At 42.6% G+C, this 576,716-nt stretch overlaps 9 protein-coding genes, 4 long non-coding RNA genes and 3 pseudogenes across 53 annotated transcripts; 7 read left to right on the forward strand and 9 right to left on the reverse strand.

Moving 5' to 3' along the window:
• Positions 1 to 9,647: 9,647 nt before the first annotated feature.
• On the reverse strand, positions 9,648 to 15,462 carry LOC134481879 (uncharacterized). The gene is made up of 2 exons (XR_015637645.1): positions 15,226 to 15,462; positions 9,648 to 10,933 (listed from the first exon to the last, which is right to left on the reverse strand). It is a non-coding gene; the product is annotated as an uncharacterized LOC134481879 (long non-coding RNA).
• Positions 15,463 to 15,902: 440 nt separating this feature from the next.
• Xpo1 (exportin 1) lies at positions 15,903 to 58,193 on the forward strand. Its single transcript, NM_053490.2, is given in 24 exon segments — positions 15,903 to 16,677; positions 21,775 to 21,906; positions 25,646 to 25,747; positions 29,057 to 29,129; positions 36,311 to 36,372; positions 36,967 to 37,011; positions 38,332 to 38,513; positions 38,732 to 38,780; positions 38,861 to 38,980; positions 41,825 to 41,953; positions 42,407 to 42,565; positions 44,643 to 44,840; positions 45,517 to 45,655; positions 45,841 to 46,179; positions 46,275 to 46,438; positions 47,024 to 47,158; positions 48,032 to 48,215; positions 48,684 to 48,790; positions 50,877 to 51,071; positions 51,996 to 52,164; positions 54,876 to 55,010; positions 55,094 to 55,253; positions 55,661 to 55,757; positions 57,149 to 58,193. Coding segments are annotated over 23 exon segments (3,216 nt in total). The 5' UTR covers positions 15,903 to 16,677; positions 21,775 to 21,780; the 3' UTR covers positions 57,296 to 58,193.
• A 2,352-nt stretch (positions 58,194 to 60,545) lies between these two features.
• LOC134481878 (small ribosomal subunit protein eS24-like) lies at positions 60,546 to 61,154 on the forward strand (annotated as a pseudogene).
• A 7,041-nt stretch (positions 61,155 to 68,195) lies between these two features.
• Positions 68,196 to 258,805, forward strand: Usp34 (ubiquitin specific peptidase 34). 10 transcript variants are annotated; one of them, XM_087583898.1, is made up of 80 exons: positions 68,196 to 68,763; positions 86,706 to 86,793; positions 102,531 to 102,951; positions 112,705 to 112,755; positions 112,898 to 113,047; positions 117,676 to 117,743; positions 121,290 to 121,482; positions 123,278 to 123,339; positions 126,302 to 126,383; positions 126,464 to 126,556; positions 134,853 to 134,978; positions 135,133 to 135,262; positions 136,957 to 136,992; positions 137,388 to 137,518; positions 137,898 to 138,631; positions 141,560 to 141,774; positions 143,409 to 143,524; positions 143,610 to 143,737; positions 146,869 to 146,958; positions 148,286 to 148,381; positions 152,391 to 152,473; positions 155,382 to 155,536; positions 156,949 to 157,062; positions 158,858 to 158,957; positions 159,450 to 159,609; positions 162,538 to 162,664; positions 162,778 to 162,925; positions 168,077 to 168,177; positions 168,368 to 168,577; positions 171,696 to 171,821; positions 173,640 to 173,762; positions 173,889 to 173,972; positions 175,873 to 175,959; positions 183,858 to 184,058; positions 186,176 to 186,258; positions 190,204 to 190,244; positions 190,385 to 190,509; positions 191,893 to 192,045; positions 192,816 to 192,920; positions 194,958 to 195,013; positions 195,105 to 195,225; positions 196,869 to 197,052; positions 197,441 to 197,604; positions 200,980 to 201,045; positions 204,062 to 204,208; positions 204,294 to 204,350; positions 204,440 to 204,517; positions 204,854 to 204,948; positions 209,188 to 209,360; positions 212,159 to 212,312; positions 214,488 to 214,566; positions 215,013 to 215,066; positions 215,173 to 215,268; positions 217,611 to 217,675; positions 217,763 to 217,838; positions 217,931 to 217,978; positions 218,129 to 218,194; positions 220,346 to 220,426; positions 222,480 to 222,565; positions 223,003 to 223,171; positions 223,274 to 223,348; positions 224,876 to 225,027; positions 228,125 to 228,173; positions 228,259 to 228,363; positions 228,442 to 228,486; positions 229,455 to 229,559; positions 230,857 to 231,004; positions 235,262 to 235,896; positions 238,006 to 238,163; positions 239,900 to 239,978; positions 241,369 to 241,495; positions 242,777 to 242,884; positions 244,059 to 244,163; positions 244,279 to 244,403; positions 245,367 to 245,490; positions 253,708 to 253,787; positions 255,876 to 256,016; positions 256,129 to 256,272; positions 257,192 to 257,351; positions 257,587 to 258,737. In XM_087583898.1, exons 1-80 carry the CDS (start codon positions 68,721 to 68,723, stop codon positions 258,180 to 258,182), a joined length of 10,755 nt encoding a protein of 3,584 aa, XP_087440024.1. In that variant the 5' UTR covers positions 68,196 to 68,720; the 3' UTR covers positions 258,183 to 258,737.
• On the reverse strand, positions 77,606 to 78,239 carry Trirl1 (telomerase RNA component interacting Rnase like 1; annotated as a pseudogene). The gene has a single exon (XR_015637641.1). The product of XR_015637641.1 is annotated as a telomerase RNA component interacting Rnase like 1 (transcript).
• Ahsa2 (activator of HSP90 ATPase homolog 2) lies at positions 258,733 to 268,075 on the reverse strand. 6 transcript variants are annotated; one of them, XR_015636675.1, is made up of 10 exons: positions 267,894 to 268,075; positions 266,774 to 266,964; positions 264,087 to 264,172; positions 262,477 to 262,591; positions 262,017 to 262,099; positions 261,390 to 261,478; positions 260,574 to 260,681; positions 260,117 to 260,218; positions 259,772 to 259,823; positions 259,246 to 259,676 (listed from the first exon to the last, which is right to left on the reverse strand). XR_015636675.1 is itself a non-coding variant. In XM_087583565.1 (9 exons), exons 2-9 carry the CDS (start codon positions 266,898 to 266,900, stop codon positions 259,504 to 259,506), a joined length of 852 nt encoding a protein of 283 aa, XP_087439691.1. In that variant the 5' UTR covers positions 266,901 to 266,959; positions 267,894 to 268,075; the 3' UTR covers positions 258,733 to 259,503.
• Positions 268,076 to 268,633: 558 nt separating this feature from the next.
• Positions 268,634 to 274,481, reverse strand: LOC148001487 (uncharacterized). The gene is made up of 4 exons (XR_015637646.1): positions 273,562 to 274,481; positions 272,611 to 272,778; positions 271,767 to 272,058; positions 268,634 to 269,201 (listed from the first exon to the last, which is right to left on the reverse strand). It is a non-coding gene; the product is annotated as an uncharacterized LOC148001487 (long non-coding RNA).
• A 1,506-nt stretch (positions 274,482 to 275,987) lies between these two features.
• Dema1 (DPM1 ER membrane anchor 1) lies at positions 275,988 to 283,979 on the reverse strand. Of its 2 annotated transcripts, XM_087584385.1 has the most exons (8): positions 283,918 to 283,979; positions 282,259 to 282,392; positions 281,893 to 282,040; positions 278,975 to 279,079; positions 278,270 to 278,448; positions 277,804 to 277,917; positions 277,014 to 277,179; positions 276,021 to 276,428 (listed from the first exon to the last, which is right to left on the reverse strand). In XM_087584385.1, the coding sequence occupies exons 5-8, from the start codon at positions 278,416 to 278,418 to the stop codon at positions 276,258 to 276,260; spliced, it is 600 nt and encodes a 199-aa protein (XP_087440511.1). In that variant the 5' UTR covers positions 278,419 to 278,448; positions 278,975 to 279,079; positions 281,893 to 282,040; positions 282,259 to 282,392; positions 283,918 to 283,979; the 3' UTR covers positions 276,021 to 276,257. The 2 variants fall into 2 exon arrangements, with proteins under 2 accessions (NP_001406284.1, XP_087440511.1); NM_001419355.1 differs by lacking the exons at positions 278,975 to 279,079; positions 281,893 to 282,040; positions 282,259 to 282,392; positions 283,918 to 283,979 and adding an exon at positions 278,547 to 278,671 and having other exon boundaries at positions 275,988 to 276,428.
• Positions 278,750 to 286,086, forward strand: LOC108352815 (uncharacterized). 3 transcript variants are annotated; one of them, XR_015637644.1, is made up of 4 exons: positions 278,757 to 278,825; positions 278,939 to 279,159; positions 284,075 to 284,156; positions 285,450 to 286,086. It is a non-coding gene; the product is annotated as an uncharacterized LOC108352815 (long non-coding RNA). The 3 variants fall into 3 exon arrangements; XR_015637643.1 differs by having other exon boundaries at positions 278,766 to 278,825; positions 278,939 to 280,264; XR_015637642.1 differs by lacking the exon at positions 284,075 to 284,156 and having other exon boundaries at positions 278,750 to 278,825; positions 278,939 to 280,264.
• Positions 286,087 to 299,043: 12,957 nt separating this feature from the next.
• Sanbr (SANT and BTB domain regulator of CSR) lies at positions 299,044 to 368,151 on the reverse strand. 18 transcript variants are annotated; one of them, XM_087583580.1, is made up of 22 exons: positions 368,013 to 368,151; positions 365,778 to 365,907; positions 363,393 to 363,551; positions 358,402 to 358,588; positions 356,877 to 356,966; positions 354,523 to 354,761; positions 351,221 to 351,279; positions 349,124 to 349,284; positions 346,025 to 346,111; positions 345,815 to 345,925; positions 341,386 to 341,509; positions 339,150 to 339,302; positions 334,567 to 334,712; positions 332,809 to 332,908; positions 330,470 to 330,502; positions 329,115 to 329,214; positions 324,799 to 324,890; positions 323,634 to 323,662; positions 323,391 to 323,464; positions 322,317 to 322,405; positions 317,929 to 318,020; positions 299,044 to 299,212 (listed from the first exon to the last, which is right to left on the reverse strand). In XM_087583580.1, exons 6-22 carry the CDS (start codon positions 354,752 to 354,754, stop codon positions 299,119 to 299,121), a joined length of 1,776 nt encoding a protein of 591 aa, XP_087439706.1. In that variant the 5' UTR covers positions 354,755 to 354,761; positions 356,877 to 356,966; positions 358,402 to 358,588; positions 363,393 to 363,551; positions 365,778 to 365,907; positions 368,013 to 368,151; the 3' UTR covers positions 299,044 to 299,118.
• Dck-ps1 (deoxycytidine kinase, pseudogene 1) lies at positions 299,518 to 300,603 on the forward strand (annotated as a pseudogene).
• A 139-nt stretch (positions 368,152 to 368,290) lies between the features above and the next one.
• On the forward strand, positions 368,291 to 373,679 carry LOC148001488 (uncharacterized). The gene is made up of 4 exons (XR_015637647.1): positions 368,291 to 368,702; positions 368,898 to 369,246; positions 369,913 to 370,106; positions 372,757 to 373,679. It is a non-coding gene; the product is annotated as an uncharacterized LOC148001488 (long non-coding RNA).
• A 12,871-nt stretch (positions 373,680 to 386,550) lies between these two features.
• On the reverse strand, positions 386,551 to 404,398 carry Pex13 (peroxisomal biogenesis factor 13). Its single transcript, NM_001107242.2, is given in 4 exon segments — positions 386,551 to 387,319; positions 388,246 to 388,371; positions 394,301 to 394,995; positions 404,258 to 404,398. Coding segments are annotated over 4 exon segments (1,212 nt in total). The 5' UTR covers positions 404,350 to 404,398; the 3' UTR covers positions 386,551 to 387,020.
• Positions 404,399 to 404,474: 76 nt separating this feature from the next.
• Pus10 (pseudouridine synthase 10) lies at positions 404,475 to 466,484 on the forward strand. 4 transcript variants are annotated; one of them, NM_001401164.1, is given in 18 exon segments: positions 404,556 to 404,953; positions 406,765 to 406,905; positions 411,197 to 411,448; positions 411,920 to 412,006; positions 432,162 to 432,196; positions 434,372 to 434,483; positions 437,154 to 437,215; positions 437,741 to 437,786; positions 439,208 to 439,272; positions 441,335 to 441,420; positions 442,241 to 442,366; positions 447,453 to 447,509; positions 448,572 to 448,648; positions 448,738 to 448,793; positions 454,622 to 454,739; positions 459,922 to 460,064; positions 463,215 to 463,314; positions 465,255 to 466,484. In NM_001401164.1, coding segments are annotated over 17 exon segments (1,587 nt in total). In that variant the 5' UTR covers positions 404,556 to 404,953; positions 406,765 to 406,779; the 3' UTR covers positions 465,294 to 466,484.
• On the reverse strand, positions 413,276 to 420,387 carry LOC148001489 (uncharacterized). Its single transcript, XM_087584703.1, has one exon. It carries the CDS (start codon positions 420,375 to 420,377, stop codon positions 419,547 to 419,549), a length of 831 nt encoding a protein of 276 aa, XP_087440829.1. The 5' UTR covers positions 420,378 to 420,387; the 3' UTR covers positions 413,276 to 419,546.
• A 6,050-nt stretch (positions 466,485 to 472,534) lies between the features above and the next one.
• Positions 472,535 to 503,160, reverse strand: Rel (REL proto-oncogene, NF-kB subunit). Of its 3 annotated transcripts, none has more exon segments than NM_001421314.1 (10): positions 472,535 to 478,654; positions 479,500 to 479,586; positions 479,698 to 479,766; positions 481,080 to 481,292; positions 481,397 to 481,501; positions 483,722 to 483,862; positions 487,709 to 487,800; positions 491,432 to 491,580; positions 495,644 to 495,786; positions 502,828 to 503,105. In NM_001421314.1, coding segments are annotated over 10 exon segments (1,788 nt in total). In that variant the 5' UTR covers positions 502,838 to 503,105; the 3' UTR covers positions 472,535 to 477,875.
• Between the last annotated feature and the right edge of the window lie 73,556 nt (positions 503,161 to 576,716).

Consider the following 576,716-nt stretch of genomic DNA (forward strand, 5'->3'; position numbering starts at 1 on the left):
TGTGTGTGTGTGTGCCCATAGAAGCCAGAGGCATCTGATCCCCTGCACCTGGAGTTCCAGGCCGTCATAAGATGATTACGGATGCTGAGAAGTAAAGCTGGGTCCTCTGCACGAAAGCTAAGCACTAAACTACCTAGCCATCTCCCAAAAGCTGGGATTATAGTGTGGATCACCACGCCCAGCTAATGAACGTCTAATATTTGCATGGTCTAACTTTGTAACTTAAACTTTTGTTGTTGGTGTTCTTAGGATTGTTTTTGTCTCAGGTAGGGTCCACTTTTGTTGTTGGTGTTCTTAGGATTGTTTTGTCTCAGGTCTCAGGTAGCCTGAACTGGCCCGGAACTTCTGTTGCTCTGTCCTCTGCCACAGCATGCTGGGATGTCAGCTGTGTGCCACCGTACCTGGCTTATAACACTCGCCGTACTGCGGTAACAAGTTCCCTGTAGGAGCAGAAATGGGATAGAGGTGTGTATTCCTAAGGAAGGTTTGCTTGTCCCCTGAGCAAACCTTGGGGGTTTGCTGTATGCCAGGAGGCCACATTGTCTCAGTTCTTAGACGGCCAACAAAGTTATGTCCTGCACAAGGCCTTGGTAGTCTTCTGTGGGCCATCTTCGTAGATTGGTTTGTGATTTTCCTCTCAACATTGTAAGCAATGTAGGCTCCGACTTCAGAGCCCCACTACACCGCGCTGTTTCTGCCGGGTCTTCCCTGCCCCTTTATTTACTTGTAGTACTGGGCACCAAACCCAGGGCTTCCTGAATGCTCTGCCACTAAACTACACTCCCCCTCCACGCCCCCACCTCGAGAACACACACACACACACACACACACACACACACATACCCCACAGCACACCACACACACACACACACCCCACAGCACACCACACACACACACACACACCACACACACACACCACACACACACACACACACACCCCACAGCACACCACACACACACATACACCACACACACACACACCCCACAGCACACCACACACACACACCCCACAGCACACCACACACACACACATACACACACACCCCACAGCACACCCCACACACACACACATACACCACACACACACACACACCCCACAGCACACCACACACACACACACCCCACAGCACACCACACACACACACACCCCACAGCACACCACACACACACACACACACACACCTCACAGCACACCACACACACACACACACCCCACAGCACACCACACACACACACCTCACAGCACACCACACACACACACACACACACCCCACAGCACACCACACACACCACACACACACACACACACATACCACAGCACACCACACACACACATACCACAGCACACCACACACACACACACACACACACCCCACAGCACACCACACACACACCCCACAGCACACCACACACACACACACACACCCCACAGCACACCACACACACACCACACACACACACACCCCACAGCACACCACACACACACACACCCCACAGCACACCACACACACACACACACACCCCACAGCACACCACACACACACACACACACCCCACAGCACACCACACACACACACACACATACACACACACACACCCCACAGCACACCACACACACAGGTCACTTTTAAATCTGTTTTGCTTGAGATGGGCTCTTGTTTTGTATCTGGAACTCACTATATAGCCCAGGCTATCCTTGACCAGCTGTTCTTCTAGCCTTCCTTCCTGGAGTGTTAGGGTTATAGCTGTGCCTGGATTCCTTTTACATCTAAATGGTTAATGATATGCTCTCTCTCCCTTTCTCCCTCTCTCTCCCTCTCCTTTTACCCTTCCCTCTAACCTTATTTTGCTTCTGAAGAAATATATTTGCAGACTGGAGAGATGGCTCAGCGGTTAAGAGCACTGACTGCTCTTCCACAGGTCCTGAGTTCAATTCCCAGCAACCATATATATGGTGGCTTACAACCATCTGTAATGGGATCTGATGCCCTCTTCTGGTGTGTCTGAAGAGAGCGACACAGTGTACTCACATGACATGAAATAAATAAATAAACCTTAATTAAAAAATGTATGTGCTGGGGTTGGGAATTTAGCTCAGTGGTAGAGCGCTTGCCTAGCAAGTGCAAGGCCCTGGGTTCAGTCCCCAGCTCCGAAAAAAAGAAAAAAAAATGTATGTGCTAATCTTTTGCCCCTAGTTAAGTCTCATTGCTTGAAAATACAGAGCCAACCCTACTCCATCCATAAGAAAATGGGGAGAAGCAACCCTGGTCCCAACCTCAGTTCTGATTCCCTAAAGGCAGAGATAACAGATGAGTCCCAGGCGTGCCCTGGTGCCTACAGTCATTTGGCTTCATAGGAAAGGACTCCAGTGTGAAAAGGCTGTGGTGGGCTGAGCAGGGGCATTGCCCTATAAAGTACTCCCTCTGCTGAGATTCAGCCGGAGAGTGGGTCCTCAACAGAGAAGACAGGAACCTGGAGGCCCAGAGGCTGCAGGCCCCCTGGAGCTGGGAGCCTGTACACTTGAGCGGTAGAAAGAGGCGGAGCCATTTAAATGCCGAGAACTCTACTGGAGGCTTACTTCCGTTAAGGGTTTCCTTTGGCTTCTCTATCTCCCTATAACACTAGAGCCCCGCCCACTGTGAGGTAAACCTGGTGAACTCTGACACAGCTAAACTGAGGCTTCCACTGACTTGCTTCCGAGCTTCCTAATTGTGGCAACAGACCCAAGAATTCTTCAGGCAACACCGGCCATTGGGAACTTAGGTGTTGCAAAAGCCGTACTGGATGAGGGGCTGGAGAGATGGCGAAGGTTAACAGCACTTGCCGCTTTTCCAGAGGACATGAGTCAGCTCCTAACACCCACAGCAGGCAGCTCACAATAGCCTACAGCTCCAGATGCAGGGGATCTAACACCCTTCTGACCTATGAGAGCATCTGCACACACATGTGCACAACGTACACACAGACAGACATGTTAAATAAACCTTAAAAAAACGGGTGCAGGACCTGAAGCTTTCGGAGCCTTGGACTAATCTGCATAGTATGGATTTCCTGGCCTTTAGAATCACTTTCTTCACAGCCATGGAAGTGAGACCTGTGTACATGATAAGGAGCTTTGTCATCTGTATCCTGGTACAGCGGGGAAAGGTTGGAACTGTTTACATGGGTGAAATTCATAAGCGTCATTTTAAAAGTTTCTGCTGTTTTTATCTAACTATAATGGTTTTTATTGAGAACTCCATACGTACAATGTGTTTTTATCATAGTTACACTCTGCTGCCTCACTAAGAAGCCCTTTTCAATGCTAGGCATGCTGGTGGTCTGCAACACCAGCTTTTGTGAGGCTAAGGTAAAAGGATCTGGAATTCCCTGCCTGGGCCTCTGCGGGAGGCCAGCACTGCTCTCTCACTCTTCAGTGCAGAGGTCTGCAGGCTTGTCCTGTCGCAGGGTCGGGTGTAGCATATGGCTCTTGCTCAGCTGTCACGTTACTTATTTAGTTATTAAGACAAGGGCTCATGTATCTCAAGCAGGCCTGCAGCTTCCTATGCAGCTGAGGGGAATCCTGAATTCCTGATCCTCTTACCTCTAATTTCCTATTACTAGGATCACAGGCAAGTGCTACCTACTATATCATTCGTGTGTGTGTGTGTGTGTGTGTGTGTGTGTGTGTGTGTGTGCGCGCGCGCGCGCGTGTGTGTGTATTATATATATGTGTATGTATATATGTATAAAATATGTACACATAAAATGGCCTTTAAAAATCTTTTTTGTGAACTGGAGAGATGGCTCAGTGGTTAAGAGCACTGACTGCTCTTCCAGAGGTTCTGAGTTCAAATCTCAGCAACCACATGACAGCTCACTACCATCTGTGGGATCTGATGCCCTCTTCTGGTGTGTCTGAAGACAGCTACAGTGTACTTATATATAAAATATACATATTTATATAAATAAAATAAATCTTTAAAAAAATGTTTGTTTGTTTGGTTTTTTGGTTTTTCAAGACAGGGTTTCTCTGTGTAGCCCTGGTTGTCCTGGAACTCACTCTGTAGACCAGGCTGGCCTTGAACTCTGAGCTCTACCTGCTTCTGCCTCCCAAGCACTGGGATTAAAGGCATGTGCCACCTCTACCTAGCACTGTTGATTTTTTTTTTTTTGGTTTTTTTTTTTTCGGAGGTAAGGACCGAACCCAGGGCCTTGTGCTTCCTAGGCAAGCGCTCTACCACTGAGCTAAATCCCCAACCCCGCACTGTTGATTTTTAACCTTTATTTTTACTTTATGTGTTTGGGTGTTTTGCCTGCACGTATGTCTGTTTACTGCATGTATGCATTGCCTTTGGGGGTCAGAATTTCAATAAGCATTTACATAATTTTCATCCCTCCTCCAATTATGTATAAGTACCTTACTGAGGTATTGTACAATGTAAACACATTGTACATGTGTTTCAGACTGACCCACTTGGGATTGCATAACTTATCAAGGGGCTCATCCTTGGAGTAAACTTTGTCTCTCTCTTTCTCAGTAGCCATTGATTTCCTGTATCGCTTCATCTAGGGGTGGGGGCGTTGTTTGGTTTCTCCTTTATACACTGGCCCGCCAACTTGTGTTCTTATCGGCAATATTGGCAATGGCGACTGGTATTACCATTATGCAGGTGTCACTGAGGCAATCACGTTGAGATTTCATGGGTGCAGCTTCTCTGTCACGTCTGGAAGTCACTGTCTAGCAGCAGGTGGCCTTGTTTTCTGGCTCCAACAGCCTTCGTTCCCCCTCTTCTGCAATGTTCCAAGAGCTCAGGGATTGTGCTGTGGATGTGCTCAGTGGGGCTGAGCAGATGCTTCTCATTGCTATAGAGAGAAGCTTCTCTGAATAGAGGTGAGAGCTGTACCTACCTGGACTGTAAGGACAGCCGATTACAATAGTCCTGACAGGAAAATCACAGCAGTAGCTTTTCTTGCAGGGTCCACAACTTCTCAAGCAGACTGGCTGGACCAAGCACAAATTCTGCCTAACCGAGCAGACCTTAAATCCAATTAGAGAGCTGTTGGTTAGCCCCAAGAGAAAAGTGCCACTTTTGAACCTCTGGAGAGGTCTTGCCAGGTTGGTCACGTTCTGAGGCTTAACAATCAGGCAGGGTTGTTAACTCCTTGCACAGCATCTCACAGTCCTATGAGTGCTGGTCCTCAGGTCTCCAGATCAGCACTAGCTTGATTCCTCCAAGCCATGTGGCAGAAGTGTGTAGTGTCTTCAAAATGGGCTCTTACCGTCTAAGTTCTGGGAGACACCAAAGGCCATTTCAATAGCCTATACTGTTTTCAGAGTCTGGATTTCCCACCCCTATGAGCAATATTCTTTTTTTTTTAAGATTTATTTATTTTATGTGAGTACACTGTAGCTGTCTTCAGACACATCAGAAGAGGGCATCGGATCTCTTTACAGATGGTTGTGAGCCACCAGGTGGTTGCTGGGAATTGAACTCAGGACCTCTGGAAGAACAGTCAGTGCTCTTAACCGCTGAGCCATCTCTCCAGCCCAAGCAATAGTCTTAAAATCATTCAGGACTAATATGTGACTTCCAGTCAGTCATCATCATCACTGTTAGTATTTTGTCTAAGTTTCACCCCACATTTACCTGGCAACAGTTAGGTGTGCCTGACTCACTATAAAAGGGGCTGCTTGGCCCCTCCTCTCTCTCATCTACTTGCTTTCCCTCTGTCCTCTCCGCCTCCCCCCTCTCTCATGGGTGGCCTCTACTCCTCTCTCTTTTTCTCTCTGTCTCTCTCTGTCTCTGCTGTGTCTCTATGTCTCTGTCTCTGGGCCTTTCTCTGTCTCTACTACCCTCTACCCTCTCAACTCCCCATCTCATGCCCAAATAAACTCTATTCTATACTATACTGCAGCGTGGCTGGTCCCTGGGGGTGGGCAGGGAGGGATGCCTCAGCATGGGCCGGAAGAGGCACCCCTTCCCCCCACACCTGACTGCATGTCCACCATATTCCTTCTTTCCTTACCTTTTTATAAGACATAACAATCACCACTACCATTATCCCCACCACCACCACCACCACCACCATCATCTGACACAGTCTTTTTTTTTTTTTCTGGTTCTTTTTTTTTTCGGAGCTGGGGACCGAACCGAGGGCCTTGTGCTTCCTAGGCAAGCGCTCTACCACTGAGCTAAATCCCCAACCCCCATCTGACACAGTCTTGCTCTGTGCCTTCAGACCTGAAATTCTCTGTGTAGCCAGGGATGACCTTGAGACTCTTGGCTCTTCTGCATGAATGATGTTTGGAGTGCGGGGTGTCACCCATGCTGCTCAACTCAAGTTTTCTGTTTTTTGTTTGTTGGTTGGTTTTGTTTTTGAGACAAGTCTCACGATACAGACTTGGCTGGCCTCAAACTCAGAGAAATCTACCTGCTCTGCCTTTCCAGTGCTGGGTTTAAAGGTTTGCTCCACCATACCCAGATCAGTTCAAATTTGAATAGTCTCTGTCTTCATCCTACCACAAGGTACTTCGATGGCATAATCTGGGTCTCTTTATTGAGACGATAGTTGGTAGATTGTCATCAACATTGATTGAAAGTTTTCTTGAGAACAATTTCAGGTCTGTGCCAGACCCAGATCAAAGTATGCACTTCCATAGGCCTGCAGGGTGGTTCTTGTTTATGGTAAAATGTGAAGAGTTAATCCAGCTGGGCTGCAGCTTTCTCCCCTCTTCTTCCTCCCCCTAGTGGGCTGGAATAACTCCAAACATCCTGTATTTTAATCCCCTGCTGCTGTTAACATTTTGGGGGAGGCTGTGAGTTGCTGGGGAAAAGGCTGCCTCAGATGTGATGTTTGCAGTGTCCTTGGCCTCTATTAACAGATGTCGGTGGCATCTTCTTCTTGACCATCTGCAACCCTCAAAAATGGCGACACGTTCGTTATTGTATGGGAACGGCTTTCTGTATGCAGGGGAGGGCAGCACAAGCTAAGGTGAGGGCCATGATTGGGTAGTGGAAAAGGAAAGTGGGTTTTGTAGAGCTGAGTACAGAGAGACAGAGAGGGAGGTGGAAATGAGGAGACAGGCTGGAACCTATAGGGGAGGAAGAGGAACCAGAACCACGCAGTCCTGGGAGCCATACGTATTGGGGATTCTCAGATGATGAAATAAGTAGAGTGTGTGTGCCCCATCGAGGTGGCAGCTTGTGCTCTGTCAACTGAGTTTTCAGTGCTTTGCATGGGCATTTTGTGGGTTGAGAATTTACTGATATAAATCTGACGGAGAAATTATAAGCCTCTAGACTTTTGATTTTGCCAGGTTATGGGACAGCTAACCACAGGGTGCCGATGGCTAGGAATTCGAGCAGAATCCTCGGCAAGAGAACAGTTGGGCAGCTGCCCCAGGGACCAAGACCAGGCTGGTCTTGAATTCAGAGATCCTCCTGCCTCTGCCTCCCCAGTGCTAAGATTAAAGGCACGTGCCACCACTACTCGGTTTCTATAGTCTTTAGTTTAAATTTTTGATATTTATTCAATTGATTTTATGTGTGTTCTTTCAGTATGTATATCCATGGACCACATGTATGCTTGGTATCTGTGGAGGTCAGAAGAGGCATTGGATTCCCCTGGGACTGGATCTATTTATAGAAGATTGTGAACCATTCTATGGGCTCTGGAAACAAACCCAGGTCTTCTGCAAGAGGAACAAATGTTCCTAACCACTGAGCATCATCTCACCCTTACTATTGTGCTTCTTTCTTCCTTCCTTCCTTCCCTCTGTTTTTGAGATAGGGTCTCTCTATGCAGCACTGGCTGTCCTGGAACTATTACACTTTATTGCTATTTCCATTCTAACCTGTAATGTATTGATTCTGACATTGGTAGGCAATATTGTTTACTATTTTCTGTTTGGTGTTTGGTACTAAGGGATCGAGCATAGGGCGTCGTGCATGCTAGGCAGGTGCTCTCCTTGTCAGCACAGCCTCAGTCCTTTTTACAATTAATCAATAACTAATATATTTATTGATTTATTTGGATTTGAAATTCTGTTGGCCTTTTCTTTTTATCAGCTCAAAGACAATTTAATTAGAAGGAAACGCTCCTATGGCCGGGAACCTGTTATAGTGGCTGTTCCTGGTTATGAACTGGGCTATATCTGGAATGAGCTACAATCCAGAACTGGAAGGCTCACCTGTGATCCTGATCTTGAGGCTGGGAGACACAAGTTTCTAACCTGGATCTTGGCATGGAGATCTTGAGGCACAGTGACTATGAATCCCAGGAGAGTAAGGGAAGGAGGTCTCTGAGTTCAAGGTCATCTGGGACAAAGCAAGTCCCACATCCAGGCGTGGTGGTACACACCTTTAATCTGGGACACACCTTCTGCTGGAGACCTACATAAGGACACTGGAAGAAGGAGGACTCTTCACCTGTCTGCCTGCCTGTGGGACTGAGCCACTGCTAGATCCTTGGACTTCCATTCACGGCTGCTGCTGACCATTGTTGGGGAGCTGGGCTACAGACTGACTTGTCAACAAATTCCCTGACTGTACAGAGACCACCCATGAGTTCTGTGACCCAGAGAGCCCTGACCAGGACACCTGTAGATCTCCCCAGCTGCCTCCTCCCATCTCAGGAGGAGAAGAAGAAGGTGAGAAGCCATGCTAATTAAGCTAGCATGGAGAGCAAACACTCAGAGGGCAAGCAACCAAGTACTGGGGAGGGGCTTTAGGAAAAAAAAAAAAGCAAAAAGCGCAGGGTAGCAGGAAAGGCCATCGTCTAAAGAGAGACAAAAGGGAAGGAAAAAGAGTTAAAACAGTTGTGCTTTGGCTCAGACCAAAAACCTGTCAGGCCCAGGCAAGCGTCATGGCAACTGGTGACTCGGAGGGACTGCCTCCTCTTCCTCTTCTCTTTCTCTTTCTCTAGACAGGCTCTTACTTTTTGCCTTGGCTGGTCTGAAACCCTTTTGTGTAGATTAGGCTAGCCTTGAACCCTTGAACTCATAGATGTCCACCTGCCTCTGACTCCCTATTTCAGAGTTTCACCACGGGGCCTGGCTGGCCTCAACAGCTGGTTTTGAACTCCTGACCTTTCTGCCTCAGTCTCCCAAGTGCTAGGATTACAGTGTGGACACCATACTGGCTTCTTTTTTAAATTAAAATTTTGTATTTTGCATTACCTCTAACGCCCATTCACCTTTCTGTCCATCTATTAGGGGAGGGGCCACGCCAGGCTAGAGTTGATCCTCTTCTTCATCATGTGGGTCCCGCGACTCGTCTCAGGTCATCAAGGGTTGTAACAAACACCTTTACCCACAGAGCCATGTGTGTGAAAGTCAGGACAACTTGTGGGACTGGGTTCCTTCCTTCTACCATTCGTTTCAGGGATCAAGCTCAGGCCCTCAGGCTTGGTGGAAGATTGCTTTACTGGTCAAGTCTCTTTGCCAGGCCTTAATCTTTCATTCTTGAAGCATGGTCTCCAAAGTTTTCCCAGTTGATCTTAAACCTGTGATAACTTTCACCTCCTGTATTACTGAGTTGTGTCAACGTAAAAACCTATAGGTTTCATCTTAAAGGAAACAAGAGATAGTTTATTCTGGAGCCATTTTGAAGGGCCATGCCCAGGATACAGATTTAGGTTACCCCAAACTTCATGTCGAATGTGGAAGCAGTTTCATGATGTTTTATTGTTGTTAAGAACAAAGAAAGTCATAAGTCAAGGCAAGATTGAAATATATCACTAAGCACATCAGGAGATAGTTACAGCAAGCTGGGGGGAGCTTTTCTAAAGCCCCAAGATGCTGCATGAGAACATTTCTAGCATTTTGATTGATCTAAACTAGTAGTCCACTACATTTAATAAATTCCAAAGAGTCTTTATCTGTTAGCTACAGGATGTTGGTTTCTGTGCAGAGGTAGACAAGGCATAGCTGTTCTGGAGGCTAAAGGTTGCCAAGACTAAGGTGATCACCCTCTGGAGCTGTAGCATTTCAAGTATTCCACAGTACTGAAGGTCTCATCAGTCTCTGCACATACGGCTTCTTTTCAGGAGCTTTCCTTCACAGTTGGGATCACAGATGTACGCCAATGCTGTCTGGCTGGAAATGTTCTTTTGATTTGTTTTGAGGCAGAGTCTCAGGGTTGTACAACTACTGATTGTGCACCATTGGGGTAAGCACCAATGGGGGCTGGAGAGATGGCTCAGTGGATAAGAGCACTGACTGCTCTTCCAGAGGACCTGACTTCAATTCCCAGCAACCACATGGCGGCTCACAACTATCTGTAATGGGATCTGATGTCCTCTTCTGGTGTGTCTGAAGATAGCTACAGTGTACTCACATACATAAAAATAAATAAATAATACTTAAAAAAAGAAGATGGTCTTGTATCTCGAAAGACTGAAGAAATGAAGAGTAGTTGCTTAAACCTGCAATCAGCACTCAAGGCAGAGGGAGGTAGTAGCCAGTGAGGTCTAGGCAGCCAGTTCTAGGCAGCAAGAGTTATGGTGGCATATGCCTTAAATCCCAGCATTCAGGAGGCAGAGGCAGGCACAGATCTGCAGGTACAGGTCACACAGCCAGTTCTATGACATCCAGATCTATGTAGAGAGACCTTGTCTCAACAACAACAACCACCACTGAAAGGTCTGGTGTCTTAGTTTGGATTTTATTGGTGTGAAGAGACACCGTGACCAAGGCATCTCTTATAAAGGCAAACACTGAATTGGGGCTGGCTTACAGTTTCAGAGGTTCAGTCCATTACTGTCATGGTAGGAAGCATGGCAGAGTGCAGGCAGACGGTGCTGGAGGAGGAGAGGTCTATATCTGGATCCCCAGGCAGCAGGAGGAGACTGGGAGCCACACTGGAGTTAGGAGACCTCAAAAGCTGCTTCTACAGTGTTGCAATTCCTCCATGGCCACACCTACTCCACAAGGCCGCACCTTTATCTGTTCCTGTGGGTCAGATGTCCAAACACATGATTATATAGGGGCCATACCTATTCAAAACACTGCAGCAAGCCAGGATCCCTTGTTCAAGCTCCTGACTTTTCATTCCCTGAGCGAAAAGCCTACTTGCCAATCATGGTGACACATATCTGGGATCTCAGTACTGGGGAGGCCGGGGAAGAGGCTTATAAATCTGAGGTCAGTTTAATCTATATAATGGGTTCTAGGCTAAGGTTTTATACAGCAAGACCTATTTCAAAGCAAGAACAGCAAAACCAAAGTGTGCAGTTTGAGACATAACTCGGTGGTGGGGCACTTACATAGCATGTTCCAGATCCTGGTTCAAAGTCTGGGGAGATGGCTCAGTGGTGGAGAGGGCATGTTACTTCTTTTTTTTTATTTTTGGTTCTTTTTTTCGGAGCTGGGGACTGAACCAGGGCCTTGCGCTTCCTAGGCAAGCGCTCTACCACTGAGCTAAATCCCCAACCCAGGCATGTTACTTCTTTAGAGGATGACAATTTGATTCCCAGCACACAAGTTAGGAGGCTCACAACTGCCTATAATTAGGATCTGAGGGTAGCTTCAGGAGACACCAGAGACACCTTTAGTGTTACACACATGTGGCATACACACCGAAACACACATACATAAACAATGGCGAAAATAAATATTAAGAAAGTTACTGGATGTGGTGGTGTGTGCCCGTAAGACCCACACCAGAGTAGTAGAGGCAGGTAGATCTCTGTGATTTTGAGACTAGCCTGGTCTACGTAGTTCTAGAGTCACATAGTGAAATTCTGTCTTGAAAAAGAAAAACGAGAAAACAACCCAAACCTTTTTCTTATCCAGTCTGCAGGTGATAAGCCAGTAGCAGGTTGGAGCCGTGTCTTAGTCAACAGAGTGCTTGCTTAGTCTACAGGAAGTCCCGAGTCCCTCCCCCAAGGACACACAGCCTTGGTAGGATAGCAGACACATATAACGCCCCGCACTTGGGAGGCAGAATCAGGAAGAGCGGAAGTTCAAGGTCATCCCTGGATACATATAGAATTGGAGGTCTATCTGGGATAGTGAGACTTTGTGTCAACAAACCAGAGCTAAATGAAATGGGAGCTGAAGAGGTGGCTCAGCAGTTAAGGCCTGTAGCTTGGCAGACAGACGACTCCCATTCCTTTACAACCACTGACACGGTACCTCAGAACCACCTAGGAAAATTCCAAATCCAGGGGATCCAATGTTCTCTTTTGACCTCTGTAGGTACTGAACATGAACAAAGCACACACATGTGTGCAAATACAGGAGCTGTATACTTAAAATAATATTTAAAAAAAAATCTAAAAATGAAACACAGATGCCCATGTTCCCAGTCCCACACATGCGCATGCCCACATGAACGCATCCAAGAAATGAGCGTACCAGGAACACCTCTGTAACATTAGCAGTCTGGAAGTTGAGATTAGAGAATTCAAGTCCATCCTGGTCTACACTAAGAATACATAGTGTATTCAAAACCAGCTTGGGCTATGGAGCTAGACTCTGTTTTCAAAAAGTGTGTGTGTGTGTGTGTGTGTGTGTGTGTGTGTGTGTGTGTGTACGTGAAAAGATTAATCCTTCAATTAAAATTGAAGCATACTGGGGTTGGGGATTTAGCTCAGCGGTAGAGTACTTGCCTAGCAAGCGCAAGGCCCTGGGTTCGGTCCCCAGCTCCGAAAAAAAGAAAAAAAAATTGAAGCATACTATAGCTCTAATCTTGTAAGTTGTGTATTCTTCAAACAGCTCAGAAGCTCAAGTTAGAATGCTTAGGTAGCAATAACGGTAGAATGCTTGCCCTTGGTCTGATTTCCAGTAACCACACACAGAGAGCTCTGAGTAGCTGGTGTGGTGGCTGCCTGTGATTCCAGCACTGGAGTGACAGAGTAGGAGGATCATGCATTTAAGGCCATTCAGGGCTATACAGAGCCATTGTCTCAAAAGAATTGACCAAACAAAAAATGCTCACTGTACCCCAGTGTGATGGCCGACAAATCCCAGCACTCCAGAGGCAGAGGCAGGAGGATCTCTGTGATTTCGAGGCCAACCTGGTCTACAGAGTGAGTTCCAGTATAGCCAGGGCTACACTGAGAGACCCTGTTTCCAAAAAAAACAAAACAAAGAACAAGGTCGTTTCCAGGCAATGGGAGACTGTGTCAAATTGATATAATCTTTTAGGAGACACTTGGGCAGGACCTATCAAAACAAATATGCATGGCCTTTGACACCATAATCTCAAATGTAGGACTTTAACCTAGAAATATGTCCATGTTTGTACCAGAGGTTAAGTGTGTGAAATTACTAACTTCAGCCTTGTCGCAGGCAAAACAGGAAATAGCTTAATTATCTACTGGAAGGAAACTGTTCAATCTTTAAGGCACTGAAAAGGCGGGAGAGATCCGGCACACTGGTCCATACCCCAAATCCCAGCCTAGGAGGTAAAAAGAGGAAGATAAAAGATCAACACTAGCTTCAGTGCCTTAGTCTAAGACTATCTTAAAGATTACACACACACACACACACACACACACACACACACACACACACACACACACGAGCTCTATTGCCAAGGATGAAGTGGATTAGACATAATTGCTTCTGGGTAAGGAAAAGGGCAGAGGGAGGGAGCTTTACTTTGTTTCTTTTGTCACTGCTAGAACTGTTAACAAAGATAGAATATATGTTTATTTTTTTAAGATTTTACTTTTCATATATGTGAGTACACTGTCACTCTCTTCAGACACACCCGAAGAGGACATCGGATCCCATTACAGATGGTTGAGAGCCACCATGGGGTTGCTGGGAATTGAACTCAGGACCTGTGGAAGAGCAGTCAGTGCTCTTAACCACTGAGCCATCTCTTCTGCCCCTGAATGTAGTTTTATTTAATTTGGGGGTTTTGGTTTGTTCTTTTGTTTGTTTTTGAGCTATGGATTCACTATGCAGTCCAGGCTTCTTGCCTCAGCCTCCTGAGCCTTGGGGTTACAGGCATGTAACCACACTTGGAAAACACTGTTTGTTTGTTTGCTTGCTTTTAATACAGGGGGCTGGCCTGGAACTCTCTATGTAGACCATGCTGGCCTTCAACTCACAGAGCTCTGCCTGCCTCTGCCTCCCCAGGGTGTGTCCAGCAACAAAGACTATTTTTCAGAAGGGCATACATATACCTGTAATTCCAGCAAGCACTAGAGACAAACACAGGAAAATTTTGAGCTCAAGGTCAGCCTGTAATCTATGTAGTTACAGGGTACAGGGCCACTCGGGAGGTAAAGGCAGGATGATCACTGCCAGTTCTAGGCCAGTGAGGGCTATCCATCAAGTCCCTGTCTCAAAAGAGAAAAAGGAACTGACGAATTAACTCAATAAGGTGCTCTGATTTCCACACTTGAGCTGTGCCAAGCGGCCCCTGACCCAAACAAACGAAAACAATATAGGGTAGTATGAGGTTGTATGTGTATTCCGGGGCAGAAATGTTGTGTAAAAATAACTTCCTCGTGGGGCTATATGTTGTATTCAATGGAGCATTGCACATAACGTCTCCCATACCTATTGAATTCAGGTATCAGACTCCGTTTTTTTACATCTCCATATCCCTATTCATGGGGGTAGAACAGATTTTAACGAGTCAGATTTGTGTTCCGAACATTTGTTTCTGTGTATAGGGATAGCATCTTCTGACTCCAGCTGACACTTAATTTATTCTGTAGCTGAGGATGGCTTTACATCCCTAATCTTCCTGTCACCTCCTCCCAAGTGCTGGGAGTACAGGCCTGTGCCATTATGCCAGGTCAACTGGTCTGTCCTGGAGCTCTCCCTATAGTCCAGGCTGTGTTTCAACTCAAGAGATGTGCCTGCCTCTGCCTCCCAGTGTGTGTCACCACCACCCAACTGCTGGTTGTCTTAAGCAAGCCTAATCAGTAAAACTGACCTGGCACTTGGGAGCCATTTGTTAACCTCTGGGCGACGGACATTAAGGGCACCAAGTTGAAATAAGTTGACACAAGGTCAGTCTATATGCACTGTTAAGTTGGTAAAAGGGCTTTCAGTGTTTTTAGGACTGAAATTAACTTCTTGTTGAAGCAAGTCTGGGGAGAGAGTTAAATTTCTAAGGAGGTTTGCCCAGTAACTAACCGTTTCTAGGACTCCGAGACCATGAGGCGCCAAAACTGCACTCCCCACAGTTTATGCCAGCCTCTGCCCGTGTTATTCCCGTCCCCAACTGCAGTGTCCAAACCCAGGTCTTTACAATGGATCCAAGGCCCAGGGCCTACCATCTGCCACCTATGTGTTCGTTGCGGTCCTTCGCCTCCGCCTATCTCGATGTAGAAACAGGGCGTGCCCTCCCTTTTGCGAGCACAGACCCCATCCGAGGGGCGGGTGCTGGGGCCCTAGGCCGAGGCCCCTGAGGTTGGCGGGAGCCCGAGGGGGCGGGCCGCCAGGGAACGGGGAAAAGCAGAGAGGAGAGCGGCGCGCGCGCGGCGCTCAAACTCGCGCCTCCTTCAGCTCACGGGCGAACCCCACCCTCTTCGTCACCAAAGGCGCCCAGCCAATGGGCGAGCCGAAAAGGCCGGGCTTACAAGCGAGGGACGGAGAGGGGGAGCCACGCGAGGGGGAAGGGATGTCGAAGGCGGGCTGCACTTGACTGACAGCTGACTCCAGCCAATCCCCCGTGAGGCTTCTCCGCTCTCCTCTTTGCTGGGTTCTGTTCTACGTCCCACCTTCTCTTCCTCCACCCCCCCCTCACTCCTTTGCGTCCCGCCCCGCCTCCCCTCCCCCACTCTGCGGGCAAATCACTGCTGGAAAGAGGCGGGGGCCTAAGCGGCAGGCTCGTGTGGAGCCTTGAGGTAGAACTGACGGGCGCTCGGACCAATAGGAGGTAGGCTGATGACACGGCTGTGGCCGGGGCCGACCAATGGGCGCGCGGCCTGGGGGCGGAGGCCCAGGTTCCAAACGCTCCGCGGCGCCATGGGCTGAAAACTCAACCGAGATGGAATCTCCCAGTCTGAACCGGTTTCAACCGGTTCCGAGTTTGAGGCACTAGGAGGAGGGGGAGAAGCGGCTGCAGCGGCCGCGGCAGGAGCAGCGGGAGCTTCAGCATCAGCAAGAGCAACAGTAGCTACAGCCCCGGCAGCCGTACCTGTTCCAGCCTTTGCTGCAGCAGTCGTGCAACCATCCCGAGGGGGAGGGGGGAGCCACCAGTCGCTGAGGAGCACGCGAAGGGGGGAAAGTTTAGGCTAGCCCGGGTTGGGGGGGCCGGCGCCGGAGCGGCGTGAGCGAGGGAACCCTGTGTGGTCGGGGGAGCCGGACTGCAACTGGCGGCAGAGCGGCCCTGGCCGTACGGACTCGCGCTGCTGCTCCCGCCGCCGCCTGTGGCTGGAGGGTCCTGAGCTCCGTCTCACGGACCGGCCCGCTCCCCTCCCCCGTTCTTCCCTCTCCCCAGCCGGGCGGGAGCATTTATTCCTCGGATTAATTCCCCTTTTTGGTGGGGCGCGTGTGTGTGCGTGCGCGCGTGTGTGTGTGCGTGTGTGTTGGGTGGAGTTGTCCCTGGAATAGTAAATATTGAGCTTTTTTTTTTTTGCCCTTCTCTGCTTTTTAATTTCTTTTTTTTTTTAAGGTGGGAAAACTGTGAAACCCACCTTGATTTCCTCCCCTCTCCCTCCTCCCCACCTTCCCTCGCCCCAAGCCCGGACAAGGAAGGAAGAAGCAGTTGGTTGAATTTCTGGGTAAGTCGGTCGTGTGCTCGGGGCCGAGGGTCGGGCGGCGGCGCGGCGGGCATGAGGCGCGGCGGGCGCGGGGCCCTCGGCAGAGCCTGCGATTGAATGGAAGCGCTTCTGTCGCTCGGTGATGGAGGCGGGGAGGCGGCCGCGGGAGGGGAGTGCTTGCTGGGTCATCGGCGTGTGCGGGTGGCGGTGGAGGAAGGCGAGGAGCGTGGTAGTGAGTCTGAGCCCCTGCGCGTGGGTGGAAGGGCTTCCCCAGTCCAAAGGGCTGGGGAGAGTTGGGGTGATTTCAGGAACGTCTCTGTAAATTATTAGGAGTGGAAGTTTCCAGAAATATTTAGTGCAGCAGCATTGAAACGTCCGCCTGCATCACGTGGCCCCCTCGGTGGAGAGCTTGGGATGGGGGAGGGAGGGGCTACCGAGTCCCTTCTTCTGTGAAGAAACTCGAAAGCCTTGTGGGTGAATTTTTGTTGTTGTTGTTGGTTTTGTGAGTGTGTCTGTGTGTGTGTAACAAGAAGTAGAAAAAAACCGAGTTAATTTCTCTTTTCGGGGATCTGCAAGTGAGGTTCCGTGTTATAGGATTTTTTTTCGCCCGGGGCTTACATGTCTTGTTGGTGGAACCGCGAACATAGTGAATGATGCCCTCCCTGATTCTCCTTCTGGTTTCTTGAGTTTGGGGTGGAGGAGAGGAAGTGGTGGTTGTAGAGGATGCACTGAATACTCGCCGAGGCGGGACCTCGGATCACTCAGAGGACATGCTGCAGAGAGAATAGGGCGGTGAACTTAAGGCGCCGGGTCTAAATGCCTCCTCCGAGTATGGGCGGGGTGAATGCGTGCTCCTGTGAGCTATAGTTAGAAGTGCTGAGAGTCGTTCGGGTGGGAAGCCAGGGGAGGGCGGGCCCTTCCTAGTGAGGCGTGTGTTTCTTACTGAATGAAGCAGGCGATTGCCCACACACCGAGTAACAGTCTTTTGTAGCGTCTTGTTTTTTGACTTCATGTGAACTTACCTTTTAGATGGCAACTGGTAGTTAGTGTGTTGCTGCTTGCTGTGCCATTGAAGGTATATGGATACTCACTTGTAGAGTCTCAGTGGTTCCCTACTGTGAGTGCATTTTTGGGAGTGGAGGACACCAATGAGAAAGGTGAACCATTGAGAAAGTGAACACTCCCTCCATAGCTGCATTATTACTTAGTGCATGATTATGTATATTAAGCGGGGCGGAGGGGGGGGTCATTGCTGATAAAGGAAAGAATATTTGGAAGCTCTTTGATTGGGGCTGCTAAATGTGCTCGGCATTGACCAGAGCCGCCATTTCTGGATTACCTATAGTTGAAGAATAGGTAGATCATTTTGGAAGATAACCAGTAGTTCTGAGAAAGGCCAGCAACTGTATTTAGATTGCACCCCTTCCCCCACATGAGTCTAGTATCTGAATTCTTAGAGAAGGCCAACCTGAAAAATGAAACTTAGGTGTAGGGGCACTTGACTAAACATTTAATCATTTATTACTTTTAAAAATCCCTATAAATTGTGATAGTGTCTGAGACAAGCTGGGTGCAGTTTCTAACTGTAAAGTGGAAATTTCTGTTTTAATCTGTAGAAGTTCTGACACTTGAAGGCATTGGAAAGTATAGCCATGTGTCTGTGGGGTTTACTTTGTCCTGTACATTAGTGTTTGATCGTTTCCCCTTTCTAAGACAGGGTCTCACTGTCCCAGTCTGTGATTCCTTCTCTTCTGGGGTTGCAGATGTCTTAGACCATTCATCTCTTAAGGAGAGTTAGGCTTGTTGGGGTTTTGAACTTTATATAAATGAGGCTGCTGGCCTTGGAGTTAATCGTCCCCCAAGTGCTTTCTTTAATTTTTAATGTATAATTTATTTTTACTTTATGTTCGCTGCTGTTTAGCCTATGTGTATGTCTGGAGGTGTCAGAAAACCTGGAACCCGAGTTACAGATTAGTGTGAGTTGCAATGTGGGTGCTGAGAATTGAACCCAGGGTTCTCTGGAAGCACAGTCTACTAACCACTGTGCCATCTCTCCAGCCCAGTTCATCTTTACATGAATGTAAGCACATCTCTACCCGTGACAGAACGGACTCTTGAGAAGGGGGGGGGGGTTGAGTAGAGAGCACAGGTGGGTCTTGTTGCCTTTGTCTACTAACAGTAGTGTGCTGGGTTCATGTTCTGGGCTTTGGTTTAGCCTTGGCCTGATTATTACTTGAGATAGGGCTTCATAGCTCAGGCTAGCCCTAGCTCTGTGTGTAGATGAGGCTTGATCTGGCTTGGTCTTCTTATTTGAATGTCAAGTGCTGGGATTCCAGATGCACATAACCTCCTCCAGTTTGTAACCCAGGGTTTCATGCATAGTAGAAGACTTTACTGGCTGAGACAAACCTAATCTTTGATTTATTGTAGCTAAGTTATATCTTAGACATGATTAACAAAATCTTGGTGTTGAACTTGTATCAGCAGCACCACAAAAGTACCATGGAGAAACTGCTGGCCTTCAACTGGGTTTGAACAGGTTTCATTCACTATGCAGCCTTGGCTGGGGTGAAGGGTTAGGTGACCTCTGCAGTCCAAGATGTGCTGGAATTCACACTTCTGCCTTCACCGCCTTGGTGGTGGAATATAGGACTAAACCACCAAGCCCTTTTTGTACAGGTTTCAAAAAGGATGGGATTGAGTATCTCAGCAGTTAAGAGTTCTTTCTGCCTGCTCTTGGTGAGGACCTAGCACCCATTCTGGGTGGCTTATAATCACTAACTTTGGCTCAGGTGGGATCCCATCTTCCTGCTTTTGGCCTGTACAGGCACCTGCACTCAGCCACACAGACCCACACACAAACACAGAGTAAAAAATAACTCTTAAAAACAACTTTTCTTACCAACCTAATTATTCAGAAACTGCAATCACTCATGCTATTCATTTTCCGCATCCTTACAAGCTGTAAAAGGTATCATGGATATGTGGAACGCATCCTCTTTAAATGGTGTGCAAAGTTGTTTGATTGAGCTGCAAGCCAGATGTAGTGGTTCACACTACACCTGTAGTCCCTGTGCCCGGATGGTTGAAGCAGAATATTCATATGCAGCTCTGTAGTCAGGAAAGGATTCTATTGTTAGAACAAGCCCAGCCTGTAAACTCCAAGCTGTATTGAGTCTGAGACAGAAGGATGGCAAGTTCAAGGGTTGCCTGGCTAGAGTGACTTCATTGCCAGCTAGCAACTCCGACCTATCTGAACATAAATCCGAGGGGTGGAGAAATAGTCCAGTGATAGTGTGCTGTAGTTAGCACCTCAGTACTACAGGAGTAAGGGAAGTTGGCAGAATATTTATTTTTGTGTGCACTTTGGAGGTAAGGGGTCAACTTGTAAGGGCCAGGTCACTCCATTGTGTGCGCACGTGAATGCCTGTAGGTCCTTGGATTAAACTGGCTATTTAACTGCAGTAACCATTGAGCCATTTTGCCAGCCTCTGTTGCCCAGAATATAATAGACACTTTCTCCTTTTGCCTTACTTACTGACTTAGTTTTGGGTGCAGTAGCTTTATTATGTAGCCCTAGCTGTCCTAGAGTTGCAGTGTAGCTCAGGCTGGTCTCTCTCAGAGCTTCACCTGCCTTTGACCCCACCCCTAGTGTCGCCAAGCCCAGCCTCATGTTTTGGAGTTTGTTTGTTTGTTTGTTTGTTTGATTGATTCAGACAAGTTCTTACTGCGACTCAGGCTGGTCTCCAATGCAGGAAGTGTGATCCTCTTACCTCCACAGTGCTGGGATTGGAGGCATGCGCCCCACATGTTCTTCTGTTTGGTTTCTCAAAGCTAGTGCTCAGGATTGACGGTTGAGTCAATAGGGCTACACATTCTGTGGGTGGGGTGAGACTGCCTTAGGATCAGGATAGTTCAGGGTAGCCTTATAGTTCTCCCTCCTCCAGTCTTTTTAGACAGGGTCTTAACCGTTCAGTCCAGGCAAACTTTGGATTCATGACTTGGTTCTTTCCTTTGATTCAGGAAGTGTACGCTTGCAGATTCTGGTGTCTCTGGAATAAGAGCTGTGCGTCTCAGTCTGGCATGGCACTTGTCAGTACTTAGAGCCCAGGGTGACTTCAGATTAGACTCCTTGCCTCAACTTTTCAAGTTCTGGGTTACATGCATGTAATATGTCCTTGGTATGGATGGTATTTTAATGTTTAAACACAGTTAAGAATGGAAAGTAATGTAGCTGAGCAGCTTGGATATACAAAAAAAAAATTCTGTTCTTACAACTACTGTGTATGATGCAAAAATTAGTGTTTTAAGATTGTCTGGTCTGGGGGCTGGGGATTTAGCTCAGTGGTAGAGCGCTTACCTAGGAAGCGCAAGGCCCTGGGTTCGGTCCCCAGCTCCGAAAAAAAAAAAAAAGATTGTCTGGTCTGAAACGTTTAGACTAAGCTATTCAAAAGATTCACTTAGGAATATTTTAGAAAACAAATCTTTGAGATCACATTTAAAGTTTTAAAACAAGAACTTACAAAGGGCTGGGCATGCAAGTGGTAGAGCTTGCCTAGCGCCATCCCTAACACCTCATAAACAAGGTGTGGAACAAGAGAACTGGAGAAGTAAAGACAAGAGGGAGGGCCAGAAGTTCAGGGTCACTCTTGACTACACAGAGATTCAGGGAAGCCAGGGCTGAAGACAGTGACAAGCTGAGAGGGGGAAAATCACTCCAGCAATAGTCTGTAGGTAGCCTTGTCATGGTCACACACTTGTGTGGTCCCTACATTTGGAAACTGGTGGCTTATATAGTGAAACCTGTCTTTCTGCCTCCACCATCACACCCTTACCCCCAAAATAAAACAACTTTGAGGGCTATGGAATCATAATTGACCCAACTTGATTGATAGATTGGTGTAGTAAGTGGAGCAGTAGATCACTGGTAAAGTTGAATGAACCTAATAAGTAAGTTACTGAACAGTTTGGTAATGCAATTTTGCTACTCGTTTCATAATAATTAGGTAAAATTTCTGTAATCCAAGTATTTGTGTGAATAATTAAATTACCTCTAGAGAGTTTGAGTGTTAACTGCTGTCCAAACTTGTTAAGTGATTCTGTCTTTTTCCCTTTCAGTAATCTATGCCAGCAATTATGACAATGTTAGCAGACCATGCAGCCCGTCAGCTGCTTGACTTCAGCCAGAAGCTGGATATCAACCTTTTAGACAATGTGGTGAACTGCTTGTACCACGGGGAAGGAGCCCAGGTAAAGGAGAGGACCGAACACTTACCAATCATTAAAGTGTGACACAGTAGAATATATTTTATAATTCATATAAATTTGGAATTATTTGCTAATGAGAATTAGTCTGGGTAAAGTATTAATACTGGATGTGGTTAAGAGGGAAAATTAGGATTATGCTTGTCTGGCTTTTCTATTTTTTATTTTTCCTTTTGAGACAGTCAACTATTGACCAGGCTGATGGCATGCATCACCAATTCTGGCTCCTTTTTTTTTGGTACCTTAGAGGCCAGGTATCCTAGAGTTGTAAGTTGCTGATTGTGGATGCTGGGAACTGAACACAGACTGCAGAGACAGTCTCTCCAGCCTTCATGTGTCCATTCTTTGCAGCTTACTAAAGTGTACTTGTTCCCCTTTATAGTGATGGATACGTGTAACTCCAGTACAAAAGAGGTCATTTGTTCTTTTATATATATTTGGAGTGAATAGTCTTTTGTTCCATTTATTTTAATTTTTAATGAATATGGGTGTTTGCCTGTATGTCTGTATCATTTTGTGCCCAGCTCATAGAGGCCAGTGTCAGATCCCATAGACTAGTGTTGCAGGCAGGGATCTAGCATGGGGATCAAACCCAGAACCTCTGGAAGAGTAGCCAATACTCTTTAACAGCTGAGTTATCTCTCCTGTCCTTCTGGTTATGTTTTCTGAGATGGATTTCTCTGCGTAACAGCCCTGGCTGTCCTAGAACTCACTCTGTAGACCAGGCTGGCCTTGAACTCAGATCCTCCTGCCTCTGCATCCTGGATGCTGGGACTAAAGGTGTGCCACCACCATTTATAAACCATTGTCTGACTTACAAAATATTATTACATTCATTATTTTTATTTTATATACATTTGTGTGTTTCCTGCACGTTTGCTTGTGTGAGATGGATGGTATCGCCTGGAAATGCAGTTATAGACAGTTGTGAGGGACCATGTGGTTGCTGAAAATTGAACCTGGGTTCTCTGAAAAGAGCAGCCAATGTTTATAACCACTGAGCCATCTTTTCAGCCCCCACTGCCTGGATTTTAATATCCTTTTTTTTTTTTTAAGATTTACTTAACTACATATAAGTACACTGTAGCTGTCTTCAGATGCACACCAGAAGAGGGCATCAGATCCCATTAAAGATGGTCGTGAGCCACCATGTGGTTGCTGGGATTTGAACTCAGGACCTCTGGGAGAGCAGTCAGTTCTTGACCACTGAGCCGTCTCTCCAGCCTTATGTCCTATTTTTAATGTAGGATATCATTGTGCCACCTGGTTGCTTATGTGGCAGTCAGAGGATTACTTGGTTGTCTGTGAATTCTAGTGATGAGACTCAAATTGGATAGTTATGGCTACTAAGCCATCTTACTGACCTGTACCCAAATTTTTAAATATTGAAGTTGCAGAAGTCTTTTGGGTGTTTATCTAAACTCAGTATGAGCCAGGTGTGGCTCCTTTATTTTTGGCGCTCTAAGAGGCGGAGGCAGGGAGAAGACATGAGCTCCGTCTACACAGTGAGCTCCAGGCTAGGTAAGAACTTTAAAAAAAAATGAGTTTTTGTTATTTGGATTTTGTGTTATTGAAAAGATCTTAATGTGGATAATTACCTTAAAAATAAGCTATATTTTGATTTGACACTTACTAAAATAGGCTGTTTGCCTATGGTTCTAGCTAACACTTGTGACACAGGCAAGTTTCATGTCAGCCTTAGCTCTCAAAGGAAACTGGAAAGGAAAGGTTATGAGACAGGAGTATATGTAGATTGTTAAAGCCATGTAATAAATGCAAAATTCTGAAACTTTGTAGTGGCTTTGAGTAAAATTGTGTGCAGTTGTCCTGGTGATATGTAAACAACCTGGATTTAGTGGACCCACCAGGTGGGAGGAGAGCCCACTACAGAAAGTTAGTTGTCTTCTGACTAAAATGTACACATTCTCATACTCAAATTACGTATGGAGAAGGAAGAGTGCAGTGTTCTGAACAAAGCTGGCCGTGGTGAAGCGTGCTTTTCATTATCCCAGCACTAGGGACACTAAGGATTAACTTCTACAGGCCAGGTTCAAAGCCAGTCTCAAGTACTCTCTCTTTGACCCTAAAGTCTTATACCATGACAGCATCTAACAGTGCAACAAATATTGTTGCCAGAAGCTTAGATTCCTTGAACAGTTGTCTGCTGGAACTTAATTTTGCTTTTTGTGGGATTTTGAGGAGGAGGGTGAGGTGGGGATATGTTAAGGCGGAGTTTCTCTGTGTAACCTGTCTGTCCAGGAACTCACTATGTAGACCCAGGGTGGCCTTGAACTCAGATCTGTGCACCCTGCCTCCCAAGGCATTCAGCATTCTTGTTTGACCTTGTGTTATGCATTTTAGAAACCAGAAAGGTGGGTATTGTTTATAAAGTGTTAAAAAATGAACGGGAGATAAACTATGCACAGGTACTCTCATTCACGTGGAGAATCGTGTCGTGCTGGTTTGACTGTAAAGAAAGCGGGGAGGCTGGAGAGATGGCCTCAGTTAAGAGCACTTGTTGGTTTGTGGAGGACCTAGAGTTGGTGCCTGGTCCCCACATGAAGGCTCCTAGCAACCCTTGAACTCTAGTTTCAGGGGATCTGAAGCCTCCTACCCACTGAGTTTGGCGCCTGTATATGTGCAGGCAAAACACTAACATGTAAAACTCGCAACTTAAAAACCTTCAAGGATTAAATAAAAACAAGTGAGCAGAGAAGGGCTTTTTTCCCCCTTAACTATTTATTTTACGTTATGTAAAGCTTTTGCCTGTAAGCATATATGTGCACCATATTCGTGCCTGTTGGATCCCCTAAAACTGAGGTTCTAAATGGTAGTTAGCCACCACATGGGTGCCAGGAATGGTGAGCGGGTTTTCTACAGTAGCAACTGATACTTTTAACTGCTGAGCTAAGGAACAGAAATGCTTTTATATTTATTAAATAGCATGGGTGATGTTAGACTTTTTTTTCTCCTTTACTCTTTGTTCCTATTTTGTGTTTAAGCCCCCTTTGAGGTTATAAGGTGAGGAGAGTGGGAAATAGACCAGAGCAAGGAAGGCGCTAGGGTGCAATGCTAGACCAGCAGCAAAGGACACCATGTAGAGGTTGAGATAAAGGCTGCGGTGTGGAAAGTGTTTGCACATATGATGCTTAGCACATCAAATGCTCAGACCTGTGTGAGCGGTGTGACTCAGGCCCGCAGGCGAGTTAGTCCTGGTTCAGAACAGTCGTGACACACGAAAGAATGAATGAGAGTAGCAGTTGGGCCAAGTAAGATTGACTGGGTGAAGAGACATGATTTCTACTGTGTATTACAAGTTCATACTGTAGGTATTCTCAGGGAGAACATTAAGATAAGACACAACTTTGGATGTGGTGGTGGTCATCTGTAATTTTAAAGTGTAGAAGCCAGAGGCTTGTAGTTCTTTCAAATTCCACAGATGCTTTTACAACCATAATATATGTTGAGTGTATTTCTAATAGGGTGGTGCGTTTGTAGGTGCTCTTAGGCCAGAAGAGGATGTTAATTGATCCCCTGGAGCTGCAGGTACAGGCAGGTGTGAGCTACCTAATGTGAATGCTGGTAACTGAACCTGGGTCCTGGAAGAGTTCATTTCTGTGTTCCCAGAAAGTGGAGTTCTCACAGTGCTGCTCTCTGTATGTACTTTACATCTTAATGATTTCTAAGGAACACTAACTTAAACTCCTTTGGTATAACATTACAGCAGAGAATGGCTCAAGAAGTACTGACACATCTAAAGGAGCATCCTGATGCCTGGACGCGCGTCGACACCATTTTGGAGTTTTCGCAGAACATGAACACAAAAGTAAGCAATGGTGGTTTTAGAAGTCCATTGTTCTTTCCTTCCAGTTGTAAACTTTGAGGAAGGTATCTCATTTTTAGTATTAGCAATTATTATCAAATCATTTTATATTGCTAAGTTATTTCAAATTACTCTAAAGTTTAGAATTCTTGCAAATAGTCCTAAGAATTATGAAGCTTTTATAATTGGGACTAGTGTGCAAGGTGTTCTTTTTGGGGGTGGCTGGGTGTTTTTTCCTTTTAGAACATGTGTATAGTAGGTCTTAGCATAAGTTGTAAACATTATTCAGAGATGAGACATAACATTATTTCGGACAATTAATACAATACAGGTTAGGCACCACCAACATCCAGTAGTATGGACAGCTTAAAACCCTATTCCACAGTATCAGTGTTTTCAATGAGACAGCAGTTCTTATTTGCAATTGAAAATGTTATAACTCAGGGCTTTTTTCCCTTAAGTTTGAACAGAAGGGTTGATCAAATGTGTTTTGACTGTTTTAATGTTTGGTGATTCACGCTTCTCTTTAAACGCCTTAAAGTAATAAGATGCCATGGCGCTCTGTTTAATGCACAAAGGGTTTCTACTTGATACACATTGTGTTAAAACAGAAAAATTGCCATGTGCACGTTTATGAAATCAGAGTGTGTTAGTTAACAGTTTTAAAATATTAATTAGTTTTGACATCTTGTAAATTTTAAGGCAAAAATGCAGCCCAGAACTTCCTCAAAGTGCTGACCTTAAGTAGCATAGCAGTGTTTGCCTGTTTGCTTGCCTGGTAAATTTTGCTTTTTATACTGACAGACATTACTAATGTTTAAGTTGATTTATCAACAGTATTTTTAAAAACTCAAATTTGTCTTGTGAAAAATGAGATGATTAGAGGAACAGAAAGAAAGCAACAGGTAAAGAATTCTTCAATTTACATAAATTACAAATGATTTGGTGCTAAATTTATGCACTATGACATTTGGCTTTTATGCAATCATTTTTTTTTCTTTAAAGATGTTAACACTACCTGATATTAATCACAATGTTCCGTTATGTTGATTGCTTGTAATAGGAAGAAAAGGGTGTCTTCCTGTGCAACTGACACAGCTAGGCTTTGCCGGCAGGCCTCCACAAGGTCTACCCTTTTCATTCCCTTTAACTGGATTCTGTTCATCGATTGTTTTTGTTTCATGGGTGGTGGGTGGGGAAGGGAAACTCAATGCATAAATAAGTGTTTCCGAGGGCTCAGGTTTCTGCCATAGGGATCATTTCATGCGTTTGTTTTTTTCATGTAGTCTTTGCTGTTATCTGTCCCTCATCTTCATAGCTCAGCAGTGGCTTACTCAAGTTTTGAGATTTAAAGGGAGAAGTAGGGTTGGTTTTTGTCTTTTGTTTTTTTGGTGATTTGGTTATGTCCTATCATTTATGAAGAAAATTATTTTCCCATAGGCACAAGAGTTCTCTTCCCAAGTTTCGTATCCAGAGTCCTTTTTGCCGAGGCGTTAGTTAGGCCTTAGACTGTGCTGATAGCTGCACCTATCCTGACCGCGTGTATAGATTCCTTTTACTGGGCTCCAGTCCTCCAGTTAGAAACCTGTGTTCAATAAGCTGTTCTATGTTTGTAATTGTTGGAAGGGTTGTAGGTAATAAACTAATATTACATAACAGGTACCAATCATTACTAATAAGTAAATGAACAAATATGACAGTAATGGAAGTGGGTGTTTCAGTGAGAAACAATAATTAGGTCAAGTAAAATAATTTCCTTAAGAGTTTTTTTTTTTTTTTTTTTTTGGTTTTGTTTTTTAGTCTGTTGTATTTATGGTGTTGTTTTGGTGCTTCATGGGTCTTTATAGTTGGTTATTATTGCAAGTGGACATAATCTAATATAGTTGGCTCTGCTTTATTTATTTTTTCTTTTGAATCTTTAGATAGTGTGATTTGTGCTTGAAAAAATGTATAGAGTAGTGAGTTTTATGCTTAGAGGAACGTCTGTCTTGATGTGCTTCTGAGCACCAGATCTGCAGAGCGCCTGACCAGGATAGTAAGCTTCATTCACTACTGCTGATTATGAAATAGTGCAGTGACATTTATTTCCTAATTTCAGAATTTGTTTTGGCCTCATTCTTATTTTAGATGACTTTAAGGAATGTTCTGCAAATGTAGAGTTTGAGTAGAGATTGCAAAAAAAAATATTTTTGTAAAGTATGGAATATTAAAATGAGAGAAAACAGCAAAAACATTTAAGCACAATGTAGTTTGGGACAGTCTATATTGTGCTGTGGCTAAAATGAGCATTTATATGATCCCTTTGGTTGAAATACTAATGCTCCTATTTTATTGTGTAAATGACTAACAACTTTAAAGATGAACTCTTATTCTCAGCCAACACTTGCAATCTGAGGCTGTGTCTGTGTGAATGAGTTTACCTTTCAGGTATTACAGCTGGTGGTTAGAGTCCCCAAACTACATTCTGGTTCCTTTTCTTTCTCCTGCCTATCCACACTAATTGGTCATAGTGATGATTTTAGGTAGTGAACCCTGGAGCATTACAAATTCTTAAATGCTGCTGACGGTTAGAGTGCATAAGCAGTGGGAGGGATAGAATGGATTGAAAGTGCTGTCTGTTATTGAACTTTCTCGCAAATGTAATTACAGCTTCCATGCTAATAAGGAATACCTGAAAGGTAGATACAGATTGCAACATGCATTTGTATTTTGACTGTGCACAAAAGTTTATCTTTAAATTAGTAGAAATAGAAACTGCATAAGGGCGGGGTTAAAATCAAATAAACCCATGGGTTTGTCTTGCTGCTCCTTTAAGTAACACACCAGTGATCTTAAACACTATACAGAAAGTGTCTGTGACCATACTTGCTGTTTGGCTAAAGCTTGTAACTCCTAGAGGGTGGTAGGAAGCTTGATAGCATCCAAGCTACTAAATTTTAGGAGCCTGGTTGTGTTAACATGAGAGCCCATGAGCAGTCACTTTCACTGTGAATCCCTGTTTGGCTGTTATCTTTCCTTCTACAGATAAGCCCATTTGGCTGCTAAAGGGCTTTTTATTTGGTTCTTCCTCCTGGTGTGAGCATGTATAAACAGCAGGACGATTCGTAAAGTAGTAAACAGTAAATGAGGAAAATGCATGAAATCTCAGCTTATGGGTGAATAGATTCTTGTTTAATATATGTAATTAAATTTGATAGCATAATGTTTTTGAAATGTTAGCTATAATTGTGTGAGTGTCTGTCCATTTGTGAATCCTGAAAGGTCCTAGTCCTGTGCCAAGAAATTCACATAGTTCTATTCTCCAATTTTCAGTACTATGGACTACAGATTTTGGAAAATGTGATCAAAACAAGGTGGAAGATCCTTCCAAGGAACCAGTGTGAAGGTAGGAAACACCTTAAGGGCAAATGATGTAGACTTTGGCTCCCGACACTTTTATTACAGTTGAGTTGATTAATGTTATATGGCAGGATCTATTTGTATTGGGAAGGAGTAGGCTATCTTTTCGAGGAAAGGGATGGCTGTCACTTTAAACTCTGTAAAAAAGAAAATAGTACCTGGTTGAGTATGATGGAGACAGGATGATTGGGAATGCAAGTCCTGGGCTGCACAGTATCCATCTCAACTTTTTAAAAAAGGGTCAATCGGGGCTGGAGAGATGACTCAGAGGTTAAGAGCACCCGACTGCTCTTCCAGAGGTCATGAGTTCAAATCCTAGCAACCACATGGTGACTCACAACCATCTGTAAAGAGATCTGATGCCCTCTTCTGGTGTGTCTGAAGACAGCTACAGTGTATTATATATAAAAAAATGAATAAATCTTTTTTAAAAAAAAGGGGGGGTCAATCAGGATGATGGTTTAGCTGGTAAGACACCTGCCTCCAGGCCTGATGACCACACGCACTGCTCCATAAGCACACCACACACAGAGTAAGAGAAACAGTTAAAGTGGTTCAGTACACGGAGGTATATTCCTGCCAAGGATGACCATGCAACTTCAATTCCCAGGACCTACATAGCGGAGCCAAATCTGTAAGCTGACCAGCACATGAAGCTGTGCTGTTGGCAAGATATCTTTGTGCACACAGGACAAATACGTTAGTAGTTTAACAACAAGCCCCTGACTTAGACTTCTGAGTGATGTGATTGTTGAATTGCATTATGGGTATGTATCGCCATACCCAGCTGAAATGATACTTTACAAAAAACAGTAACAGGTTAGAGAGATGGTTCAGTTGTCAAAGCACAAGCTTCTAGATGACTTGAATTTGGTTTCCAGATTTGGAGGCCAAACGACAAGTTTGTTTTGAGTTTCTGCATCCGCCATTATTTGTTACATGGACTTTCTGGAATTGATCTCAGGTCACAGGGCTTGTACAGCAGGTATTTTTACCCGTGGCCCATCTTGCCAACCTCTAAAGTGTACCATGTGTGTGGAGGCCAGATGTTACTTGGATCCCCTAGACCTAGAGTTATAGCCCCAGATAGCTTCAAACTGACTGTGGGTGCTAGAATCCAAACCTGGATCCTCTGAAGGAGCAGTAAATGCTCTTTTCTCCCCGATCCCCCAGATTTATTTGAGGGAAAGCGGGCAGTCAGCCTGTCCATACTTCTCCATCTGTGGGGACAGAAGGAGGTTGCAGATCTTTTGGTGCAGGAATTACAAGTAATGAAAAAAGGCACAGGCCTTTAATCCCAGCCCTTCAGAGGCAGAAGCAGGCGGATCTCTGAGTTTGAAGCCAGCCTGTTCTACAGAGTTTCAGGACAGTCAGGGTTACTGTGTCTCAAAATCAAACAACAAAAACCCTAAACCAAGTCACTGGACCTCGTTCAGAGGTCATAAGTTCAATTCCCAACAAGCACCTGGTGACTCATAGCCATCCACAGTGAGATCTGGTGCCCTCTTCTGGTATGCAGGCATATCACTCTATGCATAATAAATAATAAATAAATAAATCTTAAAAACAAACCTGAAGCAAACAACTAAGACCTGGAGCTTCTGAAGTCGGTGATGGGAACCGCACACAGGCTCTCTGGAAGAGCAGTAAGTGCTCTTACCCTTGAATCATCTTTCCAGCCCTGTTTCTTTTTAATACAATTGCCTGTTTATTTCTTTGTTTTTGGTTGGGATGGTGCCTACTGTAGTCAGGTTGTTTGTAGGTGAGGATGACTTTGGTGCCTCCTACACCTGAGGACTGGGAAGAAGAATCTGAGGCCCCACAGCACAGGGAGGAGTTCTGACCAGACCCAGACCCAGAAACAAGCCTTCTTCCAGCCGGATGAACATGGCCTTAGCCATAGCCTTAGAGTGTTGTGTTCATACTTCATTGATGTCAGTGCTAGCCAGATACCTTTCAACCCAATCGTTACAGGTCTGACATTCATGATAATCAGGTTAGTAACTTCAGAGAAGCCAACCTGTTTGGTTGTGATTATGCAAACCTGGAATCCCAGCCAGTATGTAGGCAAAGGAAGAAGATTGCCATCTTTGCTATATAGCAAATACCAGGTCTCATAGGCCGGACAGACACTCTCTGGAAGCTCAGATCTCTGCTGGAGCACTAGTACTAGTACTAGTGTCTCCACTCTTCCAGTACAAGCACATCCATTCTTTGCTTGTTTCCTCTTCTGTAGACAGTGTTTTCTAGTGCCATCCTAGCTGTCTGACTGAGAACTTTGCTCTGTAGACCAGGTGGCTTCAAACTCAAACCACCTGTCTCTGCCTCTCGAGTGCTGGGGCTGAACAAAGGTGTGCCATGAGGCCAGACTGACACCTGCAAGGAGAGACTCTTGGACTAGTTATTTCTGTATGCTGTGCCTTTTACTGACCTTCGTCATCCTTGTACTTCATGTGAACCTTGCTTACCTTCCTTCTGCCAGAAAGACTCAAAGACCATTTTATAACTGCATCCATTGGCTCAGTGTACACATGGGTAGTTGCAGCCTTGGAGGGTTGAGTAAGTGAGACTGGTTCTGAAATGGCATTAAATGACAGCAAAAATGTAAAGGGGTGTGTGTGTGTGTGTGTGTGTGTGTGTGCGTGCGTGTGCGCGCGTGCGTGCGCGCGTGCGCAAGCATACACACACACACACACAATATATGCATGGGTGTGTCCTTGAATGTGTATGTGTACACCAAGTACCGCACAGTCCTAAAAGGGGACAGGATTGCCTGGCTCTTGAGTTGGGCCTTGTGAGTGGGTGCTGTGAACCAAGCTTGAGTCCTCTGCAAGATCACCAGGCACTTAGACCTGCTGCTCCCACCTCTCCCAACTTCCTAAAAGTGAGAAAAGAGGTAATGTAATGTGTAATAAAAAAATTGTTAAAATTTTGTTCTGCATTGCTATAATGGCCATTTAACCTTAGGCCAGAAAATAACATCTATGTTTTGTAGTTTTGTGTATTTATGATATTGAATTAGTAATTTACTAGTATTGACTAAACAAGTATTTTTCAAGTTAGTAGGGTTTTCTTACTTCACATCTTCAAGTGCCTTAGGGGTTTACATTTTAGTTGTAGTTTAGGGTCTTAGTGGTGGTGGCCATGCTGGTGCTGTTGTTAGACACTGTAGCCAAGGAGACCAAGAGTTTGCTCTGGGTAGCCCCGGTAGCAGGTTTGCATCGGTTTAAGGTTATCTTACCTCCCATACACCTGCAATTTTTTTTTCCTGCATAGAATTTCTTTTCCCTGGAATTTGCTCTGTAGACCAGTCTGGCCTCTACCTCCCAGTGCTAAGATTAAAAGCATGTGTTGCTACTGTCTCTTGAAGTTTTAAGTTTTAAAAGAAATATTTCTTAGTATTTTTAAAAGTTAAATTTACTGCATGACACTCTTAGGTTTTTTGAGATCGGGTTTTCCCTGGCTGTTCTGGAAATCACTATGTGAATCAAGATGGCCAAGAACTCTGTCTACCTACCTCTGCCTCTCAGGGTGAAGGCCTGTGCTACCCAGCTGCTTTGACACCTTAAAAAAATTGATGTGTACAAATTTTGTTGTAGTGCGAGGATCTCATGAAATTACCAGAAACTTAAAGAGAAACCAGTGAGTGTAATGTGAGCAAAGCAAGTATAGCAGTAAGTCACACTTCTGATTACCGTCGGAGGGTCTGCTTGTAAGTGTGTGCGCGCGCACGTGTGTGTGTGTGTGCACGTGTGTGTGTGCACGTGTGTGTGTGTGTGTGTGTGTGTGTGTGTGTGTGTGTGTGTGCAAGCAAATGGATGTCACAGGACAACTTGGAGCATTCTGTTCTCTCCTTCCCTGTGTGTGGGGCCCTGAGTTCAACTCAAGTTTCATGTTTTGTGACTCGCTGAGCCAACCAGCTCATTGGCCCTTGGGGATGGCTTTGAATTTCTGGTCTCCTTACTACCCCTGAGTGTTGTGATTACAGACTTCAACCACCACTGCTGTGATGAATGCACACTAAGCATTTATTGATTATCATTACCAGGAGCCAAGATTAGTTCCAAGCATGTTCCTCTACCCCTAGCCCATGTTGTCTTGGGGTAGAACCTCCAAACTAAGCGTTACCCATAAAAACCATTAAAGGGAAACATTTGTTTCAGAACCAAATTATCCAGCTTTTGGGTTTTTTTTCGACAGGGTTCAACATGTAGCCCTAGCTGACGTCATGCACCACCATACCAAGCCTGTGTCGAGATGCTTTGCTGTGCTTTTGTTGTTGCTGCTGTTCTCAAGACAGGGTTTTATACAGTGTAGCCCTGTAGACCTCGCTCTGTAGACTAGGCTGGCCTCAAACTCACAGATCTGCTTGTCTCTGCTGGGATTAAAAGGCATATGCCACCTTCTTCCTTTTTTTTTTTTTTTTTTTTTCTTTTTTTCGGAGCTGGGGACCGAACCCAGGGCCTTGCCCTTGCTAGGCAAGCGCTCTACCACTGAACTAAATCCCCAACCCCCATATGCCACCTTCTAATCTTTCCTGCAATATTTTTATTAAGGTTTTTAAAAAGGATTTTAGAGTGGTGATAGTACGATTTTTTTTTTCCCCCACATCAATACTGGTGTTGTTTTTACAAGGGTTTTAGATATTTATAGTGCCAATATTTGAAACCAGTACGTTGTACATGCTAGTCAAGTACTTTTTCGGAGATCTACATCTATATGGATATGCCCCTCCTTTAGATTTTATTTACTTTTTTAAAAATTAAAATTATGTCCCTTTTGGGAGGCAGGTATGTGTGTGGTCTATACTGCAGAATTTAGAACTCATAGAACCCGTGAGGAAATCAGAGGACAAGCTGGTTCTTGGGGGATTGAACTCTCCATCCTGCTTGGTGGCAAGAGCCTTTACCTGATGAGTGAGCCCAGCCCCACTTAGCTTTGAGAGGCTCATCTACCTGGGCCACTGAGGATGTCTGTGTCGCCGGGTCTGGTGCTGTTACCCTTGTTACTAGGACTTCATCTGTGTAGAACCCATAAGGGACTAACCGTCAGAATTTTAAAGATGAATTTAGTTGACAACAAGGACACATAGGAAACAATCTGTAGTAGGGATTAACCTAAGTATTAAGTATAATGTGATGGTCTTTTATAAATCCACTTTAGTCCCTAGTTTTTTCACTTTAAAACCTACTAACTGTAGATCCTGGAGGAGAGTGAGATGGCTCATGGGATATTGTAAGGCACTTGCCACCAAGCCGGATGCTATAGGGTCATTCTTGAAACCTGTGTGAGAGAAGTAGCTCCCGGAGGCCATCTGATCTAGAGCAGGCAAAGCTTGGTTAAGATCCTCTTTCCAAAACTGCTGAACCCAGTTCTAACGCAGGTGCTGGGCTGTGCACATACACCACTCACATGTGTGCTCACAGCGAAGGTCAGGCAACAGAACAAACAGAAAACCAGGCTTCTGTGTCTGCGATGCTTTTTTATTTGTATTTGTCTGGATTTTTTTTTTTTTTTTTTTTCCTCAAGAGAGGGTTTCACTGTGTAGTTCTGACTGGCCTCAAACTCACAGAGATGAGCTTGCCTCTGCCTCCTAAGCTCTGATCCTAGCTGTTTAGGCCAGCCAGGACTCTACAGTGAGATCCAGCTTGAAATTTAAGAAATAAAAATAAAAAATCAAGTCAATATAACAGAGGGCCATCCTCAGCTACAGAGTCGGTGGAGACCAGCCTACTAAGTTAAGACCTTATTTCAAAGGTAAGAGGCAGTGAGTGAAAAGAAGCAGGCTTGAGTGTTATTCCAGCACTTGAAACAGATACGGGAAGATCAAATCAAATTCAAAACCTGCCTAATATACACAGTGTTTCAGGCTAGGTACTTTCTCAAACATAGCTTGGAGGGTGAGGAGTTCAGGATCATCCTTAATTACATAAGAGTTTTACATAGACCAGTCCAGCTATAAGAAATAAATACTGTCATTCTGTTATTAGGCAGAGGGCAGGATGGTTACTACTTAAAAAAAGAAACTATCAGTAAATGCTAAAACAGTAAGTGATCTTCTGAAGAAAACACACCAAGAGTCTTAGTTTGGTGTGGACTTTCTTTGCAAAAAAAAAAAAAAAAAAAAAAAAAAGGCCAGTTGCAAAGGAAATTTTCTGGATTGGAGATCACTTAGCAATTACGAGCCTTTGCTGTTCTTCCAGGCCTACAGAAGTTCTAGTTCTGTTGGAAGCTCCACGTTACATAGCTCCTGACACCTTTAGCCATTCATCTGTTGCTCTGGGCTTTCACACACAGGTGACACACAGTCACAGACAAGTAAATGACAACGTTTAAAAGTATATAGCTGTGTGGTGGTGGGCACATCTTCAATCTCAGCTCTCAGGAGGATCTTAAGAGTTCAAGGACAGCCTAGTCTAAAGAGCAAGTTGTAGGATATCCAAGGCTACACAGAAACCCTGTCTTGAAAAAGAAAGAGAAGATGAAAATTAATGTGTGTTATCACGCTCCTATAAGGGGAGGCAGGAGCAAGAGTTAGTGTGCTGGGTTCAGGGGGTTTTGTTTGTTTGTTTGTTTTTGTTGTTTTTGTTTTGTTTTTTTAATTAATGAAATTAGCGTCAATATTTAGCCAGACTGGCCAGAGCTTCAGGCAATTGTCCTGCTTTAGTCTCAGCTATTTAAACCAGGGCAGGTATATCCATTTAATCAAAGCGTACATAGTACTTGGTATAGTTGTCCTACAGAATGGATGTATTAGATGCCTGTAATCTTATCAGACAGGAGTGAAAGGGATCCAGGAGGAAGGTGGATGGCTAGCTAGTTCATGGCTAGCCTAGAGCTACATAGGTCCTGTTTTCTCACAGCTTAAAATACTCGATCAGAAGATGGAAACTCATCCCTTAATAGTTTTTGAAGTGTTTTCTCTCAAACCTAGGGAGTTCTGTGTGTTATGTCAGCTCTTTACTATTGAGTATTGAACTACTGCCATAGTACTATTGGCATTCTTTGCAGTTGCCAACACTGTTGAAGGAATTGGAGTTGGAAACTGACTCTGCTCTCTACCAGGTCCTGAATGTTTGCTCAAAGTGAAAAAGTTGAAGTTACAGGCATAAACTTCCTTGCCTATCTTGTAAAGTTAAATTCTTATGTATTATGTATATTTTATAGGAATAAAAAAATACGTTGTTGGTCTCATCATCAAGACATCCTCTGACCCAACTTGTGTAGAGGTAAGAAAATGTTAATGTTAAGTTGTGTGTGCATGTGTGTGCATGTGCATGAGAGTGCGTATATCATGCGTGTCGAGGTCAGAAGACTCTCACTTCTCCTGTCATGGATCTGGAGATTGAATTTCTATGTCTACACTGTAAGCCATTACAGATGCTCCAGAGATTTTATGGTTTTTTAAATTAAATTTATTTATTGTTTTAGTAAAATTTATCCTGTGTGCATGTTTGTAAATACTTGGGTGCTATTTGAGGTTACAGGGCAGATTTGGGGAGTTGGTTTTTTTCTTTTACCAGGTAGATGCAGAGCCTTGAACTCAGGTTGCTTTATTTACATGCTGAACTACCTCCTTGGTTCCCAGAGAATGTATTTAAGAAAGTCTGTTTTTGGGGTTGGGGATTTAGCTCGGTGGTAGAGCGCTTGCTAGGCCCTGGGTTTGGTCCCCAGCTCTGGGAAAAAAAAAAAAGTTAGTCTGTTTTTAATAGCACGAGGAGCGTACATACTTCAGATAAGCCTGTAATCATTTCTTATGCTTATGTCTATACTGAATTCTTTAGGCACTTACTTGATCTAACCCCTTTCCCACCTCTCCCTAGAAAGAAAAGGTGTATATTGGGAAGTTGAATATGATTCTTGTTCAGGTAAGCTTTCTATTAGCCATCTTCCTCAGAAAAATATTGAAGGATTGTTACACTTAACAGCTGGATCTTTCCTTACATAGATGAATATATTTTTACAATTCTTACTTTTATTTTTAATTATGTAGTTGTGTGTGAGTGCCAGTGGGTATATGCATGCAGTAGAGGGTCCAACAAAGGCCAGAAGGCCTGTGAGATTTACGGACCCAGAATTAAACATGGTTATTATTGACATGGGAATTAAAGTTGGGTCTTTGGTTAACATTTGTGGTGATAAGGATCAACAATTATTTTAAAAGACTCAGAAGGCTTCAATGCAAAGTGGATTATGTATTGGCGTTTCAAATTTTTGAGGTAACTGGATTCTTAGACTTTGCCTCCTACTGTGCATTTATTTCTCTTTCACATGGGGCTCTTCTTTTTGTTGTTCTAAGATTTATTTTATATATGTGAGTACACTGTAGCTGTTTTCAGACACACCAGAAGAGGGCATCATATCCCATTACAGATGGTTGTGAGCCACCATGTGGTTGCTAAGAATTGAACTCAGGACCTCTGGAAGAGCAGAGCAGTCAGTGCTCTTGACTGCTGATCCATGTCTCCAGCCCTCACATGGGCTCACATATAAAATTCCAGTTTATATATCCTTGCATGGAATGTGTCCTCTTAATCTCCATCCATTCTTTCCTAACTGCCCGTATAGACTTTTAAGTTTGGAAAATTCACATTGGCCTGTCTCCTCTGCCAATCTCGACACACCGTTCTTTTGTAGATTGTTTGGAAGACAGCTTGGCTATGTCACTGTCCAAATGCGGGACATCTAACACATTTCATTGGCAATTTAATAGATGAATCAGCTAAGGCTTGTGCTATCTACTTCAAAGCTTATAATGTTGTCAAACCAGGGCCTGGAGGCATTGAATCATGTAAGAAAGAGCCTGACTTCAGCTTTAGCACTGCACTCAATACTGTTAGGACTAGATTACATCAGCAGGAGATGTCTGTTTTGGAATAGCAGGATTGCTCCCAGTGGCTGATGTACTAGATGGACATTTTGTCTAGCCCCAAAACTTACCTTGTTAACCTGTCACACTTCAAAATTTAGTTAGGTCTCATAGTTTGGGGCAGGTTATACATATCTATCAAGCAAATGTTAATATTTATACACATTAGGACCATATATAAATGTCAGGATAACTGGGGTCTTTGAGTATTGAAAGCACTGTTGTATACTTGTGTTTGGTATATTAAAAGGGGGAGTGAGTAACACTCACTTTGACGGCGTTTTGTCCTTGTCAAATAACATTTCATTTTTAATTTTAGATACTTAAGCAAGAGTGGCCCAAACATTGGCCAACTTTTATCAGTGACATTGTTGGAGCAAGTAGGACCAGTGAAAGCCTATGTCAAAATAATATGGTGATTCTTAAACTCTTGAGTGAAGAAGTGTTTGATTTCTCTAGTGGACAGATAACCCAAGTTAAAGCCAAGCATTTAAAAGACAGGCAAGTGTTTGTTTTACATCATCAAATGTTCTATGGAGCTCTAAGTGTAAAAGTTAGTGGAATCCCATCAGCAGTGTCTGCATTACTGGAGGGAGGGGGAGGGGGAGTGTGCATAAGATGTCCTCCCTGCCCTCCATCAGGGAGGTCTCCCCTAAAGTTGGGATTTATTATGTTGTCGGTCCCTCCTTTCTAAATCACATTGTTTGTTTGTTTCTTAGCATGTGCAATGAGTTTTCACAAATATTCCAGCTTTGCCAGTTTGTGATGGTAAGTGGTTTTAATTTTCTTCTTTTTTAAAATAAGAGTTAGAGGAAAGTATATTTATGGTATGATGTTTGTGTTTCCAGGAAAACTCCCAGAATGCTCCCCTTGTACATGCTACATTAGAAACGCTGCTGAGATTTCTGAACTGGATTCCCCTGGGATACATCTTCGAGACTAAGTTAATCAGCACCTTGATTTACAAGGTAAAGCCAGTGCACCTCAGTTTTGTCTCTGGAAATCACAAATAGTTCCCTTCATTGCCACTCTACCCACCGTGTCTCTTTCTGAAATGAAGGGACTGCTTCCAAGGTTGCTGCTAGTCATTGTTTACAAGGAATCCTTCAGCCTATGTAGGATTTGTTTGTTTTCTTCAGTTAAGGATTAGTGGTAAGCGTTGATTCAGACACACCAGAAGAGGGCATGTGGTGTTCCCTTTGCCAGCCTCTCTCTTCTTCCACAGACTCAGCTTTTATTACTACAGCTTGGACTTAGTACAGATCAATGGCCAACAATTGGCACACTTGATTTCCAAATTCTTGCAGATTATAACAACTTCTCCCACAAGCAAATGATCCCAGAACTTCTTATCTCTGAGGTTCAATTTCCAACTCTTTTTTTTTTTTTTAAAGATTTATTTATTTTATGTGAGTACACTGTTGCTGTCTTTGTGCACACCAGAAGAGGGTGTCCGATCTCATTACAGATGGTTATGAGCCGCCATGTGGTTGCTGGGGTTTGAACTCAGGACCTCTGGAAGAGCAGTCAGTGCTCTTAACCCCTGAGCCATCTCTCCAGCCCGTAAGCGTTGATTCTAATAGTATAGAGTCAGAAGCAGACCATCTTTTAGTGCATTTTTTTTTAAATATTGTGTGTATTGTGGGTGGTTGCCTGCAATGCTCCACATGGGGGTGTGGGAATGAACATCAGGTGCTTTTTTTTTTTAAACCTTCTAAGCACTCTCAGAGGCTCCATGTCTAAGGATTTCAAGTTTGAGTGAGGCTTCTTGTTGTAAAATTGTAAAAATAAAAAGCTGTCTTTTACTCTCATTAGATCCAGCACTATAGACGGCAAAGCGGCTCACCCGCTCTGCTCCATCCCATATCACACAACCAGGGGTCTCTCTCTGACCCTGGCAACAATCTCTCTGTCCATCTAGTTCCCAAGGCAGGCTTCATTCACCATGCCAGAAACACACATCCCATCCGTGGTGCCCCAGTCTCTCTGCTGACACATACTCTCCCAAACTCAAATCTCCACAAGGAAGAACACACAACACCACCTATGATCCAGTTGATAAAATATAATTGAACACCTAAACATGCAAAGCCCTGTACACACCCATCCCTTAAGAACATTCATAACAACCTGTAAATACACAGTGGAATCTTTACATCAGCCTCCATGTTCTCTCCACGGCTTCCTCTCCTTTGTCCTTCCATTCCAGTCTCCTTTTTCCCTCAAACTTCCGCCCATCCTTCTCTTCCAATGACAGGTTTTGTTCTATCTTGTACCTGCCTTCACCTGTGTGACATGTTACAGAGGCCGGCCTATACATAGCAGGGTGTGGGGGTTCGTGCTTGTTCAAGGGTCAAGCAAGACAAAGCAAAGACTTCTGTGGGCCACACCAGAGTTGAAATCCCAGCATTTAATCAGTGTGTGGCTGGGTTAGCCCAGGATTTAAGGACTACAGGGTTACATGTCTCAGAAAAGGATAATAATAGTGGTGGGGAGGGTGGGGGCTGGTGAGTGTGGGTGTAGGGGTGGTGAGGGTGAAAACTGGAGGATGCTATTTCTGGTACAATTAGTAAATTGTTTTCTTTTGTTTCAGTCACAGTGAAGAAAATCAGATGTTTACTTCTGTAAATGGGGGGGTTGTTTACATTGTTGTGTAAATGCTTGTCCCCAGGATTAGACTCAGGTCGTCAATCTTAGCTGCAAATGCTCCAACACTGTGGTCATAAAAGTATTTTATCTGATGAGTAGAATAAGATGAACCCCCAATTGTTGTTCTCAAAACAAAAAAGATTAACAGGTGAGCATTGTGAGCTGGCTGTTCACAAACTAACCACCAAGGATACGCAGGGTCTATAACTGAATTTCTTTTTCCTTTTTTTTTTTTTTTTTTTTTTCTCCCCTGGAGCTGGGGACGGAACCCAGGGCCTTGAGCTTGCCAGGCAAGGGCTCTACCAGTGAGCTAAATCCCCAACCCCCTGAATTTCTTTATACCATTCCTAATCTTAGTTATGTTAATTATCTCCTTAAGACACTGGGGGGTGTAGAAATGGTATGGGCATCATGGTTCAAGTCAGCCTCATTCAGTATAGCGGATATCATAGCTGATATGTAAGTGAACATTTTCTCTTTGACCGTTGTCTAGTCTTGCTCCTGCAAAGGATGTACTGCACAGTGGTCTCTAGCTAATGTCAGTTTTCAAGTTCTTTAGTCGTACCTTTGAACATTTTATACTTTTGGTTATTTTATTTTATAATGAGCCCTAGTCAGGGTCTCAAGTCCATTGGACATAGTGATAATCTTGAGAAAGTTACCACAGGTGCCTCCCATACCCCGTTTACTGAGCTGTGGCTTACTTTTTGCTTAGTGTGCACAGGCTTGTCCCTGTAGTGAACATCTGTGATGCAACACAGGAAGGTCAGAAGTTGAAGGTCTTCTTCAGGTGCAGAGCACCTGGATCTCTGATACAAAAAAAAACATGTGCCCCTTAAAGATTTCAGTATTTTGAGTATATTGTATTTCATACATAATAGGCTGGCTGTATTATTACATTTATATTTATTTGCATAAAGTTGCTTTGTTTTGTTTACATTTGTTTTTTTGTGGGAATGGTATTTGACTGCATGCATGGACATGTGTCACCTGAGTGTCGCTGGGAATTGCTACTTGTGAGTGTTGGGAGAAGAGTCTGGGTCCTCAGCAAAAGTCCCAAATGCTTTTATCCACCATCAACTCTCCAACCCGTTCCCCTTTGTCATTTTTAAATAAAACATTTCTTGTGTTTAACTTCGATATTTTTTCTTTTAATAAAATAGTTCCTGAATGTTCCGATGTTCCGAAACGTGTCTCTAAAGTGCCTCACGGAGATTGCTGGTGTGAGTGTGAGCCAGTATGAGGAGCAGTTTGAAACTCTGTTTACACTTACAATGATGCAGCTAAAACAGGTACATACCACTGCCCTGAAATTGTTAGATTCATAACCAACAGCAGTGCAATGCCAGATAAGCAGATTAAAAGGCGAGCTTTAAGTTAAACCATCAGTCACTACAGATCAGCCATGATGTGGTGTGTGTGTTACATGCAATTCTAGGTGGAAATTTTTATGTTTTCTTTTAAAAATATTGTTTTACTGATACCGTGATATAGTTCAGATTTGTTGTTCCGAGTGTAAAAGGACTTTTTAAACCCCAGTATGATTCATCCGGATGCACGGTTACTGGTTTGTTGTCTTGAGAGAAAGTCTGATAGAAAAACTATAAAATCAATCTGGACTGACCAGCAACAAATCTAAGATAGTATGTTGTATGTTAGTTGGCAGACGGCTCTTGCCGTGTTAGGGCTTACACTTTATTTGATGCTTTTATGATATGTAGATTGATGATGGTTTCAACTTGCAGATGCTTCCTTTAAACACTAATATCCGACTTGCATATTCGAATGGGAAAGATGATGAACAGAACTTTATTCAAAATCTCAGTCTGTTTCTCTGCACCTTCCTAAAGGAGCATGGTCAACTTCTAGAGAAAAGGCTGAATCTCAGGGAAGCACTCATGGAGGTAGGTCTGCTTCTTGATATTTATTTCTACAAGAGATGATTTTGACTATGAGCCCGTTACATCATGAATTTTGGAGACAGGGTCCCTGTATGTCCTCCTGCCTGGCTGTCCTTGAACTCAACTGTGTAGAGCATGTTGACCTTAAACTCAGAGGTGTACTTGCCTCTGCCTCCCACATGCTGGCACTGTATGCATGTACTGGGCTCTTTTTTTGGAGACAGGTTCTCATACTCTTTTCTGGGTGTTTGGAGCTCAGTAGAGCATTTTAGTGTTGAACTACTGGGAACTCATTTCTTAGCTTCCAAGTACTCATATCACTGGTATAAAGCATGTCTTGTTTCAAAACTAGATTTCTAAATACTGGCCTGATATTTATTGTTGGGTGTGTTTCTATGCTAAGCATCACCACCATGTCTGGATTTCTGTCTTGTGATCTAAAGTTTTCTAATTTAAAAGTATAAAAATTGCCAAGTGTAGTAGTGTAAACCTAATCCCAGCCCTCTGAATTCTAGATAGAGCATGTGGGGCACACGGGAAACCCTGTCTCAAAGAACAAAGTAGCATATATTTTAGCATGTTCCAAATCCAGTTCAGCTAACAGTAACATAGTTTTCAAACATTTTCACTATCTCCACAGCATATCGTGTGCCCATGAGATCATTACTGTTATATCAGGTCTCATAGGTCCAAATCCATTGCTTTATGTCTCTGGATTTGTCTGTTACTTTTATATATATGATATGATTCATGACCTTTTCAACGTATATTTTAGTATGTTGTATCTCTAGTCTTTTTTTTTTTTTTTTTTCCTTTTCTTTTTTTTTCGGAGCTGGGGACCGAACCCAGGGCCTTGCGCTTCCTAGGTAAGCGCTCTACAACTGAGCTAAATCCCCAACCTTAGTATGTTGTGACATTACTATGTTCTTTTATTTTTTCTTTTTCTCTTTCTTTTTTTCGGAGCTGGGGACCGAACCCAGGGCCTTCCACTTGCTAGTCCACTGAGCGAAATCCCCAACCCTGACATTACTATGCTCTTCATTGTTATATGATATTTCATTTTTTTTAAGATTTTATTTATTCATTTTATATATGATGAGTACACTGTCACTGTCTTCAGACACACCAGAAGATGTTACAGATGGTTGTGAGCCACCATGTGGTTGCTGGGATTTGAACTCATGACCTCTGGAAGAGCAGTCAATGCTCTTAACCGCTGAGCCATCTCTCCAGCCCGATATTTCATTTTGAACGTGTTCATGTTTTGTGTTTACTGAGCCCTTATAGTATTTTATTTTGTTGAGACAAAGTCCTCAAAGTAGTGGTGTGAGTGAAATTGGGTTATATATAACCATCCACTCTCAAAGTTCTGTGACTCTAGTCTCTGCTTTACCATCATCTGCCACCATATGGCCTTGTAGCTGACTTCAAACTTGTGGTTTCCTGAGCATGGCGTGCAGTTTGTGCCTTCCTATGAGCTGGCACCAGAGCTATAGGGCGTAGCTGTGTGAAGAGTCTGTATTGTTACGTACTCTGGAAACATTGGAGGGCATGTTAGAAAAAAATTTGCTGCCAGTTTTCAGTCTGTTCGAGGAATGAAATTCCTTATGTATTTCAAAGATTTATTTATTTTTTTTTTTATTTTATTTTATTTTATTTTGTATATGAGTACACTGTAGCTGTCTTCTAACACACCAGAAGAGGACATCAGATCTCATTACAGATGGTTGTGAGCCACCATGGGGTTGCTGGGATTTGAACTCAGGACCTCTGGAAGAGCAGTCGGTGCTCTTAACCACTGAGCCATCTCTCCAGCACCCTCCTTATGTATTTCAAATAATAGTTTTTTGGTTTTGCTTTTTGAGACAAGGCTTCCTCTGTAGCTCTGGCTGGTTGTCCTAGAGCTCACACTGTAGACAAGACTGACCTCCACCTGGCTCTCTACCTCCCAAGTGCTGGGATGGGATTAAAGGCATGTATGTGCCTAGATTCAGAATATTAGTTTCTAATTCTTACTAAGTTTGGGGAAGCAATTTGAAAATTTTGTGATAATAATAATTCCTTTGGTCTTAATGTGTAGGCTCTTCATTACATGTTGTTGGTGTCTGAAGTGGAAGAAACTGAAATTTTTAAAATCTGTCTTGAGTACTGGAATCACTTGGCAGCTGAGCTCTACAGAGAGAGTCCATTTTCTACATCTGCTTCTCCATTGTTATCTGGAAGTCAGCACTTTGATATTCCTCCTCGGAGACAGCTGTACTTGACCGTGTTATCCAAGGTAATGATGAACTAACCGGTGGTGAGCGCTCTCCAGCCTTACTATAGCTTTGATGCCTAAAGTGTTGGGAAGAGAACTTGAGAGGTTTTCCAGTTGTCAAGAATGTTTTAGAAGGATGTTTTTTAAGCTAACATCCTTGCATCATTTGGATTTACTAAAGTGTATGTTGTTCATTGGCTATCCCCGATCTAGTCATTCAATAAAACATGAAGTCTATAGATTAGAAGTTGACTGTTTATTGATAGGATCAAAAACACAGATCAAACGGGGTGATGACCTTTAATACTAGCACTCAGGAGGCAGAGGATGTGGATCTCGAGTTTGAGAACAACCAAGGCTATCCAGAAAAACCAAAAGAGTAAATTTTGAGATTAGAAAGCCTTCCCACTGCTGAGATTACAGACTTGCATCACAGAACCAAGCATTTTACAATTGAAAGTGTAGGTAGGTCTTAATTAGTTGAGACTGACCTTGACCTCTTGGTCTTCGTGGATCTGCCTCCCAGGTTTTCACCAGCGTGTATGGCTGGCTATGCCTTAATTGAAAGTTTTATTTCCAACTTGGTAGCCAGTCTTAGCCTCTAAATAGGGGAGGGATCCACAGTCCTGTTGACCTATATTTGATGTGGCTTCTAAATGTCTTAACACAGTTCCTTTACTGGTTTATTGATCAATAGGTTCGTTTATTGATGGTTAGTCGCATGGCTAAACCAGAGGAGGTACTGGTTGTAGAAAATGATCAGGGAGAAGTTGTAAGAGAGTTCATGAAGGATACTGATTCCATAAATTTGTATAAGAATATGAGAGAAACATTAGGTAAGTAAATAAATGACAATTTTTATACTTTTTTGCCATATTTGTGAAAAGTAAATGTTTGGTCCAAGTTCTACATTTACCTGACTCCTTTAGAAACCATATGCTTACCAGTATGCTCTTAAACCTTAGCAGAAAAAATTTTGTTTTCATGTGAAACATCTGCATTTTTCTCTTGGTTTTTGTAGTTTATCTTACCCATCTGGATTATGTAGATACGGAAATAATAATGACTAAGAAACTTCAAAATCAAGTGAATGGTACAGAATGGTCATGGAAAAATTTGAATACACTGTGCTGGGCAATAGGCTCCATCAGTGGGGCGATGCACGAGGAGGATGAGAAGCGGTTCCTTGTCACTGTTATCAAGGACCTCTTAGGATTATGTGAGCAGAAGAGAGGCAAGGATAATAAAGCCATCATTGCATCGAATATCATGTACATAGTAGGCCAGTACCCACGGTTTCTGAGAGCACACTGGAAATTTTTGAAGACAGTAGTAAACAAGCTTTTCGAATTCATGCATGGTAAGTCTCACCTAATAAACTCATGGTATCTAATTTTACTTTTTATTTGTTATGTTGAACCAAAAGTGAATGAATGAATGTTTTTACTTTGCCAGAAACCCATGATGGAGTCCAGGACATGGCTTGTGACACATTTATTAAAATAGCTCAAAAATGCCGTAGACATTTTGTTCAGGTTCAAGTTGGAGAAGTAATGCCGTTTATTGATGAGATTTTAAACAACATAAATACTATAATTTGTGATCTTCAGCCTCAGCAGGTATACATGTCATATCATAGTGCTTATTATTAAACGTGTGTGAGCTTTTGCTTGTGTGTGTGCATGCGTGTACACCTCCTATTTCACTGGTGCATGAAGAAGCTGGGAAGAGGGCATCAGAGACCATGGAGCTGGAGTTACAACCTTGACCACGGTGTGGGTGATTGGGCTTAAACCTGTGTTCCTGGCTCTGCAGCCAGTCCTCCTAAGTGCCAAGTCCCTGCCCAGTCCTTTGTGGTTTATAGAAGTGATGTGCTCATGGGTCATGGGTGGAGGGCAGCCTAGCACTTCACAGTGGGCACTGCTCTTGTAGAGAGGACTTGGGTTCCCAGCATCCAGATTTAATTACTCCTGTAATTCAGGGTTTGAAGTTCTCCATTGTCATCTTCCGGTCTCTTCAGGCATGTACACTTATGCACACATAGCTCCCCATTCCCACATGCATCCACACGGTCAAAGCTACAGAAACAGGCTCAAAATCGGGAAAATAAGTATTAATACAGTAAGTCTGTCATTCGGTTACATGTATTCCGTTATTTGGGTGCGTGAGAGCATGGAAATAAAAGTGTTTGCCTTTAAAAACAGGTTCATACCTTTTATGAAGCAGTGGGGTACATGATTGGTGCACAGACAGACCAGACAGTTCAAGAGCATTTGATAGAAAAATACATGCTACTCCCTAATCAAGTATGGGACAGTATAATTCAACAGGCAACCAAAGTAAGTTTTCTGTTTTTATTTTTTATGTTTTGGTTGGTTTTGTTTCTTTCTCTGTATGTGTTCATTTTCTTTAGTTTTTTGGGGGTTTTCTTTTGAGGTCTAATGTTTAAACTTTAGCCTCAACATTGAAATGTACACTTCAAATATTTTATTAATAAAATTATAATGTGTTCATTTATATGAGAGTGTCCACTGCACACATGGAAACTAGAGGATAACTTTGGGTGTTGGGCCTTACATCGAACAGTTTTGGGGACGGTCTCAAGCCTGTGACTTCTGGAAGGTCCTGGGAGAGCATTATTCTGAGCCCATCTTTACCATTGCTCTTGGGTATCTGAGGCTTATGTGACAGGCCCTTAATCCAAGCCAATTCCCTAATGTTTGCGTGCTGTCATGCGAGTCTAACCATTGAAACAGTACAAACGTCAGGTGTGGCAGTGCATGCGTATGATCTTAGCACTTAGAAATAGAGCAGGAGTAGAAGTTCAAAGTCATCCTGGACAACATAACAGGTTGGAGGCCACCTGAGACCTAGAAAGACTCTGTCAAAATAAGAGAAAGACAGAAGAAAAATTTTGTTTTGTGTAGTTTATGGTATTTGAGAGAGTTTACTGCGGGGATCTAGGTGCCCTGGAGAGATCTAGGTGCCAACATGGCTGATTTGAGAATATTCTCTGTTTTAATCTTAGGTGAGACTATTTCCATTTTTAGTGTAGGTTTTAGATAGTTGAGCTTAAGGTGATAGGGATTAAGCTTAGGGCCTGGTGTTTATAAAAACTTCTAGCACTGAACTGAAACCCTTGGCCTTTGTCTTTTGAGATTACAAATATAATGTTTCCAGTAAATGAGACTGTTTCATTGTGGTGGTTTCAGAATGTGGATATCCTGAAAGACCCCGAGACAGTCAAGCAGCTGGGGAGCATACTAAAAACTAATGTGAGAGCCTGCAAGGCTGTTGGCCACCCCTTTGTGATTCAGCTGGGGAGGATTTACTTAGACATGCTCAATGTGTACAAGTGCCTCAGTGAAAACATTTCTGCAGCCATTCAAGCTAACGGTGAGTGATTCCGTCCTCTTGAGGAAGATAGAATGCTGAGTAACGATTATCTGGTGTTGTTTTGGGGTTTGGTTTTGTTTTTTGTTTTTTGTTTTTTTTTTTTTTTTTGTTTTGTTTTGTTTTGTTTTCTTTCTCACTGACTTCTGCACTTTTCATACTCATGTAAACCTGCTGTCTGGGGTGTCAGAAGGCCTTAATTAAGACCCTTTCTCCACAGTTGTTTGCTTACCCCAATTAAGATTAGTCTTGCCTACAAGTATTGTAGAATTGACAGAGTGACTGCTTTGCAAAATGCCAAAGCTGTGTGTGTTTGATCTTGACTGTTTGGTGGCCCACACTTGAGAATTCTACGTTCCATTAATATTCCAGCCTTTCTTTTGGAGGTTTAGCTCTTTGAATCGTCAGTGGAATGATAACATTTGAAGTAGACCTGACTTTGCATACTATTAACTTATTTGATTTCTTTAGGTGAGATGGTTACAAAGCAACCACTGATTAGAAGTATGCGAACAGTAAAAAGGGAAACTTTAAAGTTAATATCTGGTTGGGTGAGCCGTTCCAATGATCCTCAGATGGTAAGATTTTTGTTTTGTTTTTCTTTTCACCAATATGCCATATCTACATGTATTTTACTTAAGTAAAAGATAGATATCTGTGTTTAAGGTTATTTGGTACTGGTATTTTTGGGGTCCTTTTATGGTTAACAGAGAAGCAATTTAGCTTTTTGAAGAAATTTCTTTTTGCTACAGAAGATGATAATAGATAAGAATGGGTTATTTGGGGTTATAGAGATATGCTCAAAGGTAGATTGCAGGGTTGGTAAAATAAAAACTTAGATGGTAAAAGGTCAATAGAAATCGTGTTTTGTACTAGGTCACAAGGAAATCCAGGCCATATGGTTCATAAGTTAATATGGCGGCCTTGAGGTAAGAAGAGAAAAGGTTGCAGATTAAGGCTTTGAATCATCTTAACCCCCTCATTGATCTTGAGCTTTATTGACTTAAAAATACATAAAAAGAAAAAACCACTATAACAGATTCTTACATCTAAGCCTCAAAGCAGCACCAAAATTGGGAGGATCCTGCCCTCTTCACTCTTGGTGTGTGGTATAGCTCTGAGCCCAGGCAGTGGGTGAAGGAGTTTGTCTGCCACATCACACGGGGCCCACACGGAGGAAGGAAAATCAACTCCCACAGATTAATCTCTCCAGCTCATGTGCACACTGTCTGTCATCCATGGATTTGTGCATCTGTGTGCACATAAGAAAAGCCTGATGTGTATTTGCGCCTTTGTATCTTGGATGACTAACATTTGTTGTCTGAGTTCTCTGTTATAGATAAGTAAAGCAGCATCTGCTCAGGCGTGAGTCCTTCCCTGTGTCCTTGTCACAATGAGCGCCATCCCATCCCCCTCGCCTTTAAGTTTAAGAGTGTTATTTTGCCTCTTGGCATAGCACGGGGAGGATTTGCCAAAGGAGGCAGATCTGGAGAGTCGGCAGTCAGAGGCCAGCCTGAGTTACACGTTTCAGATGGTGGAGGAACAGCACACTTATTTGGGATGCAGGGTCAGGTTGATCTATAGAGCGAGTTCTGTGACAGCTCAGGCTACACAAGAGTGGGGGAGGTGTGGGGTTTTTGCTTTGTCTTTTGGGTTTTTTGTTTTGTTTTGTTTTTTAATCCATTGAAGATTTTATGCTGAGAATGGCAAAGTCTGCCTGAAACAGCTTTTCAAGTAAAGGCGGTGTGAAGTAGGTGAGCGGGTGGTCACTCACTGCACTAGCATAGGTGAGGAGAGCTATGCTGTGCTCCCGGGTTGGACGGCTGTTCCTCTGCAAGAAGTTCTTGGCCTTGTGCTTGGGGAAGTTATCAAAAAGCACTCTTGTCTATCTATCGCTGCTGTGTGTGATGTGAACAAATAGCCTGTGTGTGCTTCTCCTTTTGATGTTGGACGGTTCTGAGGATTCGTGGGTCAGCCCTAACTCTGATAACAATCGTAAGGAATGACTTTAATGTACAAATAGTGATTAGTCAAGAAATCACTTGAAACCTTGCCCTTGTGACAGTGTCTCATATGGTCTGGGATTTGCTATGGCAGTCCAGCTACCTGTTGTCTGTTTGTTTTAATTTGTTTTTTAAGGATTATCTGTGTATGTGCAGAAGAGGTCACATACCCTAGATGTAGAGTTATAGGTTGTATGGGTACAGAGAACCATTCACTGTACCTGGCTTTGGCCTGTTACACGAGCCAGTCCTCCTGCATCGGCTTCTTCATAGCGCTGGCCGCAGAATATTCTTGGATTTTATTTGCCCCACTCTATAGAGCATACTAAGAAATGTGGTCTTGTAGTGTTTTGGATGTAGCCAATTTAGAGCTCCTGACTACTGAATGTGTATGAAGGTGGTGTTTGGCACACATCTCTCATCACAGCCCCATGGAACTAGCAGGATGAATGCCGTGGGTTTGGGTATAACCTAGCTACATAATGAGAAGCATTGAAATACTTAAATTATCCTGTATCTGTGCCCATTGTTAATGTTTACTGATTCCTGTTGTTAAATATTTTTAGCATGCTGTCTATCTCATCAGATAATCTGAATGACCTTAGAGATCGGGCTGGCCTGCATTGCTTACATTACAAAGGACTTTTTCTCCCCCCAACAGGTAGCTGAAAACTTTGTTCCTCCTCTGTTGGATGCGGTTCTTATTGATTACCAGAGAAATGTTCCAGCTGCTAGAGAGCCAGAAGTGCTCAGTACTATGGCCATTATTGTCAACAAGCTCGGTGGACATATAACAGCTGAAATACCTCAGATTTTTGATGCAGTTTTTGAGTGCACATTGAATATGATAAATAAGGTAGGTGATTTGTGATCTTAGTATATAATGGAAGATTTTATAGCATGTTCTCCACGCATATAAATGGCATTTTTTTTAAGAGTTTAAAAGTCCTAGAATTAAGTATTATATTTGAAGTACAAGTAGTAGTTGTCATCCTAATAGCAAACTCATGACAAAAAGAAATACTAAAAACTGGTCATGGGCACACCTAAGAGTACTTGAAGCGTGGGTGGATGGATCTTTGAATAGCCATGGCTGTCCTGGAACTCACTCTGTAGACACAGCTGGATTAGAACTCAGATCTGCCTACCTCTAGGATTAAGGGTGAGCCCTACGAACTCCAGACTAGTAAAGAGTTAAGTAATCAAATAATCAAAAACTAAAAAACACAGCTGGGATTTTGACATAAAACACATACATATAACAGCTTGCTATATACCTTGGCCACCTTGGTCTACAAAAGAAAGGGAGGGGTGGGGATTATTAAGTCTGGGCTGAAGCTATGGTACAGTTTTTAAAACTTGGGGGACACCAGATGCTCTGTTGGTTTTACTGGTTTCAAGATGTAGCAGGATAAAATCGGGTAGTAATAATGTTTTTAAAAGGTCTTCCAGGGCTGGAGAGATGGCTCAACAGGTTAAGAGCACTGACTGCTCTTCCAGAGATCCTGAGTTCAATTCCCAGCAACCACATGGTGGCTCACAACCATCTGTAATGGGATCTGATGCCCTCTTCTGGTGTGTCTGAAGATAGCTACACTGTACTCATATATATCAAATGAATAAATAAGGTTTTTGTTTTGTTTTGTTTTAAGGAAATATAAATAAATCCTATAATTTGGAGTTTCCTTTGGGGGCAGCTTGAAGGTGGACGCGAGTAGAACTGGCTCTTTCTGTCTTTTAATAAACACGGCATTCAGGTGCTCTTTCTTTCTTACTTTAGGATTTTGAAGAGTATCCAGAACACAGAACCAACTTTTTCTTGTTACTTCAAGCTGTCAATTCTCACTGTTTCCCAGCATTCCTTGCTATTCCACCTGCCCAGTTCAAGCTTGTTTTGGATTCTATTATTTGGGCTTTTAAACATACTATGAGGAATGTCGCAGATACAGGTAAATACCTTTAGGTCATTTGGCTGATAAACAGAAATATACACTGAGTTTTACTGTTTGATTTCTGGGGGATATTCAGTTGACAGAGGTAAACCAGGTTTCTAAAATACTGAATCAATTCAATAATGAAAGTGCATTACTTTTAAATTGTGTTAGTCAAGCAGCATTATGAACATGTGGTGGGGACATGTTAATCATCCTCCATGGAGCTCATTCTGTGCATGTTCTTCGTCCACTAGCCCTTAGTAGCCATTTCATAAAAACTAGCTTGGTCTTAGAACTGTTGATTTTCTTCTCTTTTTTTGTTTCTCTGCGTAGCCCAGGCCTTCCAAGTACTGGGATTAGAAGTGTGTCACTATACCCGGTGTTTGTGTGTGGTAGTTTGTTTATTAATTCTCAACACCCCAGCCCACCCCCACTTCATCTCTGCCTGTGAGTGCAGTTGTGTGCTGTGGTACATGTACAAGTCTTAAGTGTGCCTACTGCTGTTTCTGGGAACCTAGGTCTGATTTCTAACATCCATCTGCATAATGACCCAACTCCTGGTAACTGGTTCCAGAGTATCTGTGGTCTCTTCTGGCCTCCACAGACATAAGACACAGTGGTGGATGTGGGTATGGGTAGTAGTAGACAGACAGACAGACAGTATAAACAATCATACACATAAGCTGAAAGGCAGGATCTCTTAACTCTTTACTAACTGCAACTGTTTCCTGGGCATTTTGGGTGGCTTCTCTGGGAGCCTGTGTACCTCTCTTAGGGAATCCGACTGTGTGAACACACGCGAAGGATTGCATAGTGGTAAGGTTGGTTTTTATTATAAGCTGTTTGAATCTTCAAGAGGAAGTTATGTGAAACAGTTCTATGTTAAAAATGACCTAAATTTTAGGGTAGGAGAATGTCACTGAACAAAGCAGTTTTATGGCTAATTCATCTTAATCCTGCTTACTGTGTAAGCAATGGTTAGTTTCTTTCCTAGCACTGTGACTCTTTAATGCAGTTCCTCATATTGTAAACACAGCCATAGATATTTTCAGTGCTGCTTCATAACTGTGATCTTGCTTACTTTTATGAACTGTACTGTAAACATCCAGTGTCGTAGGCTGACTGTATGGAAGGGCTATCCCGCACCTTTGCTATCACGGACAGAGAGCCATTGTCCATGAGTGCTGTCTTTACTCCGCGCTCCTACCTGGGGCCCGTGCATAGTGTGAGGCCTGATGTCTGTTGGTGCCAGGAATCAGTTCTTTACAGGAGCAACAAGCGCTGTAAACTGCTGAGCCATCCCTCCAGCTCCCATTTCTCTGGACACAGGGTCTCAGGTATTCCAGGCCAGTCTACCAGCTTAGCAACCACATCTCTAATTCCTAAGTTCTGGGCTTGCTGGCCGTGCTGGCCGTGCTGGCTGCGCTGCATCTTAGACCTTAGTTACTATCTAAGTATTGTCTGCACATAGGTCTGTGCACCTCCACCATTTACCTGGTACCCACAGAGGCCAGAAAAGGGTTTTGCAGTAATAGATGTCTATGGACCACCTTCTTTGGAAGAACAGCAAGAGCTCCTAACCACTGATACAACTCTAGTGATAATCTGGCTTCTTGTTGGGGCATACAACTCTCTCACTTAAGAAGTAGTTTAAAGGGGCTGGGGATTTAGCTCAGTGGTAGAGTGCTTACCTAGGAAGCGCAAGGCCCTGGGTTCGGTCCCCAGCTCCGAAAAAAAGAACCAAAAAAAAAAGTAGTTTAAAATGTTTGGTTAAAATAACCCAAATATCAGGTTTGGTCATTCATGCCTTTAATCCTAATCCTGGAGAAGTTGAAGTGGCATAATGATAGGCTTCTAGCATAAGGCCAGCCTCATTTACAGGGCACCACTCTGAGTAAATAAACGGCCTGTCTTTGCTTAGTATCTGACTATGTGCTATGATGCCTGTGGCATACTTTGGAGTCTGTGAGCTCTGTTGCTAATTTAAAATGAATAGAGAGAAGCAAAAAAAAAAAAAAATGGGAATGGGGTGAGCTCAGCTGGACAAGGTGGCACCACATACCTTTAATATCAGCACTGGGGGGCACAGCTTGAATTTGAGGCCATCCTGGTCTTACATAATACCCAAGTTTTGGGACTGTCAGGGTTATACTCCAAAAAAAGAAAAAGGAAGGGAAAAAAGAAAATCCAGATTAAATTTGGAACCTGTCGTGGATTAAGAAGTTGCCACAGGGGGCTGGAGAGATGGCTCAGAGGTTAAGAACACTGTCTGCTCTTCCAGAGGTCCTGAGTTCAATTCCCAGCACCCCCATGTTGGCTCGTAACCATCTATAATCAGGTCTGATGCCCGCTTCTGGCCTGCAGGCATACATGCAGGTAGAAAGCTGTATGACGTATACATAATAAATGTTTTTTTTTTTTAAAAAGGAAGTTTCCACAAGTGTACATTAGCATTAACTATCATGAGGCGCTCCATATTTAAGTATTTATAGAAGTTTTATATTATCCTCTACAAAGAACAGGCTTTAACCAGCTTTCTGTTGCTGTAAATTACAATATAACTGTGTGTAGCTTGAGATGCTCAGAAGTTAGAAGTAAGTCATTGCGATAGAGTTCCTATCTCAGCAGCTCACAAAGGAAACCCCAGTGCCAAGACCACCTCATGAGCCTGTCTTTTTTTACACAAATCATAGTTTGTAATGATTTTGTTGTTGTTGTTGTTTTAGGCTTACAGATACTTTTTACACTTTTACAAAATGTTGCACAAGAAGAAGCTGCAGCGCAGAGTTTTTACCAAACGTACTTTTGTGACATTCTTCAGCATATCTTTTCTGTTGTGACAGACACCTCACATACTGCGGGTAAGAGCCGAACGTGACTAACCTCTCATTGCTCTGGTTGTTAGGGTCCGTCTTCGGATTAATCGGTTTGCTCTGTTCAACAGGTCTAACAATGCATGCATCAATTCTCGCATATATGTTTAATTTGGTTGAAGAAGGAAAGATAAGCACACCGCTAAATCCCGGAAGTCCAGTTAGCAACCAGATGTTTATTCAAGACTACGTGGCTAATCTCCTTAAGTCTGCGTTCCCTCACCTACAAGAGTAAATGATTACATTACTATTACCGTATGGGTGGGTTTAGGTGGAGGACCAAGGCAGCCATTCTGATGGAGATTGAGGCAGTTCTAGCTAACTGATAGGGGTGCAGGGGCTGGGATTTGGATTCTTGGGAAGAAAGTAAGAGCTTCTGCCTAATAAGACATCACTGCAGCACATTTTTTTTTTTTTTCTTTTTTTCGAAGCTGGGGACCGAACCCTGCTCTGCCACTGAGCTAAATCCCCAACCCCACCAGGCTTTATTATTGCAAGCACCTTTGCAGGCTGAATATCTAGTTCTCTGTTATTGAAGTTTTTTTAATTTGGTAAATGTACTGGGGATAAGGAAATGGTTCTTAAATGGCACTTTAAATGTTTAGGTTTTAAAGATTAATTTTTGTTTTGATTTGCAGTGCTCAAGTAAAGCTCTTTGTGACAGGACTTTTCAGCTTAAATCAAGATATTCCTGCTTTCAAAGAACATCTAAGGGATTTCTTAGTTCAAATAAAGGTATTTAAGTTTTCTATTTCTTTGTTTTGACTTTTTTGAGACAAGGTTCCTGGCTGACTTAAATGTTGTTTGTGTCCATACATCTGCACTTGGATATGGTGGAGGTCTTCAGGAATGCTGCCTGTGTCCTTTTGAGAGCAGGACTCTAAAGCTCACTCATTTAGGACAGACTCATATTTAGGACAGACTACTCAGCAAGGTCCAGGAGTGCTTTCGTCTCTTTTAAGTCTGGCTTTTTCTTTTTTTTTTTTTTATTTTATATGTATGAGTCCTTCAGACACACAAGAAGGCATCAGATCTCATTACAGATGGTTGTGAGCCACCATGTGGGTGCTGGGGATTGAACTGAGAATTTCTGGAAGAGCGGTCAGTGCTCTTACCTACTCTATAGTCCATCTCTTACGTTTTTATAAGTGTGCACATAATTTAGATCATATTCTCGTGCATATAGCAGGCAAACATTCTACTGAGCTACATCCAACCCTTTTCTCCCCCTCACCACCTTATCTTCCCCACCCCCTTTTTTATATAGAATAGAGTTTATTTTGGATCAAAGGAAGGGTAGTTGAGAAGGGAAGGGGGTAGAGGCAAAGGAGGGGGAAAGAGAAGGGAAGAGGAAACACTTGGAGTGAGAGAGAAAGGGGTCTCAGATAGAAAAAAGGGGGTGGAGAGCACTTCTATTTTCTTGTCTCTTGTTTGTCTGTTGCCCTGACTGTCCTGAAGCTCATCATGTTGACTAGACTGGTCCTGAACTCAGCAGTGTCCTCTCAAGTGCTAGGACTATAGACATGCCACTACACTTAACCTTGTTATTTAATAAGCACATTGATGGCCTTTTACTTCTGTTCCTCTTAAGGCAATGTCCATTCACATTTTGGGGAAAGGCTTCACTATTCCTGCTTTTGGTTGTTAGCCATTTTTCCAGTCCTTTGTTGTTTCTGAGACAAGTTCTTAGTGTTGTCTGTGCTTCATGCAAACCTGTGAGTTTAAACAATTCCCACAGCAGTTTCCTGAGTGCTGCGATGTGCTCTGTGCCACCACCACTTGAGTCCTTATCTAACTCAGATAACAAACCCAGAGCTTTGTGCTTTGTACACAAACACTATCCCTCACTTAACTTCTCACGTCCGCTTGCTGAGAATTGATGCCCGATCACGTGTGAAACGCTTTGAAGACCGTGGCTGGCACCGTGTGTTGTTTGAGCTACAATTTCCATGATCGTGCTCCATGTTTTTAAGATTTATTTGCTATTTGTGTATGTGTGTGTATACATACATATGTACATTATATATATATATATATATATATATATATATATAAACATAAACACTGTAGCCTCAAGCACCTTGACGTCTTACTGTATTTGACGTTTCAATTATCTATATTCACAGGAGTTTGCAGGTGAAGACACATCGGATCTATTTTTGGAAGAGAGAGAAACAGCTCTTCGACAGGCTCAGGAGGAGAAACATAAACTTCAAATGTCTGTACCTGGAATCCTTAACCCACATGAAATCCCAGAAGAAATGTGTGACTAAATCTGAAGTCCCGAAGCCCCGCTAGGCTCTTTTCCCTGTGCAGCGTTTGTCCTGGGAGAGCAGCAGATGGGTTCTCTGTCGACCAAAATGATGCCAATTTGTAAATTAAAATGTCACCTAGTGGCCCTTTTTCTTATGTGTTTTTTGTATAAGAACTTTTCTGTGAAATATCCTTTCATTGTTTAAGCTTTTGTTTTGGTCATCTTTATTTAGTTTGCATGAAGTTGAAAATTAAGGCATTTTTAAACAACTTTTACTTCATGCCCATTTTGAGGCAATGCTGGGGGAAGGCAGCAAGTATGATTTGAGAATATACTTGTAAATTCTAATACAAATTAATTATAAAATTTTTCTTGTAAACAATACAAATTTTAATTAGGGAGCATTTTTTCTAGTCTGTATCTCAGTCTAGAAGGAAATACTGAGTAAAAGCAGTTGCGCTAACGGATTATAGCGCTGCGCTGTCTGGAGTTGGCGCCTCCTGAGCTGAATCGTTGTCTCTGGACTACATGTATTACGGTCTGTGTGTCGAGTTGCAGCAAGATCATGTGCATATCATCCCATTGTAAAGTAACTCCGAAAGTATGGGAACAGTTAGTTATTTTTACACAGTTCTTTTGTTTGTGTGTGTGCGCTGTCGCTTGTCGACAACAGCTTTTTGTTTTCCTCAATGAGGAGTGTTGCTCATTTGTGAGCCTTCATTAACTCAAAGTGAAATGGTTAAAAATATTTATCCTGTTAGAATAGGCTGCATCTTTTTAACAACTCATTAAAAAACAACAACAACGAAAACAAAACTCTGGCTTTTGAGATGACTTATACTAATTCACATTGTTTACCAAGCTGTAGTGCTTTAAGAACACTACTTAAAAGGCAAAATAAACTTGGTTTACATTTATTTTCCCTTCACTGGCTTTAAATTATTTTTAAATTAATGAAGGTGATTTTAAGAATTGCAATATTTTTATCTGGTTTGGTCCTTGTCTTAGAAATAGGATTGCTAGCTGGGAGTGTCGGCTCATGCTTTTATAGCCCAAGCACCAGGGAGGCGGAGACTGGATCTCTGGGTTTGAGGTTACCCTAATCTACATAGAGACTTCCAGTACAGCTAGGGCTACATAATAGAGACTTTCCCCAAAACTCGGCTTCTAAGGTCGTAGGCAAGTTTTAGCGCTTTGTGCCAAAGTCTTAGTCCTGTCAGAGGCAGGGACTGGGCTACACATGGTAAACTCTAGGACAGCCTGTGCTGTGTGTGGAGACCTTGTCTCAAAAGACTAAGCAAAAAAGATAGCACATAAACCTGATGGATACTATTTTAAATCCCTTTGGGGCTTAGGGACCATCGCCGTGGCCCTGGTTAGTGGCTGCATATAGTAGGTTAGCTTTTGATGGAGGTATGAGCATGGTGGCTCGCAAGTTTAATCTTGGCACCCTGGCATCTGAGGCTGTACCTTGGTCATTTGAGTCCCCATAGAAGTTTTTCAGGTAGGTCTTTTTGAGTTGCAGTGTTGGTGCTGAGAATCGAACCTGGATTGGTCCTCTTCAAAATCCAGCACACACTCTCCATCCCTCAGCTCTCTCTCTCCAGTCCTGGGTCTTGTCTTTGCACAGGAGTCTGATGACCATTCAATATCAATCTGACCAGAATATCAAAGTATACTTTTGAAAGTGATGGACTACATACATAGCAAGTTACTGGGCTGCTTAGCGAAATTCTGTCTTAAATAGCAAACCCCTAGAGCACCCAGGAGGATGCTAGTCCCAGCTACTTGGCAAGTCGAGGAGTTTGACCTCAGGAATTCAGTATCACCTGAAATACAGGCAAATCCCTAAAACAGTTTTCACTGGTGCTGATGTTCAAACCCAGGACTTGGCAGAGTGAAGGAGGCAAGTGGTCCCTATTCTTTACACCCATTCCAAGCTTTATTTTTGAGGCAGTGTCTCTAGCTCAGTCTTACCTCAACACCTACAGTATGGGGAGAGTGATTTTGCATGACTTGGTGGGGCTGTAATTATGGCCTTACTTAGTGCTGGTGACAGACCCCAGTGCGCTCTCTACACGCTGAGCAGGCATTCTGACTGAAGCCACACCCCCAGCTACCAGGTCAAAATTCCCATGTTTTATGTTTATTACTGTGCATCTCATTGCCATAAGGCTCTGGCAGTCAATTCCCCCATGACCTTTCAGTATTAAGTTTAGTCCTTTGTGGGAAGTTGGAGAGATGGCTCATGGGTTAACACTGGTTTGCTCTTCTAGAGAACGTGTTCAGTTTTCAGTACCTCACAACCTTCTATGACTCCAATTCTAGGAGATCTGATGCCTTCTAGCTTCCCCGGGCACCTGGCACAAAATGTGGTACACTTACATGGGTGCTGTCAAGATATATACATAAATATTAGAAGGAAATACTTGGTAGACCTCATTTTTAAGTTTGATTTTCATACCAAGTAAGGTTGGGGTGGGCATGGTCAGCTGAATTCAAGAAATGGCTCAGTGGGTTTTGGTGTTTGCTACCAAGACTGATGAACTGAGTTTTGACTTGGAATACACAAGTTGGAAGCTCCAGGTTTAATGAGGGTGTGTCTCAAAAAGGAAGGTGGAAGTTGGGCAGTGGTCGCTCATCTATAGTCAGCACTCAGAAGGCAGAGGCAGGAGGACTGCTTAGTTCCAGGACAGTCTGGACTACGCAGAGACTCTGCCTTGAAAACAAAACCAATTCAAAAAAAGGAAGATGGAAAGTTACCAAGGGAAATTGTATCCACTGTTCTGGCGTGCACAGGGTGTGTGCACCAATGGAAGTGTTTCACACAAAACAGCTGGGTTTTTATTCAATGATAGTGTGCCTGCCTCTTCTCCCCTTCCCTTCTTCCTTCTCCCCTTCCTTCTCTTTCTCATCCTCTTCCTCCATCTCCTCCTCCTTTTGTTTTTATTTATTTTTTGTTGTTGTTGTTTTTATTTTTGGTTGAGACAGGGTTTCTTTTTTGCCCTGGCTGTCCTGGAACTTGCTCTGTAGACCAAGCTGGCCTCCAACTTAACAGGGACTCCCAAGTGCTGGCATCAAAGGCACGCACCACCACCACCCTGCTACATGCTTGGATGATAGACCTGTGATTACCCATTTTGGCAGATTCCACAGAGATTCAGCAGTCACTGTTCTCTTCCCTTTTATTGCATTGTCTTAAGGTGGGAAGAGAAGTACTATACATTGAGTTACACAAAGACGAAACTACCTTTGCTTTGGGGGAAGGGGTCCAAAGCCCTCTTAACTCCCATTCACTTTCCTTTCTTTTTCCTTCCTGGTAGCTTGAGGCTGCCTAGATCATGAAGGACACAACACCAAAAGAGACTAAGAAGTTCATGACGAACCGTGTGCTTCAGAGGAAGCAAGTGGTCATTGATGTCCTTCATCCTGGCATGGCATCAAAGAGAAATCTGGGAGATGCTGGCAATGATGTTTGTATTTACATTCAGATCCAACTTGAGATCATGCAAAGAATGCACCTAAACACAGACTTGAAAGATACGGTCTTTATCATAAGAAAGATTGCTAGAAAAATGGGGAAAGGTCGAATGGACAAGGTCAGGGTGCTGAAGGCCAAGGTTGGTGCTGGCAAGAAGCAAAAGGATGTCTTTGCTGGTGACTCCTTCTGCTGTGATGGGTTCCTAAGGGGAGGACCAAGCTTGCCTGTGTCTGGGGGGAAAAAAAAGCAAATTTTTGTTAGTGTTACAATGGCTGTCCTGGGAGTAGGAGGAAGAAACTTGTTTTAGGTAGGGTAAAAGTGAAAGAGCTTAGGCCTTTTTTCTCTTTTAGCTAGTGTGATGGCCAGTGTTGGAGTCCATGGCTTTTACTTGAGAAAAATAAACTCCATCTGTTTTAGCCTCTGTGGTGCTAGGGAGGAACCAAAGTCTTTCTAATTGTACCAATGACCTATATTCTCAGCTTATAAATTTAAGTTTTTAACCAGTGCTAGGCAAGCTTATAAGCCATTCCTGAGTGTGTGCTGCGACAGGTCTTTCCTGTGTAGCCCAGGCTTGCCTGTCTCCTGTGCATTGGGAATGGCTTACAATGCAATCAAATTTGTTTCTTAGAGACAGGCTCTAGCTACCAGATAGGCCTGGAATTCTTCAAAAAGTCTTTTCCACCTCCTGAGTCCTGGGTTTACAAGTGTACATCATGATACCTGGCATAAAGTAAAGTGTTTCTTCCCTCCGTCTCTTTCTCTCTCCCTCCCTCTTTAAATTATTTTTATGTGTGTTGGTGGTTTGCCAGCACACATGTCCGTATGTCTGTCCACTTCTTGTGCTTACTCCCTGCAGAGGCCAGAAGAGGATTCTGGATTTTTGTGAGCTGCCACAAGTGTGTATGAGAGTGTGTGTCTGTGTGTGCACGCACATGTGTGTAAACTAAACCTAAGTCCTCTACCAGAGCAATAAGTACCTTTAACTTCTATGTCATCTTTCTAGCACCCCACCTCCTTAAAATTACTGTTGAGGATGGAACCAAGGAGGTCCCCGTTTGAATTTATGTGTGTGGATGTTTTGCCTGTTTATGCACACCATGCATACCTGATTCTCAGTAGATTCAGAGGGGTAGACCAAATCCCCTAGGCCTTGAGCTACAGATGCTTGCTAACACTGCCTGGGCGCTGTGGACCCAGCCCAGGTCCTGTCTAAGAGCAAGCCTTCTGGGCATGGTAGCAAATGAAGCAGAAGCAAGAGGATCTCTGTGATTTTGAGGCTAGCCTGGTCTATACAGTGCGTTGCAGACAACCAGTGCTATTTAGAGAGACCCTGTCTCAAAACAAACAAAAAGCAGGGTTTATTATATAGTCCTGTCTCTGCTTTCTACCTGATGGAATTGCCTAGCAGGAAGCCTTTTCTTTTGAGACAGGGTGTCACGTAGCCAGGCTGGCTTTGAACTCACTACTAAGGATGCTTGGTACTTAGGATTGAACCTAAGGCTTCAATGCATGCTAAGTCAGCATTCTACCAATCAGCAAGCTACACCCCTAGGAGGCTATTCTTTTATATGTTAAATTGACTTAATTTTTAAAGATTTATTTATTTCATGTATGTGGGTACACGGTTGCTGTCTTCAGACACACCAGAAGAGGGCATTGGATCCCATTACAGATGTTGTGAGCCACCATGTGGTTGCTGGGAATTGAACTCAGGATCTCTGGAAGAGCAGTCAATGCTCTTTTTTTTTTTTTTTTCTTTTTTTCTTTTTTCTTTTTTTTGGAGCTGGGGACCGAACCCAGGGCCTTGTGCTTGTTAGGCAAGTGCTCTACCGCTAAGCTAAATCCCCAATCCCCAACCCCGCAATCAATGCTCTTAATCTCTGAGCTTAATCGTGATCTCTCCAGCTTACATTTCTGTCTAATATGAGTGTGTACTACTTGTTTGAGTACATGTACTGTGACTCTTGTGTAAAAGTCAGAGGACAATTCTTGTAAAGTTGGTTTTCTCACTCAACATTTATGCTGGTTTCAGGTCTCACATTTCAGTGGCCAGGATTGTGGGGCAAGTGCCTTGTCACATGGAGCCATCTCAAAGCCATTCTTTATTTTTGCATGTAATTGTTTTCTGGGGAGGAGGAGTATAAGCAATTGAGCACATGAATGCCATGTGGCTGGTGTGGAGGGCCCTGGACAAGCCTTGAGAGTTGTTTCCCTCCTTGGCATGTGAGTTCTGCAGCCACACTCAGGTTTTTAGGCTTGACAAGCACCCTTACCCAGAGCCATCTTTTTTGGCACTGGTCTCCAATATCAATGTTATACTTTGGGTGGAGAGATGGCTCAGTGGTTAAGAGCACCAACTGCTCTTCCAGAGGTCCTGAGTTCAATTTCCAGCAACCACGTGGTGGCTCACAACCATCTGTAAAGAGATCTGATGCCCTCTACTGGTGTATCTGAAGACAGCCACAGTGTGCTTATATATAATAAATGAATAAATCTTAAAAGAAAGAAAGAAAGAAAGAAAAAGTAAGTATGGTGCTTGCCAGCCAATGGTCTGAAGTTCCTGACTCAGGCTGAGCGTAGTGGCTTACAGCTGTCATCCTAACACTTGGAGGCTCAGGAAGGATGACTGCTTTGAGTTGGTATTCTCCACTGAACAACGTGGGATGAGGTTGGTCACTAGTATTTGCCTAGTGTGTGCACAGCTCCACCCCACCTTTGAGCTTCTGGAGCTTGTGAAGGAGCTGGTATTGTGGAACCACAGCCAAAGGATCTCCATGACTCTGGGCAACAAACAGCAGGATATTAGAGAGGAGTCTCGGCAGAGTCCAATACTGATAGTGTAGAGGAAGTCAGAGGCCCCAAACCAGACCGATGATTCATTGCGATGAACATTTGCAAGGACACCTGGTGTGACAAAAGGCTATACTGTGTGACCCGTGTGAAGCTTCCAGTGTCAGCACAACGAATGGCTATATGATGTGGAGGCAGGAAAGACAGAGGAGTGGAAGTGGAGCCAGGTCAGCCACGATGGGGTGAGAAAGGGCTGCAAGTTGATAGAGGAGTAGGTTGTTAGCCAGTAGGGTCTGCAGGATGCCGTGCTACAGCTTGGAGCTTGCTGGGACTCAACCCTCGAACAAGCTGCACATCCGCATGATCGACTTGGCTCTGAACAGCAACAGGAAGTTTGAGATGAAGAATGGGCCTCCTTGAAAGACCTCTATGGTTCATGCTTCTCCCGGAGGCCATGCCCTGGTCAGTGGCCAGAGTTTTGACAGAGGATCAAGTTAGTCCGAGAGGTCCCTGGCACATGCTGATGCTGGAGACCAAGTGGATGTTCGGGGTCCATGCTGTTGCCAGAAACTACAGGAAAGCCTAGGATCTGTGCTTGTGCTCCGGATGACTGTGAAGGGCTCGGAAGCCACTCTTGCAGTGTTATTGGTGACTGCAGACCCACAGCGGAGAAAGAGGAACATAAAAGATGGAAACCATCAAGGAGAGCTTAAGTAGAAAGTTGTGATGCGGTGCTGGGGCGTAGCTTTCCACAGTTGATGGTTTGTGTGGGGAGGGGTGCAGGTGGGGATCGGGGTTTGGTGGGTTGCAGGTGGGGAGCCGGGTCTGGCCGCTAAAAGTCTGACGGTGCTGGAGCAAGCAAATGTATGGATAACACAAAATGGTCTTTTCCCCCCCTTTCCTTCTGTTTTTGGGTTTGCGGGGAGGTCATGGGGAGTGGTGGCAGACATGGGAGCACCAAGAGATGAGTGCAATTGGGGTTCATGATGTGAGATTCTCAAATAATCAATAAAAATAGTAGGGGTTGGGGATTTGGCTCAGTGGTAGAGCGCTTGCCTAGCAAGCGCAAGGCCCTGGGTTCAGTCCCCAGCTCCGAAAAAAAGAAAAGAAAAAAAAAAGTTTTAAAATGCAGTAGACCAGACTTGGACTGGGGGCTGTAGATTAGCAGTTTCTTATCTGTATCTGGGAGTGGGGCCTGCCCTGGCATGTGGTCTCCTACCAGAGGTCACCTCCTTAATAAAAAATTATTCTACCTTTGCGAATGGCTCTCAAATGCCTATAGGTCCCCAGATATTGGTGGGATAGTGTGTTCACCCTCTCTTCTGTGCTGACCTCGTCTGGCTGGAACTGTCACAATCCTTGTGAGTTCAAGTGTACAGCTACCCGGTACCTCTGGAGAACAGTCTGTACTTGGTGTTATTTTTCTGCCTCTTACAGTTTTCCTGTCTCCTCTTCCTTAAAGACCCTGCGAGCACTGGGGCAAGGAGTGCGATGTGTACACCCCACTTAGGGCTGAGCAGTCCACAGCCTGTCTTGTTCTCACATTGAGTAGTTGAGCCTCTGTGTTAATTGCCATCTACTGCCAAGAAAAGCTCTGGTCTATGGGAATAGCTGTAAGTCATTAAGGGATTGGCTTAATATTACTGCTACTTAGTAGAGTAATATACTGGGTTTTTACCACACGGTCTTGGCCCTTTAACAGTGGTAGGTATGGGTTCCTACCATGAAACAGGCTTTACATCAGAGGCGGTTTACATCACATGACATACTTTGTCAGGCCAGTTGCAGCCTGCAGGGTTCACAGCTGGGTGAAATCTGAAGGTGACTTCTTTCAATGTTCGTGACACTTTCCAGGACCACGAGAAGCCAGTAGAGGTGAAGCTTCCAAGTAAGTACAGCTTCTTTTCCATCTTCTTCTCTTTTCTTTTTTTCTTGAGACAGGGTTTCTCTGTGTTGGGTTGACCAGGCTGGCCTTGAACTCACAGAAATCTACCTGCTCTTCCCTTAGGTGCTGGGATGTGCTGGGATGCTCATTTTTCGATGATCCCAGTTTGCGGTAGCTTCACAAATAAGAGTTCTTTTCTTTTCTTTTTTTTTTTTTTTCCGGAGCTGGGGACCGAACCCAGGGCCTTGCGCTTGCTAGGCAAGTGCTCTACCACTGAGCTAAATCCCCAACCCCAAGAGTAGTATTTTCTAACATGTTGAAACTGTGACTTTCAAGTATCTTGTCTATTGATGGTGCTGCAAGAGCACTAAGTGCTTTTAAGCGCGGAGCTGAATCTCCAGCTCACCCATTCTTTTCTTTCCTTTTGGAGACAGGGCCTCTAACTCTACAGCTTGCCGTACTGGATAGTTGTCTCCTCAACCATTGCACTTGAGGGATTTTCCTGCCTAGTTCCCTTTCCTCGCCTCCCTGGGTTACTTACAGGCACCCACTGTCACACTTAACATTATGTGGGTACTGGGGTTCCACTCAAAGCTTACCATGCTGTGCAACAAACACTTTGCTCAGCGAGCCCTCTCCCCAGTCCTACTCTCAGGCAGTGTCATTATACTCAGCCTCCCCACTGCTCCTTTACAGGCTTGTAATGACTGGGGCTCCTGTGCTCTGTAGTCTAAACAGTCACCATTGGCACTTACTAGACACACTTGTTGAACCCTGACGGAGATAATGGAAGAACCATTATCCCTACCGAGAATTCTCCAGATTCTCAGATCACTTGTGTGTTTATATGCGTCCTTGGGAACTGAACTGAGGTGTACACACGCTAAGCAGGCTATCTAACACTCAACTACATCCCGACTCATTTCTTTTTGAGACAGGGTTGTATCATAAGGGTTGAGTGACCTGGAACTCAGCATGTAAACCAGGAGGGTCCGATGTGACAGCCCTGCTTCTGCTTCCCAAGAACCGTAAGGATAGACTGACTACTATAGTGTGTATGCTTTTATTTTTGTCACTAAGCATGTGCTACGGGACTTGTCAGAAACTTTCATTTTCTTCACATAAGCAGCCTAAGGATAGACACTTGGTCAAGCAGATTGATTGATTATTTATTTCATTTGTTTCCATGACAGGGTTTCTCCATGCAGCCCTGGTTGTTCTGAAACTCACTCTATAGACCAGGCTGTCCTAGAACTGGGAAATCTGTCTACCTCTGGCTCTTGAGTGCTAGGATTAAAAGCCTGCATCACCTCTACCTGGTGGTGACCCAGATTTTATTACCCTGTCTATCAATTGTAAGGTTAGGTTTTATCCTATGTGTAACTCCAATGTTCATGGGTGTGTGGGTAAAGTATAGACGTACATAGTGACACCCACCTGTAATTCTGGTTTTCAGAAGGCAGAAGCATGAGGAATTTGAATTCAATGTCAGCATGGGCTAACACAGCAAAAATCCACCTTGAAAATGTACTATTTCGATACTACAAGATGTTTTTATTTTTTTAAATGTATTTCAATCTCTACATCTTCAAAGAGGGCCTTCGTTCAGGATTCAGTATGGGGTCATGCACATAACCTTTCAGACTTTGTTGTCATATCCCTTTGTAAATATCTTAGAAACCAGTGAAGGTATAAGGGGAAAACGACCCAAAATTAACTTGTTCTTTAAAAAAAATTAAACATTCATTTTATGTTTTGTCTGCAATGAATGTATGTGTGCCACTAGTGTGCGTGGTGACTGTGATGACCACAGAAGTCTGAAGAGGGTCTCGAATGCCCTGGAACAGGATATAGATGGTCGTGAGCCATCATGTGGGTGTTGGGAATTGAATCCGGGTCCTCTGCTGCTCTTAACTGCTGAGCCATCTCTCTGAGCTTCTAGTTCTTAATGCAATACCAAACTTAATCTGAGTGTCCCTTTCTCTTGTTCCCTTTTGGCTCCCATTTCTTTTGACACTGGCGAAGGGGTTTGGGGGGTTTCTTAAAGTCGCTCAGGCTGCCCTCGAACTCAGAGCAACCCTCCTGCCTGCGTTTAGGAAGTACTGCCGTAAACCATCATGCCGGGCTTCGTTCCTCACGGGTAGTGGCTCTCGCTGTCTTTCTCCGATGAAAATGTTTAATAGACAATTTCCGATGAGGAATGAATGGGTAGACGCACGTTATGAGACCTCATGCGTAAAAACGAGATGTCATGGTTTCTCAATCGCGCCATTTCTAGTCCTGTCAAGGTGTCTCTCAGAACCGCACGACAGCGATAAACAGGGATTCAGGTTAAGACGCGCCCTGGGCTGTTCCATTCTCACGAAGCCAGGTGGGGAGCGAGCCGCGTGCCGGGATCCGCTGACCCGCGGCTGTCTCCACCTTCAAAGTACCCGAATGACGGCAAAGTCCACCGCTTCCCCTCGGGGCAGCGGGAGACAAGGGGGGCGACGCGCTGCGGCAGGGGACTGGGCGGGCCACCCACCTCAGCGCTGGCCGAGCCTCCTCGGAGCTCGAAGCCCAACAGGGCGGGAGAGGCCGCGTAACCGCGACCCGCCCGCAGCCTCCGCCATCTTCCACTCACCCGACTCCCCCCGCGGCAGCGGGCCGCGCGCTTCCCTTCCGGCCGCTGACAGAGATCCGGGCTGGGCGGGGTGGGCGAGCGCGCACAGGGGGTGGACCGAGGGCGGGGAGGCTGGACGGAAGAGGAAAGGGAGGGCGGCCAGAGGCTCCGGCAGGGTGTGCGGCGTGTGTGCGGAGAGAGGCGGAGGGCGGGGAGAGCAAGGGAGGGCGGAGGAATGAGAGCGCGAGGCGCCTCTCTTCGGCTCCTTCGCCTGGGCGGAAAGAGCCGAGCGCAGCCCGAGCGCTCCATTAAAATGGCGGCGGCGGCGGCGGCGGTGGCCGCGGCGTCTGGTCGGTGGTGAAGTGACTCTGCTGCTTCTCTCTCCACCCACCCCTCCCTCTTCCCTCCCCCGTCCTTCCCCCTTCCCCCGCCGCCTGGGCCTCGGCGCCCCTGAGGCCTGCACCTCCCTCACCCTCCTCCTCGCCCCCGCCCGCTCCCGCTCCCGGGCCCGCCGGCCCCCTCCCCCACCCGCGGCTCCCCGCCCCGTCCTCGCCGCCGCCCGCCCTCGCCGCTTCCCCGCCCCGCCGGCAGGCCGGCCCCCTCCCCTGCCTCTGTCCCCTCCCCCCCGCCGGTCGGGATCAGTCAGTGCGATCCTAAGCGGGGGAGGGGGGGGCGGCGGCCGAACGATGTGCGAGAACTGCGCAGACCTGGTGGAGGTGTTAAATGAAAGTAAGTAGCCGGGTAGGGGACCTGTCTGGGTGCACGGCTTGGGGTCCCCGGGCTGCTCTCCTGCCCGGCCTGCCCTCCGCGGCCTGCGGGCTGCGGCGACCCGGCCGGCCCGGCGTCCGGGCCTGTGTGCCTGGGAAGGTGCGTGGTGTCGGGGCCGTCGCGGCGCCTCGGGCCCAGGCCTCCGGGTTACCTGGGCGCCGGAGAGGCCGCGGCGCAGCCCGGGCCCGGTCAGGCCTGGGCGGTCTCGGAAAGTTTCCTCATTACAGGTGTCAATTAATGAAGGCACTAATGAGCCCTTCCGCCCCTTTCCCCCTGCGAGAAGGTGTAGGGAGGTGGGGTCGCAGGGCTAGGCTTTGCTCCGCAGTCCGAGCCTCAGGGCCGCCCTCTTTGATTTCCAGCGTGCCGGGGAGGCCTGGCTTACCTGCTAATTTTCATTAAAGTCCCTGGGAGAAGGGTGGTGATTTTTTCCTTCCCTTGAGGGTGTGTGGGTGTATTCAATCCATCTGCCAGCCCTTAAATAGCAGAAAATGAACTGCAATAGTGATGATTGGAGCTGTCTTACCTTAATTAAAAATAAAGGCGATAGTATTTCTTTAGTACCATTCGTCGCTTAAGTAGTAAAATCTATTGTAAGGAGATCTCTGTACCAACGACAACCACCCCGAGTAGTCATGGCCTGTCTCCGAAAATGAAAGGCCTTACTCTTTATTCTTTATTATTATATTACATATTTTATTTTTGGCCTTGCAAGGTTGCATTTCTGCTTAAAGAACAAGGGATATATTGCACGTCGGCTACTTATGGGCCCAGAGGCCCAGGCTGGAAGAGATGGTTTAGATGAAAAGATAATTTACACATACTTGATTTGTGAGAAATGTTCATTTGAGGTATTGGAATTCATAGTCAGTGTGATATTTTGACAGATTTCAGAACTAGCTAAACCTTTTAATTCATTCCTTTAAACAGTCGGTTTTTACTGGAATTCCCTTTTGGTTTTTTAATTTTTACTCTGTTATGGTCTTGAATTTCACTTTAATGGCTAAAATGTTTGTAATTTATTTTCAGGTATGTATTTACTTCCTGACAGATTAAAGTAGGTGTTTGTATATATTCAAACTACATTTTCCTATATTTGTGTCATCCTAAATTTTGCTAGTATTTTAAGGTTATTCCTATTTTGACATAAATTTCATTCTTGGTACAAGTGATACGGTAAACACAGTTCTTTTACTTATTTCAGCAAAACCTTTTGTGTTTTAGAAATACATTGATGATTCTGACTTTGTTCTCCAACTTGAAGGTAGCTTTATTGTTTAGTATGCATTAGGAGAAATAATCTGGGAGAAATGATTTTAAGATTATGTAGGTATATGTGTGTTTGTTTGTGGAGATAGTCTTGTGAGTGCAGCTGTCCAAGTAGGCATCAGATCCCCTGGATCTGGAGTTACAATTGTGAGCTGCCCTATGTAGGTGCTGAGAACTGAACCCAGGTCCTCTGGAAGAGGGGCAAGTGCTCTTAACCACACTGAGCCATCTCTCCAGCCCCTTTAGTGTGTGATTTAAAACATTATTTTAAGCCTAACTAGGAATGTTGTAACTGTAGTATCTAAAGAAAATTTGAGAAGAGATGACATTTGCATGATAAAGAAAGATACTACTTTTACCGGTTGGTGAGATTGCTCAGGGAAAGGTGCTTTACTCTGTAAGCCTGTAGACTTGAGTGAATCTATTCCAGGGGCCACAGTTTCTTACACACATGCATGTAAGTTGGTAATAAAAAAAGGTACTGTTTAAGATTATCTGAAATTTACGATTATCTTGAAACTGTGTAAATCAGAGGTTTCCAAAATCCCTTTTTGTGTTTTAAGGCTCATTGTAAAAAATAAGCCTTCAGTCATCTCAGGAGAAACTTTCTTTTTTTTAAAAAAACCACTGTAGTTGTCTTAAATGTTTTCATATGTAGGGAGACCTTGTTTCAAAACAATATTGTCACTGAGCTGTTCTTGTACCCCAAGTATAACACTGCTCTGAGAACAAGGCAGCTTATTCTTCAGTGGTATACAAGATGGGTGGAGCTTCATGAGGAACATGGTGGCCCAACTTTGACTAAAACTTGTTGAATTAGACTGGCCTGATGGTACAGGTTTGTTTGTAATCCCAGCTACTCAGGAAGCTGAGGCAGGGGGATCACAAGGTCAAGGATCTTTCTGGGCTACAAGATGAGTTCAAGGCTAGCCTGAGCTAGTGAGACACCTTCTTTTTTTTTTTTTTTTTTTTCGTTCTTTTTTTCGAGCTGGGGACCGAACCCAGGGCCTTGCGCTTCCTAGGCAAGTGCTCTACCACTGAGCTAAATCCCCAACCCCCTGAGACACCTTCTTAAAGTAAAAAGTAAGAGTTGTAGGCGTACAGCTCGGTGGTAGTGTGGCTTAGTGTGGGTGAATTGCTGGTTTCAGACCCCAGGAATGGCACCTCCCACCCGGAACAAAAGCAACACAGAAAATCAGTTGCTTTTTTTTTTCATTTTTAGATTTTTAAATTTTATTTTATATGCATGAGTGTACCAGATACATGTCTTGTGCCCTCAGAGGTCAGAAGGAGCATCAGATTCCTTGGAGTTAGGGTTCTAGAAAATGAGCTTTTTAAATTGAAGTGGGTTATATGTCTTCTTGTAATTTCACTTGGTAATTATGTATTGGTTATCTTTTTCTTCCCCATTGGTTGTGCAAAGATGAGTATTCAACCTTGATTCAAATTTCAGAATTAAATTCTTCAAACCATGTGCTTTTAAAAAAATTTAAGTATGCTGTAGCTGTCTTCAGACACACCGGAAGAGGGCATCAGATCTCACTACAGGTGGTTGTGAGCCACCATGTGGTTGCTGGGATTTGAACTCAGGACCCCTGAAAGAGCAGTCAGTGCTCTTTTTTTTTTAAATTTTTTAAAAAAATTTTTATTTATCTAATGTATATTACAGGTGGTTGTCAGCCGCCATGTGGTTGCTGGGATTTGAACTCAGAACCTCTGGAAGAGCAATCAGTACTCTTAACCACTGAGCCATCTCTCCAGCCCCAGTCAGTGCTCTTAACCACTGAGCCATCTCTCCAGCCCAACTCTGTCTGTTTTTTTGAGACAGGGTCTTTCTCTCTGGCTCTGACTCCTGGGACTCACTATGTAGACCAGGCTGGCTCAATTCATAGATTATATACCTGCCTTTGCCTTTTTAATGCTGCTGTTAAAGATGTGTAGTGGCAATTTATTATTAAGGGACTCAAATGCAAATTTTATTAAGGAAAAAGAACTCGACATTGGAAGAGGTAGGGTAGCTCACAGCTTGAGGGAATCAGAGGGTCAGACAACTCTCTCCTGTCCTTATGGGTATGTGAACATACTACACCAGACATATAAAATTCATAGTAGTAAAAACAACAAAATTGGCAGAGAGCAGAACATTGTGGGGCATACAGGACTGTGTTTGGAAGGCTGAGGCAAGATCCTGAGTTTGAGGTCAAACAGCTCACAGCAAAACCTTGTCTTGAAACTAGACAAACAAATCTGTCAGAATGCAAAATATCAAGAAAAAAGCGATCATTAATAGTTTCTAAACGGTTTACTTTGTCGTCAGTATTTAGGTACAGTGTTAATATATCAGTAGTCCTGTAGTTCTGTTGAGGTTCTCAAACTGTAAATTCTCACCATGGAAACATACATTATGTAACTATGCACTGAATTTACCTACAGTTGAAAGTCCGATTAAAGTCTGGACTCAGGCTGAGGATCCTAAAATAAGGGCTAAACTATTGGTATCTACCCCAATCTGGTGACAGTTTAAGGGCACGCCTTCCTGGTCCTCTTTACTCAGCCTCTCAAGAGTTGGCCTTACATTCATGAACTACTGTGGCTTTTATATAGGGAGGAGGCTAGGGTGAGGAATGACAGTATCTTGATTTTTAGTCTAGGTTGACCTGGAACTTGTAATATTCTTTCTTTTTTTTTTTTGGTTCTTTTTTTCGGAGCTGGGGACCGAACCCAGGGCCTTGCGCTTCCTAGGTAAGCGCTCTACCACTGAGCTAAATCCCCAGCCCTATTTTTTCTTTTCTTATACTACCAAGTGCTTGTATTATACATGGCTCTCAGTTTTGATTATGATATTTTTTAAAAAAAGATTTTTATTTGTTTTATATATATGAGTACCCTGTGACTATCTTCCGACATACCAGAAGAGGGCATCAGATCTCATTACAGATGGTTGTGAGCCACCATGTGATTGCTGGGATTTGAACTCAGAACCTCTGAAAGAGCAGTCAGTGCTCTTAACCACTGAGCCATCTCTCCAGACCCTGATGATGGATTTTTTTTAACTTGGCAAATTTTAAGTTAATATTTCCTTAACCAACTAATATTGCAACACTGCCTAACAAAGAAAATTATTCACAATTTTCAGCCAGATATTGCTTATTTGTATTTTGATCTTAGGTCTCTTTAGCTATCCCAGGCTATCTTCAAACAGTTCTGCTTCAGCCTCCCAAGGAATAGGTACATTTGTGAGCTACCATGATCTGCTATAATCAGAATAGCAAATGATGAAGCACTATAAAATATATTGTATGTTGATATAGGAAGGTATCGACATTGTCTCTGTTGATGAACACTGATTACTGCCTTTTCTGTCGGTTTTTGGAAACAGATTCTTATTATATAGTTCTGTCTCTCGTGGAACTCGCTTTGTAGACCAGACAGGCTACACTCACAGAGATCTGCCTGCCTCCACTTCCCAGGTGCTGAGATTAAAGGTGTGTGCACCACACCTCACATAGTGACATTTGTGTGTGTGTTTTAAAAAGGATGGTATCGGGGGCTGCGGATTTAGCTCAGTGGTAGAGCGCTTACCTAGGAAGCGCAAGGCCCTGGGTTCGGTCCCCAGCTCCGAAAAAAAAGAACAAAAAAAAAAAAAAAAAAAAAGGATGGTATCGAATGGATTAGAGGGATGGCTCAGTGGTTAGGAGTGTACGATGCCATTGCACAGGACCTGGGTTCGATTTCTAGTACCTACATAGAGGCTCACAAACATCTTTAGCTCTAGTTACAGGGAATCTTTGGACTTCTGGAGGCACCAGGCACACACGTAGCATATATACCTACATGTAGACCAAATGTTCATACATTAAAAAAAAACACTTTAAAAGAATCCATGCCCCGTCGGTCGGTCGGTCGGTCGGTCTGTCTGTCTGTCTGTCTGTCTGTCTGTCTGAAGAGGGCATTGTTTCAGACAGGGCTACAGTTATAGACAGTTGTGAGCCATCTGTATTATGTGGGTGCTGGGAATTGAACTCTGGATCTCCAGGAGAACAGACAGTGCTCATAATAGCTGAGCCATCTCATGTTTGCAAAGATGACCTACCTGCTGCCTGCCTGCCTGCCTGCCTACCTGCCTGCCTGCCTGCCTGCCTGCCTGCTGCCTGCCTGCCTGCCTGCCTGCCTGCCTATTTATTTATTTATTTATTTATTTATTTATTTATTTTTCTTTTTTTTTGGAGCTGGGGACTGAACGCAGGGCCTTGCGCTTGCTAGGCAAGCGCTCTACCACTGAGCTAAATCCCCAAACCCCCTACCTATTTATTTTGAGACCTGGTTCTTAGTGTAGCCTTGGCTATTCTGGAATTGGCTCTGTAGATCAAGCTAACCTCAGAGATCTGGCTGTCTCTGTCTCCCAAATGCTGGGGTTAAAGGTTTTTGCCTTCACCTCAGCTTAAAAAAAAACCTTTTTTTTTTTAAAGCAATATTATTGGGGCCCAGCAAGATGGCTCAGCCAGAAGAGCATTTGCTGCCATGCCTGCTTATGTGAGTCTGCTGTGTGAAACCTGCTTGGTGGACAGAGAACGCAGCTCCTGCACGTTGCCTTCTGACTTTGACACAGTTGCCACGCACAGCAAATAAATGTACTCAACAGCAAAATGGAAGAGGTTCAGTGGTTAAGAATGGCGCTTACTTCCTAGTGTCTACATTGTGCAGCTCACAAACATTTATGATTGTAGTTCTAGGGAATTTAATGTGTGGCAGCGTGAACGCGCGCGCGCACACACACACACACACAAGTAGAGATGTATATAGTTTTAAGAAAAGGTAGTGTTGAGACTGCAAATGTAGCACAGTTGGTAGAATGCAAGCCTGATACATGTGGAGCCCTGAGTTTGGTCCCTAGTACCACATAAATTGGACTTTAAAATGAACTTCTGTAATCCCAACACTTGGTAGGTGGAAGCAGGAAATTCAAGGCTACGTAGTGAGTTGAGAGCAGCCTTGGCTCCATGAGATCCTGTAATAATGACAATATCAGCTGACTCAGCTTTGCAGAGGTAAGATCGGATATCCCCAGTTTAGAAAAGCACTTGTAGAATTGATTGGAAGCCACCTTGCACATCAGCAGATCTCAAACAAGTGTTTGGTAAAGCTTTTCTCACTTATCCAGGTAACTTGTCTCTGAACTTTGTATTGAACCAGCCTCAGCCCCTGGCAGCTGGAAAGTATCAGCCATAGAGGTGCTGTAGGCGGGGGCTTGCTACTCAGGAACCATGAGCACTCTGAGCTCTTTCAGAATCCCTATTTCTTTACTTAAAAAGAAACAATTAGAACTTTTTTAAAATAATAAATCTTCTTTAAAGATATATTTATTTATTATATATAAGTACACTGTAGCTGTCCTCAGACACACCAGAAGAGGGCATCAGATCCCATTACAGATGGTTGTGAGCCACCATGTGGTTGCTGGGATTTGAACTCATGACCTCTGGAGGAGTGCTCTCAACCACTGAGCCATCTCTCCAGCCCCTAACAGAACTTTTATGTTGCATTTCATTTAGCAAAGGAACAGAAAGAGCATCCTCTCCTGGGAAGCAAGGAGAGGGGAAATGGGAGCACTGTGAGGGATGTGGTGTCCTCTTTTACATAGTGAAATCACAGTTAGCAAGGAAGAAGTGGGTGAACTATTCTCTGTCATTGAGGACGCTGTGGTAGAGATGTAGGAACAATGTTCATTCATTCACAGGAATTTTAAGAAGAGCACCTGCATTTGGTGACCTGGCAGGGGATGCTAGACTGGGACTACAAGTCTGATCCCTTAGTCGGGGACTGTTACTTCTAATAAGAATCGTCAGAGTCTTCTTCCAGCTCTTAGCTTAGGTTAGATTGTGAGCCTCGCCATTCAGGAAAACATCCAGCTATCCTGTTCTGGTTGAAACAGTGGCTGTTAGTCATTCACTGGGAAGCTACATCTTGTTTGGAGTCTTAGAGTATCCTCCGTCAGAACTCCTTTGTCTCTTTACCCTTTCACTGTGCAGCAGTGATGTCTCTCTGGACCATGGCCTGTCACTAGGTCACAGACTGTTTCTTGATTTCTGTATTTGCTTCAAGAGGCCCAGCCTTTTTTTTATTTTATGTATATAAGTTTATTTATTTTATGTATATGAGTTTATTTATTTTATGTATATGAGTTCTGTAGCTGTCTTCAGACACACCAGAATAGGGCAGATGGTCGTGAGCCACCATGTGGTTGCTGGGATTTGAACTCAGGACCTCTGGAGGAGCAGTCAGTGCTCTAACCACTGAGCCATCTCTCCAGCCCACTTTCTTCAGTTATAAAAGCTCATGGCCTTCAAGGAAGTTCTGTGAAAGTAGTATATTCAGCTTTCTCTGGGTGTATTCTGTGGGTGCCACGTACATGGGCCTAGAGTGTTAGATTCTCAAACAAACCTGCTGCAGCAGCAGCTTGCTTATCTGTCGAGCTTGCTGCAGCAGCATGCTTGCTTATCTGTTGAGCAGTGGGACTTGTGGCAGTGTCCCCTCATGATGTGAGTGAGGTCCTAGTGCAGGTAGGCTGGAAACTGTGGGTAGAGTTGCCATTGCCGGCATGACTGCTAGGTTGTCTTTTGGGCCGTGGGAGGCCGTGAGTGAGGCAGTGTCTGCGAAAACTGCTCTCTTGGTGAGCAGTGGTGGCATACAACCTTAACCCTAGCTACACTTAGGAGGCAGAAGAAGGAAGATCTCTTGAGTTTGAGGCCAACCTGGCCTATAGAGCAAGTTCTGGGACAGCCAGCCAAGGTTACACAGGGAAACCCTGTCTTGAACAACAACAACAGAATAAGAAAGAAGATGCTGTGGTAGCATGCTCAACTCTGTTTGATCCCAGTATCCCATAAAACCAGTCTTAGTGGTTCACACCTGTATTCCTATCACCTGGAAGGTGGATGCAGTAGGATCAATAGAGTGCAGGGTCATCCTCAGCTACACAGGGAATTTGAGGTGAGCCAGGGCTACATGGGACCTTGTCTCTACCAAATAAGAAAAAGGAAGACAACCATGGGCTATGGTGCTACAGACAGGACTGCCGCTTTACTGTGTGGAGGAAATGCTTTCAAGGTGGCAGATAAAGGATGGCGTCATAGTGTTATGATTTATAGGCTTGGTTCTGGGAGAAGAGGTGGAGGGCAGAACTAGGAAGAGGAGGGTCTTGCTTGTTTCATGTTTTTTTAAAATTGATTTATTTTATGTATATGAGTACACTGTAGAAGAAGGCATCAGGTCTCATTACAGATGGTCGTGAGCTACCATGTGGTTGCTGGGAATTGAACCCAGGTCCTCTGGAGGAGCAGTCAGTGCTCTCTTTTTTTTTTTTTTTTTTTTTTCCAGCACTAAGTCGGGTTCTTTACTTCTCAGAAGTGACTGCTAAAAGGAGAGACAGCAAGAAGAGACAGACAGAGCCAGAGAGAGCAAGGTGATGGGAAGAAAGGGCACAGTAAACCGCTGGTCTAGTAAGCCTCAGGAGGCAAGTGCTCAAGGTAAAAAAGAGTCCTGGAGAATGGTCTGCGGCCACGGGAAGCGCCTGGGTTTCCTTCTGTGTATCAGTCCTCCAGGAAGGCTGCTGCCGTTACCGCATTAAATATTATGTACATCTCGGAGTCCCAGGTAGTGAGCACCCGGGGGGTCATTTCACCAGGGGCCGAGTTTTATCATCATCACCGCACTGGTGGGCTTTGTACTTTTTCACTTCTGCCATGTACTTGGCCCACGCGTCACCTTTACTTGTTAATACCTCATCCTCCGTCTTCTGCTTCTTGGCTACTATTCCCGTCTTGAGGGCTAGTTTGTTCCCGCCTCTGCGCTTGCCCACGAAGCTGAACGTGGGGCCTGGGCCGCCCTTCCTCTTCTGATTCCCTGGGCCCGCTGCGGCGGAGGCCGGTTGATCAGGTCGCTGCGGGCCCGGGGGTGGCTCCTCCTGCCGCTGCCGCTGCTCCTCCTCCATCTTCCGCTTGAACAGCTCCAGGAAGCTGCCATCGTTGGCAAACAAGTTCACACCGCTGGACACCGGACTTGAGCCCGACACCTCGTCATCCCCACTCTCGGGTGATGTTCCCGGCCCCGACTCAGCCCATCGGCTCCTGCCGCTGCCCGCCGGGCCGGGCGCCTCCCGACCCGGAGGCTCCAGCAGTCAGTACTCTTAACCACTGAGCCATCCCTCCATCCCTGGGAAAAACTTTTTTTTAAACTTATTTATGTATATGAGTACACTGTAGCTGTCTTCAGATGCACACCAGAAGAGGGCATCAGATCCCATTACAGATGGTCGTGAGCCACCATGTGGTTGCTGGGAATTGAACTCAGGACCTCTGGAGGAGTGGTCAGTGCTCTTAACCGCTGAGCCATCTCTCCAGCCCCCAGAGATTAACTTTTATCTATATTTGACCACAATTCATTAGCCCTGACTGATCTTACTCACAGCTATCCTCCTGCTTCGGTTTTCTAGTGCTAGGATGATAGCATGCTTTGTTAATACAATTTTATATGGTTTAAAATAGCTACAGATGTTTTCTTTTAAAAATATTTTGTGTGTGTGTGTGTGTGTGTGTGTAGGGTTTCAGATCCACTGCAGATGGAGTTGCTGGCTCTTGTGAGCTGACATGTGGATGTTGAAAATGTCTTGGATCCTCCTCAAGAGTGGCAAGTGATCTTACCTGCAGAGTCATCTCTTCAGCTCCCAGACAGTATTTTTACAGTTGTACAGACAATAGTTTGCAGTTTTCTATGAAAACTTGATATATAAAGTATACTGATTATTTCTATGTGCAAGTAAATATAGTTAGGGCTCCTAGAAGATTGGCGTTTCTGTGTGTACATGGCACAGTCTGCATGTGGAGGTCAGGGTACATCCAGTTTTGAGTCTGTTTTCCTCTAGGTACCAGGCATTGAATTCCAGTTGTCAGACTTGGTGGTAATCAGTTTACTTGTTGCGCCATCTTGCTGGCTGCAGATGGGTCCATGTGTTGCCTTGGCCAGTTGCAGACCAGGCTGGCCCCAAACTCAGCTTTGCTTCCCTCCACCTCCCGAGTGCTGTGCTAGAGGTGTGTGTTAGTGTGCTTGGCGAGGCTGCTGGTCTACACTACAGTTCTAGTGCTGTGGACACTCGTCACAAAGTTTTATGTATTTCTTTTTTAATTTATTTATTTTATGTATATGAGTACACTGTAGAAGAGGGCATCAGATCCCATCACAGATGGTTGTGAGCCGCCATGTGGTTGCTGGGAATTGAACTCAGGACCTCTGGAGGAGCAGTCAGTGCTCTTAACCACTGAGCCATCTCTCCAGCCCTGTTTTATGTATTTCTGTATGTTACTTGGAGAGGTTTAAATTTTTATTTTAGTGTTTGAAGCCTGTATTTATTTGAAACAAGGTCTTCTATACCCAGGCTGGTCTCAGACTTGCTTTGTACCTGAGGAGGACCTTGAACTTACCTCGAAGCTAGTTAAAGGTTTATAGGAAATTAATTGCCTACACTGTGGGAATAATAGTTTTAGCAGTTTTAGGTAAATACTGAGTTTTTCCTCTTTGGAAGTAAACAAAAGTTTATTCATCTTTCAAAGATGTTATATGTGTATGTTTTTAGGTTTTTAAAGTACAGAGTAACTACTCCTGCATGTCTGTATTACTTTTGTTTAGAGACTGGCATTAGACACCTCAGGCAGCTCCACATTCCCATGGCAGCCTCCTCAGCTCTCTGTGCTGGGACTTACAGGCATTAATTGCTGGGTCTGTCTTATTAGCATTTGGTCAGAAAGAGAAACCTAGGAGTGGTGGTGTAGGTGGCGTAGGTGGCGGAAGGTTTTCTCTGTGTAGCCTGGCTGTCTTGGAACTTAACTCTGTACCCTCCAAGTCAGAGATCTGCCTGCTTCTGCCTCCGCCTCCCAGGTGCTGGAATAAACAGTGTGTGGTACAACCTCTCGATTGTATCTTAAGTTCATTAAGCATTTCAAGATGTGTTGTTACCTAGATTTATGATTACTGTGTTGAAAAATTATATTTGAGGATTGGAAAGATGGTTCAGATGTTATGAGCATTGGTTTCCTTTCTCAGGGGTCCTGAGTTCAAATCCCAATACCTACATGGTAGTTTAAAACCATGTATAATGGCATCTAATTGTCTCTTGGGGTATGTAGATACGTGTGAGAACACACACACACACACACACACACACACACACACGTCTTTAAACATTATATTTTCTAGTCTTTTTTTTTTCTTTTGCAGTACAGAATAAAGCTTGGCCATGTGTCTGTCAGCCAAGAACTCTGCTGGTGATGTGTATGCTTTCTGAGAGGATACTGACTGTTGTTTTCCTTTACTGTGGTACTTAGACATCTTCTCCTGTACTCAGTATTATCAAAACGTTATTTTGGGGGAAAAAAGCTAATTTATACTTTTTTTTTTTTTGGTTCTTTTTTTTTTCGGAGCTGGGGACCGAACCCAGGGCCTTGCGCTTCCTAGGTAAGCGCTCTACCACTGAGCCAAATCCCCAGCCCGACTAATTTATACTTTTAACCACTTTTTTTTTAAAGATTTATTTATTTATATATGAATATACTGTAGCTGTCTTCAGACACACCAGAAGAGGGCATCAGATCTCATTACAGATGGTTGTGAGCCACCATGTGGTTGCTGGGAATTGAACTCAGGACCTCTGGAAGAGCAGTCAGTGCTCTTAACCGCTGAGCCATCTCTCCAGCCCTTAACCACTTTTAAATAGTGGATACTTACATGTCCTGGCCTGCGGGAACATCAACGGAGACCCTGGAGAGGGGAGTGGGATGGATGCATACCTTTAATCCTAGCACTCAGGAGGCAGAGGCAGGTGGATCTATAGATTTGAGGCCAGCCTGGTCTATATATCAAGTTCCAGGACAGCCAGGGCTACACAGAGAAACCCTGCCTTGAAAAAAAAAAAAAACCTAACAAGTAAATACATTAAGAAATAATTTTTTTGGGGTTGGGAATTTAGCTCAGTGAGGCCCTGGGTTCGGTCCCCAGCTCCGAAAAAAAGAAAAGGAAAAAAAAAGAGTAATTTTTTGTATTTATTTGCTTACTCTGGTGTGTGTGTGTGAGTGTGTGTGAGTGCCTGTATCGGTGTGTGTGCATGTGTCCATGTGAGGAAGTAAAAGGACAACGTCCAGTGCTTGGTTCTCTCCTATGACCATTCTGGTTCTAGAGGTTGTTGCACTCTGGTAATTAGAGTTGACAGCAAGCACTTACTTAGTTCTTAATTCTTACTTTTTTTTGGGGAGGGGAGGATTTCAAAGTTGTGTTTCTTCATGTGGCTGTCCTTGAACTCACTTTGTAGACCAGACTGGCATAAATTAAAGAGCTCTGCCTGCCTCTGCCTTCTGAGTGCTATATATGACTAAAGGCTTGTGCACAGCCTGTAGCCTGGCTGGTCGGTCGGTCAGTCCATCTGTCCGTCCGTCCGTCCTTCCTTCCTTCCTTCCTTCCTTTCTTCCTTCCTTCCTTCTTTCTTTCAAGATTTATTTATTTTAAGTATGTGAGTACACTGTTACTCTTCACACACACCAGAGGAGGGCATCGGATCTCATTACAGATGGTTGTGAGCCACCATGAGGTTGTTGGGAATTGAACTCAGGACCTCTGGAAGAGCAGTCAGTGCTCTTAACCACTGAGCCATCTTTCCTTCCACACACCTCCCCCCACCCCTACCCCCCATTCTTAATTCTTAATCCATTCTCTGTTTTACCTCAGGCTTCTTAATTAAACTTGTCTTACATGCTGCTCTAGACTATTTATTTATTTATTTATTTATTTATTTATTTATTTTGATAGAGGTGAACTCAAGGTTTCCACTCCGCCACTGAGCTATATCTATCCCTCTAATATTTATTTCGTGGTGCTGGTAATTAATTACAGGGCCTTGTGCATACTAAGGAATCAATCTGGCGATAAACACACTTGTAGCCCTCTGACATGGCTACTTTTCCCTCCTTTTTTTCCAGGTTGTAGATTGAGTTCAGGCTGTTTACACATTAGGTAAATGTTCTGTTTCAGAGCTACAGCTCTGCTTTAAAAACATTTATCTATAGTGTGCGCATGCTGTCCCACTCGTGTGTGTGGAGGGATTAAGTGTGTTAGTGTGTATGTAAAGGCAAAGGAAGAAGTTAGATGGCTTCTTTTTATTCTATTCTCTCGAGACAGAGTCTGTCACTGAACCCGAAGCTTGAGGTTTTGGCTGACCAGTGAGCTCCCAATATTTGCTCTCAGCTCTACTATGCTGAGGTTAGAAGCTTGTGTGGCCATGCCTGGGTATTTCATTTTAGATCCTCATGCTTATGCATTAGTTGTTTTTATCCACTGAATTATCTCCACAGCTATCTTACCTGTATTTATCCATCCATCCTTCCACCCATCATCCATCCATCCATGATCCATCCATCCATCCACCCATCCACCCATGTATACACCCATCATCCATCCATGATCCATCCATCCATCCATCTGGACAGGATCTTTTTCTTTTTTTTGGAGCTGGGGACCAAACCCAGGGCCTTGCAAGTGCTCTACCACTGAGCTAAATCCCTAACCCCCTGGACAGGATCTTTTGTAACCCAAATGAGCCTAAAATGACTGTATTGTATGACTGGTAATTATGTTTATAAGATACAGATTATGGCTGGATGTTGTGGCATATGCCTGTCATTCCAGCAATAGAAAACTAGGGATTCTGAGAGATTGTGAGTTCAAGGCTATCCTGACCTACATAATGAGACTGCTGACAAAATAAAGAGGAAAAATATCAGCACCTTTTTCTGATCAGTAGTCAATTAAATCATACCTTTTATAGTCTCACTATAATTTTCCATTATTTGGTCATACTATAACATAGTCATGTGGTCTTTCTTTTCTTTTAATAAAATTTATGTATATGAATGTTTTTCCTGAGTCATGTGTATGCACTGCATGCATGCCTGGTGCCTGTGAGGTCAGAAGATGAGTCTGATGCCCTGGAACTTGAGCTACCAATAATCATGGGCCACCTAAGAGTGCGGGAATCAAACCACGTGCTCTCAAGAGTGACACTTTCTCTTTAACTACTGAGCCGACTCTCCAGCCTGCCTTTCCTTTACATTCATTTTATTATTATTTTCTTTTATATGTATGGGCATTTTACCTGTAGGCTCATGTGCACCATGTGCAAGCTTAGTTTATTGTCCACTGAGACCAGAAGAGGATATTGGATCGCCTGTGAATGGAGTTAGAAGTGGTTGTGGGCCACTATATGTGTGCTTCGAATTAAACCCAATTAGAATTGAACCTGGATCTTCTGGAAGAGCAACCCTTAATCACTGGGCCATCTCCATGCTCACAGCTAACCTCCAATCCCCCAACCCCTTTAAAAGGTCTTGAACTCAAGATCCTCTTGCCTCAGCCATGCAAGTGTTGGGATTAGTGGTCTACTAATACACTACCATGCTGTGATGACAGTAGGGCCTTTGGACTTGTATTCAAACTAAGAAGGTAATGGGACACTGCATCACTGCTTCGTAGAGTAATACATTATTGTGGCCAACAGAAGGTTATTTTGTTCTAACGGTATTTTGTTACTATTTTCTCTTCCATGGTGAGTTCCTGCAGTAGCAAGATAAATCATATATTAAGTGAAATACCAACTTCTAGTTTGGTGAAGAAATAGAAATTGATATCACTAAACCCAAAACTTAAATTGAGTTTTAAAAACGTTTAAAAATATTAAACCATTTTAAAAATTAAATTTATTGTGTGTGTGTGTATGATGAGATGTGTGGAGCACAGACAATTTGTGTGTGTGTGTGTGTGAACGTGTGGAGCACAGACAATTTGTGTGTGTGTGTGTGTATGTGTGTGTGTGTAGACGTGTGGAGGACAATTTGTGTGTATGTCTGTGTGTGTGTAGACGTGTGGAGGACAATTTGTGTGTGTGTGTATGTGTGTGTGTGTGTGAGGCGTGTGGAGCACAGACAATGTGTGTGTGTGTGTGTGTGTAGACGTGTGGAGCACAGACAATTTGTGTGTGTGTGTGTGTGTGTGTGTGTGTGTGTAGACGTGTAGACGTGTGGAGGACAGACAATTTGTGTGTGTGTGTGTGAGGTGTGTGGAGGACAGACAATTTGTGTGTGTGTGTGTGTGTGTGTGTGTGTGTGTGTGTGGCGCGTGGAGCACAGACAATTTGCTCACAGGTTAGTTCTCTCCTACCATGCGGGTTCTGAAGATTAAAGTTGGGTTTCCAGGGTTGGTGGCAAAAATTACTTGATGAGCATATCACCTGCTCCATTAAAAAATTCTGCTTGCATATTTTTGTGTGTGTGTGTGTACAAATTTGTGCTCTGATGCCCTGGAAGCTAGAGAGAGTAGGAATCTGATCTCCTGCTGAAGTTGGGGGTAAAGGTGGTTATGAACTGCCTGATCTGTATGTTGGTAGCCAAATTAATTCTATTCCTCTGGAAGAGCAGCAAGTGTTCTTTTTTTTTTTTTTTTTTTTTTTTTTGGTTCTTTTTTTTTCCGGAGCTGGGGACCGAACCCAGGGCCTTGAGCTTCCTAGGTAAGCGCTCTACCACTGAGCTAAATCCCCAGCCCCGCAGCAAGTGTTCTTAACCACGGAGCTCTTCCTCCAGCACTCACCTCCCACTCCCAGCTTTTAACTTTTTTTTTTTTTTTAATATGGCTTGTTTAGAGGGTAAAAATCTACCCTTATTTTAAATCTGAAGTTCTCATGTTGGATTCAGTTTGTTATTGGTCTGAAAGAGTGGTAATGTTATTCAAACTTAATTCTTTGAGTCTTGGCAATAACAAAGACTACTGAGTTGGTAATTAAGAGGTTGTGAAATTTTTGAAAATTTTTATTTTACTATTTTATGCAAATGGGTATTTTTGCCTGCGTGTATGAGCACAGCTTACATGCACTGTCTGCTGGGGTTGAAATAGTGCATTGGATCGCCTGAAACTGGAATTAGAGACACTTGTGAACTGTCATGTGGCTACTGGGGATTGAACCCTGGTTTTTGGGAGAAGCAGCCAAGGCTCTCAACGGCTGAGCCATCTCTCTAGCTCAGTAGTTCTCAACCTGTGTGATTCAACCTCTTGGGGAGTCACATTCTTTTTAAAATAAATGAAACATCAATTTATTTATTTTTAAGAATTATTTATTTTATGTATACGAGTACACTGTAGCTGTCTTCAGACACCCCAGTAGAGGGCACCCATCAGATCCCATTACAGATGGTTGTGAGCCACCATGTGGTTGCTGGGATTTGAACTCAGGACCTCGGGGTCGCATTTCATATATCCTACATAGCAGATATTTATATTATGATTCACCGCAGTAGCACATGTACAGTTAAAAACACTAAGAAGATTGAGGACTTTAGCTCCTTTGATTTTGAAGCTTTATTTGGTGATGTTTCAGGAATAGTATAAATTGGCAGATAGAGTTTTAGATTGCTGTTCGCTCTCCCATTTGGGGAACTTAAAGAGAAATTTGTATTGAAATTGTATTACCCTCATGAGTATATGGCTTTTTAGGAGCTGTGATTTCCTGCCTAGCATTACCAGAGTTTTTAGACCTGATCTATAGTCTGGGAAAAGATTCAGATCAGAAGTATGGAATGGTAAAGTGAAAAAAATGATCTCAGGCTATCTATAATATATAACATTTTAAACACTGTAAGGACACATACGTCACAGGAGTGGTGAGGAATGATTTGGCCTAGATAGGCATTTCATAGGCATTAGGAGTGGACTAGAATTTAGCTGTTAAAGTAGCTCATTTGGGTGGAGAGATGGACCAGTGGAGTGGAGAACCTAGTACTCTTTTTTTTTTTTTCTTTTCTTTTTTTCGGAGCTGGGGACCGAACCCAGGGCCTTGCGCATGCTAGGCAAGCGCTCTACCACTGAGCTAAATCTTACCCAACCCCTGAGAACCTAGTACTCTTGCAGAGGAACTGGACTCAACTTCTGACACCCACAGATGGTCAGGGATCCTGCTCGCACATGATAAGCACATACCCATACAGGGCCACACACATATACATCAATATAAGATCCCGTAAATTATAAAAATGCTTTTGTTACCCATACACCTCTTTCTCTTTTTGATAGATCTCACTATGTAGCCTTGGCTGGCCTAGAACAGAGAAGAGACTATCTTCGATGTCCCTGCACCCACTCCCTCCACCCCACCCCCCAAAAAAGAAAAAAACCAAAACCTAAAAAATGAAAACAGACCAAAACAAATAATCTAAACCAAACAAAAACTGAGAAATGAGGCTGAGCAAGCAGTGAGGAGCAGCCAGCAAGCTGTGTCTATCTATGGCCTCTTTCATTCTGGCCATTTTCTCTGATGATAGACTGAAAGCTTTAAGCAGAATAAATCCTTTCCTCACCAAGTTACTTTTGGTCATGATCTTTATCATTGAAATAGAAAATAACTAATACAGCCAGTAATCAAAGATTTTATTTCAGTGAAAGCGAAAGAATTATTTGATGTTTGTTTGCATTTGTGTATCTAAGTTTTATTTTTAAGTAGTATTGACTTTAATATTCATTTGACATTTATTCATACTTTTATCCTTCTATTTCAGTATCAGACCTAGAAGGTGGTGATGGACTGCAGCTCAGAAAGGAACATACTCTCAAAATATTTGCTTATATCAATTCCTGGACTCAGAGGTATGTAGTCGTAGGTATTTCAAAGACTAACTGGATGGATTGTATAAACTGCTATTAATTGTCATTAGATTTTTCTTTAGGATGTTTTATTACATTCTTTGTATTAATGATAAGTTTATCAAGATTTAATTTTTATACTTAATCATGGCTTTAATTTTGACATTGTTTTTAAAACAGCATAAAAATTGATTTCTTTTACCTTTCCTTCATTCTTAAGGAATGAGTCACTAAAATTTTGAGAAGGAATCATTTTGAGAGATAAGAAACTGCTTGAGGCAGAGTCTCTGTGTAGCTCTGGATGCTGTGGGACTCTCTGTAGAGCAGGCTGGGGTCAAAGGTGAACCAGCACTGCTCAACAAGATAAGAAAATTTTTGTGGAATAGCTACAAGCTTATAGCAAACTTAGTTTATTTAAAAAATTTGTTGTGTAAATATTTTTCCATCTCTTATGCATATTAGATCAGCTTCTATATAATATTTAAGTTGAGAATATACAGACTAAAACTCAAAGATCATAGTTGTTAATACAATCACTATGAAAAAGACGGTAAACTTATGTCTCTGTGTGATTTTATTTAGTAGTGGCAAACAATGTTTGTTTACAGTACTGATGTTCAAACCCAGCAGCTTCTGGTCTGTACCACTGAGTAAGTTTGGAAAAGGTTTAAAGTGGGATAGAGAGATGGTTCAGTGGGCAAAGACTCCTACTACCAAGCCTGACAACCTGAGTTCAACCCAGGGACATGTGTGGCAGAAGGAGAGAACTGCCTTCCACATGTGTCATGGCTTCAGTATATGCATGCAGACATGTATGTGAGACATACATGTGTGTGAGGGCACACAGAGTATATCTATATAAATTTTTTTTCCTGAGACAGCCTCTTATGTAACTTTGGCTATCTTGGAAATCACTCTATAGACCCAGTTGACCTCAAACTTGAAGAAATTTGCCTACCTCTGTCTCCTTATGGCTAGCATTAAAGATGTGCACCACCAAATTTGGTAGTGAATGCAAAATATAATAAAATACTTGAAGTATTTTAGTTAGTGATCAATGAGCATCCTGCCTCCCTGTCTGTCTGCCTGCCTGCCTGTTTTGGGGTTTTTGAGACAGGGTTTTTCTGTTTAACTCTGGCTGTCTTGGAAATCACACTGTACACCAGGCTGTCCTTTTTTTTTTTTTTTTTAAAGATTTTATTTATTTATTTTATGTGTATGAGTACACTATATCCATCTTCAGATGCACACCAGAAGAGGACATCAGATCCCATTACAGATGGTTGTGAGCCACCATGTGGTTGCTGGGAATTGAACTCAGGATCCCTGGAAGAGCAGTTGGTGCTCTGAGCCATCTCTCCAGCCCCACCAGGCTGTCCTTGAATTCTGAGATCCTCCTGCCTCTGCCTCCCAAGTGCTGGGATTAAAGGCATGTGCAATCACTGCCCTGCTATAGTGATTTCTTTTTTTTTAAGATTTATTTATTATTTAATGGTAGTGCACTATTGCTGTCTTCAGACACACTGGAAGAGGACAAGGGGTCCCAGTACGGATGGCTGTGAGCCCCCGGGTGCTTGCTTCCCACATGCTCTTAACTGCTGAGCCATCTCTTCAGCCCTAGTGATTTTTTTTTTAAACACTATATTTTTCTTAGTAAAATAAGCAAGTTTTAGTAAAAGTTAGTAGCTTTTGGGGTTGGGGATTTAGCTCAGTGGTAGAGCGCTTGCCTAGGAAGCGCAAGGCCCTGGGTTCGGTCCCCAGCTCCGAAAAAAAGAAACAACAACAACAAAAGTTAGTAGCTTTTAAGTATTTAAAACTTACATGCAAGGTTGATATGGGCGTGACTTTTGAGTATTAACCAGATGCATTGCTTTGGACTGAGTTATTGGTTTTGTTGTAAGTAGACTAGATGAATATATATTTTACAATATTAAAATATTAATTTTAAATTAACTTTAATAACTTAAGTGATTTGTTGAGAAAAGTTATATCTGAGTCATAAATTCGAATTTATTGTAGCCCCAGCTAGATGGCAATATAATATACTAGGAGAAACTTTTAATTTCAGAATGTATTAAGTGCACCTGGATAAAGTGAAATTCATAAAAATAATATAATTTTCCTAATATATTACCTATAATTAGAGTCTATGAATGAAATTACAAAGAAATAATAACAAAGGCAGTGAAATTATAAAGGAAATCTTTTTTTCCTAAATTTATTTCATGTATGTGAGTGAGTACACTGCATCTGTCCTCACACACACGAGAAGAGGGCATCGGATCCATTACAGATGGTTGTGAGCCACCATGTGGTTGCTGGGAATTGAACTCAGGACCTCAGGAAGAGCAGTCAGTGCTCTTAACCACTGAGCCATCTCTCCAGCCCCCAAAGGAAATCTTGATATGTACAGTTGTAGACAGTAATTAGTAGACTTTAGCAGAATACCAGAATTTGCTCTCAGTGAGAACCTCTGCTTGATCAGTTACTTCCTAACAGAGTTGGAAGGTGACGTTGGAGCCACATAGACGTGGGTTAAAGTTGTGCTTCATCTCCTGTGCACTCTGTGATGCTGGTGAAGCATCTCACCTCTGTGAGAGAACACACTCATTTATGAAGTTATCATGCTGTTGCTTGGTGAGAAAAACAAACCACCAAACCCCAGTTTAGTGCTGTCTTTAAAAATGTGTTTGTTTAGCTGGGCCTTTAGTCCTAGCACTTGGAGACAGAAGAAGGCAGATCTCTGATTTTGAGGCCAGTTGGGTCTAATTAATGAGTTCTAGGACAGCAGAAGCTACATAGTGAGACTGTCTCATAAAACCAAAAAAATCCAAAACAAAAAAATTACCATTTTATGTGTATGTGTGACCACCATGTTGATGCTTTGTCCGTGGAGAACAGAAGAGGTAGTGGATTCCCTGGCACTGAAGTTGTTAGCTACCAGCCGTGTCGGCGCTAGGAGTTCCCTTGTGACTGTGGAGAGACACCTGCCCAGCTACCTGTATTTGAAAAGAAATGGTTTTGTGTGTGTGCGTGCTTGTGTGTGTATGTTCTTGTGCGTGTGTGTGGTTGTGTGTGTGTGTGGTTGTGTTTGTGTGTGTGTGTGTGTGCGTGCGTGTGTGTGCTTGTGTGTGCTTGTGTGTGTGCGTGTCAGGCCTCTCTTGCTTGGTATGAGCTACATTTCCACTTCTCATACACATAGCTTAAGGAACATTCGTTTTAATCAAAACTGCTAAACTTTCTTGTGGAAATAAAATATAAACGGAAGTGTGGTTCTGTAAGCTGAATTTAACCTAAATGGCCAAACTAGAAAACTTAAAGCTTTATTTGTAATTTATATTATTTATATTTGCTTCTTTGTGAATTAAATGAGAACATTCTTTAGTAATGAAGATAAGTGTTTTTATACGCTTCTTGTTTATTCATTTTTTTTTTTTTGAGACAGGCTTTCTTTGTATAACTGAGCCCTGGCTGTACTGGACTCATTTTGTAGAACAGGCTGGCCTTGAACTGGAAGAGATTCCCCCTGCATTTCACTCCCAAGTGCTGGGATTAAAGGTGTGTGCCACCACACCCGGTAACTAATACATTCATGGCCTTTTATGAAGAAGAGCGTTCCAGCTTTCCTGTATTATCAGTAGACTGCATGGACATAATGTGGTTGAGTGTGCTCAGCATTGTGAGGACTCTGGGTTTCATTCCTAGTACCACAAACAAATACAGAGATTGTCAAGTCAGTGTAGGATCAGTTGTCAGGATTTGCCACTGTAATGTACTGATAGGTGAAAGATAATATTAAGAAATAATGTGTGGGAGGCTTGGTGTGTTGGCATACCCCTTTAATCCCAGCACTCAGAGGGTCAGAGGCAATGGGATCTTATTGAGTTTGAGGCCAGACTGGTCTACATAGTAAATTCCAAGACAGCAAGAATTATGTAGAAAGACTCTAAAAAGAAAGGAAGAGTGGACAGATAGGGACAGTGGGGGCTGGAGAGATGGCTCAGTGGTTAAGAGCACTGACTGCTCTTCCAGAGGTCCTGAGTTCAATTCCCAGCAACCACAAGATGGCTCACAACCATCTGTAATGAGATCTGATGGCCCTCTTCTGGTGCGTCTGAAGACAGCCACAGCGTACTCATGTACATTAAATAAATAATACTTAAAAAGAGAAAGGAATAAATCTTAGCCAGGAGTGGTAGCACAAGCCTTTAATCCCAGCACTTGAGAGGTTCAGGCAGGAGGACCTCTGAGTTCTAAGTCAGCTTGTTCTACCGAGTGAGGACAGCCAGGACAGCCAGGGATACACAGTGAAACCAAAACCAAAATAAATAAATAATTAACAAAAACCCTTAATAAAACAATAGAAATGAATACATTTATTGGGAGAGATGGTTCAGTGGTTAAAAATACTTAATGCTTTTGCAGAGGACTCCAGTCTGCTTCTCTGCATTTACAAGGTAGTTCATAGTTCTCTGTAACTCCACTTCCTGGGGATCCAATGCCTCTTAATCTGTGAAAGCTCCTGCTCGAGTGTACACACAGACACACAGACACACAGACACACAGACACACACACACACACACACACACACACACACACACACACACAACAATTAAATTATTGACTTGTGCATGGTGGAACATTCATTTAAGCCTAGTTGTAGGAGACATAGATAGGCAGGTCTTTGTGAGTACCAAACCGAGCTGGTGTGTATGAGTTCCAGGCCGGCCAGAGCTACATGGTAAGGAGACCCTCCTTTAAGAAGAGAGAAGGAAGAACAGAGAAAGGTTGCTGTTGGTGATCCCTTTAATCCCACCTGTAATTGGAGACGGAGGAAGGCAGAAGTCTGATTTCCAGACCAGCCTGGTCTACAGAGTGAGTTCTAGGCCAGCAAAGGTGGCACAAAGAAACCGTGTCTCAGAAAAACAAAAGAAGAAAGATTTTATACTATTATTTTTCTCCAGAATTTAGCTCCTATAGAACAGTTTTTGAGGTTCTAGATGAAAGCTTCAGTTTGCCTCACCTTGGCTCAGCTTGAGCTCCCGCACTTAGAGGGCAGGGACAGGAGGTTCCCACGTCCCTGGCCATTCTTGACGACATAGTTAGATCTTGTCTAACAAACACAAAATGTCTGCAAGGAAAACTTGTAACACAGAGTTGATAAGGCTAATTTACAGATTTGGCAAGGTCTTATTGTTTTCTTTTTCTTTTTTCCCTTTCTGTCCATCTCTCTTTTCTTGTATAGATAGATAGCCCACGCTGTCCTGGGACTCACTAGAATCCAGAGCAGGCTGGCCTTTAGCTCACAGAGATCTGCCTGCCACTGCTTCCTGAATGCTGGGATTAAAGACTTCCCACCACACCCAGCCAGTATTATTGTCTCTGATAACCTTCATATGATTAGAACTCCAAAACACTTTTAATTATTTCTCAGTAGAATATCTGTGAAAGTTATTAATTACATTTCAAATGGACAAATTGAAATAATTGATTAAAAAAAGGTGCTGAGAACTGGAAGCCCTCAGCCAAGGTTTAACCAAGTAACCTAGTTGTTTTAGTACTTGGGGGAGTCTGAAATCTGAGCATCTGCTGTGGGCTGACCCAGCTGGACCTTGGTGTCTGCTGGTGCTGTTGCAGATACTCTGGAGACATTTTTCCCTGATGTTGAATAGTTCCTGTGTTGTAAAGTTTTTTTTAAATTTTATGTTAATGTTTTGTCTGTATGCATGTATGTGTAACACAAGTATGCTTGGTGCCCTAGGAAGTGAGAAGAGAGCTTTGGATCACCTGGAACTGAAGTTACTGATGGTTGTGAGCTCCTGTGTGGGTTCTGGGAGCTGGACCGTTAACCACTGAGCCATCTATTCCCAGCCTCGTTTAGTAGTTCTTTAATGCTTTCAACAGTAGCAGGATAGGGAAAATATGTGTTGTCATATGAAATCTAGACTCTGTCCTAAGAAATGTATTCGTCTTAACAGTTCTTCATGAGCATTTACTGCTGACATTTATTAAAGCTACATGTTTTGAGCTGTCATTGCATTTGAAAAGCTTATCAGCATGGGTATGTGTAAGATGTGCATATGTGCATGCACAGGGTTTGTTTATTTTCCATTCTACTTTAGGGATTTAATTCAGGCTGTTAGTCTTGTATAGGAAGTACTTTCTTAAACCCACCAAGTCATCTCACTAGCCCTGGTCACATGGGTTTCAATATAAATTGAATTCAGACATGAAGCATATTATTTACTTGGGTGATAAATTCATAATTAGGCTAGAAATAGAAGGTGTAGAATGGAGAAAAAGGTAGGATTGGCATTGTGATACAGAACAGTGAATACAAGAAGCCAAGCAAGTGTTAAGTAGTTGATGCAGGCATGGGGCACTTTTACATGAGACAAAGGAGGTAGGTCTTTTGAGTGTGAAACCAACCTTGTCAAAGAAGTGTGTTCTAGGCCAACCAGATCAGTGAGACTGTCTCTCCCTACCTCAAAATGGGATTGAAAGAAAAAGCATATAGTATTTTTTAAGTCCTCCTTCTCAATCCTATTTCTATTTTCAACTTAATGGTTTAATATTCTGTCTTCTGAAATTGTATCATTGTACATCTATCTGTTGCTTCATCTGTCAATTTTAATCTTGACCTTCCTTTTACGACATATGGATTTTGCTTTGTCACATCTTTTCCATATAGTTGCCATCAATTCTTAGTATATTTGTAAAAGTGAAATGCTAGTCAAAGATTTGCTAGAATGTTAAATGGCCGCATTATTTGTCTTCTGGCGTCTCTCCTGACCTGTTCTTATTTAAATAATTTTCTGTATGTGAATCACACAGTTTTTCTAAACTCTTTAACACCGTTTTAGCACTGATGGGTTATTTCTTACTGCTGCTCCGTGTCCTCTGAGCTTTAGTTTGTATTGTTGCTCATGACCTAGCCTCCCTTCAGACTACATCCTTGGACTTTTACTGTTTTCTCACTCACGCTGCCCAGAAGTGTGTTTTTGGTGCCTGTTGCTTTATTATTATTTTATGACCTTTTCTTAGAAAAGCTGTATGGAAAACATGGTCTTTACAGTTGGCATATCTAAAGCTTGTATCCTTTATGTGTGCTTTTGTCATATATGCTGTTTTTGAATACAGGATTCTGGGTGGAAAGTCATTTCTCTCAGAATTGTCCAAGTTGTGCTTCATTGAATTTCAGGGATCCAGTGTTGCTTTTCTGAAGTATTAGCTTTTTTTCCTTTTAGAAATATTGCCTGCGTAGTTCTATTTGGCCCAGAATTGTTCTAAAACTTGGGATTCTTCTACCTCAGGTTTCTGAGTGTAGAACTATAGATGTGTGTCAGGATACCCAGCAATTTTAGCAGTTTTTTTCCCCTTAGCTTTCTCTTCATACCTTCCTTGGAAGCTTTAGGATACTTTCCTTGTATTTCAAGAATTGCAAGTGTCGTATGTTTGGATAAGCCTTTTCATTCTGAAAATCAATATCATAAAACAACTGAGGACAAAAGCTGGAGGTGGTCTAAGTGGGAATGTACACTGAACAGCCATTATGAAAACAAGTGTGGTGATTTCCTTTTCTCTGTGAAGTCCTGGCTGTCATGGAGCTAGCTCTGTAGACCAGGCTGGCCTCACACTCAGAGATCCACCTGCCTCTGCTTCCCGAGTGCTGTGATTAAAGGTGTGCACTAGCAGACCTCACAAGCTAGAACTTTTTTTTTAAGACTTGTTTATTTGGGTTGGGGATTTAGCTTAGTGGTAGAGCGCTTGCCTAGCAAGTACAAGGCCCTGGGTTTGGTCCCCAGCTCCGAAAAAAAAGAAAAAAAAAAAAGACTTGTTTATTTTATGCATGTGAGTACACTGTAGCTGTCTTCAGACACAGCAGAAGACGGCACTGGATCCCATTACAGATGGTTGTGAGCCACCATGTGGTTGCTGGGAATTGAACTCAGGACCTGTGGAAGAGCAGTCAGTGCTCTTAACCACTGAGCCATCTCTCCAGCCTTAGATCCACCTATATTACTCCTGGACTTGTACCTGAGAGACAAATCCTCTCACCGCTCCTTCTCTGTGTTTACTGCCATTGTTTTATGACAGCATGGGGACACAATAAATGCAGAAGCCCATCCGAGAAGAATGGAGACTGGAGATGTGGGACATAGACAAGGGGGTTTTATTCATCTGTAAGGAAAAATAGAATTTTGCTACTTTTAGAAAGTATATTGAACTTGGAAATATTTTATTAATTGGGTGACCCAGATTCATAAAGGCATACAACATACCTTCTCTTATGTAAATCTTACAACTTTGCATATATTCATACCTAGGTGGCAGGGAGGGAGGGCAAATGCCAGAAAACTAGAAAGGGGCTTATGAGAAGGAAAAATATTTCTTCCAGCAGAAAATTATAAGTCTCAGTAAGTGATAGCTAAGCTATATTTAGGAACCCCTTAAAACTGTGCTTGATTGGATTAGCATATGACCACTCATGAAAAATCTTAAATTTCTGATTATGCTGTTAGAACTAGTGTTTTAAGTATGCTTCAGATGTAGTCGCTCTTTTGATTAGTAATTTTATTTTTTCACATTTTATGTATTGAAGTATTTTCCTTGAGTTGTTCTTAAAACTCAACCCTTAATTTTTATGTTGCCACCTTTCATCATTCATTAGTTTTTTTAATGTAAATTTAAATCTTCCAATAAGTTGAAATAAAAACATAAGACTTCTTGAGAGTTTTTATTTTATCTTCCCTTCATGTCCATTTGTCTTTCAGGCCTGTCAGTATTGATTGGTCAAGCTCTGTTCTCTTCTTCTTGCACTGGCAGTCTTGTCTTCCTTTTTGAGAGATTGCTTTAGTCGCTTGTTTAGAACTTCTGTTATGTATTATAAGTTGCTAAAATTTTATTTGGGTTTAAAATGATAAATTATTTATTTAGAAGGCATACTAGCAGTCTATGTACAATTAAAGAGGTTTTTTTATTCCAGTGGTGCTTAGGGTGGAAACCAGGGCTACACAAACACAAAGGCAACTGAACTAACACTGAGCCTCATGTCCACCTTCAAAGGCTCAGTTTTATAATCTCACATGGTTTTTATAACATTTATTCTTTCAATAACATCATATCTGTTAAGTTCTTTAAGTATTATAAAGTATAGATAATTCTTGTAATTGTATAGAATTTTTTATAGTATAGAATAGAGTTTATTCGGGGCATGGGGAGGAGAAGTTAAGAGGGTAGAGGGAGACAGACAGAAACAGAGAGACAGAGAGACAGAGTGAGAAGAGAAGAGGAGTAGAGGCTGGTCATAAGCACGTGGAGGGAAGGGGAGGGGAATGGGGAGAGAAGGGACAAAGGGGGAGAGGGGAAGAGCAAAGAGCAAGAGAGGAGCAAGAGCTCTATTTTTCCCCCACCTGAAACAGTCTGTGGTCATCTGGGAAAAGGTAACTTTAACTGATTCAGAAATTGCTTTCATCAGATCAGCAGATCATGAAGCATTTCTTGATTAATGACTGTGTGGGAGGCCCAGCCCTTGGTAGGTGGTGCTTGCCCTTGTGTAGGGACTGTGAAGTGGGAGGAGCAAGCCCTAAGGGGTAAGTTAGTAAGCTGCACTCCTCCATGGTACTGTTTATCTCCTGCCTCCAGATTCCTGTCATAGTTGAGTTTAATGCCTTGATTTCTATCAGTGATGTGCTGTAGATCAAGGAGTGTAAGCTAAATAAAATCCTTTTTCTCCTTCACTAGTCACTCTTGGCCAATTTTTTTTTAAAATCATAGCAACAACATACAATAAAATAAGACAAAAAGTGGGTACCAGAAAACTAGTAGTGACAGACATGACCGTGTTGTTTGGGAGTATTGTGAAAGTGATAGAAACTTTGGGCTGGAAAAGTCGTTAGTGCACAGAACTGTTCGTGGGAACTTGGAAGATGGTGTTGAGAATAGGGCAGATAGGGCAGGTAATGAAGGCCTGCCTTGTGAGAGTTCATGGGGAGCAGAAACTGTTAGGGCTTCATGGTGATTCATTTGCATTAATGATTTGTGGTTCTGGTCAGCTGCAGTCAAGCCTTTGCTCTGAATGGATGGGTAGTGTAACCATTGAAATGAAACCTTTATCTGAGACTATTGCTGTTGTTTGCTGGTGCTGAAAAAGCAGCTGTGGGTAAGAAGACACTAGTATCATCGAGGTGAAATTTTGGGGGAGGATTTATTTCCTCAGGGTCAGCACACAGAAACTGTGGTTTAGGGGAGCCAAGGCTGTATCTCAAATGGGGAGTTGAACTTGATAATGTCTAAGTTGTAAATGAATTATTTTTAATACAAATGTATATAAAGAACCCAGTGGCTCTGTTTCTTTGCTTTATGCTAGTCCCCAATGACTGTACAGAGAAACCCAAGTTTTATCTAGAACTGCACTCAGTAACTGAGCAGAAATGATGTCCTTTAACTCACTGCTGATCTGCCTACTTCTCAGCCCCACCCCATGACACCTGCTTCTTATTATTCATCTCAGTCTCCTTCATAATGGCTGCAGTTCCTCCATCCTGCCTACCCCTCTAAGTCTCCCTCTCTCCCTCTCTGCTTCCTCTGGTTGGAGAATGTGCCACCCTATTCTCTATTCTGCCCAACCATTGGGTAATCAGCATTTATTGACAAGGCAGAGAATAAATGGTAAGAATTGTTTATACAAACTTGTGACTGGAGATTCTTGGTGTAAGGATTGCAGTGCTGTGTCACTGGTCCCAGACCACTGTGCCACGTAGCCTTGAGAATTATGGTAAAGCCAGCAGGGTGAGCCATGGAGTATGCTAATAAGCAGCACCTTCTCACGGCCTCTGCTTAGGTCCTGCTTCAGGTTTCTGTTGTGATGTTCTTGTCTTTGCTCAAGTAAGGGATTTCAGCCCCTGAAGTAACAAGATGAGACAAAACCTGTCCTTCCTTGAGTTGGTTTTGGACACTGTTTATCAATAATATCCACTAGAAAGGAAACTAGAACATTTCTTTCTGAGGGAAATAAATACATTTATTGTGACCCCCCTCCGTTTTTTTTAGAGAGTCTTGGCTCTGTAGATCAGGCCTGCCTTGAATTTAGGGATTAAAGGTGTGCACCACCGAGCTAGGCAGAGTCTGTCTGCCTGCCTGCCTGCCTGCCTGCCTGCCTGCCTGCCTGCCTGCCTGCCTGCCTGCCTGCCTGCCTGCCTTCCTTCCTTCCTTCCTTCCTTCCTTCCTTCCTTCCTTCCTTCCTTCCTTCCTTCCTTCCTTCCTTCCTTCCTTTCTGTTTTTGTCATCTTTTTTTTTAAAGCTTTTTTTTTTAATATTTATTCATTTATTATATACAAGTACACTGTAGCTGTCTTCAGACACACCAGAAGAGGGCATCGGATCTCTTTACAGATGGTTGTAAGCCACCATGTGGTTGCTGGGAATTGAACTCAGGACCTCTGGAAGAGCAGTCAGTGCTCTTAACCGCTGAGCCATCTCTCCAGCCCTGTTTTTGTCATCTTTGGTGACATAAGTTTGTTTATAGTTTATTTTGAGCCTTCTGTCCTCTTACAAAGACTTATTCTTGGCTGTCCCTCATGGTTAAGACAAGGGCAGAACAAAGTGAGTTGGATATTCTCTGTGGGTGGTACAGCTTTTTAAAGTCATGATCCGTACTAAATGATAGGTATAAATAAATGAACAGACTTTTTCTCTCTCTTTGTTTTTTTGACAAGGGTTTGATCATGTAACTTGGCTGGTCTTCGCTTGGTATACCAGGCTGGCCTTAAAATAGTCTTACTTAACAGTGACATGTCCTTTGGACTCATATATATGTATGGCTGTGAGCCACCATGTTGCTGGGATTTGAACTCAGGACCTCTAGAAGAGCAGTCAGTGCTCTTAACCACTGAGCCATCTCTCCAGCCCTTTAAATGGTTTTCTTTGTTGTTTTTGTTTGTTTTTGAGACAGGGTCTCTGGTGGGTCTGGAAAGCCACTGATGCAGCTGCTTCTGCCTTCCTGGTTCTAGGATTAAAGGCATACACTACCACACATCTTAATTCCTGTTTTTCTTTTCTTTTCTGTTTTCTGTGTGTGGGCGTTTACCCACATGTGTGTCTGTGCCCCACTTGTGTGTCTGTGCCCCACATGTGTCTCTGTGCCCCACATGTGCGTCTGTGCCCCACATGTGCCTCTGTGCCCCACATGTGTCTCTGTGCTCCACATGTGTGTCTGTGCTCCACATGTGTCTCTGTGCTCCACATGTGCCTCTGTGCTCCACATGTGCCTCTGTGCTCCACATGTGTCTCTGTGCTCCACGTGTGTCTCTGTGCTCCACGTGTCACTGTGCTCCACGTGTCTCTGTGCTCCACGTGTGTCTGTGCTCCACATGTGTCTCTGTGCTCCACATGTGTCTCTGTGCTCCACATGTGTCTCTGTGCTCCACATGTGTCTCTGTGCTCCACATGTGTGTCTGTGCTCCACATGTCTCTGTGCTCCACATGTGCCTCTGTGCTCCACATGTGTCTCTGTGCTCCACATGTGTCTCTGTGCTCCACGTGTCTCTGTGCTCCACGTGTGTCTGTGCTCCACGTGTATGTCTGTGCCCCACATGTGCGTCTGTGCCCCACATGTGCCTCTGTGCCCCACATGTGCCTCTGTGCCCCACATGTGCCTCTGTGCTCCACATGTGTGTCTGTGCTCCACGTGTGTCTCTGTGCTCCACATGTGTGTCTGTGCTCCACATGTGCCTCTGTGCTCCACATGTGCCTCTGTGCTCCACATGTGTCTCTGTGCTCCACATGTGTCTCTGTGCTCCACGTGTCTCTGTGCTCCACATGTGTCTCTGTGCTCCACATGTGTCTCTGTGCTCCACATGTGTCTCTGTGCTCCACATGTGTCTCTGTGCTCCACATGTGTGTCTGTGCTCCACATGTGCCTCTGTGCTCCACATGTGTCTGTGCTCCACACGCTTGCAGTGTCTGCAGATGCCAGAGGAGGAGAGTGTTGGATCCCTCTGGAACTGGAGTTAGAGATAATTGTGACCCACCATATGGATGATGGGAGCTGAACCCAGGTCCTCTGGAAGAGCATCCAGTATTTTTAACCACTAAGCCATCTTTCCAGCCCCAATTCCCATTTTCTGACAACTAATTTTAGTTGTAAATTTTTAGAAGTAAATTTGTCTTTCCTATTCTAAGCCTTAGCCAAGATCTTTTAAGAACTCAGAATGTAGCTTTACTAAGAAAACTGCCTAAGTCTGCAACTTCTTACTTTAAAGATGATCTTGCATTAGCATTATAGGAAGAAGCTGAGTTGGAGTGGTGCTACATGCCTATAATCCTCAAATTTTGGAGTCAAAGGCAGGAGGATCCTGGCCAGCCTCAACTTGAGGGAAACCCTGTCAATGTAAAAATGGGCAGGGATGTGGCTCAGCAGTTAAGGGGGTTTTCCCAGTATATGTGAAGTCCTGGATTTGTCCCAAGTATTGGAAAAGAGAAAAAAAGAGGTAGGAGATAAGAGGTAGGCAGGCTGCTCATAAGAAAACACTATGAGTAATTTTTGTTTGTTTAAGATTGGGGCGTGGTGTCTCACTTTAGTCCAGGCTCACTTGGAATCACTCTAGCCTCAACTTGGAGAGATCTGCCTGCCTTTTGATGTTACAGTCATTCTGTTTGTTCTCCTCACATACAGTATTGGTTGTGGGTGGGGGTTAGAGGGGAGGCTCATTGCTCTTTTGAGGACTCCTCTTCACCTTCTAATAGCTGTGTCTGGTGGCCCACAACTGCTTGGAGCCGCAGGTCCAGGGAATTTGATGCAATCTTGTGGCCTTCATAGGAACGCACACACACTCAAACACACACACACACACACACACACACACACACACACTCACACACATGCACGCACACACTCACACACTCTCACACACATTCTCACACACACAAGCATACACACACTCTCACACTCACACACATGCACAAACACTCACACGCGTACACACACATGCACACTCACACGCACACACTCACACACACGCACACTCACACACATGCACACTCACACATGCACACGCACACACGCACACTCACACACGCACACTCACACACGCACACACACTCACACGCATGCACACTCACACATGCACACGCACACACGCACACTCACACATGCACACTCACACACGCACACACACTCACACACGCACACACTCACACACTCTCACACACATTCTCACACACACAAGCATACACACACTCTCACACTCACACACATGCACACACACTCATACGCGCACACTCACATGCATACTCACACATGCACACTCACACACGCACACATGCACACTCACACATGCACACTCACACATGCACTCTCACACACGCACACACTCACACACGCACACTCACACACGCAAACGCACTCATGAAGAGAGGCCTGGTCTTTGCGACACATGCCTTTATGTTTTGTCAGAGGCAGGTGGACGTAGGAGTTTGAGGTTATCCTGGTCTGCATAGTGAGTTGTAGGCTGTCCAGAGCCACTTAGTAAGACCTAACTCGGGGAAAAGGTGATATGGTATTTTCTAGCTGGAAGGGACTTTTGAAATAAAAGTCCCTATGTTTAATCAATCAGTGTAACAAATTTTTCCAAAAATCATATTTAATTAATTAAGTAGAAACAGTATTACAGTGGAATCGGACTTTTGGGATTCTGGGATGGGCTTATAAGGCTATAACTAAGGCATTCATGATACACTTATGTGGAGGCTTTAGGGGCCAGAGGTTCTGTTGTCAGTGTTTGTGGAAGCCTTAGTTGAAGGCAGCGTGAGTGTTGCTAACTCAGGCAGTGGGTGCAGTGTGTTACGACCTAATCCTAGATCTCTCCTCCTTTACTTACTACCACGGTTTGCTCAATGGAAATCTCTTCTGCTCTCTAGGGAAAGAAAGTTAGGATTTGCCTTTTAAATGAATGTGTGCCAAGGATTTTGTGCTCATATGTCTAAGTTTATCCTGCCTATAAAAATGAGATTATTTTCATTTGTGGTCATCCAGCATGTTGGTGATCTATTTCGACAATGTAGAAACATTTTGCTCATACTTCAAGGACTAAGTTATAAGTAATGACTGATTATCTGTCATCAATGTTTGGATACTAATGTAATTAGAACTAGGTACTTGTGTGTGTACCATTTAGTTACTGATTTACACAAGTTTAATTACCTGCAGTATGCCTAAGAGAACTAGATTTGTGTGTAATACCCACCATACTGACATTTCCTATTGTTTTTTACTGACATTGAAGAGGGTTTTGTGTTTCTGAATGTGTTTGCTTTTCCAGATAGGGTCAGAATACCCATCCTAAATAGGCTTCAAAAATTCATTTAAAAATGTAGGTAGATAATACATTTTGTTAGGTGATAAAATACCTTGTATTAAGTAACCAGCAGTTTTACTAATGAAGTCATTGTTGTTATTATTACGATTATATTTTTTGGTTTTCTGAGACAGAGTCTCTGTATAACCCTGTGGCTGTCCTTGAACCTTACATCTTCTAAATGCTGGGACGAAAGGCATGCACCATCATACCCAGCCTGTGATTCTGTTCTTAAAAATGAATACCGTGCTGCCCTAGCAGAAAGGGGAAAATTGATGTTTACGAAAAGTATTTTAGTATTTGCTTCTTTTGTTACTTACTAAAATATATTTTGTTCCCTCTTTAGGAAGCATTTATTTATTGCATTTTATTTTCTCTTATAGGCAATGTCTATGCTGCTTCAAGGAATATAAGCATTTGGAGATTTTTAACCAAGTAGTATGTGCACTTATTAACTTAGTGATTGCCCAAGTTCAAGTGCTCCGGGACCAGCTTTGTAAACATTGTACTACCACTAACACAGATTCCACGTGGCAAGATGAGAGTAATGAAGCGGAAGAACCACTGAGTATAGATAGAGAATGTAATGAAGGACATACAGAAAGACAGAAATCAATAGAAAAAAAATCAAACTCTACAGGAATTTGTAATCTGACTGAGGAGGAATCTTCAAAGAGTTCTGATCCTTTTAGTTTATGGAATACAGATGAGAAGGAAAAACTATTACTATGTGTAGCAAAAATTTTTCAAATTCAGTTTCCCTTATATACTGCTTACAAGCATAATACTCATCCTACTATTGAGGTATGTAAAGTAGGTCTGATGTTTCTTGTATTATCAAGTCCTGCTAAGCTTGCTACTGCCTCCTTATCTGTGAATGACTGAAACTGGCTATTTTTTTGATGGGAAATTTTCTTTCTGCCTACTCTGTCTGCCTTCCATTCTCTCCTTTCTTCCTTCCTTTTTCTCTTTGAGACAGGGTCTCACTGTATGCTTCTGCAGTGTGTGTGTTTCAGGGCTGGCCTTGAAGTTTAATTCACTTGCCTTGGCCTGAGTGTTTGAGTTACAGCTGTGTAATCATGTTCCAGCTTGATGGAAAAAAATTACTGGTTTTGCCAACATCTATTTATAATTGAACTCAGAAGAACTTAAATTTTAAGTGATTAAATGTTTTTTTTTCTGTTCATTATGACTTTAACAACAACAATGGCTGGGCTCATACAGTTCAGTGATGGAGTGCTTGCTTAGCATTTGCGTGAGGTCTTACACTCTGGGCCAACATTGTCAAAAGCAAAAGTATTAGTTGCAGAGGATCCATGAGGTAATGTACAACTCTAGCTTGAATTCCAGGGGATCTGACCCTGCTTCTCATATCTTTGGGCACCTATATGCTTGTGGTGGAAAAACATACCTAAGCACACATGTATTCATAAAATTAAAAAAAATAGCTGTGTAAAGAACCACAGAGTTTTAAATTTCATCCTTAGAAACATGTTAGACTAGAATTTTTCATTAATAAGCAGAGCTTAACAAATTATATATACATTTTAAATAGTATTCTTTTTTTAAAGATTTATATAAGTACACTGTAGCTGTCTTCAGACACACCAGAAGAGGGTAATGGTTTCCATTACAGATGGTTGTGAGCTACCATGTGGATGCTGGGAATTGAACTCAGGACCTCTGGAAGAGCAGTCAGTGCTCTCAACCACTGAGCCATCTCTCCAGCCCTTAAGTGGTATTTTTTTTTTTTTTTGTAAGTCAACTGCTTAATTCCACTTGTGTTATTTTTATGAGCATTTCAGAAATTTAATAACTTAAGATCTGTGAAGATAGTTATATTTATAGAAAGCAGGAACTGAGACTATATGGTGATGTATTTGTGTCAGTTTGATAGTTTACTTGCCGTTTTCTGAGACTGGAAGCGCCTACCAGGTTTGTATGGCTCATTTATGTGCTGTGTTTATCTCGTGTTTGGATGGGTTAAGGTCAGAGTCTCAGCAGCCTGGCTGCTCTGTGAGTTGTTCTTTGTAGTTTCTTCCGTAGCTGCTGCTCCTACTCAGGTGGGCATCTTCCTCCCTCTGTGGTTGTAGGAGATATGAGATATGATATATGAGATATGAGATATGCTTGAGATATGAAAGTAGGTGCTCTAAGGCGTCTTGGGTGCCACTGAAGTGGCATTGAATGAGTTTTGTTACATTTTGGGGACTGATAGAATTCATAAGGGCATTTAGGTTCAAAGGAATGGTGAAGAAAATTATAAATTCTACCTTTAGTTGGGGAGGAAAGGCAAAGTGTTGTAGTTTCTACTATCATTATAAACTTGGCCTCAGACTTGCGTAGTACGTGCAGACCTTGAGCTCCTCTGTCCTGGGTGCTGGAATTATAAGCATAAACTACCATATCTGCTTATGGGATGCTGGAGATCAAATATGGTTTTGTGCTTGCTAGGCAAATACCCTGTCAACTAAGCTATATCCTTAGTCCTCGTTTATATCTTGGATCGTCATCTTATAAGACTGAGATGTGAATCTGCCACATGCTCACATCACCCACCCACCCACCCACCCATTGACAGACTTCCACTATGTAGTGTGGGCTGGTCTGCAGTGTGCTACGTAGACCAAGCTGGCATCAGAGTCAGAACTGCCTGCTTTGGCCTCCTGGGTACTGCTTACTGCTGCCTGCCTCCCTCCCTCCCTCCCTCCCTCCCTCCTTCTTTCCTTCCCTCCCTCCCTCCCTCCCTCCCTCCCTCCCGTTTTCTCCAACTTTCCTCCACCGTTCTCCTTGGTATTTTGGGACAGGGTTCCTCGGTATAACCCAGCAGGCTGTCCTGGCACTTTGTCTGCGCTCCTTGAACAGAGATATGCCTGTCTCTGTCTCCCTAGCCTTGAGGGCTGGGGTTAAAGTTGTTCACCAGCACCATCCAGCTTCGGTTTTTTATTTTTGCTTTTGTTTTCATGCTTACATGTTCTGTTACCTTCATACTTTCCTTCACCTGAAAAATAAGTCCTTTATTGGAGTATTTTTAAACTGTATTAAGAAAACATAGCCCATTAAATGGTTACTAGCCCTACTAGAAATATTGATAAGAACATTTTGAAGTAGATTATGTTTTCTTCTAGAATTTAGTGTGTTGTTTGTGTGTAGAAACTTTGTAAAGAATATATAATAAGATACATTAACATATCAAAAAATGTCGGAGTTTTTTTATCAAGTAAATTGCTGTACCTTTGGTCTTCAGGGACTGGAGAGATCAGTCGTTCAGTAGTTAGGAGCGCTGGCTGCTCTTCTAGAGGACTCAGGTTGGATTCCCAGCACCCAGCTTTTCCAGGGACCCCATGCCCTCTTCTGGCGTATAAAGGCTCTGTTTGCACATGGTGCACAGAATCACATGTAGGCAAAACACCCACAGACATGAAATGAAAATCAATCTAAAATTTTTAAAAATTTAATCTTTACAATACAATGTAAGTTTTGTGTTTAGCCTCATATTGAAAGATATTAGAAATACTTTCATTAGAAATGTAGTTATGGGGGCTGGAGAGATGGCTCAGCGGTTAAGAGCACCCGACTGCTCTTCCAGAGGTCCTGAGTTCAATTCCCAGCAGCCACATGGTGGCTCACAACCATCTGTAAAGAGATCTGATGCCCTCTTCTGGTGTATCTGAAGACAGCTACAGTGTACTTATATATAATAAATAAATAAAAAAAAAAAAAAAAAAGAAATGTAGTTATGGGGTTGGGGATTTAGCTCAGTGGTAGAACGCTTGCTAGGCTCAGGGCCCTGGGTTCGGTCCTCAAAGAAAAATAAGAAAGAAAGAAATGTAGTTATATGAAGTTCATTCAGAAATGAATTTTATTCTTTTATTCAGTTAATTAGTTTTTTGGGCAGAACCTTATTTTGTAGCTACTGGGCTAACACGGAGCTTGCATTGCTGACCTGTTGTCCTGGAAGTCACCGTCCGCCTACCTTTGCCTCCAACCCTGCTGGTTGACACTGTTGGTTAGTGAAACTAGAAGTGGCAGCTCATGCTTTTATCCCAGGTCTCAGGAGACTGAGGCAGGAGAATCACAGTTTGAGGCCAGGGTGGGCTGATCATGTCAGTTTAGAGCAGCTTGAGCTTCAGGGTAGGACCTTGGCTCAAGACATGAACCAAAGAGAAATTCTTTATGAGCACTATAAGGAATACTGAATCTGATGTTTTGTTCTTTAAGTCAGTTTAAGCAATGTTTTTCTATTTATTTTTAGAAATAATACTCTGTAAATGTTCTATTTTTGTTTGTAGTAAAGCATCTTGTTATTGCTACTTTTCAAGGTAATTCTTTGTGGTTACTTGTTTGAAAGTAATGGTTTCATAAAATGTTTGAGGTAAAATTACCTTATTGAAATTTTATAAAAATTTTTATTTGAAATTTTATAAAAACTTTAATAAAATTATTTTTCTGAAAAAGATCTGTAAAGGAGTTTTTGTATTAAATTTTATATAGGCATATGCTTTTAAATGTTCTATTCTTATTCATTGTTAAAAATATCCTGAAATGTGTGATTTCTAGCCTGGTGATCGTGTAATGCCTGTCGATCATGGCTGTTTCGGAAGTGCAGAATCTTCGTTCACTTGCTGTGCTCTGTGTATTTATATCTGCCATGTTTCTGTGCTGACGAGTGTGTAAGGCCAGTGCTTAGTGAGCAGTGCAGTGGCACTCGGTCCCGATTCATTTCTAGTTCTTTTGCTATTTATTGAGGCAGGGTCCCGTCTCGCTATGTGGCCTACGTTGGCCTTCAGCACCACACAGATTTTATTTCCTCCACTTTTTAAGCTCTGGGGTTGCAGGGGTGCTGCCCGGACCAACCTTCTTTTCTCTGAATTCATAAACCATCCAGCTTTAACTTTATTCTTGTGCAGTTTTTTTTCCTGATTAAGCCTTTTACTTGAATTTTTATTTTTAAGAGACCCAACTTGTTGAAATCTTTTATTTATTTATTTTTAAGACTTATTTATTTATCATATACCAGTACACTATAGCTATCTTCAGACACACCAGAAGAGGGCATCGGATCCCATTACAGATGGTTGTGAGCCACTATGTGGTTGCTGGGATTTGAACTCAGGACCTCTGGAAGAGCAGTCAGTGCTCTTAACCCCTGAGCTCTATCTCTCCAGCTCCATTGAAATCTTTTATAAGGCAAAGGTTCAAAACTCATGTTGTTCATATTTTGACACTGACTAGAAGCCTGGTCAGTGCTCTTATTAAATAGAGAAAATATTTACAGATTTCTGCTGTATACTGCTGTGAAGTCTTAAAGTCAGGCTTATAATACACTTCACAATTTCTTGATAATTTGAACTAATTATCACAGCAAATATTTAATAGGTTGGAAACTTTAGAGACGCTCCACCTCCCCTCCTTCCTTTCTAGCACCCCTCTTAAAGTTGAGTAGTATATGCATGTTTATCTATGTATATACACAGTAGCCTGTGTGCGTATGGATGGCGGGAGGGGCGGTAGTAGGTTTTTTTTTTTTTTTAAATCTTTCTTATTTACATTTTGATTATTATTCCCCTTCCCGGTTTCCGGGCCAACATCCCCCTAATCCCTCCTCCTCCCCTTCTATATGGGCTTCCCCTCCCCATCCTCCCCCCATTACCACCCTCCCCCAACAATCATGTTCACTGGGGGTTCAGTCTTGGCAGGAACAAGGGCTTCCCCTTCCACCGGTGCTCTTACTAGGATATTTATTGCTACCTATGCGGTTGGAGCCCAGGGTAAGGTAGTAGGGTTTGACTCTTAAGGCTTCCTGTGTGGTAGGCCAGTGCTCCTACCGAGACACAGCGCCCAGGCCTGAGTTGTTACCTATTGTTTTTGTGTCTTGATGTGTTATTCTAAGCTGGTCTTGAACTAGTGGGGCTCAGACGGCCTGCCTTGTATGTCATCATACAAGTTAAAAATCTTTAAAAATATTTAATGATTAGAAATAGGTTATATTGTTGGGGGCAGGGTATTTTTATAGTAATTTTGGGAAATGGTTTATTGCCCTAGTGTTCTAATAAAAATTGTAGCGCAAAGTGCAGTGACATGTGACTGTTGTTACAGTTGACTTAGTCTACTCAGATGGGAGGGACAACATAATGACTTGATTTCTCCCCTATAAAGTATTTGTATGTATGATATTTCATTTGCATGTACATCTAATATCTAGTATATATTATATTTGGGTAGTTTACACATATATTACAGCATACTATGTTTGTACTGTGTGCATGCTTGGTGTTTGGAGGGATTCCCTGGAGCTGGAGTGATTGCTGGTGTTAGGCAGCACCCAGGTGCTGGGAGCCAAACCTAGGCCGTTGCAGCAGGCCCTCCTTTTCACGGTTTCAGGACAGTTTTCTCTGTAGCCCTGATTGACCTGGGGCTTGGTGTGTAGTTCAGACTGGCCTTGAACTTAAAGATGCTCCTGCAGAGATCATCCTGCCTTTGTCTCAGTGCTGGTGTACACCTCACCACCTGACAACAGCAAGTACTTTTTTTTTTTCTCTACTTTTTAAGTTATTTTAAGTGCATTGGTGTTTTGCCTGCATGTATGTGTGTGTGAGGATATCAGATCTTGGAGTTACAGATGGTAGTGAGCTGCCATGTGGGAATTAAACCCTGGTCCTCTTGAAGAACAGTTAGTGGTCCTAACTGTTGAGCCATCTCTCTAGTTCCAACAGCAAGTACTCCCCCTGCCCCCCCCCCCCCCCCCAAGCTGGGGACCGAACCCAGGGCCTTGCGCTTGCTAGGCAAGCGCTTTACCACTGAGCTAAATCCCCAAACCCATTTTTTTTAAAAGGTTTTTTTTTTTAAAAACAAGTACTCTTAAGAACTCAGCTGTCTCTTCAGCCCCTCTAATCCTTGGGGACTGGTTGTAGTGCTCCATACCTTTAATCTCAGCCCTTGGGAAGCAGGTTGCCTTTTGTTTAGTGTTGTGCATACACGGTATGCTGAGGCAGACGGTGTGCATCCATTTGAAGTTTTGCCACATCCTCTACCACTTTTAAGGAGAGTTTTCTGTAGTTCAGGCTGTCTTTGAGTTCACCGTGTGGCAAAGATAGCCTTGAACTCAAGTCTTTGGCATCTTTACTAACTGCTATTTTTTTGGGGTGTGTGTGCCCTTTTTAAAAAATTGTTTTGTTTTGGAGAGAGGTTATTATTGTATAACCTTTGGTATTTAGGACTTAGAGTAGTTCAGCAAGCTTCAGTTTATGGCAACTCTTCTACCCCTGAAGATTACTGACATACTTGGCCATGAGCCCCTCAGCTGGTATAGTGCTTGTCTAGCATGCACAAAGTCCTGATTTTGATTCCTTCTACTTGGTAATCTGGGTATTGTGTTTCATGTTCCTCGTTTTGGGAAGGTTCATGCATATAATCCTAGTTTTGGGAAGATGGAGGATCAGGAATTTTAAGGTTACCCTTGCTTATATAGTGTGAGCTTGAGGCCTTCATGGGCTGTATATGAGACTGTTTCTGACAAAACAAATGCCCTCCTTAGAACTGGATATGACGGCACAGTCTGAGGCTGTGTAAGGCTGCAAGGGCAAGATCTTGTCATAAAATAAATTTTTAAAAGTATTTTTATTGCATGTTATTATTTTGTCTAGTGTATGTATGTGCCTGTGTATGTGTTTTCAAAAATTCCCTTGAGGTTAGAGTAGACTTTTAGGACTCAGTTCCTATTCTGTACCATGAGGAGTCTGAAGATTGAACTCAAGTTGTCAATCTTGGCAGCAAGCACCTTCTGAGAGATCTTACAAGGTTTTCCCCCTTGTTTTTAGTGTTGTCCTAGAATTGCGTAACTGCTATGACTTTTTAAGCACAGGTTTAATTCTGGGTAGTCTCTCGTTCCCTATGTCTCAGTTACTGAGTAGCGTTTCTTAGATAGAGAATTAATTCAGTCTCTAATTTAGTTACACACTTAAAAAAAAAGTTTTGTTTGCTTCTAAAATGTGGTATAATTTTTCTGATTGCTTACGGAGTACTTGTAACCTGGCTGTATGTGTGTATGTGTGCACTGGGAAGGACCAGGCAGAATGGTAACTAGCACTAGGAAGACAGTTGCTCTGGTCTCTGTGTGGAACCTGTTGAACTGAGGATAGGAACCCTATCAGAGCTCCTGTGTTTTGTTCCACACTAGTATTCCAGCATGGTTCTGAGTCAGTGCCGTGATACTTTAATGGTGGCACAGGAATTGTTAAACTTGGGAAGTTTTCCTGCTTGTGCTGAGACTGGAACCCACACAAAGCTTTAAACATGCTGGGCCAGTGCTCTGCCACTGACAAGGTCCTTGACTGTGAAAATCGTGTCGAGAGATTTGAAACTCTGCATTAAGAAAGTTAAAAACAATTAGGTTTAGTATACCTATTTTGCGAAGTGCTTTTACTCCTTAGATAATTCTAACTCTGTTGCAGTGTTCTGAGAGTGCTGATTTGCTAGTCATTTTCAGATTCATTTTAACAATTCATCTTTATGTGAAACAGGTAATGAAAAAGAATGGGTGAATGAGTTTTTTCAGATGAGTTTATATATAGTATGACAAGTTAAAAAAATATACAAAATAAAAACTTTAAAGACTTGAACCTTAGATATGTTTTTTCAATGCTTCCACAGTGACAAACACAGCTTTTTACCTAATTCCTTTATATTGTTACAGACTTTCCAAAAAGAAATACATATTGGTCCCACACCTATTATCTCGGATCTCAGCTCTTGACAGATGAGAGTAGGATTAGAAGTTCAAGGTCATCCTTGAATGCTTTGGGAAGTCCAAGCCAGCCTGGGCTGTGTGGGACCCTGTCTCGAATCCCACTGTGATCCTCCTAAACCAATCAGCAGGCTTTGTACTGCGCACCCCTAAATCCTGGCTTCAGTAAACCAAAGCCAGGAGGACCGAAACTCTAGCTTGCCTGTGCTGTCCAATAGCATGGTCCTGTTTTTGTTTTTGTTTTTGTTTTTGAATTATTTACCTCTTTATTTTATGTGCACTGGTGTTTTGCTTGCACATATGTCCCTGTTAGAGTGTCAGATCTTGGAGTTAAATGAGCTGTCTTGTGGGAGCTAGGATTTGAAGTGCAGCCAGTGCCCTTAATCACTGAGCCATCTCTCAAGCACTGTATGATCCTGTTTTTAAACAATTTTGATAATCGGGTCCTGAATAAGTTGTGTTCTTAAATGAACATTATAGAGAGTATTATTACTTACTTTTTTCCCTAGGCAGGGTTTCTTGATATAGCCTTGGGTGTCCTAGAAGTCACTCTGTAGACCAGGCTGATCTCCAACTCAAAGATCTGTTTGCCTGTGGCATCAGAGTTCTGGGATTAAAGGTGTGTGCCATCATGGCCGGACTGCTTTCTTTTCTTGAAAATACAGATCTATTTAATTTTTTTCTAAAAATTTTTAACAGGTCTTTTTGCTATTCTGAGGTAGGGTTTTTCAGTGTAGCCTTGGGTGTCCTGGAACTCGCTTTGTAGAACAGGCTGGCCTCACACTCAGAGATCCACTTGCCTCTGCCTCTGGAGTTCTGGGGTTGAAGGTGTGCTTTGAGCAGTTTCTTAAAGGTCTAACCTATATGTCATATGCTTACAGTTTTGTCAATCTTTTACCACATCTCAGTTTTTAAGTGCTTTCTTTCTGATAGCTTCTCTAAAATTGGGTGTTTATGCTATTGTTTACTTACCTGATCGATGAGTATTAGTTGAATTTAGTTTTGCTACTAGTTTCAGTGAATGTAATTATATATACAATTTCCACCATTTACCTTGGTACTTCTTAAGGTTAAAATATTCAAAAGATGATCTGCAGTTCATATTTTAAATATTGATAAATACTGTTTACCCTTCCGTAAACATATTTGCTTATATGGTCATCAACGAGTGTGCGTTAGGCAGTCAAATCTGATATATGGAACACACACTCTCTGGAGGAATTCTCTAGAGAATTCCTGAGTGTAGGTTGAAAATCACCTAATTTGTGTTAATAAGAATTGCCCTGACTCTTTTGACTTGTGCCTCCCCACCCCCAAGTGGTAATGTTGCAGTCCAGGACCTTATGCATGCTAAACAAGTGCTCCACCGCTAAACAGTATCTTACCCAGCACAGTTCATCTTGATTCTAAAGGAAAGCTTGCATTTTTAAATTGTTTGCATTTGAGAAGGAATAATAAGTCCAGTGTGGTTATGCACAACCGCAATGAAAAGGGAGACAGGAAATTACAAATTCAAGGCCATTCTGCACTTCCACAGCGGGACCCTCTTCCTCGGAGAGAGAAAAGAAAAGAAAAAAGGAAAGAAAGTTAGGGTGTGGCCCAGCTGTAGAGCTCTGGCTGACCCTGGCAGGTCCTGTGAGGGAAGCCTGGCAGGGAGGGACCGTGCAGTGCGTGCTGCAGGAAGGCTCCTCACGAGGGCGCGCATGGCTGGGAACACACTCCTGACCTCTAGGTCCCCTTTAGGAAATTGTATGTGTTTTAGGTCATCATTTAATAATGATCTAATATTTACTTTTTTTGTTTTAAATTAGGATATATCGACACAAGAAAGTAACATATTAGGGGCATTCTGTGATATGAATGTAAGTATCTTATAGTCTAAGGTTTATGGGATATGTTTGGTTTTCTCTTTTGAGTTTTTACATCTGATAGTGATTCAGTGTTGCTCATAAACTGAACAGGATTAATAATAACTTTAAACATGATACACTTTTGTTTTTATAGGATGTAGAAGTACCCTTGCATTTGCTTCGTTATGTCTGTCTGTTTTGTGGGAAAAATGGCCTTTCTCTCATGAAGGATTGCTTTGAATATGGGACTCCTGAAACTTTACCATTTCTTATAGCACATGCATTTATTACAGTTGTTTCTAATGTAAGTATTGTTTGGAATTATTCTTGAACTTTTTTTAGTATAACATTTTGCATTTCAATGTCATGAAATTTTTTGTCCAGAAATCACAGGTTTTTATTAATTTGCATGTGTAATTAATTTGTACCTAATTTAAAAACTAGATATGTAAGTCTATTACATGTAAGGTAATAAAATTAGTCAGTTTTTAAATTTAAAATAGGTAAGGTTGCCCTATTTTAAAGGCTTATGTTAAAATTAACCCTTAGCTAGGATTTTGTCCTGGGAAGGCTTTCTGTTTCCTTTTTTGTGTTATTTAATGATGTTTGCTGCTTCACTGTTGAAGTGTGTCTGACTTCCCTCTGCATTATGTATGATGATGTAATGTTGCTTTTTCTCTTATACTGTAGAGCTGTGGGGCACAGTGAAATTTTATCAGAGAAATAATTTTATTATCTGTATATATATTCAGCCTTTAATAACTTACTGTGGTTATTGTAGAAAGAGTATAGATGAAGTTAAATGTAACTTAACCAAAACCTAAACTTTTGTATTATTTAAATAAAATTTATATAAGATAAAAACAGTATGTGGAAAGTCCTTGGCCACTGTTGTATTTCATTGTCTCCAGTGGTAACCTCTACGGTGCTCTGGTGCTCTGGAAAGGGAGGAGGCCGGCTTCACTCAGATACATCGTACATGTGTGCCTGCGTGTGTCTAATTGCAATAAGTGATTTTTACCAACATCTTTTTTATACCCATAATTCCATGGCTTTTTATATATTCAGAAAGTTTTAATATAGAAAAAGTGAGTGTAGCACATTTCTTTTTTTGTAGCACATTTCTTGTATGTACCATTTTGACTTTTTGTGTGTGTTTGCCTGGTACTTGCTAGAACTTAGGGTGTGTACCATCAAGCTTAGCCCCCTTGGGGTTTATAGTTGGATTTTACTTGTGAATTTAAATGTTCCCTTTCTAAAGTTTAGTTTAAAATGTTAACTTTTTTTTTTTAAGATTTATTTATTATATATAAGTACACTGTAGCTGTCTTCAGACACACCAGTAGAGGGCATTAGATCCCATTACAGATGGTTGTGAGCCACCATGTGGATGCTGGGAATTGAACTCAGGACCTCTGGAAGAGCAGTTTGTGCTCTTAACCACTGAGCCATCTCTCCAGTCCAAAATGTTACCTTTTATTCTTAAAATGAAAATGATGGTGTCTTCCTTAGTTGATTCTATACATTAAATTAAATGGGATTTAACAGTAAAAGCAATCTTGGTCTGGCAAGATGTGAGGTACTTGTGGCAGGCATGATGGCTTTAGTTACTGTCCTCAGATTTCATAAGGTTGCAGGAGGAAACATGGTCCTGAGAGTTACACATCCTTTGACTTCCTCGCACATGCGGTGGGTGGCAGGCATGCTGGTGTCCACTCTCACAAAGTGAAGGTTTAAAAGGAGACTCAGCGTGAAGTTGGGATAGCAGCACTTGGTGTGCACTTAGTAACTACTGTGTTACTCCCCTGCTGTGAAGTATTTAACTGACCGTCAGTCTAACTTTGCCAATAGACGTTCTGTTCACTTTGGCTTCCTCTTGCCCCCTTTTCCCTCTAAAAGTTAATGAAGAGGATGGAGTTGAAGCCCAGCCTTGGCTACAAAGCAGGTTTGAGTTTAGCTTGGGCCACACGAACCTTTCTGAGAAACTAAGATAATTGAGAAACAGTTTGTCCAAATTAAAAACAGATAAACATTAGGAATTTTGGCTTTTTAAAAACTCCGCTTTTGGTACTTTGATCCTACTCTTTCTGAAGTTTATAAACAAACAGGCAGTGAAGCTGGACATAGGACACACACCTTTAATCCTGGCACTGCAGAGGGACAGAGTGTGAGTTCAAGGACAGTGTAGTCTGCATAGTGACACCATGTTTCACAGTGCACTCCTTCCTAAACAGTGTCTTCAGTACATTTGAATGGACATTGTAAGTTTCAGGATTTGTGTGGGTATTGTCATGTCCAGCTGGAACACAGTGGTTTCTTCTGTTTGGTTATTATATAAACTGTAATTTGTTGCTCACTTTGGTTTTTTTGTTTGAAATTGTTATTTAGTCTAGTCCGACCTTAAACTTGCTATGCCCCGGCTTATGTTAACCATTCCTGTCTATCCTTATCACTGTTAACGTGCATTTCTTTTCTCGAGTCTTGTCCCTATTTTGGAATTTAAAAATTCACATGAGCTTTCAACCCAGAATACAATAAAGGGTAAAGAAAATCAGTAACTTCGAAATCCTAACACATGTGCTAGTGTAGATATACTGGCCTTAATGAGTCCTTATTTCTTTTACAGTGTAAATCATATGCCCCATAGAGGAAGAGTTATATTCCTGGGAACTGTGCCTGTTTTAGAGTAGTTCACTTTTTAGAGGGTCTGGGGGTGTTTGATACATTGTTTTGCTGTGCGGCTATGGCCTGGAATTCAGGGATCTGCATGCTCGCATTAAAGGCGTGCCCCAGTAGGCCCGATGGAGTACTTGACTTTTTGAGGAAAAGTAGTTTTATGAGTGGTGACTGTAATCTTTTAGAATTTAAACTTGTAATGCTAAGTTTGTATCACAGTAAAGCTAGCGTCTGGAGTTTTACTTATTAACACAGAAAGAAAACTAATAATTATTACTACCGTCATCATTATTATTATCATTATTATTCAGAGACGAGTGTTTCTCTATGTAGTCCTGGCTGTCCTCGAATTCACTACTAGGCTGCCTTCCATCTCAGAGATCCACCTGTCTTTCTTTCCCAAGTTCTGGAATTAAAGATTACACCACCATTCCTGGCTGCCTTAGTCTGATGGTTAGTGCATTTTTTTTTTCTGGTTTTTTTTTTTTTTTTTTCGTTTTTTTTTTTCGGAGCTGGGGACTGAACCCAGGGCCTTGTGCTTGCTAGGCAAGCGCTCTACCTCTGAGCTAAATCCCCAACCCCAGGTTAGTGCATTTCTATTTTCTGTACAATTAGCCCACTTGTACAGATCCTTTCTTAGAAGTAATAGATCTAGCCACAGAAAGAAGACATTGTTAAAAAAATTGTTATTTTCTGCTGTTATTATTTTAAGTCTTTAGGAAAGGACGCTTCCTATCACTTATCTCAGATTGGAGTAGTAGAACATAAATTAAAAGAGGTTTGCAGTGGTGGTGGTTTTTCTTCTCTCTGTTATGTTAAATTTGCTTCTAGGTAGAGTAGTTTTTCTTAGTTCTTTTTTTTTTTTTTTTTTTTTTTTTTCCGGAGCTGGAGACCGAACCCAGGGCCTTGCGCTTGCTAGGCAAGCGCTCTACCACTGAGCTAAATCCCCAACCCCCAGTTTTTCTTAGTTCTTAACTCTTTTCTGAAAATTTCCTGTCTCCAACTAGGAATAATAAATAAATAAATAAACTTTACAAATAACTGTACAAGTGTACTTTCAGAAGCAGTGTAGCTTATGTTCCTGAGTAGAAATATGATCAAGTGTAAGCTTGTCCTGGTAGGCAGAGTAAGCTGGACTCTGTCATGCCGCTCTGGCCAGGTCGGTGGGTCATGCTTTCATTCCAGCACTGAGAGGTAGAGTAGGTGAGTTTCTGAGGTGGAGGGCAGCTGGATCTACATAGTGAGTTCTAAGCCAGCTAGAGACAAGAATAAGATCCTGCCTCTCCCACCCCCCCTTAAAAATGGACTGCTTCTACAAGTGGAGGAACAGAGGCTTTTGAATATAAAAATTAGCTTAGGATTATGTAATTTCACATATCTGCATGCCAGATCAGACAGTAGGTTGACAGTTTTTTGGTAAGAATTTTATTTTGCTACTTTATCAAAAATAGCTCTGTCATAAGCTTTGGGGGAACAGAGAACATTTCCCTCTATCTACTAGGGAGATATTTAACGTGGTTAGAGCTTTGCTAGAATATTATTAGCACAGAGAGTTAGCAGAGGTAAACCTGAGAAGCATATTCATATCTAATATCGTCCTTTAGGTTTTTCTATCCTCTAATTTCTGGAGCTTTGTAGGAAGTATTGTTTTCTGGAAAGGTAAACATGGGAGAACTCTGGACTCGTATTGAAGGACGTCCACTTGGGAGTGGAGTGCTGCAGCTTTGGCAGTGTATGGTGAATTGGGAATGTATGTGTGTATTCAGCTCTGTGTGGATGGTGAAAGAAGGGCACACCCCTAGATCTGGCAGATAAGCCCGGCGGTCAGTGAAGTGGTGCGGCTGCAGCCAGATCCCTGTCTTCTAGGTTACTGGTACTGTACTGTTCATGCAGCTGTGAAGGACGTTTGTCTCGCGTGGATTTTGAAATGACTACAGATCATATAATTTAATATGAAATAAAGGCTGAGATGGTTTTAAATAGAGATAGTTCAGTACTCGGAGTTACAGTTGTCATACAGAGAGATATGGGAAAACATGGCTTTAGCATTATTCAAGTTGATTTTATACTATTGTATGTAAATTAGATTAATTGATGGAATTATTTTTTATAGCTTTTCCTATTCACAATTTATAAATAAAATATGTGGGGTTTTAGAGGCAGCCAAATATTAATTACTTTTGTTTTAAGTTAATTGGAAGACTCTGGAATGCCTTACATTTGACTATACACTGTTTTCTCTACACTTCCTTACAGATTAGGATATGGCTACATATCCCTGCTGTCATGCAGCACATTATTCCTTTTAGAACGTATGTTATCAGGTGAGTGGTCTCAATTTCTTTAATTAAATTAATTTATAGTAGTGCAATTGAGTAATTTGTAGTAGTTTTGTTGCTTTTGAAAGACCCTTGCAGATGTATCCTCTGGGGAGGACCTCAGTTTATAAATGATGAGGTAGTAAATTTTATGCATGTGTATGAGTTTATATTTGATACTTAAATTTTGGAAAATTTATTTAGTCTTGGTTTTTACATGTGAGCTTAGGAAGAACTAAACTGATTTATTATGGTTTTACTGAGTTCATTCAGTAAGTAGTTTTAAATATTATGTTATGGAACAGCATATTTAGAAAGTAAATTGTTGGGGCTGGGGATTTGGCTCAGTGGCAGAGCGCTTGCCTAGGAAGCGCAAGGCCCTGGGTTCAGTCCCCAGCTCCGAAAAAAAGAACCAAAAAAAAAAAAAAAAGTAAGTAAATTGTTATGGTCTATAAAAATCACAAGCACATAGGATAAATACCAGGACAGAAGTAGGAACAGTAAGAATAGGGAACTGTGACTTTAAGTACCGGGTGGAGGAAGGCCTGCAGAGATGACTCAGGCTGAAAAGCACTTGTACAGGTGTGAGGACTGAGTGCACAGGGGACCCATCACTCATGAGAGCGATGTAGGTGTTTGTAGGTGAGATGGAAATTGGAAACTGGTATGCGAGAGATCACACCACCCCTAACTCCCTCACCCCAACCCCCAGCTTGCTTGATGAAGTTCCAGGCAACGAGAGACCTTGTTTCAAACAAAAACTGAGAAAGTGTTGGTCTCTTTAAGAATGATATTGTCAACCTCTGTAACCACACTTTTGTATGTATGAACACACATAAGTTAAATTTTGGGAATGAGAAAGGTCTTTTTGAGGTGGAAGTGAATTTGAGTTTTATTGTTAACCTAGGAAAGAAACCTAAGAAGATGTGTTGATATGAACTGTGAGAGCTCTAAGAATTAATTTTTTTAAATTAAAAATCAGTTCTTTGCAATTTTCCCTCATTCATTCACTTTTAAAGTGTTGAATGTTTACTACTTTTCCTGGTACTGTTCGAGGTGTTTCAGAGTATCAGAGTGTCAGGATGTCTTGGATGTGCTAAGTTCCATGTAAATAAGGCAATATATATGATAGGAAATAGGAAAACTTCACAAAGGATGGGAAACAGCTAATCATGTGGTGTCAGGATCATGTTCTAGGAAAACAAACTGCAGGGACAAAGACTCAGAAATGTCTGACATAGGGGATCTGGAAGTGTACGGTGTGAGCCTGCTGTGTAAGGAAGGGAGGGTGTGTTTAGGATATAAGGTATAGTGTTTAGCAAGGGCAGGTTATTCAGATCCCTGTAGGTTACTGGCAGCATTCGGGATTACCAGTGGGGCAGATGAGTCATAATGGTTTTCAAAAGACCAATTTGGCTTTTAATGAAGTTCACATTTTAAACTAGAAACTAAGGGACTAGTTTAAAAGTCCAGTGTCTTGTTGTAGATAGAAATTACATTAATTATACCCAGATTATTGATGGCTATATTGAAAATAGATACATTAAGTGAAAATAAAGTCGCTAAGGTTAGCGATGGTGGGGCTGTACAGAACAAGGAAAGTGCAGGGCTGGAGAGATATCTCAGGGATTAGAGCACTGGCTGCTTGGGAAGGACTTGGGGTCAATTTCCAGCACTCCATGGTTCAGAGCCATCAGTAATTTCAGTTTCAATTTCACGCATTCTTCTGACCCCCATGGGCACCAAGCATGCGCATGTCACCTGTACACGCAGGCAAAACACACATAAAACGAATAAGTCTAATCTTAAAAAAACTTAAAGAAAAAAGAAAAAGTAACACTACAGATGACACAAATACCCACCCCTTCTCAGATTTTCTTTCGCTCTGGATATCATTATCAGTGACCTAAAGACTGAGAAAGCTTAGGTAAGACTCTACACTCCTTTTGAGTCATTAATATGATGTTGGCAAATTGAAGACATGAGCTCCAAGTTCAGAAGAAAGTCACTTAGTTGTTGTTAGAAACAAATTTCTAGGTTTCATTGACCAGCCAGCCATTCAGGGAGCTGGATTTAATTCCCATAACTGTGACACAGTTCTAGGATAACTGACGACACCCTCTTCTGGCCTTTTGAGACACCAGGTATACACATGGTTCTCAGACATACAAACAGGCAAAACAGATCCATAAGATAAGTAAGTCAGTGGGTAGATAACTAAGTAGAGGATATGCATAGAGCACCTGAGGAGGCTATCCCATATTGACCTCTGCCCTCCATACGTACGAATGGTTGTGTATACACAGGCACATAATACATACACCACACTCATACACACATGAAAACCTCACCCCACCCCACTGTCAGCATGACAGCAGTATTCAGAAACCAGTAGAGCAAATGAGGTCACTTAAAGAGAAAAGAAAGAAAATATAGGCGAGTCTAGGGTTAAGCCCTGTGTGAGTTGCTTTTGCTATGTAAGCAAACAGCTGCACCCCCTCCCTCCATCCTTAGTGTTTTAAAGTAAGGGGTGTTTATTATTTCTCATACTTGGCAGGAGAGATAAGTCAACTCTTTGGACTGGTTGGCTGAAGCTGCATGATTGAGGATAGCCTTGTTCTGTGGCTAGCAGCCTAATGGGTGTTAGCAAACAGGCTGCTCAGTCATGTTTGGTAGTTACTTGATGGGAGTTGGTCAGTCAGAGACCGTTCTTCACGATGCCGTCTGATTTGTGCTCTTCTTTTGATGGCAGGACAGACTGTAGCAGTAGAGGACAAGCTCCATAGCTCCGAGCTTTCCTATATCCGATTGCTTGTTGATGCCTCCTTGGCCTCACATTGTAAACACTTGTACATATGACATTGAGAGGCATGTGTGACATGTTTACAGATCCCAAGATGTTGAAAGGTTGGATAACAGACAGTTAACACCCACCGATGTGAGCGAGGTCCTGACAGACTTCTTTTTACAGAATCATATGTTTATTGGTTTTTAGAAGAAAAACAAAAAACTCCAGTGCTTTGAATGCATATCTTAACAGTGTTTGCCAGTGCTTAGGAAGGAAATGTGCTGTTTCTTATGAAGTCAGCTGGTAATTACTAAAACCGGAACTGTAATATGACAGGTTTTAGAGAGTGACAAGGCACTATGGAGCACCAAATGATTAATGACTTGGTTCTTTGCAATTGTGAATCTAAGCAATGTCATGTTTTCACAATTAAGAGGTTTTTAAAGTTTTAAGTAAAATAGTTTAAATTGCAGCTAGGTAGATGACTTAGTGGACAGAAGTAGTTGAGTCTGATGCCCTGAGTTCCGTCCACTGTGACCCATGTAAGTGGTAGTAAGAGCCAACTCCATAAGTTGTCTTTGCCCTCCACACCCATGTTGGGGTACACCCCCACAGACCACGCACACAGTAAATAATGTAAACCTTTAAGTTAAAAGTAAATGCAAAGATTCCAGGGATCTGATATTTAAGTGGAGATTTGCAGCAGAGGCTTGTTGATGGATTCCTGTTGGTGAGCCCGTGTACTTTCTGTTTTGAACCCTTAGGTATTTATGCAAGCTCTCTGATCAGGAGTTACGACAGAGTGCGGCTCGCAATATGGCTGACCTTATGTGGAGTACAGTGAAAGAGCCATTGGATACAACACTGTGCTTTGATAAGGAAAGTCTAGACCTTGCATTTAAGTACTTTATGTCACCAACTCTGACCATGAGGTTGGCTGGATTGAGTCAGATAACAGTAAGCAATGTTTCCTTTGTTTTCTGGTAACTCTTTTGTTTGCTTGCTAGATAAACATAATGATGATACCAGAGAAGGACTTTTATTTTGCTAGGCGTAATGCATGGATTATTTTGTATTGCCTTCACAGATAATTTCTGTTTTTTCCTTATTTTAAAATTGAGATCAGTGAGGACTAAAGAAACGGCCCAGTGGCTAAGAGCATTTGCTGCCCTTGAGTGGACCTGGTTTGAGTCTCATTATCCATGACATCTTAGGCCTTTTTTATGATTTATAAAATAAAAATAAAATTTCAAAATTAAGAGTGAAACTTTGATTTATGCTTTAGATTTGTTTGATCTAAAAAAATAAGACCAGGGTCTCACCATTGTCTGCATTGTTCACTCAGCCAGTGTCTTACTGTATTGTCAAAGCTGGCCTTGAATTCCTCCTGCACTCAGGCGCCAGCCTTGTGCTTTGCCTTGGATTATAAGTGTACCAGCACACCTATTTCCAGTTTGTGTGTGTGCCTGTGTGCGTGCGTGTGTATTCATGTGAGTGAAGGGCAGAGGTTGATATCTGTGACTTCCTCAGTTGCTTCCTCATTTTGACATAGATTCTCTTAATGAATCTGAAGTGCATGTGTTTAACTAGGGTGGGTGGCCACTAAATCCTGGGCATTCCTCTTGGCCACACCTGCAGCATGGTGACGACAGTTATGTGCTGTTGTATCCAGCTTTGTTAATGTTGGATCCACATTAAGAGTCTTAGGCCTGCACAGCAAGCACTACTGAGCGGTTGCCTGGGGTCATTTTTCTTTAAAGGTTTTATACGACCGTGCTGTGTGGTGGTCCCAGGCCAATCTGAACTCACCATGTGCTGAGGCTGGTCTGGAATGCCTGATCCTTCCGCTTGGACATCTTGGCTGCTGAGAGTGCAGCCACAGCTGGCTGTTCTTAAATTATTATATTATATTGTTTGTTAAGAAAAAAATCTTGAATTTGATCCAAGTTTTGGCTATATAGCCCAGGATGGCTTTAAACATAGAATTTCCTGCTTCTGCCTCTTGAGTATTTGAATCACAGGTGTGCACACAGTGACCTGTTTAATGGTTCTCATGTCATCTCACCTGCATAAGACAGTGACTTAAGAGAGCAGTAGTTGGCAGTGAGCTCATTTTCAGGCAGAGGCCACAGTTCACTGAGTAGCAGGCACATTTAACTCTGCTGTCAAGTACTACTTAAAGTGGGTGACTCTTCAACCTGTGTGTTTGAATCTGTAGAGGTGGGGATAGGTGAGGACTGAGTGTCGCATAAGCAGTTTGCTGGGGACAGGTAGTTGACTCCTTTAGAATGGGTGTACCCTCAGTTTCCTCCGCTCCTTGCTGGCTTTACTCTTTTTGGAGCATGGAAATGTAAAGTGATCTGGCTTACTTAGGTGTTGGGTTTGTAAATACAGAAAGTGTTTCTGCCGTTTTTCTCAGGTAAATCTCGAGCCAGCATGGCCTCCGAAGCCTGTGCTGAGACTTGTCTGTCCTGACAGATGGTGTTCTGACTCGATCGGACTGACCTCTTTTTTTCCATACTCAGCTTTATTTTCTTGAATGTGTTTAATGAGATGAAGCATAAATATTTCTATTGCAAATAATTTTAGTATTTAACATGATAAATTAGTATACTCATAGTTTTATGTCTTCTATTTTATGAATGCAGTCATGTCACTTGTGTTTTATATATGTAAGGGGTTTGTTTCTTGGCACTCGCTAACAGTTTTGTTGTTAAAAGGGCAAACCTTAATTTCTTTTCTTCAATCTTAGAATCAGCTTCACACTTTCAATGATGTGTGCAATAACGAATCATTGGTATCAGACACAGAAACGTAAGTAGGAGCATTAGTTAATACAGAGTTACACATTTGAAAAAAAAAGTCTAAACCCTTGGTTGCCTGGAACTCACTGTGTAGACCAGGTTGGCCTCAGATCTGTCTACTTCTGTCTTCTGAATACTGGGATCAAAGGTGTGTGCCACCATGCCTTGGCTGAGTATACAGGTTTGTTATTGTTTATATACAGATAGAATTCTCAACTTTATTTGACTTTTAAGTGTTTATTGGAAATTTAATTTTTATGGAACAATATGTTCAAACATGTGTTTCAGGATGCATGTACTTAACTGCTAGATGGGTTAATGGTGAGGAGCAGTTGCTTGTCTCCCAGAGGTCCATGTCAGTTGACTGGCGTTGCAACAAACTGCAGCTCAAGGGACCCCATGTGCTCCTCTGGCCTCCATGAGCCAGTGTTCACACATGCACATCCCACCAGAGGAGTATATGTTAGTTAAAAAATCTTTAAGAAAAACAAACAAACACTGGAGCTAGAGAGATGGACTAGGAGTTGAGAGCACTTGCTTCCCGTGTTCTTGTTCACTTCTTGGTACCCTTTTTGGGTAACTTCATCTCCAGGGAGTCAGCACTCTGGACTTCCACAGACATGCTCACACACATAGACTGAGCTGGCGAGCAGCTCAGACACATGAAGCAGGGATGGGTGTGGCAGTACACGCTGTGATTCTGACATTGGTAGGTAGACAAGGGAGGATCCTGAGTTTCCCAACAAATGTGAGAGTCAAGGAGCATGTGCGGACACACTAAAGCCACAGTGAATGTTACCTGGGCACTACTCAGTGCTAATAAACAATGCAGTACCAAGGAGACGCCCCTCAAGCTAAACACAAACCGACTGTCATGACGCTCAATCTTAATCACCACCCGTCATGAAAAGTGCCGTCATATATTCCAAAGACTGGCACATGAATGAAACTAGCAGTTTAAAAGTAGAAAATATCCAGATACCAATCACAGTTGAGTAGAGAAAGAAAACCATAAACAATGTAATGATATTTAGCTATAAAAGAATGCATGCTGCATACTACAATATAAACTTAATAAATGGATAAACAGTGTAGTATATTGGCATGATGTAATACTATTAGGGAATAAGAAATACATACTACCATTTAATGAGCCTGGTAAATGTATAGAAAATTTGAATTATTCATTCTGGAGAGATGGTTCAACAGTTAAGAGCACGTAGGTTTTTCTAGAAGACCTAAGTTTGGTTCACAAACCCACATGGGGTGGCTCGAACCCACTGTAACTCCAGCTGGAAAGAGTCAGTTGCCCTCTTTGGTCTCCACAGGCACTAGGCAGGCACACTCATTTGTCTACACAGACACACCCACACATCCATACTTAAAAAACGTTTGCTTAATTTACATCATGAAACAACACCATTCAGATTAAAAGAGAATGAAACTCAGTGATAGAGGTCTTGTCCTACATGGCAAGGTCCTGTGTTTAAATCGCACCACCAAAAAGCAAATAGGAAAGGATTATGAATATAAGTTAAAATAGAAGCCTGGCAAATAGGCAAAGTATGGTATGTATTATGTCATAAATAAAACTAAACACAAGCCAACAGGATTGTAGGGCTGGAGAGGGCTCTGTGTGTCAGTGCTGGGCGCATAAACCTAAGGACTGGAGTTGGATCTCCAGTCCAGTTAGAACACAAATGGGCCCTGTTGGAGCCCTGTGCTAGGAAGGCAAACTGGATGACTGGAGTAATTGAATGGTGAGCGCTTGCTTCAGTACACTAGATAGAGGGCAGTTAGCTAAGATAACCTGGCATAAACCTGTAGGCTCCACACATGGGTTTGCCCATATATGTGCATACATAGATCCACACAACACAGACAATACAAGTGTAGCAGTCACCAGAAGAGGGCATTGGATCCCGTTACAGAAGGTCGTGAGCCACCATGTGGTTGCTGGGAATTAAACTCAGGACCTCTGGAAGAGCAGTCACTGCTCTTAACCGCTGAGCCATCTCTCCAGCCCAGAAATGTTTTTTAAATCCATTGAAAACATTTCATTTAAAATAGGTGAATCAGTATGTGTGATATGTCTATCTTAAATAAAGTTTTAAAAAAATAGTTTGGTCTTCAACATTGTATTTTTATTTGTTCTAATTTTCTCACTGTTTATACTGTTTCTTACCAGGGTGTACTATCTTTATCTACTAGTCCTTAAAAGGAAGGATAAATTTTATTCTAAAAATGATTCACCTTGGCCCAAAAGTAACCCAACAATTTCTTTTGTTTGCTTTTATTGAGCTGATAGTCAGTGTGTTGCTCTGGGTAACCCAGAACTGCTTGCTGTAGAACATGAGGGCCTCCAATGTAAGGTGATCTCCTTGTTCTCCTGAGGGCTAGGGTTGAAAGTTTATTTTGATGAATTTCATATATTAATTATCAAAACTTAATTTTATGGATCATATCTATAGTAGATCTACACAGAAATAGTTAAAATATATTGGCAGTATTGGTTTTTTTCTTTCTACTTTACCATTATCTGTGAATGGCTTACCTCTTCATGGATCAGTTCTTCATTAGTATTAGGAAGGAGCATGCAGTTTGTTCTTGGGTACAATCCGTCATGCTCATCTCTTAGGTAACTCCTTCCTACTTTGCTTAACTCCTTACAGAAGGGTATGGGGAAATCTTTTCTAAATGCTACTCTTTTCCCAGTGCCTACTGTGGAAATTAATTCATAGACACAAAGTTCTCATCTCAGGAGTTGGTGGCGTTACCTTAACTTTTCAAGTGATAATTGTTTATAAGTTCACGGAATGTGATGATTGTTACGTTTCCGTTCAGTTATGATTTGTAGTACTATGAAACGTTTTTATAATTCTTTGTACTGTGTGGAAGTTTTCTGTGGTGTCTTCCTTTTTTACCCATGGGAAAAGGCTTTAAATATCATTTTCTCAATCATTTGGTTCTAGGTCCATTGCAAAAGAACTTGCAGACTGGCTTATTAGCAACAGTGTAATAGAGCACATATTTGGACCAAATCTTCACATTGAGGTTTGTAGACAACTGGATTTTTTCTTAATTGTATACAGAGAGGCTTACAAAGCTAACTATACCATGTTTTCCTCTCGTAGATTATCAAGCAGTGCCAAGTGATTTTGAATTTCTTGGCGGCAGAGGGACGACTCAGTACTCAGCATATCGACTGCATTTGGGCCGCAGCACAGGTAACGCTTACGTTCCTTACTTACTCAATGTTTTCTTATAATGCTTCAAATGCTACTGTTTTATAAGAGGAGACCAAGAAATGGGAAAGATGTGACAGGAACTCACATCAGTTTTATAAAAGGTCAGTCAACCCTTATATCACGATACCATGATTGTTTTATATTTTTCTCCTGTGATGGCTTACCTGCCTTCCCCCCCTGCTCTTCCCTTTCCTCCACACCAGGTTCTTACTGTGTAGCCCTGGGTGGCTATCCTCTGCCTACTGTTGGGATTACTTTCACCAGCATGCCTGGATGTGTGCTGTTGTCTTCTTTTCTTTAACTTTTTGAGTTACTCTGTATCCATCTCTATGCTTCAGGAATTTGTAATGTAAAAGTGTGGTTAGTGTGGCTGGAGAGGTGGCTCAGAGGCTACGAACTCTTGCTACTAGAGGACTGCTGTACTGGTTCCCAGACCTATGCCAAGTGGCTCACAAACGTTTATAGCCGTCTCAGAGGATCTGACACCCTATTATAGCGTCTGAAAGTACTCACACAGAAACACACACACACACACACACACACACACACACACACACACACCATAAAAAACAAAAGCAGAACAAAAAACAAAAACCCAGTAGGCATTCCCTTAGTTCTATATGATGTTTGCCCTACATCCCCGTGAATACCAGAGTATTTGGTACTTTCCATGCACCTTCGTCTCTGAAGCAGCTTTCTTATCCTTAGTGCTGACAGATATACATACACAGCTCACTATGTATATTTTTTCTTTCTCTTGATTTTACAGGTAATGCATGCCAACAGACAAGTGTTCATTTCTTGTGTCATTTTGCTTTATTTTTTTCTGGCAACGTTGCTGTGTATTTTAAGCTACCCTGGAACTAAACTTTCCTTAACTTCCCGAATGTGGGGATTATAGGTATAAGAACAGCTTAAAATCAGTTAAATTAGTTTAGTCAGCTTGTCTGTCTGTCTTTGTCTATCTCATTTATCATTGTATATTTTTCAAGAGATTTATTTTGAGTTTCTATGTGTGTGAGCCTGGATGAATATGAATATATTTATATATATATGTATATATATATATATATATATGTATATATATATATATACACACATACATACATACACACACATACATATATATTCAGCCTGGATAAAAAATATATATATATACACACACACACACACATACCATGTGTGTTCAGAAGCCTGTGGAGGCAAAAACCAAAAAAGGAATAATGGTGTCAGATCTCCGGGAATCAGAGTTACAGGCAGTTGTGAGCTTCTCCGTTGGTGCTGGGAGCTGAATCTAGGGACTCTGCAAGGGGAGTATGTGCTGTTAATTAGGGAGCCATCTCTGTAGCCAGTTAATAGTCTTTTTAAGTCTCTGATATGCCATAATTTAGGTGGAAAATAATCAGTCCCATTCTCGGACAGATGGCTCAGAGGTTAAGAGCACTGACTGCTCTTCCAGAGGTCCCGAGTTCAAATCCTAGCAACCACACGGTGGCTCACGACCATCTGTAATGGGATTTGATGCCCTCTTCTGGTGTGTCTGAAGACAGCTACAGTGTGCTCATATAGAATAAATAAACCTTAAAAACATTTCCATCACTTCAGAAAGGTGTACTTATATATGATGAATAAATAAGTCCTTTTTTTTTTCTTTTCTTTTTTTTTTTCCGGAGCTGGGGACCGAACCCAGGGCCTTGCGCTTCCTAGGCAAGTGCTCTACCACTGAGCTAAATCCCCAACCCCCATAAGTCCTCTTTTTAAAGGAGAGTGAGGTAGTGTGTGGTAGTTGCTCCTTCCGTGTCGTCCAAAGCTGTTGTGTAGTAGCAGCTCCTACTGCAGCAGGACTGACAGGAAAGCAGGTTGTGCTTTCTTCTTCCCAACAGGGCAAGGCAGTGCCGCTCCGTCCTTAGCGCACTGTGCATTGCCATTAAGCTTGGTTTTTATTTCTTTTGCAAATTTCATGGATGAGAAGATATTAGTATCTTATTTTGCACTTATTGTATTATGAAAGGAGTTGATAGCTTTTATTTTCTGGAAATATCTTTATATTCTTTGATGTTTATTAGTTGCCTTGTTTGAATATTCTTTTTAAACATTTATTTGAGGGAGGGGGCACATATGCCATGGCATACACACGAGGTCAAAGAAAAGCTTATGGGAGTTCATCTTAGTGGCCCAGCCTTTGATTTTGTGTGTGTGTGTGTGTGTGTGTGTGTGTGTGTGTGTGTGTGTGTGTTCCATATTCCAACCCAATGTCTCCTGTATCTAGTGTTCTCTAAAGTTTATCATGTTAGTGTGTGTGTGTGCCCTGTCTGGGGTGAGCGCCACATGACTGATGAGGTTCCAGGTGCCCAGAGGCTTTGGATCGCTTCAAACTGAGTGATAGGGAGGTAAGAGCTGTCTGAAGTGGGTGCCGGGAACAGATCTTCAGTTCTCTGAAAGAATAAGCCCTCTTAACCCTTGAGCCATCTCTCCAGCGCTTATGTCTACACTAAAGTTTGTGATTTCAGAATTGTGATTGAATGTTTTTTTGGCCTGTGACATTTGTGTCATAAAATCCTTTTACTAGCTGGGCAGTGTCTGCACACACCTTTAATCCCAGCAACAAGAGGCAGAGGCTGGCAGGTCTCTGAGTTCAAGGCCACTGTATGTACAGAGTGTATGTACAGAGAAACCCAGTCTTAAAAAAAAAACAAGAAAATAAAACAAAATAAGAAAGGATAAACTGCTTTTATTCCTCTAAGATTATAAAACAATTAAATTACCCTTTAGAATTAAATGTCGATTTTTCCTATATATTTTTTGTTAGCATTTTATACTTTTTATCTTGGATATAACTGAAATTTATCTTGGTTTAAGGAAACGTACATAATCCTTTTTTTGTCATTTAATATATTTTTCCCAGACTCATTTGTTCAGAAACTCATCCTTTTCTCAGTGACCTGAGGCACCTATTTAACTGAGGCTATTTGCATAGTCGTGGTGTATACCAGGGATTGCTGACTTTATGGGCTCTTCTTTCTCTCAGCTTTACTTTTTACCTAACCCACATCTCTCCTTAGTGCAGTGGTTCTTAACCTTCCTAATGATACAGTTCCTCGTGTCATGGTGACCCACAACCATAAAGTTATGTTTGTTTCTACTACATGACCGTACTTTTGCTTCTGTTATGAATTATAATGTAAATGTGTTTTCTGATGGTCTTATGCTACCCTGGTAAAAGGGCATTTGACCTCCAGAGGGGTCTCCCCCACAGACTGAGAAACACCGCTCTAGGATCTTGTATATTTAACACCATCCTCTTTCTGTGTAAACCTGGTTGCTCAGGAACTGACCATGTAGACCAGGCGTCCCTCAGACCTTAGAGATTTGCCTACTTGAACCTCCCCAGTTCTGGGATTAAGGCCATCTGACATAACCTTCTCTATTTTACTTCATCTGTTTGGTATGAAGTCTACTGTGTCAACTCTTAGAATACTGATCCACCTCTTTCCCCAGTTGCATTTGCTTGGAATGTCTCTGTTCATCCTAAAACAATGTCTGGCTTTGATGGTGAGGCATCAAATACTTGGTGGGGACACAAATACTTGGAGCCTGGCTTGTCATCTAATCTGCTAGTTTTTTTCTTTTTTAAATTAAGATAGGTTATATGTATTAATTTTTTACCAGTTTGTATAGCTGTGCACCAAATGCATCCAGTACCCATGGGAATCTAGAATTACTTATTGATCCTTAAGATTGGAGTTCTAGGCAGTTGTGAGCCACCATGAGAGTTCTAAGAATCAACCCCAGGTCCTTTGGAAGACCATCTAGTGCTCTTAACCACTAAGCCATCTCTCAAGCTCTAACTTCGTTCTTTTTTTATTTGGAGAATTAAAACCATTAATATGTATTGTTACTTGTGGAAGATCTTTAGTAACACTTCATTTTCTGTTGATTTTTTTTTTTTTTTTTTTTTTTTTGGGTTCTTTTTTTTTTCGGAGCTGGGGACCAAACCCAGGGCCTTGCGCTTCCTAGGCAAGCGCTCTACCACTGAGCTAAATCCCCAACCCTTTTTGTTGATTTTTATAGTTTTCAGTGTTTTACTAATCTTCATTTAACTATAGTTGCAACTTTTTAATTTTTAAATTTCCCTTATAACTTTGAGAATGTTTATTATTCTCTTTAATCTAATTAGTTCTCTGGGATGTCCTCTTTAGAACTGTCTTATGGTCATAGCTATCTTTTGAAATGACTGCTTTTATCCTGTAATAGTTTTCTTTTCCCATCATTATGACAGTTTTCCTGGGTATGGTAGCCTGAGTTGATAATTGTGGTCATCAGAACCTGAAATGAGCATTTCTCTGCCGTTCTGAGTTTTCAGATTCCTGTTCCTGTGACAGGGCTGCATTTATATGAGCCTTACACTCTCCGCGTTTTAAAAAGAATTCTTGTATTTAATATTGTTTTTTCTTTTTTTTTTTTTTTTCCGAGCTGGGGACCGAACCCAGGGCCTTGTGCTTCCTAGGCAAGCGCTCTACCACTGAGCTACATCCCCAGCCCCTGTATTTAATTTAGTTACATGCTGTGGGTTACTGTGTCGTTCGCTCGTTTCTGGCCTGTGTATCGTTGCTCTTCTGTATGTCTCTGTACGCCAGTGGGCCTTTGCTCATGCGGACTGTTCGCAGATTTTTCTTTTGCTTTTATTGAAAATATTTTCTATCCTTTATGTTAGTTTTTTAGTTTAAATTCCTGTTTGCCAGATATTACAGTACTGATCCTTCCCCTTTCCTTCTGCGTTGTATATTCATAGACTTGGTTTTCTCATGGTATTTGACAGTGTTTACTGTTCACAGTTTAAATGCTTTCTTCTTACCTGAACACAGCTCTTACTCCAGCTTCTTCTTAAGCTCTGATGTTCTGTCATCTGCTTGGTCCATTCTGCCTGTGAGACTTTCTAATGACTTCTGCTTATGTTACTGAATTTTGTTTTTAGCATCATTTAGTCTCTTTCTCAATATCTCTTTATTGAATTTCATTTTTATATCCTGTATTGGCTTCTTTATTGTATTTCAGTGTGTGTTATTTTGAAAGCCATACAGGAATTTATGTTCTTTTTCGTTTCTTTGGAAAAAAAAGAAACAAAAGCTGTTCTTTTAATTCTTTAGGATTTTGTCCAAGCAGCCCTAATTTTAGGCCATTGGGGGTTTTGGAGAAGTGTTGTGATGCTTGTCTTCTTTGACACAATATGTTTTTGTTTGTTTCTTTGTTTAAAATAGATTTAGAGTTTATTATTCCAGTTAATACAGATTTTAAGCCTAGGGCTAAGAGAAAGAGAAGTGTTTGGTAGAAAGTAAGATGGACTTGAGGATATGGGTGTAGCATTCGCAATGGCGGTTTGCCTCCTTTTAACCATTACGTTTCTTTTCTCTTTTTTGGTTTGTTTTATGTGTGTGGATGTTTTCCTGTCTATGTACTGTTTGCATGCCCGGTCCTCCCAGAGGCCAGGAGGGACTGTAGGAGTCCCCGGAACTAGAATGACAGGAGGTCGTGAGTTCGGTGAGAGTCACTCTCTGGAAGAGCAGCTAGTGGTCTGAACCACTGAGTAATTTCTCCAGCTCACATTTTTAATTCTTTTGACTTATTTTGTATAGACTTTCAACCAGCCCATCCCCATTTGGTGGTCATTAATGTGTCCTTACTAGTTTTGGGAAGGGGGGCTCACTTTGCCTTGGTTGTACATGTAATTGCTTTGTAGAGAAGTTATTTTGGATTTTTGGTTTTTCTTTTAATTCTGAACATGTGGTGTATTCAAGTGTATTTTTGTTTGTTTACCTGTAGCTATGCACAAGTATATGCACATGAAGGCCTGAGGGCTGTATGAGGTGTATTTTTCACTTACTCTCTACCTGTGATTGGTCTGTCTGTCCGTCCATCCATCTGTCCGTCCCTCCCTCCTTTCTGATTCATGGTCTTGCATTTACTCTGGCGCTCACTCAGTCAGGCAGACTAGCTTGGCCCGCAATCCCTGGGGACTTTCTTGTCTCTTGGCTGGTTTTAGGATTACAGGTGTCTGCTGTGCCTGGTTTTTATGTGGAGGCTTGGGATCTGAACTCCTGTTGTCATGCCTGGGATGCATATGTATTCTTTATTGACTGGATCCTTTGCAAGGGTAGTGAGTGTTGTTAACCCACGAGCCGTCTCTCCAGCTCTGATTTCTTTCTTGTAGCTCATACCTATCTCTGAACCCCCATAGTATGTTTTGAGAAATACCCAAATAGTGTATTTTTTTTCATTCCAGCTATTGTAATTTTTATCTCTAGGTGTTCTCTTTAACTTTTTGTTTTGTAATTCCCTAGTGATGATCTTTGTTCAAACACTGTATTGTTGAAGATTCTTTTTTTTTAATCCCTTTTATTTGACTGTTGGGAAGGGCATACGTATGGAGATCAGAGAACAAATTGCAGAAATGAGTTCTCTCTGTACACCATTAGGTATTGAGGAGGTTCTCAGGCTTGGCTCAAGCACATGTAGCTGTCATCGATCATCTTGCTGGTCTTTTTTTTTTTTTTTAAAGATTTATTTATTTATATGTAAGTACACTGTCGCTGTCTTCAGACACACCAGAAGAGGGCATCGGATCTCATTACAGGTGGTTATGAGCCACCATGTGGTTGCTGGGATTTGAACTCAGGACCTCTGGAAGAGCAGCCAGTGCTCTTAACCACTGAGCCATCTTTCCAGCCCCATCTTGCTGGTCTTACATATTTTGCATGCTTCATTTACCCTTAAAAGTGTGTGTGTGTGAGTGTGTGTTTGTGTACACTAAGAGAGATAGGCGTAGCTCTTATCCCCCAAACCCCCCTCGTGTGTGTGTGTGTGTGTGTGTGTGTGTGTGTGTGTGTGTGTGTGTGTGGTATGTGTAGGATGAACTTGATCTGTAAACCAGGCTGGTTTGGAAATCACAGAGATCCACCTCCTTTTGCTTTTCAAATATTGGGATTAAGGATATGTTCCATCCACTCTTGTGCTTTAGAAAGGTTTTATAATGTAGGTGTTGAAAAAAGTCTTTGTCCAGTTGCTGTCATGATGGTAAGCCTTCTGAAATAGAATTGTCCTGTCCTCTTCTCTCCTCTTCTGTCCCCTCCCCTTCCCTCCCTTCCCCTTCCCTCTTTTCTCTTTCCGTCTTCTTTTCCTCTTCCCCTTTTCTTGGTGAGGCAGTATTTCATGAGCCCAAGCTTGTCTCAGACTATGCAGTAGCCACACCGATTTTACTCTTTCTTAAGATAGGCCTGTGCCCTAGCCTAACTGTATATATTAACCTGGTGACCTTACTGTTTCTTTGTGTAACCTGTGACTTTGTTGTCATTCATTGATAGAATGTCTGACTTTCTGTACTTTTACAATTGGATTTCATAAAATACAGACCTAAACTGGGGCCTATAATGCTTTTTTGCCTCTTATGAAATTTTATAATTTTTTCCTTTTGGATATTTTCATCTGAAGATAAGATATTTTATTACCAAAGTTAAATTTGATATGTAAATTATATAAAATACTAACTATGACATTCATAATTAATATTACATTTTTCTTGTGTATATTAGATTTGTACTTTTTATTAAACAGATTTTTCTTATCATTTTGTTTAGTCTTGAATCATTTTTATAAGCATTTCTAGTAGTTCTTTAGAAATTGTTAAATATTTGTAAAACTTTAGTAATCAGAATATAATCTACCTGGAAACATTTTGCTTGTTACTTGTTTTGTTGGTTTTGTTTTTTCAAATCATTTTTTAAACATTTGATTATTTTTATGTATGTGGATATTTTGCCTGCATGTATGTCTGCACACTACATGTCACTCCATGTGTGCAGTGCCCAACAGAGGCCAGAGGAGGCTTCGGATTCCCTGGGACTGGAGATACATTGATGGCCGTGTGGGCACTGAGAACTGAGCCCTGGGCCTCTGCACGAGCAGCCAGGTGCTGAGCAAGGGCTGAGCCGTCTCTCCAGCCCCCGTCTTTGCTTTAATTGCCAATATTATAGCCATCATTCTTAGTATTGGGGATGAAACCCAGGGTTTCACACTCTATGCGTATGTTTCCCCAGTCCCTTCTGTTTTTTATTTTATTTATTTATTTATTTTATTTATTTATTTTTATGTTATTGGCATTGATACTAGGGTTTCTTTTTCCAGTGTATGAAATGTTTGTTGATTTTTCAACCTGGTTTTTTTATGTCAGTTGGTTAGTTTACTTGGGGCACTTTGTTAAATGTTTGTCTCTTTGTTTCAGCTGAAACACTGTAGTCGGTATATTCATGACTTATTCCCTTCACTCATCAAGAACCTGGATCCTGTGCCACTTAGACATTTACTCAATCTGGTCTCAGCTCTTGAGCCGAGTGTTCATACTGAGCAGGTAATAGACACATGAGGACACTGTGTGCTTTGTCTTCTGTAGTCGCTTCACTTGAATTCATGTACTGTTTTAATGCCATTTCGGTTTTTTAAAAAAATGTTAAATTTCTTAGATTTCTGACCCAGTGCCGCTAACCCTAATCTCTCTCTTTTAGACACTGTACTTGGCATCCATGTTAATTAAAGCTTTGTGGAATAATGCACTTGCAGCTAAGGCTCAGCTATCGAAGCAGAGTTCTTTTGCATCTTTGTTAAACACTAATATGCCCATTGGAAATAAGAAAGGTGAGTCAAGCGTGTTGTAGTTTGAAGTAAGTTGTTCCCATTTTGAGTTATTACTAAGGTGTCAGGTATTTTCTGCTAGTACATTTGTTCACTCCTCATCTGAGTGCTCAGTGTTCACTCCTCATCTGAGTGCTCAGTGTTCAGTCCTCATCTGAGTGCTCAGTGTACAGTCCTCATCTGAGTGCTCAGTGTACAGTCCTCATCTGAGTGCTCAGTGTTCACTCCTCATCTGGTGCTCAGTGTTCACTCCTCATCTGAGTGCTCAGTGTTCACTCCTCATCTGAGTGCTCAGTGTACAGTCCTCATCTGAGTGCTCAGTGTTCACTCCTCATCTGAATGCTCAGTGTACAGTCCTCATCTGAGTGCTCAGTGTACAGTCCTCATCTGAGTGCTCAGTGTACAGTCCTCATCTGAGTGCTCAGTGTACAGTCCTCATCTGAGTGCTCAGTGTTTACTCCTCATCTGAGTGCTCAGTGTTCACTCCTCATCTGAGTGCTCAGTGTTCACTCCTCATCTGAGTGCTCAGTGTACAGTCCTCATCTGAGTGCTCAGTGTACAGTCCTCATCTGAGTGCTCAGTGTACAGTCCTCATCTGAGTGCTCAGTGTACAGTCCTCATCTGAGTGCTCAGTGTACAGTCCTCATCTGAGTGCTCAGTGTACAGTCCTCATCTGAGTGCTCAGTGTACAGTCCTCATCTGAGTGCTCAGTGTTCACTCCTCATCTGAGTGCTCAGTGTTCACTCCTCATCTGAGTGCTCAGTGTACAGTCCTCATCTGAGTGCTCAGTGTACAGTCCTCATCTGAGTGCTCAGTGTTCACTCCTCATCTGAGTGCTCAGTGTACAGTCCTCATCTGAGTGCTCAGTGTACAGTCCTCATCTGAGTGCTCAGTGTTTACTCCTCATCTGAGTGCTCAGTGTTCACTCCTCATCTGAGTGCTCAGGAGGCTCCAAACCTCACAACTCTGTGGTAAAGACTGTTCTCACACATTGGAAGTCTACATCCTTACTGATGTGGCTGCTGACTGTCTAGTCAGAAGTGCACTACAGGTAGTATGTAAAGAACCTGTAGGCTGTGTTCGTAAGCCATGAAACGGACGTTTGTGTAAGAAGTATGTGAATCAAAAACGAATTTTTTCAGACTTCTAAAATTCTAGAATAAACACAATCTGAGACACATTAAAATCACATGTATTTCAGATAAAAGATTGTCAACATGTACACATTAGTTCATCTTCACTCAGTGCTGTGTTTGGGATAGGAACCTATCCCTGTGTATCAGGCTGTGTATCAGACAACTAAGAAAGCATGTCTGGGTACTGTTCTTTGCTGAACCTGTAAACAACGTATATTTTCAGACGTTAGTAAATTTTTTCATGGTTAATTTTTCTTTCCTTTGGAAAAGGAACAAAATGTTTTGTTAAGTAATTTTAAGACTAGAACACAGCAGTCCCACCTTTGGAGTTTTTCTAACTTCTTGGTTGCGTGTATGGGTAATTTTGAAGGAGTTTCTAAAAGTTTATATACTTTATCCTAAGTTTTCTTTTGACATATACTTCTGTTCTAGAATTTTCTGTGCAGGCACCCACAATAATGGGCTTCCTTAACTGTGTCTTACTTACATAAACGTCTGTGCTATCTCAGAGAAGCTCAGTCACTTAGAATGTTTCCCTCCTGTTTTTTCCTTTTCCTTCAGAGGAAGAAGAGCTTAGAAGAGCAGCTCCTTCACCTTGTAAGTCGAGCCTTAGAAATGCATGGCAGTGTGACTTTGGAGTTCTGGTGATCTTTGAGCTTGTTGATTTTATGTAGTATGAAGTTTTCAGTTTATGCTACAGTCACAATATTTTGAGAAAAAGACATATTTTTAAACTATAAACTATTCATCTTTTTAAAAAAAAATCTCTCTTGCAGTAGTCCTAAGCCTTCTAGACCGCAAACAGCTATACCAGTGAGCTATAGCCCCACACTTCCTCTTACCAGTTTTATTTAAAATCATTAGTATTTAGAGATTTTATTTTTGGCCGCTTAGCATAAGCTTCGATAAATAATTCAAGGAATCAAAGCCTGGTATCCTATCAGATGTATGCTAATTCAAATCAGAAACTAAAATGTAGAATTTATTTTTAGGGTCCCCTGCAGCGAGTCCTCAAAGTAGTGATAACAGTGACACCCATCAGAGTGGAGCCAGTGACATTGAAATGGACGAGCAGCTCATCAATAGAAACAAGCATGTGCAGCAGCGCCTGTCGGACACAGAGGTGAGGACGTCTCTCCAGAGACGTAAAGATCGGTGCCGTTTGTTCTTTGAACTGACAGTGTAAATACCATCCTGGCATAGGACTTTTGATGGTTTTGGAGGTTTATATATATTTTGTAGTGTTTAAAGAAGCATGGCGGGGCTGTTGTCAGCATTTTTAAAAAGTATGTTGTGGGGCCCAAAAGGTAGTGCAGAAGTAAAGGCACTTGCCACCAAGACGGACGGAGCCACAGTGCAAGAGAACCAACTCCTGCAAGCTGTCTGTCTTCTACACGCATGCCCCAACACGTGCATACAGACACTCAGAATCAATAAGATCAAATTAGCCAGTCTCTTTCTTGTTAGCTGATGTGAAGTTTTAATTGTATTTGTAAATACAGGAATCCATGCAAGGGAGCTCTGATGAAACCGCCAACAGTGGCGAGGACGGAAGCAGTGGGCCTGGTAGCAGTAGTGGGCAGAGTGACGGGTCGAGCCATGAAGTCAACTCGAGCCATGCAAGCCAGTCTGCGGGGAGCCCTGGGAGTGAGCTGCAATCCGAAGACATCGCAGACATTGAGGCCCTTAAAGAAGAGGAAGAGGAGGAGGAGGAGGAGGAAGAGGAGGAAGAAGAAGAGGAAGAAGATGAAGAAGAAGAAGAAGATGATGAAGAAGAAGATGATGATGATGACGATGACGATCATGCTCACAATCCTCCCAAAAATACTTGTGGAACAGAAATGCGGAACAGAAAGTTAGAAAACCAAGCAGCCATCTGCTTGGGGGAATCCCAAGCCACATCTGAAAGGAATGGGACACATGGCGGAGCAGGAAAGGACCTGGTGTTTAACACTGAGCCCTTGCCGTCCGTGGATAACCGAATACGAATGCTAGATGCCTGTGCTCACTCTGAAGACCCAGAACATGATATTTCAGGGGAAATGAGTTCTGCTCACATAGCACAAGGTTCTCAGGAGTCTTGCATCACCCGAAGTGGGGACTTCCTTGGGGAGACTATTGGGAATGAGTTGTTTAATTGTCGGCAGTTCATTGGTCCACAGCACCACCACCACCACCACCACCACCACCACCATCACCACCACCACCACCACCACCACCACCACCACCACGATGGGTAAGCAGGCTTAAAAATAAATACCTAGTTTGTATTTCTTTTAGTGATCTATTGTTAGAATTTTTCAATTGCTATTTAATTTAGTTAAATACTATTTAGGAGTGATACAATGCAAAATATAAATGCAACTTTCAAATAGGTAATATTAAATTTTATTGTCAGCTTAAAAAAATGCAAAACAAAGGCTAAGAATATGATTGTTGCTAGTGTACCCCAAGGCCCTTGGTTCACTCCACAACATTGAAGAAAGGAAGGCTCATTTTAGTTGCATATTTTATTTAAGCAATACTTAAAAGATGGTAAATACAGAACCAGTACAAAACTGGAGCACTTAGTGCTTTCTTTTTAAGCAGTGCATTGTGCATGTCTGTCTGCTTTCACAAAGCTGGGACTTAAGTCCAGTACTTTGCTTGTGCCGTGTAAGCATCTCCTTCGCTGTGTTCTTGGCTCCCCTCAGTGTATATGCTAGCATCACAGTACATCTGTGTAATGGCCACAGGTACACAGCAGATACTGTACCAGACAGCATAAATTTGGATCTCCCCAACTCTTTGTAGCAATTTTCTGAAAGCACATGTAAGACCACGTGTGGAAATTCAGATTAAATGTTGATGAAAAACATCAATTTTAGGTTATTAGTAAGGATGGTCGCAGTAACAGGTTTTGTATTTGTGAAGTCTATCTATGGTATTTAATAGTAAGTTGTTCTCTTATTTGCGGAATTAAGTAGGACGAAGTTCTTAAATTTTTTAGTTTCCTCCCTCCTTGTCTTCTTCCTTCTTTCTCCTTCTCTTCCTCTCCTCCTCCTTCTCTTCCTCTCCTCCTCCTTTTCTTCCTCTTCCTCTCCTCCTCCTTTTCTTCCTCTTCCTCTCCTCCTCCTTTTCTTCCTCTTCTTCCTCCTCCTCCTTTTATTCTTCTTTGAGATAGTATCTAATCCGTCTGCCTCTGCTTGGGGTTTTACAGGCTTGTGCCACCATGACTGGAAACCTTTGTTAGAAAAACAAAGCAAACAGCAACAACAGGAGCTCTTATGGGTTTGCTTGTGAGAATTCCATGAGCTATTCTTTTTCTTTTCTTTCTTTCTTTCTTTCTTTTTTTTTTTTCCGGAGCTGGGGACCGAACCCAGGGCATTGCGTTTGCTAGGCAAGCGCTCTACCACTGAGCTAAATCCCCAACCCCGAGAATTCCATGAACTATTATGCTTGCCACAAATATGTAATTAACTTTTCACCTGTGGTCTATTGTCAGTGTAAGTAGATATATTTAGGTTGATGGTGAGAGGTAAATGTTTGGTTTGTCGGACTCAGAATATATTTCTAAGAGAGAATTACTATTTTTCCAAATTTTCCAAAATTCAGTTAAGTGAACTGTATATATGTAACTTTCCTTTTTTCGTTGTAAAGGTATTCAAGTTTTTCAGACACGGTTTCTTTAGTTTTTTTTTTTTTTTTTTTGTTTTTTTTGTTTTTTTTGGAGCTGGGGACCGAACCCAGGGCCTTGCGCTTCCTAGGTAAGCGCTCTACCACTGAGCTAAATCCCCAGCCCCGTTTCTTTAGTTTTTTAATAATGTATTTATTTTTAGTTTATGTGCAGTGGTGCTTCCCCTGCAAGTATGTCCCCTGGAACTGGAGTTTGTGAGCTACCATATAGGTGTTGAGAATTGAACCTGAGTCCTTTGGAAGAATAGACAGTGCTCTTAACTGCTGAGCTATCAGATCAAGACAGTGTCTCTTATTTTTGGCACCATGCACATTTCGAACCAGAGGACTCTTCTGTTTTGAGCTTATGTCGGCCTGAGTGCCTCTCGGATGTTGTTTATGCTGTTGCAGCATCCTCAGTTCCTGTCTGAAGACGCCAGTACCTCTCATTTGTAACAAGAACAGGATAAAAATGTAGATAGGCATTGTGTAATTATCCCTGTGGGAGCTAAATCAGCACTGATGAAAACATTTTCTTACTGCCTCACACAGATGTGTACGTTACCAACTGTCTCTAGCAGTGCTGATGATGACCCAACAGGTAGTGCATGGTAAAGCTAAGGCGCAGGGAGGACATTGCCTTTCAAAGATTAGATGTTGTCCATAGTAATAATATTTTAAATGTCTACCTCTCAAGTTTTAATAATTGCATTTCTCCTGAGGCCTTTTCCATAATCTATAGCTTGTCAGTCTCTGAATCAACCCTGAACCTTGCTTTGTTTTCATTTTGTCTTTGATATCTTGAAAAGAACCACGTGTGATATTGCTTAGAAATATGTGCCACTCCAATGGAGCTTTGTCAAAGTTAGCTGGAGACTGGAAGTTTTTTGGTGGTGCTGAGGGTTAAGTGCAGGGCATTGTCCGTGTTAAGTTTGTGGTGTGCTGTTGATCCATGCTTTTGAGTCTTCCCTCAGGTAATGTCGAGTCTACCTAGATTTCTGCCTCCCTCACACTGCTTGCTCTATTTGTCTCTGCTCTCTCATTTGAGAATGAACAAATACAAACAAACTCTTTGGTTTCACTATGAATTTAAATTTATATGATAGTATATATAAGTATTAATAATATTATTTAAAATACCTTCTGATTATAATAATAATTTGTGCTAAATGTTACAGAAAAGAGTTAGAGAAGTTCATAGCAAGGCATGGTGCTGCACAACCTCCGTTTCGGTAGTTGGGAGGCTGAGGCAGGCGGGTCTCTGAGTCTGAGGCTGGGCTGCTCTACAGGGCGAGTCCCAGGACACCCAGAGCCACACAGGGAGACTGCCTTGAAAACCAAAACCATGCTTGTGATGTGTGATGAAATTACAGTTCCAAGGGCTCCCACACAGCTCAGGGGTAAGAGTGCTTGCATAGCCTGCAGTAGGACCTGAATTTAATCCCTCGCATCCCCCCATCCTAAAACAAGGTTTGTAGTTACTAAGTTTATGTTTTTCCGTGTCTTGTAGACATATGGTTGACGATATGCTAAGTGCAGATGATGTCAGCTGCAGTAGCTCGCAGGTCAGTGCAAAATCAGAAAAAAACATGGCTGATTTTGATGGTGAAGAATCTGGATGTGAAGAGGAACTAGTTCAGATAAATTCACATGCAGAACTAACATCTCATCTTCAACAACATCTTCCCAATTTAGCATCGATTTACCATGAGCATCTTAGTCAAGGTAAGTAAATGTGACTGCGTTCAAAGCAGGGCTCATTTAACTGCATGGCTAAAAGTAATGAACTGTTACTGTTATGTTTAAGTGGTTTTGCTAAAATAATTTGAACAATAGCTTTTTCTCAAGAGACTAAAATCATTCTGATTGCTTCATCCTGGATATAGATGAGACCTTTTATTTTGAGGTACTGGAGTCGTATAGAAAGGGTTCTTTATATTGTTAGTAATTATTCTGCCATTGGATCTATATTTTTATCAAGTATGTTCAACTGAGAAAGGCAGTGCGTATTAATGATAAGTAAAATATATTTTGGAAATGTGATTATAATAGAGCTTCTTTTTAGTAATTTAGAACCCATAGATAAATACAACATGAGAGATCTTCACAAAAGTGTATGGTTCCATTTATATGATATGTCTATAGTGATCAGATCTATAGAAAAACGTACAGATTGCTTGGATTTAGTGAGGGCTGGGAAGATAAGAAAACATCACTGCTAAGAACAAGGGTTTTTTTAACCTGGTAATGAAATGATTAGTCAGATCACCTTAAATTGAACTTGAAAGTAATAAGACCACACCTGATTTGGAGAAACATTTTATTAGAAAGTCTTATTTGTAAATTGGAATCTTTAGATTAAATTGGCTACTTGAAGTAAATCATCCAATTTGTATTTTTAAAAAGATTTATTTTAATTTTTTTTCCTTTGGAGTGTGGGTGTTTTGCCTGTGTGTATGTCTGTATGCAATGTGCATTCATTGCTGGTGGAGGTTATAAGAGGGTGTCAGATCCCTAGGGATTGGAGTTAACGAAATAGTTGTGAACCACTACCACATACGTGTGTGCTGGCAATCAGACCTGGCTCCCCTAGAACAGCAGTTAGTGCTTTTCCCTCTTTCTCCTTTTTTTGCCTGAGGTGTACTGGGGGTTGGTAGTAGCAGGGTCTCCCCATAACCTTGCTGGCCTGGAACTTGCATAAATCTACATGTCTCTTCATCTGAGTGGGGGAGGGAAAGGTGTGTGCTGTTCTCTGCCCCGCCCCGCCCCGCTCCTTTCCCTTTCCCTTTCCCTACACCTTCCCCTTTCCCTTTCCCTACACCTTCCTCCTTTTCCCCTCCCCTACCCCATCCCACAACACAGGTTTTATTTTTGTTGGTTGGTTGTTTTGTTTGTCAAGATCGGGTGTCTCTGTGTAGCCCTGTCTGTCCTGTAACCCTGCCTCTGCCTCCTGCGTGCTGGAACTGAAGGCAGTGCAAACTCTTCTGGCAAACTAAGGATAAGGCTTTGAAGTGTTATACCAAAGGACATCTGCTGGAGTGTTCAGTTAATAAAGTCTCATTTTATATGTCATGTATATGCTTCATGAGTTCTAGGTATTCATAGAGTTCTTTTGATATGATCCATATTTATATATAGTATATATCTTATTTATTAAAAATAGAGAAAATAGAAATGAAAACTACTGTTTTACCTTAGCCTTCACTGTAAACACACCTATTGATGTTCATTCATTAGTGAGAGATCTGTGTTGGATATATTTTATAATGTCAGAATTTATCGTTAAAGTTTTGTTAGGATTTGCTAATTTGTAAATTCTGTAATTTCTGGTTACATTCAGCTGTCTTGCTTCCTTTTAGGCCCTGCAGTTCATAAACATCAATTTAGTAGCAATGCTGTGACAGATATTAATTTGGATAATGTTTGCAAGAAAGGAAATACTTTATTGTGGGATATAGTGCAAGATGATGATGCGGTAAGTTGTACACAAATCCAAAGGACATAAAATTTACAGCAAAATCCAATCAGGATAAGTAATAACTACATGTGTTTTTTTGTAGATTAATCTTTCTGAAGGATTAATAAATGAGGCAGAGAAACTTCTCTGTTCTTTGGTTTGTTGGTTTACGGATAGACAGATTCGAATGAGATTCATTGAAGGCTGCCTTGAAAATTTAGGGAACAACAGGTAAAGATGGATTCCAATTTTTTTCTTGTTGAACAGCAGTGTTTTTTGTGCCTTTGTAGAGAATAAGTGTACTGTCCATGTTCTGTTTAGGGATGTTTTTTCGCACAAGGTCAATACTTAACACTCAGTGGTAGTTCTCTTTTTAAATTCAGCATCCAGGTTAGCTTATCTCTAAAGGAAAGGGATGTAACTTTTTTTTTATTTTTTAAAAAATGGTCTGCATGTACTTATTTTCAAGATAATGAGAGTCGTTGTGGTACTTTCACACACGGCCTAAAGTCTCTGTGCTCCTGGCAGCAGCTGTGCTTCCTTTGTCTTCAACTGTATTGTCCTTGAGCTTCCTTACCTGTATGTAAAGAAGTTACGTCAGTGAGATTAGCATCTGCCGTGTACACATTCAGAAACCTTTGTTCTAAGGAGATGAAGTTGGGGCTTATTGTTTGCTTTTGTTTATTTTCCCCTTTGGTCTCACTTCTGTAGAGTATGAAAGAATTAGGTTAGGGACTCAAGTACATAATGTAAAGTTTTTATGCGTCATTCATACTCCAATAAAGTAGATTTCTACAAAGTACAGCATACTATATATTGTAACCCACGCCTGTTAGCCCACATCTTTAGAGGCTGGGACAGAAGGATTGTGAATTTGAGTCTGGTCTGGAGTACACACTGAAACCATGACTGAGGTGTGACAAGCGAGGTCGGTAAGAGATGTCCTCTCTGACGTGCACTACCCACTTCTCCAACATCTGCCATTAACCCGCATAGACGAGCTGCATCTGGACAGTGGTTTCCAGTGCACAGCAGCTTTCTTGGTGCAGTGCTGTGACGTGTGTTTGGAAGTAGGGGCAAGGGCAGAGTGTGAAGAGGCTGCCACCGAGGCTGACAGCCATCTCCCCTGTGACCAGCAGTGGCGGGGGAGGTCAGGCTTTAGAGAGGTCACCTCTGACCTCGCAGTGTGCGGGTTCGTTGTGGCAAGCGGATCCTACGCACAAACACACAAGCTAAGTGTAGCTCGTGTTTTTTAGAAAGTGTCTACTACTATTAGGTGTGTTAGTGGTTTGCCTGTCTGTATGTCTGCACCATGGCAGTGTCTGGGGTCTGTACAGGTCAGAAGTGGGTATAGGATCCCCTGGAACCGCAGTCCTGTGGCTCTGAGCTACCCTATGAGTGTTAGGGATGAAACCTGTGTCTTCTGGAAGAGCATCCAGGGCTTTAACCACTGAGCTGTCTCTCAAGACAGTCTTTCTCTTCTTAAAAAACTGTCATTGAAATTGTATTCAATATACAATTCTGAAATTTGCTTTTGTGATTTATGATGATATTTTTCTCAAAATATTTTTTGGTTTTTCATTGATTTTATTTTTGTAAAGACAAGTGAAATTGGTGTGTTTTTTAGTCTTATGCCAGCTTTTTTTTTTTAAATGAAAAATAAAATCAGCATGTGCACAGTCTCTTTTATTCCCATTGACACATACATTATATACAGTATATAAAACCTGTTATTCTGCGCCAGTGAGATGAACCAGTAGGTAAAAGCACATGATGCCAGGCCTGAAGCCTGAGTTTTATCTCTAGGACCCAAAGCATGCTTCCTCTGCCTACAGCTTATCGATTGATCTTCACATATATGCTTTGACTCAGGTGTGAGTGCGCACATGCAAGCAGCTGTCTATATAGTTTTTAATTACACACACGTATACATAGGCACACACACCCAAGCATGCACACACGCATACACACATACACACGCACATACACACATGTACACACGCACACACACGCACCCACAAACACCCACACCCACGCCATACAGACACACACACACATGCATACACGCGCGCACACACACGCGCACACACACATGCACGCACACCCACACATACACACACACACGCACACACACACACACACACACACAGCTATCCTTCAGGAAGCTTGAGAGAGGACTGTTTAATGATGATTCTGGATTTTAGACTGTAGATACAACTTAGGTGATAGAGTGCTTGCTTAGTTTGTACAAACAAACCTAGGGTTGATATCCGGCACCTCGGCCAGGGCCAGGGGCTCCCAGGCAGCATTCAGGCCGTCAGGCTTGCTTGATAAGAGCTTTTCCTTACTGAGCCATCTTATTAGCAAACATGTTTGACTATTTCAAAACACAGAAATTTTAAATATTTATTTAAAATATTGACTTAGTTCTTAGATGTCATTATCTCCATTACTGTTTTACTGTTTTATTTCTTATTAGTTTATACCACTGAAGTGTGTTTCTATCTTTTAAGTTCTTTGGCTCATTTTAAGAACAACTATGTATTTAGTATAAACTTTTGTGTATGGATTTTAATGTATAAAACAAAGGATGCTGCCCCGCAACCTCCTACTCGCTCTTCCCACACATCGTACCCAGGATTTCACAGATATTAGTGCACTGTTGTTTCCTATCCCAAGCTGAAGGTGAGTACTTTACCAACTGAGCTGTCTTTTCAGCAACTTTCCTTAGAATTTAGAGTGAGTCCTTTTTTTTTTTTTTGGTTCTTTTTTTTCGGAGCTGGGGACGGAACCCAGGGCCTTGCGCTTCCTAGGCAAGCGCTCTACCACTGAGCTAAATCCCCAACCCGAGTGAGTCCTTTTTTAAAATGTTTTTCTTTGGAATAAGAAGTGCAGTTTTATTAGAAACACAGTCTATACAAGGCAGTAATGGTCAGTTTTAATATAAATAATAATATCAGAAAGGTGATAATAACTATGATAAATATTTTCAGGAAGAAAAATATTCTTTAAAAGGCCTTTTCATTTTGGATTTAAACCCAGATATTTTATTTTTTATTTTATTTATTTTTTTTTAGTTGGGGTTTTTGTTTGTTTTGAGACAGGTTCTCACTGTGTAGCCTTGTCTAGCCTTGAATTCACAGCCTCTAAGATGTGGGAATTAAGGATGTTCACCAACATACATGCCCTCTGAATCCTAAATTTTGGTTTGAAAGTTTTAAACCTGGAATTATCTCTATATACATAAATTAGACATTAGAAACAAAATCGTTTTTACACTTGAGATTCTTAAGGACCAGATTTCTGTGAAAATCTAGAGTCACTTCTGTGTTTTACTTATGAATCTGTGCTTTCCTTTTCAGATCAGTAGTGATTTCACTTCGTCTCCTCCCGAAGCTGTTTGGTACTTTCCAGCAGTTTGGTAGCAGTTATGACACGCATTGGATCACAATGTAAGTGACTGAGTGATAGAAAGTGCGTGTGCACAGTCCTCTGAAAGCTGCATTGCCAGGCTTCACAGTGGCTTCTTCTGTGCCTGAGGAGTAAAGGGGGCTTCATAATGTAAACATTGTGCACCCCCTTTCTGACCTTTAACCATGCATCATGATCATCTATTAGTAGGTCTTTGTTTTCTTTGTAGTTTGAGAATAATAGTGATAGCTTCAATACTGCCGTGTTACTCTTTACACTTAGGCAGTTAGGATCAGTTAGTGCTGAATAATTCTTGGAAGGACAGTGCTTTGGTGGGAAAAAGCTCTGCGCTCTTGTGCTGTTTCTCGTTACTCAGCATTTGGCATGTCATGTAGGACTGCACAGCATTGTGGCATATCTATCTCTTAAGCTTTTTACTTGTTTGTATATTATTTGTTACATGTTGAGACAATCTCACTTTGTCCTGTTTCACCTTGTGCTTTCTGTTTAGAATGTAGTGAGTTCATGAGTTAGTCTGCAAAAGAAAGAAAAATCAGTATTTTTGTCCCTTCTTAGGTGTTGAAGTTTTATAATTACGTGCTGGAGAGATGACAACTGTTAAGAGACTCCATTACTAGGATTTGATTCTCACCGTCCACATGGCAACTTAAACACCAGTCTCCGGGGGAGCTGACAGCCTCTTCTGGCTTCCTTTTGGCACTGAATACAAATGTTGTACAGATGAACACTTAAGCAAAATACCCATACACTTGGAAATAAAACGATAGTGTTTGCTTTACCTTAAAATTATTTCATTTGTTTAATTAAATTTTACGTGTTTGGATATGCTTTGGCTGTGTGTTTGAGCATCTACTGGGTCCAGTGCCTGTGGAGACCAATGAAAGTGTCTTAATCCTCGGGGACTGAAGTAGTGGTGAGCTGCCATGTGGTGCTAAAAATTGAGCCCAGGGTGTCTGGGAGAGCAGCCAGTGCTGTTAACCACTAAGTCATCACTCCAGCCCAATAAATTAACATTTTTTTGAGATATAGTCTTATAATATAGCTTGGGCAAGTTTGGGACTTGCAGAGTAGGCCAGGCTGGCCTTGAGTTCATAGAGCCCCAGCTGCCTCCTGTGTGCGTACTGTCATCCAGGCATGGTGATACATGGCTGCGATCCCAACAGTTTGAAGGCAGTCTGATCTACAGAGAAAGTTCCAGGACTGCAGAGAGACCTTATCTCAAAAAACAGCCAGAACAAACCAAAATAAAAAATTCTACGTTTCAAGATTTCTTAAACTTTTTCTTTTAAGCATATTTTTATTCTCTGTCTCTTTCCCTTTTAAGATTATTTCCTTTTAATTGGGCAGGTGGGCAGAGAAAGAACTGAACATGATGAAGCTTTTCTTTGACAATCTGGTGTATTACATTCAGGGCATAAGGGAAGGCAGACAAAAGCACACACTGTAAGTAACCTTTTGAGTAAGTTATGTGGTTTCTCGTCCTCTGACAGATAATCTTTTGCCTTTATTTCATCACTATGTAAAATATAACCCTTTTATTAAAAAATTATAAGAGAAATCAAAGATAGTATGTTGCAATATTTTTATGAAGTTACTTCCTAATTCTTAAAAAGTTAAGTTGTTTAACTTGGGGCTTGGTTAACTGAAATTATTTGGAAGTCATTGTTGTTAAGAGTTAGAAGTAAACATTTTCACCAATTGATGGTGGTGGCCCATGGCTTTAATTTCAGCACTCAGGAGGCAGAGGGAGGTGGATCCCTGAGTTGAGAACCACCTGTCTAGAGTGACTTGACTGCCAGGGCTACATAGCCATATCCGGTCTAACTCCTCCTCTCCCCACCAAAAAATCTAGAAATCTTTAATATTTTTTTTAATGTAGAAGGACTTGCATTTTAAGATTATGAGTACATTTTTAAATTATTTATTTTATATGTATGAGTGTTTTGTTCTCATGTCCACCAGTGTGATTTGCTCTATCACTCTCATGCCTTTTGGCTGCAGAAGGCCAGAAGAGTGTGTACAGGATCCTCTGAACCTGGAGTTACAGACAGATGTGAGCCACTCTGTGCTTAGTGTGAATGGAATCCATTGAGCCATCTTTCTATCCCAAGAGACCCTGTCTGAAAAGCTATGGTGGCGCTTGATTGGCTGCCCTTTATTGTCATTGTCTTCTTACACTTGCCAGTATGGTGCACCACAGCCGCCTCTCCTCACACAGCGACACAGCCATCAGTAAAGCATTAAGTGGTAGCTTTTAAAGATGCACAGCAGCCCTTTTGAGGAAGACAGTCCCTAAAGATAGGAAACAATAGATAACTTACCCAAGGCCCCACACTGAGTAAGAATGGACCTAGGGTTTATGTCCTAGCAGTGTGTTTCTAGCATTCACAATTTCTACTTACGTTTTGAGCAGGATTTTGTTGGTCTAGAACTGAAAAACCTAACTTGACCTTAACTTAGAGTCGTCCAGTAGTGGTGTGATTTCCGGCGTACATTCCCACACCAAGCTAGAACTCTCTGTGCTAGTAAGTGCTGCTTATTGCCATCAGTGTACTCACGGATATTCAGAGTACAGAAGAAGTATCTGGACTGCCTTAGAGTACTTCCTCTGCTCTTCCAGGATTTGTAATAATGTTCATTTCTTACACTGATCATAGGAATTTGTGGCAGTTTTCACCTCCAGTGGAGACTATAATGGAGAAGTGCTGAGAGTTTGGGGAAAAATACTGTTGGGTAGGAAACACAATTCATTTCTACAAGAGCATCTTAAATGTAGGGCTTCTTAGAGAAAAGACTTAGCTATTTGGTATTAAAACTCCAAAGAGTGATTTAAGTTACTTAACTTTTTTTTTTTTTTTTTTTTTTTTGGGTTCTTTTTTTTCGGAACTGGGGACTGAACCCAGGGCCTTGAGCTTGCTAGGCAAGCGCTCTACCACTGAGCTAAATCCCCAACCCCAAGTTACTTAACTTTTTATTTTTCTGTGTGCATGTTCCCGTGGGAGACGGATCAGCTTCAAGTATTGTTCTTTAGGAGCTGTGTACTGTAGCTTTTGACACAGGCTTCCTAAGACCTGGTACTTTCCAAATGGGTTAGGATTGCCCAGTAGTGAGCCCCAGTGACTCTCTAGTTGCCACCTCTTCTGCTTTGGGATTATAAGTGCACAGACATGGATCACCTGGCGTTTTACATGCTCTTGGGTAGGGATGGGCTGTCAAAGTCTGGTCTTTACCCTTGCATGATATCAATTTGACTCAAACAAAACTCACTGGGGAAGATGCAACCTCACCTGAGAAATGATTTTCATCTGATTGGCCTTTGGCCATGCGTGAGAACGTTTTCTTGTGTAGTGATTGATGGTGGAGGGCCTAGCCCATTGCGTCCCCTGGGTGAATGGTCTTAGGGGATAGGAAAGACATTTAAGCAGACGATGAAAAGCAAAGCCAGTAAACTACATTCCTCCATCCATGTTTTCTTCAGTTTTTGATCTCAAGTTCCTGCTTCTGCTCCTGCCCTTCTCTTCCTCCTCTGATGGACTGTGATCGGGACATGGAAGCCAAGTAAACCCTTCCCTCTCCAACCTGCTCTTGCTCATTGTGTTTATCACAGCAATAGAGCGCAGTCTAGGGCATGTGGCAATCCTTTCACCATTGAACTATTTCCCCAGCTTTCTTTTTTCTTTTTCTTTTTTTTTTTTTTTTTCTTTTTTTAGGAGCTGGGGACCGAACCCAGGGCCTTGCGCTTGCTAGGCAAGCGCTCTACCACTGAGCTAAATCCCCAACCCCTTAACCCTTGAATTTTAATAGTAAATATAGTATAGCTTTTATGACACTTGTAATTTTACACTTAGTAGGAAATTACAAGCATTTCTCTTATGGGGTTGTCACAGTTACCTGTTAACTTGGATGTAGATTAGCGAGTATCGGCTGCTACTGTAGTTGGCCCAGCAATTCGAGCAGTTTGCAGGGCAGTGTGTCTTTTCTCACAAATAAATACTCATGGCTTAATTTTATTCCACAGATACTGATCCTTCAGAACACAGACCACTGAGTTGCTGAAGGATATTTAAATACAAATCCAACTGTTGTTCTCACTTCCTCCCCTGCCCCTGACCTTTCAGGGACTCCTTTTCTGTCTGTAACATACAAAACTCTTTTTTTCTGGTATTCAGATTGGTTACTTTCTGGTAATCGCCTACCTTTTGAAACTTTTCCCTTAGAATGTGGTGCTTGGCAGATGCATACCACCTCAATTCTAGAAAGCTCTGTGAACTCACTTAATGAATCAGGCTCACAGCAACTCTTATGTTACTATTAAGCTTTGTTCATTTAATTATTCAGGTTTGAGATAACATTTATAGCACTAGTTTTTATAGGATATGCTTAATATCCATGTGGATAATGAGGATAACTTGTGAGTTACAGAATACCCAGGAGGATAGTGGGGATAACATGTGAGTTACAGAGTATCCACGTGGATAGTGGGGATAACATGTGAGTTACAGAGTATCCATGTGGATAGTGGGGATAACATGTGAGTTACAGAGTATCCACGAGGATAGTGGGGATAACATGTGAGTTACAGAGTATCCACGAGGATAGTGGGGATAACATGTGAGTTACAGAGTATCCACGTGGATAGTGGGGATAACATGTGAGTTACAGAGTATCCACGTGGATAGTGGGGATAACATGTGAGTTACAGAGTATCCACGTGGATAGTGGGGATAACATGTGAGTTACAGAGTATCCACGAGGATAGTGGGGATAACATGTGAGTTACAGAGTATCCACGTGGATAGTGAGGATAACATTCGAGTTACAGAAGAACATGTAGTCTTTGTTAACTTTTAGTTTATGTGATAACTATAATTTTAAAATGGAATTTTTTTGTTTAATTCTTTTTTCTTTTAGTTTTTTTATTACATACTTAAAAAACTTAAGTTGAGGGCTGGAGAGATAGCTCAGTGGTTAAGACCTGGGTTTGTGATGGTTTATAAAAATCTATATGTCCAGGTTTGGGGGATCTGGTGGCCTTTTCTAATTTTGTTGTCACAGGCAAAACATTCATGTACATAAAATAAATCTAAAAAAATGTTTTTAAGGTTTAAAAATACTAACTTGAAAGTATGTTTTTTTTCTAGTCTGGAGATTTCCATGAACTTCTCAATGTGTCCAGTTGTATAATTAAAGACAGTGAGGCCCTATGAGCTGTAGGGGGTTTCTCCATTTTTAGTGCACGTCATGGTTAGAAAAATTAAATATATTCTAAGATACTGCATCTCGTTTCGGGTGGTAACCTAGCCCTGTAACTGCAGTGCTTGGCAGGGTGAACCAGGACGGTTGCTGTGAGTTCAAGGTCATTCTTCATTTAAGGCACCGGAGATCCTGGTTTTAAGACAACACAAGAGGAGAAAGCCTGAGGCCCTGTGTTAACTCTTTGATGGTTTTATAGGTACAGCCATAGTGCGGAAGTTCAGGTCCGACTTCAGTTCCTGACCTGTGTGTTCTCAACCCTGGGATCGCCTGACCACTTCAGTAAGCCTGCAGTTTCTCTCATGTTTGTTTCTATGTTTGTATGTGCACTTTAAAATACATGAGATCAGTCCAGTTGTCAGGCATAGTGGCCTATCTACATGCTGGCATTAGACATTTAATTAAAACATTTTGATAGACATTTCAAATAAAATCCCCATGGGTTTTTATAACAATTTTAAGTATTTTTACATCGATCATTGAATGAACATGAACTATTAATGTTTTTTGAGGACATTATTAAAATATAAGAATGACCATGATATATTTTCTTTGTGGCCTCATTGCTTTCAAATGTTAGTTTTTTTAGGTTAAAGTATGCATCTTAAAAATAAAACATTGGGAGTGGAGAGATGGCTCAGCAGTTAAGAACACTGACTGCTCTCTTTGGTGCTCTCACTGTGATTGCACTGACTGTCATGTGCTTTCTGTGTCTCCATGTTGGAGCAGCCTCATTTCCTAACTCCCACCATTCATACACTGTAGTTGATAGTTAGCAGCTGGCCTGGGGTGTGCCACCATCACTCTTAACTCCTTCGCTGAGCTTGAGGTGTGCCACGTGTTGCTCTTGCTGGTTTATCTCTGGGATTCCTTCAGATTCAGACTGTAAGAAACATACCTAATACTGGGATACCAGCACATTTCGAAAGTTAAACATCTTTTTTTTTTTATAGCATATTTATGTTTTGTTTTTATTAGATATTTGTACCCTAGTATGACTATAACAAAAAAAGAAGAAAATATAACTATGTTATATGGAGATAGGAAATAAAATAAATATGATTAGTATAAATAATTTTTGATAGCTGCTTTTATGTGCTTTTATGCTTTATACAACCACCAAAAGCGAAAGTCAGAACAAAATCACTCCACCCAAAAGATAAATATAGTCTAGTTATGATTAAGTTATATTGGGTACATTAATGCAGACTTTTATATCCCAGTAAGAACAATTTTGAAAAATTTATAAAAATTACAATTATTTATTGACTGTTTTAGTGGTTCAGTGACTCTTTCCAAGTCTTATTATGTACCTTATTATAATTAACCACCATCCTTTTTATTTTGAGGCATCTTTTATTTATCCTGCTCTTTTAAATAATCGGTGTTGTTTAATTCCATATGAAACATTACTGATTGTTTATGTTGCCTCTTGTCTTTTAAGATTTGTTTGTGTGTCTTACACATGCGTATATGCGCGCGCGCACACACACACACAAACACACACACACACACACACACACACACACACACACACACACACCTGTACATATATATGTGCTGGTAACCACCAAGGATAGAAGAGGACATTAGATATTTTGAAGCCAGAATTAGAGGCAGTTTTGAACCGCTAGATGTTGATGCTTGAAATCGAACTCTTCTACCAGAGTAACAAGTCCTCTTAACTGCTGGACACCTTTTCAACTCTTCATGTTGACTCTTAGCAGCACACATCCTTCCTAGAAAACGATTTATAGCTCTGTATGTTTCTTTGGATACAGGGTCTCCCTGTATGGCCCTGGGTCTTAGTAGTTGACTTTGAACTGAAGATTCTTCTGCCTGTGGCCTGGCTGCTGAGGTTACTCTTACTGCACACACACTTTGCAGACAGTATTGATACTTAGGTGAATGATTGGATAATGTGGAATGCTGTTTGATTCTTAGTAATTAGAGGGATTTTGGTCATTCCCATACTTGGTCTTTCCACACTGTAGAAAACTAGAGTAGGCTTTGAATGGACTCCTGAAGTTAAACATCCTTTGCGTTGTCTTTTCTTAACCCTTTATTTGGACTTGTGGTTGCCTGTAATGCCTGTAATGTTTCCTCTTCTGAGTCTGTATCTGGTTTTCCTTGTTATACATAGGGGTCCTTTGATCCTTAGGTCAGAGCACTATAGAGTGAGAACAAGTGAATCCTTGCATCACATCATTTCTTGCACCTTTGCCTTGTTCTTCAGAAGGATCTTTACTGTAGTTTGTAAAAATATTGATCGTGAAAAAAAATATTGATTGTGCTCCTTAATTTCCTTAGACAGCTTTTGGATATGACTTCTACTCTTACAATTCTCAACTTTAAATTGAATTGACAAAAATATTTGTGATTACCTTTCTCCAATTATTATCATAATTCCGTGATGTATTCACCTTTCATGAACCTTACATAATTTTTAGACCTATTAACTGTACGACTCTTCTGGAATACTTAGCTTCTGTTTGCTTTTGCTGAGGATTGAGCCCAGGGGCCTCATCCTGCTAGGCTAATGTGCTCTGCCCCAGCCATATAATGGCTTTTAACTTGTTTGGTTTTAATTAGGATTATGCATAGGTGATAGTTCCTTTTTAATTACCTATGTATTGTATGTGTCTGTATGTAGGTATGTTGGTACTCACAGAGGCCAGAGATGTTCTTCTGGAACTGGAGTTAGAGGTGCTTATAGGCTACCCAATATAGGTACTGGGTCCCCTTCTACTGCTGAGTCTTGTCTCTACTCTGATGTTTCTACTTGAACAGTGTTCATTTATGGAATTTCTTTTAAAATGCTTTATATAAAGCTTGCTCAGTTAGCTCCCTTACATACCTCACGCTGGCTGCTTTGGCCCAGTGAATTAGGCACCCAAGTGTTTTGTATATCCTGATTAAAAATTTCCAGACAAAAAACCATAGGAATTCCTACTGAGCTAGTAATTATCATCTGCATATTTATGAAAACAAACACGTATACATATGTATCCAAAGGAGTATTGAACTGTTTAACATTGTGTATAAAACATAGGTGTGGCAACTCTCCAGCATTGCATTACTCGGAAGGGGCAGGCAGCTGAGGTACAAGACTAGAGTGAGCGGTGTAGTACAGCCCTGTTTCACACTCCCACCTCCCGAATTAAGTACAAAATATGTTATCTCTTTTTAGGGTTAAGTTTAGAGCAAGTCGACATTTTATGGCATTGTTTAGTGGAAGATTCTGAGTGCTATGATGATGCACTTCATTGGTTTTTAAATCAAGTTCGAAGTAAAGATCAACACGCAATGGGAATGGAGACCTACAAACATCTTTTCCTGGAGAAGGTAATTTCCTCTTAGAAGTTTGATTTGCATATTCTCTTATATGCATTTTAATCTCACCCAATATGACTTCTTTAACGTTCTTTGTCTTGTCCTTCTCTCACCTACATAGTTTTTAAGTTGGACAAAAACATCAGTTTTTGATAATCCTCATACAAGTTTGTCAATTCAGATTTTTCTGTCTTGTTATATTTTATTTTTAACTAAATGTAAATTTAGTTTTATTTATGAGTCTATTACTTAGTCAAGAATTTGGAGTAGTTAGAATAATATTTAAGTATGGTAGTAATCATAGATATTAATTTAAAGAATGGTTGTCTTATTGTGAAATGTGTGCCCATGGTCCCAAATATAAGACCCATGTATGTGAGTTTTCTTGAGTTAAATGGCCATAGTTTAAGTCTGTTTGCTGGCGTCTTCTGGCCAGATTATTAGCTAGCATGCACTGTTAGCTGTTTGGGAAGCCCTTTCAGTAAGTGTAGTGGTGACAGGAAGGACCTTTGTTTCTCTCGCTGGGTGTAGGTAGTCACTTGTTTGATAAACCATAACAAACATGAGTGATAGTACGGGGTGCGTTGGGTGTGCAGTACATGTCTATGATCTCAGCATTTGAGAGGCGTTGGAAAGAGCGTGAGGCATTCAAGTGTCCAGGGTAGCAAGGTGGATAGCAAGTCAGCCTGGGCTACCAGGGCCTGTGTCTCAAAAATAAGGGATTTTTGCCCCCTCCCATTTTTAAGTGGTTTGTTTGTTTGTTTCAAGACAGGGTTTCTGTGTAACAGCTTTGGCTGGCCTGGAACTCACTCTGTAGACCAGGCCAATCTGGAACTCTCAGAGATTTGCCTGTCTTTGCTTCCCAAGTGCTGCTGGGATTAAAGGCATTTGACACCCCCACCTGGCTCTTTCCATGTTTTTAATGTTGTTGTTGTTGTGGCTGATTGGGAAGATTCTCTGCAAACTCAGTGTCTCTCAGTGTATATACAAATAAGTTTTAGGGTAAGGCGCAAATAAATACCATTTATCATGCATTATTCCTTTTAATGCAAACTATATTTAGCTTGGTTATCTCATAAATATTTACAGTCAAGGTATTTAATAGATAACAAATTGTATTTACTTTTCCCTAGTTCGGTTATATATGTAAATATATTCAACTTTCAGAATTCATATGTATGTGTATATTGAAATTTTCATATATAAAATTAGTCATTTATGTATATGAAAATTTCACATATAACATATATTGAAAATAGAAGCACACGTTGGGCAGGGTACATTTATTTGAAGCATCTGTTTAGGCTTTGCATGTTTAATTATTCAAGTGTTTACAGGCTATCCAAATTATAATTCCATGTTGATTTTAGTAAAATTAATAATCTTTAGTAAAATAAAATTTGTTAACATTTTTTTTCCTTAAGATGCCCCAGCTGAAACCTGAAACAATTAGCATGACTGGCTTAAACCTGTTTCAGCATCTCTGTAACTTGGCTCGGTTGGCTACCAGTGCCTATGATGGTGGCTCAAACTCTGAGGTAAGGCTTATGAGACCAGCTTCCTGTCTGGAATCGGGTTGCACGTGTTCTTGCTATAAACTTTGACTTGCTACGAAGGTCCACCTCATTTCAAGTTCTAAAACTTTGTATTTTTACTTTTAAAGCAATTTTGGTGTGATTTTGTCTTCTTTCTTTTTCTTTTTTTAAATTTCAAACGAGAACTGTGGTTTTGCTTCAAGAAAGCCTTGTTATACGCTCTATGGTTTGTTTACAAGGAGAGATGCCTATTCTGTTATTCTCCTTGCAGATCTTGGACTTCATTTTATGAAAGTCTTAATTTGTGTGACATTTTCACTTACTTTGCATGTGTACACATATTTGTACATGCGGAAGTCAGAGAACAGCTTACCGGAGTCGACCTGCTTTTTCCATCACATCATGGGGAATCTAAATTGTCCACCAGATTTAGCTCTTTTTGGCACTGAGCCATTGAGTGGCTCTGAAATCCAATACGAATGCTATTTGCTGTAGCTAAGCTTTTCACTTCTCCTTATAGCAGTATATACTAATAAATGATATATATTGATTTTTATCCTCATATAATCCATAGAGATGATTCATTATAATTAACTGACTGCACACTCCTATAAATTTGTAGTCTTAGCTTTGGCCTTAAAATGTGCTTCCTCTCCAAATTGAATGACTGCAGTGTATTTGAATGATTGTCATTATATTCTTCTGATATAAACTGTTATTCAAGGGTATTTTTTGTTGCACATTCTTCTTGTTAGTTAGTTAATAACTTTATTTTTGTAGTTTGTTATTTCAGGAGAAAGTAGTTAATAATCTCTATGGTGTAACGAGTAGTTTTAGAGCTGGCGATGCAGTTGGTAGAGTGGTCCCCCAGCGCGCACAGAACCCTGGCTTTCAGAACCACATTAACCATGCAGGCAGAGTGCCGCACACCTCTAGTTCATTATTGGAAGGTAGAAACTGGGACGGTCAGGAATTTTGGTTAATCCTTGGCTACATAGTGAGTTTTAGGCCATTCTAGAACAACATGAGATGTTGTTTCACAGGGTGATAATTTTGCTTGGATGTAAAATGTGCTTTCCTATCTTTCTACTGTTGCTTTTGTCTGCATTGTGATGGTGAGGCTTGTTTTGTTAGGGTCTTTTCTTTACATCAGTGTTAGTAAGTTTACATTTATTAATTTCAGTTAATCACAGTTTTTATTTGCCTAATTAAGACTGTTGCGGTAGCTGACGCTCACAGGTTATTAGGCCATCGCTGGAAGACTGCATCTCTCACTGTGTTTCGAGAACTTTCACTTCAGCTATTACTACACAGCCTTTAGCAGAAACATGACTTTCGTTATCTCATAGTTAACTTGCTAATATGAACAGTAATTTGTTTACTGTATCCAGTGAATCATTTGTGATTCTTTAAAAGTGGCAGCCTAATCAGTTTACCTTCAAAGCAAAGCATTGAAGCCGTACACTAGATTATTATTCTTTCGTGACATGTCTTATATAATTGTTTTTGTACTATATAATTTATTAAGCATCATATTGTTTTCCTCCTTCATAAATAAATACAATTGGTTGTAAAAGTTCTTCATTAACTGAGAAAATTTACAAGCTTTTGTTGATTATTTATTAATATCCATATATTATAAATTGCCCTCTTAATACTTTATAAAATATTAAACTTAGTAATTTTTTGTTTTGTTTTGTTTTTTTAGTGTGTAATTATATGTGTGATATTTTAATCTACTGATAGTGTCATCATTTAACAAATAAAATTTAAAACATGTTTGATTTTTATTTCTTAGCTGTGTGGTATGGACCAATTTTGGGGCATCGCCTTAAGAGCACAATCCGGTGATGTTAGTCGAGCAGCTATTCAGTATATTAACTCCTACTATATTAATGGTGAGTAATTTAAAATAAGTTTAAAAATTAAAATTAAAATTTCGTAATATTTTAAGATTTCTCTTTGTATTTGTTTCTTTAAAACTTTTTGATACTTTTTATTTTATGTTTATAAGTGTGTAAATGTATATATGTGTGCCATATGTGTACAGTGCTGTAGAGGCCATAAGAGGGCATAAGATTTCCTGGAGCTGCTTTTACAGATGGTTCATGTGGGTGCTGGGAATTGAACTTGGGTCCTCCGGACCATTGCCAGCCTGTGTTTCTTTTTCTGAGACTCATTCTTGCTTTGTATCCCAAATTTGGCCTAGAATTCTCCATCCTGCTTAAGTTTCCTGAGTGCTGGACTAACAGGCATGTCCTACTGATGGCAGTTCTAATAAGTACTTTTTTATGTGACAAGATTTGATTAAGCTTCAGTTTGGTTCATTTTCTTTAAAACAGATAAATAAAGATGTAAAAGTGTAATGAATATATATATCTGGGTTTCAGGTAAAACGGGTTTGGAAAAGGAACAAGAATTTATTAGTAAGTGCATGGAAAGTCTTATGATAGCGTCTAGCAGTCTTGAACAAGAATCACACTCAAGCCTCACAGTTATAGAAAGAGGATTGCTTATGCTGAAGACACATCTGGAAGCATTTAGGAGAAGGTAATTTTGTTACACTGTACTATATGAATGGATTTCAGTATTCATATTGTTAACATGTCTAAACGTATTCTGAGAGTTCTTATTAGGGAATGTTGGAAACCTGTTTTACCCAAACTAAGTGGGTAGTAGTGGAAATAGTTGCTGTGGAAACTGTCATTTTGCCGTTGAATAGGCACTATCCTTTCCTCATAAATAATCAGATTTTAAAGTCTTTAGGGTCTCAGCAGTTATGCATGAGTAAGAAACTCGACAAGAATTTCATCTCTGCTGAGGTGTTAATTATGACTGAAAAGGCAGGAACACCAACACTGAGACAGGTTACACCACAACTCTCCCCAGCAGCATCAAGTAATCTTTCATATTTTATCAAGTTGAATCATTTGTTTCATTTGCTGTTTTTTTTTTCTTCCTGGACTAGGAGAGAGTATTTTAATTTTGAATTTCCATTTACCATGGAAACATGACCAAAAATTTCTGTGTTAATGAATATCTGTATAATTAATTTAGACATACCCTGTGTAATACAGAAATAAAGCAAATTAACATTTATGAATATATCAACTGAAATGAAAGGTGAGTAGATAGTTTTAATTACAAAATTCTGTTTGTTAAAAGTCATTTAAAGATGAGTAATTGTAAAAGTACTAAGAACTGTGTTGAAAATTTGTTAAAATTATAACTTCTTTCAACTTCAGATCTTAGTTTGATATTTATAAAATCACGTACAGTTTATATTTTTGACATTTTATTGTACTGTAAGGAAATGCCGAGTAAGCAAGTTAGCCCTACAGCTCTTCCTGACGTGTACATGGTTTGAAGCTTGTGTAGTGCAAGATTGCTGTATGATTGTAGGTTGTAGAAATTTACTGAATTCTTGTGTTTTTAAAGAATGTATAAGAGAACCCTTGAGTTCTCGCATTGACACATCAGAGCCTCAGAACCTTTACTACTTTAGAAAAATAAAAATAAGCAAATATGGTGGTTTCATTCAAATTAATTAAAAAGTCAAACAAACTTTTATAACTCAAACAGTACGCTAAGCTGTCATGGGAAACAAACATGTTTGTCTTTAATGATACACGAAATTATTTGTAAAAGGATTTTGTATTGTGAAGAGCAGCAGACTGTCCTGTTAGCACATATCTTAGGTCTTGTACAGTGTAGTTTTACCAGTGTTTAGTTTGTGTTTGCAAAGGTTTCATAACATTCTTCCTGAGTGTCTGGTATTTACACCCAGCGTCCCGTCTTACACACACTAGCTTTGTCCTGTTATGGAGATATGTGCTGTGTCTTTCATACGTATCTTGGTTTATTTTATGCTAAAATTAATATTGCTGTTAAGTTATGTAGCGATCTGTGAGAAGCTAGTAGACTATGAATTGTATAATATTGAAGAAAAACATCTGTAGCAATAGCCTAAAAGTTGTGTATTGCCCAGTAGATCAGATCTTGTATCCTTGTGTATCAAGTGTTAAATGTGCTTAGTGTTACAGATGTGAAATTATGCAACATATGTAGATAAAAATGTTTATATAATAGTGAGTAACAGTAATATCGTAAAGAAAATGGTTTAACCTCAGCACTGACTTTCATTCAAAAGTCGCTTATTTTCTTAGGAGCAGTAGTCAATATCTGGAAACAACTCCTCCTCCTCCTCCTCCTCCTCCTCCTCCTCCTCCTCCTCCTCCTCCTCCTCCTCCTCCTCTTCCTCCTCCTCTTTGTTATCTTTTTGTTTTGTTTTGTTATCTTACAAACAAAAGGGGAAAATGGTGTATTGGCTTTGAGTGACTAGACACCTTGGGTACTGGTAAACACTTTAGGGTGTGTAAGATAGCCTGTGGATTGCCTTCAAGGACAATATAAATAATTGAGCTCAAAATGTCAGTGGAACCAAGGTGGAAGACTAAATTTTGAAAATATTCATTAGAAGGCATTCTTTTAATTTCTCTTGCTCAGTCATAGACCTAGATATTTTTTCACTTGTAGGATATAATTTTCATCTTTTTTTGTTCAGAACCTCCTGTTGGCTGGTTTTGTTTGTTTGTTTGTTTGTTTTTCTTTCTTTCTTATTTACTTATTTATTTAAAATCCAGGAACCTTGTCTTCCACAACTGAAAAAGAATCAGAGAAGTTTCACGTATTTAGTATGTGTCATGCTAGCTGCCTTTTGGGGGCGGTGCAGGAGATTCCTTTTAAGAATATTTTATATGTGTGAGCCTATTACTTATGTGTGTGCATATATATATATACATATATATATATATATATATATATATATATATATATATATACATATATATATATATGTACCAGGTATATACCAAGGTCCAGGAAAATCACAAGGGGGTGTCAGATCCACTGGAACTGAAGTAATGGATGGTTATCAGCCTCCCTGTGGGTGCTGGGAACCGAGCCCTGGTCTGTCCAGAAAAGCAGCATCACTCTGTTCCACTCAATTTAGTCTTTCAGTCCAGGTTATTTTTGCATTCTTGGGTTAATTCAATCTCATATTCTGTGAAACTGATTTTTATAATATGAGTTATATTATCATATTTAAAAAATACTTTTGTAGAATGAATGTATGTGTGTGTCTATGTATGTTATCGATGTCTTTTTCTGAGAGTATTTCTTAAAATCTTTTTTTTTTTGAATGTAAAAATCATAACTTGGTATTTCATTATTCGATTTGTGTTGAGTCCTGTTTTTCTCCTCACCTTTTAAATAATTGTTTTTATAATGGGATTTTTTTTCTTTCAGTAATTTTTTGGGAATGTGTTTTAATTATAAATTTTTATCTGTCTTTAACTTCAAGTCACCATGATGAATCTAAAATTTGTATAACTTATGGTCTTTTCCATTTTGTAAAATATTAAAAAAATCTTCTGTAACATTAAAATGTTCAAAATGGTTTTCTGTGTGTTGTTGTAGGTTTGCATATCATCTGAGACAGTGGCAAATTGAGGGCACTGGTATTAGTAGTCACTTGAAAGCACTGAGTGACAAACAGTCTTTGCCTCTGAGGGTTGTATGTCAGCCTGCTGGACTTCCTGACAAGGTATTTACCAAGGTTTAATTTCTGACTTTGGTAGCATTTCTTCTTTCAGATCTTTGATTGTTCATTTGGTCGTGGTTGTTGGTGATTTTAATTAGGTACATCTTATATTTCAGATGACTATTGAGATGTACCCCAGTGACCAGGTAGCAGATCTCAGGGCTGAAGTAACTCATTGGTATGAAAACTTACAGAAAGAACAGATAAATCAACAAGCTCAGCTGCAGGAGTTTGGTCAAAGCAGCAGAAAGGGAGAATTCCCTGGTAAGTCTAACACCAAACATGGTTCACACCATCATAGGCTTCATTGTGTAACGACTGTCCCAGTCCAGCTTGTGTTGCTCTAACCTTTGCTTAAATGGTAGGGAGTTTTGTTGATGGTGGTGATTTTTTGTTTGTTTTTAATTTTGAAAATGGGATCTTTACTGTGGAGTCCTAGACCACACTGTGTGTCCCCCAGATTGGACTCAGAGTCTTAGGAATTCTTCTGCTAGTACTTCCAAAGCCAAACTTTGGGGTTATACATGTGAGCCACTACACCTAGCCAGATAGAGTATAAGCAGCCTGAGTCTGTTTCTCACGGGGCCGTAGACTTAGGGTCTGGGTATAATGTGTAAGATCAGAATCTGACGAGGCCTGCTTTCTGCTTTCAGTACAATACATAAGTGTTAGTCTTTAACATTGCAGGAAGTAGGTCTAAAGGAAAGGAACCTTTGTCTAGATACTACTGCAAGTGTAAGGATGCTGCCCTGATGTCCTAAACTGTCCCCCTATACACTACTGCAAGTGTAAGGATGCTGCCTTGATGTCCTAAACTGTCCCCATAATTATACCTCCAAACACCATTGCATGAAGAAATAAATTTCAGTAACATTTTTGTTTGGGAACATAAACATTTAGGCCATTTGTAGCAATTTTAGACCTTTACTGGCCTCAGGGGCTACTTTTGCTGACCCTTGGTTTCATTAGTGTTAGGTAGGTGTTGGTGTAACAGTGGTTTTAGGTGTTGTTTGGAGACATCTTTTTTTTTTTTTTTTTTTTTTTTTTTACAGGATTCTTTTCAGGCTTTCTAGAAATAACTTTCCTCTGTCTGTCTGTCTGTCTGTCTGTCTGTCTGTCTGTCTTTAATCCATCCATCTACCCATCCATCCAACCACCTAACGTGTAGTGAGTATGTGTGTGCCACAGGGTACATGTGGAGGTCAGGAACAGGTTGTAGGAACCAGTTTTACTATGTGTGCTCTAGGAATCAAACAGCTCCTCAGGCTGGCCATAATGTATTTACTTTCCTGCTTTCTCTGTGCTCTCTCTGTAGGCTTTTTGTTGTGACCATAAAAGCAGTTTGGGCATTGATGTGGTAAACACTTGTAGTTGTTGATGACCTTTCTCGTCTATTTGGCTAGTTACCCAGTTTCATCCCATAAGGTGTTTGAGCTGGAGGCTTTGGATTAGGGATGCATGTGCTTCAAAAACTAGAAAATCCTGAAATTTGAAACACTTTTGGATAGAAGTGTTGTTCTGTGTATGTTTATCTATGGAGTACTATAATATTTAAATTTAGCCAAGGGATTCCTAATTGGAGAGTGATAGAAGACAGCTACATAAAGCAGAGCCATTTCCTGAACAGGCATACACAAAGGCAAGCACACAAGCAAGTGTGCAAACGAGTAGGAACCCCTGTCCACATAGACTCCTGGAAACATTCTTGGACCACTTACAGACTTAAATGGTTGTATATAAAGAATACTGTGTGAAACTAGCATAAATGGAAACTCATGTTGCCTAGATTAAGAATGAGGTCATTTCTGGAAGCTCCCTGTTTGTCTTTTGTCTAGTACAGGGCTTTCCAGTGCCTTGAACGATGTCTTACATTTTGGATGCTTACTCTGGATATTTCTTAAGGGTCTGCATACAGCATATGCATTGGTTAATTAGTTGTTTTTTGTATTATGGTTTGTTTGTTTAAGACAGAATTTCATTATCATATTCACTGTGTAGACCAGGCTGGCCTCAGACTCCAGGCAATGCACCTACCTCTCCTTTCTGAGAGATGGGGTTAAAGGTGTTCTCCATATTACCTGTCCTCAGAGTTATTTTAAAATACTTTTATGTCCTATTTATGTGTATATCTTCTGGGGGGAGGCACATACCGGGGCATGCTTATGGTGGTCAGGACCACGTGTGAAAATCTGTTCTCACTTTTAACCATGTTTGGTTCAGGTGTTGAGCATAGAATGTGATGGTTATTAGCAAGCACATTTTATATACTGATCCTACAAACAGTTTTATTAAGGATTTACTTCTTCCTGCATCAAAATATTATTTTAAAGGGATCTTATATTTTTCTTCCTGCTTAATAGTCTGTGTATTACTGTCAAACTCAAAACTTGGAGCAGTTTCTGCCTTAGTCTCATAAGTGGCTATAGGTATGAGCCACCATGTTTGGTATGATAATTTCCTTTTAAGGCAAGAAATCTTGTCACAGTTGTTAAGCGACGCTTAGGCTAAAAGGTGTCCTGTAGAGACCAGGTCTTTAGCTCAGTGGTAACATGGCTTGCATGCTCAGGGAAGGAACACCCAAGAGCCTAGTGCAGTACCCAGGATGCCCGCTTCTTTTACAAGAAACCTTCTGGGAAACCTAACAAAGGTTGCCTTATAGGTTAACTACATGGTTTATGCTCTAGCAAAGAAAATTGCCAGATTCAGGCTCATTGTTAGAAATGGCCCATACATATACTGCCACCCAATTAGATAAGATGGATGAAGCAAAGAATTGCAGGCTGACAGGAACCGGACGTAGATCTCTCCTGAGAGACACAGCCAGAATACAGCAAATACATAGACGAATGCCAACAGCAAACCACTGAACTGAGAATGGGACCCCCGTTGAAGGAATCAGAGAAAGGACTGGAAGAGCTTGAAGGGGCTCGAGACCCCATATGTACAACAATGCCAAGCAACCAGAGCTTCCAGGGACTAAGCCACTACCTAAAGACTATACATGGACTGACCCTGGACTCTGACCTCATAGGTAGCAATGCATATCCTAGTAAGAGCACCAGTGGAAGGGGAAGCCCTGGGTCCTGCCAAGACTGAACCCCCAGTGAATGTGATTGTTGGAGGGAGAGTGATAATGGGGGGAGGATGGGGAAGGGAACATCCATATAGAAGGGGAGGGGGAGGGGTTAGGGGGATATTGGCCCGGAAACCGGGAAGGGGAATAACAATCGAAATGTAAATAAGAAATACTCAAGTTAATAAAGATTAAAAAAAAAAAAAAGGAAAAGAAAATTGACAGATTCAGTCTCAGTGTTAGAAATGAATGCTTCCCTGTATCAGTCTTCTTTGTATAAAGTAGAAGAGAAACTGACACCTTCTGTGCCCTGTTATTGGGTGGTGGCTGTAGCTGATTTGGTATAGCACTTGGCTAGATTGTGCAAGGTCCTGCGTTTAATCCCCAGCCTCGCTACCATAATCAAAATAGAAATGTGTGTCATTATGTAAAGAAGTGTTACATAGTATGTTTTACTCATTACTCTTTTTTTTTTTTTTTTCCGGAGCTGGGGGCCGAACCCAGGGCCTTGTGCTCGCTAGGCAAGCGCTCTACTGCTGAGCTAAATCCCCAACCCTTTACTCATTACTCTTGAAAATAGTTGCTTCATACTCTCGAAATAGTTTCTATCTTAATAAAATTCAAGATTAGTGTTTACCTAAGGGTGTAAGTCCTGTTTCACATGGCTGATGGTTTGATCTCTGGACCTGTGATCAGCAATCACTCACACCAGATAAAATTGGAGGATGGCAGCTGTGTGGGGTGGCACATGGTTATAATCCCATATGTAAGAAGCTGTGCCAGGGTCCTTGGCTTCTCAGTGAGATCCTATTTAGCTTAACTTATTTAACTTAAAAACAAAGCAAAACCAACACCAGTGTTTGAATAAGTTCTGTTACATTTAATAAGTCTGTTTTATTTCCCAATTAAACATTAGTATTGCTGCTGCTGCCTCCTCTTCTTCTTCTTCTTCTTCTTCTTCTTCTTCTTCTTCTTCTTCTTCTTCTTCTTCTTCTTCTTCTTCTTCTTCTTCTCTTCCTCCTCCTCTTCCTCCTCCTCCTCCTCCTGCTCCTCCTCCTCCTCCTCCTGCTCCTCCTCCTCCTTCTCCTGTTCTTCTTCCTCCTTCTCCTGTTCTTCCTCCTCCTCCTCCTCTTCTTCTCCTTCTCCTTCTCCTTCTCCTTCTCCTTCTCCTTCTCCTTCTTCTTCTTCTTCTTCTTCTTCTTCTTCTTCTTCTTCTTCTTCTTCTTCTTATTATTATTATTATTATTATTATTATTGTCATTGACGATATAGTAATTCTTTTCAGTGTCTACTATGTTTTAGTGGCTGGAATCCATCAGTAAGTATAAGAAAAAGAAACGTGCCATCCCTGTTGAAACTGAACTTTTGATTTTACTTTGGTGAAGAAAGACTTGCTTTAAGTAAAGATAAACCGAAGGGGTAGTAATGAGGTGGGCGCTCAGACATTCATGCTCACACAGTAGCTCTCATTTTGAATGCCTTGAGGAAAATCAAGTTATATGTCCTGTGAATTCCTGGCGTAGACATTTTATTTCTTTAGGTGGAGGGGCGACACATTTTACAGAAAGGGCAAGGAGCTGAGCAGGGCAGCACACACTTTTATCCAATCACTTAGGAGGAAGAGGAAGATTTCCAAGTCAGCCTAGTCTACACAGAGAGCTGCAGTCTAAACTCACCTGCCTCCATTGTGAAATGCTGTCAGAACAAGAAAAGCATGGAGTCTGGTAGCTGAAGCATGGATTGTGAAGTAGGGGGAGGTGATGGGAACTGAACTCAAGGGATAGATAGATAAGCTGCAACAGACTCTTAGGCATTCTTAAATGACCTGTGCTGAATTTATTCAGCAAACTCATTGGTCTTTTAATAGTAGGTTATTGAATAGTTTGACAGATCTTGAAGGGTATTCTTTTTTTTTTTTGTCTGTACAACAGATTGGTTTTTATTTTATAATATTTGCTGTGTTTTGTTTTGTTCTTGTTTGAAAATAGGGGGTGCTCTTTTGAGAAAAACTGGGGTTTTGCTTTTGTGTGTGTGTGTGTGTGTGTGTGCGCGCGCACGCATAGCCAATGCATTTAAGGAATCTGAGTTCTCTGCACATACTGAGGGAAATTCAGTAAGTTCCAAGAAGGTTCTTGCTGTCTTGTTATAAAATACAGGGATTACTGTCATTATACTAGTGCCTAGGTAATTTACGACCATAGAAAACACTTAGGAGGCACACTTACTCTGGGCTTCTCAGGAGTTAGAGATTTAACTGTAATGAACAGTGAATGTTTTGCTCTGTTGTGTCATTGCTAACAAATGGTATCAGCAATGTACTTCCCTTTTCTGTTGTTTTTAAGGTGGCCTCATGGGGCCTGTCAGGATGATCTCTTCTGGACATGAGTTGACAACAGACTACGATGAAAAAGCACTTCATGAACTTGGTTTTAAAGATATGCAGGTACATAAATAAATTGTAGTTTGAGTTTTATGTTACATAGAAAGTTAATGATTGAAGTCTGGTTAAATAGTTCTTAATTCTATGCACTAAAATTGTAAATAGAGTTATACCTCAATTTTATTGTTTTCTTAAATAAAACAGTTAATATATTTTTTCCTATTTCTCTTATTCCTCCCCCCTCCCATTGTAGATGGTATTTGTATCTTTGGGTGCCCCAAGAAGAGAAAGAAAAGGAGAAGGTGTTCAACTGCCTGCATCTTGCCTCCCACCACCTCAAAAGGACAACATTCCCATGCTTTTGCTGTTACAGGAACCTCATTTAACTACTCTCTTTGATTTATTAGAAATGCTTGCTTCATTTAAACCACCCTCAGGAAAAGTGGCAGTTGATGACAGTGAGGTAATGCTCAGATTTCCTTTCCATAGATTTTTATCTTTCTTTTGAGATATTAAGAAACAATTTTCTCGTGAAAGCCTTTTTATTCGTTTAGGTTTTTGTTTCTCTGTGTAGCCCTGGCAGTCTTGGAATTCACAGAGAGGTCCTCTTGCCTCTGCCTTCCAAGTGCTGAGATTAAGGGCATATACCTCCACCTCCCAGCCTAAATAGGGTCTTTTTGGGGTGGGGTGGGGTGGGGCTTGTTTTGTTTTGCTTGCTCAGGAATCACTTGTTTGTTGGTTAATTATCCACAAGTTAATATATTTAAGTTCAATATGACCTGGGCATACTATAATAAAAGTATTGTTTACAAAATAATTTTATACTTCATTGAGTCAATTATGGAAGACCTATAATGACATGCCTTACAAGTAAGCTAACATAAATATTTTTCAGACAGAATAGGTTTTTCAATCCAAAAACTGCTGTTGGATTAATTAGGGAACCCTAGTAAAAGAAAACCACACGTGTGGTTTCAGTGAGACCCCAAAATCTGAATTAGAGGAGTAAGAAGGAGCTAGTTATGAGGACAAGAAATGATCTGCATGTAGCAGTTTCCTGTTTTATTATTGCTGTGAGCCACTTGTGTCATACAGCCTGACCTTGCACTTGGAGCTCTCCTGTCTGAACTTGCCCAGCGCTGTGTTACAGGGCCAGCAGTAGTCTTAATCTTGCGTATCTGCTCCCTTGCTTGGTGATTGGTTGTGAGGCACAGTTTCACACCTCAACCCTGAGGCAGTCCCAGCTGAGGCTTAGCACTCTTTCCTGGAAGTCATTTCTTAGAAGCACTCACGCACGACAAGGTTACAGCCAATGCACTGGCTGAGGGAGTGGAGTGAAAGGGCTGAGATGGGAAGGGAGGCAGAGGGGAGGATTGTAAGGTTCTGGAATGAACACTTCCCGTGGTGACCGCAGTGGAGGCAGAAGCAGACTCTAGTTTTTGTTTTAAATGAAGCATGTTTGTTTGGCAAGTTTCAGAGGTCGTAAGGACCTAGAACATTTGTCCAGGTCAGAATTGGAAGTGTCCTAGCACAGTGTGGCAGTGGTGGACAAAGTGTGATTGAAGTGAGAAACACAATCACCTTGTGGCAGACTTAAAAGAGGACAGAGTGAGTCTTTAAGGAGGAAGATGTAGGAATGGTGAATGGTTTCTGACTCGACCAATTACTTTGATTCCATTTAAAATGAAGGATGGATGCTTGAAGGTTATCAGTTGCGAATGTCAAGGAAACAACTCAAATCCATATGCTTCTCTGCTCTCTCACTTCTTGTCTTGTACCTTAGGCTGGCCTCCCAGCTCAGTCCCCCTACCTTTTCTACCTGACAGTGAGGCTACACTACTCTCCACTGTGCTTGTCAGTAGAGCTTGTTTTTAATCCAGTGGCTTTGATAACGACTATCTTAAGGTCTTTATTATTAATATTCTTCTTTAAGAATTAAGTAATCGGTTGGGGATTTGGCTCAGTGGTAGAGCGCTTACCTAGGAAGTGCAAGGTCCTGGGTTCGGTCCCCAGCCCCTGGGGGGGGGGGATTAAGTAATTAAATTGTATTCATATTACATCCCGATCACACTCCCCACCCCCCACCGCTCACTCCCCAATCCCCAATCCTTACCCCCTACCTCCTCTGCTTTTCCTCTGAGAGGATGGAAGCTTCCCTTTGGTACAACACGTTTCTGTGGGGCTAGGTGCATTCTTTCCCACTGAGACCAAACAAGGCAGCCCAGGTAGAAGATCATACCCCACAGACAGGTGTTCAGGACCCACCTAAACAGTAAGTTGCATATCTTAGTGCAAGGTGCCTGCGTCCAGTCCGTGAGTGCTCCTTGGTTAGTGGTTCGGTCTCTGAGCGCCCCAAGGGTCCAGGTTAGTTGAGTCTTTCTGCATAGTTCCTATCCCCTATGGGGCCTTCAGTCCTTCCCTCAACTCTTTCATAAGAGTCCCCTGGCTTCTTCTACTACTTGGCTGTGGGTCTGCATCTGTTTCCAGCATCTGCCGTGTGGAGCCTCACACAGGGACTGGTGCTTGCGCATGGGATGGGTTTCAAGGTGGGCAGGTAATTGGTTAGATATTCCCTCAGACTTGGCTTCAGCCCCATTCCCTGATTTCTTGAGACTGGACAGATTTTGGATTGAAGGTTTGATGTCTCTGCTGCTTCAGTGGGACTCCTTCCGCTTTTGTTGTTTGTTGTCTGCCGCCACGTACAGAGGGCCACTATACCAGCTTATAGAATGACTGTGAGGAGGTCTTCCTTGTTACTTAGGGAATCTTTCTCTGGTATTCAATGCATTTCCTTCACACTGGGAGCCATGGTTATAGCAGTAGCACTATAATAAAAAATAAATTCACCTTATTTGTTGTAAATTTCCTTCTGCAGTGCTGCCTTACTTGGGCTGTGGATGAAAACTTGCTTTTTAAATGTGCTTCCGCAAACATCCTTTTTCTAGTCTTTGTTTTATTTGCTCACCTTATTCAACTTAAGTTTTATCAAATGATAATGGCAAAAATCAGGCTTATGAAACTTTATTTTTTCCTTTAATCTCTTCACAAATAGGTCAGAATTTAATTTAGTGAGTCTTTGTTGTATATAGAATGATAATCTGCAAAGAAGAAATAAAGAGATGTGGAAATTATGAAACAAATGGCTAACATCCAATTTCAAAAGTCGCTTGAGATCAGTGAATGCCAATATAAGCACTGTTGAGGGGCTGGGGAGATGCAGCAGTTAGGGCGCTGGCCGCTGCTCCTGAGGCCCTAACTGAGCTCCCAGCATGCACATGGTGCTGACCTGTGAAGGCGTCTGATGCCCTCCTCCGGCCTGCAGGTGTACATGCAGCAGAGCTCTCGTCCATGAAAACAAACAAACAAACAAACAAACAAACAAACAAAGACAAACAAAGAAAAGGTTGATGAAAAGTGGAAAAATTGCCAATTCCACCTAATTGTTCGGTAGTATTAAATTTTCAGACTGTTAAAAGTGAGGGTAGGGAATTTTGGCAAACAGTTGTGAAAATTGACGTTCAATTTTTTTTTTTAATTTCTTCTGATCTAGTTTGATGAAACAGTATTCTTATTTTATGTAGAGTTTAAAGTGTGAAGAACTTCATCTTCATGCAGAGAATCTTTCACGGCGTGTGTGGGAGTTGCTCATGCTTCTTCCTACTTGTCCAAACATGCTGACGGCGTTCCAGAGTATCTCGGATGAGCAGGTGAGCCGCAGGCTGTGTGCCCTCTCGGGCAGTGTTTGTGTGCACAGACATAAGGAGGCTAGGGGTCTTTGTTGGATGTCATCATCATTCCTGTCCAGTCGTGTATGCGGCGTCCTCCCCACCCCTGTTTTTTCTATGAACGGATTAGGCTAAGTTGGCCCTTGGGTTGTATGTATTTTCCTATCTGCCCTCTCAGTGTCAGTAATACAGACAGCTATGCCTAGCTTTTTCCAGAGGTGTTTGGGGTCCAAACTCATATCTTTATGCTTCTGTGGTAAATATATTGCTGATTGAGTCATCTCACCAACCTCCTTTTGCTAACTTATTAGGAAAAAAGTGTCAGTTTAAATATCCATTTGTTTTTAAAGTTACATAACATACTAGGTAAATTGTAAGTAATCTTTTATTAAATTGTCTTTAGAAATATTGGAATTTGATTTTTTTAAAAGATTTTATTTATTATGTGTTTGAGTGTTTTGCCTACATGTATGTCTGTGCACCATGTGCATGCCTGGTGGTGCAGAGTCCAGAAGGTGTTGGGTCAGTCCCCTGGAACTGGACTTAGAGATGACTGTGAGCTGCCATTTGGGTGCTAGGAATTGACTCTGAGTCTTCTGCAAGAGCAATAAGTACTTTTAATTACTGAGCTGTCTCTCCAGCCGCAGAGTAGTGTTTTTATTGATGAGATTTTTAAAGACTTGTATGTTTTGAATATTTCTTTTTGACAACAAAACTAGTAAAACTGAGATCAATATGATTTGATGGAGTGACATAGGTCAGACCTGGTTTTAGATTGTTCTACAGATCCAATGACAGAATTGAGAAAACAAAGCAACAAAATTTAATACATAGTTAATGTTTCTTAAGTATCAGATTACATATAAAAAGTGTTGGATATCCTTGTAGAATGCCTTTGCAATGAAAGACATGCTATTTTCTTTCAGTGATATGTTCTTGAGTATGTGTATGTATGCACATGAGTGAAGGTCCCTATGGAGGCAGAAAGAGGGTATTGGATCCCCAAGAGTGGGAATTACAAGTGGTTTTTAGCCACCCCACATTGATGCTGGGAACTACAAAAGAGCAGTATGTAACCTTAACCTTAGTCATCTTTCTATCCCCTTTTTGAGGGATGGGAACATTATCTACCTCCGTTGGAGGCAGGGACTGACTAGGTAGCCTTGGTTGACATGGAAATCATCATGTATACTAGGTTGTCTTTGAAATAAGAAAGATCTGCCTTCCTCTGTCAAGTACTGAGATAAAAGGTGGGTGCCTCCACACCTGGCCCAACAATGCTTTAAAAAGCTACGTAACAAGGGTTTTCTTCAAGGAAGATCTATTGCAAGACTCAAGTAATGAATACAGAACCAAGTGGCCTGTCGTTACACACCACACTGACTGTCTGATTTGGCACCCATTGCATGAGTTCAGAACTTCTGACTTCTTAAGTTATTTGAATTGAAAAAGGATTAGCTCTGGAATGTGATTAGAGATTACTTTAGTAATAACATCTCAAAGCTACATATTATGCAAACATTAGTTCATATATTGATAGCACAAACAGCAATTTTCTAATTTAATTCTTTTGCTGTTCTTTTTTGATAAAATTTTTTATTTTAACCATATTTAATGAATAGTTTGTGCTTTAAATATGTCACCAGTACCATTTCTGATATTGTCTTCTTATATTTTGATGTTTTTAAAGTGTGCAGTATTTGTTTCATTCCAGTATTCATTTTTATGAGTTTTAGACTTTAGAGAATTATCTAGGAAGTTGTCTTGCTAAACAACTTGTTTTTCTTTTTGTAATTTAAGAGTAATGATGGAGTTAATTGGAAGGAACTTCTCAAGATTAAGAGTGCTCATAAGTTGTTATACGCTCTTGAAATTATTGAAGCACTCGGAAAGCCTAACAGAAGAATAAGAAGAGAGTCAACGGTAACTACACATGCAGTATTATCACTACAGACTTTATTCCTCTAGAATTCCAAATCACACTACCCTTTCTCTCCTGAGTAATGTCTCTCCTGATAACCTCCCTTACTTGTATTCCCCTCCTCACAGGGAAGTTACAGTGATCTTTATCCAGATTCTGATGATTCAAGTGAAGATCAAGTGGAAAATAGTAAAAATTCCTGGACTTGCAAGGTTTGATCATAATTTTTTTTCAAAGATTGAGAAAACTACTTTTTTTGGGTTCTGTAAATCATTATCTTAAGGATTTTTTTAAAGATTTAGTTTTATATCTTTGAGTGTTTGCTTGCATATATGTATGCTTGCTTGTGGAGGCTAATTGAAGGTTCTCCATATCCCTTTGAAGTGGAGTTAGAGATGAATGTAGCCCTTTCTGTGGGAGCCTGAGTCCCTTGCCATAGCGATGTGTGCTCTTAGTAACTGAACCATGTCTCCAGCCTTGGAGGGAGGCTGAGAGTTAGATGCTGGGTGGAGAGTGGTAGTGTGTGTGCGTGTGTACAGAATGTAAGGCAGACAAGAAGCTTATTTAAGCCATTTGAGGGATCATGGGGACTTTGAGAGTGGCTCTTGAATAGTCACAGATGCTCCAGGGAAAGGGAGGTGGGGGATGGCAACCACCCCTCAAATGCCACACAAGCCAGCCTCCTGGTCTCCTGCTTGAAGACTCCAGTTGTCCATAAGATATTAAAGGAAGTGTCCTACAAGTCCCAAGGTGATGAGCACCTGTCACCAGAGCCTGATGCTCTTAAAGACTTCTGAGTCCCATCCAGCAACAGAGACTCAAAAATAGGGGACAGTGTCCAGGCTATGGGGACAGGGTTGTTTGTTATAAGTGGTCTCCAATGCCCAGAAAACACTTTTTGCCTGTGAACTAGTTGAATAAACCATTGATGATGTCCAAGTATGGAAAAGTGTCAGTGGCAAAAATGCCAGTTGTGCTACTGGGACCCAAGATGAGAAGTACATTATTGCTAAAGCTTCAGGTGACAGTTCATTCCCATGGTCAACTTGGTCGGGTTTGGGATTACCGAGGAAATACAGCCCTTAGCATAGAGTTTCCAAAGAGACTGAAATGGGAATGAAAAGACCTACCCCAAAAGTGTGGCACAATCCCATAGAGGGGTCCTGGACTGAATAAAACTGTAATACAGGGAGGAGCCGGGGGAGTATTTGTTTCTCTCTGACTTCCTGCTTGCAAATCTCCTACCACCGTGGCCTTCTGGAAGTGGGGAGTGGTGGGGGGGGGGATATGTGTAGAGGCCAATGGCTATCCTCTAGTGTCAGTCTTATACACCCTTTGAGATAGGGCCTCATTGGCTTTGAACTTGTCACTTAGGCTTCCTGACTGGTCAGCAAACCCCAGGCATACTTTTGTCTCAGTTTTCCCTGTGCTGTGCTCATAAGCACCATCATGTTTTTAGGTGGTTTTCAGGCACTGCGTTTAGTCCTGTGTTTACAGGGTTAGGCTCTTACTGAGTGAGCTGTGATTGTCTTTAGTTGTGCCTAATTTACTCTTAAAGTGAAGGTGAAAACTACATTTTTTTCATAGTAATGGTAAGTGAGATTATTTAATGCTTTGTTTCTCCTAAGTTTTAGCCTAATTTTAGTACTCGTGTTTATCCCACGTCACTGTCATCATTGTTTCCTTGTTCTCCAACACACATTGAAATTAGGACCTCTTAGTATCTGAGGCTCAATAGCCAAAGTTTGAAGTCATGTTTATAAACTCTAACAAGACTTTTTAAATAATTTCTGAAAATATTTTATATAGGAGTTACTTTTAGTGAGGTGGTGGTGGTTCACAACTTTAATCTCAGCATGTAGGAGGCAGAGGCAGGCGGATCTTTGAGTTCAAGGCCAAACCGTCTTCAGAGTGATTTTCAGGACAGCCAAAGCTGCACAGAGAAATCCTTTCACTGCCCCTGCTAAATTAATTTTTTTTTTCTAGACAGTGATTTTTAAATAAAACAATTTTTTTTTAAAAAAAACACTTGCTAACTAAGTCATCAAAACAGATTGTCACTGTTCCATATAACTAATTTTCTTTCACCTTTGCTCTCAAAATTGCTTACAGTTTGTTGCTGCTGGCGGTCTTCAGCAGTTACTAGAGATTTTCAACTCTGCGATGCTGGAACCTAAAGAGCATGAGTCATGGACTGTGGTAAGTGGACTGTCATGTCGGCTGATGACAGTTGTTACCTTATCTCAGTCATCCTTGGTACAGTTGACTAAGACGATAGAAAGGAAGAGTTTTGGTAAGTTGACGTACATTGAAATGTAACTTAATGAAGCAAAGGGGAGGTTAGTTTTGGTGTGTTCAGATGGCTCCGTGGCTGAAGCACTTGCCATGCAAGCCTGATGACCGGTTGAATCCCTGGAACTCACGTACCAGCCTGAGGAAAGAACAGGCTTCAAAGGTCAGGTTATCTTCTGACCTTACATAGGATTTCCCACCTCTGTTACCTGTGTGCGAGCCCACACACCCGCGTACACACATGTGCACACACATGCACGCACACACATGTGCACACATACACACATGCACACACGCGCGCACACGCACACACATGTGCACACATACATGCACACATACATGCACACATACATGCACACACACGCGCACACATGCACACACATGTGCACACATGTGCACACATACACACACACGCACACACGCACGCACACACACACGCACACACGCGCACACACGCACACACGCACACACACACGCACACATACACACACATGCACACACACACGCACACATACACACACCCGCACACACGTGCACACACATGCACGCACACATGCACACCCGCACACACACACACGTGTGCACACACGCATGTGATAATATAGTTTGATATAAGCTATTTCGGTCTTGTCGTTGCTGTTCTTTTGCTTACTTTTGGTTTTTGAGATGGGGTTTCTTTCACTGCCCCTGGCTGTCCTCAGACTCACAGAGGTTGCCTTCTTTGGCTCCAGAGTGCCAGGATTAAAGGCAGGCTTCCACCTTGCTAGAGCGTTTTTAACATACTTGACATGAATAAGTGCTAAATTTAATTATTCAGAAATATTACAAGTTCATGAACAATTACTTCTCAGTTGTTTAAATCACTTATTAGTATTTATATGGTTTCAGAATTTTTTTCACTTTCTCTTGAGTTGTGTTGTTTGTCTTTTTGTCAGGGTCTCCCTGTGTCTTCCAGGCTGTCACTAACTCTACCCAAGGCTGTCTTGGCCTCCTGAGATTACACTTGTGCCACTATGCCAACCTTTACTTGCTTTTTCAAAGTGGTTCAGGCTAGGAGGAGAAGCCCACACCTTTAATCCCAGTACTCAGGAGGCAGAGACAGGCCAACTTTTTAGTTCAAAGCCAGCTTGGGCTATAGCAAAAAGTTCCAGGACAGCCAAAGCTACATGATGAAACCCTGTTTCTAAGTTTAAGAAAAAGTCAATAAAAATGGTTCCTTTACATGTATGTGCTACCTGGATGGATGTAGTACCAGTGATTAGATGCAGGCCCTCTTATGTGCCCAAGAAGTCGTTTACCAGTGCCTTCTATCTTCACAAATGAGTATCTTTTGTTCTGACTAGTTCTGCTTTTATAGCAACAGTACACAAAAAGTGTTTCTAGACCACACTGATTTCTCTGCCATGGCATCGAGAAACTGAGGATAATTAACCTTTTTGTTTTTATAATAATTAGAATTTTATTTTTTTTTAAATTTTTTGTTTTTTACACTCCAGACTTTATCCCCCTCCCAGTCTCTGACTATTCCATATCCCATACCTTCTCCCCTTGTCCCCCTCCCCAATCTTTACAAGGATGTGTCCCATCCCTCCCCACTCCCAACCAGACCTCCCGATTCTCTGGGACCTTAAGTCTCTTGAGAGTTAGGTGCATCTTCTCTGACTGAACCCAGACCCACCAGTCCTCTGCTGTACATGTGTTGAAGTCCTCATATCAGGTGGTGCGTGCTGCCTGGTTGGTGATCCAGTGTCTGAGAGATCTCGGGGGTCCAGGTTAATTGAGACTGCTGGTCCTCCTACAGGGTCATCCTCCTCTGTTTTTCCAGCTTTTCCCTGATTCAACAGCTTCTGTCCATTGGTTGGGGTCAGCAGCTTCTGTCCATTGGTTGGGTGCTCATATCTGTATCTGACTCTTTCAGCTGCTTGTTGGGTCTTTCAGAGGGCAGGCATGATAGGTCCCTTTTTGTGAGTGCTCCATAGCCTCAGTAGTAGTGTCAGGCCTTGGGGGCCTCCCCTTGAGCTGGAACCCACTTTGGGCCTGTCTCTGGACCTCCTTTTCCTCAGGCCCTTCTCCATTTTTGTCCCTGCAGTTCTTTCAGACAAGAACAATTATGGGTCAGAGATTTTGATGCCCTGCCTTTCTGCTGGAGGTGGGCTCTACAAGTTCCTTCTCCCTGCTGTAGGGCATTTCATCTGGGGTCCCTCCCTTTTGAGTCCCGAGAGTCTCTTGCCTTCCTGGTCTCTGATACATTCTACTTCCTACCTCCTGAGGTTGCCTGTTTCCATTCTTTCTGCTGGCCCTCAGGCTTCAGTCCTTTTTTCCCACCCAATACTGGATGGGGGTCCGTCCCCCCACTCCCCTGCTTTCCACCCAGGTTCTTCCCTCCCTCCCCCTTCCATGATTGCTTTCTTTTCCCTCACAAGTGGGATTGAGGCTTTCTTACTTGGGCCCTTTGGATTGTTAACCTTTTTGAGGTCTGTCGACAGTATCCTGGGTATTCTATACCTTTTTATTTGCTAATATCCACTTATTAGTGAGGACATACCATGCATGTCCTTTTGGGTCTATTCCTTTTGTAATATTTCACATAAATATTGTACTCTCTCAAAAAAAAAACCCTACTATGTTACTATTATGAAATTTAACAACAATGCTATTATATTAGGTAAAGGAGATTGCTAGTGCAATATTCACAACTTTATGATTCTTTCTCTCCACCATTTTAGGTTCTGGTGACTACTCAGAAATTTAGATTGCGTTGTTTTGATGGCAAATGCCTTTACCCACTGTGCCACCTCACCTGACGCCCTGTTTGCCTTCTAGTTACTTCTGTGGTTTTAATGTTTTGCTTTCTTTAGGATTGTGTTGTCTGTCTTTTAGTAGGGTCTCTCCATGTTCCTATGAAAGGCTGAGCATCTTTTTCTGTGGTTTGGTCCTTGGTGTGTTTCTGATTGTATATACATATTTTTATACTTTTTCAAATACCTATTGAGTTAGGCAGGATGAGTTGATGAGTGTTTGTAGTGTTTCTACTTGTGGGTGTTATCAAGAAGTTCCTGTGAATATCGCCAACCTGTGTGCATACCTAGGAATTTTAATTGCTGAGTTCAGCAATTATTGTGTTTAATATTTTAAGAATCATCCACACAGGTCTACCATTTATATTCCAACCAGTTTTGTTTATCCTAGTTTCCACACCAAGGTCATTTACTATCTTTGAGATTTTAACAGTCTAGGGCCGGTGAAGTTAGATGTTCCCATGGTTTTGTTTTATATTTTCCCGATAACACAGAAAGATAAAGAACTTTCTGTGTGCATATTGGTCATTGTCTTAGTTAGGGTTTTACTGCTGTGAACAGATATCGTGACCAAGGGAACTCTTCTAAGGACAAGATTTAATTGGGGCTGGCTTACAGGTTCAGAGGTTCAGTCCATTATCGTCAAGGCGGGAGCATGGCAGCATCCCGGCAGGCCTGGTGCAGGAGGAGCTGAGAGTTCTACATCTTCATCTGAGGGCTGCTAGCAGAACACTGGCTCCCAGGCAGCTAGGATGAGGGTCTTTTTCTTTTTTAAAGAATTTATTTCATGTATGTGTATGCTGTTGCTGTCTTCAGACACACACAGAAGAGGGCGCCAGATCCCATTACAGATGAGCCACCATGTGGTTGCTGGGAATTGAACTCAGGACCTCTGGAAGAGCAGTTGGTACTCTTAACGGCTGAGCCATCTCTCCAGTCCTAGGAGTAGGGTCTTAAAGCTCAAACCCACAGTGACACACTTACTCCAACAGGGTCACAGCTTCTAATAGTGCTACTCCCTGGGCCAAGCATACATAAACCACCACAGCCATCTTGTATCTCCTTTGCATAAATGTCATTTCTGGTCTGTTGAATGCTTTTATTGTTGAGTTTTAATGCCCAATATGTGTTTTGGATACTGATTTCTTAGCAAGCCTAGGGTTTCAAATACTTTTGTGTTAGTAAATGGTTAACTTTTCCTTTGTAACATGAAACATATTCTTTTTTTTTTTTTTTTTTCCGGAGCTGAGGACCGAACCCAGGGCCTTGCATTTGCTAGGCAAGCGCTCTACCACTGAGCTAAATCCCCAACCCCTACATGAAACATATTCTAATTTTGGTTAAGTTGCTTGTCTTTTTGAGGTTTGTGCTTTTATTGTGAAGATTTATGATTGTTTTCATCTAAGTTTTCTCATTTTAATTTGTCCTTGAGGCTTCCATTACCGTTAGTGAGATTTTATTCATACAAATGCTGCTGTTATTTTTCAGAACGCTGCAGTTTTGGAAGCCTCTCTGCTTGTGCAGTGCTCAGGCATGCTAAATACACAGAGCACCTCATTACCCGAGGGTCTGTCTGTTTCCTAAACACTTTCTCTTCCAACAGAGCTGCTCTAGGAAACCTGAATCATAAATTAAAGCTTCAGTTAATATACATTTATGTACTTTTTGAGAAGTACTTAAGTAATCTTTTACATTTGTCTGTGTTTCAAAACGTTTTGACATTGTGTTACTAGTCAGTGGGTTTTTATAGTTGATAGTGTATTTTATATGACATACCAGAATTTGCTTATCTACTTGTTAATGGACCTCTGAAGAAGCTATGGATCCTCAGACATAAGTTTTTGGGGCACATATATTTTTCGGTAAATTCCAGGAAATAAAATCACTGCATAATAATGTAAGTGAAAATTTAAATTTATTTGAAGCTGTCAAACTGTTTTTCAGTGAATATCTTTTGTAGAACATAAAGGAATTTTCTTACTCTGCATCCTTTCAAGTGGTTGCTTTTGATCAAGAGTTAGTGTTTGAGACTTTCCAGGCCTGAGTATGCACTGTTCACTGCTTTATAGAGTGTTTCCTTATCCTGCGTGACCTGAGTATACACTGTTCACTGCTTTATAGAGTGTTTCCTTATCCTGCGTGACCTGAGTATGCACTGTTCACTGCTTTATAGAGTGTTTCCTTATCCTGCGTGACCCGAGTATGCACTGTTCACTGCTTCATAGAGTGTTTCCTTATTCTGCGTGAGTCCCAGGGTTCATCTCCTCATCTGCAAGAGCTTTTAAGACTTCGTTTTTCCTTTTTTCAGGTGTGTGTGTGTGTGTGTGTGTGTGTGTGTGTGTGTGTGTATACTATATACATATATACTTATATATGCAAATATATATGGTGAATGTTTTTGTTGTGTATATTGAAGGGTTTTATTGTTTGTTTCTTTCATACATGGTCTTGTTTTGTAGTTCAGGATGACCTTGATGTTTCATTTTGCCGATTCAGCTTCCTATGTTTTGGGACCCTCCATGTCTGGCTTGACAGTGTCGTTTTAAGAGGCAGGAGATGTAAATCTGGACATAGCTGAAGGTGTTCTTAAACTTTCGTATGTCCCTCTCTAGTGCTGGGACTGTGGTTGTGCCCCACCATGTCTGTGTTACGCTGTATTGAGAATTGACCTCCAGGATCTGTGTGTGCTGAGCAGGCGCTCTACTCACTAAGCTACATTCTGGGTCCTAAACAGCCTTTTCCCTCATCTAGTTACTCCTCAGTGATTTAGTTCGTGTATATTACGTGGTCATGCCTGTGCCTTGGCGTGCTCATGGAGATCTGAGGATAGCTTAAAGAGCTGATTCTCTCCTTCTACTCTGTGGGTCTTAGGGATTGAATTCAGGTCATTAGGGTTGGTGGCAAGTGCCTTTGCCACACCGGGCCTATTCCAGCAGCCAACAGTATTTTCTAGGAGGTGTTTTTAATTTCACTGAAAATTGTATTTCGTTTAATGTATTGCAGGGTCAGAATGATTTTTCTTATGTGTGGTGGAGGCATGTATGTATGTATGTATGTATGTGTGTGTGTGTATGGGTCACATGCATGTGTGTCTGCTGGTAGGCTCTCATGCACCTGATGTGGAGGCCAGAGCTAACTTGCTGCTCATCTTAGCCTTGACCCGTGCACCTTTGCTTGCTCTTTGATCTGGTGGTTGGAAAGTCATCCTTCTGGGCCCTGCAGCCCCACAGCCCTGCTCCAGCTGGGTTTACTACACCGTGCTGCGGTACGTGGAGTTGTTCTGTATTCTCATCAATGGTCTTGGTGAACATTGAAGTTTAGTAACGTGGTACTGCTATTACTGAGGGAAGGATGCTTTTCTTCTGGTAGATAGATCTAAGTACCACTTAGCACTGGAATCAGGAGAATAGGAGGCCAAGGATTGTTGTAATGAAATTTCTAAAAATCTTCTCTTGTGTGTAAGTGATAATCCAATTTACTTGTTTAAAGAAAGTTTTTCGAGTTGTTATCAGAGCTTAAAATTCATTGTAAATTTTATTTTTTTCATACTATTTATTTTACTGAATATTTACCTTAACTACATTTGTAAGATTTTTAGATAAAACATCCTTTTGAGTATTAGTATGTCCCTAAATCCCAAGCTTGATCTACAGGGCCACTTCAAGCCAGTCAGATCTACATAGTGAGACACGGGGTCTTCTGAAAAGCAAGTCACTAGCGTAGAGGAGCAGCGATATGTAATAATTTATTTTGCAGTTCATCTTACTGGTGAGGGACTTTTAGTTTTTTGTTATTGTTATTGTTTTAAAATGACTTTCCTTGGCTTGGAACTTACTGTCTAAATCAAGCTGACTGAACTCAGAGACCCACCTGCCTCTGCCTTCCAGGTGTATGGGTTAAAATTGTTCATGACCATGCCTGGTCCTCTAGTAGTATTTTTAATAAATTTGAAAACTACATTCTTTAGAGCATATTTTCCCTGTTAGCTTTTACTAAGAACATTTTATAATAATTCCATGGGAAGTAAATATGTCATTTCTAATTTTATTTTCTTTCTCTTACAATTTATATTTAAAAATGAAAATTAAAATAAAAATAATAGCAATAGCTTTTGAATGCAGAACTTGAGTCTGGAGCCTGCAGTGGAAGTGGCCGCAGATCAGAATGAAAAGGAGGCCTTAGTTTTATTAATTAGCAGCTCCAGCCTTGTGAATTGTGTGGAGGACCTAGCTGCCTGTGAAGAGAAGCCTGTTGGAGTAATTTATGTTTCTTTTTTACTCTTTATTCTTTAGGGGAGAGGCTTAAGACAGGGTTTCTCTGTGTAGCCTTAGCTGTCCTAGAACTATCTGTAGACCAGGCTGGTCTTGAACACAGAAATATGCCTGCCTCTGCCTACTGAGGGCTAAGATTAAAGGTGTACACTGTACCGCCTGGTGTCACCCTTTATTCTTGTGGGATTGAAATTAAAGTGTACCCATGGGGTGTGCTCGGCTAAGAGCTCCATTTACTTAGGAAGCAGTGAGTCCTGAGATCAGTGGCCGTTTGCTGATATTGTGTTGTCTGTATTACAGATGCCTTGTTCTCTCCCCTAGTGGGCCACATACAGTCTGTCCCTTTCAATTAAACAGAGGCACTGAGTTATACATTCTAGATGGAGAAGCAACACTCCAAACTGTGATGCTGTGGCTATCAGGGGACAGTTGAAGGGACCTCTTGGTGGTTGAAATAATTCTTATGAACAATTATCTTTAATGTATTAAAATTACCACTTTAAAGGGAAGCTTTGTTTAACATCTGTATTTATGAACTCACGGTAAAGAGTTTCCTGAGAGTTTAACTTTGTAGTGGATCACTTTCCTAAAGTAAAGTTACATAATTTAAAGAAGTCATGTAGCACATTGATGAGAGTCTACCCATAATGGTTTTTGTCTCTTAATTTCAAAGTTGTATAGTGGTCATACCTATCATAAATGAAATAGAGAGCTGACATTGTTTTCTCATTCGCAGTGGCAGCTAGATTGTCTTGCTTGCTTGCTGAAGTTAATCTGCCAGTTTGCAGTAGACCCATCAGACTTGGATTTAGCTTATCATGATGTTTTTGCCTGGTCTGGCATAGCCGAAAGCCATAGGAAAAGAGCCTGGCCTGGCAAATCAAGAAAGGCTGCTGGTGACCACGCCAAGAGTCTCCATGTTCCACGCCTAACAGAGGTATGGTTTAGAAAGTCACGTCAAATTATTCTAATGAAGTCTACTCAAGTCTTGAGAAAAGGTGTGGTGTGGTTTTTACAAAGTGAAGAAATACACTAACACATAAGTGATTGCTATAATACCGCCCGTCAAACACAGCAACATCATGATTTGACATTGTAATGATGTTTCGGTAATAGTTTTCAGTTTTTCATTTAATAGAAATGCACAGTGTACCATTTTAATATGTTATCTAACTTTACAGTTACATGTACTATTAGAACTTTATGATGTACAGTCTGAGTATGTCAGAATTCATTCAGAAGTACATATTTCAACAGAGGAAACGTGGCAGAAGATAGATTTCATATATGTGCGTTGAAGTGCTAAAACTCTAAAATGGGGTCTTAAAGGAAGCCAGGCAATGAACTATTTATTCCTAGAGCTGGATGAAGATCATTGTTGGAGTTTTGAAGGAGTTAGGAGCTTATCGGAGAGAACCTGTTGAACTAGATTTAGAAAAATGAGTCCTTTAGAAAGCAGAAGACTGGGACTGCAGAGATGCTCAGAGGTTAAGAGCACTTACTCCGTGTCCAGCAGACTTTAATTTGGTTCGTAACCCCACCACATAGCTCATAACTTTGGCTTCAGGGAGAGCTAATGTTCTACTCTGGCCTTTTTGAGTATCTGCATACATGTATACACACATACTCGCACATAAAATTAAATTTAATATGTAAAGCCTATCTCTTCTGGTCAAAAGCCTCTGGAGCAATATTCAAAAACAAGGAAGTCCACTATCTAGTACAACAGCTTATATTAGGAACCCAGATGTGGAGGGTCACATCTTTCAGCATGAACAGAGCTCAGGGCCAGGTGTGGTGACACATATCTAGGGTCCTAGCACTCCAGAAACAAAGATAGGCAGATCGCTGAATGTTCAGCCAAGCCAGAGTTAATAGGAAGAAGATTCTGTCTTGAGAGTGAGAAACAGAGACAGAGATCGATCTTTTTTTTTTTATGATTTATTTATTTATGTATTAGTACACTGTTGCTGTCTTCAGACACACCAGAAGAGGGCATCGGATCCCATTACAGATGGTTGTGAGCCACCATGTGGTTGCTGGGATTTGAACTCGGGACCTCTGGAAGAGCAGTCAGTGCTCTTAACCACTGAGCCATCTCTCCAGCCCCAAGATCGATCTTTTTGACAATGTGTTTTTTGATCAAATAATCAAATGGATCCCCCTCACCATCTCCTTTTTGGATTGGGGAAGAAGAAAAATGAGTTCTTATTGAAATCTCTTCCTCATTCTGTCACTCCTTGAGAGGTACACTTTATCTAATACCTGCCCCCAAAACACAAGAGTAATGAGTACAGATAGAGGAATTTGGTGGTAGACATAAGATTTAGGAACTATTGGTTGGTATAACATAACTAAAGTATGTTTCACTTTTCCAATGTTAAGAGATTGCATTTGAAAATTCATCTCTCCTAGTATTGGAAATTATTTACATCTTGTAAATATAAGAAGTTCTGTGGATTTGAGATGCTTTCCATTGTATTAACTAGTGGGAATAGTACTTGGTAATTTCTTTGTTTCTATTATGTTTTTACCAGAAGAAGTCTTCCACATTGTAATATAAATAACCAAATTGATGTGATTCTTTTTTACTAACTCTTGAAATAATTTCCTTTAAAAATTGGTTACTTTTATGTGTATTGAGTGTTTTGCTAGTGCGTATATATGTGCACCTGGTAAGTGCCAGGTGACCAAGGAGGCCAGAAAAAGGCATTGGATCACCTGAAAATGGAAATGCATACAGGGATGTTTCCATTGGGTTCTGGGAACCAAACCCGGGTCCTCTTCAAAATGAGCAAGTGTTCCTAATGCTGAGCTATCTCTCTAAATGAACCTCCGTCTAGTCAGACATGGCCTGCCATTTAGAACATGTACTCACTTGGTCAGAGATCTCGCATATTTATTATTTACCAAACAATTATAGCTTAGTATGCACATAAGAAATAAAACTTACTGTTGCATGATTTTAGGGAAGGTGGTGGAAATGAAAGTACATTTGGTATTTTGGTGTATTCAAAGTTTCTTTTTTCTCCCTCGATGTTTTTGTTTTTAAAGGTGTTTCTTGTGCTCGTCCAAGGAACCAGTTTGATTCAGCGACTTATGTCTGTTGCTTATACGTATGATCATCTGGCTCCTAGGTATGCACTTTTGTGTTATGTATGTATGTATGTATGTATGTATGTATGTATGTATGCGTGTATGCATGTATGTATGTATGTATGTATGTGTATGTACATATGTGTGTATGTGTGTATGTATGTGTGTATATGTATGTGTATGTGTGTATGTAGTGTGTGTAGTGTGTGTGTATGTACATATGCGTGTGTATGTATGTGTGTATATGTGTGTATGTACGTGTGTATGTATGTGTGTGTATGTGTGTGTATGTATGTGTGTGTATGTGTGTATGTATGTACATGTGTGTGTGTGTGTGTGTGTGTGTACATTCAGTTCTTAAGCTTCAGTTTGGACTGGGTCTGGTGGGACTCACCTTTAGTCTTAGTCCTGTGGTGGCAGAGGCAGGTAGATTGTTTACTTTTGGATTTGAGAGGTGACTGAGTCAAAGTGCTTACTTTTGTAAGTGTGAGAACCTGAGTTCAACTCCCAGCATCCACATGAGTGCCGGATGCTGAGCTCTGATGTACCCATAGTGCTAGAGGTGAGGTGAGCCGGGAAGGACCATCCCCAGGCCTAGCCATCCACCCAACTCGGCATTCCCCAGTTGTAGTAAGAAAGAGACCCTTGTTAAAGAGAAGGTGGAGAATAAGAGAGGACACTTGACGTCCACCCCGACCATGGTGGCATGCATATCATATACATTAAAACAATAAATAGCCACTTCATCTTGAAAACAGTTAATAAGAAGTTATAGGATTTTATAACGTAGTGCCCTACTTTTCACCTAGACTTACATATCTTGTAAACATTTGTCCAACATATGTTCATGAATATCTTCCTGTGTGTGTTTATACATTCTATGGAGTTTCATGAACGAAGTTCTAGACATTATGGCTATGTAGGACTATTTTGATATTTGTTTCTTAAAACCCAGGACTTTTTTTTTTGTACTAGACTTTTTCTTAATATTGTGGATGTGAGTGGATGTGTACTAGTGATGACTGTTGTTATCAGCAGAGATTTGAAGAGGATTTCTAGTCTCTTGAAGTTGAAATTACATACAGGTGGTTGTAATGTATTTGCTAGGAAGACTGGAATTTGATTTCAACAGTCATTCCCAGAAGCCAACAGTTAGTTGCCTATAACTCTAGGTCCAGGGTATATAGTAAACTATTCTGGCCTCCATGGGTGCATATTTATGTACGTACGTGTACACACACACACACACACACACACACACACACACACTCAAAGATAAATCCTCAGTTTTTATATATTCAATTAATAGTCCCTACCAGATGGTCTCATTAAATTGATTTTTTTATTTTTTTTAAATTAGCGATAGGCTCCAGACAAGCATTTTACAGTAAGTTAGAGTCAAAAACCCCTGTGAATTGGGTAAGTTTATGCTGATCCTAGAGCCAGATGTGTGTGTCTTACTTTACTGCTCTCCACATACTCTGTGAGACAAGCTATGTGGAGCTCTGCCTCTGCCTGTACTCCAGGGGTGGAACTACAGAGAAATGCAGCCGTGCCTTGGGTTTGAACGTGGTGCTTAGTATTTGAACTCAGATATTCATGCTGCAGAGCAGTGACTATTAGGCCATCTTCGTGGTCCTTTAATACTTTTGATAATTCGTTCTTGGTTCAGCATCATGTGATGCCATTAGTTGTCATATGTCTTCCCTGTTTTGTCAGTATAGATACTTTCCCAATCTTTTCATAATACTGACATTTTAGTAGTACAGGCCCATTTTGTTTTTTAATTTGGAAACATGATCTTGCCAGATCTGCCTTCCTTCAGTGTTGCAGTTCTCCTGCCTTGGCCTGTAGAATGCTGAGAATCCAGGCCTGTGTTTGTTATGCCCAGCTTGGGCCAGATAACAAAAGGGGTTGTTCTAGAACATTTTTCAGTTTGGTTCTTACATTTTTAGTAGTTATATTTCAGAAGTGACATGTTTTTGATAGTACATTTGCTATTGATGATACTAATTTTAAGAGTTAATCTGACTCATTCCTAGTTTCTCTGCTCCAAACTTCCCTTCTAATAAGCCGTAAGTGTGAAGACATTCTGAAGTTGTCAGCCTCCTGCTTCTCATAAAACCTCAAGTAACTTGAGCTTTTATCAGAAATGTTTTTCTTGAGTAAATGTTAACATTATCTCTGCTAAATGTCGATGTTCCTAATTATGAGTATTTCTTCAGTGTCATTGGATAACCCATCATAGAAGGAGACACACTTTTTAGTGCTATTCAGCTAACTTAGTATTAATTTTTATTGATGGATTTGAAATATTTATGTAAAATTCTTTATTGTCATTATTTCTTTTTCTCAAATTATTCAAGCTGTCTTACAGAAGCCACTTGAGATGTGGTGATGATGGTGGTGGCACACGCCTTTAATCCCCACACTTGGGAGGCAGAGGCAGGTGGCTCTCTGTGAGTTTCAGGACAGCTCCGGGCTCCATAGGCTACCCTGTTTGTAAAGACCATCACCACCAAAAAAAGGAAAGAGCCAAAAAGAATGGGTTGGTTAATATATGGGACCTAGTTTTATATCTCATATAATCATAAATTATATTAGAGAGTGATAATTTTAAATATTTCATACTATGTTTTATTGGATTGAACTTATTATACACATTCTTAAAAGAAACATAAAAAGGCTTATTATAATCTTTGCAGCACTGCTTCTCTTGATCTCATTTTGTCTGAGTTCTATGCTGTAATGTTTTCTAAAGCTGTAACCCAAGGAACCTTTCACCAGTTACTAAAATTTTTCTAACGCAGACACATATGGATTGCTCCTGAGTTAAATGTCTTGAGCTAGTATCAGTTTATAAAAACTAAACATGAGGGTCAGTTCTGTGGGTGCTCTTCCTTAACGCAGCTACTGTGGAAACTGAAGCACTGTAGTTCAGCATAGGCCTGAGCTGCATTTGAGGATCCTGTGTTATAAAACAAACAAAGGTCAGCAGGCGATCCAGTGAGTAGTAAAGGTGCTTGCCACCAGCAATTGAAGGGACATGCATACACACAGTGATTATATCAAGTTCTTGGTTGATATATTAATGTATCTCTTTTTTAATGTGTAAGTGAGTTTAGAAATTAATTTTGGGTGCCAACAAAATTGCTGAGGGAGGATAAAGGTACTAGTACTAGGCCACTTAGATAAAGGAACTAGGCCATTCAGAACTCACACCGATGGAAGGAGCGAAGCCCAGCAGTCAGCTGAGCTAGGCCAAAACTATCCTGCCTTAGCTTCCTGACTGGCTGGAATTACTGGACATTTTTATTTTATTGTGAAATACACTGTTGTTTGTTTGCTTTTGTATCAAGAACCAAACCCAGGGCCTTTTATCTGAGAAACAGGAGTTTGCCACTATGTGCTAGGGAAACAATTGTAGTAGCATGGTGCTTTAATGTGGTTTGTTACGGTTTTGGACTTTTGTTTACCAGTGAGCCATATCTCAGATCAAAGTGTTTACTATTGGGTTGTTTGTTTTTGTTGTTTTGGGTGTTGTGAAACAGTCCAGGCTATCCTGGAACTCATTCTGTAGGTCAGGCTGGACTCCAACTCACAGAGATCTTTGCCTCTGCCTCTCAAGCACTGGGATCAGAGACAGGCACTGCCCCTACCGCCCGGCCCAATCAGTGTGTTTTTATTAACATATAATTACTTTGCTCTGTAATAGACCTTAAAACTTATTCCTTTTCTCTGACGTTTCTTACTTTTTAACAATAACCCCCTATTTTATCCTATCTCCTGAAAACCATCTTGTTGCTTTCCCAGGAATTTTTTACTTACTAGTAGTTTTAAAATTAAGTGATGATTACAGTCTAGCTATGTAAATTTCTTAGATTTAAGATTTATTTGGAGTGAAGTTCTAAACTAAGAATATATATTAATTATTTGACTTCATTGCCAAATTTAATTAGGAGTGATGTCGTGTTTTTGTTTTATAGGGTTTTGAAAGCTCAGTCTGATCACAGGTCTAGGCATGAAGGTAAGAGCTCAACAAAGTGTATTATAGGTGTTTTAATCTGTAAGTAAAGTGTGTAAGAGCCATGGTTAAATACTCTGTATTTAATAATGAGCATTTTGTCTTTATAACACAAACCATGTAATGCCTTTATTTTTTTTCAGTGTCCCATTATTCAATGTGGCTCTTGGTGAGCTGGGCGCATTGCTGCTCTTTAGTGAAGTCCAGCCTTGCGGACAGTGATCATTTACAAGACTGGCTAAGAAAACTGACCCTCCTCATTCCTGAGGTAAGATAACAAGGAGAGATCGGTGCTGCTGCTTCTACAAGCCTTTGTATTATTAGCATTGCTAATTAGCAAGATCAAATAATGGTGAAGGAATGGTCATGATTCCATTAGTCATTTTCATTATTTACCATTTAGATACAGGGTCTGATAAACTAAAGAGTGTAAATATCATACACTCCTATTTGTCACTTTTAAGTTGTGCTGTGTTCCGGATGTCCAGGTGGCCATATCTGGATAGTTCACTTGGAATCTGTGAAGTGACTAAAGTAAGTTTTTAGTTTTAAAAGTTGCTTGTGGTTCTAAAGTGTTTTGTCTTGTAATTTATGACGTAAATAACATAATTATGAAAAACCTTTAATCTATTTAATTTTATACCTGTATATTTTATATTTGTTTCTGCTTTATAACCATAGTTAAGCATTTTTTTTTTCTTCTTTTTTTCTTTTTTTTTTCGGGGCTGGGGACCAAACCCAGGGCCTTGCGCTTGCTAGGCAAGCGCTCTACCACTGAGCCAAATCCCCAAGCCCAGCATTTCTTTTAAAATAAAGTTAGCATGTACTGCCATGCACTAGTGAATACTTTATATGATTATATGTTGTTTACATGCATATGTGTGTAGTCAGAATATTATGCTATAAAATAATTGCTAGGCTGGTGATGTGAGTCAGCACTTGCTTGTGTTACGTGTGCTAGGGCTCTGTGTTCAGTCCTCAGTAAAACAAAACACTTGGTTACAGATGACCATACTCACCTGTGTTGTCAGCATGAGGACAGGCAACGCTAGGCTATTATTTGGGTTACCTTGGGCAACATAGAAGTTTTATTTCAAACAAACAAAAAACTTAGTAAAGCTCTCTCTGTTTCTGCTAACATGATCCCCTCCCTCTCCTCTCTCTTCTCCCCCACCCAACACGTGCACACACACAGACAAGTGCTCCTCCCGTTCCTGACGGCATCTTTCTCTCCCTTCTCAGTGCTGGGGTGCAAACCCGAGGCCTTGTTCATGCTGTCAGCTGCTCTAGTGCTGGATTGTATGTATGTGTTTATTCCAGGCTTTACCCTTTACCCTCCCTCCTTCTCCCTCTCCCTCTCCCTCTCCCTCCCCCCCAACCCCCCTCTCTCTCAGGTCTCATGTAACCCAGTTTGATAATGCAGTTTAGGATAAACTGAATTTCTTGAGACCGTCTGGCCTCCAACTAACTGAGTAGTTGAGCATAGCATTCCAGTGCTGGGATTTCAGTGTGCTTTACTATTACCTGATTGATAAAATGCTGGGGATTGAAAGTGGGTCGCAAACTTAAAGGAAACTCTTACCACTGAGCTGTTTACCTAGCCTGTGAACATCCTTTTAGTACTCAAGACTGCCTCTGATTTTTCCTGTAGACTGCAGTTCGCCACGAATCTTGCAATGGTCTCTATAAGCTATCTCTGTCAGGCCTAGATGGAGGAGACTCAATCCATCGATCTTTCCTTCTTTTGGCTGCCTCAACATTGTTGAAATTCCTTCCTGATGCTCAAGCACTCAAACCTCTAAGGGTGAGATTTTACCTCATTGCAAATTTGTTCCTGTGTACTGTATCCTTGTGGGTATCTCGTAAGTTCCTGATTTCCCCCTCTCCACCCTGAAGGACTGGGATTGTGAGCACGCAGCAGATGCCTCACCGTCCTCAGCATCAGCCTTCCAGCCCCTGACAGCACCCGCATGATTGGGTCAGCTTTGACTCATCTGCCATGAGCATGCTGTTCTGGAAATACTGTTTGTTCCCTCAAAGTTGAAAAATTATGGAGCACCTTCTTCGTTCATTTGTTTCTTTTAATTCCTCATGAAATTTTCAGACTTTTAATTCCTCTCGTTTTACCTAGTGTGACACTTTATAAAATGTAAAACGCTTTTATTACATAATAAATATAATAATTTTTATTATATAATAAAATGTTCAGTAGTATTTTATAATAATTTACAAAAATATACACTGTACAGTTTGCATATTTTTCTATGATTATATCTTTTCCAAATAATTGGAGTTTTTTTCCTTATTTTTGTTTTGTTTTGTTTGGTTGGTTTTTTGTTTTATTCTGTCTCCAGATTGAATTTGAACTACAGTTGTCTTCTCTTGTGGGCACCTTGATATTCTGGTTTTCTTTATCTCTTGCTTTCATGATCTTTAGAGTTCACCAGGAGTTCACTCTTCTTGCTTGTGTTTTATTTAGTTGTTAAAGCACATGTAATTTTGTAAAGTCTTTCCCTGCTTAAATATATTAATATTTTTAAAAGTGATTTTACAAGATAAAATTTGTTTTAATAGATAGATGATTATGAAGAAGAACCAATGTTAAAACCTGGATGTAAAGAATATTTTTGGTTGTTATGCAAATTAGTGGACAACATACATATAAAGGACGCTAGTCAGGTATGTTAAAAAAAGTACCTAGTAAATGTTAATATGCAACAAATATCCAAGTTATGCACATGGTTGTACATGGTTTTCATTGTCCTTTTAATTGTCCTTTTAGCTGATGGTACGTTTATTAGTCTCTTAAGTAGCCAGTGCTGCCCTAACTTTCCTGTTACATCATTCCTTTCTGTTCTGCTCTCGTTCCTTTCTTATTTTTATTTTGACTTTCAATCTTCATTTATATGTACTTCTGACCAATCTGAGATCCGCAAGGCCTCCATTAGAAGCGACATATGTATTATGCATGCTGGCATAAATGCATTGCCCACCAAGCCCAGGAGAGGACATATTATTCCCTGCATCAGTGGTTCTCAACCTGTGGGTCATGACCCATTTGGGGGGTCACATATCAAATGTCTTTCATATCAGATATTTAGATTTTGATTCATAACCACATCTGAATTTCAGTTATGAAGTAGCAATGAGATAATTTTATGGTTGGGTGTGAGGAGAACATGAGGCGTTGTAGTAAAGGGTGAGAGCATCAGGAAGGTTGACACACTCCAGGGCCTGGGGCTTTCTTACAGGCGGTGGTGATGCCGTCTCACTTGGCCTGTGCACCAGAGCCAGGCCTCTGGAAGAACGTCAAGTGCATTCACCCCTGAGCCATTTCTCCACCCCTGAAATTTGGATTTTTAAGTTATATATTATAGCAGGTAGATATATACAGCCCTGGATGTATAAAATAAATGTTAATGTTCATTAAAATATGTAAAAATAAATAAGTAAAAAATAAAGTTTTAATTGAAGTTATTTTAAGTTAATCTAAAACAACATTTTATTTTGAACATATAAGTGCTTGGATTAAAGGTGTGCCCTATCACGTCCAGCTACAAATAAAAATTTTTTTTTCTTGGTTCTTTTTTTCGGAGCTGGGGACCGAACCCAGGGCCTTGCGCTTCCTAGGCAAGCGCTCTACCACTGAGCTAAATCCCCAACCCCACAAATAAATTTTTAAAATAAATTTTCAAGATAAACTTGCCACATAGACTTTACATTTTCCTCCTTAATATAAATTTAGTTAAACCAGAAATGCATGTGTGTTAATTCTAAAGAAGTGAGAATAGCTTAAGGAGGATTGATTTTGATACTTGGGAACCATTTTATCTTAGCTTTTGCATACACATAAAAATACAAATGGAAGAATAGTCTATAGCCATCATAAAAATAGCCTGAGGTATTTATAGTGTCTGGGTTTCAGTTTTATAAGTAACTTGGTAAAGCCTTTTTGTTTGGGAAGTAATTACAAATTTAACATTGAGCAAGTTTTAACTTATGTAATTACTACTTTTTAAACCAGTTATATCTGATAAACATTTTCTTATAAATCTGACATTACCCATTTACTTATGCTAATGAAGAAGGTAGAATTTTTGTCAAAATAATTTTCCCTCTTATAGTTCTGGTTTCTTTGAGCATTGATTTGGATTATGTTCAGTCTATGAAGTCTGGTTTAATTTTATTTTTTTCAGATCTAAAACTAAAACTGGTAGAAATTAACTGTAATATTTAGTTTATCATTAAAGCGTGAATCAAAGGTAATGACAATAGGAAAAAGGAAGTGAGGATAGTGTACTGTATACACATTACAAGTAAATTGTGTAAATTGTGTCTTATTAAACGAAGTCAGGAAGAAACTTCCAGTGTCTTCTCAGGAGTTTACTGTTGTACTATAATTACTACTGTGGCTGTGATACTCTATCATGAGTTTTTTCTCTCTTTTTTCTTTTGCCTCCTGTATGCCAAGATTTAGGTCACACACCACTGCTCTTTTTAGTGGACCGTTAGCGATACACTTGAAAGCATAGGTTTTGGGGCTTTTCTTGTTTGTTTGTTTGGTTTTGATACTATGTAGGAGAATAGGTACATCGAGTTTATGACCTAGTTAATGTGACTTTTATTATATATAATGAAATAAGTTGTATTTTTCTAATTTGTGACACATCAAATATAAATCTATATTTGAATTTTGTATTTTCTTTTTGCCTTAAGACAACACTCCTCGATTTAGATGCTTTGGCAAGACATTTGGCTGACTGTATTCGAAGGTAAACATCTAATGCAGAGTTAACAGTTATGTTATTGAACAAAGATAAAGCAATGTCTTTATTTTATCTTTTGCTCGTATTCTTTTCATAGTAGAGAGATCCTTGATCACCTGGATGGTAATCTCGAAGACGATGGGCTTTCAGGGCTTCTGAGGCTTGCAACCAGTGTTATTAAGCACAAACCACCCTTCAAATTTTCAAGAGAAGGACAGGTATGTTTTAAAATATATTTATGAATCATAATTGAAGCTTTTTTTACATTGGATGTGTGTTCTCTTTTGCTTTACAAAGCCATGTTTGCTAGAACTTGGTGATGGGCTCTGAATAAATTAACAGTGAAAATAAGATGCTTAGAATATATGTTTAGGATGTAAAAACAAATTTTAATTTGTTACTTAGGGAAATATCTACTTTCACGTTTCCTGTGTGAAAACGTTTTTACCTATGTTTTCTCTTGCGCTCGAGTCCTCACATATTAGAATCAATTGGTAATAATCATTCTGTATGTAATGGTTTCACCTGCTTTCCTATGTTTTTTTTTAAAGATTTATTTATTTATTTTTTGTATGTGAGTACACTGTCGCTGTCCTCAGACACACCAGAAGAGGGCATCAGATCCCATTACAGATGGTTGTGAGCCACCATGTGGTTGCTGTAGAACTCAGGACCTCTGGAAGAGCAGTCAATGCTCTTAACCACTGAGCCATCTCTCCTGCTCATGCTTTCATATTTTTAAGGCCTACTTGAAATGTGTCTTGAATATTTACCACTCCTAATGACTGTTACTGGTACTTTTCTCATCTCCTGCAGTGAAGAAATTACTTCTCATTTTGAGAGCTGTTTTCTTGAGGTTACTTATCATGTTATATTATACACTGTAAGCAAAAGGGTACCATGACGTGTGTGTGTGATGTATATGTGTGTATTGTGTATGTATGTGTGTAATATATACATATAATGTGTATGTAACGTATATATGTGTATGTGTAAAGTGTGTGCACATACATATACATCATACATACACAAAAGTACTGGTTCTATGAAACTTGTATTATTTCATCTTCTCTGTAACAAACTCCACAACCCCTTTTTTACTTGTTACTGATTTTTGTACTAGTTTTTATTGATTGATAACAGTATTTAAGAAATAACACTGATCAGTTTATGACTAATATCCCAGGTCATTTCTTTTAAATGTGTGAGTGCTAGACTTTCAGGGACTGGAATCATGTACCAGCACAGCCCACAGCTTCTCTGACTGTTTAAAACCATAACTAAGTGATTAGTGAAATTTTGTATAGATAAACCCAGCGAACATTTTATCTTCTGTCCTAGCACTCGCTAATTCCCTTTTTATGACTTTTAGTTAACTGTTTTACCACAGTAATAACAGTTTATAACTCTTGGAATGTGCTCAACATCTGGTTACTATTAATTGACTGCAGTCAACTGGTGACACTTGGGAGGCTGACAGAGTTCTCATTGCAGTTTTGACTACTAACAAGGTTCTTAATAATGTTTCTGCTTTTCTGCATGGCTGGCACTCAGGGTGCGTGAGGTGCTTCTGTTCTTGCTGTTCACCAGATGGAGAAGCATTAGTAGGACTTGGCAAATAGGGAATAACAAGGCTTTAAATAATAATACTGTGCAATAATAATCTGTCGGGATAGATGTGAACTTTCAGTAGGGGAGTAACTAAAGGATGGGTCCATCCTAGTTCGTTGTCTTCAAGAGAAAGAGCACTGGTCAGACTGTCAGATGATGATGTCTGACACCTTAGTAAATCAGAGTCAGGCGTTCTGTCGTCCAGCTTGTTTGGAATATAATTGGTGCTTCCTTTTTTCTTACCTCCTAGGAATTTTTAAGAGATGTCTTCAATCTCCTGTTTTTGCTGCCCAGTCTAAAGGACCGGCGGCAGCCAAAGTGCAAGTCCCATTCTTCTCGAGCTGCGGCCTACGACCTGTTGGTAGAGATGGTCAAAGGGTCTGTGGAGAACTACAGGCTAGTCCACAACTGGGTCATGGCCCAGCATATGCAGTGTAAGCATCTTCTTTCTCTTGCAAATGTACATTGAACTCAGAAGGGAAAGGCAAAAGAACATTGATTAAAGCATCAGCTTTCCACACACTTTGTTATGCACATTTGATAAAATAGTCAGCATTGGTTTTTATTAGAAAAATGTAGAAAACCTTTATGTATTCTAGATATTTGTGCTTTTTTTGTATAAAGTAATATAATACCAAGTAAAATAAAGCTCTGAGTATTATCTGAATTTTCATAATTAGATTTAAAATGTTTTTTATACAGTTAATATTTTAAATTACAATTCTCTATATGTTAATTAGGTAATCAGTGGAGGCAGTAGCTGCCAATCAGAGCCAGATGTGTTTACGTTTGTCTGGGGCCTCGTCTCCCTCTTTTTCTCAGCAGCCCATGCACCTTATAAGTGGGACTACTGGCCTCATGAGGACGTGCGTGCAGAATGCCGGTTTGTCGGCCTGACTAACCTTGGAGCGACTTGCTACTTGGCTTCCACCATTCAGCAGCTTTATATGATACCAGAGGCGAGGCAGGCTGTCTTCACTGCTAAGGTAGAGGTCCGAACTGTAAACCCAAGCTTAAAGAGTTTGCATAAATCATAATTAATTTGATATAATAATATATTGCTTAATATCAAGAATATATGGGAAAGGAAACTCTTGTTGTTCTGACTCTTTCCTATATTTGATTTTATTCCCACTGTCATGTGTGAATTCTCCAAGGACAGTGATTTGTGGGCTTTGTGTGTTTAGCGTGCGTAGTTAGTGCTTCAGTGATGTGAGTGAGATCTCTGTTCAGCTTCATCAGTTTGTTAGTTCACTTTACATCCCATTGCCACCCTCCTTCCCCGTCCTTCTCCTAGTTGTACCCTTACAAATCCCCTGCCCCAGTACTCTGAATGGAAGACCCCTTTGGGTACCACCCCACCCTGGGGTATCTAGTCCAGTAAGACTCTGCATCTCCTCTCCCACCAAGGCCCAGTTAGGATAAGGGTGTCCATTGGCAGGCAGCAGAGTCAGAGACAGCCCTGGCTTCAACTGAAGACCAACTTGCACATCTTCTGCAAATGTGTGGGGGCCTGGGTCCAGTCCCTGCATGCTCTTTGGTTGGTGGTTCCGTCTCTGTGAGCCCCCGTGGCCCAGGTTAGTGGACTTTCTAGGTCTTCTTATGGTGTACCCTCTGGCTCCTTCAGTCTTTCCCTTACTCTTGCACAAGATTCCCCAAGCTCTGCCTGATGTTTGGCTGTGGTCTGTGCATCTGTTCCATCCCCTGCTGATGAGAAGCCTCTCAGGAGACAGTTATTTGAGGCTTCCCTCTGCAAGCACAGCAGAGTAATTAATAAAGTCAGGGGTGGGCTCTCTCACTTTTTTTTTTCTTCCTTTTTTTTTTTTTCTGGAGCTGAGGACCGAACCCAGGGCCTTGCGCTTGCTAGGCAAGCGCTCTACCACTGAGCTAAATCCCCAACCCCTGACTTTTTTTTTTTTTTTTTTTTTTTTAAAGACAGGCCTTTTCTGCATATAGCCCTGGCAGTCCTGGAACTCACTCTGTAGAGCAGGCTGGCCTTGAACTCAGAGATCCTCCTGCATCACCTCCTGAGCACTGGGATCAGAGTTGTGCAGCACCACTGCCCAGCGTGGACTGCTTTATAAAACCAAAGACTTACCAAAGAGTCATGTTCTCAGCGCTTTTCTTCCGCTCTAGATAATGGTGTGGTCATCGCTTTGGTGTTTATTTGTTTGTTTTGTTCATGTTAAAGAACTCTTTAAAGTTCCAGCACTGTCGGCAGTTAGCATTAACAAAAAGTAACGTGTTCAGTTAGACCTAAACCCGAGCTAATACTAGAGACGGTTAGCACTTCCTCTTCAAAGGACAAATGGGGCACTTCCCATCATCCTCATCAGGGTTCTCACAGCCATCTGTGATTGGAGCTCCCAGATGCATTCACATATAACAGAATCAAAAATAAAATACATTTTAAAATTGAATTTCAATCTATGTAACATTTCGTATTTTTAAAATCTGTTTGTTTAGTTGAATGTGGAAGTATGCATTTTTAGCTTAGAAACCAGGGAGGTTAGCCTAGACTACATGGTGAGTTACAGGGCAGCCAAAGCTGCCAAGAGGGAGCCTGTCTTCAAAAAGAAAACTGAGTTTGGAAATTTATATTTTAAATGACTTCTCATAAGCTCAAATATTAGGTCCGTCTTTGAAAGTACACATACTCTTAAGTATTTTTCCCAATTTGTTAATCCCTTTTATTCAAACCTTTTACAATTAATTATACACTCACACACACACACACACACACACACACACATATACATATATATGTGTGTGTATATATATACATATGTGTGTGTGTGTGTGTGCGCGCGCAACACAGGTTTTTATTTTCTTAATCATTTATAATGGTAAACGGCAAAGCTGTGCTGCTTTTCTCTCTCCCCGGATTGGCACAGAGAGCAGGTGTATGACGCTGAGCCTGGCGCTCTCAGGAGCTTCACAATGAGTGGCTGACAGGCAGCGGCAGCCATCTCTACCCTTCACAGTGATTTTAATACTTGAATTGAAACTTAGGCTTATCTATCCAGTGTTTGACTTGTATTGGGATCTCTCCTAAAAGAGAACTAGCTCTCCACCAGACACAGTGGCGGACACTGTGACTCCAGCACGTGAGAGGTCATGGTAGGAAGACCACAAGCTGCAGGCTGTGGTAGTCAGTGTTGTGTTGTTATAAAGAGACGCCATGTCAGTTCTTAGAAAAGGAAGCATTTAATTGGGCCATGCTTACAATCCCAGAGCTTTATGTTTGCTATCCTTAAGGCAGGGGACATGGTGGCTCCCAGGCAGACCTGAGAGCTGAGAGAGAGTTGTTCATCTGGATTATAGAAGAGAGACTGACTGTTCATCTGGATTATAGAGGAGAGACTGACTGGGCCTGCCTTCGGCTTGTGAAACCTTAAAGCCCACCCTAATGACACCTCTCCAACAAATCCCAACCTCTCAGTCCTTTCTCAGTAGTGCCACCTCCTACCCATTCAGACCCAAACCTATGGGGCATCCTTACTCAAAGCACTACACAGGCTACCTCACCGGACCCGAGGACTTGTCTTTTCTGTTTCCTTTTTCTTTTTCTTTTTGTAAGGGAAGGATGACTGATTGGGTAAAGCACTTGCTGTGGAAGCTAAAAGATTCTGAATTGGACCCCTAGCACCCATGTTAAAAGCCAAGTATTTGGTGCCTATTGTGTGATCCGGATGTAGGGACGGCAGATACGAGGCTATCCCGAAGTTTGCTGATCAATCAGTTTAGCCAAAATACAGGAGGTCCCAGTGGGAGACAACGCATCCTGAAGTAAGGCAGCTCCTGTGGTCCACACTGAAGGTCGACCTCTGCAGTGCATGCATATGTACAGCGCACACAGATTAACCAAATGAAAATATAGATAAAAGCAGTCAGGGTGTTAATTATAGCAGAGTCTCCAGTCATGGATTGTAGTATGTTAATGTTTAGATTGTTTACAAAATCATGAACAATATTCTGTCTTAGGATTTAAGTCTATTGTTCCAGGAAAAAGAACAGATATGATTAATTGATACTGAGTTGTCATTTATAATATTGAGTTAACGCTACAGGGGAATTTACATTCTTGAAGTGCTTTTTATTCTTGTGATTCGATAAGGTATGAGATCTAGAGAACAGTTTTTAAGAAGATTGGTGTATATTCAATTTTCCATCATAGTGGCCGTCATTGTATTTATTGTGGTGGAGAGATACCCTGAGTTTTCTAAGAGAGAGAGAGTGAAATGTGAGGTGTTTCCTTCCACACAGCTGAAAGGATGAAGAGGTGCAGTATTCACATTGTAGGTCTCTGGGCATGTCCACTGCCACCCTTAGTGTTCTCACTGTTTCCTCTTGACTTTCAGTATTCAGAAGATATGAAGCACAAGACTACTCTTCTGGAACTCCAGAAAATGTTTACATATTTAATGGTATGTTTGAAAAATTTGCAAAATTAACTATTAAGATTTTTTTTAAACAAAAAGTAAAGGTAGTGACCATAAATATTATACTGACTTTGTTGATTAGACTTCCTGTTTTCTTTTTCCTTTTTTTTTTTTTTTTTTTTTTTGGAGCTGGGGACCGAAACCAGGGCCCTGCGCTTGCTAGGCAAACGCTCTACCACTGAGCTAAATCCCCAACCCCGACTTCCTGTTTTCAAACAAAGTTTTTTGTTATCTTTCTTCTTTGTAATAAAGACTTTCAGTAATCACAACTGAGTTACTTACATTCTATTAATTTGTCCTTTATTTCTTGTGTTTTTCCTGTCACTGGTTGCCTTTTCAAGGAAACCACCATGACCAAAAACAACTTGGGAAGGAAAGTTACACTTGCACAGTAAACTGTTTGTCACCAAAGGAAGTCAGGACAAGAACTCCAAAACAGGGCAGATCCTGGAGGCAGGAGCTGATGCTGAGGCTATGGAGGGTGCTGCTTAGTGGCTTGCTCCTCGGGGCTTGCTCAGCCTGCCTTCTTATATAACCAGGACCACAAGTGTAGCAATTGCACCACTCATGATGGGCTGGGTGTTCCCTCATCAGTCACTAAGAAAATGCCCCACAGGCTTGCATACAGCCAGATCTCACGGAGATGTTTTCTTAGTTAAGGTTTTCCCTCTCTGCTGATTTCTAGCTTGTGTCAAGTTGATGTGAAACCAGCCACTGCACTGATTTAACTCTTTTATACAAACTTTCTAACTGGTGTCTCTTTGTCCCTTTTAAGTCTTATCTTCACATCAGCAAAAGTAATGGATCTTTAAAAAAAAAAAAAAAAAACTAGATTGGGCTGGAGAGATGGCTCAGTGGTTAAGAGCACTGACTGCTCTTCCAGAGGTCCTGAGTTCAATTCCCAGCAACCACATGGTGGCTCACAACCATCTGTAGTGCCCTCTTCTGGTGTGTCTGAGGACAGCTATAGTGTACTCATATACACAAACTAGTAAATACATCTTTAAAAAGAGAAAAAGAATCTAGCTGGTGTCCTAGAGGATCTGGTCCTGTTCCCAGCATCCATCTGGAGCTCACAACCCTCTGTAACCAGGTCCCGAGGATTTGATGGTCTCTTCTGGCCACAGTAGGCACTGCATGTGCTTGGTGCACAGACAGACATGCAGACACGGCTCCATATAAAGAAAGTAAAAGTAAATAAAAGTTATAAAACTGGAAACAACAAGATCTTTTCTGTATTGGGACCTCACTAAAAGCTGTTTAGAGCTCGCCGTATTTGTTGAGTTTTGCCCTCCCACTGTATCAGTCAGTCACAGTTGCTTGTAAACCCAGCTTTCTTCCCTAGTTATGCAGACAGTACGTGCACGCACACATAGATTAAAATAGAAAGCGAATTTTACGGCATGCCTTTTCAGTTATTTTTTTGAAATTATAATTTAATTACAATTCTCCTATCCCTTTTCTACCGCTAAAACTTTCCATATATCCCTCCCTGCTCTCTTTCAAACACTTGGTCTTTCCCCCCACCAATTGTTACTGTGTGTATCTATGCATATATATATATATATATATATATCCCTAAATATAGCCTATTCAGGAGATATACTGTTTCTTGTATCTATGTTTTCAGAGCTGACAGTTTAGCACATATCTCATAGCAGGAGAAGTTTTTAAAACATTTCATTCTTTTTACAGGATGTATTGTATTTATTGTCTTATTCATGCTACTTAACCAGCTTCACATTGAGCCCTTGAAGCCCATTACCTAGCTGCTTTTCCATTTGTATGGTTATTTGTATAAGGCTTTTCAGACCTTTTCTCTATTTCCTTCCTGTTGTCTAATCAACTAGAGGTCTTAGAGTCAACAAAATATTTGTGAGTTTCTGTGTTTCTCTTCTCCTTCTGATACTAAGTTTTACCTGTTAGAATCTTCAGTACAGATTACGTCATTAGTGTCCTGTAATCTCAGACTGAAAAAAATGTGCTTTTTCTAAATAAAATAGAAAATATATTGGTTCTTTTTGATGTTGCCTCATTCTAGGGCAGGGTATTGCTGTGTATGTGGATCTTTTTCTTAAAATCCTGTCCCAGCTATGTGAATGTTTGGAATACAGGCACAGCACCACTGTGCCCTGGTTGTTAAACTTTCCTTTTAAGAGAGGTTGAGCACATTTGAAGTGACAGAATCCAAAACTGCTCTTTAAACCAAGCCCTCTCTGCCAAATAAGGTTTCTCTGTTTAGCCTGGCTGTCCTGGAGCAGCCATAGAGCAGGCTGTCCTGGAGCAGCCGTAGAGCAGGCTGGCCTCAGACTCAGCAGTATCCCAGCCTCTGCTTTCTGAGCACTGGGATCAACACTGTGCCCTCACTCCTAACTCTGATCTGAGCTGCTTTAAAGAAAATTCCATAAAGTTCAGTGTATGGAAATTTGCTTGGCTTGCAAAAGTTTATTTTATGCTTTATAATTAAAATTTTAGTTCCAATAATAATTTCATAAGATAAATTTTATAATCTCAACATCTGGATCATTAAACTAAAAATACCATTCAACTCAGACAAGAGAAGTGAAGGGCGTATCTGGAAAAATTGTCTTCAGCTGACGGTAGTGGAGAATTCCTCCAGCCCTAGCTTGCAGGAGTCTAAAACAGGCAGCGGGATATTTTGAAGTCTGCCTGGGCTACCATGAGTTGGGGGTGGGGGGAGGTGGGAGGGTGGCGATGGGAACAAACGTTCTCACTTGCTTTGTTGTTTTGAGTTTGTCTTATTTTCTGTTGGGGCAGAGATTTTGTTGTTGTTTCAGTGTTTAATTGTTTGGCTTTTGTTCTTACATTTTTGAGCTAGAGTCTCTTGTAAATCCAGGAGGTCCTGATTTTTTAGCCTTGGATTCCAGGTCCTTCTCCTTACACCTTCTAAGTGCTGAGGACATGGCGTTTCCACACTGTGTGATTGTTGTTGGTGTTCATTCGTTCCTCACCTGGAGTCTCTTCCTCCCTTCTCTTGCAGGAGAGTGAGTGCAAAGCATACAACCCTAGGCCTTTCTGTAAGACGTACACGATGGATAAGCAGCCTCTGAACACCGGGGAGCAGAAGGATATGACAGAGTTTTTCACAGACCTCATTACCAAAGTGGAAGAAATGTCTCCAGAACTGGTTAGTGCCAGAATACTGAAAATTTGTCTGAAATTTATTGAAATTTGAATTTCAATCACTGACTCCGATTTGTTTTGTATTAAAGAAAAATACTGTCAAAAGCCTGTTTGGAGGTGTCATAACAAACAATGTTGTTTCTTTGGTAAGTATATCTGTTTGTTGTTTTTTAAGGTTTTTTTTGGGTAGGGACACTTGTAATAAACTGCTAATTTTTGCTTGTTGATCATCCAGGATTGTGAACATGTCAGTCAAACTGCTGAAGAGTTTTATACCGTGAGGTGCCAGGTGGCAGACATGAAGAATATCTACGTGAGTGATGCTGCACACACACACTCACACACACTCACACACACTCACACACACTCACACACACACACACTCACACAACAGATTCGTCATAAGAAGAAATTGCTGTTTCCATGCATTTTTTTCTTTTTTTGCTCTTTAAGTATTAGACTATCTAATTGCTTATTTCCCAGTAAAAGGGTAAATGTTTTTTAAAAGTTAGATTTCATATGAGCCAAAAAAAAATTAATTTAATTTGAAATTGCCTTTTACCAAAAAGGAAATTGATTTTTTTTGTGTATTCTCATCAAATTGCATGCTGTCAATCATGTCAACTTCCCAATGTTGGTCTACACATAGGAATCTCTTGATGAAGTCACTATTAAAGATACCTTAGAAGGGGACAACATGTACACTTGTTCTCATTGTGGGAAGAAAGTCCGAGCGGAGAAAAGGTATGTTGTCTGGAATGTAATTTTATCACTTTGATAAATTACCCACAGGAATAGAAAGACAAACTAAGGATAGTGTGTAGACCTTGATAGCAACTGTGTGTAAATGTGATGTCAGTAATGGACAGACGGTATAGTATAAGCAGGCATATTACTGTTTAAGCTCAGTATCACTAAGGAACTGTTACCATTCAGTGAAGTTTAATTTAACATATACAGGAGGATGGGAAGTGGGAATCTCTAAACTTGTCATCTCTCTGCGTCTTCTTAGAAGAGACATGAAAGATGAGGGTAGTGATCATACTTGTGTGTGTGCACGGACTCAGGTGTCTAGTTTTAGTGACTGGTTTCTAGATAATAAAGCACTTTTTAGTTTGGAAGTACTTTTACATGATTAAATTTAGTCAGTACATCATGTTGTGGTAAATTAACTATCATCATTATTATTAATATCAAAATTGTTTTTCATTTAACAATTGAAGGTGTGGTTTCACAGAAAGATCAGGGTTACTTCTCGAATGTTGGTCTCTAGGGCAGCAGATTCAGATGAGTGGAACAGTTTATGTCTGCTCAACCTGCGCTCTCTCTGCCCGGAACTGTCTTATAAGCAGTCTCCTCCTGACCGGATCTTAGAAAAAGATCTGAGCGGAAGCTAAATTTGGAGGTTAAAATTTTAGTTTAAAAGTTTAAAGCTGGGGCTGGAGAGATGGCTCAGCGGTTAAGAGCACCCGACTGCTCTTCCAGAGGTCATGAGTTCAATTCCCAGCAACCACATGGTGGCTCACAACCATCTGTAAAGAGATCCGATGCCCTCTTCTGGTGTGTGTGAAGACAGCTACAGTGTACTTATATAAAATAAATGAATAAATCTTTTAAAAAAAAAAAGTTTAAAGCTGGAGAGATGGCTCAGTGGTTAAGAGCACTGACTGCTCTTCCAGAGGTCCTGAGTTCAATTCCCAGCGACCACATGGTGGCTCACAACCATGAAATATAGTGAAATCTTGGGCCCTCTTCTGGCTTGCAGGTGTACATGCAGATACTCACACATTATTAAGTACTAAGTTTCTGTAGAACTTTCCAAGTCGTTCTTGCCCTTGCACTACAGATATTGATTCTCTTTTGGATTACTTGTGTTTTGATGCATTTATCATGAACACTTCCTTGGGTTATGATTCTTATAGATATTTTTGGAAAATAATAGTTTAACATTCCTCAAATGTAGAAAAGAAACATAGCTGGGACTCCGGAACGAGCTAAGTAAACATAGCTGGGACTCAGGAACGAGCTTAGTAAACATAGCTGGGACTCAGGAACGAGCTTAGTAAACATAGCTGGGACTCAGGAACGAGCTTAGTAAACATAGCTGGGACTCCGGAAGGAGCTTAGTAAGCATTCCACAGTGCTCCTGCTGAGGACATTCGTGGTTGCTCATAGCCGTCTTTAACTCTAGCTCCAAGGAGCTTCAAGGACACACACTCATACATGCACCTTTGCAAACACCCCACCCCCACCCCAGCAAACTATTAAAAAAGAGTAGCAAAAGTGTGGGCTGAAGAGACGCTCAGTATACAAGAACACTTTGATCATCCAGAGGATCTGAGTTCAGTTTCTAGCACCTACATCTGTGACTCATAACTGCCTGTAACTCCAGCTTCAAGGGCTGGTATGGTGACACATGTCTTTAAATCCAGTACTCAGGAGGCAGAGGCAGAGGCAGAGGCAGAGGCAGATGGAACTCTTGAAAGTTTTAGGACAGGCAGGACTACATGTCCTGTGTCCAAAATCAAACAAACATCAACTGGAAACGTAACTCCAGCTACAGGTATTCATGGCCCTTCTGGTCCCATGGAAACCCCCACATATGGCTTGCATATATATGGACACACAGAAATACATATAAGTAAAAGTGAACCTTTAAAAAAATAATAATCCAAGGCTAGCCTGGTCTACAGAATGAGTTCGAGGACATCCAAGGCTAACTTGGGGAGAGACAAAAGGGGGAGGAGGGGAGGAGAGAGTGAAACCCTTTAAAAAAGAAAAAAAGCATTGTCTGCCTTTGGGAAAACTGTGTGTCCACCCACTCCCTCTAAACCAAGTACCTCCAGCAGCCCACGCAGTACTTCTAGAGAAAGTCCCTCATTTTACTTCAGTTAGGTAGGAGTTTATAAAGTAGTCTCATTGTAAAAATGATTATTTCCTGCACATTGGTTGATCCTGTGCCATAATAACACATTCATTCTTAAAATTTTTTACGTGAGATGCCATGTGTTTCTCAGTCAGTTGGGCCGTTTGATGGCTCAGCAGTAGTGCATTATGGAATTAACAGGTTAAGTCTTTGTGGGGTCACTGTGCTTGTACTGTGGTGTCCATGAGAAATAGACAAAGCATGTAGAAAGAGGAAGCATTGCCATCACCAAGTTATAGAACCAGATTATAGTCCCTTTCACTTTCATATATTTCTATTCTTTCACGATTAAGACATGAGTATGGATTTTATGGTGTGTGAGCATACATGTGTGCAGGGATACACATAGGCATATATGTGTGTGTGTGTGTGTGTGTGTGTGTGTGTGTGTGTGTGTGTGTGTGTGTGTGTAGAAAACACAGGTCAATGTTGTATATCTGTCTTGGTTTTTCTATTGCTGTTGGGGTTTGTTGTTGTTTTGTGTGGGTTTTTTTTTTTTTTGGCTCTTCAGGATTTTCTGTGTAACTGAGCCCTGGCTGTCCTGGACTCAACTTTGTAGACCAGTTTTGACCTCTAGCTTATGGAGATCTGCCGGCTTCTGCCTCCCATGTGCTGTGTGTAAAGCTGTGTGCCACCACATCCAGCCCTCTTTCTCTCTCTCTCTCTCTCTCTCTCTCTCTCTCTTTAAGATTTATTTATTTATTATATAAGTACACTGTAGCTGTCTTCAGACACACTAGAAGAGGGCATCAGATCTCATTACAGATAGTTGTGAGCCACCATGTGGTTGCTGGGATTTGAACTCAGGACCTCTGGAAGAGCAGTCAGTGCTCTTAACCTCTGAGCCAACTCTCCAGCCTCCATCTTGTTTTTTTTTTTAAAAACAAAGTCTTTTACCGAATACGGAGCCTGCTGTTTATGGAGTCTGTCAGAAAGTCCCAAGGCTTTTCTTTTCTCTGTCTTTTTGGTGCTGCTACTGCACCAGGCTTTTATATAAATCCTGGGGGTATGAACTCAGGGCTTTGTGCCTTACTAACTGTGTCATCTTTCTAGCCTCTTGTCTCTCCCTTACTACTTAAATGCTTGAGGAGTCAGTAAAATGGAGCCACAGATAGAAGCATCATTTGCAGCACAAGCCTTAAGACCTGAGTTCAGCGCTAGAAGCTGCCCATGTAGAACAGTGGCTGTGGTGGCGTGTGCATCCATCCTCTCAGTACTCCTAACCCAAGACAGTACATGCAGACCAGTCACCTGGAAGCTTACAGTCCATCTGTCTGTAACATACAGTGCAGCGGAAACAAGGCCTTGCATCAACAAGGAGAGAAGAGAAAACTCCTGAAAGACTCCTAAAAGTTGTGTCTGACTTTCATACACGTATACATACACACACATACAAACAAATTTTAAAAACTGATCTGGGAAGATGGCTCAATGGTCACAAATTGTTTGCTGTGTCAGCAAGTGTACACCTAAGTTTAGACCACCAGCCCCCACCATGAAAGACCAGCATGGGAATATGCATCTGCTTCCCAAGTGCTATAAAGTTGAAGTAGGAAGATGCCAACAGTAAAAATGCCAGCCCTAGGTTCACTGAGAGATCCTTTCGTTAACAAAACCAAAAAAGGTTAAAGGCTCTCTGTTCCTAAGACCTACGCCCACGGTTGATTGTTGGGATGCACATTGTGGACGTTGAAGTCCAGCTCCATAAATTATCCCCTGAATACTACACCAATGGTATGATAAATGCTGTCCACACACTTCAACAAGAGTGTGCACATATGTGCAGACACACTAATCCAACCAATGAATAAAATATTCTAGCTATTAAAGAAATACAACAGAGAATGATAGATGTTTCCTAATGTCAACCCCTGGCCTCCCATAGATGGCTGTGTGGATGAGCACACTCCTCCCCGCACCCCAGTCACAATAGACGACTTGTAGTATTGCTACTTTACGTTGATTATTAGATTAATAGATGTAGCACAAATACAAATGGAACTAAGGTATTTTTAAATAGAAAATCTAATAAATTTGTCTCCCTCCTCATCCCTCAGGGCTTGTTTCAAGAAATTACCTCGTATTCTGAGTTTCAATACTATGAGATATACATTTAATATGGTCACGATGATGAAAGAGAAAGTGAATACGCACTTTTCCTTCCCCTTACGCTTGGACATGACACCCTATACAGAAGATTTCCTCATGGGGAAGAGTGATAGGAAAGAAGGTAAGTTCTTCTTCTCAGGCCTCTGTTAGTGAAAGTCTTTGTTAACAAGGAAACTCTGAACGGAAAAGGGCTTATGCTACCTTTCAACTACATGGTTCTAAAAACTAAATAAAATCTTATTAAAAGTATTTTTATTTGTGTGCATGCTGTCTGCATGTATGTGTAGCACATACATACAGTGTCCAGAGAAGCCAGAAGAGGGCATCAGATTCCCTGCAGCTGGAGTTAAAGATGGTTGTGATCCACGATTTGGGTGTTGGGAATTCACCCCGGTCTTATGGAAAAGCCGGCAGTGTTGTTACCTACTGAGCTTTCTCTCCATCCCAGAAAGGACACTTGCTTTAGAGACCATGTAGTGTATTTACTCACTGAGCTCATATTCAGACTCTTTGAGGACCATGGTCTATCTTTTTTTCCAGTGACTGTTTATTTGTGCCCTCGGAAAACTGAAGTCGTGGTCAGTCTTATACTGAGCTTGAAATTGTAATTTATTGCCAAATGCTATGAGTGTCACGGGTCTTGAGGAATCACAGTGTTTGTGAGAAAGTAATACTAGAGCTGAGATGTGGACAGAGTAAGAGCATGAGGAGAAGGGACGTGTTCTTGAGCATAAGGGTAGCAGAATGACTATGGAGACAAACTAAAGCACAGTAGTTATGGCCCTGGACCATATTAACAGTTTTGTCCTTTTTTATTATTTGTTATATGACCGTTAGATTGGTTTGTTTCATTTGTTTTTTTAAGGCCGTGTTTCTATGTGTAGCCCTGCCTGTCCTGGAACTCACTCTGTAGGCTGTCTTTGAACTCAGAGATCTGCCTGCCTCTTGGTTCACAGCTCTTGGTTCCCCACACACACAGCTCTTGGTCCCCCCCCACCCCCCCAACACACACACACAGCTCGCTTGCTTACCAGAGCTTACTCGGTTACTAGAGACGGGATGAGAAGCCATGAGGGTTGATTTTTAATTAGAACAAAAGTAGAAGTGGGAGCCAGGCATGGGGTGCACTCTTTTAATCTCAGCACTCAGGAAGCAGAAGCAGAGTAGGCAGAGCTCTGGGTTTGAGGCCAGGGCTACGGAGTGAGTTCCAGTATAGCCAGGTGACATAGAGGGAATAACACTCGAAATGTATATAAGAAATACTCAAGTTAATATAAAAAAAAAAAAAAGAAATACTCAAGTTAAAAAAAATAAATAAATAAAAAAGAAAAATGAAAAAGGAAAAAATAAAGTTAAAAAAAAAGTGGGAGAGTTGGGGATTCAGCTCAGTGGTAGAGTGCTTGGTTAGCAAACACAGGGCCCTGGGTTTGATCCTCAGCTTCAAAAAAGAAAAAAAAAAAAGCAGGAAGCCAGATTTAAGTGACAGAGCTAAGTAACAGTGACCACCAAACTATTTCAAGGACCACAGAGCTTTTGTGTGTTGTGCTTTTGTGAGGTTTGTTTTGGTTTGTTCTTCATTTGCTTTTGGGGTTTTTTTTAGTCTTTTTTAATTTTCAAGATAGGATCTCACTGTAGCCCTGGGTGTACTTGCCATATATACCAGGTTGGCCTAAGCCAGAGATTCATTCTCCTGCCTCTGCCTCCCTGCTGCTGGGATTAAAGGCTTGCACCACAACAGCCAGCCCAGCAGAGGGCTCCTTAAGGGCATTTCTTCATAACACCACGTTCCTTGTTCTACGGTGAGGGCTAAGGCAATGTTGTGTGTAAAATTTAGTGAATCAGGAAGCCAGTATCCTATCCTAACTTTAGGAAAGAGCATCCAGTTTAATCCTCACTCCAGTGCTAGCATTTTAATATATAGTAAGCACATAGCCTCACTGAACGGGAAATGAGAAATGTAATCAGTGAGCTATAGTCTGATTTCTTCAAGAGAACTAACTGATTCTTCAAAGATAGGAAAGCATACAGTCAGAGTGAAGGAGTACGAAGTTAGGGAGAAAGGTCTTCTTAGGATTTGTATGGCATTGCAGTAAGCAGTCTCCGTGAGTAATTTGGAAGTAGGGATGAGCAGTGGCCACTGTCTATGTTCACCCTGCTCATAGACCTTTCCAGCCCATTTGGAGTATCATGGTGCGATGCCCTCTTAGGCGTCCATTGTATTTTCATGTGATGCTTCGTTACTCGTATGGAGGCCTGAAGGAGTTTGTTAGGCTTTAGTTATACGTTCAGATCTTAGCATTGGCTTCCGTGCGCATATTCAGGCTCCTTGCCCATGGCTTTAAAGCTGCGACTTTTCCTTGTTGCATCTTGTAGCCTGCACACTGGAGCCAGTCTGCTCTGCCTTCCTCCTACGTTTAGGTTTTCTCTTTTTGTGTGTTGCTGGGAGTATAGATCACAGACCTATGCCATTTTTAGACTTGTCAGATCAATCAGTATCTTTGCTTAGTGTCCACTGTTACTTTTTGGTTTTAAAATGCTTCAAATTAGAATGATGCTGTCAATGCAGCGCTTAGCATAAGACAAATGACTAAGGCTTTTTAGGTCTTGTACTTGCTGATGGGAAAAATAAACTTGGAAGAAAAAGGCGATACTATTTTAAAGGGTTTACTGATTAAACACAGTTCATGTTGGGACTGTATGTAATTATAAACTAAAAATGGTTAATTTTTCTCAGTTAATTATATAGTATGTTCCTTCTATCAGTAAGCTATGGCCTAACAAATAGTTCTTATACATATTTTATATATAAAGTTTTTATTTCTTTTTCTGTATCTAAAATACTTTATAAAACATAATCTTAAAATGACATTGTTACATGTTTTCAAAATGATTTATTATGTCATGTACATTATTTTAAAGGTTTTAAAGACGTTGGTGATCATTCAAAAGACACAGAGAGCTATGAGTATGACTTGATCGGAGTGACTGTGCACACAGGAACAGCAGATGGTGGGCACTATTACAGCTTCATCAGAGACATAGTCAATCCTCATGCTTATAAGAACAATAAATGGTGAGTTTTCAGTGTTCTTCTTTAATAAAATCCCAGTTTTAAGGATATATGTTTATGGTAGTTCTTCCTTCTGATGAATTTTTAGTTTCATAGAAACTTTCTATGAAATTAGGCAAAATATTAAATACTTTGTGTTGTGTGTGTGTGTGTGTGTGTGTGTGTGTGTGTGTGTGTGTGTGTGTGTCTGTGTGTGTGTGTGTCTGTCTGTTTTGTCTATATGGGTAGGCAGATAGACTGGTGGATGCATTGAAGTCAGACTTTGTGCTGGTCACAGGGATCCACTTCAGGTGGTCCTGCTTGGCAGTAAGTACCTATATTTGCTGAGCCGGCTTGGTAGTCTAGAAAACACATTTTTCAGTTCAAGGCAACTCTCAAACAAATAGAAATCTTTTTAAAAAAGCTTTATTTATTTATTATATATGAGTACACTATAGCTGTCTTCAGACACACCAGAAGAGGGCATCAGATCCCATTACAGATGGTTGTGAGCCACCATGTGGTTGCTGGGAATTGAACTCAGGACCTCTGGAAGAGCAGTCAGTGCTCTTGACCGCTGAGCCATCTCTCCAGCCTTAGAAATCAATTCTTAAGTTGATAAATAGGTCTAAAATTTTTAGAATGTAATATAAGTCTTCCTTTGAAAAATAACAGTCTTTTATTAAACTTTTATTAACAGTCTTAGGAAATCCATAGGCAAAATTGTACCCTCCAAATCTTGTTCACTCTTTCAGACACTGTTTACTGAATGCCATCTATCTAGTGGTTACAGAGTGTTCTGTATGCTATGTAAAAGTTACCTGCATCTCCTCTGTTTGTTCTCTTTACCTTACTCCTTCCACATGTTGTTTTGTTGGGATTTTTTTTTTTGTTGGTTTTTTTTGCTGTTGTTGTTGTTTTTTGTTTTTTTCCGGAGCTGGGGACCGAACCCAGGGCCTTTTGCTTGCTAGGCAAGTGCTCTACCACTGAGCTAAATCCCCAACCCCCCCCCCCTTTTTTTTTTTTTAAAATCAAGTAAGGGTCAGTCACTTGATGACTGACCTTTTCTGGTCTTTAGATGTTTCTAGGAAGTGCCCTGTGTACAGATCTGTGTGTGTGATCAGGCCTTCGTCTGATTGTTGGAAAGGCTGCTTTGGACAAAACACACGGCTGCTCAGTGATCTCCACGAAATTTCCAGAATAATTACATTCAGCTCTTGGTCTGATTTTTTAGTCATTGCTAAAATGTCCCTTTTCAGAAACACATGCTCCCTACTTCTCCTTCCAGCCCCTCCCATCCATGCTTTTTATCTACTTAGACATGTTTGTGAGAGGGTTCAACTGCTCTGCTCAGATATGTTAAATGATGTCTATATCTGATCACATTGTTTAATCTTTCCTAGTTACTTGTATGTTTGATATTTAAGCACACCTTTATTTTTGGTAATGTCCAATAATTATTGAATCTGTCAGATTGCATGAGTGTGTGTACCCTAGGGATGGATTCCATTGTCTCACCGTGAGGCAAAAGTCTCCAAATCAGACGTCGTAGATTTTATTTTTCTTTTTTTTTTAAATTGAATTTTATGTATTTATATTTCAAATGTTAGCCCCTTTCATGGTTTTCACTCTAGAACCTCCCCTCTCCCCCTGCTTCTATGAGGGAGCTCCCCGACCACCCACTCCTACTTCACTACCCTGGGGAATCTCTACACTGGGGAATTGAGCCTTCACAGGACCAAGGGCTTCTCCCTCCTACTGATGCCAGACAATGCCATCCTCTGCTACTTACGTGGCTGGAGCCATAGGTTCATCCCTGTGTACTCTTTCGTTGGTGATTTAGTCCCTGGGAGCTCTGGGTTAGACAAGGGCCCTGGTTGGGGGAGGGGGCCACCCATTCATCTCCAGATTTTTAACCCAGAATGGCTCCTGTTTAAAGGAAATCTGGAGACAAAGTGTAGAGCAGAGACTGAAGGAAAGGCCATCCAGAGACGTGTTAGATTTTTAAGGTGATTTTGGTTCTTAAAAATTACACTCCCGATTTCTAGGTTAGTGTTATAAAAACAAGAATCTATTGGAATCTACCTCATCAAATAATTTGACTGATAACCTAAGTCTTTCTTTTTAAATAATACAGTCTGCGTATGTACGTGGCTATCCAGTACACACACATTTGTCAGTGCATCTGCTCTGTTGTAGGTACCTTTTTAACGATGCTGAGGTAAAGCCTTTTGATTCTGCTCAGCTTGCCTCTGAATGCTTTGGTGGCGAGATGACGGTAAGTTTGATTTAGAAATGTAAGTAGTTTATGACTTCCTAGTTAATTATAAGATTTAGCATCATACTCACTTACATCTGTTGTTAATTCAATCCAAGATTTGTTATGTGTTTGATGTATATGCTAGGCAGTAAGAAATGTTTAAAAGTGTTATTTCTACCCTAAACATAGATAGAAGAAGAAAGCCAGATGAAAAAATTAAATCGTAAGATAGAAATCAAATTATAGAGGTAGAATGATTATGATTAAACGTGCTGGTTATTCAAAATGTCCATGTGTGCACATGCGCTCCTGAGTCTCAAATGGGCCTCCCACTGAAGTAAGCTCTGTGCACACGTGTATAGGATTTCTATGAACCTACTGCAGTTTCCATGTTGTTTCCAAGGTTACTTTGAAGTTTCACATGGGTGTTTATGAAATTATGTTTGTACTTTTTTTTGCTGCAGACAAAAACCTATGATTCGGTTACAGATAAATTCATGGATTTCTCCTTTGAAAAGGTGATCATTATTTTCATATCTAATAATTTAACAATGTCCTATATTTTTTAATTTCATTTTTTACTTTGTGAAAAATTAAATCATGTTTTCTCTTTGCTTCATAAAGACACATAGTGCATACATGCTGTTTTACAAACGCATGGAACCAGAAGAAGAAAATGGCAGAGAATACAAATTTGACGTTTCATCAGAGTTACTAGAGGTAAACATTGCTTTTATTTTTAGCAGTAGTTTTAATTACATTAGGTGTTTGTGCAAAAAATACTTGAGTATAAAAGCTAGTAGTGTAACATTAAGATCTGTAACCCCAGTTAGAGTTTAGGATAATTACAAAACAGTATAATGGGACTGGAGAGATGGCTCAGTGGTTAAGAGCACTGACTGCTCTTCCAGAGGTCCTGAGTTCAAATCCCAGCAACCACTTGGTGGCTCACAACCATCTGTAATGGGATCTGATGCCCTCTTCTGGTGTGTCTGAAGGCAGCTACAGTGTACTCATAACAAAAAAGAATAAATAAGTTTAAAAAAAAAACCAAACCCAGTATAACAATACTGGGCCACAGTAGGTGAGTGGAGTGAGTACGTATGATGTAGTGAGGCAGTGGCTCAGCAGGGAAGAGTGCTTGCTGCTCTTCCAGAGGCCTGCATGCAGGTCCCAGCACCCACCCTCACCTGGGAGCTCACAACTACCAGTGGCCTCAGAGCCATAGAAAATGACACTTCTATAGTCTAAAAATGCCTGTTTTTAAATGTACACTTAACTTTTGCAGGTACATGCTCACACACACACACACACACACACACGTCAAATTCTGCTTATTGGTATATTTAATAATTAAAAAAAGATATATTGCTGTAATGTTGAGTGAGTAGAGGAGGAAAATCTGAACAACAAGAGGTTAAACCGAGAAGATTTAAAAGTATAGTATGGAAGTTTAACCTTTTAACATACATCCAGTTAACTTTAAACACAGTATATTGATACATTACCAAAAGGACTGGAAGAGAACCAAGCTGGCCTACTTAGGAAGTAGACTACAAGTATTGACTCTTCTCTAAGACACACTATGCTTAGGTCCATAAGCAGAGGCTAAGAGCCTGGCTCTTACTACATAACTAGAAATGAGAGCATGACTGAAGGTAAGATGTTTGGGAAAGGGCTTTCTTATAAGGTAAGCTTTCTTAGCATGGCAGACGTCCAGTCTAGAAGTACTCAAACTGCGCAGCACTAGGCATTCAGTGACGGAACCTGTAATCTCCCAGCCACCCTGAGGCACAGCCCCGATACAGGCTGGGACAGCACGTAGACATAGTGGAATGCTTTTACTGGAGAATTAAAGCGGTACTGTCAGTTGAGAATAAAGGTGCTCACTAAATGAAATGACCATGGCGGTGTGTGCTGGGAAGGCTAAGTCTGTGTAGAGGACTGCTGTTATTTTAAAGCCAGTTACAGTTAAAGCCAAGTCCTCTTTCAAAAATAAAAATAAAAAAGAAAAGGAAATGTAGAGCTGATGAACATAGCAGTGGCAATATTTCGAACAGAAGTCTGTTAAAATGTAATGAACCTGGGCACATGGTTAGGACACTCAGGGCACCCAGTCCCCAAAGACAAGGCTGGAAGCGTGGAGGGTTTCCTAGGACAGCAGGACAGGACAGTTGCAGCACTGTTTTACTTCAGTTATTAATGCAAGAACCTTGTTCAGTGTCTAATTAAAATCTACCACACAATTTTTATCTTCAAATTTTAAATTCTGTCTTTATCAAATTATAGCATGCCTTACATTTTCTTACATATTTGTTCTTCCGGCATGATTTCTGAGCTTATACTTAAAAATCTTTATAAATAATGTTAAATACTTGTGACCACTGAGATGGACAGACAAATAACAAATTGTAGAAGGGCATGTTGTGGGGCTGAAGCAGTGGCTCAGTGGTTAAGGCACCGCTGTGCCTACAGAGGACCTAGGTTTGGCTCCCAGCTTGTGTTAGCTCATAGCCCTGTCACTCTTGCTCTGACAGTTCCAAGCCTTCCTCTTTCCTCCATAGCAGGAAGTACACTACTGCTACACGTATGTGTACACAGGTATACCCATACACATCAAATAAAAACTTTAAACAAAGGGTAGAGTCAGTAACCGCCTTTCTTTTAAGATTAATGTATTTTTTAAAAATTTCATGTGTGTACTCTGCCTGCATTTGTATGTGTGTACCATATATGTGTCTTGTGCCTGTGGAGGGCAGAAGGTGGCAGTGGCTTCCTGGACCTGGGTTTATGGACGGTTATGAGCCACTGTGTGGGAGTTGAGAACTGAACCAGTTCCTCATAAGAATAACAAGTGTTCTTAATGGTTGAGCCATGTCTCAGAATCTAGGAACTACTTTTATATTAATTATACTTGGAAGAAAAAGTCAACTTGAATTTTAATGCATATTTGTTGGTGTGGTAAATTTGTAAGTTTTTACGATACACCTTTTCTTGTGAAATAAAAATATTGGTAAAATATATTAAACTGCATTCTGATAAATGCAATTTTTTTCCTCCAGTGGATTTGGCATGATAACATGCAATTTTTACAAGACAAAAACATTTTCGAACACACTTATTTTGGGTAAGTTTGGGTAAATTTAGTCTTCTTTTTGTTTTCTTCTAAAGAAAGACTTCTGTAAGAATTTAATTAACTCTTTTTAAATTCCAGGTTTATGTGGCAGCTGTGTAGTTGTATTCCTAGCACATTACCAGACCCTAAAGCTGTGTCGCTGATGACAGCGAAGGTGATGACTGGCTCACATGGCTTTGTCAGATTTATTGCTATGCAATAATCGAGCCTTTCATTGCTTAACTGCTTGTTTGTTTTTCTTAACAGCTAAGCACTTCCTTTGTTTTAGAGACATTCATTCATTCAAAAGAAAAGGTATGTGTATATCCCCCCCCCCCGCAGATTTTTGTGCCTGTCATCGTCATCATCATCATCATCACCATCATCAACATCATTTTAATTATGTTTTGGTGTTTGTTATCATTGGCATAAAATCCGTATCTTGACTATTTTTTCCTTTTTAAGCCAACAATGCTTCAGTGGATTGAGCTGCTGACCAAACAGTTTAACAACAGTCAAGCAGCCTGTGAGGTAAGATGACAGCCAACATTGCACAGCTCAAAATTCTCTAACTTGAACGTTGTTTGTTTGTTTGTTTTTAATTAGATAAAGCAAAAAAATTGTTTTCGGGCTGGAGAGACGGCTCAGTGGTTAAGAGCACTGACTGCTCTTCCAGAGGTCCTGAGTTCAAATCCCAGCAACCACATGGTGACTCACGACCATCTGTAATGGGATCTGATGACCTTTTCTGGTGTGCATGAAGACAGCTACAGTGTACTCATTAAAAAAAAAAAAATCTTTTTAAAAAATTGTTTTTATCTGTTAAGAGTCTCATGTATGTTGTTCTTAATATTTGATCACTTAGACAGTTATACTTCAAATCTATTACACAGATTAAGTTTATAATCAGTTCATTTTCATAGTCTTTCATAGTGTTATAGAAGTATAAAAATTTCAGTTTTGGGGTTGGGAATTTAGCTCAGTGGTAGAGCACTTGCCTAGCAAGCGCAAGGCCCTGGGTTCGGTCCCCAGCTCCGAAAAAAAAAAAAAATCAGTTTCAGTGTGATCCTGCAGAATTGTAATCCCTGCTCACAGGTGGGAGGAAACAGAATAATCATGAGTCGAGGCCAGTGTGGGATGGAGATGGATGGAGGGGTGTGTGTGTGTGTGTGTGTGTGTGTGTGTGTGTGTGTGTGTGTGTGTGGAGACAGAGTGATAATGCGAGAGTTATAGTTCAAGGTTAGCCGGCGTTATGTAGTAAGACCTTGCATGAAGGTCAGTGACAGTCCACATCATTCTTGGACTTCCTCCCCCCTTTCACAGAGAGGTGTCTTTCTCTGCCCCTCAGTCCTTCAGTATGGGGTTACAGGCCTGCACCTCCACACTCAGCTCTTAACTAATTTTTACTTTCATATTAAGTAATACATCGAGAACCTAGCAAGATGCCTAGCAGTACTTGGTTCCCAAGCCTCAAGGCCTGAATTCAATCCCTGGAGACCATTTAATGATGGGAGGAGTGAGTTTTCTCCTGAGCCCATCTGACTCCCACATGTATGCACACACATATGTACCATACACATATACATGCAGAATGGTAATACACACCAATTTTTTTAAAAGCCTCATATATATCCTGGTAGATGGATTCTTGCCCACTTTTAATCTCCTCCCCGTTAGAAGGGAAGTGTGTCCCTAGGTAATTTACTGTAGATAGCGACAACTCTGTAGATAGCGACAACCTGTCCTAATGCAGTCACTGATCGCAGACAGAAGTATAGTTCTTCCCAGGAATGAGGACTCTTTCACACATGGAAAATGGTGGCATAGCTGCTAAAAGATGAAATTAAGTTGAAGAGTTTTCTTCCTTATATCCTGTAATTTTAGCAGGTAGCACTGTTAAAAAACCTGTTCCTTCGAAATTGCATTAAGTTTTTAAGTAACATGGGGAAAAGTCAAAGTGAAATGTTGCTTTGCCTGCTACACAGCTTCCACAGAGAGTAATTTCAGTACCTAAGCTCTCTCTGACACCTTCTGTCAGAGATATGCTTACACAGCATTCTCAGAAATAGCATATATTTTGGTTTGGTTTGGTTTTGGTTTTGGTTTTGACCAAACAGGTTTCTCTGTGTAATCCTGGCTATCTTTGAATTATGTCTATCAGTAGATCAGGGTGGTCTTGAGCTCAGAGATATATCTGCCTGCCTCTGCTTCTCAAGTGCTGGGATTAAAGGTGTAAGCTTCATATTTTTAATAATAAATACTCAGTATGTATGTTGAACAGAGGAGAACTTTACAAATCTGTAACAAGTGAAGTTAAGCAGTCGTGTGTGTTCAGTAAGCACAGAGGTTGGTGTCCTCCGCCAACAGTGGTTTTCACTAGGGTTGAATTAGTGTTTGGACAAGGTCTACATTTGCATTTCTCTTAAGTCTCTCTATATTGTCACAGCTCCTTCTGTCCCCATGACACTCTGTCCTGCCTAGTACCTCACACTGTGTCTGTACAGTGATGGAGTGACGTCTCTGGAGCCCTATGATAAAGGCTTAAGGCTTCATAACAGTTATACAGGTCATCTTAGGAGCTAAACTAATGGAAACATCAAGTAAATATTTTTATTTGTGATTTGTCTTCTTTAACTTAACAAGTATTGTTTGAGTATTAAATCACGTTCTATTTTCTTACAGTGGTTTTTAGACCGCATGGCTGATGATGACTGGTGGCCAATGCAGATACTAATTAAGTGTCCCAATCAAATTGTGAGACAGGTAAGGAAGGATCTTTAAAAAGAGAAGTAACTTTCAGTTCATTGTAAATTGGTCTATACATGGCATTGAAAATAATTTGTAAAGCTCTGTCTCCTACCATAAAAGTCATTTGCTTTTTTTTTCCCCCCAGCTCCTTTAATACCAAGTGCCACTAGGAAGTGACAGGAGCTCTTCCCTTTGTATGATAGGTCCAGCCTTTATTGCCAGTCCCTTTCCTGTCCTTACAGAGTCTGCCCTGAGTATTGTGGTAGAACACTACATGTATAGGGAAAATTCATTCTTGTGCCAAATGGATCCGCTTGTTTCCCTTAAATCATTAGAAAAGTTACCAGTGAATGTTCAAGCATTGTTTTAAAGTCGTGTTTCATATATCAAAAACTTAATCTGAGGTAGAGAGATGGCTCAGTGGTTAAGAGCACTGACTATTCTTCCAGAGGACCTGAGTTCAATTCCCAGCAACCACATGGTGGCTCACAACCATCTGTAAAGGGATTTGATGCCCTCTTCTGGTGTGTGTGAGTACAGTGACAGTGTATTCATACAAATAAAACAAATCTTTATAAAAAACCTTTATCTGCATTTTGCCACTTACCAACTGTTATTGAAGGACAGTTTTTTGTTGGGAACATTATCATTATTTACATAGATACACTTTTCTAAATGACCTATAGCACATAGTCCTAAGAGAAGTCTTATTTAAAAGTTACCCAAATCTGAGTGTAAATGTTGATATCTTTTTTTATAGTACATTCAGAATATCAGTAGCCACTGTGTAACCTTAGGACATGTGTTCCCTCCCAGGGAATCCCTAGTAGCTTCTCTAAGCTGCCTCTCAGCTGCCCCTCTGCTCGTCATCTCTGTGGTTGCTCTGCTCTCTGCATTCTTACAGGGTTATGGTGAGCTCTTCCGTGAGTGGCTGCTTTGACTTAATCCTTTTAAGATTTGTCCATGTTAAAATGTGTCTCTGGAATTGGGTTTGGTGGCTTATGCCTATAATCCCAACATTCAGGAGGGTTTAGGAAGATCACCATGTGTTTGAGAGCAGCTTGGGCTAAAACAATGAGACCTGTTCTTTTTTTTTTTTTTTTTTTTTTTTAATTCTTTTTTTTTTTTTCCCTCCCCCCAGAGCTGAGGACCAAACCCAGGGCCTTGCGCTTGCTAGGCAAGCGCTCTACCACTCAGCTAAATCCCCAACCCCGTGAGACCTGTTCTTAACAAACAGGAAAAAGTAAAAAAAACCCTATCCGTACTTCATCCCCCCACCCCCCAGCCTCATTTCCCATTGAAGGGTTAAAATATTTTATCTGTTCATTAGTTGAACATTTGAGATTTCTGCTTTTCACTTATTTTGTTGAAGCAGAGTCTGACTGTATAACTACCTGTCCTGGAACTCACTAGGTAGATAATCAGCCTCGTTTGGAACTTGCACCAGTCCTCCTGTCTCAGAATACAGAATATCAGTGTTGGAGGGTGTGGCCCTCCATACAACTGTATTCCTACTTTCTGGCTGCTTTGAAAGCAGATAAAGCCATCTGCCTGTAAGATTTTATTTTGATCTGTTTATTTTGATTTTGTTTTGGTATATATTTAAAAGTGGAATTTGGTATATACTTCAAACAGGTTATACATAGTCATTCTTGTATTTAATTAACATTTTCCATCCTGTGAGAGTCTACAGCACCACATTTCTCTAAATGGATATGTGTGGGCTTCAGTTTCACTGCATCTTTTCCAACACACATGCACCAGCAGAGGAGGGTCCGAAAGAGTCTGAATCTATGTTCCTGAGTCCAGTAGTCTGAGTGTCCCCTCTTAGCATCCGTAAAGCTGAATTCCTAAAGATAATTTTCTGGGCTGGGGATTATACTTGGGACTTTGGTGCATTCTGAAGTCCACGGCACTATCAAGCTGTGTCCCTGACTGACTTTTCTGTTGGGTCTCCCTCCACTTGAAGACATCACAGAGGTGCCTCAAGCAGGTGGCGCTCGTGCTCCCCTTCCTGTGGGTGTGGGCCAGCTATGTCTGCCCCCTAATGTGAGCTTCTCCTTTAAAGATGTTCCAGCGCTTATGCATCCATGTGATCCAGAGGCTGAGACCCGTGCATGCGCATCTCTATCTACAGCCAGGGATGGAGGACGGGTAAGAGGCCCGCACAACCAAGGCTTTTGAGGGGACTTCAGGAGATACTGGAATATAAAAAGTTGTCTCAAGAAAGGAAGACTAGTTTTGAAGTTTTAACTAAATGCATCTTTAAGATTTTGAGCCAACTAAACAACTTTTTGTTTGTATTGATTTAGTTCCTGTAATGAGAGAATAACTATGTGCATTATTTAAGTTGGTATTTGCTTCAAAAAATTAAAGGATTGGGTTTTAACAGTTGTTCCCCTAGTAGCTGCCACACACCTTTGATCTCAGGCCATCCAGGCCCACACAGCCAACCTTGTCTCAACAAACAAAACAAAACAAAACAAAAAAAAAAAAAACAAAACAAAGACCAAAAGAGTAGTTTTCATCCTAGATAGTATCTGTCTGCAGATGTGTTGTGTTCTCTGAGGTTTGTTTGTTTTCATTTCCAGGTCTGATGATATGGATGCCTCAGTAGAAGACATTGGAGGTCGCTCATGTGTCACTCGATTTGTCAGAACTCTGTTGCTAATTATGGAGCACGGTGTGAAACCTCACAGCAAACATCTCACCGAGTATTTCGCTTTCCTTTATGAGTTTGCCAAAATGGGTGAAGAAGAGGTAAAGCTAGTTCTTGTTTGATTGGTTTTTGTTTTGAATTATATACCCTTTTAACATTTTCAGTTTGTTTTTTATGTAAAATTTTAAATTGCTTGTTTCTAGAGCCAGTTTCTACTTTCATTGCAAGCCATATCTACAATGGTCCATTTCTATATGGGAACCAAAGGACCTGAAAATGTAAGTTCACTTTTGTTACGTATCATTCAGCAACCTTGCTTTTTATAGTTCACATCATGTCGGATCCTGACCAATCCCGGGAACCTTTAAAGTCTTTGTCTTTTTGTATTTGGAAACAGTAAGGGCCCTAGATTTATTGGCCTTGCTACTGCTTTTATAGTGCATGTACCATACCGAGTAGTAAAACAAGTTGACTGTTAAGTTTTTCATTGTAAGTCTGAAACAAAGCAGACTGCTTTCATCCTAGTCGCCACAGCTTAACTACAGAGTCTTTGAAGTAATGTGTTGTTTTGATTTGTGGGTTTGATTGTCATATTTTTAAGTTCTTACTGTTTGGTTTTTTAGAGTCTTCTGAAAGTTTATATAGCTAGTAAATTTAATAATATAGTAATTTATAGATGAATTTTGTATTGTCTGTGACAACTACATTGGATTTCATGACCCGTGTGCAGCATCTCATTCAAGCCTGCTCACATCCTTAAGAGAGAAGCACAGTTTTTATGTTTGTAATACAGACATAAAATGAGGCAGCTGAAACTTAGAGAAGTTCTCTTGTCTTAGATCACGGTAAGTCAGATTGCTGATTGCAAAGTCTCTTTCAGAACCACGATGCTGTCTCCTAAAGGACAGCAGTTGGTTTAGCCTTAAGTCCAGCCTTTGTGGCTGTGGCGTTGACAGCAGGGGCAGCTGTGGCTGCTTTTCTCTTTCTTTGATGGAGACAGAATCTCGTTATGTAGCCTTGACTAAACTCAGACTTAATAACCTCCTGCTTTGACCAACTGAATACCACCATTCCTAACAAGAACCCATATGAGTATCTCTTGAAAGAACTACTACTTAGATTATCTAGAAACTACAAATTAAGATGTGTTTTGTAATGTGACTGACATTTTTACTCCCAGGAAATACTATTTTATCATAATTTTTTATCCCAATTAATTATCCATAGAGCTTGATTCCAATAAAACAAAAGTTATTAAAGGGTTTGTCTTAGTTATGGTTTTCCTGCTGCAAACAGACACCATGACCAAGACAACTCTGATAAGGACATTTCATTGGGGCTGACTTACAGGTTCAGAGGTTCAGTCCATTATCAAGGCGGGAACGTGGCAGCATCTAGGCAGGCATGGTGCTGGATGAACAGAGAGTCCTATATCTTCATCTTTAGGATACTAGGAGAAGACTGGTCCCAGGCAGTTAGGCAAGGGTCTTAACGCCCACACCCATAGCAAGCCCACACCTCCAAATAGTGCCACTGCCTGGGCTAAGCATATATAGCCCATCCCAGCGTCTGTCTAAGATGAATACTTTTGAGAACTGTTGCTTTGTGTAGTTCCTTCAGCTTACCTAAATTTAACTGTCCAGTTGTCATTCATGCTGTATCAGGGTAGGGTCTGACCTTTGAATGATTTTACCTGGTACATGCTCCTGCTGTGCTTTTCCAATAGTTATACTAAAACAAGTCAGCTGTTTTCAATATGCTATTAAAACTAATCACATATTAAAATTCAATTTTGTTCTGCTTAGCCTCAAGTTGAAGTCTTGTCAGAGGAAGAAGGGGAAGAAGAGGAGGAAGAAGAAGACATCCTCTCTCTGGCAGAAGAAAAGTACAGACCCGCTGCCCTTGAAAAGATGATAGCTTTAGTTGCTCTTTTGGTTGAACAGTCTCGCTCAGAAAGGTGAAATGTTTCAACATTCAAAATGCTTACAGCGTGCTTGGCTTTATTTTTTATACATAATTGTTCTATCACTATTCAGTTTTTATTACATAAATCTTTTAAAATAATAATATCACTTCAACTCTTGTGGCTCACGAATTTCAGTCCTTTCTATCTAACCCGTCTGAGTTGTGCTAGAAGTGGTTATTGAAGAAGTCTAAGTAAAGTGTCTGACAAAATTAAATGGACATTCATTATTTACCCCAGCAATTATGCTTCCAGGGATCTGCCCCAAGACAGAAAGATATTTTTGGAGAGGTAATTATTAAAATACCATTTCTAGTATGCAAAAGTCAGAGACAGCCAAGTGCTCTTCAGAAGGGGACCTAGTCATTGACAAATTAAGAAATCCATTCAGTCCCCAGTAGTTGTCTGTCTGCCTGTTTGTTTGTTTGTTTGGGTTTTTTTTAATGAAATGTGTAATTCATCTGTGTTACATACAGAAATCTTTATTATACACACACATCCTCTCTTTTCCTCTCTTCCTTTCAAAAGACAAGTAGAGAAGATTGTATATATTTGCTAATTTTAGGAAAAGGAAAATTAAGAAAGAGAATGTATGTGTATATAGCAGTCCTCGTTCCTGCATTTCCTGTTTAACAGTCACAGACTTGCTCAGTTTATCTGTAAAGCTAAAAATTCAATACCGAGGAGCTTTCAGTGTGATCCACAGACACATATGTATTCAGAGTGTGAAAAATTGAAGTTTCCCGGCACACGCTTTCCCAGCTAACGGCTAAGGTCAAACAAGGCAGTGACCTGCTGTCTTGTGTTGCTTTTCATGTTGTAAACAAATGTACCTTTTATGATGTATGCCACATTTAAAAAATACTTGTGCTTTTCCTTTGGTTATGTCACTGTTTAAATGGTTCCTAAGAATAGTGCTGAAGTGTTGTTTAGTGTCCTGAGCTTAACAAAGGCTGTGCTGTGCCTCGGTGGGAATGAGTTTAGTAGACACGTTTCATTCAGGCATGAGCTCCAATGCTGTTTGGCTGTAAGTTCAATTTCACCTAATTAATCATACATATTAACTGAGGTGTCATTAAACAGAAACACCTGTAAAATATGGTAATGTATTATTACTCAGCTGATAAATATGTGTGAACATGTCCACAGGGACCTAGGTCTGTGTTTTGTTTCCATAGCATGATGATTTGGTTTTTGGTAATTCATTGTACCATTTTATAGAACATGACTACTCAATTATCAAGAATTAGCTATAAATCAAATCATCAGTTAATAATATGGTTTTGAGAGAAAACACGGTCGAAGGCATAGAAATGGAAGCTTGACAAAACCAAATGTTTTTGTTTTGTGGCTTTAGTTTTTGAATCGTGTAAATGTTTTGTATAATTATAAGTAAGCACATCAGAAGCAGTGTTTGGAGGTCAAAGTCGGGGTGATATAGCCCCTGCAGAGGAGGTAAAGAACATGTCCACTGTCAGTTCCCAACAGGTTGTACGCAGAGGACAAGAAGGAATTGCAAAGTTATTTTAAGCTGTCTTGATAATCGTGTTGTTACTAATATAATTAGAATTATTCTGGAAGTATTCTGTGTCCAGGCAGTGGGCAACAAGTGAGTGAGATTCTTTGGAATGCATTTATTTATTTATCTATCTATCTATCTATCTATTTATCTATTTATTTATGAGAAGCACGGAGACTAAACAGACTATTCTGGGGTTGATGTTTAAAGGACTCAACAATATACTTTAGGAGTTTCTGTTGCTTTTATGTTGAACAAGGTACACATCAAAAGTAAGAATAACTGTGCTGGAATGTAAACACATCAAGATGCTTACATTGATAATCTCAGAATGGTACCAGAAAAGACAACTTGAAAAACTTGTTGGCAACGTTTGAAATATACTGAGAAATGAAACCTTTGTTTGGAAATGGTGTAAAGTATATGTTTATCTTACTGCAAGAAATAAACGTCCATGTCAACTGAGTGGCGAATGAGGGGAAGTTCATCGATACAGATGTTTCAACTTAACACATGAGCAAGGAGTGTTGGAATTAGAAAACCACTGTTTTGTGACCCTAAGTGAAATAATGCTTCCAAGGTCATCTCTGGTGGAACCCCTTCTTTATGTGTCTCCCCGAGGAAAGTCTACATCACAGCCTACAAATATCCTTGATTAAAAAGTGAAGCCTAGATCTCATCAAGTCTTTAGATATGCCTACTGTTTTACAGGAACTGAGCAGTGTGCTTAGACACCACCATCAGGACTGACTCATTTAGCAAGACACAATACGGGATTGCTACAGGACAAACACACTGCTTTCTTCACAGGGTAGATTGCAGGAGGCTCCAGGGGAGACCGTAGATGAAACATTTTAAAGACATCGAAGGAAGGCCATTGTAGCCAAAGACTTTCATTCACATCCAGATGGGAACAAAACAAGTACAAAGTTTTTAGACACTTTAGGAAATGAGTTCACTGATGACATAAGAGAGAAAGGCCGGCTGCCTTACTTTAGGTGTGAATAGTGGTACTGTGGTTTTGATTTTGACATTTTCCTGAGATAATGTACTGAGATTTATGGATTAAATGATAAAAAAAACGCAGACGTGGAATTTGCCTCAGAATTGCGTATTGAGTGACTGGTGGTAAATGTGGAGCAGGATTGGCTGTGCTTCGGGTAAATTTGAACTTGAATGATGGCTTCTCGACACTCTCCTGTTTTTTAAAAACCTAAACTTTTATAGAAGTTAAACATATTTTCTTTAACTTATACAGTAAAACCAATATTTCTTAGAATTTCAGAAAAATAGCTGTCAAAATAAAATTAGACCCATTTTAACATTTTAATTGATTTAGTGAAATGGAAGTTCGGCAGTAGTCTTGGATGCTCCATGTTCCGATCTTGCCAAGTTGCCTGAGATGCTTAACAAGCAAATCTAGCCATCCCCCCATTCCCCCCCCCCCCAGATTTTATGGTGGCAGTTGATATGGGTATAATAGACTTGACAGGTTTCATGCATGTCATGCTGTTAATAGCTAAAAGCTAGTACACATGGGAAAGATTTATTTCCACTAATATTTTCTTTTAGGCATTTGACATTGTCACAGACTGACATGGCTGCACTAACAGGAGGAAAGGTAACCCCTTTACTAGTAGTAAACAATTCAACCATTTTAAAAACAATATAGTAGTTCTTAAACGAACAACTTGTGTTTTTAACAGGGATTTCCCTTCTTATTTCAACATATCCGTGACGGCATCAATATAAGACAAACTTGTAATCTCATTTTTAGCCTGTGTCGGTACAACAATCGACTTGCAGAACATGTAAGTACTGAAAGGAATCGTCAACTTTTTTGATAATTTTAAAAATAATATTCTAAAATCCAACTTTTCCTGTTTCAGATTGTATCTATGCTTTTCACTTCAATAGCAAAGTTGACACCTGAGGTATGTAAGGGTTTGGTAATGGGTATAAATTTGAACTAACAGTTAATTCCCCTTTTATTGCAAATACAGTTTTCCAACTACATGTGAATATATACATGTAAATTCTATATACCAGAGTGCTGCTTCTATGCCAAACTTCAAGGTTGTTTGGTTAAAGCTAATTTCACAAACTATCCAGAACTTGGTGTATGTAGAGAGTAAATGGAAGATGGAGAACAGTGTCCTGAGCGTCTGTATTAGATAGAAACCATCTAGCAATCCCAGGACTCTGGAGGCAGACCAAGGCCAGTCTGGTCTTCATAGTGAGTTTCAGGACAGCTTGGGCTACGTAGAGAGACACTATTTCATCTTCCATCCCAAAGAAAGAAAAGGTCATTTTCCCAAAAAGAGAAGCGTTTAAGTTTTTTAGTACATGTTAAAAAAACATCAAAGTAAGTGATTTCCTGAGGATCAGAAATTGCAAAAGAAATAATACAAGGTTTTCAATAAAGCATACTTGTTTCATTGCCAAAATTTACTGAAATTTCTTTCTATTAGACAGGAAAAATGAATTCCAGAGATTGAACTGTAGCGAAAAACATACTTCTGTACTTGAAAAATGCTATGGCAATGGATTTAAGTATTTTTATTACAAAACAAGACAAATATATAACCCGTGTTAATTAGCTCTATTTAGCCATGATGCACAGAGAGAGTTTCAAAGTATAATGAACATTCACTTGTCAATTTATAAACAAATAACAGCCTTGAATGACTTCTTTGCTAAGTACATTTGACATCCAGAGATACATGTTCAATGTTGCTTCTGTGTAATTGGTCGTATGTTCTAACTGCTCGACATTTTATGGTCATTCAAGTCCATAGGTAGGAGTGCCAGCCGTTTGAGCCCTGCCAGCTCAGATAGAAATCAGAGCAGATGTAAATGAGGCTCATAGGTGTGTCTCAGTAAAGACATGTGTGTTTTACAGGCAGCCAATCCTTTCTTTAAACTGCTGACCATGCTGATGGAGTTTGCTGGTGGGCCCCCAGGAACGCCCCCCTTTGCATCTTACATTCTGCAGAGGATTTGGGAGGTAAGTCCATGTTTCCAGTCTTCCTCGGATTCACCTTTGTTTGTTTGTTTCTTTTTTCTTTCAATTTGTTCTTTTTCTTTTTTTAAATTAAGGGTAATTTTACTTACAGAAAAACAAAATATAACCAAGTTGAGTGGAAGGTTCAGCTACCTTCCCCCAGCCCTACTCCCTCATGGAGTTCGCTCTCTTACTGCTTCTACCCTTGTACATTCTCTTCTTACTTAATCAGTGGCTTCAGACAGTGGCAGGTTGTCATAAAAAATAATTTTCCTCAGAAGGAAAGTTCCATAAAGCATCTAGAATCCTTAGAAATGTAAACCAGGTGTTGTTAGCAGTTGACAAAAGTTAGTAGAAGGAAGACCAAGACCCCTTGCTGTGGGGTCATTGCTGTGCTAACAGATTTCTTGTGATGATTGGAAAAGCTCAAAGCCCGGGTAAGAAAACCTTTTTCCAAAGGGCCAAATGCCATCACACATTCCTGTTGAAGCAATTCAGCTGTGCTACTGTAACCTAAAGGCCATTCACGTAGCAGTAAACAATAAGCTTGTTCAAATCAAGTGATGGGTTGGCCTACAGTCCCAGGATTGCCAACCACTCTTCTCCCATGAGAAGAGTCTTCACAGCAATCCTTCTAGTCTCATGCAGTGTTAGTTTGACCATTGAGTAAGGAAATGACAGATAACAAACTCTAGAAAATTAAAGGGGTTTTCATTTTTCTAAGTGCTGGGGATAACATTGAGGATTTAGTTCTATCATTAAGCCATGTCACCAGCCAAGACAGATTTAAATTTTAAGTAAGTGAACCAACTTACCAAGCCCATGGAATCTCATGTTCATCCTACATTATTTTAAAATTTGTAAACTAGAAACAAATTTTTCTGAGTTTTTCTTTTCTTGCTACTTATAAGTAAATCTATTCAGTACAGTAGGAAAAGATGGGTAAAACTTTTGTGAAGACTCTAAAGGAAAAGAAAAAATATGGGCTGGAGAAATAGCCCAGTAGTTTAGAGCATTTGTTGCTTTTGGAGAGGACCCAGGTTCAAATCCCAGCACTCATACACCCACATGGTAGCTTACAGCCACTCATAAAACTCCAGTTCAGGGGAGCCAACACTCTCTTCTACGTTTCTCAGGAGCAGGCACACATGGGGTGCACATTTATGCTTGTAGTAAAATACACAAAATCAATAAAGAAAGAGTTAAGTAAATAAATACATAATGGCATATACCAAAAGAAAATGAAAATCAAATTCTCATTCAGTTTATTGTATATCGTATTTTTTCATTTCATTTATAGGTTATTGAATACAATCCTTCTCAGTGTCTGGACTGGTTGGCAGTGCAGACACCCCGGAATAAGCTGGCACACAGCTGGGTGCTCCAGAATATGGAAAACTGGGTCGAGCGGTTTCTTTTGGCTCACAATTATCCTAGAGTCAGGACTTGTAAGTCAAATGTTTAAAATTTAGCTAATTATTCATTGTTCAAAATTTTAGGTTTCTTTTACTGTTTAGAGTTCAACTTTTAGGGTTTTGGGGGGTAGGGGGGTAACCCAATGATAATGCCCGTTATGCAATGCTCTGAGAGGTGTCATAAAAGACCAGGTGGTGTGTGTGTGTGTGTGTGTTAATATTTGAAATTCTTGACACTATGAGTATTTTGTGTTTTGTTTTTAAGTGTTATTGAAGAAAGTAAAAGATGAGAAACTTCTTTCTTTTTTTTTTTTTTTTTTTCCGGAGCTGGGGACCGAACCCAGGGCCTTGCGCTTCCTAGGCCAGCGCTCTGCCACTGAGCCAAATCCCCAACCCCGAGAAACTTCTTTCTTAAAAGTAACTCTTGATTTCAGGACAGAGCTACATAGTAAGGCCCTGTCTTGAAAAACAAACAATAAAATTAACTCTTGAGGATGTTAAGACTAAAATAGTAATTGCAGCAGAAATCATAGCTGTAATTTTGAGAGTTACATAATATTTTTTGTAAGTAAGCCAGCGGAGAATGAACAGATACATTCTTAGATGATAATTGGACATATAGAAAAAGGACAATGGGTGAGATAGGAAATTGTTTGTTAGTAAACATAATGTACTTTCTTTTTTATAGTTCAAACAAATGAAAATCAAAATTAATTTTTAGAATGTCTCCAGTCAATGACATGCTGTTTCTCAGCTGAGAGGACTTTACCTCAGTGAGAAACACAGCTAATATCCATATGCTTTCTAAACACCATTTTCCAGTAAAATACAGATTCATGGTTCTGTGAGAAAGGACAGATTTTAAGGACAGGCAGTAGTCAGAATGAACTGGTGCTTTAAGGGTTAGTGTAGTGCCGTGTAGAGATGCCCAGTTTGCTAAAAGATGTGGCTGTGTCAGAGGCACACGGAAGAGTGGCACACAGCAATTTCAGTAACAAGTAATATGATACTCTGTTTTAATCCAGAGTATAAAATGCTATTTACAAGTTCATACTGGGGGTTGGCGATTTAGCTCAGTGGCAGAGCGCTTGCCTAATAAGCGCAAGGTCCTGGGTTCGGTCCCCAGCTCCGAGAAAAGGAAAACAAAAACAAAAACAAGTTCATACTGATTCCCAGACCCTCAGTACTCATAACACCCATGTGACTCCACTCTGCACTCTTGTGGCCTAGGCTAGCACGTGGTACCAGTTGGTACACAGACATAAATGCCCACAACACACAGTTTAAATAATGAGGTAAACAGGTTCATGAAGGAGACTACTGAGTTATTTTTGCATCCTCCCCAAGGGGTGGACCCCAACTCCTCCTTGATAGGAGCTTAGTGACAGTGGAAGAGGAGAGTGAGGAAATGTCAGAGGTAACTTGACAGTGAGGAAACATGACCATTAGGCAAGTGTCAAGGCTCACATCAGAAAGCCCACGTGAGGAGTGTACTCCTGATAAGTCACAGGCTCTGTTCTTCTAAACTCCTAATTTCTGAGCTGAACCATCAAAAGCCTCAAATAACCTCAGTTTGAGACATTCTTTGAACTGCCTGACAGTACTCCTCACAACTAACTGCCAGAGTGGTTGATCACAGGGGTTCTGAGAAAAAGGCACAAGAAGAGCCGTGTGACAGTGGAATACCGGGTGTCCAGGCTGGATCCTGGAAGCATGCAAAAGCACCACGGGTCAACCAGTGAAAAGGGTGGGGCACACTCTCTGTTTTGTTTTGTTTTGTTTTGTCTTTTTTTGTGTGTTTTTTTTTTTTCTTTTTCTATTTTTCGGAGCTGGGGACCGAACCTAGGGCCTTGCGCTTGCTAGACAAGCGCTCTACCACTGAGCTAAATCCCCAACCCCCAAACTCTAATCTTTAATTTGCCTTTTTTCCTTATTCATAATAATAGTAGATATTAATCGTGGTAGGAACTTGGTGGGGTTTATGGGCGTTGTGTTGTACCTGTCTGAGGTCAAAGGTTTGTATGCAAAGAGGACCTTTCAGTGGAGGTTCCCCGTGCGCTGGCTTTAGTCTCCAGACACATTTTATTTACCCCCACAATCCTGTTGGAGGATATTAGCCAGATGTTACACTGATGTTCATGATGGTGCTGTGGAAATAAATTCTTTGACATTGTAGTGACACTGTAATGTTACTCTTACAATGGGCCACACCTGTTTGTCCCATGATCCTTTAAAAAATACATTCCCTTCCTCTAACGTTTATAATGCCCCATTTCAGTACTTGCATAGAAGTCTTTCATCCAGAATGTCCAGTAACCTCTGACATGGGTAGATGCCCTGTACTCCTGCGATCTCAGTGATGGGGGCAGAGGACGTACTCTTAAAATACCAGTTGAGCTGCTTAGCAAATACCAGGGCTCTTAGCAATAGCAAAAGTCCTTTAGTTAGGAAACAAATTGTTAGCTACCAGTTTAAAATTTTTAATCACTAAAAACTAGAAAAAGACAGTTTTTTTAATATTAGGGTCTAAATACTTGAAAAGTTTGAATATATTTTAAAATAATTCAAATAACATAAATGAAAAGCTAAAGGACTTATAAAAACTCTAAAATAGGTAAGCCTTGGTTAGGGCTTGGAGTATCAGCCCTTGGGAATCAGAGGCAGGCACAGGTCTAAATTCACATCCAGCCTGATCTACATCGTGATTTCAGGCCAGCCAGAGCCTCATAGTGAGATCCTGTCTCAGAACAAAACACCACGAAAGAGGCTGGCGAAAGGCTCAGCCGTGCTCTTCCAGAGGTTCTGAGTTCAGGTCCCAGCAGCCACATGCTGCTCACTACCCCCTAAAAGGGTGTCTGATCACCTCTTCTGGCATGTAGGCCTACGTGCACACAGAGCACTCACACATAAAATATATAAATAAACAAAATTTAAGACATTTTTAGATCTATTGTAGCCAGGTGTGGTAGTGCATGCCTTTAATCCCACCATTCACCCACCATTCACCCAGCACTCGGGAGGCAGAGGCAGGTGAGTCTCTGAATGTGAAGCCTGGCCTCTATACAGTGGGTTCCAGGACAGCCAGGGACACATGGAGAAACCTAGAGATGCACAGCCACCCTCCCTTCTCCCTCCCCCCAAATCAAAGACCTATGTGAAGTAAATTTATTCCAAATTTCCTAGTATGAAAAAAGACCTGGTGTCCAGCTCAGGTTTTAGCTTATGCAAATGGACTCATCTCATAAATCACAGCAGCAGAGCGGTAGTAATTATAAGCTTAATGGCATGCAAAAGGCGGGATTCTCTTAGAATAGCTTTCTTTTTTTAAAGATTTATTTATTTATTATACATAAGTACACTGTAGCTGTCTTCAGACACATCAGAAGAGGGCATTGACCCCATTACAGATAGTTGTGAGTCACCATGTGGTTGCTGGGAATTGGATTCAGAACCTCTGGAAGAGCAGTCAGTGCTCTTAACCTCTGAGCCATCTCTTTGACCCTTAGAATAGCCTTTAGCAGATTTTTTTTTTTTTTTTTTTTTTTTGTAAGATAGACGGGCAAACAGCTTTATTGAGAAGCAGTTCCCCTCCTGAGGGAGTTGCCTTAGGCTATTGAAAGGCTTCTAGCTAGTAGTATCTTTATTCCTAGCACTTGACACACCATGGGGAGATTGGAAACAGCCTGGGCCCGTACACATGGTAACACATCTCCCTCCAAAAAGGGATGGGACCCTCAAAAGTTACATACTGTGTCGGTGGTATATATGTATTCTTATATATTTATAACTTACGTATGTTATATGGCATTATCTTTAAATCATTGCAAAAATATTAAATGATTCAATGGTTTCAAGTGCTTTTTGTAAGCCGTTTTATTCTAATTTTTTTTCTCTTTGCTAAATCATACTATTTCTTCAGAAAAAATAAATTCTGAGGTGGGAAAATTCTACATTGTGGAAAAACTGAACAGAATAGGCTAGAAAACTAGTTTTGATGCCAGTGCTTGGGAGGAGAGGTTAGGAGTTGAAGGTGAGCTTGGGTGTCAAGAGAGTCTGGTGGTTGTTGTTGCCACTTAGACACGGCAGTGGAGAGTGGAGAGTTTCCCTATGGTCCTTTGGGAACCCTTCTTCTGGACAACAGGTAATCGGAAGGATATCCGAAAGATGTCATGTCCCTTAATTCTTAATCATTTCTATTAATCAAGGGAAGAGTGGTTTTGTGTGTAATAAGTGCTCTTCAGTTTACGGAAGTCGCTCCAGGATCTGACAGTTCTGTTTTACATTTTATAGCTGCAGCTTATCTTCTGGTGTCCCTTATACCAAGCAATTCATTCCGCCAGATGTTCCGGTCAACAAGGTCTTTGCACATCCCAACCCGTGACCTTCCACTCAGTCCTGACACAACAGTAGTCCTGCATCAGGTCTACAACGTGCTCCTTGGTTTGCTCTCAAGAGCCAAACTTTATGTTGATGCTGCTGTTCACGGCACTACAAAGCTAGTGCCCTATCTTAGCTTTATGACTTACTGTTTAATTTCCAAAACTGAGAAGCTGATGTTTTCCACATATTTCATGGATTTGTGGAACCTTTTCCAGCCTAAACTGTCTGAGCCAGCAATAGCTACAAATCACAATAAGCAGGCTTTGCTTTCGTTCTGGTACAATGTGTGTACTGAGTGTCCAGAGAATATCCGCCTTATTGTTCAGAACCCAGTGGTAACCAAGAACATTGCCTTCAATTACATCCTTGCTGACCATGACGACCAGGATGTGGTGCTTTTTAACCGTGGGATGCTGCCTGCCTACTATGGCATTCTGCGGCTCTGCTGTGAGCAGTCACCTGCATTTACTAGACAGCTAGCTTCTCATCAGAACATCCAGTGGGCCTTTAAGAACCTCACACCGCACGCCAGCCAGTACCCTGGAGTAAGTACAGTTCATACTTTTAATATCTGTTTCCTGTACATGGTTAGCAGTACGTTTGGCAAGCTGTAGAGTAGTCTGGTTACCCACTCCCTACCTAGCTTTCAGCGCTGTGCCTGTACCCAGTCCCCTGTTCACGCCAGGCACTCCCTCCCAACCTTGTTTCTTTCTCTAAATATTTTTCTTTAAAACTGTATTTTATGTGTATGGGAGTTTTGTCTGTGCTACACATGTAGTTCTGATGCCCACTGAGGCCAATTTCTGAGGGGTAGAATTTCCTGGTCCTGGAGTTGTAGATGATCCCAAGCTGCCGTGTGGATGCTGGGGAATCAAACCTAGTGCCCTTAACCTCTGTGCCATCTCTCCAGACCCATCTCAGCCGTGTGTAAGGATGTAAAAGGTTTGCTTTCTTAGATACCCTCATACAATCTATAAAATAAGTGATTATATTTTCTTATGCTAATATTAAAGTTCTGTTACCTGTGGCACATACCACATAGTTTTCCTGCTTTAACTTTGGTTTGTCACTGTTGGGGAACAGACCAGGGGCTTGGCCATGCTGTGCAGATACTGCCGACCCGGATTCATGCTTTGTAAATGCATCTTCAATGTGTACCTACTGAAGAGATCAAGGCATCTTTATGGAGTATAATTTCAAAGTGGACTGTCCTTCATTAAGTTAAACTGTTCTTATTTGCTGTATAGTACGTTTAGATTTTCTTACCCAGACAGAATAGCATAATTTTCAATTCAGAAAATTAGAGTACTTGTAATGGAAAAAGGAAACATCATTCAGTACCAGAGATTTCAAAGCTAAGACTGGAAAATGGAGAAGAGAGATTGAGTGTCTGTCAGAGGCTGAAGGGTTCGTGATAGCATCATTTCTAGTAGTTTTCATCATGGCTCACATGAGTGACATTTAGCTCAGTCACCGTGGTGCCTGGAGTCACGTAAACCAGGTGTGAGTTGCCTGTCTCTGTGAGCTGGTTCTTCAGTCAGATGGAGAGGGGCTTTTCCTTCTTCTCTTCTCTGACCGCCCTTCTCCACTCCCTCCCTCCCTCCCTCCCTCCCTCCCTCCCTCCCCCCCTCTCTCTTTCTTTCTTTCTTTCTTTCTTTCTTTCTTTCTTTCTTTCTTTCTTTCTTTCTTTCTTTGTGGTAGAACTTAACTATTAGGAACTTTCATGAAAATTGTGGTGTAAAAATTTAAAGTTACACATTTTAATTCATTAGTAGCTGTGTTAAAACTCAACTGTTGCTTCATATTTATGTAAGTAAACTAATTTATAAAGCTACAGTAAGGATTTTATTAAATATTATTTCCCATATTTTATCACTAAGCATTAATTTAGAATAATGTTTTAAATGTTGGTACAAGGTGTGTCTCAGAAACAGCTTTAAATCATTCAGGCTTCATTTAAGTGTTGGAAATCCTTACGAGAAGTGAGATGCTTTCAAGGGTAAAGCCGTTTGCCCAAATTGATGAAGGACCTGATCTTTACCCCTGGGACCCACAGAGTGGAAGGAAAGAAGCGACTTTTGAAAGCTCTCCTCTGACTTCCATGCACGTGTACCTTGCTCCTCTCCCTCAATAAAAATGTTTTTAAAACAAACTAATGGTTTCTCACCTATTAAAGGATGGGAACAGAATAAGTATAGCCTGTCACTAGTTGCACCTTTAAATTTAAAATGCTAGTGTTTTAAGCAGCATTAAGACTTGTGTCTAGTTAGAATTTTGGTGAGTTTCAGTTTTAATGATCATACAGGCATGTCCAGGGGCTTAGGAGCCGCGTGCAGCTCGCATTCACTCCAGCATCATCTGGCACTGCCCAGTACGGAGTTATGAACAAGTTGAAATACAATGTTTTATTTGGTTAATCTGATTACGTGGCTGTTCTGAGAAGAGCTTTATTGGTGACAATGTCATGCAATAATACTAAAGGTCAGACACTTGTGGTAGTATATAATGTATTTAAGTGTAAGTTCATTTGATTACTGACTTATGACCCCTGCTTTCTGCAGTAGTAGATTGATTCATGACTTCAGTAGTTGGCTAGTGAACATTCACGGAGAGTGGGGAGGCATAGATCACCGTTTTATCTCCGCCTCTCTTAGGCTGTGGAAGAACTGTTTAATTTGATGCAGCTGTTTATAGCGCAGAGACCAGACATGCGAGAAGAAGAGTTAGAAGATATTAAACAGTTTAAGAAAACAACCATAAGCTGTTACTTGCGCTGCTTAGATGGCCGCTCTTGTTGGACCACTTTAATAAGGTGAGAGGGGGGCTCTCTGACCAGCTTCTGGGTGGGCTTTCCAAGTAAGAGCATGGGACCTCTCCTTTTGACACTAAAGGAAAAATTTATTAAATCATTACAACTAAAACTTTGTTCTTTTAAGTTTTTTACTATTATTTTAAATACAGTCTTTTGTAGCCTTTTGGTTGGCCTTTTACTGTGCACTGTGACCTAAGGGTGACCTTGACCTTCTGGTCCTTGTGCTGCCTCCACATTGTGTGTCCTGGGGTTGCAGCTGCACGCCACTGTGCCCTATTTGTGTAGTGTTGGGGTCAAAGCCAGGGCTCCCGACTGTCAGCAAGCACTGTGCCAGCTGAGCTGCATGCTTGGCTCTCCTAGTTTACAGAGTTCTCAAGGTCATCAGCAAACACTTCTGTACCAAGGAACAGCTTTACCTAGTTACTTGTTTGTTTGTTTGTGCGTTTTTTGGTTTGGTTTGGTTGGCTTATATTTGTGTGTTGTCCTCTCAGTATTTAAAGGGATCTTAATGTATGAAGTCTGAAGGCTCTGTCTGTGGCAGTTCATTCAGACCCACGTTTGGGTAGTTCCAGTCTAGAGGTCTTGGGAAACAGCTTTTGCATCTTAAGATGAGTCTGATATTATTAATATTTCTTCCATTTTTCCTCAGAGCTATTGGACTTTTTAGAATTAGCAAAAGTAATAGAAGCATCTGTGCAATAAACTGTTCTCAGCTGCAGAACTGGCTGAGGACTCAGACAATAACTGCTTCCAGTTATTTTACTTTCTTTACCTAAGGAAATTAAATTTTGCACAACATGTGTAGTGCTGAGAGGACGTAAAAACAGTGGGCACAATTTTGTGCATTCACTATAATACTAAACTAGTGAACCCAAGAAAAGATTAGGTGATCTCTTTCAGAAGGCTTTGGAGTTTCATCTTCAGTGGTCTACAAAATGAAATGAGCATTTTTTTATTTTTATTTATTTATTTATTATTATTATTATTTTTTTTTTTTTGCCAATTCCATTTAAAGGAACTCTCTTAAATGTTTGGCATTCAGTTCAGCATGGTTTATTGTTTGCAGCTTTTTCCGTTTAAGTATTGCTGCTTGTTAAGTAAAGGAAAGAAGCATCCAGTGGAAGTAAAAGTGTCTGTCTGCAGCTCTCTCTAGTAGCACTTTGTTACCTCACAGAATGAGCTCTGAGCACAGCAGTAAGTCACAATGTGCCCATGACTTAATCTTAAGGTTTTCAGGGTTGTTCCTGTAAATCTCCCAGGCCGCACTTCATGTTACCCTTTCTTCCCAAAACTGATAAGTGCTTTTGGACTATAGTATAATGTACTGTTTTGCAGAACTTAACCCAGAGTACGTAGAAGTAGAAATGCTTGTGTTTTCAGAGGATTTTTTTTTTTTTTTAAACTTTGGCAAATTTGCAAACTGGTACTAGTGGAAAAGTAAGATGTCCCATACCTGAGTGCCACCTGCTGGGTTAGTCTGAGATTCAGAGTGGTCTAGACTTGAGACTCAAAAATAGTGTACATGGCTGTAATTCCAGATTATGAAGTTAATCCAGGAGGATTGCCACAAAATACAGGCTACATAATAAAATCTCTTGAAAATTAAGAAACAACAGATGTAGTCAGTTTATTTTATAGTGGTGGAAAGTTAGGAGCTTAAGCCAATTTGACTTCTGTGTCTTTGTTGTCACCAGACTGTTCTGTTGTATTCAGACTGGACTCTCTTCTTCTTCTAGTGCCTTCAGAATACTCTTAGAATCTGATGAAGACAGACTTCTTGTAGTGTTTAATCGAGGGTTAATCCTGATGACTGAGGTAAATCCTGATTGCCTTTTACTGTGAATGCATCTCATTTCCGAGAGTTCCTACTGCATGTGTATAGGGCGTGTAAGCTGAACTGTCTGTGCAGGGTTGTAGATAGGTTAGTCCTCACTTTATATTTAGGTTTATTTAACTAGTTTTATTTATTTTACTTAGTAAATAAAAATGAAATACATGTGTTTTGTAGTCAAGGGTGCACATTATTTCCCAAGAGTTCCTTATTTGGTGGAATAAAGACAGAAGAGAAGGTATTGAGGAAGTTGTACAAGACTGATGCCTTCAGTCAGTTCTTCCCATGATTCCTAGTTCACAAGGGCAAGATGGCTTAAAGCTACCAGAAGTACATCATACTCTTTAGATGTGTGCTGGAGATAAGATAAAATTGAACACTCAGAGAGCGCTATATGATTTAAGATATACTGTTGGTTTTGTTTTGTTTCATTAATGGTATTATAGAGAAGGAACAGAATAAGAAACTACATTTTGAAGACTTCGAACTTTTGCAGTGGTTCATGGGGAACATTCAAATAGATTACTCCCTGAGCTGAAAGACAAGGAATGTTTGTCTCTGATTGAAATATCTACTCTTTGCTAAGTACTGCGCTGGGCAAAAGAATGTGGCAGTTAACAAACCATATAATTCCTGGTCTGCCAGTTTACAGGTTAAATAGTGCAATAATTGGAATTTTTTAAAAAATATTATTAAATTATTTTTTACACTAGAATGTTTACATAAAATACAGCTCTGAAGGTAAAGGACCTTTAAAATAAGGTTGTATTATTTTAAAAAGACTGGAGTCTAAAGAAGTGGTCCAGTCAATAAAGTTCTGCTCTGCAAGCGTGAGGACCTGACTCCTAGCACCCACATAAAGCCAGGCAGTGGGCCGGCCCTCACCACAGCACTGGGAAGGTGAGCGGGCTCCAGGGTCTGTGAGCCGCTCTGTCCAAGACCACACAAATAAGCCACAAGCCGCTCAGCACAGGGGTTGGAGAGAGCCCTGCTCTGCCAATTGTCCTCTACCCTTCCTAGGCACACCGGTGAGCGCGCGTGCGCACACACACACACACACACACACACACACACACACACACACACACACAAATCTTTTCAAGACGTCTTCTTTATAAAGGTAGAGAATGATTGAGGAAAACATCTGACATGCACACACGCACATGCACACACACAGATGCACGCGCACACACACATGTACACACATACATGCACTTACCATACACCACACATACAAAGAACATTTGTTTGGTATACGTATATGCACATGTAATCTGAGTCTGGAAATGCCTTTTAGAAGATAAAGAGTTTCCTTTTTGTCTAAAGTAGACATGAAGTTGAAGGTTTAAATGTTGCTTCCTCAATCCCTTGTAGTCCTTCAACACACTGCACATGATGTACCACGAAGCAACAGCCTGCCACGTGACTGGAGACTTAGCAGAGCTTCTGTCAATATTCCTTTCGGTTTTGAAGTCTACACGCCCATATCTCCAGAGAAAAGGTTTGGTCATGTGTAGTTTTTATTTTTTTACCATTTTGCTGCCATTTAAGAGACTTGTTTTACAAATGAAAGGCCTCACAAAAGATGACTTCCTACTTCCCGAGCCAGTGGTTCCTGAACTAGTTAGTATTGTACAGTGTTTATCATGATCTCACAATATAAAGGGGGAGTGGAATGTTCTTATAGATTTTATTCATACCTACTTAAAAACAATAGGCAAGGGGTTGGGGATTTAGCTCAGCGGTAGAGCGCTTGCCTAGCAAGCGCAAGGGCCTGGGTTCGGTCCCCAGCTCCGGAAAAAAACAAAAAACAAAAAAAAAAACAAAAAACAATAGGCATAGTATGAGAGTCAAGATTTAGGAGATTGGAAAAGCTTCCACACACAATAGTAAGTTGGGTTTGTTTGTTTGTTTGTTTGTTTGTTTGTTTTAACATTCATGGCTCAAATTAGGTCATTTTTAGTGTTAGTAGAAATAAGTGTAAAAATATTTATTACTAGTCCTGAACATCATGATCTAGAAAATGAAATGTATCAGTGCCTTATATATAACACCTGCAGTGTTGGTGACTTGAAAAGCTGAGATGGAAGATCCCTAGAGCTTTAGAATTTAAGACAGACCTAGAGCAGATCTCATGACCTCATCTCAACAAAAAAGTGGAATATAATTGTCATAAAACCAAGTACTTTAGGAAATCTAGTGTGTTTCACATCATTGACATGGATTAATGGATAAAGGTGCTTTCTACCCAATCCTGATCAGTTAAGTCTGCTTTCTGAAACCCACCAAAATGTGGAAGGGGAGACGGAGGGTCATAGATGGTCCTTTACTTTTACACGTGCACCGTGACACATGTCTTTAGTCCTCTTCCACCCTCAGTGTGCACATGCACAAATAATAGTAGTTTTTTTTTTACAATAGAAAAGATGTAACATGTTTAGCATACACCCACAATCCTCACCCTCAGGAGGGTTACCCAGGAGAGCAAGAACGTTCCAGGCCAGCCTGGGCTATATATAGCAAGAGCAGGAAAGTCCCAGGCCAGCCTGGGCTATATATAGCAGAGCCAGTCTCTCTCCACCCTTACCCTGCTCCTGCCAAAAAGAAGAGTAGGTTTAATGTAATAATCTAATAATCTCATAAAATTAACCACTTAGCTTTCACCAAAACGTGTTTTATGTAATTAATTCAAAACTCTTGATGTATCACAATAGAAAGAAGAAAAACTATGAGGGCCTGTGATTATTCAAAAGCCCATTTATATCTGCTTTTATATTTGCAGATGTGAAGCAGGCACTAATCCAGTGGCAGGAGAGAATTGAATTCGCCCATAAACTTCTAACCCTTCTTAATTCCTACAGCCCTCCAGAATTACGAAATGCTTGCATTGGTAAGTTACTTGAAAAATAAAAACTATAGACCAATATTTCTGAAATTTTTGGTTTGTTTAGCTTTTTGTCCTGTTTATATAGGTTGTGATATTAGATTTACAGTGTTTGGAAGACAATGAAACTTGTTTGTGTAACTCACCCAAGCAAGCAGGACCCAAGAAAGGCAACTTCTTTGTTAATATGCTAGTGTTGACACACTCGTGTGTTGTTAATATGCTAGTGTTGACACACTCGTGTGTTGAGTATTGGGGTCTCTTTCAGTTGTCCGTAGGCTTCTTGCAGTTCTGATCTTCTGATCCCACATCACCTGTAAGGGTAAGGTTAGTTCTTTCACTGTGGGTTGTTGGCCTTAAAAACACTTCTCAGTTCGTGAAGACAAGAATGAGAGTGTGCTGCTTAGAGGCGGATGCCAGGAAAGAAGGAACAAAAGTCAGACGGTGACTTGCTCTATAGACAGGAGCTAGAGCAGGGTGGGGGCTGGGGGAAGCAGGGATTGCTTGTTTTTGTCTTGCTGAATTTTTCTAATTGAAAATTTTAAGTACTTCATCTGTTCATAATTTTTTCTCAGTAACTATAGACCCACTTGTGAGCGAACACTCATTTATAAAATGATAATGTATAACTATTAAAAGAATCTTCGTTTTAAATACAGAGTGAAGTTTTTTACTACCTTAGGAACTGCTTGAAGTCGTGAGCATTAGACTATTAACTGTTTGTAATTTCTCAGAATAGCAAAAACAACTAATTGCCCATCCTGAGACTGACTCTTGTGTGGTCAGTGGGTGAGAATCAGTCCAGCCAATATCACCAAGCTTTGAATAGTAGACTGCAGGTTACCAGCTGTTTCTCGGACCCAAGCTGTTGTGATGGACTTTATAGCAATGAATGATATGGCACATTGCTGTTTGACTGGACTGTGTGTGTCTACATGGAAGCAGGGGGATGGGGGCTAAGGATAGTGTTTTAAATGTCTTGTCTTAAGTAAGGGCCTCCGCTCTGCTTGTCGTAGCTCTTGATCCTGAGTTGGGCATCAGAGCGTCTCTCCCTGTGTGAGGAGCTCCGCCAGTGTGTGGTGCTCACCACACCAGAACCTCGTCAGGACTCAGGAGTGGAGAAGCAGTGGGTACATCTAACCCCCCCAGTGCTTAATGCTCAAACTGTTTTACTTTTCAGATGTCCTCAAGGAACTTGTCCTTTTGAGCCCCCATGATTTTCTGCATACTCTGGTTCCCTTCCTACAGCACAACCATTGTACTTACCATCACAGTAATATACCAAGTACGTATTTATTTAACATAATCCCTGAATGTGGTTGACATGTATCATTCTGCACACTGAAGCTTGGAGATTTATGTTTTCCATTTATTCTTATTGTACACTTTTAATGTCTTAGTGTCTCTTGGACCTTATTTCCCTTGTCGAGAAAATATCAAGCTAATAGGAGGGAAAAGCAATATTCGGCCTCCGCGCCCTGAACTCAATATGTGCCTCTTGCCCACAATGGTGGAAACCAGTAAGGTATGTTGGGATGCCAGGAAAATCGTATTTCTATAGAACAAGGTAATCTGAGCTCCCCCTGGCGGTTGGATCCGTTAGGTTTATGTGAACGTTTCATGAAGGCTAATAATCAGATCAATAATCAGATTCCTTTGGACGTCTCGCTTCACGCGCTCTTACGTGTTGATTGGCATTTGCAAAATCAACAGCATGAACTGGTCCTTAAGATTTTCCTTCTGCTAAGAAGAGAGCTTAACAGTAAGCCTTAGTGTGACACCAGGCTAAACTGTAGCCACGTCCTGCATTTAAATCTACAACGGTCAGCTAGGCACTTGAGATGTTTTTAATTTGGCCACATAATTAAGACCTCGGTTAGGTCTTCTTAACTGCCCAGGCCACTGACAGAGTCATCATCTGGCTTCTGCTCTCTAACACTTACTCTAAAATAGTGCCAATTCTAAATTATAGCGGTAAGCTATGTTAATATAGGATAATTTACCCTAGCTTTAACATTTTTTTAAAAATATTTTTCCCCTTTAGCTTTCTTCATCCACACCTTCCTTCACACTGCCTTTTGCCTACTATTTTTGGATCTTAAGTATAATTGAGCAATTCTCCTATGATAAAATATTAAAAATAATTAATATTATAGTTACCCGTATAGAAATACCTTCAGATCATTCAAAAATCACATGTAAGTCAGTCTTCTTGATGCCATGTCCGTAGCCATGCTAACGTCTCAGTGCTGTTCCTCTATGGAGTCATGGAATGATGGGTAATCACAGCTGGTAGGTAGCACCTGCTCACGGAAATAAACCTAGGGCAGTTATGATCTTAACACCCTAGAAAATTGGAATTTAAAACTAGATTCTTATAGAAGTTAAAGATTTAATTAGCTTTTTACTTAATCTTATTACATTTGCACAAAATATGCTCTTTATTCTACAATTTAAGTGCAACCGTTTTATCATCTTTAACCTTCAGGGCAAAGATGACGGTTATGATCGTACGCTGCTAGACTTCTTCTTTTCTTACCATCAGCTCATCCACCTAGTATGCCGAGTTGCAATCAACTGTGAAAAATTTACTGAGACGTTAGTTAAGCTGAGTAAGTATGACAGATGAGCAGTAAACGCCGCTGGATTCCTTAAGCCCCTAGCCATACAGGAAGGGGAAATACATGACAATCCCTTTATTATTTTTTCTTTTTTAAAGTGAATGTTTAAAAATATTAATTAGAATTCTTGGGAATATTTTAACTTTTATTAAGAAAATACCAACTTACTGGTTTCCATTGAATAGTTCTGCCCCAAGTTTCCTCTGGTCTATAAAGGAGTGTGGAGCAGGGCTGGTCAGCACTTTGTACTTAGGAGTCTAAGTCCACCATCTTCACAGCAGAATTCCAAAATAGCCTGCCTTGCTTGGGGGAAAGCCTAGAGACAGACTTCCCTGGCCTTTACCTCAGGGTGAGTGGAGCTCGTTAGTGCCGGTGCAGCTGGTGCGAGCAAAGCCAAGCGGGCCTGGCAGTGAAGCAGAGGTGCACATGTGAGTGACTAGGAGGTAAGTCTCAAAGTGAGAAGACAAAGAAGAAAGGAGCCAGGTAATGACGAGAAAACAAGTCCTTCAGGGAGACATAGGGGAGAAAACAACTTCAGAGAGTGTCTGACGGCTCTCTTCAAGGTCAGCACCTCCACGTTCTGTATGTCCTGCCTTCTGATTTTATCAAGGATGGGCCAGGATTCTCTCTGGCCTCTATGATTTCATTTCAGAGCATGGGGAGTGATACCTAGGAAATTACCCGCTTAGATCAAGAATAGGCTATGGAAAAGGTTTTGGCCATTCTAGGTAGGGCAAAAGATGGGATCCAGTCATAGATTTCATTATCCAGGAAGAAGGAAATGGTTACAGCTGTCAGGGATAGCTCCTCTTAAGAAAAGTCACCTTATTGGTAAGCGAGGAGAGCATCCTCAATTTTGAAGGCTGTTCCTAGTCCATTAGATGATTATACCTGCGTATCTGTGGCTCATGCCAAGATATGGGCGGTAAGGATATCTGCAGACTGTCTGTTTCAGAAGTACGCATCTGGGTTGTAGCACTTGGTAAAAGCCTGAAGCTTTAGCAATAGCAATGATCAGGTGTAAGAGAATCCTCAGGAGCCTTTATGCTCAGATCGGAGGTGTTTGCAAAGATGCTGACCTTTGGGCAACTCGCAGGTAACTGTGCTTATGTAATTTATAACAAAGTATGTGAGGAGCCGCTCTGGACACTTGGGACAGCTTTCACCAAGTAGGGAGTGACCTACCACTTTCGACTGTCTCTTCCGTCAACACAAATATATACTTGCATGGAATTTAGAAATGGATCTGGGTAACTTGATGTGGTCCCTTATGTCTGAATTCTCAGTACCCGGGAGGCTGTGGCAGGAAGATGGCCATGGATTTAAGATCTGTCCGGGCTACATAGGGAAGCAGCCTTTGAAGACGAGCATAACTAAGTAAAAGTGAGAGAGAAGGTTAGCACTTGACAGTCACACACCAAGTCAGCGTCCATGACCTTTCTGTACCCACCATCACTCCTCTAAGTAACCATGCAGCACTGTTGATTCTGCATTGGTTGGTTCCTTGTATCCACACTGTGTTCTGGAGGGGTCTACAGCGATGCACATCTCGTTGGCTGCTCTGTATTACCAGAGGGTGACAGTTACTAGCCATACTAGCTTGAAATTTTGAAATGTGACCAAATCCCAGTGAGACTAAATTTACATAGCCAGTGACTGGCTGTCAGGAGACCACTAGATCCAAACCCAAACCGTAGATTAAAAACCGGAAAGTTCCTCTGTCCATTCTTGGCTAATGCGCAAAGCTGGATATCCTCTTAGCAGTTAGATAGACTTTAGGACAAGGGCAGCCTACCGTGTGTGGGAACAGGATAGCCCAGAGTGTGACAGTTTTCACCACTGTTTCCAAAGAAAGGCACCTGAGCAAGGGCTTAGGAAAACAAAACTTAGGCTGATGACAGCCGTGGTGAGGAGCATTAGTAATGCCAAGGTTTGAGGAGTTTACACTGACATCTTACTCCTTTGAGTCTTGAATTTAGATAGTCCATGTATTACCATGGGCAGATTGTCTTAAAATGTGCCTTGGGTTGCCAAAGTTGAAGAAAAGTCTTTGTTGTTTTTATATGGGCAACTGAACAAAACATGGGGTTGCTTGTGCCTGTGCTCATGCTAGAACTCTTGCTAAGGCAAGAGAATTAGGCATTCCCTGCCTGCTTGGATTGTTTCAACAAAAAACAAAGTTATCCCTCACATTCCTGAATAGCTCCATAATTTCATGTCTTTGTCCTTTTTTTTCTTTCATTTTGTAAACTAGAATGGTTCAAACCATGGAAAAAAAGACCAAACACACATGTTTAGTGACAATTAAAGATAATATCCAATTAATAGAGTAGAGGTAGTATTATATCACCATGGTGGGCCATACACTGAGGGGTAATGAAAAAAGATCAAGAAGTCAATCAAGGGGTTGAGGATTTAGCTCAGTGGTAGAGCGCTTGCCTAGGAAGCCCTGGGTTCGGTCCCCAGCTCCGAAAAAAAGAAAAGAAAAGAAAAAAAAAAAGAAGTCAATCAAGATAGTTGTTGACTATATAATGAGTTTGAGGCTAGCCTGGGCTGCTTGAGACTTTGCCCCTATTCCAGGGATGGCAAGAGAGCGCAATCAATAGAAAAGGGTGCCTAGCAGCCTCCACACAAGCACGTGCACCCTCACCACACATGTATGCAAATACAAACATGGCCATATTTAGCTTAAGATAACTTTGGTTACACAAAAATTGAAATTATTAGATTGTGAAGACATCACAAAGCATGTGCTGGTGGGTTGTGGCGGGTCGTTGTGGCGGCACAGCAGATCTACGAGTGGAAGGTAAACCAGTACTGCCTGGTAAAGCCCTGTCAAAAACCAAAACCAAATCAAAACCAGAAATCACAGAGCACTTAATGGGAAAGTGTTGGCAGACTAAGCAGATAAGTAGGTTCCAATACACAAGATTGTTTTGGGCTCTGATTAAATGAAAACTAAACAAAGTCCCTGCAAGAATAGTTTTGTCATCCCCACACACAGTGTTCATTAGCCGTGTAAGGAGTGGCCTCATTCATAGAAAAACAAACGATGACTTAACCTGAGAGAGTGGATTAGGGGACGAACACATTTTGGCTGTGCCCATTCTTCAGATATGAAGAGAAAAGAGCCAATGAATGGAACACTATCGATTTTGGGAGGCAGTTTGGCACTGTCCGTTAAAACTTAGATGTTCTTTCCTTGTGCTGAGCAGAGTGGATACAGAGATTTGCTCTGTCCTCATAAAAATGGAAGACAACACACAGGATGTTCGTTTTCACTTTATTCATAGTGTATATGAATTGAAATAAAAAATACCCAGTAAGACATTTCATTGGTATTATATAGTCCTCAAAACAAACATGGTAACATCTCATGAGTTACATGAGGAAGAAAAACTCCCCGAAGATGGAGTTGACAGTGTGCAGCGCCGTCCTCCAGCAGGTGAGGGAGCAGCACAAAGATTACTACCACAGCCTCACAGAGGGCGAGTTACCTACCACAGTAACCAGTATAAGGCCCCTGTGGTTGTGCACACCTTTAATACCAGCACTAGAGAAACAAACCACCTGGCCTCTGAGTCCACAGGCAGCCTGGTCCACATAGTGAGTTCCAGGATAGCCAAGGCTACACAGTGAGACACTATCAAGATGAACAAACAAACAAAAAGCCAAGAGAATAATGCTGTCATTATGTGAGGTAAGATCACGGAGTGCTTTTATATACCTACCTGTACAGGGGAAATTATTTGTAGTGAAATCCTGTGGTTGGCCGTTTGCTTTTTGAGACAGGGTATTTCTATGTAGCCCTGCCCGCCATACCACTGGAGACTGGACTGGCTTAACCTAAGAGATCTGCTTTTCATTGCTTCCTTACTACAGGGGTAATCCTTGGCCATGTCCAACTTGTGATTAGAATTCTTAGAGGGATATAGAAAATGGTATTGCAAGTTATAATTACTCTCCCCTCCCCGAAATGAATAGTAGAATGGTCAGGTACAGGTTAAATCCTTACATTTCAACTTTATTTACATTTTATTTATTCAGATTTTATTTTTTTACTTTTAAAAATTGATTATTTAATTTATTTACATACCCAATGTTCACACACACACCCTGCTCCCAGAGTTCTGTCTGAGAGGGTACTCCCCAACCCCAGCCCCCAAGCATGCCCCTTCCCTGGGGCATCATGTCTACAGGATTAGGCACATCCTCTTCCACTGAGGCCAGACAAGGTCCGTGGCTACTTCTGTACTGAGGCCTGTGGACCAGCCCATGTGTGTTCACTGGTTGGTGGCTCAGTCTCTGGGAACTCCCTGGGGTCCAGGTTTGTTGACATTGTTGGTCTTCCTGTGGGGTGGCCATCCCCTTCAGTTCCTTCTGTCTTTCCCCAACTCTCCCACAGGGGTGCCTTACCTGTCTGCATCCATCTCAGTCAGCTGCTGGTAGAGCCTCATGACATCAGTAATAGTGTCAGGGTTTGGTGCCTGCCCATGGGGTGGATCTGTCACTAGACAGCCTTTCCTTCAGTCTCTGCTCCATTTTCGTTCCTGCATTTCTTTTAGATCATTAACATTTTCATTTTTAATGACGAAACCAGAGTCTTGTGCCTTCAGCATTTAACATTATTTATGAAATTTGTCTGAATATGTTAAGAAAAGATGTTTTTACAAGTATCATATACTCATAAAACAAAAGTAGTTTTAAGACAGGGTCTCACTGTACAGCTCTGGCTATCCAGGACTTTAGAGTAGAGCAGGCTGGCTTCTCCGCAGAGACGCACTTGCTGCAGTTCCAGGAGTGCCACCACACCCAGCTCAGACTGGTTGGTTTAAAGGCCAGGCGTGCTGCTATACACTGTTTAAAGTTTGTTTATTTTGTTGATGTACGTGAGTGTTTGCCTGCATATGTTTCTGTACACCATGTGTTTCTGCTGTCTGGAGGAGCCAGAGGACAGCCTGGGACTAGAGTTACAGGAGCTCATGAGCCTCTGTTTGTACTGAGAGTTAAACCCTAGTCCTCTGTACGAGCAAAGTGCTCTGAACTGCTAAGCCGTCTCTCCCCTAAAATGAATTTTCCTTAATAAACATAGGATTTCATGACATGCAGATACAGAAAGCACACTCTGACGCCTGCTTCTCTCGAAGGTTTAGTGAGTTATTGGGTGAATGTATTTCAGGCACTGCAGACCCTGACAGTTAATGCAGACACGGCTTTTCCAGCCAAGTAGGAGGAAATCCACATGAGTTGCACACGGTGATGACGTAGGAGACAGCCTAACTGCATGCCAGCCTGCTCATCTCCAGAGGACCCATGTGGCTGGCTGGCGACTCCAGCTCAGTAGCCTGCAGGAGAGCTGCAGGCGGTTACTTAGTGGGTGTGGAGTGAGAACAGGAGCTCTGTCAGAGAACTGGTATTTTTTGCCTAAGGTGTCTTGATTGTGGCTTCTATTGATGCCACTGCTTCCCTAGATGACCATGGGTGGGAATGACACTGCTATAGAAGAAATTGTGACTATGAAATATTTTAACCTCACAACAATCATACCATTTTCCCTACAAAAGGAACTTGAAGGGTTTTCCTGACAGACCACATAGCGGCTTCTACAGTCTCAGGTGTGTGGTGACTGTTTCTCCATGTGGGTTGTACCTGGTCAGTGAGACGGAGGAGTAGATAGAGTTAAGACAGTGTTGGCTTTGAGAAGTTTCAGAAACGCTGTTGCTTTGAAGGAGCAACCTTCTTTCCAGAGGAAGCAGCTTGAGAGGGAGTTGGAAGGGCTGGAAGGTGGCTTCATGTCCCAACACTGGCTGGCATAATGTCCAGAGTTCACTGATGACTGAGCTGTCATGCCTGAGGAGCTCCACAGAAGAACATTCCATTCAGCTTGCCCAAGGCCCCGGGCTGATCCCTGTACAAAGTGTGGTGGGCAAGACACTAAGAAAACAATGGCTCGGAGGACGGGAGCGAGTAGATTATTGGAAAGACACGGGCGTTGAGGTTAGATAGCTGGGACTCATGTAACTCAGACCAGGCGTGGTTTTACTGGAACCTGTCTCAGGAAGTAAATGAGGACTGAATAATACTCCCCAAACCTGTGAAATTTTAATGAATTTATTTTTCATGCCTAATAAAGTAGGTGCCAGTAAACGTTCCTTTCCTCCTTGTTTTAAAAGGCGGGTTTTAGATCACAAAGACACGTACAGGATGTTTGCTGTGGCACTTGATGCTGATTCTCTGGAGCTGTTGAAAGCTAAGCATAAGGGACTGCTCTACTTTGAGGAAGAATTGTTGAGGAAAGAAAAAGTTAACAACATCAGTGCTGATGCAGACTTTCCATGAGAGTTTATATCCAGTCAGCAGTCAGAAACTGACTGGCAGACCGGAAACCTGGTTACTAGTAACAGGTCACTTCTTCTTTGGCTTGTTGCCATCGTTGTTTATTTTAATGTTTTTGTCTTTATTGATCCTTGAAAATATAACAACTCCCAGGTCTAGGAGTTCAACACCTATAATCCCACACCTTTGAGGCAGAGACAAGAATTGTGGGTTTCAAGACCAGCTTGGGCTTTGTATCAAGAAACCATGGAGTCATAGTTAAATACAAAGTAAAGGCTATTCGTAACTCACCTAGTCATAAAACAGGTAGCATAGGCTTGGCCCCACGGTCATATTTTCTCAACCCTTATTTCATGATCAGTTACAACTAAAGAAAATGTGACTATTGAAACCATTTCCTGTAGTCACTAGTTTGATGGTTCGTTTACACGTATTATTATGGATAAATGCGTCCAGCGTAATCCAGACTAGGTTAGAATAAATGATAACAAATGTCTTTACAGAGGACTAATTAATAAGCTTAATTTTTTTTTTTGGTTCTTTTTTTTTTTTTTTTTTCAGAGCTGGGGACTGAACCCAGGGCGTTGCACTTCCTAGGCAAGCGCTCTACCACTGAGCTAAATCCCCAGCCCCAATAAGCTTAATTCTAAAAGATATCACTATGTGTGATCTGCTATTGAAAGATCTCAAAGCCTTGGTCTTGGCCAAGAACTGGCACACTACAATCTACCTACTAGGAGTTCTTAAAAAGCTAGCAGCAGCCTGCTAAGAGTAGGGTTCCTATTTGTACATTAAAGTTAGAATAGACTGTTTTGTGACACATGAAAATTGTGATTCAAATTTTAGTATGTGTGAAGTTGTAATTGGAGCCGCTATCCCTGGTCATTTGCTGCCCTTTTTGCCATTGGGTGCTGCCTTCAAAGACTTCAGGGTCTGCAGTAGGCATCCTGTGGCCACAAGGCCCAGACTTACTGTCTGCTCGCCACTCCCAATCCAACCCATACTCTTTAACTGGAAGGTAGTTTATAGTCTTCTTTGTGGCTATATTTTTCCTGAGGGTAAAGAGATGTAAAAGAGGGTCAATAGGACTTTTATGAAGGGAGCCGACATTGCAGCTTTTTGTGAGAGAGGCAAGAAGGTGGAGGGATAGAGGAATAGAGTGAACATCTGTGTAACATCTAGAAGATAAAATTGGGGGGTCCAGAACTTGGACTGTAGCTCAGTGGTAAAGTACTTACTGTAGCTTATGTGCCTGAGCCCCTGGTTTCAAACCCCAGGAAGACACACACATACATACAATCAGAAGCACACACAAGCAGAGGACGGTCCTAGGCAGCAGTCACTGACAGTCCTGTCTGATCTCTCCAGAACATCCTGAGGACGAGGCAAGAGGCAGTAATAGGTTCACAGCAGTATTTACTTAAGTACACAGAGAACCGAAGAGGAGGAAGTGGAGTGCCCTGGACTGTAGTTCTCCTTACTTCTTTCCGGCCCTTCTGAAGCCCAACAACTCGGCAGAGTCTCTGATATGCAGTGTCTCCTTTCCAAGAAGCTCTGAAAACCACTGCAGTTACTTTAATCTCCATGATACAGACCAGTACTCAGACGCAAACAGCTGGTTGAAGTTGTCTTAGACCCCTCTGGGAATGAGGTTCAAGGTTGTATGAATAAAATCACAACTCCACACTTTAAATTATTGCACTGCTTAAAACACTGAAATGAGTTCTCCTGTAAGTATCGCTGTGTGTTTTCTATGCAGTGCCAGCAGGATGCAATTCAAAGCAGAGATACAGAGATAGTTAACAGTGTGTCTGCCGTTCAGTAGGTCAGCACTATGACATATGACCTATTGCGATGTTCTGTTCTTTTCAGGTGTCCTGGTTGCCTACGAAGGCTTGCCACTTCACCTTGCACTGTTCCCCAAACTTTGGACTGAGCTGTGCCAGACTCAGGTAAAGTAAATGATTCTTCAGATGACGTCGGTGACTTCTCATGTGTAGCTCAGAAGCAGCAAGTCTAAGCTGCAGAAGTACTGGGGAAAGCAAGCTCATAGCCTTCCCAGCGCTCCCCCACCCCAAGTGTCTCTTCTTCTCACCACTGAAACCTCTAACAGAAACAGTGTTGCTTGGCCTTTAGCTCCACCTGTCTCTAGCTAAAACCAAACAGCAGAAAAGGCTACCTCACTCACTTTACACTTCAAAGAGTCAGCTCCTAGCCAGGTATGGTATGCATCCTTATAACTGCAATCCCAGCCCATGCTGGAGCAGGAAGATAGTCACAGATACAAGATTAGCCTGGGCTACATAACAGGACCCTGCCTCAGGAAAGAAAAAGTCAAGTTCTTAAAGCTGGCCCATAGTAAATAAGTAATGTTTGTAAGGTGCTGGAGAGTTGTGAAGGATCCAGAAGCCCGGTTACTCTAATGTAATGTGTGTCTCATTCTTTGGATTTGAACCAAAGGATCTCCACAAACACAACTGTTTGATTTCTCCTAGTTGTGTCTTCCCTCTGCCAGAGGAAAGACTGACCCTTTCCTAGGTAAAACTATACAGTGCCCATTGTCCTATGGGGCAGCGGTGGGCACATCTCCTTACATGTTGAGCATGTTGTGCCACTGTAGTAGTTATTACATGCCCTAAACTCTAAGACTATGGCATCACCTGTACCCTGAAGAGTGTTAGCTTCTACAGTAGCGTTTACTGTAACTACTAAGTAAAAGGCTGAACTATTACTACAACAAATGTTACAGGGAAGAATGCTATGAGTCTTCAGAAGGCATTGATCCTAATTAGCTGATGTGATGGGCACACAAAAAATAACTTACTGGTTTACTTTATTTTTGAGGCACGGTCTGTTTGTACCTCTCGCTGTCTAGAACTCACTGTATTGACCAGGCTGGCCTCAAACTCAGAGATGCTAGTACTCTAGCCTGTCTCAGGAATGCTAGGATTAAGGGTGCACTGGTTGACCTGGAACTGAGTCATCTGTTCAATAAATTGGAGCAGATTTCTGCTTTCCCCTTTCTGTCACTACTATTGATCTTTTCATTGATAAAGGTATCACCAGTGGTCTGAATTTTTTAAATTATATAATTGGGCGTCTTGTCTACATACCATACCGTGTGCATACAGTGCCCTCACCCTCAAGAGTAGAAGAGAGCACTGTATCCTCTGAGACTGGACAGTTACAGATGGTTGGGGGCTGCCATGCCGGTGCCCAGAATTAAACCAAGATCCTCTGGCAAAGCAGCTTTTAACTGCCAAGCCATCTTCCCCAACCTCCAGCACTACGGGTCTAAAAAGAGCCCACCCTATTCTAATCCTAAATTCTAGAGTGGCCTTGAACTTACTCACCAAAACATGTTAATAAATGCATTTGTCTAAATCCTTGTTTACTCATGTGATACATACATCCATATATGTAATGTAGATGGAATGTCTGTTGAAAGACATACTACTTGTGTTTAAGTTACAGCAAAACAGAAAAGTCAGATTTTAGTAGAACTTCCAAACATTGAGATCCCAAAAATCTATGTGAGACAAATGACAAAATGAGATCCAATAGTAAACTTTAGTTAACTTCCTAGCAGACGTATTTTATTTCTTCTTAGAATTTGTCTTCTCTTGGTCTGTATGAGGTCTGGTTATCTATTAGTTTACCCATTGATTGTCCCCTTACAACAATCATATCCTGTGCTGTAAGGCTTGCTTCCAATCCTTGTTAACTCAGTGCTGGGTAATAAAGGTACACTTCTTTTAAAGTATGTGTTGACAGGGCTGTAGGGATGGCCAGTGCTTAGGGCACTGGCTGCTCTTCCAAAGGACCCAGGTTCGATTCCCAGCACCCACATGGCTGCTAACAGTCTGCAGTCTAGTCAATGGGGTATCTAACACCCTCTTCTGACCTCTGTGGACATGGGATAGACACATATGTACACAGATGAACACATGTGCTGGGCTTTGCCATTGCCTTCCTCTAGCTCTACCTGCTAAACTGAGGTCCCCAGCTGCTAACCGCAGTGCTTCTTTTCCTCACTGCAGTCAGCTATGTCAAGAAACTGCGTCAAGCTTCTGTGTGAGGATCCTGTTTTTGCAGAGTACATTAAATGTATCCTAATGGATGAAAGAACTTTTCTAAACAACAATATTGTCTACACGTTCATGACACATTTCCTTCTAAAGGTATGTATGTAGTTCTTCTGAAATGTCATTTCTGTGTAATTATGTGTGGCTGTTATTGCTGGTCTTGAATTTTAGTATTTGTACACATTCATGGACGTGAGTTCTTTTCCAGGTTCAAAGTCAAGTATTTTCAGAAGCAAACTGTGCCAGTTTGATCAGTACCCTTATTACAAACCTGATAAATCAGTATCAAAACCTACAATCTGATTTCACCAACCGAGTTGAAATTTCAAAAGCAAGTGCTTCTTTAAATGGGGTAAGAACTGTGTCAAAAAGCTCAAAACTCACCTTAATTCAGCTCTTATTTGGCCTTTGTATAACTTTGTTGTCATGAGTTTAAATTATTGTTTTAAGAGTCATGTATGATGAGAAGCATTGCTTTAATTAAGTGTTCACACTTAAAGCACACACTTTGCAGTATTGAGAACGTAAGACCCGAGGACATTCCATAATAGGGAGTGAGACCCGTAAGACCTGAGATGGCAGCACATACCTGTAACCCTAGCACTTGAGAGGCAGAGGCAGGAAGGTGGGTGGCGACTTGAGACTAGCTTGGTACACGAGTTCCAAGCCTGGCAGGGCTAGATATCTGAGTCTATCAAACACAGAATACATGTTTTAAACTGGTCAGTGTATTGTTTTCTATGGCTAAGTAATCACAACAGTCTCACTTACGATTCTAAAGGCAGTTACCACCAGAGACTGTTGGTTTGCATACATTCAGCCGTAGGTTGGAACATCTTACCAGCAAGACTCTTACCAGCCAAAGTTGGCTAACGACAGCCAAACCAAGATAAGCAGAGAGCTCCTTACTGAGACGTCCACCATAACTGAGTTTGAGAAACTGACTTCTATGAAATAAAACGCACATTTCTGGTGTGCCAAGTGAGATTTGATTTTGAAATTACTGGTTTCTGATTTAAGAGTAAATGTGGCCTACACCAGTAAGCACACACCAGTGCTGGGAACACCCACTGTCACCAGCAGCAGTCCCCTAACTAACAAGATGCTGTATGCCAGCTGACGGGACACTGTCTTAATGCTGGTTTTAGCAGTTTACACATTACCAGAGAAACCAAACAGATTCCTGGGGAATAAACATCTTCATTTAACTGTGAAGTTTTGTCCACATGTTGCCTTCAGGATTTGAACTCTTCCTGTCTGGGTTTTTGTAGGACCTGAGGGCACTTGCTTTGCTCCTGTCAGTACACACTCCCAAACAGTTAAACCCAGCTCTGATTCCAACTCTGCAAGAGCTTTTAAACAAGTGCAGGACTTGTCTGCAGCAGAGAAACTCACTCCAAGAGCAAGAAGCCAAAGAAAGGAAAACGAAAGGTTAGCTGTGTCAACTAAGTCTTGCCTGGGGTTGGGGCTGAGGGCTGGGGCTGGGATGAAGACAAGCTGGAGGTGCGGCTCGCTGATTGCTCTTGCCTAGTGCTGCAAGTCCTTAGCTTTGACCTCCAGCACTGCCAAAAAAAAAAAAAGGCTAACAAGAATGACCCCCCCCCCCAATAGGGTTTAAATGCCCCCTTTTGAAGACGGTTGCTTTAATGTCCTTTTGCCCCCACAGATGATGAAGGGGCAACCCCTGTTAAGAGGCGGCGAGTGAGCAGTGATGAGGAGCACACTGTAGACAGCTGCATTGGAGACATAAAGACAGATGCCAGGGACGTCCTGACCCCCACTAGCACCTCAGACAATGAGACAAGAGACTCATCGATTATTGATCCAGGGACAGAGCAAGATCTGCCATCCCCTGAAAATGGCTCTGTCAAAGAGTATCGGATGGAAGGCCCATCTTCGTTTTCGGAAGACGGGTCACATACCCGGTCACAGCATGCAGAGGAACAGTCTAACAGTGGCAGGTTCGACAGCTGTAAAGACCATAGTTCCAAGGATGCTACACTAGCCGACGATGAATCAGAGTTCCCTTCCACGTCCATCTCTGCAGTTCTGTCTGACTTAGCTGATCTGAGAAGCTGTGATGGTCAAGCTTTGTCCTCCCAGGACCCTGAAGCTGCTGTATCACTCAGTTGTGGCCATTCCAGAGGCCTCATTAGTCACATGCAGCAGCACGACATTTTAGATACCCTGTGTAGGACCATTGAATCAACAATCCATGTGGTCACAAGGATATCTGGCAAAGGAAACCAAGCTGCTTCTTGACGTTAGATGTGGCAATGTCTGCGCTCACGTGCCCTCCCCTCTGCCCTGTGTCAAGTTTGCTCCTTTGTTTTGTGCTTCAGTTTGTCCAGTGCTCTCTGCTTGAATGGCAAGATAGATTTATAGGCTTCAATTCTTGGTCAGGCAGAATTCCAGATGAAAAAATGTGCATCTTCTGTATACTTTCTAAAGGGCAATCAATCAGATAATGGATGTTTTATGTAATTAAGAGTTCACTGTAGTGGCTTTCATTTAATATGGCTTTCTGGGAGAAACAGGGCTCTGACCCTGTATGATGTAATTTAAACTTACAGCATTTTTACTGTGTATAAATAATATGGTGTCCTCTGTGCCAGTTTTGTACCTTAAAATAAGAGAGGCAGATTGCCTCTGATCGCTGTGGTTCTTATTATCAAAATTAAGTTTACTTGTATACGGAACAACCACAAGAAATTTGATTCTGTAAAGAATCCTCTTTAGCTGTGGCCTGGCAGTATATAAATGGTGCTTTATTTAACAGAATACCTGTGGGGGAAATAAAGCACACTTGATGTAAAATAATTGTTTTATTTTTATTGACATGACTGCTGCTCTGTGTACTTATAAACTGACTGTGATAACTTTTCCTTTGTTACATAACTTGTTTCAATTTCTTCAAATGACAGCAGGAAGGAGACTGAAAGGAACCATGTGGCCATTCTGCTATTTGAGAAGTCCTCCTCAGCCCAGAACAGTTAATTTACCATGCAGATGTCTCCTCCCTCTGTCCCCAAGTGTGTGACTGCTTGGAAGACAGCAAGGAGAGCCAGAGAAGTGTAACAGCGTGCAGCCTACACTGCAGCCCTCACAGCGACACTCGGAAGAACTACACCTTGGAAACCGGCTTAGAATAAAGGAGTAGTGTGACTCGCCATTCATTTGTCTGAAGCTTCAGTTGCCTGCAGTACAGATCACCTGACCATCCCTAGCCTGGGCGCTCAGCCTCCCTCCCCACCTACTTTTCCCGTGGAAACACTCATGGAAGGTGATTTCACTCAACGCAGAGTCAAAAATGGACAAACAATGCTTTCAGATTGTATAGTTTCATGAATTTCATCCAATACAAAATAAATTAAGGGCCTTGAGGGGAGGGACTTTTTAAGGGAGAAAGAAGAGGTAAGTAAACAGGACAGGTTTCTGCTTTAAAAAGGATGTCCTTGGGGTTGGGGATTTAGCTCAGTGGTAGAGCGCTTGCCTAGCAACCGCAAGGCCCTGGGTTCGGTCCCCAGCTCCGAAAAAAAGAAAAAAAAAAAAAAAAAAGGATGTCCTTAAAAACCTAACTAATTCAAGCATTCTGGGTGGTGAGCTGAAGTAAACCTTTTATTTCTTCAAAGTGCTGCTTCTGCCAACAGAATTTCATATGCTCCTCTTTACAGACAGGAACTCCTTTACAGTCCAATTGTAATTCCGTTTGCCCTGGAGCAGGCACAAAATTCAGTTCGACTGTTGCATAGTGTTCTGGGGAAAAAACCAGGAGCTTTATTATGACACCAGGAAGAAGCTGTCTATGGCAGCTTCAGTTGCTAGCTTCCGTAGAACTGCATAGAACGTACCTTCTGGCCAGTTCCTACATCTCCACTTCATGATGATTTTCCTATTTGTTACCTGAAAACAAAGGAGACATTCCACTGAAAACATTGAAGTGTGCGCAGTACGATCGAGGAATCCAACAAAGCATTATAACCCTGTCTTCCAGCTTACAGGCCAAGGCTCTCGGTGTCTGGGGCAGTGTTAATACCATGGATAGAGCAGAGCATGTAACATTTTTCTTTTGTTCTACAGGGAACCTTACTAAAAGCATTTGAGACTGCGCTCACCAAAACCTCTAAAACACGTTAAGAATAACATGAGTTGAACAACATTACCCCAGCTCACTGTGTGACCTTGTAGTTGCTTACCAGTTCCACGTATTCTCCAGTGATGTTCCCGTCAAACATCTGGAACTTCCCTCCCTTTTCAGCTTCTAATACAGCCGGAGATTTGGAGAATCCTTGCACCAACTAGCAACAAAACAGACACATTATTGCAGTCTATGCTGTCACCCTGTGCACATGGCGAGAACATCAGGGTCTTCCGTGACCGATGAGCACCACTTGACCAGTGATGTAGTTGGGCTTGGTTTGACTTCTGTTGGACACAGAGCTTTTGCTAACAAATAAAATGCAAAGCTTTCTTCTTTATAGAGGAGAGAAAGCCGTATTAACCACCAAGTGCCGATAACACCACGTGTGCCCATCATTGTCCCCGTAAGTTACTCGGAAGGCATCCCTGGCCAGTGTCCCTGTTCCATCAAAAACAGCCTGTGTTCTTTATGATGTATCTTCATGTTGTAGAGCAGTTTAAGATGTTACTTACTTCTTTTACAGTGAAGATACTGTACAGCTGTTCCACTGTCGTGTCAAACAGCTCTGTCAAGTGCAAAGCTACTGTGGGAATCCTCACACCCAGTGCCACTGGAGAAGCCTGCATCTCAGATTAGAAAGGCATTCAAGATGGTGAGCAGATCCAGAGAGAATGGCAGAACAGCATGAAAGGCCTCTGCTCCCCAACACGTGTTCCCATGAGCACTCTACCTCTGCTCCATTCCTAGGCTATGGCTCAATACTCTGCCCTGTTCAGAGGGGCCCAGGACATGACCACGGGAAGAGAGACTACTAAACCCAAGTAAGACAACAGGGTGTTAACTGCACATATACATTCCCATTCCCCAATTCTAGAAAGAATTCCCCACACTCTCCTAATGCCAAGCTTCATCACAATATCTGACCTTCAGAGGCGCCAGCTTAACTGAAGCAGGAGGATCATCATGAATCTAAGGTCAGGCTATTAATAGTTTGGATGAAATGCAGGTATTTCTGCAAGGCCTCATCAAGAACTGGAACCGTGGGCTAAAGGTGATCAGAATCCTGCCCAGCACATACCAGCCTGCACACTCGGCACCACACCTACCCACCCGGCACAATACCAAAAAGCTGCACTTTGTCATTTCCACAAAAAGACATCAGCATCTTAAGAGGAAATGTGTGGATCAACACCCGTTCCTCATCTACAACCCAAGTTCATGAAAAGGCTGTGGGGAACTCACTAAGGGTGTCGTCGTCGTCCGTCCGGTGTGTCGTCGTGTCGTGTCTCCCCCCCCCCCCCCCTCCCCGTGCAGCCACAGGCTCGTACCTGCAATGCGTTTTCAGTCAGTTTCCTCTCAAGAGTCAGGGCCTGGGTCGCTCCGGCTTTTGTTGGTAAGATCATTCCTGTTGTAAATTCTGTAAGGAAACAAACTTTATTAACCTATTTCCTTCTGTCTAACTGGCATCTATAAAAACATTCTGAGGCCTTGACATACATTGCTGATTGTTAACAAAGGCCTTTGATTCTGTTCCTATCGATGACTTGCTTTACCACACTCCTCTAAAATGCATACTTTCCACAAGTTCATTTCTAAATAGCTAGGTTGTGCATGATTAACTACTAATAGCTTACGGTCCTCACCAACTGTCAGAACTCTGCTTCCCTCTCACAAAGCTTAACCTCACTCAGTCTTCACAGCCAAGAAAGACAGCTTGCAGGAAGAGTGGTGGCCCCAAGCCTATGAATGCCAATACCTGGACACTCAATTGAGCAAGCTTTAAGGATGAGTTGCAGAAAAAGCCCTGCTGGCCACTCTACCCAGCTATTACCTCTAAGTTAGGGAAGTGACGATAGCTTTTCATAGTCACTTCCATACATACTGGGTTATCTAGTATTATCAATACCTCTCATCCACACATTCATTCACTTGGCAAAGATTTATTATGCACCTACTATGTGTCAGGCATTGTGCTAGATGCTGGAGATACAGCAGTGAACAAGACAGACACCTTCCATGCCCTCATGGAGCATACAGTCTAGCAGGGAAGACAGACATTAAACAAGTAATTACACAAAAACTATTCCATTCCAAGGGTTGGGGTGTATGGGGCTTTTTGTTGTTTTGAACAAGGTCTTAGTATATAACCCAGGCTAGCAACAGTCTTCCTAACTCAGCTTCCCAAGTGCTGGGACCATGCCCAGCCCAGGAAACTACTGACAATTGGCAAACTGGTCCATGTAATCAATTAATATTGTCTTACCCACGACTAGCTTTTAACACCCAGACTACAACTTATTCTGCAATTAAAGCTGTTTCAGGAGTCTGACTTGGGAATCCAGCCCTTGTGTAGAGCGTAACTTGGGTAAATAGTAAGGGGCCCTGTGGTTCACAAGGGATGCCTTCTTTACCCACCCGTCTTGAGTGCCTTCAGGTACTCTCCAAGGGCCTCCCTGACCTTGGCAGTGCCTGTAGTTCTCATGAGATCCTTCAGTATTTCCCCATCTCCTTTCTTTTTACTCACGTTCACCTACAAACCAGAAAAATAAAAACCTAAGAAAAACTGGTTGAATGTATTCTTAGAACGCTGGATCCTAATGATAACTGAACTCTGGATGACAGACGGAGGGAGTGGTCCAGAGACGTAGGCTTCTTCACAGTTGACAGAATCTAAAAAGTTTTGAGGCCAGTGCTGGCAGCCACACTGTGAATGGATGGCATATAAGACGAACCATTTCATTTACCTTTGAAGTTGTATGTGTAAGCACAGGAGTTAAACTGCTTGTGGCTTTATCTAGAGACAGTCTGGTGTGGTAGGTACGTGATCTGAACTATGCTGTAAGACTCCAACGACTTAATACCAAAGAAAAAAGTCAAGTACCCTATCAATAATTTATTAATTTCATGCTAAATTTATACTTACTCTCCCATGGATTACATTTTTAAAATTATCTTACCTGGTTTTTAATGTGGATACTAGAGAAATTTAAATTGCATTATGTAGCATTTATACTTAATAATGCCAGTCTACAAACCTGAAGCCACTAACCAAGAAGTTCCCATCTAACCTGAACTTGAGCCATCTACTCTTGGTAGAGAGGAGAAGCAGCTAAGGGAAAGGAAATACAGATGAGAGCAACAGAAAGGGAGAGAGAAGGATGGATCAAGCAGTCTGGAGTTCTGGAGAAGGTGCTAGTCTCAAACTACTGCAGGGCCCAGTAACTCGGGGCTGGGCTGCACCTAAGTCTGGCTGGCATCTGCTCTGCTACATCCCACTGCAGCATACTTTAGATCTGTTTAATATGCTGCCAGAAAGCTGCACTGCTGATGAGGTCTATAGGGAACTGCAGCCAGCACCAGAGTAGAGCAAGCTAAGTCTGAAGGCAAGTCTGAGACATGGCCTCAGAGACCTTCAGTAAAGACAAGACCTGAAAACACGGCTCGGTCTATGTTAGACTTTGCCAGAGTGTCTAGATTGGAAATTACAGATGCTGTATAATGGTCTTGAACCCCAGAGGCAATGCAAAGAGGCAAGGCGGGCACAGGAGTAAGCAGGCTCCTCTTAGGGGAACTAGGAAAGCCAGCCAGTCTAAAGCAACAGGTTCATCAAAAAAGAAGCAATGAGATGAGTCCAAGAAGATGGCTAAAGGCCGAGAACTGTCCCTATTAAAGGGAAACAGTCACATTCAGTAAGATGCACATGGCCCAAGCAAGCACTTCCCAGCACATGACTGGTCACTTTTAACCTGAAAGCATTTCTTAAGGATTAAACTAACTGCACTGATAAGAGAGCTAGGCTGACTGCTGTCAGTCTCCTGCCCAGATACCACACTTGGTCCTGGAAGTCTGAAGCTTCCTAGGACTTCCTCCTTTTCCCACACCTCTGCTCCACATCTCATACAGTGGCAGACAACCCCACAATTCACAACTACCACAGTATAACCAAACAGTCTAATAAGCAGTTTGCAAATGCCCAGCATCTAGAGCTGAAGCTTAGCCAGAGAACAGAAGAGCACCGCAGATACCTCGGTGTCATTGACTTCATTTTCTTCAGAAAGGCTGGGTATTTCAATCAATCCCTTGTGTTTTGCACCAGATTCTTTAACTGTACCTAAAATAAGCAAAATGGACCCAATTAATAATTGGTTTATTCAAAAGACCACTGCCTGAATGAATAGCCCTTATGTGGCTCCACTCCCCTTACAGGGTTGTGACCACATCAGAGATCAACCAAGACTTTGACCAGCCAACATGGTCAATATTAATAATGACAAACAACACTTATATCACTCTTTCAGTATACTCATCTGGGGCCAGGGGGAGTATTTAACATAGTTTTGACTAAAAACGAGTACCAAGTGCATAGGCAGGCCATGCAACTGGAACAACATTCAGAAACACACACAGTGAGATACTTTGGCATGATCTAAGGGCATCTATCTCATTGCCACAAGACAAGGTGAGAAAGGGTTCTACCACCCACTCATGACCTCAGCCTCATTAGTCAAGTTTATGCTGCATGGGGCACTGGGAATGACTGATTTTTCTGAGGGCCAAACCATACATGGAACAACTTCAAATGTCTTGAGATTTTGTTCATTTTGTTGGTTGGTAAACGAAATTTAATCCAGAATCCTTATCTTCCAGGGTCTGGAATACCTGTTTATTTACAAAGCACCACACAGACTATACTTAGCATCCACTGAGCATAAAGCCCTGAGGCATGGGTCTGAGTGCAGAAGAGTAAACCAGCTCGGAGTACTACAGACTCTGGCAATCCTCTTCAAACAGTGTCAGCAAGTACACAGTGGCAAAACCTAAGAGCAGAAGAGTCCTCCAGTGGCTTGGACAGAGAGCCAGGCTCCAGAAGTGCTGCTCTGACTACATTCTCTGAAGGGGAGGGTTGTAGGAAACACTTGTGCTAAAGTGCAAAGATCATTCAGCTCTGGATCCCCTTCACCTCTGCCACCTGAGATGTCAAAGAGTGAAATAAGCTGATGGGGTCATTAGGACAGCCTACTTGCCTCTACTTCTTACCCTTGTCCTTAGCAGCCACAGGGTTCATGGCTTTATGCCCACTTTGGTCTCAGACCCCACCCCCAACCCCATCACCTAAGGGCTTCCAGGTCTAGTCCCATAGGCAGACAACAGGATGCCAACCAACAGATTCATCTCCATGATGGATGGGAGCTTCAGAGGGACCTTCCACATACTTGATGCTGCCTCAGAGACTGTTTCCATGACAGCAGCAGAGAGCAGGTATTTTTTTTCCTCCTAGGTCTGAGGTCTATTTTCTGGAAAAGCATGCTTCTTGTCATGCAAAAAAAGTGGTTGTTTAGGCCAAGGGAAAAGATATAGGCCATGAAGTTATCCAGAGTCCTGCTACAATCTAGCCAGCAACAACCACAAAGACAGTGAGGCCAGTGCCCAAGCAGAGGGGTCTGTTCACAGTCCCGGTGAGACTGCCTCAGTGCATGTGCACTCATCTGGAGTCTTCTGCGCGCCAGGCAAGCACGCTGATGCTGTGCTACAACCCAAGCTCTTGGCTTTTTTGTGAAGTGCATCTTTCTATTGTGGCTCAGGCTAGCCTTACTTGTAGGGAATTTTGTGGGACTACTTGATGTTTGAACACCTACCTCCCTGACTCAAGAGACCAAGACCAGCTTAGCGAGCTTCTTCTTAACAAACTACATGGAAAGCAGGCAACTCAAGGCAGAGACCCATGTTCTTAACAAAGTCCAGTCTTCCTCACCCAGCTCCTTCCTGTTCTCTCCCTTTCCCTGTATCTGGTCCTTGGTCATGTCAACAAGTACTGGGTCAAGTTACCACAGGAGAACTTGGCAAAGACAAGGAAATTACAAACAAAAATGCCCATCAACAGGTAAACAGGTAGACAAAATAAGGTCCGTCCATACAGTGCACATAAAAAAGCATGAAGTATGAAAACACGGTTCAACATGAAATGGAAGTGTGCAATGAAAGCAGTCAGGGAGCTTCACATATGACAGCGTCTATCTGTGTGGACTGTCCTGAGGCAAAGCCACAGAACCCAAACAGGATAAAATCCCCAAGGGAGGGCTGGCAAGATGGCTCAATGGATAAGGCGCTTACTGCTGGAGCCTAACGACTTGAATTAAATTCCTGTGTCCTTGGCCCTCACATACCCACTATGGCACACATGCTCACACACATATACCAAACGCATACATATAATTTTTTTTTTGGTTCTTTTTTTTTTTCGGAGCTGGGGACCGAACCCAGGGCCTTGCGCTTCCTAGGTAAGCGCTCTACCACTGAGCTAAATCCCCAGCCCCCATAATTTTTTAAGATAACAAGAGTAAGCTAGCAAGGTGTAAAAGCAGAGTGTAAAAGCGCTTGCTATGAACCAACCCTGCTAACCCCAGTTCAATCCTGGGAGACCACATGGTAGAACTGAATTCTGCAAGCTGTCTTTGCCTTCTACACGTGCTATGACACCCAAGTGTGTGCACACACACGTAAATAATTTTTAAGTTTTGAAATAAACATTTTTGAGGGAAGGAGGCCCTAGTCACAGATGCTGGTAAAAAGCCCCCCCCCCCCCAGAGTACTGCCCCTCAAGCGTCGAGTGGTGGAGAAGTGCAGCTTTCAGAACCCAGCAACACCAAGCACATCCGAACACCGGACTGTACACAGGGTGTCCCCAACCTGCCTCCTGCCAGGACCCCATTACCTTTCCAGGCCAGCTTGATGTTCCATTCATAGAAGAAAATAAGCTTCCCTTTTCGGCTGTTACAAGAAGCCTCACCCTCCACCTGCTTCAACTCACTGATCTCACATCGGCCAGCCTCATTCTCCATAGCAAGGCCAACCAGGAGCTCTCGGAGCTTCCCCTTGGACCAAACGGTGGCATCCCGCTCTGTCCTGCCAGAGAACAGAAAGACGCGGGTGAATGGCCCAGCTGGTCTCCATCTGCCCAGCCAAGATGCCATCCAAACCCAGACCAGGTGAGCCCTGGTACTCAAGCAGCCTCCAACTCGCAAATGTGCTTCTCTGATGAGGTCTCTACTAGGTATCTTCTAAGCCTATTGATCAGTTTCTTAAGACACTCTTATTCACCATATAAGAATGGGTAACCTTAAAAACAATAGTCCCGGGGAGAAGGGTCCAGCAATCTCCCCCCAGCCCCCACCCCAGGACATGGGCGGGCTAAGATGAGGCCATCTGTAATGGTGGTAGTCATTTAAATAGCCTTAACCACAATATCAGTTATAAGGCATTTCCATATTTGATTTATCTTAAGCACTCTCTCTACTGTTCCCATCTAAGGGGACAAAGAGCAGCTTGAGAAGTCAGTGTCCTAGCTACGGAACACAGCCGGGAGCACGAGATCATTCTTTCAGGGCAGCCAAGTCATCTTAAGGTGCGGACTGGGCTCTGCTCTGGGAACTGCTTCCCTGAGCTTTCTCCAACGCCCGCCAGAGAGGCAGACATCTCCCGGTATTCCTGAGACACAAAGGGGGCAGATAACAGTGCAAACTGAGACAAAGCAAAGAAAGTGAGATCCAAGTCCCTGCCCTTCCTATTGCACACGGACACAGCGCCGTCGGCACACGCACGCGCACTACGCAGCTCAAGGCCGAGGAGGGCCGGGTGAGGGGCGACCGAGGCACAGCTGTCGGCGGAGTGAGGCAGAAGGTCCCTCGCGGGGCTCGGCCCAACTTTCCGGAGCAGCCTGAAGCCGGAGGACCAGGGCAGTTAGGAACCGTCTCCCGCCACGGGCAGCCGTGCTGCGGCGCCGCGCGGCCCTCCCAGGAGCCCGCCCGCCTGCTCGTGCCCCGGGCCCACCGCACCAATGCCAGTTGTTCACGTTGGTCCCGTCCTCCCGCTCCTCCACGATCCAGCGCGGGTCCCCCTGGCCCCACTTGGCCATGGCGGCGCTGACGACGAGGGCCCTGGCAGCGGGAGCGCGCGGGTTTCCGGCCAGAAGGTCTGTGAGCCGCACGCCCGCAGCTCCCAGAAAGTGCCAGAAGTCTCCGCCCCGGGCCGGCCCGGCCGCAGCCTGCCCCGCCCCGCTGCCCGCTCCCCGCAGCCCGCTCCGCCCCACATCCACTCTGCTGCGGACCCCGTCACGCCCCCAATATGCCACACCTCCCGGCACCGCCCTCTGCCGGGATCCTCCCCCACCCGGACTTCGCCCCGCCTCTCGGCCCTAAGACCCCGCCCTATGCGGCACCTCCCGGCGGCGTCTTCTGCTAGGCTCCTCCCCCGACTTCGCCGGGTCCCCAGTCCTTAAGACTCCGCCCTGGCTCCATCCTCCGCTTTGTATCCCCTGAGCCGCCTGGTTCCTGCTGCTGGTTCCTGTCGACCGGCGGGGCTTCTGGCCTAGGGCTTCGACTTCTGGCCTAGACTTCGCCCAGGGCTCCTACGAGAGCCCGCTGTCCCTTTTCTGAGGTCCCTGGGCCACGAGCTAGTGAGCTGCGCAGGTTCCTCAGCAGAGCTGGTCGAGGGGTTACTGAAGGAACACTTTATTCAGGCAGTGCTCCTCTAGCAACCTTCAAAGATTGTGCTTGCAAGAGCCCGGGATTGTGGATACAGTTACAACAAGGGTTTATTAATTCTTTTCACCGTTTTTCACCTTCTAGCAAAAAAACAAAAACAAAAACAAAAAAAAAACAACCCGGAAACAACCATCTGGAAAGTGTTTCTATGGAGATTTATTTAGCAAATAAAATACGTAGTTCAACGGGAGGTGGGGAAGGACCTGGCTGCTCTGTGCCCACGCCAGCCAGCGGTCTGCTTATCTGCAAAATGAGCTGAAAGGACCATGGTGTTTATTGGCTATTGTGTTACTGGAGCAACATTCAAACCGCTGAAGCAATGCTGTGACCCCTCAAATCAAACGGCATTGGGAGTTCATCTGATCATAGCAAAAGCACAGCTGACAGAAGGCAAGACTCCAAGGATGACTGCCAGACACTTGGCCTGCTTTTTATCCAGTTCTGATTGTTCCTGATAAAAACATTACATGATAAGATTTAGGTATGATCACTAAAATGTGTAAATACCAAAATTGTACAAGACATTCGCTGGAATGTAACTCGATTGTGACTCTAGCTGGAGGTACACAGACCAATGGACGCTGAGGCAAGTCTTCAGATCTGCGATTTAAAAAAAAAAAAAAGGCCTCTGATAAGACATGGGAAAAATGGGAAAGAGGGGTTGGGGATTTAGCTCAATGGTAGAGCGCTTACCTAGCAAGCGCAAGGCCCTTGGCTCTGTCCTCAGCTGGGGGGAGGGGAGGATCGGGACAATGGGAAAGAAACACAACAGAAAAAGTAAAACAGTGGGAAAGGCAGACCCTAAGGAAATTGTAGTAGGAAAAGTACTGGACCAATAGCTAGTGAACAAAACGGGGGAGTGCCCGTCCCTCCTGGGGGGGGGGGCATTTATAGACTGTGACAAGACTTGAGACATTTAAGAAATTCAGATTGTCCAGAGTTGATTGAAGCTTTCTTTAATTTTCAAGAAACAATAAAAGAGTGCAAAAAGAAAACCCTTGTGTGGCAGTGAGCTTGAAGACTCTGGACTAAAGAGGTGCAACCACAGATGTTAGAGGTACGGCCTGGGCAACCGACTGCATTGGGAAGCCATATTTCCAGGAAAAGTGGAGTCAGATGAGGCCCACTGGGTGCTGGTGGGAGGTTGTTTGGTGTAAACAAACTGAATTTGTGCTGTTCTCTAGAGCATGGACGGGATAATTGTCCCTTTAGACTCTTTTGTTCTGTTTGTTAGTTTGTTTGCTCACATTTATCCATAGTCCACAGCTCAGGTCAGAGGTCAGAGGTCAGAGGTCAGAGGATAACTTCCCAGAGTGAGCTCTCTGCCTTCATGTGGACCCCAGGGATTGAATAAAATGGCTTATACATACACCCTGGATCTTGTGGGGAAAATAACTACATTCCAATGAAAAAGCAAGTTTGATATGTAAGGGGGAAGTTGTCATGTGATGCAGACTCAGCTGAGGGAAGACGCCTGAGAGGACTTGATGTTTGGAGAGAGTAGAAATAGGACTCAGTGGACGGTGACAGGGTGCTTGCATAGCTAGCGGTGAGAGGAGATGTGACAGGCATCTTCTCCAGGCATCCCCGGCTGCCCCTGCTGACTCTGACAATTCAGTGGAGGCCTGGCAGTTTCTGCTGGGTGGTGTTGGGTATCCTGACGCTACTGGACTGGACTGCTGGCATCCTGACAAAGATTGGCATCGCTCCAAAGAACTCCTAAACAGGTCCACATCCCCCCGTCCTATTTACCACCTTTTCTCCCCTACCTTTGGATGGTGGGCTAGAAGAGGGTGGAGGTATTTTAGAACCCTTATTAAAGTAGGTTTCAAAGAAATCTAAGCCTACAGATATGTTGTTTTGAAAGTAATGACAATCTGTATGTGTCTGTGTGTTTATGTGTGTGCAGCTAGGTGTGCAGGGCCAAGAAATGCCTGCACGTACAAATGCAGCGAGCGGAGCAGAGTACCAGGCACCTTCTCTTGCATTCCCCCTTCATAAAGAGATTTACTGGGGCTGAACGATGGCTCCGTGGTTAACTAGATGCTCTTCTAGGGGACCTAGATTCCTACATCCACATAGCAGCTCACAACTGTCTCTAACTCCAGTCTCAGAGCTGCCATGTGGGTGCTGGGAATTGAACTCTGGAAAAGTAGCCAGTGCTCTTAACCACTGAACCATCTCTCCAGCCCAAGTGTGGTTTGTTTAATAAGCTATGCAAGACTGAAATGCAGCACTCCTCTCTACAGAGACCTGGAGTTCCTACCCTGGCAGGTTATGATCTGGGAACATCTAAGGTGGCTGGGACGCTTGACACCACGTGGTTAGAGATGCTGGCAGGTTAGCACGTGCTGACACACATGAGCTTACGAATGTCATGATATAAATTATCAGCCTGTACGCCACCCTGCTTCATTGCTTGTTCAGACTTTGCAGTACTTGGGCTAAAGAAGCAGCCAAAAAAATTGCCGGTGGCATCAGAATGTTAGTCAACTATACATTGTTTCCCATTTTTGTAAATAACTGTGATTAGCAAATACTTGTTTACTCCTTAGAATGTAAATAATTTTAAAATTACAGGTGCATGCGTGTAATCCCAGCGCTGGGGAGGATTAGGCACAGTGATGTAAGGTCTTGGTCAGCCCAAACGACAGAGTTGAAAGTCTGCTTCAAAATAATTAAGTTTTAAAACTAAAAGGGAGACCAGTGGTGATGCATGCCTTTAATCCCAGCACTCCGGAGGCAGAGACAGGCAGATCAATGTGAATTCCAGGCCAGTCTGGTCTACAGAGTGAGTTCCAGGACAGAGAGTTCTAGGCTACACAGAGAAACACTGTCTCACATTGCCCAAAAGAAAAAAAGAGCTTGCTCTGGGCTGGAGAGCCGGCTCAGTGATTAAGAGCCCAGGCTGGGGGCTGGGGATTTAGCTCAGTGGTAGAGCACTTGCCTAGGAAGCGCAAGGCCCTGGGTTCAGTCCCCAGCTCCGAAAAAAAAGAACCAAAAAAAAAAAAAGAGCCCAGGCTGCCCTTCCCAGGGGCTCCAACACGCCCTTCTAACTCCAGAAGGTAGCAGGCCACATGCAAAACACCCACATACAACAAAATGAGATATTTTTAAAGAAAAGTATTGCTCCAGCTTCTATCTTTATGATGCAGAGTTCCTCACCGACTATAGCTTTTTCTTCTTTTTTTTTTCACTTTCTATGGTGTTGTTTCCTACATGTCTGTGCACAGCTCTGGACTCTGCTGCCAGTTTCTTCCACTTACAGAAGCCTCTGCCTAGTGGGCACTTTTCACCCTTGCTTCTGCCCGCCACACTTTACTCAAATATTTCTTCCTCCTTGGGGCTGGAGAGATGGCTCTGTAGTTAAGAGGACCAGGCGCTCTTCCAGAGGATTGAGTTTTGATTCCCAGCAATCACTTGACAACTCACAGCCATCTGTAATTCCAGTTGTCTTCTGGTCACAACAGACAACAGGCACATACATGTTATAGACATACATTCAAGCAAAACACTCATCGTCATAAAAGGAATAAAATTAAAAACATTTTTTTTCCTGGAAAACACCCTAGGTTTCCCTTTTATCTCTCAAAGGCCCCCCACTCCCCACCAGCATCAGCAGGCAATAGCATAAGGTACTTTAAAACCTCTGGAATTGGGATTGGGAAAATGGCTTGCTCTGCCAAAAATGAGGACCTTGGTCTGATCCTAGCACCTATGTACAAGGCCATGCCTGTAACCTCTGTGCTGTGGGCAGAGAGAGGCAGATCTCTTGGGAGCTCTTCAGACAGCTTGCCCTAGTCAGTTAGCCCCAGTTCCCTGTTTCAAGAGATGAGGTGAAATAGCTCTGAGAAATGGCCCTGGGCCAATACCCCACCCCATTCCACACTCTCTAGAATCAGAGGAAATATTGAACCTACTCTCTGCTGACCTCCCCCGGGCCCCAATGTCCCCAGAGATTTATGCTGGCTCCTCTCAGTCTCTGGGACTCTGTAGTGGGCAGCCTTACCTCTCTCTGTTTCTTGGAACAGAGGGTAAACCCTCCCGAGTGTGGGGTGATCCACGACTTGCTTCCGATTCGAGAACAGGTCAACAGCAATGGGCTGACTTCAGGAGCAGCATGTGAAGACTGGGCTGTCCATCTTCCTGCCCACACTCCTCCCTCCCCTAGCCCTGGCTATGGAAGAAGCAAACAGTTTACACATTAATACTGTTTTATTAATATTTACAGGATAAAATCCAGGCAGAGGGATTCCTGGCTCGAAAAGAACATACACTTTCTAAAAAACTAAGCCAGACATGGTACAACAATCAGGAAACCAAGGCCCATTGATCTTTATGAGTCCAAGGCTAGCCTGGTCTACACAGTGAATTCCAGGACAGCCAGGACTACACAGAGAGGCACTGTCTCAAGAAAAGCCAAACTGCCTAGTTATCCTCCAGAAACTTTGCCAATCAGTCCTGCTCAATCATGAAGGAGCCTTTGACTTACACATTTATCCCTTTATCAATACCACCCATTTTCCAGGATTTCACAGATAAAAAAATCATATCTTGGTTTTGGATTGGTTTAGAAATGCCAAAACGAGCATTTAAGCCTCCCTCCCGCCCTCCCCTTTGCTCAGGAGATGGGATCTCACCAGGCAAGGCGGCTGCTGCACTCTACCAAGTGTCTTTATAGGGCTGTTTGGCGGGTTGGTAGGAATGAGAATAGCCCACAGGCTCAGATAATTGGATGCTTAGTCTTTAGGGAGTGGAACTCTTTTAGAGAAGGATTAGGTTGGAGGAATCTAGTCTCTGGAGGTGGGCCCTGATGTTTTCAAAAAGCCCCAGCTAGTCCCAGTCAATCCCCATCCTTCCCTCCCTCCCTTCCTCCCTCCTTTCTTCCCTCTTCCTCCCTCCCTCCCTCCCTCTTCCCCTTTTCCTCCCTCTCCCTCCCTCCCTCTCTCTCTCCCCCTACCTGTGAATCAGGTCTTAGTTTCCGCTCCACAGCCATGCATGCTGCCGTGCTCCAGCCTTGATAATGGACTGAACCTCTGAAGCAGTAAGCCAGCCCAGTTAAACGTTGTCCTTTATAAGAGTTACTGTGGTCATGGAGTCTCTTACAGCAATAGAACATCGACTAACACATTTTGGGTTTACTTTGTAATGGTGGGTGTGCTGGCTGCCGTGTATCAACTTGACATAGGCTAGAGCCATCTGAGAAGGATTGGGATGTGTGTCGTCCTTGTTGGAGGACATGTGTCGCTGTGAGGTGAGCTTTGAGATACCAAAAGCCAGTCTCTCTGCCTCTTGGTTATGGTTCAGGAGGTAAGCTCTTGGCTACTGTTCCAGCACCACACCTATCTGCTTTCATACTCTACTGTGAGGCTCGTGGGCTCACCCTTTGAAACCGTAAGCCACACACAAATGTTTCTTCTACAAGTTGCCTTGGTCATGGTGTTTTATCTCAGCAGCAGAAAAGTAACCAAGTCAACAGGGTTTCATTATATAACTCCAACTGGTCTGAAACACGATCTTATGTAGACCAAGCTACCCTCAAACTCAGAAATCTGTTACTCGTTCCCCTCAGTGGGCCATTTGTTTAAATACCCATCTGTATTTTTATTTTATTTGAGATAGGATCTCATTATGTAGTTCAGGCTGGCCTCAAATTCACATCCCTTCTGCTCCAGCCTGGATTGCAAGCATAGACCACCCACACCCAGCCCTCATCTGACATCTCTAGTTGACCCTCTGACCAACATTACAAACCCAACAGAGCTAAAATCCACTTTAAAGATACCACCAATCATTCCCCTAGGAATCCCACTCGGGAGTCTCTCACACCTCCAAACTCAGGAGCCACCACACCCCTGTCTGCTTGCTTGATCACCTCCCAATGTCACATCTGTACCCTTCTCTCCTGAACTGGCACCAGAGCCATCTCCATATCTTAACCATTCACGGGTCCCTGCCCCACCCATTAGTGCCATCAATTGTCCATACCTCAGTATAAAGAAATGAGAACCTGGGTATTGACTCCAAGATAAAAACAGAACCAAGTAAATGCAAACAGCACCACAGAACCAATAAAATTCAAATTAACAATAAAACACAACAGGCTATTCCTAAGTGCACTGCTGCTGTGTTCCGGTCCTGAGGCCTGTGGACTTCTGGGAGCCCGTGTGTCTGGACCATGACAGCTACTGATGGAGTTTCACCAAGCCTTGACGAGTACAGGAAATACTGATCCGACATATGTTTAAGTATTAATCTCACCTGCACTCATCAGTTTAGGATGAGATAACTTGGTTTCATAAATGCAGAGGTTGGTTTGGACATTGAAATCACAAGCTTACACCAGAACACACAGCAATAGAGAGATGTGGGTAAGTGATCTTTTCCTTAAATGATATTCACTACGGTGGTCCAAAAGCAGGCAACAGAACTGTCCACCAACACATGGAGGTTGAGCTCAGCATGATGTCACTCCTCTATACAGGGATGAAGGGTGTGAGGACACTGCTAGACGACACAAGCCAGCCTCGGAAGGAAACACATGTAGTCAGATTCACGGGGACAAAGTCCTGGCAACAGGGACAGGAGGAGGGACTGGGAGCTAACACTGGGGCTCAGTGTTGCAGTTCTATGAGACGTTTTCTGCAAATGGCTGGAAATGTGGCCGTATACCAACGGGAATGAATTTTCCACCACTGAGCGTCAGGTGTGTGTGCGTTTTACCTTACATTGTAATGTAAAGTCAAAATTGTAATGCTGGTAAAATATTAAAATGCTTTCTGAGAACACAGAGGCTCAGTATCTCTGCCCACCTCTCTCAGCCCAGACCAATTTAATGCATTCTCCCACCATGCTTCTACCTCATGTGGGACCCTGTCAGCTGCTCAGTTTATCCAAGTTACCGGTCGGTCAAGCCTCCTCAGCTGTAACCGGCAGACTTTCCATTCCCCAGCACATTGCTCATGTTTCCCGCAGTCCTCTGAAGGTGGCCATTCTGCTCTATGCTGAATATCCCGCGTCTGAACAGCACATTTTACTAGAGATGAGGTCTTGGTGTATTGCCCAGCCTAGTCTCACATAAACTCGAGTCATCTCCCAAGCAGCTGATACCGCAGCTGCGTGTCGCTGTTCCTGCCTCTGGTAGTAATTTTAAAGGACAGAAACCAAGAACTGTTTAATCCTAAAGTTTGCCAAATTTAGCAGTAGGTTTTGCTGGCAGTAATTTGCCAATCTTATAAAGTAATAATCAGGACAGGGAAGGTTCTGGACTATATGCAATACACAGAGGACCCCAGACATAGATTTCAGGACTCCCATGATGGTAGTGGCAGCATGCTCACGGAGTGCCTCTGATCAAAGAATGCAAAGGATCTTAACATCCAAGTCTAGCACCGGAAGCTCGCCGCCGTGTCACAGACGGACATTTAAGGAGATTTATTATAGTCAACTTACCAAACTCAGATTTGTTTGTTTAAAACTATACTGGGGCTCAGTATTTTACGTACAGAGTTTTGCACAGTTCTCTCCTCCCGCAAAGGTAGGATTCCATCTGCGTTTGCTCACTGCTCATCCTCCTGCTGTCTTGGCATGACCCAGTACGTCAGCCGAGTCCAGCCGGTCAAAGGTTGCGCTTGTCGAACAGCTTTTCCCTGCACCTCACTTCCTCTCCTTGTGCTCTCGAGCATAGCTTCGAGGTGTAGCATCTTCGTTGCCAAGATCCACAACGATCACCTCCTTAGAAAACGTCACTCCTTTGATAGGTCTTTTTTGGCTTCTATCTGTAGGAGTTCTGTGGACATGTATGGGTATTTTCTCAGCAAACTCACCCTGAAGAGAGAAGGGGACGGACAAATGACCAACCCAGGAACAGCGAGGAGCCCCATGTTTTAAAGCACTGCTCATATGCACATTGAGAACGAGAAATAGAACAAGAATTTCCCAATGGTACAGACAGCAGTGATATTCCCCTGCCGTACAGGGGTACATTGATTCAGACTAATGTTATCTGAGGAGTGTAGTCAAAGCTGACAGCAACATGGCCTAGGATGCTGCCTTAGGCTACGGAGGCATTGGGGGAGCTCATGAAGTCTACAAGTGCTTGTGTGCGGATGTGGAAAGCTCCTGGGACTGCAGTAAGAGCACAGCACTTGTTTACAGCCATAGGAAAGTTGCAACTCACTTCAGGTTTCCACATGACAGAAGTTTAGATCCTAGGTAAGGTGCAGGGACTTTTATAACTCTAAGATCCCAGGAGTATAAGACAAACAAAGGAGAAATATTAAGACGAATGAAAGCTAACCGTGGAAGCCTGTAGCTTGACAATGCCTTTTCTAATCATGACTAACTCCACCCACATGGTGACTCTCCTCCTCACAACCAAACCCAAGCAACCCCTGAGAGAGAATGTGTCACCTCATGCTTGGTTTCTCTAGAAATCGCAGGCTCATATGTCTGTCTGTTTCTGTACTCTTCTGTCTTGATGTCTCCTAAGGATGTGGCCATCTCTTTCTTATTCTGCCTTTGTACAAGAATGCCAGGTCTCACTGGCATGTTCATGTTTACGAAGTGCAGTAGGACCCTGGAAAGGCATCAAGAGTTTTAAAAAAACAAAAGATCATATGTCTTAGTCAACATTACCGCACATACAAATGGCCAGGACTTCCACATCACTTTATGTTGGTATGTGTTTGTGTGTAACTCTGGGTGCACGACTGTGTGTATAATAGTGTGTGTGACTGTGTGTGTAACTCTATGTATGTCTGTGTGTGTATGTGTATATGTGTGCATGACTGTGTGAGACTGTGTGTCTATGTGTGTATGTCTAAGAGTGTATTGTGTATGACTGTGTAACTCTGTGTATGTGTATATCTGTGTGTGACTGAGTGTATGTATACTGTGTATGTGTACATGTATGTGACTGTGTGTGTGTGTGTGTGTGTGTGTGTGTGTGTGTGTGACTGGGTATGTTTGTGGCCATCTAGATGTCATTTCGTCACCTTGCTTTTTTGGGGTGCAGGGGTGGGGGTGAGATCAGTCAGTGAATCTGAAGTGCACAGCTCCCCTGGGCTGGGATCTGTTTGTCTTTGCCTCCAGTTGGGGTTAAAGATGTTGCTATCATACTTGCATTTTACGTGGGTGCTGGGAGCCAAACTTGGGGTGTCATACCTCAGCGGCAAGCCCACTCCCCAGTCTCTGGACTTACTTGTCATTAACTTCAGGTCTGCTCATCTGTGTGTTAACAGCTAAGCAATTTTCATCGTCGTTTTCACCTGTACAGAGGGGCCTCATTGCCTCTTCAAAGCTCTGACTTCTGTAACTAAAATAACAAAGAAGCTTCAACACGGAAGGCTCTATGGCTCTACGGCATGGTCCAGGACTTTGGCCTTTGAACAGGAAACTGGCACTTTTAACCCCCCGAAGTGGGTACTTACTACATTACTAATTCTATTTCAATTGGGGTTTGAGACAGGGTCTCCCATAGCCTAGGTTGACCTTGCCATCTCTGTGTCATAAAGAAGGACCTTGAATTCCTAACCCTCCTGCCTTCTCCCTCCAGAACTCTAGGATTATAGGTGTTCACCAGTGTGTGCCACCAGCTATTTGAAACTATTTCACGTTATTTCTAGATGTGCTTGTGGCCTACTCTGACCATCAGCGGGGGCTTATACCATTTGTACAGGAACATCGCCAGGAGGAGGAGGATACAAAAGAAGCAGATGAGCAGGATGATGAAGAACGTGATCGCCTTGGTCTCGAAGGCCACGGTGCTCAATGTTAAAATGTCCTCTGTTTTCTCAGACTTGCTTTGTGCAAACATTCTTGTTCAGCCTAGTTTGTTCTTCGAGGTCTAGAAACAGAAGAGCAAAAGGCTGTTTTCGGTGTTGTTCTCCCACTCTGTGGGGCTTCACGGAGGAGTCTCGGCTCGCTTTGGTGGAAGTGACTCACGCTGCCTAATTTCTCTTCATAAAGGCGGTAAGAGACTGCGGGGGCCAGAGGGGAGACTGAACTTGGACCCACTGCTCACTCAGCTGACCTCCCCTCATCCCAAAATTGCCAAAACCCAAAGGAGTGAGGACTTGGAACAGCTGGAGACAGACCCAAGTCCTGATTCTTCTCTCTCAGTGACCTCACAGAACCATGGAACTGTTGAGCTCCAGGCCACGACCTGAGGGCAGGAAGGCCACCAACCTCTCTGGGAGCTGTGGACTATAGCTGCTCTCCGAGGTGTGGGGTGGAGGGCATGTGGCATGGTCTTGGCTGGTTTTTTTTAGAAAAGGCTTTTCCAGATCGTAGCTTCCTTCTCCTGACTCTGGTCTCACCAACCATTCTTCTCACAGGCCTGATTAACTGGTGCACTCCCTTTTGAAACCCACCTGGAACGCCTGGATCAGGGTCTCTTAAGGACTTCTCTCCAGGAGGAACGGCCTATGCTCTTTTCCTGTTCCACCGCACTGGCTTTCTAGACTCACAACCGGATGCTGCGAAGGCCGCAGCCCAAGGAAGCAGGAATAAAACAAGACGATAAGTCAGAAGGTGAACACAGGTCTGACCTAAGCAGGTAAGAGAGTAAATCCACAGCAGGAAGGGCAGAGCTGCGTCTTCCTAGGTGAAAGCAACTTAAGAAAACGTGCAACAATGCCAGGCGTGGTGGCACAGTGATGCGGGCTCAGGCAGGAGGATTATGCTTTAAAACATCACTTATCAAAACCCTGCTTCAAAACAAAGGCAAAACAAAACAAGGCAGCTTCTGCCCACTGGAAAGCATCTCTAGATGAAACGGGTCAGGGCGCTGGTCCACTCCGTGCTGTTACTTCAGAGGACCGCGGATGGATACTTTGTACTTCAGAGGACTGCAGATGGATACTTTGTACTGGACAGAAATTTATTCCTCACACCTCTGGAAGGTGGAGCCTGAGATCAAGGAGCCTTTAGGCTAGGTCTGGGCTCCCTTCAGCCGTTGCCTTGCACTGTCCTCCCTAAGAAAGGAGTGCTCCACACTGTGCGCTCCACAGCCTCATGGCCGAGCACACTCTCCCCTCCAGACCTCGTTCACAAGGGCTCTGCCAAACAGCACCCAAAGGCCCCAACCCTGCTGCTCTGGGGACAGACTATGAAAGGTGAATTTTGGAGAGAGAGATCTTCATACCACAGAAGGGGTCTTTGGCTGGGCCGGAGCAAGAGCATCTCATCCAGAAAGGCTCTCCATCCCTGAATAGTTTGTAGTGTGGAGTGGGGTGGAAGTGGGGGACTGGAGGTCAATTTGTGTACAAGCTGAGGACACTCCTGGCAGAGTCAGGACACTTCCTGGAGGACTCCTCCAGCCCGAGGCTCCTAGATGAGCGCACACAGCTTCTCCCACACTCCCTGCTCCTGTGGCTGTGAGACCTGGAATCTATTCTATTCTATACATCAAGGCTGCTTCTGAGAAGACAGAGGTGATTTGTTTTGATCTACTAATGGCTGTGCAAGTAGACACATATGCAAACCCAGTCTACTCTGTCGTCTGGGTGGACACCATGCCTCAGTGTGACAGGAAACAAGCCACCTTCAGGCCTTAGTGTGAGTATGAGGCAGACAGCAGCGCTGGAGGGGGTGTACTTCTGTGAGCTGCTCCTGTTTCCAAGATTGACAGTACAGACAGACAGGGTACATCCTGAGTGCAGGTAAGCCTGTCCCCTGGCCCTCACTGAATGTGATGTGGTGATAGATACCGTAAGTTTCTATGTATTGTTACTTTAATTCTGGGAACCGGGAAGATACCCACTTTGGTTTTTACATTATATTCAAAGGCATCAGACTGTAAGCTCAGGAGGCTGTCAGGATCACTTGAAGATGGCTTTCTAGAGCCTAACCTTATATATGCCTGCTTCAAAACTCATTCAAGGCAGGATGGTACAGTCAGTTCAGCAGGAGCACCAAGAACTGTAACAGTAGACAAGGCTGAGATATGCTCATTGTTGAGAGCACTAGCCGCTCTTTTCAGAGAACCGGGATTCAGTTTCCAGCACCCACATCAAGATGTGCCAGGCAGCTCCCACCTGTGCCAGGCAGCTCCCACCTGTGCCAGGCAGCTCCCACCTGTGTCAGGCAGCTCCCACCTGTGCCAGGCAGCTCCCACTCACCTATAACTCCAGCTCCAGGGAATCCATTGCTGCTTCTGTGGGTTTCACCTTCCCTGAAGGTGATCGGCCACCCAGACCACGAGGGTAAGGGGAGCAGAGGTGTGGGGAGGGGTATAGGGTCTAGACAGCTGTGAGTATGATGAGTTGACTTCCAGGATTACCTTCATGAGACACCTCAGCTTCATTTGGGGTGAACTGGGCTACATAGTCCTTGGGGAGTGGGTAAGGTTTTCAGGATGGGTGTACAACACTGGCTGAACCTGAGGTGCTCGAAATGCTTCATTTATATAAAAGGGATTGTGGTGGCTTGAATATGCTTTGCCCATGAGAGGTGGCACTATTAGGAGGTGTGGTCTTATTGGAGGAGGCTCAGCCTTGTTAGAGGATGCCTGTCACTGTTAGAGTGGGCTTTGAGGCTCCTAAATTTAAGCTCTCCCCAGTGGGGAAAGAGAGATTCAGCCCGCCCTTGGCTTCCTTTGGATGAAGATATAGAACTGTCAACTCCTCCCATGGCATGCCTGCCTGGACTGAACCTGTAAGTCATCCCCAGTTAAACGTTGTCCTTTATAAGACCTGCCTTGGTTCATGGTGTCTGTTCACAGCAATAAAACCCTAACTAGGACAGAGGAATTCCAGGTTCTTGCCAATCATGTTCTTACTTGGAGGGGCAGAGTTGAATCTGTAATCTGGCCATAGATCACACGACTGTCCTCAGAGGTGGGGGAGGTCGAGGTTTTGTAGGCCCACATGAGGGGAGCACGCAGGCCCAGAGCAGGGAGAGAGGGGTCCTAACCCCTGCTGGGCTCAGGGGAGGATTTTTAGGGTTTGGATAGGTGTCAGTCTCAGTTTTGCTCCAGGCCCCTGCCGTCCTGGGTGCACACCCACACTCTCCTGAATGCACATGAACACACACACACACACACACACACACACACACACACACACACACGTGTGCAGGTTTCCCTGTGGAGGCCAGAAGGGTTGGAGTTAAGGTGGCTATGAGCCATAGGTGGGAAGAATTAAACTCACAGAGCGTTCTGTCTCTTCTGTAAGAGCAACAGATACTCTTAACTGCCCGGTGAGTCTCTCCAGCCCCTTTTAATTTTATGCGTGTGTGTGTTTTGCATTTATGTATGTGTTTGCCTGCATCACATGCATGCAGTACTCACAGAGGCCAGAAGAGGGCACCAGGTTCCCTGAAACCGGTGTCAGAGATGGTTGAGGGCCTTGTGATAGGAGTGCTGGGAGCTGACCCCGGTTCCTCTGGAAGAGCAGCAAGGGCTCTAACTGCTGAGCCACCCCTCCAGACCTCCAGACCTACAATTAGTATAAACACAAAAGGTGGGTTAATTAAACCAAAAGTGAGTTTTCTGTGGTGGCTTTGCTGTTGTTCAACCTTCTCCTCTCTGGTTAGCCAGGCTGCCATGTATCAGCTGCAAGACCCCCCCCAATCCCCCTTAAGCGTATTTGATCTGCTTTAACCCTGGCATTCGAACAGTTAAACTCACATTCGTTTCTATCATAACATCACTCACATTCAAAGGTTTTCAGATCCAATGTGTTGGGTCCCGGGGCAATTACCAACACGGCTCTTTCCAGATGAACTGACATGTATGTCAGAAGTGTCCCTCGCTGGGGTTTATGTAGTTTCCAGAGCGATCCAGAAGCCCTGAATAGAAAGAAGGTCAAGGGCTGGTATCCCTTAGTAAGCATTATTTGAAGCTACGGGCAAGGACCACAGATATAAAACAAAATTAAAATAGTACCACCCAGCGTAGAGCGTCACGTCTTACAGTCAGAAGGATGGGCCAATGTCTCACTGGGCAATAATTTGTTAAATTTTGGAAGAAACAAATCTTATTAATGACTCATTTGACTTATTTAATTGTACGTGTATGGTTGTTTTGCCCGCATGTATGTCTGTGTACCATGTATTTGTTTCCTGTGCCAATGGAGGACACACAGGATCTACTGTAACTGGATGGTTGTGAGCCTCCAGTGTGGGTGCTGGGACTCCAACCCTGTGCTCTCAACCCCCGCCTCTGTCCAGCTCACTAGTTAGCACCTAAAGGGATATTGTCAAAGTATTTTGTCTGAGGCTGGGAACACAGTTGTTCTTGTTTCCTAACCATTCACTCAGGCTTCCAACGTACCACAGTATATGCACTCCTGTGAGTTACTCCTTGTCCTAATGTCTACCACTGTGTCGTGTTCATGCTTTTGTCTCAGGTTAGAGGTTTACTTTCTCCCTTGAGAGCATGTGTTTTTGAAAATTAACCTTGGTCCTTGCTAAAAAAGAAATCCTTTTTTCTTTCTTCCTTTTTTTTAACCAGTCAATCTGCCTGTACTAATCTTGGCAATAGATGTGTGTTTCCATGCGTGTGAACATAGTTGCTCATACTTTCCTGTACACTCACACAGGCGTTCCACAGAACACACACAATACACGCTTTTAATAAAAATAAATCTCATCCTAATCTGTTCCATGAGGGCGATTTCAACAGTTGGTGGCCATGGATTTACTTATGTGAGTCTGACCTTTGGGGTCCATTTGGACAAGATAATGTAATTACGTCATTGTTCTATTATGGTTTTTCTTGCTTCTTATTTTGAGTGTTTTCTGGAAAGTTATGTTCAATCCTGGACAAGTGGCTCTACTTACTAGTTTCCTAGACTTTGAGAGCTGGCCAGAGCTGGTGGAATTTTGTTCTGGGTTACTGTTAAGCGGTTACTGCCCTGTAGATGGCCATGTATACCTTTTGTTGTCAGCTGAGATCCCATAAGTACTATTGTTAAAGACTTGAGAGACACCCTTGACAATATCTAGCTTTGGTTCATAATTAAATTACTTAACAAAATAGAAATGGAAGTAAATGACTTCCAACATACAAAGCCACACATTGTCTTGGATAGGAGTTTCCTTTTAAGGGATTTTGATCCTTCTATTGTTTTGGGCATAGGGTGTTTAACTTGCATTCCATGCACTGTGTGCATGCAGGACACTCAGAGGCCAGATCTGTAGCACCTGGAGTCACAGAGGGTTGTGAATGGCCACGTAGGCGCTGGGAATCAAACCTGGGTCCTTTGCAACAGCAGCCAGCGCTCTTACCTGCTGAGCCATCTCTCCAGCCTGAGCAGTCTCTGCATCCGTGGTGTAAATAAACGACAGATTATGGGTATGGTGGTACACTTACTTTTTCTAAATGTTTGACATTTTCATATCGAAGTATTGCAAACAGGACATTCTCACCCAAACCTAGGTACATAATATCGTTATAAGTTAAGTGAGAAAGAAAAGTAAGCAATCTTAGCTCATCGCCCACCTGCTCCCTACAACCTGCTCTCTTTCAGACTTGGTGCTGTGGGTCTCCTGGCTGCTGTTTGTATTTTGATGCCACTCCTGCCCCTGACCAAGAGCGGGTCACACACTCGGGCAAGTCCATGTGAACTCGCTCCCCGTCTTAACTGGTTACCTGGTTAAATGGTTAACAGGCTAGAGCCCGTGACTGGGCAGTGGAAGGGAAGGTGGGGCTGGAAGTTTTAGAGAAAGAAAGAGAGGAGGGCAGAAGGGGACAGTGAGATGGAGGGACGGAGAGAGGGAAGATGGAGGAGAGGAGATGGGAGGTGGAGCAGAAGCACAAGGTCTGGAGGAGCTGCAAGCAGCAGGGATCTCCTGGGTGGGAATAGAGCAGTTAGTGATGAATCTGCCCAGCCTTACACAGTAGTGCACAGCTTATAATATTCTAACGGATCGTGCGCTCTTTGCACGGGCTTACTGGGGCAGGATATTCTTTGCCTAGCCGTTGTGCTATCGGGCAGGTTTTAAAGTGTTAGCACTGTCTGGTGTTTTCTGCAGTGACTCAGGCGGGCGGGAGAGAAAGAACACAGCCTGGGCCAAATTTAGCCAGGCTTTGGAACAGGAAGGTTGGGCTAAGGACCAAGCTCCAGGGGAGAGGTGATCGCCCACAGGAGAGTGATCTCGGAGTTCTGGAGAGGCAAAGCCAGCATTTGTGGGAGAGGCATTGGCTAGTAGGTGGACGGCTGCTGGTCCAGGGTGTAGCAGGATAAGCTATGGGTTGTTTTTTTTTTTTTTTTTAAATTACATGCAATGCCTTAATTTGGGTTTCATTGCTGTGAAGAGACACCATGACCAAGGCAACTCTTATAACACACAACATCTAACTGGGGCTGGCTTACAGTTTCAGAGGTTTAGTCCAGTATCGGTATGACAGAAAGCATGCAGACGCAATACATCTTAATCCAAAGGTAGCCAGGAGAAGACTCTCTTCAACACTGGGCAGCACCTAAGCATAGAACCTCAAAGCCCACCCCCCCCCTACACTGATGCACTTCCTCCACACCCACTCCAAAGACCACACCTCCTAATAGTGACATTTCCTGTGGGCCAAGCATATTCAAACCACCACATTCTACTCCCTGGCTTGTTAAAGCTATGGGGCCATACCTAATTCAAAGCCATAGCAAAATACAAAATCTATTCAGTCCACCTTCCAAAGTACCTAGAGTCTCAACAGTGTTTAAAAGTCCAAAGTTCGGGTTGGGGATTCAACTCAGTGGTAGAGCGCTTGCCTAGTGAGCGCAAGGCCCTGGGTTCGGTCCCCAGCTCTGGAGGAAAAAAAAAAAAAAGAAAAGAAAAAAAAGAAAGTCCAAAGTTCAAAGTCTCTTCTGATATTCATGCAATCTCTTTCCTGTAATTCCCTTACAGAATCAAAATCAAAAAGCGGATCACACACTTCCAACATCACAGGATATGTTACCATTCCAAACATCATTGTGAAGAGACCCTGGATAGAAACAAGATCAAAAACTGACTGGGAAAACTCCAATTCTGCATCTCCGCGTCTGCTGTCCATCTCCTTTCAGTGTTGTTGGCTGCAACACAGTTCTTCCTCTCGGGCTGGCTCCACCCCCTGTTTGCAGCTTTCCTCAGCAGGTGTCCCACAGCTCTGGCGTCTCTAACATCTTGGGGTCTCCAAGGCAACTTCAACTTCATAGCTTCTTGTTTCAATATCTGGGATCCTGTATATCCCCTCGAAAGGGCCAGCTTTGCCTTGAGTCTGGTTATAGGTCCAGAAGAAACTACTGGGGGGCCCTTGAGGAACATCCATATTGTTTCGCCTGACATTTTCTTCAGAAAGTCACTGCTGGTTTATCAGACAATGAAGGATTAATTTCCTTGACTGAAAAGGGCATTTCACGGGCGAGGGCTAAAAGTACTTTTTCCTCAGGTACTCAAACTTCTTCAAAGTTCTCAGCTTCAACCGGGTCTTCCCACATACCCCCATCCCGGGTTTAAGGATCCCATTCTTGGCCAATCAATGTGCTCGCTTTAACTGCTGACACCCTCCGAGTCTGAGACTTGAATTTTTGCTGTAATTCTGCAAAACTTACAACAAGGGCTTCGGTTTGATTTTCTGCAACTTGAGCTCTATGGCTGCTGGAGAGAAGGTTCTCTTCAAGGGCACATCTAGAAACCTTTAGATTGTTCATTCTGGAGCCAGGCAAGTTTATCACGCAGTTCATTCCTTTCGTTTATCAACCAACTTCTGTGCATGGCCCTTCAGTCCTGGGCTGTCAGCTGCAACTGAGGCTGCACCTTCACCAATGGCCTTCCATGGCCTCTCACAGTGCCAAGCCTCAGATGCTTTTCATGACCCCTTCATGCCTTCAAAACCAGTACCACCCGGGTGACTCTTACACATTACCAAATACAGCTGCAGCATGAGGTACAATCTTGGCTGTCTCCAGAACCCAGCTTCTTTGTGCTCTCAGAAAACACTTCCTAGATTTCACCTCAGGGATGCTGGTCTTCTTAATCACTGCTAATTTCTCAGCTCCAGCTGACCAGTATTAATTGTTATGGTAACTACTTCTAGTATTGACTCTAAAGCCAGAGCCACATGGCTGAAGCTGTCAAGTTCTGCTGCTTTCTGGGGCTAGAACATGACCCCCTTGTTCTCTTACATCCTTCATTGCCTAAGTTTAGCTGTCCTGGAACTTGCTCTGTAAATCGACCTTGAACTCAGAGGTCTGCAGGCCTCTGTCCCCCGAGTTCTGGGATTAACTCAGATTAGGCACCACACCCGGACCTAAGCTTTTCTCTACTTGAAACTTGCTCTGTAACAGGCTGGACTTGAACTCAGAGACCAGCTTGCCTCTGCCTCCTGTGTATGTACCATCATACCTGAACCTAAGCTTTTCGTGGTCACTATACCTCAAGATTCAGATCAAAAAGCCTGTGACTTCCAGCCTCAAGATCTTGGTCACAAGAGTGCCCTCCATTTCTGGATTGCAGTTCATTCCAGACTAAATTTACAAATGAAAGCTATAACCAGGTAATGATGCATAAGATTATATAACTATCCCTTCTTCAACTTCAAAGACACAAACAATAAGCCTAGCTGGGTGGGATCTTGCCCTGACCCCACTCCCTTAATTCCATTTAATATCCTTGAACACAGGATTTAATTCCATTGCACTTCCTGGTGCCTCTTGAGCCATACATGTTGTATTTTTTTTTTCCTTTCTACGTTTGCTATGCTAGGTCAAAATGTTCTCCATGGGAGTAAATCAGAGGAAAAAGTATAAGCTTTTTTTTTTTTTTGAAACTTCCTTTGTCAATGCAATTAGTCTGAATTTCTCCACTTTAGCCTCAGGTAGACAAGGGCAAAAGGTAGTCACATGCTTCACCAAAACATCGTAAGAAGGATGACCAGGCAGCATACCGAAATTATTCTCCTCTGAAACCTCTCGAGCTCCAACAATTTAAATCATCCTTATTGCCCATGCCTTCCATTTTTCTACTAGGATGCTCCATTATGCCCCAGTTAAAGCATTCCATTGATTTCCAAACCCAAAGTCCCAAAATCCACATTCCTCCAAACAAAAACACAGTCATGTTTATCACAGCAATAGCCCAGTCTCTGGTACCAACTTCTGTCTTAGGGTTTTCATTGCTTTGAAGAGACACCTTGGCCAAGGCAACTCGTATAAAGGCCAACACTTACTTGGGACTGGCTTACAGTTTCAGAAGTCCGGTCCATTTTCACTGTGGTGGGAAGAATGGCATTATGCAGGTAGACCTGGTGCTGGAGAGCCAAGAGTTCTACATCTTAATCCAGAAGTAGTGAAAGAAGTGAATTGGCCTGATGCAGGCTGACTCCTGACAGACTGCAAACTATCAGGTCAGGAGACCAGGCCTGGGCTTCTACTCCCCAGAACTGGGCAAGCCAGTTACTGTAACAACCGCAGGCTTATGTAAAAAGTACCCCAGCTTATAAAAGGACAGTTAGTCAGACTTGTAGCCAAGAGGCTGAGGAGAGCTTCTCCTGCTTGACAGGAAGCAAAATGAGTCCGAATCATAGCATCACCTAGACCCCCAGAGACAGGACCCACCAATCAAGATATAGATCACCCACCCCTCCCTAACGTTCCTCCTTTTGGCTTTAAAACTGAACCTGCAAATTCAGTAGGGGTCCTTCCATCCCAACCAAATCAGGCCGGTGCATGCAGGAATTTGTTCAATAAATGTTCTTTTGCACACTATTTGAGTCTGGGGTATTATTCTTCAAGCAATTTGTGGCCCCTAACATTTGGTGTGTTGCCCAGAAGGCACTGAAGACCCCCACTCAAATGAAATAGCTAAGCGTTTGGGGGGGGAGCTTCTCCTCTCCCCACCGAGTAAGTTTGGGAGTGCTCAGTCTGTGCTTTTGTTTCCGCTTATGGCCAACCTGGAGGCCCAGAGGGCCAAAGCAGATGTGGATGGCTGCGCACTGGCTGCACACAATGAACAGGGACTCAGGGGGACTCCCCCAGAGAGTCCCGCCCCCAGTGTGCTCACCTGGAATCTTGAGAACCGTCTGAAAGGCTGTTCCTGGCTTGCTTTGCTTCTCCCGGACCTGTCCTTCTGTGTTTGTCTCTGTGTGCTCTGTTCCTGATCATTCTGTACCAGTTTTTAGGCAATATCATCTCAATTTAAAACAAAACAAAACAAAACAAAACAAAACACCAGAGCACCCCTCTGAGTCTGGTTCTGGGTCATTTTAGGGACTTCCTCCATACTGTAGAGGGTCCAGGGCAAATCGTCTGTTTCAGTAAACTTATCGACTTCGCAGGAATGAGTGGCCCAGCTTTAAGGTTAGCTGGCCCAAGGAGGGAACTTTCCATCTCCCCATCATTTACTGGGTAAAAGCGATAGTCACCCGGACCAGGTTCCTTATATAATCAAGTAGCAGTGTTTAGTGGAAAGCCCCCGTTTTGATGAAACCCCTTTTGTCACTGGCTGCACCACTCTCTGCTTTCCCTCCTCTGAAGGAGGGCAAGCCCGTGGCCGGCCTTACTTCCTTCCTTCAGCTCTCGAGGAGGGTCTTTGCCCCCTCTGTATGTTGTTGCTGCAGCCCCTGCCCAGCGGGCGCAGGCAGAAGAAGGAAACACCCGACTCAACCTGGAGTCCGGCTCAAGCCACCGAGAGAGCCGACTCAGCTTTTCACTGGGCTGATTTGACCACAACCCTACCCCTCAGGGCCACGGGACGCCCAGATCTTCTGGGGAGACAGTTTATGACCTACTTGCCTTTGCCAGTATAATTGGAAGATGAAAGGCCTTCGGGTGTTAGAGCTCTTCTAGGCTTCGTCATGCTGATTCACAGCCCGCCCAGGATGACTGTCAGCAACTGAGAAGAGGGGAGGAGGTGGTTGCCTTGGTTTTGGGGGCGAATGGGTTGCCCACCCAGGTTCAGGTCGATATTGATGCGGTCTTTTCCCTGATTCAACTTGACTGGAATTCCAACCCCGATGGGGGTAGGGAGAGACTCCGGGCTACCACCACATTCTAATGGGGGGCCTCCGAGAGGCCGCCCAAGGCAAGCCAGGTTACCCAAGGCAAGGATGAGAGTTCTAGAGTGTTTCTAGAAAGATTCAGTGAGGCCCATAGAACCGATACCCACTTAGATCCTGAAGCTAAAGAAAGCCAATCAGCTGTAAGCATGGCTTTTGTTAACCAGGCATTCTGTTAACCTGACATTCAGGGAAACTCCAACACAATCTTTAGTTTAGCTCAGACTTTATTGGGGCAAGCCAGGGAGATACACACACACACACACACACACACACACACACACACACACACACACGCACACACATGTAAGGAATCTTGGAGAGTGGGGAAAGGTGGTTCTTAGGGTGATGTTTAAAGTTCCGGAATGCCTCATTTGTGTGGAGAAGTCCTTCCAGCACCAGGTATCGGCTGTGGGATTTCTGGCTTCCCCAGACAAGGTCAGAGAAGAGGGAGCTCCAGCAGGCAAAGGGAGTCTTCCATTTTGCACTGAGCTCAGAGGAACTATTGAGCCATGGTAGACTGCAATCTTAATTATCGGGGTTTCCCACATGTATATACACATGTGAGCAAACACATTTACTAACACACACACACACACACACACACACACACACATACAAGCTGAGTGAAAATAGTGGGAACTGACTTTATAAATGAACTCACTGTTCATAAGACTGTTTTCTGACTACAAGCCAGTTTCTAAGGCCGGTGAGTTAGTTCCTTAGTCACAGGCACTGGTTCAAAGGCAGAAGAGGTTTGAAGCAGTGAGCAGCCTGGGCAGGCGCTTACCCTGCAGCTCAGGCTGTACCACAGGTCACACACTTCTCATTGCCTGCCCTCTCCAGAGCTCAGGTGTGGCTCGCCAAGCAGCAGAGTGCTTCCGAGCCTATGTGAGATGCTAGGTCTAACCTCTAACACTACAGAACAAGTCCAACAGCTACAGCCACATTTTTTTTTGTGCAATAAAAGGCATATATTTCAAGTCCCACCGTTTTACTATTCCACTCTCCTTTCTTCTTCTGCCTTAACTCGTGTTTTCTTGTTATCTGAAATTGCGCTTGCTAATGTTTGGGAAGTAGCCTGGTCAAGCTCCACAGAAGCTCCAGTAAGAGCAACCACTCCGTACACAAGGACAGTGGCGTCTCTCGACCCCTCAGAACTTCCTCCTCCATACCTAAGCCTTAAGACGAAGATTTGGGTAAACTGCACCTTGAGACTTGCTCTCTGCCTTGCCGAGGCCGCCTCACAGGCCCGCCAGCTGCACAAAGGAAAGCCAGTGGTATTGATGAATAACACCCAAACGGAATACTGGAGTCCTAGGCCAAGAAATTGCCCCGAATTTACACAGCAGCTCTGCTCTTCCTTCACTTGCTGTATACCTTTGCACTTACACCCAGGACTTCCTTTATAGCTTTTCTCAAAGGCTAAAATTAATGCATCCCAGAAAAGAGCAGGTCAACCACTTATTACTAGGTGTATTATATGTAGGGAGGCATCAGTCCTCACAAACTAAATGAACCAGACATCCACACAATCCCCACTGGCCAAGGAAAAGGTACCAAAGGTGTTTATTGTTTTCGTTGTTTTTTTTTTTTTTCTTTTTCATCGCTAGAAAGAAATGTTGCCATAATGAAGGCTCAGAAGAGAGCTGAGATGGGCAGGGTGCACAGTGGCAGAGGTGTCAGTGCAAGGCAGCTGGCTCTACTACAGAGCCTGAGGACCATGGCATCAAGAACATGAGGCAGAGGGGTTGGGGATTTAGCTCAATGGTAAAGCACTTGCCTAGAAAGCGCAAGGCCCTGGGTTCGGTCCTCAGCTAAGAACATGAGGCAGAGCAGAGTTCACCGTAGGGAGGATGGAAGCAGAAACAGACAGAAGGACGCTAATGTAGGACACAGGAGATAGATGTGGGCGAATCTCTATTCCCCAAGGCAGGACACTGGCAACGCAGCTATTCCACCCATGTCCAACCTGGTGAACCAATGAGTCTATGAGGGTCACTCACGGGAGCATGGGTGAGGGGTCACTCACAGGAGCGTGGGTGAGGGGTCACTCACAGGAGCGTGGGTGAGAGCCACTCACAGGAGTGTGGGTGAGGGTCATAGGAGCGTGGGTGAGGGGTCACTCACGGGAGCGTGGGTGGGGGGGTCACTCACGGGAGCGTGGGTGAGGGGTCACTCACGGGAGCGTGGGTGAGGGGTCACTCACAGGAATTTGGTGAGGGTCACTCACGGGAGTGTGGGTGAGTGGTTACTTACAGGAGCGTGGGTGACCCAGGAAAATGGTGTCCTGGAACTCTGTGCCCTGCCTGCATGACACTCATTTCCCCCAGCAACTGTGCCCTTTCTAATTGTCGAATCCCGGAAGATTCTGGGGTCTCGGGGCTTCTGAAGCCTTTCTGAACTTCCTGGGTCTCATGAGCTCCCACTTCCTCTTCCTGTTGGAGGGAGTGTGTCCATCCAGAGGGAGGAGCTCAGAGCAGCAGGCTCACCTGGGTTGCCTGGGAGCGTTTTTTCCTCGAGTCGCCTCTCGGACCTCCAGCACAGTCTTCTCCACTCTTCTCTGGTTTGTTTGCTGAGACAAGGCCTCACTCTGTAGCCTCAGATGATCAGGAACTCACACATGTTTGGTCCAGGCTGGTTTTGGACTCAGAGCAATCCTCCAGCCTCAGCCTTCTAAGAGCTAGATTACAGCTCTCAGCAATGCATTCATACCCAAACCTGAAACTTGTGGAGTTGCGGTCAAAGCCTGTTAGTTTGCCCTCAGAGTCAAGTCCTTCCTCTGGGTTTTAAGAGAAAATAAGCAGCAATATGAACTTCACAGATCATCGGGGGATGTCAGAGACCCAAGCGGGAACTTGAAGCAGAAACCACAGAGCCAGCTTACTGGCTGGCTGTGCTTGGTACCAGCCACAGGGGCTGAGCCTTCCCTCAATAAAAGACTGAGGCAATCCCCATGGGCATGCTCACAGGCCACCTGTGCAGGCTCTAGGCTACCTGTGTAGAAAATACAGACGGCAAAACTTTCAAACAACAGAGGACATTTTTAAAAACTAAAGAAAAATTTTCCTTTAAAAAATCAAATTACAAAAAAAAAAAATCAGCTCAACCAAATAACAGAAAGCCAATTAAAAGGGGGCATTCCTTACATCTTTGTCAACCTGACACAGTTAGCCGAGAGCCTGCATCTCTGTGGCCTGTGAGCATGCCCATGGGGATTGCCTCAGTTGTTAATTGAGGGAAGGCTCAGCCCCTGTGGCTGGTACCAAGCACAGCCAGCCAGTAAGCAACCTCCTCTGTGGTTTCTGCTTCAAGTTCCCGCTTGGGTCTCTGACATCCTCCAATGATCTGTGACCTGGAAGTGTGAGCTACATCAGTCCTTTCAGATTTTACCACAGCAACAGAAAGAGGACTAGATAAGGGTGAGGTTCTTCCCTGCCCTGAGTGTTTATCAGCCCCCAGCAATAAGAGTCCTGGAACTTCATGCACAACCACTCACATAGCAATCAAGGGTCACAGTGCCCTCCACTCTGATAACGTTACCTAAAACACGATTAACATGATGTACACATCTACAACATGCCAGGTTTCTGTTTACACCCAAACATTTGGACATGGCTTTGTCATGATTTACTAGTCTAGAAAAAATGCAAACGCATGACATTTCCTGAAGACAGAACTCTGTGGAGTGGGGTACGGTTCCATATTAGCTTGCCTAGGATGTGCGAGGCCCTGGGCTCCATCCACTGCCATCAAGAAACAAAAAGGGAAAAGGAAAGGGTGGGGGCTGGGTTGGGAAGGAAAGAGGAAGGAAGAAATACTTTACTGACACAGCAAAGGAAGCTGTGTTGATGGTGGGCGTGTGCCTGTGATCTTAGGTCTCGAGGGATGGAGACGTGAGAGTTCAAGTCCATCAGTTTCACAGTGAACCAGCCTCGGCTCTACGACACCTTCTTTAAAAAGAGAGAAAGAGGCAAAAGAACTGAGGACTCAGTGGAGAAAGTCGGGCGGACAGAGATCGATGGATCTGCCAAACCGAGGTTACCGGGGATCAGTGCTTTGATTGACTGACATCCATAGATAGTTTAAGAAAGGATTGATAAAATATATAAAGGCACAAAACAGGATGGGCAGGATGGTAAGAAAAGATAGGACAGTAGCTACAACTACTGTACACACAGTTTAAAATGGGAATGGTCTTCCCCAACAGCCCCCAAGCTTAGTTCTCCCATTCCCTGAGGCCCCAACAGAAACAGGAAGTTCCAGCCACTGTGGCACGGCCTGCGGTCTTCGGCCCATCAGCACCCTTGCGATCCCTAGCTGGACCGAGATGTCATTACCCTCCCTGAATCTTTAGGAACATGTCCTGACTGGTCTTGCCTCACTTAATCGAAGCTGTCATTGAAGCTTCACTGGGAAATGTCTACCCTGCCCCCAATTGATGATATTTTGATTAAGAATGGGACTGCTTTTTGCCCCTGTCCAAAAAGTGTGCCTGGGGCTAAATTGAAGAGTTTTAAAATAGTGGCACTGACAGAAGAAATCTCAAAACAGCCTAATTATGGACGCCATCATCTGGTTATTAGCGTTCACTCCTGAAGAAATCTATATTGAAAAGGAGCAAGCTGAGCAAGGAAAAATACGAAATGTACAGCTGGGGAGAAACAAGCACCAGGAAGTGCAATGGAGCCAAGTGTAGGAGATAACCAGACTAAAAAGCCTGATTTCAAATGGAATAGAAGAGTAGCCAGGTTTCCCTGATGAACCTTGATAAAACACCAGCATGTTTTATTGCTAGCCTTCTCCCAGTTGGTCTCCACAGCTCCCTACAGCCTCTTTTTTTTTTTTTTCCCGGAGCTGGGGACCAAACTCAGGGCCTTGCGCTTCCTAGGCAAGCGCTCTACCACTGAGCTAAATCCCCAACCCCTCCCTATGGCCTCTTACAAGGGTAACTGTATTAGGAAAGGAAGCAAGCGGACTTTGCAGGGATTTATTGGGTACATTCTGAATCCTAGTCCTGGAGATCTCAAGAAACATTGTGGCCCTCCAGTTAAAAATAGAAACTTATGTAAATCCAGTGATTGATGAAGTATTGGCTGAAGTCTGACTCACAGTAGGTCCAGTGGGTCCCCAAACTCATCCTGTGGTCATTTCCGCAGTCTCAGAATGTATACTCAGAAATACTTAGAAGTTGGTAGAATTCTCACATTGGTTCCCTGTCCTGTAAAGTGAGGGTTGTTATGGTTGGAAAGCCTTTAGAGTTGCTTCTGACAGGGAAAATAGTGACTCTAAACTAATATCATACTCCTGGAGGAGTGGCAGGAATTAGCACCACCATCAAGGGACTTGAAAGATGCAAGGGTGGTAGTTCCCACCACATCTCCCTTTAACTCTCCTGTCTGGGCAGTGCAGAAGACATATGGCTCGGGAAGAATGCCAGTTGACTATTGAAGACTCAGTCAGGGAGTGACTCCTACTGCAGCTGCTGTACTCAGTGTGGTGTTGGGCGGATTACCCCGTCCTGGTACCTGGTACGCAGCTATCGATCTAGCGAATGCCTTCTTCTCAGTATCTGTCCATAAGGATCCCCAGAAGCAGTTTGCTTTCAGTTGACAAGGCCAGCAGGATACTTTTACAGTTTTACCTCAGGGCCATATTAGCTCAGTTGCCCTGTGTCAGAACATAGCAGGGATCTTAATTGTCTGTCTCCTCCACAAAACACCACACTGGCAAACTATATTGACAATATCATGCTGATTAGACCAGATGAACAGGAGGTAACGTCCACTTTGGACTCACTGGTAACACTTATATGATATGTATCAGAGGATGGGAAAGAAATCCAACTAAAATTCAAGGACCGTCTACATCAGTGAAATTCTTAGGAGTCCAGTGGTGTGTGGCGTGCAGAGATGTTCCTTCTAAGGTGAAAGGTTAAGTTATTCACCTGGCCCCTCCCACCACCAAGAAAGACGCACAACGTTTAGTGGGTCTGTTTGGGTTCTGGCAACAGCACATTCCTCACTTGGGTGTGTTACTCAGGCCCATTTATCAAGTGACTCTGAAGGCTACTAGCTTTGTGTGGGGCCTGGAACAGGAGAAGGCTCTTCATCAGGTCCAGGCCGCTGTACAGGATGCCTACCATTCAGACCATGTGATCCAGCAGACCTGATGGTACTTGAGGTGTCAGTGGCAGACAGAGGTGCTGTTGGGAGCCTCTGGCAGGCCTCTGTAGGTGAATCACAGAACAGACCTTCGGGATTTTGGAGCAAAGCTCTTCCGTCATCTGGGGACAGCTAATCGCCCTTTGAAAGACAGCTTTTAGCCTACTATTGGCCTTAGTGAGAACTGAATGTTTGACAGTGGGCCACCAAGTTACCATGTGATCTGAGCTGCCCATCATGAACTGGGTGTTATCTGATCAACCAAGTCTTAAGGTGGGATATACACTCAGCAGACTATTATCAAATGGAAGTGATAAATAGATACAGATACAGTTACAGATACAGATATAGATAGTTACAGATACAGATACAGTTACAGATACAGATACAGATACAGTTACAGATACAGATATAGATACAGATACAGTTACAGATACAGATACAGTTACAGATACAGTTAGAGATACAGATACAGTTACAGATACAGATACAGTTACAGATACAGTTAGAGATACAGATACAGTTACAGATACAGTTAGAGATACAGATACAGTTAGAGATACAGATACAGTTACAGATACAGTTAGAGATACAGATACAGTTAGAGATACAGATACATTTACAGATACAGATACAGTTACAGATACAGATACAGTTACAGATACAGATATAGAGACAGATACAGATGATACAGATACAGGTACAGATATATAAATACAGATACAGATACAGACATAGATATAGATATATGAATGGGGCCACAGCAGGTCCTGAAGGCACAAATGAGTTACATGAAGGAGATGCCCAAATGCCTGTGGTCTCTCCTGTTAAAATGTCATGGTCTCTGCTTCTGTTAAAACGTCGCGTGCTGCCAAGCATTCACTGTAGTAGCCCTGTGATTGGTCGTCTAAGGAAAAATCGACTAGGACCTGGTTTACTGAGAGTTATACATGTTTTGCCGGCACCACTGAGACGTGGACAGCTGCCACATTGCAGCCTCTTCCTGGGACAACGCTGAGACACTGGTGAAGGAAAATCTTTACAGCGGGCAGAACTTCAGATAGCACACACATCATTCATTTTGTTTGGAAGGAGAAATGGCCCGATGTACCATTTAAAAAGATGAGCTACGACCATACAGACACAACATAGAACATAGACTGGGGATGTAATTCACTTAGTGAAAATATGCTATTTTCTTGATTTATGACGATTTGTATATCGGCTCGTAAGAGTCCTTGAACGGATAATTCCCACGTGAATACTGGCGTTCTTGACTGATTTTCTTTACCATTCTGTTTCAAAGGCCCCAGACAGTGCTTCAGGTGCCACCGACCCTGACCCATTCTCGCCGGCCGGCGAGTGCCTTCCTCTTCTCTGACAAGTCTCCTTCCGGCATTGGCCCCGCCCACTCATCCCGGCTCCAATCTCTCCTTTTCCCTCTGGAATCTCCACCTTGTGCTCTCTTTATGGTCTGCAAGTGGGTGAGTCCTACAGCAGGAAGCTCGGTGTGGGAGCCCAAGAACACTTACTTTCTTTCTTCTTTTTCTTTTTTTAAGTCTTTATTTATTTTATGTATGCGAGTACACTGTCGCTGTCCTCAGACACCCCAGAAGAGGGCATCAGATCTCATAGATGGTTGTGAGCCACCATGTGGTTGCTGGGATTTGAACTCAGGACCTCTGGAAGAGCAGTCAGTGCTCTTAACCACTGAGCCATCTCTCCAGCCCTTCTTTTCTTTTTTTAGTTTATTTGCTTTACATCCTGCTCACTGCCCCCTTCCAGTTACCCCCTCCCACAATCCTTTCCCCCCATCTCCTCTCCCCTTCTTCCTACCAGGTGGGGTTCCCCTGGATATCCCCCCACCCTGGCACATCAAGTGTCTACAGGGCTAGGCCGGTCCTTTACCGCTTATGCCAGACAAGGCAGCCCAGCTAGAAGAACATAGCCCATGGACAGGCAACAGCTTTTGGGTTAGTCCCACTCCAGTTGTTCAGGACCCACATGAAGACCAAGCTGCACATCTGGTACATATGTGCAGGGAGGCCTAGGTCCAGCCTGTGTGCACACTTTGGTTGGTGGTTGTACTGGCTAGTTTTGTGTGTCAACTTGACACAAGCTGAAGTTATCACAGAGAAAGGAGCCTTAAGGAAATGACTCCAGGAGACCCAGCTATAAGGGATTTTCTCAACTAGTGATCAAGGAGGGGAGGACCCAGCCCATTGTGGGTGGTGCCGTCCCTGGGCTGGTAGCCTTGGGTTCTATAAGAGAGCAAGCTGAGCAAGTCAAGCTAAACAAGCCAGTAAGAAACATCCCTCCGTGGCCTCTGCATCAGCTCCAGTCCTGACTTCCGTTGGTGATGAACAGCAATGTGGAAGAAAGCTGATAAACCCTTTCCTCCCCAACTTGGTCATGATGCTGGTGCAGGAATAGAAACCCTGACTAAGACAGTGGTTCAGACTCGGAGAGTCCTGAGGGTTCAAGTTAGTTGACTCTGTTGGTCTTCCTGTGGAGTTCTTATCCCCTTAGGGGCCCTCAATCCTCCTCCTATTCTTCCATAAGTGTCCCCAAGTTCCATCCACTGTTTGGCTGTGGGTGTCTGCACCTGTCTGAGTCAGCTGCTGAGTGTGGCCTCTCAAAGGACAGCCATGCTAGGCTCATGTCTGCAAGCATAACAGTCTCACTAATAGTGTCAGGGATTGGTGCTTTCCCATGGGATGGGTCTCAGGTTGGGCCAGTTGTGGGTCGACTGTTCCCTCAGTCTCTGCATTTCTTGTAGACAGGATAAATTTGGGGTTGAAGGTTTGATGGGTGGGTTGGTATTCCTACTCCACCACTGGGGTTCCTACCTGGCTACAGGTGGTGGCCTTTTCAGGTTCCATATCCCCTATGCTGTGAGTCACAGCAAAGGGCACCCCCATTGATTCTTGGGTGCCTTCCTTACCCCAGGTCTCTGTCACGTCCTGGAGATGCCCCTCACCCCTTACTTCTGTTAGTAGCAGATTTCCATCTAGCCATCTCTCCTGTCTTTCCACACCTGATCCTGAACCTCTCCCATTCCAGTTCCCTCCCTCCACCTGCCTCCTGTGACTTTTATTCCACTTTCTAAATGAGACTCAAGCATTCTCACGTGTGTCTTCCATTTTGTTTAGCTTCTTTGGGTCTGTGGATTGTAACATGGGTACCTGTATTTTATGACTAATATCTACTTACAAATGAGTATATATCATGCACGTCCTTTTGGGACTGGGTTACCTCCCTCAGGATGATATTCTCAAGTTCTATCAATTTGCTGGCAAAATTCATGCAGTCTTTGTTTTTAATGGCTGACTAGTAGTCCATTGTGTAGATGTACCACATTTTCTTTATCCATTCTTCAGTTGATGAACATCTGACTTGTTTCCAGTTTCTGGCTATTACGAATAAAGTTGCTATGAACATAGTTGAATAAGTGTCTTTGTGGGATGTTGCTGTAAATTAAAAAAAATAAATAAATAAATGCTGTCTTTTATCCCGCACTAGGTCTGGCACCGCAGCGCCCCAAGATATCTGGTAGAAATCTTCATCTCAGTCAGCAAAGCCTCTCACCGGCTTTGCTCCATCCCATATCACACTGCCCATGGCTTCTCTCTGAACCTGGCAACAATCTCTCTACCCATCTAGTTCCCAAGGCAGGTTGCCACCATGTCAGAAATACACATCCCAATTCTGTAGCAGCCTAGTGTCTCCAACCACCACACACTCTCTTAAACTTAAATGGCCACATGAAAGAACACACAACACAACCTCTGATCTAATTGATAAGATATAATTGCCCGGGGCGCCTCACCCTCCCGGTGGAGCCACACGCAGTGCAGATCCCACAAGGGTGAGATGGGGAGGGTGGGAGTCAGGGCTGCCAGGGGTCCTTCACAGTCCCTTCCAGTCGCCTGTGCCTCCGAGCGCCAAAGTCAAAGTGTTGGTTCCGCTGGCGCGAAATTGATGCTGCAACCCCGAGCCACCACCCGCGCCGCTGCCTTCCTGCAGGTCCCGCATCCGAGCTGTCTGGCGCTAAGCATGGCCACCCCACCTAAGAGGTTCTGCCCTTCTCCCTTGACCAGCTCTGAGGGCACCCGCATCAAGATCTCCATCGATGGGAACATCGCTGCTGGGAAGTCAACGTTTGTGAATATCCTAAAGCGAGTCTGTGAGGATTGGGACGTGGTTCCTCAGCCCGTCGCCAGGTGGTGCAATGTGCAGAACACCCAAGGCAAACCTGAGGAGTTGACAGCATCTCCGAAGAGCGGTGGGAATGCTCTTCAGATGATGTATGAGAAACCCGAGCGGTGGTCTTTTACCTTCCAATCATACACCTGTCTCAGCCGGATCCGAGCCCAGCTTGCCTCTCTCAACGGCAGGCTCAAGGATGCAGAGAAACCTGTATTATTTTTGGAACGATCTGTGTATAGTGACAGGTGTACTTTTGCATCCAATTTGTATGAATCTGACTGCATGAACGAAACAATGGGCAATATATCAAGACTGGCATGACTGGATGAATAGCCAGTTTGGCCAAAGCCTTGAATTGGATGGAATAATTTATCTTCAAGCTACTCCAGAGAAAGGCTTAAATAGAATATATATATGGGGAAGGGATGGAGAACAAGGCATTCCTCTTGAATATTTAGAGAAACTTTACTATAAACACGAAAGCTGGTTCCCTCATCATACTCTGAAATCCAACTTTGATTGTCTCCAAGAGACGCCTATCCTCACACTGGATGTTAATGAGGACTTTAAAGACAAACATGAAAGTCTGGTTGAAAAGGTCAAAGAGTTTTTGAGTACTTTGTGATTGCACAGGAGACAACAGGCAACACAATGTTTCCAGATACTTTAGTTTTGTGTATTGCCATAGCTTGATAGTCCTGCAAAACTCTTTACAAGATTGAAGTTTTTAAACCATTTTTGTTTTAAGGGAAACCCTTTTTCTTTATAACATGTGTATATATATGTATGTATACATATTTAATATTTGTAATCTTATGTAAAACTTTGCATCCTTCCTTTACTCCCCACATCTTCCATTTCTGGTTGTCCTTCCTTTCCGGTTTAAATCAGAGCTGTCTTATCTCTCCCGACCTCTGGAAGTCTGGAGGTAGATTTTCGTAGAATCAGTGCAGTGAGCGAATAAACTGTTCTAACAGGCCCAGCCTTCTCTGCCTTCTCGGTTGTCATCCTGTGGGTTAACGTGTTTTCATGGTGTCTTTGCCTCCGTGGCCAGCAGTTTCGTAGCTGGACGCGTAGAGGATGCGTGTCTTATGTGAGGTAGTACACCTTTTAAAGGTGAGAAGTGGCATTTGGGGAGTCCTCGGAGTAGGAGCGTTTGCTCTGTTTTCTTCCTGTTCCCTTCGGTCGGGCTGGAGATGGAAGCCCTACAGAGCTGTCCCCAGCCCTTGACGTTTTCATCAAGTCCTCTCCTGCTCTGCTCGATGTGAGGGTGAGACCATGTTAGCAGCACCACAGGGCTGTTCACTGCTGTGGCTGGTGCGTTTGTAGAGGAGGAGGAGGTTAAACTCTCCAGTTTGATAAATGTATAATTACTTTATAAGTCTTATAATCTTTAATTTGTTTCTTTGTCTGGGATGAGTATTCTTTATTTACGTGAAAGTTTGGTCCAGAAGAAATCTATTTAAGAGGTAGCTAAGAAGTGTATTACGTGAGTCTAAAGTTTCATTAAGAGAGTTACTGTTTGTTTGAATTTTACACACACACACACACACCTCCTGCAGCAAATTTCTGTTCACTCTCCAGGCCCTCTCTCCCCATCCTCCCTCCTTTCCCCTCTCCTATCCAGTTCCCTCCCTCTTTCCACCATTTTTATTTCCCCTTCTGAGAGAGAGAGTCAAGCATCCTCCCTTGGGCCCTGCTTGTTATTTGGCTCCTTTTGGTCTGTGGATGGTAGAGTGGGCGTCTTGTACTTTATGGCTAATATCCACTTATCAGTGAGTACATACCATGCATGTCCTTTTGGACATGGCTACCTCACTCATGGTTATGTTCTAGTATCTATTTGCCTTCAAATTTCACAATGTGCTTGTTTTTAATAGCCGAGTAGTATTCAGCTGTGTAAATGAACCACACTTTTGTTATCCATTCTTCGGTATCTGTTCTCTAGTTTCTGGCTGTTGTGTATCGGGCTGCTATGGACACAGTAGAGCAAGCATCCTTGCAATATGGTGGACCATCTTTTGCATATATGCCCAGGAGTAGTATAGCTGGGTCTTGAGGGAGAACTATTCCCAATTTTTGGAGAAACCTCCAGATTGATTTTCAGAGTGGTTGCACAAGTTCGCACACCTGCCAGCAATGGAGACGTGTTCCCCTGCTCCACATCCTGGACAGCAGGGGCTATAGCTTGAGATTTCTATCTTAGCCATTTTGACCTTGTAAGACAGAACCTCAGAGTTGTTTTGATTTGTGTTTCCTTGACGACTATAGGCTTTGAACGTTTAAGCACTTCTCAGCCATTAAAGATTCCTTTGTTGGGAATTCTCTGTTTAGCTCTGTACTCCATTTTTTAAGTTGGGTTATTTGGTCTGTTGCTGTCTAACTTCTTGAGTTCTTTATATATTTTGGATATTAGCCCTCTGTCGGATAAGGGTTGATGAAGATCTCTGTAGGCTACCAATGGCGTCCTTTGCCTTACAGAAGCTTTTCAGTTTCATGAGGTCCCATTTGTTGACTGTTGATCTTAGTGCCAGAACTGTTGGCATTCTGTTCAGGAAGTTGTCTCCTGTGCCCATGTAATCAAGGCTGCTCCCCCACTTGGGTTTGAGTTTTGTGTAGGGTGATAAATATGGGTCTATTTGCGTTCTTGTCCACCTCAGACAACCAGCTCCATTTGTTGAAGATGCTTTCTTTTTTCCATTGTATGGTTTTGGCTTCTTTATAAAAAAAAATCAACTGTCTATAAGTGTGTGGGTTTATTTCAGGATTTTCCAATTCAATTCCATTGCTCGACCTGCCTGTTTCTATACCAATAGCACGTAGTATTTTTACTACTATAGCTCTGTAGTAGAACTTGAACTCCGGAACGGGATACCTTGCAGCTCTTTCATCGTTCAGAATTGTTTTACTGTCCTGGGTTTGTTGTTCCATATGAAGTTGTTCTTTCAAGGTCTATAAAGAATCTCAGGCTTGGAAGATACAATATAAGAAATTGATACATTGGTCAAAATAATGCTAAATCAGATTTTTATAGGTTTAGGCCTAATATTTAAGTCTTTGATGATTTTGTATTAATTTTTCTAAACGTCTTACTGTCCAGTTCAGGCTGATTCAAACTGCCAGTCCCACCTCTAACTCACAGTTCTGCACTCTTTCCCGAGTACCTACGTATGCAAAGGTCTGAGCAAACTTTTGTAGATGGCACTAAGTAAATGATCTGAGTCCATTCTTTGACATGTGGACATAAGGACTTCCCAGCACAATTTGGTAAAAATGCCATCCTTTCTGTACTGAATTGTCTTGGCACCTTTGTCAGAAGTCACTTGGGTGTATAAGTAAGAGTTCATTTTAGGCTGTGGTGGTATTCGGTGTATTTTACTGTTAATTCCAGTGTTTAGCTCAAAATATTTAAGAGCCTACTTCTTAAAATCGAGTAGCAGTTTTGAGTAGGTATTTAAAACATTGCTATGTCGATATAAAAGTTGGGCCAGTAGCTACTCTTCAGTTTTCGGTATCTGTTTACTGCTAAGACAAGAGGCTGGGGCCTTCATCTTCAAAATCAACTGATGTGACAGATGAGACACAATGGCACCTCATATAAGATGCTGTCACCAGGAGTAGTCAAGGGCAGTAGGCTATGATGCTCTATGATGAGGACAGCACTAGAGAAGCGCAGGGCCAGCCTGGACGGGGCAGAAGACTGACCCATACAGGGCATTCAGCAGAGACATAGCTGTATTTCAGATAATTATAGCCAAATTTCTCACTGACTAAGAGGAAGGTAACAAGTTTAAATGGGGAGTTCGAACGAATCCTTTCAGGTGGAACCGGGTTCAGAACTGTGAGCACACATCGCTGGTTTGTGGTGTGGGTGAGACACAGAGAACCTAACACTACGCACTCTTTGAATCCACAGAGTAGGCTGGGAAGCCAAGACATGGCAACAGAAGCTACCTTACCTGGGAACCAGTTTCCAGCCCCCTGCACTCTGAGGAACGGGGGCTCTGTGGAGAGGTCATTCCACAGAGGAACAGGGAAAGCGGGCTGAGCTCAAAGCATTCTATGCCAGCTGGAGACCACACAAAGTAAAACCCAGAAATGGAGCCCTGTACCGTGTCTAACTCTGCGACAATTTAAGTATAACATAGTGAGACTCAAGGCCTGGAGGGATGGCTCACTGGTTAAGAGCACTGGCTACCTTTGCAGAGGACCTCGCATGGCAGCTGACAACTGTATTCTAGTTCCAGGGAATTCAACGCGCACACGCACACGCACGCACGCACGCACGCAGGTAAACGTGACTACACTGAAGGCAAAATAATTTTAAAGTGACAGTGCCTCAGGAAGGTGGTATGGTTCTGCTGCGCTAAGCCAGGTCCAGGGGAAGGGAAGCACACTTGCTTGAAAATGCCAGGGACATGTTTGTCATCTGCTCTCTCGCTACTGTCCATAACCCCATTCATATTTTTAAATGAATCACCACAAGGGAATCTGCTCACTGCTGCTACTGTACACAATACCGCCTTACAGGATTAGGAAAGGGCCAGCCTCAGTTAAGAAAATTGGATACTTAATATCAGAACAAAATTGGAGCACTGCTGGGGAAAAAGAGGGAAATATAGCCATCTTCAAAGATTTCTTAATAAATTTCTCTGTTTAAGAATAGATGAAAACTAAAAGAATAGGGATTTATAAATCTATTTCATGACCTTTAGGTATTTGATAATGCAAAACCCACTTTTAACCAATGCAACATCCTCTAGTCTTTTTTTAAAATATTGTTTAAAAATTTATTTTATTTGGATGAATACACTGTAGCTGTCTTCAGATACACCAGAAGAGGGCATCGGATCCCATTACAGATGGCTGTGAGCCACCATGTGGTTGCTGGAGATTGAACTCAGGAGCCCTGGAGGAGCAGCCAGTGCTCCTAAGCGCTGAGCCTTCTCTCCAGCCCCATCTTGCTTTTCAGAAACAGTCCAGATCTGGCTTCCCCAGACCCACAGCTCATTCCTTCTATTTGTTTTCTCCATCTCTGAAGAGTGAGAGACGCATAGAGGGATGTCAGTCTTTTCTCACGCTTCTCCTTACATACTCGGCGGCTTACCAAGACAAAACTCCACATCTAGACCATTTCCTCTGTCTGCTCTGAGTCACCACATTGTCATCTACTTCCCGCTGATGTCCCCTGACTGTCTTTTTAATTTCTGTTTCAGGGCTGGGGCAATGCGTCAGAGGTTTCGAGAACTTGACGTTCTTGCAGATGACCTCATTTCATTCCCAACACCAGCATGAATGCTCACAGCCTTCCGGTTCCAGGAGACCCAGCACCCTCTTCTGACCTCTGTGGGAACCAGACATGTATGCAGCGCAGACACAAACACGAAGGCATGACACTCAGCATAACAAGTCTTATAAAAATGTGCATGATGTTGGTATGCATTTGCATGTAAGTGCAGGGACCAGTGTGCCCCGGTGTCCACGTGGAGATCATAACAGTGCACCGGTTACCTTCCATTTCCCTTGAAACAGTCTCTTGTCTGAGCTGTGTGCCTCAGGTTAGCTAGTCTGCAAACTCCCAAGGACCTTTGCTTCTGGTGTTTCCCGTGGACGTGGTGCTGGGGTCACAAATGTGTGCTGTTGTACCTGGCTCTGTATGAGTTCCTAGGAGCCAAGCTCATGTATTGGCTGAGCTACGTTCTGCTCACAATCCACTGACTTATGATTGATACATCGCTTTCCTTCCAGTAGTTTTCCTCCTGGATTGTACTCACAGATAAGGTGCATGGTTGTAAACTTTACCTCATCTGTGTCTTCCTGAGAGCAGTATAGGTATATACCAGTTATGACATTCTCCGTTTTTGCAGAAGACAATGCCTTCTTCAAAACGCAACTGGTTTAAGCGGGCAATGAGCCTCAATGCACATTACGATGCTGGCTGTGTTCAGTGCTCATATGGCCCTACCTATGCACTCTTTAGCTTTTCCATCTCTGGCTGCTGCTCCCTGATTTCACTATTACTGCATATCCAGGTTTGTGTTTCGTCAGTAGTGCAAGTCAAGCTTGAGCATGTGTCCACATACTATGTCATGCCTTAGCACGTTACTACACTTTGGGGGGAACTGAAATTGTTATGTAGCAGCCTGGGATCTCTGCAGCTTTCATTAGGCCTTCATCTCTTTGCTATTTTCATACTGATTTTTAAAGAGCCTGTCGCCTGTTTGCCCTAGCAATGAACCTGGCATGGTTTTGCCCCCTCTGCCACCCTACCCTTTGTAGTCTCTGATCCACGTACACTTTATCCTGGTGTGTGGAGTCTGGCGTAACCTCAATCTTTTCAAATTCTGTATTCAACTGTCCCGATGCTGTTCCTTAAGAGCCAGCTCCGGGCATGTGAGACGCCGGCTCTACAATATACTAAATGATTTCCCTGAACTTGCTTGTGGGATTTCTAACGCAGCTCAGAATAGAGAATAAATCAGTCAGTAATAGAGACTGATTTATTTTGCTTTTTTGATATTCAAATTTTTATTTATTAAAACTTTCCATTACAATTTTAAAAGTTAAAAGTCTTTTGACCATGCCAGAGGCCTGTATGTGCAGCAGAGCAGATTTGTTTTAAGAATACTAACAGGCCGGAGAGATGGCTCAGTGGTTAGAGCACTGACTGCCCTTCCAGAGGTCCTGAGTTCAATTCCCAGCTACCACATGGTGGCTCACAACCATCTGTAATGGGGATACAATGTTGTCTTCTGGTGTGTATGAAGACAGCTACAGTGTACTCACATACATAGAGTAAACAAATATTAAATAAAATGAATATCAGAAAGAGGTAGAAGATAAGACCTACAGGCATCTATGTACCCACCTTCTGAGAGGTAGCACCATCCTTGGGTAGCTGGTGTGGTTACTAAGGCTGCCTTATATCCAAAATTATACCAAAGAAAATGACACAGCCCAACAAAGGAACAATGGCTCCTGAATGACATTCACGGTCATTTTCCTTGATTAGAGTATGGCACTGGGATAGATCCGCTGATGCTTATAATCACAGATCATGTGGGATTGAGCTTGGATACCACAGAGCTAAGAAGGATTCTGTTCATGGAGCAGTCATATCTCCAGATAACATGTAGGCCTGGGGATACAGCTCATCCATGCACCGTGTTCTAACTTCAACCTGGAGCCAGAATTCAGAAAAATTCCCAATCGAGTCACCCCGAGAGTAACTTGCTCTGTTAGCAAGACCAAGCTGCAGGGCAGGACTTTGCTGCTCAGACTTTAGATCAGAAGGCTCTGCCTTTCACTCTGTTTAGATTCTGGACAGTAAAGACCTGACTGCATTATCATCGCCAGACTTCATAGTTTAGACTGCGCAGGGTTTTACAAGAGCCCAGGCTGCCCTGGAACTTACTGTGTAGTTGAGGTTGGCCTTGTAGAAAGCCCCAACTCAGCTTCTCAAATGTCAGATTCAGACGAATCATTGCACATCCCTACCTAGTAGGGCTAGTCTGTCTCTTATCAAACTGAACGTTCTTTGAAGAAAACCTAAATAGATATTTTTCCATATGAACTTATAAGGTATTCACCTAATTCCAGATTAGTATTTACTTTAATTTTTTAATTTCATTTTATTTAGTATATGTGTGTGAATTTGTATATGCATGTACATATGTCTACATGTATGTATGTCTGCATGTACATATGTCTACATGTATGTATGTATGCATGCATGTATGTTATGGCATGGCATGAAAGTCAGAGGGCAATTTGCAGGAGTCAGTTCTCTCCTTGTACTGTGTGGGTCTCAGGGTTTGAGCTTAGGTCATCAGGCTGGGTGGTAGGAGCCTTTACTCAGTGAGTCATCGCACTGGCCTGAAAAAATTGGAATTTATTAGAATCATACTTCTGGAAGCCCTTCCTCAGAGCTTCTAGGTCCTAATAACTCTTGTTTGTTTGTTTGCTGGTTTTGTTGTTTTTTCTTTTCTGAGACAGGGCTTTTCTTTCTGTAGCCCTGGATTTCGTGGACTTGATGTAGACCAGGCTGTCCTCAAACTCAGAGAGATCGCCTGTCTCTGCTTCCCGAGTACTGGGATCAAAGGCGAGCTCACCACCCCCTGTTCTAATGATTCTGCTTTCTTCCGTCCAGCCTTTACTTTCATATCCTCTTTAGTTTAAAATGATTTAATGTCTCTTTAGCTAATTCCTTTATAGTAAAGCCACTCTTGGGAAACCTAGTTTGTTTTCTTACTATGGTCTGTTCATGCTCTTTATTAAATAAATGATGTAAACTGCTAAGAAAAATAAACAATGAAACATGTAAGGTGGCTACAAGCTAAAAGGCATTTTATAAGTTGTCAATAACACAAAGTGAAATTGTGGAGCAGACAGCTCAGTGTTGAGCGTTTGCTCTTGCCAGGGACTCTCAAGTAAGCGCTCACAGCTGTCTCTAACTCCAGCACGGGTGGGTCAGGTGCCCTCTTCTGGAGGCCGTGGGTACTGCACACACATTCATGCCGTCATACACAGAATAAAGTAAACCTTGATGAATCTATTACAGAACGGGACGAAGAAATGAATTCAGCAAAATCATCTGTGGCACGCACAGACAGATGATGTGAGAGGCAGCATCATTAGTCATTGAAAGGGAGCCATGAATGGAGCTAAGCCAGTCTGGAAACTTGTCAAGCTTCACAACGCCAAGATCCTAGATAACTGCCTCAAGTCTAGGGAGGCCCTTCTACCCAAGTGTGAAAATTTAAGTCTTAAAAAACCTCTAAACATAAGTACTATAGTAAATAAAGGATCTGAAAAGATTCCCTAAAGAGATAGCTTACGGGGGGGAAGTTAACGTATATAATTATATTCTGAATTAACTTCCTGTAGGTTTGGTGGATCACACTGCAGGGCTCAGTGCCTTAATCTTAGTACTTGGAAGCAGAAGCAGATGGACCTCTGAGTTTGAGGCCGGCTTCATCTGCCGAGTTAGTTCCAGAATAGCCAGCTCTACACAGGGAGACCCCATCTTAAAAATCAATCAATCAAACAAACAAACAAACAAAGACAGGAGAGTTGCTGGGCTCCAGGTCAGTCATGCCATCTCAAAACATTGGAAACTAGAAAAAAGCCTTCTATAAATAAAAGCACATTAAACAAAATGGAAAGAAATATGGTGTTCTGGAAGATGGATTAGTGTGAGCACAAGCACACAGACAGCACACACAGTCTTAAAGCTTAAAGGAAAATAGAGACAATGACTTTAATACACCTGTCCCCTCCAAAGTTCAGTTGCTATCACTTTGATGACATTAAGAAGTATTTTTGTGGGGCTGGGGATGTAGCTCAGTGGTAGAGCGCTTACCTAGGAAGCGCAAGGCCCTGGGTTCGGTCCCCAGCTTCGAAAAAAAAAAAAAAGAAAAAAAAGAAAAAAAGAAAAAAAAAGTATTTTTGTTTTGTCTTACTGCGTAGCCCAGGCTGGCTTCAAAATTGCAATCTCCTGACTGGAGGCTGAGTGTGTGCTGCTGTGTCCAGCTTCCTAGTCTGGAAGGCTTTACACAGCACTGGCTGAGCTTGTGTGAGGTCTCTTTTGTGGATGCAACCCAGAGCCCGCCCCTCAGGCGGTTATCGTGGATCGTGGATCGTGGCTGCGGGATTAAGAGAACGGCCCTGTTCTCTAGGATAGCTTGTTAGCACAAGCCATGAGCAGATGGACTAGGAATGGAAAGAGCTGATAGCGTATGCCCTCGATCCCAGCAATCGGGAGGCAGAGGCAGAGGCTGGGGGTGGGGAGGCTCAGTGAGTTCTGAGGTTGCCTGGTCTACAGAGTTTCAGGACAGCTAGGGCTACACAGAGAAATCCTGTCTAGAAAAACAGGAGAAAATGTAAGAACGGGAGGAAGGAACATGAACGACCAGTACACATACAAGTGTAACCACACACTAAGCTCCCTAAGGCACACAAACAAACAAAAACGCTGACACGACTCCACTCTCTCTGGACTAACGAAAACTGTAGACATTAGTATCCTGAGGGTAGGAATGGGAACGCTGTGACCTTAAGGCTGAGAGTGACTTGTTTGGGTCCGTTAAAGGTGAAGGCATACATTTCTGTGCAGGAAGATTACTGGCCACACCTAAGCCTGGTAAGACTCTTCCCTCCCTCAAGTGCCAGATGGAGCCTCTGTCAGCCAAGTCCCTTCACGCACAAGAACAACTTGTGAACCAAGCCACTGAGATTGGGGGTTACTGCAACAGGACTGTCCTGACTGACGTCCCAGTCGGAGTCGCCAGTCCTGCTGGCAGCGGTCCATGCTGGAGCAACTCTGAAGGAAGACTTAACAGATTGAAAATGGACACGTCCAACAACCTACACACAAGAACAGTGTTCGTGGGAGACTGATGTCCGTCAGAAGATGAGTACTGGAATGTAAGAGGGAAAACAGAAGCTAGGAGTGGCGGCACATGTCTGTAATCCCAGCATTCCAGAGCCTGAGGCAGGAGGATGAGTTCAACCTGGGTAATGTGCAAGCTTGAGGCCAGCCTGAGCCACAGAGTAAGACACCACCTAGAAAGAATAAAACCAAACTCGAGCCTGAACCATAATGTCAACATTTACTGACAGGAAACAGAAAAATGTATTTTAGGAGATTCATTAACTAGGATACTGTTGAATAAGCTATAAATAAGTTTCAGTTACCTGATTAACATATATTACTCTAAAAGGTACAATTTAGGACGTAAAACCTACGTAAGGATATGTATAGCATGACGTCATCACATTAGGTTTGTACATTACATTATATTGTGGGTGCAAAATACAGACATAAAGACATTCACTAGCACAGTAAATATAAAGTTCAAGGAGAGGTTCATTTCTGAGACAGGAAGATGAGGTAGTGTCATCTGTGAGACAGGGGGAGCATTTTATCCCTAATGAAATGTCTAATGCTGTGCTGTTGGGCACTAGGACGGGCACCTAGCTGCTGTCCTACCCTCTCTATCGACCCTGCCCAGCCCTGCCAATATATTGCTATAAATCTGCCCCATGGGAAGAACTAGGAGGGTAGGTCGGGTAGCCACACGACTCAGTGTGCAGTTTAACAAGTATGTAATGTGCAACTTACTTTTATACATTATATAGGCTGTGGTTTTGCTAAGTTAGTAAAAATATTTGCTTAGAGGAGATGTGTTTTTTGTTTGTCTGCATTGATCTCTTTGCTTCTTTTGCTTCATTTGGAGTACTTAAGCATGTCTATTCTTTAGGTTTTCAGGACAGTTAGAGTCCAAGTACTTACAGACCCTGGAGAATAAAACATGCAAACTCACGATCTCACAATGGGCAGTTCTGGCTTTTGAAGGGCATAGAATGTAAAGTTAACCTTGTAAGTAGTCTCCCATGTTTGGTTTCGTTTCCTCCTAGACGTCTGTGCTGGCCGTTTCTGTCTGAGTGGCTTTCTCTCACAGTGTTCTCCCTCTCCCAGAGTTCCCACAGGTGCCCTCATACAGAGCTGGCCCTGAGGACTGAGTATGTGCAGAGCCTAAGCCACAGCCTCTTGTGGTGACGTCCTGTGGTCAGAGTCCAGGCTCTCCCGACTCCTGTGTGCTCCTGACCACATTGGTGGTGCAGGGTCAGTGCTGGCCATTTAAAGAGCATCACACCAAACATCGTATTTCTAACTTACGGAAGAGTCACCTGGTGACCTTTAATATACCAATGCCACGCCCAGCTCTGAGCCACTACTAGAGGAGTCTTAACGCTTACTTATCAGACAAAACGAAGCATTATTAAAACAACAAAACCCAAACTGTCCAATCCTGACAAGGGAGTCAGCCTTCTGCCCTAAGTGTATGATTCTACACGATCAATGCCTGTGGCCAAAGGGAAACACACCAAGGATTTCTCTCACACATTCATTTTGCACATCACTTTACGTAATGTGAATCAATTCCGACAGGTGACCACACCTCACCTGTTCATTTTGTTAAATGTGTAACTGAGAAAATATATTTAATCATAGGTGAGAATGGGGTTTCAAGTAACTTCAGATTTAACTAACGTGCAAACTGCCACGTTTCAGATGGGTCTCACGTATACAGGACGATTCCAACAGAGCTGCAGACCGCTAACCGTGTCAATGTGCTGAGTACAGAACAACTCAGACAACAGAGAGGTAGGCAGATTGAGGGGAGGCATGAGTCAGGCAGGCCCTGAACAAAAGCATCACAGTCTGGGGGACAAGGATTCGAGGCCACGTCTTCCAGGTGTTTACTATGTATGCCCCATGTAGTTATCGATGGTTAGTAAGTGTCCCCAAGGATGCTGGCAGGGTCACTTTGTGTATACCACTGCCCCTAGACAAGCCTCCATCTGTGGGTGTTTATCCATAAAAGGTAGGTTAGAATACTGCCCTGCACGCGATGGGGAAGCCTGTGCGCACGCGCACACGCCATATTCATTCTGTCTACTATTGCTGAATGTCTGTGCTGACAGGGTCTCCTTTGAGCACTGCCCCTGCCCCACGCTGCTCTAGCAAGTGGCTCTGTGGAGTTCCTGCGGGGGATGAGTCATCCTTCTCGGGGCTTTGTCCTTCAGCACTGCTACTCAACTGTGCGTTTGTGAACGCACAGAAGGACTTGATGTCTGTGGAACTTCTTAGATGCACTAAGTTTTCGGCTGTGTTGACCCTTTGATATTCTTTTCGCACATTCACGATACGTACCCAGCTGAGATTAACAGCGCCATCTCTGAGAGTCTGTTCATACTTCATTTTCTCTGTACTACTGTGTTAAACATGAGTGTATCATGTGTTTGTTGCACAGGTGTGTGGTGGTGTGTGTGTGCAAGCGGGGTGCTAGCCATACTGTTTTTCAAGACAAAGTCTCTCACTGGAAGGCTGGATTGACTGGTTATCGGGTCCCAGGGATCTGCCTTTCTCGGCCTCCCAGCTGCTGAGATTGCAAGCAGGAGACATCATACATGTTTTTTAAAACATGGACTCTGGGAATTAAACTGTGGCATCTTGCTTATGCTCCAAGCATCTGCTGAGCCACCTTCTAAAGCCTATAATATTATTTTCATACAGAAAAAGCAGAGAAAGGGGTGGATGAAATATAAGGACGGAAAGCAATTGCACGAGACTCAACACTAGTGGCTCTCGAGGACGGCGGAGTGGGTAAGTGCATAGCAAGCACACTGACCTGCCCTCAGACCCTCAGCACACACACGAAGGTCTGAGTATGGCTGTGTATTTATAACCCTAATGCTGGGGCTGTCTAGCCATCACCCCAGCAGAAAAAACGAAAACTCCAGGTGAATGAGAGATTCCTCTCGGAGGACCAGGATGGAGAATGGCTGAAGAGGGGAACTGAAAATAACCACTGGGGAGACGGAAAGATGCGTGTAATCTCAGCATAAATGCTACAGGGCCATCCCTGCAGGGAGTCGGAATGTGCTCAGTAGGAGAAGTTGAGGCAGTGGACACTTACTGCGATTGCTGGGTGGACTGGAGTAAGGCAGAGAGTATTAGAGTGTGAGTACAAACTCACTCGTATTTCAAGTCACCAGAGCTGCTCTGTAACAGATTATACAATGCAGGAGTGGCAGCCGGGGGAGTCAGAGCGTTTGTAGCACTTCTGTAAAAGGTATGATGGTAGGGATAGTGAGGCAGAGAGAAACAGGTTCTGGTGACCCTCCCTTCCTAGGCCTGAACACACACATACGGGGCAGAAAAACACGCAGCAGCACTTGTTAAAGCACAACAGAAAGACACTCCTGAGGACCGCAGAGGCAGGTACAGTGACCAATGCCATGGGGCATTGTAGTGGAGATTGACAAACAGGAAGTCTTAGCCCAGATCAGTGGAGAGTCGGTGAATGGAAAACTAACAGGAAATATTTGGGGGAGGATGCTTCTGGCTAAAGTGATGGAATCAGATTCTCGTTGAGGACAAGCCAGGTGGTCAGACATCACCTGCAGACCAAGGACACTGATCATCCAGAGATGATAACCACGTGGTGGGCATTGTGGGAGGTAGGCATCCTTGCCAAACCAACTTAGCAGAGGTCTAGGGAATGGCACTGACAAAATGGCTAAGTAATGACTCTTCTTGAATATACACACGTTCTCTCCCTCCCTCCCCCCTCCACTCTCTAATTCAGATGATAGGAAGAGGCACACAGACTTTCATCTTACAGAACTGGACGCTGCCTTCCAAACACAGAATAGCGTAAGGGCAACACTACTTGATCTTTATGGAGATATCACGATAGGCCACGAAGTACTGCGTTAACTATTTACACCTCCTAATTTACTCACTTCCAATAATCTATAACATTATCCCAGAATTAGCCTCCCATACAGACCAGGTTTTAGGGAGACTGGGAGGGCTAGCCCACTAGCACTGGACTGGCTAAGGTCGCCCGTGCCTCCGCCTGGGAGTTGCTCAATGATAGGAACAGGTTGGCTGAAGAGCTGCCAGGCTTGGAGACAAAGGCTTTTAAGTATTTATTTAAATTTGCCATCAGCAAAAAAAACCAAAACATACGACAATTTCAGCCTCAGGTACCTGGCAATTCCTGACTGAACATTGCAGGGAAAGGTAGCACACACTGGGGCGATCGAGCAGCAGCAGCAGCAGCAGCAGCAGCAGCAGCAGCAGCAGCAGCAGCAGCAGCAGCAGCGCTCAGATTGCCTTTCCTGCGGCATTTCCCTCACGCCTGTCAGTGGGGATCCTGTGCTGTTGACTGTGTACCTGGTCCCCTGTAGTGCTTCACCCTTAAATGCCTGGCTAAGTGTTCAGACAGGGTCTCGAATGGGGGATTTTCCTACTTCCGTTTCCAGAGCGATGGGGTGTGCCACCACACGCAAATAATAATCTTAAAACCTAGGATTCCCACAGCTAACTTTCCAGGGAAATATGTAGAATACAGAGCCTCCAGTCTTCTCAGACAGCAGAATGAGTCAGATCAAGGGACTTGCTCCACAGTTTTTGTCATTGCCATTTATTTCAATAAGTTTGAATTCAGAATTAATGTAAGGAAAGCCTTAAAGTACTTGGTAGAAGAAATGCCTGTCCGTGTATCACAGACAGACACAAAATAAAAAGCACATTCCACATGAAATCAGATTTCAACAAAGTCTGTTAACATCAGTCAGTAAATCAGCCCCCTCTGCAGAGAAGCAATGAGCACTTTCATCATTTGTGAAAATCAAAAGAGCATATTTCCTTCTAATTACAATGATCACAAGCTGCTTACATACATAAATCCAAATCTTTCTTTCAGAGAATCCAGGAGCCAACAGTAAGACTGGTAACTCATGGGACTTACACATCGCATTCAAAGAACACTTTCTTGAAAATAAATATGATAAAAGCTATTTCTGAAGTATCAGATAACTAAAAAGCATCTGTATACCAGAATAAAATTTCCAAATAGATATTAAAAACATAAATAACAAATAATTAGGAGCTTCATATAGCAACTAAAAGATATTAACAATTATAATTTTTTTGTGTGAACTAGGTGTAAATCTTTTACAAGATTTATTCTCTGAATAATCCAAAGATGTGAGTCACAAGGCAAAGGAAAACTAAACATAGAAACGGTGTACATCTCATGGTTCTCAGAGACCCATAAACAATTTCCAAACATGTAACAGTACATGCTTACAGTCTGGAACAAAATTTCCCTGAGTGTGCTGTCTACCTGGTTAGAAAAAATTAAAAACATGATCTGTAAACTAGTTTTATTTGAACGTCTCCTTTATCTGGGAAGTTTGAAGCCGTCTCTAAGTGACTAGCAGTCCCTTGCTGTGAGGGGGTTGAAGGAGACTCAGAGGATGAGTGGGTGTGAGAAGCCTGCGTCTGCCTGTGCCACAGAGCTGAAGTGACCCAGCACCCCAGGCCAGCTCACGCTGCCTTCGGTGGGCCAGTGTCACTAGCTTCACAGAGGAGAAGGGCAAGGACCTCATTTTAGGCTCCTATGATTTACAGATAACTATGAAAAATTGAAAGAAACAGAAGGTGAACTAACATTGAACTTTCCATATAATAATCCTGAAAGATGAACCCTTCTTGACCAACATAGTACTGCGATGCCCTCACTTGAAACTCTACTAACACCGCATCGGGATCTGTCACTCCCTAATATCCACACAGCTAAATTTAACATCACCGACAGCTCATTACACAAATTCATTTCCCAACGCTATGCCTAAGACTCCACACTCCCCAAACATACAGCGGTCAGTGTACTGCACAGTGACACTCCCAGGCCTGTGCCCTTAATTTCTTAGGGTCTTACCAACTTAGGACTCTTCTTTGTCAAATAAATAAAGGGCAACAGATATTGAGAATATTAACTATGTATGCAATTATTTTCTACACAGCCTAGAATTATACAAAGAGAAATTTATATAGGAAAATTTATATATACAGTTAAGATTTTAACGAAACCTAACTATATATTTGTGTAAGCATGATTTTTGTGGTTTGCAGGGATAACTAATGGAACACCTAGCAGTCACCGTAGCATGATTTGTGTGGTCTGCAGGGATAACTCATAGAGCACCTAGCAGTCACTGAAGATCTTCGAGGAGTGAACATTTCAGATGTCCAGAGTGTGCCTTCGCTCTTTTTATATCTAGGGTCTTTATGCAGGACGCCCTTGACCAAAACGACTTTTAGACCTAGGTTTTTTAAACAGAAAACAAAGTCAGACTTCTAGACTTCGGGCTTCTAGAACAGCAGGATGCCGTTGCTGCCTTCGTCTGTCTGTCTGACAACATCAACATCCTGTGAAACTTTGTGCTGCTCGCCACAAGTCTTCTAAAACCCCTGGAGTGAGATGCAGTTTGGAATTCAATTTTTTTAAAGTAATCTTTGGGAAGAGAATATAGTCTGTTTACTGCAGAGTATACACAGGTCAGGAGCAGACCTGTAATGAGTGAAGGAGCACAGTGTTGCTCAGGGAACAGCGCACGCTTAGAGTATGACAAGAGCAAAAAGCACAGCGATCGTCACTGCAGTTCAAGGGAGCTGAACACAGATGGCTGAACATCTTGATTTCTGAGCTTCATGGAGTTCAGAATTACAGACCAGGCATATTAGCATCTCTCGCACTTGTGCCCACATCTCTGTAACTTATGCAAATGGCACAAGACTACTAGTTAGTTCTATTATGAAGTAAGATGCTATCATATTCAGGAAGGTGTCTGATAAAGAATAAGACATCCTATTGCCTTCTTTGCAAATGGGTCGAGCTAACCAGGTCTGTCAACCACTTGGGCAGAATAAAGCCTTAGGAAAGTTGACTGTTCAAGAGACTTTTGAAAAAATGCAAAGCCTAGTTAAAATGTGGGTGAGCTGTGTTCTCTCTGGTCAGTGATCACTTCCACAGCCTGAAAATATACTGCCCTCCACTCCACAACACACTCTGCCTATTTCTACACTGAGAGAGAGCGAGAGAGCGAAAGGGAGGGAGGGAGGGAGGGAGGGGGGAGGGAGGGAGGGAGAGAGAGAGAGAGAGAGAGAGAGAGAGAGAGAGAGAGAGAGAGAGAGAGAGAGGGAGAGAGAGAGAGAATATATACACAGAACAGGAAAGATGCTTTAGGGATCTCCAACACTGACACACACTCTACTCATAGTCACGGCAGTGTTGCCAATCTGTACGACTGGATGAAGAGCACTAGTCAGCACTGTTGTTACTGGCACAGTATTGTTACTGTTTGGTGCTGAGAGATCAAACCCGGGGTGTTGGGTGTGCTAGGAAAGCACTAGGAAACCTCTAGGCTGGGTACTACAGCTCTTTTGTATCAGCTGACTTGAAAGTTTGTGCCCATGACCTTTTAAAAATATTTTAAGTTAAGATTCACTCTGACTTTGATGAAATAAGAAACTGAACTCATACTACACGCTTTTAGTATTCACATGATTTACTCTGCAAAGCTAGAGCATCCTGCTTGCTTCCTGCTGATTTACCTCTGGTTTTTGTCTGAGCTGTTTTGCCGGGCAGTGACAGGCACTGAGGCTTTGACTTGGGCTTCAAGCCTAGAATAAATGCCTCCTGCAAACTGTGAAACAAAGGAGGAGGTTAATTTACTTGCAAGGAAATAAAGTCTAACACATAACATGACACACTTCCAACTTTAGAAAGTAATTTTAGTTTTGATCTATAAAACTCAGGCCTGTGATGTATTATGAACAGTAAAACTTACCATTTTAGCACATAGTTTTGGTTCTTTGACAAACGTATGCAACTGTATAACCTTCAGCAATGAACACACAGACCGGTCTTACCACACCTAAAAACATCCTCAGTCTGTCTGAGGCCACTCATCTGACACCTCCATCAGCACCCGTTCTCTTCCCTCGTCATATGGTTTAGCATTTCCCCACAACACAAGGCATACAGAATTATGCAGCACGTGACACTTTCCATCTCTTTCTCTTCCTAACTTAGCATAATGTACAAATTTGTCCATGTCGGGATACATATGTGCACGCGGCTCTTACTCTACACGCTTGTGCTCCTGTGGAGGCTAGAGAAAGGTATCAGTGGTCCTCAGTGCAGTCTCCCATTGAGCCTGGAACTCAAGTTATTTTTAGCTTGGCTGCAGCCTCCACTCTCTCCACTGCTCTCTCCACTCTCCGGGGTGCTAGGTTCTAGGCAGGCACAGGAACATGCTGGCTCTTGTCTGGGGCTGGAATCAGAGCTCCAGTTCTCATCTGCTTTTAGCCACTGTGTGATTTCTCTGACTCTATTCCTTATTTATTTATTTATTTATTTTTTTGGTTCTTTTTTTCGGAGCTGGGGACCGAACCCAGGGCCTTGCGCTTCCTAGGTAAGCACTCTACCACTGAGCTAAATCCCCAGCCCCTATTCCTTATTTTTTTAAAAATATGTGTAGTTTATTTGCAAAATCCCGAACTCTCCTTTCCCCTGAGGGAGGGTCTTATGTAGGCCATGCTGATTTTGAAATTACTAATAAGTAACCAAAGATGAACTTGAACTTGTGACCCTTCTGCCTCCACCCTTCGAGGGCAGGGACGTGCTACCCCATCTGCTTTATGTAGTACTGGAAATCAAACCCAGGCCTTTAGCATACTGGGCGAGCATTCTACAACCTGGATTACAGCCCTAGCACCCAAGTACTCTTAAGCCTGAGGGTTATTTGAAAGAAAAGGGTTTAATGAGATGTTAGAGAAAGGGCAGGTCCTGGAGCACAGCTCCATTATTAGTAAGGCTCCTAGGGAGCTGAGTCAGTGTACAGTGAACTGTAAATTAGAAGTATTCAACTGAACACAGGTGAGCAAGTGTCCTTGTGGGATGGACATCTGTAGGGTATGGGGGGAGGCCCCAGCAGGCAATGGGGGTGACTCTAGATGAGACCAGAAGACATGGAGTTTGGAGTGGCCACCTCCTGTAGCCAGGCAGGACTCCTAGTGATGGGATGAGGACACTACCCTGTCCACAAAACCTTCGACCCAAAATCTGTCCTGCTTACAAGATGTGCAGGACAGAGACAGAGCAGAGACTGAGGGAACGGCAAGCCAGTGACTGGTCCAGCTTGAGACCCAGCCCATGTGCAAGAACCGACTGTCTGCTGTGTCTGCACAGGAGCCTTGTCTAACTGTCGTCTACCAGGCTCCAGCCAGCAGCTGAGGAAAGAGACACAGAGACTCAGCCACACAGTAGGTGGAGCTGGAGGAGTCTTGTAGAAGAGTTGGGGGAAGGACTAAGGGACCCAAAGGGGATAGGGACTCCACAACAAGACTAATAGAGTCAACTAACTGGGGCCCTTGGGGGTTCCCAGAGACTGAACCAACAACCAAAGAGAGAGTGTGGAATGGCCCTAGGCTCCCTACACATATGTCTTCATGCAGGTCCTCCAACAAGTGGAGCAGGCTGTCGCTGAGTGAATCCTGTTCCCCTAATGGCCTGACCTGTCTGTCCTCAGTACGAAAGGATGCACTTTGTTCTGCAGTAACTTGATGTGATACCCAGGGGGCCCCACCCTCTCAGAGGAGAATGGGAGGGGAGAGGTGAGGGAGAGGCTGTGTGTGTGGGGGCGGGGGGATGGGAGGAGGTGGGGCCTGCAATCAGGACATAAAGTAAATAAATAGGTAAATTAATACAAGGAAAAGTATTCAATTGTGGCTGTCATCCAGCCTCACCCTCCCAAGTGCTGAGACTACAGGCGTGCACAATACACACTGCTGTAAGTTAAGCTTCCCCTATCTCTTTTGCAGCCCTTTTAAATCCAGGCAATCTCAGAATTTTGCCACATTTACCAGGTCAAGGACATTGTTTTGGGATCTTTCTAGCTTTTCACAATTATGAATACTGCAGTATAAATGCGTTCCTTCACAGAATGGCCCTTCCTGTGCTGTCCTACAGACTGTACAGCAGAACGGTGTCTGCTTCACATCCTCACAGGCACCCAAACGACGTCTGAGGCCTCACTGGAGGCTGATTTGTGCTTTGTAATGACTAGCGATGCCCCATTTGCTTGTGCCTCCTTGCTACCACAGCCCTTTCTTCACAGTGCTCAGCAGATCCTTTGCCTTGTCTACTCATGCATCACTGTTTGAATTCTTAATTATGTTGTATGTATGGGTGGGTGTTTTGCCTGTATACCCGTGTGCCCTTGGAAACAAGAAGAGGGCCTTGGGTCCCCTGGGGCTGGACAGGCAGAGGGTTGTGAGCCATGTGGGTGCTCTGGAAGAGCCACCTGCCACCTGGCAGGCCTGGGACTCACCGGGATCCCCTGCCCTGTCTCCGGAGTACTGGGATTAAAGGTGTGGCCACCATGCCCAGCTTGCCTATTTATTTTTGTTGGATTATTTTACTACTGAGTTACTGAGCGTTTTTTGAGATTGTAACTTAATCACGACATTCTCCCTCCCTTCCCAGGAATCCTTTATCAGACAGATGCTTTGCACATAATTGATTACGATGTTTGAACTGTCTGTTATCCTTTCTTCTTTGCAGTTTTGAGACAGGTGTCACTATATGGCTCTGGGTCGCCCACCACCTAGACCGGTTGTCCTTCAGTTCTCTTTACAGTGGTTTTAAAGAAAAATTTTCATTTTGGTGAATTTTGGTTAATTATTCTTTTGTGGATCATGCTATAGTATTGATGCTAAGAACTTAAAAGTTTTTGCACAATTAATTTAGTGATCACATGTGTACGTGTGCATATATGTGCACAAGTTTTCAGGCCTTTTAGCTACACAAGTTACCTAACTGAAGGTTACAGTTTGTTTTCCTTTGTAAATTTTATTTTCTTTTATGTAGTCCATTTGTCTCACTTGACTTTTACTGTTGAGAATTCAATTCAGGGCCCTGCGCATTCTGCCATGCGCTCTACCAAGGGGCGGCATCCCAGTAAGGAAGTAAAAATCTCCATGACAGGACTAGGGCAGGAGCTACAGTGCACTTATAATACAGACAGTAATGATATAAAATGCTGACAATATGTAATTATTGATGCTAATCACTAAGGCAGTGCAGGGAGAGTGCAGGTCTGACTTTTTGCAAGGCAGTATTTTATCTTACCTGACATCTAGGCAATATTATATGAAAGTAACAAATCCAGCACTTTCTCCAGCCACTGGCCAATAATGCAAAGCTAACCCACTCAGTGTGACATTTTACTTTAAAGGTATATGTTTATCATGCATGATACAGAGAACCTATGGACCACAGATAATGGGAGATGTCGAAAACTTGTATGCGAATTTTGACTGGCAGTGACTATAAAAATATCTAGGATGTTCCTTTAACATCCTCTTTTTTTTTTTTTTTCTTTTCTTGTTTTCGGAGCTGGGGACCGAACCCAGGGCCTTCTCTACCACTGAGCTAAATCCCCAACCCCCCTTTAACATCCTCTTAAAAAGTCTTCATATTTCCCATGCTAAAAATAAAACAAAGCAGGACTACTGTAGGTACAGTATACAGTTGTGTAACATGTTGGTTGAGTATAGTGTAACAGTCTGAGAGGCCCACAGGAAATGAGGCACTATAAGGAGGTACCTTGATAGAGAAAGTGTGTCACTGGAGGTGGCCTTGGAAGTTTCAGATGCTCAAGCCTATGGATCTGGATGTAGTGCTCTCTCTCACCTACCTCACCATGTCTGCCTACACAGCACCATACTTCCACCACACTTCCCACCATGATGGTAATGGACTGAACCTCTGATCTGTAAGCCTGCCCCAATTAAATGTTGTCCTTTATAAGATTTGCCGTGGTCACGGTATCCCTACACAATAATAGTTAATTATTGTCTTATTCATATTTCCTGATTAAATAAAACTAGGGACGACATTTTTATGTAAGTATAGTATACTGGTAAATAATTCTTACTTCTTTTGATTCCTTTGCCTTGACTCGGTCCAGATCACCCAGTCTCATTTTTATTAGATGCCCTGTAATTTCAGACATCCGCCGCTGATCTGAGGTAAAAAATAGAACATTACTTTTCATGAGACTAACATAGTTTTCATTTTTTAAGAAAGACTATAATTGACAAAAGTTTATGAAAATATCCTTTGCTATTTTTCAGGTGTATAATTCCATATATCTGTGAATAGTTTAAGGTAGCTGTAACAATTGCTAATCTACAGACAGTTGCACTGCCTTTCAGACTGTGGATGTGGTTTGAGTAAGTCTCCCAAAGGATGGTGTGCTGTAAGTCTGATCCCTACTACAGGAGTAAGAGCTGGGCATGGCAGGAAGTGGAAAGCTCACTGGGACCAGCAATCCTAGAAGAGATCAGTGCTGTTACTGCATGGCCCTGCCTAGTTCCTGTATGGTCAGGTTGCTATACAAACGCTCTCTTTCGCTCCCCTGTTCTCGTATCCCCAGGATGCCGTCTGCTGTGCTAGGAAAGTAGCCAGAAGACTTTCACCTGAGCCCAGGAGATACTGATATTGCAAAACTGTGAGCTAAATAAACTTCTTTATAAGATTCTCAGCTTTGAGTATTTTGTTGTAAGAACACTAAGGCTAAGACACAGCCTAGAACATATTTACTAATTTTCACAGTAAACTATGTAAGAAGCAAAGTATAAGAGCTCTTAAAGTCACAGATGTATAAATGACACATTCCCCACTGGAGGCTCTGGTGATGAACTGATTGGTGCCTAGAGAATGTGCACATGTTGGGCCTTATTTTGTAACCTTCAAAAGCAGTTAGCATGCTTTATGAAAGACAATTCTTGGGGCTGGAGACATGGTTTAGTGGTTAAGAGCACAAATTCTTCTCGAAGGGGTCCCACGTTTGGTCCCCAGCACCCACATCAGGCAGCTCATGGCTGCCTCTAAGCCCAGGCTCAGGGTATCTGTCGTCCTCTTCTGGCTGGAATGGTACTGCACTCACGACCCCCAACACACACAGTTTTTCTACCTGACTCGCTGTTACTCAGGTAACGACACTCACCGTCCTCTCTCTGTGCATCCTGGTTGAATCTCAAGGATCTTGTGGCGTCCCACTTGTTCTTCTGCATGCTCACACTGTTGGACAGATCCCACAAGAACAACACTGAGACTGCTTTCCTGCACTTCCACAGGCCCTGTGTCGAAAATAAAACCAACCAACAAGCAAACAAAAAACCACCACCACCACCAAAAAAACAAGCAAAAAAAGAAATAAATCCAATTGGATCAAGGAACAAATACTCACACAAAAGGAGATACATCTCTAGAAGTTGACTGAAGAAAAGAGAAGATAACATTGTCTAATTAGAGTATATATATGTCTCTATATATGTCTATATATATATAACATCTACAACTGTTATTTCATTTAAACCTTGCAGCAACAGCTAGAGTGGTGGTGCCCATATCACCCCAGCAGCGGCAGGCAGGCTCCATGAGATGAAGGCCAGCCAGGGCTACACAGTGAGACTCCGTTAAACAGACAAACAGTCAGTCTTGCAGCAAAAAAAGACCTATAGTGGTGAAACCACCTTTTTAACTTCAGAGAAATTAAAAAACTTATCAAAGAGAAAAAAATACTTTGTTTATTCACTGGATTTATGCTAAGCTTATGCAATACATTATAAATATTTTACACATAAGATTATATCGTCTTAATAAAATCACATTAATAAGCTTATATAATCTATCTTGCGCTTATGTCATCTCTTGACTAAGATGAATGTACTCCCCCCAGTGTTACTGTGGATCTTCTTCTTATGGAATTTTATGTACATCGGTGTTCTGCCTCCATGTGAGGGCGTGGATCCCCAGGAACTGGAATTCTACACAGCTCTGAGCTGCCATGTGCCACTGAACCTTGGTCCTCTGGAAAGCACCAGTGCAGTGTTTCTCCATCTCTCCAGCCCCATGAGGACCGGAGAACTGGCCTTTAATACATTTTGGAACTCAGGGATTCTCTTCAGTCACCTGCAGCTACTACTGCTCTATCAGTTCTGACATTTTATCTCTTCTATGACACAGGAAAATAGAAGTGGATTTTATAGGTAATAAAACAATTAACTTCAGTTTAAGGGTGTCTTTACTGTTTACGAATGCTGGTTACAAGGTGAGAAGGGTAAGCAGCGCACACAATGCGGTGTCTGTACAAGTCCTTTCCATGTCAAGCTCTTGGGAACAATCACTTACCAGTTGCTTGTGCAGCTCTACACGTACATGGTTCATGCCCAAGGGAGGAAATCTCTTAACACGGAGGGTGGTGAACCGTGCCTATACTTTGTTTCATGCCTTTCTTTTCGTCTGGAGTCTCAGCTACTAACACTGCTGGCACCACCATGTTACTCATTACTGCATTTGCCTTGACTGTACTTGCTTGTTTACATCTTAAGGACTAAAAACCAAAGAGTCACCTTCTCCAGTGTCTTCTCTTTCTTTTGAGAACAGGGTGAGGACAGTTGCTTTTTTGGTGGCTTAGTAAATTTCTTTGGCTTCTCCTTTTTCCCTGATAAACAAAGGACAATATTAGGAACAAGAGTCTCATTCCCTGCCAACGCCACTGCTATTTCTCAATAAAACAGACACTTAACCAATTCCATTTCTGAGAAGAGAGAGGATGAGGGCCTGCAAAGTCGACACAGGAGTCAGACTGAAGTTGCCACACAGGGCTCATTCCAATCTTACCTCTTCTTTGTACTTGATCAGAAGCTTTGAACAATGAAGGCAGAGTAAGCAAGCCCACGGCTTTGAGTGCTAACTTAAAATGTCAGTGAAATTACATATTTATTTATCTAATTTGACAGTGGAATCAACTTAGAAAAAATGTGATTTGAGAATAAGGGACAGAGCATCGATGTACGCATACAAACGCCTTCAAATGAATTTTGTTTGGGAAGGAGGTAAGGCAGGGATGGTTTGGGAAGCAGGATGGGACAAATTATATTCTGAATGTGGCCTCTGAAGTCAATATCCTGAGTCCATTCTGGTCAAGAGAGAAGTGGAATCTGCTGGGGACGGGACAGTACTCTAAGAACAAAGTATAAAGGCAAGGAGAATGCACTGGCTGGCTCTCCTGAACAGACCTCTGTCTACTACCTCCACACTGGCTCTGTCGTGATACAAGGACGAACCTGTCACTACTGCACATGGGAACCTTGTTAGATAAGATGCACACATAATGATCCCGAGAATACCACAGGAGGAAAAGGCAAGATAATAATACATCAAGAGGTATACATGGCTTGACGGCATAAGAGGACATAGGGTAAAGGTATGGAACAGGGCAGGGCAATGCCTTCTAAGTTACTGATATGAAAACAAAATATTATCAAAATAATCAAAGCCAGGCACAGAGTTAGGCAATTTATACCAGAGAACTTTGTGGGATAAGAATGTTGGGTCCTCTTATCTAAAGAGGGACCCACAGGGAAGAACCCAACCTGGACCTGCCCAGGGACACAACGCAGCTTATAGAGCTGCCATTATAAGGAAGTGTGAGCAGAGCTCTACATACTTAGCTGAGTGTCAAACTATGCCAGTGTGAGAAGCCCTGTCCCCTCAGTAGGCCACCTCTGCTTGCAAGAAAGAACTATTGCTGGTCAGATGACAGGGATTTCTCTGACTCCAACTGAACTAACTCATCCTTGCACATGCCTCAAGCTTCAGATCACTGGGTTAAAGTGTCAGAGGGCACTGACACTTGGATCTGGAAAAACAGCTAAAAGTCTATGGAGAACTTAGGAAGCAAGGAGACACTAAGGAGTGAGCCCTGGTATCTGACTGGAAACTGTTGGGACTCTTGGTTGTGACAGCTAATCCTCCTTGTCAACTTGACTGTGGACACAGTGACTGAGGCCACACACTCCTCTGCCTGTGTGTCTGTGACAATACGTCTAAAGAGGCTTCACTGGGGAGGGAAGACCCACCCTGAATGTGGGCAGTATCATCCAAGGATTAGTTAGTCTTTATTTATAAGAAAAGTACTCTTTAATAAACACAAAGTGAGGGGCAGAAAGCAGAAAGCATAACTAACATGGAGTCTCTCTATGTAAGCTCAGGAGACATTTGGAACTAGCAGAAGAATCAGTGAGTGTGAACACAGAACATTAGAAATGACCAAACCTGTGGTATCTGGAAAACCTGCAAGTTTGGAAATCAGACAACATCCTTGTAAGTAATGGCTGGTGAGGAAACGACATCCTTGTAAGTAATGACTGATGAGGAAAGTTAGAAAACGCCTGACTGACTATAAGCCAAGCGGGGCATGGTGGTGCACACCTATCTAGTACGTTGGTGGCTGAGGGGAGACTGCCTTAGGCTTACATTTCAAGTACAGGCCAGCAAACATGACATACAAGGCTCCATCTCAAAAAGGAAAACAACAACACAGGCTTAGGATATAGCTCAGGTGGTAGGATGCTTGGCTACCATGCACAAAGGAGGTAGAAAAGGAGGATCACAAGTTTAAGGGCATTGACTATACAGTAAATTATAAACTAGCTGGGGACATATGAGACCCTGTCTTAAAGCAACACACACACACACACACACACACACACACACACACACACACACACACACAAATTCTAACCCCTGTATATGTATGTGTATTTATGAAAAAAAAAAAGGTCAAAATTTGTCAAGTGTATAGCAGTAGTACTTGGGGTAAAACATTTTAAATATCCCCAGCATACTTTAGAAGAAGAAACTAACAGTCTGGTTGGACACTGCAGAGAGGCTGTAACTGCAGAGAGGATGGAAGGCCAAGGCCACTGGGGCTACAAGAGACCCTGTCTGAAGCAGCGGGACAGTAAACGTCCTTCCCGTTCATCCACACCAGTGACCTAAGCTTCTACTTTAAGAATTAAAAAAATACCTTTCTGGCAGTGATGACGTCCCAGAGAGAACATGGCTTTTGAAAAGACTCGCCCTCACCCCTCAACAGGAGAGACGAAACACAAGACAGGCACCTGCTACAGAGCCTAAATTCCTACCTCTGGGATAGAGATGCCCCTTACCCATGCACAACCAGCAACCTTGAGTGTGGCTCCTACAGGAGGATTCTCCTGCAGGAGAAAGAAGCCCTGAAAGCACTCTGATTCAAGATCAGTGGGAACCATCCTAATAAACTCATTTTGTGTTTATAAAGCCAGCCGACCAGACAGACAGACAAACAAACAAACTCAGTTCCAAGCAATTCCACAGAAGGGCATACTGTGAGAGCAAATGTAAAACAAACTATAGAGAAATCTAGGACATGCAGGTCTGGATCTTTCAAATCGTTAGTAGTAAAACTCTAAGCTAACCAAGGAAAGAAGACAAATCTAATATGACAACCAGAGACGGCAGCATCACCTGTCCTTCAGATGCAAAAGGACGAGCACTTGGTGCCAATGACTTAGGAGAGATGGATACAATTTCTTCAACAATATGCATTAACAAAACACATAAAATATTGAAAACTTGAGCAACATGACAATAAAGAAATCAAATTTATAATTTAAAACCACCTATGCAGAAAACTCCAGGGCCAAACCGTGTCATTGCTGATTTTTATCATGACTTGTGAGAGAAAGTCTGAACATGCAATTATAGAAAAGAGATGTCTGGGCTGGGGGGCTGCTCAGTGACAAACACTGCTGAGGAGCCTGAGACCTCTATGCCCCCTCTCCTACCCCCTCTCCTACCCCCTCTCCTACCCCATCTCCTACCCCCTCTCCTACCCCATCTCCAACCCCCTCTCCTACCCCATCTCCTACCCCCTCTCCTACCCCTTCTCCTACTCCCTCTCCTACCCCTACCAAAAGAGTAAATGATACACTTTTTCATTCAGGAAGTTATGTATATGTGATATCAAAACTCAAAAAAAATTCCTGAGTGCTGAAAACATTCCAATGGACATCAACAAAAATTTCTTAGTAATTTATTAGCATGTCAAATGGTATGAAACATAAACATAATATCTCTTTAACAAATGCAGTTTAACACTTGAAAAGTCAATCAATATCAGACTGACATTATAAAGGGAAAAAGTCTGTATGATCTTAAAGTAAAAAAGCATTTGCTACATTACAACATTCATTCACTACAAAAACCTAGAATGCAGACCAGATAGGATCTTTCTTTTTTTTTTTTTTTCTTTTTCTTTTTTCTTTTGGAGCTGGGGACTGAACCCAGGGCCTTGTGCTTGCTAGGCAAGCGCTCTACCACTGAGCTAAATCCCCAACCCTGATAGGATCTTTCTTAACTGAGAAATGTATTCATAGAGACCACTAGTTAGTATTACAATTTAGTGGATGAAGACCAGAAGTTGTAAGTCACTTGATGTGGGTACTGGAACTCAAGCATGGGTCTTCTAGAAGAGCAGCAAGCTTTCTCAACTCTAAACCACCCCCTACCCCACCCCCAGAGTACAGACTCTACACAGAGCATCGGTCTATTCGACTTCTCTGTGCTTGTGTGGACACACGCACGCACATGTGGAAGCCAGTGTGAGCCTGGGAGAAGATGGCTTCCACTACCACGTGGGTTCCAGGCAGGGCTCGGCAGGCAGCATGCGTCTTTTCCTAGTGAGCCACCATGCCAGCCTGCGTTAGGGGATACTAATGGATCTTCCTTCTCGTTCCTTTTTCTTGTGTAATCTTATCAGACATAAAAAGCCAATCCCCCATGTTTGCATTAAAAGATTTAGAATATAACTCTCCATATAGTGAGGGTTGATTTTAATTACTTTGTTTCTTGGAAATTTCTTCTTCATCACCGACTTCATCTTCAGTGACCTCAGACCCGGTGGTGTACTCTTCCTCCTCTGAGAACAACGACTGCTGTTTCTAAGTGTAGAGAAAGACTCATCTCTTTCAAATTCCACAGTACTGTCACAGGCAGCTCTTCAGAACACACTTACCCAGTAAGAACTATGAAGTGGGGCTAGGGACATGGCGCTGCAGTTTCACATGTGCATTACTCTCCTGAAGGCCACCAGTGGGTTCCCTGAACCCACAGCAGGACCATCGCTTACAACTACCCATAACTGACTCCTCAGGGTCAAGTCCTCTGGCCTCTGTGGGCACTCAGACATGCATGTGCACAGACACACAGACAAAGGACAATAAATACTTAAAAATGGACTAATAAAGTACTGGCTCTGGTAATGTCAACACTTGGGAGGCCAAAACAGAAGTATGGTAAGCTTGAGGCTACCCTGTTCTACACAGTGCCTCTATGCCTCAGAAAAATGAACAAACACACACAATCCAATTATACATGCCAGTGATCCATCCCGGCACTGAGAACATAGAGGCAGGAAGATTGGGTTCAGAGTCATGTTCTGATTCCAGGCCAGCCTGGGCAACAAGAAATTGTCTGAGAAGTCAAATAGCAAAACAAAACAAAACAACAACAACAAAAAAACAAAATGCCCCCCCCAGGAACTTATTATTAGACTCAAATGTGATTTAGTCACATTTATATGATTTATATGCTTCATTGTTTAGTATGTGGACACAGGTAAGAAGAGCTCAGAGAAAACGTCCAGGAGTCTGTTCTCCCCTCCACCTTGTGGGTTCCAAGGATTACCCCAGGTCTTCAGGCTTGGGGCAAGCACCCTTAACTGTTATGCCATATCACAGCCCCTAAAAGTGACTTAGCGGTGATTTTTAAGTTTTTAAACCAGGGCCTTGAGCGATGGCTCAGTGAACAAGGACATTTGCTGCCCTTGCAAAGGACTACAGTTCACATCTCAGGCCTCAGGTGGATCACAATGGCTGGCGGTTCTGATAACGCCCGCCTCTTCTGGCTTCAAGGGCACCCCAACAGTGGTGGCAAGCAGCCATCTTTTCTTTAAGTCTTCTAACCAGAATCTTGCCTCGGCCTTCCAAATTGTGGGACTACAGGCCTAAGTCACCACCACAGGGTGTGCGTTTTTCTTAAATAATCTATGGCATTTTCTTTATACAAGCAAAACTGGAAAGGCCACCCAGAAGACAGACACTTAACCAGTTTGTAAAATCAGATGCTATGATTGCATTATGGAACTTCAACGCAGAAGCAAGAGTCCACAGACGCTGAACCTAGCGGCCCACTTACCAACTGCAGAGTCCAGTTTTTCAGTGACAAAAACTACAAGGAGAAGAACAGCAGGTTAGCAACCTTGCATGGCGGCTCCTTACCCTCACATGATTACAAGTTACAGTTCAGGTTTAACTCATTCAAAACTTAGGCTGAAGGTGATATCTTAGTCTAATGAGTCAGTCTTTAAAAATCCCTGCCTAGCATCAGGAGGACAAACACCAACGCCAGCCAGCGAGGCTGCAGACACGAGGCTGCAGAAGGAGCCCACACGTGTGCAGCCACTATGGGACTCAGTACCAAGGTTCTTTCGTCAACAGACTGAAGCTCGTGCTGCCACACGATGACTCAGCATGAGCTGTGTCCACATCCCAGCGGCTCCGAGTCCACGAGTTACAAGACCGTCACCTACTCATGCTCATTGCTTACTAGTCAGAGAAGCCAGGGCACATCCAGACTGGGTGCTTATCACCAAGGAAGTGGCCAAATAAAACATGGCACACACACACACTGGGACTGAGTGGAGCCCTGGGGAGAATGGCACCTGCAGGAGACTGCAGGAGAATGGCTGCAAAGGGAAGGAAAGCGCTATGCTAAGTGAACTCAGTCAAGCTTAGAAAGACAAATACTGCACGCTTTATTGTAGACGCAGAACTTACACATATGTGTATTGCATACATGTATGTAGTGCATGTATTACATGGCTGTTTGTGGGGCACGAAGCTGGGAATGGCAGCACCGTGTTGAGGGCTGAGCGTGTGTCTTCCTGAGACCTCCTGCTTTTCCTGGAGCTGTCTGTGTGCTTACATCCGTGTGTGAGGTCTCACTTTGCCCTCTGTCTACTGCCCCTGCTATCTCCTCACCGTCCCCTTCAACAGCCTCTCCTCTCTTCTTCTCGCCCTCTCCCTTCTTTCTGCTGTGTCTCCTGTCTCTCCACTCAGTCCTCTTCATGCTTCCTCTCCTCCTTTTCTGCTGTCCCTCTCTACCTCACCTCTCATCTTCCTGTTTCCTGTCTCTGTTCTTTCTCCATCCTCTTGAGCCTGTCTCTCCTACCATGCTTTCCTCTCTGTTCTCATTCTCTCCCCACCCCCTCTCCTTCTGCCCTGGGACCAGCGGGAATGCATTTTGCCTGAGAACAATCCTGCTCCTCTAGTGCGCTCTGACAGTTATGTATAAAATGGAGGCCATACTTCTGCCCTTCTAGGTGTGGCCCCTCTCACTGTCTCTCCTCACTGGCCTCTTGCCTTCCCACGTCTCCCATTCTTCCTCTCTCCTTTTCTCTCTCTCTGTCCTGTCTCTCTCCCCTTCTCCCCTCCATCTCTCTCTTACTCTTCCTATGCCCTGCTGAGTGTTGAAAACACACCTTACCCAGGGCAGTCCTGTCTTCAGCGCTCGTGGCTGGGAAGCTGTCTGTGTGCTTGCTTACGGCAGTGCACAAAATGACCACTGTGCCTCCCTCCCTCCCTCCCTCTCGCTCTCTCCTGATCTTTGTCCTCCTATGTTCTCTCTTCTGTGTCTCCTCTCTCCCCTCAGTCTCTCCCTTTCTCGTCTTTCTCCATTAGTTCACTTTTCTCTCCCTCTCCCCTTCTGCCTCGCTGAGAATGTGTCTTCTGAGAGACGCCCTGCTTCCCCTGTGCTCTCCCACTCATGTATAAGATAGCAGATGAACCTCTTTCCCTTTTCTCCTCTCCCTGCCTCCCCTTTATCCCAGCTGTCCTTCCTTTTCTCCTCTCCCTGCTTCCCCCCGTCCCCCCTCCCTGTCCCTGTCTCCTCCACGCAGCTCCTCTTTCTCACCTGTATCCTCTTTCTGTAAATCTTCATGTTTACACTTATTATAACCTACACAGTGCACGTGCAAGCCCTATACCGCTAGTCAGCACCAGCGTAGCTGTCAGAGGTCTTCACTTTCCCACGCAAATTCTGTCTCCCCCATCTAAGGCAGTGTTAACAGATGCCCTGGGCTTGGGTAACAAAAATCACCTGAATCAAGGAATCAAAGCTATTCTGCTCACCCTTAACTGTTTTCAATTTTGAAGCTTTTGAAAAATGAAACACATTTCATATCAAAATACTATAGAATGAGAAGAAACAAAGTATGCACTTCCATTTTCTCCATTCTCAATTCTTTGTTTGTCCATAACAGACAGACTGAAGGGTTTTTACATAAAGCTCTGTCAGTTACCAACTCACTGAAGTCTATAACACATTACTCATTACTCTTCACAGTTTCATAACCCAGCAAACCACTGTATTATGACTGGGCAGTCAGTCCAATTCCAACTTAAACGTACTAGGTGCCTGCCAAAGATAACGTCATCCATAGCTTCATACGTATATTAAATTGAAAAGTTACTCACAGCATTGAGCTCCCCAGTTTTGGAGCCCCACGGTGTATTTGGCTCCAGTAAAATCTCATATTCCAGGCCCTTCTCATCACAGGAGCCAACCCCAGGATCACTTAAATGAAGAAGACATTTTTACAGAAAGACAATCAATTTCTCAACAATCTACAGGCGGGGCTAGAGCACTGGCTACTCTTGTGGAGAAACCTGATTTGGTTCCTAGCACTAACCCTGTGTCTCACAGCCACTGCCACTCCAGTTCTAGGGAAATGTGACACGCTTTCTGCCTCCCTAGGCACTGCACAACAGTGCTCTTGCAGACATGCAGACTACTGTTATTGCAAATATTTCTTACAGCTTAAGAAATACAAGTTCTTGCATGTGGCCTCAGTATTAATACTAGTTCTTGATTATAAGGATATCGCTTAAATATTTACTTTTTTCTTTCTTTTTTTTGGGGAGGTGGGTGGTCTCTGTAGCTCTGGCTATCCTGAAACTCACTCTGTAGACTAGGCTGGCCTCAAACTCACACAAAGAGATTAGCTGCCTCTGGTCTTACATTGCTCTTCCCATGGCTGGCAGTATTTACTTTAATATGTTTAGTAACTGCTCTGGCAGATAGATCACCCCATCAGAGGCACACAGTTGCAATAGAAAAGTCCTATCTGCCAGGTGGTGGGTGGAAAAGGGCTGGTGTACTGGTCTTACTTTCTGAAAGCCTCAGTTAGAGTCCTCTAGCCCAGGACTAGCTTGACAGCTTGTTGCAGGTACAAAACCATGGAAGTGATTGCAATTTAAGAGTTAAGTTACAGAACGGTGGTCCAGCTGCTCTGTCTTACCCATTTGTGCCCGTCAAGTATTTAACAAGTCCCTGGCACCGGGCTAGCTCACTGCACCAGTGGAAGGCCTGTTCAGCATGCTTGAGGCCTGAGGCCTAATCCCAGGAGACAGTGTGAGACCAGGTGGGGTTGGGGTTGGGGTAGGAGTTAAGAAAAGGAGGAAACAAACTCAAAATTTCAAAATTTGGATTTAAGATTTCAGTATTTTTAGTTTCTAAGTTCTTTTTATTAAGTTTTTTAACACCTTGGACTTCCTGTATTTCTATTTTTATCCGTCAAATGAACCTGTTTTGGGTGTAAAGCATCATAATTTCAGTGAAACGTTCTTTCCCTTCCACCCTCACCTCCTGTTCTGATCTTTTATGTCAACTTAACACAAGCTAAAGTCATTTGAGAGGAGGGAACCTCAATTTAAAAACAATGCCTCTGTAAGATCAGGCTGCAGCCAAGCCCTTAGGGCATTTTCTTAATTATGATTTGGTGGTGCGGAGCCAACCCTGAGCTGGTGGTCCTGGGTTCTGTAAGACAGCAGCCTGAGCAAGCCATGAAGAACAAGCTGGTAAGCAGTATCCCATGGCTTCCCTATCAGCTCCTGCCTGCTGGTTCCTGCCTGCCCCAGTTCCTGTGCTGATTCCTTCAGTGATGAGCTAAGACGTGAAACTGTAAGCCAAATAAATAAACCCTTTCCTCCACAACTTGGTTTGGCCGTGTTTCATCACAGCAACAGGACCTCTAATGCTGGGATCAAACCAGATCCTTGTACAGGATAAGCAGCTGTTGTACATCACGCTATATCCCCAGCCCTTCAGTTCAGCGCTCTGAAATTGTAACTATCTCAGGACTGACAATATTTATATGGGAAAACACTTGGGACAGTGGATCATGAAATGGAAACCATTGAATAAAGCTGAAAAGTAGTGTTCCTTTTCCTCACCTAACTGGATCTTTTAAAAACGGTACAGCAATGACATCTTTGTGCTTATGCAGATCATCCAGTATTTTAGCAGTTGGACAAGAAAGTGAATCATCATTTTCCCCTTGGTCATGAAGAAGAACCATGTGGTCCCTCACTTTACAGCCCTGTCAGACATAAGAGACACTGTTAGAGGTAGGTTCATTATACAAACAATCTTCTAAGAGATGTAGTGGTCAGCCATCCATGAGACACCTATAGTAATGTTACACACACACACACCAGAGCTCAGGGAACATTACAGAAAAGGAGGGAGAAATGTAGGACAGGGAGAAGAAGTACTGTGAGGTGCTATTTTCTGGGCATGGCATGAATACTACACTCAGGAAATCACAGTTAATGTGGTTATCTGTATGTAGTGGTTGAGTAAGAATGGCCCCCATAGGCGCATATGTTTAATGCATAGTCACCAGGAAATGGCAGTACTTGGGAAAGATGACTTGTAATTAACTGCTATGAAGCACAGCAACTCTTATAAATGACAACATTTAACGGGGACTGCCTTACGGTTTTCAGAGGTTTAGTCTACTATCATGGCAGGAAGGATTGCAGTGTGCAGGCCATGGTGCTGGAGGAGCAGAGAGTTCTTTATCTTGATCCACGGGCAGCAAAAAGGAACTCTGTTCCACACTGGGCAGAGCTTGAACATTTGTAGGAGAACTCAAAGCCCGCCCCAACAGTGACACACTTCCTCCAACAAGGCCACACCTCCTAATAGTACCACTCCTGATGGCCAAGCATTCACACACGAGTCTGTGGGGCCACACCTATTCAAACCACCACACAGAGAAACAGAGTTCAATTAAGAGCACACACATCAGGCAGCTCAGAGCCACCCATAACTGCAGCGCTGGATGACCCGACACTGCTGGCCTCTGTGTTCCTGCACTCACATGGGCACATCCAAGCTCAGACACACGCACATCATTAACAAGAAACCACCCTAGGGTACAGAGATTGCTCAAGCCACTGCCTGGATCCCTGGGACTGCTGGGTAGAAGGAGAACCCACTCCTCTGTGTGTGTCCTCTGACCTCCACACACACTCGATGGCATGTGTCCTCAAAAATGTAATAACCATTTAAAGAGGAGTCAGAATGCGTCTCTAACTCTTCCTGCTCCCACCCCATCTTACCCAGCTGTCTCCTTTCTCTCAACAGAAAGCCTCTGTCCCATATTCCAATCCTGATAGTCACTTTTTTCTTTTCTTTATCCTTTTGACTCTTGTAGATATATGCTAGTTTTGCCTTGTTTTCTTTAATGTTATGTATTTATAATTAAGCCATGCTACCACATGTAATTGTAATATTTGCTTTAATGTATAGTATTCCACTCTATGACTATTTTTTTAAAGATTTATTTATTTATTTATTTGTTTATTTATTTATTTATTTATTATATATGAGTACACTGTAGCTGTCTTCAGACACCCCAGAAGAGGGCATCAGATCTCTTTACAGATGGTTGTGAGTCACCATGTGGTTGCTGGGAATTGAACTCATGACCTCTGGAAGAGCAGTCGGGTGCTCTTAACCACTGAGCCATCTCTCCAGCCCCACTCTGTGACTATTTATCTCCCCCCCACCCCCCGAGACAGGGTCTTTCTATGCAGATCTGGCTGTCCTGGAACTCACTATGTAGGCTAGGGTGGCCTCTTAAACTCAGATCTGAGTGCCTCTGCCTCCAGAGTTTGGGATTAAAGGTGTGACCCACCATGCCTGGTTTACTTGTGCACCCTTCCATTGAGATGCAGCTTCAGGACATGGAGAGGAATTTTCCTTAATCATCTGATTGGCTAATAAAGAAGACAAACAGCCAATTGCTGGGCGAAAATGAGGAGGTGGGTTTTCCAGGCAAGACAGGAGGAGGAGGGGAGTTGGAGGAGACAGTGGAGAGAGGAAGACAGAGGGAGAGAGGTTGGAAGGAGACAGAGCAGAAGTGCATGTCCTGGAGAAACTGCACGTAGCAAGGATTTCCCAGCTGGGAGTTCATGGGTGTGCGGTCTATAATTATATAGCTGAGTCGCATTTTTCTTGCGTGGGCTTATTGCGCTTGGAGATTTATTGTAACAAGGACAGGCATGGAGCTGTGAGTGAGGACGGGAAACTCATCGAGTCAACCAGGTCATCCAAATCAACCCTGGTGATCAATGAGGTGACACGTCACAGACAGATGCCTCTCACATCTGTGCATGGCTCAGTCTTAGTGCATATTAGCTTCCTTTCATCCTCTCATGAAATTTAAAATTCCAATGTTCAAACATTAAAGAATAGCGACTAGGCTGGTAAGGTTGAGTCTGTGTCAGGCAGGTAAGGCAGTGGCTGCAAAGCCTGGTGATTTGGGTGTGACTCCTGGTAGCCACATGATGGCAGAGAGGACTGACTGCTGCCAAGTTGTCATCTGAATAAACAAGTGCGCTGGGGCAATAGCGCCTCCACCCCACAATAACCGAAATTACTTTTAGAAACGTTGATGATCAAGGACTCTAACATACAGTAATACTCAGATATCATATCATGATTTATATGCAAGGATGTTTACTGGGACACTATAACAACGCAAATGTTCTTCCCTAGGAGAACAATTAAATATGATATATGTCAAATAAAATGACATGAAAGATAGCCTAAGTAAGCTACTGCATGAAAAACGAAAAAAGACAGAATTCTGTAGGAAGTGAGAATGCTGTTCAGTAGGAGTACTTGGCTAACATGTGTGAGGCTCTACGTTCGAGTCTTAGTACTGCAATGTTGTGGGTCTCCTGGCTGCTGTTTTTTTTTTTTTCCCCCAGAGCTGAGGACCGAACCCAGGGCCTTGTGCTTGCTAGGCAAGGGCTCTACCACTGAGCTAAATCCCCAGCCCCTGCTGTTTGTATTTTGATGCCACTCCTGCCCCTGACCAAGAGTGGGTCACACACTCGGGCAAGTCCATGTGAACTCGCTCCCCGTCTTAACTGGTTACCTGGTTAAATGGTTAACAGGCTAGAGCCCGTGACTGGGCAGTGGAAGGGAAGGTGGGGCTGGAAGTTTTAGAGAAAGAAAGAGAGGAGGGCGGAAGAGGACAGTGAGTTGGAGGGACGGAGAGAGGGAAGATGGAGGAGAGGAGATGGGAGATGGAGCAGAAGCACAAGGTCTGGAGGAGCTGCAAGCAGCAGGGATCTCCTGGGTGGGAATAGAGCAGTTAGTGATGAATCTGCCCAGCCTTACACAGTAGTGCACAGCTTATAATATTCTAACGGATCGTGCGCTCTTTGCACGGGCTTACTGGGGGTGGAGATTTACTGATACAAATCTAGCTGGCATTAAATATTAAGGCTGTCTGATGTTTTCCATTTGTGACAATTTATGGGGCAAGAGAGAGGGCAAAACTGCAGAGTGGTCATTGGCGGTCGGTGTAGCCAAGGACCAGGAGGTCAGTCTGTGGAATGTGAGTGGTAGCTCCAGGGCTTCTCAGGAAGGACGGGTTTGGGTGTCTTAGCAAGCCAGCCTCGGAACCAGGGCCAGATGGCTGTTTTCAGCATCAGGCAAGGAGGGACAGGCAGCTGCTGGTCCCGGATCCTAGCTGGACCAAGTGTGGACTTTTTAAAATTACCTGCTACACTGCAAAAAACAAAACAAAACAAAACAAAAACCAACAACAAATAGAAAAGCCTTTTTGGACAGGGGATGTAGCTCAGTTGATAGACGTTTGTTTACATACAGAGAAAACCTGGGATCCTCCCACAGCACTGAATAAACCAAGAGTGGTGGCGCAGGCCTGTAATTCTAGCACTCTGGACACAAGCAAAAAGGACACACAGTCAAGCTTACTCTTGGCTACCTAGCAAGTTGGAGACAGCCTGGAGAACCCATCTTTAAAAGGGAGGCTGGAAAGAAGGCTCAGCCTTAAGAGCACTTGTTTCTCGCAAAAGATCCAAGTGCAGTTCCCAGAACCCAAATGGTGGTTTAAGACCATCCACAACTCAAGTTTCAGGAGATCTGATGCCCTCTTTTGACGTTCATGGGCACCAGGACACAAACAAAAGCCAATACAATACAGAAAGACATGAAAGCATGATGGGACTTCCTGGCAGGAAGAGTAGGAGGCAGGAGAGACAGAAGAAGATAAGAGGGATGAGTGGATCCAGATTTTAGACATGCGTGAAATCATCAGAGTGATTAAAAAGAAAAAAAAAGATGGGAAAGCAAACTGTTAACTGTTGCTACTTATGAGAAGGTAGGAAGTGGTGGAAGGAGATTTCTGAGTCCTTCTTTACTTCTGTATGCACTCTTTGTAGTTTCCTATGTGGATACAGTTACACTTAAAAGGAAAAATTTACATAACAGTGTTAGGGGCTGCTCAAGTATAAAAGAGAATATTCAAAACTTACCTTTAGTTCCTTTGGCAGAAATAACTAGGTTCAGAGGGTTATTAATAACAATAAAAACCACGAGGCTGTCAGGGAGGTAGGTGGAGTACTAGGAGGAGCTGGAGACAGTGGTGCACGGGTGTGACCAACATACAGTGTACAGACATCTGAAACTTTCAAAGAGTTAAACACTTTACCTTTGTGAGCTGAGTGGGATCAAATCGAAGAACTTTCTGGTTACAGCAGGGGTAAATTCCAGTGCCCACAGTGTTCAGTGAGTTCACTGCGCTGGAGTAAACGACCACCTCTGAGTGGTACTGACAGTGGGAGAATTCAATGCAGAGGAAAGCCTGTGAAAGGAATACATCCGGATTAACAGTTAGCCTCGCCATGAAATAATCTCAACATGCTTCTCTGAAGAGCACGCACTGCATATTTCATTCTATGACATGCACAGTAACAGCTTGTCTACAGAGGCTCCCAGGGAGGAGCACTTGCCAGGCTTTGAGGCGAGAACAGAGTGGAGGCTCACATGCTCTTTCTGAGGTGAGGGCAAAAACTGAACGTGTACAGTCGGTGGTACCAACCGTGGGAACTCACTACGATCAGTGAGTTATACAATAATGAACCTCACGGCATGCACTTACACCCCAAAGACGTTTCCTAAGAACAAAGCCAAAGCTGCTTTCTCAAGCCTCAGATGAGTAAAATGTTCTTAGAATAAACATTTAATTAAAACTGACCGATAAATTTTAAGAATTCTGGTGAAATATAAAATAATTTTACCTCACTTGGTTATTCCTTGACTTTCTTGATGGTAAATACTTAGAATCAGTATAAAAAAACAAACAAAAAAAAAAAACCCAAAAAAACAAAAAACAAAAAAAACCAAAAATAACCCTGTGGCCTAACTTCCAGTCATTAAGACAATAACTTGCCATAGTATGGTTGTGAGATAGGTTATAAATAGACATTTAAGTTAAAAAAAAAACTTAAAGGCAAAACCAAAATTAACAATTAGTTTAACAACGGAGACAAGTCTCAAAGCATGTTAACAGGACCAGCTACAATGCTCACAGACAGCTAAGGAGTGCAAAGGGAGGCAGGACATTTAGAAAGCGGTAACTTAGGTTGTGCACTGCTGTTCTGGTTGTAGACAATTACTCAAGAGACCAAGTGCATGCTTTTGTGAAAACCTGTACGGAAATATTTACAGCAATTGTCTTCACAAAGGCTCCAAACTAAAAGCACTACACGTCTGTCAGCTGGATTGTTAAACAACTGTGTGATGCTCACAACAGAAGGCTGCTTAACCAGTGAAAGGAGATAGACTCACGAAACGAAAGACTCTCCAGTCAAGTAGTTAATACTGAATGACTCTATGTGACTTCCTAGACAAGGAGAAACTGCAGACAGACAATTTAACAGTGACTGCCAACCACTAAGAAGGAGCTGGTTTTAAAAAGAGCACAGGGAACCAATACTGGAAATGATCTATGCTCTGATGGTAGTAACATCACCATATGCACCAACCTCACAAACTGGATTAACGGTTTCCTCTATAAGATGTACTCCAATAAATCCAGTGTTAAACATTTTGCAACACGGAGAACATAATGAGTAGGATTTACATACAGTCTGGCACTCCAAACTCTGACTGTTTTGATAAACTGTCCTTCTTGCTGCTGAAAATCAAGGGAGTGAAAAATCTAAAGGGAGGGTGTTTTTTATGATTTTTATGTAGAAAACTTTGAAATTATGTAATATTAATCAGGAATGACTGACTCTGTAAAAAGTTTTAAGTCCTTTCAAGGACTAACACACTTGTGCTTTTGCCTAAAATTCAAATTATTAAAACCATGAACAAGGCTGGGAACATAGCTCGGTGGTACAGCCTGAGGCCCAACTTTAGAGCCCACGATAGTATGGGGGTCAGGGAGAGAACAAAATATTTTAGGAAATGCAATTGTCACTAAGCATTTAGGTGTGGTGATACACACGCATAATAGCAGCACTAGGGAGGCTGACATGGAGGGTCATAAGTTCAAGGCCAGCACAGGCTACACAGACACCTTGTCTCGAAAATTAAAACAACAGAAGGTCTAAAGTGATCCTGAATTTCTAAAGGAGTTTATGGCCCAACTGAGAAATAGTTTGGCTGGAAATAAGAGCAATGAAGATATATATCTCTCTCTCTATATATATAGATATATATCTTTATTTTTATATAAAAATAAATATTTTATATAATAAATATATATGTGTTCATATGTATACACACATACCTTAAAAAATGGATTAGATAACAAAGACTCTGTTGCACTTGTTTCAGCAATAAACATAAGAAAGAAGAAAGGGAAAAATGACAAAAGAAATAAAGGCAGATACAGACAATGCAGTTCCACTCTCGCCACTAGTTTCCTTAAGCCTCACCTGGTAACACCTTGAACAAGTCAGCCAGTTGATTGTTCCCCACAGACGCCAATAAACATCTCTCCAAGATTTTAATTCTTCAAAAAGACTATTCAAATATTCATGGACATCCCAGGTTTTATCTCTGGAAAGAAAGCCTTGATTAATACACTTGAGGAACACAATCTGTTTTAACCAAGTGTTTCGGCATTTGTGGCTCATTTCCAAGAATACTCAAGTGGTATGTGTGCTATGGACTACACTGAAAAACAGGTTCAACTTCCTTTGAACACTAACTTTGTGGGCAACAGAAGAAAGTATGAAGATGTTGAATACATCTTTATTTTGTTGAACTAAAATATTATTAATTGGGCTGGAGAGATGGCTCAGTGGCTAAGAGCACTGACTGTTCTTCCAGAGGTCCTGAGTTCAAATCCCAGCAACCACATGGGATCCTATAATAGGATCAGATGCCCTCGTTTGGTGTGTCTGAAGACAACTACAGTGTACTTATAGTAAATAAATAAATAAATAAATAAATAAATAAATAAATCTGTTGAATATCTCTCTAAAAATATTAATTAAATAGTTTAAACAGGCCAGTAGTTAAGAATCAGGAGAGGTTTGTCAAACAGTACCTTTACTTCATTTCACTTTACTTAAAAAATCGTTTACTATATATGAATTTGAGTTTACATGTGTGCATGTGCCACACTGTGTGTGTGTGTGTGTGTGCGCGCGCGCGCACGCGCATGTGCGTGTGCACAGAAACACATATATAGGCCAACAGGACAATCTGTGGGAATTGGTTTGCTCTTTCACCATTGTAGAGAGACTCTTGTGCAATGTATGGCAGCATCGTCTGTCAATAAAATGATGTTGGCCTATTAGCTTAAGCAGGAAATAGGAGGTGGGTGTTCTGGTACAGAGACAGTATTTCTGGAATAGAGTCAGGTGTGAGAGGTTTGCCCCACAAGTCATTTCACGAACTCTGGGACCTTTATTTTAGCTGTACATGTTGCACGTGTGCTGTTATTATTAGTGCTTCTAAATCAATTAAGTCATGACTTATTACATTCCTTTTCAACAGTATTTTCTAGTACTTAGGCAATATAAATATAGTATTACTAAGTGCTGTGTGTCTCAATACTGTAGGCCTTCGCTGTATACATTTAACATTGGGCAAAGACATACACCATATTTACCATGATCATATATAACTGCAGTGTTTATTTATCTGAGTCAGGTTATCTCTCTATAGCTATGCATGTACGTGTGTATGTATGTACGTATGTATGTATCCCTGTCAGGTTCTTACTAGATAGCCCAGGCTGGCCTGGAGCTTGCTCAGTGGGCCCTCAAAAAACGAGATGCCAATGCCCGAGCCTCTGGAATGCTGGAATCACAGGGGTGGCTACTATACCCAGCTTCTTTCTAAGATTCCATTTAAAACTTTAAAAATTTTCATTATTTTTGTGTGTAGTTCAGTAAATAATGTGTAAATACCTTATTATGAACTACACAGGCACATCTGTCTTAAAAATTATTTAAAGACAATTTTTAAAGTTAAGACAGGATTGCACCCTATAGCCTGTTGCCTTGAACTAGTAGTAACAACCCTCCTGTATCACTCTTCCCAATGCTGGCATTCTAGGCATTGAGACACCCACCATGCCTGGCTTTAATGAAATTTGTTTATGTAAAACATATTGTTCCCTTTACTTTTTATTTATGAATGAATATTTTGTCTGCATGTATGCCTGTGCACCAGGTTTGTGCAGTGCCCAAAGAGGTCAGAAGAGGGCATCAGATGTTCCAGAACTCGAGGTAAGAGAGGGTTGTGAGTTGCCATGTGGATGCTAGGAATTGAACATGGGTCCACTGAAGAGCAGTCAGTGCTCTTAACTGACCAAAAGACAATTTCTAAAATGTTTGTATCAACTGTTTTCTTGTAGAAGAATGACTAGAACACCAAAATCAGATGCTGACATTAATGCTGATTTACTCTTTCCACTTACTACTACTAACAGTTATTGCTGTTAGAATTGAAGTAATTTTCAAAAGACAAAGTCTCAAGACATACACACACACACACACACACACACACACACACACACGATTCCATGTGCCTATAAGTAGTGAAAATTCTGCAACTACTTACTGAGAGAAAAATAAAACATTTTAAAGTTGACTGTGGTATTAATACTAACATCAAATTAAGGGTTGTTTTGTATTTGTTTTTTAAATCTTTTTTAAGTTCATCTTCTAAAAATGATTTTTCATTTTTATGTCATTGGTGTTTGGTCTGCATCTTTGTCTGTATGAGGGTGTCAGATCCCCTACAACATGAGTTTCAGACAGTTGTGAGCTGCCATGTGAGTGCCAAGGATTGAGCCCCAGTCCTCTGGAAGAGCAGCCAGTGCTCTTAACTTCTGAGCCATCTCTCCAGTCCTCCATCCCCAGTATTTTTATTTTAATGTTTCAAATATAATGCTTGAAGATTCTTTTTTGTAACGAAACAGTTGTATTTGTGTTATAGCTGATCTGAACTGATCCTTCTGCCTTCATTTCTCAAGTTCTTGGGTTACAGATGTCAGGTTAAGTGTGTATGTGTGTATGTGTGTACTGGATACAAGCATGCATGCAGTTATGAATTCTGAAAGCTATTTTGCATGTGTGGCACATAGATCTTTGTCCCTGCGGGAGCTTGTGGCTATGTGCATGTGCACGGAGGCCAGAGGACAACATTAGTTGTCTGTCTGTCACTTTCTATCTAAGACTTGAGAAGGGACTTCTACTAAACCTAGAGCTCACTGACTCACCACCAGGCTTCAGGGATCCTTCACCCCCAGCCTCTGTGTTACAAGCATAAGCTGCCACAGTCAGCTTTTATGTGGGCGCTGGGAATCCAAACTCAGGTCTTCATGCTTGTGTACAAGCACTGTATGCACTGAGTTATCTTTCCAGTCCACTTACACACTTTTAATACAGAAAAGAATCATGTAGAGCAACAGTTAATATTTCAGTGATTATGTTCTTTAAGTGTTTTTTACAAAAATATATCCCAGGCTGGTCCTGACCACTATGTAGCCAAGTATGACTTTAATTTTCTGTGATCATCTTGCTTCCATATCCAGAGTACTGGGATGGCATCTTCAGGGCTTAGCCATTCTGCAAGTCCAGGACAGCACTTTAGGGGTTGGGTGGAGATGCTTAAATCCCAATGATTCCAGAAGGAAGTCTGTAAAGAACTCTGACACTGCAAGCCACGAGACAAAGCAGACTGTGGCTGGCTGCTGAGAGGGTCTAGAGTGTCACCCTCTGATCGGCAAACCATCCAGACAGAAGCAGTAGGCCTGGCTCTCCCCAACACTCGGCTGTGTTGGGTTGCGGGGAAACATGGCTGCCCCACCTGTGAACATTAAGAGTTGGATTTTGCCATTGGACAGGAAGCATGAACAGAAAGAAGGGAGGTCCCTGGAGCAAATGTTGAGTCTTGAAGTTCACTAAGTGCTTTCAGGGGCTGGAGTTGCGGCTCAGCACGTAAGAGCGTGTACTATTCTTGGAGAGGCCTAGTTTGATCCCTAGTCTCAGGTTGTGCCAGCTCTGGGGGATTTGACGCCATTGGTCTTTGAGAACACATGTACGCTCATGCACACATGAGTAGTTTTTTAAAAAAAAATTTGCTGCGTTTGTACAGCTATATGCCTGTATTTTAGCTTTTCAGTCATTTGGATTTCTTGGAAAATAGGGCAGCTAGTTCATATATTTAATAAGTAATGAGTGATCTTGTTAAACACTCTCATTGACTCAGTAATACCTCTTTGTAAAAGTTCCTAACAGTAGGATGCTGCCAAAGAGGCTGTGTGTCTTGAAAATTTCTCTTCTTCTGAGATATGTCACCAACTCAGAATATAAGCATGATATGTATTATATACTGATAAAGTATAACCAAGATGAAGAATAGAGTACCTTAATGTTTCAGTCATCAAGAATAAGCTGAAAATAAATTTAGTTCTTATAAAATTCAATAGAATACTTACATAGATAAAAATGTTAGTGATAAATCACCTTAATGGTACTGAGCAGAATATTTTAAGACTAATATATAGAATAATTTGTAACATTTTGAAGTTCTAGGACATTATGAAACTCACCTAGTAAATACCATGTAGCTTTTACAATAACCTTGTTTGGAAGCAGCACTTTTCTAAGTCTAGTTAGGCTTATGCTCAGCTGCTGTCCTGCTGCTTACAGAAGTAGTTACACAGGATGTGTATGCCGGTGCTGCATATAATTCTGACACTTGGAGGTAGGAAGACATTAGGTTCAGTTAGTTTAGACTATATAGCAAACAAGACTTGGTCTCTATACACCAGAAAAGTAAGCTACGTTTTTATAAGTACTCTTGAAATTCACATGTAAAAACCGTAGTTAATCTTCACCGCACCTTATGTGGATGTAGATAATATTTCCATGTCGATCCACATTGATTTTTCCAGGGATGCAAGAAATTCTTCTTTCTGTTTCTCTAGTTAAAAGTTTCTTACACAAACAGCATCTGTAACAAAAAGGAAATGCTAGAAAGCACTCAAGAAAAGAATTCAATGTGGCAGGTAGTACAGCTACATTATACAGCACACCAAGAAAAACGTGTTACCGATAGAGTGTTGCTGCATTATTTCGAGAATCTGGATTGAAGTATTCAGGATCAAACAGTCTTTCAATCTTCTTACAAAACAGTTTGCTATTAAAAACAAATGATGGATAAATTAAATATCTATATTTAGTATCTTAAAGCTAGTGGTCTTCCTCCCTCCCTCCCTTCCTTTCTTCCTCCCCCCGCCTCTGTGTGTGTGTGTGTGTGTGTGTGTGTTTACTTGTGCATCATATATGGGGGACAGAGGTCCACTCCGGAAATCTTCCTCTCTTATTCCTCACTCTTTTCTTCCCTTTTTCCCTTCCTTTTCAGTGGCTTCTGTCTCTATCCCCCAGTGCTGGAGTTACAGATTCACACTTCTACACCTGACCTTTTTTTATGGGTGCTGGTGATTCTCATACTTACAAAGCACACATTTTATGCATTGAACCATATCTCTAGCCCTAAATTTAGCTTACGGTGACAAAAATAAGTATTATCCTTATACATTCCTGTATAAAACAAGTTTCCCAAGGAGCTTCTCTTTGGGTATTACATTTTTGCACTTCTAATAAGCCTATTGTTGATCAAAATTCTCTTCTTCTGTTTTTTTTAATTACATATTTATATTGTGTGTGTGTATGTGTGTGTGTGTGTGTGTGTGTGTGTGTGTGTGTGTGTGTGTCTGTGTGTTTGAGCGCATGCGCACGTGTGCCCCACAATATGTACATGGAGATCCGGGAAGTGTTTTCAGGAGTCAGTTCTTTCCCTCTACCATGTGTGTCCTGGGGACTGAATTCGGGTCATTAGTCTTGGCAGTAAGTGCACTTAACCCCTGAGTTATCTTGCCAACTTTTTAGAGGCAGGGTCTCTTGCAATTCAAGTACTTTAAACTTGTTCTGTAGCTCAGGCTGACCTCGAACTCCTAACTCACTTGCCTCCTCTGCTTCAAATGTTAATTATAGGCTCATGCACCAGGACACCCATTTTTGCTCACATTTCCTGACTTGTTTTTCAGAAATAGGGTTTCACTATGTAGCTCAGGCTGGCCTCAGAGTTGGGTCTTCCTACATTAGCATCTTGAGTGCTACAGTTATAGGAATATGTTACCATATGTGTCAAGAATATATTTCACCAGAAAAGAAGCTGACAGACATCTGCTTTTCTTTCACTTCTTTTTTACTGGAATATTCAAGATTAACAATTTACAAATTTAACAGCCTGAGACTATCAATAATTAGGCATATGACTTTGAGTAACTTGCTTTTTTGAACTTTGTTTTCTCATCTATTACATGTGGCTAGTAGGGCCAGCAGATGGCCAAGAAAATAATAGCAAAGGAGAAGTGATGCCCAAAGGTTATTCTCTGACTTTCATTGGTATGCAGTGACAGGTGCCTCTACCTGCTCTATGATACATCAAACAAAAGTCAAGTGAAAATAATAAAATATGGCTAGTAACTACGAGCTCACAAGGTTCATGAGGATAAAGCTGTTTTCAAGTAACGCCAGGCACGGTATGAAGAAATGAATGGTACGTACTTATCACGCATACTAGAACTGAGCTTGAAGTCTCCTCCATGTGCCCTTCCTGTCTCCATCTCCCTTAATATATTTTGGTTGGTCTTAAAGGCCACATATGAATTTTGAATTCCATTCCCATTTTCAAGTATGTTCTTAGGTAATTTCCTTATATTTCATTCCCTTAGGGGCTGAATTCTTGGATAATCTTCTTCATTATCAATTTCTATTTCTTTTAATGGACTGATTAGCAAATTAAAAACAAACTCTAGCACCATCTTTAAAAAACATCTCTTTTGAGTCCATTTACCCTAACAAATTGCCAATCTCTTTCTTTTTCTAAGCAACCACTCAGAGCAAACATCTGCACACTTTCTACACCCAGGACCCATCTCCTCTGCGCATGAGCTGTGCTCCACACTGTTGTCAGTCACCTTCCCCTTTCAGAACTCACTTTGGTTTCCCTCCTTTCTAGTTCACTGGCTTTTATAAGTGCCTCTGATTTTACTTCTCTGCCAAACCTTTAACTAATGAGTAGCCTTTATTAATTAATACTCTCTAGGTAACAGAAAATAAATTACAATAGCATTTATAATAGGAGTGAGAAATTAAATACCTAGGAATAAGTATATAGAAAGTTATATTGTGTTTACTCACTATAAGATTTGGTATTAAGATTCTAAAACCAGGCTGGAGAGATGTCTCAGAGGTTAAGAGCACTGACTGCTCTTCCAGAGGTCCTGAGTTCAATTCCCAGCAACCACATAGTGGCTCACAACCATCTGTAATGGGATCTGATTCTCTCTTCTGGTGTGTCTGAAGACAGCTACAGTGTACTCATATATATAAATAAATAATACTTTAAAAAGATTTTAAAACCATGGCTGGAGAGGTGGGACACACTGCTCTTGCAGACTATCCCAGTTCAGATCCCAGTATCCTCTCTGGGTGGCTCATAAACTCCTGCAGCTCAGGGCAAGGGGTCTGATCCCATCTTTTTTCTCTGTAGGCATTGCACAACACACACACACATACTCACACACACATACACACACACTCACACACACACTCACACACATACACACACACTCACACACACATACACACTCACACTCACACACATACTCACACACACACTCACACACATACACACTCACACACACACTCACACTCACACACACTCACTCACACACATACTCACACACACACTCACACACACATACACACTCACACACTCACACACATACACACACTCACACACACTCACACTCACACACATACTCACACACACACTCACACACACATACACACACATACTCACACACACTCACACACATACACACTCACACACACTCACACTTACACACATACTCACACACACACTCACACACACACATACACAAATGCACACTCATACACTAAAATCAAATGTAATAAAACAATTTTAATCATTAAGATTTAACCATATGCTTTTGGCTTTTTATTTAAAAATAAAATAGAAATATATTGTTATAGATTTTAAAATAGAAATCTCACTAAAATTAAGAAGAAATATACTTAATAAAATATAATAGGTTTAAAAGGACAGTTTAAAGATTACCTCCTAAACTTATCTTTTTTGTCTTTTAAGTCATCAATCTCGTTGTGTGTGAACAGGTCAGCTATGCGTGTAAGGAGGTTGACATTGATACAGTTCATGTTGCATGGGGCAGCTACTATGGCATTCATATTTTTATGGCAATACTGAATACATTGTTCAACCTGAAAAACACAAAATAAAAATGATATTGTCAGAGTAAGACCTTTCAGACAAAATTCATGAAAAGTCTAGCATGCATATAATACACACACACACACACACACACACACACACACACATATATAGTCAGTAACTGGGTTTTGCCAATTTTGTTGATGAATGCTATTAAATAGGTAAATTTAAAAACACACGTAGCTAAACTATTTCTAATTCATTTTACTTAAAGCAATAGTGTATTCTGAGTGACAGCAGCAGATATAAATCTAAATCTGTACAGTATAGTGCATATTCAAATGACTTCTTAGTTTTATTTATATACATTGGTATTTTGCCTGCATGCATATCTGTGAGGATATCTTGTATTATTGTATACAGTATTATATAGTGGTTGCTGTGACTTGAACCCAGGTCCTTGGAAGAGCACTCAGTGCTCTTAACCACTGGGCTATCTCTCCAGCCCCTCAAATGACTTCTTTTTTTTTTTTTCCTTTTTTCTTTTTTTCCGGAGCTGGGGACCGAACCCAGGGCCTTGCGCTTGCTAGGCAAGCGCTCTACCACTGAGCTAAATCCCCAACCCCCCCCCCCCTTTTTTAAAAAAGATTTATTTATTTATTTTGTATATGAGTACACTGTTGCTGTCCTCAGACACACCAGAAGAGAGCATCGGATCCCATTACAGATGGTTGTGAGCCACCATGTGGTTGCTGGGATTTGAACTCAGGACCTCTGGAAGAGCAGACGGTGCTCTTAACCACTGAGTCATCTCTCCAGCCCTCAAATGACTTCTTATAGTTTGTCTCATTCTTGTAGGTAAGAGAGTTAAAATTTCAGCCATTTAAGTATTTCCTCAGCCTGTTTTATCTGACCTTTCACTTCCTTCTGTTCTAACCTGAGGTGGATCTATTAGTGTGAGAGTAGAGAGTGTAGTCTCTACTTTCCAAACACTGTGTGAAAGTCATCTTTTAGGGCTTAGGTTTCCAACCTCAGCGTTTAAGAACTCTGAATTTTTTCCTGTACTCCTTGCTTGAAGCCAATATAATCAACTCCCTGAGAAGACAAGGAGTACAGTACCTAGTGAGAGCCAAGCAAGCCGTGAGCTCCTCTGCCAACATAGTGAAGTAGTATTCAGCTCTGTACAGGAACAAATCCCAAGCATTTATCTAAATGATAACTATAAAATGTCAACCATGAGCATATGAAGCCATTTGAATTCTAAAGATATTTTGGTTTTTGTTTTGTGACATCAAGTTTGACTATGCATCCTATGCTGGCCTAAGTATTTATTAAATAAATAAAAAATAAATATCTTTAACATTATAGCTTGAAATAGATGTGTATATATTATAGTTTTATATTTGATCAACCATTCAAGCTATCGATATGAGATATGATGTAAACATAAACTACACTTAGTAGCTGGATATGTGCTTTTTGTTTATTGAACCATAAGGAAGACACAGAATATAACATGCCTAAAAAGCTGGGCAGGGAAGGCACATGCCTTTAATCCCAGCACTCAGGAGGCCAAGACAAGCAGATCTCTGAGTTTAAGGTCAGCCTGGTCTACAGAATGAGTTCCAGGACATCCAGGGCTACACAAAGAAACTCTGTCTCAGAACAAAAACAAAAACCAAAACAAAACAAAGCCTAAATATGATTTAAATAGTAAAATAATATATTCCAATTAATTCTTCTTTTGTCAGTGATAGGACAAAAATCTTGGAATAAAATTTATTCTGTTTAGTCACAAATTATACAATGGTTGCTCCAACTATAGACATACAAATAATACACAGTAGCCTTAACCCCTTCTCACCAGAACAAAGTATTGTTACAAATTATACTCTTGAACTAACAACTATTTTGCTTTCTATACATTCAGAAGGGGGAAAGCATTAGGTCAATAAAGGGGCTTAGATATTTAAAACGAATACTTACTAATGAATCCATCTTCAAGAACTCTGAAGAAATAAGGATTGAAATGACATTTCCTGGCTCTAATAAAAAGAAAGAGCATGAAATTTCCTTTTGACATTTAACTCAGTCTTCTCTTTTCATCTTAAAAGAGTTTGTTACTTTAATAAAAATGCTATGTCTTGGTTATATCGGTTAACTTGGTAACAAAGGAGAGATTTAATTTAAACCATGGGTAGAGAGAGACGTGGCAAACTTCCTGGATTAGATCCATGTTACGTAGCTGAAGAGAATGACGTGCAAGAGTGACAGTGAGAGAAGTCAGACAGGAATTGCTGAGGGCACTGATTCGGGAAGTTATTTCAAAAGACAGTCGTGCTGGCAAATAAATACTGAAATCTAAAAGACTCTGAAACGCAATGAGAAATCTCCTGACAAAATGCTCACGTTACTGCCACACTAGGTGGGTCTCCCGGCACACAGAGAGGGGAAGAAGGTAAATCTGTCATCTCCGTGAAATATATTTAAGAAGAAAAAAACCCCAGCCGCTTTCCCTCATTCTGGTACCAATAATCACTCTAAACACTTTGTAGCAGAACAATGGGTAAGTAATTCCAACATATCCCAAGTATCAGTTCTAGTTAAAGGTTCTCAAGCTGGTGGGAAAGCTTCTTGGGAAACTGTTCTTGAGGATACACCATCCAATTAAGAACCGGTTCCTTAATTACAGGAGATTTAAGTAAGCATCCTTTCTTAGTTAAGATAAAGACTGCTTCTAGAAAAACATTACATTTACAGCAGTGGCTATTTCTTTATACATGAATATGCTACAGTAAACACATTTTGGTGTGTGTGCGTGTGTGTGTATATAATCTTACTTTTTTGTAACAGGCTATTATTCACCATATATATATATATGTATATATATGTGTGTGTGTGTGTGTGTGTGTGTGTGTGTGTGTGTGTGTGTTCATTCATTCATGACTAGATAATCTGAAATCTGGTCTTTAGCTTAAATTTTTTAAAAGACAATTTAAAAATGTTTAAGAACTTTTTTTTGTACGTGGGTGTTTTGCATGTATATATGTCTGCACTGTGTACATGCACTACCTGAGGAGGACAGAAGGGCACAGGATCTCCTAAAACTGGAGTTACAGATGGTTGTAAGCCACCATACTGGGAATCCAACCTATGTCCCCTGGACAATGTTCTTAACCACTGAGCCATCTCTCCAGCCTGGCTGAAATTTGACTTAATCTTAGAATTAGAATTTTTATCGAAAACATTCTTATTTAGAAATCTTTTCCGTGGACTCTGACCTCATAGGTAGCAATGAATATCCTAGTAAGAGCACCAGTGGAAGGAGAAGCCCTGGGTCCTGCTAAGACTGAACCCCCAGTGAACTAGATTGCTGGGGGGAGAGCGAGGGAGGGATTAGGGGGATGTTTGCCCGGAAACCGGGAAAGGGAATAACACTCGAAATGTATATAAGAAATACTCAAGTTAATAAAAAAAAAAAGAAATCTTTTCCATAAGTTTTGTCATTATAATATCATAAAATTTTATGTCCTTTCAATACTATAAGCATATTAGTAGATTTTTGTTTGCTCACAGTGCTAAGAACTGAGCCCCAGTCCTCGTGAACGCTAGGTGAGCACTCTACCACTGGGACGCACTGCCAACCTCTATTATGTGTATTTATTATGTGAATTCTGATGTTGCGTAGATTGTATTATTTCTTATATAAGTCTGTGCTCACCTCAAGATTACTTACTATTCTTTTTAATGACTATCTTAACATGTAAAATAATGGGTTTCATTATGACATTTTCATATATACATGTCCCTTAACAGTGGCCTTATTATCATTAAGGACACTGTCTCTCACATTTTTAGTTTCAGGACTTCTTTACAATCTTAAAAACAAACTCCTAAACAGCTTGCTTATGTGGTCATATGCATCAATATCTACCATATTAGAAATTATGTAAGGAGAGAAATTTTTAGAAGTCAGTTTTAAAATACAATAATCTTATTAATTGTAAACATATTTTTTGTGAAAATATCTTCAAAATGAAAATGACACAGTGAGTGGCACTGAATGGCTTTTCTGTGACTCCCTGGTCAATGTCTAACTCAACGGACTGCAGGACTCTCCTATCTGCTTCTTTTTGTCTTTCTGAGACAGACTCTCACTCTGTACCCCAGGCTGGTCTTGAATCATGGCAATACCCTTGTTTTAAGCATCCCATGTGCTGGAATTATAAGCATGAACCACCATGTCTGGCTTTATGTCAGCTTCTTCTGCATTCAATTTGTGTGTAGACTGCTTTTGGCTGTTAAGCTAAACCATGACAAACAGTATTTCTTGAGGGTTGAGTGTGACAGAACCAGAGTCCTATCAATAAACTTCTACATTGCTCAGTGACTAGTCTCTCACTGTGAGGGAGTCATTAAACCTTTACAGAATTTCTTTTTTAGACAACTTTTGTTTGGAAAAGCTTACTGAATATTCAGACGCTTCACTCTAAAGAGGTATTTAAAAGTCAGAGTGTTAATAAGACCAACAGGATTTCAACAGAACAGATTTTGTGTATAGAGAAGCTGTCAGTACTACTGGAGCAGGTAAATTTTCTAGAATTCTAATTCCCACTTGAAAACTTGGCTTTTTATCACTAATAACACATACTATCAACTATTTTCCCTTACATGGTTAGCTTATTTATATTAAAAAAGTGTCAAGTACCTATCTGAATAATCATAATTTATGAAAGTAGGTTTTTTCAAATAAACATGTCTTTCTACTTTTAAATGTCAGCTGGCTTAGCTCATAGCTTAACTGTAAAGATGATTTCCCTCAAGACAGTCATGTACTGGTATACATCAGAAGTCCTGAGGACCACACAGACCAACAGGGACAAATACCCAAGCGCTGAGATTTCATAAAGTCATTTTCCTGCTTTGTCAAGAACAAATGAACATACATTTTCCCCCTTTCCTGTTTTAACCATGCGGCCATGGTACGGAGACAATGAGGGTACAGTTTGCTTGTGGTCCTGCGTTGCTCTGGCCACAAAGCTCAATCATCTTGCACGCATTGCCTTCCACATTCTGAACAGCCTTGTGTAAATCTCGTCAACCTTGTGCACCTTTGAAAGAGTCTCTAAGACCCTTTCTAGGTGGCATAAAGCATCAGTTTCTGAATATGAACATAAATACTAATAGTCAAATAAACTCCCATACCTCAGTGTGGGCCTAAAACAGACACCAGGTGACACACAAATTTCACCACAAAATAAGCAACAGATTGTTGTTTGTTTGTTTACCTAGAGCAGGAAGCTCACAGTCTTTACTGTCCTTAGTGTTTCTTTTAACATATTTTATCAGCCAGTTGAAAATGTGAACATCGCAATGAACTGAAATGTCCACCTCTTCCCAGCGCTGGGCGTCCACAGATAAATACTCAGCAAAGTACTTCATTTCTGATATCAAAAGATCTCGTGGGCAAATAAAATCTTCTTTCAAGCTTTTTGCTTCATCACATACATGGATCACCATGTTTGGCCTTCATAAGAAAATGTCACACAGAAATGAGACTGTTAGAATGTGAGAAGAGGCAAGAGCAGACATTTAGTGGAGCTTAGAGAGCAAAGGGCTTTTGAGGACTGGACCACAAAAGTATATTTTACAGGCTTTGACATGCATGCAGGACTTCTCATCTCTTGTCTATCTGATTGTACCTCAGACTGTGGCCAATTTTAGCAGGTTGTCCACTTAGTAAAGAAATTAAAAAAATATTGTTACTAAAGGACTAATTATTAGAGAGCTTACATTTTATTGTTCAAGTTTTAATTCCCATAGAGCGGGCAAATAATAGACTTAGATTCTTGTGTAATGACTAACGTCTTTACACCTTTGAAAATAAAAAAATATCTAAAATGATTCAAATTTCAATCAGATTAAAAACCAGTATTACTTAGCTACTTTTAGCATCAACAAAGTTTGGGTCCAGGCATTCATGAAATATATATTAATGAGTACAGATTTAGTAAGTTTACATAATGCATCTGAAAGTCTGCTTCACAATTAGATACTCCTTGGATTTACCCTCTGTAAAAGTGATACATGTCTCAAGGTGCAGCAGTCTACATGCATAACTCTAGGCATGGGAGCCTGCAGTGCCAGACGGGCAGCCACGAGGGAGAAGCCAGTCTGTACTCTATAGTGAGCACCAGGCCATCCTGGGCCACACAGGGAGATCCTGGGTCAAAATCGCAACATCAACCAAAAGAGAAAAGGTAGGGGTAGGGATATAGCTCAATTCCCAGGGCTCACATTAAAGCACAGTGCGACGACACACTTTGTAACTCAACTCTAGAGCTGGGAAGATCAGTACCTGGCCGCATCCAGCCTAGACAACCTGGAAAGTTCCAGGACATAGAGAACCTGTCTCAAGAAAAAAAAAAAAAAAAAAAAGGCAAAACCAAGGTTGTCTTCTGGCTTTCATATATGTACTGTCATACACATAAATAAAATATATAAGACAAAAAACAAAAGCCCAGATGTGCTGTCTTCATGTCATTACAAAAAGGAAATAAATAGGAAGAAATAAGTACTACAAATGTGAATTACTTTGTGATTAATTCAATTTTACAAAATCAGTGTTTTATATACAATTGGGATATGAGAAAAATATTATAATCAAAGTCAGGTCAACAAGATGGCTCAGTGGAAAGGGTGCTTGGTGCCTAGTTTGATGGGTGCCTCAGTTTAATCCTGGGTCCAACTGGTGGGGGAGAAAACTGACTTCTACCATTATCCCTGACCGTCATGTTCACTATGGGGCACATCTCAGAACGGCACACTCAAGGCTAACTAGGGACCCGGCTGGACTCTGACTCGGAATGAGTTTTAAGGGCGGCAAACACTGCTCAGGGCTGAGTGCTTCCCTAGCATGTGCAGTACCTAGGCTCAAGCCTCCGCATCAGGAAGAAAGGGAGGTGGGGACTGGAGCGGGGAGGATGAAAGGTAGCCAGGTAGATGAATTTTGTCATATGTGAACTTTACAATAACAAAGCTGTTGTTATAAATCTACCAAAACTAGAGGTACAGGAAAGATATTTTAGAGGTGAGGAAATGTTTTATATATTCATTAGCTGATAAGTTTTATGGTGTACTGTTTGTTAAAACAAGTAATCATTTACTGTGCATACAACTTATCCTATAGAAATACACAGAACAATTCAAACTATCAAAAGCTGAAGCATACTGAAATACATTCTGGTTTATCTGAAATACATTCTGCTATATCTGTATAGCAATTATATTAAAATAGTTTTAAAATAAACACCTAATTTCATTAATAAGTTTCAAGAACTAATTACTTAAAAGACGTTTCTTTGGGCATTGAAATTTACTTTTCAATGTTCTGTGCTAGTACATGTTATTTCTAATTTTTTAAATATGCCAATTTTTTATGAAAACCCCCAAAATATATAATAACACAAGCAAGTAATGTGTTAGGTATCATCTTTGTTGTTCACGCACAGATGATTCTGACTCCAGGGTTTTAGCAGTTGTGTAACATAAGCACCTAAAGTGTGAACATTAGCACCAACCATGCACTTTCAGTTAGAGGTATCGGTATTGACTCTCATCCAACAAACAACTAGCCTCCTACCCTTCAGAGTCTCCAGTCTCTTCTCCAGCATTACGAGCAGTACAGTTCTCACTTTCTGAAGAGCAATTCCTTGTGGTAGCTATACTATGTCTTCCTTAAATACAGAAACAGACACATACAGAAAAAGGGGATGGGTTAGCATTTCTAGCTGAGAATGGGTTTTACTTATGGAATGGTAACACGGTAAATGCAGTTTCCAAGGCAGTTAAGGTGGCATCTCTTGCTCTGATGTTACTATTTTAAAGGCAAATGGAAGAACATAGAAAATGAACCATAAACTGCTAATGTTACAGTGCATTTTCGAAAGACTGTGATGTAGTATTCCAAACTAAGTCAAGGGCTCAAAAGCATAGCACGGCCTCTTCTTCCTCAAGTAAATTTCTATTTCAATATTCTGACAGCGGCTGAAACGAAAGTAACTCATTCTGACAGCTTCTAAAGCCTATGACTTCCAAACATAATTCCAGAAAACATCTCTTCAACCTTGTCACTGTGCCACTTGAATTTCTGTTAAGTTTGTAAGACTAGCGGTAAAAAAAGATGATGTAAGAGATGAGCAAGGTTCTCTACTGGTTTTGTTTTGAAGTAGTTTGGCCTGGAAGCATAGGCCTATCATCCCAGCAGTTGGCAAGAAGTGGCAGAAGGATCTTAGTGATTTACACAGTGAGTTTGGGGACAGCCAGGGCTACACAGAGAGATCCCTTCTCAAAACAAACAAAATAAAATTTTAAAGTGGCCATGGTGGTACATATTTCCATTCCAGCACTTGGGAAGACCAGGAGCGCAACATCATCCTTGGCCACATAAGAGGTCTGCGGCCAGCTGGACCACCCGAAACTTTGTTACACACACACACACACACACACACACACACACACACACACACACACACACGTAAAAGTAAAGATGGATTACGAACTGACTGGTTTAGTTCTGGGAGACGTCTATTACTCCTTTTAGGTGGAATAAACATGAGACAGGATAGAAAATGAAACATAAATTTGCTACAAACATCTATGTTAAATTCATTTCAAATACATGAATAAAGACTCAGTGGTGAATATGGCTCAGTGGTGGAAGACCTGTGTAGCATGAGTGAGGTTATCCACAGCCCTGTACAGGCTGGGTGTGGTGATACAAGCACTCTCAGTACTTGGGAGAGAGGAGGCAGGAAACTCAGAAGTTCAAGGTCATTCTCAACTACGTAGTGAGTTCAAGCCCAGTCTGGGATCGTGACAGCCTTTCTCAAAAAACAAAATTATAGCAAATAAACATATATTAAAAAACTAGGATAACAAACTGAAGTAAATCATTTTGGTATGGTTAAAATTCAGTTATGGAAATAATACTTGACCTATATGTTGGCAGTTAAAGTTTTTGAAAAACAACGACGACAATGGAATTTTTATCACAAAGATAAAATACTAAGAGTTTACACAAGTGTTTGAATTAGCCTACAAACAAAGAAAGGAAGGTTGGCTAGAACTTATAAGAACAAGTACTACATTTTATTCTATAACCCTACCTGCTTTAGAAACTGTATCTTGATCAACTGGAGTCTCTTGGAAATCTCCTTGTGCATCCAAAAGTGAAGATTTAATATAAGTGGCTAAAGTTTCAACAGGACCCTCTCCGGCAGCCATTAAAGGGTTATACTGGTTGTCAACAGGTGAACTTCCACAGCTCTTCAGCTCATCAAATCTTTTCACACACTGCAATGACATAAAATGACAAAAACAAAGATTGATAAAAACAAAACAAGACAACAGCAACCACAACCAACAACCAAAACCATGTTGTGTAAAAATGCAACTCTGGTAGTTTCTGGGCCAATCAAAAAGTCTAAAAAGCACATAATGATTTCATATAAGCTTACTATCTTAATACATGCAATTATATTGAGCAATACTATAAGAGTAACCATTGAGTAATCATGAATGATAATCTTCAGTCAATAAAACTTAATGATATATTGTTGAGTGACCTGACTAATAGAAGAGAAGATACATTTATTCATAGTTTTGAATAATCAACTTCAATATCATTAAGATTATATAACTATATAGGCAAAGTAAAAATAATGGAAAAAGAATTTTTGACTCTATTTGAAGATACTTCATTTTAAAATTATTTTAGATTTATTTATTTTATTTAAAATGTGCAAGTGGTTTGCCTGCATGTATGTATGTGCACCTTGTGAATGCCTGATGTCCCCAAAATCCAGAAGAGGGTGCTGCACCCCCGGCAGTGGGATTACCAGGTGGTTATGAGCCTCTGTATGAATGCTGTAACCTGAACCTGGGTCCTTTGCAAGAACAAGTGCTCTTAACAAGGAATCCTCTCTCCAGTACCTAGAGATATTTTTCTATATTTTTTGTTGGGGGATTATGAACAAAATTTGCATGTTTTAGTATGTAAAAATTCTGTAACTTAATTTTTTTCTCCTTTAAAAGTCAGAGTAGAAGTTGTTTTTAAAAATGTGTTAACTCAGGGCTGGGGATTTAGCTCAGTGGTAGAGCGCTTACCTAGGAAGCGCAAGGCCCTGGGTTCGGTCCCCAGCTCCGAAAAAAAAGAACCAAAAAAAAAAAATGTGTTAACTCGGTGCTAGAGAGAGAGCTAAATGGTTAAGATCACTGGGTGCTCTTCCAAAAAACCCAGGTTCAATTTCCATAGCCCACATAGCAGCTCACAATCGTCTGTTAATTCCAGATCCTGGGCCTCCAAGGGTCCCAAGTACATGGTGCACACACTCATGCAGACAAAACTCCCCAGACATAAATATTTAAATAAGGTAAAAAGTACTTAACTCATAGGAATAATGGACACATGCTCTTGAAGAGGGTAAAGATTGTCTTTATTAGCCATATTTCCCTTTGGTATGTATCTGTTATCAGTTGGCAATATTAGTAAGTGATTACTTGGCTTTTATTTTTTATTATGTGTTTCCATCAAGTAATACCTAATTCTGTCATCATCTAAGTACTAACCAGGACTAATCTCACTTAGCTTTGGAGATCAAATGAGACTGGGTTTATTGAGTGGTATGGCCATAGAATTCACCCCACCCTGGGATTAGGAACTGACCCCACTATCTGATGAGAGTACTGACTGAGCCACTAAGCAATCCCTAGCCCTAATAAGTTCCGACTTTCAATGGAAAGCAAAACCAGGAGGCCCTGACATGTAACACTCTGTTTTCTTTTCATCTACTGTAGATCTCAGGCTGTCGTACTGAGGACTGATGCCAGGGCCTCAGACACACTAGGGAAGCACTCTACCTTCAAAGATGCCAAAGCTGCCAAGGAGGCCACAGAAGGAAGAAGAATTGATCGGAATAGAATTATCTTGGACTAGACTAAACCTAGTGGGGAAGGTGGCATCACAGGTCACAGGGGAGAGTTTTCCTAGAAGGCAGGGGTGACGGGCTACAAAGATAGAAGGTAAGTCTGACTCTCCCCCACCACTCTGTCCTTGTCTACCCATTTGAAACAAATGTTTTCACTGTCACCCGTTAGATGGCAGAGCCTCCTGCGGCCATTTCAAGACAGTGTCCTGTGGTCTACTTGAAGTCCATCTAGGTAACATGTTACAGGTTTGACTTGATATTCATACAACATTTTTGAGGAGATAAGTGATAGAGATGGCCTTTCTTGTTAAGTTTTGGGTTCATATTTGAATTCTTTCTGTTTCACCTCACGTTTCATCTCATCAATTTTTACACAAATAGTTTTTGTTGATTTTTGTCTGTGCCTGGGCTGTAAATGATGGAAGGTTTTACCATGATTTTTACTTCAGTGGCATTAAGACAAATTAGAGTCCTAAACTCAAGAAATAAAACAAAACAGAACAAGAAAACCCAACACTGAGAATAAATAGGTAAAAATGAAACCATCAGAGTAATTACTGGATACTGTAATCCCAGAACTCCAGAGGCTGAGGCAGGAGGATCTTTATGAGTTCCAGGCCAGCCTAAACTACATAGTGAGTTCCTAGTAGTGCAATTTTATAATCCAACATTTTAGAGGTTAAGGCAAAATATACTTCACACTGAGTTATGTTGTAACATGTGCGCGCGCGCGCACGCACACACACACACACACACACACACACACACACACACACACACAAATCAGGGGCTGGAGAAATGGCTTAGTGGTTAAGAGCACTGGCTACTCTTCCACAGGATCCAGGTTCAATTCCTAGCACTCACATGGCAACTCACCATAGTCTATAACTCCAGTTCTAGAGAAGTCTGACACACTCACACTAATGCACATAAAATAGTTAAATAAATTATATTTAAAAGCCCACTGAAACCAAAGCACAACAAAAACTGGAGTTTCTAAATCTTAAACTAGTGTCCATGAGTGTATTATAAGACTCTGTTTTCTCTATAAGAGTTCTTAAATTTAGGTTTGATTCTGAATATAAAATTAAAAAGGTCAGCTAGCTCTGTAAGGCAAAGGACACTGTTGTTAGGACAAAACGGCAACCAACAGATTGGGAAAAGACCTTTACCAATCCTACAACAGATAGAGGGCTTATATCCAAAATATACAAAGAACTCAAGAAGTTAGACCGCAGGGAGACAAATAACCCTATTAAAAAATGGGGTTCAGAGCTAAACAAAGAATTCACAGCTGAGGAATGCCAAATGGCTGAGAAACACCTAAAGAAATGTTCAACATCTTTAGTCATAAGGGAAATGCAAATCAAAACAACCCTGAGATTTCACCTCACACCAGTGAGAATGGCTAAGATCAAAAATTCAGGTGACAGCAAATGCTGGCGAGGATGGGGAGAAAAAGGAACACTCCTCCATTGTTTCTGGGATTGCAGACTGGTACAACCATTCTGGAAATCAGTCTGGAGGTTCCTCAGAAAATTGGACATTGAACTACCTGAGGACCCAGCTATACTTCTCTTAGGCATATACCCAGAAGATGCCCCAACATATAACAAAGACACATGCTCCACTATGTTCATAGCTGCCTTATTTATAATAGCCAGAAGCTGGAAAGAACCCAGATGCCCTTCAACAGAGGAATGGATACAGAAAATCTGGTACATCTACACAATGGAATATTACTCAGCTATCAAAAACAATGACTTTATGAAATTCATAGGCAAATGGATGGAACTGGAAAATATCATCCTGAGTGAGGTAACCCAATCACAGAAAAACACACATGGTATGCACTCATTGATAAGTGGCTATTAGCCCAAATGCTTGAATTACCCTAGATGCACAGAACACATGAAACTCAAGAAGGATGACCAAAATGCAAATGCTTCACTCCTTCTTTAAAAGGGGAACAAGAATACCCTTGGGAAGGAATAGGGAGGCAAAGTTTAGAACAGAGACAGAAGGAACACCCATTCAGAGCCTGCCCCACATGTGGCCCATACATATACAGCCACCAAACTAGATAAGATGGATGAAGCAAAGAAGTGCAGGCTGACAGGAACTGGACATAGATCTCTCCTGAGAGACACACCCAGAATACAGCAAATACATAGGCGAATGCCAGCAGCAAACCACTGAACTGAGAAGGGACCCCCCCATTGAAGGAATCAGAGAAAGGACTAGAAGAGCTTGAAAGGGCTCGAGACCCCATATGTACAACAATGCCAAGCAACCAGAGCTTCCAGGGACTAAGCCACTACCTAAAGACTATACATGGACTGACCCTGGGCTCCAACCTCATAGGTAGCAATGAATAGCCTAGTAAGAGCACCAGTGGAAGGGGAAGCCCTTGGTCCTGCCAAAGCTGGACCCCCAGTGAATGTGATTTTTGTGGGGAGGGTGGTGAGGGGAAGCCCCTATAGAAGGGGAGGGGGAGGGGTTAGGGGGATGTTGGCCCAGAAACCGGGAAGAGGAGTAACAATCGAAATGTAAATAAGAAATACTCAAGTTAATAAAGATAAAAAAAAAGGTCAGCTAGCCTATCAGTATTTCAGAGCCCATTTGCTTTTCTCCTGATAATTTATACCAAAGATACGTCAAATGTTCATCATAGACGGTGGTGTACGCCTTTAATCCCGCACTGGGGAAGCAGAGGCAGGTGGAGCTGAGGTTTAAGGCCAGCCTGTGCTCTTACATTATTTGTGTTTGTTTATTTATTTATAAAAACATTTATTCATTTACTGAGACAGGGCTTCTCTGTGTAGCCCTGGCTGTCCTGGACCTTGCTCTGTAGACCAGGCTGGCCTCGAACTCCTGAGTGTTAGGATTTTAAACTAATGTTCCAGAGGATATAATGCTCCCTTATGGACTCCTTGAACTCTATATGAATGTGGTGCACAGAAATCAATGAAGACCAAACACTCACACACAAAATAAAATAGACACAATTTTTTCACTTGGATGTTTCTTTCAATCTCACTGTGTGTGTGTGTGTGTGTGTGTGTGTGTGTGTGTGTGTGTGTGTGTGTGTTGGGGTGGTGGGGTGTCAATTTTAACCTGTCGCTGCTGCCATCTGTATGTTTGGGAGGGACCCAGGGATTGCTACTTACCTCTTTGGGTGTTAATCCAGGCACAAGCCTTGCCACAGTTTCCCAGTTGATGGTCTGAGGGATTCCAATCAATGGATAAAGGATCATATCCAATACCATTTGGTTATTATTAGTCAGGAAATTATTGTTTTCTGGACACCCACGACTCATCTTCTAGAGCTAGAAATAGGGAAAACCCAGTCTTATTACGTCTGAAATTCGGATGTTTCCAGAACATTGTATACTAGTTATAGTCCATTCCTAAAAGTTACCTGCCACTATGTAAAGAAAAAAGACAGAACTAACATAAAGCAAACAGAGACTGCTCATCTAAACCTCTCCACCATAAAACCTTTGACTATTGAAAGGTGGTATATAAGGATGGGCAGATTAAATATGCCATAAAAAGGCAGAATCTTTTGTTTGTTTCAAGACAGGCTTTCTCTGTGGAGTCCTGGCTGCCCTGGAACTCACATTGTGACTCAGAGACTCACCTGCCTCTGCCTCCTGAGTGCTGGGCTTAAAGGTGTACACCAGTATGCCTGGCTTAGAAGGCAGAGTCTTAGTGGCAAACTCCAGGTGACAGGCATTTGGGTTTTTATTACAAAAAAGAAAAAAAAATCAAACAAAAACAAGAAAAACCAACTTTGTCCCTGCTATATGTTAATTTTTTCTAGCTAAAATGTTCAGGAAAAGTTGAGTAGACTTTATTTTCCTAAAAAGTCAGTAAGCAGGCAGTTTATACAAGGACTATTCATAGATAATAAAGTCAAACCATGAAGAACTCAGTGTGAAGCTTGCTGAAAGTATCATAACTCCATTCTGTCCCTAAGTAATGCCCTCCTGCTGCTCCTGGAGCAGCTGTCCACGGTGCACACTGTGGACTGTGACTGAGCACAGGGAACTTGCAGACATACAGTGAAGCAGTCTAGCAACTTAACATAGCGGCTAATGTATCTCTGGTTATTATAACAATGTTGTGTTATTTTTGTATGTTTGAGACAACTTCTCTCTGTGAAGTTCATTTTTCAACCCTATCTTCTGAAGCAATGTGACACGGACCTGACTGATCTGGCAAAAAAATGGGTAATATCAAGAGCCAAAGCGGGGGCAGCCACAGAGAGGTGGAGGAACCTGTGGTCGCTATGAGAGCAGAGCTCGTCCTAATCCTACAACATAAGGAGACAGGTTTGGAGAAGTCAAGCAATTTGCACAGTGCCATAGATCTACCAAGATGCAGAGGAGAGGTTCATGTTTCGATCTATGCTTTCCCCATTCTCTAAGGAGGAGTGGGGTGGAGATGGTGGCTTAGGATGGAAAGAAAGAACTGTAAAGCCAGGTACGTTTCAATGACATGACTCTGAAGGCTTTGGCCCATGAGGTGGTCTGGGGAGATTATAAAAAAGAAAGAAAAGAAAAAGAAACTACCCATCCAAGCTAAAGTATTTTAGAAAGCTCTTTATGGCAGTCGATTTAAGATACACTAATTTATCCATGAATTTACGAATACTCCATTATGTGTCAGGCACTGCAGCTGAAGCTGGAACAAGAATTATAGAAGAAGGGGTGGGGGATTTAGCTCAGTGGTAGAGCGCTTGCCTAGGAAGCGCAAGGCCCTGGGTTCGGTCCCCAGCTCCGAAAAAAAGAACCAAAAAAAAAAAAAAAAAAGAATTATAGAAGAAAACATTGATAAAGGTTTCTGGCTAATCAGGTTTTTTTATAGTGTAGTTGCCATTCGTTTCTAGATTAGGAATACCGCTTGAAAATATGAGCTGCTCTGTGGAAAAGGGTGGCATAATGTAGGGCAAAGATGACTAACCGACCAAGAGCCATGTGCCTAGTCTGGAGGTCCAGTTTGGCTTTTAGCATCATCACACGCCACCCTAAAAGCCTATGACAGTCAGTACAGAGAACAAAAAGGATCACCTTGGGAAGGTACGCTGAAGATAATAAAAGCAGCTACAAATGAGGCATGATATGTAAAGACAAAAGACACTTCCTAGGATTGTGACATTTAAAATAGCTCACCAGAGTAGAAATGTAGAAGCAGTCATTAGCATTAGTTGTTTATATAACCGCTGTCCTAGGGCATCAAATGGCTGTTAAAACAAAACAATCCTATGTGTCTGCATAAACATTAAAAATCAACAGCTTTGATAATATCACGCAGAACTTGGGTTTGGGTCCCAAGTGGTTTCTTATAGTTGTCTGTAACTCCAGTTACAGGACTATAATGCCCTCTTCTGGCCCTCATGGGCACTGCACATGTATATGGTGCACACAGATACAGGCAAGCAACCAAACACACAGGTGCACATAAAATAATGAATAAATCTCAAACACAAAAGAACAAAAGAAGCATAAAAAGCATTAAGCATTGTAAAGGCATAGCTTCCGGAGTTGTACCTTACTGAAGGACCAGCACAGTGTAGTAGTTACAAGAATAGATTCTGGAGTCAAACTGTCCAACTTTATATCTTGGTTCTACCAGTAAGATATTCTCTAGTTCAGATAATCCGTGTCTCCGTTTCCTCATCTGCAAAACAAAGGTAAGACAGTAGCGCTCTGTCTCTCTGTGATACTGTGTGGAAGAATCCACTGACACTGTGAGGACTGGATGTTTACAGGAGTAGCATTTCTGAGATCCTTAAGCACATTCATAAAGATAAGAAGACCTAACATGAAGCATGCTGCCAATCAAAGGAATAAAACAGGCTATGAATACTTACCAAGCATCACCATTTTTAGCAGTGCAATCTTGGACTTGCTATAAGGAAAACGATAACTACCTTTAAGATTACTGTGAGAATTAAATAACACCACAGAGCAACCAGCAGTGTCTAGCATGTAAAATGTGCACCACAATTATGGCAACTTCTTTTTGACTGTTACTGACATAATTGTTTTCAAGAATTTGTTGAATCCCTTAGAAAGCATTGCCCAGAACAAGATTTCCTTTTTTCCACCTAGGGTAGGCCTTGCTTTGTAAGGCAGGCTGGCTTCTAACTCATGACTTCAGAGCACAGGGCACAGGGATTACAAACTCAGCTCTTGGGCTGTGCTCTTTACTTTTGATTCCTCAAAAGAATGACCAGCAAAGCAGATAGCACCAACCAGTGTTTGCTGACTTAATAAAGCCTCTGAGCCTTGAAGAAACAATGTATCTTTTGGAACCCACTCCAAGCTGAAGATTCACAATTTACATGAATATGTATGTATGCAGTATGAAAATAAATGTGGAATCTTAATTTTCAGTGAACAAAATATTGTTCTCTACTTACATGGGTAAGTGTGCATCACTTTTTCCTACAGATGCATGATTTGGAAAGGAGTGCTTAATTATAATTTGTTTGGACCTTAGTAAACATTTAGGGTGGGAATGGAGATGAGTGAGGCCCTGGATTTAACAAGCAGCACTGGAAAGAGAAAAGGCAAGAAAACAGTCTAAAGCAGAATTTAAGACAAAGGCCCTTTGTGGCTGCTTTTTTATTTTTAATTCCAGAAAATTTAATTAATTTCCTTTTCTGTTTTTTTGGTGGTGGTGGTGGCGGCAGAGTATACTCTACAAGTGAGCTAAGTCCCTAGTTCTTAATTAAAATTACAAGAATGTTCTCTTCATCAAATTCTAAAAAACTTATATATTAAATATAATACTCATTTATTCATGTTTATGAATGATTTTTAAGTAACTTGGGGTGAATTTTTTTTTCTCTTGACACAACTGAATCCTTCCAATCAAGGGGAAAAAACTATTGTGTATTCTAGTTAAAGTAATCTATGAGAACGTTTCCTTTAGGGTCTGAATAATATTCAGTCTTAAAACAGCTGGCACATGAATCTCATTCTGGAGAAAGGTATAAACGTATAAGAAACTATGACCAAAAGAAAACATCTGAAACTCAAAATTATCCTCTCGTGCATGATAACATATTTTAAAAGCGTTTAAGGCATAACATATTTGGTAAATAACATTTACCAAAACCTAAAAATTCTATTGTTTAACACACTACACTTTTAAAGAACATAACCTATTTCCTTATTTTGGCTTATTCGTTTTTCAGTGAAAAGGGGGCTCTTGCTTTTCCCCTAGGGAGAGGCAGGAGTGGAAGGTGGGGGTCACTGGGGCAGGTGGAAGGCCTCTGGCACCGCAGAGGGAAGCTGTTAACACTGATCTACAACAGACTTCCTGACTCTCGTCCACATGTGTGACCCAGGCGGTTGGCTCTGATTCTCAAGGATAGGACAACACTGCCCACCCGGGTAAGTAGCCCTTCCAAGCCCGGGTCCGAGGCTCCCTGCGCGGCGCGTCCTCGGGACCCGGGTTCCGCGGCGTGGGCGCCGACTGGAGGCGCGGGCTGGAGAGGAGCAGACAAAGGCGTCGGAAAGCAGCCTGGCAGGGACGGCGAGGGCCGGAGTCCGGCGGCTGAAGCTGGGCTCCGTCGCCAGGCGCGCGGGCGAGAGCGGCGGCGGGCGGGCCGGCGGGCTGCGCCCGGGAGTCCGCGGGCTTCCGGACAGCGGGGCCCCGCACGGCCCACCGGCCCGCCCGCCGGCCGGCCCGCCGGGATGGACAGCGGCGCTCCCGGCCCTCGCCCCACTTCCAGCTCCCGGGTGGCTGCCCCAGCCTCTCATCGTCTCTCTCACCTCCACAGGGCCGCGGCGGCCCTCACCGCACCGGTGTCACCTGCAGCGGCCGGCACCGCCCGCGCTCGCGCCCAGAACGGCGCGACCCGGCGCACACGCCCGGCTGAGGCGGCCTCACGAGCCACGGCCGCACCCGCCTGCGCCCGCTAGCCAGCCGTCCTGCAGTAGCGCCGAGGGGCGGGGCCCGGCTGCGTAGCCCGGCCAATTGCAAGCTAGCGCCGCAGCGCAGCATCCAATGAGTGACGAGCTCCTGTGGGCGGGTGGGTGCGGGCCCGGCCAGAGCGCAGCCCAGCGCTTCGCTGAGCCTGCTCTTCACCCTGCCCTCTCTGCCTCTTCCTCTCAGGCCTGTCGCAGTGCAGCGTCCCCACCCTCTCAGCGTCCCGTCTCTTAGCAACTAGATCCTCAGCACATGATCTTGGAGCAAGTGCTCAAGAAGGGATACGTGGGAGATAAAGGGAGCTCGAATTAAAAGAATAGAGTAATAACTCATTTTGCTATAAAGCTGCTTAGGTACAACAGAAAAATTATATGCTCTGATAGGGCGTTGGCTGGCGTTTAGAAACATACTGTAAACTGAAAAGCTGGTGACTTCTCAGATGTAGTGTGGAAAATGACGTCCAATGTTAAACTTGGAAGACTAGTTAACGTTCAGTCTTAGAGCACTAACAGAAATGGATTAGAGGCCAGAATGTGAGTTTGCGTTGGTTTTGGCAAGGTTCAACTAAAACAGTGTCTGTCCTCTAACAAACCAGTTTGCAAGCAGAAAGGGGGGGGGGGAGGGAGGGCGGGCAGTTTATTCTGTGTAAGCTGTATATCAAAAAGAATGTAAAAATAAGTCTCAAGGTTATGGTTTCAATCAAATCTTCATTTCTTTTTGTTTCCCAGAGGAATCTGAAAGTTTTGTTTTTGTTTAATCTCTTTAATCGCCGTATCTGCCAAGGCTTCCCTCCATCCACTCAAATGGATCTCCCCTCCTACTTTGGGGAGATGGTCTCAATGTGCAGGAGGAGTCCAAACTGGGCCCAAGGAATGAGGCTTCCACAGTTGGTAATGGGCCTCAGCCTTCATCAAAGCTCTGAGCAGCACAGTAAGAGAAGCACCGCGATCATTTGGCAGACTCGGGCTTCCTGCTGGGAGCTAATGGCCCCTGTCTTGCTCTTAGGCGAGAATGCTTGAACGTCAGGTCAGTGGCCACACATCTAGCTTTTGACCTCCAAGTCATCGGCTGCAGCAGGTAAGCCATTCCAATACTGGGTCACACTCATGCCCTTGATGGCAACCTTACCTCCCTTCTCACGGAGACCAAAGGATTCTAACACCCCTTCTAAGAACAGCCGTGCTTTAGGACAGCTTTGGTGGGGAGTTGCTCACACAATCCCATACCCAGCCAAGTGTCCACAGTTCCTGGTTTAGGATACCCAGGTTTTGTTACCAGACTTGCGAGGGCTCATTTGTCATGGTAATCCATGAAGTAAAGGAAGCCTACCATCTACGCAGCACTTACAAATACACGCCAGAAATGCATCTATTGTATACCTTAGTCACCGTGGCAACACTAGGACGCTTGTACAGTTATTCCCTTTTTAATAATAAAATAAAATGTAAAACACAAATTATCACACTAGAATTGGACAAAACAAAAAACAAAACAAAAAAAAAAAACAGAAGGGAAAGAGACAAGAGAAGGCACCAGAAACAGAGACCCACTTCTTCACACATAGCAATCCCGTGAAAACACTATGCTGGAAGCCATATCACATGCTGAGGGCCGGCTGCAGCCCTGTGCGTGCTGCTTCAGTCTCTGCAAGTTCTCATGGGCTTTAGTCATGTTGGTTTAGGGGACTTGTTTTCTTGGTGTCCTCCCTCCCCTCTGGTGCTTACCCTCTTTCCTCTTCCACAGGGCACCCTGAGCTCTAAGGGTTTGATAGAGACATTCCATTGAGGGCTGAGTGTTCCAAGATCTGTCTGTCTGTCCGTCCATCCATCCATCCGTCTACTCTGTCTCTCTGCATAATATCTGGCTGTCAGTCTCTGCATTTGTTCCTATCTGCTGCAGGATCCGGCTTCTCTGATGGTTGGGCAAGGCACTGATCTGTGAGTACAGCAGAGTGACATCAGGAGTCATTTGATTGTGACTTAAATTTTTTAAGTAGTTCTTTTTTTTTTTTTTTTTTCATTAAGAACACTAGTTAGGGGTTGGGGATTTAGCTCAGTGGTAGAGCACTTGCCTAGCAAGCGCAAGGCCCTGAGTTCGGTCCTCAGCTCCGAAAAAAAGAAAACAAATTAAAAAAAAAAAAAAGAACACTAGTTAGTTTTACCCTAGGTCCTTGACCTCAGGTTCTTGGTCAACTAAGCAGTGTGGAGTATGAGTTCTGTCTTGTAGAGCAGGCTTCAAGGCCAATCAGACACTTGGTGGCTGGCTACTCCCACAAGCTCTGTGCTACTGTTAAAATAGCATGTCTTTTGGGTAGGACACCCTTGCCAATCAGAGGGTTTGTGGCTGGTTGGTGTTTATGTTTCTCCTTTGGTAGCATGTAGAGTATCTTTCTGTACCCGACATGGGGTGAGAGCTCTTTGCAGGTGCCCGCTTGACTTCTCCATGTTCAATGAGCTGTGTTAGAGTTTTCTTGAACAGTGGGGCCCCATTGCCAGTTTCTGGGGAGCAACCTATAGTTTTGACAACAGCCCGGGGTTGTTTGGGGTTCCCATGGGACCCATTTGCCCAACAACTGAATTAGATGTAACCCAATCTCAGGACTGGAAGCTTCGTTTGGTAGCAAAGAGATGACGGGTCGGCCTCTGTCTCCCGTTATTTGGTGATTTCCTTTAGATCACCTTCATGTAGGTGCACAGTTTAGGAAGTTCTGCTGTATTAGGTTCCCATAGTTCTCAAATGGCCCTTAATTTTGGCTGTCTTTCTTGGTATTTCTTCCCTTGTCCCCTCTCCCTTCTCTTTCCCATTAGAGCCTCCCGTTCTAGCTCCTCATCCACAAGTATCTATTCTGTTTCCCTTTCCTAATAATCCCCATGTCCCTCCTTTTTGTGTGTTTTGTTACTATCTTTTTTAAAAAATTGGATATTTTAAATTTACATTTCAAAAGTTATCCCCTTTCCCGGTTTCCTGTCCATAAACCCCCTATCTCATCCCCCTACCCCTTCTTCTATGAGGGTGTTCCCCCTCTGCAACCACTCCCCCTTCCCACCTCCCCACCTTCACATTCCCCTACACTGGGGGGAGGGGTTCAGTCTTGGCAGGCTGTTAGTGCCCAACAAGGCCATCCTCTGCTACTTATGCAGCTGGAAACATGGATCTGTCCATGTGTATTTTTTGGATGATGGTTTAGTCCCTGGGAGCTCTGGTTGGTTGATATTGTTGTTCTTATGGGGTTGCAAGCCCCTTCAGCTCCTTCAATCCTTTCTCTTACTCCTTCAATAGGGTCCAATGGTTGGCTGCTAGCATTTGCCTCTGTATTTGTCATGCTCTGGCTGAACCTCTCAGGAGACAGCTGCATATGTCCCTCCTAGTCCCTTACTCTATACCTAACCTCTGTGACTTATGGATTGTAACTGGGTTATCAATGACTTAATAGCTGATATACACATATAAGTGAATACATACTCTGTTTGTCTGTCTGGATCTGGGCTACTCCCCCAGGATTACTTTTTTTCTAGTTGCATCACTTTCCGTGCACTTAGGACTTCATGATTCCTTTCTTTCTTTCTTTCTTTCTTTCTTTCTTTCTTTCTTTCTTTCTTTCTTTCTTTTTGATGGACAAGTGATATTTCATTGTGTAAATGTACCACATTTTCTTTATCCATTCTTCTCTTGGGGGACATGTAGGTTACTTCCGATTTTTGCCAGTTATGAACAGAGTAGCAATAAGCATGGCTGAGCAGGTGTCTCTGTAGTGGACACACATGCTAGAGTCATCGGAGAAGAGGGAGTCTCAGTTGAAAAATGTCAGGAGCCATCACAAGACAAGCTAATAAGTAGCAGGCGATCTTCCTGAGATGATCTGTCTCAGATTAAAATAATCCATGACAGATTTGCTTTAGGGAGATTCCTGCTATTAGTAACAACTACTAGGTATTAACCCACCCTTTTGAGCAGATCTCTGCAGATCTACGAAGATGTACAAATAGATGATTTCTCAATTCTTTATGATGATCCAATAGGAACTCCTAAAGTTATGTCAGTGATTGTTAAGCTGGGTTATAGTGGGACTGCTGTTAAGTCCTTCTCTGTCAGTCAAAACTGCAATGAGAACTCTGTCAGCCTCCCAAGTGTCACCAGTTGACTGCAGTCAGTTAATAGTAACCAGACTTTCTCCCACTCAGAGCACATTCCAAGAGTTATAAACTGTTATAACTGTGGTAAAACCGTTAACTAAAGGTCATAAAAAGGGAATTAGCGACTTATAAGTGCTAGGACAGAAGATAAACATCTCCCCAGTGGGGGTTTTGCAGCTCTGAGGGGGAAGCAAGTGTTACAGCTCTGGAAAGGTTCTGGCAGTCAGGAGTCAAGAAATATCATAATGTCACACTACACAAGCCCTACACGGGAGATTTATTGGGAAAGACACAAGAGAGTGACTGCTGATGCTTGCGTGAGAAGCAGCAACAAACTGAGCAGGAGGAAGGATTCACATAGGGTTTCCTTGGACCAGAGCTATCCAGGGTAGCCTGGGATTGGAGGGCTTTGGTGGCTTGATCTTGGGCTCTTTTTTTTTTTTTTTCCTTGCAGGACCAGCCCCGGACACTGTCTAATTTGAGAGGCTGGAAAAAGGACATAGAAAAGTCCATGGTGATGTAAGGCTAGTCATTCACACCTCAAGGGGTGTCCACTGAATGCTGGACTTAAAGGAGTGTGCCAACACCACCAGGCTTGAGTATTTCCTTAATTAATGACCAGTGTGGGATGGCCCCAGCACACTGTGGATGGAGTTACCCTGGGCAGGTTGGGTCTGCACTCTTTAAGACAATGAAAGTAACCATAACTAAAACAGTGCCAGTGATGGCTAATTTGGGTTATCGCCTTGACTACATCTGGAACTAAAACCCCCAAATAAGTGTTAAACCTGTGAGGGAAGTTTTGCTTAATTTGAAGTAAGAAAAAAATCCACTTCTTTTTTTTTCCTTCTTCTCCACCTTTATTAATTAATTTATTAATTTATTAATTAATTATTTCTTATTTACATTTCAATTGTTATTCCCTTTCCCAGTTTCCGGGCCAACATCCCCATAACCCCTCCCCCTCCCCTTCTATGTGGGTGTTCCCCTCCCCATCTTCCCTCCATTACCGCCCTCCCCCCAACAATCACAAAAATCCACTTCTAATCCAGGCCTTTTAGATAGGATAATCCAGGTCTTGAGGTGTGAAGACATACCTTTAGTCTAGACCTCACATTGTACAGGAAGCCTATATAAGGACATGGAAGAAGGAAGCTTCTGCTCTTTGCCTGCTTGCCTTCACCTTGCAAGTCCATTCCCTCATTGGCATGAGAGCCTACTTCATCAGGATTCCAGTGTAGACTGAAGACCAGCCAAGACATGCAGCCTTGTGGACTGAGCAACTACTGGATTCTTGGACCTCACAGTCAGCCATTGTTGGATCAGCTGGACTGCAGCTTGTACATTGTTCTAATAAATCTCCCTTCTCTATATATGATAAATATAATGAATGCATAAGTTCATTCATAAGTTTTGACACTCTGAACCCTAATTACAATGCCTGGGTGATATATCTGTATCTTGAGGTAAATTGATTTGTGTTCCTGAAAATCCACTCCCATTGATTTCCATAGTGGCTATACAAGTCTACACTTCCACAAGCAGCGGAGGAGTGTTCCCCTTACTCCATATCCTTGCTAGCATGAGCTGTTACTTGTTGTATTGGTCTTAGCCATTGATGGTGTAAGTAGTTGTTTTGATTTGTGTGTCCTTGATGGTTAAGGATCTTGAACATGGCTTTAAGTGTTTCTCGGTCATTTGAGTTTCCTTTTTTAAAAGAATTTTGTTTCAATATGTACTCTATTTTTAATTGGGTTGTTTTCTTGGTATCTAGCTTTTTTTTTTTTAGTTCTTTATCTATTTTGGATATTAGTCCATTATCAGATGTGCAGTTAGTAAAGATCTTTCCACTCTGTAGGCTACCACTTTGTCTCAAATATGGTACCCTTTGCCATGCAGGTTTTCAGTTTCATGAGGTCTGACTCATTAATGCTGTTTTAGTGCCTGTACTATTGGTATTCTGTTCAGAAAATCTTCCTGTGCCAATGAGTTCAAGGTTATTCTCTACTTTCTTTCTTCGGGTTCAGTGTATCTGGTTTTATGTCTTGGTCTTTGATCCATTTTGTGCAAGGTGATAAGCATGGATCTACTTGTATTTTTCTACATGCAGCCATACAGTTTCACTTTCACCATTTCTTGAAGATGGTGTCTTTTCCAGTGTGTATTTCTGGCTTCTTTGTAAAAAATCAGGTGTCCATAGGTGTGCAGATTTATGTCTGGATCTTCAATTTGATTCCATTTATCTGTGGTCTCTTAAGAGTCCATATCACATCTGTCCAGGGTGACTTTGAGTCTCCATTGAGAAGTTAGGTGTTACTTTAATAGGTCTGCCGTCATATGATACTTGGTCTTTTTCTTTGTAGTTTTTAATACTCTTTGTTCTGTACATTTAATGTTTTGATTAATATGTGGTGAGTGAAATTTCTTTTCTGGTTCACTATATTTGGTATTCTGTATGCTTCTTGTACTTTGATAGGTATCTCCTTCTTTAGATTAGGGAAATTTTGTTGTATGGTTTTGTTGAAAGTACTTTCTGTTCCTTTGACCTGGGTTTCTTCTCCTTCCTGTTTGGATTTTTCCTAGATTTGGTCTTTTCATAGTATATATCAGGTTTCATGGTTGTTCGTGCCATGATTTCAGATTTAACATTTACTTTGGCTGGATTATCCATTTATCACATCATGTTCTCAATCCTGAGATTATCTTGTCCATCCCTTGTGTACTGTTGGTGAGGCTTGCCTCTGAGGTTCTGTTCAAGTTCCTACATCTTTCATTTCCAGATCCTGTCAATTTGGTTTTCTACATTGATTCGATTTTCACTTTCAGGTCATAAACTGTTTTATTCATTTCTTTAAGGTATTTATTAGTTTCCTCTTTAAGGACGTCAATCATATTTACAAAGGCCATTTTAAGGTTGTTTTCCTGTGTTCCAGCTATGTTGCAATACTCAGGACCTGCTGTGGTAGGATTGCTGGTTCTAATGGAGACATACTGTCCTGGCTGTTAGTTGTTTTCACACCTGAGTCCAGACACATGGGTTTTGGGAAGACTGTAATTCTAGGTACTGATATCTAGTCTTGTCTTTGTTGGGTGTTCCTTGGTTTTTGTTGCCCTCTCTAGTAAGAGAGTGCGGTGACTATGTGTTGTTGCATGGTTAGGAAATTCTTCTAGGATCCTGATAGGTTGGCTAGTGGATGTTCCAGGCAAAATGTTTCTAGAAATTGGGACCTGACACTTAGGGATAGGGATGGGCTGGAGGGGTATTAAGGAGGTCCACGGGAAAGAAGAAAGCAGGATACTCCACCAAGATTTGCTAAGTGCCCTGGGAATGGGGGCGGGGAGCGAGGAAAAGCCGCAGCAGACGGTTTGCTAGAGATAAAACTGGGGGACTGGTTTTGGAGGAGCTGAGAGAGAGGTGGCCATCTGCAGTTGGCCTACCTGCTTCTCTGGATGGAGTCTCTGCATTCGTAACCGTAGTAAAGTGTGAGACTAAAAAGGAGCTCCATTGTTACTGGAAATAATGTCTCAGAGCTGGAGAGATGGCTTAGTGGTTAAGAGCACCAGCTGCTCTTCCAGAGGACCTGAATTTGATTCCCAGCACCCGTGTAGAGCTCACAACACGGAACTTCAGTCCCAGGAGATCTGCTGCCCTCTACTGACCTTGGTGCCCACGGTACAGACATACATGAAGGCAAGACGCTCATGTACATAAAATGTCGAAAGTAAGATGGGACTATATGTTCAAGTGCTTGGCTGAGTGTGTAACATGTAGTCTTTTCAACAAACCACACAGTATGATTCTTATCCCATTTATAGATGATGAAAGTGGGGTTCGAGGGTAAACTCTACGAAAATGGCAAAGCTGGAATGCAAACATAGACCTGACTCAACATTTAAAAAAGTGATTAGAAGTGAAATATTCTGCTCTTCAAAATGTGACTAGTAGTCAAAGTGAAAAACAAAACAAAAACAAAACTAGACTCCCCAATTGAATGTTCATAATAACTTTTATTAATTCACCAAACATCTTAATCTTCTCATCTTCAGCCCCCTCCCCCCCAAAACAAAGACCTTGATCCACCTTCAACATAGGGAATTATATATAACTTCAGGTTAAGGACTAGTTATTAGAAATTAAACATTGGTAGTACCTAAAAGCTCAGAAGGAATATTTGCTGGCCTTTCGTATTAACAAGGTACTATGCAGGCAGGATGACCTGGAGCTTCTAATCCTTCTGTCTCCAATCCTCAAGTGTTGAGATTATAGGCAGGCACGGCACCTGCTTTACCCAGTGCTGCTGACCCTGACCTGGGGCTTTGTGAACGCTAGATAAGAATCCTGACCACTGGGCCCCAGCCCTGCTCTTTCTCCTTTTAAATGTATGTGTGCATGTGGTGTGTGCACACATCTGCCCTTCTGTGTCTGTGTACACGCACGGCCCATGTGTGGCTGTCAGGGGATTGGGTCACATCGCACAGTTTGTATCAAAAGATCTTTTACCTATGAACTATCTCACTACTGCCAACTGCTTCTTGGTTTTTGAAGTTTGTGTTTTCACATACAAGTGGAAAAACAAACACGATTTTATACAATAGTTGAGGTTTGTTTTTCCAATGAATTTGTGATGTAGTTGCCATGTGTCTATCATGCATGGCCAACTAATTTTCAAGGATTTCAAAGAATATTACTATAGATTTATAAAACATACATGAACCACACATAAAAGTATTTTCCTTTCCTCTGATGAGTTACAAAAGATTTAGGAGATTTACCAGGTCTTAAGGCACATGTTTCTAAGTGCTAATTTCAGTTTAAGGCGATGTAAGATTCTTGACAAAAATGACAAAATGTTTGTCAACACCATTTCCTTAGACTCATACATAATACCCCTTTTCTATTTTCTAGCATTAGTGTCTTTTAAGTCCCCTTTCCTCATATTCCACTAAGAGCATATTTCCCAGCTAGTTTCTAATTAAGGACTAGTTTTTAGAAATGAAATATTTTTCCTACTTCAAAACCCTAAGCACCTAAAAGAAGCAAATCCACTATATATTATTTCCCACAAGGTAAAACTTATAAGTAATTTTATATTAGAGCCTGGAAATTGGATGGAATTTCTAGTTGTGGCTGAGGCTCATGAAAAACACTGGTGGCCTTACAGGAAATGGTAGAGAGAGGGAGTGCAAGCGATCAGAACGGGTGAGTGGAGAAGTAGGAAGAGGGGTGGTGGAAGACATCCAGAGTTGTCTTTAACACAGACTCTCTGGTCGAATATCTCAGCCTTTTGATGCATGGCTGAGTCTTAATTTTTACCTGTATTTGATTATTTGGGGCATGTGCTGATCAAAATCTTTGCACTTTCCTGTTCCACAGATGATTTGAGAACTCAGAGGTATTTCCCTTTGATCCACTCCTGGCAGGTGCTACAGAGAGGTTAAAAGTAGTAAAGTTTACTTAGACAACCTCTCATGTCACATACACAGGGACTCTCCCTATCTGAACAGGCCCTGCTTGATGGTAAGGCCCTAACAGAGAAAGGCTACAGGCAGGACAGGTGATCTTGTCACTAAGTAGGTCTACTGTTCTTCCAGGTGTGCCTTATCTAGAATGTCCCTGGACTTTTCAAACACCTGCCTCAGCCAGAAGTACAAGGATTCAGTGTCTCTTACTCTAGTTAGGCCACATCAGCTACCATGAACCCATTTCCACACAACAAACTACCTCCTTGCACCTTATTCTCTCACAAGGAACCTTAAAAGAACGGGCTCTGCTCTTCCTAGGTGGCCGAAGCCTTTTCCTTCGAACCAGACTCTATGCCACTTAGAGGGATGATTCAATTTCTCTCTCTCAAACTGTTCCTCCTTGAAGCCCAACACAACCTAATATTTCTAACTGTATTATAGGCAGGTTGCCAGTTCTCACGGCCAGGTTTGTTTTTAAATGCACTTATCATGGATGACCCTCTGTTTCTCAAGATTTGCTCAAGGTCTTGCCCAAATACTTTCTCAGGAAAGGTTTGAATATGCATGGCCCATAGGAAGTGGCACTATTAGGAGGTGTGGCCTTATTGGAGGAGGTGCAGCCTTGCTAGAGCAAGTGTGTCATTGTGGAGGCAGGGCTTTGAGGTCTCAGCTCTATGCTCAGGTCTGGCCAGTGTAATCTAGCCCCTCCCCTCCTGGCTGCCTTGGAAAGACAGTCTCCTTCTGGCTGCCTTTGGATCGATGTGGAACTCTTGGCTCCTCCAGCACCATGTCTGTCTGTATGCTTCCCGGCATAATGATAATGGACTGAACCTCTAAAACTGTAAGCCAGCCTTTATAAGAGCTGCTTCGACCACGGTGTGTGTCCACAGCAGTAAAACCCTAAGACAGCAAGCATGGCAATTAGTTGAGCAGCTTTAGACTTTCAGGTGGGAAGACGATAAAAAGGCCTGTTTATTACAATTTCTATGAAACAGACTGACAAACCTGTCCATTCAACAGAAGGGAGCAAGGAGGATAAGGACTGAAGAGAAGATTATGTCAAGTCTTTCTAAATTCAGCTACAAATTCAGTGCAATTCTAATAGGAATCACATCAGTTTGTTTTAGGGAATTGAACTGATGGTAAAACCCACTCAGAAGAATAAAATTCCCAAGTAGTTATTTTTAGCAGAGTAATACGAGGATAAGTCATTCCCGTTGGATAAGAAGACATGCTACAAAGTTAAGACAATTTTGTCAGCTGGGGAAATAGCTCAGTGGGTAAAGAAGTGCTTGCCATGCTAGTGTGAGGACCTAAGTTTTGCATGCCCAGAACTCAGGTATGGTTGGGTGTAGTCGTACATGTGCCTGTGATCCCAGCATTCCTTCAGGGAGACGGAGCGGGGAAACAGGAGAATCCCCTGGAAGCTGGTAGGCTAGCTACCCTGGATTATGCAGTGGGAAAAGACAAGAGACCCAAAGAAGACAAGAGTTCAAATAAGCACTTGAGGTTGTTTCCTGATGTCCACAGACATGCTTTGGCATGCACAGACCTGCGCATCCACATTGTACACACAGATAAAAAGTATTACCCTGGGTAAGGAACTATATACACTGAGTATTTTACAATACAAGGATTTGGTTCATAGCAAAAGAGGGAAATATGTGTAGTTAAGTAGATAGTATTAGGGAAGCTGGTTATAACTCTATTCAGTATAGCAAGAAGACGCTCAGATAAAAGACTCAAAATGATATAACCAGGCAGCAGGGTCATTTAGGCTTATGGAAAGGTACAGTGCATTAAACAGCACAGCAGAGGTAACATTCTTTTTTTTGGCCATTTGGTTGTTTCCATGCAACTTTAGACAGACAACTCTGCCACAAAGTCCACCCCATTTCTCTAAGAGGGAGGCCTGCAAAGTGCAAACAACAATGTCAAAAAAAAAGAAAAAAGAAAAAAAGAAAGAAAAAAAGAAAGAAAAAGAAAAAAGAGAAGAAAAAAAAAGAAAGAAAAGAGCCGCAGCACTTCGATTCCAAATCAAAGTCCTCAGAATCTCCTGGATGCTGTTGCATGAACACACAACCAAAATGGGCACAGTACCCAGCCGTAGCAGGCACCAAATGGCAGCATACTGCAGCCATTCCTTTGCATCTTCCCTTCTGAAATACCAGACATCACCACCAAGGTCTGTGGATGGGAAAATACCAGTCCCTGCCCAAACTCACGACGTCATAAGTGGAACTACTTCACAGGAAAGGAGCATGAGGCATCCAGACAACCGTTTCAATTGTCAAGTCTCAGACATGTTCAGGTTTCTGATCTCTGATACCAATGCATGACCAGAGAAAGGCCCTCATAAATCTCTTAGCTCAGAAATGTCCCCAGAGGGACATCCTAAAACTTCCTCGCTACAGAAAACATGAAGCCAGAAAAATCTCTAGAGGTAAGTTCCACCGTCCTGCAAAGAACAAAAGCAGCAGCAGAATGTGTGCTGAGAACCAGCTGCCTTTTGGGTTGAGACAGGGACTCAGACTGGTTCCAATTCGCTGTGTGGTATAGGATCTTCCTGACCACCTCCAAGTGCTGGGACTGAAGACTGAACCACTCATTATGCCTCGCTCCTATTTTTCTCCTCCTCTCATTATCAGAGGGTAACTCTTTTCCATTAACGAGCAGAGATCTTAGGTTGGGCTCAAACTTCAAAGTACAGCTAAGAAATTCAACTCCAATTCAAGATATAAATGTTATAGCAAAACTATAAAGTAACAGAAAAGCAAGATGCGAAACAAACTAGGGAGAATTTCCATTATATTAAAGATACCAAGAATTAATAAATGCCAACGGCAACGCTAAGTTATCTCCAACTTCTCGACCTGGTAGGCAAGTGATATTAAAAGTACAGACAGCGTCTTACGCTAAAACAGTGAGTAAGACGTAAGCATACACCACAAATGAGAAACCAGACTGACTGGGAAAGGAGAATGTATTTTCCCCGTGATGGATAATATTGTTAGCGACTGTACTGAGAAGTGCATGGGTTTAGTAAAGCATGTAACCTGTGTGTCCATGATGGCAATTCCAGAATTGGAGTTTACATTTAGACGTCTCTGACCGGTAAGCGGGCGAGCCGTTGGTAGGCTGGAATCTGACAGCATTAGTGGGAGGCCCCGTCCTGTGGTCTGCCTGCTTGCCGGGTGTGACTTGCTCTGCTGCCACCATCAACCGACATTTTTCAAACACTTAACCAAAAGAAGTAAACCTGTAGGAGGCACAGCTCACAGAAAACATCAGAGAAGCCAGAAGTGTTAAACATGAAGGCTTTTTCTTCAAGGGAAGAGGATGACTAGTGTCTGTTCACCTGGAAGGCTGGAGTGGATGTTGTCTGAGAGGCTAGTGATCTTTTGCTAACATCCCGAGTCTTTTCTCCCAGTGGCTAGAATACATCCTCATGAAAGAGGTCCCATGTACTTTGCAGTTTCGATTGATATAGCCCGTCCTCATGCTTATTACCAATCTCCCAGGCCCTAACTCTGAAAACCGTTTCTCTGTGAGTAAGAACCCATTTTTACGGTGAAGGTCACAGTTGCCTCAGTGAGGAGCTGTACTTTCCACGGGAGTTTCATGTAGCCATGTAAAGGTTTGTTGTAGTAACTGTTGTGTGGAAACCTCTTCCCAGTGTTTTACTGCTTTTAAAGCTTGGTCAGACCCAGCACCTGCTAAAGTTGTGCTCAATCAAGTTTCACGTTAACCCCTTCCCAGCTGTGATACTTGCAGGCACCCAACATAAGCCCTTGTATTAGGCTGTTTCCGTCAGGGGGTCACAGGGTGAGGAAGCTACCTAATACACATTGGAAATAATCAGACAGTGCACACTAAAGAGAAAAAAAACATTTACATGGTTAACAAAGGGGGAATGCTAAGGGAAGAGAGAATGTCAAGTCTTGCTGGTGGATGGGAAAACTGAAACAGAGAATACAAAGGTTAGCTTCTAAAGCAAATATGCACACACGAAACACTTGGATCATCTAGTCTAAGACAAAAGAGCAAAGATGGGACCAAGTAAACTCCTAAGGAGACAGACCTGCAGAAGCAGGGAGACAAGTACTCAGGACTATAAAATGGAGACACAACAGAGTTGTATCTGCTGGCCAAAAGCACATACGTAAGTTTTGAAAACCCAATTTTATAAAATACACAGTATATAATGCCAATATAATTAACTTAAAAAGTTACAAACTTTTATGTAACGTTCTAAGGAATGTATTCAAAGTCTGTAAGATACCTAGGAGATACAGACACTGAATGCGGGTGGGAGTGACAAGTACGGGGTGAGACTGGCGTCCACAATTATGAGCAAAGAACAAAATTTATTTTATGGGAGCAGAGACACTTGTAAGAATTAAATGCTCTTTCAAAATGTGATGTATAATAAAAAATATTCTTAAGTTGCCACATGATTTATAAGCAACTAACTGGCTTTAAACAAAACTTTATTCTCCCAAAAGATGAATTAAGAGGTTATACAATATAAAAAGACCTTTCAAGGTAACACTAAGAAAATGTCTTTAGTTTGGTAACTATTCCACTTGTTTTCCTTTTTTTTTTTTTAATTTGTTTAGACAGGGTCTGTGAAGCCCTGGCTATCCTTGAGCCCACCAAATAGACCAGGCTACCCTTGAACACCTGCCCCTCTGGGATTAAAGGTGTATGACCACCCTCAGCTTCCAATTAAAAAAGTTACATTTTGCATGACCATGCCCAGCACTAGTTTGAATTACTATTTTGTGTATGTGCATGTGCCTGGATGAGTCTCTGTGTACTACATACATGGAGATGCTGTGGGGCGAGAAGAGGGCCCCGGCCCCCCGGGGGCTGGATCCCAGATGGGTGTGGGTGTTACGAACTGAGCCTAGACTGTCTGCAGGAGCCATCTCTGTAGGCCCTAATTTTAATTCCTAACTACATACATGTGAATCTGAGGCTTAGGCTGGTATACTCTGACACTTACAAAGGCTTGAAATGTTTATGTGCATAGGGAAAAACATGAGATCCACACACCATTTTACTTTTTAATATCCTTAAGAAAAGCTCCAATAAGAGGTAGATGTAGCAACTATCCTCAAAGTTATCAATGACGAAACAGAAAATTAATAATGGCACTTAGAACTTACAGTGAGTGTAGTGTCCAATCTGAGCCAGGTCTTGAAAATCACATACATCTTTATTCACTGTGTGTGATACAGCATAACTGTGGAGGCCAGAGGGCAGGGACTGAACTCAGGAAGGCAAGATCCGTGGCAAGCATGCTTTACCCACTGAGACATTTCAGTGGCCCAGGTTTCTCAAAATCTAAATTTGAGGTATTTTTATTTAATTTGCCTGTAGACAATGTTTCTACATTTTTTTTTTTTAATCAAAAAGAAATAGCTGGGGCTGGGGATTTAGCTCAGCGGTAGAGCGCTTGCCTAGCAAGGGCAAGGCCCTGGGTTCGGTCCCCAGCTCCGAAAAAAAGAAAAAAGAAAAAAAAAAAAAAAAAAAAAAGAAATAGCTATGTGGTGGTGGTGGTGAGTGGCAGAGTTCGAGGCCAGTCCGGTCTACGGAGTGAGCTCCAGGACATCCAGGGCTACACAGAGAAACCTTGTCTTAAAACGACAACAACAACAGCAACAACAACAACAACAACAACAACAACAACAACAACAACAGCAAGAAGGAAAAAGAAAGAGAACAAGACTCATCGGTTTGTAGTAACATATACACAATGTCCTGGAGTGGGGGGGAGTTAACTCTGAATTGCAAGTTAACATTTATCTTGAAAAAAGAAATCAAATTTCAAATATTTTTATTTCTCCAGTAAACTGTTTTCACCATCTATTAAAATAAAAAATTTGACTGTAATGTACTCTTTTTCCATTAAAGACAGCACAAAATAAAGAGCAGCTGCAGTCAGGTGAGTGAACAACTTGGACTGGCCAGACGAGTAAGATGTATAGTCTGAAAAGAAAGCTGACAAAATACAGTTACAACCTTTGAGGTCTGTTTTCTTACTGTATCTTCTGATTCATTTAATTGAAAATGTAGTTTCCTGTGAAGTAACACTACTTCAGTAAGCCCCTAAGAAAACAATACTGGAGCCGTGACCAGTCCATTCGTTTCCTCTAAACAGCAAAATTTTCTGCCATTTCAGTCCTACAATTGTTTTTCTATGATTTTAATGAAGAGTGGAATAGGTGGTTATTAGGTTACTACTACAATCTATCATAGTCAGCCAAACAATAAAGACCCTAAAGGAAAGTTTTATCACCTAATTGTCTAAGCTCTTTTCTACACAACTGAAATGTAGGCCACAAACCCTATTTCCCTATTTCAAAGCTCACCTTCTAAAACAAACCAACCCCAAACCTAAATAGTGTTGACTCGACATTACTCCTACTTTATTACTGGTATTTAATCTAGATGTCTAGACATGAGAACAGTTCAGACATCTCAAGTCTCAAGTTAGTTTGTTAAAAGACTTGGTTTTGCGAGCCAGGACCATGGCTTAGTGGTAGGAAGGCTCCTATTAAGTGTGAGAAGATCGGCCTAGAGATAAGTACTGAGTGCTTTTCTCTGTTCTAAGTCGAAAGGACACATGACCTACTGTATTGTCATCTCCTTCCTAATGGGTCTTCAGCTCTCTGTTCCCGGACATCTTGGGTGAGACGTGGGTTAGTGTCAACTGCTCTAGAATTACTTATTGACAAACACATCTATGGAAGAAACAAAACCAAGTCACTTTTTATCAAAAAACCACAGCTGTTAGTAGTATCTATAAATGAATTCTGTATCTATTCTGACAGTACTAATCTGTACAATTATATTCACAGTAAGCATATAAAGCTTCCAAGTGGGGAAACTGTACTGAAACATAACACGTTTTCAATATTTAAAGCTGAACTTGATTTTGGAATTTATAAAAGTAATTATCTTATGCAGAAGCAGAAAATTCAGGATTAACAATCATTACTGCCAGTACTGATTATATCGTGAAGTGTAATCTTAAAGGACTTCTGTCTTGGAGGAGAAAACCAAAAATCCATAAACTGTGATCACTCAGGATGAGATCTGGTTATACATGTGATTGGCTCAGGATGAGATCTGGTTATACATGTGATCACTCAGGATGAGATCTGGTTATACATGTGATCACTCAGGATGAGATCTGGTTATACATGTGACTGGCTCAGGATGAGATCTGGTTATACATGTGATCACTCAGGATGAGATCTGGTTATACATGTGACTGGCTCAGGATGAGATCTGGTTATACATGTGACTGGCTCAGGATGAGATCTGGTTATACATGTGATTGGCTTAGGATGAGATCTGGTTATACATGTGATCACTCAGGATGAGATCTGGTTATACATGTGACTGGCTCAGGATGAGATCTGGTTATACATGTGACTGGCTCAGGATGAGATCTGGTTATACATGTGATTGGCTTAGGATGAGATCTGGTTATACATGTGATCACTCAGGATGAGATCTGGTTATACATGTGACTGGCTCAGGATGAGATCTGGTTATACATGTGATGGCTCAGGATGAGATCTGGTTATACATGTGACTGGCTCAGGATGAGATCTGGTTATACATGTGATGGCTCAGGATGAGATCTGGTTATACATGTGACTGGCTCAGGATGAGATCTGGTTATACATGTGACTGGCTCAGGATGAGATCTGGTTATACATGTGACTGGCTCAGGATGAGATCTGGTTATACATGTGACTGGCTCAGGATGAGATCTGGTTATACATGTGACTGGCTCAGGATGAGATCTGGTTATACATGTGATGGCTCAGGATGAGATCTGGTTATACATGTGACTGGCTCAGGATGAGATCTGGTTATACATGTGACTGGCTCAGGATGAGATCTGGTTATACATGTGATGGCTCAGGATGAGATCTGGTTATACATGTGACTGGCTCAGGATGAGATCTGGTTATACATGTGACTGGCTCAGGATGAGATCTGGTTATACATGTGACTGGCTCAGGATGAGATCTGGTTATACATGTGACTGGCTCAGGATGAGATCTGGTTATACATGTGACTGGCTCAGGATGAGATCTGGTTATACATGTGATGGCTCAGGATGAGATCTGGTTATACATGTGATGGCTCAGGATGAGATCTGGTTATACATGTGACTGGCTCAGGATGAGATCTGGTTATTATACATGTGATGGCTCAGGATGAGATCTGGTTATACATGTGATGGCTCAGGATGAGATCTGGTTATACATGTGACTGGCTCAGGATGAGATCTGGTTATACATGTGATGGCTCAGGATGAGATCTGGTTATTATACATGTGACTGGCTCAGGATGAGATCTGGTTATACATGTGACTGGCTCAGGATGAGATCTGGTTATACATGTGACTGGCTCAGGATGAGATCTGGTTATACATGTGACTGGCTCAGGATGAGATCTGGTTATACATGTGATGGCTCAGGATGAGATCTGGTTATTATACATGTGACTGGCTCAGGATGAGATCTGGTTATACATGTGATGGCTCAGGATGAGATCTGGTTATACATGTGATGGCTCAGGATGCCATTTCGTGATGCTGTAAAGAGATTAAGGAGCTGTCATTCTAGAACCATCTCCCTCACGGTGCTTCCAGTGACCTCTTAACAACAAACGTTTATAAATACAATAAAAGATGATAGTATCAATTGTTGGCAGGTAAAAACCACATCGCCTAAAGTAAATTCAACACCAGACATAATATAGATCAGAAAATTTTTATTATTTAGTTTCTTTATAAGGTTATAAAAATTTAGACTTTTGTCTGTTCTTATAAGTAGTTGTTATCACTCAATTTTTGAAGACTTCACGTCAACTAACTCAGAACTTTAAAAAGCATTAGTGATCCCTTCTGAGGCAACTTGTGTGTTCTATTGTTCATCAAATTTATTGATCCAATAAGCCTGGGGACTGAGATAAGATGGAGCCGACAACTATCTCCACAATCTTAAAAGCTAAGTGAAACAAATGTCCTCATGGTCCAAGAGACAATCAAGTGTAGCCAGATCACTTGACCAGCAACTAGCGTGTGACTACATAACTTCTAGCAGCAGAACGCCCGGGACAGCCATGAGCAAATGCTTTCATTCAACCGCAAATTAATTCCTCTGTAAGAAATAATTTTAAAAATACTCTAAAATATTGTTCACCTGCCCGCAAACATGAAACACATCAAAGGTCTTGTTTGTCTCCATTTTTCCCTGTAGAATCAGGTGTACCGGCAACCTTATTAGTTTCAACAAAAACAGATTCAAAGGCAGCTTCCTGTTCCTCCAAAGAATTGGTGGTAGTGACTCCTTTAACTGATGTTGGGTTGGTAAAAGACTGTTGCTGCTTGGGCATTGTACTCGATTCTACTGTTTTTCTGCCTCTTCTTTTACCAAGAATTTTGACATAATTTGCAGGTATAAGTCCTGTTGTTTGACCGTCAAGACTAGCCAGAAGCCAGCCACGCACTTTGGGTTGTTGTTCTGAAGAAAGAGAGAGACAGTTTTTAAGTACACTCTGGAATAAAAAAAAAAAAAAAAAAAATATATATATATATATATATATATATATATATATGTGTGTGTGTGTGTGTGTGTGTGTGTATTTATTTATTTATATATTACGATAATGTATGCTAAACAAAGTCAGAAACTTGTAGTGAGACAGGTAAATGAGTAGGATGTGCACACACACTCAAAAGCAAACATTAGCGCACCTAACCGGTCTAGATCCATTTTTCTTTTAAAATAAAGAGATGGAATCTCAGTCACCTAAGTGCTTTAGCCTCCTAGGTAGTAGGGACAATAGATAGTGTCACGCTTCAATCCCATTCTTAAATTTACAGTTTAGTAAAGTAATAAAATATAATAAATAGAAAAAATAAAGTATTGTAAGTATACGTTATATAGCATACTAAATAGTCCTATGAAAAGCATTGTATACTGTATAGGGATTAACAAGAATTTTGAATTTAGAAGAGACTATACAGGGAAGTCTTCTAATACTATGTATGAGGCATTTTCTCTGACTTTACTGTGTCTGACACAGGGTCTCATGTACAAAATAATAAAGGGGATGAGTTGAGAAGAGCAAGGGGTCAGTAGGGTTGGGAGGGGACAAGAGGATAACGGGGACAGTGGAGGTTAACACTTGTGATCCTGGGCTATACAGTGTGAGACCCTGTCTCAATCTCTTCCTTGAAAAGAAAAAAAAAGGAGGAAAGAAAAGAAAAAGAAAGAAAAAAAAATCAACCAATCAACCAAACAAACATACAAAAAAACAACCAAAAAGAAAAAAAAAAAAAACAGACAAAAGCAAAACTCTGGTAACCATCTGTAAGGTGCTTTGTTTCAGTTTCAAATAATACCTTTACAATTATTAAAAACTAAAGATAATTACAACTTGTTACCTTTGAGGGCTAGATTTAGCATATCACCAGCACGGAAAGAAATTTCTTCATCAGACACAGCGGCAAAGTCGTATTCTGCTCTAGCAACTACATGGTCGTCCTCACCGTTTGCCCAGTTGGTGCTGTCTACAGACGAAATCAATGGTAGGTTAAAAAGTTAGCAAAATGCAGATGTTCACTGGCTGTGGCTTGTAAGCGGCACAAATCCAGCTGCCAAGTGGACGGGCCTCCCTTCCTAAGTAGCTCCTCACAAGGATCACTGTGAAGGGCAGGCAGGCTTAGTGTTGTACGAACGAACTACCACACTATCACATTCCTTACAAACTCTTCCCCTTTCTTACCCTCTCACTTTCAGTCAGGGGCTGACAATTCTTTCCTCCCTTTCTTCATAGAGGGTGAGTAGTGTACATTTTATATATTGAAGTCCACTAGGAAAAGTTTCTTAGATAGTATATAATTATTTATAAAACATGAAAAAGAAATTTCATGGGTTTTTTTTTAGGCAAAATTCAAAATAGCAGGGTTTTTTGTTTGTTTGCTTATTTTAAGTGGTAGTACATGTTTACTCAGAAGAAAAGAATACTCAGGGGAAGGATATTTCATTTATTTTGGGTTCAATGGCAAACACTCATTTCTGTATTTCATTTGTGAAATGCTAATTGGCAGTAAGATTTGAGGTGCAATTCTTGGGTATCCAGGTTTGATTAAGCACACCCATTACTTGGGAGAGTGACAGACTAGGATATAATTCTGTTCACATTTCTCAACTATGCTGTGTACCATGTTATCACACTGCTGACTAATCATTTCCCAATGATACATCAGTGGGAGCTTGTCAGTTACAGTTAGAGTCTGAAATGTTGTTTCCTTTGCAACTAGAAGTCCAAAAACTGCTTCTGGGACTCAGTTTGAACTTGGAAACCTGTATGGGAGTGGAAATCTCACTGATTTTTAACATTTTTTAAAAAAGACTTATTTATTTGTTTTATGTGAATACACTATAGCTGTCTTCAGACACACTAGAAGAGAGCATTAGATCCCATTACAGATGGTTGTGAGCCACTATGTGGTTGCTGAGAATAGAACTCAGGATCTTTGGAAGAGCAGTCAGTGCTCTTTAACCTTTGAGTCATCTCTCCAGCCCGATTTAAACATTTTTATTAGGATATATTAATTATACATAGTGATGGATTTCATTATGACATTTTCATAAATGGGTACAATGCACTTGGAGATATTTAGCCCATCCTCTCGTCCCTTCTCTCTCCTGTTAACCCCTTGTTCTTTCCAAGTAATCTGTCACACGAGACCCTGTCAGATATTAAAACAAAAAGACAAACACAGCATCCCCAACTTCTATTAAGAAAGTCCTGGGGGGTTGGGGATTTAGCTCAGTGGTAGAGCGCTTGCCTAGCAAGCGCAAGGCCCTGGGTTCAGTCCCCAGCTCCGGAAAAAAAGAAAAGAAAAGGAAAAAAAAAAAAAAAAAAAAAAAAGAAAATCCTGGAGGGGAAGTCGGTTTGTAACTGCTGCCCCATCTCTGTGGCCCCACTTGACATGACAACAGTGCTGCATCACCGGGCAGCTGGAAAGCCTCAGGAACTGCCCATAGTCTCTGTGGCTGAACAGAACCTGAACAACCATTAACTTAGAAAATGTTTCTCAAAGATTTATAAATTTTGTTCAACTAAACCCTTTTAGACTTCACATATTTTGACTACTCTTGCAGTACTGCTTAGTAGATTCCACTTCAGGCTATAATAAATCAGTGTTTCCAGTTTTAAAATTAGTCATATTGTATAGCTATTCACAGTGGCAAACTACATCATTACCTCAGATTTACCACGGCCACCTCAAGCAACTGTGAAGTGTCAGGATCTAGTGGGTTATCACGAGCCAGAGAAAGCCACTCAAATAACTCGCCCCCTTTTCTTCTTCTGTGAGGTGAGGTCTGACACCAGTCCTTGCACATGCTAAGCACATGCTAAGCACATGCTCTGATAGCATACAGCCAGCACCCTTCACTTATCTTCAGGTGGCAATGCCATTCTGAATGTTAAGAAACCAATCTCATTGACAGGCTAACAGCCTTAAAGAGACTTACTGTTTGCAGATAAATTTCTTTGGCTGTTGTAATAATTATCAATTAAGATTTCCTTCACTGGCTAGCAAATTAAACTTTGGTTTTAGCTTCTATTTCCTTTACTTTTGTGGGTAGAGTAGGAAATTTTTAGTTTTTAAGTGTTGATTTCTGTGACTACTGTTCAGTCTGGCAGCTGTAATAATTTAACACAACTATTGTGTCATTGCAGAGTGAACAAGTACTTTACCAAAATTCATTGTACTGTGTCTTTAAAGGATAACCCCTCCTTTTCAGATCTAGTGTGCTACATACAACCTCTTTATGAAACGTAGTATGTGACTGTGGTGGTCTGAATATGCTGGGCCCATAGGCAGTGCTAACATTAGGAGGTGTGGCCTTGTTGGAGCAAGCGTGTCACTGTAGGGGTGGGCTCTGGACCTCTCTACCCACTGCAGAAGAGACCTTCTTCCTAGCAGCCTGAGTATGAGTCTTCTGGTGGCCTTCAGATGGAGATGTAGAACTCTCAGCTTCTCCCACACCATGCCTGTCTGGATGCCGCCATACTTCCCACCAAGATGATAATGGTCTGAGCCTCTGAAAGTATTAAGTCTGCCCCAATTAAATGTTGTCCTTTTTAAGAGTTGTCTTGGTCACGGTGTCTCTTCACAGCAATGAAATCCTAACTAAGACAGTGACTTTGCTCATGAACAGAGCACTAGCTTAGCATGCTTAAAGTCTATATTTAATTCCCAGCTGCACCACCAAAAAATACTGTCTTAGAGTTTCTGCTGCTGTGAAGAGACACCATGACCACAGCAGCTTTTATAACGGAAAGCATTTAACTGGGGCTGGCTTACAGTTCATTTCAATGCATTATCCTCACGGTGGGGAGCAGGGCAGCCTGCAGGCAGACACAGTAGCTCAGAAGTCTACATCCACATCCAAAGGCAGCAGGAAGAGAGAGCTGCGGGGACTGGCTTGGGCTTTTGACATACTTCCTTCAACAAGGACATGGCTTCTACTCTTTTCAAATACTGCCACTCCCTGTGACTAAGTATTGAAATCTATGAGCCTATGGGGCGGGCATTCACATTCAAGCCACTACAACACTATAACAATACACGTGGGGGTTGGGGATTTAGCTCAGTGGTAGAGCGCTTGCCTAGGAAGCGCAAGGCCCTGGGTTCGGTCCCCAGCTCCGGGAAAAAAAGAAACAAACAAACAAACAAACAAACAAAACAAAAAAGGCGTTGGGGATTTAGCTCAGAGGTAGAGCGCTTGCCTAGTGAGCGCAAGGCCCTGGGTTAGGTCCCCAGCTCCGGAAAAAAAAAAAACCAAAAAACAAAAAAACAAACAAAACAAAACAAAACAAAACAAAACAATACACATGGCACTCTGTCTGCTGCCAAACTGGAACTGAGTTTGAGATTTGTAGAGTGCAGCTCAGCCAGTAGTGTGAATCCATTAATCCACATAAGGTCTTTGCACAAGCTACTCTGCTGTTTCAATACAAAATCAGCCACGGCAATGTGTAAGTATGGCTATGTTTCAATAAAACTTTATAAACATCTGAATTTCCTATAATCTTCACATCAAAAACCTGAATTTAAAAAAAAAAAGTGTTCACGTAAACGAGCATGTGTGTATAGGTCAGAGGTTGATACTATTTTCTTCTCTGACTACTGTGTTTTTGACACAGTTTCTTATTGGGCTTGGCGACCAGAATAGGATAGAACTGGATAGGCAGGCTGGGATTAGATCCAGGTATCTAGCTGTCTCTTGGCCATGCTAGTTCTCGAGTCACACATGCAAGGCTCTGTCTCCTCTTACATGGGTGCTGATGATCCAAATTCAAGCCAGTCCTCCTGCTTCTGTGGCAGGCACTTGACCGACTGAGCCATCTCTCCAGCCTCTCTTCTGATTTTAAAATTCTTTTTTTCTGATTACTGAAAAGCATAACTAGCAGAAGAACTGTAGGTTTAGCACACAACTGTCTGTGGACGTCTGCTCTAAGGAGCAGAGATAGGAGCTAAATTTTCTCAATGCTACTTCTCAGAAATATTTCTACTGCCTGACCAACCCCTTCTGACTTACTTCTGTGTCACCTTTTCTCCTCTTTCCTATAAAAGGCTCTGTTATTGAATCCCCACACCAATCTCTAACCTGTCTCTAACACTTGTAAGAGACAAAGCAGGCTAAGAACGCAGTTCAGGAGACTACTGTAAGACCTTCATTCAAGGCCTTCATTCAGCCTGCATGTGCATAGGCCAAGACAACTACACCAATCGATCATACTCTATTTCCCCTCTCCTAGTCGGTGCTCACCCCCACCCACTCACACACACATTTCCTGACTTAATTTACCCCTTACCTACCTCAAAAAAAGGTCACCCCCAGTCCCCCGCCCTCCTCAAACATCCCAGTGGCAGGCAGAGCGACTCTACAGAAGCACAGACGGCTCTCTTCCCTCCCGTCTCCTGCGCTCTTACATCACTACCTCCATGCAGGCCTCCTTGCTGATTATCAGGTCAGGCTACTGCTACTGAAATACCTTTCAGATTCTACAGCTCAAACATTTCTCCAGTAGCCTGGAGGGCTTTACTCCTCTTTCAGGAAGCCTTCCTTGAATATCCATGGTGCTATAACAGGTTCCTCCTCCTCCTTTCCTCTGGGACTCCCCAACATCCTTCCTGATTATATTTTTTCCTGCAGTACTCATTATTTCCTGACTCGCTGCATATTCTGTTTACTGCCAGTCAGCAGATTGCCACAAAAGGCGTGCTTTCTGTCCCTGCCGGAATCTAGAACTGTGACTGACCTGTATTAGGTATTCAGTTAACACAGACTAATCAGTAAAATATCCATAATAACCTGCTCAAAAGCCTGTGGCACTTTCCCTCTTTGCTTCTATAAACCACACCTAACGAGCAACTGAATCGACTGTGTCTGTCCTTTCTCACATACCCCCATTTAGTCTTCAACCTCTTCCATCAAGTCTAGCTGAATTCTTCAAATTACTAAGTATGAAGCCTTTGTTTTTAATGTGCCAAACGGGTTACTAGATACTCAACATAACCCAACCCTTTACTGTGCTCTCTCTTCCTCCTCCCCACCCCCACCCTCATATGCTGGGCATCAGACACAGGGTCTTACATACACGTGGGAAGCAAGCAAACATTCTTCCAATGAGCTATACCTCCAATTCCCAGGCTGAACTCTTTAGAAAACTATTTATGTTACGAATGTTTAGCACAAAAACCATCATTTCCTTACTAAATAAAAACTTTCCTTTTTTTTTGGTGGTACTAGAGCTTGAACCCTGAGCTACATGCACTCCAATGAGCTATAGTCCTACAATAATAAAGAGCTATCAAAAGCTAACTCAGAGGCCATTTCTTCACAGTTAATATGGCCAAAAATAGTGGTTTCACGCTTCTAGATCTCTTTGCCAGGTGACAGATACGGGTTAACAATCAGTCAGTTAGCCCCAGATCTGCTTCTGGTTCTGCCTCACTAAACCAGTTTTGCCCTATTAAAATTGCCTATATATTGTTGTGATGATTCTCTTCCATTATTTTAGAAAAACAGGGATTGTGCTCTTGGATCTTTATATATTCCATAGCATCAATTTCAGTACTCACTTTGTAAATGAGTTAGGTTAGTGTGTATTACTAAATTGAATAAATTAATCAGCAAGTTTGTCTCTGTTACACATTCTTTTTTTTTTTTTTTTTTTTTTTTTTTTTTTTGGTTCTTTTTTTTCGGAGCTGGGGACCGAACCCAGGGCCTTGCGCTTCCTAGGTAAGCGCTCTACCACTGAGCTAAATCCCCAGCCCCTACACATTCTTTTTCTGGTTTTGAAGCTCTTAACTAAAAGGATAATTAAAATAGGAAATGCAAATGAATATAAGGAATGCTAATTTAACAAAATCATTCTTGAAATTTTAGATTGTTATGTGGTTTAATTATTCTTACCTGTTACTTCATCGCTATGTGTAGACAGAAGTTTCCAGATGAGATAAGGACCACCAAGGATGACAGCAAAGAACAGGAATATTGGCCAAGATTTTGCTGAGTTATTTGCTTGGTCCTCGGCACCAAGGCAGGCCACAGTTCCTTCACTTTCTGCCCATAGGTCCTCGTTCTCAGAGCCTCTCCTTAAACCCATCATCCACTGTAACCGTCTATAAAGATATCTTATAGTCCTCACTAACGCAAAGGCTGAAAAAACCTTGGTGAAGTGTATCTTTAGCCGGGAAAAGTGGTTTGCTACGTCCAAGACAGCCCTGAAGCTGTTGTAGACGGCTGAGAAAGTGGCATCCATCATCATGCTGACCGAGGCAAACGCATGCACGATGCTCTCAATGGACTGGAAGGCACCTCTGCTGCTTTCTTCAGCTTGCTGGACAAACCTACTGGGAGGAAGATCATCTACTCGGAGGCGGTTAAAGCCCAAACCATTGTATCCGTAACTATACGGGCTATAACTTCCGTAGAACGCATTTCCATAGGCTCCATATCCAGATGAGAACGAACTGTAAGCAGGTCTGAAAGTGTTCACATTGTTGCCGCCTGTCTGCTGGGACGGCCTGGGAAGAATAGGTGGAGGCACTCTGGTAAGCGTTGGTTGTCCAGGTCTTGTCAATAAAGTAGGGCCCAAGTCAGCAGATCTAACACACAAAAAAATCCAAGTTATTATGCACAAAATCTTTTGTCTAATAAGTAAGTTTTAATTATAATTATGGCTATGTATTCTTTTTTAGAATTCCATTTCTCTTTCATTGATGTTAAAAGTCGGTATAGTAGCTGCTGGAGAGATGACACTGGATGGTTTTCCAGGGGACCCAGGTTTGCTTTCCAGCACACACACTGCAGCTCACAACCACCCGTAACCCCTGTGAGGAGGGAATCAACGGCCTCCTCTGACCTCCATGGCGTTCACGCTCACGCGCCGCCTACTGTCCAGGGCATGTTTATTGCTTGTTATCACGACCAGCACAGTGAAGAACACTAAGTAAGCCCACGACAGAAGACAGATGATACTTCTGTAATGCTGTGCTATTTTCTTCCACTCAGCTCTTAAAACATTTTAAACAGAAAAAAATTGGCGGAATACATACATATTTTTAAATGTAAATTCAATAACTACTATGATCTTACCATATTTTTTTCTCTCACTTTGGTCCACAAATTCTTGAAGTAACCAAAATTAACTTCTAAACTTGATACATTACCCTGTATGTATCTTGGAAGGCATTTCCCAAGGGAAAAAAAACATTTGTTACTACCCCATCACTGAAAGCTAAAGTTTCATACAATCAATAACACAATTAATAAAAAACAAAACAAAAAATAAACTAGTCCTTTCCCCAGAAGTGTAAAATAGCTTTGACGTAAAATCCAGTTACCATTAGTTTACCCAGTTAATATAAAATTCTTTATTATTTTCCTAGTTGCAATACTTTCATTACTCCTGAAAGACACTCGGAGGTCACAGGGATGGCAATGAGAATTAAGATAGATCCTAACAGGGGTTGGGGATTTAGCTCAGTGGTAGAGCGCTTGCCTAGGAAGCGCAAGGCCCTGGTTCGGTCCCCAGCTCCGAAAAAAAAGAACCAAAAAAAAAAAAAAAAAAAAAAAAAAAAAAAAAGATAGATCCTAACAGCATAAGGACATAGCTGAGAACACCATAATGAAAGCCGTTGCCAGTCACACTGTATTACTTAGTTTTAAAATACCCTGTATTCACCAGCAGTCACTTCCAGTTTCCTTTCCATCTCTAACCTTTGGTAAACACAAACTTACTTTGTCTCTATGACCTTATCTAGTCTAGGTATTTCAGATATAGTTGGTTTCAGTTGTTGAAATATTCTTAAAACATCTATGAAGTTGCCAATACCCAATCATTATGCCCAGGAGTGATAGGTTTCTGTAGGCTTTAGATCACTTTGAGACAGCCCACTCTGGCCTATACTGTACTGTGTAGCTGGTCTCTCCAGTGCAGGGATTAAATGCATACGCCACCATGCCTGTCTTTCAAATCATACTTTAATCAACCAACTAGTACATACACCAGCTTGTCCATGTATTAATAATGTGTCAGCACAATAACTCATGCTTCAACAACTCAAATACTTACACCTTTTCTTTAGTAAAGCTTCACAGACACCTTGTACTTTGGATTATTAGACAGATCTAACTTGGGGGCCATTTTAAAAAGTGAGATCAATTCGTAATGTGAAAACCCTGGAACTAAACAGACTATACAATGGCCATGAACTCACAGGTGTTAGGGTTAAAATCAGCTTGAACACTGCTTTGCTCAACTTCACCTGTGATTACACATCTTTCACTGTCCTATACATGTATACATGCACACAAATGACAAAGTGCTGATTTTGAGGTTATAGTGAATTTTGGTGGGTAGACAAATTTGTAAATATGGGATCTATAAAGAGTGAGGGTCTATGTTAGTCCCACAGTAGGTGTGATCTGAAGCTTGCTTCTTTCACTTCAGCATATTTCCAAGGCTCACCCTATTGCAGAACAAATCAAAATCAGTTCATGTGAGCACTTCTTCCCCAAATGCCTCAAAGCACAAGTGTCTCAGATTTGAAGTTCTGGAACATGGTATACATATAGAGGTGTTGTGGGGATGGCATTCAAGTGAAACACTTGTGTTTTGTACACTTTTACACACATAGCTTGATGGTAATTTCATACAAGTTTTAGTATGCTTGTGATTTTTGCTTGTTTCTGAGATGAATTTTTGTAACACAGCTTTGGACAGCCTAGACCTGGCTATGTAGCTCAGGAGCCTTGAACTCAACGGCGTTCCTCCCATCTGAGTAGGGTACCTACTTAATTCTCAACTCATATGCTTTTTTAAAGACAAGGTCTCCCTATTTACCGCAGGCTGTTTTAGGACCATGTAGTCCAGGCAAGCTTCAAATTCATGAACCCTATGTTTCAGCCTCTCAAGTGCTTGAATTACAGGTAAATGTTTATTTTAACCTCAAAGTATTACCTAATGTCAGCTGTAAAATTAACCATAAAATAAAATTATGTCATTACTCTCTTGAAGTTTTAAACTTTGGAACATTTATTACTCTTCATAGCCAAAGGATATTTACTCCCATAGACTATCGCTTGGGGGACATTGGGCTGCTACAATGCTTTGGCTGTTTTGAGTAAAGTCACTAGTAAAGACTGACGTGTATAGACAGTTTTGTATCTTGAGTCTACTCCTATAGTGAACTGTTGGGTTGCATACTAAATATTACATTTAATCTTTGCAGAAACTGTCAGACTAGTTTCCAAAGCAAGCATATCACTTTTACAAATATTCTCACCAGCAGAGTTTGAAGATCACAGCTTGCCCACATTCTCTCTTATTAATGGCGTTTAAACAATAGTCAACTTAATGGCCAGAGAGTTACATCTCACTGTGGTTCTTTTAAGACAGGGTCTGATGTAGTCCAGACTGGCCTCAGACTTGTTACAAAACCAAGAATGACTCTGAACTTCTGATCATCTATGTCTGCATTTCTCTGAAGAGTAATAATACTAAGTACTTTTTATGTCCTTTGCCACTTACAATCCTACCACAAGAAACAGCTCTAAACGTTCCTCATTTACTTGTGTGTGCGCATATGGGGAATGGGCACAGGCCATGGAGTGCATTTGGAGGTCAGGGGACAGCATGAGGGTCCCAGGATGTGGCTGTACGACACAGCTACCTCATTTCCTGACAACTAAACGGGCCTCTTATCATGGTCCTTTTAGTATTTATCTTTTACTGAGTTGGAAGAGTAAAAATGTCTTTTTTAACAAAACATTTACTTTTACTTTACGTGGATAAATATTTTGCCTCCATGTATGTATGTGTATTACATGCATTCAGTACCTGTGGAGGCCAGAAGAGGGTGTTGGATCTCTTGAAACTAGAGTTAACAGAGGGTTATGACCTGCCCTATGGGTCCTGGGCACCAAGCCTCTGTCCTCTGCAAAAGTAGCAAGTATTGAGCCATCTGTCCAACTCCCTCAAAATAACTCTTAAAACTGGTTTTTGAATAAAAAAATTTATAAATTTAGTTTACGCATTGCATTTGAATTTTTCTTCCCATTATATTCTAAAGTAGGATTATCAGCACTGGCAAGAGAACTCAGTGCATAAAACATGTTGCCTTGCAAGCCTGGTGACATCACTTTGATCCTTAGAACCACATTAGGAGAAGAAAACTGACCCCCAAAAGTAGCACTCTGATGTCCACACAGGTGGCGTGGATACATGTCCCTCACTTACACCTGATCCTTGTTTATATCACATGTGTCATGTCTAGTTGCAAAATGGTAATATCTGATGTGACGGAAAGTTTTGACTTAACATTATAAACAAGTTACAGAACTCTCACTTAAAAACACAAACAGCTAAATGTAGTCTTTACAAAGAGGAACAAACTTTGAAAAGGGCTACCTAGCAAACAGCAAACAGCACTCCCAGGCCTGACAAAGGAGTGCTGCTACAGCATAAAACAGAGAGCTCATCTATTTAGATGTGACACAAGATAATATGAAACACAAATGAAAACATACTTCATTTCAGCCTTTGATGAAGGCTGATGCTACAGGTTCACTCACCTCTGTGTCAGGAATCACAAGGTGAGTTAGGAAACTAGAAATAACAAGAGTGAAGGTTCTACTCAAATGAACTCAAGTGTTCACTGGGGCTAAGAGCTGGGACCTTGGTACCTACTACAAAATATTCTGTCAACTTCTTTTTAAAAGAAAGTTACAGATCTTCCCAAAACAACACAGTTTTGCTATTCTTCTTAGTTGCCTTCCAGAACTAGACAGTAAAATCCTACTGCAAAGGAGCAGCACACTTTGGCTGTAGAATATACAGAAATCAAGCTGGAAGTGACGTAAAACTTTCTCCCTGCTGGCTATCTAGCTTGTGTCAGAAGGTGTTATGCAGGCCACATGGGAGCCAACCATCATGGTGTTACCCAGAAGTGTACTATCCTGCCAGATAAGATACACCCAATGATGAATAATGGCAAGTAAACAACTACATTTTGGTCCTGGGTTTCCAGAGGAAAGAATTCATGTCTGGTACATAAATCTGGTTAAAAACCCTCATGGCTAGTCAGATAAAAGGCTCTGGGGTGGGGGTGGGGACAGGGAGGCCTATCTGATACTAAATGGTTTTGCTAACTGGCCATGTTGTAAACTACCGTCTAAATATTTGTGCTATACACATGGCTATCCTTGACCATGGCCAGAGAAGCTTAAGCTTGTCTTTGCAGTTAAAAGCAGAGACTCTTAACTGGTCATTAACTGGTCAAAGTGAGAGTAAGTGACTGCTTAGCCCTAAACGGGACATCTCTACCAACCCTCGCTCACAAGCTTAGGACACACTGGAAAAGAGGGGGTGGGAAAAATGTGAGAGCCAAAGGATGTGAACACGGTCTTCTAGACCGAACCAGGCCTCCTAACTTATGAGTGCACCTCACCAGCTATGTAACACGCATGAAACCTGTACAACATCAAGCCAACAACATTGTAAGTCAGCATTCAAACAGGCAGACTCAGTGCCCTACAAACAGATGTGAAAAGATTGTGGGGGGAAGGGGCACGTTGGAGGGGCCTGGGGAGCAGGAGGTGTATGATACGACCGAGATACATTGTTTGTATGAATGAAAATGTCAAAGAATAAACAAAATATTATACACAAAAATTTAAAAATAAAGTCACAGACCTAAGAAAGGGGTTGGCCACTGACACACCTGAAGCCCAGGAAACAAATTAACTTCCACAGTTAATATGTAATTCTCTGGCCTAATCCACTGTTTTTATATCTGATTCTTATCAGATGTAAATGTGGGATTGGGTGCTATGGATGCAATAATAGCAAGGAGACTACTATGCAGAAAAAGTAAAATTCTAAAATTCCTAAATTTATAGAATCCATGAAGATGAAGAAAAGAAAAATTAAGATACCAGGTTAACAAAAATCAGTACTAAAAATAAATTTAAAGGAAAAAATTATAGCACAATACAAAGATTCTAGTTCTTTAAATTCATCAATGTTATCTATTTTTAAGAAAGTCAAATGAGCTGTGCACGGTGGGACACCTCTGATATTAGCACTTGGGAAGGAGGCAGAGGTCAGTGCAGCCCTGAGTTTGAGGCTAGTCAGGACTACACAGAAGTTCCAGGCCTGCCTTCTCTCAAAAACGCAAAACAAACCAATGAAATAAAAACATGTAAATGTGAAGAAATGTATTAGAAATCTCAGACATGATGCTGCAGCTTTAGGGAATGCCTTGTAAGTATAATACAAGAAAAAAAATCAGTTGTACACAGAGCAGAGTGGAGACCTAGAACTGTATGGGAAGGGTGGAGTTCATAATCAGACTAGCTCTCCATTCAGAAACAATTAACTAGAAAAGCTGCTGCTGCTGCTGCTGCCGCTGCTGCCGCTGGGTCACAAAAGAAACAGATCTTGCTTAAAGCATTAGAGAACAAGGTACTGAGAAAACTGAAAATCAAGAGGAAAGAAGACATCTAGAGTCCACCAGCTTAGCTTCGTCTGTAGGGTCTGATCCAGGAAGAGATGGCTGCTGACACAGCTGCTTAGGCCGGTGAGCAAAATGCCTGGGGCAAGTTCAGCTTGGGACCTTAAAGGACTATGTGCTAGGAGTAAGGGAGAAAAGATTGAGCGGAAATAGACCAGCTTTTGTCTAAACAACAGAAAATACGCTTCAAATCAGCCCAATCCTTGACTGGATTAAAGTACCCTACACTACGTTGCTCTGATAGTGAAAAGTAAGTCTCCGGAGGAAGAGAGCTCACATGTCTCTGTGAGACATCTCAGTCATAGAAGATTATATATAATCTATGTAAGGTTCAGCTCTCTACAACAAAACTGGGCCTCCGTGATGACGAAATTGTTGCTTTAAAAGAACACTGAACAACACAGAGCTCCACAGCTACAGAGAAATCCAGAAAAGGAAACAGATTTCAAACTTAAACTGCGCTTGGTATATTCAAACCAAGAAAGACAAGGCCTTCTCAGGCGACATAAAGTCAGGCCAAAAGGAAATTATAAATGAACAGAAACCTTCCCATCTGTGAACTCAATGGCTGGTTTAATAAGAGCCAGGCTTAGGGCTGAGTCCTTGGCTGGGTGGTAAAGTCCTTGCTGTGTAAGCATAAGGACTGAGCTGGGATCTCAGCACTTTCGTAAAACCTGGCATGGAGACATGCTCCTATAATCCAGGAAGCAGGAGGTTCCCAGGGTTTCTCTTGGCAGCAGTCTAATCTAAAGGGCTAGTCCCAGGTTCAGTGAGACCCTGTCTCACAATTAGGTGGAAAGTGATAGGGGAAGATCCCTGAGGTTGACCTTTGGCCTCTAGACACAGACACAGACCTGCGAGTGTACATCCACCCACCCACCCACACACAGGCCAGCCAGGTATTATTGTAATCCAGTAGTACTTCAGAGGCTGAGGCAAGAGGATCTTGAGTTTGAAGTCAACATGGGCAATTTATCGAGACTGTGTCAGACACACAAAAAACCAAACCAAACCAAACCAAAAACAAACTGCTGAAAAATTCCTGAATCCATGAAAGATACCAATGTCAGACCTAAGTACTCCTATGACTCCCACTCAGAATAAGAAAAACATATAGGGGCCTAAAATAGTTCACTGCTATTCAGTGACCAAACAACTTCGGACAATCAGAAAAATAGTGAAAGCAGCTGGCAGGGGTTCAGGGACGGGGACATTTTTAGGCAAGAATAAAAGATGATGACTGAAATTATCAAAAAGCTACCTAAAAACAAAAAGCCAGAAAAAAAAATAGGTGTCTTGATGTTAAAGACAGCTGATGTCCAGATTCCTTGCTGTCAACAGAAGGTATTTTACAGCTCAAAGCACACTAGATAATGCGTCTTGTCTCAGATACAATATTTAGAGGTTCTTAGCCTGTGTGTCATAGCCTCCTTGGCAACCTTTTAGCTCTAATATTTACATTATGATTCCTAACAGTAGCATAATTACACTTATGAAGTAGCAACAAAAATAATTTTATGGTTGAGGTCACCATAACATAACTCCATAAAGGGTTGTAGCATTAGGAAGGTTGAGACTCACTGGTTTAAAGATGAATGTTCAAACAATATTTAAAGGTATAACTATGGAAAAATCTTTGGTGAGTTAAGAAAAATTCAGAACAAGGTGATTGCCTGTAAACCCCAACACTGGGGAAGTTTAGGTAGAAAAACCACTGGGAGCTCAAGGCTAGCCTGTGCTCCCTAGTAAGACATTTGTCTAGGAAGAAAGACAGAAAGGAGAAAAAGACAGAAAAACAAAAAGAAATAAGTGATTTCTTAAATACTGTGAGTACTGAATACTATAGATACTGACATGGATTGAAAAAATACAGATTTATTTTATTTTATTTTATTTTTTTTTTCCCGAGCTGGGGACCGAACCCAGGGCCTTGCGCTTCCTAGGTAAGCGCTCTACCACTGAGCTAAATCCCCAGCCCCACAGATTTATTTTAAACATGTATATATAATTATGTCACAGAGAACCTAGGTATTATATAAAAAATCTTAAAGAGAAAACCTTCTACCTATAAAGAAATAAAATGGAAACTTTTCAATAAAAATTTTCAATGCAAAATTTCCTGTTATAAAACAAATATAAAGACAAAAGTCTAATTAAAAAACGAATCCGGTATCACATAGGAACATAAAGACCTTAAAATAATACAGAATTCAGGAAAACATATTTTAAAAAGGAAGCTAAATCTATTCATTTAAAAATGCAAGGTAAGTTCAACATTAATGGAATGACCCATAATTGCATACTATTAGTAAAACAAACAAACAAACAAACAAACAAACAAACAAACAGTATAGAAGCCAACCATAAAATTTAAGGCACACACAACAACAAACTCAGAAGGCTAAGGTAGAGAGAAGTTTAACGGGATAGCACAGAACACACTTAGAAAGTACCAGTATAAGTGTTGCTCTGGTTTAACATAGTAAATAAAGTTTATCACTCTATTTGTATCTATTAGTTACTGTTCCAAGTGTTTTAGTACTTTTAAAAGAGCACCAGATTTCCCCAACAGCAGAGAAGAGCTCTAACGTACTGGTACTGAGATTTTTTGATGCGCCAGGAAAACGTACAAATCTGCTCTGAAATCCTGTCTCCTGGATTAAGGTGTCTATTTACCCAAAGAAAACACACAGGTTCGCGAAACTCTAATTCTTAATCGTTCAAAAGTGACAGACTCATCTGTCACTGATTTAAATCAAAGCAAATAAAAACTTTATAGGCCTTAGACGGCAATCACACACACAATTTTGTACACAAAGGCTACCCACAGACTTCGAATTCCTGTTTTAGAGTTGTTCTTTCAACCCTCCACCTGAAACGTTAAGCTAAATTATTCTGGAAAAGAAAGCCAAGGGTATGAGCCTGGATTCCAGGTTGCGTAAAAGTGACCTTTGGGGCGTTCAACCAACTTCTGGAGAGGCTGTAAATAGCTTTTCCAGTGACTTTTGCTCCCTATCCCTGTCCGGACTGGGCCGACGTCGCCACGCTCGGCAGCAGACCCAAGCTCGATGCCTTGAAGCGGGTCAGGCTGTCCCGCCCCCCTAGTCCCGCAAATAAGGACAGGAAGCGCCGCTTTTCTCTCTAGCGCCGGCTTCCGTGGGGCCAGCGGGGACGCCTCGGGGAAAAAGGCGCGGCCGTACAGACCGGCAGACGCCGGACTTGGAGACCCGCTCCGCACTCGCCCCCGGCCCGCAACGGGAAGCAACGCCACCCCCCAATAACGGCTTCAACCGCCTCCTGCCAGGTCCCAGCTCTAGCCTCCAAACTCGCGGCCCAAGCACATCACACTCACTGGAAAGTGGGGCCGGGGCCCGGCCCAGGGCCGGCCCCGGGAATTCGGCGGGTCTCCCAGGGTTTGGGAGGCGGCGGCGGCTGGGAGGCCATGTCTCGCCTGCTCCGCTCCGGCTCAGGACAGCGACTGCGACGGCTGGGTGAAGGGGCGCCTCGCTTGCCAGGCAAGACAGGCAGAGCACCGAGCCCTCCGCCCCGCCCACGCCTGACGTCAGGCCAAGGCGTGTGGTCCGCCGAAGCTGGAGGAAGGAGGAAGGGAACAGCTAATTCGCTGGGGTGGGTGTGGGAGGTGGGGAGAGCAGGATGTTCCTCTTTCTTTTCCCTAGTTTGGGTTTCAAATTTGAGTAGGGGCTCATCGACGTTTCTGGCAGCAGCTACTACGACCTAGGTGCCTAGTCTATCGGAGGCTCCTTTGCGGGTCGACCCTTTAAGGCTAGCAGTAAAGCCCCTCGCAGTCCAGCGTTCGCGGAGCTACCTGGAGTACCAGGCTGCCAGCCGGACAGGCTTACAGATCACCCTGTATCGAAAGGGGGTTCATGCATTCCTCTCGTGAGGGGGCCTGGTACTTTCGTTGTAAAGCCCTTGTTTCCTTGGGGAACAGAACGGCTGGACGCAGGAGGTGCGCTGTCTTTAGTCTTCCCCGTTCCCACCCAGGACTGAAAAGGGTTAAGTCTTGGCTGCAGCATCTGGAGAGAAGGTAAGGCCTATGAAGTATGGGGTGAGGGGTTAGGGACTGGTCGTCGAGAGGCGTGGCCGCAGTCCTTTTTGTTTGTTAGCCAGGTGGAGTGGGAAGTTTCTAGAACCTTAGCAAATGGAGTTAAGAGCTTGTTTGGCCAGAACAGGGTTTCCCTTACCTTTCCCCTACCCCCATGCAGAGGACGAACCATGCCTGTGCATGAGGAAATGCATTAAAAAAAGATCTTATGGTGTGAAACGCGAGACTTTTTCAGCTATACCTCCTCTTTCCGGTGCCTTCTTTTCGAGATATTTTCGATATATATATATACAATATATATGTTATATATAATATATATTATATATATGTTATTTATATATAATATATATGGTATATAAAAAAAATCCTTCCTCTCCATTTGATGAGACTGGTCTAGATATGTGGCGCGTGGAGAAGGGAGTCAATCCCTTTAGAGATTCTGACATCTGAGAGGGACTTTTGTTGTGACTTTTCAGTTCTTTCAAACAGTAAAACTCTTACCAGCGGAGTCCCGCATCGAAAAACTTAGTGTAAGAAGTATTTCTCGGGGCTTGTTTTCAAAGATAAATCCAGTAACAGAGACAACCCATTTCGTTTTACGAAATCCTACGATTCATTTCGTCTTCGACGTGTATGTCCTTTTAATGTTTACATGATTGAGGAGTCACGATTATTGCTAGGTGAAAAGGGCTTGCAGCTCTGGTTATTAACACACACACACACACACACACACACACACACACACACACACACACAGACAGGACTTTTGTTTAAGTTGTTTGAAACCTTATCAAATTACTCAGAACAGGTAGTTTGGTAATTCTTAATCAGGTTTGGGAACTTTTCACAGCCCGGAGGTGGTGGTGTGTTGTTTACTGGCTTTGCATGATGCCTTTATTCTAGTGAACTATGGAGAAAGAGCAGTCTTTATGCCAAAAGGAAGAGCCTAAATTTGAATATTGTTAATTAAATCCAGAGAGGTTTCACTATGAAGTGTCCTCTTAAAGAGCTTACAGACTTGTTTTTTAGAGGGAGATGTATTTGTTTCTCTTTTTACTTAAAGGTTAATTCTATATTTATTTAAAGGTTAATTCTGTATTGAATCAAATATTTGATGTTAATTAACAGAAACAGGAAAAAATAAAATAACCAGTCAAGTTTCTCTGTTAGGGGACTATGAAGATCTCTCCTCCCCTTCTTTCTCTCTAAAGTCTCACTCTGTATGTAGCCCAGGCTGACTTTGACTCTATTTAGCCCAGGTTAGCCTTGAACTCATGGAGATCCTTTTGCTTCAGCCTCTTGTGTACTGAAGTTATAAGTGCGAGTCCTCACACCTGGCAAGAAGATGCATTTTTACATAATTATTTCCAACTCCTCATAGACTCTTTATTGGACATTAAATTAATAGGTTAAGTGAACTGATAGAGGGATTCTGAAACTGAAATAAATACTTGATCACACAGAGTTTCTTGACTTTTTTTAAATAGAGTATATCCCCATATTGTAAGTACTTTCTTGAAAGGTTTACACAGGCAACCCTGAGTGGTCCCAAGTCCTGGTATCTGAAAGTTCGTAATGTCATGTCCAGAGCAAGCTTGGCTTTCTTCGTTCCTCTCTTCTATAACCCACATAATCACATAGTCAAGTTCATATTTTAGAATATAGATATGACAAGCAGTATTTGTAGAGTACAAAATAGAATTTTTCAAATGACAGCTAGCTTTATCTTTCTAAGGACATGTTTGTCTGTGGCTGTGAAATGCTGAAACTGATCGTTTTGGTTTCTCTTGTAGTTGGAGCTGTTCAGTATGTTCCCACTGAAGGAGGAGAACAGACGTGTGGCCCAGCTGCTGCTCAGGTCTGGCACCTGCCCAAGATGCATCTTCAGATTCTGCGGCGTGGATCTTCCGGCCCCTTACAAACGCCCATACAAGGTATATTCTTTTTAAATTAAAGGAAGCTTTTTGTGGAATCAATGTCAGTCACTAGCTTTGAGTACAGCGAGCAGCCTATAATTTCACTAAGAAGGAGGATTAATTAATAGAATGATTCCTACAGAGGTGATTTTGAAACTGCAATTACCTTAAAAATTTGATGTAGGAATATAGTAGGTTTCAAGTGACTACTGTTGAACAGTGTAGAGAGGGACCTTTGGTGGGATTTTTTTTTTGCTATGTTTAATATTTGTGTAGATATTTTATAAAGGGCATCTAGACACAATACCACAAGATATTGCTTCTCACATACATTAATGCAAAGCAACAAGGATGGGCAGGCCATAATCTTGATTCTTCTTTTAAATAGAAAGTGAGGTTGGTTATGCTTTTTAAAATTGAATTTTTCTCTATTTATGATATGATGTGAGCACTTCTGTGTGTGTGTGTGTGTGTGTGTGTGTGTGTGTGTGTGTGTGTGCGTGTATGCGTGTATGTTTGTAATTAGTTCTCTCCTTTCACCATAGACTCTGGGAAATCAAACAGGTCGTTAGACTTGTATGACAAGTGCTCTTACCTAATACTGTATTGCCTACGATACCAGTCCGTTGTTGTGTCTTACCATTTAAATGTATGTGTATATGTATGCTTGTGCTGGGACAGAACCCAGGGCTTCACATGTGCCATTACTCTGTCACTGATCCACATCACCAGCCTGCCGCTGGTTTCACTCACTGAGGAGATATGTTCTGAGAGATATGTCCTGAGATGACTCTTTGCTTGTGTGAACGTGATGGAGTATACTTAGGATGGCTGCAGGATATGAGGCTGTGTAATCTAAGGGTCCACCGTCCACAGCTGTGCAGTCTGCTGTTGTCAGGAGCATTATGTGATACCTGGCTCTGTGGGAAGCCTTTAAAGGCAAGTGCTTATTGAGTCATTATTCCTGAAACTGGTAACATAAGAACCTTTAGATAGAGTCTTTAACATTTACAGTAATACATGGAGAGCTGTGCTGTTGAATAGAATACTTTCACATAAAGTACATAACATACTTGTGACATATGGTTGAACTAACAGTACTTGTATACATGTGTAAGTAAATAAATATACTCATACACTAGTTTTCTATTTTCAAAGTTGCTAATAAACAATGCGGCAGTTGCTATCATTTTTCTGTCATTGTGTTGTTTCTACTATGTTAGAAATAATAATAGTGCTTAGTGTGTGTCTAGTATTGCTACGTGTCAGGCTTTCATTTAATCATTTGTAAGTACATGCTATGATTGTCTCTATTTTCAGATGAAGCAACTGAAACACAGAGAGGTTAAGCAGCTTGCCCAAAGTTAAACAACTATTAAATGAGGAAGCTAGGAATTGAATAGTGTGTCTGAATCCAAAGCCTAGAATTTGGAGCTAGAAGATGTGGATTTGAATCTCAGCTCTACTACTGTACAGCTTCAGTTTACTACTCTGTGCATGGGAATGGTGACACCTTCTACTTCACTGGACTTTAAGGGATGATATCAATTATTAAGTATGTGCAAGCAATTGGAAACCAGTAATGGCACGTAGGCAGTCACAGTCGCTGTGTGAAAATGCTCAGCTTATACCCAGCTTTGTGTAACCTTTCTTTTTTTTTTTTTTTTTTTTTTTTCCCCTCAGAGCTGGGGACCGAACCCAGGGCCTTGTGCTTGCTAGGCAAGTGCTCTACCACTGAGCTAAATCCCCAACCCTTGTGTAACCTTTCTTATATGCTCTTTGCACACCCCTCTCTTACACACACACACACACACACACACACTATATATATATATATATATGTATATATATATTTATTTATTAGATTCAAAATATGTATAAAACTGGTAGCAATTTTGACTTGTAATATTCTTTGTGAATAAATATAAACAAAATATTCAAAAGCTTTTCTGAAATGTTTTAAACTTTGTTGTGCTTCAGTCATATAGCTAGCTATATATGAGTACACACATGTACATACTATCTTATATAGCTAGACATGAGCATACACATGTACTTACTATCTATCTCATATAGCTAGACATGAGCACACACATGAACATACTATCTATCTCATATAGCTAGACATGAGCATACATATGTACATATTATCTTATATAGCTAGACATGAGCACACACATGCACATACTATCTTATATAGCTAGACATGAGCACACACATGCACATACTGTCTTATATAGCTAGACATGAGCACACACATGTACATACTATCTTATATAGCTAGACATGAGCACACACATGCACATACTGTCTTTTTTTTTTTTTTTTTGGGTTCTTTTTTTCGGAGCTGGGGACCGAACCCAGGGCCTTGCGCTTCCTAGGCAAGCGCTCTACCACTGAGCTAAATCCCCAACCCCATGCACATACTGTCTTATATAGCTAGACATGAGCACACACATGCACATACTATTTATCTGATATAGCCATACATAAGCACACACATGTACATACTATCTTATATAGCTAGACATGAGCACACACATGCACATACTGTCTTATATAGCTAGACATGAGCACACACATGAACATACTGTCTTATATAGCTAGACATGAGCACACACATGAACATACTATCTTATACTAATGTTACAAATGTTAGCAATTAACATTCGTGTGGGTCATAATATACCAGTATGTGTGTATGCATGATGCTTGTGAAAATTGGAGTGCTTGCTAATCAGTCAACAACGTTTGACTGAAAAAATGTTCTCGAGTTAGTGTAGTCTAACTAAATTTGAGTGGATTTGTCCAACAACTGAAGAGTCAAACTGGCTTGATGTAGTAGAAGCACAAGGAAAGCAAAATGTTTTGCTGGGTGGAGTGGCAGAAGCAGCAACCTTTGAAAGTGAATCCTTGTTCTTGTATTCAAATACACAGATGACAGAAATTAGACACAAATGTAGACCAGGGCTGCTTTCGCTTAATGCATATAAATAGAACATAATTATAGCCCCAAATTTTAGTACTACCAAATCTATATATTTTGGTAAATTGTCTCAAAAATTGTCTTTGCTTAATCAATCTCTAAATGATAAGATTTTGCGTTAACTCACACTATGCTTAGGACGTTGTTAAATAACTTAGCAAGAATAAAAATCAGCTATACCTGCCCCCCAGGTGTGTGTGTGCTCATGTATAACTATATAAGACAGTATTTCCATGTGTGTGCTCATGTCTAGCTATATAAGATAGATAGTATGTACATGTATGTGCTCATGTATAGCTATGTACATGTGTGTGCTCATTTTAGCTATATAATATATACAGGTGTGTGCTCATATCTAGCTATATCAGATAGTATGTACATGTGTATGCTCATGTATAGCTATATAAGTATGTTCATGTGTGTGCTCGTGTCTAGCTATATAAGATGGATAGTATGTACATGTGTGTGTTCTTGTCTAGCTATAGAAGTTGTATGAACATGTGTGTGCTCATGTCTAACTATATAAGATAGTATGTCCATGTTTGTGCTCATGCCCAGCTATATCAGATAGATAGTATATACATGTGTGTGCTCATGTCTAGCTATATCAGATAGTATGTTCATGTTTGTGCTCATGTCTAGCTAAATAAGATAGTATGTACTTGTGTGTGCTCATGTCTAACTATATAAGATAGTATGTACATGTGTGTTGGATTCCTAGAAAGTCAGTGCTGTACTCAGTTGGTTACTCCTCAGTTGATATGAACCCGTGATGTGTGAGCCCCGGCCGACCTGTGAGGCCTGCAATTAGTCTTATCTACATCTTGTTTTGAGACAGTGCCTCATTGGTAGCCCTGGGTGGGTTGAACTCAGCAGCTATCTGCTGCCTCTGCCCGAGCCTGCTCTGTGGGCTCTAGAGGGCTGGGATCTGTGGCATGCAAGGCAGGCAGTCCTTTCATACCAGTGCTCAGAGGCAGGCAGGTCCTTTGTGCAAGACCAGTGACATCATCCATTACTGGTGACTGAATTTATTATTAGTGTAGTTAACCCATGCATTAATCAAATGCCTACTGCATATGAATGTTTTTTCCAAAAGAATTTCATAAATCAGTGAAGCTAAAACCCTGACTTTAAGGAGAAAGGTTCCCCAACAAGATTACAAATCTGGCTGTTGGTTCTATTGGGAAGGTCAGTCACTACTGATTAAACAAAGCAAGCAAACAAAAAGGGGGTTCATGGCTCTTGGCTGACTTTCATGCTTCATTGTGAGACCCTCAGAGCCACTTTAAAATGTCATTGCTTTTTCTCTTACTAACTTTTCAGGAGTTGCTCGATGATCTACAAACATTTCTGGAATCTGAGAACCGTGAGTTAATTCTGGAAGGTCCAGACCCACCGTTGAAGAAGATTCGTCTACACGAAGATGGGGTTGATACTTTGAGTGCAAATGGAGAGGAGGGCGTCTCTGTTACTGAAGATGAAAACATGGCGGCCACGAAGCCTTCAAATTGGAGAGTGTGCAATGTTTGCTTAGGGATTCTTCAGGGATTCTGCGAGAAGGACTTTATCACAGAGGTAAACATCCATTCCTCAGCAGAGCTGTGACGACAGGTGGGGTCAGCCGTAACCGCTCCTGAACACCACCGTTCACACCTGCTTGCCTTAGTCCAGGGGGTCACTAACATCTCTTCATTAAAAAAGGCCAACTATTCTGAAATCGTTGTATCCACATACTGCAGAATTAATAAAAACTGACATCCAGCGTGTTATCCTGAAACTGTCAGTTGTACAGGTCACTTAACCTCAAGATGTTTATGACAAGCTCGAGCTACTCAGATGTGGACGTTTCTTGATTGCCTTCGTTTGGGGCCGAGCTAGAGATTGGCCTGGCACGTGCTAGGCAAGTGCAGCACCGCTGAGCCTCAGCCCCCGACTCCTGACTGAGGGCCAGGAAGCCATCCGGTGTTGGCTCCTGGAGAACTTTCATTATTAGAGCCCCATTTTCAGAAATTCTTGGGGGTTTACCTGTTTGTAATACTCTTCTAGGTGTGCCAAAAGGTTGAAGCCTCTGGGTTTGAATTCACCAGCGTGGTTTTATCTGTGTCCTTCCCACCGCAGCTGTCTGTGAGAGAGGTAAGGTCATTGCACACTTCAGAGCATGTGTGAAGTGTATGCTAGGGATTTCTAATTTCTAAAAAACAAAAATGGGGATGCAAGCTTGGTATAAAGGCTCACACTTGTAACCTCAGCACTGGGTGTGGAAGCAGGATAGTGAGGAGTTTGAGGCCAGCCTGGGCATGTTGTGTGTGCAGAACCAAGGCTGCAGTGTTGCATGATGGGATGTGAGCGAGCATGGCCAGACGTGTCTCAGATTCATTACACAGGTGATTTTGAATTAAGTTTGGTTGTTGCACATTCAGACACCTTTTACCACTGTCGGTTTTTTTCTTGTAACCCCTCCACATTCAATTATATGACACCAGATGTGGTTGTCACCCAGTTTAAAAGGCTACATTGATAAAAATCACATTTAGCTAACAGTACATAATTTGAGAACTTTTTATTTGAAGTGTCTTCTAGATACAGGTTCCTAAATTCTCAACATATATAAGGTGTATTCCTAGGTAGGCATGGTGGCTCCTGCCTGTAATCCCAGTATTCAGGAGCTGGGCAGAAGGGCCGCCAGGTATTTGAGCCTAGCCTAAAGAGTTTCCCAGACACTGTCCCAGAGATTTGTCTGTATTTGGTCAGGTTGGGCTTAGGAATTTGCATTCTAAACAGCAAACTGACCCGTGCTAGTATTACAAAGACTACACTTTGAGGAATTAATACTCTTGATTCTTTTTATATTTCTATTTTGCTTTATTTGTGCATATGCGTATACATGAGTGTGTGTGAGTGTGTACCTGTGTAGAAGTCAGGACAACCAGTTTTTACAAGGAGCTGCCACAGGCTTCTGAGATGTCTCCATCCTGGCCTATTGCTGGCAGTCCGTGTCATCGTATGTTGTCCCCAACACTGGGGGTCCTGCCTGGCTACAGGAGGTGGCCTTTTCAGGTTCCATATCCCCAATGCTGTAAAGTTCACCCCCACTGATTCTTGGGTGCCTCCCTTATCCCAGGTCTTTGTCACATCCCGTGAGAGGTGCTTCATGGAATCCCTGTCCAGCCTGTGCCTGGCTTCTCACCTAAGAGTCTCTTGTCTTTCTTGCTTGTTTACTCTTCATCTAATCCCTGGTGGGCTGAGGGGGACCTTGTGAGTCTTGGGACTTTTGTGAGTTTTCTGAGAACTGTGAGGTTACTGTTTCTTTTAAAATATTTGGGGGGGAGCAGGGAGAGAAGGAGGGGGGAAGAGAGAGAGAGAGAGAGAGAGAGTGTGTGTGTGTGTGTAGCATTTGTCACAGTGTGTCTGTGGAAGTCAGAGGACAGCTTACAGTAGTTGGTTATTTCCTTAAACTGTGTGAGTACTAGAGATCAAGATGGTTGTCTGACTTGGCCACAAATCCCTTCAGCTGCTGAGACTTTTGCCAGTCCTCCTGTAAGTTCCATGAGCCTCATGAGTGTCGTGCCCCTTCTATGAGAGGATATTTCAGCCCAGAGGAAGTGGCTACACCATATGCTACCCTCTCCTGCCCCTTCTGTGATGTTCCTGGGGCCTCGGAGGGGAGGGCAATGTAAGTGGTGACTATCTTCCGTGTCTGACTGAGCCTTGGGTACTATGCCACACAGTAGACAGTTATTCTCAGAAATTGGGTGGCAAGTCTATGCAATTGCAACAGGGACATTACCTGCCATCAGCGAGGCTGCGAGCAGCAGTCTGGACGTAAACATGTGTTTGGAAGTCGTTTCAAGAGACACATAACTGTTTAATGAGCAGTGGCAGCTCTCCATTTTAGCCTGTGACCTTCTCCATCATGAGCGTTTGTCCTGGGCTGCAGCACTGTTCCCGGTTCCTCCCTGTGCTGTGGGCCTAATCCAGGTAGACTTTGTTGCTGCTGTAAAGCCACACCTCAACATGATGCTGACATTGCTGTCTAGGATACCCCAGACTGAACTGGGAAAAGTCTTGCTGATTCTTTGAGGTTTATCTTAACCAGCTGAGTCCAGCAGAGGGCGATATTGTACTTTGGTTCATTCCCATCCTACAGCTAGTGTATGCTGACCCCTTTGCTCACCCTACTGGCCTTAAATGAGTTACAGTGTGTCATGAATGCTAGACTATACGAAGCTCCCTCTGCTCCAGGTGCCATATGGTATAGTTGGGGTTTTGTTTGTCAGATCCAAGTATTTCTTGTCTCTGTGCTTTCCATTAAATATTCCCAATTAGTCAAGAGTAAAAGTACAGCACTTTTTTTTACTTAAGAAATTATCTTTTCTTAAAATTTCATAAATTAGTATTTTTAAACATTTGTTTTATTTAAATTTGTGGTCTCCTTACCAGTTCGGATCCGTTGATCTTATTTAGGGTCTGAAGAAAATAATGGGTTACTTTGTCCTAAGAATGCACATACTCACTTGGCATAGTGTAATTCTTAACCCAGCAGTCAAGAGGCTGGGAGGATCGCGAGTTCAAAGCTATCCAAGGCTATACAGTGATAAAACAAAGGAAAAAAGAACTAGAAGCACATACTCGAAGTCTTGCATGTATTTACAGATCCTTGGATTTTTCTGAGTTGGATTCTTTGGTAAAATCGTCCTCTGTTAAAGTCCTTACTTAGTCTAAAGAGTCGTGGTTTTATTATGTGCATGCATGTGTGCATGTGTACTTATGCTGAAGCCAGAGGCCAACGTTGGAGTTCATCTGGAACTTGAGACAGGTCTCTCTCACTGACCTGGGCCTTGCCATTTTGGCTAAGCTGGCTGGCTGGCCTGAGTGGCAGGAACCCACTTGTCACCATTGTAAGTCAGCAGGCCTGGCTTTTTATAACAGTGGGGCTCAAACTCATGTCCTCATGCTTTGGTGGCAAGAATTTTACCGGCAGGCACTCTCAGCCTTACCAACTGCAACTGTGTATATGCGGTATGCAGCTACACACAGCCCGTGAGTGCACTCCAGAGGAGAACTACCATTAACTCCCTGCCCTGTCTGTGCCTTGAGATAGTCGCTCACCGACCCTGAAGCTAGGCGACAGCTAGCAAGCACCAGCCCCACAGGACTGAGGCTCCCATTCATATGCAGCGTAGTTGGCTTCTTAAATAGGTGCAGGGGTTTGGACTTTTTTTTCCTACTTGCACAGCAAGTGCTCTTGCCCACTGGACTGTCCCACGCGCGCCCTCTTGCTGGCAAGAAAACACGCGGGGACATAAGAGTCCTTGCTGTAGCAAAAACTTTTATTGAAATCTTAAGGAGAGCCCCACGCGCCCGCATGGCGCGGCTTATATACACCTTAGCGCGGCGCATCCACACCTGATTGGTCGCTTACCCATGATCTCATTAGGCATGCCCCGGAGTGGGCAAAGACCTGGCACAAAGGCACTCTTGCACATGAGCACACAGTTAACTTCCTGAAAGGAAGTCGGCTGGCGCGGCGGAGGCCAGCGCCATCTTGTAATGGCGGAAGCTATCCTGGCCTTCCACGTGGGGCGCAGTGGAAGCCAGCGCCATCTTGTGGTGGCAGCGGCCCTCTACATCTCCCCCTTATTATTTATATTATAACAAATCATTTATTTTATAACATCATGATCACCCTATCACGTGCAATGAGGAAACCTCAGCGATGTGGAAGGGCTGATCAAAGGATCATTGAGTCTCTCTCATCCCAGTGCAATGGATCCACAGATCCATGGGGTGCAAGAGCAGAGAACTCAGATACCGAGAGAGAGTCTCTCTCATCCCAGTGCAATGGATCCACAGATCCATGGGGTGCAAGAGCAGAGAACTGAGCATAGATAACCAAATTCCAGGGGAGGCCACTTGTTCAATGGCCACAAGTGATAACGGCCTTGTCACGTTTTTGTTGAGATCTGAGTTTGCAAACCAACCATAGCATGAACACTAATCCACAGCATAGGGCTGCACCAAACAGAGCCACTCCCGATAAGTAGTGGGCACCTCATTTGGTCCTCTTCAGCTGTTACCTCCAAGGGCCGTAGTCAAGCCGCTCCTATAATAAAATTTTAGAATTCCCAATCGTTAGTAACTACTCCAGAAAGTTTACCCGCTGTGCTTGTCTAACAATAGATTGGGGGAGGATAACTCCAGACACTGCAGATACAATGTCTGCAGCAGTAATGGCTGCTACAATAGCAGCGAAAGTGTCAAGGTCTTCTTTTCCAGGACAGTTCAGGATCTCTGGAACAACCAGCAGGCAATGGAACCATTTCTGAGATCTGTACAACCAGGGCAGAGTTCCCCAGTCCACAGCAGCTTTACGCAGGTGGCATTCCTGTGAAGCTGCAGTCTGTAAAATGACAACACCAGTTAAGGCAGCAAAAGTCACCAGGGGAATGAGGAGGACAGGGGTAATGGAGTCCAGTCTTCTCAAGCAAGCAGCAGTGCACAGAGGGTCAGAGAGCGGGCCATAGTGGGACGGGACACACGCAGCGGTAACACTGACTGCAGCAACGGCAAAATCTCTGTGATGACAAATGAGGAGGGGGAATCTTTCATCTTCCTCTCAGGGCGGAGGAATGACTCCAGGGACCCGAACCACGAAAGCTGAATCTTAATGTTACCAGGATCAGCAAGTCTCAGCAACCACTCAGGCAGCTGGCACACTCTTGTAGCATCCTGTAGAAAAAACACAAACATTCCCTCTTCCCCATATAAAATATCTGGACAGGATCATGTCAATATGTGGATCTCTCTATTTCACCTAGGCAGAAGTATGCCTAGTTGTAGGGTGCCATAAACTTTGGCATCCCAATTTTAAAATTGAAATAAAAAGAGCATTATTTAGCATACAGGGATAACTCCCCCCTATTTATTTATTAAGATATAGTAAGGATATTATTTATTAAGGTAAGTCCTCGAGGATTAAATTGAGGACACTGAGCACTTGTATTTATAGATTGACTTGTATACCAAATTATTGTCTCCATCCAGCATTATTGTTTTGGATATATAAAGAATGAGATTTTTTGACTAATTGTTCCTATGTAAGAACTATAATCTGTCTGGTATCATTGCCCTCCCTTGTTAAGGAGCCCAGGCAATCCAGTTTGAGTTCTTAAATGTCCTATAAAGGAACAGTACTTAGTGCTCTTAACCACTAAGCCATTTCTCTAGCACTTCACAAACTTTATTTACCTAAACATAAGCATTAATTAGAAATGTCAAATCTTGTAAATATTGTCCAATTTCAGTCTTACTAGAAATCCCTGAGCTGGCAGGGTGAGGCTGGGAGTTGAAAGTAAGCAAATGGAGTCTTCCTCTTTTCATGAGGGTGTGTTATCAACTCCATTACCATTTTTAAAGAGCTCGGTCTATGGTTTTGTTTAGTTGTCTGAGCCAGAGCACTGAAAGGACAGTGAGTTGTCAGACAATTTACACTGAAATCACTCACTGATTTCACGTAGAAAACTTGCCTCTAATAAAGCATTAAGTAATTGAAATCAATTGTAAACCACAAGCCACACATTGGCTATCAGTATATGAATTGAAAGCTTGATTTAAAAACAGTGGCTAAAGCCCGGAATTTAATAGTCTGTGTTGAAGCAACAGAAACTCAAGAGAATAAACAAGTGATCCAATCATACATGTAGCCTTTTCATTAGATGAACCACCTATAAATACACTAAGCGCATTTCCTATGGGTTGCATGCACAAATATACAGGAAGTACAAAAGCATCTAAAAAGTAAAATTATCAATTTTGCCTGAAAAATTTGTATATGTAATAGGCCAAATATCAGTATTTTGTAATAACCAATTAACTGTTGTTTGGAATAAGATATGTTTCACCAGGTTTCTTTTTAAAATACTTCCATGACTCTAGCCTACAATTCTGTATTAACACAGCTGAAGCTTTATCTCCAATGTGCATAACAAAGACCTAAGTCCTCTGGTAGGGTGAGGTACTTAGCCAATTAACATATCCTTAGAAGCTGAAAATTAGCTTTAAATATTCTTTTTTTTTTTTTTTGGAGTAGTGTAACAGCTACTCCCCAAATATAAAAGCTCATTTTGAGAGCAAAGGTTTGTAGTAAAAATTTCCATATACACTGAAAGATTTAAGGTTCTAACTTCTTACATCGAAGAAGCAACAAAATTACATAATATAAGGCTATTAGCCATTCTTAATGATATCACTCTATGGGCTCTCTAAAATTATAAGCAGGCTCACGAAATGAAAACTCAAAATCAATCCTCTAAATCTATCTTGAAATGGCAGCTGGAGTAAACAGACTGGCTGTAATGTTCTCACAAGTTCTAAAACCTCATCAATCTTTCATAAATCTTGTAACAATCTCTACCTGTTTGATTTTTTCTTAATTAAAAATAAGTTTGAGTTAGTCAGTGTAACACTGGCAATCCTTAATCACAATCTTTAAGTTCTCCTTGTAACACCAGAGCACAACCACAAGGTCACCTGAGTTCTGAGTACATGACTAGGCAGCTGTCCTTGGGGCAGTGGAATTAGCATTAAAATACAGATAGCCTCAGGGCAAACCACAACTAGGAAAGCAAAACTCGACCTCCAACAATCTAGTACAAAGTTTGACTGTCAATTCCTACATATGAACGCACGATGGTGTAGTCTCCAGTACCTCAACAAAGAGACATTGTCCTAAATTCTTTTAGAAGCCTGGTTTCTAGGATAAGAATTCCATAAAAATATTATCTCAATTTAGACCTGTTTCCCTGGGTTGGCTCATGCCACATATTGTCTAGAATGACTTTATCCAAATTACCAGCTTTATGTCAACTTTCTGTTACCAATATTATACCTTTTTAACCATATCCAATAACTTGAAAGCCAATAGTCCATAACCAAGGCAAGTAGAGCATATTTACACATTTAAAACCAATCAGAAACAAAATTGAAGTGGCTACACATATCTTTAATATTTAGACCAAACACCATTTTTACCTTTTTAGCTATGATTTTAAGAGAAGCACCTTGTCACCTGTTGAGTCAAATAATACGTCAGGGATTTCTTTAAGAGAAACAGCTCTCAGCTCTTGTACCAAAGAAGCTGAGAAGCTGCTGGCGCCTTTAAGATCATCTCGTGCAGACGCTTAGCCTCTGGGCAGCTTCTCCAGCTAACCTAGACTCCTGGCTGCAGGTGTAGGGCTCTAAAGGCCTGATTGAAACTGGTTTTTTTATTCATTTGTTCCCTTTTGAAATGAGTTAAAACCAAATCAAGGTGTGAACGACCAGCAGATAAAGTTTTTACCATTTTTTCTTTTGAACATGAAACATAAAACATTTAAACAACGAGAAGCAAGAACCACAGACATAAACTGACAGACATGGGGACATCCTGGTGCACCAAGGACAGACAATAGACAAAGAGGGAAAAAACCAGATGGTGTTCACAGTGACTATCCACTTGAGTGGAGTCAATATGGACGATGGATTGTCTCAATTCCTGGACTAGTCCATCAATGTGTTGAAACCCAATTCCTGTAAGATACTGAGATATATTACAAGATATCTGAGCAGCACAACTGACATTCACAAATGGTATGGAAGTGAAACACAGTCCTGAGTATTTCCACTCACAACCCAATTACATTAACTCCATCAAGCTGTGCATGGGCATTGAGATGTCCTTTTGTTTGATTCTCCTGAATAAATTTTCAGGCGGTCTGCCTCTATCAAGCCTAATCAGTATGACTCTGCAAAGCTTATAGAGCCTGATCACACCTTTTACCAGCACAAAGACAAAATTTTTCTCCCAAAATACTGTGTTCCTTTTATCTCCTTTTCTTTTCGTTTTTTCTTTAGAGACCTTTTCTCCCTCCGACATACTTTCTTGTTGCTCTGTAAGGACCCTCTGACCTGTCCTAACGGCTGTAATGGCTTCCCACACAAAGAAAAAAATAAACAAAATTACCAGCCTTGTCCACGAAGGATCCATAACTTTCGGTTTCTTCACAGTGGCTCTCCACCTAGGCCCATATCTTTCTTCTTCATAGCGAGCTGCCTCATCTTCTAAATCCTCTTCCTCAGAGGAGCCAAGCTCGTCTGTTTCTGAACTATCAAGCCCCAAAACCTCTAACTCCGTTACCGGATAAAGGCTTTTTTTCGGGGTTTTCTCCTCCTTTCCCTGTTTATTTAATTTAATCTTAGCAGGGGGGGCCCCTTTTTTATTCAGGGTCCCTCCCTCAGTAGCCGAGGTGGCCACTGTCCCCGGGGTGTCCTTTCCCCATACTATCACCTCTGACGGTGGTAAGACCGCAGAGGGGCCTGGTGCTTGAGATCGATCAGTATCATTTTTTCGTTGCAACCTTTCACTACGCTCCGTTTCTGACATGCTTTCCTGAATTTTGTCCAGGGCCTCTTGGCCTGCCGCTATTATAGGACGAAAAATGTCTTTACCTAAACAATCCTTAACCATCTGCCAAATTCCTAACATTCCCGGCCTCAGACTACCATGTAATAGAGGCCTCAACAGCACCCTCAGCAGAAGGAGAAAGATACGATAGGTCAAGATCAAACAATTCGGAAATTATCATGTCTCTCGGAGCTTACCTCAATTCCTGCCGCTTCTGGATTCTCTCCGCGGACGGAGGACTCCCTCTCGGCGCCTGGCGATGGTGTGGCGTTTTTTATCCCGGGTTCTCGGCACCAAATGTCCCACGCGTGCCCTCTCGCTGGCAAGAAAACACGCGGGGACATAAGAGTCCTTGCTGTAGCAAAAACTTTTATTGAAATCTTAAGGAGAGCCCCACGCGCCCGCATGGCGCGGCTTATATACACCCTAGCGCGGCGCATCCACACCTGATTGGTCGCTTACCCATGATCTCATTAGGCATGCCCCGGAGTGGGCAAAGACCTGGCACAAAGGCACTCTTGCACATGCGCACACAGTTAACTTCCTGAAAGGAAGTCGGCTGGTGCGGCGGGGGCCAGCGCCATCTTGTAATGGCGGAAGCTATCCTGGCCTTCCACGTGGGGCGCAGTGGAAGCCAGCGCCATCTTGTGGTGGCAGCGGCCCTCTACACTGGACCATCTTTCCTGTTCCCAGGCTACAACTGTAGAGATATTCATAGCACACAAGTATACTTATGCAGCTGTCCAAATCCATCTTCTATAAGATGTACCTCCAAGAGCTTGCCCTGTGGGTTACCAGCATGTGCGGTTTTGTACTTTTGAGAGTCATGGAGAAGCCAGTGAGGTGACTCAGCAAGTTATCGCAGGTCCCAAGGCCAAGCTCCGATCTCAGTGCTGTGGACCCATATGGTGGAAGGGAGAGAGCCAGTGCTCACAGAATTGACCTCTGACCGCAGCATGTACACCAGGGCGTGCACAAATGCCCACGTGCACACACAAGTAAGAATGCAGTAATACAGAGTAAGAGTCGTGGAATCACAGGGTTTTAAGATACCTTGCTAGTCGTGTAGAACATGGCTCCCTAGCTCTTTGTGGCATCTGATTTAAAAGCTGATAGTTTTATACACTGTTGTGATTTATCACAGCCCTGGTGAGCGCACCTCTCCAGGTGCAAACCCATTCTTACCTTTGAGAATGTCTGCCAAAAAGTCTGAGTTCCCAATCTTGGTATTTAGGGTGGTCGCCTTTTAACAGTTTGAAAGTTCTCACTCTGCGTGTGTGTGTGTGTGTGTGTGTGTGTGTGTGTGTGTGTGTGTGTGTGTGTAGGTGTGTGTTCCTGCACGTTCTGCATTGGGGGAGGGAGCCAGGCCACAGCGTGTGGATGTTTGAGGACACCTTGTAAACTCAGTTTTTTCCTACCTTACTATAGGTTCCAGGGACCCATCTCACTCTGCCAGGCTTGCACAGCAAGCACCTTTACCCACCAAGCCATCTTGCCAATTTGTTTTAAAACCAGCATGACATGTATGTATGTATGTATGTATGTATGTATGTATGTGTCATTTCTGAGTGTACATGTGTATGTGTGTGCATGCCATGTACTGGTCAGAAGGCAACTTGTGGGAGTCGGCTCTCTCCCACCATATGGGCCTGGGGATTGGATTCTGGTCCTCGTGTTAGAGACAAGTACCTTTACCTGTTGAACTGTCTCGGTGGCCCTCTTCAAGTTTAATGTAGCTCTAGTGTGTGGATTGGCAAAAAGGTAATTGTGCTTTCCATCCTTAAGGATGGTGGCCACTTCCTTGTCTAGGCATGGTGTCTTCATTTGAAAAGAAAGCCTAGAGCTCATAGAGGCCCTATGATGGTCTTATGGTTATTGGAATTTGAATGTGTTTTCTTGCTCTTTTAAAGTGTATTTGACTTTACCTGACCATTTTGGCTCCATGAGAATAACCTTTTCTTTCTTTCTTTTCTTTTTCTTTTTTTTTTTTTAAAGATTTTATTTATTGTATATAAGTACACTGTCGCTGTCTTCAGACACACCAGAAGAGGGCATCAGATCTCATTACAGATGGTTGTGAGCCACCATGTGGTTGCTGGGAATTGAACTCAGGACCTCAGGAAGAGCAGTTGGTGCTCTTAACCACTGAGCCATCTCTCCAGCCCGAGAATAACCTTTTCTTACCTACTCACATTGTTTTTATAACGTATTTTAAGTATACAAAGCATCAGGCTTCACTAGGGTCTGCCTGCCTGCCTGCCTGCCTGCCTGCCTGCCTGCCTGCCTGCCTGCTTTCCTTCCTTCCTTCCTTCCTTCCCTCCCCCTCCCTCCCTCCCTCCCTTCCTTCCTTCCTTCCTTCCTTCCTTCTTCCTTCCTCCCTTCCTTCTTCCTTCCTCCCTTCCTTCCTTCCTTCCAAGTGTCTAGGGTATTTTCTTATATTTGTATTAAACTTTGTTCTAATCCAGCAGTGGTCACGTAGGGCTAGACCTCCATGGAAATACACTATATCCCAGATCCAGGAACACAGTTGAAAGCACAGTCGAGCATGTGTTTTAAATGATTAAAGTCATACATGTCCAGCCCTGTCTTTTTTCCTGGCCTGTCTCCAGCTGGTCTGGGTGGAGAAAGAACAAGAGGGAGGAGATGGCTGCCATGGTTTTCCACTGTGTGGATGGACGGATGCAGGCTGCATTGAGAACACAAACAGCCCTTAAATGCGAGGTCTCCTGCATTGGTTTGCATGTGTGTGCCTGAGAGTTGTCACATAGCAGCTTTAGAATGCTTCGTCAGAACCTGTACTGTATAGAATTGAAAGGGAAGCATGGCAGAGCAGACCCCTTAAGTGTGGCTCTGTCGGATACCACAGTAGCACATGGCCCCTGCCCACTGTGGAGATTCTTGTGCCATGGGTTTGGGTGCATTAACTTAGGACTGGGGCCTCGCGTACTGAGTCTCACAACAAGGAACTTCTAATCTAGGCTCTTCCTAGTTCTGATTGAGTTTTCATGTTACACAGAGAAGCCCTGCCAACCATCTCTTAAACATTTTTTCCGTTTTGCTTTGACTGATATAATCACTGTGCTTTAGATTTAGTAATCCTGTCATGATTGTATCTGAACGTCATGTATAATAATTATAGTAAATTGTGTATGATTTATACCTATGTGAATTTTTAAAGCATAGGTCACATATAAAACGTTAAGTGCTGTGTTTTTAAGGAGATAAATTGTTTTTTTTTTTTTTTAGCAAGATAAAACTCTTTTCTTATGAAGGTAAGCCACTGCCACTAAGGCAATCTCACTATGACATCACAACCCTCCAAGAAGGCGAGGCTTCTCTCTGTTTCTGTGATGAACCTGAGACTGAAGGCTGCATTACTGATGAACAGTAGAGTTAGGATTTAACTCTGAACTCGCCCACTCCAAAGAGGGCTCTTGTGACTGTTGCTTGCCGTACTGCCCACTGTGATTTGGTCAGATTTTCAGCACGGGTTCTGTTTTATGTCTGTAGGACAGAAGGACAGATGTACCTTCTTTGATTCTTTCTCCAAATACTGTGCTATCTTCAAAGTTAGGGAAAGAATACTTGGCTTTTTGAATGTTTTGAAATGAAACAAGGGCTCTTGTAGTATTTTAACAAGAGAAGTAATTTAAATGTGTAGGGAGATGGCTCAGGCAGTAAAGAGCTTGCTACACAAGCTTGAGGCCCCGAGTTTGATCCCCATGCCCATGTAAAAAGATCTCTAGTACCCAGACACCAAGCCAGGAGCACCTGGTGACCTGTGCTTGGGATCCCAGCACTGGGGAGGTGGAGGAGACAAGAGGGTTTACGGAGCTGGCTGGCCAATCAGCTTAGTGTAATTATTGAGTCCCAGGTCCTAGATGAGAGAGTCTCTGAGAAACAAGTGGGGAGCTTGTGAGGGGCAGCCCCAGGCTGACCCCTGACATGCTCATGTGCATGTGCACCGTCCAGCACCAGTACACACACACACACACACACACACACACACACACACACACACACACACACGTGTAATGAGAGATAGGCTTGTGCTCTTAATAACTAGAGCTTTGAGAATTAATGAGATAAAAATGAAAAGCTCAAGCTTTAACAGGGAACTAGAATTAGTACAAGAGAGTTTTTAAAGGCTGGAAATGGCTCAGTGGTTAAGAGCACCAACTGCTCTTCCAAAGGTCCTGAGTTCAAATCCCAGTGACCACATGGTGACTCACAACCATCTGTAATGAGATCTGATGCCCTCTTCTGGTGCGTCTGAAGAGAGTGACAGGGTACCTACATACATGAAATAAATAAATCTTTGTAAAAAAAAGTTTTTAAATAAAATGTGTTAAATTCTTTACTATTGTTGTGTGTGTGTGTGTGGTATCTGTGTGTGTATGTGTGTGTCCACACACACCACGCCATGGTGTACCTATGGAAGTCATATGGACTGGAGCTGCCACTGGGAGTCAAACCCAGGTCCTCTGGAAGACCAGCAGTACTCTTGACCACTGAACTATCTCTCCAGCCCCTTTCTCACATTTTAAAGATCTTTATTTACTTGTTTGGCTTGGCACATGGTCTTACTATGTAGTCCTTGCTGGCCTGGAGCTTAGAGATATTCTACCTCTCGTGTGTTGGGATTAAAGGCCTGTGCCACCATGACCGGCCCTATTCTTATTTTGTTAATCATGCACGCGTGCACACAAGTGCAGGTTTCTATAGAGGCTGGAGGTCAGGTCCCCTGAAGCTGGAGTTAAAGCAGTTGTCACCTGCCTGAGCTGGGAGCTGGGACCCGAGAGTCACACTGAGTGCTCTGCACAAGCAGTCCGTGCCCTTGCACTCTGAGCCGCCTCATCGTCTTCTCGTGATGGTCATGCGAATTCTTGAACAGTGCCGTGCCAAGGCAGGGGCTCGGGAGCCTGTAGGCAGAGGTTTGGTCGCTGCGCTCGTAAGGTATGTGTTCCAGCACCAAGCTCAGAGGAAACTACACTCGCACACCCCAGCTACATCTGCCGGCAGTAGATGTCCTTGCTTCAGTGTTTTTAACTCCAGAATTCAGATGCTAAGTTAAAGCTCAGGAATAGTCTTCAGGCATTCTGCCTGTTTGGATCACCTTTCCTACCTGTTTTTCCACCCCACTCATGGAATTTCCTAGTTCCCAGTCAGATCTTTCAGAGCTAAGAAAATAGCAGTTTTAGACAGTGGAAAGCCATAAAACTCACAGTGCAGCCATCCTGGGACCTGGTAAATAGATAGACCTGTAACCAATTGAGCCCTGCAGGCTTATTCTGTCTGCACAGATCTGTCCTTGCTTTCCCTGCCTTTTATAGTCTGACAAAGCCTTCCAACACTCTCCAGTTCTACTGCAGCATAGTGGGGAACCTAGAGTAAAGGAAGGCTTAGTGTCTTGTTTGATTTTCTTTTTCTCAACCCTCAGAGAAAAACAACAGAGGATCTCTCCGTTTCCCTCTGTCTCTGCATGCATACATGTGACACATTAGCTGTGAGCCCCCAGCTACCCACATAACTCTTAGCATTTCCCACTGGGAGAAGTCCATATTTGTCCCATCTTTGCTATAAATAAATTGAAACGACACATAGGCTTCGGAAGGCTTCAGGTTTTCAGTGGCATTGGTAGTATTTACAAACTTCCAAATGTCAGCTGGTGCAGACGTTCTGCTAGTTGGTGCCTTCCTTACCTCCTTAGCACTTTTGTTAGTCCATGCGAGTGTTTTGCATATGTGTATGTATGTGCACTCTGTATATGTATGTGCACTTTGTGTATACAGTGCCCACAACCTGCCTGAAGAGGACATTGAACCCCAGGGAAAGGGTTGTAAACTGTGGGTATAGGGAATTGAACACGGGTCCTCTAGAAGAGCATCCAGTGCTCCTAGCTGCTGAGCCATCTTTCCAGCCCCTTTCCTTACTTCCTAAAGTCACCTCTGTGCTTCATCCTCAGCAGCTGTACTAAAACACGTCATTTCTCACTTGAATCACTGGTTTACTGCCTGGTATCTTTGGTTTGCTTAGAACACTCACAGTGAGTGTTCCTGGAGACAGATATGCTCGACCTGCTGCTGCTCTATTCCATGAAATGCTTTTGAATTTGCCTTAGCATGGAATCCTGTGAACTAAGTTCCTGTGTCTACCTTTGCCTGCCTCACCACCCAACCTTCGCATTGTTAGAGCTCCAGGAGCTTTCCTAACACCCTCTGGCTTTGCACCATAGTTTCCTCTCTTTGGAGTATACGTTCTCCATTGGCCACACAGGCAGTTCTCGGAACCAGTTCCTCAAACTGTGTGTGACAGGGGGTCCCCTGTCCTCAGATATAACCCAGTGATGTTATCACCCCCGACCCCCATGCTACTAATGCTTCTTGTCTTTTCACTGCCTTTTTCTTTTCTTTTATGGTTTGTTCATGGGCAGATACTTGTCTGTCTTTCTGCATGTCAGTGAGATCTTACTACACAGGAGGCACCTCCACAAATGACAAAGTGTTGAAACCTTTTTACCTTACGGCTAAGATATGCAGGGCTGACGAGAAAGCCACCTTGCGAGTGGTTACTCAGAGAGAGCACCTATCTTCTGTGCAAGGGTTTGTTCTCTCCCTTACAGACTTAGATGTCTGTAAGGACCAGGGAGGAAAATAAGAAATGAGGAGTGGGCTCTCTTCATGTTTCTGGGATATATGACTATCATTTTTAGAATTTTTTTCATTTACTATTTTAAAATTCGTACATGTATACAGTGCATCTTGATAATTTCCAAGCCAGACCTTCCCCTCCACTCCCTCAGACCCCTGAAACTCAGGACTTTGTGCTAAATTTCCTGTGTGTGATGAATGTCAGGACAGGAGGTTCTCCATCTTTTTCCCGCGCTAGCCCATAAGAAGGCGATGGACACGCCTGCATGATGCCTTCCTTGATGGGTTGTATAGACTTGAGGACCAAGCGTAGCTCTCATATACGTGTGAGGTGTGTGCATGTGAATGTGACCATTCCTTTTGGTTTTAGTCTTTGGGTTCATGTCCTGATTTGGCACTCAAAACATTCTGACTATTCCAGTTTTGTTTGTTTTAATTACTAGTCTTAGACCAGGGGGTGGGGGTGGGGGTGGGGCGTGTATTTTGGCTCAGAGTTCCCAGAGGTTCGTGGCCGGGAAGGTGTGGGAACAAGCACAGCAGGTAGCTGGTCATATTACGTCCATCAGGAAGCTCAGCGAGGGATGGGTGCCAGTCCCCAGCTCACTCTTCTTTGTAGCTAGAGGAATGCGTACCAGCATCCAGAGTGTGTGACCAGCAAACACAGCACCTGAGCTAGCAGTGGCCAACTTCCCTAGGATGTGCCAGCTAGAATGAGTTCTCAGCTGCGGGTAAGCTGAGTCTAGGACTAAACTGAGTGGCTCCTGAACCTTCAGGAGGTGTAACATATCGCCTCTGGTATTCAACTTGATTAAACGTGTTAACGTTAATGCCATTTGATTCTGTTGGGGCAGAAGAATTTATTGATTATTCTAGAATATGGATTTTTCCCCCCAATTGTCTAAAGAATAGATCATCCTAAACCTGATAAACAACTTCAGCAAATTGGCTGGGTATAAAATTAACTCAAACAAATCAGTAGCCTTCCTCTACTCAAAGGATAAACAGGCTGAAAAAGAAATTAGAGAAATGACACCCTTTACAATAGTCACAAGTAACATAAAATACCTCCGTGTGACTCTAACCAAGCAAGTGAAAGATCTGTATGTCAAGAGCTTCAAGTCTCTGAAGAAAGAAATTGAAGATCTCAGAATATGGAAAGATCTCCCATGCTCATGGATTGGCAGGATTAATATAGTAAAAATGGCCATCTTGCCAAAAGCAATCTGCACATTCAATGCAATCCCCATCAAAATTCCAACTCAATTCTTGATAGAGATAGAAAGAGCAATTTGCAAATTCATCTGGAATAAAAAAAAAAAACCCAAGATAAGGAAAACTATTCTCAACAATAAAAGAACTTCCGGGGGAATCACCATCCCTGACCTCAAGCAGTATTACAGAGCAATAGTGATAAAAACTGTATGGAATTGGTACAGAGACAGGCAGACAGATAAATCAGTGGAATAGAATTGAAGACCCAGAAATGAACCCACACACCTATGGTCACATGATCTTTGACAAAGAATCTAAAACCATCCAGTGGAAAAAATATAGCATTTTCAGCAAATGGTGCTGGTCCAACTGGAGGTCAGCATGTAGAAGAATGCAAATCGATCCATCCTTATCACGCTGTACAAAGCTTAAATCCAAGTGGATCAAGGACCTCCACATAAAACCACATATACTCAAACTAATAGAAGAAAAAGTGGACAAGAGCCTTGAACACATGGGCACTGGGAAAAATTTCCTGGACAGAAAAAAAAATCTTAAAAATCTTAGGCTTATGCTCTAAGATCAAGAATGGAAAAATGGGACTTCATAAAATTGCAAAGCTTCTGTAAGGCAAAGGACACTGTCATTAAGACAAAATGGCAGCCTGACAGAATGGCAGGGAAAAGATCTTTACCAATCCTATATCCAATAGAGGGCTAATACCCAATATATACAAAGAACTCAAGAAGATAGACTCCAGAGAATCAAAAAACCCTATTAAAAATGGAGTACAGAGCTAAACAAAGAATTCTCAGCTGAGGAATATTGAATGACTGAGAAGCACCTAAAGAAATGTTCAACATCCTTAGTCATCAGGAAAATGCAAATCAAAACAACCCTGAGATTCCACCTCACACCAGTCAGAATGGCTAAGATAAAAAACTCAGGTGACAGCAGATGCTGGTGAGGATGTGGAGAAAAAGGAACACTCCTCCATTGTTGATGGGATTGCAAGCTGGTACAGCCACTCTGGAAATCAGTCTGGAGGTTCCTCAGAACATTGAGCATAGTGCTTGTTACCTGAGGACCCAGCTATACCACTCCTGGGCATATACCCAAAAGATGCTCCAACATACAACAAAGACACATGCTCTACTATGTTCATAGCAGCCTTATTTATAATAGCCAGAAGCTGGAAAGAACCAAGATGCCCTTCAACAGAAGAATGGATGTAGAAAATGTGGTACATTTCACAATGGAGTACTATTCAGCTATTAAAAACAATGACTTTATGAAATTCATAGGCAAATGGATGGAACTAGAAAATATCATCCTAAGTGAGGTAACAAGCACACAGAAAAACCCCACACATGGGATGCACTCACTTATAAGTGGATATTAGCTCAGAAGCTTGGATTACCCAAAATAGAATTCATAGACCACATGAAGCTCAAGATGACAGAAGACCAAAGTGCAGATGCTTCAGTCCTTCTTAGAAGGGGAAACAAAAATATTCACAGGATGAAATACGGAGACAAAGTTTGGAACAGAGACTGAAGGAAAGGCCACCCGGAGACGCCCCACCTGGGGATCCAAGCCCATACATATACAGCCACCAAACAGGCAATATTGATGAAGCCGAGAAGTGCATGCTGACAGGAGACTGATATAGCTGTCTCCTGAGAGGCTTTGCCAGAGTCTGACAAATACAGCGGTGGATGCTGGCAGCCAACCGTTGAACTGAGAACTGGGTCCATAATGGAGGAATTAGAGAAAGGACTGAAGGAGCTGAAGGGGTTAGCAACCCCGTAGGAAGAACAACAATATCAACCAACCAGACACCCCAGAGCTCCCAGGAACTAAACTACCATCCAAAGACTACACAGAGACCCAGGACTGTAGCAGCATATGTAGCAGGGGATGGCCTTGTTGGGCATCAATGGGAGGAGAAGACTGTTGTCCTGCCAGGGCTAGATACCCCAGTGTAGGGGAATGTTAGGCTGGGGAGGGGTGGGTGGGTGGGGAACTCCCTCATTGAAGCAGGGGGAGGGGGATGGGAAAGGGCATTTATGGATGTGAAACTGGAAAAGGGGATAACATTTGAAATGTAAATAAAAAATCCAATAAAAAAAAGAATTAACAACAACCAAAAAAAAAAAAAAAAAAGAATAGAACATTTATTAAAGTTCTCTTGGTGACCTGAAAAGGAGAGACATGCTCTTTTTTTTCCTTAGGCAGAAACAGGTGTGGGCAGTTATTAGCATGTGGTAAAAACTGACTTCTTGGGGGATTCACCCTTTTATCTCCTGCTGTGGGATTAGTGTTGTACAACCTGCAGCTTGCTTGAGCAGGGAACCGGCAGAGGATTAGGAAGGGAAAACTTGTTAGCAAGTCTCAGATATGAAGGCTTTTGGTTTAATTTTGTATTACACATGGTTGTTTGTTTTCCCTCGGCAATCTCCAGTTTTCTGACACTCTATAATCACGGTGTACCCTGATGTCATCATGAGGAAGTAACTCAGAAGAAGAGACAGAAAGGTCACTAGAAAGTACAGACAGCCAGGTGTGGTGGGGCACACATCTAGTCCCAACACTTTGAGTTCTAGGTCAGCTAGGACTACACAAAGAGAACCTGTCTCAAAACAACAGAAGTGCAGAGAAAGGGATAAGAGATTGTGTCCAAAGGGTTTCTATAGTTCATATTGATCAGTGAGGGAGACTCCGGAATTACCATAGTGGTTTGGGGATGCAAAGGAGTGATCAACTCCTGCAGACATAAGCGGGCATCTGCTTTGTGTTCTGTAATCTGTAGGTGAGCTCTTAAGGTAACAACCGTAGCCTCTCCGTGGTGGACTAGTCAGAGCTCACACTCTGTAGCTGTAATGGCTAATGTGTATGACGTGTGTGCTCACAAGGTTTAGCCTGCCTGTATGTATGTGCATCCCTGGCCCCCATGGCCAGAAGAGGAGTAGTGAGGTGAGCTCCTGTGTGGATGCTGTAAGGGCAGCCTCTGTTTATAACCTAAGCTGCCTCTTTAACCTCCAAAGTTCGCAAGTTTTAACTATTCTTTCCCAGATTAAGTTTCCCTAACACTGTAGAATTTTTAAATGCATGAAAAAAGTTGAAAGAAATGTCAACCCACATTAGATTCCATAAGTATTACCATTTTACTATATATTTTGTTGTATATCTATTCTTTCTTTGGGTTTTTTTTTTGTTTGTTTTGGTTTTTGGTTTTTTTGTTTTGTTTTTTGGTTTTTGTTTTGTTTTGTTTTTTGGTTTTTTGTTTTTTTGTTTTTTTTTTTTTTTTGAGGCGCAGTTTCTCTGTGTAGCCCTTGCTTTCCTGTGAGTCCCTCTGCAGACCAGGCTGGTCTTGAACTCAGAGCTCCACCTGCCTCTTCTGCCTCCCCAGTGCTGGGAGTAAAGGTGTGTGCCACCACGCCCAGCTTATCTATTCTTTCATTTGGATAAATCTGTCTTGGTTTTTGTTGTCTTTCAGAGAGTTGAAGGCAGATACTACTTTAACTCCTGACCATGTAAATATATCATGAGCCAGATGGAGTTATAGAAGAAAACTGAAACCAGACCCTTCAGTTCTGCTTTAGATGCAGTGTGTATGCTCAGTCACTGTGGGCTCTTTGGTTTTGAGATAGGGTCTTATGTCAATCAGGTTGGCCTCAGACTTGCTAGGCAGTCAGGGCTGGCCTTGAACTTCTGATCTTCCTGCTTCTCCCAAGTGTATATACCACGAGGCCTTACTACTTTCAATCCCTAGAGCACAGCAAGTCAGCATTGCAAAATGAAATCTTAGGTGTTTTTATTTGAACGGAGCCTGAGGTTGCTGCAGTAAATACTGTCTCATCTTCTAGTAAGAGGAGTTGAATTAGCAAATTGTTTAAGCCCTTTGCTAATGATGTTGGAGCTTCATTTTTACTGAACACTTTCCCTTTTCTCTCCTTTCTGGGTGTGACTAACTTGCCTACAGCATGCTGCATGGTTGCTGGTAAAACAGGAAATGGGGTAAGTAATTTTGGTAGGGAGTTTTTGCTGCCATTTAAATGCAAGCCACCTAGTTCTTAGGGCACCTTTACTACACTGCCACCACCTCACCTTGTAGGGTACACTCAGCAGCTACAGAGATGCTGGCACAGGGCTACTTTCTGTACGCACCAGGCCTAGTTGGCTTCCTTATACAGCAGCCAGGACCAGACTCATCTAATATAGACACAGATTTACAAGCATCAGGCAGTTCTGCATGTAGTTTGGGAGGCTATCTTAAGATAACAAATTTTAGATGTGTACTTGAAGCTATGTTATAAAACTAGAGGATAAGCCATAAAAAGTAACATTCTGCTTATCAGAGCAACAGTGAGTTTGCAGAGAACACTTACGGGCAGTCTCTTAGAAGACAAATAGGCCTTGGAATTTAGATCTTTGGATTTAAGGAATGTAGTATGGTGTTAAATACCACATATAATGTATACCCTTTTCAGGGTGGCACTATGTAGTTAAATGAGCCATTCCTGTACTGAAGAAAACGTCACACATCAGGTTATGTAAACAGAATCTTACATGTTCAAATCAGGATTTGGTTGCCAAATCCTGTTTAAAAAACATTGTTAATTCTTCGGTTTTGTTTTGTTCTTAACTAAACATTCTGTGACTTAAAGAGGGCCTGTGTGATTACTGGCGTTTCCTATGTACTTCAGTGAGAAAAACCCAGAAGGAAACAGAGCTTTCTATATTAGAAGATTATCGGTGGTTCAGAGATTTCCCTTTTTTTTTTGTTGTTGTTGTTATTGTTGTTTGTTTTGTATTTCATGTCTGCATCTTCCCTTTTCAAAGGAGAAATAGCCACATACTTATCAAAGATTGCAGGCTTAATGAGGTGTTAAGTTTCAAAGCCTTAGAATTTAGGAATAACAACTTTTTTAAGTGTAGAGAGAACAATGTTTTAACAGGGTTAGCTTTTGCTCTAGCTCTTTAGATTCTCGGGTTTATAAACAATTTCAAAATAGTTTATTTTTCTGTTTCTACTTTTTAATCCCTTAAAATATACTTCTTGGGGCTGGAGAGATGACTCCACACTGGGAACACTTGGTACTCTTCCAGAGGGTCCATGCTCGACTCCTAGTACCCACAGTCTCTCCAGATCAACTCACTGTAACTTTACCTACCGGACTTAGTAGTTTTGGCTGGTCTTGCCGATTGCATTGTTTATAGGTAGTAACTCTGTCAGTGAAGATTTAGACGGGAAGATGGGTGACTCAGGGTGGAGTGTGCCAGCATTCACTTTTAATTCCAGCACTAGAACCAGAGTCCGAGGCCAGCCTGGTCTACATGAGTTCCAGGACAGCCAGGGCCACATAGAGAAATCCTGTCCCTGAACAACAGTAACAAAAACAAAAGAGATTATTCATGACTGGACTCTGCCCTATCTGTTGTCACAAGCCTTGTGACCAGCCCTCACCGTGTTTGTTATTTAGTAATAACTGGGGGTTCTCGACAAAGTAGATGGGTTTTGGTAATGTTGTACTCTGTATTTACTTCCTTAATCCCCTTTTATTAACAATTGCAGGTTGCATACTAAAGCTAGCTCTCACATTGGGCATTTATCAAAACGGATGTATTGGTTCATGCGTAGATTTTAGGGGAATGTGAGATTTTTATGTAATTCATATTACACTGGTGAACATTCTAGAATGTTGATACTTCAGGATTTAATGTTTCTTCCTAAGCAATGAGGGGTTGGAGAGGCAGCAACTTTTACTTTGATTCCCATAAATAAGTGCCATTTTCAGCAAGGGAGGAGATATAAATGTTTGTAACATGGATATAACATTGTATTAGATACTTTCGTAATTCCAAGCAGTAAACATTCACCTTATTTGACCTTTCCAGAATATGTAAATCTTGGAATCTGGCGATTCCAACTCAGGAAAATAAATTAGTGTGCTTTTTTCATTGGATCTTCAAAAATAGGCTCACACACCACTAAAAATGCCAGTTCTTTGCTGTCTCTAAAATACAGGCCTATGAGGCGAGGAATTTTTGTCGCATTTATTTAATGGTCTGTCTACTATGTAAAACAGTGCCTGACACATAGTAGGTACTCATTATTTTAAAATAACTGTTCTTCTCGTTAACATGAACAGTGACTTTTTCACGCAGTAAATTAATTCTTCTGTTATTCAGAAAGCAGAGCCTGTCCCTGGGAAGAAATGATGTCGTTCAGCTGAAGGAAGCCTACAAGTGGATAACTCACCCCCTGTTTTCAGAGGAGCTGGGAGTCCCCACTGATGGGAAGGTATCAGACAACGGCAGTGCCATGGTGACCTCTACTCACAGCTCCACCGCATTAGTGCTGGATGCCTGGTTAACCAAAAGCTATGTAACTCAGTGATGTCTCTGAAGGTCTTAACTGTTCACTTAGAACTCTCAAAATTCACGCTAGGGCCTCTTGCTTGTTTTTTCTCTTTGTGGTCCAGGACACTTAGGAAGATAACAAATACTGGGAACACACTGACCTTAAAAGTCTAGGACCGAATCTTTACCTGAAATGAATTTGCAGTTTAGCTGGAAGGACAGATGTACTGATAAAGAGCAATCTATTAAAAACTGATCAAGGAGCCAGCAAGATGGCTCAGGAGTATAGGTGCTTGCCATGAAGCCTCATGACCCGAATTCTGTCCTTGACACCCACTCGGTGACAGAAGAGAATCATTTACTACAGTTTACCCTCTGACCTACACACACACACACACACACACACACACACACTCACACATATGCACGCACGCACGCATGCACGCACACACACACACTGCACACACAAAATATACTCGTGTACACATACACACGCACAGGCATGTGCACATATGTACACACACAGGGTTTTTAAATCTAAGCAAGAATTGAATTAACTCGAGACTATTTAATTTTGACTGACCTGTGCCTAATCTTGCTTTCAAGTACATTGACATTAGATTTTGAAAAACAGTGAAGTGGGTTCATCCCATAATACCTGAGTTACTTCAAGACTCTGTGATTTAGGCCTTTGAATCAGGGACACCTGACCTCTGTTCAGTTCTAGAGATCGCCTGGCCTCAGTCCTGGGAGAGCTTGCCAGGTTTTCCCTGTGTAAACACGGCACAGATGCCCAGCTCATAGGACAGTAGGTTTCCCTAGTCCAGGCTCACTGCTCGTTTTGCATGAAGGGAATTACCCAAGTATTAGATAGATCCCTACTCAAGTAAAGTCACAATGCCATCTTTAAAGCTAATCAGGTTTTTAAAAACCATTCTCAACGATACGCTCTATATGGTTGTAAAAAAATAATCTCCCCCTTTTTTTCTTTTTGAGACAGGGTCTTATAACTCAGGTGGACCTTGAACTTACTGTAGAGCTGAGAACTCCTGACCCTTTTGCCTCCCCTCTTAAGGACTAAGACCAGAAGGATCAGCTCTTTAAACTGAATACTGAAAGAATTCAGTAAAACTACCTCACAGATGGTCTGAGAGGGAAACAAAGTAACAAAAGTACTTTGGAAATTAGCGAAGTCATTAATAAACTGTTCTTACCTCAAATTTCAATTTTGAAGCAGACAATTTTAGAATTTACATACTGAGTCAAAGAGCAGAAAGTGGAAGACAAAAGACCTAGTAATGTGTGCGTAGGTTCCAGCTGGCTTTCTTGAGTAGGAAATACTTGGTTAGTTTTATTTTTATCCTGTAGATTAGGATACAGAACAAAACAGGAACCGTTTGTTACTGTGTTTCCAGAGACAGGCTTGGTAGACGTAGTGAGAGCTCAATGAGAAGACAGTCGGCTGTGGTAGTTTTCGCTTCAGTGTCAAGTCCTGAATAGTCTCTGCAGAGGTCAGATATATATAGCATGAAATTACTCACATACAGACATTTTTGCTGCAGCAATTTTTTTAATAATTTGACTATTTTCTATAACTTAATGTCTCACAGTCCTTATAACTGAAAGTTACCCATGAAGTTAGACAATTACTAAGGCAGCTTTCTAAAATGTCTAACGGTGTGTCTAATAGAAGAGAGACACTCAACAGCTCATGGCGTCACACTGAGGGGTGGGAGTGTGCTCGATTATTTTATAATGGGGAAGTGTCACTTTTGAAAAAACAAAAATTAAGAACATTTTTAAAAAAACCAAACTTGAATACTTTAAGAATAAGCTTAAAAGCTGGGGAGATGGCTCTGCTGGTGTTGCCACACAGACATTTGGACCACAGTGAGGATCGTCAGAACTGCACACGAGCCAAGCAGAGGTTGGTTCCCAGAGAGAGCTGGCCAGCCAGCCTGGCTTAACTGGTGAGGGACAGTTGCAGTACGAGGGCCCCAGCTCAGAAAATAAGGCTAGCCTCTAGCCTCCAAATAGACACGCGCATGCACGCACGCACGCACGCACGCACGCACGCACGCAACACACGCACACAACGCACACACACAGAGGCTCCATGCAGAATTCTTGAAAGAATTGAACAAAATGTTTTTTTCCTGCTAGTAATTGGTCAGTAGGGACCTGGAAGGTCTCTTCGATTTTTAATTATGTCCTTCCAGGCCTGAATTTTTAATCCATCTCTGTTCTAATATATGCATTTGTCCAACACCGACACAGATTGACTTGACTTAAAAACGTATTTAGGAGGAAGGGTATCGGGAGTTTTGGATGGAGGGAAGGGAAGACAGAAATGTCAGAATGATATTACAATCTCAGAAGACAGGCAAACAAAGCAACAACCTTAGTTTTAAGTTTTGCTAGTCTCACTGGTTACTGGGTTTAGAAGTAGCGCCTCCTTCCTAAAGCAAACAGGCAGGCTCGAGAGTGCTATACCAGTGTTCTAGGTCCCTGCAGCCCTTCTGAGCAGTCTTGGGGGTTGGCTTCTGTTCCATTCATAGTTGGTAACTGCTAGTTTCCTTTTGCTCATTTGAAAACCTTCTGTCATTTGTAGAGCTTGTTCGAAGTGAGTGTGGTCTTTGCTCACCCAGAAACACTTCAAGACTGCCATTTCCTGTAAGTTGCCCCATAAAAAGTGTCAATTATGTAAAGCTGTTAATGTTTCCCTTTTTTATGAGGATAGTATTGTTTTTCTTTCTTGTGAGCATTTTAGAACTTGTCATGTCTTAGATTTAAAATATGCCCCTTTGTAGAGATTCCTTGGAGAAACCAATGCAACTCACAAATATATGTGTATATATGTAATATATAAAAATATATAAATATAGGCATATATGATGTATTTTGATTATGTCAATCTAATATAATTTCATTAAAGATTCTTCTTCCTTTTCTTCCTTTCTTTCTTCTCTTCCTCTTCATCTTCCTTCCTCTTCCTCCTCCTATTTATTTATTTATTTATTTATTTATTTTTCAGACAGGGTCTCACTCTGTAGCTCTGGCTGTCCTGGAAATCACTATGTAGACTAGGCTGGCCTCAAACTCACAGAGATACATTTGCCTCTGCCTCACAAGTGATGGGATTAAAGGTGTGCACCACCACCTGGCTAAACTTTTATCTTAATTCAAATTTTATTTCAGAGGTGAAGTTTGCCCAGACTGTTTCAAACCAGCCAAAAACAAACAGGTAGGTAGTTTTCCTTGTTATATTACCAGTGAAGTGAATATGCATTGGTACATCACAAGAACTGGTCTTTAGATATTTCCATTTGGTCAATGCATTTTTTTACCTTATGCATTTATTTATTTTCTTCTGGGGTTTTGAGACAGGCCTATTCGGGGTCACCTAGAACAACCTGTATAAACTTGTTTGGCCTGGAACTTGTAGCCATCCATCTAAGGGCCTCTCTGCAGGACTGCAGTCATTCCATACATTACCCAGTCGCAGTTCTCAGAAACCACACAGCCGGGCTCCACAACCCCCTGAATCCTGCATCTTCTGTACCTAACAAACCAGTGCCCTGTGAATGCACTGCTGGGTTCTGCTGCTGGCTCAGGCTGGAGTCTGGCTCCTTTGGCCCACAGTTGTATCATCTTCTGTGTGGTGACCCTGGGGAAACACTTCTAGGAACCAAGAACCCCTTTGATTTAGGCTTACTTCCTTCGGATGAATTTGACCCTTCACAGGTGGAACCTTCAGTGTGTGCAGTTTGCTCTCGGGACACCTTTCCTGTGTCCCAGTGCTGGGCAGGAGGTTTGCCCTCGGGACACCTTTCCTGTGTCCCAGTGCTGGGCAGGAGGTTTGCCCTCGGAATACCTTTCCTGTGTCCCAGTGCTGGGCAGGAGGTTTGCCCTCGGGACACCTTTCCTGTGTCCCAGTGCTGGGCAGGAGGTTTGCCCTCGGAATACCTTTCCTGTGTCCCAGTGCTGGGCAGGAGGTTTGCCCTCGGAATACCTTTCCTGTGTCCCAGTGCTGGGCAGGAGGTTTCTCTTCATCTCTTTAATGGAGGTCCCACAAGTGGCCCCTAGTTGTCCTCACAGAAGCTTTGTTCTGCCTGACACCTCATGAAGCAGGCCTGAACTTCCCACATTCTGCACAGCTCTCTTATCCCTTCCATGAGAGTGGCCCATTAGGCTCTGTAGAACATTCAAGAGCTACTCTCCTCAGGGTTCCCAGCTCTTCCACATTCCTGCCGCAAGTCCGGTCATCACCCAGCAGTGGGGCAGCTTCAGTGCTGACCCTGCCTTGGTTACTTTCCCATTGCTGCATAAAACACCCTGACAGAATATTTTGGAGGGAAAGATTTCGGCTCACAGAACTGTACAAGAAGGAGACAATGAGCTGAATCCAAGTGTCCCATGTGTCTTTCTTCCTGATGCCGTGATGCCCTGGCTGCTTTTGTTAAGAATGTAGACTGAAGAAGAGGCCTAGAGAGGCTTGCCAGGTACAGGCTAAAGTTAAGAGCACTTAAGTTTGACTCACTTTCTGGGGGCCCGGACTCTTACGTATTTCTTGATTTTAAATATTAGAGTGATGTAATTCCTCTAATCAGTTGTGTTTCAGCTCTTGCTTAGTTGATGAATATCTCTTCATTTCACACCATACAGTCAGTATTCACCAGAATGGCCGTTTTGAAAGCGTTGAGTAGGATAAAAGAAGAAGACTTCCTCACGTAAGTTCAGAAACGGAGCACTGAGCACGTTTAGAAGCGGTGGGAATGTCAGCCTGGCTGTCACTCAGGCTGTGTGCTTCTCAGGCCTCCTCATAGCCTGTCCTAGCCTGACAGCACCTGACACGTGCAGCATTTAGTAAATGTTCATCACATGAACACGCGAGCCCGGACTTCCGTGTCTCACAGAAGAGGAGCCAGAGAGTGGCTCCCTGGGACAGTACTTGCCTGGCAGAGCTGAGCCTGGATCCAGTCCTTGGGACCAAAACCCAAACTTTTGATTTCGAGAGGAGGACATTGATTTCCAATAAGGGAGGTTTTCAACTGAGTAATTTACTGGTCCATAGGCCTAGTGCTTTTCCTGCTCCATCCCCAAATCTGATACTTTGTAGTGTGGCCATCTCTGAAGGAGAGAGAGGAGGTGTGCGAGTGTCCTCGTGGACAGAGGAGCGTGGCAGGAGAGTCAGGGAGCCTGGCTTCAGATCTGTTCTGCACGCCACACTAGGGATCTTAGTTATCTCGTCTTCTGTGTATGTAGAAGTGCAATGAACTCTATTTTAGTTATCAGTGCTTTAAAAAAATGGATTACTATAGCTTCCCTTCTAGAAGATTCTTGAATAAATATCAAGCAAAAAATTATGGGGCTTCTTATTGTTTATGAAGTAAGAAATGAGTCTTACAATAGAAATATTTTTATTAAATTTTATAAAGTACGGGGTACTGTATGTCAAGGCTAGAAAGATGGACTGGGGCCAGTTACAGCACCCACATGACAGCTCACAACTGTAACGCAGTCCAGGGGATCCGATGTTCTCTCTTGGCCTCCGAGGACACTAGGCAGGCACATGATGCAGGGACATACATGCAGGCAAGACACTCATACACAGAAAATTGAAATTAAAAAGGAGACTATATAAATACTAGTTCCTGGGTTTCTAAATGATTTTATTGTTAAGGTATGTTGGGAAATCGTAGAGAAATTCCAAGCCCCTGTTTGGGGTTAGGTCAGAATTTGATTATTTGCAGGTAGCCTCCAGTCCTGCTCTGGGACTTCCTAAATGATGGACAGAGGCTACGTTGTTACTTCTCCTCTCAGACTAAAGGCAAAGAGAGTAGCACCCACGCTTGTCGATTTTCGGGACTCTGGGGGGTAACTGCCACAGTCACAGTTGAAATGAGAAGGAAGGAGGAGGGAAAGTGCAGGAGGAGTCCCCATAGGTAGGGCACACCCCCATAAGTGGGAGCAGTTGCCACCACAGGGCAGCTCTACCCAGGCAATGCAGGGTTGTTTAAGCCAGCAGCAAGTGCCAGATAGAACAAAATGACTGAAGAGCCTAGAGGGGCTTCTACAGTGTGTGTGTGGGTTTTCCCCAGAAGTCTGCAGGCTGTTAGAGATTACCACTGGGCAGATAAGATCCCCTGACTGTGTAGGGCAGCATAAAAACCCCAATTTGTTTGGTACCACTGCTGTGTGTTAGAAGTAGAACTCAGCACCCACGTGGGAGTTCACTGCCTCCTCAGGCACCGGGCACACATGGGATGCACAGATGTATAAATCTTAAAAAGAAGGTGGCACTCAGTAGCTGACGTCATAGCTTATTCCTGTAACCTAGACCTCAGGAGGCTAGGTCAAATGGATTATGGCCAGACTGTGCAACATAGCAAGTTCCAGACCAACCTGGGATACAGGGCGAGGCCCTATCTCAGTCTAAACAGACATGGGGACAGGAAGATGACTCTGTGATTAAGGGCACTGGCTGTTCTTTCAGAGGACCTGTGTTCAATTTCCAGGATCCATCGACCATTTTTGGACTCCATAGACATTCAACACATGTGTTACATAGACACACATGCAGGCAAAATATCCATGTACATAAAAATCTTTAAAACAACACAGTAAAATTTGAAAAGTAGCAGGCCCAAAGAACCCTCTCTGCTCTAAACCTCTGAGGTAGGGAGAGGTACCATCTTTGAGTTCTGAGTTTCTCAGACCAGGCTGACGCAGCTTGGTTCTGTGATGTGTGTCTCAAATATTAGTGTCCATAAAGTTTATTTTGTTTTTCAGGCAATTTCCTTGTCCTCCAGACTCCCCCAAAACTATATGCACTGTCCTTGAAGTTGAATGCACGCATGGTGCTGTTTTCGTTGCTGGTAAATATTTCATCTAGACATACATACCCTGTGAGCCCCTTCCTGAACGTGTCTGCTGACTCTGGTCTCACTGATGTAGGGAGGCCCGAACCTGAGCAAGAGGAGGCTAGGAAGGCAGAGGGCACTTAGTAACATGAAAAACCAACTTAAGAAAACTAATTTCACTTTCCTCTCTGTGTCTAAACACTTGGCTTTATCCAGAGAAAAAGAAAATGTATTGACTTTCCTAATTGGTATATAGCAAACAGATTTTTGCTTCGTTTCAAAAGTTATATTTGCTCTATAATAAAAGCTTAAATGAAATTGCTCTTTACTTTTGATTGCCTCTTGTTGCTGCTTTTATTTTATTTTTTTGGTAGCTTTATTCTTAAAGGCAGTGAGTCATAGTTTGTTAGGGGGTAGGGGAGTTTTGTTTTTTGTTTTTTTTTAAATTAGAAGTCCTTAAAATTTTCACAGAATTAATTCTCTGTAATACATCAGCAATGACCATGATATTGAAATGATTGGAAAGGCAGTCTTATTGTTGTGTTTCACAGCATCGTGTAACTCTTTAAGCCGGCCAGTCACATTAGTAATCGTTTCAGTCATTTGATACACTGTCTCTGTTTCTAAGCTAGCTATTCTATTGTTACTTTAAACCTTAATTATCTCCATGTTTATGTGACGGCTTCCCACCTTAGACTGTTTGTTAGTTAAGGGCTGGACCTTCTTTTCTATCCTAGCATCCAGCGTAGCAAACTTACTAAGTAGTTGTTGCCTCCCAGTTTGTCCTCACACATTAATCGCAGCATCCTCCAACTTCCTGATCTTTCTCTGGCAGGCAGATACAATAAATACTCCAGGAATCTGCCACAAACTCCTTGGATAATTGATGGGGAAAGGAAAATGGAATCTTCGGTGGAAGAATTAATTTCAGATCATCTGCTGGCAGTATTCAAAGCAGAGAGTAAGTGTTAAGATGCTGCTCGTGTTTTAAATACATTGTCACTCACGAAGATGCCTTTGAGGCTCCAGGAAAAATGTCTCTATTTGGTTAGTTAGGCCCAGCCTGGGTTCCTTGGCTCCAGGCTTCCCCAGAATAGTTACTGTCAATGTTCAGAAGGCTTTCCAGATAGCCAAGGATAGCTGTCCTTTCTCAGTGACTGCTCTCTCCTGGGAAACTCAAAACACCCAAGACTGCTTTAGACAAATGCATTAATCCCTAATGTTGGCAAGTTTCTTTGGGGGAACATGAAGAAGTTCGCCTCTCATGTCTAGTGCTTGTTCTAGTACTTAGCGCCTTAACCTGCACAGTGACTTGGAAGTTCAGGACTGGAGAAAACGGATCAAGAACAGCCATTTGTTTACAGAGGTTTTCTGGAGTGCATTGTGTTTTAATGAGCCAGGCTTGTGGGGTGAGTCAGCTGGGAAAGCTTATGTCCTCCTGGGCTCACAGGCCTGTATGTCAAAGGTGGGCACGTAGGTCTTGTGTCTTCTGTAGGAGGGAGCCTGAAGGAGAAGGAAAGGTCCAAGACTTCAGTTGTAAAGAAAAACTGCACCCAGTGGGCGATGCCAGTCTTTGGAGTGAGGCCTCTCATGGATCGGCTAGGCACTGCCTTCCTCTCTGAGAAACATCGAGGAGCATGCTCTAAAGTCAGGCAGAGGTCTAGCCCTCTGACTTGTTAGGAACAAACACTTCAGACTACATCTCACTCGTGATTTATTGTCTGTCGTAGGACTAAGCTCACTTTTATTATTTACTTTATTATTTTCACTCTTATGAATTGGCACATATGAGCGTGCATGGAGAGGCCAAAGGTCAATGTTGGCTGCTGTCTTGTTCCTATTGCTATGAAGAAAACACTATGATCAACAAAAGCAAGTTGTGGAGGAAAGGGTTTGTTCGGATCATAGGCCACCATCAGAGGAGGGCGGGACATGAATCAGGTAGGGCTGGCACCTGGACACAGGAGCTGGTGCAGAGGCCATGGAGAGATGTTACTTACTGGCTTGTTTCCCCTGGCTTGCACAACCTGATTTCTTATAGAAGCCAAGACCAGCAGCCCAGGGACGGCCCTACCCACAATTGATTACTAGTTGAGAAAATGCCTTCAGCTGGATCTCACAGAGGCATTTCCTCAACTGAGGTTTCTTCCTCTCTGATGACTCTAGCTTGTGTCGAGTTGACACACAACTGGCCAGAACATCTAGATGTCTTCCTCAGTCGCTTTCCACCTGGCTTTATGAGACAAGAGGAGCTGAACCTGGGGCTCACCGAGGTGGCTAGCCAGGCTAGGCACTGAGCTCCAGGGATCTGCCATGTTCATGTGCCCACCAAGTACCAGGGATAAAGACGCATGTAGCCATCCTTCGCTGTCTTAAAGACTTTTAAAATCATGTATGTGCATATATGTGGGGGGCGGAGGGCTCTCTGCACATGAGTGCTGTGCCCATAGGTCTAGGAACATTGGGTCTTACGGAGCTGGAGTTCTGGGTGTTGGTTGCTGGGAACCAAATTCAGGTCCTGCTCAAGAGCAGCTGGTGCTCTTACCACAAAGCCATCTCCCCAGCTAGGACTCCTGGTGCTGACAGGGCTGTGGGTCCTCACGCTTATGCAGGAAGCACTTACCGTGGCTCGCTGTCTCCCTAGCTGCCGTGCATTCTTTCTGAATAGAGAAAAGCGACCTAGAAGACTAATATTTCCCAAATATTTAGGAAAGAAGATTGTGGCATTGCTGCGAACTTTTTTTTTTTTTTTCTTTTCTTTTTTTTTTCCGGAGCTGGGGACCGAACCCAGGGCCTTGTGCTCGATAGGCAAGCGCTCTACCACTGAGCTAAATCCCCAACCCCTCGAACTTTTACTTAATATTTACAAACTGCTTTTTCTTTATAAGGGTTATGAAGGCTTGACAATAAGCCCAGCTTGGGCTGACAGCATCACTCAGTGTGCACTAGAGTCTGGCTTTAGTTCACAGCACTGCATCAAAGATAAAAACGTAAAGCAGTCCTGCTCACATTTTGGGGGGGCTCCCTCACTTCCTTTCTATAAGGATTCTGGAATCTTCAGTTGGGCTACTTAGGTCCCAAAGAAACCCCTCGCTTCTTCAGAGTTCCAGGGTTGCTGGAGGCTCTGAAACTCCCCTTTCAGGTTTTCATAAGGTAATCCTTTTAGCGGGGTGGGGGTGGGGGGTGGGGGGTGGGGGTGGGGGGTAGGGGGTGGGGGTGGGGGTGGGGGGGTGTCATTTTCCTCTTGCAGAGGGAAATGCTGTCCCTAATTGAAAATAGATGGACCCTGAGATTGAGGATGTAGTTCAGTTGTTTCTGGGATTGATTGACAGCACCAGTAAGTTGGGCATGGTGGTGTAGGCCTGGAATCCTCGTACTCAGGAAGTGGAGACAGGAGACCTAGAAGTTTAAGGTCATCCTTACGAAATAGTGAGTTCAAGGCCAGTCTGGGGTCTCTGAGACTCTGTCTCAAAGAACGAATAAATAAAAACAGGCCAGGCATGGTGGCACACACCTTTCACCCCAACACTGAGGAGGCGGAGTCAGTCTGATCTCTAAGGGTCCAGGACAACCAGAAGTATACAGTGGGACCCACTCTCGACAACAGGAACCTCAGAACAAACAGACCAGGTGGTGGTGGCTCACACCTTTAATCCTAGTGCTCTGGGAAGCAGAGGCTGGTGGGTGTCTGTGAGTTTGAGGCCAGCCTGGTCTACATAGAGAGTTCCAGGACAGCCAGGGATACTCAAATCTTGTCTCAAAAAACAAACAAAAAATAAAACATACAAGCAAAAAACCAAACATACAAACAAAAATAGGTTGTCTGCTCAGTGTGCTCCCTGAGAAACTGACAAGCTGCTGAGAGACAGCAGTCGTCTGGGCCTGCATGTGACTGGCTGCTGTGTGGTAGTGGTGTGCGGTTATAAGCTTGTCCAGAATCCCGGGTTGATGACCATCATTGGCCAGCCATGTCTCTCAGCTGGGTGGCTTGTAACTTCTGATCTGTGGTTCATATCTGAGGGCTCTGGGAAGACGAGCTTGAAGGTTACGTCCTTGAGTTTGACAGTGTATGGAACAAACCAGTGTTGAATGGAGCGGCCTTGCTTCCTACACAGCCGTCTGCCTCCTAAGGAGGGCAGATACACTTGTCTCTCGGTTGCTTTGAACTAGTCCATCCTGTTAGTGTGCCTGCTAATGCTGTAGGTAATAAGTACTGCGTATTGACGCATTCTCCAGGTCCATGAATCAAGGAAGCTTTTCCCTACCACTACATTCACTGCCTTATTTGCTGAATAACGGTTGTTGGGCCAGTTCCCTGTGGTCAAAGCCTTGTGTCTTGGCTTCCTGCAGCCTTCAAGCCTTCAGCCGTCTGCCCTGGGTCTGAGAGCCACCGCAGAGCGGGCCTACCACTTAATGGTCCCTGATAATCCTCGTTCTTCATTTGCTTTTGGCATGACCTTTCCTTTGACATTTCCTTAAGATGTAGAACTAGAGGGGACAAGGCAAGTCACAATTCCGGTTCAGAAAAGTAAGTTTTAAGCGTGTATTCTCTAGTACTACAGACTTCTCCCCCAACTAGTCCTCATCACACACTTCACAAGGTCTGGAGGCTTCCCCCATAAATGGCTTCCAGGTTCCATCTAGGGCTCCATTTGTTTTCTTAGCTTTCAAGTTTGAAACATTTTCTAAAGAGACCTGGTGACATGGCTCAGACATGTGTTGCTAAGCTTGGTGGCCTCGGTCTGGTCCCCAGCTCCTCATGGTAGAAGGAGAGAGCTGACCTGCACTGTCCTCTGACCTCCACGTGAACACCATGGTACATGCCGGTACCATAACGCGTCACACAGACATATCCACATGTAACATAACAGTAAACAGAATAAAGGGTGGGATGTGGAACTGCGCTCCGTCGCAGGAATGTGTGTGCAGGGGGCTCTTACATTTGTCTCCTGCCCTGTGTCTACATGTCACATCAGACTTTTCCAGCAGTGGCTTCTCTCTGAGGATGCGGACTGCAAACATCTTTGTCTCTGACATCAAGCACAGTGTGTTGCCATAGCAGACATCCTGAGGGAATGCAGCAGTGCCTTTGTGAGGCAGGACTCTGATGGTCTCCCACATTGGTTCAGCACTGTAGAGGCTGCTCAGGGCAGCCAATGCGTCCCAGCCCCTCTCAGTCCTCAACCCGATCCTCTGCTCCTGTCTCGCTGGTTCCAGTCTGACTGAGTGGTTAATGGGTTCTGGTGTCAGAGTGCTGGATCCACCAGCCTTGCGACCAGATCTGCATTTGTCAATCCTGTCCTGCCTGTCCACCTTCCTTAGAAGGAAGATGGAGAGCACCATGTCTGCAATGGCGGCTGCTGTGGCAGTGACAGCTTCCCTTGATCTGAACCTGTGTGCTTCGTTATGTAGATCTTTAAAACCCATCCCCCTGTTTGACGTTTTCAGTGTTTGGTCTGTGAGGATAAATTCATCTTGGGTTATGCATGGTTTTAGCATGGCTCCATGGTGGGTTTGGTTATGTAACTAATTTGCTATTTAAAGGGTAGATCTTTCTCTCAATTTCTTCCCATAGCATTTAATTTTAACATGATTGCTCATGTTAGACTTGCTTACTTGAGAGAAAAAAGACAAAGTTTTTGCAGAGAGCCAGTGGCCAGGAAGATGGGCCTTCCTCCTAGCCTTGACTTTCCGTGAGAATGGGGCATAGGTGCTAGCTGAACTCCGGCTCTGGCATCAGAACTGTGTAGCTCTGCCATTGGGTTGTTTGGCCCTGGGAATATTGCCTAAATCTACGGAATTTAATGTTCATTTGTTTAATGCTTCGTGAAGTTATAATAGGAATTAAAGTGATGTGTATAGTTTTACCCCAGCAAGGGGCATAGATTTTTTTATTATTACCATTACTATTTTAGCCAAGATTGAGATTAGAGATGGGGTGGACCTCACCCCTTGAGGTCACCTCCTGTGGATTGCTGGGATGATTTCTACCACAGGTTGGAACAAAGAATTGCAGAGCTGCTGGGTCTCATCTTTTTCTCTTACAGGTTTTAATTTCTCATCCTCTGGACGAGAAGATGTAGATGTGAGAACTTTAGGAAATGGTAAGATGGCGTTCTAACCTGGTTAGAACCTGCCTGCTACTATAGCCGCTCAGAACCAAGGGAGGGCCAGGATCCTGCAGATGGGGAGCCCTGTGCAGTATGCAGCTGCCTTTGCAGACTATGGGCTTTGTCTGAAACGACAGTCATTTCCTTGGAGGCTTTCTTACCGGAAGCCTGCAGGCTGTGATGACTGTATGTGCCTTAAGAAGGAAATCTTTCCCTCAAAGTTTATTAGTTATTCCATTTAAGAGCTTCTCAGGCACACACTTTTAATCCCAGCACTTGGGACTTGGGAGGCAGAAGCAGGCAGATGTAGTTTGAGGACAGTCAGGGCTACCTAGAGAAGTCATGTCTTAGAGTGTGTGTGTGTGTGTGTGTGTGTGTGTGTGTGTGTGTGTGTGTGTGTGCGTGCACACGCGCATGAGAGACAGAGACTGACTAACTCAGGGTTGGGCATGGTGATGTACTGGTGAGGCAGGGCAGGTAAATCTCTTGAGTTCTAGGTCAGTCTGGCCTACATAGTGAGTTCCAGTACTGCCACAGCTATACAGATAGAACCTGTCTCAGAAGCAAACAAAGACTCTCTCTCTCTCTCTCTCTCTCTCTCTCTCTCTCTCTCTCTCTCTCTCTCTCTCCCTCTCCCTCTCCCTCTCCCTCTCCCTCTCCCTCTCCCTCTCCACCCATCCACACTTAGAAGAGTGGCTGGGAGAATGGACCTCACCTTGGTGTCTCTGGGCAGTGCTCTCTGGACAATGTTAGTTCCATCAGTGTATCCACCTTAGTCAGTGGCTACTGAAGTTTTGTTTTGTAGTTGGCACAAGCCTGTGTGAGGACCTCTGGGGACGCAGTCCTTTTCACTGCCTGCATGGGGTTGAGCAGCCTCCTTGCTCCAGGGCCCAGACGCCCCATCACTCATGTGTCCTTCAGTCCCCCAGATGTAGGGCACCACATTGCTCTAACCTCTCAGTCCTCTGGAACTCAGCCTGTTTCTCACACCTCCTGCATTTGCCCAAATGGTAACTCTGTGAACACGGTTTTGTTTCCCGCCGGCGTGCCTGCTAGGAAGGCCCTTTGCGGTTGAGCTGCTGAACCCTCATCGAGTGCACTTCACTTCACAAGAAATTAAGGAGCTGCAGCAGGTGAGGGCTGCATGGCCATGCCAGGCCTGTGTTTGTCAGCTCTGTGCCTGAGCGGGACTGAGCCGGTAACTGTTCTTTCTCTACTGCAGAAAATTAATAAATCATCTGACAAAATCCAAGTCCGTGACTTGCAGCTTGTTACCAGGTAAGAATGGATGTGTTAGAGTGAGTTCAAAAGGAAACTTTCCAAAGATCATGTATGTGAAAGGGAATTACATACAGAGTCTATTAAGGAAAACAAAAGTCTGACAACCCAATTAAATGGGAAAGAGATTAAGCAGACCTTTCTCAAAGGAGGATGTATGTGTAGTCAGTAAACATGAAACAATGCCTACCATCTTGCACTAGGGCTGTGCAAATCAGCCACACCCAGGAGAATGGCTGTTACCAAAAACAGAAAAATATCAATTGCTGGCAAGGACATAGAGGAATGCCTTGTGTGTTGTTAATGGGGTTGAAAGTGGGACCACTTGGGGTTGGGGATTTAGCTCAGTGGTAGACCACTTGCCTAGCAAGCGCAAGGCCCTGGGTTTGGTTCCCAGCTCCGAAAAAAAGAATTAAAAAAAAAAAAAAAAAAAAAAGAAAGTGCGACCACTTTGACAGTCTCTCGTAAGCTCAAACATACAATGACCGTATGACCTAGATGTTCCACTTCTAGATATCACATCAACAATAGAAATGAAAGTATATATCAAAGACCACACTCAGATGTTTATAGTAGTGTTTTTGTAAGCAGAGAAGTAGCCAGTAGTAATACAGACCTGTAATTCTACCAACTGCTTGGTCAGGGCAGGAAGGTTAGAATTCAGGGCTATCCATGGGCAAGTAGTGAATTTGAGGCCAGCCTGGGTTATATAATGCTCTTATGTTAAAAAACAAAAAAGGTAGTAGTAGATACTATTTGTCTGACTATAGAAAACCACAGTGTGAAGTCATCCCTTCTGATCCTTAGAAATCCCAAGACTTCCTGTGAACACCTGCGACTGTAACTAGCACTGAATCTATGAATAGTATGTTGTCCTGCACACAGGTGATGAAAAGGATTGACTAATAGAATTGGTAACAAGTCAGAAGCAGAGAGAGCACTTGCTGCCCTTACAGAGCCCCTGGGTTCAGTTCCCAGTGCACACAGTGACTCACAGCCACGTGTACCCCTGGATCCAGGGGATCTGACTCCCTTTTCTGGCCTCACAGGACACCAGGCATTCACGTGGCAAACATACAGTTTTCATCACTATTGCAGTGTACTACTGCTTGAGGTCAGGGATGGTGAGTCCCCCGAAGTTCTTTATTGTTGAGGATAGTTTTCCTATCCTGGGATTTTTGTTATTCCAGATGAATTTGCACATTGCTCTTTGTAAACCTATGAAGAATTGAGTTGGAATTTTGATGGGGATTGCATTGATTCTGTAGATTGATTTTGGCAAAATGGCCATTTTTACAATATTAATCCTACCGATTCATGAGCATGGGAGGTCTTTCCATCTTCTGAGATCTTTGATTTCTTTCTTCGGAGACTTGAAGTTCTTGTTATACAAAGTATACTTGTCCTACTTGCTTTGTTAGAAGTATTTTATATTATTTGTGACTGTTGTGAAGGCTGTCGTTTCCCTAATATCTTTCTCAACCTGTTTATCCTTTGAGTAGAGGAAGGCTACTGATTTGTTTTAGTTAATTTTATATCCAGACACTTTATATCCAACTGAAGTTGTTTATCAGGCTTAGTAGTTCTCTGGTGGAATTTTTGGGGTCTCTTAAGTATACTATCATATCATCTGAAAATAGTGATGTTTTGATTTCTTCCCTTTGACCTCCTTTTGTTGTCTGATTGCTCTGGCTAGGAATTCAGGTACTGTATTGAATAGTTAGGGAGAGAGTGGGCAGCCTTGTCTAGTCCCTGATTTTAGTGGGATTGCTTCAAGTTTCTCTCCATTAAGTTTAATGTTAGGGACTGGTTTGCTGTATATGGCTTTTACTATGTTTAGGTATGGGCCTTGAATTCCTATTCTTTCCAGGACTTTTATCATGAAGGGGTGTTGAATTTTGTCAAACGCTTTCTCAGCATCTAATGAGATGATCATTTGTTTTTTTTCTTTGAGTTTGTTTATATAGTGGATTACATTGTTGTATTTTTGTATATTGGAACCATTTCTGCATCCCTGGGATGAAGCCTACTTGATGATGATGAATGATTGTTTTGGTGTGTTCTTGGATTCCATTTGTGAGAATTATATCGAGTATTTTTGCATCGATATTCATAAGGGAAATTGGTCTGAAGTTCTCTTTCTTTGTTGGGTCTTTGTGTGGTTCAGGTGTAAGTGTAACTTTGACTTCATAGAAGGAATTTGGTAGTGCTCCGTCTGTTTCTATTTTGTGGAAGAGTTTGGGCAGTATTGGTACAAGGTCTTCTATGAAGGTCTGATAGAATTCTACACTAAACCCATCTGGTCCTGGGCTTTTTTTGGTTGGGAGATTTTTAATAACTGCTATTTCTTTAGGAGTTATGGGGCTGTTTAGATGGTTTATCTGATCCTGATTTCACTTTGATACCTGGTATTTGTCTAGAAAATTGTCCAGTTTTCCAGTTTTGTTGAGTATAGGCCTTTATAGTAGGATTTGATGATTTTTTTTTAATTTCCTCAGTTTCTGTAATTATGTCTCCCTTTTCATTTCTGATTTTGTTCATTTGGATACTCTCTGTGCCTTCTGGTTAGTCTGGCTAAGGGTTTATCTATCTTGTTGATTTTCTCAAAGAACCAGCTCCTGTTTTTGTTTATTCTTTGTATAGTTCTTTTTGTTTCTACTTGGCTGATTTCAGCCCTGAGTTTATTTCCTGCCTTCTACTCCTCTTGGGTGTATTTGCTTCTTTTTGTTCTTGACCTTTTAGGTGTGCTGTCAAGCTGCTGATGTGTTCATTCTCCTGTTTCTTTTGCAGGCTCTCAGAGCTATGATATTTCCTCTTAGCACAACTTTCATTGTGTCCCATAAGTTTGAGTATGCTGTGCCTTCATTGTCATTAAATTCTAAGAAGTCTTTAATTTCTTTATTTCTTCCTTGACCAAGTTATCATTGAGTAGAGTGTTGTTCAACTTCCACGTATATGTGGGTTTTCTGTCATTTTTCTTGTTATTGAAGACCAGCCTTAGTCTGTGGTGATCTGATAGGATGCATGGGATTATTTCTATCTTCTTGTATCTGTTGAGGCCTGTTTTGTGACTGATTATATGGTCACTTTTGGAGAAGTTACCATGAGGTGCTAGAAGAAGGTATATTCTTTTGTTTTAGGATGAAATGTTCTGTAGATACCCATTCAATTCCATTACGATCATAACTTTCATTAGTTTCTCTACGTCTCTGTTTAGTTTCTGTTTCCATGATCTGTCCATTGATGAGAGTGGGGTGTTGAAATCTCCTACTATTATTGTGTGAGGTGCAATGTGTGCTTTGAGCTTTAGTAAGGTTTCTTTTATGAATATAGTTGCCCTTGCATTTGGAGCTTAGATATTCAGGATTGACAGTTCATCTTTGTGGATTTTTCCTTTGATGAATATGAAGTGTCCTTCCTTACCTTTTTTGATAACTTTTGGTTGAAAATCGATTTTATTCGATGTTAGAATGGCTACTACAGCTTGTTTCTTCAGACCATTTGCTTGGAAAGTTGTTTTCCAGCCTTTTACTTTGAGGTAGTGTCTGTCTTTGTCTCTGAGATGTTTTTTCTGTAGGCAGCAAAATGCTGGGTCCTCTTTACTTATCCAGTCTGTTAGTCTATGTCTTTTTATTGGGGAACTGAGTCCATTGATGTTAAGAGATATTAAGGAATAGTGATTGTTGTTTCCTGTTATTTTTGTTGTTAGAGGTGGAATTATGTTTGTGTCTCTCTCTTCTTTTGGGTTTGTTGCAAGAAGATTACTTTCTTGCTTTTTCTGGGGTGTAGTTTCCCTCCTTGTGTTGGAGTTTTCCATCTATTATCCTTTGTAGGGCTGGATTTGTAGAAAGATACTGTGTAAATTTGGTTTTGTCATGGAATATCTTGGTTTCTCTATGTTAATTGAGAGAGTTTTGCTGGATATAGTAGCCTGGGCTGGCATTTGTGTTCTCTTAGGGTCTATATGATGTCTGCCCAGGATCTTCTGGCTTTCTAGTCTCTGGTGAGAAGCCTGGTGTAATTCTGATAGATCTGCCTTTATATGTTACGTGACCTTTTCCCCTTACTGCTTTTAATATTCTTTTCTGTTTTGTGCATTGGTATTTTGACTATTATGTGACAGGAGGAATTTCTTTTTCTGGTCCAATCTATTTGGAGTTCTGTAGACTTCTTGTATGTTTAGGGGCATCTCTTTCTTTAGGTTAGGGAAGTTTTCTTCTATAATTTTGGTGAAGATATTAACTGGCCCTTTAATTTGGGAGTCTTCACTCTCTTCTATCCCTTTCATCCTTAGGGTTGGTCTTCTCATTGTGTCCTGGATTCCTGGATGGTTTAGGTTAGGAGCTTCTTGTGTTTCACATCATGTGTCTTTGTTTTCTATGGTATCCTCTGCCCCTGACATTCTTTCTTCTATTTCTTGTATTCTGTTGGTGATGCTTGTGTCTATGACTTCTTATCCCTTTCCTAGGTTTTTTTTTCTTTCTTTCTTTCTTTTTTTTTTTTTTTTTTTTTTTTTTTTGGAGCTGGGAACCGAACCCAGGGCCTTGTGCTTGCTAGGCAAGCGCTCTACCACTGAGCTAAATCCCCAGCCCCTTTCTTAGGTTTTCTATCTCCAGGGTTGTCTCCCTTTCTGATTTCTTTATTGTTTCTCTTTCCATTTTTAGATCCTGGATGATTTTGCTCAATTCCTTCTCCTGTGTTTTCCTGTAATTCTTTAGGGGATTTTTGTGTTTCCTCTTTAAGGGCTCCTTCCTGTTTACCTGTGTTGTCATATATTTCTTTAAGGGAGTTATATATGTTCTGCTTAAAGTCCTTTAACATCATTATGAGTTGTGATTTTTAAATCCAAATCTTGCTTTTCCAGTGTGCTGGGGTGTCCAGGACTTGCTGTGGTGGAGGATCTGGGCTCTGATGATGCCAAGTGGCCTTGGTTTCTGTTGCTTAGGTTCTTGCCCTTGCCTCTCGCCATCTGCTTATCTCCTGTGTTGGCTGGTCTTGCTGTCTCTCACAGTGGCTTGACCTTCCTGTAAGCCCATGTGTCAGCTAGCATTCCTGGAGACCTGCTTTCTCCCAGCAGGATCTGGGTACAGAGAGCTGTGTCACAGGGTCAGTTCTGGGGTAGGCAGAAACTATAAGGATCCTGTCCCAGACTGCTCCTGGGTTCCTATGTCCAGAGGGCTCCAGGCCTGTTCCTCTTGGGCCAGGAATGTGAGCAGAAGAGGTGGTCTCACCTGTGCTCTCAGGATTGTCTGCACTTCTGAGAATCCAGCTCTCTTCCCAGGGGATCTGGGTACAGAGAGCTCATTTTAAGTTGTTGAACATAATAACTTTTAGTCTGAGGTTGACAGCAGGCAAAGAGAACCCAGGGATAAAGGGAACCTACATACTTACTTGGTGCTGGTTGATATGGAGATATGGAGTACTGGTTCATACTGCCCTACAGATGCTCCTTGACCTTGACAGCACTGTTAAATGCAGAGTCCAGTCACCAGATGGCATGCAGTCTGTGACTGTGCCTGACAAGAAACTTTTAGGGAAATGGTAAAGATAGAAAGTCAGGTAGTAGGTATTCAGGTCTTGGGGAACGTAATGGGAAGAAAGTGTCATGGGTATGGAGGGCCTTTCTGGGGGCAACAGAAGTGTCATAGGTTAGATTATGCTAGATGCACATCCCCAGAAGCAGTAAAATTCATAGGAAGTGTCCTTTTAGTGGAGGAAGTGCATGCAAGTTATTCCTCAGCCAGGCTGTTGTAAGGACACAGATTTGGGACAAGGTCTGTGTGTATTTTATGTGTTGACACAAAAGTTCCTTTGCTGTTTCTGTTTAGAGAGGCAATTGGGCATATGAAGGAAGGCGAAGAAGAAAAGACTAAGACCTACAGTGCCTTGATATGGACGAATAGAGCCATACAGAAGAAGGACATTGGGTTCCTGGATGACTTAAAGGTACAGCATGCAGCTCTTTGCTTGCTTTTCTCCTCTGCCTATGAAAAGCTCATCGTCTTCTAGTTTATTCCCAGCACACCGTAGAGCCCAGGCTTTCAGGTTGGTGTGACCTGCAATCAAATCCTGGCTTCCCACTCCCTGGCCCAGTGATTGGATGGACGGTGGTCTAACGCTTGCAGTCAGTGTTGCTGACTCTGAAGACAGACGCTAGGGTCAACTCTTAGAACAAATTGTGCAACTTTGGACAAATTCCTTAACCTCTTTATGCTTTCATCTGTAAAATTAGTTTAGAAAAATTAAATTAGTTCACTTACACAAAGCGTTTCTGAGCCGGCAGGAGGCTGACTGGCCAGCTAGGGGTGTGAGCGTCTGGTAGCATTTCAGGTGAGCAGGTCTCTTCCCTGGCAGAGGTGTTAATAGCTCTTAGGACAGAAGCTCTCAGAAGGTGGAGTAATTATCACACACCTTTATTCCTTCTGGATTTGGGGTGGGTCAGGGTCTGACAGTAGGTGCTTCCTATTGGCTTGGTCTACATGTGGGAGGGCTTGGGGTGCTGCCTCTACGTGACTGATGGCCACAGACCTCTCTATGGGGGGCAGGCCTGTGGGGGACTGCAGCTACGTGACAGGGGTCTGGTTGCAGGAGCAGGCAAAGCTCCTATAGTCCCTTCAGGGTCTCTGGGGCTTCCAACCTTAGCTCAGCCTTACCAAGCCTTCTCTCATGGTCCATTACCCCATAACCAACTACCTAGAAAATACTCAGTAATGCTATTATATTTGGTTATCTATAAAAGTTAAATATAAACAAAGCATGTTACTAGATCTTGATCCTGAGATCACATATGAATGAATACATGCAGGAACTGTGTGAAGCATTCTGGAAGCATGGCACTGTGAAGGACGGGCAAGGTGGTCACGTGGCCAAGAGTACTTCCCTGTGCAAGTACAGGAACCCAAGACTGGGTCTTGGCTCCTGTGTTAAAGCCAGGCATGGCCATGCATGCTGAAACCCCAGAGCTGTGGGAGGCAGAGGCAGGGGATTGCTGACACTTGCTGACTGCCAGCCTAGCTCCAGGTTCAGTGAGAGCCCGTCTGAGAGGAGTAAGGTGGAGAGTGCATGTGGGATAGGGGAGGGGGCTGTGAGCCAAGGGGAAGGCAGAGAATGAGAATTGCAGTGCAAGGTTTGAAGGAGCATAAATGAGCACAACATTATCTGATATTATTTAAATGGGCAGTGTTCTGTAGCAGTCTAGATGACCTACTAAATAACACTATACACACATGCGCACATACATTCACGCACGCATGCACGCGCACGTGCACACACACACACACACACACACACACACACACACACACACACACACACACACAGTTTATCTGTATAATGGAGTTTTACTACCCAGATCTTTAAATCACGGGGTAGAGCTGGGTGTGGTGGCTCAGAAGGTTGAGATCACAAGTGTAAGCCAGCATGGGCTATCCAGCGAGACTCTATTGGAAAGAACCAAAGTGTTTAAAGTGATGGTTATTAGCATACGGAAAGCGTTGTCCTAGATGCTAGGGGAAGTACCGGGAGCATGTGCCTTGTGATTTCAGCACACCCAACCATATCATGTGCACACACACACACACGGATGGCTATGGAGAAAACAATATGGCAAAAGTTTCCAAAAATAGGATTTATCATTAGTTACGGAGAGTAAGGCACCCAGTAGGTTAGAGAGAAATGGGTGAAGGATCGGAGCAGATGGTGGAAAAGGAGCAACCCGGGGTGACCCAGCGTGGTTTGTAGTGCAGCTCCACCTCTAGGACACAGTAGTGCATGACTTCATGTTCTTCCCTTCAGCCAGTGGAGCCATGACGAGTGGGTGGGGAGGAGCTGCAGATTGGCAGCAGAGCAGATTGGCAGCAGAACAGATTGACAGCAGGACAGATTGACAGCAGAGGTGGACGAAGTCTCAGAAGCCTCTGTGTGCCCAGCGTACCCTTTCTGAGGGGCATGGCTCCTGTGTAAGGTTGTGCAGGAAAGGGGCCTTCCTGACTCAACAGCACCAAACTGGAAGAAGATGGTGTTGGCTGGATGAAGTGACACAGCACATAAAGGGCGTGAGTTCAGGACAAGCAGGGCTGCAGAGACTGAGGGAACAGGCCACACCCTGAGTGAGCCTGTGCTGGGCTCAACACGCTTCTCACAGCTGTTAGCAGCAGGAGCAGGGCGAGCTTGCTCTTAACCTGGGCTAGAGTTCATCCAGACAAAGCAAGGCCGTGGGAGCTGAAGGGAAAGCCCACATTGCTTGTCCACCAAGAGATGGCCGCCCTTTGCAGGCGTTGTACTTGGCCCTGCTGTCTAGGGCCTTTAAAAACATTGGGTTGGGTTGGGGATTTAGCTCAGCGGTAGAGCGCTTGCCTAGCGAGCGCAAGGCTCTGGGTTCGGTCCCCAGCTCCGAAAAAAAAAAAAAAAAAGAAAAAAAAACTTAAAAACATTGGGTTTTTGTTTCTCTGTTTTGTTTTTGTTTTAATTGAGGTTTTAGTTGATGATGTCGAGGTTTAAATGGGGTTATTATATAGTCCAGACTGACCTCACTATGTGACAAGGGTCATGTTGCCCTTCTCATCTTCCTGATCCACCTGAGTGCTGGGTTATAGGACTGTGTCGCCAGACCTGCTTTTTACACCGCGCTAGAGGTTGCACCCGGGGCACCACACACACTGCACCAAAGCCACATCTCCAGCCACAGACGAGAGGATACAGTGCAGACAGATCCAGAAACCCTGTGAACCACATAATCCTTCACACTTACAAATCAGCTAGGTGTAATGGTGCACACCTTTAATCCCAGCACTCGGGAAGCAGAGGCAGATGGATCTCTGAGTTCAGAGCCAGCCTGGTCTAGAGTGAGTTCCTGTCTATTTAAAAAAACAAGCAAGCAAACAAACCAAAAACCTGCCAAAAAAACATAGATATAGGAATCATTTAAAATGCCGATAAAAAATGTCATTGCAAACGTAGATTTAGGAATCATTTAAAATGCTGATAAAAAATGTCATTGCAAACAATAAGTTTAGGGGCTGGCATTGAGGTTCAGTGAAAAATAAATCCAGTAAAAACAGACTCAAGGGCTGGGGCTGCAGCTTAGTGACAGGGCCTGCCTGGTGCAAGGCCCTGGGTGTGATTCCCAGCAGAAACAAAACCACACCAGCATATGGGGGTTATCTGGGCAGGAAATTAACAGAGAAAGGTGATTTTATAGAGAGACAGAAGTCAGAGGCCACTCCCAGGCACACTCCTGGGCCTGGGTGGTTTCTAGTAACACTTTTATATTTTTATAAAATTCCCACTGCTGTAACGATAAAGCTGAGTGAGTTCTCTATTCTGAGAAAAGCAGCACTGTAGGTCCACTGCTGTCTCCTCCTCAAGAGCAGCTTCTGAGAAAGAATGTGTGTGTGTGTGTGTGTGGTGTGTGTGTGTGTGTGGTGTGTGTGTGTGTGGTGTGTGTGTGTGTGGTGTGCGTGTGTGTGTGTGTGGGGTCTGTGTGTGTGTGGTCTGTGTGTGTGTGGTGTGTATGTGTGTGGTTTGTGTGTGTATGTGTGTGTGGTTTGTGTGTGTGTTGTGTGTGTGGTGTGTGTGTGTGTGTGGTCTGTGTGTGTGGTGTGTGTGTGGGGTGTGTGTGGGGTGTGTGTGTGTGTGTGTGTGGTTTGAGTGTGTGTGTGGTGTGTGTGTGTGTGTGTGTGTGTGTGTTTGTATGTGACCAGTGCTAAGAGTGGGTGTAATGGTTTCCTTTTGTGGTCTGAAAGGCAGATCTAAAAGGACACATGGCCTGAAGCTGATGAGTGCTGTGTCTGGATTGGCTCTGGTGGTCAGTGTGTGTCAGTCCTGACACGGGAGTAACAGAAGCAGGGAGAGGAGCTCTCACTAGATATTTACTTACTTATTATAATGTTTTGTTAGTTATTTTTAAACAGGGACTCACTATGCAGCTCTGGCTCTCATAATATAGACCAGGTTGGCGTGAAACTCACAGAGATCCATCCATCTGTCTCTACCTCCAGAGTGCTGGGATTAAAGGATGTGCTGCCATGCCCAACAGTAGTTGCTAACTTAAAGGACAGCTGTGTCTGCTTTCTGCACATCCCTGTGTCCATCCTGTGAGTGCTCTCAGCTCAGTCTTGAGCAGAGTTGCCTTTTTACTAGAGAAAAGTCAAGCCTCCTAGACAACCCATCTCATAAGAATTATAGAATCACAGTGGGGAGGGGCTGTTGACTGCTTTTCCAGATCCACATGCCCTCTGAGTGTGGTCTTTGTTGGAACCTGCTCTTGGCCTAGCGTCTGGAAGGGAATGCAGACTCCTTTCTGAGCAGAGCAGCGGCCGCTCACAGTAATGCAAATCAGGAGGAGCTGTTCCAGCAAGACAGAATTCAGAGTTCTTAAGAACTGACTTTTCTGGTTTGCCTAAAATCTATTTTTAAAAGCTTGAAGTAGTTGACCTTTTATAGTATGAATCCCTGTTTCTTAATTTACAACATGAGGGGAAATCTCTAATTGGACATAATTATAAGAAAAAAGCAGCCTGTATCTCCGAGAAACATCTGAATTGCTAAAATATCAGCGGACATTATGTTTGTAAGTCTGGGCTAAGAAATACTGGAGGAGTGTGAGTCACTGTACAGACTCAGTCACGCTTACTTAACGGAACCATTTTGATAAACACTGATGCTCCTTTCCAGATACCCCCAAATAGGAGTATACTGTCTGTAAGATGTGCCCACTTCCCGTACACACAAGTGACACTCAGGTCCCACCGTCCCCCTGCCACTTCTCTTCCAGTCCTCACTTAGTAGCATTAAGAGACCAAGGTAACAGTGTTATCCTCTAGCAAAGTCCTGCGCCAGAATCCTGACTGATTCCTTGCGTTTCAAGGCAGGGAGCCCTCGGGATGTCTCCCTTCCGAGCCCCCTCTTATGTATGGGTAGTAGTGATGTTCAGAAAGGAGTAGCTGGGACTAGGCTCTGTGAAGTCCCACGAGTTAGAGCTTGGGAGGTGTAGCTGGTTCCGACGTTAGCCTCCCCACCTACCCGACAATGCTGGGAACTCCTGTGCTGAACCACGGGAGGCCAAGGCAGCACTGAGGCCTTGCTGTGAGGCTGCCTCTGACTCCGATTGCTCTGTGTCCTCCTCTAGGACTTGAAGATTGACCAGAAAACACCTCTGCGGGTCCTTCACCGCAGGCCTCTGGCTGTGAGAACACGGGCCATTCACTCTATGAAGACACACTACCTGGATGAGCACCATTTTCGTCTGCATCTGAAGACCCAGGCAGGGACGTATCCTCCGCCCCGCAGGGGCCTAGAAATAAGGGGCTACTGATTGGGTGCGGGGGGTGGGTGGGTGGGTGGGTGTCGCTTGTTCATTTGAAATGTGTTCTTATATACCCCAGACCTCATGTACTCCAGGCTGACTGTGAACTCCTGATCCTCCTGCCTCCGCCTCCCAAGTGCTGGGATTACAGGCCCGCGGCGCCTCAGGTGCTCTGGGATATTTTGAAAAGAACTTGAGTGTATTCAGTATTTTGGAGTAGAATCAACACTTCCTTCGTTTGATGCCTGTCTTCCTATTTATGTTTCAAAGCAAAGTTTTAAACTGTGAGGTATCTGTCAATTCAATGTCAACTTTGGAGTCCACACTTGTGTTGCAGTGTCTTACCGTTGTAGAACATATGATATATTCAGGAAGTACTTTTGATTCATTTGCTGTCCTTACATGTTTTACAAGTCACATGTAACTCTGTTTGGTCCCCTAAGTGTTCCAGTGTTTGCCCAACTGGTTAGACAGGTGGTAGAAGGAAACTGTGGCATTTTACTTTGTTTAAAGTTGAGACAAGCTCTCATGGTGTTGCCTGGGCAGGCTCATTAGAGAAACTTAAGCAATTCTCTGTTTCCGCTTCCCAGGAAGACAGCAGGAATCAGACAGACACGTGGCTGTCTCCAGTGCTTCTGCACATACTGATTGTAGCTAATATACTGGCCTTTCGTGAAAAAGGAAAAGAAGCACTACATGTTGCTTACTTAAGCAACAATATATTTGCGTTAGCATTTCAACATTTGACTATGTTTTAAGTAGAAAAGATGGGAACTTAGAGTGCTAAATATCTACGTGCTAAAGCTCGTGTTTGTGTATAAGCTACTCTGACTCGTGTCATTGGGGTCAGAACTGAGGTTTTAATTGGAGAATGTCAGTGTTCTAGGCTTAGTTCAATAGTTACTTTCTTACAAGACTACATCTGAATACTAGGCTTTTCCTGGCCTCAAGATTCTGAGCTTCTGCCTCTGCCTTCTAAGTGCCAGGATAACAGGCATGTCTCACCGTGCCTCTGTGTGTGTGTGTGTGTGTGTGTGTGTGTGTGTGTGTGTGTGTGTGTCAGAGAGAGGGGGGGAAGAGTGTGAAAGAGAGAGGGAGAGGGAGAGAGAAATCCAGAGACCCAGATCTAGTCGCATGAAATGATAAATTTCTTCTAACTGGTATGAAGGTAATGCCAGTCCTGTGTACAGCACAAACCTCTCAGAGTGGGAGGAGTGAGGCGAGTAGCCAGAAGCTCGCTCTCCCCTCTTTACTGCTACAAGCACATGCCTCTCCTTCTCACACACCCCTTCCCTCCTCCTTTGTATTACCCCCGAGTGGCCTGGACTGACCCCGCTGGGCTGGAGGTAGAGCCTATGTACTCCAAATCGCTTTTAAGCCGTGTAGTTTGGATCCGGGGTGGTTTGTGTAGACTCTAGTGAGCAGCTTGCTTTACCTTTATTGTCTGGAGCACATTTGGAATTCAAAGAAACCACATGTCCAGATTTATTTTCACTTTGGTATGGGGACGAACCCAGGGCTCATTCACAGTAAGTGCATACCCTACCATGAGCGTCACAACCTACCTCAGATTCTAAACCAAAGTAAAGCGAGTGCTGTCTTTAGCTTTACATACCTAGAGGAAAGACTAATACCTTTTCAAGAGTGTCAAGAAATATTTGGAAACAGCCACATGCATGTACTTAATACATTAGCTCAGAAAAACTGGCACAACTATAGTACCTCACTCATTCAACCGTTGGTCGTGTGTGGCTCAGAGCCAGGCCTGCTTGCCCTCCGTCCACCCCGCCAGCATGAACAAGGTCCAGACCTTTCAACTGCTTCTTCTGGGGCTTTTTGGCTGCTGCTTTTTATTATTATTATTATTATTATTATTATTATTATTATTATTACTACTACTACTACTACTACTACTACTACTACTACTATTATTACTAGCTTTCTCTGAAGAAAACCAGAGAAAAAGAATGGTTGAAGAGAATTCTGAATTAAGGAAAAAGGAGGTCCTAGGTAACTGTCTGAGTCACACATACAGTGGAGCAGTGAGAAGGCCTGTGCTGCTCCTCCTTAGCTCCCTGGAGGCTGCGGCCATTCCCTCCCTGTGCACACTCCTGGCTGCCTTCTACTCCATTGTGGGTTTACCAGTGCTGCCTGTCTGGTTTTTAGTGAGCAATGGAGAAAAGGTGTATTTTTCAGCTAAAGTTAGGGCCACAGTAGAGTCCTGTAGACTGCTAATCTTAATAACAAGTTCCAGCTTTAGCCATTGCCTTCAGAATGTAAGACCTGTGTGGAGAAAGCAAAGTTGCTAAAGCCAGCCCCCAGAAGAATTCAGCCAGCTCTGAGGCACGGGTCCTCGCGCACTCCACTCAGTGGGTCCAAGCAGAACACCTAGAGGTGTAAGCACAGAAAGAAACAAAGAAGCAAGCAAACCCTGCCTGTAACTCCAGCTTGGGGTGGGGCTCCCACTCACTTCTCTGGCTTCCAGCATCACCCATATGTGTGTGCCATGCACTCACAAGGCACACGTGCATCATCACCATCATCATAATCATGGTAAGCATTAGTTCTTTGTGGTGCATGCCTTTAATCCCAGCACCAGGAGAGAGACGCAGGCAGATCTCTGTGAGGTTGAGGCCAGCCTGGTCTACATAGAGAGCTTCAGGCCGGGTCTACACAGTGAGATGCTGTTTCAAAAACAAACAAAAATATCCAATTATATAGCTGATTTAATGTATACCCAAACCTTTGAATTTTAGGATGAGCTAATTAGAAAAACAAAAACCTGGGCTGAGGTTGGGGGATAGGGGTTTTCGGGTCACCAGTGTTTCCAATCCCTCACTTGGAAAGTGGGAGAGAGGATTGAAGTCAAGTTCTGTAGTCTGGGCTGCACGACCCCTGACTCAAGTCAGAGCCTTTGGTAGGCTTGATGTAAGCAGGCCTGGCTGTGTGCTGGCATCAGGCTGCTTGGGAACCAGGTTGCCAGAGCTTGTTTTTTAAGATACACATCTCAAGTCAGAGTTTAGAAATGGCCTCTCATAACATTTTTAAATTCTATTTATTTTTCCCTTCTACTTGCCAAAGCAGTACCGCGTAGTCTTTTCCTTAAAGAGACCCAGTTACATTAAAGAATTTGTACACGGAGACTTCGGGAGAACCAAGCCAAACATTGGCTCTCTGATGAACGTGACTGCAGACATTGTTGAGCTAGATGTGGAGGTAAAGTACTTTCTGGGGGATGCACATCTGAAAGCCACACTCAGCCATTAGGTCTTCTGACAGTAAACCTGTCTCCATAGGTATTTTTATATGAAGGGTGTTTTGTGTATTAGACTTATTTTTTTTTTGTCTGTGAGTATTTTGTCTGCATGTGTCTGTGCCTGGTGCTCCCAGAATTGAGAAGGAGGTGCTGGGTCCCCTAGAACCAGAGTTACAGATGGTCGGTCACGAGCCACCACGTGGGTGCTGAGAATGGGACGTAGGTACTGAGAAAGAGCAGCTGATAACTCTTAACCACTGAGCATTTCTCCAGCCCGATACTGGAAGGAATTATCTTTGGAATTCTTATTAAAACAAACCACAAACCAGGATCCCATTTGAGATACTTATGGATTATATAGCTAATTTACTAGTTGGTATCAGGTCCTGTCGTTTACTAATTTACCTATGGCGTCAGGTTAAAACCCTAAAGAAAACAAGGAAATAAAGTTGTAACTGTGCCTCACACATCCTTCCGAATGCTAGGGTTACATTTGTGTGTGTGTGTGTGTGTGTGTGTGTGTGTGTGTGTGTGTGTGAAGACCATCCTGGTCTACACAATTCCAGGACAGCCTGGGCAATTTAGAGATAGCCCCTCTCAAATATTGGGTTGGATGGATGATTTTGGGGCTGGGCTCATCTCAGTAATGGCAGTTGCTGCCTAGGTTCCGTTAAATTCAGTCCCTGGGAACCACACGGTAGAAGCAGAGACCCCACTCTCACGTCATCATGTGTCGTAGCAGGGGCACGTGTGTATGCATGAGCATGCATACACTCACACACACATACATACACGTGTTGGAATTTATGAAAGCTTTGTGCTGGGTAGACCTGTGCAGTGGTTCTCTGGCTTTTCTGCTGTTAGGGGATCTGGAGCATGAAGTGACCCATGGGCTAGTGACCGCGTGTCTCAGTAAGCCACAGAAAGCTTTTGCTTTTGTTTGGTCCTAACTCGGCCCAGGCTGGCTTGGAACTTGCCTCGTGGCTGAGGCTAGCGTCTGCTGATCTGTCCTGACTCGGACTGCCCAGCGCTGAGAGGACAGATGCTCACCACTGCATCCAGCAAGGCTTTTCTTAAGGCCCCACAGAGAAACTAAGACAGGGTGTGTTCAACCTGCCCGGAATGTGAGTCTGTGTGTTTTGGTGTGTCTGGAATGTGGCTGTGGGCTGGAAGAGATTGCTTGCTCTAACTTTTATCTACCAGAGCGGAGTGAGGGTGAGTAGCAGTGGAGACTAATTGGATTTATTTAGTTCTTTGATGATATGGGACAGGGTCTGATAGAGCTCAGGTAGGCTGTGAACTTCCCATCCTCCTGCCTCTGTCTCTGAAGTGCTAAGATTCCAGGCACATCTGTGACATCTGGCTTGAGGATGAGAAGATGAGAAGATAATTGATACTTTTCTGGTTCTGCTGATTTTCTGAATTTATGTGTCTCACATTTAGTCACAGGCTGCTTGAACCATGTGCCATTCTGGCCAACAGTGGTCCCACCGAGTGTCACCTAGTGACATCATACCATAGTTTGAATAAGTACACCGTGGTGTTTGCCCAGCGATGGAGTCTCCGAATGACACATTTCTCAGCACAAGGCCCTACAGTTTTGCTATGTTAAATAGGAGGATGGTAGAATGAAGGATGTCAAAGCAACAGTTTCCTTCTGAGGAGAAGTGTGGCTGCACAGCTTTGAATTTGTTTATACTTCACTCATAACTGACATTCTAGTTTTTCAGTTTCTTCTCTTAGGAGTTGAGAGGTCTAATAGTGATCATGTCTCTGTCAGTTCAGAAATGGGCCGCCAGTTTTGCTGCTCTTAGCAAGTGTAACCCCCTTACTTTATGGTAAAACTGTCCCAGAGATCCTTGCCGAGTTTCTGTGTTAACGGCTTGCCTTCCTCCCTTAGTCTGTAGATGTTGACTGGCCGCCAGCTCTGGATGACTAGCTGTCGCATTTGACTACAGAGGGGTTCCTGGCATGATGTGGAATAGTCTGGAAAATGGCTGTTTACCCACCATAGCGGTGTCTTCAAAACCACTTGGATCATGTTGATCTGTTCCTAAAGTTCACTGTAACATCTCAGGATCTACGTGTACGCATATTTTGTGTTGTGTTGTTCTAAGAATGTCTTATGTTTTCTCATTCCCTGTCTCATGACCACAAAACCAAAATAAGAGGAATCAAACCATTTTCCTTCTAAATCGTGTTCCTTCGAGAGGCATGCAGTGGGAGGCATGCAGTGGGAGGCATGCAGTGGGAGGCATGCAGTGGGAGGCACTGTCAATCAGGAGAGCTTCGATCTCCTCCAGCACAGTCTCCTCCAGGAGGCGGTTCCTTTAAAGCAATTTGCTAAGGCTATGAGATCATCTGTGTAAATGTTACACCTAGACTCATGTGGAAGAGTTTCCTAGGATATTCCAACATGTCAAATGTAAATCTGTATTAATATTTCCCAATTACCCTCCAGCAGGCTTCTATTATTAATAGAAATACTTTAAGGAATGATTTGTCATAGTCCTTATGACCTCATGTTACTATTTTGACAATCGAAAATTGTCAGTCTGTGTCTCCTGTAAAGGCAAGTGACAGCCTTACCACTGGAGGTGTACTCTAGACACTGCCTATGTCTTTTGTCTTTAAGTAAACAGAAACAAGTGCCTTCAGTAACTTTTGTCCCAGGGTTACAAATTTGAAAATTTGATTATGCTAAACCAATACAAGCTTATATAAGTGTTTCAGTTATTTTCTAATTTCAAGCACAAACAAGGAAACAAAAGTTAAATGACACACTTAGTTACTCTTGTAACCAGCTCTGGTACTGACCATTGTATCTCCAGGATCCTTTCTGTAAACCCTTGTCAGGAGCACCTGCCACACTGTGGATGACAGTGCCCTCAAGAATGCCAGTTAGGTTACAAAGCCAGGAGGATGGCTTTTGGAATTTGGATATCAAGTACCGCCCCCAAGAAGTGGCTAATGTTTGTCTTATATGATTTCATATAATTGTCACTTGTAATGGCATGATGGAGAGAAATCTTAAATATATATTGAACCAGAAGAAGAAGAGTTAATCATTAAAAATGCCAGAAGGGAAGCTCAATAAAATTTAGATTTAAATAAAACTTTCATCAGTTAATGCAACGTCTTGACTCTTTTTGATGCATTGATTTGAATAGTGTTTGACTATTCACGTTTCTCATCTTGGAAACAATTCACACCAGTCCTTAAGATGTATTTTACCAGGCAAATGTTTTTGATTGGGATGAAAAGGGCAGCCTGATCCTTTGAAACCAGGTTTCATCATATGAAGAATAGCAAAGGATTTCTCATTGTCAGAAAATTGCAAAGGGTATAACAGAATTTAACTGAAAAAAGTTAAAAGGTAAAGACGTCTATTGGATGTTTCTCAGCTTCTGATGAAATTTTGCTCCTAAGAGTTAAATAATTTGGGGGAGTCTTTGAGCATGCCTTTTTTTTTTTAAAGCTCAGTTTTAAATGCAATGGACCTAAAACATGAAGGTTAGGAACTTCCAGCAAAGCATTCCTTGAGTTATTTCCCGTTGAAAGGTAAACGGTAGCAATAGACATTTACTCCAAATGTGGACCTGAGGACAAAGGGTTAGGAAGTCTTGTGGGTTTGCTTCCCTTTGCTCAGTGTTCGTTCCTCTTCTGTATGCTTTGTTTAAGTTAGAAGCAGTGTTTATGTTATTTGTAGAATGAGCTCCCTGTTCTTATCTTTGCTGCAAATATAACCTGTAGCTTGTTTTCAGAAAAAAAAAAAAACAAACAACCAAACACACACCAACTCTGGAGAGCTAGAAAGGCAAGAAAAAAATAGAATTGATTGATAGAGGAGAATTTCCCTAGTAAGTAACTTTGCAAGTTAAGTTAAGTGACTTAATAAGTTAAATTTCCATGTCCTAAGAGACAGCCAGCATTTTCTTTCACTTGGAGCTTTATTCTCTGTTTTTAAATTTATTTTTTGCCAGTTTCATACATGAATATCACACAGTGGTTGCACATACCCCATTCTTTTTTCGTATTGTTCCTGAGACAAGGTTCTCTCTGTAGCCCTGATTGTCCTAGAGCCCACAGGTTCCTGCCTGCCTCTTCCTCCAAGGCACTGGGATTCAAGACTTGTACCAGCACACTGACCCCCATCTTCTCTCCCTCATCCCCAACAGAAGCCCTCCCTAGAAGACCCCTTCCCACCTTCATGTCTTTGTTTTGTGACCCGCTGGGATTAACCACCTTTGTGGGCATAGGTGTAAAACAGTGAGCTCACACACAGATGCTCACACAGATGCTCACACACAGATGCTCACACAGATGCAACATTTGAGACTGCCCGCTCAGCATCGATCAGCAGCTAGAAGTTCCTCGGGGTGGAACAGGGCCCCCAATCTACTCCCTACCCACGTGGGCTTCTGTAGGTACTTCGAGGTCCTGATTGCTACAGTCATCTTGTTGAGAGGGTTATGTCTCAGCACTCTTCACAAGCCAGCTCATCTACTGTTTCTACTCCTGAGTCTTATTTTTAAATCCACACTTGAGATGAACCATGTGAAGTAAGCTTTGTGCTGGAGGTCACCGGGATAGGGTTTCGCTTTGTAGCTTGGACTGGACTTGAATTTATGATCCTCCTTCCTCTGCCTCTCAAAGTATCTGGATTACACTCTCAAGCTACAACCCCTAGTCCAGATGCAAGCTTTTCTGACTGGGTTTAAAGTGGTACTTGCTTCGTTAGGGTTTCTCACTGCTGTGATGAAACGCCACGACCAAATGCAACTTGGGGAAGAAAGGGTTTGTTTCTCTTGCTCTTCCATCACTGACAGAAGTCAGGGCAGGAATTGAACTAGAAGCCAAGGATGAATACTGCTTACTGGCTTGCTCTATCCGGCTTAGCCTGCTTTTGTATAGCACCCAGGGCCATGAGCTTGGCCCTGCCCACAGTGGGCTAGGCCCTCCCACATCAATCATTAATCAAGATTGCACCGCAGGCTGATCCTATGGAAGAATTTTTTCAGTTGAGATTCCCTCTTCCCAGATAGCCTCACCTGTATAAAGTTAACATAAGAACTAGCTGGCAGAGTCTGCTTTTTATTATGAAGAAAGAATTACTTTCATAGCTTTAAATTTTTTTTCTCATTTCAAAATGATTCAAAACTTAAAAGTACTAAAAAGTACAAAGGAATTTTCCCACAGAGCTGCTGAGTCAACACCACCTCACCATCTTAAATACATAGTGTGTAATTCCTAGAAGGCGTCTTGTAAATCACAGGCCACCCACCCTACCAAGAAGTAAGCTCTGATAGACCACCATTACCTAGCCTGAAGGCATCACTCAGGTTGTCCATCTGTCTGTCTGTCTGTCTGACACAGGCTTCATGACCAAGCCCTCCCACTTTGTAGTCAGTGTATGTTGACATTCATGAAGCAGTTGTACAACTTCAGACCAGTTACTCAGAAGACCGCTTTCAGCTCCCATACTTGATTTAGGCATGTGAGAACACCACAGAGAATATGCTTCCTCCTTGCACCTTATCAAATTTCCCAGTCCCTGAGGGGTGGGTGTGGGTAATTAAATCTGGTAATTGGGTAAGGTATTGCCTATCAAACTCCTCCAGTCTTACCAATTGGAAGCCACCGAAGAGCTCTACCTGACACAGTTATTACTGATTCTGAATATGGTTCCTACCGCCTGTCATTCTTTCCACATGTATTGATTGGCCTGGCACTGAGAGGCAGGGCCTTCTCTTGTTTACTCACTGCGTAGATGTGGATTGTGGTCTGGGCTGTGTTTTTATGGTGTTGGGGACTGAACCAAGACAGAGCAGCACTGTCACAGGCTACATACCCCACTCGTAGAGTCTCATTTTATTCAGTGGATTGGTAATTTGTCACTGATATTATTTCTAGGTATCAGTCTGCGCAGTGGGAATTCTCAAGCTCATTTCCCGTCCTTTTGACATTATCTGCATCATCATTCTTTGAGCATGTTCTTACAAAACAAAGATGCTTCTCCTTGAATTCCCTCAGCACTAGCCACGGAATAGGCAGTTTCTCTAAGACGATCAGATGCCTTTTGTGGAAAACGGTATTTTTTTTTCTAGGATAAATTTCATACAACATTCACCATGTGTTTGTCTATATGTGATACAGCATACATGTGGCGGTCAGGATAATTTGTGGGAGTCAGTTCAGTTCTTGATCACCATGTGGGTTCTGGGGGTTGAGCTTGGCAGCAAGTCTTCTAAAGCAAGTAAAGAAGAAATATGACCAAATTCTGGTGACAGAATCGAACAAAGACATCACTAAGACAAAACTCAGGCCAGTACCCCTGATGAACATAAGGAAAAGAATTCAGATGTTAGCAAGACAAATTCAACAGCATACTCAAAAGTAGCTCACTATGACCATGTGGGATTACCTCAAGGATTCAAGGATGGTTCAGTATGACAAAAGTAATCATGATTCCAATGCTATTTTTAGCAGCCCCATCAAACAAAGATATGTATAGAATCACAAGAGATACCAAGCAGTCAAAGTGAGCTTAAACCTGAACAAAGTTGGAAAGACAGGAATAGTGACTCAACCTGAAATCCTAGGACTCAAATGGAGTGGGTGGGAAGACCATGAATTTGAGGTATACAGCAAGATTCAGGCCAGCCTGACCCTGTTCCAAAATAATACAGAGCAATGCCTGAAGGACTTGCTTAGCAAGCATGAGTCCCTGGATTCTATGCTCGATACCTTGTTAAAACAGCATGGCGGTTCATGCCCCAAACCCAAGCACTTGCAAGGGACAAGTAGAAGAATCAAAAGTTCAAGTTCATCCTCAATGACACAGAAGACACAGAATTTGAAGCCACCCTAGACTACGACATTTGACTTCAAAATGTACCTCAACATTTTGGCAATCCAAACAGTAGTCATTTGCCCAAGTGTACACACTCCAGTGCATAATTAAGTTCATGCATTTACACATAGCTGATTACTGACAAATGTCAAGAACACAATGGAGAAAGAACAATACAAGGTGTTGGGAACCTGGGTCTACCTGCATATGCACACAGTAAGTTCCTTTAAATCACACCATATTAAAGGTCGCCTAAAAATCACCTCACATTTTCAAAGCTGAAACTAAAACTAGAGAAAAGGGGTTGGGGGGGAGCACCCTGACTATGGTCTAGACAATTGTGATTTTGTGTTTGCCACCAACGGAACAGCCAGCAAGAGTAGATAAATGGGGTTACAAAAAAACAAACAAACAAACAAACAAACAAACAAAGAGGCTTCTTTGGAACATCTAAGAAAAGATAAAGTGGAAAGAAACCCGTAGAATGGGAGAAAATATTTGAAAGTATACATCTGGTAAGAGGTGGCTAGCCAAAACTCACTCCAATAGCAAGGAAACAGGATGCGCTGGTGTGAGGTCATCCTTTAGTTCCAAGACTCTGGAAGCAGCAGCAGGCAGAGCTCTGAGTTGGAGGCTATTCTGATCCACTCAGTGAGTCTAAGACCACATGTTTAGGAAGAAAAAGTTCGTAATTGACAAAATGGATCAAGAACTACTAGTACCTGTGTTCTCGGAAGACAAAGGGCCAACAAGCCTATGAGAAAGAAAACTCAACCATCAGGGAAATACAGTTAAAACTAAAACGAGATACCACTTCATACTTACTAGAATAGCTATTGTCCAAAAGAGGGAAGCCAAGGGCTGAAGAGACAGCTCAGAGGTAAGGACACTTGCTGATCTTGCAGAAGATCCAAGTTCAGTCCCCAGCATCCAACAGATAAGTTTGGGTAAGCACACGGAGGAGGAAACCCTCAGTGCTGCTGAGAATGGATGGACACTGCTTCGGCTGTTGTGGGAGTTCCTCAAATAAAGCAGAACTGCTGTGTGCTCTGGCCATCCCAGCACTGGGTTTGTATCTGTATCCCAAGGGGAAAGTCAGCACGTTGATGTCTACTCTCCCATGTCCATGACATTATTTATAGCAACCAAATAAGCCAATCAGGGTGCCCATTAAGGGATGTATAGATAAAGAAACTACATTACAAGGGTTGAGGATTTAGCTCAGTGGTAGAGCCCTTGCCTAGCAAGCGTAAGGCCCTGGGTTCGGTCCCCAGCTCCAAAAAAAAAAAAAAAAAAAAGAAAAGAAAAAAAAAAGAAAGAAAATACATTGCAAATATACAATGAAATGGTAACAGCCATTTAAAAAAAAGGAAATCCTGGGGTTGGGGATTTAGCTCAGTGGTAGAGGGCTGGCCTAACAAGTGCAAGGCCCTGGGTTTGGTCCTCAGCTCTGGAAAAAAAGAAAAAGGAAAAAAGGAAATCCTGTCCATTGTAACAGTTTAGATAAACACAGAGTAAGTGAGGCACAGAAAAGACGAATCTCACATGACACAATTTATGCATGAAAATTTAAAGCGCTGACGTCAGAGAATGGGATGTTGGACGGTTGGGATGGACTTGAGGGGAACTGGGGAAGTGGCTTAGGCAAAGAACACAACTGGGGCGGTGGGGGCAGTGGTTATCTTTAAAGAAGTAAAAATGGGACTGGCGAGATGGCTCAGTGGGTAAAAGCACCTGCCTCAAACAGATCCAGTGACCTGAGTCTGGTTCACAGAGCCCACATGATGGAGAGAACTAACCCTGCAGCTGTCCTCCGGCCTCCACATGTGCTTGCACCACGGTATGAATAAAATGTAATGAAAACTCTGTGAGGGAGGAAACCACAGTGCTCGATCTCAGTGTCTGCTCTCACAGTCTCTTCTTCCTTACCTCTGTGAGGGCACTGACGCCTGCAAGCCAGGAGAATCTCACAAACAGCAACAGGGAGACTGCTGCCTCTTCGCGTGTGGAAATGAGTTTGGAGGGGCAGGGAAGGGGACAGGTGTGGGGCAGTGTCTTGAACACTGGTGTCTAAGAGTCTGATCCCATAGTGAGTTCCACGACAGCCTGAGCGACACGGTGAGACCCCAAGGGTCTCAAACAAACCCACCCAAGAATCCTTGAAAGGGCTTTTCAACTACATCTTGAGGCTACTGTTTCCAAGAGTAGTTATAGATAGAAGTACATTCTGAGAACAAATAGCTACCCCTTAAAAAACGAAAATGTTAAAAAAAAAAAAAGAAATTTCACTGATATTTTATAAGCAAGTAGTAAAAATCTAACAAGCGTTTTTAGAAAATAGTTTATTACATCAAGAAAAAAATCACAGTATACAAAGATATTACAAAAGTAACACAATATTCATTCTATATAATAAAGGGTATCTTGACATTTAAAAAAATATTTCATCTTGATACAAAGCTTAACTTCTTAGGACCAACATCTGAGAACTTAAAAAATATTTTTATCAGAGCCTTAAAATTCATTCATCATCAAGCCTATACAATCATTTTCAAATGCAGGCAACTTAGTGGTGGAGTACTGACACTAACCCTAAGTTGTATGCAACCCTGGGTTCAATCCCAGCGTGAGGCTCCTCTCCTCTCCACAATCTAAGTATTTTACATCCGGGGAGGTGTGTGGCATATGCCTGTAGTCCTAGTACTTAGAAAGGAGAGAGAGAGAGAGGCAGGTCGATACTCAACTTAAAGTCAAAACAACAGCAAAGGGTTCACCGTTTTGTTGCAGTCTATTAGCCCTAGCCAACAGCGTTTTAAAGTTCTTGGACTGATGACTGATTGGCTGAGGTCTCCGTCTTCCACGGGTTGGAGCTACAGGATGTATTGCCACAGCTGGTTCACTAAGAGCAGCGACGAACGCCATCGAGAGCCCACGGTACCCCAGCCTTATCTCACTCCGTTTACAGGAAGAGTTGCATTTTGGTTAAAGAAGCTTAGGAAGAAATTAGCCTAGATAAATTTGGTGTTTCATCAAATATTATGTATCTGCAATTTGGTGTTTCATCAAATATTATGTATCTGCTAAAAACTCAATTTAAGAAGTAAACATTTCTTTTATTTTGTTTATGATTCTTTTGTTGTTGTTGTTTTGGTTTTGGGTTTGTTGCTATTTTTTGCGACAGGTTTTCTCTGTGTATCCCCAGCTGGCCTCAAACTCACTCTGTAGACCCGTTGGCCTCGAAGTAACAGAAATATGCCTGCCTCTGCCCACTGGGTGCTGGGATTAAATTTAGGAGTGTGCTACTGCCACCTGGCTTGTTTGTGATTCTTTAAAGTTCCAAAAGATAAAATAAAATAAAATAAAATAAAAACAACAAAAAAAAATTTCCTGAAGTTGTTTGGGAGACAGAAGATGACTTCTGTGAGTTCCAGAACAGTCAGGGCAACACAGAGAAAACCCTGTTTGGAAAAAAACAAAACAAACTCAACCTCCCTAAAACAAAACAAAACACAGACAAAAAGGTGGTGAGGACATGTGTGGGTTTGTGGTCTTTTTGCATACATGAAAAAAATTAGGTCTTCTCCACCATTGACCTCGAGGTTTAAATTCTGCGCTCAGCTTAAATATTCAATTAAAGGGATGAACACAAGGAGTGCCTTTGTGCCTCCTGGCCCACTGCTGCATGGGCTTCTCATTCATAGATACAAAAGCATTCTAGCCCCTTCTTTACACATCCAACCTCTGAGCAAACCCGAAATCTTGCAGTGGCGGCATCACAAAAGTCAAAGGACTCCCCAAAACTCTCAACTTCTACAAAGAAATCAAGTCACAAAATTCCAAAAGGAAAGCCAGTAACTGACTTCCCTCGGTAAGAAAGTGTGCTCTGACAGAGCGAGGTCCAAAAAAAGACCTTCTCCATAGGGGGCAGTTTAGACGTCTGTCTAAAGAGAAACCTGTCATAATCTCACAAAGCGTTTACCCACCCCGTGATTTTTCTCTGGGTTTGAGTGACTAGGAATGTTTGGGTAATACACTAATCAGGGCCCATGAGAAACAGCTATCGGTTTCGTTAACTCAGTGTTTCAGTTCAGACAACACAAAACACACCTGGGACGTAGGAAGGCCAGGTTTTCATTTCTCTGGGTCTTCAGCTGTAAATCATAGGTGCTCTATCACCCGGCTGCATCGCAACCTGTTTTCCACTTTATATTCTGAGGTAAGAGCTCACAAAGCTGTTCCCTTGCGCTCACTCTGCACACTCTGCAGGCCTTGAACTTGTGATCTTCTGTCTGAGTGTCAGAGGACCAACAGCTCCATCTAGGCTAACTGACTACAGTCAGTCTTTCTTCTTTACCTTGTTTCATGCTGTCTGATAGCTTATGGCAAATTTTCAACTTATGATTAGAACTTGGTATGGTAGAGACAACCTGGATCACCAATTTTAAGTCTCACCAGGGAAAATATCATGTGGCCGAGGCTGCAGAAACACAACACAGCATAGGAAGACAAACTGACAGGCCAGTTACTCCACACTAAGATTTTTGAATGGAGAACTAGCAGGCAAATGAAAAGGTGGCTAGGATTGGAAGTCAGCAGGCTCTCATGATAGAATCAGAACAGCAGAACCAGGAGGAATGGAGGAGAACTTCTGGGGTCCCAAACATAGTAGTTACATAGTCTTTACATAATCCAAAATTCTTCAAATTATACCTTAAACTCTGTCCATGTTTATGTGATTGACTGTATGTGTGATTCCTCTTTGAGAACAAGAGTTGAATACCATTCTCCTCTTATATTCTACATGGAACATGGTACATTGTATAATATACAGTTACAAAAATGTCACATGGCTTACATGAATACAGGCTACTAACATGTCTATGCACAGTAAACTGTCAAGGGGTACCACTGGGGTACTTGGAATTTCTACCTGATACTATATATACTGTTGGTACTACAGTTTCTGAGAGAGCTGCTTTGGGTATCAAAGAGCCTCAGGGTAGTTTACATACTTTCCTATTATAATTTTATTATTGTTGCAATTCTGGGTATCAAACACAGGGCCATGCTCTACCATGAAGCTATGTCCCAGTCTTTGCATATTTTTTGAAGGGGGAGGAGGAGAATGGAGGAGGAAGAGGAGGAGGGAGAGGAGGAGGAGGAAGAAGAGGAGGAGGAGGAGAAGGAGGAGGAGGAGCAGCAGCAGCAGCAGCGGTTGGCCAGAAGAGAAGTATATCTCACAGGAAAGATGATCTGGCATCATTACTTTCCCTGCAGGGTGAAGCACCTTTCCCATTAAAATCAAATATGATCATTATATGTATAATCATCCCCCCTTTCTAAACATTTATTCAGCACCGGTTAGGCCAGAGTCTACGTCAAGTGCTAGAGTCCCAGAGATAAGTGAGAAACACTTAACTGACTACCCTGCCCCTCTCAACTGTGGCAGCATGACCAAACCCTGCAGAGAAGCCTGCTGGTAAGTGTTGGGAGCAGAGGCAGAAAAGGTTATATATATATATATATATATATATATATATATATATATATATATATATATATATATACACATACATACATACACACACACACACACACACACACACTACCTGTGGGAATAAATTCAACAGGTCCCAACTACAAAGTGTAAGAGGAATAAGCTATTAAAAAAACTTAAACAAATGGAAAAGATATTCATTGAAGAAAAAGAATAAAGACTTGCCAGTAACAGAAGGGGCAGATGCATGACACTGAGTAGGCAGACTCAAAAGCAGGTCAACCAGATATGACTTTGAAGTCTCTACTGAATTCTCTCCGTGACAGCAGTAATGTCATGAGCATTCGGATAGCAGGAGAAGTTGTGGTGCTGAGATGCACACAGAACAGCCCATGCAGGCTGGGCTGGGGTTAGGAACGCACAGGATCCTGTTCATCAAAAGGTGATAGGCTGTGGACAGCACAGATGAAGAGGGTGAAGGCTGATAAGGGACGGGGTGGGGCGGACTAAAGGCCGAGGTGGATGGAGAAGGAGGGAGTGAGAGAGATGGAGGCACGGACACTTTCCAGGTGAAGACGTGGAAGGACAGGGTGTGATAGGGGAAGGGTTCTTGGTACTTGGATGGGAATATTTTTCAGCCTTTCCTTTTAAGCTCAAGAAGATATTTATTCTGTTCAAAGAGAGCAAGAACTAACTGGTGATACGAGGCTACTGGGAACAGGAGGAGGGATGTAGTGCACAAGTGAGATCTGGAAAAGAAGGCCAATTCTCTCAAAACACGTGAGATACAAATGCAGCCAGACGCAAAGGAAAAACGGGTCGATAAATGCATTGGAAGTTATACACTGAATGCTGTGATCAGTAAGTAGCACCTGAGAATAAAACATCAATTGAAAATGCTCTAAACACAGATGTAGACATACCTTAGTTCACCTTACAGGAAAAACTGAAATAAGTCGATGTGCAAGTAACATCTGCTGAGCTCCTTAGTAGCTATGTCCAGGTCTGTCAGTGTCACTAATACAGAGTGACTGCAGTTAGTCTGAGCTGAGCAAGTATCTCAACTGTGAGAAGACTTCTCCCAGCAGAGACCCATCTTTCATCCCTAGTACCACACAAATCTAGTGTGGTGGAGCACGCAAGCAATCCCAGCGCTGCAGAGGCAGAGCAGGAAGATCAGAAGGTCAGAGGAGACGGGGAGCTTTGGAGGCACTCAGAGGAAATGGCCTTCTGCGTTTAATGATGGATGAGAAAGATGTGGGAGGGAGAAGCATAGAGGTGACACCAAGGCTTTTGCCTCAGGAACTGGAAGCATGGCATAGAAATGTGCAGAGTGGTAAAGGCTGAAGAAGAAACGAGTCCTGAGAAAAGTTCAACACTCTGTATGGATATATTGAGCTGAAATAAGTTTGTTACTTAGTCTCTCCTACACAGGGCTGAACATGGGCCTTGTACACATTAAGCAAGCTCCAGCACTGAGTCACACGCTTGGTCTTTTCTCTTCTTTGGGACAAGCTTTCCGTAAGCCGCTCTAGCTGGTATTGAGCTTGCCATGTGTTCAGGCATCTGTGAACCTACAATCTCACATACAGAGATCACAGACATGAGCCCAGGATGCCTGGTCAGATTCTTTATAGATAAGTAGACAGGCTTTAAGAAATCAAAGGGAGTGAGAGCATCTAAAAAGAAAAGGCTCAAGAAAACTTTTTCTTGAAAATACAGATATCAAGCTAATTTCACATGTAACTTTAAAGGGTCTAAATAATATAAAATAGTACAAAAACCTTCCATACCTTGAAAGCTTACTTTAACACACACACACACACACACACACACACACACACACACACACCCTCTAAAATACCAAGAAACCTCAGAAAACCCCTTAGGGGTCACTTTGGCCTATGGGCCTCAACAACAATGAGTTTATTTCCCAATGGCATAGCCATTACATGTTTTACTTTAAATCTGCTTGAAAGCAAATATCCTTTCATTTAACTAATACATTATAAAGACCCATAGCTGGTCTTGGGGAAATACAGAAAAACAATTCGCATCAAGCACATGTACTTCAGGCATATCTTTTTCAAAGTAAGAAACAGTGGCAGCTTTAAAGTTCTGACATCTGAACTTCCTCTTAATAGTCTGTACACCTATTTAAGTCCTACAACTTATATTTTGAAAAAACCATACTCGAAGGAGTCGCCCAACTGCTCACTCTGCAGAGCATCGATACCTGAGTACTGACTGCTCTGGGCAAAGTTAGGATGATGTGCGTCGTTTGCTAATCCGGGTTCATTTGTCAGACCATTATCTATACAACTGAAGTGGGGTCTATTGAATGTATCCGACTGTGAAACAAAAACAGAACTGGAACTGGTGCCTGCTGCTGACATACTGGCAGTAGACATCTGATGCAGTTGTCTCGGGTCTCTTGGGTCTAACCTGGAGTTACAGGAGGGGTTTTCAAGATTGACACTCACAAGTCTTGGGTGATCAGTGTCCCCCATGCCATCAGTGCTGCTTGTCATCACACTCACAGGCCGATTCGTCAGCATGTTGACGTCAGAAATACTGTATAAGTCGGTCGGTGACATGGACGGCGTCTCCATCCTAGCCAGGTTATCAGTACTAAAAAGGCAAGCATTAGAGGCACTTAAGTCGTTCATGCCAGCCCCGTCTAGGAACGGAAGGACACCTTGTGAGTTAGAGGAAAGCTGTCCGGCCGGGAAGCTGCTCAGGGTGTTAGTACTGCCTGGGTGTGAGGTGGGGTGTGTCACCGGTGACCAGCTTGCAGGCTGATGGACCATGGAGGGCATGGCTGACGGGTGATGTGGCAATGCATTTGAGATGGACCCGGAAGAAGAATAGTAGGGTTCAGCTTGCCCTGGAACTCCTGAAGACCTGGGCGTTTCCGGTAAAACTGTACCATGAGAAAACAAGTTGGATTCTGTAGAAGAAAAAATATATTTTACAGAGCAAGATGAACAAATTGATGTAAAGTATTATTTCTGAATTGAAATTATAAAAACATACTAAAACCTTCCTAGGGAAGTGACGCATTCCAAACAAATTAAAGCACACGAGTTATTACCTGAGTTCAAGACTAAACTCTGTAGCATGCAGATGGTCACAGAAATACATGCAAATGATTTCAGAGTTATTTTGGCATATGTAATTTTCTTCTAGTTAAACATGAGAATCAGGTGTCCGAAAGCCCAAATCATCTTATAATTTATAGCCTCTGCTTTCGGGGAGGATGGAGAACATGACCCTGAGGTCTTACAGAATTCCCCATCACGGAAAACTGAGGAAAAATGCCTCCATTTATTTATAACTGCACAAGTACTATGAAAACCAGGATAAAGAACCCATTTAAGGATTCGTTAGGGGATTACAGAATACCCTCTTTAAAAGGCAGATCGTTTTAAGGTTTGTGTCGGGAAAACCTCTGTGGGAACTGTCCAGCTCTGCAGCTGTAGCAGAAGAGAGAGGGGACTCTTGGTCTGGCCTGGGGCTGGGCACGGCAAGTGGTTGGTCAGCATGCCACAGGTCCTACCCTAGCACCATTTTAAAATGGCCGTGAGAGACAGTACACAACCAAGGGCGCTCAGCCATGTTCGACAGTTCAACAGTTATAAACAGGTGCCTATCCCCGAAATATAACAGTTCCAACACAGCCTTCAGAGGCCCAGTCTCAACAGTAAGAATGTGAGGGACTGTGGGGAAGAAAGAGATTTAAAAAGAAGTTATTCCTAAAAAACGCACAAACAGTATTTTACAGGGATAGAATACCTTTTTTGATGAATCTTGTTTCTCCAATTGACTCCAGAGGGACAGCTCTTGTTTTCTCAGGGAAGTGACTTGGTATGATACGTTTTTCTATTATTAAATGTATTTTGAAAAAATAGTTTATCACTTTAAAAATTTAAAGACAGAATAAAGCAAGTAGAAGACATTTACTTAAATATAACTCAATCAAAGTGTTCTTACCACAATCTTGCAGCAGTTTCTGAAAAATGAGAGTCGTCTTTTGCTTCTTTGATTTATTGCCATAGGCATCTGATTGGAAAAGAAAGGGGAAAGCAGTGAACCATGGGATTCTGGCTCCCCCACCGTAACATGCGCTCTATCAGCGGCATACGGAAGTCTTAAATACACGTGAGTGATACAGGCTTCTAAGTACGTTATTGTACAATACATCCATATCGGTTACAAAGGACACTTCACTTTTAATTTTAAAAAGCTTAAAAATAGTCATTTTTCAACCTAAAAACACCTAAAAGTTAACATGAACTAACACAATCAACCACAATAGATACAGCTTTATGATTAACAAATTTCCCACCTATAAAAGGGTTCAAAAAGTACAAAAAAAATTCCTAAAATACATACATAGAAAATATGATCTAACAGTTCAAGAACTCTACAATTATTCAAACTCTCCTAAGAAATGCAAAGACTATGAGGAAAAAAACAAACCAAGACAAAAACATACAACTGAAAACTTCCAAGGAAAAAATACAGATTCTGAATATATAAAACTATACTGAAATATTTATTTTACAATATTGCGAACATGATCAGCTTAAGACAACGATCTATTCTTCAGGAGAGACTGGGACTCGGTCAGCTCAGCACTTGCCAGTGCACATAAAAACCTGAGCCCAATTCCTAGCACCACATTTAAAAAGGCAGCAGGGAGTGCACAGGGCACACTGCCGTAATCCCCATGATCAGCTAAGAGTCATCCTCATCCATAGCTCCATAGGGAGTTCAAAGACAGCATGGGCTACATGAGTCTGTTTCCAGTCCACCCACATGTGCGCACACCACACACACACACACACACACACACACACACACACACACACCTCACACACCCCACACACACCCCAAACACACACATACACCACTACACACACACACCACACACACCCCACACACACCCAAACACACACACACACCTCACACACAAACACATACACACACACACACACGCACACACCACATACCTCACACACACCACACACACACACCACACCACACCACACACACACACACCACACACCTCACACACCACACACCTCACACACACACACACATACACACACCACACACCTCACACACACACACACACACACACACCTCACACACACACACACCACACACCTCACACACACCACACACACACACACACCTCACACACACCACACACCTCACACACACCACACACCTCACACACACCACACACCTCACACACACACCACACACACAAACACACACACACACCTCACACACACACATACACACACACACACACACACACACACACACACACACACACACACACGTCACCCCCGGCTCTCGTCTACCTTTTTCATCTGGCAGGTATCTGAAGTCCATAGACTCGCTGACTTCCTGGTCGGAAGGCCTCCGCAGCTGCATTTTCACTGTCACGGGCTCCACTATGGCTCTGCAGTATGGAGGCGTCCTGAAAACAATGGCAACTTGGCGGTGCACATCAGCTTGTGAAAAAATACCTTTGGCTTCCCAGTCATTCAACACGAAACGAACTTCTATATCATCTAGTGAATAAGAGGCCAAAGAATAATGACAATGGGGGAACAGTAAAATACATATACTAATCAAACATATATTACTAATTCAATTAAACAAAACTGATAAATACCTTTCTGAACTTTGTCACAGAGCAGAAATATTTCGTCTCCTCCCCTGACACTGCCACAGTTCTTGTTCACACGACAGATCCTTAATTCTGCAGTATTTGGGGCACCTAAATGCAGAGGATTAAAAACAGTGGGTCTCAGCACTGTCTTGTAATGCTAGTGATGAAACACCATGACCAAAGGCAGCTTGAGGAGGAACGGGCTAATTCACTCATGGTTCCATGTAATAGTTCATCATCAAAAGCAGTGAGGGTGGATTGCAGAGATGGCTCAGTGGTTAAGAGCACTGGCTGTTCTTCCACAGGTCCTGAGTTCAGATCCCAGCAACCACATGGCGGCTCACAACCATCTCTAATGGGATCTGATGCCCTCTTCTGGTGTGTCTACAGAGACAGCTACAGTGTACTCATATAAATATAATAATAAATAAATCCTTAAAAAGGAAACAAACCAAATATATTCTTAAATATCATATTAATGAGTTCTTAAAATTAATACATAGCCATATAAAATCATGCTGCTGAACAAGGTGGCACAGGCCTTTCATACCAGCACATGGGAGGCAGAGGCAGAAGTAGAGGCAGGTGGATTTCTGTGAGTTCAAGGGCAGCCTAATTTACAGTGGGAGTTTAGGACAACCAGGACTGATACACAGAGAAACCCTTTCTTGAAAAAAAGAAAAAGAAAAGCAACAGAAGGAAGGAAGAAAGGAAGGAGGAAGCAAGGAAGGAGGAACGAAGGGAGGGAGGGAGGAAGGAAGGAAGGAAGGAAGGTAGAAAAGAAGGAGGAAACAAGGAAGGAGGGAGGGAGGGAGGAAGGGAGGGAGGGAGGAAGGAAGGGAGGAAGGAAGGGAGGAGGAAGGAAGGAAGGAAGGAAGGGAGGGAGGGAGGAGGAAGGAAGGAAGGGAGGGAGGGAGGGAGGAAGGAAGGGAGGAAGGGAGGAGGAGGTAAGGAAGGAAGGGAGGGAGGAGGAAGTAAGGAAGGAAGGAAGGAAGGGAGGGAGGGAGGAAGGGAGGGAGGGAGGAAGGAAGGAAGGAAGGGAGGGAGGGAGGAAGGGAGGAGGAAGGAAGGAAGGAAGGAAGGAAGGGAGGAAGGAAGGGAGGAGGAAGGAAGGAAGGGAGGGAGGGAGGAGGAAGGAAGGAAGGGAGGAGGAAGGAAGGGAGGGAGGGAGGAAGGAAGGGAGGGAGGGAGGAAGGAAGGGAGGAAGGGAGGAAGGAAGGGAGGGAGGGAGGAAGGAAGGGAGGAAGGGAGGGAAGAGGAAGGAAGGGAGGAAGGGAGGAGGAGGTAAGGAAGGGAGGGAGGAAGGGAGGGAGGGAGGAGGAAGGGAGGGAGGGAGGAGGAAGGAAGGAAGGAAGGGAGGGAGGGAGGAGGAAGGAAGGGAGGAAGGGAGGGAGGAGGAAGGAAGGAAGGATGGATGAAAGAAAATATGTAGCTACTGGAAACCTAAGTGGGGCTTGGGGTATAGCTGTGTACGACGACCTGGTTCAATTGCTGGCAGTGTTTAAAAGGAAAAAAGAAAAGAAAAAGAAAAATGTGATTGAAAAAGGTTCAAGATACATTGTGAGAGAAAAATTGGGGAATCATGTAACACAGTATCGTCTTGAACTCCTATTTTTAAACACAGCCAAGGAAAACTTAACTCCTGATCTGCCTGCCTCGACTTCCCAAGTGCCATGATTATAGGCATGCACTACCACGAAGGATTGAAAAAAGGTTTTTTAAAAGATCACTGATCCTTTTTTTTAAGTTGCCAAACACAGTGGGTGAATGAGAGTGCTGAGAAGGATGGTGTCTGTGTTTGTTCAAAGGGACTGCAATGTGTGTTTGAGGACAGTGGCCATTTTGGAGGGGACTAACAGTCATTTGCTATTCTTCCTATATATGTGTATATACTTGAGGAATTTTTTTCTGTAATGGACACTGCTTTATTTATTTGTTTGTTTGTTTTGAGACAGGATCTCTTTAATAAGATTTAATAATAATCTTATAATTTTAATAATAATCTAATAAGATTTAATCCTGGAAATCACAGTGTAGACCAGGATGGCCTTGAACCCACAGAGATCTGTGTCTGAGTGCTGGGATTAAAGACATGCACCACCACTGGCTTCTTTTTGTTTCTTGAGATGAGGTCTCAACGTACATCCCATAATGCCTTCAAACTTTACCTCTGACTCAGACTTCTGGTTGCTAGAATTATATGTGCAAACCACTAATCCCACCTAATGTACTCCTTTTCAAGTTATGAAAATCCTTTAGACCTTTCAGCAGTCAAGGAAACAAGACAAGCTAAGAGTACAGACATAAGAAAAAAATCAAAGCACTTACGGTTGTCGTAAATCGGGTTGGAAACAATGGGAGGCAGCGCGGTTGTGAAGTTACCATGTTCATCAGGAAGGAAAACTTGGAAGCACAGCCTCACCACATTGAGGTCGCAGTCTTCAATGTCCAGCAGCTGCTGTTCAGGGACTGAATGGTACAATCTCAGGCTTAGAGCGGAGAACACATAACACTAATACTTACATAAGACCAAAATCCTGCTGTCTTTCTCTCTCCCCAACACCCAATAAGCTCAGTCTGCACCTCTGTCTGCAGAGAACTAGGATGGTGTACCGTCTCAAGATTAGCTTTCCTTACAGCTCATTGTGCACTCACTATTTAACCGCCTATGGTAAATTGTAGCCATGCTCAGGGAGAGACCACACCAGAGACCAGAGACTTAAGGTCAGAACCATAAACTGACCACCATAAAGCAAAAATCTTAAATGTGGACACAATTCATAGGTGGTGGCAAATAGGCACTCTTCATTTAACACAGTACTTCGCCCAGTCTGTAATTATCTTCTAATCTAGCAGAAACCGTCATCGTCCGTGTTCTTATAGGTGAGACACGGATTTTAAGGAGATGACGTTATTTGTCCCAAATTTTACAGCTAAATAATAGTGTGGGAATTTGAACCAGAGGGGCCATATTAACTATGCCCCGGCATTTTAGAGATGCAACGAGAAAAAGATACCGGTGATCTAACTTAATGTGTAAATCAAGTCAGCTTAAAAACGAACTGCACATCGGGGCACTTTTACGGTCCTGAAAAAATATAAAACCTTGCCACAGAATATTGCAGGTGAATAGCCTCTTTGCACTGATATTTGAAAAGAAGTCCATTTCTAAAACAAAATATTGCTGCCTTTTGAAATATTCTAGGCCTGTAGCAATACATTATTACTAATATATGTCATATTTTAAAAGCACGAAATTCATTAAATTACATGAAAAATTTACTTGGAAGGGATGCAGCTATCAAAATTAAAAGATTAAATTTGAAAAATAACTAGCTAAATTCCCCAGTCTTACAGGTGATGAGTAATTTAAAAAAAAAAAAAGTATCTCACACAATGTCAGTCAAACAGTCTCAGGAGTTATCCTAACACTGAGATTTCTTCCAGTGTCAGCGTTCTTAGGCCTAACATTTGGGTCTATGAAAACATACCCGTACAACTAGAAAGGTCAAAATGGGGCTGAGAGAAATAATTCAGTGGATAAAGTAATTTCCTTGTAAGTACAAGCTCAGCCCTCCAAATCCATGCGATAAAGCCAGGTGCAGTAGTAAGGCTCCTGGGTAATAATTCCAGGCTGGGAAGGCAGAAGCAGGACTATTGGTCAAGCTCTAGGCTAGTGAGAAACACAGACAGGCAGACAGGCAGACAGGCAGACAGACAGACAGACAAAATCAATGAATGGCTAGGTGCTCCTGAGTTTACAAATAAATTTATGTTAATAGAGACAAACTGTGTATAGTCATAGAATGGACTAACACCCAGCAGTAAAGAACAAACTGTGGCTATACACTCCAACAATACACACTGCAAAAACAGTAAGACCAAATGGACCCAGACAGGGAAACATATAGACTAGAAAAGAATATACTTCCAACTCTATAAAACCCTAGAAAAGTTAGGTGTGCTGGCGGAAAGGAATGGAGCTGTTGACTGGGGCAGGACATGAAGGAGAGAGCTGACTAAGAAAGATCAAAGCCATTTTGTGGGTGGGGAAATGTTTCTTTGCCTTGAGGTTACATGAGAGGCTGTATCTGGGTGCAGGTATTTGCCAATGAGAGTTTAAAGAATTAAAGTGATATATAAACGAAAAATAAAATGGCTAATAACCTAAAATATAAATATAGTTAGCCACACAATGATTCTATCAAAGGCAAGAAATTCTATTTTCACAAAGGATTATCATTTGGGGAATTTTGTTTTGCTCTTTCTCTATGTAGAGAGACCGTTTCACTGCATCAGTATCATTCCCGTCTCTGTACAACATGGTTAAAAATCACTGATGACCAGGGACCACAGGCGAGCCCTGGACTCAGTACAGGGTGAAAGCTCGACTGAGAACTGCCTGGTCTGTGCACACGCATGTACAGATAAGTCATGTGGAGGGCAGAGATCAGGACGACCGCCCTCCACTGTATTTTGAGACAGGGTCAATCGCTGAACGTTGACAGCCCCAGAAATCCACCGGGAGCCACCTCCCTTGTGTTGGGAATGCCTAGCTCTTTCCAAATGGATGCTAGAATTGAACTCAGGTCTCACGCTTATGTCACAGGCTCTGTACTTACTTAGTCATACTCCCTACCCTGAGCTAATTTTCTACAAAGTCTGAGCCTCATCCTGGAATAGAAGAAATATCCCTTCTCTCTCAACCAGTACAGCACCAGACCTGGACTTAAGGTTTTTATCTTACATGGCTGTCACCTTCAAGTACTGAGTCTATCCTAGCAGGCAAAGTCTTAGGAACTCAGAATCGCTGAATGTAGCATCTTCGTATTTTCACTAAACACTGAAGACAGGAGTTTTCATACAGACTGATTATCCACAGCTACGCAGACAGTTTGAGGATGCCATCTTAAGTAGCTTGAAATACACACGTGCTCTATCATGCCTAGGCAAACAAAACTAGTCAATAGCGACGGAGGGCTTTAGAATGGAGATTTTAAATCACTCATCTACTCAACAAAATAGAATGCTAAAAAGGTACCAGATGCCATAGCCAAGAGTGTCATAAAGAGCATGTTCTTAGGGCCAAGGAAGCAGCCCCCTTGGCAGAGCGCCTCTTCAGCGCACACAAAACCCAGAGTTCAATCTCCAAGGACGCAAAACCAAGTGTCACGATGTACGTGAATGATCCCAGTACCGGGAGGTGGAGCAGGACGAAATTCAAGGTCATTCTTGGCTACATAGTGAGTTTGAGACCAGCGCAGAACACATGAGAGCGTGTCTCAAAAGCAGAAACAAAACAAACAAAAACACAATAACAACAACAACGACAAAAATCAAATGTTTAAACTGGGAATGGTGGTGTATGCCTGTAACCCCAGCAGGAGGGAGACTTGAACACAGAGAAAATCTCAGGTGGGGCATCTGAAGTTAGTCTTTGTTATGTCAAGATCTTGTCCCCAAAACAAGAAAATTAAAAAAAAATGCTTACTTAGTAAATGCTATTCATGATAAAATGTACAGAACAGTAGGACCTATCTTACCAATACAAAAACATACTTCAAAAATAAGAGTACTCGTTGCTCTTACAGAGGACCTAGGTTTGTTCCAAGTCACATCCTGGAGATGCGACTCACAACTTCGACTCAAGTTCTGGGGGATCAGATGCCCTCTTCTGCCCTCCAGCTACGTATGTGGTACACATACTACATACGCACGAGCAAAACACTCATTAAAAATTGAAAAGAAGTCTAAAGAATATTTTGCGTGGCCAGGAATGGAGCTCATGCCTGTTATGACAACTTGGGAGCCAAAGTTCAAGGGCCCAAGGCCAGCCTCAGTTAGACAGCAATTCAAGTTAGCTGGGCTGTAGGAGATCACTGTGAAACAATGGTGGTGGTAAGGGAGGCCAATACTTTATAACACAGTGTCCCTTCAACACTCGGAAGGCAGGGTGAATCCTGACAGCTGGCAGACAGGCATAAAGGAGCAGCATACCGAAAGAGAATCAAAAAAAAAAAAACAAAAACAACAAAAAAAAAAAACCAAAAAAAAACAAAACCACTTGGAGGAGGTTTCATTTGGGGGTTTCTGTTTGAGTGAGGGTGGACGGCTAGGAGTTCATGGCCAGTCTGGGGTGTACACACTGAGTGACAGGGCAGCCAGAGCTCCACAGAAAGACCTTATGTCAAAATAAACAGCAAGGGAGGGCATGAGGCGCCCACTTAAATATAAGCCAACAAGTGGAACTGTCATATAAATACAAATCACAGTGCATTGATATATAAACAGTAGAGGTGATGACAAAACGCTTACCATTGAAAGGATTGATTCCTGCGCTAATTCTTAAAATGATAGCTTCTTTCACTTCTTTTTTCTTTACACACCGAATACCCAAATTTTGAAAACTAAAAGCAAAAAACAAAACTTTCACAATCACATCATAGTCAAATAAAACCGTGACAGAAATCAAATGTACTCCACACTGAGAAGTCATCTTCCTACCACACACCAGCTACGGGGTCACAGATCCTGTTTTTAACTGTGAAAATAAAGAGACACGAGAAACAGACGTAGGCCTGTCTGAGAGAACTGTTAATGCAAAAATCGAGCACTCGGGGATATGCTTTACCCCAGCACTAGGGAGGTGGGGGCACGGGATTACCTTGGCTACCTCTCAAGTTTGAGGCTAGCCTGTGATTATGGGAAAACCTGTCTTGAAAGACCAAACTGAAAAAGTATATTGCGTCCTATATAACTCTCAAATATACTATTTTATAATTACATTTTGACAATATGCCTAGTCAAATATACCAAACAAACTAAAACTACCAAGAAGCAAAATTTCACTTTCCAACCAAATTCATGATCAATTTACTAAAATTGGTGTATCAAGAGGTACAAAGACAGCCAGATCCTGAAATATGCAGGTACGTTTTGCTGAACTTATAGCAGTGTTAACCTTTGTATTTTTTTTAAAATTGTATAGGAGCAACTAGTGCATTTAAAAAAAAATCTATATATATATTACCAAACTTAAGAGTCAAGTGACCGGAGCTGAGCATTGGTACCTGTGGCTTCACGAACATTCCAGAGGTTTGCTAGCACCACGTGGGCACAGAGGCAGTCTGCCAGAGCTGAGCGCCCGTAGCCCCATCGACACACAGTTGTCCACCTTGACGAGGGACCAGACTAGCCTTCTTATATCTAATTCTCCCTGATCCTTTATGCAGCCTGCCTAGCTCGGCACTGAAAAGTGTGCCATGATGACATGGCTGGCAGCTATACACGGTCTGGCTGTGGGCCCTAGCCTGGCTTCCATGTTTTCATAGACTACAGAGTTTTCACTCTATGCCATGTTATATGATTACAACAGAGGAAATGAAGTATTTTTATTAGAGAGGGTTGATACAATATTTAGCAACAATTTCAAAGGGTCATTTATGGAAAACTCAATAGCTACAAATATTACTCATTTGCATATGTGTGATACAAATCATGAAGGGGACTCCCCTGCCACCACCCAGTCATACTTGTTCCCACATGGAAAAACCATGACATCATTTGAGATGGGTGGGTGTGAATAAGGAAGCAAAACTCAACGATAAGAACATCACGACTTCTTCAAATTTCGTTTGGCACTTGCAGCCAGAGGCGGCCTGGCTCGCCTTACTCCATGTTCACACTGCTCTACGCTCATGCTCCGTGCTTGGCACTCACACCTGTGACTTCATCAGCATCGAAAATAACTTTACCACTTCCTTCCTCCTCCTCCTCCTCCAGTAACAAAAAAAAAAAAAAAAAAAAAAAAAAAAGTTACGAATTCTAAATCCTTTCCTGAAATCCTACAACAAAATAATTCTTCACCCTAGCACGCACGCACTACTTGGCTTTCTCTCATCTGGACGATCGTATCTGGTAGGTATAGAAAGAATATGAAAGGCAGTGGGGACTTTTAAGATGCTGAGAGCGAGGGTTAGCGTAGTCGTGCAGTGCTTGTCTAGCACTCGCCACCACCCGGAATCAGCTGGTACTGGAAGAAAGAGGAGAAGGGAAAGAGGCGAAAGCCCTTGACTTAAGGAAACCAAGAATCACGGGACATCTGATCGTTCACTCAGTGTCCACCTTCATAGTCATTCGACACGCTTAGGGTCCCGCTGTGCACTGAAACTCTCGAAAGGAACGGAGAGAAGTTTTTCTCCCTTTATGGAGCTGAATGTCTGGGATGGGGGTGGGGGGTTGGCAAACTCTAAATCATGGACCATATTCAGTATACTGCTCGTTTTGCACATAAAAGTTTGTATGGAACGCAAGCATGTTCATTCACTCACATCTTTTGTCCCTGCTTTCCTGTCACTGAGTAGGACATCGAGTGCAAAGAGCCTACAAGGCCTATGATACTACTAGTCTTTAATGGGGAGGGGAACACCCATAGACAAGGAGAGGGGGAGGGGTTAGGGGGATGTTGGCCTGGAAACTGGGAAAGGGAATAACAATCGAAATGTAAATAAGAAATACCCAAGTTAATAAAGATGAAAAAAAAAGAACTACGGAATGAGCAAACAAACAAAAAACAACCCTGCTAGCTCGAGTCTTGTGAACTACTAATCACATGCAAAAAAAAAGTAAGACCTGAACTAGAAAGACGAAAGAAATAGATAATAAAAAGGCTCCTCTGAAAGAAAACTGTGAGTAGAGAAAACTGAAGAACGGTCTCATGCCCACGATGTAAGACGAGGGGTACTAAGCAGGACAGCGGAGGCGCACTCCTTTAGACCCAGCGCTTGGGAGGCAGAGGCAGGTAGATCTGAGTTCAAGACCAGCTTGGTCTACAGAGTGAGTTCCAGGATACCTAGGGCTATAGCCAGGAAACTACAGGTTACAATTAGGTTTGTCTTCACAAAAATCAAGAAAGAGTGTTTCAAGACGCAAATGACTGACTAAAACACTGCTGGAAGGCCGAGACACGCAGGCAGCAATCTCTCTTGTCAAATGTGCTTGTTGTGTTATTAGTAAGAGGGACTTTTTTGGAGACAGTGTCTTGCTCCGGGATAGTCACACATTTTTTTATAGATCATGCAGAATGAAGAGATCAATCACAACGTATGTTTTCTTTACTTTCAATCATAATAAAGAAGTACGCCTCGCCAGATATGGTAATGCATGCTTACTTATAATCCCAGGGCTCTGGGGGCTGGGGAAGGAACTACAAGTTGGAAGCCAGGCTGAGCTACCCAGTGAGATTCTGTCTTAAAACAGTCAAAATGTAAAAATAGGAAGTGGCAGACAGGTAGCAGTCGGCGGATTTCTAGCCTAACGTGCAGAGTCTCACGTTCAATCTGCATAAGCTGGAGGTAGGGTCTTATGGCTATGATCTCATACCTGTAATGTCAGTACTTGAAACTCTACAGGAAACTCTGGCCTAAGAAAAAAAATAAAAGCCAGGTGGAGGTGGCACATGCCTTTAGTCCCAGCACTGGGGAGGCAGGGATCTTTGAGCATGAGGCCAACCTGGTCTACAGAGCGAGTTCTAAGACAGTGAGGGCTACACTGAGAAACTGTTTTGAGAAAAAAAAAAAACAAAAAAACCCAAAATAATAACATAAAAAATCCTCTTGCTGAGCCAGATAGGGGTGTTTCCTGTAATGTCAGGACTTGGGTGTTAGAGGCAGGACTATAAGTACAGTCATTCTTCATAATAGGTTTGAGTCTAGCCTAGGCTACATCAGGAAGAGCGTCTACTAACTATCATGTGTGGTATCTATTAATAAAGAGTGAATGCAAATGTTAAAAACAAAAATTTTAACATCAGGTTGGTGAGACAGCTCAGAGGGTAAAGGATATCTGCAACCTGGGTTTCGTCCTCAGGGTCCACGTGGCAGAGAAAAGAACCAATTCCACATGTGTCCTCCCCCCGGATAAAAATAAAATGTAAAGATACATTTTATAGTAAATTAAATACAAAACTAATTTATTTGGCTAAAAACTAAAATTATCTGTTGGTCCTACTGCTGAAGATTTCCGTCATTGTCTACTTACAACAGAGGTCTGCGTTCCGGTCCAAATTCTGCTTCATAGTACCCATCTCTGCAATCTTTTCCAACTAAATCGTGAGGATGGGGCTTATAGGGGTCATTCTTTGTCACTAATGTAATTCTTACTTTTCCTTTTCCATAGTAGTTCATAATCTGAAAAGAGAAATTAAATAGACAACCTGTAAATATATCTTGTGGAAGGCTGAAGCAAGATCAGCACAAGTTCAAGGCCAGCCTGGGCTACCTACAATAATGCCCCAGCCAGTTCTACATATCATAATGCCCTCTTTTAAAAGCAAGCAAATAAAAAGAACTGATCCATTAATTTAAGTTCAATTTATATAATGTGGTCAGCAAGTCATGAAGTTCAAACATTCGGCAACCTGTTGGAGATTAAAGTTTTCAGAGAGTATTGTCAACAGGGAAACACACCTTTCGATTCCTAAAATGATTCTTTCTGCCCTAATTTCATCTAGTTTTATCATCTTATAAAACTTTCCTTTTAAACCAGGTAAGTGGGCTGAGCACTGTGGTGAATACTTTTAATCCCAGGATTTGGGAGGCAGAGGCAGGCAGATCTCTGTGAGTCCAAGGCCAGCCTGGTCTACAGAGTGAGCTGCAGGACAGCCAGGGCTACACAAAGAGACCCTGCCTCAAAAATCCAAAATAAATGATTCTCACATTTACCAGACTTTGGTGGGCGAAGCTTGCTTCTTAATTTAAAACTGTCTGTTGCTATGCACTGCAATGCACTGGCCCTGGCTGCTTCAGGAGAGGGGTGATCCTCATGGACACCAAATGATGCTATGTAACCTTTACCCCCAACTTATCCTGATTGGTCAATAAAGATGCCTATAGCCCACGGCTGGGCAGAAGGGAGATAGGTGGAGTTTTGGTTCCTGGGCTTGGGCACTGGGGCAGGAGACAATGAAGGAAGGAGGAGAAGGTGGAAAGAGAAGATGCCATGGGGTAAGTGAGTCATGAAAACATGGCCAAGAGGGCTGGCCAACTGGTAAGAGTGGCCCAGGCAGAACATGGAAAATTGTAACTCAGGGTTATTGATAGGAAGTAGACACTAATATCATAGAGGGCAGACGTCTGCCCAGCTCTACTGTTTTAAAGGCTTATCATAAATAAACGGTTTTAAGTTTTTAATCTGGGAACTGAATGATCCAAGGCAGAGCAAAAACCTGATTATATATATATTTACTACAGCAAAAACCTATTAGGACAGAAAAGAGACAAACCTTACATATAGTTTTGATGCATAAAGTACTAAGGGCTGGTGAGATGGTAGACAGGTAAAGGCACCTGCCACCACCAACTTCAACCTCTGGATCCCACAGTAGCACAAAGAGAGAACTATCCTGCAAGTTGTCCTCTGACCTCTACATGTGTGTATATACACAGAGAGAGAGGGGGGGGAGAGAGAGGGGGGAAGGAGGAGGAGGAGGAGGAAGGAGAAGGAGAAGGGGAAGGGAAGGGGGAGGGGGAAAGGAAGGGGAGGGGGAGGGGGAGAAGAAGAAGAAAAAGAAGAAGAAGAAGAAGGAGAAGAAGAGGAGGAAGAGGAGGAAGAAGAAGAGGAAGAGGAGGAAGAAGAGGAGGAGGAGGAGGAGGAAGAGGAAGAAGAGGAGGAGGAAGAGAAGGAGAAGGAGAAGAAGGAGAAGAAGAGGAGGAGGAGGAGGAAGAGGAGGAGGAAGAGGAAGAAGAAGAGGAGGAGGAAGAGGAAGAAGAGGAGGAGGAGGAAGAGAAGGAGAAGAAGAGGAGGAGGAGGAGGAAGAGGAGGAAGAGGAAGAAGAGGAGGAGGAGGAGAAGGAGGAGGAGGAGAGAAATAAAAGTGTCAAAAGAAAAAAAAAAAAGCCAGCGTTCTCTGAGACCACATTGCCCATGAAAATCCTGTGGCAAAGGAAGGTGAAAACAGAAGTAGGTTTTGAATTTCACCCCTGGCTATACCCACACCATAGGTGAGGGGAAAGCTGGGATCTTGGTGGAGGGTGAGACCACAAACGGAGCAAGACCTGGACCTGCCTTTCTGAGGCACCTCCTTCCCAAAGTATCTGAAACATCCTCTCAAAACATGTCTGAAAACCGTCTCCAGAGCTGCAGTGTCTGTCGTATGCTGCAGACAGCAGCAGATGTGCTGTGCGCTGCCTGCACTAACGTCCAGATCTACCAGGATACACTGGAGTAGGGGAGTAAGGATAAAGACTCTCTCCTCTGGAATGCTTTAATTTAGGAACAGAAAATTTCTTAAGAGGAGCCAAAAATGACTCACAGGGTTGGAAGAATAGAACTCTAAATTAACTTTTCACTGTATCTTTCATGTGAACACCTAAAAAGAATTCAGATAATACAAATCAATATTGTTGCAAAAAAATGTGATTTGGAAACATGAGGTTATGGGTCTGGAGTGACAGCTCAGCAGCTAAGAGCACTGACCATCTATAGGACCAGAGTATATTTCAAAAAACTAGGAGGGTTTGAGTGTTTCCACAAGGAATGATAAACGTTTGAGGAGCTAAGTGTGTTTAACCTGATTGAAGCATTACATGATGCATACGTGTATCATATATTACATGGCATCCTGTTAACATATATAATTTAAGCATATATATATATATATATCAGTTAAAATATAAAAACAGAAATTTGGAAATCAATATACAACTTGGCAATTGACTTATTTTTTAATTTTGTAATTCTTCTTAGGTTCAATAAAATTAAACTGCAAATAATAAGCTAGTCACAAAACAGTGATTTCAGATCTATGGATGGAATATTAAGAACCATATCTCAAAATCCATTCTGAGACAGTGTCTTCCTTTTATCCATCTGCCCACCACGGCCTCCCAAGTAGATGAGATTTTGGTGGGTGACACTGCCCCTGATGTGCTAGTAACTTTGTTTCCATTTGTTTGCAGTGATAAGGTCTGGCTTGAATAGTCTAGACTGGCCTGGAGTTTCTTATGTAGCCAGGCAGTTCTCAACTCAATACCTACCTAGCTTTGCCTCCCAAATGTTTGTCACGTGCTACCATTGCAACTCATCATTCAGGTTTTTAATTGGAACTCAAACGATAAAACTAACTAGGCATGACTGCCCATGTCTACAATTCCAGTATGAAGGTGCAGAGGCAGGAGGCGAGGTCACTACAAGATCGGGGCTAATTTTGTTTCAAAACACTAAACATGGATAAATAAATTATAAAAATGAAAAGGCAAGTGTATATGATGTATAAACATAAAATATAAACATACCTAATAAATATAGTACATTTGCTAAATTTATTTCCAACCCAAAAACTGTTTTTGCAGGCTAGGGATATATATCTTAGCGGCAGAACACTTGTTTGGCATTCCTAAGATTCTAGGTTCAATCCCTAGCACTGTCTGTCAAAGAAAGAGAGAGACCAGCAGTTCGAGCCTGTAGCAGCAGCACTCCTCTAAGGAGATGAGAATCAGAAACAGAAGAACCCTGGAAGCTGGTGGACCAGGTGTCTAAAGTGGAAAAACAGCAAAGACGCACTGTCTGGAAACAGAAGAATGAGACAGAACCCACCCAACTGTCCTGACTCCCACGGGGCACTGAGGTACCCAAGTGTCTACATTCACACACACAAGACGAGCATACGCTCACACACTTCACACACACGCAGAGAGAGTGATACTTTAGACGATGCTAATAACGCAAGAGTTTCAGCGATCATTATAAAGGCATGATTAAAATATCAAAAGATGATCCAAATCTACCTTTAACATATACACTAACTGCACTCGCCAATATGCGTAAAGAATGCCTTTTCCTCATCAAGTGCTTTGTGTTAACAGAAGGGATTGGCTCCTAAGCTGTCAGGGTGTGATAAGCCCTGCAAATCACTGCGGTTACATTAATACATGAACTATACAGCAGGACAGAGTCGACAGTTTTAAGAGATCCCTATACATCTAGCTAATGAAGAACAAGCACAAAAAAAGGGGGGGCCCAGAGCATGGGCTTGCGAAAGACGGTTAAGAGACTGACTGAGCCTTCAGCCAGGCGGTGGTAATGCACACCTTTAACTCAGTACTTGGGAGGGAGGCAGAAGCAGGGAGATCTCTGGCCAGCCTGGTGTATGGAGTGAGTTCCAGGATAGCCAGGACCACACAGAGACCCTGTCTAGAAGACAATAAGACAGAATGAAGCACTAAAGGCGAGATCCTGAAGAAAGGCCCATTACCTGGATAGACGGGTAAGTCCGGTTGTTGTCTGTGCTGCGCTCCCCTGGGATGCTGCCGGCTGAGCGACCTTCACACTTGTACCTAAACCGCATGCCCCTCTGCCTTGGCTGTTCAATGATTTCCACGTAGGGATTATATCCGCCTGAAAGTATTAAAAAGAGCGGGGCGATGAGATTAGAATGGTAATACGATGGACTTTAACAGCTTGGTTTTCAAAAAAAACAGACACCGAAAGATCTTTTTCCTTCCCCACATTAAATGACAAGGTTAAAAAAATGTAATCATCAAAGGTTAAATGAGGAAGACACCATTTTCTTGTACAGACTGAGTTTCTACGTAGTAGTGACGCATAACTGATTAGTGCTCTGCTGCCTAACGTCTGTACCTAATAAGTGCATGAAGTTCTCAGGTAACAACTTTTAGAGTCACCTGCCCCCTGAGGCCAATCAGAAGATTTCTCTCCCAACATTTCCCAAGAAGGGCGAAGAACACAGTATTCAGAGATACACTATAGTCCAAAACCAAGTAAAATGTACCTAACTGCTTTGTTTTACACTACCACTGCGTGAAAGGACATTCCCTGAAAATTAAAATATACTTATTATGTCCTTGTATGGGCAAGTCTGGAACACCAAAGGATCTGTACGCAATATCCCAAAACAGTACACTGACTTTGGGCTCAACTACAGTTTCAAATTAGTTCTATCTAAATCTCCTCCAGAATGTAACATACAGTGTGGAGTTAATAAAGTCATTTGCTTTCCATAACAAATGTAATTCATATGCTGAACACATGCAACTTAGGATAAAACACTATTAATAGAACTATCAACGTGAGTGTGTTGAGTGAAAGAGGCTAATCGAAAACAAGCACACACTATACCACCCATTTACATGAAACTCCAGATATGTAAGCCAATCTATAATGAAAGAAAGCTGAGCACTATTTATCTAAACTTGGAAGAAGAGAAAGTTTGTTTTAATTGTATGATATGTGTGTGTGCACACACATGTATATGTACACACATACATATTATATTCTAAGTGTGGAGGGCCTGGCCTTTAATCTTTGCAATCTCAAAGACAGAGGTAGGCTGATCTCTGTGAGTTCAAGACCAGCCCTGTCTATATAGTAAGTCTCAGGCCAGTCAGGAGTGCATAATGAGATCTTGTATCAAAAAACTAAAAGACAAAAAAAGTTTAGATATAATTATTACATTACAATGAATTAAGTATATGTCAATAAAACTTTTAAAATATATGCATCTCCACCCTGTTTTTAATTAGCTAAGTCATGGAAATAGAAGTTCAATATAGACAACTGTGATTTTAAGTTAGGGCGGGTAACCATGTGATTTTATTTTAGGAGTATAAATTCCCCAAGCCATACATCCATTTCACTAAGGCTTATCCTGTTAGAATACAAACGAGCTTCAGAGACGGTAAAACAATGACTTTTTTTAAAAATATAGTATGAGATGAGGTCTATTCCAAACCAGACCCTTCTCTTTCCTTCTAGAATTTACTATGTAGATATTGCAGTGATCCTCCCACTTCTGCCTCCTGAGTTCTATTATCAGGACAAAGTAAGATGCAGCAAGAGTCCAGCAAAGGGTTGGGGATTTAGCTCAGTGGTAGAGCGATTGCCTAGGAAGCGCAAGGCCCTGGGTTTGGTCCCCAGCTCCAAAAAAAAGAACCAAAAAAAAAAAAAAAAAAGAGTCCAGCAAAACTGTGTTAATAATACCTTCTTATTAATATTCTCTGTAAAAGATGTGTGTTAAATTCTCCCCAATGTCACGCAGACAAGAGGCGGTCAGTAAATGGGACGACTGTACTTCAGATGCTCTCCAGAAGGCAGTGACATCACCACCATCACAACTGCTGCTCTGAAGGACTTTGTACCCGACAGCAAGCAGTGATGGGCACGGGCCACCATTGTGTTAGCGTACGAAAGGGCGAAACTACCAAAGTTCTGCAGAAAATTATAATAAGAACAAAAGAGGATCTAACAGCTTGAGAGAGGGAAAATGTAACAAGAGTGGAAGGCCATTTTAGAAAAGGGGAAGTAACTGTCCATCCCATCAACCACCAATGGAAGTGGAGCGATTCCACTCTTAGAAAGAGAACCCAGAATCCAAGTGCATTTGGTGATAGGCGTTTCGTTGTACACGTGAAGAGAAATCAGTGCTTTAATCAGGGAAATCACAAGCTCAAGTTAGCTTTCTAGAGTAAGAATTCTGAGGTAGTAGATAGATTACAAAAGAAAAAAAAAGGATCAGTTCAAACATTACTTACGTACACACGCACACATTTTTCTCCTATAAATATACATACATACATACATACATACATACATACATACATACATAAGAGGTTAACAACAATAAAATAGAACAGTTATAACGAACTACTAAAACAAGCTATTTAAAACTTTATGAAATTTTCCTTTTAATATTTTTGAACCACGGTTGATTACAAATAAATGAACTGAAGAAAATCAAACATTCATTAAGTGGAGAGTATTGTCACATGAGCAAAAATGTGGGCATGTCTGAAATATGGCTGGTATAAGAAAAAAAGTGTTTCATAAAACGAAGCTGACATAGTTTGCTATCTAAACATCAAAGGGAAATTAATCACGGGTGGCAAGGGGCACAGCTCAGTCAGAAATGTGCTTGGCTTTCAATATAAGATCCCGAGTTCAAGCCTCAGCATCCATAAAAACATCCAGGCATGGTAGCATAGCCTACCCCTGTAGGCCCAGTGCTGGAGGGGAGACAGGGGGAACCTTGGAGTTCAGAGTGTGTGTGTGTGTGTGTGTGTGTGTGTGTGTGTGTGTGTGTGTGTGTGTCTATGTCTGTGTCTGAGAGAGAGACAGACAGACAGACAGAGATCTGAGTTACTCAATAATGTATTACTGCTACCTTTAACTTTACTCATTTTGATTTAGACCTCTTGCATCTGAATCTATCACTCATTTGCTTATTCAAAGGACAGGAAGCAGGCCAAAGGATCTGGGTTCAATCTCAGTACCAACCAGAAACAAAACAAAACAGAAGAACTCAAATAAACAACAAATACCAAAAAAAGAAAGAGAAAACTATTTTAAACCAACCAAATCCATACTAAGTACTGAAATATAAGGCAAATGAATATTTTACAACTTGTGTATCACTGTATGTATAAAATTACCTTTTAGTTTTAAATATCTCATAGCCTATGCATTCTTGTAGGACTTACTTAAGAGAACGCACCTTTCTTTTCAAGTACGTTAAATTCAACATGATTTTTTTTTCAGTGGCATCTTAAAGAACTTATGTGGTTGAACTAAAAGGTCAAATAAATCCCAGCCCATTACTTAAGAGGTATTCTGATGGGAAATTGATATGTAATGACATCATTGCTGGTAGCTGGTTACCTTTTTTGAAGGAGAAGTATAAAAAACATTGTAGGGTCATTCAAAGCAAGTTACACATTTCTTTAAACCAGAGTGTATCTATTTATTTATTTATTTTTTTCGGAGCTGGGGACCGAACCCAGGGCCTTTGCGCTCTACCACTGAGCTACATCCCTAACCCCTCAGAGTGTATTTATAAAACTATAAAATACAAAGAACTTAAGAGTTAAGTACTTTTTAAAAAATAACTTAAAGTAGTAAGAATTACCTAAATATTGTCATGTAATATCATTCATTTATATTTATTTTTCTTGTAGAAATCCTTCATTGAGCCAAGCAGTGGTTGGGCACATCTTTAGTCCCAGTCCTGGGTTGGCAGAGGCAGGTGGATCTCTGATTTTTGAGGCCAGCCTGGACTACAGAGAGTTCCAGGAGAGCCAGGGCTACACAGAGAAACCCTGTCTTGAAAAGCGAAAAAAAAAAAAAACAAAAGCAAAAGTATAACAACAATAAAAATGAACTCTCCATTGATAACAAGCCTCATGCAAAAACACATTTCAGAATTTATAGTCCATATTCTCCAGTTGGAAGTAACTTTTCTATCCTGTAGACCAACAATCATGGTACTTTTGTATAACACAATTATTCCAAAAAAGATCAGTTTAGGGAAAATTAACTATTGTGTTCTTTCTTTCCTTTTTTTTTTTTTTTTTTTAAAGACGGTGTCTTATCTCTCTAGGGCTAACCTCTAACTTGTTTTGTAGCCTAGGCTGGTCTTGAACTTGTAAGCCTCCAGCCCCCACTTCCCTAGTGTTGAAATTACAGGCTCCACTATCACAGACTTGGTCCAGTGCTGTGTCAGATCAGGACTTCTTAAGGCTGGGCAGCTACTCTACGAACTGAGCTACATCCTTCTCCTTTTGAGACGGGATCTCATCATCAACACGATCGTGCATAGAACACAGACGGGAGAAAACTGGAATGAAATGCAATTGAGTCCCTTAGGTAGTACTTAAGAGATCACATATATCCCGCGTTCTTAATCGTGATCGTGCCCCATCATTTTCTCCATTTATTCTCTTTACCTCACTAATTATTATAACACCTTTAGCTCTTTCCCATGTGCTTCGCTTCTGAAATATCTGTATTTGTGAGCTGTCTTACTTAAAAAAAAAAAAAAAAAAGGAAGTCATTTGTTTCAGCCAGCCACTCCCAGCCCCCGGCTCCATTATTAAAGGGTAAGCGGTCCCACAGCTATGTTCACTTATGGGGGGGGGAGGGTTACTGCAATTCACACACAAAAAGTTAGTGAGTAGTAAGGTCTACAAAGATAATTTCTTCCTTCCTGTTATGTGACACAGCAGAATCATATTCAAGGAAAAGTGTGACTAAATACAAACTTTCTACATTTAAAAGTGCATCTCACCGAAGACGGTGGCAATCATTAGCAACCTGTAGTACTCGCCTCACAAAGTAAGGGGCTACCTCCCTCCATTTTGTTCTTTTTAGGAAATAATGAGTAGTTTTAAACATGGACACAAAGTGACTTAAATAGAATAGAACTGCGTGGATAATGACTTCCTAAATATGCAGACTTTGATCGGGAACACTTTTCTGCACTTTGCCTGCTATGATTAATCTCATCAAAAGGCCAGAATCAAAGGACAGTATTGTTTAAAAGGCAATGAAAGTCAGCTTAAGGGCTAGCTAGGAGGTCTTAATTTGCTAACTTACCTGAACAATAATTAGAATCATCATATAAAACCCTGTCTACTCAGGACGTTTATAGAATTCTGCTCATGAGAGTATGATCTATGACACTTTGCCTTTATAAGGCACCACCTATTAAATTACACACACCTATTTACATATGACATCCGGAGAAGGAATGAACGAATGGACGTAAATACCTGGCGATCGACAGAAACACTTCTCAAGGTTTCAGTACTACATCGAAAACAAGAGTCTAAATTACATAATGATAAAATAAGCAGTTTGATGCTTTTAAATGACTTCAAATGGAATGGGAACTTTAAATGTATTTCATAAGTTTTCTCTTATATGGTCTTTATAACTGATACGGCTTCTAGGCTCCTTTAAACTATATTTTCACCTAGTAATTTCAAATAACCGAACTACAATTTAAATTATAGTCTAAATTACAATTTAAAATAGTCTCATTTAGTGCAACCCTTGACAAAAGATCAAAAAGCAAGAAGATAATGACACTACAAGTTTCAGATTTGTTTCTATGTTTGTTGGTTTTTTTTTTTCTTTTTTTTTTCTTTTTCTGACAGTACTGAGAACTGAACCCAGGGCTTCACAGAAGCTGGGCAAGTCCAACCCAACTTCTAAATCTTTAAAACTTGCTATTTCTTTTAAAAGTTCCCCCTTTTAACTTTTGGAATCATTTCTATAACAGCACATAATATGTGTCCTTAGGCAAACTGCATTCGTATTAATTTTTAAAATCATAGCTGTCTTACAGTCCTTTAATAAATGATTTTTCTGTTGAAAAATTTCAAGCATTACAGTCGTGCACTCTATTAATAAAATCCTGTTAAGTAGACAAGGGCAGAGCTGTTTTAACAAAGCTTGCCACTCTATACATTTCATACAAAAATCTCTTTCAGATTACCAATGAATTAAACATTTAAAGCCTTTCCGTGCTTCTTAATCTGAACACGAGTTAAATTTACGAATTTACTAGAGTATCTGAAAGTCTGGGTTCATTTAAATGGGTAAAGAGAAAGTTGAAATATTTTAAACTACACTTGTTTTCTCATGAAAACCACAGACAAACTGAAATCAAGTGTCATGTGAAACACCCCAGTTTCCTTTACGGCCTACAGCAGGAGTTATGGCATTGCTCTGCTCAACTCTTAAAGCGGTCACTAAGCTTTCTACTTCCTCTTCTCCGCCAGACGTCGGCTGCCTTCTACTGTGGGTCATTGGGAAGATAAGGGTCAGAGTCCTGCTACAGACTGAAGGTGTCATTTTAGCTCCCACGATGGAAAGCACCCCACCACCACCTCAGCTGCTTGAAGCACCTGCTTTACAAATTGCAGGGCTGTCATACTAGACGCCCCTGTCCTGTAAACTGTTTCTTATAAATGTGTCCTCCTCAAAGCAGGCGATCCAATACTTACTAGTGGCATATAAACACTGACATCAAATGATGACATTTTCATCCCTACCAGTACCTAGTGAAAAAAATCCTCTCGCCCTCTTGCTGAATGTGGGCGCAGGTTTGGGGTTAGGGGTTGAGTGGATCGAGGTCTCTACACTATAAACTAGACAAGCATCTCCTTTAGTTCCTGGGAGCGGAGGTAATGCTTTCGCTTGGAACGAATTAAAACGCCACTGAGGACTTTTACAGCCACACCACATTCTGTACCAAGAGCCATCAGTAACTAGCAAGATTGGACTTAAAAAAGAAAGCTCGTCTGAGGTCCGGAGGTTCCTCTTTTTAGTTTAAAAATGTAAAACCGGGTCTCCATACCCACTCAGTCTTTAAACTCGAGAATTCTCTGCTCGCCTTTACTGAGATTACGCCCTGTGATCCTAAAAGCACGCGGCTGGGAATTTCGAAGGTTCTGGCTATTACCAGGAGATCAGATTACACTGCGCCGCTTTGATTTCACACGCAAACCCTGGAGCAGGTAACTTTTTAAACGGCTGACAATTTGCCAGATGAAAAGACTCGAAAGGCAGACCGTCCCAACCCCAAACCGAGCCCCCGACAGCTCCTTCCCTTGACCCGCAGGTGTTCGCCCCGGTACTCACTCGAGGCCATGGCTCCGCTTCGCGCGCCGCTCGCCGCAGCTTCCAGCGTCGGGCCAGAGGCTGCAAGCCAGCCAGCCAGTCAGTGAGTGAGTGAGTCAGCCAGCCAGCTAGCCCGTCAGTCAGCCAACTAGCCAGCCAGCCAGGGAGGAGGCCGAGCAGCCTCTGCAGCCGCGACCCCAGTCCTCCGACCACCCCCGGGCCTCCTCTTCTTTCCCGGCCCCTCTGGGTTTGCGGCTCACACCTTCCCACCCCCGAATCTTCGCGCTCCGGTCACTAGTGTCCTGGAGTCGCCCTGCCAGGATGCCGCGGCAGGGGCAGGGGGCGGAGCGGACCGCCCGGCGGAACGGGGGGGGATTTCCCGCTGCCTACGTCACCCGCGCCACCGCCTACCCGGGACGAGGGCGGAGCCTCGCGGCGGGCGCGCTTCCCGGCTCCGGCTAGTGCGCTCCGCTCCCGGCAGAGCCACGGCGGCCTGCGCGCTCGCGCGGGGAGCTCCCGGGGGCGCGCGGCGACGGCTCCGCGCGTGAGAAGCCGCTGGCCTCTGAGAAATCCCCCTCCTCCGGAGTCCTTAAAACCGAGGGGCGTGTCCGTGACGTTACTCTGGCCGAGTGGCCGGAGGCGGGCCGGGCGGTGCAGCCGGCTCGCTCCTTGGCCGCCAGAGGCCCGCCCGGGGTTTTCGACCGGTGGTTCCCCCTATTCCCTATTTCGCACATGCAAATCTCCGCCCCCGCGCCGGAGGGCGTGGCTTTGGAGGGGAAGTGCGGAAGCGCGGGCGCCCGCGTTCGGCTGTAAGGCACAGATTTGCATACGGGGACCCCCGCAGCCTTATTTTCCCTCTATATCTACATTACGTCTTTACCTAGCAGAGGTTTTCAGCTGCGCTGCGAGGCCGGTGCCCCATCCTGTATAAATGAACACGACGTCCAGAGATTGACCGAGATACCCACAGCCTGTGGCCTGGACCGAACTTTTAGTGCTTTGACAGGTCTGGCGGAATCTTATTCGCCTTCCCTTGCTAATAGGCACCTGTTCTCTTGGTCTATTAGCATTTCATTGCATACACGAGTATTGGAGTTGATTGGGGTTTGGAGGAGCAGAGGAGCTTTGTCGGTACTTTAGAGTTCTAGAAAGGAAACGCACGATTTAAGTTTAAGATTATCCAGTCCAGTTTAGCGCACTCCCAGCACGCGGGAGGCCGAGGCAGGTGGACTGTCTCAACAACAAAAATAACTCAGGCTTGTCTGGCTCCGCCTCTTGCGTTCTCTAGTCACTTACTAAAATAAGTAATGGACGGGAAATAGACTTGTATGGCCAACAAGGTGTCTTAGGGAGAAACCACTTGCCACCAAGCCTGACAGTCTGAGTTTGATCAGGGAAGGACCGAATCAACTTCCAAAAGTTGTCCTCTTAACTCTGCATGTGCCCAAACGCGTGCGCTTGAAAGGGCACCAAAGTGTGCGTGTGGGGGGAGGGGCGTTGGATATTTAAAATATATACTATTCTCTCATACCAAAAAGAAAAAATCCTGTTGTAGAACTCCCCCAAAGTGAAAGAAACTATTAAAATCTGCTAATTTCAAAGTGTCTTCACAAAGAGTATAAATAGAGTTGTCTTTTAGGTTGAACACAACCGTAGACAAGCCTCAAAGATTTAAATATTAAAAAAAAAAAAGCAGTTGGCAGAGTTAATTATGTTCAGCACTCCAGAGGCCAAAACCGCAGGATCATAACTTTTAAGCTAGGTTGAGCCACAAAACACCACACACACACACACACACACACACACACACACACACACACACACACACTTCAGCCTTTGACACAACCATATCCATATGACACAGTTTCTACTTACTATCTTTTTTTTTTTTTTGGTTCTTTTTTTCGGAGCTGGGGACCGAACCCAGGGCCTTGTGCTTCCTAGGTAAGCGCTCTACCACTGAGCTAAATCCCCAGCCCCTCTACTTACTATCTTTATTCAAAGAAGAAGTAACTAGGAAGATACATCTTGAAGCAAAGGGAGGTTTAAATTCTCATGGAGATTTTTAGATCTTGTGCTGGGGGAAGGGTTGTCACTCTACACCTGAAAGGCTGCCTGGGTTTTATACAGACTGGTGTGGAAGTTTTAGTAGTGTGTGGCAATGTCTGTTATCCCAGCATTTGGGAGGTAGAGGTAGGAATAGCAGAGTTTCAAGATCACACTCCGATATCTAATGAGTTTACAAAGCCAGCCAGAGCTATGGGGAGACTGTCTCAAACACAAGCGTACATGAATGTTTACATTACAGTATTTCTATAAAAATAAGGTGGTGGGGGTAGTAGAAATCATTTGGGCTCTACAGAAGGACACTGTAGAAGCCATGTTTCAGCTGAGTCAGTGGTTGCTCCTGGAAACTTCTATGCAATTGATGCACCAGTTCATTCGGAGATTTTACCTTGGCTGGTATGTTACACTGTAACATATGCTTCCGAGGGGCAAGGGCAGGGCATTTAAGCTGTTGCCACAATGAAAATTTTAGAACCATGATGTTGGACTAGTGTTTGTGCAGAAGATGAGGTGAAAGGAAGGCCGGATGTTTGATGGCAGAGTCATCTGCTAAAATTGAAAAGCAGCTGAGGATTTTTTTATTTTAATGAACTAGAGTTTGACAAAACGGAAGTCGTTAAAGTGGTGGCACAGCTCTTTCCAGTAACCCCAAGACTAGGCAGGCTGATACCAGAGATTCCAAAGTTCAGGGCTAGCCCAGGCTATATGGAGAGACTGCCTATGAAATAAAGAATGGAAGTCATTCGTGAGTGGAGAGCTGTGCCTTAAAGAGGATGAGTATAAAAGCCGAAATGAAGCTGGTTAAGGAGAGACTGACGGATGAGATAAACTTTTGGAAGAGTGTTGAAGAAAACAGAAATGGAGTATTAGCTAATGCATGGAGTGGGATTATAGTATGCTCAGGTCTATCAGTGACAACCTCGGGCTTAATAAGTTAGCCAAAGTCCCCTGTGAGTTGACTGGCTCCCTTCCAGGAGTGACCCAGGCATCTTCAGCTGGGCCTGCTCTCACTAAGTCTATGATGTGGATTATCACCTTGTAGGCTAAGCCTCGTGACCTCAGTTACTCTTCTGTTACAGTGATAAAACACAGGAACGATCAGGGCAATCTGTAAAAGAAAGCATTGAGTTTGAGGGCTCATGGTTTCAGAGGGCAAGACCATGGCCATCCTGGTGGGGAGCATGGAGGCACTGGGGCAGTAGTTAGAGCTTACATCTTGTGACAACAACCACAAGGCAGAAAGCTGACTGGGAATGGCTTTTGAAACATCAGAGCCTACCCCTAGTGACACACCTCCTAATCCTTCCCAAATAGTACCAACTCTAAACCAAGTTAAACTATATGAGCCTAATGAGAGCATTCTCATTCAAACCACCACAGTTGCCTTGAGTTATTCCATTTTGCAAAGCAACAAGCATGACCAGAGTTACTCCGATTTGAGTATGAGTGCCAAGAAAGAGTGAGTCTGCATCTTGCTTACACAAGCAAACAACTGTTATCTGCCAGCACACTGCGAGACACAAACCGAGAGCTAGATGTATCAATTGGTAGTCAGAAGCACAGCACACACAAACTAAGCAACACGTTGCATGTAATCAATCCCTTGACCCAGGGACTATAAAAGAAGGAATACCCCAAGACCAAAACATGACAGGCATGCTAACTGTCCCCCAGTGACCTGTCATAAGCCTCATAAAGGATGATTGCCTTTATGAGTCCTCAAGGACTCATTTTGCCTCCACATCAGTCTCCAGATAAAGCGAAGAGTCTCCCACAGGTGACACTCAGCTCACATCAGACTGACCCTAGAAATGTCTTGTCACTTGGACTGGCATTTAATGTGAACAACTCCAGGCTGCGGTTTGTAAGACGTCTTGCCCAACCCATGCAAACTCTTCCTGTTGCCTGCATCTGTTTTCTGCCTTTGACTTCAGGAAAGCCTCTGGATTCTGTAGCCTCTCTTACCCTTTCTCAGACATCATTTAACCTGTTACATACATGCATGTGTACACACACACACGTATGTATTATGTGATCTAAGAGTCAAGGCTAATGATTACAGTTAAAAGAACTGATTTCCAACTGTCTGCTGGAGACTTGGGAAATTGTAGCCAACAAAACCGATGTAGGTTGTGAATTTATTTTTGCTCAGTACACTCTGACATTGTAGAAAGACACAAACATGTCCGTCCATGTTTCTGCCACATATGCCCATAACAGATATGTAACAGCTTTAAGGCTGCCTTACGAAGGGAGGGAAAAGGATCACGCCAGATCACACCAGGCTAGTACACAGTACCTTAGTTTCCAAAGAGATTAGGAAAAAGAAACTGGCAAAAGAAAATCAGAACCAGGCTTATTGACTTACAGCTATAATCCTAGCACTTAGGAGACTGGAGCAGGATTGTTACAAGTTTCAGGGAAATCTGGACTACAGAGTAAGACTGAAAATGCAGAAGGAGCAAACAAACAAAAGTATCAGTAAGCACTTCAGTCTCTGGCATGGCAGTTTGGTTCCCAGGCCTTTCATCATGCAGGGTGAAGTTGGGACTAGGTAGTGAGGGAGGTGGATGACGCCAGGGTGGAGCTTTCCTGTGCAGATGGTGCTAGAACAGGATGTGGCTGCTGTTCCAAGGCAGGAATGTAGGAGCTGCCTTTGCTAAAAGGCATTGACTACTCACTAGTTTCTAAAAGGCTTTAAAGCGATGGCTCTCAGCCTTCCTAATGCTGGAACACTTAATACAGCTCCTCCTATTGTGGTGACCCCAACCATAAAATTATTTTCATTCCTACTTCACAACTGTAATTTGCTAGTTATGAATCATGGTGTAAATAGCCAATGTGAAGTTTATCTGATATGTGACCTCTGTAACAGGGTCATTTGACCCCTCCCCGGAAAGAAGCTCCTCACGCTTGCTTAGCACGCATTTTACTTAGTGAGATGTCTCTCCAGCCTGGGAGCCGTGATCGACCCTCCTACCACCTCAGCCTGCCTTACAGCATCCATTCACCATATAGCCTATTGTAATGAATTCTTCTTCCTCCTCCTCCTCCTCTTCTTCTAATTCTTTTAATTCTTCTTCTTCCTCTTCCTCTTCCTCTAATTCTTCTTCTTCCTCTTCCTCTTCTTCCTCTTCCTCTAATTCTTCTTCCTCTTCTTCCTCTTCCTCTTCTTCCTCTTCCTCTTCTTCCTCTTCCTCCTCCTCCTCTTCCTCCTCCTCTTCCTCCTCCTCCTCTTCCTCCTCCTCCTCTTCCTCCTCCTCCTCCTCTTCCTCCTCCTCTTCCTCCTCTTCCTCTTCCTCCTACTCTTCTTCTCCTCCTCCTCCTCCTCCTCTTCCTCTTCCTTCTCCTCTTCCTCCTCCTCCTCCTCCTCCTTCTTCTTCTCTATTGTCATCATCGTCGTCTTCATCTTTTCTTGTTGCTAGGGATTAAATTTAAGGCTTGGAGAAATGTCCACTCTTTACATTGTTATTATACATTGTCACCTATAAAGTTCATACTTGGGAAAAGCATACTTAAATTGAAAAAAAACTTGCAAAAAAATCTGCTCATGCTGTTTTAACTGTTCATGATTTTGTGCTGAGTTGCCCCATAACTATCCTAGGACACATATAGCCCATGGAATGCAGGATAGGCCCACGTGGAAACATTCTAAGCACCCTAAGTCTGCCACTGAGCTATGCCAGCGAGCCTCATCTTCATTTTGACTACCAGTGTCATTGGGAAATCTTTGTTAAGTCTCTTCTAAAGTACTGGAATGTTCTAAGTGTTTTTTTCTTCCTGTCCCCTTTAAAAGCCGATTCAAATTTATTGTTGTAAAAGTTACCCACACCACATTTGTGATTTAAAACCATCCTTGGGTCCAAACACATGGCTTCTAGTCTCTGGCCACTTCCAGGAGGCCATGCCTCCTTTCTTGCTATCTAGATCTTGTATTTTATACCTTTTGAACTGTTCTATAGCCCCTGAGATGTATAAACAAGGTGGTTTCTTATTTATCTGCTTTCGTTCTTCTTCCTCTGCCCAGAATACTCCTTTCTAGAGATGTGCCATGTCTGTGGAGTGCAAATGTCAGTATTGTAAATAATCACGTTGTCCCAGCTGTGACCCCCGCACACACTCATTGGTTCTCAGGAGTCTACACTACAGTTCTGAGCCTATGGAGGACTTTATACTATAGTTTAACTCTATACTGGAGTTTATTCTGAAACTTGATTATAATCCATCTCTTCAGTTTGATGGCAGCTATGTCTTTGTTCTTTCAACAAAAATCTCATGGAACATTTTTTTTATTCTTTTGATATTTTATTTGGGGTCATGGACCCAGGAAATATCCATTTGTTAGCTTTGTGAGTTTCTTGAATTATGACTTCTTCACTGCTGTGTTATTAAAAACTATAAGGTGTGTGTGTGCCTGTGCATGTATATGTGCATGTGTATGTGTGTATGTGCAGGCATGGTCCTAGACACCTCTAGTCCCAACACTTGGTAGGCAGAGGCAGGCAGATCTATATAGTGTAAGTCTGAGTCAGCCTGGTCTACACAATGAGTCCCAGACCAGCCATGGCTACATAGTGAGAACCTGTCAAAAGAATTGTTTTCTATGCTTAAGGCATATTCATTAGTATCAAAATATTTCTTCTCCACCTTATCAGGTCAGTGCCCATGTTTAATAACTTATGCATCTGATATTACCCTTTACTTACTGCAGTGAAATCAAAATCTACCTTAAATGTGTACTTTCAAATAAGTCAAGGTAATGCTCTAACAGCAATAGGAGGGAAGAATAAAAAGAAAGAAGTTAATAAAAAAATAACATCGAGTCAGGTGTGATATCTGACATCTGTAATTCCAACACTCAGGAGCTGAGGCAGGAGGATTGTCATGAGCTTGGGGCTAGCCTCAGCTACACAGTGATGCAATTTCAACTTAATGCTATAAAATCTCAACAGGGTCCAGCGTCTAAGAATATGTAAACCTAGAGATATCACTTAGCGTTCTCACGTTGTAAAGCATGAAGATGTAGGAGCAGCATTGTAGGAAGAATGTTATTGCTGGATCTTTATTATAAACAAAAGGAAAATCCCAAGGAATGAACATTGTATGGCCTTCTACCACTATGGAAAATGAAAACAGCTCAGCCGGTAATGGTGGTAATGGAGGCTAAAGGAAAACGATCCGGTCTCAGGGGCTAAAAGAGTACTTGGCAGTAACTGGAGAGCACAAGGTTAAGTGTTGCCTATCAGAGTGCAAATCTTTCAAAGACTGGAGCGGAAATGACAGGCCGTGCGCTTCCTACACTTCCTACACCTGGGCTAGATGGTGTCTTCTTTCCAGTATCAGCTGAGAGCTGAGAACAGCTGTGTGAGGAAGGGGAGCTCGTGCTCTAGTCCCGAGGCACCTCTTCCTGGGCCCTAGCTGTTTCCCAAGGCAGTTGCAAGACTTCTGGGTGAGTAAGAAGTCAGGCAAAGTAAGAGTCTTTAATCCAGACCGGAAACTGGGAGAAGATCTGTCCACTACCTTTGTCCTATACTAACGGCCTGGGTTTTGCAAGCACACAGGCCTGGCTTTGGATCTGAGACTGAGATAATTAACTGTGAGTCATTAAAGGTGTCACTTCACCTCTGTTTGCTCATCTGTAAACTGGGCTGTAGTACGATACCTGCTCCATAGGCCCACCATAAGACTGAATGAGATCTCTTGGCACGAGGAACTGGCTGGAAAACAGCTAGCAAGCCCACCAGCCCGTTCTATCATCATTTTCAAAGCCACAGACGGTGGTGCTCGAGAGGCTAAGGCAGGATTGCCGTAAGGCGAAATCAGATAGGAGTTCCACGGTGGATCTGAGGCCAGCCTGGGCTACGTAGTTAGACCCGATCTGAATCCATCTTCTCACCAAAATTTCTACGTGTAACGTAATAGATACTTGCTCCGCTGCATTCCGTCTCTCACGTTTTCTTTTTTTCTTTTACTTTTCTTCAACAGGGAAGAGTTTGAATACAGTTCCTCACTGTAACAGTTGTGCAGTTGATTCTCCCATATCTGCAGAGGTCACGGTGCCAACAGCTCTGGAGTACAGTGGCTAAGCCTCGCACTGGGAGAGCTGCCATCACCGTCATGGCCTCTGCACTGCCAGGTAAGCACCCAGTGTTTCTTTCTTCAGCAGGGATACATTTCAGCTGCTGTCAGCCACAGGCTTGAGGAAAGCAGTTCTGTCCTACACTAAGCTAATCTGTAGAGCCTACTACAGCTGCAGACCCTATATTGCATGTAGCTCCATTTCCATTGCTGAGGTAGGCTTCTAGAGATGCCTGAGAAACGAGACGGAAGGAGCCCAAGTGATTGTGTGGAGCAAACAGTTCAAAAAAAAAATTAAAAAGGTAGAGATTCTGTTTAGCTCCCTTGTATTGAACTTCTATGTTTGGTAAAGTAGCTAATATTGACTAATATGGGTATATATAAGATTATAAAAAAAGGAAATAAGGAAAATATCAATGGAGTATTTTGTTTGTTTCATGGGGGAGAGGGATGCTTTTATTTTAGTAACAAATTTATTACATTTTTAAATGTGTGTGTATATGTGTATACATATACATACATATACATATATATACATATATACATATACACATATATACACATATACATATGTATGTGTATATATATGTATATGTATATATATATATATGTATACACAAAGAGATTTACAAACCATTTACTAATAGCAAATGACAGAGAAACTTATTTTAAAATAATTCTTGGGAGAGATGGCTCAATGGTTAAGAGTACTGACTGCTCTTCCAGAGGTCCTGAGTTCAATTCCCAGCAACCACATGGTGGCTCACAACCATCTGTAATGGCATCTGATGCCCTCTTCTGGCCTGCAGGCATACATGTAGGCAGAACACTGTATACATAAGAAATAAATAAATCTTAAAAAAAATTCTTAACTGGTGTGTTGGCCCAAGCCTGTAATCTCTCCACATTGGAGGTAGAGGCAGGAGGATCAGGAATTGAAGGTCATCATTATCTAATAAAGAGCTTGGTGGACAGTACGTGCTACATAAGACTATGTTTCTTATCCAAGTATGGTGGCTCACAGATTTAATCTCAAAAAGCCAAGACAGGATTACCACAAGTTGAGGGCCACCGTGAGCTGCACGGTGAATTCCACAGCAGCTCCCAACAGTGTTAGTTAAATTGTGGATAGCACACACTAGAGAATGTCTTCAGTGCTTTTCAAAGTTGATAAACATTGTGTCTTCATAACTGTTGATGCTGAAAAGGCTGCTTTATAAACACGTAATGCAAAAATACCACGAGCATGTATGGCTCTGTCTTAGAAACTTGGAAATTCTGATCATAAACAAGATCAAAATGACTTTAATGATTCTTTAAATGAAACTCAAGTTAACAACTCAAGTAGAGAGAGAGAGAGAGAGAGAGAGAGAGAGAGAAGAAGAAGAAGAAGAAGAAGAAGAAGGAGGAGGAAGAGGAGGAGGAGGAGGAGAAGGGGAGGAGGAGGAGGAAGAGGAAGAAGAGGAGGAGGAGGAGGAAGAGGAGGAGGAGTTCAATTCCCAGCAACCACATGGTGGCTCACAACCATCTGTAATGGCTGTCATATCTTCTTTTTTTTTTTTTTTTTTTGGTTCTTTTTTTTTGGAGCTGGGGACCGAACCCAGGGCCTTGCGCTTCCTAGGCAAGCGCTCTACCACTGAGCTAAATCCCCAACCCCCTGGGTTCGTTTCCTAACATCCACGTAGGGCATGGCTGTAACTCCAATTCCAGGAGATCTAACACTCTCGTCTGCCCTCCTCAGATACCAGACACTCAAGTGGTGAACAGATGTACATATATTCAGATAAAACAATCCTACCCATAAGATAATAATGAAAGAAGACAAAAAGTAGAATATAGAAGTGTGTGTTCTCTTTACACTCATCTTGGGGCAGTGTGAAATGTCCTGTTTCCACCTAGGGCCATGGCTACAACACAGATCCCAGATCCCAGTCAAACATTAAGGCAGAGAAAATGAGTCAACTTGGTTCCCACTCCTGTTTGATGATCTCCAATAGTAATCATTTAAAATATATCATGACATGACTTTCACTGGGTCAGTGTGTAGACTCACAGGCGAATGCAGCAGGCACCTATTTTTATACTTTGCATCCTGCTGTTGTGCTACAGGGGTTTTATTACTGAGCTCTAAGAGAGGAGCTGGGTGGAGGATAGCTTTTCCAGGGAACTGGGAACATTCTGAGGCAGCTGTTCTTTTCAGGTTAGAGATTAGTATATCTACTGTAACTTGAAGACAGGTATATCTTTAATCCAACACTGAAATCTATTTTTTCATATTCCAGATAATATTTTCATTTTCATAGTAAGCATATTTACTTATATATTTATTTATTTGAGCCAATATCTCATTGTAAGTCTCAGGCTAGCCTCAAAGTCTCAATCCTCCTGCCTCCTCCCAGGTACTAGGAGTACCCCTGTGTACCCCTGTGTCTAGGTACACTTAGTGTTATTTAGTGCTCACTTGAAGTAATAATATAATTAATAAAAGTGTACTTTTATATATCCCTAGATTTACTGAATGAAATAAATAATGTTTGTCTTCATCACGTTAATTCTGTAAGTTGTCATGGGATTGTGAATATAGAAGTGAAAATCAAACAATAAACATTTGTTGAGCTTGAGTCCAAGTGAATCAAGGACCTCCACATACAACCAGAAACACTCAAACTAATAGAAGAAAAAGTGGGGAAGAGCCTCGAACACATGGGCACTGGAGAAAATTTCCTGAACAAAAAAACCAAGGGCTTATGCTCTAAGATCAAGAATCGACAAATGGGACTTCATAAAACTGCAAAGCTTCTGTAAGGCAAAGGACACTGTTGTTAGGACAAAATGGCAACCAACAGACTGGGAAAAGATCTTTACAAAGAACTCAGGAAGTTAAACTCCAGAGAGCCAAATAACCCTATAAAAATGGGGTACAGAGCTAAACAAAGAATTCTCAGATGAGGAATATCGAATGGCTGAGAAGCACCTAAAGAAATGTTCAACATCCTTAGACATCAGGGAAATGCAAATCAAAACAACCCTGAGATTCCACCTCACACCAGTCAGAATGGCTAAGGTCAAAAACTCAGGTGACAACAGATACTGGTGAGGATGTGGAGAAAGAGTAACATTCCTCCAGTTGCAAGCTGGTATAACCACTCTGGAAATCAGACTGGAAGTTCCTCAGAAAATTGATCATAGTACTATCTGAGGGCCCAGCTATACCTCTCCTGGTCATATACCCAAATGATGCTCCAACATATAACAAAGACACATGCTCCACTATGTTCATAGCAGCCTTATTTATAATAGCCAGAAGCTGGAAAGAACCCAGATGCCCTTCAACAGAGGAATGGATACAGAAAATGTGGTACATCTACACAATGGAGTACTACTCAGCTACCAAAAACAATGATTTCATAAAATTCATAGGCAAATGGATGGAACTGGAAAATATCATCCTGAGTGAGATAACCCAATCGCATAAACACACACATGGTATGCACTCACTGATAAGTGGATATTAGCCAAAATAAAATCCACAGACCACGTGAAGGTCAAGAAGAAGGAAGACCAAAGTGCAGATGCTTCACTCCTTAAAAGGGGGAACAGAAATATTCATAGGAGGAGATATGGAGACAAAGTTTGGAGCAGAGACTGAAGGAATGGCCATTCAGAGCCTGCCCCACCTGGGGATCCAGCCCATATCTATATATCTATATATCATCTATATATCTATATATCATCTATATATCTATATATCATCTATATATCTATATATCATCTATATATCTATATATCTATATATCTATATATCTATATATATATATATATATATATATCTCCACCAAAACTAGACAATATTGATGAGCTGTCTCTTGAGAGGCTCAGCCAAAGTATGACAAATACAGAGATGGCGAACACTTGCAGCCAACCATTGAATTAAGAATTAAGAACTGGGTTCCCATTGGAGGATTTAGAGAACAGATTAAAGGAGCTGAAGGGGTTTGCAACCCCATAGGAACAACAATACCAACCAACCAGAGCTCCTAGGGAATAAACCACTACCCAAAGACAATACATGGACTGACCCAGGGCTTCAGCTGTATATGTAGCAGAGGATGGCCTTGTTGGGCACCAATGGGAGGAGAGGCCCTCAGTCCTGCCAAGGCTGGACTCCCCAAGTGTAGAGAAATGTCAGGGTGGGGAGGTGAGAGGGGGGATGGTTGGGGAGGGAGAACTCCCTTATAGAAGAATGAGGAGGGGGAGGTGATAGGGGGCTTTTGGATTGGAAACTGGGAAAGGGAATAACATTTGAAATGTAAATAAAAAATATCTAATAAAAAAATAAACGTTCGTTGAATCAGCCCATGATTCAGTATGCACTTCACGCTAAACGTTGTTCTAAGCATGAAGAGAGATTAAGTCCCAGCATTAGTGTCTTACTTTCTAGTGGGATTGTGGATATGCCATTCCAGTTAAGGTGATTAGACTTGAAATGGGCACAAGGCCATGAAGCATGATCTCTTCTCTCCTGATTTATTTAGCACAGAAGATCTTCCTCTGTCAAACAGCATATGACACTTGTAGTATATACACCTCAGTCAGCACTGTTTGTGCTCAAAGTTTTTCTAAGTGCATCGTGAGTACAGTTTCTAGAGACCGGTTCCAATGTCTTCCTCCACTGGAGCTCCAGCCCATTGGGCTACCACTTGTAATATATGACCACTGAGTTTCTTCTAGTACTCCCACCTTCCCATCTAAGTCTTGAACGCTTACTACCAGAACAATTATGATTGTAATTCTTACCTGAGAGTTTCATAGTTGTTTATTGCCTATGGTTTGTTAATATGAAAAAGAGCCTTTTATTGGACTAAAAGGGGGAGATGTTAGAGAGGGTCTTGTGTTCTGTGTACTTAGATGCTGATGTCTGTGCCCTGAGATCTAGTTACAGGACAGGCGCAGGCATTGTCATGAATATTGAAGAATCTCCTGTATCAATGTGCTATAAGGAATGCTCCCCAGTTATCTCCGATTAGTTAATCAAAGGCTGAACAGCCAATGACTAGGGAGAAGAGATAGAAAGACTGTGCTTCTGTTCCCAGTCAGGGAACCCAGGAAAAAGAGTCAGGAGGAGTTGGCCACAAGGCAGGTGAGACAGCCTCACAGTGCAATCATATGGGCAGCATAAACTGAACTTAGCGAGTCATCTATCCATCTATCTATCCACCCATCCAGCCATCTGTCTGTCCATCCATCCATCCACCCATCTGTAGGCTGATGTCATTTTCAGGTAAAGGCAGACAAGATAAAACATGGCCTGCCATTGGGCAAGAAGGAAGGGAGGTGGGAACAGAGGCTTTAGAAGGAGAGGGAGAAGCAGGAGAAAAGGAAGGAGAATCAGTTGGGGATTTAACTCAGTGGTAGAGCACTTGCCTAGCAAGCTCAAGGCCCTGGGTTCGGTCCCCAGCTCCGGAGGAAAAAAAAAAAAAGGAAGGAGAATCAAGATGGGGACGGAGAAGGATGACCCAGATCCAGGTGGTCTTGAATTACCAAGGTAGTTGGGATGAATTTCTGTAGGCAAATTTATCTAGGTGGGAGGTTTATATCCTTATCAATTGGTTAGGAGTTTATTGTGTGGATGTCTTGTGGATTGAGAATTTAACATATAAATCTGATTACTAAATTACAGTTTATTGAGTCTTGATTTTAACAGGTTGTTGGGAGTTTATCCCATACGATTAGGGGGCAGATATGGGGAATGTAAACAGGGCAGTGGCAGAGAGTTACCAGAGGGTAGCCGCAGCTGGGACCAGGGAGCGGAGGCTGGGAATGTGAGCAGAGTCCACAGGAAGAGAGCCGCAAGATAGACGGTCTCTATATGAAACTGGTGCAGCAGCAACCAGCCTTGGGAACTAGAGAGATTGCTGTCCAGCTCAGAGAGTAGACTTCGGCAGTGTGAGATGGGATGGAGCAAAGCGGGTGAGACCCTTTGCTGACTGAGATGAAAATATCCCACAGATGCCATGTGGCCCTATGGTGCTGGCACTAACATGGGATAAAAAAAAACCAAAACCACTTTTTAATAATTACTGCAACACCCACCCATCCATCTATCTGGAGAAAACATTGTTCTGTTCTTATCTAATGTCCTACTCTTTTATATTTCGTTACAATATATAGACTAAGAGGTTGGTTTTTCCATTCATAATTCATTGGCCTTTACTGTATCTGATATGACAAACTATAAACGTCATCTTAAGATCGCTACTTAAAGATAAAGCCAACATACTTCAGACTTCGGAGAAGAAAAATCTGGGAAGATTCTGAGGGTTTTTACATTAAACTTATTATTTTGCATGCACGTATGTGTTGTGGCACGTGTGTGGAGGTCAGAGTGTACTGGATCCTTGGTGGTCTAGCTAAAAGCTAGAGCAGGTGAACAGATTGAGACCTGAACTCCCAGGAAACGGTCTCCTCTAAATCATATATTTCTTTAAAATGGCCATTAGATTCTTTCTATTTCCTTTTAAAGATAGAATCTCAGTACAAGCTGGTTCAGACTTGCTATGGAGCTGAGGCTGGCCTTGAACTCCTGATCCCCATGCCTCCATATCCAATGGGCTAGGATTGTTGGCATGCCCCATCCACCACACATGACAAATTCAATCAATATAAAGACAGGCCAAGTGTGGTGTCTAACACCTGTAATTGCAGCAAGTGGGAAGCTGCAGCGGGAGAATTGCTACAAGTTCAAGGCCAGTCTAGATATACAACGCTCTGGGCAACTTTAAGCTACAAAGTGTCAACGCACCAAAGCAAAGCAAAACAAACAAGGCCAACAAAAGGGACAGAATTTAAATTTCGTTTCCTGTATTATGTTTAACAGTTCCTATATTCCTACTCTTGCCCAAGACTGCTGGCAGATTTGAATATAGAACACAGTTCCTACGTTATAATCGAAGTTTACAACTCTGACCAAGCCTTTTGACACAGCACAGGAAATAAAACGTTAAGCAAACAGGAAGTAGGCAGAGTAGCACAGAGCTGCAGGAAAGATTTAGACCTAGCACTTGAACACAGAAGAACCAAGTACAATACGTCAAGCTGAAATCTTAAATTTTCAAACGTTTAGAGGGCGTCATGGGAGTGGAGGAAAATGATGAGAAATTATTACACAAACCAATGAATGTAGCCAGTAAAGCTAGAGGTACAGGCAATGTTAAAATATTTCTGCAACTTCCTTAACCATTCGCCCATAAAGAGGAGAGTTTTGTGGCTTCTTTGAAGCTGGGCTAAGTCACATTGACTAGGTGACCAGTTAGAGTACGGCAGAAGCCGTGCTATGCAACCGTTCGGGCATACAGACTTTCCCTGGCTGTCTGTGTCATGGCTGCAGGGATGGAAACACACACTGTCACTTGCAGCAGCCTTAGGAGTTCCCTTCCCTCTAAGGAGTGTCAACTCATGTAAAAGCAGATCCTTGGGACTGACACCGAAAATCATGTAGGAGAATCTAACGTGAAGCAGAGTTGGAATTTATTAAAAGTCATAATTATAATTGATTCACTACTGAGATAGGGTCTCACTCTGTAGTACTGGCTGGCCAGGAACTCTCTCTGTAGCTCTAGATGGCCTTGAACTCTCCAGCCCTTGCTTCCCAAGTGCTGGGATTAAAGACAAGTGCTACCACACTCAGTTTAAGAGACATCTTATACAGACTTTATGCATCAGAAATATGCATACATATAGAGGTGATTTAGATCCTTTCTTGGGCCTTTGAAAAGGAAGTAAATCGCCAAGAACATAGTGTGGTATGCACAATAAGACCACCTGGCTTGAAGCTGTCATCTTTATTAAATATCTAAAACACATACTTTATTTCATGTATAGCAATGCAATGTATATGTTAAACAACACTATTCTAGGATGGTTTGATATAGTTTTAAACAGAAGAAGAAAATGTCAGATTACAGAAGCCTTCTTCTCAGAACAAAATTTTAGATTCACTTTTTCTTTTTTCTTTTTTTTTTTTTTTCCGGAGCTGAGGACCGAACCCAGGGTTTTGAGCCCCAGATTCACTTTTTCTAACTAGGCTAATCTGCCATGGGCGCCGTGGCCAGGCATGTTTACTTCCTGTTGCGTTACTGGAAGTAAAAAGAGGGCCTGACCTTCCAAACTACTGCCCCAAAGGAGCAACACACGACACACTGTTTAGAACGTAGCGGCCGTTCTTGTTGTTCCAGTACCCAGAACGTTGAGTTCGTATTTTGAATCTGTAATCTTTAAAGGACTGCTAGAGACGCTGAGTGGGTGGCTCTTGAGCGACGCTTTCCAGGATCGCGGGCGTCAGGGGACAGCCTAGAACGAAGAGAGGTGCAGCGGTAGAATAGCTTCGCTGTTGACAAATCATCTCCGGTAAGCTTGGCAAAAATGTCTGTAAGGGGAATGAGGCCTGAGCCCGGGTCACAGACATTCACGCCTTAAGCCCAGTTCACCACCATCGTAACATGAACTCATGAACTATCTGTACGCAAAGGAATATTATCTTTATGTCAATAACCTTCATTGCTAATGTAAATTGTGCCGCCAGTGTTACTTAGCTGGCAAGAGGCCTCGACCAGCCAGACTCCTGGGGGGGAGGGGGGCGTCCTTTTCATTCCTCTCCTACTTCAGCCATGCTGTGAGGAAGCACAACCAGCCTGTGTAGAAGGACCATGTGGGGAGATCCACACGTGGAGAAAGAGAGTTGCTTCGTCAGGGCAACCACTCTTCTAGTTCTCAAGTTCTCCTGCACAGTCATTTGCATGACAAATCCTTTCCCGATTTGGATGTAGGACATCTTCAGAAAGCTTGTGTGCTTGAACTTTTGCTCCAAGGCTGGCGGTGCTGTTTTAGGGACTGTGGAACCTTCGGGTGGTGAGGGCTGTGTAGAAAAGGTGGGGGTGGGGAAGGCAGAGCTTGGTCTTGTTTCTTTACCTCCCTCTGCTCCTGTTCCCTTGGAAAGTGAGGGAGTAGCAAGGAACAGTTTGAACTGTTCCAACCACCGGGCCTGCCCTGCCATGATGGTCTATGAACCCAAAGACCACGAGCCCAAAGAAATCCTTCATCCCTTTGTCCCTTCTTCTTAGGTGTTTGCTTAGCAACAAAAAAAGCCAAAATGATCTCCTAGAGCTCCTCCTAAATTACTAACCCATTAAACGCATACAATAAATACCACATGATGGTTATTGTTGTTTTAAGCCAGAGCTTAAAACTTAGGGTGGTTTTTTTTTTTTTTTTTTTTTTTTTGAGCGGCAATAGAGAGGTGATTTAAATCTTATAGTTCTTTAGTATGTAGGGAAAGAACCCAAGGGCTCACTAGAAGTCACTATAACCAATTGCTATAATAAGCAAGGCAAGCTGGTAGTTTCCAGTCAGGGGCCCTGTTTTGATAATGAAAGCAAATAATTAATTGATGAGGACAAGTAGTTCAAAAAAAAAAGTCTTTGTTCTTGAAAAATGTTAGTTATAATGAATGTTTAAATAGCGTGCCATATTTCTCAAGGGGGAATTTTTATAGATAATTCTCCTTTTATTTCTTTATCTTTCTATTTCATTCTGTTTAACAAATCGTGTCCGATATTTTGGATGATTCTTGACATGTCCCAACTCAGCAAGTCAAGAGCTACAAACTAGGAAGTTGAGCTGTGTACAAGTTTAATAGGCTTAGAATAGTCAAGCATTTGGTGTCTCTGAAAAGAAACTATCAGTGGGGCCATATCTGTGAGCTGAATTTCAAGATGAGTAAGATGGATGTTATACAGGTCAAAGCATTATAAGGCTTAAACTCTGGGTATTGTTCTTGTTTTAAAGTATTGAAAGAAGATTAAAGAAAATTAGGCGGCTGGTGAGGTAGCCCAGTGGTTAGAGGCACCTGACACCAAACCTGATGATCTGTTTGGGATTCATGTTTGGGATCCACATGTTGAAGGAAGAGAGCTGATACCCACAAGTCATCTGTGCCTCCCACGCACATGCATATACCCTGCAACAAACGTAACAGGAATAAAGAAAAGAGGATGTAGACCAAAATATGCAGAAGAGTGGCATGGAAAATGCTCACACGTTCATACGTTTGGAGCAGCAAATTAATTAAGACAAGAAGTAGATGAGTGTTTGCCTAGGGCTTGGGACGCCTGGATCGACTACTGGTGAGTGTAATGAGTGTGGCCTAGAACACTCGATTGTGATGAAGGGTGCAAAGCTGAGTAAACTGATTGAGCATCCCAGCCCCAAAAGTCTAAAATCTAAAAGAGTCCAATTGGTCTTTTGGATGCTGATATGGTTATTTCCTTCACGTGTGATATGACCATCACTGTCACAAAACAGGATTGCAGCAGAATTCCTCAGAAGACCTTGGCCACAGTCATGGCAACAAAACGAGCAGAGTACTCTTGCTGATAGCTGATCTATGGCAATAGTAATGTGTGTGCTACCATTTCCCTCCTGGAAGGACAGCCGTAAGATATACACGAAATTCCAGTCACTACCTCCCGCCTCAGCTGCACATGGCTTGGGTAGGTAATGAGGAAGATTTGGGCACACGGGCAGTAGATGTGTGTGGGAACAAGACCTAGGATAGGGGTGAGAGGTAGTGAAATCACTTGAAGAATCCCAGGAATCAGACTCCAGAGACCAGCATCAGGGTGCAGATCTGACACCAAATAGCAAAAATATTTCACTGTGCCATTTAAGTGCGCAAATTGTATGGCACGTGGATACTGCAGCATGGCCATGTCCTGGAGCTCTAGCCAGAGAAAGCATATAGACAGAGTCACCATGTCTCTTCTCTTGACTGCGAGGCTATGACATCTTTGTACCTTGCAAAATTAGTGCGCTGAACAGGAATGCAGGAGTGGGAGCCAAGAGACGACCTCCAAAGAGAAGACGCCAAAGAGGTTGTAGATCCCAAAAATCCAGTTCTCTTTTTCAGTATGTGGGATCTAGAATACCTCATTTTCCTCGGCTGGGATTGAAAATCAAGCTGCCGGTAGGGGTGCAGAGAAGGCGCAGAGGTCAAGAGCATGTACTACTCTTGCAGTTTAGTTCCCAGCATTGGGCAGCTCACCGCCACCTGTAACCCCAGGCATCTGATGCCCTCTTCTGCCCTCCAAGGCCACTGTGATCACATGCCATATTCACACACAGATACCATATGCTCATAGTTTTAAAACTTAGGAAAAAAACCCCCAAAAATAGACCTGCTTCTCCAAACATATAATGGAGAAAACCTTTAATTCGCCTCACACTTAGATCTTGTCTTTTAGCCTTTGTCTCATGACTTTCTATAATTTGTAAGATTACCACAGGCAAGACAGTGATGACATTAGAGCCCCCCCCCCCCAAATTCAGCAAAACCGTAAATAATTTTTCTCTACCACTGTGTTACCCTTTTCTTGGGATGGAGTTGAATTTATTGTTTCATGATCATACAGAATGCCTGATTAGTGAGGACAGTAGAAGACAGCCAAACAAACAAGCTTTATTAAGAATTAAATGCTAAATAGTGGCTTGGAGACCATAAGTTTATCCTCTTGGAATAGGCCGGTTTGTTTCTACCTACATGTAGATTAGGCATTGAGCTGTCATGAATCTGACTAGTTAATCTGAACAAATGTGGGGATTCTTATTGATTGCTAACTCAGGCAGAAGAGCAGAGGCTCATGAAAGCCAAGGGAGAGGGGAGGATGCCTGACAGGATTCAGAAGTGAAAGAGTGTCATGGTGGTCAGGGCCAAGGAGCACCATAGCAATCACACCATCAGACCTCACACGAGAGATTTATTGGAGAGGAGCACAAAAGTGGGGATGGAAAAACAGAGAGAGAGAGAGAGAGAGAGAGAGAGAGAGAGAGAGAGAGAGAGAGAGAGAGAGAGATATCAGGCCACAATGGTGGGCTTTATATGGGGATGGAGCATGTGTATAGGGAAATGTGTGCCCGTGGAGATGGTAGAGACGTGCTGCATTGGCCCTTAGTGGTGATGGGGCTGGAGGCACTGAGTCATTGAAGGCGAAGGTGAGGAGGATCTGAGCTCCTGAATGTGGGGGGTTCTTAGTTGACAAACATTCCTCCCTTTTGCTTATCGTGAGAGGTAAGGTAATAGGTAAACCACACTGGAGCAGTTTGAAGTCCTCAGTCAGATGGAAATCCACTAAAATGTGTGTGTGTGTGTGTGTGTGTGTGTGTGTGTGTATGTGTATGTATGTATGTGTACGTACACATACATACACACACATATATGACACGGTAAAGTTAGGGAGTTCAGGAGAAACGTTTATCTTGAGACCACAGTTCTAGTAGTTTAGAGAGGAGAATCTCAAGCCCAAGTTGGGGGCAGAGAAGGACAGAGAGAGAGAGAGAGAGAGACAGAGAGAGAGAGAGAGAGAGAGAGAGAGACAGAGACAGAGACACAGAGAGAGAGACAGAGAGACAGAGAGAGACCCAGAGACAGACACACACACACACACACACACACACACACACACACACACACACACACAGAGAGAGAGAGAGAGAGAGAGAGAGAGAGAGAGAGAGAGAGAGAGAGAGTGTGAGAGAGAGAGATCCCACCCCCCTCAGGAGTAGACAGGTGAGAAAACGTAGGAGTACTTACCTGGAGTCTGACTTGTGAGAGGCATATTCAAGTTGATCCCCTGAAACTTACATAAAATTTTTGCTTCATAAAAAAGAGATAAAAGTTTTAGGTATGTTAGCATTACCTCTGTTGGTAATCTGTACTGAAATTCACATTGTTGAAAAGGTAATAGACTCAAGCCTTTTCATCATAGTAAAATCTTGGGGGCCCAGAAATGATTCTGAGTTAAAAGCATTAACCACCATGTGTTTGCTACTTAAATTATCTATTTTTTAGATATATTTTAAACAAGAGTTGAATCTAAGTTGCATATATAGTATTTCTAAACAAGAGTTAAATCACATATCTATGCATGAATTTTTTTAAAATTTATTCATTTATTATATATAAGTATACTGTCCCTGTCTTCAGACACACCAGAAGAGGGCATCAGATCCCATTACAGATGGTTGTGAGCCACCATGTGGTTGCTGGGAATTGAACTCAGGACCTCTGGAAGAGCAGACAGTGCTCTTAACCACTGAGCCATCTCTCTAGCCCCTATGCATGAATTTTTAACTGTCAATTTTTTGTTACAGGTTTAAGTTAAATTTTGTTACAAATTTTATAGTTTCTTTTTAATTGCATCCAATGAATCTACAAATCTTAATTTAGAGTTTATAGCATAGTCTTAAAGAGATGATTTATGGTACAGAGAAATTCCAGAGTTAAACAGATTTTAAGAATAGGAGGTTGAGGGGCTGGGGATTTAGCTCAGTGGTAGAGCGCTTGCCTAGCAAGCGCAAGGCCCTGGGTTCGGTCCCCGGCTCCGAAGAAAAAAAAGAAAAAAAAAGAATAGGAGGTTGAGGAAGTGTGAGCAGAGTAAGTTTAGATTTGGGGATTATTTCTTTCTGTAAATTGTCATGATTTGTGACAATTTGGAAACCAAGTACACCAATTTTTGGTGATTGATCTTACTGAGGCCAAGCTGTTTGTAGTCCAAGAAGGAAAAAAGGGTAGGTGCTAAAAAATAAAACTCTGCTAGAGGGAATTTTTATAAGCTCCAAGAAGAAGCTGAGAGAAGAAGTTGTAGAACTGCAGGCAGGAGCCAAGAGATAGGAGAGTAGGGTTTCCCAATCTGGGGCAGGGTTAAGGAAGCTACGGGATTGCACACCAGAGAGCAGGGGGAAAGGAAGACAGTGAGTGCCTTTAGGAGAGACATCCAAACATGTGTAGCAGGCCAGAGCCAAGAGATGTGAGGTGAGTGCCCAGTGGGTACCCTGGGAGCCTATAGAAGGAACTAGGAATCGGAGAGACATTTATGGCATACACAAGAAGAGGAATGGTTAAGGGTACATGCAGAGGAGAAGTAGCTGAGAAGGTAGACTCTAGAATTTGGGATCAAATTCAACGGATGGCAGGAGTCAGCAGAAACAAATTATCCATACATACCTTAGGAGAGTCAAATCAGCAGCTTGGTTGGGGTCCTTGGAAGAGAACACACAGACACAGACACAGACACAGACACAGACACAGACACAGACACAGACACAGACACAGACACAGACACACACACACACACACACACACACACACACACACACACACACACACATCCTGTGGTTTTGGCACCAGATGAATGAAAAAAGGAAGTACATGACTGTTTCTAGGTATGGTGTAGAAGTTTTATTATAGATAAAAGGGAGAACAAGGCCAGAGCCAGGGACATCTGGGAAAGTCCAGAGTTAACGTGACCCTGAATTAGGCCATGTGAGGAGATGGAGAGGGGAGAGGGGAGAGTAAAGGATGTCAGGAGCCATCTAGAATATGCTAAAGGCTAGCAGACAACTTTCCTGAGATGACCCACCTTCCTTTGCATGGACTGTGATGGATGAGCTCTAGGAGGCTGATATGCCTTTCCTGTCATTATTAAATTAGTATAACAATTCCTGGGCTTTAGCCTGTTGGGCAGATTTTCTGCAGATGAACGAAGATGTGCTTTTCTGTAGCAATGCTATGTAGACAAAGACATGGTTTCTTAATTCCGAATAGCGATTATATGGAATTCCTAAAATTATACAGGTAATGTCGAGCCTTCTGTAATTTGAAAACTGCAATTAGGATTCTGGAACCCTTCCTGTGTCATGGGCTATTGGCACTAAGATAGAAAGCAGGCAGGAGATTTGCAATTAAGGAAAACCTTTCTTCAGGCTGTAAAACCATTATCGGATGGTCATAAAAATTTATTGCACGTGAAAGGACAGAAGATAAAATATTGACCTGATTTATCTATGAGACACTAGGTAGATGATTTGCTTCTTGACAGACTGTGTTAACAAGAACCAGGACAATGGAGAGCAGAAGAAGAGAAGGAGAACGCAGAAGGCGCTGCAGAGAGAGCAGGCAGGCTTTTTCTTAACGTGGGACAGTTTTTTTTGCTTTATAGCAGGGCTTCTTCTTACTGACAAGGACAGGGCTTTTCTCTTACACACTTGGGTTTCTTTCATTTAGCTGTAGAAGCTTTTTGTTTCTCTGAGCAATAAAGGTTGGAGCTTTTTGTTTATGCAGAAAGAGTGAGTTCTTTTCTGTGTTGGTACTCGATCTGTGGAACTTTCTTGTGAGGACTTTTGCTTTACCACCAAGTGTGTGTGTGTGTGTGTGTGTGTGTGTGTGTGTGTGTGTGTGTGATGCACACTGCAGGTGGCCTACTTTTTCTTTCTCCCCTTCCTGATAGATCTGGCTCCTCTCTCCCACTTTGTAACAAATTTATAGATCAATAGTAACTTAAAGACAGGGCATTTACAGTACATGGGGGAGAGCAGACAAAACAGGGCTTGGAGCTAAGAAAAGAGAAATAGGGAATGGAGAATCCCTTTACTTTCCTGTGTTGTAAAAGTCCCAACTAGTATTGAGATCTAGGATGCCACAGCCATTTGGATTGGTTATCTAAGGGATATTTGAGGCGATTTTTTATTGCAAAAGTGAATAAATTTGAGGTCCTTCAGGTTGGGTACCAGGTAGAGAGTCTGGAGGTTTTCTAAAAGGCAGAAGATATGGAAAACACCATTCCTGTAAAGAAGGAAGGGAAGAAGGTCCTAAACCTGTAGTTGTGGGTGTCCCCGTGTTTCAGGGACCAAGAGAAGACACAAGCTTCCCAGTGGGTCATCACTGCATTCAGCAGGGGCCAGGGACTAATAGCCTGAGAAGACTCAGTGTCTGATACCAGGGCGTTCGAGTGATGTTCAAATGTGAAAAACCAAGCTTAAGAATGAAGTCTCACCCAGGAGAAAGGGTAGGGGTGGGGTCAGTTGAAGAGGGTCCTCTGTGGCCTTAAAGTCTGTGGCTAGGGTATGTCTCCCTCCAAGAGTACCAGAGGGGATTCCCAATGCTCAATGGTTACTTCCTTGGACTCAAGAAAGCATTTACACTGACTGAGAGTAATTGCTTTAGCAATTGCTGGTGATGGATGAAGGCCAGAAGGGTCTTGTCAAGGGTGGAGTGGATGGGATAGGGTCCTGGTGTGGCTCACCCCCTGGAAGGGAGCAACACCATCAGTAAGCCTGTCTGAGTCAATCCACTCATGAAGACTTTTGCTGCAAAAGGGGTCAAGGAATGCCACAACCATCATACCGCAGGACACAGACTTTATGCAAGGAGTTTACTGGGGAGGAGGGACACAGAACGGCTGCCTCTGAGCAGGGATGGAGACAGTGGCAACTGGGTTGTGCTGGTAGGCTTTGTGAGGGTTATGGAGCACGTGCCTAGGGAAAATACTCGTTCCTGGAAACGTGCCACACTGGCTCTAAGTGATGACGGGGCATTAGTGCAGAGTCGCTGAAGGTGGGGAGGCACCTGGCTCTGGAATGTGGGTGGTTCTTAGTTGACTAACATCTTGGACGTGAGACAATCTCTGGACAATGCGCCTCCAAATCCAACTCCACCCACCAAACTGAAACGAATACACACACAAGATTGTCTGCCTTCGGAATTCGAAATCCCATGTGGAAGAAAAGAGAAAACACCACAACCGCTCCTATCCTTAGGATTCAAACTACCGCATGACATTTAGCTACAGATTAGACAAAAGGGAGGAAGGTGAAGGTAGCAGGGCTTTATCGAGGCTCCTTAAGAATAGGCTATGTCGATAGGACCTCTGGGAACAGGAAGATAGGCGCTCAAGCTGCAGGAGCCCTGCGGTCCAGAATGTGCCTGGATCTGAAGGGATCCGGTCAAACAGCTTCCTGCACCCAAATCCCGTGGGAGGGAGAGCTAGACCTTCAGAGGGGCAGACACGCCTGGGAAACCAGAGGAGACTACTCTCTGCCCACATTTCTTTTTTTTTTTTTTTTTCTTTTTTTTCTTTATTCATTTTTAATCTTTATTAACTTGAGCATTTCTTATTTACATTTCGATTGTTATTCCCCTTCCCGGTTTCCGGGCCAACATCCCCCTAGTCCCTCCCCTCCCCTTCTGTATGGGCTTCCCCTCCCCATCCTCCCCCCATTACCACCCTCCCCCAAACAGTCACGTTCACTGGGTGTTCAGTCTTGGCAGGACCAAGGGCTTCCACTTCCACTGGTGCTCTTACTAGGCTATTTATTGCTACCTGTGAGGTTGGAGCCCAGGGTCAGTCCATGTATAGTCTTTAGGTAGTGGCTTAGTCCCTGGAAGCTCTGGTTGCTTGGCATTGTTGTTCATATGGGGTCTCGAGCCCCTTCAAGCTCTTCCAGTCCTTTCTCTGATTCCTTCAATGGGGGTCCCGTTCTCAGTTCAGTGGTTTGCTGCTCTCTGTCCACATTTCTGACTCTAGAGGAAAACACTTAGTGCCATCAGGGCCCCCTGCACACAGGGACCCACTGGTGCTCTTACTAGTCTATTCATTGCTATTCTGGTTGCTGCCCTCACGGAGAGCTGAAACCCAGCCCTGAGGAGTGACTTCAGGCCCAGGACCAGAGGTAAGACCAACTTTTCTGCTCCAAGTGACCTGCCTGGTGGACTCAGGACACATGCCCACAGGAACAGCTGAACACCAGTAGACAGGAACGACTACACACCTGAAAGCAGAACACTCTGTTCCCATAACTGGCTGAAAGAAAACAGGAAAACAGGTCTACAGCACTCCTGACACACAGGCCTATAGGACAGTCTAGCCACTGTCAGAAATAGCAGAACAAGGTAACACCAGAGACAACCTGATGGCGAGAGGCAAGCACAGGAACTCAAGCAACAGAAACCAAGACTACATGGCATCATCGGAGCCCAATTCTCCCACCAAAGCAAACACTGAATATCCAAACACACCAGAAAAGCAAGATCTAGATTTAAAATCACATTTGATCATGATGCTGGAGGACTTTAAGAAAGACATGAAGAACTCCCTTAGAGAAATGCAGGAAAACACAAGTAAGCAAGTAGAAGCCCTTAGAGAGGAAACACAAAAATCCCTGAAAGAATTAGAGGAAAACACAATCAAACAGGTGAAGGAATTGAAAATGGAAATAGAAACAATAAAGAAAGCACAAAGGGAGACAACCCTGGATATAGAAAACCTAAGGAAGAGACAAGGAGCCATAAATACAAGATCACCAACAGAATGCAAGAGATAGAAGAGAGAATCTCAGGAGCAGAAAATTCCATAGAAATTATCGACACAACAGTCAAAGATAATGTAAAATGGAAAAAGCTACTGGCCCAAAACATACAGGAAATCCAGGACTCAATGAGAAGATCAAACCTAAGGATAATAGGTATAGAAGAGAGTGAAGACTCCCAACTCAAAGGACCAGTAAATATCTTCAACAAAATCATAGAAGAAAACTTCCTTAACCTAAAGAAAGAGATACCCATAAGCATACAAGAAGCCTACAGAACTCCAAATAGATTGGACCAGAAAAGACACTCCTCCTGTCACATAATAGTCAAAGAAAGAATATTAAAAGCAGTAAGGGAAAAAGGTCACGTAACATATAAAGGCAGATCTATCAGAATTATACCAGACTTCTCACCAGAGACTATGAAAGCTAGAAGATCCTGGACAGATGTCATACAGACCCTAAGAGAACACAAATGCCAGCCCAGATTACTGTATCCAGCAAAACTCTCAATTAACATAGATGGAGAAACCAAGATATTCCATAACAAAACCAAATTTACACAATATCTTTCTACAAATCCAGCCCTACAAAGGATAATAAATGGAAAAGCCCAACACAAGGAGGCAAGCTACACCCTAGAAAAAGCAAGAAACTAATCATTTTGCAACAAAACAAGGAGAAGACAAGCACACAAACATAATCTCACCTCCAAATACGAAGATAACAGGAAATAACAATCACTATTCCTTAATATCTCTCAACATCAATGGACTCAATTCCCCAATAAAAAGACACAGATTAACAAACTGGATACATAATGAGGACCCAACATTTTGCTGCCTACAGGAAACATACCTGAGAGACAAAGACAGACGCTACCTCAGAGTAAAAGGCTGGAAAACCACGTTCAAGCAAATGGTCTGAAGAAGCAAGCTGGAGTAACCATTCTAATATCAAACAAAATCGATTTTCAACCAAAAGTCATCAAAAAAGATAAGGAAGGACACTTCATATTCATCAAAGGAAAAATCCACCAAGATGAACTCTCAATCCTAAATATCTATGCTCCAAAAGCAAGGGCACAATAATAGTAGGAGATTTCAACACCCCACTCTCATCAATGGACAGATCATGGAAACAGAAATTAAACAGAGACGTAGACAGACTAAGAGAAGTCATGACCCAAATGGACTAAACAGATAATGTATGGAACATTCTATCCTAAAACAAAAGGATATACCTTCTTCTCACCACCTCATGGTACTTTCTCCAAAACTGACCATATAATTGGTCACAAAACAGGCCTCAACAGATACAGAAAGATAGAAATAATCCCATGCGTGCTAACAGACCACCACGGCCTAAAACTGGTCTTCAATAACAATAAGGAAAGAATGCCCACATATACGTGGAAGTTTAAATGCTCTACTCAATGATAACCTGGTCAAGGAAGAAATAAAGAAATCAAAGACGTCTTAAAATTTAATGAAAATGAAGGTATAACATACCCAAACTTATGGGACACAATGAAAGCTGTGCTAAGAGGAAAACTCATAGCTCTGAGTGCCTGCAGAAAGAAACAGGAAAGAGCATATGTCAGCAGCTTGACAGCACACCTAAAAGCTCTAGTACAAAAAGAAGCAAATACACCCAGGAGGAGTAGAAGGCAGAAAATAATCAAACTCAGAGCTGAAATCAACCAAGTAGAAACAAAAAGGACCATAGAAAGAATCAACAGAACCAAAAGTTGGTTCTTTGAGAAAATCAACAAAATAGATAAACCCTTAGCCAGACTAACAAGAGGACACGAGAGTGCGTCCAAATTAACAAAATCAGAAGTGAAAAGGGAGACATAACAACAGAATCAGAGGGAATTCAAAAAAAATCATCAGTCCTATTACAAAAGCCTATATTCAACAAAACTTGAAAATCTGGAGGAAATGGACAGTTTCCACTTATCAATGAGTGCATACCATGTGTGAATTTTTCTGTGATTGGGTTACCTCACTCAGGATGACATTTTCTAGTTCCATCCATTTGCCTATGAATTTCATGAAGTCATTGTTTTTGATAGCTGAGTAATATTCCATTGTGTAGATGTACCACATTTTCTGTATTCATTCCTCTGTTGTAGGGCATCTGGGTTCTTTCCAGCTTCTGTCTATTATAAATTAGGCTGCGATGAACAGAGTGGAGCACGTGTCCTTGTTATATGTTGGAGCATCTTTTGGGTGTATGCCCAAGAGAGGTATAGCTGGGTCCTCAGGTAGTGGAATGTCATCAAGGACCTCCATATCAAACCAGATACACTCAAACTAATAGGAGAAAAAGTGGGGAAGAGTCTCATTACATGGGCACTGGGGAAAATTTCCTGAACAAAATACCAATGGCTTATGCTCTAAGATCAAGAATTGACAAATGGGACCTCATAAAACTGCAAAGTTTCTGTAAGACAAAGGACACTGTCGTTATGACAAAATGGCAACCAACAGATTGGGGAAAGATTTTTACCAATCCTGTGTCCGATTGAGGGTTAATATGCAAAATATACAAAAGAACTCAAGAAGTTAGACTCTAGCCAGTCAAATAGCCCTATTAAAAATGGGGTACAGAGCTAAACAAAGAATTTTCAACTGCGGAATATCGAATGATTGAGAATTACCTAAAGAAATGCTCATCATTCCTTAGTCATCAGGGAAATGCAAATCAAAACAACCCTGAGATTCCACCTCACACCAGTCAGAATGGCTAAGATCAAAAACTCAGGTGACAACAGGTGCTGGGGAAGATGTAGAGTATAGCTTTTTAATAGATTCATTTTTATTATTTTGTTTTATTTCTTTTTTTTTGTCCTCATGGGGCCAGAATAGTTATAACCTTGAGTTTTACCATAACCAGCACACCATTGTCATCATTAAATCTACAGAGTGCTCCCCATAGAACCATCCTACAAATCCATTTATAGAAGGAAATTGAGAGAAAAATGAGTAAATCAGCCCTTTCCTGCCGCTATCAGGATGCAGAAGCAGAGGCAGAAGCTGGACGTGTTCAAGATCTGATGTTCCCTGTCCTTACTTCACTCCAGGACAGAAAGCATTGCTGCTGGGGGAGAAATGGGCATTAATTCTGCTTCACGAGAGGAGCTGAGTTCCATCCCACATCTCCACAGTGGAGGAAGCTCTGTTGCTGGTGGAGCTCTAGTAACATTGTTTCAAAAGAGGCCTGAAGACCGCCCGCATCCATGATAGCCTGATAGATTGTAATAACCGATATAAGATTTGCCAAAGCAGGGCTCTGGACCTTAGTAGACCCTCAGTCCTTAGCACAAGTGTGTCCCTGATGTAAATGCTATTCAGGCTGTAAAACGGCAATTGCAGCTAAGATTAAAACAAAGACCTAATCTATCAAAGTCTATACAGTTCTGGGAAAGTCTCAAAATGCTCTAACCTTGCCTTTTAGCTTCCGTAGTTCCAATTCTTGTTAGCGGGAGCAGGTCAACACAGAACATGGGTTTTGTGCTTAAAGGCTCATCCTGAGAATTGCCCAGTGCTGCACCAGGATCCTGAACACCCAGTGTGGGTGGCTAATACTCCACCACACTTAGACAAACACCCAGCCTACCTTTGTGTTGCATCTAACCCTGAAGAGCCTGCATGTGTCAGGTTTGTGGGAATGCGTCATACTGAGCATCGATCAGCTTCACTAAGGTTGATGGAACGAACTCCGAGGAATGGGTGGACATCTGTAAAACCGATCGAGAGAGGAACCCCTGTGAAGTGGTTAGCTATAGCTGTGTAGTAGATAAGGACTCTGACAGTCTAAGGCCAAGGGTGTCATCAAGGATGGAGTTCTCCAAATGCAAGAAGTGAACAAATTTTAAAATTAGGCTCATCTTCTGAAAGGAAGAGACAAGTGACCACCTCTAGTGGTTAACTCTGATGGTCAGCTTGACTGGATCTGGTATCGACTAAGAGATATGTCTGGGCCAGTGTCGTCTGTGAGGACATAGCAGGAAAGATTTACTGGAGGGGGGAAGCCAAAAGGTGAATGACACCTTTTGGCAGCAGCCTAGTCACAGCTAAGGACAGAGCAGCGATGCTTTTTTGATTGGCTTCACTTCTTGCTGGTGAACGTGTCTATCCCACGATTGCTCTGCTGCTGCTGCTGCTGCTGCTGCTGCTGCTGCTGCTGCTGCTGCTGCTGCTGCTGCTGCTGCTGCTGCTGCTGGGATTAGAAACCTGGCTTCAAATGCTAGTGTTTGCAGCAATGGGGTGGAGGTGCTGCTTCTCCCTCGTGGTCCTCTATTTGGGTAGAACAAGGATTCTTGGCTTTAACACAGGAAGTAATTTCAGGACAAACCCGTATGAAGCAGAGTTGGAGTGTATTAGAAGATATTTGTACCGTAGGCGTTAAATGCAGGAATTCATAGGGAGAGGCTCGGGGCTGCTTAGGGAGATAGTTTAGTAGGTAAAATGCTTGCTTTGCAAACGTGAGGATGTAAGCTTGACTCCATCCCCAGAACCACATACAAAAGCTAAGCATGGTGGTGTGCATTTGTAATCTCAGTGCTGGGAGATGGAGACAGGAGAATGTCTGGCTTACAAGTCAGCCGCCACCCTAGCCTACTTGGTGAGCTCGAAGTCAATGAAAGACCCTGTGGAGTCAAACCCGAGCTTGACCTCTGACCTTTGCATACACGTGTACACACACATCCATACTTCTGTGTGGGTTCAAGTGCAGCCATACACACGAATGCACAGGCACACACAGGCACACACATGTACAGTCACACACACACGAATGCACACACAATGTATGTACATGCACATACACATGCATACACACCTGTACATGTATGCACACATGCACGCACGTATGCATACATAGAGGAAACTTGGACCTTGGTCTATGTCATCTAGGAAGCTTGGTGCTCACTCACCAAGATTCTAGAATGGCGCAGGACATGGGAATCCCAGTTCTCCTGAACAGAAGGGGGTTCCTGAATCATTAAAATTCCACTTTGATTATTGACTCACCTTTCAAACAGATCCTTCACAATCAGAATGAGTTTGATCCCAAACCTTACAGAGAAAGAAATTAAGACAAGCAATGTAGTCAAACAATTTCACTTAGATGCCTGGGCAAATGACTATTAACTGATCAGGGACCCAGTAAAGACCCCACTGCCTTCTGAGAGCCCCTGGTGAAGCTACAAAATGAACTTTCCCTCCTCCTCAAAAGGCAAATGCCTTTTCAGGAACAGATCCCTAATCTCCTGACTTGGCAAAAACTGTCACCGGGACTCAAGGCTCCAGTGACAGCCTCCTAAATATTGCAAATTCTGCCTTCTGTCTCTGACTCTTAAGGGAGGGCCACAGAAGAAAGGCCAAAGCCACGAGAAAGAACAGAAGACACTGAGGTCCACATCATAAAAGAAAAAAAAAAAAAAAAAAAAAGAACAGAAGACACACAGAAGTCCTTGCCCAATCTCCCACCAGCTCTTCTCCAGAACTGCGAGGTAGATGGTCACGTTGCATACGCGGTCAGGACATGGGAGATGGAGGTCGGTTTTCAGCTTGCTTCCCCCACAGGATGATGTTGCCCACATTCAGGGTGAGTCTTCTCTCCTCCTCAGTTAAACCTCTGAAGAAATGACCGCGTTATGTCTTAGTGACTCCACACCTAGGCAAGTTGACATTAAAGCCTATCACGGATCTGTATGGCGAGGAGGTGAGACCATATATCTAAAGGTTATTATGATGGTTACCATTGAGCACCAACCTCACATGACGTAGAACCAATGAGACAAAACCCTGGGCACAGCTGTGGGATTATCTGGGCAAGGTTAACTGATGTGGGAAGTGACATGAGTGTTGTCACTTTGCTGCTCTTCCTTCCTTCCTTCCTGCCTCAGGCTCCTGCCATGTTCTTTCCCACCATGGTGGACTGAGAACAGAAATAACCAGTTCCCTCCTTAAATTGCTATTGTTGGTTCTTCTGCCTTATTACTGAGGCAAGTACTACACAGCCATGGTTGTTTTCTCAAGAATTGATTCTAGCTTATAAGGTTGCAGGCACAGTGATGAAGAAAAGCCAGTGGAATCATGATAATCTCCACCAATAAGATATACAGTATTTAAAAATTCTTTCCCAGAGGGTGAAAGAGATACAATGAAGAACAATTCTTGGGTTTCGGCCATGTGACTAGTGACGGTGGAATGAAACAGGGGACACTGGATGACCCAGGTTTGGGGACAGGGAGAGGAAAATTATGGCTTTGTTTTGCACATGATAAATTGGAAAAGCTTTGAAACAGCAAGATAACTGTCCAAAATTGGGACTTGAGGGGACCAATGAGTAATGACTCTTGCCTTCTGAATTCCAAGCCTCCCAAGAAAGAGATATTGATCTTGGGGCTTGGGCTCTCAATTCTGTCAATCGGATATCAAATTATAAACCATCACTTTGATATGTAGGCCAAGTTGTTTTTTTTTAAAATTATCTTTCCCTGAACTTCACTTATTGGTCCAAACTTCAAACTTCCTCTTTATGGCAGTAGGGATGCATAACACAGGAGAGCATTAGTGTCTGAGGCAGGACTGAGGTTGGTGATGGGAAGGAGGGGCCCAGGCTTCTGTGAGTCACTGCTGGAGGGAAGAAGGAGTCCTCAACAGGAAGTCAACTGCACTCAAAGTCCAGGAATCATAAGAGAGAATTTACAAAGGAATGCTTCGCAAAGGTGTGGACAACATTAAAGCTGCCAATGAGGGAGGGAGATGCACCCAGGAATTAGATAATTGGGAAGTTCTAGGAGGAGGGACAAGAGGTGAGAGCTCTTACCAGAACTGTAGTCATGGATAGGTGTTGCCTGCCAGGAAGGAAAAAAGAAGCCTGTGCCAAAACTGGTCCTCCCTGGGCAGAGTGATGGCAGGCAGTGAACCGTGTGAGGGCAGATAAACTCCTGACCTGTTTGTTCTTCCCATATTCCCTGAAATATCTAGCACACAGAAGCCAGAAGGATCTGCTGACCAACACGTGTATCAGGGCCTATCAGCTATCCAACACAGAAAGGGAATGGAGAGATGGAGAACGGCCCTCAGAACAGAATCAGCAGTCTGGACACTGACCAGCTCCTCTTCTTTTGAGCGCTTTTTAGTCACTGATGGGTAATTTAGTGTCTGCTCCGAAAAGGTTTTGAAACAGGAGCAGAACGATTCTACAGCTAAATCACTAATCGCCCGAACCTCAAGACGGCAACTTATTACCATCCTCGTTCTAGTTTCATATTTCTTGAGCTTTATTGTCCAACTTTCTTACTAGAAGTTACACAATGAGATCAGCTGGTCACATAAATATTTTTGTTTGTTTGTTTTGTTTTTTGTTTTTTGTTTTGTTTCTCTCTTTTTTTTTCTATTGAATATTTCTTATTTACATTTCAAATGTTATTCCCTTTCCCGGTTTCCTGTCCATAAGCCCCCTAACCCTTCCTCCTCCCCCTTTTTAAGGCCGTTCCCCTCCCCATCTGTTGTTGTAAAAATATATAAAATAAAAAGGGGGTATCTTTTATTCCCCACTAGGTCCGGCACCGCAGTGCCCCAAGATATCTGCTGGATATCTTAATTCTCAGTCAGTAAAGCCTCTTGCCTGCTTTGCTCCATCCCATATCACACTGCTGAAGGCCTCTCTCTGAGCCTGGCAGCAATCTCTCTACCTACCTAGTTCCCAAGGCAGGTTTCCATGCCAGAAACACACATCCCAACTCTGTGGCGGCCCAGACCAGCCGCCCCACACTCCATTACACTTAAATCTACACAAGAAAGAACACACAACACAATAACCTTTGGCCCACTTGATAAGATATAATTGCCCACCTAAACATACAAAGCCCAATACACAGCCGTCCCTTAAGAACATTCGTAACACCCTGTAAAGGTACAGCGTGGGATCTTAACGTCACCTGTCATATTATCCTGCCACAGCTTCTCTCCAGGTCCCTCCTGTCTCTTCCTCCTTTCTGTTCCAGTCTCCTCCTCTTCCTTCAAACTTTTCTCCCGCCCATCCTTCCTTCTCGACCAATGACAGGCCTCCTTCTATCTTGTATCTTGTACCTGCCTCACCTGTGACATCATCCCACACCTATCCATCTCCCCTTACTGCCCCCCCCACACACACTGGGGGTCCAACCTTGGCAGGAACAAGGGCTTCCCCTTCCCCTGATGCCCCAACAAGGCTATTCTCAGCTACACATGCAGTTGGAGCCATGGATCTGTCCATGTGTACTCTTTGGGTAGTGGTTTAGTCCCAGGAAGCTCTGGTTGGTTGGCATTGTTGTTCTTATGGGGTTGCAAGCTCCTTCAGCTCTTTCAATCCTTCCTCTAATTCCTCCAACAGGGGTCCAGTTCTCAGTTCAGTGGTTTGCTGCTGGCATTCGCCTCTGTATTTGACATGCTCTGACTGTGTCTCTCAGGAGAGATCTACATTGGTTCCTGTCAGCATGCACTTCTTGGTTTCATCCATCTTATCTAGTTTGGTGGCTGTATATATATATGCCACATGTGGGGCAGGCTCTGAATGGCCATTCCTTGAGTTGCTGCTCTAAACTTTGCCTCCATATCCCCTCCTATGGATATCTTTGTTCCCCTTTTTAAGAAGGAGTGAAGCATCTGCATTTTGGTCATCCTTCTTTTTGAGTTTCATGTGGTCCGTGGATTGCATCTTGGGTAATTCGAGCTTTTGGCCTAATATCCACTAATCAGCTCATATAAATATCTTATACAGCGCAATGAAATAGTAATACTCCCAATAATCACCTTCTGTTACAGTATTTATTGTTATTAAGATGTGGGTTTGTTTTTGTTCACATTATGACATTTCTGAAACTGGGGTACAGGGTACAGTCTTCTTAGTGAGAGGATAAGCTGTTGGCCTGGGCATTGCCTGCATACATAGTTTGCAGACTGGATCCCAGCAGCATTGAAGAAAGTCTTCAGACAGAAAGAAAGGGGCAACACTCATGCCTTTAATGGTACAGGGTTGACACAGTCTGAGATGAACAGTTTGTTCCGAGCTAAGTTCAATCATAGAGACAAGAAGTAGATTTATGATTGCAGGGGTTGGGGGACTACAGGGGGCAGGAACTGCTAGTGCATACAAGGTTTCTTTTGGAGGTTGAGGGAAATGTTCTGGAGCAGTCATGTTGAACAACTTTGTGAATGCACTCATGGATTGATTGATTGATTGATTGATTGATTGTGTGTGTGTGTGTCTGTGCGCATGTGCGTGCTCAGGCATGTTAGGGAACATGTTAGTACAACTCGGGGAAAGCACTATGTGGGTTCCAGAGATCAAACTCAGCTCAAGAGGCTTGCTGGCAAGCACCTTTACACCCTGCGCTATCTTTTTGACCCTCAATTATTTTTTTATAAATTTATTTTTTTTAAGATTTTATTTTATTGTATATGAGTACACTGTAGCTGCCTTCAGACACACCAGAAGAGGGCATCAGATCTCATTACAGATGGTTGTGAGCCACCATGTGGTTGCTGGGATTTGAACTCAGGACCTCGGGAAGAGCAGTCGGTGCTCTTAACCGCTGAGCCATCTCTCCAGTCCCAACCCTCAATTATTTTTTTAAGTCGGGGTCTCAATATGTAGACCAGGCTGGCCACAAACCCAGAAGTCTGTCTGAAAGCTAAGTGGTTAGGTACACAGAAACTCTGGCACTTCAAAAAAATTTTTTTCTTTTAATTTATTCTTTGGCAACGTTAGACATGTCTATGATACATTCTGCTCATACTTATTCTACACCTCACCCCTACCCAAGAAGTCTCTTTCCCACTTTCACGTCTTTGCTTTGTGAGTTTATCCAGGGCTGCCCATGTGGGCATGAATGTGGATCTATGTACTGGGGCACAGGCAACTTGCCAGAGCTTACACTATTGAAGACAGTGACTTCCCCAGCATCCATCAATAATCAATAGTTCTTCAGTGGTGCTCCCCGATCTGTGACCCAGTGTTGACCGGCTTGGCTTTGTAGGCAACTGCAGCTGCTGTGAGCTCATGCGTGTAATGGCGTGTTATGCCCAGAAGACAGTGTTCCATGACTTTTGACCCGTTGTCCAGCTCTCGTGTTCTTTCCATTCCTTCTTCAATGATGTTATCAGAGCCTTGGGGGGCGGGGAGTGAAATGGATATCCCATTTAGGGATGATCACTCAATAGTCACTTATCTGACATCCCATTTAGGGATGATCACTCAATAGTCACTTATCTGACATCTCATTTAGGGGTGATAACTTATTCTTTTACCTCTAGGGCCTACGACTTCTTCAGCCATGGGACTTTGATTGCATACACAGTACCAGATATAAGCTTCCTCCTATGGAGTGGGTCTGTGATCTTATCAGGAAGCAGTTGGTTACCCCATAACCATGCCACTGTCACACTAGTGACTAGGCTTGACGGGCATGTTGCCTGCTGAGTTGCTATTGTAGCATGCAAGGTCTACAGTTGGGTACGACCACCATTAATGTCTCTTCTCTTCCGGCAGCCTGCACAACGATTTATAGTACCACAGAATCCAGCCAGGAGGGAGGAAGACTCCAGCTCAGTTCCAGCATGATTCCTTTATGTCCTACCACCAAGGTATGCGGTGTCTCAGAAATAGGGTCTTACTGTCGAGTTACAGTGGTCAGCTAAGAGCAGTGGCAGTAATCTATTATTGTTTTTAATAAATAAAGACCTACTTTCAGGACCTTCCTGACCAGCAGTTCATAAGGAGGTATATCCCCTTCTATGCACACATTCAATAGGATTTTCTTTTAATAACCCATGGGTTCTGGGGTCTTTTTGTTGTTACTGTTGTTTCTCACTAGTCTCATGCAACCCAGGCTAGCTTCTAGCTTGTTATGTAGCCAATAACAACCTTGACATGTGAATTTTCCTGCTTCTACCCTCTAAGACCTGGGTTTACAGGTTTGTGCCACTATGCCTGACTCAACTTTCTACTATTTTCATAATATATTAACAGCTGAAATTATTTAAAAAATAAAAAAAAGCTTAAAGTGCTTTGGTGGGCTAATATTCAAAGTTGGGGTTTTATATAGAAATCTACATTCAGGATATATTATATGGTTATATAATATATATTATATATTTATTACAGTGATAACAATCTCTTAGGGGAAAATGATAATCAAAATAAGAGCTCATTTTTTTAACTTTGATTTTTAAGCCACGCACCCAAGAAATTTTGAAAACGTGTAAATCTGCCAGTTAAACCAGTTATGTTGGCTGCGATTCTAGGTTATGAGCCACAGAAACCAACAATTCCTGACTTAAGTGAAGAAGGAATTTGTACATACCCATTGGGTAGTTAGGGGGATTACACAGATGACCGGAAATCTTGACTTTGAGGTAGTGGCCTATGGAACTAGTTCAGAAGAATCTGTTGTTAGCAGTTGAGCGTGTAGCCATAGGCACTGTCATGAGGATTTTCTATGGAACTTCGACTGTACACCACTCACTCACTCCTGACTCAGAGACCGAGGTGTACATCTCATTAACTGAGCCTTGGTCACACAGCTGCAATGGGGAGCTAAGAAAGTGGGGATGCTAGGCTTCTTTTGAAGTCATCGTGTTTTTGAGGTAGGATCTCATTTAGCTGAGACTGGTTGTTTTTTTTTTTAATTTTTTTAATCTTTATTAACTTGAGTGTTTCTTATTTACATTTCGATTGTTATTCCCCTTCCCGGTTTCCGGACCAACATCCCCCTAACCCCTTCCCCTCCCCTTCTAGATGGGTGTTCCCCTCCCCATCCTCCCCCTATTACCGCCCTCCCCCCAACAATCACATTCACTGGGGGTTCAGTCTTGGCAGGACCAAGGGCTTCCCCCTCCACTGGTACTCTTACTAGGATATTCATTGCTACCTATGAGGTCAGAGTCCAGGGTCAGTCCATGTATAGTCTTTGGGTAGTGGCTTAGTCCCTGGAAGCTCTGGTTGGTTGGCATTGTTGTACATATGGGGTCTTGAGCCCCTTCAAGCTCTTCCAGTCCTTTCTCTGATTCCTTCAACGGGGGTCCCGTTCTCAGTTCAGTGGTTTGCTGCTGGCATTCGCCTCTGTATTTGCTGTATTCTGGCTGTGTCTCTCAGGAGAGATCTATATCCGGTTCCTGTCGGCCTGCACTTCTTTGCTTCATCCATCTTATCTAATTGGGTGGCTGTATATGTATGGGCCACATGTGGGGCAGGCTCTGAATGGGTGTTCCTTCTGTCTCTGTTCTAAACTTTGCCTCCCTATTCCTTCCCAAGGGTATTCTTGTTCCCCTTTTAAAGAAGGAGTGAAGCATTCGCATTTTGGTCATCCTTCTTGAGTTTCATGTGTTCTGTACATCTAGGGTAATTCAAGCATTTGGGCTAATAGCCACTTATCAATGAGTGCATACCATGTGTGTCTTTCTGTGATTGGGTTACCTCACTCAGGATGATATTTTCCAGTTCCATCCATTTGCCTGTGAATTTCATAAAGTCATTGTTTTTGATAGCTGAGTAATATTCCATTGTGTAGATGTACCACATTTTCTGTATCCATTCCTCTGTTGAAGGGCATCTGGGTTCTTTCCAAGACTGGTTTTAAATTCCCAATTCTCCTGCCTCCACTTTGCCCATACTGAGGTCACAGGCACGCAGTACCATGTCTGGCTTGTTTTCTGTTTCTATAAAAGGAAATTGACTCCGACACCTACCTAAGAATTGGGAAATTTAGTTGAACAGCCAAATATTATATACATGCCTACTCTACCATCCAAAATCAAACCTTGATAATCTCAGAATGTATACACACAGAATTGGCATTAACTAATGATCCTGTCAGTATCAGAAAGAAGGAGGAAAAAAACCAGAAAATATATAAAAGAATTAGAAAATGTAGGTAGCATCCTTGCCTTATACCTTTAAGACTATGTTAGTTTTCATAATTCTTGGCTCATAAACTTTACACCTTGCTGACAGATTTTTCAAAATAAAAAGCTAATTATTATCTAGATTTGCCATATCTCATCTAGAAATTGAGAACTTTTTAGCGTCTTGCAAAATTAAGAAGTCTCCTCTTACTGTCTTTCTGAAAAAGGATTTATTATTTTACATATCTGAGTGTTTTGTTAGCATGTATGTGTACCACATGTTTGCAGTGCCAGAAGAGGGCATTGGATCCTCTGAGACCGGATTTAGACAGTTATAAGTCACCTTGTGGGTGCTGGAATCAAACCGTGGTCCTCCAAGGAGCAAGAAACCACTGAGCCAACTCTTCAGTGTCTCTTTGAATAAGGTTTACTCTGTCGTACAGTTTGGCCTTAAAAATCACTTTAATCTTCCTACCTTAGTCTTCTTAGTACTAGGATTGTAAATCCAGCTACATTTTTTCCTTTCTTCTCTTTTCATGTGTATGTACACATGTATGAGCATGTCTGTTGTGTGGAGGCAGAAGTTGATATTGAGTGTCTTCCTTAGCTGCTTTCCCATCTGTCTGTCTGTATATCTATCTATCTATCTATCTATCTATCTATCTATCTATCTATCCATCCATCCATCCATCCATCCATCCATCTATCCATCCATCCATCCATGGATTGGTTGAATGAGTCAGAGTTTAGCTGAACTTAGGATTCATTCCTTTGGTTAGAACTGACTGTCTAGAGAGCTCCAGACAGCCATCTGTCTCTGCCCCTCCAGCACTGGAATTAGACTTGCCGTGCAAAGTTTTTAGGTGAGGACTCTGAATCCAAACTCAGGTCCTTACACTTATTATATGGGAAGCATTTTACTAACTGAGCCATCTTCCCAGTTTCTCCCCTCTAGGGGAACTTTCAGTGGTGCTTCAGAGCTTACTGGAGACTCCTAGCTTCTCCATTCTGTGTTACATGAAATCCCTTCATTTCTAATTCCCCCAGGTTTTTGTCTATTTTCATGTTATTATAACTGGTCAACACAAACTGAAAAACTCATAAAGAAAAAAAAAAACCTCATTTGGGCTCTGTCATTGAGGACCTTGTTGATGTCAGGGAATCTCCACAGAGTTCCAGCACAGCACAGACATCACGTGCTGAGAAAGAGAAAGCTCTAAGCTTATAACAAAGCTACATGAGTGATAGCTCATTGATCTAGTTATCGATCAGCAGCCAAAGCAATCCTGAGCAAAAAGGCATCACCAAATCTAATGTCAAGTTATATCACAGAGACATAGTAATAAAAACAGTATGGCACTGGCAAACCAATAGACCGATGGAACAGAAGGTGTTTAATTTGGAGTGTTTGTAGAGTTCAAGAAACTAGAAAATGGAAGGTAGGAGAGCTGTCTTAATGGGTCAAGGGATAGGTCAAACATTCATGATCTGAAGGTTTTGGGGAGGGGGTCCTGGGAATTAAAGGTTTAAACAGGGATCAGAGCAGGAGGACAGAGAAAGGAGGGGTATAGGGGGCCAGTTAACTAAAAACAAAGATGTCTGAAAATCCCTCTTTAACCTGCAACTTTAAAAGCTAACTAAAAGTACAGTTTTTTTTAAAAAAAAAGATTTAAAGAATAGGTACCCTGTGTGGATGGACAGGACTGCTACAGGAAGACAAAGGTTATTAAATGGAAGGAAACCTTAGTGCCAGGTGTGGAAGTTTTGGGTCGAGTCCGAGAGTTTTGGGTCAACCCTAGAGGCTCCCAAAACAACACAGACCATTCCCATTGCTCTTCGTGACCAGCTAAAAATAACTATACACTTTGGTTCCAGGACAGAGAGAAATCAAGCCGGAAGTCACCTGGAAAACTTCTTCCTAGCTCTCATAGTATCAGAAAGTGTAGTCCGGGGTGGTAGGGAAGAAAATTCATTAACGGTGTTGCCCACTGAGAACTCTGCATTCTACAACACCCTCCTGTCAGGCAAACTACTGGGACAACAGTGGCTGGAAGGCTATGGAGGCAACCAGCCACTTGGATTCGTTTTAAAGCCTGCTCCACAGGAGGGATTCATGCCTGCTACTATAAGCCAGATCAAAAGCCATGGCTCAGGAGGTCGCAGAGCTGGAGTGGGAGGGTTCTACTAAGTAGCCATGTTGTCCCTTCTATACATTGATGTTTGTGGACAGGGACTAGTGCCATTCCCAACCTTTAGAGCAGCTTCTCTTTGCAGCAATCAGCAGCTCATATGGAGACCCCCACTTCTCAAGTAAGCGACTATTGAGTGTTCAGCCCTAAGCGAGAGGTCTCCATCTACACCCCATCCCTGGGGCTCAGGGAGCACTTCACAAGATAGGGCAGAAAGCATGTAACTGGAGGGTGGGAAGGAGGGCTGGGGAATGCTGTCCTCTGGACATGACACTCATGAGCTCATGGCAGCTGTGGTCACCTGCACAAGATCAAGTCAATCACAGTCCAGTGTGTTACAAACAAAACAAGACAAAAATGGAAGGAGGAGAAGAATCGGGGGTGCATCTGCATTGTTTGCTTGTATGACATTGTCAAGGAATAAATAAAAGACATTCTTTTTCTTTTCTTTTCTTTTCTTTTTGTTTTGCTTTGTTTTTCAAGCCACGGTTTCTCTGTGTAGCCCTGGCTGTCCCAGAACTTGCTTTGTGGACCAGGCTTAAACTTACATAGATGCCTCTGTCTCCTGAGTGCTAGGATTAAAGATATTTATCCCCACTGCCTGCCTTCTTTTTGTTTTTGTTGTTTTCTTTTTAAGAACTAGGGATGTAGTGGGGATGTAGTTTTGTGGTGGAGCACTTACCTGGCATGCACCAAAGGCCATGGGTTTGAGCCCTAGCATTGCCAAAAGGAAAGAAAAATGGAGCCATATTTAAATCATAGGACCCAGGACACAGCCCACATCCTCTTGTGAGCAGGTGTTGCAATGGTATGCTGGCACAATGGCATTCTAGGTGGTGTGTGTGTGTGTGTGTGTGTGTGTGTGTGTGTGTGTGTGATATGTATGTGTGAGTGTGTGTGATATGTATGTGTGTGGTATGTGTGTGTGTGATATGTATGTGTGTGGTATGTGTGAGTGTGTGTGATATGTATGTGTTTGGTATGTGTGAGTGTGTGTGATATGTATGTGTGTGGTATGTGTGAGTGTGTGTGATGTGTATGTGTTTGGTATATGTGTGTGTGTGGTATGAGTGTGCAGTATGTGTGAGTGTGTATATATTATATGTGTGTATGGTATGTGTGCGTATGGTATGTGTGAGGGTGTGTAGTATGTGTGTGTGGTATATGTGAGTGTGTGGTATGTGTGAGTGTGTGTAGTATATGTGAGTGTGTGGTATGTGTGAGTGTGTGTGGTATGTGTGTGTGTATGTGTGGTATGTGTGAGTATGTGAGTGTGTGTGGTATGTGTGTGTGGTATATGTGAGTGTGTGTGGTATGTGTAAGTGTATGTAGTATGTGTAAGTATGTATGGTATATGTAAGTCTGTGTGTGTGGTATGTGTGAGTGTGTGTGTGTGGTATGTGTGAGTGTGTGAGTCTGGTATGTGTGAGTGTGTGTGTGTATGTGTGTGTGTGGTATGTGTGAGTGTGTGAGTCTGGTATGTGTGAGTGTGTGTGTATGTGTGTGTGTGTGTGTGTGATGTGTGTGTGGTATGGGTGAGTGTGTGAGTGTGTGTGCATGTGTGTGTGCCTGCCTGTGAGACCTGTAGTGTTTGGATTTTCTGTGGTATAAATATATTCCCTATGGAAGGTTTCAGGCTGTTAAAGCTATGCTTTCAGAACCTCTGGATTATTTCCTACCTCTTGTGAGTCCCAAAAGCATCATCTCAGATTGCCTCAGATTTCTTAGGTCCTAGGAAGCTGTCTCCAAATGCAGCTTCCTTACTCGTTTAACTGAAGATTAGAACTCAGGTTACATTTGAACTTTATTTGCTAGCAAACAGCTTCTGAGGGCAGATGCTATCTCCATGCCCAGTCCAGGGACTGACCTAGTGGGTAACGAAGAAGGGGCACAGCGCGCACACACACACACACACACACACACACACACACACACACACACAGAGACAGAGAGAGAGAGAGACAGAGAGAGACAGAGAGACAGAGAGAGAGAGACAGAGACAGAGACAGAGAGAGACAGAGAGACAGAGAGAGAGACAGAGACAGAGAGAGAGACAGAGAGAGACAGAGACAGAGATAGAGAGAGACAGAGAGAGAGACAGAGACAGAGAGACAGAGAAACTGGGGCCGGGCAGTGTGGACTCTGGGATCTGGAAGCTCAGAGTATTCCTTACACACAGCTGAACAGGGAGATAGGGTCATTTTGTATAGGGAAACAAGGAGGCAGGCTTATTATGTAAGAAGAACAGGAGGCAGGTTTAGCTGATCTTGGTAGAAGTGAGTAGTCTTCAGGCCATAAGCATCCGGGAGTGGGGGAAAAGAAAGCTATGGTGGGACATTTTCTGTACATGCTGTCGACAGTTCCTGTAAGCATCACCTGGGGAAGACTTTGCCACTCCCACTGGGCTAAGGCATTGAGGTCCTGGACTTGGCTGGGCCAGTGTCAAACAATACACTCAGAACGTCACTAGTTCCCCAAAGGCGGAGGCCTTTACCGTATTCACATCTGTTCCCCCAGCGCCTGTGTGGGGTTCCTGCAAATGCCATGGGCAACAGAGTAATGATCTACATGAAGCAAGGAGGAAATCCAGTCCAGCACAGATCAGTAGAGTCTGACTCGGAGCAGTTTATCCTAGGCCTATTTAAATACACTTCAACTTTGCAAAAAGGTTGCCCGATAACAATTATCACAATGAAGTGTAAGGTGAGACTACCGGAAACTCATGCAAAGTATAGGTGACCTCGCCCATAAGAATGGGTTCTATAATTTATGGGCCTAGGGGAGGATCTGGTGTGGTATAGGTCATTATAGACATAAGTCATCCACCTAGGGATAGGTTCTATTGACTGAGAAACAATGTTCAAGATAAAGGTCAATGGAGGGAGAATCAAAACAGTCCGGAGGTTTCAGATGTGACCTCGCCCTATAGATAGCATGGGTCACCCCGTGCTATTAACTACACCCACACCCAGCCTCCTGGTTGCCAAACAGATACACATCTCTGTTGGGGAGATAACCCTGGGTGCTAGCATTCCTGGGTTCCGTAGCACTTATCTGGGAGCGCCTGTCCTCTACACATCCGGAACACTTCCATACAGACTGGAATCATCCATCGTCCCCTCCACCCGCTGTATGGAAGGCTGCCTGCACGCTTGTCATGGAGGCAGTTTTGAGGTTGTTCTCTGGGTCTTGCTAAGGATAATACTTTTACCCTGTACATCCTGTAGGGTCTGGTCCACCACAGTGGTCGACATGGAAGGATGACATCTGGATCTGCCAAAAACATGGCCACTGAGGCAGATCCTCTCTTCTCCTCCTCTTGGGTAGCAATGTCCCTTTGGATGATATCTAACCAGGCCTGGGCTCTATTTACCGCTGGTCGCACGAAGCCCATCTCACTTTCCTGCACCTAAAAATCCCTCTCCAGACTTTCTCTAGTCAATTCCCTTGAGGTGGGTATTCATAATGCCGGCGTTCCTGTGATAACTGACAGTCCTCCCCTGCCTCCGAGAGTCCCTGGTAATCCTGTGCAAGAACATCTACATTCTTTGCTCATCTTTCCAGATCATGCCCCCCGCCCCAGTCTATCCACAGCTGTGTAACCACATGCTATGATTCCCACAGTCTGTAAATCATGACTCCCCAGTCAAGCCTACTGTTTGCTTCTTATCTGACCTTTGCAAAGGGCACCTCTCAAGAGCTTCCTGGAACTGTACTCCTCGGTTGAGGGTGGAGGGACGCATAGATGATTCCAGTCTGTTCTCTGAAATATCTTCTCCCTCAGGCTTCTTTGGATGTCCGCCTTGTTGGTGGGCAGTCACTGAACCTGAACAGTTAATAATGTATTTAAGAGTAGTTGGGCCGAAGTGTAGTGTCCGTCTCCTTTCATAGTGAACCAGACTGGCCTCTGTGTGCATTCTAGCCTCCCTTCCTTTAAACACGTAGTTTTCGAGGAATTTCATACAACAATGAAATGTAGCATCTATACCTGATTTTTCCTCTCAAACGTCCCCCATGTACCCTCAGGATGCTCTCCTTCCGACTTTGTGTCTGGTTAGTGCTAATGGGTTCAGGGCTATCCACTGGAGCATGGAAAGCCATGGCTGGAAGACAGGACCTCAGAGTACTGCCTTCTTCCTCTGGCTTTTACATTCTTTGTGCCTCACTGGTAAGGCTCTGATCATAGCTGTCTCTTTAGGGGGAGCCTCTTCTCAGCACCCTGACTCACTAACCATCTCCTCACTGACTGCTTCCCACTACAAGGAGGGGCTTCTCAGACCTGAGATGTTTGAGGGCAGGGTCTAATGCAGCCCCGTCGGCACAGGGCTCATCCCGTCTCCAGGAATGCATTGAACTCCTGATCCGTTTACCTCCGACGTGCTGGGATTCTCGAGGGCGCTGCCACAGCAGGCTAAACCTTTCCCTTAAATAAACCGTTCTCTCTGTTTAGCGGCAGTAAGACCCAAGACCAGCCGATCAGAATTAGCACTAGCAAGCAAGGTGAGTCCTTTGCTGAACCCTAGATTCCATCTCCTGGCTTCCCGCCATTATCAGCCTCGCTTGTTCATGTCTCTTTCTCCACCTACTCTTATTCTGACCCCAAACTCAGAGTTTTCCCTGCCACCCACCTGCTCCTCGATTCCTAGAGATGGCATGCTCCTAGTGTATTCCTATCCCCTTCTAGTGTTTGCACTCATTATTTTGCGAAGTTGGAAGGATGGCCTATGACCTGGAAAATCAAGTTTTCTACACTCTGCAGCTGAACCTCCAATTCTGAGTTTCCGATTAATAAATTATGACCAAGTTGACTCCTCTACGGTTTTCTTCTTGGCCTTAAAACCAGAATCAGTTCAGCAGAACGTAAACAGAAGGAAATTTGAGGCCGTTGGTTTGGTGTGTCCCAGGGTGGAAATGTTAGCCCCATGGTTCTCAAGGGGCCCTCAGACCTCCACATAAGCCCCACCCGGGCATTTGTTTGAAATACAAAAGTATTACTAAGTAAAATAGGAGCCCGGAAAGCAGCCTGTTAATTAGTAGTAATCCTTGTGCACGTTAGAATTAGAGACTCACAGCTCTAACCCACAGGACCTTTTCCTGCCTGGAAACACGGTAGGAACAGCAAAAACTTATCCCAACTTTGAGTGCCTAAGGAAGTTGCTCATGGATGGTTTTGGTGGTCTGATGACTTATCCCCATATTTGGCTTAGATCCGTCTATTGCTAATGTCTATGTGCCTAGATGAAGGTTACAGAGGCCTGGGTTCGTCGAAACTCTGCAACACAAGTCTCATTTAAATGTTCTGTGCTTAGAAGTATAGATGCCCGGAAACATCCGTCTTTCTTGGTGTATGTCAAGTCTCCAAAGCTGTGTCCTTCTGCCTGTTCCTCATGCTCTCCTGGTTTGTGGGGTCTGGTGTGCACGGGACGCTGGAGGTCTAAAGAATCTGCCTTTTGCGGATTTGGAATCAACGGAAAGATAGAGCTAGGCCAACATGAGGATCCATAAATCCAACATATTACTGATAAAGAGGAACTGGAAAATACAGCTGGAGCTCATGGGGCCTCCCAACCTCCGGGTCAGTTCAAGTTCGCTGTCTGTCGGAGAAGAGTAGCAAAAGAGTGGACAAACAGTATCAGGACAGATGTGGGCCAGGTGTGGAGGCGGAGAACAATTGCTGACATCACAACAGATCTAGAAAGGGAAGAGAGGAAAAGTCGGGGGCTGCTGCGGCTTGAGTGACGCTCGCATTTAAACAGGTTTCAAGGAGGAAGTGAAAGGAAAGGCCAGAGGGTAGGAGGAGAGATCCCAGCCTGGGGTGCATCACAGCGGCCAGGGGGTCCTCAGACCAGGCAGCAGGGGCCAGGTTCCTGAGAGGACCGTTATGGAGGAACAAACTTGTTGCTTAAAATTGGGTACCTGCGGCTACTGATAATCTTAAATTTAACTGCCTGCAGCTACCGATGATCTTACTGAAGGCTGGGAGAGAGAGAGCTGGGCGTCAGGGTAGTCACTGGCAGGGCAAAGAACAGTCCAGCCACTGCAGGGCTGAAATCCTAAGGGAAGCACCAAAGGTGGCTGTGGCGGGGGAGGAGCCCATGCCAAGTGGCCTGGGTGTGGGGCTCTGTTGGTGGCTAGAACAGCTCTCTCTGGGTGACCTGCACGGAGATTTAGCCTGATCTCAGGGAGAGAGGGTACACAGTGGATGAGAGCCATTTTCAAAGTTGAAGGTTCCTGGATCTAAGGGCAAAGAGAATCCTGCTGCCGGGCTTCTGAAGTTGCTTGGGCTTTGTTGCTGCTGCTGCTGCTTGTTTTTGTATACTTGTTTGTTTGTTTGTTTTTAGGAGCCCCTGATTATTTAACCGTCTATTGACCAAGAATCCAAATCCCAATCTGGTGAAAATGGCCGGACCCGAAGGCCTGAACTCTCACTTTGCTGGGGCTAGCTCCTTAGCTTCCTAGAAGTAGGATGGCTTTTTTTAATTATTACTGTTGTTGTTGTTGCTATTTGACCAGTTCTCTTTATGTAGCCCTGGCTGTCCTGGAACTCACAATGTAATCCAGACTGGCCTTGAACCCACAGAGATCCTCGCACTTCTGCTTCCCAAGTGTGTGTGCCACCAAACCCGGCAGGAACTTGTATCTTCAGGCGGTGGGGAGGGTGTGTCAAAGGTAGCAGCCGTGGTTCTCAGGCTTCCTGAGTGGCCCCAGGCCCCGTGGTTTGCCTTTCTCTTCTTATCCCGGGTTCATACCTTCCAATGGCCCCCAGAAAGGCTTTATAAGTACCAGGTGGCTTCAATTTTAATATCATGAAAATCTTACCCCTGGAGCCTTCCTAATGATAAACCTCCCCGTGCTAGCACCACCTTAGCTTTTAATAGCTCGCAGACCCCAGAGCCTGGTCTGTACTGAGAGTGCTCTACCACCCACACAACTTCAACATAACAATTTTACTAGTTTCTTACCCATTTATTTCATGCCCACATTTCTGGAAAGCCAAAAATAAGTGGACTTGGAAGAAAGCATCCCAGAAATTCTTTTAAGAATTTTATAACTTGGGATAACAAAAAACCCAGAACAGCGAAAACTATACTCAACAATAAAAGGACTTCTGGGGAATCACCATCCCTGACCTCAAGCAGTATTACAGAGCAATAGTGATAAAACCTGCATGGTATTGGTACAGGGACAGACAGGTAGACCAGTGGAACAGAATTTAAGACCCAGAAATGAACCCACACACCTATGGGCACTTGATCTTTGCCAAAGGAGCTAGAACCATCCAATGGAAGAAAGATAGCATTTTCAACAAATGGAGCTGGTTCAACTGGAGGTCAGCATGCAGAAGAATGCAGATCAATCCATTCTTATCACCCTGTACAAAGCTCAAGTCCAAGTGGATCAAGGACCTCCACATCAAACCAGGTACACTTAAACTAATGGAAGAAAAAGTGGGAAAGAGTCTCGAACACATGGGCACTGGGGGAAATTTTCTGAACGAAACACCAATGGCTTATGCTCTAAGATCAAGAATCGACAAATGGGACCTCATAAAACTGCAAAGCTTCTGTAAGGCAAAAGACACTGCCATTAGGACAAACAACAAAACAGCAAACAACAGATTGGGAAAAGATCTTTACCAATCCTACATCTGATAGAGGGCTAATATCCAAAATATACAAAGAACTCAAGAAGTTAGACTGCAGAGAGCCAAATAACCCTATTAAAAATGGGGTACAGAGCTAAACAAAACATTCTCAGCTAAGGATTATTGAATGGCCAAAAAGCACCTAAAGAAATGTTCAACATCCTTAGTCATCAGAGAAATGCAAATCAAAACAACCCTGAAATTCCACCTCACACCAGTCAGAATGGTTAAGATCAAAATCTCAGGTGACAGCAGATGTTGGCAATGTGGAGAAAGAGGAACACTCCTCCATTGTTGGAGGGATTGCAGACTGGTACAACCATTCTGGAAATCAGTCTGAAGGTTCCTCAGAAAATTGGACATTCCACTACCTGAGGACCCAGCTATACCTCTCTTGGGCATACACCCAAAAGATGCTCCAACATATAACAAAGACACAAGCTCCACTATGTTCATAGCAGCCTTATCAAGCTGGAAAGAACCCAGATGCCCTTCAACAGAGGAATGGATACAGAAAATGTGGTATATCTACACAATGGAGTACTACTCAGCTATCAAAAACAATGACTTCATGAAATTCATAGGCAAATGGATGGAACTAGAAAACATCACCCTGAGTGAGGTAACCCAATCACAGAAAAACACACTTGGTATGCACTTATTGATAAGTGGATATTAGCCAAAAAACTTGAATTACCCAAGATGCAATCCACAGACCACAGGAAGCACAAGAAGAAGGATGACCAAAATGAGGATGCTCCACTCCTTCTTAAAAGGGGAAAAATATCCATAGGAAGGGATATGGAAGCAAAGTTTACAGCGGTGACTCAAGGAATGGTCATTCAGAGTCTGACCCACATGTGACCCATATATACACAGCCACCAAAACTAGATAAGATTGATGAAGCTAAAACATGCATGTGGAAAGGGACTGGATATAGATCTCTCCTGAGAGACACATCCAGAGCATGTCCAATACAGAGGTCAATGCTAGCAGCAAACCACCGAACTGAGAACAGGACCCCCTTGCGGGGAATTAGAGGAAGGATTGAAAGAGCTGAAGGAGCTTGCAACCCCATAAGAACAACAATGCCAACCAACCAGAGCTTCTAGGGACTAAACCACTACCGAAAGACAGTACATGGGCTGGCCCAGGGCTCCAACTGCATATGTAGCAGAGAATAGCCTTGTTGGGGCACCAATGGAAGGGGAAGCCCTTGGTCCTGCCAAGGTTGGACCCCCAGTGCAAAGGAATATAAGGGGGGCAGTAAGGGGGAATGTATGGGGGGAATACCCATATGAGGTAGAGAGAGGGGAGGGGACGGGGGCTTATGGACAGGAAACCGGGAAGGGGAATAACATTCGCAATGTAAGTAAAGAAATATATCTAATAAAAAATTAAAAAAAAACCTGGAAGACTTTATGGCTGATTGCTGCAGGGTTTAATGTTATATTATTCCCTGTGCAGTGAAAGCTGTTCCATTGTTTGGTGCAGGTAAGAGCAGAAATGTATTCCCAAACACCATGGAATTGAGGTAATGAAGAGGCAGTGAACGGTGCACTTGGAAAGAAAAGTCATCGCCCCTTTAACTGTGAAGAAGCGACTTAAAATTGTATTTGAAATGTGAAAAATATATTACGGTTATACATTCTAATTTAAACTGAGAAATGTAAGACGTGTCCAGTTTGTCAAGATAGTTATGACCCTTAACAAGTAAAATAAAGAATGCATTGAGGAAGGCAAAAAAAGAATTTTATAGATCTCTTTGCATTTGCTTTCCTATGTCATGATTTTTGCTTTCTGTAACGTTAATCCAATAAATAAAAATACTTGCACTATCATGAAGTTGGGGATTATGACATGTGCCTATCATTAAAGTGCACAAGAGGCAGAGCAGGAGAATGGGTGCAAGTTCCAGGCTAGCCTGGTCTACATAGGCAAATTCTAGTCCTGCCAGGGCTACATAGTAAGATCCTATTTTTAAAAATAGAATATACAGGAATAGAAACAAACACAATTTTAGTCAGGCACTGTTGGCGCACACCTTTAATCCCAGACCTCTGGAGGCAGAGGCAGGTGGATTACTGAGTTTGGGGCCAGCCTGGTCTATAGAGCAAGTTCCGAGACAGCCAGGGATACACAGAAAACCCTGTCAAAACAACAATGACAACAAAATTTAAGTTAATGACAATCTCCCTGAATTTCTGATTTCCAATGAGTGCTGAAATGACAAATTATTAATGATTTTTATTATTGGAAGATGATTGGAAAAATACCTGCATTATGAAAGAAACAGTGTGTGGGAGTTGGACAGAGTGGCTGATCTTCTAAGAGCAAGGACTGCTCTTCCAGAGGACCCAAGTTCAAGTGCCAACGTCCTCATCTGCTGGGGTATCCAGTACCCTTTTATGACCTTGGAGAACACCAAACATGCAGGTAGTACCCATAGACACATGGAAGCAAAACATTCATACACATAAAACAATGAAATAAATAAATGTAATTTTTTAAAATTATACCATATGTAGTAGCCAGAAACATAGATTTTTGTCTGAGAAAAACCAGTACAGATACATTATTTTATCTACCATACAATATTTATGCAGATCCACAGAACATTAGAATGTAAGGAGCTTTGAACAATACCACAACCATGACAGAGACTTATATAGATTAAAATAACTTCTCATGAGATTTGTGTTTCCTTCGTAAGGGGTCCAAGATGGGGTGATTTTTATATAAGCCTATTTATAGAGCCCATAGAACTTATTTATAATATGGTCTAATTGTCTTGTGAAGCCTAGGACAGAGCCAGCTAGATTCTGTCCTCAACATTGTAAGCACAGGATTGCTTCAAAGGGACATAATAGAACCATGCACCGGAATGGTCTCTTGGCTCACAGAGGGTTATTTTGCCTAGATATGAAGAGAAAGGATGTAGCTGGCCCTGTGTTGTATGTGTTAGAAAATATTACAGTAGAAATTGAGGATGAAGAACAGGAAATAGAGTGGAGTCAGGAGACGCAGTGCCATTGATGGAGTGCTTGCCTAGCATGTATGAAGCCTTGTGCGTGTGCCATCCCTAGTGCCTGTGTACTGGGAGAGGTGCTGCCTGGCTATAAGGGGTGGGGGTGGGGCAAGATCAGAAGTTCAAGGTATCTTTGGCTACCTAGTAAATTTGAGGCTAGCCTGTACTACATGTGGCACTATCTCAAGAAAACCAAACCAAACTGAACCCAAGCAAACCTCTTACCATCCAACGATATATGATACTGTGCCTGTTTGGTTTTGGACCCAGCTTGGATAAGGGAATAAGGTACATACTTTACTGTAAAAGCACTCCTGGCTTCCAGGTTCTCCTAGCATCCCTCGGTGCCTACCTGGCATACCCTGCTCCCAACACTGAACTTTCCAGCCCAGGGGTTGGGCTGACCTTTCCCCAGAGGGTCCTACCTATATAATCCAGAACACCCCCTCTTCTTCCTCCTCCTCCTCCTCCTCTTCCTCCTCCTCCTCCTCCTCCTCCTCCTCCTCCTTCTCTTCTGCATGCACACACTTTCTCTTCTCCCCCAACCCCCACCATGGCGATGTCCCTGGCCTCCTTCCGTGGGGCCAGTGAACTCACCTAATGAGATCAGCTTCTTAATAAACACGTGCTAATATATTCAATTCCGGCTTGACTTGGCTCATTTCACTGGCAGAGAAATAACCTATCAGACGGTAAGTGACAGGAGAGTACCACGAACTGCAGAGTTAAAGGTTTGATTGAAAACACGTATGCCATGCTAAGTAAAATGTGTGCAGGAAAGTTGACTTGCTTATCAAGTAGCCTTGCTTTTAGTGTTGTTTCTCTCAACTCAGTCCCAGGTTTCCTTTCCTGACCACTGGGCTGGACTTCTGGCTGTGCAGGAAGTCTTCTAGGTAGATTTGACACAGACATCACTGGATATTGTCCACATATTCTTTCTTTCTCTCTCTGTTTCACCCTCTAGAAGTGGCAAACACTGCACTTAGGCCCAAGCAAGAAGAGCCCTGCACTTTAGAGGGCCCTGTGTTCCTACTGTATCTTTCTCCATGATGTGAGGCATTCTTAGAGGCTGCTGTATATGCCCCCAACCAGTGCCCCAGCCCTACCCCTTAAGATCATGTTTTGAGTCCCACACTGCCCTCTTCTTTCTACATCTGTCATGTCAGTTCTTCGGAGAGCATCCTGTGCTCATGTGTGTGCAGGCAAAGCCAGGGTGGCCAAGGGACAGCTGTGTACCTGGAGCTACATACTGTCTACATGCATGTTCGGAGGAGCCATGGTGGGAGAGGTAGATACAGGCCAGCAAAGATTCTTCGAATGCCAGCCTTCTGATACAAAAGTGTAAGGAATTTGAGGATTTTTGCTATTTTATTTCTTTAAAAGATCTTTCTTTCCTTCCTTTCCCCTTCCTTCCTTCCTTTTTTCCCTTCCTTCCTTCCTGCCTTCCTTCCTTCCTTTTTCCCCTTCCTTCCTGCCTTCCTTCCTTCCTTTTTCCCCCTTCCTTCCTTCCTTCCTTCCTGCCTTCCTTCCTTCCTTTTTCCCCTTCCTTCCTGCCTTCCTTCCTTTCCCCCTTCCTTCCTGCCTTCCTTCCTTCGTTTTTCCCCTTCCTTCCTGCCTTCCTTCCTTTCCCCCTTCCTTCCTTCCTTCCTTCCTTCCTTCCTTCCTTCCTTCCTTTTTCCCCTTCCTTCCTGCCTTCCTTCCTTTAGTTCTAGGCCTATAGGGTAAGAGGTGGGTGGAGATGTAAGATGTGAAAACCCACCAGCTTAATTGTTGGATAGCTTACGGTCCTTACCTTACTCCTAAAAACCTGTCCCTCTGGTGCAAGGTCTTCTGTGGTGGGCAGCTGTATTCTTATCAGGTTACCAATGCCAGGGCAGTGTGAGCCATGCTTCACAGTTGGGGCCTCAGATGTGCACACCACAGTCTATAGGGGAACTCAGCACAGACCCCACGAAGCACTCAGCACTTTGGGAACTGCTGCAAAGACTTGGAGCCTGTGTCAGGGTTTTTGCAGTCTTTGGTTTCCCTCAGGATCTCCACCCACTTAGTGCTGTGTGCGTCTGATTCAGAGCTGCTTTTCTGTTGTCTCCCCATATCTGTTGGTCCTTGTGATGCCTGGTCTGAGTTTCCATAGAGAGAGTAGTTCACAGACGGTCTCAGGTTCGATCCCCGGCTCTCATTTCCGTCTGACTGCTGCATTCAGTACTTAGTGTAAGCGCCCAGAATGAAGGAAGAGAGGTTTCCCTGGCTTTCCCTCTCTGCTAAAGGTGATGTTGTCTAGATCTGGCTTCTCCCACCTCTCCTATGGAGAATCTTGCTTCCTGATAGCCTACGCTCAGCTTCTCCAGATTGTACCCTGGAGGCTTTGGGTGTCTGCTGTCTTCCGTAGTGGTGTGTACTGTAAAGCCTTTGTGTCTTCGCTTGAGTGAAGTGTCTCAGCAAAGCCTTAGCCATGTTTGGCTCAATCAGCAGAGGCGGAGAACTTGTTTCAAGGCTGTCTGAGCCTTGAAGGAATGTTGTTTCTTAGAAAATCTGCACCTGGTGCTACAGGAGGACTTGGAGCTGCACCAGCCTTGTCCTAAGACACCTCTAGTCAACCTGGACTTCTTATTTTTGATTATGGCTAGCTATGGTCAAAAGGGACTTGGGCCATCAGCTCTCTCAGGCAGCAAGATAACTTTGGTAGTTGGAACTTTTCCCAGCCCCAATTAACCCTCTATAATGTTTGAATAATGTCAGTCTTTTCCAAGAAGACGGAAGCCCTCTGCTCCATTGGAAAATGAAAGCTTAGCATCTTGGTGAGCTTCTCTTTCTACTTCAGCATCTACGATCAACATGGACCAATAGCTATCTTGGGGGAAAATGATGCAGTATTCCTTCTTAAGACATCATTAAATGGTGGAATATGACTGTGTTCATCTTATATACACACATATATGGAGGCCAGAGGTCAACACTGGCTTTGGTTCCTGAAGAACCAACCACCTTATCCCCCTCTTCCCCCCAGCGTGTGTGTGTGTGTGTGTGTGTGTGTGTGTGTGTGTGTGTGCATGTGTGTAAGTATATGTGTATGTGTGAACCATAAGCTCATTCTTGGGGTTAAGCTAGCTGTGATCACATAATCTTTCTGCCTCTAATCCTGGGGCTACAGACATGTACAGCCATATCTAGCTTTTCTATGGGACTGATTATCAAAGCTTGGGTCCTCTTTTTTTACAGAGCCATATCCTCAGCCACAACCTTGTGTATTTGAGGCAGGGTCTTCTAGTCACCTGAGGCTAGGCTAGGCTGGCTATTCTAAGAGTACAAGCGTGCACCACCACACCTAGCTTTTTCACATGCATTCTGTTGTGGAATGCAGGTCCTTCTGCTCCAATGGCAAACACTTTGCTCATGAAGCAATCTCTCTCTTCTTGTGAGGGATTCATGTATCCTGGGGTGGTCTCAAATTCATTGTCACCCAGGATGACATTGATCTCTTGCCTCGATCTCCCACTGCTGGAATGGTATGCATGTTCACCATAAACCCATTTACTGGAGGTTAAAATAGGGCTTTGTGCTCCCCAGGTGTACACACACACACACACACACACACACACACACACATATAGGGAGAGAGAGAGAGAGAGAGAGAGAGAGAGAGAGAGAGAGAGAGAGAACCCTCTTTTAGAGACAGACCCTCATGCTACCTAGGCTAGCCTTGAACTTTCTGTGTAGTTGAGGGCAAACTCATGATCTTCCTGTCTCCATCTCATTGTTGGGGTTTCAGGTGTGCATCAGCACATATGACTTAGGTGGTATTGAAGATTGCATCACAGGGCTTGCTACTTGCTAAGAAGGCACCACTGGGTTAACTGAGCCACATGTCCAGCTCTAGTGATAAAAGTTTTGAATGAGTGCACTGTTAAAGTTTCAAGAAGCGGGGTTGGGGATTTAGCTCAGTGGTAGAGCGCTTGCCTAGGAAGCGCAAGGCCCTGGGTTCGGTCCCCAGCTCCAAAAAAAAAAAAAAAAAAAAAAAAAAAAAAAAAAAAAAAAAGAACCAAAAAAAAAAAAAGTTTCAAGAAGCTCACAGCGATGCAACCAGGCAGAGGACTTTTTGGGTTTGAGAAAACTATGATCCAAAGAACAGAGTCAGCCAAAGAACCTGCTTCCAGACTTGCTTGAGGCCAGAAAGACTAGGGCAAATCTTGTTCTATGGCTGTCGTATTCCAGGGTGTCCTTGGCCTTCATTTTCTTGCCCACTTGCTCCCCTTTCTTGCTTTCCCCTCTCCAGGTATCTGCTCGACCCTCTCCTATGCATTTTAATGAGAGCATACTAAGCATTTGGAAGGGATTCCTGGGGCCAGTCGTAGCTGTCTGTTAAATACTACTTTAACAAAGTAAAATAGGAAGAAGCAAAGGGGAAAGCCAAAATCGTTTCCTCCTTCTATAAATTGTGTTTCTTGGGTCTGCCTGGGGCAGCCTGCAGAGGTGAGTGGTGTGGTCCTCTGAGCTGTTGTCTAGATCTGGCCTTTCTCTTTCACTTTCAGGAGACTTGCAGGACCCCAAGAGCATCCTGCCTCACTGTGGAAACCTTCAGGGGTTCCCAAAACTAACCAACTTGGAACCCTGCCCAAGCACCCATACTAGTTGGATTCACCCTCCACCCCCGCTGGGTCTCACTGGGATACAGCCTGCAGAGTAGGGTCCACCAATGACACAACCTACAGAGTAGGGTCCACTAGTGTCACAGCCTACAGTGTAGTGTCAACCTGAGGCATAGCCAACAGAGTCCTTTGTTGTCTGGCCCACAGCTCCCCCCACCTTCCTGTGAAGTCCTGCTGCCATCAGGATCATCCAGCCAATACCAGGGAAAGCCAGATGCCTAAAGAACAGCTTAAGAACATAATCAACAAGGACTAGGGCCATACGGAATCACCAGAGTCCAGCTATTCTGCTACAACAAACCCTGAATATTTTAATGAAGTTGAAGCACATGAAGAGGATCTTAAATCCACTCTTAAAAGATTATAGAGCCCTTTCGAGAGAACATGAATAAATCTCTTAAGGAAATACAGGGAAATGCATTCAAACAAATAGAGACATTAAAAGAGGAAGCAAATAAATATAAATAAATACAAATAAATACAGGAAAACACAATCAGACAGGTGAAGGATATGAAAGAAACTGTCCAAGATCTGAAAAGGGCAATGGAAGCAATAAAGGAAACAAGCAATCCTGGAGAGGGAAAACTGAGAAAAGAGAGCAGGAACTACAGACACTAGCACCACCCACAAAATACAGGAGATGGAAGAGAGAGTCTCTGGTTTAGAAGATATGATCAAAGAAACCAATGTATCAGTCAAAGAAAATGCAAAATCTAAAAAGTTCATGACATAAAACATCCAGAAAATTTGGGACACTATGAAAAGACCAAACCTAAGAATAATGGCAATGGAAGTTGATGACAACAACAATGATGATGATAACAGAGGAAGAGGAGGAGGAGGAGGAGGAAGAGGAGGAGGAGGAGGAAGAGGAGGAGGAGGAGGAAGAGGAGGAGGAAGAGGAGAAGGAGGAGGAGGAGGAAGAGGAGAAGGAGGAGGAGGAGGAAGAGGAGGAGGAAGAGGAAGAGGAGGAGGAAGAGGAGAAGGAGGAGGAGGAGGAAGAGGAGGAGGAAGAGGAGAAGGAGGAGGAGGAGGAAGAGGAGAAGGAGGAGGAGGAGGAAGAGGAGGAGGAAGAGGAAGAGGAGGAGGAAGAGGAGAAGGAGGAGGAGGAGGAAGAGGAGGAGGAAGAGGAGAAGGAGGAGGAGGAGGAAGAGGAGGAGGAAGAGGAAGAGGAGGAGGAGGAAGAGGAGGAGGAAGAGGAGAAGGAGGAGGAGGAGGAAGAGGAGGAGGAAGAGGAGAAGGAGGAGGAGGAGGAAGAGGAGGAGGAGAAGGAGGAGGAGGAGGAAGAAGAGAAGGAAGAGGAGGAAGAGGAAGAGGAGGAGGAAGAGGAGGAGGAAGAAGAGGAGGAGGATATTCCCAGCTCAAAGGCTTAGAAAACATCTTCAACAAAATAATAGAAGACAACTTCCCTAACTCAAAGAAAGAGATGCTTATAAACAGACAAGAAGCCTACAGAACACCAAATTGAACCAGAAAAGAAAATCTTCCTGCTACATAATAATCAAAACACTAAATATACAAAACAAAGAAAGAATTTTAAAAGCATCATTGGGAAAAGCCCAAGTAACATACAAAAGCAGACCTATAGTTATACCTGATTTCTCATCTGATACTTTAAAAGCTAGAATGGCCTGGGCAGAGGTCTTACAATCTCTAAGAGACCACAGATGCCAGTCCAGACTACTATCCAGCAAAACTTTTAATCACCATAGATGGAGAAACCAAGAAAGTCCATAATAAAACCAAATCCAAACAATACCTTTCATCTGACCCAACCCTACAGAGGATACTAGAAGGAAAACGCCAACCCAATAAGGCTAACTACTCTCAAGAAAACACAAGAAATAAATAATTTCATACCATTAAAACCAGTAGAAGAGAAATGCAAACACAAACACACATATTTCTCTCTCTCTCTCTCTCTCTCTCTCTCCCCCACCACCACTAACATCAAAATAACAGGAAATAATCATTGGTTGTTAATGCCTCTCAACATCAATGGACTGAATTCTCCAATAAAAAGATACAGGTTAATGAGCGGATAGGTAAACAGAATCCATCATTCTGCTATATACAAGAAACACATCTCAGCAACAAAGATAGTAATTACAAAGGTCTAGAAAAAAGGTTTTCCGAGTAAATGGAAAGAAACAAGCTGGAGTAGCTATTCTAATCTCTAATAAAATAGACTTTCATCTGAAAGTAATCAAAGGAGACAGGGAATGACATACTCACCAAAGGAAAAATCTACTAAGAGGAAATCTCAATTCTGAACATATATGCCCCAAATGCAAGAGCATACACATTCATAAAAGGAACATTATTAAAGCTTTAATCTCACATTGAACCCCACACATTAATAGTGGGAGACCTCAACACCCCACTCTCACCAATGGACAAGTCATTGAGACAAAAAGTAAACAGAGAAATAACAAAACTAACAGAGATTGTGATTCTAATGTACCTAACAGATATCTATAGAACATTTCACCCAATCACAAAAGAATATACCTTCTCAGCACCTCATGGTACCTTCTCCAAAACTGACCATATAATCGGTCACAAAACAAACCTCAACAGATTAAAAAAATGTTGAAATAACACCATGAATCCTATAAGATCATTGTGGATTAAACCTGGACTTTAACAACAACAGGAACAGAAAGCCTACATATTCATGGAAACTAAGCAACTCTTTGCTCAATGATCACTGGGTCAGGGGAGAAGTAAATAAAGAAATTAGAGACTTTCTAGAAGTCAATGAAAATGAGGGCATCCCAAACTCAAACTTATGGGATACTATGAAAGCAGTGCTAAGAGGAAAATTCAAAGCACTAGATGCCCTCATAAAGAAGTTGGAAGTTCTCAGACTAATGAATTGAAAGTAGATCTGAAGGCTCTAGAAAAAAAGGAAGCAAACACCCAGGAGGAGTAGATGGTAGGAAATAATCAAAATTAGGGCTGAAATCAATCAATTATAAACAAGGAGAACAATACAAAGAATCAATGAAACCAAGGGTTACTCGTTTGAGAAAATCAACAAGATAAAAAAAAAAAAACCCTAGACAGATAATTAAAAGGCAGAAAAACAGTACCCAAATTAACAAAATTAGAAATGAAAAGGGAGACATAACAATGGACACTGAGGAAATTCAAAGAATGATTAGGTCTTTTGTCAAAAGCCTGTACTCCACAAAATTGGAAACTCTCCATTGGATGAAATGGATCGTTTTCTAGATATCAATTACCAAAGCTAAATCAAGATCAGATGAACTATCTAAACAGTCCCATAACCCCTAAAGAAATAGAACCAATCATTTAAAAAGAAGTTCTGGGCCAGATGGTTTTAGTGCAGAATTCGACCAGACTTTCAAAGAAGACCTAATGCCAATACTTCTCAAAGAACTCTACAAAATAGAAACAGAAGAAACACTGTCAAACTCATTCTATGAGGTCACAGTTACCCTGATACCTAAACCACACAAAGAATCAACAAAGACAGAGAATTTCAGACCAATTTCCCTTATGAACATTGATGCAAAAATACTCAATAAAATACTTGCAAACTGAAACCTATATGACAAGAACTTCAAGTTTCTGAAGGAAGAAACTGAGGAAGATCTCAGAAGATGGAAAGATCTCCCTTGCTCATGGATTGGTAGGATTAACATAGTGAAAATGCCATCTTACCAAAAGCAATCTACAAATTCAATACAGTCCCCATTAAAATTTCACAAAATTCTTCACAGATCTTGAAAGAACAATTCTCAAATTCATTTGGAAAAACAAAAAACCTAGGACAGCTAAAATGACCCTGAACAATAAAAGAACTTCTGGAGGAGTCACCATCCCTGAACTCAAGCTGCACTATAGAGGAATAGTGCTAAAAGCTACACGGTATTGATAAGACAAGTTGATCAATGAAATTGAATCAAAGGCCCAGAAATAAACCCATATTTCTTTGGACACTTGATTTTTGACAAAGAGTCCAAAACCATACAATGGAAAATGGAGAGCATTTTCAAAAAAAAATGGTGCTATTCTAACTGGATATCTACATGTAGAAGAATGAAAATAGATAAACATGTAATCACCCTGCACAAAACTCAAGTACAAATGGATCAAACACCTCAACCCAAAACCAGGAACAGTTAATCTAATAGAACAGAAAGTGGGGAATAGTCTTGAACTCATTGAAACAGGAGACAACTTCCTGAACAGAACACCAATGGCTCAGGCAGGTGCTAAGGTCTACAATTAAGAAATGGCACCTCATGAAACGGAAAAGCTTCTGTAAGTCAAAGGATACCATCATCAGAACAAAATGACGTCCAACTGATTGAGAAAAGATCTTCAGTAACCCTACATCTGACAGAAGGCTAATATCCAAGAATAAAGAAAGAACTCAAGAAGTTAGACATTAACTATCTAAGTAACCCAATTTAAAAATGGGGCACAGAATTAAACAGAATTCTCAACAGAGGAATCTCAAATGGCCAACAAACACTTAAAGAAATGTTCGACCTTCTTAGTCATCAGAAGAAACTGGAAACAACCCAGATGTCCCTCAACAGAGGAATGGATACAGAAAATGTGGTACATCTACACAATGGAGTACTACTCAGCCATTAAAAACAAGAACATCACGAGTTTTCCAGGCAAGTGAATGGAACTAGAAAATATCATCCTGAGTGAGGTAACCCATACCCAAAAAGATATGCAGTGGTATGCACTCACTTATAAGTGGGTATTAGCCATGAAGGACAGGATAACCATGCTGTAATCAACAGCCCCAAAGAAGCCAAACAACAAGAGAGCACAAGGGAGGATGCTTGAATCTTTCTCAGAAGAGGAAACAGATTGGATATGGGAAGTCAATGGAGGAAGGAACTGGGTGGAGAGGGTGTGGGGAGGGGAGCAGAGTGAAGGTGGGGAATCATGTATAGGGAGACCAGGGGAGAGGGAATGCATAGTCTGGGAGGTGAGGACAATCCCTAGGATGTGCCAGAGTCCTGGGATGGGGAGAGACCCCAGAAGGCAACTCTAGCTGAGATTCTTAGCAGTAGGGGATTTGGATCCTGAAGTGTCCACTTCCTGTAGTCAGGCAGGACTGCCAGTGGAGCAGTTAAGGACACCAACCACCCACAAAGCCTTCAACCCAAAATGTGTCCCGCCTACAAGATGTACAGGGACTGAGGGAATGGCTGGCCAATGACTGACCCAAATTGAGACCCATCCCACAGGCAAGAAATAATCCCTGACGCTATTAATGATACCCCATTATGCTTGCAGACAGGAGCCTAGCATAACTGCCCTCTGAGAGGCTCCATCCAGCAGCCAATGGAAAGAGATGCAGAAACTCACACAAAAAGAGCAGATGGGGCTTGAGGAGTCTTACCGAAGAGGTGAGAGAAAGAGTGAGGGACCCGAAGAGAATAGGGACTTCAGAAGAAGACCAACAGAGCGACTAACCTGGACCCCTGGGGGCTCCCAGAGACTGAATCGCCAACCAAAGAGCGAGCGTGAGCTGGACCCAGGTCCCGTGTACATGTGTAGCCAATGAGCAGGCAGGTTGGTCCTTACGTGGGCTCCCCAAACAACTGGAGTAGATTTGTCTCTGAGCCTGCTGCCTGTCTGCCTGTGGAGTCCCTAAATGGGCAGCCTTGTCTGGCCTCAGTGGGATAGGATGTGCCTAGTCTTACAGCAACTTGATGTGTGGGACGGGAGGTAGGAGAGGGAGGATGGAGGGTAGGGGTGAGGGGTGAGGGGGGTTAATACACGGAGGGGTGTTTCCCCTTTTAAGGGGAATGGGGAGGACTTACATGAGGGGGTACTAGGAGGAGAGAAAGGGCTGATATTGGGTTGTAACATGAAAAATAAATTTATTATAAATAAATAAAATAATGTTTCTCTGAGGCTAAAGAGCTCCTGGGAATTTTCTTCAGGGTTGCTTTTCTCTAGGGTTGTTTTGTTTTAGTTTCTGAGTAGAGATGGATTCTTCCATTAATTCAGTATCTCCAGAGCTTGTATTGTAACCAAACCCCGCTTGAGGTGTCAGAAAAACCCAGAGAACTGAAATGACCAAAGCTTTGCTTTCTGTGGGATGATGTCACAGGTGAGAGAGGTAAAAGATAGAAGGAGGCCTGTCATTGGACGAGAAGGAAGGATGGGAGGGAGAAAAGTTTGAAGGAAGAGGAGGAGACTGGAATGGAAAGGGCAAGAGAGAGAAGGGAGAGGGAGAGAAGCCATGGCAGGTGACATTAAGATTCCGCTCTGTGTATATACAGGTTGTTATTAATGTTCTTGGGGATGGATGGTACTGGGCTTTGTATGTTTAGGTGGGCAATTATATCTTATCAATTGGATCTAAGGTTATTGTGTTGTGTGTTCTTTCATGTGTAGATTTAAGTGTAATGGAGTGTGGGGAGGCCGGTCTGGGCCGCCACGGAATTGGAATGTGTGCTTCTGGCAAGATATCCAGCAGATATCTTGGGGCACTGCGGTGCCGGACCTAGTGGGGATAAAAGACAACCATACTTTTTTAATTTTTTATATTTTTACAACAACAGCTTTCATATCAGATTTAGTGCATGGGGGAAATAAACACTAAACCAGATAAGTGGCAGCATGGTGTGTGTGTGTGTGTGTGTGTCTGTCTGTGTCTGTGTGTGCATGTGGTCTATGTGTGTGTGCATGTGTGTAAGTATGTGTGTGCATGTGTATAAGTGTGTGCATATGTATAAGTGTGTGTGCATGTGTATAAGTGTGTGTGTATGTGTGTAAGTGTGTGTGGATGTGTGATATGTGTGTGTAAGTGTATGTTGTGGATTTGACTTACTGCTTATATTATGTTAATTGGATTCCCAAATTACAAGAGAATTTGCACATCTGTGTGTGAGATTCCAACAGTTCCTGCTCTCAGCTGGTTCTAATTGGTGGATAAAGTTGTTGGCAGCCAATGGCTGGGCAGGGAGACATAGGCAGGACTTTGGGGTTCCCAGGCAAGGAATTCAAGGGAGGAAAAGTTCACCATTGTCAGAGAAGCGGAGATCCCAGCTTGAGAAGTGGAGGACAGAAAAACAGACACTGCCAAGATGTTAAGTGTCTGGGGTCATGGCTGTGAGGGCTGCAAGCCTAGGTCCGTGGCAGCTAAGATGGGAAATAGGTTTTAGTAAGTTATAATTCAGGAATATTGGAGGGGAGAGTGTGTTAGCTATGGAGAGGTTTGGTACCCAGCCATTGTGCTGTTCAAGTCATTTTAAGCAAGAGGGTTGCGGGTTTGTGTCTTTCTTTCTGGAATCTAGAGCATTTTGGTGGGTGGTAAGAAGTACATGCGTAAAACAAAACAACAAACCAAAAATCCTGGATTGCTTTCGGGGCTGGGGATTTAGCTCAGTGGGAGAGCGCTTACCTAGGAAGCGCAAGGCCCTGGGTTCGGTCCCCAGCTCCGAAAAAAAAAATACATGCGTACCCACCAGGGAGTTTAGTGCAAATTAACAATTTACTACATCATGTATGTGTGCGTCTCTGTGTGTGTGTCTGTGCATGTCATGCAAGCATATGTGTGTATGTGTGTATGCGTGTGAGTGTGTGCCTGTGTATATGTGTCTGTGTGTGCTGCCTATGAGCATTTGTGCATGTGTGCTATCTATAGGTGTGTATATATGTGTGTGTGTGACTGTGTGACTGTGTGTGTGCATTTGAGCATATATGCATGTGTGGTGTGTGTGTGTGTGTTTGTGTGAGTGTGTGTGTGTTCTGTGTGAGTGTCCGTGTGTATGCACATGTGTGGAGTGGGAGTGTATGTGTGTATGTATACAAGTGTACATGTATGGTGTGAGTATGTGTGTGTGTGTGTGCTGGCGGTGGTAAGTGTTAGAATACAGTTAAGTGCAGAGTACAGCGGCCAGGGAAGCCTTCTGGAGAAGCTGACATTTCAATAAAGTCCTGAAGGTGAAGGGTCAGAGACTCTGACATAAGGAACAGCCCTTATAAAAAAAATTGCAGGTGTAAAGGCCACAGGTAGTTGCGTGCCTGGCGAGCTTTGGGACTGTGCATTGGCCAGTGTGACTTAATCAAGAAGGGGGGAAGCACTGGGAAGAGCAAGAGTGAGGTTGGGTGGACCAAGCGTGTCAGCATGTGCCCATCATCACAGTTACTCAGGAAGAGGAGACAGAACACAGTGCAGTGGCTGGACAGGAGGACAGAGGAGTCTTTTGTTTGGAGTTTGATTGACTCTAGGTAAAATGGGAAGCCTTTCTGTGGTTTAACCTAAGGAATGACAAGACTTGCCTTGTATTTTAACAGGGTCTGTCTGTCAGTCAAGAATAACTGTGAGAGAAAAGGGTGGACCAGTTATAATGTTACCCTACATAGTACAGGGAAGAGAGGAAGGTTCTTAGGGCTGGGCAGGAAGCAGAGGTAGAAAGCTTTAGATAGAGTTTGATAGAAGAGTTTAAAAGATTTGAGAATGAAATGATGACTGGTTATGAGGAAAAGAAAGGGATTAAATAGATCAGGGTTTTGTTTATTTGCTTGTTTTTGTTTTCCGAAGCCAAGTAGCAAAAGTAATTTGCAATGTAGGTTCCTGTCAGAGAATGGATTTTCATGAGGAATTGTGAGTGTCTACTCACACATATGCCTGCAGAGGCAAGCATTCTCACCCAGTGATACTCTGTTTGGGAGATAAACCTCAGTGGTTCATGTTCTCAGCATGACCAGCACATGGCCAGGAGCTGCTGGTGTGACTGGGAGTTGGGGCAGGGCTCCCTTTTGAGTAGAAACAAAATTCAATGATGCTGTGGCAGATGGTGGATAGCAGGGACGAACCTGGTCTTCACACCGCTGAGGGTGGGCAGGCTGGTCTTCACACCGCTGAGGGTGCGAGGGTAGGCTCCTCATCCAGGGCAGTAACTAAGGCTTCCCACCAGCTTTCAGGGACTGTGTGCTGCCCACTGTCCTTCTTTAAGAAATAAGACAAATTGAACGCCATGTTTTTTGTTTGTGAGTTTTTTGTTGTTTGTTTTTTCTGGAGCTGAGGACCGAATCCAGGGCTTTATGGAAATGCTCTACCACGGAGCTAAATCCCCAACCCCAAGTCTGGGGTTTTTTTTGTTTTTTTGTTTAGCTTTATTTATTTTACATACGTGCGTACATTGTTACTGTCTTCAGACACACCAGAAGAGGGCATTGGATCCCATTACAGATGGTTGTGAGCCACCATGTGGTTGCTGGGAATTGAACTCAGGACCTCTGGAGGAGCAGTCAGTGCTCTAACCGCTGAGCCATCTCTCCAGCCCCCATCTTTTTTAAGAGAGAGAAAGAACATAATCTTGTATAGTTAGGGAGTTGGGGAGAGTATGGCAGAAGTTGGGAGAGAGAAAAGAATATGATCAAAATATATTGCATGAAATTCTTCAAGAATAAATGAGAACATTATTTAAAAAGTCATTCCTGAGCCTAATTTCAAGATTTCTAATTAAAAAAATTTGTGAAAACTTTTGGTTATTTTATTTGCTTGACTATCTGTAGAGATTTTGTCTCTGTAGTTCTACTTTTTTTTTTGACTGTAGTGACTTGTTTTAATTCAAGCCTACCTTTTTCTTTTAACTGCAACTGTCAGTCTGTCCATCCTACACCAATGCCCCCCAGTGCTGCGCCATCCTCTGCTGAAGTATATATGTACTGTTTTCTAACTGTGTCCAACTTGGGAGGGACAAAGACATAAGCACATTCCAAATACCCCCATTAGTAATCTTGGCTGGTCTCCATTTTCCTCAATCTAGGAAAGGGTTGTACACACTTGGAATCTTTCTGTCTCTCTGTCTCTCTCCTTTTCTCTCTTTCTCCTTCTGCCTCTCTGTCCCTAACTCTGTGTCTCTGTGTCTCTGTGTCTGTCTCTCCGTCTCTCTATGACTCTGTGCCTCACTGTTTCTATCTCTGTTTCTTTCCTCTCTTGAAATAGGGTCTCTCATGTAGATCTGGCTGTCCTGGAACTCACGGCGTGACCAGGCTAGCCCCAAACTCACGGAGACCTGCCTTCCTCTGCTTCCCAAGTGCTGGAATTAAAGGTGTGCTCCTCCGTGCCAAGCATCATTGTTTCTTGATCGTTGGCCTGATTTCAGAAACATAAAGATGGCAGGTTGGCCAGGCAGCTTGCTGGAGACACTGTCAGCACTGATGGAGACACTAACTGTCAGCATGCCTTTAGAGACATTCACAAGTTAAACATGAAAGATTCCACCTCAGAAAGATGGCTTCCATTTTTCTAAGACAAGATCTTATTTTGTAGTTCAGGCCCACTTGGAACTCATTTAGACCAGGCTGTCATTTACAGCAACCCTACTGCCATAGGCCCCAGTGCAGACATTACAGGTGTTAGCTACTCTGGTGGCTCTTCCTGGCTGTCAGCTTGACTACATCTGGAATGAACTACAATCCAGAAATGGAGGGCACACCTGTGATCCTGATCTTGAGACTGGAAGACACAGACTTCTGAACCAGATCTTGACGAGGAGATTTTGAGGTATAGTGGCCATGAAAAGCTTAGGCCCAGGCAAGGTAGTGCACATCTTTAATTCTAAGCAGATATCTGAATTCAGGGCCAGCTTGGAACAGAGCAAGTCCCAGATCCAGGAACGGTGGTACACACCTTTAATCTGGGCCACACCATCTTCTGGAGACCTCCATGAGGACATTGGAAGGAGGAAATTCACTCTTCTTCCTCTTCTTTGCCTGCTTGCACTTATTGCCAGCGTGTCTGTTCACCCTACTTCAGGATTCCAGCTTATACAGAAGAGCAGCTGAAACACCCAGCCTCATGGGACTGAGAAACTAATAGATTTTTCCTATTCACAGCTGCCCATTGTCGGGTCAGCTGGACTTCAGACTGTAAGTCATTCCAGTAAATTCCCTTAATATATAGAGACATTCCCTAATTCTGTGGCTCTAGAGAACCCGGACTATTACAGCTACCACACACAGCTTTTTCTTCTGCCACACTCAGCTTTAAATTGGCTATTTTTGTATGTAGTATCCAAGGAATTATCAGAAGAAATAAAATTTATTACAGTTCTAAACTCCAGGCAACATTTATTGTACCAAATTAATAATAAAGGACATGAAAATTCACAAAGAGCTTGCCATGTATAAAATCATTCTTCATGATTGTGGAAGTTATAATAGCTGCCCTATAACATACAGTAGTTACTGTAACTTCTACATGAAACCCATGCCTTACGTCTGTTGTTCAGCAAAGAACATTTATTATAATTGTCACTGGATTATGAATGATTTTGGTGTTTGTGGTTGGGTGTGTGTTTTTCTTTTTTCTTTCTTTCTTTTTTTTTTTTTTTTTTTTTTTGCTTCAGTTAAAAAAAGATGAGAAAAACTAGAAAACCCAAACCTGAAACCTTTTCTGTGTACAGTTCAGATCTTGATAGTGAAGCAAATACCACAAGGAGTCAAGCAAGTTAGCAGTACTGGGAAGCCGTGAGGACTGCAGCTTCTGCGTGCGAGCCAGCCCATCTGCTAACTCAGCCTCCTCCAGTCAGCCCAGGGATCTGCCGGCAGTGTCCCAACTGGAAAGTACTGCTCTTAAGCATAGAGGACATGAGCATGGTGTCCCACACGCTTGACCCCAGCACTTGGACCTCCTGGCCAGCCTGGTCTACAATTCCAGGAAAGCCAGGGCTACACAGAAAAGCCCTGCCTTGAAAAGAAAAGAAAAGGAAAGAAAAGAAAAGAAAAGAGAAAGGAAAGGAAAAGAAAAAGAAAAAGAAAAAGAAAAAAAATGAAACGAAAAGAAAGCAGGGAACAAGCTTAAACTCATAAGGATCTGTTGTGATAACTTTGTGTTTGGTCTCCCCTTCATATTGGCCCAGATCAAACCTTGACCAGTTGTTCTCAATCTGCCTGGGGACACTTTAGAAATGCCTTTGTCCCGATGTCTCTCCAGATCATGGTCATCTGTTGCTCAGGACTAGGTCCCAGGTGTCCAGGGCTCCGCTGTGTCCTGGGCTCATACACGGCCTCCTCTGCAGGTTCTTCTGTGGTTGAGAGACAGTGGTTAGCACCTCCCCTCTCATTCTCTGGGTTGTTTCCTGCAGGTTCTGCGAGGCAGAACTCTGGTCTCTAGTGACTGCTTGTCCAGAGAAAAGGTTGTTTCCTGCAAGACACTTTGGCCGCACATGCAGGTTATCTCTGCCAGCCAGAGCAGCCTGCAGAAGACACGACGCTACCTCTCGGCACACACACAGAGCTGCCTTCTGCACTACACATCAAACGCCAACTCTGTTGCCCAGTGAGATACCAACTAAGATAATGTGCGCTAAACCTCGGTTCAGTGTGCAGAGAAAAATGTCAAACCCGTTAGTGCCTCTTATCTTTGCCATCTGAAGCAATGGATCTCTCCTCTGTTTTAGCTTGCTACCTACCCTCTCAGAAGACCTGTCTTGGCTTGTTTCGTCTTAAACTCCGTGGTTCCCAGTCCTTATGCAGAGCCCAAGAGGGACCCCTTATTCATGTTCAAGAGGGATGTTCTAAGATGGCGGCTTTTAAACTGTGGTTGTTGGGTGGCCAGTGGTCAGAGTGCTGCCTGAGATCTGGTTAGTCAGGCCAGCTCCCACGATGATAATGTGAACTTCAAAGGTGTTGCTTTCACAGGGCTCTGTGTGGTTCCCATGCCCCTTAGTTTCTCAGGAGACTTAGAAAAGCCCTGACCAGCTGCATCATGTATCCAGGTGACTTGGACGCACGGTCAGTTTGGAAAGCACCACTCTTGGCTCCACCACGATCAGTTACGGTAGAGTACCTGAAAGTGAGCCTTTAGATCATAGCTTTTCCAAGAATACGAAAGACCTTTTTGCATCCATGGAAAACAGTTGTACTGCCTTTCTCCCCGGACAGAGACTGGCCAGGCCAGTTTCTTAGAATTTAGATTAAGCACCTGTATCTTTTTCTTTTCCTAGAGAAGATGAAGTTAAGAAGTCATTTACGCCTAAAGCTGCCATGACTCTCAGGATTTACCTGTACTCTAGGAAATTTTCTTATTCTGGATTTTCTCTTGCAGCCTTCCCTTCTTTCTCCTCAATATTTCAATTCTTGTTTTGACAATGTATTTGTGGCTGTTTTACAAAATTATAAGTAACCTAAAACACAGTGAGGGAATATAAGGGATTGTAAGAGAGGAGACATCTTTTCCTTAGTTAGTGCTAGGTTCATGGTAGATAACCTCTGTCGGACAAAACAGATGTGTGTGTGTGTGTGTGTGTGTGTGTGTGCATGTGTGCATGTATGTGTGTGTGTGTGGGGAGGGTGTGTGAGTGTGTGTGTGCGTGTGTATGCATGTGTATGTGTGTGCGCGTGTGTATGCGTGTGTGCGTGGGGGGGAGGGTGTGTGAGTATGTATGTATATGTGTGTGCATGTGTGTGTATTTATATGTGTGTGTGCGTGTGTGTGAGTGTGTGTGTATGTATATGTGTGCGTGCATGTGTGTGCACGTGTGTGTGAGTGTGAGTGTGTGTGTGCATAGGTGTGTGTGAGTATGTGTGCATGTGTGTACATGTGTGTATGTATATGTGTGTGCGTGCGTGTGTGTGCATGAGTGTGTGTGAGTGTGTGTGAGTATGTGTGCATGTGTGTACGTGTGTGTGAATGTGTGTGAGTGTGTGCGAGTGTGTGTGTGTGTGTGTGTGTGTGTGTGTGTTAGGGGACCATGAGGCCCGCCCCCAGCTGAGGAGCTCTCAGCAGTTAATGGAACTGAGCAGAGTAAAGTTGTTCTTCCCCAGTGACTTGGCTGTTGCTGAGTTACCCGTGCTCCACCAGATTAACTCCACACTCAGGTATACGTGACAGCACTGGTTAAACTCACACGGTCATCTAAAGAAGACTAAAAGAAGACATCAAAGTAGGAGGGGTCTTGTGAGGTAAGAGGGTCAGAGGGCATTGGGGTGGAGAATAGGAGAGAGAGGAGGAAGGACTGTGATCGGCATATGTACATGGACGGATGGACAGATGGATAGATGGATGGACAAACGGATGGATGGACAGACAGATGGACGGATGGACGGACAGATGGATGGATGGATGGACAGATGGATGGATGTATGGACAGACGGATGGGTGGATGGAGGGATGCATGGATGGGTGGATGGATAGGTGGATGGTTGGTCAATGATGTATTAAAAAGTACTTCTAGTCAACGTGTTCACAATAGAAAAGCATCCAAAGTTACTTATTATGTCATAACTTTATAACCTCAAAAAGAAAATGGACACCAAAGAAACAGTTGGAAGTGTATATTTTATGATATGATTGATGGAGAATGGACAGCTAGGAAGAAATGTAATTGAATAAACGGCTTATGATCTAAATGTAGTGAACTGGGGGAACTCAAGAGCTCACGTTTGCCTCGATTCTTTACCTGCATCTGCAGGAAAAATCTGTTTCCTTCCTTTGGTTGTGAGGAGCTAAGTCTGTGGTGAGGTCTAGGACCTACTTCAGGGCAGGTGAGAGTCATCTGCCTGATTCTGTTACTGTCTCGAGTTCCTTTAGCTTGAGATAGTATGCCAAGGTCAGGCCCTGAACCTGGTCAGGGCTAATAAGGGAATGTGTGTGAGATGGACAAGATGGCCCCGGGAATAAAGGCTTTGCCCTGGGTATAAGCCTGAGTACCTACGTGTGATCCCTGAAATCCATGATTCCAAAACCAAAGCCACGCCCCCTCTCTCCCTCTCCCTCTCTCTCTCCCTCTCTCTCTCACACGCACACACACACTCACACACTCACACACACACACACACTCACACACCATACACATACCCCAGACACACACACACACCATAACACACACACACACCACACACACCTCACACACCTCACACACACCCCAAACACACACACACTCATACACACACTCACACACACTCTCACACACTCTCACACACACTCACACACACGCACACACACTCACACACACACACACACACACACACACCACCACCACCACCACCACCACCACCAACAACAACAACAACCAAACAAACAAGCCAAAACTGGATGCTCTGGTATAAATCTCAATACTTTTTTTTAAAGTTTCTTTTTGATTTTTAAGATTTATTTATTTTATGTACGTGAGCACAGTGTCGCTGTCTTCAGACACACCAGAAGAAGGGATAGGATCCCATTACAGATAGTTGTGAGCCACCATGTGGTTGCTGAGAATTGAACTCAGGATCTCTGGAAGAGCTCTTAACTGCTGAGCCATCTCCCCATCCTGTGATCCCAATACTCTTATGGCAAGATTGGAGATGGAGACAGGAGAATAACAGGCCAGCTATTATATAGCTTGTCAGAAATAAGGGAAACAGCACTAAAAACAACATGGGAGGAGAGAACTGAGTCCTGAAATCTGTCCTCTGACCTCTACATGTGTGTGTGCCTGCAAACAGACACACACAGACACATAGAGACAGACTAGCATGTATGTGTGCACCAACACACACACACACTCACAGACACACACACACAGACACACACACGTGCACATACACACACACAGACAAATACGCACATGCACATACACACACACACACACACACACACACACACACGCACACGCACACACCCCAACCGAGATAAAATAACGATGTCAGAGCATGCACTGTGATTCATCTCAGACTATTTGAAGCATAGTGGTCCTAAGCGCTCAGTTCAAATGCCGTCTGCTCGTGAAACCTTGGCTGTGCCCACACTAGCATTGGTATAGCATCCAGTGGCCTTGGATGACATTGTATGTGATCTGTCACTTTAGATCACAGTCTGAAACCACACTTGGTGAGTCCACATCTGTATGCACTTACAGTGTAGTGACACGGTAATGGTCATTGTCCCCATCCAGTGATTCTTGCTGTTATTGATGTGTGGGGGTGTGTCTTTCCTTCCCATGGAAAAGCCTCCTTGGGATGAAGAGAGGACTATATTTACTGCTGTCTCTCTACCTAAGTCTTGGACATGTTACACTCACAGCAGAATCTGACACATTAATGATTACAGAGAAACCACTAATATTGATTAATAATGATTATTTAATTATTTAATGATTAATTGATGTTAATTTATTCACCGAGTCTTAACTGATCCTGTCAAAAAGAGAAGCTGTTAGGTGGATAGTAGCATGTCCCTTAGCCTCAGTTCAGAAAGCATCGTCAGAGGGGGAAAAAAAAGGAAGTGAGGAATAAATGTCATCAAAGTTCTCGGTGAAACTGAGTTCAGAAGAAACACTGACCAAAACCAAAATGGAAGGATCAGAATACGTTTGTGGTCATTTTAGTAAGTCACAAGCACATGAAGAAAGGCTATTTTAACAAGTTCAACAATTTCATTTTCCAAACGGCCTGAGAAATTCAGATGAGATGGTTTCTTTTACACAGTCTCAGGCCAGCTTCATGTCTTTTCCAGAAAGTGGTATGGTTTCATCATCAACAACCTGTGGGAAAGAGAAACAGAGGGGCCACTGACAGGAGAAACCACACAGGACTGGCTGCTTTTGTGGGATCATCCAGTTTCTGTGCCGGGAGGCAGGGGAGTTGAGGTGTGGCCGGACAAACGCACTAAGAACCAGGTTCCCCAGCCCCCTCCATAGCTCCAGAGGTTTCGTATTTGTAATTCTGTGTTAGTAGTCATCAGAATGGCTTCCCAAGTTTTGCGGATTTTAGGCAACATGACTTGGGAGCCACGTCAACTCCGCAGCTCTATCTTCGAGACTTTTCCTTTCTGCAACCCTTTTGATCTGCCTTGCCTGTTGAGGCGATGAAACTGTGGTGTTGGTAATGAGGAAGCAGGTCCTTGGAGAGCTAGCGGGAGGGGATATGGTTACGGTCGGGGAAAGTACTGATGACGTGTAGACACCGTGTTTCTCACCAAGGATTGTACGGCCTCCAGATTAGTGACTCTCACTCGGAGCAGTGTCCAGGGTCACAGCTGGATGGGAGAGATAGGTCTGCCATTGGGATTTAGTGTACAAAGGTCAGAGATGCTGTTAAACACCCCATAATATCCAGGACCAGCCCTCTAGCAAGTGGCTATTTGCCCTCTGTGCCAAAGCATTGGGGTTGAGTATCCCTGCTCTAAGAGACTCCCTTTCACCACAGATCA

Source organism: Rattus norvegicus, chromosome 14 (assembly GCF_021556685.1).
Source record: "Rattus norvegicus strain SHRSP/BbbUtx chromosome 14, alternate assembly SHRSP_T2T, whole genome shotgun sequence".
NCBI lineage: Eukaryota > Metazoa > Chordata > Mammalia > Rodentia > Muridae > Rattus > Rattus norvegicus.

Excerpts from the sequence above, each read along its gene's own strand:
- Sanbr (XM_087583570.1), bottom strand. The coding sequence starts at position 363,542 with ATGAGTCGTGGGTGTCCAGAAAACAATAATTTCCTGACTAATAATAAC. Across the intron at positions 356,971-358,401 it reads AGATACAGTTTCTAAAGCAG|GAAGACATAGTATAGCTACC; the intron begins GTAGGGTTATAG and ends TCTGTATTTAAG. Across the intron at positions 332,909-334,566 it reads TTTTTAAAAGATCCAGTTAG|TGATCCTGGGGTTGGCTCCT; the intron begins GTGAGGAAAAGG and ends TCTTCATTTAAG.
- LOC148001489 (XM_087584703.1), bottom strand. The coding sequence starts at position 420,377 with ATGGTTAAGGATTGTTTAGGTAAAGACATTTTTCGTCCTATAATAGCG.
- Ahsa2 (XM_087583565.1), bottom strand. The coding sequence starts at position 266,900 with ATGGAGAATGAGGCTGGCCGATGTGAGATCAGTGAGTTGAAGCAGGTG. Across the intron at positions 262,592-264,086 it reads ATGAAGTCAATGACACCGAG|GTGAACGTGAGTAAAAAGAA; the intron begins GTATCTGCGGTG and ends TCTGGTTTGTAG. Across the intron at positions 261,479-262,476 it reads CCTGAAGGCACTCAAGACGG|AATTTACAACAGGAATGATC; the intron begins GTGGGTAAAGAA and ends GTTTCCTTACAG.
- Dema1 (NM_001419355.1), bottom strand. The coding sequence starts at position 278,418 with ATGTTTGCACAAAGCAAGTCTGAGAAAACAGAGGACATTTTAACATTG. Across the intron at positions 277,918-278,269 it reads GCGATGTTCCTGTACAAATG|TTACAGAAGTCAGAGCTTTG; the intron begins GTATAAGCCCCC and ends TTGTTATTTTAG. Across the intron at positions 276,429-277,013 it reads CTAGAGAAACCAAGCATGAG|GGTGAGTTTGCTGAGAAAAT; the intron begins GTGACACATTCT and ends TTCTCTCTTCAG.
- Usp34 (XM_087583898.1), top strand. The coding sequence starts at position 68,721 with ATGTGCGAGAACTGCGCAGACCTGGTGGAGGTGTTAAATGAAA. Across the intron at positions 175,960-183,857 it reads AGCATGAGTCATGGACTGTG|TGGCAGCTAGATTGTCTTGC; the intron begins GTAAGTGGACTG and ends TCTCATTCGCAG. Across the intron at positions 257,352-257,586 it reads CAAAGAAAGGAAAACGAAAG|ATGATGAAGGGGCAACCCCT; the intron begins GTTAGCTGTGTC and ends TTGCCCCCACAG.
- Pus10 (XM_087583588.1), top strand. The coding sequence starts at position 406,780 with ATGTTCCCACTGAAGGAGGAGAACAGACGTGTGGCCCAGCTGCTGCTC. Across the intron at positions 441,421-442,240 it reads TGGTGCTGTTTTCGTTGCTG|GCAGATACAATAAATACTCC; the intron begins GTAAATATTTCA and ends TTTCTCTGGCAG. Across the intron at positions 448,649-448,737 it reads AAATTAAGGAGCTGCAGCAG|AAAATTAATAAATCATCTGA; the intron begins GTGAGGGCTGCA and ends TCTCTACTGCAG.
- Rel (XM_087583590.1), bottom strand. Across the intron at positions 491,581-495,643 it reads GGACTTACCCGTCTATCCAG|ATTATGAACTACTATGGAAA; the intron begins GTAATGGGCCTT and ends TTCTCTTTTCAG. Across the intron at positions 479,767-481,079 it reads ATACCTGCCAGATGAAAAAG|ATGCCTATGGCAATAAATCA; the intron begins GTAGACGAGAGC and ends TTTTCCAATCAG.